We start from the raw sequence: 460,975 nt of genomic DNA, 5'->3' as shown, positions 1-460,975 counted from the left end.
AACTATGGTATGATAGCTGCATCTACAAAAGCCTGGCATGCTGCACTGGTAGTATGGGTCTACACCCATACTACCTTTTTGTGCTCTCTGCACTAGCAGTGTAGCCCCCTGGACCACATCCGGTGTAGGAAAGGTAAGTGCTGGGGCTCAGGCATCTCCTGAGATAAAGTGCCTCTACACAAATGCTTCCTGTATGGGCCCTGAATTTTTTTACAATATTTTATAATATATTATCAAATGTCAGCTGTATGCAATAAATAAGCACATGCTTTGACTTTATAAATGTAAATCTGTGGAAGGCTATTGCTACTTTTTCTCTTTTATAACTGCTGGGCTAATTTGTCCCAAAAAATTTACGAATTTACCGGAAAATAGGTGAAATGGCCTCTTTTATAACTGCTGGGCTAATTTGTCCCAAAAAATTTGCGAATTTACCGGAAAATACGTGAAATGGCCAAAAATTTGTGAAACGCATTGAAGTGAATGTGCGGCGAAATAATTTTGTCGATGACAATCTCTGTTTTCAACCAGAATTAAAAAAAGGCCACAAAGCAAGATATTTTCTGTGATTCTTTAGTAACATTGTCTAATTTACAGGAATGAGACCTGTTATCCAGAATGCTCTGGACCTGTGGTTTTTCAGATAAAAAATATTTTCCTAATTTTGATTTTCATACCTTAGGGTGGTTATTTATTGAGGATTGCGTTGTGTTTTCCACAAAAACTCAAATTTTTTTAAAAAAAAACTCGAATATTTTTAGATTTATATTACCCAACCCTGGAAATAGCTTGAATCCAAAACCACACCATCTAAAACCTGTCGAAGTCATGTAGGAGTCAATGGCAGAGGTCCCTTGAAACATTTGAAGATGTTAATAACCTTCAGTTTTTTTTCAGAAGGTTTTGCCTGAAAAATCAATTTGAGCCATTCGAGTTTTTTGCACTGAAACCTCTTTTTTCTTAATTTGAGTTTCCGGCTTGTTAACCTTGAACTCGCTGATTCTACTCTTATCCATTCAAGTCTTTTCTTAAATTAGAAAGAATTCAAGTTCTGAGTTCATTCGAGGTATAAAAACCTCTAAAATTCAACCTTTGATATATAACACCCTACTAGTCTACTAGAAAATCATAAAAACATTAAATAAACCCAATAGGCTGGTTTTCCTTCCAATAATGATAAATGACATCTTAGTTTGGAACAAGTACAAGGTACTGTTTTAATATTACAGAGAAAAGGGGAATAAATATTTGGATTATTTGGATAAAATTAAGTCAATGGGAAACAGCCTTTCTGTAATTCAGAGTATTCTGGATAACTGATTTCCGGTTAACAGATCCCATACCTATAGCTACATCAAATGTAAAAAAAATAAGTATTTTACAGTATAAGTATAAATATCAACTATGAACATGTTTAATTCTCCCTTAGGAGAAGCAAAAAGCTGAACTAATTTTCACTAATACAAGGTTTCAGATTTTGATTATTAGTCCTTGGGCAGTAATTCACAACTTTTTACATATTTAAGGATCATGGTTAAATAACTTACATTTATGAAAGGCAAAGTGAATGTGATTCTGGGAGCATTAAGTAACAATGTGGAGCACAGATGTGGCTTCTTATATTTTGCAACCATATTAATTGCAAAAAAAAGATCGTTGTTTTCATTAAGCGATAGGAAATCCTCATGTGTTCCAAACTGCTCATTATATGCCACAGAGTTCCATCTTTAAAACAAGAGCAATTTATGGAATTGCAGGCATCTTAGACATATTCATTATACGCAAGGCAGTTCACTAACAGGGAGATATTGATATTGCAATACACAGTCATTAACATCTATAATCTGATTATTTTTAATGATGCTAAAGGATTTGGAAATTAGATATTATCTAGGCCTGTCTTTGTTAGGCTAAATGTATACTTTAGAATGTCCTGAATAAGTGGTCTTTATTTAAATCTTATTTAAACTCTAAAGATAGCTCTTGTGTCATGCAGTGGTGAATCTATCATCTACTGCAGGAGTCCTCAACCTTTTTTACCCATGAGCTACATTCAATAATTAAAAACGTGGGGGAGCAACACAGGCATGCAAAAAGTTCCTAGGGTACCAAATAAGGGATGTGATTGGCTATTCGGTGGCCCCTATGTGGACATGCAGCCTAAAGGAGGCTTTGTTTGGCAGTACACCTGGTTTTTATGCAACCAAAAATTGACTCCAAGCTTGGAATTTAAAAATAGCACCTGCTTTAAGGCCACTGGGAGCAACATCCAAGAGGTTGGAGAACAACATGTTGCTCGTGAGCTACTGGATGTGGATCACTGATCTACTGTATCTAGCTAGTTTTCATTCAGAATCTCTGACCAGAAGATTATACAATATTTAAGAGTGTTCAGAAATAATACATCTCTGAGTACAGCTTTACTGAAACAATTGCCAAGATTCAAGCCTTGTGGCTATGACCACAAACATTCATGCAAGGAATTGATTCGTGATTTTAGTACTTCCTAACCCAATCTTTTATTCCTCTGACTTGAATAAATAAAATATAATTTTTTTAAATGATATTAAGAATAAATATAAGCATATTATTCACTAACATATGCCAGACACATGGCCACTTCCCATGAGGCAGTTTACCTGGGGCACCAAATATTTACCCCTGTCACTAAGAGCTGAATCATCTTCTGTATAAAACCACACATTTATTTCTTATGTGTATGCAGGCATCGCCTCATTGCCTTTTCCTGACCCACTTACAGAAATGTATCATAATTTTGATGACCTACTTCACATAGGGCTAAGTAAGCCTGACTTAATTCTCGATTATGTAGTCTTGTATTTGTTATTTGTATTATAATTTCTTTGTATCTTCCTTGTAACTTCCTAGGTAAAATATTTGACTTCCTGTTGATTGTTCCTGATTGTGATCCTGAGCCTTTTTGGAATAGTGGAGCTAACCTGAGGATGTCTCTCTGAACACAATTAACACCCTTAAATAAATGCCACCAAGGCCCAGTGCCTCATCTATTTTATCCTCTCATGTCAGGAATCTGGACAACAGTGCAGACCACCCAGCTTGCTTGCTTGGTTATTGAGTGTTTACCTTCTCTGAACTGACATTCCTTTGGTTTTCCTGTTCATGTTCTGACCTTGCTCCTGGCTTCCAAATCGAATTATTTCCTACCCATCTTGTGCTGTGTATCAGATCACCTGGTCTGTTCCCTATTAAGTTTCTCTCTTCTTTCACTGTTTCAGTAAGTGGTACCTCAAAAGATCTAAGGGGCATTTACTATGACTCACTTGTGTCTAGGGTCTAGCTGCAGCACTCGCCAGTGATTTTGGAATCTACTAGATCTTTGTAAACGCTCCCTCTAAATAAAGCTCTACCCCTGTTTTTATCTATTGTCTCGTCTTCTTGTCTTGCATTGTTAGTAAAGGTATTGGAACTGTTATTCAGAAACCTGTTATCCAGAAAGCTCCAATTACAGGAAGGTCATCTCCCATAGACTTCATTTAAATCAAATAATTTTAAATTTTGAAACAAAATTTTAAACTTTTTCTCTGTTATAATAAAATAGTATCTTGATACTGACTAAGATATGATTAATCCTTATTGGAGGCAAAACAACAGAGTTGTGTTTATTTAATGTTTCAATTATTTTTTAGTAGACTTTTAGGGGCAGATTTATCATGGGTCGAATTTCGAAGTAATGGGAGTTTTTTTTGAACTCCTAGAACTTCAAAATTCGAATAAAAAAAGACCAACCGAAATTTATTGATATTAAAAATTTATTTGAAATGTATTTATTTAATATTAGTTTTTTTCTGCGGTTGAATAGGCTGTATTCGATTGTTCGAATTGAAGTAAGATCGTATTCGATTGAATTCGATTGAATTCGATTCAAAGTATTTTCAAAAAAACCCTTTGATTTTTCAAAGTCCACCAATTGACTCCAAATAGGTTCGAGGAGGTCCCCCATAGGCTAAAACAGCAATTCGACAGGTCTTAGATGTCGAATGGTCGACGTTGATGTTTTAAAGAGACAGTACATGATAAATTTCGATATTCTAATTTTCTATTTTTTTTCAATTCAAATCGAATTTGGATTAATCCCTAGTCAAAGTACACATGAATAGCTCAAAATTCTAATTTTTTTACTTTAAATTTCTAATTCGACCCTTGATAAATCTGCCCCTAAGTATGGAGATCCAAATTACAGAAATATCACTTATCTAGAAAACCCCAGGTTTGGAGCATTCTGGATAACAGGCCCCCTACATGTAATGTATAGGGAAACATTTTTGGCTTTGTCTTGCTTGTTAAAGTGAGTGTAGAACTGGCCAGAACAGGGATGATTTTGAAGTAATTGGTCAGCTAAAATATATTGTTATACATATAGGCAGACAATCCCTGTTTTTGTTCAAAGGTCATTTTTAGTAGCTTTTTGCACAAAATGTCTTAGGGGCACATTTACTAAGGGTCGAATATCGAGGGTTAATTAACCCTCGATATCCGACCCTCGAAGTAAAATCCTTCGACTTCGAATATCGAAGTCGAAAAATTTACCGCAAATACTTCGATCGAACGATTAGAAAGGATTTTAATCCATCGATAGAAGGATTTACCTTCAATCATAAAAAGCTTAGAAAATTTATGGGGAAGGTCCCAATAGGCTAACATTGTAGCTCGGTAGGTTTAAAGTGGTGAAGTAGGTAGTCAAAGTTTTTTTAAAGAGACAGTACTTCGACTATCGAATGGTCGAATAGTCAAACGATTTTTAGTTTGAATCGTTCAAATCGAAGTCGTAGGTCATAGTAGCCTATTCGATGGTCGAAGTACCCAAAAAAACCTTCGAAATTCGTCGTTTTTTTCATTTGAATCCTTCACTCGAGCTTAGTAAATGTGCCCCTTCATGTTATTAATATATTAATACTGGGTGAATGCAGAGGATCTCTTGTTTTGGTCTGTGTACAATTTGTGGTCACACTCTCATTGTACCCCCAATCAATTTGTTTTAAGTCAATAAGTGGTGAGAACAACTTTCCATTTTTTTGTTACATACTCTCCCTGATGTCTGCCTTGTTTTCTCATTACTTCTTCAGGATATCCATTTAGCCATGTAAGTATATTGTAAGTATATTGCAACCCTTTCAACAATATTTTTTTGTTACAGCTGCACACCATCACAGCACAGACAATTGCAGTTAAAATCATGACTCTGAGGGCTATAGAAAGCCATTTCAGAATTTGCTTCTGCAAAATATTTAAATAATTCTAGATTTCCGCAGGTATCAATGCGACATTAGCAAGCAAATGTGGTATATATCATTTGGCAAAATACCATTAAGAAAATGCAAGCCACCTAATATAAAGTACTGATTAGAACAATTTACTTGAGTAATATGTATGGTTCATTGCACAAGCATACATCCAAATGGTTGTAGAAATGTACTATAAACATTCATTCTTGCTCTGTTACATGCTGCTGAGATAGCAGTTTCTAAATTAAATTTGCTAAAAAGAAGTTTGCATATTTAGTCTCAATGCAACACTGCTTATTATCTGGAATAAATATTTTTACTTGGTATGAAAGCATACAGAATATGTGGCTAGAGCACATTGGGGGAGACTGCAGGTATTTATTCTCCATTTAACATTATAAGTGGCACTGCTGTAATGTTCTCCGTCGGTGAACTGAATTTGCCTTTATATTGTTCACCTTTATTGGATCCGCCATGTTCTTTAAATGTGTCCCAGTCAACGGTATAATACATGCTTTCACATGTTTGCAATGCGCCATTTTTTAAAGTTGCAGCTAATCATAAATTCTGATCTGTCAAGCAAACAATTGATGCAAATGCAGATGTTGCAAAGATTTAATCCATGTGTATTGTTTTTAAAATGGCTTCATGTGGATCCATTGAGTCTGACGAAGGGGTACGTAGCCGAAGCATTACGTTGAATAAAAAAACAGGGCTTGGCTCTGTGCCGGCAATTTCTTTCTTTACCTTATGCTGTTGGGGGTGCAGATCCCCTCCTTTGCTGAGCATCGGACGAAAATTGACGGATGGTGCTGGGTGGTTACCTGAATTGTTCATGCAGATCCATACATATTCAAAAGTTCTATCCTGTAAAATACATCACAACTGACATTTAATAGAAAGGGGCATATGGCTCTTCCTCTTTAGTTTTCACCTAGTACTAGAGATTGATGTGCTGGGAGCCTGAATCATAAGGCCCCAATATCAAGTCTGGACCTTAGGGAACCAGCAACCTTGCAGAAGTAAGGGAACAGGGATTCCTGTAAAACTAGTGTATATTCATTCAAAATGCCTAACAGACTTCCATTGGAGGGGACCCATTTCACAATAGTGTCTGTACCCGTGAAAATAACTTTTCACAATGTTCCTTATAAATCCATTATATGGTTAAGAATCATTGCTCAAGTGATTTTGTGTTGAGAGTTATAGTTTAGCTTCCATTCCCATTCCTCCAACACCATCTAGAGGGTTCAGCTGAGAGGGAAGGTTGCAGTGTAGCCATGTTCTACTAGGTGGTATATAAATAGGACTTTTGTAAAAGAAAAACAGAGCAAACTTCGAGCAGTCAGTTTGCCTCTGTTTTACACTTTGATCTTTTTTTTTTTTTTTAATTTATTTTTATTTTCAACAGTTAATTACATACATTCCAGTACAGCAGCATGAAAAAATAGAATCTTAAAAGGAGCATCCCATTATACAATTGAACCCCAATCGGTTAAAATTCCCTTAAAGTGATATTGTTAATAAGTGTCTCTGTATACAGCCAGTATTGTTACAATTCACCATACCTATACATGATACCTGTGCATTATCAATTTAAAATACCTGTGTTGTTTTAAATTACTGTTGTGAATTTAACATATATTATTAATAAACTTATATCCTTCCATTTATTGGTTCTTCTTCCCCTTTAAAACCAGTGGCAATGCTAATAGTACTAAATAAGAAGGAAAAATAATTAGTTAATGCCAGTGAACAATAGTGCCAGTGCCAGTGCTAAAGTACCCACCAATTACTTGTAGTACTGCGGCGCATTACCCTTTTTGCTTAACCCATATTGGCGCCTTGTTGTTTAGTGCTCGTGAATTTACTCATGATTAACAAGTGAGAGTGTTCTTTAGGGATGTTGGTTCCCTATAAAAAAAAAAAAAAACCCCCCCAACCCTATTTGTTCCTTCCAGAGCTCAGCTGTACCCAGTTAAAACTCACCCTCACTACATACAAAGATAAAAAGACAAACCCAGCGACCACACAGAAACATTTACAAAAGAAAAAAAAAAAAAAAAAAAAGGAACCCCACAAAAATCCCCCAAAAAAGGGGGGAGGGAGGGAATTCACTTATCTCACTTTCATGTTTAGTATTCTATCGCATATCTTCTTGTCACAATTATAAACAAATAAGATTCTCCCACCAATACAGGCCCAATCCGCATATTATTAGGAGTAGAACAATAGTAGAACAATAGTACCTTCTTTCGCCCTCACATAAAAAGCAATTGTTACCACCATAAATACACTATATTATGCCACCCCCTACCTTCTACCCATGTTATATGCTATCTCTTATATAGGTGCCTCCTCAACTGACATATTGTTTCCACTTCCTAAAAATTCCCCATCGGATTAATATCCAGCCACGATTCCCATATTCTCTCAAACTTCCCCATACACCCTCTAGCCAGATAAGTAAGTTTAATAGACGGAAGTATTTTATTAATTAAATTAACCCATTGAATGACAGTGGGACTATTTTTACCCATCCAGTTCATTATCACCAACTTTTTAGCATAGAACAGTATAACCCTCATAAGTGTTCTAGTTTTGCTTAAGGGTACAAGATCATCCACCAGTCCCAATAAACAAATTTCCGGGGAGTGCACCTGGGGAAACGCTAAATTATCAGCCAAATACTGTGACACATCCTTCCAAAACTGCTGCACTGGAGGACAATGCCACACCAGGTGCAGAAAAGATGCATCCAACTCCTGGCACCTTGGGCATCTGGCTTCCAATTCTCTACCCATTAACTGAAGCTTTTTAGGGGTTATATATAATTGATGGATAAATTTGTATTGGACCAGCCTGTCACGCAAGGAAATTAAATCACAATAAAGTGAGTCAATAGCCTCCTCCCACTGTTCCCCACTAAGAGCAGGAAGTACCTTTTCCCAACGCCTCTGGGCCCTACTAAATGGTGGAGGAATAGTACCTATGAGTATCTGATAAAACCTAGAAATCAATTTATCCCTCTTTGGATCTCGAAGTATTACCTCTACTGGAGGAATATTGAACTTCACCTCCAGAGTATCAAACTGAGCTTTAAAGGCATGGCGTAGTTGGAGATATCTAAAAAACTGTAATTTTGGTTCTTTAAGTTTTATCTGCAATTGTTGAAAATTAGGGAATATTTGATTTATCAAAATATCTCCCAAACATTTAAGACCCTTTGAATGCCAATAAACGACATCCTGAAGGGTCCCAAAGTGAGGCAGATTAGAATTCCTCCATAGTGGCAAAAAAGGAGAGATCAAAGGAGGCTTATGGCCAGTATATGCGCAAACAATCCGCCATGCTTTAAATGGAACAGATATTGTGGATGGATAATTATCATAATCACTTAACCGTCGATATGGTATATTTTTAAGTGCCTCCAAAGAGCCAACTGTGGAGGCCAGCAATAACAAACCAGGATCCTCCTCATCACTATGGAACCAACTATGAATATGGTAGAGTTGACTGGCCAAAAAGTAAAAACGTAAATGAGGTAAAGCCAAACCTCCGTTTTCGAGCGTAGCTGTTAGTGAGGTCCACACAATACGTGGAGACTTATTAGCCCATATAAAAGGGAGTAAGATAGAGTTGATTTTACGAAAGTACCGCTCAGGGATCCATATAGGGGAATTATGCAATTTATATAATAACTTAGGCAAGTAAATCATTTTATACAGGTTGATTCTACCCCAAAGAGAAATAGGTAAACGGGACCAGACTCTAACTGCATTCCTAAATTGCTCTATGATTGGATTAATATTGTTTAAAATATACAAACTAGGGTCAACAGAAATGGTAATGCCCAAATATTTAAAACTATTAACCCATCTGAGGCCCTGGGGATTAATAGATTGAGTAGATATCTGATCCATAGGAAAAATAACAGACTTGGATTTATTTATAGTTAGCCCAGAATAGATGCCGAACCTCTCAATAATACTAATGGCCTCTTGCAAGGAAGGTCCCGAGTCTTCCAAGAATAGAAGCAAGTCGTCTGCATATAGGGCAACTTTATCCTCTAATGGACCATATTTAAATCCCACAACCTTTGGAGCTTGGCGAAGACAGGCAGCCAAAGGTTCAATTGCTATTGCAAATAAGAGTGGGGACAGTGGGCATCCTTGCCTAGTTCCCCTAGCCAGGGGAAAAAAGGAGGACACCATGCCATTGATTTTAATACATGCTGTAGGCTTAAGATACAGCATTTGAACCCATCTTAAAAAGCCCGGGCCGAATCCAAATTTCTTCATAACTGCCCACAAGTACTGCCATTCCACTGAATCAAATGCCTTATTAGCATCTAAAGACACATTAATCCTAGACCCAGCGTTTGTATGTTTAGTCTGAAGATGTGTAAACACCCTCCTCAAGTTAATAGCAGTAGATTTAGTAGGCATAAAGCCAGATTGATCCCTATGTATAATAGAAGGGACTATTTTAGCTAGTCTAGTGGCCAAAATTTTAGCAAGCACCTTAGCATCCATATTTATAAGTGATATTGGCCTATATGAGTCACACAACCCAGGGTCTTTACCCTCCTTTGCTATCAACACAATAACTGCCTCATAGAATGAAGGCGGGAGAGTCCCTCTTTCATAGGCATATATAAAGGTTTCGTGGAGATGTCTAACCAAGGGTTTCCCCTGTAATGTGTACCAAGCAGCCGGGAAACCATCAGGGCCCGGAGTCTTATTAGAAGGGAGAACCGATATAGCTTCCGCCACCTCATTTTCCAAGATAGGAGCATCCAAGTACTCCCTCTCTACCTGTGTAAGGCTAGGAAGGGTAATTGAATCCAGATAACAAGTTAGTTGGTCTTGTGAGTAATCAGCTTTTGTCCGATATAAGATCTCATAAAAATTTATAAAGACATTAAGTATATCCTCTGGGGCACTAACCATACTCCCTCCAGGATCCTGTATTTGTGCTATTAAAGTTTGTGAATCTCTGACTGAAGCCAGCCTTGCCAGTAGTTTACCCGCTTTATCACCTTGTTCAAATATTCCTTGATTAGCATATAATAAACGTTTACTAGTCAAATTAGTTTGTGCCAACTCTAAATCTCTTTGTGTCTGAACCAACACCTGATGAGTAGTCTCTGTAGGGGACTGACTATAAAACACATCTGCCTCTGTGAAGGCCATTTCCGCCTCAACAACCTCTGCTTTAGCCATTTTCTTAGCATTCGCTATACCACTAACCAATACCCCCACGTGCCACCACCTTGGATGCTTCCCACAGGATATCTGGGGAGGCCGTGCCCTGATTAATTCCCCAATAAGATATATATTCCTCTTGGGAGCGATCCCTAATCTGGGTATTTGAGAGCCATACTGGACACAGTCTCCAGTTGGCTCTAGGGCCCCGGTCCCCCACACGAAGCAAGATAACGAGAGGTGAGTGATCCGAAAATGCTCTAGGAAGATATTCAGCCGAAATAACTTGTTGTGCAAAATCAGCAGAGGCCAGGGCTAAGTCTATACGGGATAAAGAAGTGTGACTAGTAGAATGACAGGAATACTGCCTCTCACTCGGGTGCTTCCAACGCCAAAGTTCCATAAAACCAATATTATCTATCCATTGCTTCAGCCCCCGGCTATAACTGCTAGTTTGGCCCAACCTATCCAGCTGGGGATCAAGTGTAGCGTTAAAGTCTCCCAACAGACAAGTTGGAGCATTCGGAAAGGAGGCAATTACTGAATACACCCGTTCTAGTAAGGGTAAGGAAAATGGTGGCGGGCAATAAATATTAGCCAGCGTAAGGAGTTGATTAGCCAGCTTACAATGGAGTACTATATATCTACCATAAAAATCAACTCTGACCCCCATACATTCAAAAGCAACACCTTTCTTAATGAGTATAGAAACTCCTCTAGCATGGGTAGAAAAGGGAGCATGGTAGGCATGAGCCACCCACTGCTTCCTAAGCGAGAGAAGTTTCTGCCCCACCAAGTGTGTCTCTTGTAAAAAAAGAACCACCGGTTTATGCCTTTTGATGTAATCAAAGAGTCGGGCTCGTTTGTATTTACAGTTAAGTCCCCTGACGTTCCAGGAGACAATACTCAAGGAGGACTGCATACTGGTAAAAGTTGGACTGCATTATCAGGGTATAAATTGTTAAAAATTACCTTAATTGAGATAAGCGTATGTGAGGCACAGCATAACAAATACATACGAGATTCCTTCCCACATATACCCCTTACCCACCCTGCCCATCCCCAAACCCTGGGTGGACCTAAACCCATAACACAAAAAGCAATTTTCCCTACGGGGAGGAGCTCTATTTGCTCCTAGCAATGACCTATCGAGTTAACCAAGCCTTCTGTTAATAAAAATCAACCTTCCTATGTAACCCATGCTCATAATTATTGAATTCCGAACCAGTCACTTATTCTATCCGCTCCCTCAGGATCTAATTAAGTGGAGATCTCCGGGGCCTACTCTCCAGCCACGCATTAGTCTCTTCTGGTGTTAAAAAGAAGTGCACTCTGTCACCATCCTGGACTCTCAGTCTGGCTGGGAACATCATTGCATATATCAGATTAACCTGTCGTAGACGTTTTTTAACATCTGTAAATTTAAGCCTCTGCTTGCGTATTTCCATAGATAAATCCGGGTATATAGAGACTTTAGCGTTCTCATGGATAATTTCCTGTTTTTTACGGGCTTCCAGGAGAATTCTATCACGATCTCTATAGTTCAGTAGCCTGGCTATAAATGTCCGAGGTGTACCACCAGGAGGAGGAGGTCGGGCTGGGACACTGTGGGCACGCTCCACTGTGAATGTTGGTGAAAAAATATTACTGCCAAATTTATCCTTGAGCCAAGTTTCCAAAAATATTTCAGGTGCACTACCCTCCACCCTTTCAGGCAAGCCCACAAGTCTTAAATTGTTCCTGCGGAACCTGTTTTCAAGGTCATCTGCTTTCGCTTCCAAGATCCGAACTTTCTGTGCCATCTCCGAAAGATTATTTGGAATAGGAGTGATAATATCCTCCAATGTGCCAATCCGCTTCTCTGCCTCTGTTGTACGTTCCCTTATCTTTTGCACATCGTTCTTTAACAAGGCAAAGTCTGATTTAAGATCATCCATCTTTGCTATAGTCACAACATGGTTGCTGTTCATAAGTGACATAAGCTCAGCAAGTGTTGGTTGGGCATGTTCTGTTATCTGCATGTCTGGGTTACTAACAGGAGAAATAGTAGAAATACACTGGCACACACGGCAATTCAAACAGGGAAATCCCTTGTGTCTTTATTTGCAGAAAAGCAACGTTTCGGGGTAGTACCCCTTTGTCAAGCATAAAAATTGTGAACAGTGAGCAAACATTTAACAACCCACAGGCAACGTGATTGGTTAATTACCACTGTGTGTGAAAAAGAGCTTATACAAAAGTCCAAGCCTATCGCCACCTACTGGTGACCAATATAATAATAATTAAAAAATTACCATATTTAAAAAATTGGAAAATACATTCGTATACAAATTGTTATAAATATTTAAATAGTGCAAAATAGGTGAACTCATTAAAAAGTTATTTTAAAAAATCTTTTTAGATAAAAAGTGTTATCCCAAGCGAGCAATTTAAGTCAAACCCACAATCTATGGTGATAAAAAACATTTTACAAAATATTTATCATATCAACGGGTTAAAAAGTTAAACCCAATCAGAGGTGAAAAATGTCCAACAGCCAAGAGCCAAATATTGTAAGAAAGGAAACATTGTTACACAGCATTATTAACAATCTAGCCATTTACAAAAAACATTGTATTGTATCAAAATAAATGCTTAATCCAATGCAGTAAATGTATCAACTAAAGCTAGATGTCTTATCTTACCCTACAGGAAAAGAAAGTGGAAAGGAAGTCTATCCCTGTACGGAAATCGAGAAGGCTGGAAGGCTTGATTATCTAGAAAAAGCGGGACAGGGAATTAATACAAAGAGTCACAAATAACATGTCATATTAAAATCTTCGTTCAAACCCTTAGGATGCCTAGATTGAAGCAGCCATATCCAATAGCATTCACGCTGCAAGAGCCGCTTTTTGATATCAAGCCCTTGTTTCTGTGTTACCTTTTCTAATATTTGCCAACGCAGCTGTGAAACTCTATGTCCATGAATAAAAAAATGTTTTGCCAACAGTGTCTCCCTTTTATATTTCTCAACCGCCTTACTCCTAGGGTTTAGATCCGTGTTAGTGTCGGGACCAGAGGGTTTGTAGTTGCGTATAATAGACTTATGCTCGTTGAGCCTTACTTTTATAGCTCTACCTGTCTGGCCCACGTACACTAGTCCACAAGGGCACTTAATGGAATATATTACCTCTTTAGTATCACACGTAAAGAACCCTTTAATTATGTGTTTTGTACCATGTTGTGGATGTAACACATTAGACCCTGGAATTATTCCATTGCAATGCCCACAGTTTCTGCAGGGGAAAGTGCCCGTATTTTGTTTAGATAATTTCCCCGATAGTTGTTCCATGTTAGTGCCTTTAGGTTTTAACAACTCTTGTATAGATCTACCCCTTCTATAAGCAAAGACTGGGGGTTGTTTAAACAAGTGTCCCAATTTGGGGTCTGACTGTAAAATGCCCCAATGTTTTAAAATCGTTTTTCGAATGGCCTTATTGTTGGTATCAAAAGTTGTTACAAAAGGGATACGCTGGGTACTGGTAGTATTTTTTGTTTTTTCTTAAGGGTATCCTCCCTTGAGAGTACCCCAATCTCCTCACGAATGTTATTTAATTCAGTTTCATTATATCCCTTCTCCACAAATTTTTGAACCATTTTTTCAGATTCCTGAACATAAAGGGCATCAGAAGAGGTAATGCGTTTAACACGGAGCAATTGACTCTTTGGGAGGCCCTTTAGTAGACCCTGTGGGTGAAAACTTGTAGCTTTTAACAGATTGTTGCGGTCGGTAGGTTTGTTATACACAGATGTCATAAACGAAGACCCTGCAACCTGTATAAAAACATCAAGGAAATGTAATGTGTTAGTGTCAGTTTCAAGGGTAAATTTAATGGTGGGGTGGACACTATTTAGGTTCACCAAAAATGCTTGTAGCATGTCCATTGACCCTGTCCAAACGAAAAAAGTGTCGTCCACATAACGCATATAGCTCTGAATATAAGGACAAAAGGCAGGGTTATTGAGAATGTACTCTTGCTCAAAGTGATCCATAAATATATTAGCATACGCAGGGGCCATGTTGGCCCCCATTGCGCAACCCTGTAACTGTAGAAAAAATTCACCAGAAAACGAAAAATAATTTTTGGTTAAAACCATCTCAAGTAAGTTACAAAGAAAATTAACCTTGAAGTCCGCAAGGTTACCAACACTTAAGTACCTGCGTATACACTCAATGCCTTCAGTGTGTGGAATGGATGTAAATAAATCCTTGACGTCTAAAGAACATAAATAAAATTCACCTGTTGGTATAGTGACCGTTTTTAATCTGTTCAAAAAATCCATTGTATCCAGGAGGCATGGTTTCAAAGTTGGCAAAACAACCTGGAGATACATGTCAATGTAAATGGCCAATGGTTGCCATATGGAACCCACGTTAGATACTATGGGTCTACCAGGCGGGTTATCCAAATTTTTGTGAATCTTTGGGAGTAAGTACATATAAGGTATTTTAGGAAACTGTTGGTACAAAAGCTGGTAGGTTTCATCAGATATAACACCCTCCATCACAGAAGCATTCAAATATACGTTCAATTCATTCTTAAAACCATGTGTGGGATCATTACTTAATTTTTTATAGTGGAGGGTGTTAGATAACTGACGAAATGCTTCCCTTTCATAGTCAATTTTGTTAAGAACCACCGTCGCCCCACCTTTATCAGCTTTAGTGATAACCAATGTTTCATTCTGCTGTAGCGATTTAAGAGCTTTCTTTTCAGCTAGGGAAATATTATAAGGACCCTTCTTTATGTTGCGACCCACTTTGTGCATAATATTATTAGTCTCAAATGCAACCATAGTTTCAAAAGTATCTATAGCAGGATAATTACCTGGGGGAACAAATGTGCTTTTGCTACCAAGTTTACTCTTTAATTGCCGTGAAAAATCATCTGTATCAGGCATGCTAACTTTATCACTAAAGAATGCTTTGAGTTTTAACGATCGTATGAATTTAAACAAGTCAATAGAAAATGTAAATGGAGGAGCAGTTTGTATAGGGACAAAACCCAGGCCCTTGTTGAGAACCAGCAGTTCATCAGGCGATAGTTCAGAAGTCGACAGGTTAAAGACAGTATTTACCTGTGGTGGTAACGCTGGCCCCTCTGCTTGTACGGAGGCTTGTACCTTGCTTCTCCTTTTCCCCCTTCGAATCTTACGCTGCCTATTCTGTGGCCCCACGATAAAAAGGAGCCGGAGAAGATCCAGCAGAGCTCTGTGTAGAGAGCGGAGACTCCTGTTCCGATGCGGCTGAGTGTGCAGGTGATCGTTCTGAGCGTGCTGCAGAGGCGGTGCGCTGCTGTCGATGTAAGCGTCTGGCGTCCATCCAAGTGTAAACTTCCCCGCGTTCGTAGTCGTATGTATCCCTTCGGTATTTCCTCAATTTGACCTGGAGGATTTCCTGTTTCAAACTTTCTATCCTTTGTTCCAGTTCCTGTAAGGCAGTGTTGGAAGCGACCTCTGGTATCGCTGCATATTCCTCCTCCAACAAATGGATTTGCTGTTTCAAGTCCTTTGAGGCAATATGAAGCTGCTGAATGGTAAGGGCAATTAGATCTAAACTGCACCTGTTGAGTATTCCCCGCCATTTCTGTTTGAAGTCCTCGTCGTCCCTGAATAATGCTGGTTTCAGGGTAACCCTCAGCCCTCGAGGAATTCTTTGGGCTCTGGCATATTCTGCTAGGGAGGATGAGTGCAATGCCCATGCTGTGTCTCGGCGCTTAAGCTGTTCCAACTTACGGAGAATTTCACTCTCTGAAGAAGTGGTAGGTGCTGGCAAACTATGTGCCGCCTGTAGAATCCTTTTCCGTTCGGTTTCAGTGAAACCAAAAGTTTCAGCTTTCTTGTTGGTAGTAGAGGCAATATCTGCAAATGACATCTTCACGGAGGCACTTTAAAACGGGGTGCTGAGAACGACTCACCGAAGAAATATGGTCAAGAAAGAAATGTCGGCTCGCACACCCAGGCCTACAGTCAGGATAGCCAGGTGCTCAATGCTGGAGGGATCGGCACCCTCCCCAAGGTCAAATAGTAGAAATACACTGGCACACACGGCAATTCAAACAGGGAAATCCTTGTGTCTTTATTTGCAGAAAAGCAACGTTTCGGGGTAGTACCCCTTTGTCAAGCATAAAAATTGTGAACAGTGAGCAAACATTTAACAACCCACAGGCAACGTGATTGGTTAATTACCACTGTGTGTGAAAAAGAGCTTATACAAAAGTCCAAGCCTATCGCCACCTACTGGTGACCAATATAATAATAATTAAAAAATTACCATATATAAAAAATTGGAAAATACATTCGTATACAAATTGTTATAAATATTTAAATAGTGCAAAATAGGTGAACTCATTAAAAAGTTATTTTAAAAAATCTTTTTAGATAAAAAGTGTTATCCCAAGCGAGCAATTTAAGTCAAACCCACAATCTATGGTGATAAAAAACATTTTACAAAATATTTATCATATCAACGGGTTAAAAAGTTAAACCCAATCAGAGGTGAAAAATGTCCAACAGCCAAGAGCCAAATATTGTAAGAAAGGAAACATTGTTACACAGCATTATTAACAATCTAGCCATTTACAAAAAACATTGTATTGTATCAAAATAAATGCTTAATCCAATGCAGTAAATGTATCAACTAAAGCTAGATGTCTTATCTTACCCTACAGGAAAGGAAAGTGGAAAGGAAGTCTATCCCTGTACGGAAATCGAGAAGGCTGGAAGGCTTGATTATCTAGAAAAAGCGGGACAGGGAATTAATACAAAGAGTCACAAATAACATGTCATATTAAAATCTTCGTTCAAACCCTTAGGATGCCTAGATTGAAGCAGCCATATCCAATAGCATTCACGCTGCAAGAGCCGCTTTTTGATATCAAGCCCTTGTTTCTGTGTTACCTTTTCTAATATTTGCCAACGCAGCTGTGAAACTCTATGTCCATGAATAAAAAATGTTTTGCCAACAGTGTCTCCCTTTTATATTTCTCAACCGCCTTACTCCTAGGGTTTAGATCCGTGTTAGTGTCGGGACCAGAGGGTTTGTAGTTGCGTATAATAGACTTATGCTCGTTGAGCCTTACTTTTATAGCTCTACCTGTCTGGCCCACGTACACTAGTCCACAAGGGCACTTAATGGAATATATTACCTCTTTAGTATCACACGTAAAGAACCCTTTAATTATGTGTTTTGTACCATGTTGTGGATGTAACACATTAGACCCTGGAATTATTCCATTGCAATGCCCACAGTTTCTGCAGGGGAAAGTGCCCGTATTTTGTTTAGATAATTTCCCCGATAGTTGTTCCATGTTAGTGCCTTTAGGTTTTAACAACTCTTGTATAGAGTTGTTAAAACCTTTAGGTTTTAACAACTCTTCTGGTGAATTTTTTCTACAGTTACAGGGTTGCGCAATGGGGGCCAACATGGCCCCTGCGTATGCTAATATATTTATGGATCACTTTGAGCAAGAGTACATTCTCAATAACCCTGCCTTTTGTCCTTATATTCAGAGCTATATGCGTTATGTGGACGACACTTTTTTCGTTTGGACAGGGTCAATGGACATGCTACAAGCATTTTTGGTGAACCTAAATAGTGTCCACCCCACCATTAAATTTACCCTTGAAACTGACACTAACACATTACATTTCCTTGATGTTTTTATACAGGTTGCAGGGTCTTCGTTTATGACATCTGTGTATAACAAACCTACCGACCGCAACAATCTGTTAAAAGCTACAAGTTTTCACCCACAGGGTCTACTAAAGGGCCTCCCAAAGAGTCAATTGCTCCGTGTTAAACGCATTACCTCTTCTGATGCCCTTTATGTTCAGGAATCTGAAAAAATGGTTCAAAAATTTGTGGAGAAGGGATATAATGAAACTGAATTAAATAACATTCGTGAGGAGATTGGGGTACTCTCAAGGGAGGATACCCTTAAGAAAAAAACAAAAAATACTACCAGTACCCAGCGTATCCCTTTTGTAACAACTTTTGATACCAACAATAAGGCCATTCGAAAAACGATTTTAAAACATTGGGGCATTTTACAGTCAGACCCCAAATTGGGACACTTGTTTAAACAACCCCCAGTCTTTGCTTATAGAAGGGGTAGATCTATACAAGAGTTGTTAAAACCTAAAGGCACTAACATGGAACAACTATCGGGGAAATTATCTAAACAAAATACGGGCACTTTCCCCTGCAGAAACTGTGGGCATTGCAATGGAATAATTCCAGGGTCTAATGTGTTACATCCACAACATGGTACAAAACACATAATTAAAGGGTTCTTTACGTGTGATACTAAAGAGGTAATATATTCCATTAAGTGCCCTTGTGGACTAGTGTACGTGGGCCAGACAGGTAGAGCTATAAAAGTAAGGCTCAACGAGCATAAGTCTATTATACGCAACTACAAACCCTCTGGTCCCGACACTAACACGGATCTAAACCCTAGGAGTAAGGCGGTTGAGAAATATAAAAGGGAGACACTGTTGGCAAAACATTTTTTATTCATGGACATAGAGTTTCACAGCTGCGTTGGCAAATATTAGAAAAGGTAACACAGAAACAAGGGCTTGATATCAAAAAGCGGCTCTTGCAGCGTGAATGCTATTGGATATGGCTGCTTCAATCTAGGCATCCTAAGGGTTTGAACGAAGATTTTAATATGACATGTTATTTGTGACTCTTTGTATTAATTCCCTGTCCCGCTTTTTCTAGATAATCAAGCCTTTCAGCCTTCTCGATTTCCGTACAGGGATAGACTTCCTTTCCACTTTCCTTTCCTGTAGGGTAAGATAAGACATCTAGCTTTAGTTGATACATTTACTGCATTGGATTAAGCATTTATTTTGATACAATACAATGTTTTTTGTAAATGGCTAGATTGTTAATAATGCTGTGTAACAATGTTTCCTTTCTTACAATATTTGGCTCTTGGCTGTTGGACATTTTTCACCTCTGATTGGGTTTAACTTTTTAACCCGTTGATATGATAAATATTTTGTAAAATGTTTTTTATCACCATAGATTGTGGGTTTGACTTAAATTGCTCGCTTGGGATAACACTTTTTATCTAAAAAGATTTTTTAAAATAACTTTTTAATGAGTTCACCTATTTTGCACTATTTAAATATTTATAACAATTTGTATACGAATGTATTTTCCAATTTTTTAAATATGATAATTTTTTAATTATTATTATATTGGTCACCAGTAGGTGGCGATAGGCTTGGACTTTTGTATAAGCTCTTTTTCACACACAGTGGTAATTAACCAATCACGTTGCCTGTGGGTTGTTAAATGTTTGCTCACTGTTCACAATTTTTATTGCTTGACAAAGGGGTACTACCCCGAAACGTTGCTTTTCTGCAAATAAAGACACAAGGGATTTCCCTGTTTGAATTGCCGTGTGTGCCAGTGTATTTCTACTATTTGACCTTGGGGAGGGTGCCGATCCCTCCAGCATTGAGCACCTGGCTATCCTCACTGTAGGCCTGGGTGTGCGAGCCGACATTTCTTTCTTGACCATATTTCTTCGGTGAGTCGTTCTCAGCACCCCGTTTTAAAGTGCCTCCGTGAAGATGTCATTTGCAGATATTGCCTCTACTACCAACAAGAAAGCTGAAACTTTTGGTTTCACTGAAACCGAACGGAAAAGGATTCTACAGGCGGCACATAGTTTGCCAGCACCTACCACTTCTTCAGAGAGTGAAATTCTCCGTAAGTTGGAACAGCTTAAGCGCCGAGACACAGCATGGGCATTGCACTCATCCTCCTAGCAGAATATGCCAGAGCCCAAAGAATTCCTCGAGGGCTGAGGGTTACCCTGAAACCAGCATTATTCAGGGACGACGAGGACTTCAAACAGAAATGGCGGGGAATACTCAACAGGTGCAGTTTAGATCTAATTGCCCTTACCATTCAGCAGCTTCATATTGCCTCAAAGGACTTGAAACAGCAAATCCATTTGTTGGAGGAGGAATATGCAGCGATACCAGAGGTCGCTTCCAACACTGCCTTACAGGAACTGGAACAAAGGATAGAAAGTTTGAAACAGGAAATCCTCCAGGTCAAATTGAGGAAATACCGAAGGGATACATACGACTACGAACGCGGGGAAGTTTACACTTGGATGGACGCCAGACGCTTACATCGACAGCAGCGCACCGCCTCTGCAGCACGCTCAGAACGATCACCTGCACACTCAGCCGCATCGGAACAGGAGTCTCCGCTCTCTACACAGAGCTCTGCTGGATCTTCTCCGGCTCCTTTTTTATCGTGGGGCCACAGAAAAGGCAGCGTAAGATTCGAAGGGGGAAAAGGAGAAGCAAGGTACAAGCCTCCGTACAAGCAGAGGGGCCAGCGTTACCACCACAGGTAAATACTGTCTTTAACCTGTCGACTTCTGAACTATCGCCTGATGAACTGCTGGTTCTCAACAAGGGCCTGGGTTTTGTCCCTATACAAACTGCTCCTCCATTTACATTTTCTATTGACTTGTTTAAATTCATACGATCGTTAAAACTCAAAGCATTCTTTAGTGATAAAGTTAGCATGCCTGATACAGATGATTTTTCACGGCAATTAAAGAGTAAACTTGGTAGCAAAAGCACATTTGTTCCCCAGGTAATTATCCTGCTATAGATACTTTTGAAACTATGGTTGCATTTGAGACTAATAATATTATGCACAAAGTGGGTCGCAACATAAAGAAGGGTCCTTATAATATTTCCCTAGCTGAAAAGAAAGCTCTTAAATCGCTACAGCAGAATGAAACATTGGTTATCACTAAAGCTGATAAAGGTGGGGCGACGGTGGTTCTTAACAAAATTGACTATGAATAGGGATGTAGCGAACGTCGGAAAAAAAGTTCGCGAACATATTCGCGAACTTGCGCAAAAACGCGAGCGGTTCGCGAACGGTTCGCGAACCCCATAGACTTCAATGGGAAGGCGAACTTTAACATCTAGAAAAGACATTTCTGGCCAGAAAAATGATTTTAAAGTTGTTTAAAGGGTGCAACGACCTGGACAGTGGCATGCCAGAGGGGGATCAAGGGCAAAAATGTATCTGAAAATCTGCCTGTGTGTGCTTGGAAGAGATAGTGTAGGGGGAGAGCTGTTAGTGATTTCAGGGACAGATGATAGTAAGTTTGCTGGCTAGTAATCTGCTTGATACTGCTCTGTATTGGAGGGACAGAAGTCTGCAGGGATTTGAGGGACATTTTAGCTTAGGTAGCTTTGCTGGCTAGTAATCTACTGTTCTCTTTAAACAACTGCCATACGTTGACCTTGTAGGCATTGTTTGCCCAGTTTTTTTGGACGCAGCCACTGAAGCACAGTTGCCAGAAAAAATATGCCATATAAATGCTGAAAATAGTCATTTTTCGCCATACGTTGACCTTGTAGACATTGTTTGCCCAGTTTTTTTGGACGCAGCCACTGAAGCACAGTTGCCAGAAAAATTATGCCATATAAATGCTGAAAATATAAATTTTTTTGGTTGCAGCCACTGAAGCACAGAGGCCAGAAAAATTATGCCATATAAATGCAGAAAATATGCATTTTTTTGGTCGCAGCCACTGAAGCACAGTTGACAGAAAAATTATGCCATATAAATGCTGAAAATATAAACTTTTTTGGTTGCAGCCACTGAAGCACAGAGGCCAGAAAAATTATGCCATATAAATGCAGAAAACATGCATTTTTTTGGTCGCAGCCACTGAAGCACAGTTGACAGAAAAATTATGCCATATAAATGCTGAAAATATAAATTTTTTTGGTTGCAGCCACTGAAGCACAGAGGCCAGAAAAATTATGCCATATAAATGCAGAAAATATGCATTTTTTTGGTCGCAGCCACTGAAGCACAGTTGACAGAAAAAATATGCCATATAAATGCTGAAAATAGTCATTTTTTGCCATATACGTTGAGTCAACGTATGGCAAAAAATGACTATTTTCAGCATTTATATGGCATATTTTTTTCTGGCCTCTGTGCTTCAGTGGCTGCGGCCAAAAAAACTGGGCAAACAATGCCTACAAGGTCAACGTCGTAGACCTTGTAGGCATTGTTTGCCCAGTTTTTTTGGCCGCAGCCACTGAAGCACAGAGGCCAGAAAAAATATGCCATATAAATGCTGAAAATATAAATTTTTTTGGTCGCAGCCACTGAAGCACAGTTGCCAGAAAAATTATGCCATATAAATGCTGAAAACATAAATTTTTTTGGTTGCAGCCACTGAAGCACAGAGGCCAGAAAAATTATGCCATATAAATGCAGAAAATATGCATTTTTTTGGTTGCAGCCACTGAAGCACAGAGGCCAGAAAAATTATGCCATATAAATGCAGAAAATATGCATTTTTTTGGATGCAGCCACTGAAGCACAGTTGCCAGAAAAAATATGCCATATAAATGCTGAAAATAGTCATTTTTTGCCATACGTTGACCTTGTAGACATTGTTTGCCCAGTTTTTTTGGTTGCAGCCACTGAAGCACAGAGGCCAGAAAAAATTAAACCAGTAGGGTTTGCACCCTAGTTTGTAACGGTGGCGGAGGGAGGAGGAGGACGCTAAAGGACAGCTGTGTGTGGAGTCATGAGGCTTGAAGAGAAGGACAGCTGCATAGAAGTCAGAACAAGTCTTCCGGCGTGCAGTAACCTCCGAGATCCACCCCTCATTCATTTTAATAAAGGTCAGGTAATCGACACTTTTGTGACCTAGGCGAGTTCTCTTCTCAGTTACAATCCCTCTGCTGCACTGAAGGTCCTTTCTGAGAGCACACTTGAGGCTGGGCAAGACAAGAGGTTCATGGCAAATTGTGACAGCTCTGGCCACAGATCAAGCCTGCGCACCCAGTAGTCCAGGGGTTCATCGCTCCTCAGAGTGTCGATATCTGCAGTTAATGCCAGGTAGTCCGCTACCTGCCGGTCGAGGCGTTCTTTGAGGGTGGATCCAGAAGGGTTGTGGCGCTGCCTTGGACAGAAAAACATTTGCATGTCTGACGTTACAGACTGGCCAAAGGGCTTTGTCCTTGCAGGTGTGCTCGTGGCAGGATTACTGGCACCTCTGCCCTGGAATGTTGATGAGTTCCTGAAGTGACATCACCCTTAAAAGCATTGTACAACATGTTTTGCAGGCTGGTTTGTAAATGCCGCATCTTTTCGGACTTGTGGTATGTTGGTAACATTTCTGACACTTTATGCTTGTACCGAGGGTCTAGTAGCGTTGCGACCCAGTACAGGTCTTCTCCTTAAGCCTCTTGATACGGGGGTCCTTCAACAGGCATGACAGCATGAAAGACCCCATTCTCACAAGGTTGGATGCAGAGCTATCCATCTCCGCTTCCTCATTATCAAGGACTGCATCATCCACGGTCTCCTCCCCCAGCCACGTACAAGACCAGGGGTCCCAAAAGGTCACCACTAGCCCCCTGGGAAGCCTGCTCCTGTTGGTCCTCCTCCTCCTCCTCCACAAAGCCACCTTCCTCCTCTGACTCCACTTCTGGCACCTCTCCCTGCGTTGCAGCAGGTGCCTGGGTTCGTTCTGGTGATTCCGACCAGAAATCGTGCGCTTCCAGCTCCTCGTCAGCTGGTCTACAGCCTCATCTGTCACTCGTCGCACGGCACGCTCCAGGAAGAAAGCGAAGGGTATTAGGTCGCTGATGGTGCCTTCGGTGCGACTGACCATATTTGTCACCTCTCAAAAGGTCGCATGAGCCTGCAGGCATCGCGCATAAGCACCCAGTAACGGGGGAAAAAAATCCCCAGCTGTGCAGATCCAGTCCTACCACCCAGTTCAAAAAGGTACTCGTTGACGGCCCTTTGTTGTTGCAGCAGACGTTCCAACATAAGGAGCGTTGAATTCCAGCGAGTCTGGCTGTCAGAAATCAAACGCCTGACTGGCATGTTGTAGCGCTGCTGAATGTCAGCAAGGCGTGCCATGGCTGTGTAGGAACGTCTGAAATGGGCCGACACCTTTCTGGACTGGGTGAGAACGTCCTGGAATCTGGGTACTTGGAGACAAAACGTTGGACTATTAAATTTAACACATGTGCCATGCAGGGCACATGTGTTAAATTGCCTAGTCTCAACGCTGCCAACAGATTGCTTCCATTGTCACACACACTTTTCCGATCTGCAGTTGGTGTGGGGTCAGCCACCGATCGGCCTGTGACTGCAGAGATGACAGGAGTACAGATCCGGTATGGTTTTTGCTTTCCAGGCACGTCATCCCCAAGACAGCGTGACAACGGCGTACCTGGCACGTCGAATAGCCTAGGGGGAGCTGGGGGTGCACAGGTGTGGAGGAGGAGAAGGAGGACCCAGCAGCAGAGTAAGAAGAAGAAGAAGACGAGGTAGAGAGCGATGGAGGAGTAGAGGTGGTGGCAGAACCGCGTACAATCCGTGGCGGTGACACCAACTCCACTGTTGTTGTTGAGCTACCCATTCCCTGCTTCCCAGCCATTACCAAGTTCACCCAGTGGGCAGTGTAGGTGACATACCTGCCCTGACCATGCTTGGAGGACCATGCGTCAGTAGTCATATGGACCTTTGGCCCAACACTAAGTGACAGAGATGCGGTAACTTGGCTCTGCACATGTTGGTACAGGTGTGGTATTCCCTTTTTAGAAAAAAAATTGCGGCTGGGTACCTTCCACTGCGGTGTCCCAATTGCTACAAATTTGCGGAAGGCCTCAGAGTCACCAGCTGGTATGGTAAAAGCTGGCGGGCTAAGAGTGCAGACAAGCCAGCTGTCAGACGCCGGGCAAGGGGGTGACAGTCAGACATTGGCTTCTTACGCTCAAACATGGCCTTCACAGAAACTTGGCTGGTGGCAGATGACTGGGAATGGGAACAGGTGGTCAAGGTGGAAGGCGGAGTGGAGGGTGGTTCAGACGGGTCAAGGAGAGCAGAGGTAGAGCAGTAAGATGCTGGACCAGAAGGAGTGTGGCTTTTAGTTTGCCTGTTGCCTTTGAGGTGTTGCTCCCAAAGTGCTTTGTGCTTGCCGCTCATGTGCCTTCGCATAGAAGTTGTACCTATGTGGCTGTTGGGCTTACCAAGGCTCAGTTTCTGACTGCACTCATTGCAAATTACAATGCTTTTGTCAGAGGCACACACATTAAAAAATCCCACACTGCTGACTTTTTGGAAGTGTGCGATCTGGCGGTAACAGTAGAAGTTGGCGGAGTTGGCGGTATTGGCGGCAATGGCGGGTGCGTTGGCCGGCTGAACACAGGTGCCGATACATGTTGTTGCCCTACTGATCCCTGCGGGCTGTCCTCCCTGCTTCTTCTAAGTCTTATTCTCCTACTGCCTCTCTGACTCTCCGTCTCTCATCTGAACTACCCTCCTCTTGCTCTCTTCTACTAGGCACCCACAAAACATCAATTCCTCATCATCATTCTCCTCAGATGCATCAATTTTCTCTGACACATACAGAAGGAAGCAGCAGCGGGGACCTCCTCCTCATCACTCATTATGTCCATCTCTATCGTGTTCTCTGCCAGAATTAAATCTGGTGTAAGGTCCTCATCTCCTTCATCTTCTTCTGGCAATAATGGTTGCGCATTACTCAGTTCAAGAAACTCATTGGAAAATAACTCCTCTGACCCCAGTGAAGAAGGGGCACGGTGGTGGAGGAAGTGTTACGTGGGGTGGCCATAGCAGTGGAGGATGAGGAGGATGTTGTGGAAAAGTTAGAACGGTAGAGGATGGGGTGTGCTGTGTAAGCAGTCAACTACTTTCAGCATTTTGGGAGTTCAGGGTCATTGGCTTTTTAAAACTGGGCAATTTGCTAGGGCCACAGGATTGCATAGCAGCACGGCCCTAGCACGGCCTCTGCGTGGCGGCTGCCTTTGCCTGGCATTATTTTTAAAAAAACAACAACACAACAAAAACTCAGTTGGTTTTTCTGGAAACGATAATACACACAGCTAGATGGCGGGTTGAAGAAAACACTGTGCAAATAATGCCTACAAAGTCAACGTATACACTACTACAGCGTGGATACGGATTACGTAAAATATATGAATGCTGCTTGAAAAAAGTGACTCCGGTGTTTTTTCTGGAGACGGTAATATTATGGATATTTAGACAGAATGGGAACAAGGTCACACAGCTCGATGGCGGGTTGAAGAAACAGTGTGCAAATAATGCCTACAAGGCCAACGTATACACTACTACAGCGGTGGATACGGATTACGTAAAATATATGAATGCTGCTTGAAAAAAGTGACTCCGGTGTTTTTTCTGGAGACGGTAATATTATGGATATTTAGACAGAATGGGAACAAGGTCACACAGCTCGATGGCGGGTTGAAGAAAACAGTGTGCAAATAATGCCTACAAGGTCAACGTATACACTACTACAGCGGTGGATACGGATTACGTAAAATATATGAATGCTGCTTGAAAAAAAGTAACTCAAGTGGTTTTTCTAGAGACGATAATATTATCAATATTTAGACAAAATGTGAACAAGCTCACACAGCTCGATGGCGGGTTGAAGAAAACACTGTGCAAATAATGCCTACAAGGCCAACGTATACACTACTACAGCGGTGGATACGGATTACGTAAATATATGAATGCTGCTTGAAAAAAGTGACTCCGGTGTTTTTTTCTGGAGACGGTAATATTATGGATATTTAGACAGAATGGGAACAAGGTCACACAGCTCGATGGCGGGTTGAAGAAACAGTGTGCAAATAATGCCTACAAGGTAACGTATACACTACTACAGCGGTGGATACGGATTACGTAAAATATATGAATGCTGCTTGAAAAAAGTAACTCAAGTGGTTTTTCTAGAGACGATAATATTATCAATATTTAGACAAAATGTGAACAAGCTCACACAGCTCGATGGCGGGTTGAAGAAAACAGTGTGCAATAATGCCTACAAGGCCAACGTATACACTACTACAGCGGTGGATACGGATTACGTAAAATATATGAATGCTGCTTGAAAAAGTGACTCCGGTGTTTTTTCTGGAGACGGTAATATTATGGATATTTAGACAGAATGGGAACAAGGTCACACAGCTTGATGGCGGGTTGAAGAAAACAGTGTGCAAATAATGCCTACAAGGCCAACGTATACACTACTACGCGGTGGATACGGATTACGTAAAATATATGAATGCTGCTTGAAAAAAGTGACTCCGGTGTTTTTTCTGGAGACGGTAATATTATGGATATTTAGACAGAATGGGAACAAGGTCACACAGCTCGGATGGCGGGTTGAAGGAAAACAGTGTGCAAATAATGCCTACAAGGTCAACGTATACACTACTACAAGCGGTGGATACGGATTACGTAAAATATATTATGGCTGCTTGAAAAAAGTGACTCCGGTGTTTTTTCTGGAGACGGTAAATATTATGGATATTTAGACAGAATGGGAACAAGGTCACACAGCTCGATGCGGGTTGAAGAAAACAGTGTGCAAATAATGCCTACAGGGCAAATAATGCCTAAAAGGTCAACTTATACACTACTACAGCGGTAGTAAAATAAAAAAAAGTAAATAAAAAAAATGAATATTAAAAAAAAAAATTAAAGTTGGTGCTGCTGAACTACTAGGAGCAGCAGATTAGCACACCAGTCCACTCCCCAACACTGCTAGACTAATAGCACTGGGCTCTTATAGTAGTAGTAGTAGTAGTAGTAGTAAAAACAACAAAAAAATAAATAAAAGCAGTCTTACAAGGACTACTGTTATTGCAGCAGTCAGCAGATGAGATCAGAAGCAGGACAGCTGCCACTGCAGCTACATACAGAGCACTGCAGTAGAAGGTAGATTACTAGCCAGCAAAGCTACCTAAGCTTAAATGTCCCTCAAACCCTGCAGACTTCTGTCCCTCCAATAACAGAGCAGTATCAAAACGATTACTAGCCAGCAAACTTTCAACTGTCCCTGAAATCACTAACAGGCAGCAGCTCTCTCCCTACACTATCTCTTCAGCACACACAGGCAGAGTGAAAAAACGCTGCAGGGCTTCGGTTTTTATAGGGAAGGGGAGTGGTCCAGGGGAGAGCTTCCTGATTGGCTGCCATGTACCTGCTGGTCTGGGTGAGAGGGCAAAAAAAGCGCCAACAATGGCGAACCCAAAATGGCGAAGGGTCGCGCGACGTTCGCGAACTTCCGGCGAGCGCGAACACCCGATGTTCGCGCGAACAAGTTCGCCGGCGAACAGTTCGCGACATCTCTAACTATGAAAGGGAAGCATTTCGTCAGTTATCTAACACCCTCCACTATAAAAAATTAAGTAATGATCCCACACATGGTTTTAAGAATGAATTGAACGTATATTTGAATGCTTCTGTGATGGAGGGTGTTATATCTGATGAAACCTACAGCTTTTGTACCAACAGTTTCCTAAAATACCTTATATGTACTTACTCCCAAAGATTCACAAAAATTTGGATAACCCGCCTGGTAGACCCATAGTATCTAACGTGGGTTCCATATGGCAACCATTGGCCATTTACATTGACATGTATCTCCAGGTTGTTTTGCCAACTTTGAAACCATGCCTCCTGGATACAATGGATTTTTTGAACAGATTAAAAACGGTCACTATACCAACAGGTGAATTTTATTTATGTTCTTTAGACGTCAAGGATTTATTTACATCCATTCCACACACTGAAGGCATTGAGTGTATACGCAGGTACTTAAGTGTTGGTAACCTTGCGGACTTCAAGGTTAATTTTCTTTGTAACTTACTTGAGATGGTTTTAACCAAAAATTATTTTTCGTTTTCTGGTGAATTTTTTCTACAGTTACAGGGTTGCGCAATGGGGGCCAACATGGCCCTGCGTATGCTAATATATTTATGGATCACTTGAGCAAGAGTACATTCTCAATAACCCTGCCTTTTGTCCTTATATTCAGAGCTATATGCGTTATGTGGACGACACTTTTTTCGTTTGGACAGGGTCAATGGACATGCTACAAGCATTTTTGGTGAACCTAAATAGTGTCCACCCCACCATTAAATTTACCCTTGAAACTGACACTAACACATTACATTTCCTTGATGTTTTTATACAGGTTGCAGGGTCTTCGTTTATGACATCTGTGTATAACAAACCTACCGACCGCAACAATCTGTTAAAAGCTACAAGTTTTCACCCACAGGGTCTACTAAAGGGCCTCCCAAAGAGTCAATTGCTCCGTGTTAAACGCATTACCTCTTCTGATGCCTTTATGTTCAGGAATCTGAAAAAATGGTTCAAAAATTTGTGGAGAAGGGATATAATGAAACTGAATTAAATAACATTCGTGAGGAGATTGGGGTACTCTCAAGGGAGGATACCCTTAAGAAAAAACAAAAAATACTACCAGTACCCAGCGTATCCCTTTTGTAACAACTTTTGATACCAACAATAAGGCCATTCGAAAAACGATTTTAAAAACATTGGGGCATTTTACAGTCAGACCCCAAATTGGGACACTTGTTTAAACAACCCCAGTCTTTTGCTTATAGAAGGGGTAGATCTATACAAGAGTTGTTAAAACCTAAAGGCACTAACATGGAACAACTATCGGGGAAATTATCTAAACAAAATACGGGCACTTTCCCCTGCAGAAACTGTGGGCATTGCAATGGAATAATTCCAGGGTCTAATGTGTTACATCCACAACATGGTACAAACACATAATTAAAGGGTTCTTTACGTGTGATACTAAAGAGGTAATATATTCCATTAAGTGCCCTTGTGGACTAGTGTACGTGGGCCAGACAGGTAGAGCTATAAAAGTAAGGCTCAACGAGCATAAGTCTATTATACGCAACTACAAACCCTCTGGTCCCGACACTAACACGGATCTAAACCCTAGGAGTAAGGCGGTTGAGAAATATAAAAGGGAGACACTGTTGGCAAAACATTTTTTATTCATGGACATAGAGTTTCACAGCTGCGTTGGCAAATATTAGAAAAGGTAACACAGAAACAAGGGCTTGATATCAAAAAGCGGCTCTTGCAGCGTGAATGCTATTGGATATGGCTGCTTCAATCTAGGCATCCTAAGGGTTTGAACGAAGATTTTAATATGACATGTTATTTGTGACTCTTTGTATTAATTCCCTGTCCCGCTTTTTCTAGATAATCAAGCCTTCCAGCCTTCTCGATTTCCGTACAGGGATAGACTTCCTTTCCACTTTCCTTTCCTGTAGGGTAAGATAAGACATCTAGCTTTAGTTGATACATTTACTGCATTGGATTAAGCATTTATTTTGATACAATACAATGTTTTTTGTAAATGGCTAGATTGTTAATAATGCTGTGTAACAATGTTTCCTTTCTTACAATATTTGGCTCTTGGCTGTTGGACATTTTTCACCTCTGATTGGGTTTAACTTTTTAACCCGTTGATATGATAAATATTTTGTAAAATGTTTTTTATCACCATAGATTGTGGGTTTGACTTAAATTGCTCGCTTGGGATAACACTTTTTATCTAAAAAGATTTTTTAAAATAACTTTTTAATGAGTTCACCTATTTTGCACTATTTAAATATTTATAACAATTTGTATACGAATGTATTTTCCAATTTTTTAAATATGGTAATTTTTTAATTATTATTATATTGGTCACCAGTAGGTGGCGATAGGCTTGGACTTTTGTATAAGCTCTTTTTCACACACAGTGGTAATTAACCAATCACGTTGCCTGTGGGTTGTTAAATGTTTGCTCACTGTTCACAATTTTTATGCTTGACAAAGGGGTACTACCCCGAAACGTTGCTTTTCTGCAAATAAAGACACAAGGGATTTCCCTGTTTGAATTGCCGTGTGTGCCAGTGTATTTCTACTATTTGACCTTGGGGAGGGTGCCGATCCCTCCAGCATTGAGCACCTGGCTATCCTGACTGTAGGCCTGGGTGTGCGAGCCGACATTTCTTTCTTTACTAACAGGAGAAGACATCCCAGAACTACAAGAGGGAGCCTCAGGGGATATAGGATACTGGCTTCCCTGGATGTTATCACTATGGGAAGGGTCCCTGGCATACTTGCCTAGTTTCAATGCAGCCGAAGCACGGAAGCTCTTCCCCTTCTCCACTTGATCCGTGCTGCACCTGACACCCTGCTGCACGCTGCTAGGGGATCCTGTGTGAGACCCGGCGCCATCTTGGGCGTCCCCAGCCCTGACCACCGCACCAGTGCGCGAACCCGCTCCACGGTTTCTCCCCATGCAGGCAGCCGAGCCGAGTCCTGGCTCAAAGAAGTGTAATTGCGCCGCTTCGCCTCCGCTGTTTGCCTAGCGGTTCTTCCAGGGTCACGGCAGGATTCTTGAGCACGGGCACGGAGCTAGTACCTTACGCTTCCGTCCCGATCAACTTCCGGTCACGCCCCCCGCCTCTGTTTTACACTTAATTGTAGCTTTTGTAAAGTATACCCTACACAAAAGCAAACATTTATGATCTTTGCGATCAGCTTGAGAGTAGAGAAGCCATCTGACTGGATATTAATGCCTCATTGTCTAGAAAAGGTGCTGCGCCTTGCATGCGATTTACAAAAACAGACGCTAACTTGTATCTACATTGTCATGTTCTGTATGTGCTATATTCTTGTGCAAGGTTACACTATGGGAAATGTGCATTGTCTGGCAACATGCTTTTCCTGAAGTATGCTAAAACCTGGCAAAATTAATTATTAGATTTGTGTTTTTCCATTAGTGACTGAGCCTTGCATCTCTCACCCAAACTGCCTGGTTTTGGTAACATTTATAATGCAAAAACAGCCTCACAGGAACTAACTGCACAGGGCGACGTTGTTTTTTGCATCTGGAAAGTCACTTTGAAAATTATTGATTGGACCACTAAAATGTAATAGGCAATATTTTGTGCCTTTCCACGTAACTCCCGGCATCCAGCAAACATGTTCAATAAAAGAGCAGGCTTTGTATACAGTACAAGTGATATTCATTTCTCTAGTGAAAGCTGGAGTGTAGCAGCTTATTATACAGGGAATATTTTATATGTCTGTTTATAAAGTATTTTTCAGAGATTGTTCATCATTTCTATAGGTTGTTGCCCCAATGGAAATTACAATCTAAGGTCACATAACAAAGGGTCAATTTAAACAGGAGACAATTAACCTGCCTGTACTTGGAGTTTGGGAAGAAAGAGTAAACAGAAAAAGAAAACCCACAGGGAAAATATACTAATTCCTTCCAGGTCAGTAATGCCCAGGATGAACTGAACTAAGGACCCAGTGCTGCAAAGCAATGTGCCGCCCATACTAATTATTGAAAGCAAAATTTGTACGTGAATTCTTAAAGTGTTTAGTTTGTTTAGCAAAGCTCAGCAATGACTTTATCCATTTTTGTTACTGTGCAAGTGAGGGTTGAAAGGTAGGTAGGCTAGTGAGAAAGGGCAGCCTGATGTTTGGACGAGTGAGTACAGTGGGGCAGAGCACCTGAGGCAGGTAGGGATGTTAAGCATTTCGGGGTAGGTTAGAGGAGAAATTACAGGAGAATTCTCTGTACCTTATTTGAGATCACAGCAGAGAATTGGGGGTGGAGGTTCACAGTGACAGGAGACCCCTGTATGGCTAATGGCACTCTGCCGATGCATCCCCTGTATGCCAGGGATCCTGGAGGTGTCAGGAGAGGAACACTGTGAGTTTGTTGGGAAAGCTGATACAGAGAGAGAGAATCTCCAGAAGTACTGTGCATTTTATAGCTAAGTCGGCAACTAGTGACCTGAACTGTAACCTGCCTATCTGCAAAAAGCTGTCAATAAAGTGTGCATTTGTTCATCCCAACGTTGTGAGTATAGGCAGTTCATACCCATCTGACTGTAACAGGTGACCATTAAACAAGGTTGCACATGCAGAGGGTTATGTCAGTAGACTTGTGGCCAGTGAATCATGCACAGTTGTTATTATAATGTAGAACACTGGGACGTATGCATCTTTGTGCACAATTGTATCCAATTTGTCAAGTCACATCTGAAACTGCTGCTTGTTTTGATGCGTTAGATACAACTCAGCATTGTGGGTTTGCAAATTGCATCTGAAATTTCCCCTTTCATACTGCATTTGTGTTTGCAAATGAGGACTCAATGGTGGTGGAAGCTCCAAAGTTCCTAAGCATAAATAGGTGCACTTGCACTTGATTGTGATTTGTCAAATGAGGTAGGACAGATGCAGTGCTCCTGCACCTTTGAACACAAAACCTTTAATACCTTCGTGTGTGCAAAATAAATTGTGGCTGTTTTATAAACAAGCTCTTGTATGTTTGATATATACATTGTACAGCGCTGCAAATGATGTTACTACATTATAAATACATGTTAATAATAATAATGTTTATACATGCCCATGTTTATACATGAACCCTAAAAATGATTCGTTATATCAAGTGCATTTTGGTGTCCATAGCTCCTTATATTCATGTTATGCCTTGTAGACACATACAAAGGGCCAATAACACCTTATGCAGACTTTAATCTAGGGTTATAAAGCATTTGTGATGACAGGGCCCCTTTTAAACAAATAATACCGCACAAATAATGACGTGTGTTTCACAGTAGCAGCTTCGTGAGTCTGGGTTGCAGACTATCTAAACTGTTGCGACTAGTTGCTGGCAGTTACAGTAAAGTGTTGTCATTGAGGATGCTCAGTGGGGATGAAGTTAAAAAGAAAAAACTGGAAAATAAATAGAAAAAAAGTCATAATTTGTGTTGTAAATTGCAATTACATTCACACTAGCTGCAGTCAGCTACACTGTAAGTTACAATTCTCAACAATAGCTATAAATATGACGGTATACCAGCCCAGTATTCATAAATGCCTACTTTGGCTATCCCTTCAGATGCACATTCCATGCTGAAATTATATTCCCCAACTGATCCTATTTCCTATTTTCCCCTATTTCTAATGATAGAAATCCTCTTTATCTGCCTTTTATATGTGGACCTGGTTTTATGCTCCACTTATGTCAAGAAATATTTGTTGGTTCCATATTATATACCATTGTAAAAAAAATAAAAATAAACAGAACAATCTGTTTCCTGCATGATTCTGCATTTAGAACCTGATAGCTTTCTGTTCATAAACATATTAACAGCTGCCTATTCTTTTGTATGGTAGCCACCACCTGTTCATGCTGATTGTGTTGTTAAACCTCAACACAGGTTCCCAATTTGTAGCCTCTACCTGCTGCTTAGTAAAGAAGTTAGCTAACGGAAAAACAGACAAAGACACACACGTATGCACAATGGATCGCTATAATAAACATATGCAAACAAAGTAATCAGCTCTCCAAGATGGAAATAATTATTTGATAGACATGCCATATGGGAATAAAAACAGAACAGACAATTGGAAGAGTATTTATTTCTGTTAAGGCCGGTAATACCAGAGATTTGCCATTCAGACAGGAGACTTTATAATGCGCATTGAAATGCCCAGTTATTGTTGATATTAAATTCAATTGTCCAAATAATCAACCCTGTAATCTGCATTCATTTCTCTGTTTCTCATTGCTTTAGAGCATCCTTATGAAAGAACAAAAGGTGTGTGAGTGTGTGTGTACTCCTTTAAAGCTGGGTGCCTTAGAACCAAAAATTATAATTCAAACAATAAAGGTCACTCCATGCTATATATATATATATATACAAAGGTTTTGGCTACTGATTGAGCCCTTTTTTCATGGTTAACCCAAACATATTATATGTTATTAGTGCTAATTGAATTTTTTTATGCATTCTGCATTTCACTATCTGACCCTCACCTTCACTGAAAAGTCAAAGAGACAAAAATGTCGCTGAGACAAAAAAGTTACCATAAGAAAAAAACGTCCTTTGACTTTAATGCATTTGGACAAAAAAGTTGCCATAAGAAAAAACACATGCGTTTGGAGCAAGAACAATTGTTGCATGCGTAAAAAATTGTTGTGCATAAAAAAAAAAGTTGACTCTCATTGACTTAAATGCATTTTGCGAATTTTTCGCCATTTCACCAAATTTTTAGTCGAGGCGAAACGGGACAGATTCGCTCATCACTATATGTTATGTGTTATCTTTCAAGCAGCAGCTTTAAACCCAGCTTTTCAATTCCCATTGCCTATGATAACCCTGTAAAATAACATTTTATGAATTACAGTTCAAAGATTTAGAACTGCAAGATGCTGGAGCAAAAACCTTATCTAGTATTCTAAAAGGTAGACTTTGCATAGTGGGAGATAAATAGGCACAGGCACAGAGAGCCCCAAGAGACCCCACATATACAAATTCAATTGGATAGAAAGTAGACTGACAGAAAATAGATGAAAGAGGTAACTGGAAGGCATCTATATTGATAGTAAAAACTTAGGACAGACATAAGGTGGGGAAAGAGAAAACAGGATTCACAACAATTGAATGACATTCAAGTAGGTACAAAAGGCAAAGGACATTCTACATTATACCAGTTCCACATCAACATATTGCCCATACCTTATTACAAAGTTAGAAGCATTTGCTTGAGGGTTAGGGTCAGATTACACTTGTAGGTATTTATTAAAAAAAAAAAAGAACGCTTACATTCCTAAAAAGGACTTTTGAAGAGTTATCTCTTTAGAAAAAAATAACCCTGGCCAACACACATCAGAAGTTAATGGCCTGAAAGGCTGTCAGTCAATGAAAGTATACTGCCTTTTTGTAATTGCAGGGATCTCAAAGAGTAGTGTGAGTAGTTCTTGTCCATGGTTTATATAAGAGGATGGAAAGCAATGCTCTTCCTCTTGGGACTCCACTTGGTGCCAGGGTGGATGTTCTTAAAAGCCTGGAACTAGGGTTACCACCTCACCCCTTGAAAATCGAACACATTCAAATCCAACGTTTCGAGCACAAACAGTGCTCTTCCTCAAGGTTTGTTCCTTAGGAAGAGCACTGTTTGTGCTCGAAACGTTGAATTTTTTGTAACATAACTTTTTTTCTTTGTATTAAGTCCCATTGTGGTACTCTGTTTCTTTCTTTATTTTATTTGACCAGCACCCAGGAGTTAACTACATTTTTGCAGGGTCATGCTCCTCTCTGCACCTATATATAAACATCCACACATCTGTAATAATAAGTACCTTGCACTTGATCCCAACTAAGAAATAATTCATCCTTATTGGTAATAAAACAATCCTATTGAGTTTTTTAAATGTTTTAATTACTTTCAGTATATTTAAAGGTATTGAGATCCAAATTAAAGAAAAGATCACCCCAGGTCCTGAGAATTCTGGATAACAGGTCCCATACCTGTACTAATGTTGCAGATTAGTGATAACCATATTTACTTAAAGAAAAGTACTAATAATAACCTCAAGCTAGTTTGTTTTCTGCTATTTTACCAATAATGTAAATATATATATATATATATATATATATATATATATATATATATATATATATATATATATATATATATATATATATATATAGGACCTGTCATCCAGAATGCTTGAGGCCTGGGGTTTTCTGGATTAGAGATAATTTGGATCTCTATACCTGAAGTCTACTAAAAAAATCATTTAAACATTAAAGGGGCAGATTTATCAAGGGTTGAATTGAAAATATGAATTACATTTTTTTTTAATTTCCAGCTATTTTTTGTGCATTTCGACTAGGGAATAGTGCAAATTGGAATATCAAAACTTATCATGTACTGTCTCTTTAAAACTTTGACTTCGATCATTCACCATCTAAAACCTGCAGAATTGCTGTTTTAGCCTATGGGGGACCTCCTATAACCTATTTGGAGTCAATTGGTGGAGTTTGAAAAATTTAAGTTTTTTTAGAAAAAACTTTGAATCAAATCCAATCGAATACGATGTTACTTTGATTCGTACTGTTCGAATCCGAATGGAAAAGGCCTATTCACCCGGAAAATAAAAAAATTTTAATAAATTTCGGTTGGTCTTTTTTTTTTTATTCAAATTTCGAAGTTTGTTATATTCGAAATTCGGCCCTTGATAAATCTGCCCCTAAATAAACACAATAGGCTGGTTTGGCTTTCAATATGGATTAATTATATCTTAGTTTGGATCAAGAACAAGGTACTGTTTTATAATTACAGAGAAAAAAGGAATCATTTTTTAAAATTGTAATTACTTGATTAAAATAGTCTATGGAAGATGGCTGTCCCGTAATTTGGAGCTTTCTGGATAACAGGTTTCCTGATAATGGATCCTATATATGTATTACAAATAAATAGTGTAAATATTAATCTATCACAGTCCCATGACCAAGGAATACTATTTTCATTTGAAAATTGCCTTAGACCCACTTTTATCACCCTACCATTTCATTGCACCAGTTACCCACTGCTCACTTTTATCACCCTACCATCACTAAAACAGGTTGTCTATGGTCTGTAATTCTTATAATGGTGATATTGTCAACAGAACAAGTTTTATATCTTAACCCCATCTTTCCCAGGGTGTACAGTCATGCTATCCCTTGCCTTCATTAGCAATTATCTGAGCAAGGCCCAACATCTAATTTCTTGGTTATATACTGTATGTATAAATAAATAAATAAATTATATATATATGTATATATAATATGTATATATGGACGTAATGAGGCCGTGCCTCTTGACGCGATTGGAACCTAGGTGGGGGTGTGGTGGCTTCCTCCAATCGGCAGACGGAGGGGAGGAGCCACAGAGGAGCTCTGGCGGCGTGCGGCAGATTGGGGCATCGCAGTGTGTCTGGTGCTGGGGTGCGCTCACTGAGCGAACAGGTGCGGTTGTCCCTTTCTTTCCATGGCAGCGGAGGTAACTGCACGGAGGGATAGAACGGTATTGATGGGCGCAGTGGAGCTGTGAATGCGAGCGGGGGGTAAGTCTTTTCTAGTGCGAGGCCTGTTACTAGGCAATCGCGGTTTTTAACTTTAATGTATTTTTCTCTTATCACGATCAGAGGGATCACCCACTATTATCACTTGTATATATTGGCCCTTTTGATACAGGCTTGATGGGGTTCACTAATTACATTTGACACTCTGTCAATCACATGACTTTGTCTATCACATGACTTTTTGGTAATGGTGGGCGCTTGGTGATGATGTCACAGGCTAATTTTGGCGCCAACTCTTCACTTTAAATTTGACCACACATCTGTTTGGTTTGTTTCTTCCTGAGGACGGCTAGAGTTGTAGCCGAAACGTCGGATCAATAAATCACAGCCTTTGTGGCTTTTTCTTTGAAGTCCTGTGAGTGCGGTTTTTTGTTACAATATATATATATATATATATATATATATTATTGAATTAGCAATATTCAAACAAATTTCAACCTGGGCTATAGGACAGGGGTGTCCAAACTGCGGCCCGAGGGCCACATGTGGCCCAAGATGCATATGAATTTGGCCCAGCTTGAAACGCTTGGTTCCCAAGGAAATAGGAGGAGGGGGGACTCTGCCCATTGGCCAATTATCCAACTGTCATTGTAGTTCTTTTCTGTGTATTTCCTTTACTTTTACAAATCAAACGTGTGTATTTCATGTGTGTCCCTAGACAATTTTTCTTTTTCCAATGTGGCCCGACGAACCAAAAGTATAGACACCCCTGCTATAGGAAAATCCTACATACAGATAGTCTTGCATTCTACCAGTTTTACTCACTGATGAACATTTGAGCCATATCATTTTGACAGCTGTTCAGATTCAGATATATTTAGATGTGTGTGTAGTATGTACTCTGAGGATAACTTTATTTGTATTGGATTACATGGTACATTTGGCATATCCTTTTATTAGATATTTTTTTATTCTGGCTGGTTTACATAATTTTCTCACTTGAGTGTTGGTCATATCTTTGAACAGATGGGGGGATTGCTACCTTAACTTATTTTATGCTATTCACTGCATTCCACACAGCCCAGCTATAAACTATGATTTTTAGGGTTCTGGTTTTTTTTTCAAGTTATTTGCCCTATTAGTAGTGATCATCACCAATCTCAGTAAATAAACTTGAACTATAAACAATGAGCTGTTACACAGACTGTTAGGGGCTGATTTATCAAAGTTCGAGTGTTAGAGTTTTTTTTACCTTGAATGAACTCGAATGACCTCGAAGCTCGAATGGTATCTTACTTAAGAAAAAACTCGAATCACAAAAATCAGATTCTGCGAGTTCAAGTCCTGTAATATGAAAACTCGAATTGATCGAGTTTTCAGCAAAAAAATGTTGAATCTCTCTATTTTGGGCAAAATCCTCCTAAAAAATCAAACATCAAGCAGGATGTTAACTTCTTGAAATGCTTCCAGGGACTTCTGCCTTTGACTTCTAATGAACCGTCACAGGTTTTAGGTGTTTTTTTTTTCGTATTCAAGCTATTTCCAGGTTCTCAATATTTTTTAAAAAATCGATCAATTCAAGTTTTTTTTTTAACCCGAAAATGTGATTGAAATGTGTATTGTTTTGGTAAAAAAAATACAACTCGAATACTCATATTTTCTTGGAAAAAACAACTCAAACCTTAATAAATCTGCCCCTTAATGTCATTATTAATATCATGGTAAAATAATGGCAGATAATGCATTCAACCTAAACCCCAAAATTCCCAGTGGCGTATACCTTTCCAAATTTGCCTTTAACCTTTTAAATGCCACAGAATGTATTATCTAATGTTTTATTGTCATTGTGGATAGTGTTTTTGCTAATTGCACTGCGCAATATCTTTTGTACGTTATTTAATTGATTATATTGCAATTTTGGTGCATTTTTTAAGCCATTTCACTGCATGTTTAGACATTTTATTGCATTTTCAGCTTTGTGTAACTGTATGTGTTTTTACCCCACAAAAAATGCAGTCAATTGGTTGATTTTTCATTAGCTGAAGTGACCCACAGGACTATTTGTATGCACTAACTTCATTTTGGGGCCACTCAATGCCAGATACTTTGGTAATCCTAAGCATAATGGGCACCAAACTGTTTTGAGGACCTCTGGAAATCATATTTAGAGTGCTTTTTCTTGGTACGTAATGATACATGGGCGATATGATGCTAGAAAGTTGAAGCTTTGAGACAATTTTCAGATATTCCATCAAACCCGACAATTTTTGGAAAGTCTTGCGAATCAGTAGTTCGGAGCAGAAAGGCTTGGGTACCCATTTTAATTTTAGTAAAATGTGTACTTTCCAAAAATATATGGTTTTGGGGGGTAAACAAATATTTGTGTTTTTTCAGTAGCTGAGGTAAAGTCCTGGACAATTTGGATGCAATAACTTCATATTGGGGTCTCTAAATGCCAGATATGTTGGTAAAGCTATGCACAATGGGCCCCAAACTGTTCAGTGGACCCCTGGCAATCATATTCAGGGTGCTTTTTTTTGGTACCTAATACAGTGCGGGATATGCGGAGCAGCAAAATAAAACTTTTGAAGGGATTTTTCAGAATTTTGATACATTTTTATAAAAACTGCTATATTCAGACAAGCTTTGATGTTTGTTAGTTAGGAGTAGAGAGACATAGATAGTTACCCACATTGGAATCAGCAGACTGTGTACTTTTCAAAAATATATGGTTTTCTGGGGTAAATCTTCTGTTTCAGGATTTTTTGGCCTTGGAATCTAAAGTATGCCGTTTTCTGCCTTCTGCTTTCAAAATTCGGTAATATACTGACGGGAGTTTTTGCTGTACAGAAGTCCTACATCTCCATAAAACTATACATATTTGGTATTGGCACGTTCAAGAGACATGAGGCTTTCCAAATCAGTTGGAGTTTCATGCATAAAATGAAATATTTTTCTGGTATGAATTCATACATTATGAAAAATAGGAATTTTTAATTTTTTTGGTATTTAGCTATAAATATTTTTGCAGAGGTGGAAATACATGAAAACTCAGGCAGATTTACAAAGCTGAGGTTCTCCCGAAAAAAAAAATATATATATGGTTTTCCTAGGTAAACTAAAGGTTTCCCCTCAGAAAATGCCCCTAAAGCGAGAGAGCACAAAATGTTTCAAAACCGTCTGGCATTTCGAGTAACTGAAATGTTGAATTCTGCTGGCACTTAAAGGGTAAATGTGATTTTATCAGGTTTCTGGTCACAGGGTATACAGAGTATACAGGTTTAGTAACAACATCATGCAGAATCAATGATTAAAAATACAGTATGTGAACGTATTATATTATATCAGATTAGATTAGATTGTAAATCTTGTTTGTTCACTTATTCAAGTAAATTAAATTACCACAGGAGCACATCAGAAAATAAATAGTTGGTGCACAGTAGATTATACTTTGTTCTTCTGACCTTTGCACAGGCCATCAAGCTGTTACTTGCTTACCTTAAATATGTTTCACTTACATGCTCCCATTCTCAAACCACAAATCAGAATTTGACTGAACCAGTTGTTACAATTTACACGATAAATGCATATGGCAATGGGTAACTGATGCAATTTAACACCTATGTTCTTGAATGTACCCCTGGGGTTCCTTCCATACACACAATAGAAGATACACTATAGATGGAAGATTCGTCATTTTATGTACCTCTGGCCCTTGCAATTAGTAATACATAATTAATATCTTGAAACCTGAAACCCAGTCTCATGTACACATTATAATTATTTAATTTATCAAAGGACAAACACAAGTAAGAAGTAAAACCAGTGTGTTATCAGTAGTCTATGCCACATTATATTCAGAAGAATTAAATATAAACATTGAAGGCTCTCTTGATGTTGTGTGAACTACAACGGCCAGTATCTTGCTGACAGATGATAATTGGAGAAAAGCCTACAATTGTTCATCAATAAAGCAAATTATTCCAGGTACTTATGAACCTATTGCTTGCCGGCAAGCAGTTATTATCTGAAGCATGTAACCCAATTTGTTACTATAAAATATTTCAGTGATGGTCACTGATGTAACCACCATAGGCATAATATGCTAATGTTATTGACTTGCTTTTGCAATTTTGCAGCCTTTTGATGGAGCAATTTCAGTTTGAGCATCTCAAATAATTCTTGGCTAAATTACATAGGAGACTTTAATTAGAATGATATTTTTTCAGTGCCTTGTAGAAGATAAAGCAGGTCAAGTCAGCTTGCTTATTTTGCTTGATTCTAAAAGAGATAACCAAGGGTTTCTTTTCTTTTTATATGTAGACATTTTTTAGGCTTTTGTATATTTGTGTGCTCTGTTAATATGTTGGCTAAACACAGATGGCCTGGTTTACTAATAGAGGTCACAAATTGCACCAGTGCAGTTCCTATAGCACAGCAGTGTCTACAGAAACCATCAGACCTTTGTCTTTATTTTTTAACATTTAGCAGTCTGATAAAACTAATTACTGATTGGCTTATAGTGATAACTACAATGACGCAGTTTAGAATTTACTGTATGTTAGGAAATCAGCCCCAAAATGTCTTTGTAATATAATGGGAATCTCATTAGCCTGGTAAAACAATGTAAGAGATTCAAATTGCAACTTCTTATGGCCTTCTTTTTCTTTTGTTTTCTTTTCGTACTCAAAACTCATATTTAGCAGGAGTATTTCTCAATTGTGTTGTCATAACCCTTCTGAGCCAAATGTTCTAAATAAATACTTAAGCAATAGGTCATTCATATTCCAATAAGTGACCAAGTCTTATCACGCTGGTGTATACTGCACAAATATTGCCCTATTACATCTTTTACTTTGAACCATAATTTCGTGATGTTCTGTGTGCTACCTCACTGATTAGAATAGACTGGTTCCCAAATGATCCATTGGGTCAGCAGTATAATATACATTTTTTTTTTTTGCTCAAGAATAATATACATTTTTTGATATGCTCCTTGGCCAAAAGATTTGCCAACATATCTCATCATAATCTCCACAATTCCCACCTGATTCTGATCAGTGGATTGAGCCATGTAGAGCCATACAGGAGCATAATGCAGGCACTGTCCTTTATATACCTATATACTATAAAAGTTTTTTTCCTATTGAATTTTATTTAAGAATTGTACATTTCTATTTTTATGTACTGCACTCTCATATTACACATTATTCATTGACTGGGTTTAAGCAAACATGATAAATGTGACCTACTATCATTGCTTGACTATTTACTAGCATGTATAAATTGTACAGTTTCCCAGGGTTTGAGACTGTTATTTTGGTAGATAAATTAAAAACAAACAACTGTAATAACAATATAACAATACAAAAAATAACAGTATTTGTTTACAGTGCTGGTTGCGAATATTGTGTTACAATACCTCTAGTGAATATCTTGTAATTGATTCTGAAGAGAACATTCAGTATTTCAACATCTTTTATAAGTAATGATATATCCCACTTCTGTATCCGGACATTTTTTATTCACTTTTACTCTAATGCATACAGTATATACAGCAGTATAGTCCAGAAGTAATTATACTGAAGCATACATGTTGTTCAGGAAGACCTGAAGCGAGAACTGATGACAAAGAAAATTATTTCAGAATAAATATATACAACAACTAGGAAACATTAACATTATTATGGACCTTGGAACACTGGTGGGGTAAGTTTCACCAAGGTTTTAGGTACACTAAAAATATTCATTTGAAAAGCAGGGGTCTAGGCATTAATATCTCCCAGGCTGTTCAAAATTGAGCTATTTTGTTTTGAATGAGAGTTATACTGTAATACTGTTTTTATTACACACTATTTTATGTTCTTCCTCTGTCCAAGATTAAAGCATTAAAGCATGATTGACTAGTTTCTGTGTCTTTTTTGGGTCTTCAATGGGTTTGCCTAAAAGAATGGTCTGCATATCTAGTTGGACTTTCTCATGTGTAAGGCGTTCTTATCTGGGGCAGCCCCAAAATAGATGTGGTAAAGTTTCAGGTGTGTCACATCCCCTACATGATGTTTGGGGCACACCAGAGAAAAGTTTGTGTAATCTAGATGGAGCAAGATACCAACAAATTGATATCTTATACAGATTTTCTTTTTGTTTAGGGTCTCCTATTTTTGACACAATCTAGTGACCTTAGTCCAGTGTGAATCTGTTGCTTTTTTTCCCCGTATGATCCCTAAAGATATTTTACACCTATGCAATTGATTTTATAATAAGCTGCATGCATTGTGTTGTTAACCCTTTGCATTTTACCACACACAACATAAGTTGCTGAATAGTCACAGTTAATCAGAATGTAAAATATCCTTTAAAATTAACTTTTCTCCCTTCATTGCTGTCAAAATCTTTATAGTCTTAGAAATGCATGTCTTTTGCAAGCAGCACAAAGGGGTTCAAGCAGTCCCAAAGCATTACATCTATAACATCTCTTCAGTAAGTCTTAGGGGCACATTTACTAAGCTCGAGTGAATGATTAAAATAAAAAATACTTTGAATTTCAAAGGTTTTTTTTGGCTACTTCGACCATCGAATTGGCTACTTCAATTCGAACGATTTAACCATCGAATTGGCTACTTCGACCGATTCAAACGATTCGACCATTCGATAGTCGAAGTACTGTCTCTTTTAAAAAAACTTCGACCACCTACTTCGCCAACTAAAACCTACCGAGGTACAATGTTAGCCTATGGGCAAGGTCCCCATAGGCTTTCCTAGCAATTTGGGATCGTAGGAAATTAGTTCGATCGATTAATTAAAATCCTTCGAATTGTTCGATTGAAGGATTTTTCCTACGATCGTTCGAATGAATGAATTGCGGTAAATCCTTCGACTTCGATATTCGAAGTCGAAGGATTTTACTTCAATGGCCAAATATCGAGGGTTAATTAACCCTCGATATTCGACAAATAGTAAATGTGCCCCTAAATTCAGGTATCAGGATGGTGGTGCTGGTTATATGCTGAAAGGTGTACAAAGGTTGCTAAGAGTTTACAAGATATAACAGTTTAAAGCTTATTTCATGTAATGATGTCATATCTGATACAAGTCTCAACTTCTTTGTAATGGATCATTCTAGAACATTCATTCCTGGTGGCTGTGAGGGAGTCCGTTAATCCATGAAGTACTGGGATGCAGAAAGCAATTAGTGACCCTAGCTAATTTCTTCATGTAAAATGTTGTAAAGCTAATAAAGTAATTGAATTACAGTGATTTGTATTCATGTTTCTCCATGAAAATGTTGCTTTTTATAGTTAGGGATTCATTTTACTAGAGTGCAAGAAATTGCAAATGCTCAGCTTTCTAAAAAAAAAGTCAGTTCCTTATAGCTTAGCTGGGCACATTATGGATGATCTGTGTATGATGCATTTACTATTAACATTAGGTGCAAATAACTGTGAAATTTTGCATGTGCAAATATACCATGCATGATATGCTAACGTTTACTGTATGTTTGTAGTCACAATGTTGGTTTACTGTGTTATCAGGTGCTTGTCACTAAAGCCTAAAGGGGCCCTGTACTTTACAGCTGCCCTTCACAAGGTATTAGCTACATGATATCCTCTATGCATTGTGTATGCTCTTTTTGTACCATAGATTGATATAAAAGAAGAAAAAGTAGAAAGACTCTCCATAAAATGTGTGAAGTTGTGTATAGGGCATTCATGACATACCTAAGGTTTTGTTTTTTAAATAAAGTATTTGTCTACTTTTATTTATCAACTTAAGTAAATTTTGTGATCGCCTACCCATCTATGGTAGTGAGATTTCTCCCTTCTGAATTCTGGGGCTTGAGCACCAATACACCCCATATTCAATTTTACAGTTCTTTAATCATTTATCGTGTCGATTCTATTTTTGGTAGACATGCATGCCTTGCCTGCTTGATGTGCTTTGTGGTTTCAGAGAATTCTGGGAAAATGCTGCATAGGAAAAAGAAGTTGCAGTTTATTTGGAATTATCACATGGCCCACATTAGCAAACGAGCTTCTGTAACGTTATTTTTAAATGAAAGTCTCCATGTAATTTTAAAAAAATGGACAATTCATGTGTTAAGATCATAACCACAAATGTTTGAGTTACTAAGCCTGGTCCTGTCTGCTGTATCAAGCTGAATTTGGAACAACTATTCTGTGTGGACTAAGAGGAACTGAAAATTAAACCTGGACCAAGTTTAAACAACATAAATCTCTGGTTTCACATTTGTTTTGTGAATTCTACTGATAACAATTCTGCTTGTGCTGTTTGCATGATTGAGTAGTCTTTGTTTTCTAATTCTTCACCTGTTTTCATATATATTAAGGTCTTGCCATGTATTTTGTCCAGTTAATGTAATATCTGTCTTGAGAAGAGTTTTGTTCTCTACCTTTGGAATATAGAAACATAGTTTGTTATTCTCATTGATGTTTTTCATTAGATGCATGTATTACCAATAATGTTTTTACTACATATATAGTATATAAATAAATATTTTACTGCAAATACATCAGAATGTCTTGTGTGTGTTTCAGTAACTCAGTGATAGTAGCCAAAAAAATCTACAATTTAGGACACATATTGATGCTGTGGGAAGACTTGCAGCTATTGGCTGTACTGTACTACCAAGTATCACAAGGCAGACATTGCTTAAAGGACATAACTGGGCACCAGTTCTGATTGTTCCTTGAAAAATTTGTATTAATTGGGGGACACCATCTGTATCCCATCTGCCAGTAGTGAAGCACAAAGCAGGTGCACTTCCACAAGTTTTCTTTGCACATCATTATTATCAAATCTAGCCTAAGTCTCTATATTAATCCAAAGATTTTTTTTTTGTTAAATTTGAGTAATACTCTCTAAGGTCTTTTTAATCACTGATCCTGAAAGAAATTTCAGTTTGTACTCTGGCAGTTGGGACAAACATTGCAAATGACTTCAGAGTTAATGCCCTGACATCAATCAAATAACGATTCAGTATTATGACTGGGGATCTCGGATTCAAAAAAAAGATAAACAGTTTTAGTTTCCAAGAACGAATGCAAAGGCACCCAGAATATCAGCACGCACAAGTCAACAAAATGAAAGTCCTGTGTCCATGACAACGATCTCTGTTAAAAAAAAAAAAGCAGCCATTACTAACAATGTTTAGTACCTGGAGGCTGATACATGAAAATGTATTTCCAAAAATGCCAACACACTATCTCTGTACAAATTGTCATTAGAATAAGTCCAGACAGCTGTAGCTCAATAGGTTTAAATGCTAAAGTTGTCAAATTATTGCAATGTATCACCCACAATACCCACAATTCTGTCTCTATATTATTGTGTAGTAATAATAATAATACACCACAATGCTTTGAGAGGCACTGCACTGTATTATTTGTTCTATATCTTTGGGTGGTTATTTACTAAAATTCTAATTTATCCCAGTGTTAAACCCAGCTTGTCCAAACCCAATTTTCCAGGATCAAATTGTAAAAGAGACATCTGCCATTGCCTTTTACATGACCTCAACAGGATTTCTGGATTCTGAGTTTTTGCTGTTTCAGTGTATAATAAATCTCTATTGAATTTGAGTTCTTTTCCCTCTAAAAATTTGAATTTTTGCCCAAAAAACCTGAACAAGAAAAACAAAACAAAACAAGGTTTAATAAATAACCCCCTTAATGTTCATGATTATTTAATCGATTGTTTTCAGTCGTGCTCTGGATAGCAAATAGACTTTTCCAAGTTACACTTTCCTTCTCTCATAACCTGCAGTTCTGAAATAAGAACTTGAAGCCTATTCACTACCTTGAATACCAGCAATTTAAAGGCAGTTTTGGCATGCAACACGCTTTTTTTCCATTATTTCTGCTCAGAAGATTATTTCTCCATCACCTCCATTTCTGTTTAAACATAGCATGGGTCTGTTCCCTGGTCTGTTTCTATTTATACCTACTAGTGATGGGCGAATAAATTCACCTAGTGCTAATTCGCTATGAATTTTCAAATTTTTCCACCGGCGAATAAATTTGCGAAACTCCCTCAGAATATTTTGGATGCCCGTTTGGATGCCATTGACTTAACGAGTGCGTTGAAATTGCCGCGACTTTTAGGACGTGCAAAGTTTGTGAAACAGCAAAAAATTTGTGATACAGAAATTCGGGAGAAATACGCCCATCACTAATATCTACTCCATGTAAATCATGATTTCTTTATAAAGCCTTTGTTAATACTCAAATATTTATCTCAGTGCCAGTCTACTACAGCTTTCAAACCCTCTCAAAGTACCCAATGATTAATAATATTTTGATGATCAGACCCCATTTGGAGCTTTAGCACCCTTTACAAATGGTCTAGAATTTACTATCTTGTAAGCAGCCTTGATTATGACTAATTTGAAATTTCTATGAAGGTGGAGTTACTTATAAAACTCTGCTTCCTTTCAGTTCCTCATCTCCTAAATTATTGATTCTTGCCAACAAAATCTTCTGATGTTTCCATATTAGCATATTTTATTTGTATTATTCCAATGACCCACTATGACTGCTCCTGTGATAATTTGATACGGTCAAGTGTAATTGCCTTTCACACCTATACTATCTACATCTTGGAAAAGGAACATTTTCTCAGTATTTATTAGAGCGCTTTTGGCCTTTTTAGGTGCAGCTTTATTCACAACTCCTCTGTGTTTGCAGTAATAGAGAGATTCTAATAGGTATCATAAAAATCTTCAATATGAAATAAGAAATGTGTTAATAAAGGCACTGCTCTAGGTGGCCTGTTTTATATTCTAGAAAATGAGACTGCTTTATTGGGTTTTCAAACATTTTACAGTACTTCTGCAAAGGGTTCTTTCAGAATCTATTCATAGCACAGGTGTGTGAGTTCTTATTGAGCAATATACTTATATACAAATTATGTTTGGCCGAGAAAGAGTTTAAGTATATTTCTCCACTGGATAAACTCTATCAATTAAAAGCAATTAGGGCCAACAGTTAGTTGTGAGAAATATTATTTTATATTATATTATTTTATATTTTATATTATATTGTTTTTCTGTTATAAATAAATCTTGTTTTAAATCAAATATACACACTGGAAGAACATTTCTTTAGTAGTTTTAGTAGTATTTTTTTTCACTGTCATATTAAAGAAAGATCCTCCTAATCCAGTTTTGTTTTTAATCTTGCTTGAATCTATTCCAGGTATAAGCGACTGCACGACATTTATTTTTTTTTCTTTATTAGAAATATTTGGTGAAGAGCACAGTTGTAAGACTTCCGTGCTAAGGGAAACATCCCAAATATCAGCAATAATGGCATTAATTTAAGATTATGAAGATAAAAAAACTGAAAGTGCTGTTGCCATAAGACCCCACTTACATACTAACTCCTTTCCATAGTCTCTACACAATGGGGAAAACACACTGAACCTACTGTCCAGACTCTTTATATAAACCTATTTCAAACTCCTTTAAATAAGTTATTATCAAATTTATTAAATTCTGGACCCTGTAGTAGTACACAAAACGTTCACAGCAGCTGGGAGTAAAACAAACTTTACTAGGGAGTAAAGCATGGCTGAACTGCCGACAAGTTGGGAGAAAAGAACAGACAACTCACACAGCTTCAAGTGGGCCTCATAGCTACACTCTCTATGACAGTGGCAGACACATCAGCTGCAGCAATTAAAGATATATACATTGATCTCAGAGAGCTGGGGGTGCAAAGATAAGCTTGAGTTTATTTACAGATGATTTAGCTCAGAGATCTAGAAGATGAAAATACTATACTTGAGTATATGAAATCTATCAGCTTTAGAATAAGAAGCCCATTTATCAAAGGTCAAATTTTAATGGCTTTAGAGGTTTTTGAAACCGTGATTAAACCCACTTTCTCTAAAAACACGAAAAGTCATAAAAGTTATTAAAAGATCTGAATATAAAAAGTAAGATGAAAAAACGCTAGGAGAGGTAAAAAGATGCAAAAGCCTCAAACACCCTCTAAAAATTTAGAGGGTTATGAAAATAACCAGCGTAAAAAAATCTAAAACCTCTAAGAGTCTGAATTCATTAAAAATAGTCTAATAAGATCAGTGCAGCTCCCATTGACTTTGACAGCTTTTACCTGGCAAATTTTTGTATTAGAATTTTCATGGTTTTTACAAGGAGCATATTTATTATGCTGTATAAAACGCCATAGGGTTATGGTGCCCCTATAGCTTTAAATACCCATACTGCCTCATTCTCCTAGTTGCTGGGCAGAGGCCTATGCATCTAATTATAATTTACATATCATTGGCCAGTTATTGGCCAAGAAGGTTCATGACCATTTCCTGTCACACTTTAATATAGTGTCCGACCCATCTGGATGTTTCCATTTAGCCTGATTAGTGATGAGCGAATTTGTCTTGTTTCACCAAAAAATTTGCGAATTTCCAAAAAATTTCACAAAACGAGAAAAATTAGCGAAATGCATGGAAGTCACAAAGCTATTTGAACATTTACAGTAGTAATTATCAAATAAATAATTATTCCATTATGCACAGAGCACTCATGTACCCAGTTACAATACTGGGTACATGAGTGGGTACAATACTGAGATTTGGACAATTATATAGTCATAAAACCTGCAAGATCAAGCAAGTATCAAAAAATGCAGCAAAATTCTCATCATTTTATCTCAAGTTTCCAAATCAAAGTGCACATCCATGGATCTTTTTTCCTACATCTACCTGATACTAAAGGAGGGAAAATATCCTACAAATTGCTCTGACCTTGGATTGTTTTCCGGACTGTTGGCCAACCACTGCACCAATTCTACCCTAATGAATCAAGGTGGTTCAGGAAGGCTTCATACAGGGGATAACAAATATAGTCAAACTATGCCTGATGACGTTGTATATGTGAATGAAACACATTGCATACATATTTTATATCATCCTGTAAATATTATGTGTAAATATTAATACAAGATATAATTATTAAATATAACTCAGTAGCCAAGAGTGAGCTTACTCCTGGCTTGAAAAGCTTGAAACTCAATCCTTTGAAATTGGGAATCCGTTTTATTACATTACATTAATGGCAGAAGTACAAATTAGCTTGAATTTCACAATAGTACTGACCCCAGTGGCTTTGGCGGGCTCAGGCTTGGAGTGGCAACAAACTGCTATTCTTGTAAAACATTTTTCAATATATTTGCTTTACTCTTTTGTGGCTTCAGAGTGTTGCGCATTTGGATCAAGCTTAATAAATAGAATTTGTGATGTGTGACACATGACTTTAAACAAATTGAAACACACACAGTGGTAAGATTTTTGTGCGGTGGATGAACTGGACTTTCTATGTTCTGTATAAACAAAGTTGTACAATTCAAGTGCAGAAGCACCGAAAGCAGATTCTCAAAAATGGATTCACAGAACAGGCGTACAAAAACAATTCCCAAATGCTAATCAGTATCTATAAGACTGACTGTGTTATCACTTTTAATTAGAAAACAGGCACATTTGAAAATGCGGTTATTATTGTTCAGGAAAGAAAATCGTTTCCAATATTTGGCAGAAAACACAATGACTTGTTGCTGTGAATGATGATTCCATTTTAAAGCTTTGTCTCTGGCAGCAGATAAGACAAAATTGAAAAGCAACTCTAACAATGTAGTTTAATAACATTTTATCTTTTAAAAGTATTTCTGTACAGCGCCTTTTGTATTGAACACACAATATTATTTTCCAAATAAAGTCAGAAAGGTCTGAGACTTACATCAACTGAAGAGATGAGCAACCTACATTCTATTTGTTTTACTACAACATTCAGCTTGGGAATTGAAACATTTTTCTACCTCAAAATGTATAAATGTATTTGTGAACATTGTTTTACAATTATTAAATTTGAAACCAATCAATGAATCCTCATTTTCAGTTTTGAGCACATATCGCTCAAAATGCATTGGCAAATGCCAGAGACATGTTCACGGATATATTCACAAACCCTTTCAGAAGTTAGTAGCGTTTGCAAAACTTAAAGAATGATTTAGAACCCCTCTTTTCAAATGGTACCCAACTGTCCAAATTACTGAAGTCAAACCTTTAACCAGGGACATGTAAAAAAAAAACAACCACAAAGCAATGAATATAATGCATTCCTGAAGCTCTTGCTTGTAAAGTATCTTCTTGTTAAAGGATGATCACAGTTATTTTAGTGTAGGATAATGCACTTTACACTTTTGAAAAATATAACATGCTACATAATCCCTGCATTGTTTGTATGCATCCATGTGTAAAGCAACAAAGCAATTTAGCACAATAGTTTGTGTATTTTACAAAAGTCCAGTTTGAAAGCAATAAACTGGTAACACTTTTTGAGGCTGGCAGGGATATACTGTATATATTTTTATGGAAGCATATACAACTACTTGGATGGAGACTTAGGTGGCGCACATAGGTAAAGTAAGCTATACAAGTTGCATATAAATTAACACTAGCACACTGTATTGTACAGTACTTTAAACCAGTGTTCTTTATGCTTTTTTTTTGGACTGAACCTAGATTAAATCCACAAGCCAAATTCATGAACCAACACTTTGTTTATAATGAATAATGCATCATGTTTACGAAATAATATTCATAATAAATAATGCAATAATGTTAAAATCATTTAACAAATATGCAGTCATAAATATTATCACAAATCACACTTTTTTAACCCATAATGCAGCATAAATTGCATCCAAATAAACATTTTTAGTAAATTATTGATTAAAAAGTAACTTGCAGCATGACAATGTATGGGGTGGTAATGGTGATAGCACAAAATTGACTAGGTGCAAGTCCGTTTGGTGTTTAGGTGCAACATGCTAAGGGAATTCGAAACTAAACACTGTCTTAATCCCATGTTAATTCCAGGGCTCTCTTATTTCTATGGACCATCTATGTCACACAGCATGTTTTTCTTCAGACCTTTATTTGTAAATGAGACCTGGGGGTAGCATTTACTAAAACTCAAATTTATCCAATTTTTTTTTTACTAAAGCAAAGATTACCTAACTCCCATCCACGAATTTAACTCATTTATCAAAAACTGACCCGGAAAAAGTCATGCGACAATTTGAATTGTCTGATTTTTTTTATTTGAAGATCGAATCGTACCATTTTTCCGAGCTGTCGCCCGAAACGTAAAAAAAAATCAGCGCAGAAACATCTTCAAATTGTAAACGAGACATCTGCCATTGACTTCTACATAACCTCAACAGGTTTTAGTTGGAATATTTTCAGATTTGGATTTTTAGCAGGGGTGTAATAAATCTCTAAAAATAGAGAGAAAATAGAGAATCAAGTTTTTTTTGTAGAGGTCATGTAGACATCAATGGCAGAGGTCCCTTGAACCACATGTTTGTAGCCTTCATGATTTTCTGGCTTTTTTGTGGGTTTCGCTCAAAAACTTGATAAATTTGAGTATTTTTCACCCCAAATTCACTGATTCAAGTTCTTTTCCATTCAAGTTTTTTCATTAATCAGAAAACATTTGAGTTTATTCGAGTTGTAAAAAAACCTCACAAACTCGACCTTTGATAAATAACCCCTTAAGTGTTAGAGTTAGCTCCACTTTGGAAAAAGGCTGAAAACTCGGAGTACTCCTTTGTATGAGGTGAATTCTCTCTGTTACCCTGTGGGCAGTTATACTGACCATTGGTGCTGTGAGTATATGCCTATCCACTGATGTTCTATGTTCCTGCTTATCTCTAATTTAACTCCTTTGTGGATTAAGTTCTTTAATAAATAAGTTTTATGGTTAAGTTGCAAGACCCACAATTATTGTGCATTCATACAGCTACAGTTGCACAACACCCTGCCTCCACACCACTGTGAAAGCTCATCCCATGAAAATAAAAGGTCTCATCCGGAGCAAATATTGGGGTAAAGCTACAAGTTAAAGCAATGGTGCCACTCATTTTAAAATAGACTTACACTCATATTTTCATTCTGGCTTTTATATTAAAAAAAGGGTTATGAGGAATAGAATAAAATATCACCACTAATTGTTGGTTTTTATTTTACATTTATTGCATCCTTACCTTTAAGTAAAAGTTAAATGCATTTTTTTTAAATTCCTTCTAAAAAATGTATTAAAACCACAATTTCATAGTGGTGATACTAGCTAGCTGTTAAAAACAGATTTTATGTATTCAGGAACACTGAATAATTGAAAACTCATCGCTTTTGCATAAAATTATTCAGTTGCGGGTTTTATTGTTTGTTTTGCAAAAATATGTTTTTTCCAATTACTTGGAGGGTAAAAAAAAACAGAATTCCTGTACTTTTAAACTGTCATATCTGCAAAAATCCACCAAACAAGTGGCCAATTAATAAACCTGTTAGAGATGGAAGGTTAGAAGGTCAGTATATCAGAGTCACCACAGAAACTGAAACTGAATAGGAATTGACCCAAAAAAGCAAAAGTTCAAAGGAGCCCATGACCAGTTCTGCAGGGAAATGGAAAAGGTGTCTGATGGGTGTTATACAGCACCAAAACCCTGAAGCCCCACATTTTGCTACCCTTTTGCCACTAACAGCACTATTTCACAGTTTGGCAAGAATTGTGGTCTTTGCAGTTATCTGTATTATCTGTGTTTTTTCACTGTATTTTGCAAATTACTAAAAATTCATAGCTGTGAGTAAACACATTTAAAAATCTCAGCTGTCAATCAAATATTGCTTCCCCCTCCCCACATTTCCCCTCTCTCTTTACCATTTGATTATGTAACCAGTGCATGGGGATGGACATCAGGTCCCCCATTCTGGTGCACAAACAAAATTTTGAGATGCATTCCTTAATAATTGTGTCGACAAAATGGCTTATGAATTTCCATACCGAAGTAAACATGATTAAAATAATTTATATTGTGTAATAAAGTTTTATTTTTCTTGACTAACATGATAAAATAGTATTTGGAATATTTTTCTGGGTGATAGGTCTTCTTTAAAGGAGAATAAAAAAGCAAAACAGCCCATACTGGCCACAAACAAGTATCTGATTCCTTAAAGGAGAAGGACATGTTAACTCACTAGGGGGTTGCCAGATTTTAGGCACCCCCAGTGATTGTAATTACTTACCTGATACCCAGCCCTGGCCCTTGGTTCTTCTCAGAGAGCTTCTTCTCTCTTCAAAGCCCTGGGCTGATGCATGCACATTGGAGTTCAGCTTTTTACTCAGCTGCACATGTGCACATGTGCACTTGCGCGAAGGAGGAACAAGCAGGAAGAGGATTACTCCATGGTGCTTGCTAGTGCCCCATAAATTAACCTTTCCTTCTTTTTGGCCAGTTGTGATGTGCGGTTTAACCTGAAACCTGCAGGTTGACCACCAGTTGGGTGGGTTCGGGTTGTGCACTCCTATACCACTCCCAAAGATTCCCTGTCTTGGAACCATAGGCACATACAGGTTTGGGCATGGTGCGGGTTAGGGTCAGGTGTGGGTTGAGGGTTTTTCCTAGCCCACACATCACTAGTAGCCAGTATAGGCTGTTTTGCTTCATTTCAAAGGGAGTTTACAAAAATAGAACACAGACTGCATGAGAAACGCTGTAGGACTACAGAGCATCTACCTCTACATCTGAGTGGTGCACAAGTTAGGCAGGAGGCACAGGCTGCAATGGGGCCTTGTCCTTACCCCCTCCTTTAAGGCAGGCCTTACGTGTTATACCTGCCTACACTGAATAAGCTCATTCATTTTTTCCAGTACAGGGTTCAAATAATCTGTTGTGGTGATTTTTAAGTAGCAGTGGAAAATTCATATGAGAATATAAACACATTTTCAGTGAAACCAGTCTGTTTCACACACAGTACTGTATAATACCTCTATTCAACTATTACCATGAAATCAATTCTGTTCAATTAGTACAGTTTACCGTTACATAACCAGTGGAAAAAACATACATTAAACTTTGATGTCAAATTTGATGTCAAATCTAATTTCATTGAATTTGGCATTTCAATTGTCTGACAAAGTGTTAACTAAAAATATGATTAGAAAATGAAAATATTTAATAAATTGTCACATTATCTCTGTAACTGAGAATAATTGTCTCATAAACAGTCCAAGAAGGAGACTGTGTAGCAGCGAATTCTGAAAATTCTCACTTCTCTATTTGTTTAAATAGGGAAAAGGGGAAAGAACACTTAGCTAAGCAATTAGCTGTATTTTAATTGACTGGATACCGTAGATCCCATTTCTAATGAGTATAGGCAGTTAGAACTGTTTTCTGCAATAGTTATACAAGTCAAGAAATAGGTTGTCACTAGATTATGGAGGGATAAATCTTATTAATATTCCAGAAGAAGAATCTATTTTTCAAAAGCAAAATGAATCCCCTCTTAACTTTCCAAGGCAATTTCCATTTTATAAACTCAGTAACTCAAGTAAAACATTTTTCTTCTTCTTCATCTTCTTCTTATTAATATTATTCATCTTGCATAATAAAGAGACAAAGCAGAAATTGTTTTCTGGCAGGTATAGACTGTGACATCTTAATCATAACTATCAAAATAGATTGGAAAAAATTGGATGGGAAGAGATAAGTGGAAAATATTATAGATTTAATATTGAGAATGCTTAATGAGGGTGTCCACCCCCCCCCAATTTTTTTTAAACAATGAATGAAAAGTATTTTTGGCTGACTGAGAGCTGACTACCAATATAATGTTTCTGTGGTATGAGTAGTAGGGAAAAGAGAAGAGTGAATGGCAAGAGACAGACAGAAACTTTTAATTGCATTTGTATAAATACAATTTTAAAATAACAGTAATTTTTCTTATTAATGTTATTATTATTTTTCATTATACAAAACAGCTTTTTTTCCTGGACATACCCCTTTAAACTTGAACTTCAGAGATACAAGGTGAAAATGTTATAAAGCAGGCCCCCTGACTAGGTTGCCACCTTTTCCGGTATAAAAATCCTGACAAAAGGGCAGGCTGGTGATGTCAGTGGGGTTGTTCTGTGACATTAGAGGGCACGCCAGTGACATCAGGTGATGTATGGCGATGTATGGTGATGTTAGGGGAGTGGCTATGAAATCACGCCAGCACTGCTCGCAAATTTTAGCAAGGTTTTTAAAACTTGAAAAACCTACAAGGATGTTTTGAACTGGACATTTCCTTAAAAACATTGGCTGTCCTGTTCAAAACCAGGTGGCAACTCTACCCCTGACAAATACAATGCCTAAACATAACAAAAACATTTATCTAATTTGTTATTATGTAAAGCTCTTGGCTCTTCAATCTTTTGAGCTTATCCCATCTGAGCCATCTCTAAAGAATTATAGGTAGGCTGACCTCATTGCTGCCATACACATGCAGGGCCCCATATGAAAACATTTCCTGGGCCCCCTGGGCTGCACCCACCACAAGCCTCACCTACAGGTCTGCCCTCCCCACCCCACAGGTCCACCCCCCACCACACACTAAAAAAAAAACATTGGTGGCTATGGTTTTAACATGTTAATCAAAAAATAAAAAAATATTGGTGGTCAGGGCCCCCCATTGAAAAAAACATTTGTGGTCAGGGTCCCCCATTAAAAAATATTGGTGGCTAGGCCCCCCCTCACGTTATAAGAAAATTGGTGGCCAGGGTCCCGTTTAAATGTCCATGTAAAAAAACTTGCCCCCCCCCCAGAAGTTTAAAAAAAATTAGGTGCCCAGGGCCCCACCACACAACAGGGACCACAAAGGATTACCTTTAGGGGGGCCCTGCCATGTTGTACTTACTTCATTAGTGTGGGCCACCTGCTGTGAGTGAGCTGCCAAGTACATTAGGGAGGAGGGGAGCACAGGTTGCTGCATCTTCTTCCAGTGACAGCATTTTCTTCCCTTATTGGTCACAGTGATTAAATGAGCTGGAGGAGAAGTTCAAATCTCAGATATCCAATCCCTGAGCATCTCAACCGGGACTTAAACTCAGTGACCAATAAGGGGAAGTAATGGACAGAAGATACCTCCCCTTGTGCTCCCGCCCTGCCTTCCTGAAGTCAGCAGCTCTCAGAAAGTAGGGGGCCCGGCTAATCAAGAAAGTGCAGCGTGGCTGAGCTCCCCTTACCCTCGGGCCCCCTACAACTCTCCCCCCTGTCCCCCCCTGATGGCTGCCCTGCACATGAATATTCAATGGTTGTTACACTTTTCCCCAAGTATTACCGGGTCAGAGGATCCTTCTGCTGTCTCCCAAAAATGCAATATCGCCCAATAGTGATACAAAGGATTTTCTTTTGAAAACATTCACGTTTTATTTCCTCCACTTAAAACAGCAGCTGATCACTATATATCACAATAAAAAATTAATCCAAATTTTTTCAACAGTAATGTTTTGTGGTAATATTTGTGGTTATGCCAGTAGCAAAAATGTCTGCCAATCCACTCTAGAATTTCATTGTGCATCGTTATTATGTACACCCTTGCTATCCACATGAGCCACCAGCCCTTCCCCTGCCGCAGTGTTTGCAAGAATGTAATTGTGATTCATTTTTTATTGTGATACACTGATCAACTGCTGTTTTAAGTGGAGGAAATAAAATGAGAACGTTTTCAAAAGAAAACCCTTTGTATCAATATTGGTCAATATTGAACGGGATACAGCAGAAGCATCCTTTGACCTGGTAATAGCTGGAGAAAAGTGTAACAAACATTGAATATTCATGTGTATGGCAGCAGCGAGGTAAATTAAAAATTGGGTTTCTTGGTTTTTCCGCACCTTCTAACCACCCATCACCACTGTTTAGAAGTCCTTTAATATTAGACGTGCAGACAGCTCTTAAAAATAAACATGAATTTGTACCAAAAAGAAAGGAGCTGCAAAGAAGAGCTAACGAGGTCACACAGGCTTATTACTAATATAATTAGATTGTGTGTGTAACTTGTAACAGCAGCGAGGTAAGCCTAGCTATAATTCTCTCCTATGCTCCATGGATAACCTAGAGACAAAAGGAGACCAATTGAAGACCAATGACATCTGCAGTTCACAGTGGCATCAAGACTTACAAATATAAATGCAACCACAAGTGAAAAATACTAGAATGGATGCAAAATGTAGTGCCCTAACAGGCTCCTAGCAACTTGCTAGGAAGGCCAGTTAGTAGAAGGTTGCAATAGTTCATGTGGGATTGGATGAGGGCATAGATAAGTGTATAAAGCTTTCTTGGCTTGAAACCCAACACAGAAGCGTTCTGTTTTGAAGAAATTTAATCATGCATCATGGTATGTTTCCCCAATATGACATAATAAATCACTCATGACCAAAAAAACATACTTGCAGTACCATCCTGAGTTCAATTACTTAATTACATCTGAGTTCAATTACTTGGGCTTATGTTAAAAAGGCACAAAAACACTATCTGAGCTTCCAATAATTAAGTTTTTTAAACAGATATACCTGAATCCACTGATTTAAAGGAAACTGTAATTTTCTGTGCTTTCAGAGAGCCTGTGCACCACCCACTATAGAAAGCTAAGAGACTTAACTCCCAGAATTCATTATTTCACAATGGAACAAGGTGAAGCAGAGGTTTCATTGCATTTCATGCCTTGGGTAGTAGGGAACTGATCCCAGCATGTGTAGAGGCAAACTATTATGATTTTCTGGAATTAGTTATGTCTTTGTAAAAAAATATATTTAATATGTAAGTCCACCTGAATAAGTTCATATCAAAAAGGGGTGTATAATTCCCTTAGCTGCATTCCTTTTTATGTTCACAACTGAGTGAAATGTACCAGCAAGCATAAAAAATGGAAAATAAGATCTATTTTGAAACTTTGAGGAGCATCTCTTTGTAACGGATCAGTGCATTTGAAGATATCTATGTGTTCCCTGTTAGTTTTAATGTAAAACTAAACAGCTTTAAAATTCCTCAGCAGAAAAAAAGAAATATTCAGTTCAGCTATATTACAATGTTGATAGGAAACAATTGCTACACAGGGAGTTGTGAATAATGCATTGAAATATCTTCTATGAAAAGATAAAGATAACAATCTTGTTCATTTACTTATTCATGAGCCAACTAGCTTACTTAGGTCACATAATCAATAGCAACCCAAACTAGCAAATAGGAAAGCAGCATTCACTGTTAATCCATTGCACCTTGTTTGCATCTGTCTCACTCTCTCTATCATCTACCTATCATCTATCTATTGATCATATATCTCTCTCTCTATCATCTATATCTATCTATCTGTCTGTCTCTATTTCTCTCTCTCTCTCTCTCTCTCTCTACCGGTATACTGTATCTCTGATATGATACTGTTCCATATGTATTCCTGGGTTTTTAAGCTTTGTGCTACTCCCCATCACAGTGTACCGTGAATTGGAAACACAGTGTAACCCTGGGACTGTAAGTGGGCAGCTAGGCCTGAGTTTGGAAAATGTTATTTACGACATTCTGATGTACCTTTTTTAGACCATAGTAAAATATATAATACAGGAAGTTTACTCTCTGTAACGTGCTGCAGAATATGTCAGCGATATATACAATGAATGCTAATAATAATGGCTAATAATAATTCTTGTATTTTAACATTATTTAAAAGGACTATTGGGAGTACAGAACATTGTGTTTTTGTTTCTGAACAGTATAGCAAAAGAATGATGAGATTTCAAATGTTACAACACTTTGGTATTCTCTTTCATGTCTCCATGCTTTATCTTAAATGAATCTGCCACAAATGGCGCACATGTCATCACTACATTCTGTGAATGTGGACACTGAATATTTGATTGATGAGCTTATTATATCATGGAGTCTAGCAAATACTTTCATTGTTTTGTGTGCGCTGGGGTTCAGTTATATATCTATATACGTGTTTTAATTTTATGTTTCCAAGCTCTCTTGGTCAAATGGGAAAATATGTTAGCTTTCGGTTTTGTTGCCTTATTTTATTTTTTATGCTTATTTACCAACTCCAATGTTCAATTATTTAGGTTATCTTATTTAGTTTGAACACTTGGATTCATGTATAAATGATACAGAAGAAAGAATCACAAGTCTATAACAAATCCTCTTGGACTACAACTAAGTATTAGTAGTAAAGTACACACATTCTCTATTGATGTTTTAAAGGCAAGTTAACTTTTAGTATGTTATAGAATGACCACCAGTTCTATGCTACTGTTGGCCTTCATTATTTATTTTTATAGCTTTTTAATTATTTTATAGTTTGTTTATTATATAATCAATGTGGCCAGTTTTAAGCTACTGTTCAGTTGACTTTCATTATGTATTTTTTGTAGCTTTTTCATTATTTCATAGGTTTTCTATAATTTAATCAATGCATGTTTGCAATTTCAGAAATCAGGTTGCTAGGGTCCAAATAAGCTTAGCAACCTGATTGCTGAAATTGCAAACTGGATAGTCGCTGAGTAAGAAGCTAAATAGCTCAAAAAACCACAAATTAAAACCAATTAGAATATCACTCTTTACTTCATACTAAAAGTTAGCTTGAATATGAACAACCTCTTAAATATAAAATCACATTTACAGTATATACATTTTATGTGGAACCATATAGAACCAAAAACAATGGGGAGCCACTAAACTGAATTCTGTAGGCAGTAGGGGATACGGTCTTCTCACTATTCTGCATAGGCTCCAAATGTGATAATTTTCCTATATATGGCTACAGCATAATTATTGAACATAATATATTTGTTACAGGCCTCAGCTTTTTCCTAGCTTTTTTTTTAGCTCAGGTCTCTGCCACTGGCTGATCACAACTCTAATTGTAGCCACTGTATGTTTCTTAGTTTATACCCATTTAAAGGAGAACTAAAGCTTAACTAAAAAAGTAAGCTAGAAATGTTGTACATTATGTTTTGGGCTTTATACCAGCCCAAGGCAACCACAGCCCTTTAGCAGGAAAGATCTGCACCTCCAAAGATGCCACTGTAACTGTAATGCCACATGCGCTGTTCTGCTGTCAGTTACTGAGCTTAGGGACTGAGTCAAAATGTATTGTAAACATAGAATTTAAATGTCACAATATAAGGCAGATTAATAATTAATACAGATAATTACTACATGGCAGCACACAAACCTGAACAAATAGCATGATCATTTAATAATCAGCCTTGTAGCATCAACTTATATTGTAGACCAATCTAATTTGCGATGACCCCTATGCTTAGCTTCTCAAGAGCTGCTCAGAGCCCACTGAGCATGTGAGTGTCGCAGACACTTACCAAGTTTGTGACCCCCTGTGACAAGTTTGAAGTAGTGCATCATTGCTGCTATTGAGACACTGAATCTTTAGGCTGGTGTAACAAGTTCAGTAAATAAAATATGGCATTATAGCCATATTCATCTATAGGGTTTAGTTTTCCTTTAAGAGGTGGATTCCCCAAGCCTGAGGGGTCCTTTGAGGGGGGGCGATTTTCCCCATAGCATGAGTTTCTATGCTATATATACTCCAGTGATGCAACACTGGGGGACCAGGGACCCTCAGCAAAATAGTTTTGCAGCCCTCCACCCATGGTGGGAATGACTCACATCCTTAGCCACACCCCCATGATCACTCACTTGCATCATTGGCTGTGGGGGAGCTAAAAACATTAAGCAAAACCCACGACTGTCTGCCCCCCCCACACACACACAGTGGGGGGGTGATTTATGCTAATTATGCTACCACTGGTATACACAACTTTACAACCAGCGTTGTCAACACTCCACATCCCAGTGTTCGTTCATGATAAACATACTTTACACGCTTCTAAAAATGATAAAGATAAGTTCTGAATTGTCTCTAAAACAAACAGCTTTGCTTGAACATTTGTTATTATAAGCAAAACTTGCAATCTTGGTTTGATAACATATAAAATCCCATTTTATACAATGTTAAACATTCTGTGAAGCCATTTAAATCCAGATTTAGAGTTTGAAGGCTAATTTATTCATTCTGCTGTTTACAAGACATTACACATTTGCATGATGTTTTGAGAAAAAATATTCCTATTAGTCATATCACAGAATACATGCAGGAACATTAATTTCTGGTACCAACTTTCCACATAGCTTCTGGGCTTTTAAGAGAAGACAGATAAACAGGAACAAGAATGTGGTAAAACTCGAAGAATTGTTTGAAGAAAAATGTATAAAGTATTTTTTGTAATGTAAATATTCTTGTGATCACTCACAGTTTCAAAATGTTTAGGCTTGACATGCTAAGCAAAAACATCACATTTCTGGGGTAGGTGTTAGATTAAAGACATATTCTGGAATATTTACAGATATTTTTTCTCATGTTTGAAGGCTCCAGTGTAGGAGCTCATGTAGTTTGGAATTCAAACCATATGAATGCCCATAACTATATAATATATATCTACACAAATGTAAAGAATCATGGTAAACACTCCCAGGAATAATTTATGGAAAAACTATAAGCATACATTTAATACAAAATTGTGCTTAACATGACATACTTTGAGGGCCTAGATACTAACATTTGAATTTCTATTTTTTTTTCACAAATAGAATTTTATTCTTTCTTATTTTTTTAAACTCAAAAATATGAGTTTCATTAAGGTTCGAGTTGTGTTTTCCATGAAAAATCTATTTTTTGGGTTAAAAAAAAAACTTGAATTTTTCAAGATATATTATACCCTGACCCTGAAATAGCTTGAATCCGAAAATACACCATCTAAAACCTGTCAAGGTCATATAGAAGTCATATAGAAGTCAATGGCAGAGGTCCCTTCAACCATTTGAAGATGTTAATAGCCTTCGTGATGTTCCAGTTTTTTTCGGTGGGTTTTGCTACAATACTCCATTTGAGTTTTTTCTTAAATGTAAAACCTTTTGCATTAGTTCATTCAAGTTGTAAAAAATTCTAAAATACGACCTTTGATAAATTAACCCCTAAGTGTAAAAACACTTCTCCAAGTAAAAGCAGTTGAAGTCCCAATAGGAGCTGCACTGACCCTACTGGATCTTTGTTTTTAACAATTCCTTTTAGAGGTTTTTGAATTATTTTTGTAATTTTCCAAAAAACTATAATTTTTAGACATTTTAGAGACATTCTGGTTTTTTTTGGGGGGATTGTTCTGCCTTTTTTCCTTTTGTCCTTTTTATATTAGATCTTTTAAAACGTTCATGGCATTAATGGTTTTGGAGAAATAGAGTTTACACATGGTTTCAAACAGCTCTAATACTACTAAAATTTGACCTTTAATAAATGGGTCTCCCCAGTGGGGAGGCTGCTAGAAAAAACAAGGGGTTGTTTCTGTAAGTGCAAAAAATGGCTATTTCAGAATGGAATTGCCCCCAGTGACATCATATAACAATATAACTTCTACTGGTTTCTTGTTAGTGGATTCACCTGCACAGCAGAATTGTTCTAGAACCCCTGTGTAATTGTTTTATTTTTACCTGTTAACTAGCTCTGCTAATACCTAAACTTTGATGTTCTAACAATGAATTTTGACCAGTATATCCACTAGCTCCTCTGGTCATTCTTGTGATGAATCTTGCAGTTTCTTATATCTATAATAATTTATCGAATTTGTGTTAAAATCCATTAGTTAGCAAAGTATTGTAGGCCTCTGTAGGCTGTTGTGGGTGAAATACGTGTAAAGATTAGTCATGGGTGAATAAATTCACCAGACATGGATTCATGGCGGAAAAAAATCTTGCGCCGTCAAAATTGTATTTGGACAAAATAGTCGCGTGTATAAAAATGTTCTCTCATGTCAAAATTGACACATGTCAAAATTATTTTGATGCCTTTTGACTTTAATGTGTTTAATGTGTTTATCATTTTTTCGCCATTTTCCCAATTTTTCAGTTATGCAAAATGGTACGGATTCGCCCATCACATTTAAAGGTTTGTAACTCAATGGGGGGAATTCAAAAAAGTGGAGAGATCCCATATTTGGAGTAAAAATGGTGGTAAACTGGAGTAAAATACTTTCTCCATATTCATAAACAGAAATCCACCTAAATTCCGACTCAGCCACTTTTCATATTTTAGTCAAAGAAAGTCAGTTTACAGACACTTTTATGAATTTGTCTTTCAAATGACATAAAAATGGTGCAAAAAAACATTTTAAACGGCATTTTCTCCCAACATCTTTAAAATGGAGTAAAGCTCAGTATAACTCTCCCCTATGGAGGGAATTCACAAAACTGGAGATAGCCCAGTTTTGGAGTAAAAGTGGTGGTAAACTGATGTAAAATACTTTCTCCATATTCACCATATTCACAAACATAAATTCCGACTCAACCACTTTTCATAACTTAGTAAAAGAAAGACAGTTTACAGACAGTTATATGAATTTGTCTTTTAAACGACATAAAAATGGCGCAAAAACAACATTTTAAAGAACATTTTCTCCAGACATTTTAAAGATGGAGTAAAGCTGAGTGTAACTCTTCCCCATGTGTCAGATTAATTCTAAGTTAAATTGCTCTGCTTCAGCCAATCTTCATTTCACACCTTTTTGTAGGTGCCGCATTGTGGAGTTATTATATTAATAGGGATTAGCATTTTATAGTCAGGGCACACGTTTCTGTCTAACCCTATAGGTGTAAAAGCCTTCATTAACAAAACAACTAGTTTTACTAGTATTAGCTTAATGAATGAGGCAATATTAGCAATTTGAGTAAATATATTATCTAAAGGAAAAGTAAAGCCTCCCAGGCAATTTTTTAGTTTTAGCAGCAATTAGACAAAACAAGTAAAATGCTGATTAAACAAAAAAAAGTGTATTTTATACAATTTTATATGTAAAAAGTTTTTAACTCAAACTTGCATTATTTTACTAGTTTGATCTTAATGAATGAGGCAGTATTAGCAATTTGAGTTAATATATTATCTAAATTTTTTTTAGTTTTAGCAGCCCTTAGACACTTGACCTAAGATAATAACACATATTTCTGATACAAATCCCCCCCCCAGATTTAGAAAGCCCAGGTTATCCTAAAAAAATGATGTAGAATTTTCCCTAGATAAAATAAACCCCCTCCCCCACAAAATTCCAATTTGATGGCTGATTGACAGATGTAGTAAGAGCAAAAGACAAATTCAGAAAAAATGTCTTTAAAATGTTGTGCGAAAGACATTATATAGATACAGATAAGTGTCTGTTTAAAAGATAAATTCACTAAAGTGGAGATAGAGGTTTGTGAATTAGGTGGGAAATCTGACATTTTCATATCCACTTTTATTTTGTCTCAATATCATAACTTTTGTGAATTCCCCCCAATAAGATTTTCTTTGGTCAATATTAAAATCAGCAACTTGACTACTTCAGTAACGTATCTACTTCATCTTGGGTTGTAGGGCAATATAAAAAACAACAGATTAGAGCAAAGCATGTCAAGGTGTTTGGAGGACTGCATTTGTCCTTAAGGAGATACATTAGGAATCATTTACCATAACTAGTGCAGTTGTGGTCCCTCAATTGTGTTAAAACCCCATTCATTAAATTTACTGCATCAAAAGCTCACTCTTCACATTTCCATATAGTTGTGCTCAGTGCCACGTGGTCATTCCAGCCTCCTGTTCCAAATTAACACAGTTGTGCCTATTGATGCAGGGGAACTACCACCACTTCTGAACCAGGTGGTAATTCCAGAGTTCCCATAGTGGCCTGCGTCAGTCACTGCAGGTCAGTTGCTATGAAAGGATAATGTGCACATGTCACTCCCAATCTGAATGCTGGAAATGATACCAACTGGATTTATTTTTAAAATCAATTGTGTCTGATTTGCTTTGAAGTATTAGCATAATTGGAACTAATCTTTAATTGGCTACAATTGTGTAAAAACATGGCAATTGTGCTCAAATGGAACTTACTCACTGCATTTGTGGTTGTTGGAAACCCCATTTGTATTTCTCTTATCTCTTGCCCTCTTTCTCCCTTTCACTTTTTCCTACACCCTCTTCTATTCTTACCCTTTTTTACCTATTTATCATTCATCACTTTTGCTTCCTCTCCTTCTCAGTTATTCCTTATTTTTCATTTCATCTCCTCTAAGCTTTTGTTTGGTTTGGTGCATCATAAAAACAAAAGAGCGGCACACGTGTGTAGACAGTGTTTAAAATTAAATGCTGCAGTTCTACAACTGGGGAGTAATGTATATTTAATGATTTGTTGTTTATTCCTTTGTTTAGATAGGCACCATGCTGCAGTAATGTGGCATTTTTAAAATGTAGACAGGATATACAAAATGACTCCAACAGACTGGTGCAGTACCAAACTAAATAGCTGTGTAGTTTGTCTCTTGTATACTAAACAATATGTTTTCAAGATTGTACATAACATCACATGGAATATGATTGCTGATATTACAGAAATGGGCCCCGAGGCACATTTTTTATATATCGAATTTGTGAGTTTTTTTAAACTCTATTAAATTAGAATTTACTCGAAATTCGATAAGGGGGTTATTTGATAAAAAAAATGAATATCTATGTCTATGAATATCTATATCTATGTTGCCCCAATTTTAGAGACTTGAAAACTCAAATTGAATTCAAATCAAATTCGACTAAACTCGATTCGAGTTTTTTTTCCTGAAAAAAAATCGAATCTCAGAAAGGCTAGCAACATGTCCAAATGGGTCCCTGGACCTCTCCCATTCACTTACTGCCCCCTAATGTACTACTGTATATACTCGAGTATAAGCTGTCCCAAGTATAACCCGAGGTACCTAATTTTACCTCCAAAAACTGGGAAAGCTTATTGACTTGAGTATAAGCCTAGGATGAGAAATGCAGCAGCTTCTGGTAAGTTTCAATCAAAAAATGGAGGGTTTCTGCTCCCATTTGAGGTGCCGGCGTCTCGTTTTTGGATGCCGGCGACCATTCTTGGACTCCGACAAATATTCTTGGAGACTATTCTTGGACGCCGGCGACTATTCTTAGACGCCGGCGACCGTTTTTGCGCTTGACCCGAGTAAAAGCTGAGGTAGAGTTTTTCAGCATATTTTGGGGGCTGAAAAACTCGGCTTATACTCGAGTATATACAGTATATTTTATATTAACATCTTGATGCTATGGAGAGCCATCATATTTCTGTTGAGTTGTCAAAATCGCATGCAGTTAAGGATATAACAAATTTAGACTGACATCATGTCTCTTAAAAAAAACATTGCACCATAGCAAGCCTCTTTTGTGATCAATAATTAATTAGCTTTTTGGGTAGCATCAGCTCTTCCTAAACTATTGAAGCTTTCCAGTCTGGAAGCTAATAAGGTCTAATAGCCAGCACTCACTGTTTGGAGACAGAGCCGGAACATACCATGAGCAGAAAGCTGACATTTTGTCTTTATGCCACTTCATGCTGTACCTTACATAATGTTGCCTAATGACCTGAGACACTGCAATTACACATTGCTGGATTACCACCAAGTATACATATGCCAGATATCTAAGTCAGGAATAATTTTTCCATCTTATACTGTATTTATTCAGACTAATGTGCTGTAGCTGGACCACGTGTATTTTTCAAATGACAGAATCTTTGTCAAATGGGTATAAAGCAATATATTAACTAACTTGTTTTGCATGAAGCTGCTGTGTTCTAAATGATTGCACTTGACAACGTCAGAGAAAGTACAGCAATTCTACTGGTTAAAGGAACAGTAACACCAAAAAATAAAGCTGTATTAAAGTAATGACAATTTAATGCACAGATTGCGCTACACTAGTAAAACTAGTGAGTTTGACACAGAAACTATAGTTTATATAAACAAGCTGCTGTGTAGCCATGGGGGCAGCCAACACTGAAAAGGGAGAAAAGGCACAGGATACCCAGCAGATACTGATAAGCTCTGTAGTATACACTGGGGTTCTTCAAAACTTATCTGTTATTTACTGTGTATCCTGTGCTTGAATGGCTGCCCCCATGGCAGCATGTTTATATAAACTATATCATGCACCTGATGAAGGCTGTTGTAGCCAAAACATGTTGTGCAGGATTGTCTGCAAAAATGAAAACCTTTTAAAACATAAAGGTGTGCTCTCCGGCTATTTTTCGATTTACTTGGAATCCTTGCATTCTGCCACGGGGACTGCGGCTCGTTGAGAAGCACTTAACAAACGGATGACTACTATAATTTATATATATATATTTAATCTTATATAAACTATAGTTGTGTTTCTGAAGTAAACACACTAGTTTTACCAGTTCAGGGAAACAGTACATTATACCGTCATTCCTTTTTCTGTTCCTTTTATTAAAGTTCAAGTATTTGTTTAAACATATAAACCTGTGTTGATCGGTTTCCATGTGATACATATTATGGCTTTTGTGAAGGTTTATTTTAAGCATGAATACAGTATGCAATTATAAATAGATTATTTATAGCATGTGAGGTGCCTCCCACTTTGTTAAGCATACAATGAAGAAGTCTGTAGGTTCCAGTGGAAGCTAACGTTAATAGAAACGTTTGGTATTGTAGGAAAAGAACGTTTATATCACCAATGAGATGATATAAACTTTACCAAATACATGAATTGTTTAGGAAGGTGCTGTGGACCTCTGGATATGGCTTACATAGAGAGCAGTGGAGTATAGAAAGAATAGCCAGCTTGGAAAAGGCCATGTAAAAAAAACAATTCACCAATATTTATGCCAGAATATATTTTCTACTCGAACTTGTCCCATCGATTGGTTGCAACAAATTTGAGCTGTTGTAAAACAATGGCATTCATTTCAGGTAGTGTAAAATAAATTGCACATAAATAAAAACACTATTTGGGACTTGATAATAAATTGCGGTGGCTGTCTTCAGCAATGGTGGTAGATGGTGTAAAATGATATGTAAGCATTAATATCTAGCTAAAACAGATCAGTTGCAGACAAAGCATTCTATACGGATGAAGACCATTTACAAAATTTCCCGCATTACTAACATTTAGTTAGACCTCTGCATATGCAGGCTTTACATTTTACAGTATTCTAGATATGACTTTGTTATTTGAAGAAATATACGGAATAGTAAATGCAAGCCCCAATTGTATTTAATGAATGAAAAAAGTTACTGCCTTTATTGACGCAAATCATAATTATGGTATATGTAGACGTCTTTGGTATATGTATTTCTATTTCTGCAAGAAAAATTAATCCTTTTGAAGGTATTTGCTAGTGACATTTATAAATGTCTAAGGGGCCCATTCACTAAGTTCGAGTGAAGGAATAGAGAAAAAATTGTTTGAATTTCGGCTACTTGGACCATGACCTTCAACTTCGAATCGAACGATTTGAACTAAAAATCATTCGACTATTCGACAGTCGAAGTACTGTCTCTTTAAAAATTTCTTCGACCCCCTAGTTCGCCACCTAAAACCTACCGAGGCCAATGTTAGCCTATGGGGAAGGTCCCCATAGGCTTGCTAAAAATTTTATGATTGAAGGATAATCCTTCGATCGATGGATTAAAATCCTTCGAATCGTTTGTTTTGAAGGATTTAATCGTTCGCTCGAAGGAATTATCCTTGGATCGTTTGATCGAACTATCTGCGCTAAATCCTTCGACTTCGATATTCGAAGTCGAAGGATTTTAATTCCTAGTCGAATATCGAGGGTTAATTAAGTCTTTTCGCCGCTTCAGGACTTCAACTTCAGCTGTTTGTGTTTTTGGGACTTTTCACCACTTCGGGTTCGGCTATTTTTGTGGCTTCGGAATCTTTTCGCCGCTTAGGGACTTTGTAACTTTCAGCACTTACGCATTTCGGCTGTCTGGACTTCAGAAGGAGGTGTTGCAACTTCGCCACTGTCAAGGGGGGCCCGGCTCTTTCGATTATTCCTTCGATCGAACGATTATTCCTTTGATCGTGCGAACGAACGAATTGCGCAAAATCCTTCGACTTCGATATTTGAAGTCGAAGGATTTTAATTCGGCAGTCGAATATCGAGGTTAATTAACCCTCGATATTCGACCCTTGATACATCTGCCCCTTAGTAAACCTTCATGGGTACTACTTACTAGATAAAAAAAATTTTTTTCCATGAAATGCACTCACATATAGATTGAAATTGCTCAAACACCCAGAGCAGGTATCTTGCTTCGATAAATATTTCATTTGCTTATTATAGATCATTGCCCTGCTTTTGTCTCAAAACTCCATGTATTGTTCTAGGGCATCACAGTCTATGGGATGCAGTCAAGACCTTTTACTGAAAAAGGCAGCTCAGTAATGTGTGAAATCCCTTTTGAGTGAATAAAAAGAACCCTGGTAATGTCATGCATGGGCTGTTTTAGGAATGATTTATTACTTTATTTCTTATTGATGTTCTTTTTTCTCTGGCTCATACATTTCTTTTATTATAAGCCTCCTCAGCATTAGTGTCATGTTGATTTGAAAGGAAACCACACAAAAAAAATAATATATATATATATATATATATATATATATATATATATATATACACACACACACACACACATATATATATACACACACACACACATATATACACACACACATATATATATATATATATACATATATACATATATATATATATATATACATATATATATATATATATATATATATATATATATATATATATATATATATACATATATTGTATAAGCACTCAAAATAGAGCAGTTTATGTAACAATATAATTTTTCATATGTTAACAATATGTTTGGGTACTGTATGGGGCAAATTTACTTAAGGTCGAATATCGAGGGTTAATTAACCCTCGATATTCGACTGTCGAAGGATTCGACTTTGAATATCGAAGTCGAAGGATTTAGCGCTATTCGTTCGATCGAATGATTAAATCCTTAGAATCGTTCGATTTGAAGGATTTTAATCCATCGATCAAACGATTTTTGTTCGACCAAAAAAAGCTAGCAAAGCCTATGGGGACCTTCCCCATAGGCTAACATTGACTTCGGTAGCTTTTAGGTGGCGAACTAGGGGGTCAAAGTTTTTTCTTAGAGACAGTACTTCGACTATCGAATGGTCGAATAGTCGAACGATTTTTAGTTCTAAACGTTCGATTCGAAGTCGAAGTCGAAGTAGCCCATTTGATGGTCGAAGTAGCCAAAAAAAACATTCGAAATTCGAAGTTTTTTTCCTCTATTCCTTCACTCGAGCTAAGTAAATGGGCCCCATGTTAATGCACAACCAGATACACACACACACATTTATATATGGATATTCAGGCAGACCTAAGCACTCTAGACTATAAATCTGAATACGCGTTATTTAAATGAGGTTTTCATTCCACTTTCCTAGTATTTTCATAGGAAAGATTGATAATCTGGGGTCAAATTCTGGCACAAATTCTAGCATAACTCTGGTTTAAGCACGATAATAAATATATATGGTATAATTTTTGTGCCACTTTTTATGCTTTTTTGCTTAATTAAATACACCTCAAGTAATTACAATTAGCGATGAGCAAAATATTCAGCAAATATGAAAAAATGCACTGACAAACTGTCCATAGACCACAATGTATTAAAATAAGGATCCAAAAAAACCTATATGCAAACCATGGTATAAATCAGATTCAAATTCTGTTTTTAGAACCTGCACCTGAATTACTGAGCTGCCAGAATGAAACACCAGAGACAGGAACAGAAAACTTTGAACTTAGATTTTGGAAAAACAGTAAAAAAAAAAAAAAAATGTAAAGCAATGAAAAGTCTATAATATGAAAACACCTGAACTGAAAAAGTGTTTGGAAAGTGAACAACTCCTTTAAGAGAGAAGTAATTCCATTTGTTACAGGGAGCTGAAAGTCAACAAGAACATTCACTTAGGGGCAGCTTCATCAAAGGTCAAGCTGCAAAATATTCGAGTTTTTCAAGGGTAGTTTTCAGTCAAAAACTCAAATGTTCGGGTAAAAAAAACTTGAATATTTCGGGGGTTAAAATTTTGTTTGAGTTTTTGTAAAAAAAATTAAATTTCTTTATATGTATTATACCCCGAAGGTGGAAATAGCTCAAATACAAAAATAATCCAGCTAAAACCTGCCAAGGTCATATTCAAGTCAATGGCAGAAGTCCCTGGAACATTTGAAGATGTGAATAGCCTTCAGGATGTTTGGTTTTTTTTGGGTAGGTTTTGCTTGAAAACTCAGTTAATATGAGCTTTTTTTCCCCATATTTTGGGTTTTTAACCCCGACTGCACTGATTCAAGTTTTTTCTTAATACAGAAAACATTCCAGTTGTGAGTTAATTCGAGGTACGGTATAAAAAAAAAACCTCAAAAACCTCTAAAACCTTTAATACTGTAAATTACAAATAATTCAGTTTACAGGTAATATACTGTGCTATTAATACTATTCTGGCAATACAGCCTCAGTAATACATCTTCAGTAATCATCATAGCAATGAAAGGAATATAAAACAGTTTGGTTTTTTATAAAATAGTAAACATATCTGCTGCATAATGGATCTGTAAACAACAATAACTACTGTGCAACCTGTGCACTGATTCTGCAGGTCTGGCTGCTGTTGCTCACTGTAGACTTTATGTGCTGGAGACAGTATAAAAGTAGTTTACACTGGCATGTAAAAAGATAATAATACAATAATCATTTTATGAACCATTAGGCTAAGGATTTCTACCCGAAAAACAACAGAAACATTCTCTTAATACTGCACATGGGAATTGGTGCATCAGGTAAATGTTCCTACCTAAACTGTGCACACAGTCTGCAGTAGCAGGAAGTGTTCCTGGAAAATACAGTCTCACAGGAAACAAATTGTAAGCACTGAAGTTATTCTATTGCACAAATGGTATCAGGGGGTGCTTAATAACTTTGTACCTCTTATGTTTGCCTTTTTGTTTTCCAATCTATGGACTGAGAAACATGGCACAAAAAAACAGAATTTGAATTTTGACTAGAGTTGCTGCCTGCCCAGTTTTGCCTGGGCAGTCCAAACTCCCTGCCCAGGACTCTCTAAGATTGACATGGCAATCTACATAGCCCCACCCCACAACATCACAATCCCACCTCTCCTCTGCCCCCTGTGATGTCAATGACTGACCCTCCCCAGCTCCTGTGATGTCATGATCCATTCCTTGCACAGAGTAAGGAGCCTGGAAAGGTGGCAACCCTAATTTTGACCTCCAAGATGAGCTTTTTGCATAGGCATCTATATGAGATACCCTTGTCAAGACACAGTAGCTGCCAAGAATGAACAAAATTATGGGAATTAGAACCAATTTTAAACAATTAGTTAAATTTTCCTTTCCTTTTTCTCTGTAATAATCAAAAGTAAAGTACCTTGTTCTTAATTGTAACTAAGCTGCCTGAACAATCATATTGGGTTTATTCAATGTTTAAATGATGTTTCAAAGACAAGGTATGGCGATCCAAATTACAGAAAGATCCCTTATCCCAGGTCCCAAGCAGTCCGGATTAAAAAATCCAATACCTGTATACAGTCTCAGACTGGGATGCCACCAGAAAACCTTAGAACATGAGTCCACCTGAAAACCTTAGACTGTGGGCCCACTTTCCAGACTATTATTCCTCCACTTCTCACTCAAACTCTTTTTTCTCCTAGTGTTTCATAACTACTTACTATACTCTATTCTTCCATTATTAAGCCCCTTAAAGGGGAACAAAAGTCCAAAATAGAATAAGGCTAGAAATGCTGTATTTTTATACTAAAAATGAACATGAATTTTCTGCACCCGAAGCCTAATCAAACAAATGATTTATGCTTTCAAAGTTGGCCGCAGGGGGCTGTCATCTTGTAACTATGTTGACATCTTTGCAAGCCCAAGACTACGCACATGCTCAGTGTGGTCTGGGCTTCTGTTGGAAAGGTTAAGTTTAGGGATCGTCATAAATTATCAATACAGCACAAGTCAAATAATATCTGCCATAAAAGCAGATACAGCAAGACTGATTAATAAACAGAATATGCAGACTGCACTGGGTCTGTGGATACAAATCTCGACGTAGTCGCCGGCTGCTCTACAGGGAAACAAACAAAGCTGTTCGAGCTCTGGGAAGTAAGGTGGGGGGGTTCCCCCCCTGCTGTTTGAAAGTATGATGTTTCCCTGCAGAGCAGTTAGGGACCATCTGTTTCCTATGTGCAGCAGTCAGAGCAAGTAAAATGAAGGGGGAATTTCACTGTATACAATCAGGTTTCTTATAAAAACGGTAGACATTTTTTAATTGAAGTATATTGGAGATAGATTTCTTTTTCATTAAAGAAAGAAAAAATTGGATTTTATATTTTAGCCTTTACATCCCCTTTAAAGAAATAGGGAACGACCATGAAATAGGCCAAATTATTCCAAGCAAGGCGGCTCACTTTCACCTGAGCCCACCTGGAGTTTCCTGGTATCCCTGTGGGCCAGGCCAATACTACCTGTATCTGTAAGTGAACATATATGAAATGTTCTAGGTATATAGAAAGCCATGTCCTCTTGTTTGTGCTATTTAAGTAAAACTATATGTAACAGAAATCATACATATAAATATAGTTCCTTTTAAATCACTGCCAATTGTGACACTTGACACAAGCTGAAAACTTGCAGGTAATTCACATTAATCAACCACAGCAATAAAAGGAACACGAACCCAGTAGAGCTATATATGAATAATTTATTATGATTATCAGCATTCATATGCAGAATTTTATTGTAAAGCTGTCACTCATTGGCTCTTAATGATTCTTAAGGGCCCTTGCTTTCAGGTCTCTGCAGGTGTACTGCCGCAGCTTAGACAGGCTACAGATGGAGAAAACTTTGCATCAGCAAAATGGTAAATGTAATATGCGGGCAAGGTGTCTCCACTAATGTAATTATGAATGTGAATTCTTCTAGTATCTTGTTAATGACTCGGATTAAGTTTACTCCAACTGGTCTCTATTCCATTGTGCTTCAAAAGTAATAAATTTGCCTCATATAAATTCTCTGTCTGATGGGAATTTGGACAATACTTTGGACACTTGTAGTTGTTCATGTGTGCCACGAGCTCAGCACCAATTATTTTATAATAGGAAAAAAATGTGTGTGTATATATATATATATATATATATATATATATATTGTGAGCAGGATCAGGCGAACAGACGGTTCTTGTACAGGGTAAAGTACATTTATTGTTCACATATAATGACTTTGGGCGCAAAGCAGCATAAAACAAAATAAAACAAAATCCTGGCCACACTTGGGCTCTAACTAATACACAGGGTAGTTTCCCTCTCTACTAACCGGTCCCCTTCTGGGATTCCCGGTCAAACAAGAAAACAGTACAACTCCCCAGAGTCACAGTACCTTTGCAAAGTCCTTCCCCTTTGGGGAAACATAAACAGCCGCTTCCAATAGCCATATAATATATATTTGTACAAAGTGGAGTGGAGTGTGATCCCAAAAAATGGACAGATTATATATCGAACAAAAAAGTCCAGACAACTTGCTTAATGTAACAAAGCTTGAAAAATAAGCGGGAGCTTCGAAACGTTGCGTATTCTTGCTTGGTAAAAACCTTTTTGTTACATTAAGCAAGTTGTCTGGACTTTTTTGTTCGATATATATATATGTATCGAATGGTCGAATGATTTTTGGTTCGAATAGTTCGATTCGAAGTCGTAGTCGTAGTCGAAGGTCGTAGTAGCCCAAAAAACACTTCGAAATTCAACGTTTTTTTACTTCGAATCCTTCACTCGAAGTTAGTGAATCGGCCCCTTACTGAACACACACATATGCTCCATGTAGTATGCAGACTGCTCACACCCTGTTCCCATGCCATATTATCATGCACATTGACCACACACACTCCATATATGCAATATATTCTTATTGGGGAATGTAATAAAAGTTAGTAACAAAACATTTGCAATGCAAAAATGCATGTCTTTGCATGAACAAATTTTCTTTTGATCAAATTTAATACTGCTTTTTGCAAACCCAGAAACAGTTTAGTGACCACTTCACTCTCTGCTCTATTGTCTTTCACAGATACAACTGACTATTGCCCTAACTTCTTTTGCTAAGAAATTAACTAGCTAAATATTTTACTTGTAGTACAAGGACAGGCTTAGATGTTATGCAAATGTAACTGGTTAACCTACGTAAAAAAGTGTCACTGTAACTACCTGCAAGTTGCCCTAGTAGGTAAGCAATTGCTGTGCAGAGCTGGGCATTTAAGGTAATCACATGATTTATGTCTTTACTTGACAGGTTGAAAATAAGCCCACAACAGTGGTTACTGGACATTTTATAGCATGGATTTACATTGATACAAATGGACTATGGTGTTTTACATGGTCTTCTACACAGATCACCTTTGGTGTGTCTCCCTAATGTAATATATTATGTGCACTTTTGTAAAAAATTGTTTACACTGAAATTGGACTGTAGGGGGGGGTTATCTACTAAATTTCAAATGCAAAAATCCCAAAATTAATGATTTTTTAGTATAAAATCAGATTTTTAAAAAAATCACAAATTTTTCAGAATTTATTATACCCCTAGGATGGAACAAGTCTAAATCAGAAAATCCGGCATCTAAGATCTGTTGAGGTTGCATATAAGTCAATGGAAGAAGTCCTAATCATTTTTTTGATGTGTGCTGTGTTTCGTGCAATACCTCTAAGATTTTGGAGCTTTCGGGGAAAAAAGCATACAACAAGTTTTCGGGTGGAAAATCGGAAAAAAAACGTGAAATTCAGATTTTTTCCCACCAACCACATTTTAAGCAAAATGTGATAATAAATAAGGAAAAACCTGTACGGATGTAATCTAAGTTTTTGGCAGAACACGTTGAGATAAATTCTGACTTTGATGAATAGCCCCCTAGGTGTAATTAACCCCGGGGGCAGGTATTCTTTTCCCCACTCACTGAATTTCTTTAAAGAGTGTGTGTGCAATTGTTGTAATAGTACACTTGATAAAGGGCAATGCTACTCGAAACATATGGGGGCACATTTACTTAGCTTGAGTGAAGGAATAGAATAAAAAATACTTCGAAATTTGAAGTATTTTTTTGGCTTCTTCGACCTACGACTACGACTTCGAACGATCCAAACTAAAAATCGTTCGACTATTCCACCATTCATTAGTCAAAGTACTGTCTCTTTAAAAAAAACTTCGACCACCAACTTCGCCACCTAAAACCTACCGAGCACCAATGCCTAAGGTCCCCATAGGCTTTCCTACCAATTCGGGATCAAAGGAAAATCATTAGTTTATTCGTTTCGAATGATTTCATCTTTAATCTAATTTTTCCTTTGATCGTTCAATCGTACTAAATGCGGTAAATCCTTCGACTTCGATATTCGAAGTCGAAGAATTTTACTTTGACGGTCGAATATCGAGGGTTAATTAACCCTCGATATTCGACCAATAGTAAATGTGCCCCGTAGTGTCTAATAAACGGACATTTTGCAGTATAGCCACTGCGCTTCCTGGTCTGGTTCCATCCATTCTCTATGTTAATGATCACTTCCTTTGTTTCACTATGCACTAAAAACATCACACTTATTTATAAACACTGGGCAAATTTGCTCCTGGGCAGTAGTTTACTGCCCAGGAGCAAATTTGCCCATAAATGAGTAATTTGTAAATAAATGAGCCCCTAATGCTATGCACAGTGGCTCCTATAGTCCCGTTTAAACTTAAATGACAGTCTCATGATTGCATGGCAGTTTCTTTATAGAAGTTATATCAGTTATATTTTGTTATTTAAGGCATTGATAATTATAATGCTGTTTCTGAACAATGAAAATGACAAGTTTTTAAAATGATGGTATTCTTGGTTTCCCTTGGATACTGTAAATTTGCACAGCTGTCTTAAAGGAAAACTATACCCCCAAAATGAAAACTTAAGCAACAGATAGTTTATATCAAATTGAATGACATATTAAAGAATCTTACCAAACTGGAATATATATTTACATAAATATTGCCCTTTTACATCTCTTGCCTTGAACCACCATTTCGTGACTCTATCTGTGCTGCCCCAGAGATCACCTGACCAGAAATTCTACAACACTAACTGTAACAGGAAGAAGTGAGGAAGCAAAAGGCAGAACTCTGTCTGTTAATTGGCTCATGTGACCTTACATGTGGTTTGTATGTGTGCACAGTGAATCTTACGATCTCAGGGGGCGGCCCTTATTTTTTAAAATGGCAATTTTCTATTTATGATTACCCAATGGCACATACTACTAAAAAAGTATATTATTATGCTAATGGTTCATTTACATGAAGCAGGGTTTTACACATGAGCTGTTTTACTCAGTATCTTTTAATAGAGACCTACATTGTTTGGGGGGTATAGTTTTCCTTTAATCCGCATAGCAATTCTGCACTATTGTAAATGACATTTTTCTTCAGGTATATAAATTAATGTAGCCCAGAAAATGTGCTTGGGTAGGCATTCTTGCACAGGGATGCACAAGGATTAATAATACCTAGGACTGATGTCAGGAAAAGGGGTCAGTCCCTAAAGGAGCAGCAGTTGGGAACATCATTACCGGTATACAAATAATTTCAGTTTTCTCACGTCCTGTCAAAATAGGGTCTGACATACATCAGATAGTGACACTAACATCCATTAATAGCTACATTTGTGCTCTAAAATTGCCAAGTCATTGTAACACATCAAGGTAAATTCCATATAGTGGTTCTAATTATTTACCGCAAGCAGGAAGGCCGCCATCTCTGCACATGGTTGCAATTTTTAGAAACAGTGTCTCCTGACAAGGCGATTGTCCCCACAGGGAAGATTTTGAATAATACTTGTCATGAAACAGGCCTGTAATAGTTTATAAAATAGGCCATGGTATCATGAAAAAACATTTCTGCCAATACCTAAACCAGACACATAACAGGCCTCTCTTTAGCCAGCCATTTGTAACGGGGTCACAACCTATGATGCCCTTCTCCAAGCCCTGGCTGATAAGAGCCATTCCATGTGGAGGGGGGGAAACCCAAGGAGGGGAGAACTTAATGTTCCCAGCAAGGCTTCCTCACAGGTGAAATGAAGGTCACACATAACACATCCTCAAACATATTCATCCTCACAGAAGCCATTACTTTTTGTAACGACAGCATAAAAAACTGGTGATGGGTTCAAGGTAATTTCAGCTTTCAGGTGAGTCCAAACATGACTAGGTTTGGTACTCTGTATATCAAATGTGAATATCTGGGCAGGGGCAGGTCACACAGTATTGATGTTTAGTATCTATGGAATCCCTGAGAGAATTAATAACCAATGAATACAATATCACCTCTCTCCTATGTTGCTATAAGGAGTTATGGTCATTATATTCTTGGTCCAGTTCCTACTCACAGGTCATAAAAACTCAATCTGTGTCCTGCTAGGCCACGCCCCCTTACATTCCTGAGGGAGGGAGGAGTGCGCAGTTACCTGATGCCCCTGAAATCACTGATAAATAGTCAGCTCTTCTGACTAAGAATTGGATTTACTTAGGAGGACCAATTGTTATTGGAAGTTATCGCATGTGTTTCCTCTTGCCTCCAGGACCAGGAATTCTATATCTTTGAAGCTAAGTATAGGTTTACATGTTTTCCCTTTTATCTTATAAACTGTTTGTATTATTGAATGTATGTCTCTATTTGTAACTTTTGTTTTGTTAATTGCACTGTTATGCCATTTATAATATTAAATATAAATAACTTAATAAGTTTGTCTTTGGTGCTCTAAACAAACCTAGCCTGAAAGAGTGTAACTGTGAGCCTTAACCCTTTCCATGCTGAATGGAAACGCTAGTCTGTCTGTATGCTGATTAACCATTGGTGTTCTGGAGTACTTGTTGAATCAGTAGGAACTAACCCTGACTTTAGTGAGAATGTTTAATACATTGGTGTAGTGTGAGTTATTACCTGTGGGAATAGTCAAAGTAGGTTTCTATCGCCTTTTAATGATAGATGGTGGCAGCAAATGAGTTTTGTGGGTGTTGGTTGGTGTTTGGGGTGCTGTTATGCTAGTCTAACTTGTGTGCAAGGTGGATGAGAGACTGAGTTAATGACCCCTGATAGCCACACCTGGGATTCAAAGTAAAAAAAACGTCGAATTTCGAAGTGTTTTTTGGGCTACTTCGACCATCGAATGGGCTACTACGACCTTCGACTACGAATCAAAGGATTTGAATTTAAAATTGTTCGACTATTCGATAGTCGAAGTACTGTCTCTTTAACAAAAAAATTCGACCCCCTAGTTTGCCATCTAAAAGCTACCGAACTCAATGTTAGCCTATGGGGAAGGTCCCCATAGGCTTTCCTAAGTTTTTTTGATCGAAGGATATTCCTTCGATCGTTTGATTTAAATCCTAATCCTTAATCCTTCGATCGTTCGATCGCATTATTTGCGCTAAAATCCTTCGACTTCGATATTCAAAGTCGAAGGATTTTAATTCCCAGTCGAATATCGAGGGTTAGTTAACCCTCGATATTCGACCCTTTGTGAATCGGCCCCCTTAAGTAACGTGCAGCTATAAGTACTGTATCTGTGATAAATTACCAATTTGTCATAGATATGGTACTTACAGCTGCATGTGACTTTAGGTGTGGAACATGAACTTTAAACTGAAATATTATATAACCCCCACCTCAATACACATATACTCTGCAAGTGATTCCTTCTATAAACACCCATACACTAATCTGAATCTGAAAATCCAGCATCTCAGACCTGTCGAGGTTGCATATAAGTCAATGGGAGAAGTCCCAAAGCATTGGATTTCATGCAATCAAGTTTTCAGGTGCAAATTCTGAAAAACACTTGAAAATCGGAAAAAATCTTGAAAATCTGATTTTTTTCCCCTGCAAAGCAAATTTTTGGGGAAAATGTAATAATAAATAAGCGTTAAAAACCCCGAGCGGTTTGATCAGAGTTTGTAGCAGAAAATATTGAAATAAATTCGGACATTGATAAATAACCCCCCCTAAGTAAAAATGGTTGGTTGCACTATTGAACGTTATTAAGTTTCACTGTGTACTGTACAAACGTATATGGATGAAATGACCATAAACTCACTCTTGACTTGACTTGACTCTTGAAAGGACTGCAAAGCCATTATAAAATAAAATCTAATTATTACATCTTAACCTGATCACCCACTGAGACATTGACTCTAAGAACTGAAATTGATTGTACAGTGCTGAAAATGAAATCTTTCTGTTTGAAAATGAAGATCTGTATATTCTAAGCTGACAGGCCAGTGGAGACAGACAAAATGACTTGTTGAATATTGATTGTGTAAATACTGTTGGGTTTAGGAGATATTGTTTTAAATGACCTCTCAGTAAACATACTTGCTCTTAATCTACAGTGAAGCCCCTGTGTGTAAAGAAATTCTAACCTGCTCATAATATGAAACAGAGTATGTGACCCCCAGGGAAATGGTTTATGTTTTAATGGCTTGGCAACCAATTACACTTGATACATGGAAATGTGAATCTGACTCTGAAGCTTACTGATAAGAAAAATGAGCTGTCAGTCACACAGATTTGCAGCTTCTTTAAAGATTGATTCCTCTGTCATTAAACATTGACTGCTGGTAGAGTCAGTGTAATTGTGCAAGACATGTTGTATATACAGTACATCTATGGGGATATGTAATATGTATTGCTGGGGCAAAAAAACTATGCAAAGATGAGTGACCATGTCTGCATCCCTTTTGACTGATTACAGACCTCAACAACTTCATCGCCAAGTGTGCGACCAAATGGCTTTTGCGAACAGCGTATGTAATAACGTTTTGCAAAGCATTTTTTGTGACAAAATATTTAACCAAACTCCAGAGAGGTTGTTAATGCTAAACCTTTGCTTAGCAATAATGCACCATGTAGTATTCGCCAGCGAATGATTCACATTGTGAGCAGTGCTAAACATTTGCAAAGATGCCATTTTAAATAACGCATGAGATTTTAATTACATTCCCCCTTTAGAATCTTGTGGCTGTGCTACAATCGAGTTGCTAAACGCATTCTCAGCCTGTATTGGTATTAAAACAAGCCTTTTACGTTTAACTAAGTAAGGGTTGGACAGTGTTAGCAGTGTTATTGTAACCCATCAGATCTTTGCTTTCATTTTACAATTTTGTAGTTGACCGTTCAGTGCAAATTGGTTGCAATAGGCAACTGCAGCGGTGCAATTTAATAATTATGTTCGTTTATGAATCCTGCAGCCTTAAAGATGCTTTGAAACACTAAGGGGGTTAGGTTTGCTGTTTAAAAGCAAACATCTTATTGGTTGCTATGAGTTTGTCAGGGCCCAGCCACTCTAATAAGGTTGTAATCAGGACCAAGAAGGAAACTGATGTGCAGACTGGCATGAAAAGCCCAATACATTGTACACAAAGGGTTAAGTTGCTCAAGGCTGAAGTCCAAGCAAACGAATCAGCATAGTGAGAATCAAGCAAAAGGGTCAGAAACCAGTCAGTAGAATAATTATAGCGCATCCAAGAACTCATAAATATAAGATATATTTGGGCATTGAACCTGGGTCTTTGGTGCCCATTTATTTTGAATTTTCAAGTCTTAGGGGCCGATTCACTAACTTCGAGTGAAGGATTCGAAGTAAAAAAACTTCGAATTTTGAAGTTTTTTTGGGCTACTTCAACCTTCGACTACGACTTCGAGGATTCGTAGTAAAAATCGTTCGACTATTCGACTATTCGATAGTCGAAGTACTGTCTCTTTAAAAAAAACTTCGACCCCCTAGTTCGCCATCTAAAAGCTACCGAAGTCAACGTTAGCCTATGGGGAAGGTCCCCATAGGCTTGCCTAACTTTTTTTGATCGAAGGATATTCCTTCGATCGTTGGATTAAAATCCTTCGAATCGATTTAATTGTTCGATCGAAGGAATTATCCTTCGATCGTTCGATCGAACTATCTGCGCTAAATCCTTCGACTTTGATATTCGAAGTCTAAGGATTTTAATTCCTAGTCGAATATCGAGGGTTAATTAACCCTCGATATTCGACCCTTGGTGAATCGGCCCCTTAGTGTGATGTGATGTAGCTTCTACAATCCAGGGGATGATAGAAACATCTTAAACTAACAAACATACAGTAACTGCTTACATTTTTTTTTAGCTTTAAACTTACAATGAACAACAAGAAGAAATGAAGGGGGTTGAAACTCACCGCAAATTTGCGTCTGCCGAATTTATTCGCCCATCACTATTTTTGACACATTTGAAAACTATTTCTTAAGCTGGACAGGTTTTTTAAAATTATTTGTATATTCAACAGGATTCAGTTTTAAGTTGATTCATATTTCTATTTCTATATTTTAAACATAATAAACATCATCACAAAGTAGAACAACAAAATAATCATCCTTTATTTATACCAAAGTGAATAGAATATGCTCTAGTACCTATTTAGTGCTTCATTAGTAATAGTTCCAAAATATTTCCATTGTCCCCGTCCCTAGCTCCAACTCTTACTTTGTGCCTGTGTTTCACCATATCCTTTAAAATGTTTCACATATTCTTTTTAAAGGGGTTGTTCCCCTGTATATTATCTTCTAGAGAGTAACTTGTAGAGAATGATATTCTGAGACAATTTGCAATTGGTGTTCATTTTTTTATTGTGGTTGTTTTTTTATTCACCAGCTTTACATTTTGCAATTTTAGAAATCTGGTAGCTTGGGTCCAAATTACACTAGCAACCATGCATCAATTTGAATAAGAGACTAGAATATAGATAGGAGAGGGCCTAAATAGTAGGATGAGTGATATACTGCAAGGTAGCAATAACAATAAATATGTAGCCTTACAGAAAATTTGTTTTTAATGGGTCAGCAAACCCTATTTGAAAGCTGAAAAGATTTAGAAGGAGGCAAATAATTTAAATACTATATGCATGAAAGCCAATTGAAAAATTGCTTAGAGATGGCCTTTCTATAGCATAACTTAAAGGTCTTAGAACAATAGGTGGTCATTGTGTATTTCGTAATATGTGCCACCATGTAAGAAATTTCTGAATTCTCATTGATTCGTGGAAATTCTGAAAATCTTTACAAAACATCTCTCAAAATATCAGAGAAGCATTATTTGTTCACTTAATTACACAATGTTCATTAAACAAACCGTCCTAATAGCAGGGGAACAGAAAGGGAGGATACAGTAGTACTTTTAAAGAAATATTGCCTTCCATTAAAAAAAGCATAAGGTAGAATACCTTATGATTTGATTTTGCTCTTCTAATGTCATATTAGAGACTTGAATGTATTTATATTGATTTAAGAGTCGATTTCAACACTTACCAGTTTTTATTTCTCTGTCAATGCTCTCATATTGCTGTATATTTTTTTTCTTTTGCTTACAAAATAAATGAAACCAGTAAGAGTTTTGAGCTGGAGTGGGCTGAAGAGGACGGAGGGAGGAGGCATGTGATATATATCTTGAATTGATTGCCATCACGTGTGTATAAGAGTAATGTTACTGCTTGTGATGCAGATACTGCAGGTAATGGAAATCCATTCGTATAATATGAGTTGTTTGTGATTTATTTTAGCAATCTTATTAAAAGCACAGTATTAACGGGCTCAGAATGGAACATATATATATATATATATATATGCACTGACCTAAAGTAAAAGAGGGCAATGCAATTTTTTCATTGTCTGCTAGAGAATAAGCAAGTGTAAGATCTCATTTCCTTGCTGGAATTAGGTTACAACCTTGAAATGATAAAGATATGTTCTTAAGCAAAGGTATGGGGATGGAAGGGTGTATTCTTGTTTTCTTGCATTTTATTCAGTGTGCATAAATGTCATATAATGTACTCATTATTCTACAGTGTCAACAGACACATTATCTCTTTGTCCATAAAATTGTGATTTCTGTATACATTTTATGAAGCATTTAAATGAGCTTTCAAAGACATTAAGATAAAGATCAAAACATGATTATCTAGATTTTTAATAATGCAGTTTAAATGAGTATTTACTGTATGTCTACATTTACCTTTTTTTATTAAAGTGACAGTAACACCCAAAAAGAAATGTTTTATTTGTGTATGTATATATATATATATACACACACACACACACACACACACACACACACACACACACACATATTATATATATATATATATATATATAAATAAATAAATGTGCTTCTACACATAAAATATTTTTACTTTTTGATGCTACTCACAATTATTCTATGAGGCCCATGGCCCACCAGATGGGTCACTGTTAAACTAAAAATGACCAAGGGAAATTTTTCACACTAACCTTTATTAGTAAAACCTTTATTTTGGTGGTACCCTACTTGCCCAGCCTCATTATAAGAGGCTTGTCAGTCGACTGGTACAGGTATAGAATCCGTTATTCAGAAGGCTGAGGGTTTTCTGGATAATGGATCTTTCCATAATTTGGATCTTCATACCTTACGTCTACTAGAAAATCATATAAACATTAAGAGGCACATTTATCAAGGGTGGAATTTAGAATTCAAGCTTTTTAAGACTTCCATAAATGCGAAATTCAACCAATCGTAATTTATAAATTTATAAATTAAACCAAAATTTTTTCAACTTGACGAATTGAAAGGACCTGAAAACTCAAATCAAATTTGATTAGAATTAGAAAAACTCGATTCGAATTTAAAAAAACTAGATTCGGGTTTTTTGGTCCGAAAAAAACTCAAATGTCAGGAGGGCTGCAAACATCACCAAACTGATCCCTGGACCTCTCCTATTAACTTATACAGTAATTCAGCAGGTTTTAGGTGGTGAATAGTCAAATTTGAGTTCTTAAAAGGCCAAAGTATGATAAATCTCAAAATTCTAATTTGAATTAAAACTTGAATCGAGTTTGGATAATTCACAATTAGAATTTGAGAGTTTTGAAGATTTCTTTTTCGAAATTTCGATTTGAATTTTCACTTTGACCCTTAATAAATCTGCGCCTATATAAACTCAAAAGGCTGATTCTGCTTACAATAAGGATTAAAGGACCAGTAACATCAATTATTTTTATTAAAAAATTAGTTAGTGTAGAATGAAAAAAAACCACAAAGACATATTAAACTTTTAAATCGCTAAGTCTTTATTAAGAAATAACTTACCGAAACTCCGCTTGCGCTCCTCTTCCGAAAAGGCGATCCATTGTGCGTTGCTCGATTTCTCCTCCCTGCTTTCCTTATAGGAGATAGTGCCGCATGATGAATCGTCACCACGTCGCCTTTTCTGAAGAGGAACGCAAGCGGAGTTTCAGTAAGTTATTTCTTAATAAAGACTTTAAAAGTTTAATATATCTTTGTGATTATTTTTTGTTCTACACTAACAAATTTTTTAATAAAAACAATTTATGTTACTGATCTTAGTTTGAAACAAGGTACTGTTTTATTATTATTATTTTCGATTATTTAGATAAAATGAAGTCTATGAGAGATGACCATTCCATATTTTAGAGCTTTCTGGATAATGGATTTCCAGATAGATCCCATATCTGTAATTAGTTTTATCAGCTTCTCTGATGTTTTTTGAGACTAAAAATGATAGGAAGCCCCAAAGTGAAACTGGCTTCATATTCTTGTTTAGTGCCAAAAATGACAGAACACACATAATTCCTAATTAAATCAATAGGCAAAAAAGTATGTTTACTTCAAGCTCTATTCAGTTCATGTTGAAAATAGGTGTATACTGTCCTTTTAAAGAGCAAATTATGTTATTATGCTTCTCTACTCTTCTCTTGCTGGCTCTTTCCGTATCCACAGATGATATCTAGAAAATACCAGAAACAAGAGAATTTATAATCTATATTATAGCAACTAGCTATGCAATATTAGTATTCTGTTTACCAACCCTTGCACAGCCTACCAGCCACAGTAAACTGATTAATTCAGATAAATAATGTATAAAAGCTTTTCTCGTTTTTCCAAATATATTTCATCAGTAACTATTTGCAAATACAGAAAATTTCCTGACATGCTTTAAAATGTCTTGCCGTGCAGTACAAGCCATCATTGTTTCTGTTGATAGAATTACTTTAGGGAATCATCAGCAAGAGATTTACTCCTTTACATTACATCAACAACCATTTCGATCTCTCATCAGAAAATGTTTTCTCTGAATTACAGAGGTAACCACCCAGAAAAACTGTTTTAGCATGGCCAAAGATTTCTATTACTTTCTTCATTGCCTATGTCATATTTTTCTACCTGTCAATAATGATAAATTCTTTCCTCTTTCAAGATACTTCCTAGCTTTGTTTGAAGACTTTTTACATTGATATGGTAAGTGGTTTATCTGTAGAAAATGTGCTGCTGTCTTAAACCCAATATTTTGGGAGTTATTTACTAAAACTTAAATTAATGTCATATTTTTATTAAACCAAGCTCGACCAAACTCCCATCCATGATTTCATCTTATTTATCAATAAAATAACTCTGGTCACTAAAAAACTTGTTAAAATAGAGTGAAAACCTGAATCTAACAATTTTTTTGGATTTGCTGCCCGAATTGATCTTTTTGGGTTATCACCCAAAAACCCAACATTTTTCTGATTATCTGAAAAAACCCAGTGCAGATCATGGCATCTGTTATCCAGAATGCGTGGGATCTGGGATTTTCCTAGATAAGGGATCTTTCTGTAATTTGGATCCCCATAGCTAACGTCTGCTAACAAATCATTTAAACATTAATTAAACCGAATAGTTTTGTCTCCAATAAGGATTAATTATATTTTAGTTAGGATTATGTACAAGGTACTATTTTATTATTACAGAGAAAAAGGAATTAATTAAAAAAAAAAGCGAAATAATTATGAATTATTAAATATTATGGGAGATGGCATTCCTTTCCCAAGAGAAAAATTAGGATAACTGGTTTTAAATGGATCCCATACCTGTACTAGACACTAGTTTAGACAGAGTTTATTCTGTGATTGTGAATCCAGTGGAAAACTGTTTTGTGCATAACACTAGACAGGTAATGGTACCATAATGATATGGTAAGATTGGATAATTTAATGAGGTTGCCAAATGAGCAGATCTTTACTCCATTTTACATTATTTTACTCTGGTTATTGACAAATCTGTGCTACATGCAGGGCCATTTCTGGCTCCTTCAATGCCTCCCTTGCACTAAAAGAGCTGAATTTCTGGTTAAAAAATGGAAATTCATCAGCTTTTTGCCGCCCCGTTAACCTGAGGGATTCTGCCGTCTGAGGCGAGTTTTTCAACCTGCTTTAGAGTACATGTAGCCATATACATATTTGTTTCATAATTGCCCATTTTGTCAGGTTTTATACATATATATATAGTATACATTTTACACATTATGGGGGTTATTTATCCGAACCTCAAATAATTCGTAGTTTTCGGAGCAAAAAAAAAAATTTAAAAAAAAAGAATTTTTCAAGATTTATTAAAATCCGAAAAAAGTCTAAAAACTCAGAAAACCCCGGCATATAAAAGCGCTCGAGTTCCAGTATAAGTCAATGGGGAAGGTCCCAGTGTCTGCGCTGGTGTCCATACTGATATCCAATGATTTCAGGGTTTCAGCACAAAAACTCAGAAAACTCCGAAAATTTTTAGTTTTTGCAGGAAAACTCCAAACAATTCGGAGTTTTCGGGGAAAGCTCAGAAGTTTTCGGGCTTTTTTCTTTATAAATAAAGTCCATTTGGGAATTTGGAGTTGCTCAGTGTTGGATATTAGAAATACTGAGATAAATCCAGACCTTCATAAGAAAAAAAACAAAAAAAAAATTATGTATTTATCTATGGTGGCTGCACAAAATGAGGACTTGTGACTCACATGGGTTTGGTTATTTGAGATGTAACATTGGGATTTGATTTGATTGCAAATTAAAGTGGCAGTTTCTATGGACTGCATCATCAGGAAAGAGCATTGTTCCATAATTCAGCACTGGAAATTACCATCTATAACAGTGTTCTTATTATAAGTATGCAACAATTAGCAAAACAGAATTTTAGAATTTGGTGCTAAAATTCATATTTAGCTCAGTCATGCTGACTATCGGCCATATTAAACCTATTTACTTGGAAAGTGAAAGTTGAAGCTCGGGCTTTCTCTTAGTAGGAAATAAAAGCACAGAACTAAAGGATCAGATGAAAAAAATGACAATGAGCATCAGGTAACATAAATCAAATGGCATCTTTGGATCCAGGCAAAAAAAAGTAAATCACATAAATGGTGCAAGGACAGTGATACTTTCCATCATTCAGGAGCTTTATTTCATGCACAGTGGATGAGAATAGATCACAGCTGACACAGATCATCATTTTTGTAAAATGAGGTTATGAAAACTCCAGAAGCTTTATCATCTCCTTTGTAAAATTCTATGTGCTGGGCAATATATCATGGGGCACTTCCAGTTAGAGTGTATAAATCTCATTGCAATCATTGTAAAATGGCTAAAGGTCCCTGGCCTACACCATTTTCCTCCAAGGTCAAAACAACTGTTTGGTCTAAGAATGGCGGTTTAGGTACTTCTTCACACAAAGCAACATTTTCTTTGAAATTCAAATTTTGTGAGCTTCGTTAAAGAATCAAAGATCAGGTAGATCATCTTAAGGGACATATAAAGAAGTTATATAGCAGAGGAAGCATTTAAATTATTATAAATATGTTCAAATTTCATTTCCTGCTTATTTACCATGACAATAATCAGTATGAGACAATACAACCCACGTGTAGAAAGTCATGCTTTGCCAATTTCATTCCATTTTTCACATGCATCAGAGCAATCGAAATGTGAAAAGTGTAAAGTCTAAGGATTAACATTGCTCATCATACTTATATATATCATATAAATATATTTTTGTGTCATCATCTGCAAATGTCTTTATGGGCTGCTCTTCTCACACTCACAATGATAAAGTTTCACCTACAAAAAGATCATTAGCCATAAGCAAATAGGGACAACATTGAACACTGTTTTCAATGTTTGAAAGATCTTTTATGGAGCTAATTCTAGTTTACCCAAACATGAGCTTCGATACAAGTTGTTTTTACCCAGAATGTCTAGCTGCGGCAGTACTAAATCTTGTAAATTGTAGGACCTGGAAGTTTATTATAATTTTTTTTGTTTACTTTTACACTTTTTTTTTTTTTTATATATATACTGACAAGTTGGAAACACTTATCATATAAAGTAGATTCAACTAAACCTATTAAAAGAATATTAATTATCCTGAGAAACAATAAGGTTGTTTATAGCCTCGGCCACGCAACACTGCACACTCATTATTCGAGGTCCTTTTCCTTCAACAAGACACACTCGCTAAGATTTACAATTTCAGATGTGATTGAGCAAGGGTTTGAAATTGCTCATTCACATGTGTTGAAAATCAATTTTTGGTATCATGAAGCACAACAATGAACAAAACCTCTTATCAACTTGTGTGATTTAGATGAAATGAGGAGACAGACTTTAATTCTTTCCAGCCAGGCAGACTGCGAATATTAACAAATGCAGACAGTGAGTGCAGATTTCAAATAATAAGCTTGTATGAACTCTCTATACAATTGCCCTTTGCTACCAAAGTGCATACTAATGAGCAGTGGGTCTTATTCTTACATCAGAGGGCACCATTTCTGCTCTGGTACTTGGTGACCAGGGTTACAGAATATTTCTATCAAGAAGATGCTCACTGCAAAATTCCTAATTTAAATAAGAGTGGAGTTTTGGCGAGTGTCAGAAAGCAAATTGAATTGGTACTTGACGGACGGCAAATGCATTTAAGATCATATACAAATCAGAATTGAATTCATTGTGCTAAAATACCTTAATATTAAAACATAACATACCATGCAGCCATTCCCACAATGGGGAATGTTTGAATGTTTGGTAATGTTGTAATGTACGATTGCTAGGAGATACAGTACCTGCCTGATAGTGCCAGCAAAATAAATAAAAGCAGGAAGCTGCTACCAGCAGCCATATGTGTCATATGGTGTTTACTTTTATGGCTTTTAAAGGGGAACTATCGCGAAAATGAAAATGTAGTATTAGCTCCAGCAAACTGAAATAAGAAACTTTCTAAATACAATCAATTAAACATTCTGTACTGTTTCTGACATAATCAAGTTTATCTTCACTATTCATCTCTCAGCATCTGTTTCTCTTCATTCTGTCTTCATGTAGGAGTTGGGTGTCAGATGAATGATCCAATATATCTTATAGGGGGGCTCCTTTTGCCTAGAAGATGTATTAGAGCCCACTCTATTAAAATCAACAGAAATCCTGTCTCTCTACATGCAGAATTTGTGCAAAAGGCAGTTATTTTGATTGATTTTGTTTGTACTGGAATCAGTTATTTGAGTGAGCTCTTGATGGCAGAATAAAGAGAAGCAGATGCAGAGAGAGGAATAGTGAATATAAACTTGATTATTTCAGAAACAATGCAGAATTTGTTGATTGATTGTATTTGCAAAGTTTCTAACCAATATTAAATGTTCATTTTCGCGACAGTTCCCCTTTAAGGTAGATGCAGCAGTTAAAATGTGGCATCTGTCATGAGTTTTAAAGGCACCACCCCAGCAAACATTATATAAGCATACAGTGCCGCAATAGTATATTGTGCAGTAACATCTAGGAAGTGCAGAACAGAAAGTGAAAGTAATTGCCAGCCCGCCTCTATGCCTAAGGCATAGAGGAGGGGCAGGCAATATATGACTGACAGCTGAGATTTGCACTTATAACAGGTATGGATGTTTTAATGAAAAAAATAATATGGGTTTCATGTCAGTTTAAAAAGGGCTTCTATTATAAAGAGAGAGAGATTCTATAGCATTTCTAGTTCTTAGAAATGGTTGGCAAACAGCCACATTACAACAGTAGTGCTCAAAATTAAGGGAGGTTCCCTTTTGTGATAATAAATGCCATACAGTACCTGGGATCAATAGAGAAATCATTGTATGACTTCAATAAAGTAATTTTCAGTTAAATCCGTTAAATTGTATATTTTATCATGTAATATTAATGTTTGCATTTGGTATTTGCTTTTATGTAGTAGTCTGTCAAGGAGATCTTTTAAGTCTTAGAGGCTGATTTATTAATATTCAACTAATTAAATTCCTGAACTCACAAGTGTTGCTTGCTTGTGATCATTTCAAAAAAATAAAAAGTTTGGCAGGTTTTAGGTGTCTAGTTTGTTATCCTTTTGAACTGTATAAACAGCTACAAAGAGTGCTTCCAAAATAACATGTGTGTACTGTAACATAAAGAAAATAAAATAGTGGACAGGTATGGCATCTGTTATCCAGAATATTGTGTACCTGGTGTTTGCCACCAATATGAGGCAGATTAATCAAAATGTGAGATTAGAGCTCACAATCGAAAGACTCTCCTTTCTACTTATTCTTATGGGATTTCTAGAAGCATATTTCTCAAATGGTGAACTCTGTTTTACTGTGTTGAGCTATAAACTCGTGATTAGATAACTCTACCCCATGGATTCATTTAGCTTAGTTACTAGTGATGACCGAATTTATTCGCCAGTAGTGATGGGCGAATTTATTTGCCAGGCGCGAATTCGCAGCAAATTTGTGCGATTCGCCGCCAGCGAATAAATTTGCGAAACGCCCGTGAAAATTCGCTGCCGAAAATTTGCCAGCGTCAAAAATGAGACGCCGGCGTCGTTTTGCGAATTTTACGCAAATTCGCCCATCACTATTCGCCAGGCGCGAATTTGCAGCAAATTTGCGCTATTTGCCGCCAGCAAATAAATTCGTAGAACAGACGCGAAAATTCACCTGCGTCAAAAAAAATGGACACCCGCGTCCAAAAAATGGACGCCGGCATCAAAAACAAGACGCCTGCGCCGTTTCATGAATTTTTCGCAGTTTTGTGCATTTCGCAAATTCGCCCATCACTATTAGTTACCATCAAGTACTGTTTTATAATTACAGAGAAAAAGGAAATCATTTTTAAGAAGTAGAATCATTTGCTTAAAATGGGAGAAGGCCTTCACATCATTTGGAGCTTTCTGAATATTGGGATTCTGAATAAGAGATCCTGTATTTAGTTGGTATCTAATTGTACTTTATATTTAAAAATAAAAAAATTGATTTCTCTATACTAAGATTTAAGGTGGTATTTTGAATGTATAATGAGATATATGCTTAGGCCAAAGGCAGACATAGTGGTGACAGGTGAACCATGGCTTAGAAACGTTTGCTTTTGTGTTACTGAGCAGTGGTCCTCCTGTCACCACCATGTTTGCCTTAGGCAGCGTGTTTCCTTTATATGGTATCTCTATGGGAAGCAGTGAGAAGGGTTTGGTGAATTTTGCACGTCAATATTTTCCATCTGAGCACAGTAGAAGTCAAAACACCCCAAACACTTTAAATTGATCAAAGACAGCATTGTCTTTGTATTTTTATCTGTTAGTCATTGTTAAACTGAAACATTGCAAAATTATATGTATTTATTATATTGTGTTGCTAGTGTCGTTCACAATGGCACATCATTTTTCACACAAGTTCTGCCCAGTGGAGCTTACAGTTTTATTTTTGTGTCCCAGGCATAGCAGCATGATGTGACTGGCCTAAGTTTGCAATGAGCTGACAAGGGCACTGAACCCTGCCTGAACACTATGCTTTAACATTCTGTCCTTTTTTCATTTACACATCCTGGCATATCACATATCATACCAAGAGGTCAATACATTAATAGGAAAACCTTAGCCTCCTTAGCCAACAAGTGCTGGGTTTTCAGATTTAAGATTAAGGGAAAAATTATATAAATAGAATTAACAACCATCACAGAGCATATACTGTAATTATGTGTAATTAGGATTCTTTCATAATTTCAGTTATTTGGTTATGTTATGCTTATGAATGAGTCAATTTCCTGGCAAACAACATAAGGCTCTTCTCAATTTATAGCAAGGTTTCAAGAAATCCTCTTAATATCAGATCCATTGACCCACATGATAAAGCAGGATAAATTACCCTTTTTTCCGATTATCAATCATTTTCCTTTTTTTTGTAACATAGATTATATATCAACAGCATTCAAAAATGTATTCCAGCTTGATATCCAACGTGTACAATCATGTAAATGAGCTTGTTATCATCATAGTTCCACATTATTTGAAAAAGAGATTAGATTAGTATGAAGGGCTAGAGATCATGCAAAGATCCACAGAATGAAATTATACTAATAAGAAAGAGAAGAGAGTTGCCAGTTGTGAAAAGTGGAAAAGTTAAATTAGTATAAGATAAAAACCACACAATTGTCCATGGGAGTGCTTCAGTTGGTTGGTTCTTGATATTGGCAGGAACAGGCTGTAAAAGTACCATAAAAAGTAATATTTGGGGGACTTGAGTTGGAGAATTCTATACAGACCAGATTTCCAGAAACTTGGGTGCTTTTTGTTGCTTCAATATCATAATATAATAATAAAGATGTACGGGGGAATGTAATAAAAGTCGTTAACGGAAAAACTATTCACAATGCGAAAAGTTATGCCTTTGCGCGAATAAATTTTGCTTTGCGAGAATTTAATATAGCTTTTGCGAACCTGGAAACTGTTTAGCGACCAACAGTGAATGACCATTTGCAAATTTTATAGGTTGCGCCAATGCGCAGTAAATGTAAAAAAGCATCTTACTGAAAAAGTTATGTTTGCTCCAAAAGATTACGACACCTTCATGCACTTCTTAAGAGTGCGCAATACAATTGGCAATACAATAACAGTTTAAGGAACAATATTACATTGCGAGATATGGATTTTTATTCTTATTGGTTTGAATTGTTTTGCTCTTTGTGACTTTTATAACATTCCCCTGGTAGAGTTTTCTGTTATCAGCTTATATATTTTTGAAATTAGTCCTTTTAGGGGTAGACCAATTCATAATCATATAATTTTCAAGAGCAATTCCAGTGGCTTTAAAGGAGAAGGAAAGCTACGGAGGCATTTTATTGCCAATAGATTAGCTGCAATTGTGCAAGCTAGAATGCTATATTTATTCTGAAGAATGTTTTACCATACCTGAGTAAAAAGCTCTAGAAACTCTCTGTTTGTTTAGTATAGGAGCTGCAGTATTAACATGGTGTGACATCACTTCCTGCCTGAGTCTCTCCCTGCTCTGTGCTCAGATTACAGTAGAGAAGGGAGGGGGGTGGGGAAGAAGAGCAAACTGAGCATGCTCTTGCCCAGGGCAATGAGGTTTAAGATGAAGGCAGGAAGTCTGATACAGAAGCCCATGTGTACACAATAGAAGGAAAGAAATGCAGTGTTTCTTTTGACAGGGGACTCAGAGCAGCACTACTTTGGGGGTTTACTGGTATATTTAGATGGACCTTTCTGATAAGACTAACTTAGATTTAACCTTTCCTTCTCCTTTAAATATGCTATATCATGACCTACTATAGATAAATGTATAAAGTGTATAGAAACATATACTTCACTGAACATAGAACACATTTACATTTAGTTCTATGTATCAAGAATAAAATGTTTTTTCTCTGAAAAATTTAAATATTATTCACAAAAACAAAAGAAATACATTATAGGGGGGTTATAATATCTCTGCCTTTGACACAATTCTAAAAGGCCCATATCTTCACTGTGCTTAAAAAAAGAAAGAGACAAAAGTATTCACTGCAATCAATAATATGAAGATATATTGTCCCAAAATAGCAGAACATATTTTTCTGGAGAATTTAATCAACGTGATTTAATCTTTCCAGTGTTTTAGTATGAATTTCCATAATGTCATAGTGGCATCTCCTCTGCCCAAAAGCAAAATTATATATATTTTTTTTTAACCTGAACAGCAAAACTGTCTCCTAGGTTTATAATACTTTCCCGGCATATTAAATTATGAAATGATCTTGGCACATGCAGTGTAACTTTTTATGTGACGTTTTCAGCAAAAGAGTCATTTACATTACCACAAAAAAAAATGGCAATGTCAGTAATTTCCCGATGTCCTGCTAGGTTTCCAAGGCAACAGTAGACAGAAAGAGTAAAATGTATATTAAACCATTGAGCTCAAACAGTATTTACAAAGGCACACAAAAATATTACGGTACGTTAGAACTGTAGAGATAGAAATAAAACTCAAATTTGCTTAAATATTATCCTTTAAATACTTCCCATGAATTATAGATAAAATAGTATAGTGTGCAGACATTTACAAATAGGATGAAGTAAACAACATTTTTATAGTGTAAAAAGTGAGATGGCCACGGTCATCTAGTAAGCCATCAGTAAACTGTAACAAACTATAATTTAATATGCTGATAATGATAAAGTAGACAGGGAAAAGAGATTATAGAGTGAATATTTCGGAAGTGTTTCTGGCTGCCGTCTGACAGGTTCTTTAAAGAGTAAGTGATGACAATTATTTTTCTGGGTAGTCTTTTTCGGGGTAGTATTTTCATGGTACTCTACTAAAATGTCATGCATGCTTCATACCATAGCAAGTTCCTGATTAGTATAGGGCTACCTAGTGCTACTGCTGATTCTTTCAGTGTACATTAACACCCATGTAAAGAAGGAAACATTTTGGTGGACTTTTTTGGAGATTTTCAGACAATTACTAGTGGAAAAAATCAAAAAAACCTCTAAAAATCTGAATGGCTAAAAAAAGGTCCAATGGTAGCTCCCACTTACTTCTATAGGACCTTAACTTCTTTTACTTGGCAATGTTTTAGACCCAGGGGGTAGAATAGTAAGCAGCAGAATTGTTTATGGGTCTACAAGACAAGCATGAAGTGTAAAGTCATCAAATACAGCAATCAGTGTCATTAAGGCTTAAATGAGAACTAAACCTTAAAAAATGAATATGGCTTAAAAGACAAGGAACATCAAAAAAAAATCTTTAAAAAATGTGTTAGTATACATAGAAAAAAACCACCAAGTCAAATTAAACTTTTAAATCGCAAAGCCTTTACTGAAACTCCGCTTCTGCTCCCGCTCCTCTTCAGAAAAGGCGAGACAGCAACGATCCATCATGCGGCACTCGATTTCTCCTTCCTGGCTATCCACTATAAAGAAGGTAGGAAGGAGAAATTGAATGCCGCACGGTGGAACGCTCGATCGCTTTCTGAAGAGGAGTGCAAGTGGAGTTTCAGTAAGTTATTTCTTATTAAGACTTTGCGATTTTAAAATTTAATTTGTCTTGGTGTTTTTTTTTCCGATGTATACTAACAAATTTTTTTTACATTTTTTTTTTTGTTACTGGTCCTTTAAAATGCTATATTTTTTATATACTGAACTTATTGCACCAGCCTAAAATTTCAGCTTGTCAATAGCAGCAATGATACAGAACTTCAAACTTGTCACAGGGGGGTCACCATCTTGGAAAATGTCTTAAACATTCACATGTTCAGTGTAGTGATGGGCGAATTTGGCGCAAATTCGCTGGCAAAAATGCGCCGGCATCCAAAAAAACGGATGCCGGCGTCTATTTTTTTTGACGCCCGTGAATTTTCGCTGCAGTTTCGTGAATTTATTCGCCGGCGCCTGGCGAATAAATTTGCCCATCACTAGCTCAGTGGGCTCTGAGCAGCTGTTGAGAATCTAAATTTAGGGGTTGCTGCAAATTATGAAGCAGAAAATGAGATTGGCCTGTAATATATGTATGCTGATGCTACAGGGCTACATTCTGATTCTAGTTGCACTGGTTTCTGTGCTGCCATGTAGTAATTATCTGTATAAATTACTAATCAGTCTTATATTGTGACATTTATATTCTATGTGTACTGTATATTGTGAGTCGGTCCCTTAACTCAGTAAGTGACAGCAACACAGAGCATGTGCAGTGAATCAGCAGAAAAGGTGATGGGGAGCTACAGGGGCATCGTCAGAGACACAGATCTTTACTGCTAAAGGGCCTTGGTTGCCTTTGGCTGGTACAGAAGCCCAAAACATAATGTACACCATTTCTAGGCTATTTCTTTGGTTAAGCTTTAGTTCTCCTTTAAGTGCTGTTTTTCAGATATACAGTATTTGAATTTAAAACCATAATGGACACGAGAATCTGGCTGACTGAAACAAATCAATTAAACTTATCTATAGGGAGGGTGAAGATATCCCAAACAATACTTGAAAATACACCAAATAAAATGGGATTGTACAAATACATAGGGCAGTATACATTTAAATAATAGATTCAGAAGAGATAGAAACATGATCATTTATCTATTTTCTCTAGTTGTAGACTAAAAACCCTCTAACTCTGACTGGGTCATTTTCCATTTTTCATTTTCTCTTCTGAAAATGCAGTCTACCAAGATAAGAAACATACAGTAATAACTTCCACTCTTTTCAATATTCCTCACATTTTTATATAACATGGTTGATTAACTGCATACCTTTTCTTTTCTACTGTATATTTCTATTTACTTAACATGAAGCGCTTCTAAAATGACTGCGAATGTAGCGACTATACAGGGGATTTTCTTTCTATTGTCCTTTTCTGGCAGCAGAGGTACAGTGCCACTATAGGGGTCAGTTATTCATTTTATTTCATCAGACCAGGGCACCCATTCATGGATCGTTTCTGCTCCTGACTAAACACAGGTTAGTAGGGAGTGCAGAGACCTGTAACATTTCTGCAATAGTAAAGGCACTTTGCAAAGTGCAAAAAACAGGTGCATTCACACCTTGCACGCCACCCCAGATGCCGTAAATGGCTCCTTATTGATTCATGTTTTGAAAAGGCTTGATGGGATTTTTGACAGAATGCAAAAGCCATGGTTAAATCCAGGGTCAGACTGGAGCCTTGGGGGCCCTCACCTCCAATTCCTGGGCCTGGTGCCAGCATGTGCGAACACGTTCCGATGTGGCATGAGCGAGTGCCACAGGATAAGATTTCTATGGGGCAGCTGGGGAGCAGGTCTCGGCCGGCAGGGGCCCATGAGGGTTGGGGCCCAACAGGTTTTATCCTGGTGTCCTGCAGGCCCAGTCCGAACCTCGTTAAATCCTACTGTTTTTAAAGGTCAACATTTTTTTGATTATGTCTAGCTTTTCCCCACACAGCACATTTTCATTATTTTCTGCTGTTTTTCTCTGCAGTATTATGTTTGCAACAAAAAGAGACAGAACTGAGCAATGGGACTGGGATCAGTTATTGAAACAAAGAACAAGGATTGAGTCTTGCTACTTAAGTTTTAACTACAGAAACATGTGGATGAAACACATCAGTACACTGATTTCAACCACTTCATAACACTCAGATATATACAGATATGTAATATAATTTGAAGGTAAGCTATTCGAGATAACCCTGGAAGTCAGCAAGTATTTTTCTAAAAAGATAAGAGGCTTTGGTTCATTTATAAGACATTGTGACATGCATTCAGCACAGCTACATAATATCTAATAATAATAAGGCTTCATCCTCCTTTCTGTTCTTATTACTTCTCCCAGCTGGGTATAATATCTATGCAGAATGCTCATCTCTACAGGCAGACATAAAGCTATTGGCAATGCTAACACTCCAATATGGACTTTTACTCATTAACCTCGTAAGTATGTAAGGCAGTTGCCAGGGGAGCGGGGAAATTCCCCCCGAAATCCACCTCTTGCAACTTTTCAAACTACATTTTTTATCTGAATTATATTATTTGGTCATAAGAGACCAGAAATTTGATAATGAATGCAGGCAAATGGTTTGAACTAGTAATTAAAGAGCTTTCCATTAAATACCAACACAGTGAGATTATTAAAGACAGTGTTTAATTCACTTTTAATCAAGGTCTTCTAAGTCAAAGTTAATTTATTACATGTATGTGATATTTCAAAATAGTACAAAATTACCCATAGGGGTTATTTACTAAACTCTGAATGCAATAATCACGAAAAATGTGTATGTTTTTTTTTTAATAAAAACTGACTTTTAAAAAAAATCATGATTTTTTTGGAATTAATTAAACCCCGAGGATGGAAAAGTCAGAATCTGCAAATCCGGCAACTCAGACCTGTAAAGGTTACATATAAATCAATGGGAGAAGTCCCAATTATATTTTTGATGGGCGCTGGGTTTCCAGGGTGGAAATTACGAAAAGATCGTGAAAATCGAATGAAAAAAAAATCGGATTTTTTTCCCCGCACAGCAAATTTTTGGGAAAATGTAATAAATAAGTGTAAAAAACCTGAGCGGATTTGATCGGAGTTTGTAGCAGAAAATATTGAGATAAATTCAGACTTTGATAAATAACCCCCATAGTGTCAAACAGGCACCTGCGGGTGCCTAAGCACCATTATCCTGTATATACAGACAGGGAGGCAATTTAAAAAATGCATGAATGCACAATATTGGATTCAAACTCAAATTTAGTGATGGGCGAATTTGCGCCATTTCGCTTCGCCGAAAAATTAGCGAAAAATGATCGAATTTCGCGCGAAATTCACGAAACAATGAAAAATTCGCGCCGGCGCCCGTTTTTGACGTTTTTTCGAGAAAATTTTTTTTGACGCCGGCAAATTTTTTTGCCGCCGTTTCACGAATTTATTCGCTGGCGGCGAATCACGCAAATTCACTGCGAATTCGCACCTGGCGAATAAATTCGCCCATCACTACTCAAATTCTTTTATGATTCACTATAAAACCTCAACATTTTAAATTAAATGGTAAAGTATTATTATAATCATGCTATCAGACATAAACTAGCATTTCATTTTTATTTGCATTGCATCTAAAACACAGTCTTCGTATAAAAGTGAATTTTAATTGTTGCTTGTAAAATCAGTAAAATCAAATAAAAACCAAGAAGTGGCCTATCCTTTTTTAACTCTATTCTTATTTAACAACTTAATTAATGGAGAGTATAACAATTATTATCCTTTTATGTATATAACACTGACACATTTACCCAGTACCCAGAAAGGTTGTTCATCATCCATTAGTCTCTGTCCTAGTGAGCTTACAGTCTAAGTTTGTGCAGACACACACAGCAGATTCAGTCATAAATAGCCAATTAACCAACCTGCATGTTTTGAGATGAAATCAGAATACTCATAGGAGCCCCACACAGCCATGGAAATAAGAGTAAAATCCTCCCAGCTCGCAATAGAAGGCAGAAGTGCTAATGACTCGGGTAAATGTCTAGTTTTGTTTTTGAGATTGTTTTACACTTTCACAATGGAACACTTTGCCCCAAATACTAGATACTGTTAACATGTTTAAAAGTTATTGTCTTAAAGTTTCCCATTGGAAAGTGCCAAAACATTTATTTTAATTTGCTTTTAGCTAATTGCCCAAGCCACTTTCTCCTTTCCATTGTAGCTCTGCTTATGCCTACACCTCATGAAATATGACACTTGTACTGAATACAAGTGCCATACCCTAATAAATATCAGTGGCAGCTTTTCAGGATGGCACAAAGAGATATTTTGGGATAAAGCCCAGATGGTCCACTAATCTCAATTACTTAGAAAAAGGTTTTCATTGCTGTGACAGCTTAATAGCTATTATACTCTGTCCAAAACTCAGCACTCAGTGGTCATCTATCACATCCTATAAATCTACTGTACTCCTTTGTATAGCAGCACTTATTTTGACCAAACTACTTAGGTCATAAAGGTGTGATGCCTGTTAAAATTTACTGTAACCCATTGGCAATGGCTTATTTATCTGCACAATGATGTCGCTGAAATTAAAAGATGTAACCACTCTATTTAGTAACGTAGTTGCTTTTTCAGGTGACAGTTTTTTCTGAAATTCTCTCTGAATACTGATGTCAAAGAAGGAGGCACAGATGTAGTTTAGACGCAGTTTATGGATACTCACCCCCCATCAAAGAAACAATAGGTGATCCACTCAGTTGATCCATAGCAACCAATAATAGTTATTAATGTAATGATACAATTCATAATGGGTTCATAAAATTATACTTTTCTTTCATCAACCATTTTGGAAAGCACTTTCAAGATAGTAGATTTGATCAATATAGATATTGTAAAAAAAATTTGGAGGGGGGGGGTTTGTTGTATGGAAACTTTGGAAAAACAGTGTTATATATTGATTGTGATCAAATTGTCCCATTCAGTTGTATCAAAACTGTTTCAAAACTTGAGGATCAAATGGCACGGGCATCTGCAAGATTCCCCACTCCCCATGAAGCAGACTTTCAAAAAGTGCAATGAGAACATAATAAAAAAAAAATCCATGCTGGCATCTCCTCACTCAGTCATTCCAGATACTTATTGAATTTAGTCGTAAAAAATTGAACTTTTAATGCTGTACATTAAAAACAGCCATTTGGCTCAATAGATGGGACAACAAACAGAAACGTCAAAAACGAATAACCCTGCTCCGAGATATTGTCATGTGCTGAACCGTGCTTTTGCTCTATTTCTGGGCTCTAGTAATTTCTACATTTCTACATAGTTTTGCTGTATTTCTGGCCTTCAGTAAGTGCTACATTTTACATTTATATGATGGAATAAATGAGATTAAAAAAAAAATTCAGAGGAAGATACAAACAGGTACTTTAAAGTCACCATTAACCACCAATAGCAAGAATTAATTTGATTTTCTGACTCCAAAAGGTCACATCTCCAGGTTTTAAAGACACAGAACCTGAGGAAATTATACTCTTTAGAATGCCTTTAAAAAGAATATTGAAAAAAAAAATCAATACATGTTAAGTAATTAAACTACATATTTATTAATTGTAAAGAAAAGAAAAAAAAGAGTTAAAAAAAGCAATTTCACTCTTTTCTTTTTGTATTTGATTCCCCCAAACTTTTTGACAGGTCTAATTAGAAGTTCCGCTCACTGCAGCAGACAAACTGAAGTCACTCTAGCGTTGCCATGCCTCCCAGGAAATTTCTTCTGCTGTGTTGTTACAGTCTCTAGACAGTTATGTTCCCTCCACTCCTCCTCTGACCTGGAAAAAGAGTTTTTAGAGTGCATAATTTACTTATTTAATTAGGGATGGCCACAATATAAAATAAGTTAGTGGCACTAATGAAGGAAGGCAACGTAGGTACTGCAGATTTGCCTTTCAAATATACTAGGTCAGACATCACAATGCCTTTTATAAACTAAATTTGCAAAAGCCATTAAGGCTAATATTAGGGCTATAGCTGATTTTAAAATGACATACATTAAAAAAATAATTCTGGATGGCATATCAAAATTCCCACCATGAGGTACAGGTGAAGTTCTTTGATTGTACCCATTCATTTCTAATTGATTTCTGGAAATCATTTTAATTTCATGTCTGATACAATGGCTGATACAGGAGATAGCTTTAAGAAGGAGTTGGATGGCTTTTTAGCAAATGAGAGAATACAGGGTTATGAAAAATCCAGTTGATCCTGGGTCTGATTGCAATCTTAGAGCCAGGAAGGAATCCCCCCCCTCTGAGTTAAATTGGAGAGGCTGTTTTGCCTTCCTCTGGATCAACTAGCAGTTAGGCAGGTTATATATAAACTTAAAGGGATACTGTCATGGGAAAAACATTTTTTTTCACAATGAATCATTTAATAGTGCTGATCCAGCAGAATTCTGCACTGAAATCCATTTCTCAAAGAGCAAACAGATTTTTTTATATTCAATTTTGAAATCTTACATGGGGCTAGACATTTTGTCAATTTCCCAGCTGCCCCAAGTCATGTGACTTGTGCTCTGATAAACTTCAATCACTTTTTACTGCTGTACTGTAAGTTGGAGTGATATCACCACCTCCCTTTTCCCCCCAGCAGCCAAACAAAAGAACAATGGGAAGGTAACCAGATAACAGCTCCCTAACACAAGATAACAGCTGCCTGGTAGATCTAAGAACATCAGTCAATAGTAAAAACCCATGTCCCACTGAGACACATTCAGTTACATTGAGAAAGAAAAACAGCAGCCTGCCAGAAAGCATTTCTCTCCTAAAGTGCAGGCACAAGTCACATGACCAGGGGCAGCTGGGAAATTGACAAAATGTCTAGCCCCATGTCAGATTTCAAAAAACAATCTGTTTGCTCTTTTGAGAAATGGATTTCAGTGCAGAATTCTGCTGGAGCAGCACCCTTAACTGATTCATTTTGAAAAAAAAATTTTTTCCCATGACAGTATCCCTTTAAGGTTGAACTTCATGGACGTGTGTCTTTTTTCAGCCTAACTTACTATGCTACTATGTCAGTTGCATAACTAAAACCCACCGGGAAAAATTCAGTTGGATAGGGCACTCACAAGCTGCAATTTTCATAGCAACCTAAAGACAGCTGTGATATACTGTAGGCAAACAACAAGTACCAATATCCATAAAGCTCTGAATTATGGGAAGTCCATTTTAACCAAACAAGTCTATTTTTTTAGAACTAGAATTGTTTGGTAACTAAGCTGCAAACACCATTATAGATTGTACATGTTTACAATTGGTTTTATTCATTTAAAACATTTTTTTAGTAGTCTGAAGGTCCTGTAAACATTCCTTTATGAAAAATCCCAGGCCCCAGCTATTCATGATAATTGATCCCATACCTGTATAAAGATTATTGGTGATACAGTACATTCTGGTGCCCTTTTTTTAAACACTAGTCTCACACATTTGCACAAGTTATTCCTCATTTTCAATTATCGTGTACCAATAATACCTGGTTATCCCTATGCTTTGGGGAGTGCTGTGGATTTTTTAGAAGTTTATTTATGAAATGGTAAACTCTTTATCCTATTGATAAATACATTTCTAAAAATGGAATTAATAGTAAGGGTAGGTTTTTCTGTGGTAAACTCTAAACTCACATTATCCCCCCCCTTAGTCATTGTGCCATCAGAAGTGGCCAGTGGTGATGGGACGAAAAAATCCAGCTGTAATGAATTTGCGACAAATTTCCCCATTTCGCCGCCGGCGAATAAATTTGCGATTCTCCTGTGAAAATTAGCAGGTGTCAAATAATTTTGGATGCCAGTTCCGTCAAAATCGCTGCACGTGAACACTATTCGGACGCCCATTGACTTTAATGCCAGCGTCAACATTGACGTGAGCAACTTTTTAAACGTGCGTCCAAATTTGGACGCGGGCGTAAGTTTTGCAATGTTTTCGTAAATTTTCACCGTTTCACAAATTTCGCCCATCACTAGTGGCCAGCTCCACAAATCATCACTATGGGACAGCATAGATGATCACTGAGGAGCAAATGTATTTTTCCCACAAATCCAGGTTTGGAAAAAGGTGATCTTAAATATAGTTTTTAACATTTAAATTATTGAGATTTATGTAAAAAATTGGGAAAACTTAAATGAAAACATTTGGCACCTAAAACCTGAGACATTGGGGGAATATCTGAAGCATTTAAGCAATTAAGCAAATAAAATATTTTGAGGTATTTCAAACAGTAGAGATTTTACAACCTCATTGAAAATGAATGTAACTATGTGACTTCTTTGTCAGAGATCACGAGAAATAAAACGTAGACAAGAATTACCTTGAAATTATTATTATCTTCAAAATTCATAAGCTGCCACTAAGTACTTTGCTTTTTCTAGAACGTTTGCACTGTAACCTCTATTTGTGCAGCCTTGTAGCCAGGGTCTCTGGGCACAGGTCTCTATGAACTCCAGAAAAGTAGAGTGAAAAATGGTGTAAAAGTTGTATTTTACCGGGCCTACCATGGTATTAAAATTGTAATGGTTGGTTTACTTCAGTTCTGCCTGTATATTGCATCATTGCCACACACTCTCCCAAAAGTAATAAAATGCATTATGTTTGCCCAGGAGCAGTAACCCATAGCAACCAATAAGATATTTGCTTTCTAACAGTTGACCAGTACATTTTACCTGCTCATTGGTTGATTTTGGTTATTGCTCCTGGTAGTGTCTTTTATTACATAACCCCCCAATAGTTTTTTGCAAGCATGTTCTGCCTCTGCCTTATTTCCCCCGATACATATAAACCGACATTCACATATATTGCAGTTGGACCAATATATTCCATTACTCACCATTTCATAATTTTTCAGCTTTTTTGTATCTACTTAAATTTTTTTCTGTCCATCATTGCTTGTTAAGGCAATTCATGCCTCTCCATACCATGGCATTTTAAACAAAACCAAACTCATGCATTTCAAATGTATCACTCATGCATCACTTCTTTCCTGACAAAAGCTTGACTATAAACATATCCTGAGTCTCAGTTTTCAAAATCTGATGAGACAAATGGGAAGTAATGGTTTCCCTAATATGAGTCTGTCCATGCTGGCCGAAAACTTTATTGGGGTTAGCTAAATAGGCAGCCTTAGTGCAAAAATCATTATACCACAAGAGACATTTCCATGTATTGCTAGATTTAAACACTGCAAAATCAACAATTTTAAGCCAGGATAACAGGTTTAAAATTTTATTCACAGAACACAACCCATTAGTTTCATTTTTTCATTTTCTGCTCATTACAAGGAATGGTGTTTGCATCCTTCTTAAGACATTTTAAATAGCTTTTAAAGCAAGCAATATCAGTGCCAATCATACAGCTGATTTGATCTTATGCTGTAATTGCTGTGACATATTTGCTCTTTTTTTATACCCAAGGGAGCTGGATTGCCCTACAGTTGGAAAGCCAATATATAGATGATGTGGGGTAAGACATAAATATTAATGCAATGATTCCTTTTTCTACTCTTCCATAAAATATCTTTAAATGAATTGGTCAATATAAAAATAAAAACTGTGTAAATAGATAGCCTTTGCAAAATAAAAAAATGTTTTCAATATAGTTAGTTAGCCAAAAATGTATCTATAAAGGCTGGAGTGACTGGATGTGTAACACAATAGCCAGAACACTACTTCCTGCTTTTCAGCTCTCTTGGTTTCCACTGATTGGTTACCAGGCAGTAACCAATCAGTGACTTGGGGGGGGAACATGGGTCATAACTGTTTGCTTTTGAATCTGAGCTGAATGCTGAGGATTAATTGAAAACTTACTGAACAGATATGTCCCATGTGGCCCCCCTTCAAGTCACTGACTAACTCAGAGTTAGAGCGCTGAAAAGCAGGAAGTAGTGTTCTGTTCTGTTACACATCCAGTCACTCCAGCCTTTATACATGACATTTTTCGCTAACTTACTATATTAGAAACAGGTTTTATTTTGCACAGTCTAACTATTTACCCAATTTTTCTTTTTACATTGAACTGTTCCTTTAAAGGAGCACAATCAAAAAAGATATCAGGGTAATAATGGACTTCCAGAATACACCATTGATGATAACCAATGTCTATAAAAATCCTTTTCTATCTCTTATTATTTTTCCTTCATTGTCTTATTCCTCCAAGAAGAAGAAAATAATATCTTTTTTTTAGTTTTGTGTATAAACATTGCAGCAAGTTAAGGTTGGTGTTATTATTTGCACTTTATTTTATTACAAAGGTCTCTTGTTTTGAAAGTGAACACCACAGGAAGGCATAAGGAAGTCTCATACTGAGCATTAATATAGAAAATGTTTGTATTGCAGAAAATGCTGTTTTCAAACAACCAAAAAAGGGAGCTTCAAACAACCAAATTATCTCTTAACTCTTTGTAACAGACATATGAAATACCATGAAAACAGCAAGATTGAGTTCTACTGAGCCCAGTAATACATTAAATAGAATGATCAAATCACTTATTTGCTTTGACTTTTTGCACAGGGGTCTCTTGTAATCATAGGTAAACATGGGAGTCTCTTGTAATCTTTCTGCACATCAAAATAAGAAAATAAATAGATGAGCTTCAAAATTCAAAGTTTTATTGTCATATTTACAGAGTACAGCATACACAGTACAATTATTAACATGTATTTATAGACCGCCAACATATTTTGCGCAGCACTGACAATGAAATTCTTACTTGAATGTCAATATAAAATAAAGCTACAATAAAGTTCTGTTATTCTAGCTATATAAATAGGACCATAACCATAAAGTGCTAGTGTAAAATGTAGTGTTTAACAGTCTTTGTGTGGATTGACCTGAGTCTCCAGCAAGAGGGCAAGAAAGAGAAAAGTGGCAGTGCAGGATGACTAGAGACCTTCATGATGTACTCTGTCTTTCAGAGACATTGTGTGGTATAAATGTCCTGAATTGCTGGAAGTGGTGTGCTGATGAGAGGGAGAAGAGCTGTTTTCACCACTCTTTGTAGGGCTCTCTTTTCTTGTGCGGAGCAGATGCCATACCAGGATGTAATACAGCATGTGAGGATGGACTCCATAATGCACCTGTAGAAACTGGTCAGGAGGGCTATGAACATCTGGGATTTTCTAAGAGGTGCAATGTAATGCAAAATATTTTACAGATAAGAAAGAATTCAGCCTCTATTTGACTACTATGTCTCCTCAACCTCTTGCACACACATAAAATGTCTATACTAATGTCTAATTAGTAACTCATTATGTGCAGAAAAACTACAGTTCCAGTGTTGCTTGACCTGAAATGGAGCAACAAGAAAAGCGAAGCACCGGGAGAATTCAGTAAAATGTAAAAAAATGAAATTTTATTCAATAGACATGTAAAAACCAGTTACAGCAGCAACCCGTGGCTGCCCGCTTAACGCGTTTCGTGGCGTCCTGCCACTTCATCAGAAGCTGTCGGCAGCCAACCACCAACTCCTTAAAAACCCCCTGTAGACACACCCACCAAAAATGTCATTAACCCCATGTAAACCAAAAGTGCACAGAAAATCTAGAGCAACAAACCATATAAACAATGAATAACAAAACCAAATTAGTTACATAAATTGCAACAATAAGGTTAAACAAACTTAATATTGATACAGAATGTAACCCTGTGCTTGATAAATCCATACATAATCCAAAAAACATTACAGGCAGAAAAAGTGTATATAATCGTAAATTAATTAAAAATAAAACTAAAATTAAATATACATATATATAAATATGAACCCCAAAACTACAAAAATTACTAATATAACGACATAAAGTGAAGGAGTCTAAAAGGACATTAGTTAGACCCAATATTAGTAAAAACATGATAATTCCCATTCCCTATTCATCCCACCATTTACTTCGATGGTTCTCAACTGATGAATCCAGAACGCCTCCCTAACTAGCAGCCTCCTATCAAGATCCCCACCCCTCACATCAGGAAGGGGCTCATCTATAGTTTGAAAATGAATATCCATTAGTCCCCCATGTTTCTCTATAATGTGCTTAGCTACGGCAGATTTATTATCTTTTCTTCCCACCGCAGAAACATGTTCCAAAATACGTGTTCCTACCTTTCTCAATGTTTTACCCACATACTGGGACCCACATACACATGTAACCAGATATACGACTCCCTTCGATGTACAGTTGAAATATTTATTAATCTTAAAGACTTTCCCAGTATTTGTGGCCAAGAATTCTTTTGAAACCTGAAGAAGTCTACAGGATTTGCACCTGGTTCTACCACACCTGTAATTCCCTTTGTACTTTAGCCAATTGTGAGAATTACCACGATCTTTAGAACTGTAAAGACTACGTGAAATCCACGACGCCACATTCCTATTCTTCCTAAATACAAAGGACGGTTGTGTATCCAACACCTTTACAAGTGTCGAGTCCTGGAGTAGCACCCCCCAATACTTTCTTATGCTGTGTTGTAATGACCATGTTTCTTTGCTAAATGTAGTACAAAATCTAATCCCTGTTCCCTTGCGTCCCTGAGTATTCAACTGTTTATTCCGTTTAGAACCACCGTCAGAAAGCAAACTCTCTCTGTCCAATGCCACGGCCCTCTCATAGGCTGACCTTACCACCTCCATCTCATACCCCCTTTCAATGAAACGATCCCACAGTGCCATAGCCTGGGTATGAAAATCGTCCCAAGTAGAACAAATCCTTCTTAATCGTGTAAACTGTCCTATGGGAATCCCACGTACACACGCGGCCGGGTGTGCACTCTCTGCATGTAGCAGAGTATTGCGGGTGATAGGTTTTCTGTATAAATCCGTACAAATCTTCCCCTCCCCAACCATTAGCAGTACATCCAAAAAAGGAATACATGTATCATGTGTTTCCATAGTAAATGCCAACCCCATCACCTTGTTGTTACAATATTGAACAAATGCTTGCAACGAAGCTTCATCCCCATCCCAAACCCCAATACAGTCATCGATATAGCGGTAAAAGCGAACTATATTAGCTCTAAATGGATTTGTATGGTCGAAAATGTGGAGCCGCTCGAACCATCCCATATAGAGATTGGCATACGTGGGGGCGAAGGAAGCACCCATGGCGGCTCCACATTTCTGAACATAATACTGGCCATCAAACATGAAGAAGTTGGATCCAAGCAAAAATTCTATCGATTGCAGTATAAAAACCGACTGTTCCCCATTAAATCTATGTTCCAAATTCAGCCAAAACCTAACAGCCTCAATGCCATTGGCATGGTTAATCGAAGAATATAGGGCCACCACATTGACCTGAAATGGAACTGTTTGAGCGTTTTACAAGTGGACAGTAGGGATGGGTGAATTTTTTCGCCTCGTTTCGCCGAAAAAATGACGCCCATAGACTTGTATGGAGCCGTGCGTCAAAAAAAGACGCGCGACAAAATAATTTCGCCGCGCGACAAATTTTTTTTGACGCCCATAGACTTTAATGGGCGTCTGCGACATTTCGCCGGCAGCGAATTTTTGGCGAAGCGAAACGGGTCAAATTCGCCCATCCCTGGTGGACAGTGGCATCTCTATGGTTCAGATTAAGTTGTAAATTGCCTTCTTGTAATTTATAACTGCTAAATCTGACATCAGATGGAGCTTTTTAAGATTATAAATTACAGAACAACTATGCCAAAGCAATTATGAAGATGTCATTGAACTTCAAGTCCCAATCAGAAAACTGCACATTCTATAGAAAAACTATGGATATGGTCACAAGGACATAGAAATGACATGACAGCTCACAGTAATAATAATAATGCAAATATGAATGGTTCTTGTGTATTATAATATACTAAATCTACATCCTTCTGAAATGTTTTCTGTTCTCTATGAACAAAATACACTGATACTGTGCTGTGTTTATTTGGAAAGGGAATGGTCACAGTTTATACTATTTGACCTGAACCTATAACTAGTTACATGCCTGGGAAATATATTCTTTTTCCCTGTGGCAGCTTCAAATTTAAAACATCTCTGAAACCCACTGAAATTAAAAGATTTTGATTGACTTTTAATTTTGATCTTCAGCTTTTTAATTATTTTCTAATATTCACAATGCATTAATAATAAGGATTTAATGGATATGAAAACCTTGTCATAGCACTGAGCAGAACATTTATAATAACTGACAGTGTGGGACTATTATACCATCTGTACCAGACATCTGTGCCTTTTGGTAAGTTCTAAATAAAACACACAGAGTAACCGATGGTGTCATTATGGGACAACCTTTCAATTATGCACCTAAGGCTGTGTGTTTATGGACACAATTTAACCAGGTGCTTAAGATGGGCACAGTCTGCAATAAAACAAGGGTGCCAAGTATAAATATTTTGACTGACCTCAGAAGTGAAGGTTTTCTATTGTATCAGGGGTAATTTATATACTGTTGAAACTGCAGACATTGTCATTGTTCTATACAATGCAATCAAGTACAGGCATACTCTAAGAAAACTGTGATACTTTTTTGGTTCCTTTCTGAGCAATCAGCTCTAATGAAATTTTTATTTTTCGCAAACATTAGATCTAACATTATCCATAAGGGTTGGTATATACCTTCAGAAAAGTCAATCTCTTGTATTGTATTTTAGTTGAGTTTAGTGATGGGCGAATTTGCGCCGTTCCGCTTCGTTGGAAAATTCGCAAATTTCGCGTCTATTTTTTTACGCCGGCGCCCGTTTTTTTTTTATGCCGGCGAATTTTCACGGGCGTTTTGCGAATTTTCAGGGGAGTTTCGCAAATTTATTCGCTGGCGGCGAATCACGCAAATTCACCACAAATTCGTGCCTGCCGAATAAATTCGGCCATCACTAGTTGAGTTTTCAGGGCTCTGCACTACAACCTCTATGATTAGCACTACTCCATCCTCCATCTACTGTCAGCTTTAAGGCATGCATGACAGTTTGGAACCTCCATATCCTAATGTTCACCATAACCCAAGAAGTGTAACCTTAGGGTTAGTATTAGGGTTGGAGTGCAGGACCAAGGAGGGTTTTCAGAGGATGGACAATCAGGAAGGATGGAGGAGCTCTGACAATGGAGGTAGGAGTGCAAAGCCCTGACAACTAATACAGATTTCAGGGAGGGGGCAGAATAGATGACAACGTGTGCATACGTTTCACATTAAGAATTAATAATACATTCTGACCTGACACAGTGAAAGAAATACATGAGGCAATGTTATTGCCAGTGGATTTACTAAGTAATGGATATATTATAAAGCTTAAGACCTACGCATCTGAAAATGCAATCTTGAAGCAGGGTAACATTAATTTCATCATAAGGAGCAAGCTGCCACATATTTTAGTGGCTTTATCTCCCCCTAATTCTCCAGTTTCTGATGCTGCAATTACCTAGAGTGGACTAATTGGATTATTTCAATTTCAGTTTTCACTATATATTGTCTAAACATGACTCAAATCAAACTGTGCTCCAGTGGAGATTACAATATAAGGTCCCCATAACACACAGTTCGGTTAGCTATATCAGCAGCCAAATAACCTCTCTGTATGTTTTTGGAGTGTGGGAGGAAATTGGAGAAACCAGATGAAACCCACCCAGACACAGTTACAAACTCCTAGCCCAAGCTAACAATGAACTCAAGAACTCAAGCAAGGTATGCTACTCACTAAGCCACTGTGCTGCCTAGTTATTGGATCTAGTACGTTGAAACTCCTTATTCGACAGTGCCATAATGCAATAATGTCCTATTGAAACAAACTATGTCCTATAGCAACCCATAGCCAGTCTACTTTAGTTACAGTGATGAAAGTAAATATCTGGTTATTAGGGGTTGATTGTTTATCAATAAATATATGGAATCCAAACGTATGTTTGTATATAAACTCACAGACCGATGAACATATTCTTTTAATTTTGGAGCACTTGAAAAATCTCTATAAATATAAATAAAAAGAATTAAAAATAAAAACAATAAATTACCAAACATTGTTAAAGTTTTAAAGGAGAGCATTGCTACAGAGCATTCCTGGACACAGATGATTGCACAGACTCCTTTCAGGAATGGGTTTTTGCTTGTGCATGCCATTTCAGACAGAACAACCAATAATACACAATGATAGATTCCCATCTGTACAGCCCTTCAGGGTTTCATTTCCATCTCCAACAGAGTTTGATATATATCCTGAATTCCTCATAATACTCTGTTTTCTCGTGTTTCCTATAAAAACGTTTGTCAGGAGATTTTTTTTCTTTAAAAAAAACTACTATGCAGTACTGAATCCATCACCATAATGGAAAAATATTTATCATCCTTTCTCCATCTATAGTTTGGTCAAAGTTTAAAACATGTACAGTATAATCTTCCTCTGACACAGTCAATAGGGGGGGGGGGGCATTTTAATTAAAAAGAACAGTCATGATGTACACCAAGAATTGCTTGGATGTGATATCTTCTTCTCAGACACTTTGCATTACTTTTTTGTGAGCACAACTTTCATTTGTTTGGCACACTGAATGTAATTGTCCCAGATGCATCTCAGTGGGCAGCTGCAATGAGGCTGGATGCGTGTTCCTTTTTGTTCCGTTGTGTTTGCCACTGTAATTTTTTTGCTATTACTATAAATTATATTGCAGGGTGATTTTCTGGTTGCATTAACAGTGGATGTAGAAGGGAACTAGTAGTAGCCTCTAGCCTATTACAGCTAGTACTAAACGCAATGTGTTTTAACGTTGTGTTCAGGTAGCATTAAACTATAGCTAAAGGAACACCATAAATGGATAATGGAGATCCAAATGTCAATTTTTGTGGGCTAGATTCCAACTTATTAATAACAATTAATTATGGATGGAATAGCTTGTAAAAAAAAGAAAAGGTGCTGTGTAATATTTGGGGGCTCTCACCCTTTTTGTCAAGAGTAATACTTGATGTACAGGTGAGAAATATAACAGGATTAAAATATCTGTAGGTGTAATGGCTTGCAGACAAGTATTCACATTAGTTCCAGAACAATAAACAAAAGCACAAAATAAACCCTTCGCAATCTGCCACTAATGAAACACAGCAGTTTCCTAGCTACAAGTTTGTGTGTGTGTGGGGGTGTTGAATCCCAACACAATTTAGCTTGATTGACACAGCTTCAGCCTCAGTTCTTCTCCATTTAACAGGTTACAACATATGCATCGTATTGATGAGTGGCTGATAGACAGCTAGATTTGAACCAGTGACCTACAGATTCTATGCGCTATATTATACTGCTGCCCTGAGAGCACACAGCTAAGGTTCTATTTCGCTGTTTTTTTCAATTCCCAGCTCAGTACTCACTCACTCACTTCCCATTACAGGTCAAGTTTGCTAGTTCCTGCTATTCTGATTCCTGCTACTGCCGTTCCCTGGTTCCTGCTTCCCAAGTCCTGTCCCTTGTGTTGACTCCTTGGTTTTTACCCCAGCTTGCTTTTGACCCTGAGTTTGTTTCATAATTCTACAGTTGTCAGTCTAACCCGGCCTGTCTGACTACATCTTCTTCTGTCCTTACCAACTCCTTCCATGCAGTAAATGACTCACTCGCTTGCCTCTGTGGAAGTCTCTGGATCCTCTTGTGGTAAGACCTGGCGGTACCCAAGTAGCCGGGCCCGAGGCCAAAGGTGACTGTTATAGGCCATAGAGCATGCCTAGATCAGAATCCAGATACTCCCCTGGGGGTTTGGATTTGCCAGTAATGACAGCCAGAACCTGCATTAACACGGTATAGTTTTCCCAGACATATATAAGAAATCTTGGAGAAATATATGCCCCCTTCCATCACTTTTCCTGATGCTATATTATAACTACAATAAATAATGGAAAAGATAGTTATTATGAAAAGATAAGAAATATGGCATCATTTTAGATAGTAAATAACTATTTAAAGGCCTTCTGATTAACTGTCAAAGTTGTAACATGCAATAAAAAGCACATTTTTATAGCAATACTCAACTACTTTTTGAGTAAAGAAGTTCCAAGCATTCTAATTTAGAATGATCTCACTTACCTTGATAATCTCTGACAGTTTTTATATGAGTTTTGTTTGCAAAGAAACAGGCTGGAAAAAAAGTCCTACCATTTTTAGAATGATTCCTATGTGACTGAATTATGCCAGGGATTATATAAACAGCACTTAGACACCTTATTACCTTGGACTCTAGTATAAAGTTTTGAGATGGAGGTCATTTAAATGCAGTAGAAGAGGAAACAGGCAAACAAATAATATATATATATATATATATATATATATATATATATATATATATATATATATATATATATATACATATATATATATATATATATATATATATATATATATATTATACATACAAATACATATACATGGACATGTCTCCACTAACAAGAAGCTGCACTAGCAAGTGACTCCCATTTAACATTTACAAGAGCAAGACTAATGGCTCGGATGACTTTTTGGAGCAATTTGGAGGAGCATTCCTATTGAAGTATTTTGTTTACCTAGCAATTTCACTTTACTGTCAATAGATTCTAGAGGAACTTAAGCACATCAAAACATTGGTTCCTTTAATCACTCATTTAGCTTACCTGAATTCATTCATATTTGCTACACTTGTTGCAGCTACAGTAAAAAAACATTTTTGTTCACAGTTGCATTTCTCATGTAAAGGATTAGCATAGATACAATCCCTGACCTATTATATTATGCTAACATTAGATAACAAATCAATGGGTACATCCAACCAAAAGGACAAACACAATACCCCATTCTTCACATATTCTTCAAACCATCTGCCTTTCTCATAACATTTTTACCCAGCCTTTCATTAAACAGTTTACTTACTGTATAATTTTATACCAATGGAGCTGAAATTGCTTTAACAGCCATTGCTGCCATTTAAATATAACATTTTAGCATTGATTCAGTGTTGAGCATGAATATGATCTCCACCCAAAACTCTTTTGTGTATAATGAAAGAGAATGTAATTCTAAGCATCTTTTCCGAATATATTATAAAAAAATTGCCATTTTCCCCCTGTCTTCACATCCTCATCTATCATTTCTTCATTTGGGATCTTGTAGGAACATACTTAGTCAATGCTGAATCAGAATGTAGATTCAACTGCAAGATCCATGTTGGAGAACTAACGGAAGAGGATCTGAAGGCAGGGGAAGATGGCACCCTTGAACTCCGCTGTGCAACTCTGCAGCTTTATGGCAGGTCAGGGGAAATTTTTATCAAAAAAAAAATGTTGCGGGGAGGGAGCATGGATGGGGCAGTGGAGGGGGCTGATGGTGGACTAAGGTTTAGTTCTCCTTTAAGCAGTCTGCTACATTTCAGGACCCAGTACCAGGACAGTGAAGACTATAACTAGCAGGATAGATTAGTTTAGTAGCAATTACATTTATGAATAACTTAAATAAAAATTAGAACTGAAATGTATTTTGGAAAGTAGCTTGGGGGGCATGGCCAACCACCAAGAAGAATGGCTGCTTAACTTTTAGCTCTGTTAATGGAAAAACACAGTAAACTGAAAGAGCTTCTAAGAGAAGACCCTCTGACCCATAAAATCACTGAGTCTCTGTGCCACCCAAAACAAGTTGGTAGTGGCTCTGAAAATGTACAGTGACCTGTGGGGAGCCAGTTCAGGGCCTAGATGTACAACGGAAACTGCTGAGGATAACTTCAGAGCAAAGTGCTAATAGCTATCTAAAAACTTTACCTGAGCAAGGTCTACTTGACCAAAGCAAGGTCTCCTTGATCTAGCAAGGCAAAAAGCAAATGGAAAGATGCTTAGAATAAAATGTACAATCATTAGCAAAAACATAATGGAGATTGATGGAGATCCCCTCTAATAATAGTTTTGCATTATGCTTTATAGACTTAGCTACTCAATGGTGGCTGCATCTGCTTAGCACCCAAATAATGCAGAGGAACAAAAAAAATGAGCTGTTATGTCAGCATCCACCCTTATAGCATAGTTGTTTACAAAATGTGGTACTGCTCTGATATCCTAGTATAACCAATGTTAGATAATTTAGACTCTAAAGGCCCCATTTACGAACAATCAAATTTTGATTATTTTTCCAGAAATCTCTAAAAATTTGTGGTTTTCCAATTTTTTTAAAAAAATCTCTAAAATTTTTTAAGTGGAAAAACCACTAAAATCTCTAATACAAAACTTAGCCGGGTTTAAGTTGTCGAGGTCCTATAGAAGTCGTGGAGGCCTATTATCAAAGGTCTGATATTATTGGTTTTCGAGGTTTATGAAACCATGACTAGACTAAGAATGTCATGACATTTATCAAAAGATCTGAATAAAAACAATGGGAAATAATGAGCTAGTTTTTTGGACAATTCCTAGTACAAAAAATCCAAAATCTTCTAAAAGTCCGAATTCATTTTAAACAGGTCAATAGGATCAGAGTAGCTCCCATGAACTTCTAGATTTTTTTTTTTAAATATGAAAACCACAAATTTTTAGATGTTCGTGAAAAGAATTGAAATTTAATTGTTAGTAAGTGGGCCACAGTGGGAGCTGTGGCGATCCTATTGGACCGTTTTGAATTAATTCTGGATTTTATTTTTTTTCTAGGAATTGTCTGAAAAACTGTTATTCAAAGTTTTCAAAGTATTCATTTTAGTGGTTTCAAAAACCTCTAAAACCACTAAAATCTGACCTTTGATAAATAGGATTTCCCATGTATATATTTGTTTTTAATAAATTCTTTCCTTTTGAACATTCTTTTGGAGGTTAAAAAGGTACAGAAAAGAAATAGGGATGGGGTGTTAAAAAGAAGTCAATTTTACAGGGTGCATACAACTCACCTACTATGTTTAAACAAAGAGGCGGTATATTAAAGCCTATTACTTCACTGTAGTAAACATTGTTTGGCTTTTATACATAATTATATTTTCCTAGTGAACAAATCATGTAATAAATTACAGATCATATGAGCATTGTTTATGTTTTTGTAGGTTTAGAAAAAGAAGAATGTCCTCCTAAACTTTTCTTTTCCAGAAAGTTGATCCATGGTTGCCAAGTGGGATATAACTGGTTTTGTTTTCAACTGGTGTGATTTCTTCTTGTTTTGAATCTCTAACTTAATTGTTAAAGTGTCTTGTATGAAATGTTTGACTTTGTTGTCAAAAAATGTATCAACAAATTCAATATTTACATTTAAATCCTCACTTAGAACAAGCAGATTATCTAGATATCCTAAAATAAGGTTACCCAAACTAGTAGAAATTAAAAAAGCATTACATCTTAAGGCAATACAAGCATCCCTAGCATGGAACGGCAATTGTTTTTTTCCCTATTTAAGATGATAAAAGGAAGGAGAGTAAGAAGACATTTTGTCAGTAAGAGTAGCTACTGATTACTTTGAATATGATGCCCAGTGGATGTTCTGTCAGTGGACTACACATATAAGAATTAGTGGTGTGTAGCTGCAATGTTACAGGTGCCGTGGGGCTGCTTAATGCAACATATGGCCATGCTCTTGGCAAATCAGTATATATTTAATCAGTCTTTTTAACTTTACTTTCTCATATATCAAAGTCAGTTTTAACATAAATGAAATATTCCATCTAATAACTTCGGTAAAAACACTGGTTCTGACAGACACTTACAAAGAACTTAATTATTTAAAAAATTACAGGTGCAAACCCTAATACTATTCTCATTGGGCTAATGTAAAAAAAACATATTAGTGAGTAATATACACTTAGTAGACAAGGCAGCAATTGCCAGAGCATTAACGCTCTACTGGCAGCTCAGCAATCCATAGTGTGTCTGCTGATAATGAAAGATAATGAAAGAATGCAATTTATTCTCTAAACTTGGGGTCAGCGACAGCTTTTATAAAACAGTTGGGTTGAAGAGGTTTGCAAAATCACAATGGCCTGGCCAAAACCGTAGAGGGCAAAGAAATATAATAATTCTCATTCAATAGTCAAAGCTCATTAAATGATTCAGAGTCTGCCACTTACCATTTAATCAAAATTACAAGCGAACAAGTACCAACGTGAATACATTTATTTTATAGTGCTTAAGACCAGCAGGAAGCTTCATTTTTTAAAGTAATTTTAATCTAAAATGTATATACATTTACTATCCATATAAAATGTTTCTATGTGAAGGTAGAGAAAGACAGAAAAACTTTTTTAAAAACACTTTAAAAAAAACACTTTTTACCTAATCATAGCAAAGAAAAAGAAATGCCTACTTCATTTCACAATTTGGATCAACATGCCTTAAAGCTACTTAAAAAAACATTTTCAGATGATCTCGATTTCCGCTGGAGCTGGATGAGACTTGGGGTCAATACCTATTTGTGGTTCTTGATATTCTTGGCAATGGCTGAATGACTGATAATGGGGGGCTCTGCCCAAAGATTGAATCTCCAAGGGTGAAGAAAAAAAAAAAGTGAGTTGAAAAGTCAACCAAACAAAGATGGAGAAGTTCTGAGCAAATCTGATCTGTTTTTTTGGGGTAGCGTTTATTTAGCATGTGGGGGGGGGTGGCACAAATGAGAAAGATTAATTCAGTTTTTAGGTAACCAGAGCTACAATGAATATCTTAATATACTTTACATTTACCAAATACCTTAAAAACATATACAGATTTGATCTAATAAAGGTAGGGGATCTGTTATCCAAAAGGCTCCGAATTATGGGAAGGCCGTCTTCCATAGACTCCATTGTAATTAAATAATTCACATTTTTAAAAATGATTTCCTTTTCCTCTGTACTCATAAAACAGTACCTTGGCATTGATCCAAACAAAGATATAATAAATCCTTATTGGAGGCAAAACAATCCTCTTGGGTTGAATTAATATTTAAATTTTATTTTAGTAGGCTTAAGTCAGGGAGATCCAAATAATGGAAATACCCTTATCCAGATAACCGAAGGTCCTGGATAACAGGTCCCATACTTGTACTGAATTCCAGAGGAGAGCAACAGTACAGAAGGTGCACCAGCTGCGGCTTCAAAATCCCAGGTGAGGATTTTTTTCTGACCTCAAGACAAGATATGTTAATAAAACAATAAATAGAATTTTGTGAAAATGCGACTACTTTATGGATATATATATATATATATATATATATATATATATATATATATATATATATATATATATATATATATATACACAGTATATCTTTTGCCAATTTTACTCACTACTGATATCAAAAAACTTGCATAACTTAAAAATCAATCTCACTTGTCAGTTTGACTCACATCTGATATTTATAAAAATAACTTGCAGTTCTTCTAACTTGAATTAAATTGCCCTCATGTCATAACATTTCTTTCTGTTAGAGCTCTATCTGTTCTTGTGTTTTAGTCTTAACTTCTACAAGTGGACTGGATTTTTCTTTAGGCAATGTGAGAACATGATTAGAAGGTAGGCTGTAGTCCTACAAATTGAAAAAATTGCTTCTCAATAAACAACTACAATGTCTCTGAGTTGCATAGGTGATAAAAATGGAGCAAAAGTTTGCAGATGTTTTTTTCAGCTATTTTGCTTAGTGACCTGTGAATCTCATTGTGCTATTAGAAATGTCGGGGTTGTAATGTCAAAAATAAATAGATGGATGCTGAAAAATAAATAATGAATATCAAAGATTACAACCTCAGAAATGGTTACATTGAGGTTCTGTATTAATATAGAATAAAGAACATGTAAGGAGAGGCAGTGGTACAAAGTAATATGGTCTCATTTGTCATCTTTGAGTCTATTTCCTGTAGCTGAATGTTTTCAGTTTTCAAACAGCCAAAGTCTTATGAATTCGCAACTTCAGATTCTCTTAATCAGATGCACTCAACGCAAGTCAAATGCATTATGCATAATGCAAGGGCTTAAGATATGCACAGTTTCCAGCTGAGCCAAACATATGCTCTGTATGAAGGATACAATTGGAATGTATGTATTTGTGCGAGTATAAAAGAATGGGAAGTTATAAAGCTCTGAGGTACATATGGGAAAGAATGGTGATAGGAAGTACTGGAAGGAACACTCTACACTAAAGAATAGATGTCTGGCTGCTAGTAACAACAAATGTAAAACTAGAAGCACTAAACAGTGCTAAATTAAAGTTAAAAAAAGTGTGTGTCTGATAGTAACTGAAATTAATCAAGCCCTATTCCAAATAACCCACAGCCAAATGAATCTAACACCACTGAAATGAAAATTACACAGTGTCTAAGGATTGTCTTAGCTGGGGAGCTTCTCAAACAGCTCCCCAGTTTACTCTCTTAGGGTTCATTTTGACTGCACTTCTTTGTGGTCAGTTTTCCTGATAGGGTTACCACCTTTCGCGAAGGGTCATTTGAGGAGTCCCCTTGTTAAAGGAATAGTTCAGTGTGAAAATAAAAACTGGGTAAATAGATAGGCTGTGCAAAATAAAAAATGTTTCTAATATAGTTAGTTAGCCAAAAATGTAATGTATAAAGGCTGGAGTGAACAGATGTCTAATAAAACAGCCAGAATCCAACTTCCTGCTTTTCAGCTCTATAACTCTGAGTTAGTCAGCGACTTGAAGGGGGGCCACATGGTACATTTCTGTTCAGTGAGTTTGTAATTGATCCTCAGCATTCAGCTCAGATTCAAAAGCAACAGATATGACCCATGTGCCCCCCCCCCTCAAGTCTCTGATTGGTCACTGCCTGGTAGCCAGGGTAACCAGTCAGTGTAAACCAAGAGAGCTGAAAAGCAGGAAGTAGTGATGGGCGAATTTGCACCGTTTTGCTTCATGGAAAAATTCGCGAATTTCACGGCGAGAAATTCGCGAAACTGCGTTTTTGACGCCGGCGCCCGTTTTTTTGACGCCGGCGCCCGTTTTTGACGCCAGTGTTCGTTTTTTTGAAAAAAAAATTTTTGACGCCGGCGAATTTTTGACGCGAATTATAACGGGCGTTTCGCGAATTTGCGCCTGGCGAATAAATTCGCCCATCACTAGCAGGAAGTAGTTTCTGACTGACTTGTTATACATCAAATCACTCCAGCCTTTATACATTGCATTTTTGGCTAACTAACTATATTAGAAACATTTTTTATTTTGCACAGCCTATCTATTTACCCAGTTTTTATTTTTACACTGAACAATTCCTTTAAGGAAATATGTTTAAAAAAGGATTAAAATAGAGTCTATGGGAGATTAGCTTTTTGTAATTTGGAGCTTTTCTGGATAACAAATTCAAGTACTAACTGGACTTTTCCAATTCATAATGATTTTTTACTCTCAGCATTGATTTAAAAGTGAGTATGAGTGTGTTTATATATATATATATATATATATATATATATATATATATATATATATATATATATATATATATATATATATATATATATCAGCCAAAAATGTGCACTCCATTAAATAAGGTTACATGACTGGGTGCAGGAGTCTGTAGACTGTATATATAAGTTTATTGAATACATTTTTAGGGCTCAGCAGAGACCTTTATCAAACGTTGGTTCAATAAACTTATATTTCTTTGTTCATCACCAAAGACCTGTGAGTGCGGTGTAATATGATGTTCTATATATATATATTCTTATAGGCGTCTTTGGTTAGAGGGACAGCCAACCTAATGAAGATTATCACACATAAAATTTTTTTAAAGGGGGGCATAAAATTCCTAAAGTTACTTAAACAGAGAAAGTAACAGTTTAACAGCTGCTTTACCTCAACACAGAACGTTATAGGGTTACATACATATTTATGAACACAATATCATAATATAAATTTAGAGTCATTTTGCAGAATAAACAAAAGCCGTATTCCACTGCTGTAAATCATGGTCGCAGAAGAAAATGTCATGTCTGGTTAGCTTTGCACAAACTACAAGTGCCACCGTTTGATTCAGAGATAAAGCAATTTCAGAGCAAAAGAGAACTCAGCGGGATTCTGTGTTGCCCTGCATCCACCATAACAACCGAGTGTCATCTGTAATATTCATTTTATATTAATATAGAAATCTGCGCTTGCACCAGAAGCATTTGAAGATTTTTTTTCAAGCTTAGAAGACAATATAGCTGGACAATTAAAATGAAGATGCAGTGTAATATGTGGGAGCAGAAAAAGCAGCTGAGCTTTTGTACATCTGCCTTTATGTAATACTTTGGGGACTGAAAGAGCAGGCCTTGCAATGTGACATAATTGTACATGTTCGGTTTCTATCACAGGCCATTTACTGAATTCTGAAATGAGGAACATATTGCAACAACAAAGCTCTGATCAGCAGCTCACTCTTCACTGCGTTACGAAGGACGTGATATAAAGTGTTGCCTAGCAACCTAATTCCATCAACTCACCAAGACCATCTCCGCATTAATTGTTAATTATATGTCAGCTAGTTTGTTTCTTCCCTAACCACACTAATGTATTGTTTGCATTCACAGCCAAAGCCTAACTGTTGTTTTAATCAGATGCTTCTAATATGAATATGACTTGTGCGGAGAAGTGGGAAGAAACTTCTGTGATACATGGGGGAGCAAAGAGCACTTAATAATACAATTATAAAAGCCACTTTAATTTCCTCAAATGCATAACTAAAATGTCTGTTGCTTTTATACAGAATAGAAGAGATTTTTGAACATTCTACAGTAAATAAATTGCCGATAGAATTAAGGACACGTATTGCTATAAGAGAAAATCAGGTCAAGTATGGATCAAGTGCTACAACACAGTATTCCTTTCTCATGGCCGTCCTTCCACATGCAAGTAAGGTGAATCAATCTTCCAATGAGAATTTGGCATAGTAGTAAATCAGGGGTCCACGCTAAGGGGGTTATTTATCAAGGTCCAAATTTATCTCAATATCGGCTGATGTAAACTCTATGCTTATTTTTTATTACATTTTCCCAAAAATTACCTTTGTGGGAAAAGCTCAGATTTTCACAATTTTTTTGTGAATTTTCCCCAAAATCTCAGAATTTTCACTTGAAAGCTCCGAAAACATTGTGAAATTGCCGGAAACCCCCGACACAACCAAAAATCAATGGGACTGTTCCCATTGACTTTTATGCAAGGTTTGAGATGCCGTGTTTTTATATTCGGGCTCGGGGTTTAATAAATTCAGAAAAATTTGTGATTTGTTTAAAAGAAAAAAATCACAAATTTTTCGGATTGGGGAATTTCGGGTATTCGATGCTTAGTAAACAACCCCCTAAATATGTGGTGAGTAATACAACATGCAATTATTTGCTGCACACATTAGGCATTACTTCCACAATATTGCACAAAGGACTTTATTTATAAAGTGTGAATCACAGAAATGAACATATGTTTTTGGGCAAGGAAGAAGTAAGGAGAGCACCCACACTACAGGACAGATTAGTGCACTGTATGTAGGTTCAACCAAAGAACTGGCAGAGTATCTATAAAGATAAATAATTAAGAAATTATCCTTGTGGGGAATATGAAGCATGTATATGTATGAGTAAATGTAAAAAGGATTTGGACAGGAGGACAACTGTTACACTAGGTGAGTGACCTATGTACAGGTATAGGATCCATTACCTGGAAACCCAATATACAGAAAGCTCTGGATTACGGAAAGGCCATCTCCCATAGACTCCATTATTATGAAATTATTCACATTTTTAAAAATGATTTCCTTTTTCTCTATAATAATAAAACAGTACCCTGTACTTGACCCAACTAAGATATAATTAATCCTTATTGTAAAAAAAACAGCCTATTTGGTTTATTTAATGTCTAAATGATTTCTGGTAGCCTTGGGGGGTTATTAACTTATCCACAAATGCAAAAATCACAAAAAAATTGGATTTTTTTGTTTTTATAAAATCAGACTTTTAAAAATCCTGAATTTTTTCATAATTTATTAAACCCCGAGGATGAAAAAGTCAGAATCTGAAAATCCGGCATCTCAGACCTGTCAAGGTTGCATATAAGTCAGTGGGAGAAGTCGCAATGATTTTTTGATGTACGCTGGGTTTCGGGCAATACCCCGATGTTTTCGGAGTTTTCGAATGAAAATTCCAAAAAAAAAAAACATGAAAATCTTGAAAATCGGATGAAAAATTAAAAAAAACGTGAAAACCGGATTTTTCCCGAAAAGTTTTTTGGGAATTTTTTTTTCGGGAAAATGTGATAATAAATAAGCGTAAAAAACCAGAGCGGATTTGATCGGAGTTTGTAGCAGAAAATATTGAGATAAATTCAGACTGATAAATAACCCCCTTAAAGTATGGATATCCAAATAAGGAAAGATCCATTATCTGGAAAACACCAGATCCTAAGCTTTATGGATAACAGGTCCCACACAACAGTGTGCCTGTGGCACAAAGTATGTGAGAAAGTTTTTAAGAAAGTAGGTGCATTCCGGTACTCATATCAAGAATGAAAAAAACGTAAGTAAACATTTTGATAAGTGCAGTGACGAGAGTGTGTCCAGCTTGCTGTGTTATGAACGTGTATCAAGCACTAACAAAATGTAGAGGTCTTTAAAAACACAATGACTTAGCCGCAAAAAATGCAATTCTAAGAATACTTAAAACATGGATTCTATTGCATGATGCTGATGCAGTTAAGTGCTATGACAAAGTGTCTGGAAGTCATGAATGTGTTTCTTAGAACAAGACAGAACTATGGATATTTATGTATGCTCTGGCATACAGAAATGTATTAGAAGAGCAAATTGTTAATTGTATCTTGGTCAGTAGTGATGGGCGAATTTGCGCCGTTTCGTTTCGCCGAAAAATTCGCGAATTTCGCGAAACGGCGAAAAATTCGCGAAACGGCGCCGGCGTCTCGTTTTTGACGCCGGCGCCCGTTTTTGACGCTGGCGTCCGTTTTTCCGACGCCGGCGCCCGTTTTTGGCGCCGGCGACTTTTTCCAAAAAAAAAATTTTTTGACGCCGGCGAATTTTTACCGCGAATTTTCGCGGGCGTTTCGCGAATTTATTCGCTCGGCGCGAATCGCGCAAATTCGCCGCGAATTCGCGCATGGCGAATAAATTCGCCCATCACTATTGGTCAGGTGTGTCTGCCATTTACACACTTTTTTCTGTAATAATAAAACAGATCTCACCTAAGCTGTACGAATCCATATTTGTGGCAAAACAATCCTATTTGGTTGATTTAATGTTTAAATGATTTTTAGCAGTCTTAAGGTCTGGGGAAACCCAACAACCGAAGCATTCTAGATAATTGATCATATACCTTACTAACTTTATATTTCGACCCTGATCTGCATCATTACTTTTAGACATTCTAATGTTAGTGTCTAAAATTCCATTGTAAAGGCAGCAAGATAAAATAGCAAAGGAAAACAAAAAGATCTGTATGAGAAATGGAATAATACAGTATTTGTATAAACTAGCTACTGAATAATATGTTAGAGGTGTCAGTATTCCAAGCATTTCTGGTGCTGCTACTAAGGAAAAACACAACAGAAGATCGAATATGAAGAGCAGTAGGGCGAAAGGAACAGGTTAATCTTTAGATGAGTTTAGGAATCAGAAATTCTGTATAATAAAAGTGTAACAGAAAAGTGAATGGCTGGAGACAGTTAATCTGCTCTGCATTGGGGAAAAGCAACATTCCATGGGTTAATAAAAGCCATTACTGATGTCTGGACAAATGCTAGATAAAAATATTATTTCTGATATTTCAATTTGTACATGTCAGAGCTGAAGTGCTGCTCATCCCTCTGCTTACAGCAAGTCTAGTTTAAAATGGAGGTGCATCTTATCCACTTATTTAAATTGACGGAATACGGTGGCAGTTTTGAAGGTCACCAATAATTTGTAGAAAGAGATGTCTATTTATTGCAGTTATTGAAGGCAAGGAATGAGTCTGCAGAGCATAGCAGCAAATATTCCCTTTTTCCTCGCTGAACTGCCTGCAGTGAAAATTATTTCAATTGTGTTGATCTCTTTTTAAAGGACGTATTTAGTTGGCACAGAACTTCACTGCTGTAGCAAAATTTAACATTGACTTGCGCTACCCAAATAAGCATGAAATTGAATCCTACCAAACACAGAGGAAGAGGGCAAAAGTTCTGTCAATCACATCTGTACCAAGACTATACACAGGTCATATACTTTATCAGTTCAATATAATATGACTGACAATTATGTTTAATACAAGTCTGGGAGCATTAGACATCAGACCAAGATACAACTGAGGGTGACCTAACTGCACGCAAAATAAATATTACCTTGACTTAGTAGGGTCTGTGCAGAGTAACAAATTAAACATTGCTATCTGCATTTACAAATGATACAAGGAGGAATTGGCAGCAGCTAATTTTAACAAACTACAGCCAGGTTGTTCAAAGGATATACTCTAAAACCACAAGCTGTATAGAAAGTATGCACAGTATAAGTTTAGAGCACAGTGACATCTACAGGCCATTTTTATAAACACCACATATTCCCCCTATTGTAGGAAAGCATTTGGACAACTATAATAAACAGCAACAATTAAACAGTATGCATTTTTAAACAATAATATACATTCTTCACATAAAGTCCTTGGTCTATGCAGGTAGTTTTCTGATTCTCTCAGTATGCCTTATAGGTTCACTTTCTTCAGGCCTATTGCAGTTGACATCAGGAGTAGGAAAATGTCCTTCATCAAATGGAGCTTCTCCAAAGTCATATCTAACAGGAGCAAGACGACTTGCATTCCATATGTGTCCATCAGACAGTTCATATGTGTATGGTCCTCACTGGCGTCTCACTTCAAGTGGTGTAGTTAATTGTGCAGTTAATTTAGATTGTCCTTGTTTCAGTAATCCTGGTTTCATAATTCTGACTAAAGATCCAGGCTGAATGTGCACTTCTCTTGCACCACATTTTCTGTCAGTATAAGCCTTACATTTGTTGACGTTTGACAATGTCAGCAGTAGACGATTTTGTAGGCACAGTATTTTGTGGAAGTTTGATGGCTGCAACATGTAACTTAGTGCGCATCTGTCTGCCATGTAATAATTCAGCTGGAGATGATTGGGTTGTTGCATGGCACGTTTTTCTGAAGTTATGTAGGAACTCTGTTGTAAATACTTTCCAAGATTTCCGAGTAAGATTTGCTGTCTGTAGTGTTTCTTTCAGACTTATATTTGCTTGTGGGTAATACACTGAAGATTTCCTATGCACAATATTTCTCTCTCTCAGAAAGAATTCTAACTCAGATGAGACAAACTGTGGTCCGTTGTCTGATATTAACTCCTTTGGATTACCTTCTCTGCTGAAGACTGTAGACAGAAATGTTATTACTGTAGCTGATGTTTTTACTGTATGTATGTGTTTACTGTAATAGTCTATAAAGGTTATAGCAAATCTACAGTCTATAGGAGCATCTTTAAGAGGATCCACAATAGCAAGTTTTTCCCATGCTGAATCAGGAAATGGTACTGGCTGAAGTGGTGACATTTTAGACACAGACTGTGTGGCAGGCACTGGTGCTGTAGTAATGAAACCATCAACTAACTAGGTTTAATGCAGCAAAGAGATCCCTTCCAAGTATAGCAGTACCCTTACTCACAATGTAAAAGTCACATTTTGCAGTATCTGATTCAAATTGTACAGTCACTGGCAAGCAACCAAGCGCAGGGATTGGATACTTTAAGTAACTGACCAGTCTCAGGCCAGGTGCAACAAGCGGATCTTTTGCAAAGTATTTCAAGAAAATATCCTTTGGTAGTATAGGAACAGGTGAACCTGCATCAAGCATCAGGTTAATGGAGTGTCCCTTGTCAGCAGAAGCAGTATAGACAGAGCATATAAACTTGTCTGGAATGAATGTACCAGCTTTATCCACATTTAACACTGTAACATTTGTAGTAGTGACTTCATGAACATCTTTAGAAAAACTACGGCAGATCTCCTACTTTTTTGCATTTGCGGCACTGTACAGCTTTTGCAGACACGTAACATAATTTGCAGTGTGTTGTGTTGAACCACAGCGAAAGCTGCACGGTTTTGCAGTGTAGGTTAATCCCTTTCCTTAGCACTGTATTTTGCCTGTGACTGTGCATTATTAGGCAACAGTGTTGAATTCACAATCTGTACATTCCCAGCAGTTCCCTGACTGAGAGTTTTAGCCTCTGCCACTGCTGTTTCAATTTGGCTAGCAACCAGGCCCGGATTTGTGGCGAGGCCACATAGGCCTGGGCCTAGGGTGGCACATTTTTGGGGGCGGCATGCTGCCTAGCCGCTCTGTGGGGAGCCTGTGCTCCCCAGTGCTCCGGAGCGCACGGCCTAGGGGCGCCCGTCCAGCAAATCCGGCGCTGCTATCAACTGTAATGCCTTTGCAAGGGTTAAATCCTGCTCTAGGAGCAGTCTCTCTCTAATTCGAGGTGAGTTTGTTTTTTCCACTATTTGGTCTCTTAGCATTTCATCTGTTAGATTCCCAAACTCACAGGTAACAACCAGCTCTCTCAAAGCTGCTACAAATTGTTCTGTGGATTCACCATTATGTTGACCACGTTGGCGGAATTTATATCTTTCAGCAACCACATTGTCTCTTGGCACAAAAAAGTTCTTTATAGCAGTAAGAGCAGTTTCATAAGTCTTCTCAGGTAATGGTAATGTATAGAATATACTCTGTCCCTCTGCTCCCAGGCAGTGAATAAGTAAAGCATGCTTTCTAGCAGCAGAAATCTCCCCTTGGTCAGCAGCAATAATGTAATTTTCAAACATACGGATCCAAGCAGTAAATGGTATGGTAGGCTCACCAGGGTTTGGGAGAAAAGATGCAGGCTGCTGCAGAGGTAGAAGAGACATCTTGTAGTCAATATTTATGTTTTGGTAGCCTAGGATGAGTAGAATATAACAGTGCTTTATTAGCAGGCTCATGCAGCCATTACACAACAGTAAGCAACTCTAACACCACAAGCTGTATAGAACGTATGCACTATATAAGTCTTGAGCACAGTGACATCTACAGGCCATTTCTATAAACACCACAGTTAGAGCTGTGGTATTTCTGGTCAGGTGATCTCTGAGGCAGCACACAGACCATTACAAAATGGTGGCTCAAGGTAAGAGATGTAAAAGGGCAATATTTTACTTAAATATATATTCCAGTTTGGTAAGATGCCACTTAATATAATGTAAACTATCTGTTGCTTAAGTATTAATTTTTTCGGGTATAGTTTTCCTTTAAGGAATCCAGGGCCGGAACTAGGGGTATTCAGAAGAAGCACCTGCCTAGGGCACAATGATGTGGGGTGCAGGTACCTCTTCTGTGTACCCCTATTTCAGGCTCGCTTGTCCTTACTGCTGCTTGTCACCACATGCGCCCCTTCCCCTGCAATGTCCCCATGCATGCGCACATGCATTGGGGACAGGTGGCCTTCCAGGTCTGGCCCTCCTACACACATCCCTGCAACAATTAGAGAGATACTGAGCAATTGTGCTAAAAGTCTGCACTCTCTTAACTAGGGATGCACCGAATCCACTATTTTGGATTCGTCCGAACCCCTGAATCCTTTGCAAAAGATTCAGTCGAATAACGAACTGAATCTGAATCCTAATTTGCATATGCAAATGTCTGCACTCACTTAACTAGGGAAGCACCGAATCAACTATTTTGGATTCGGCCGAACCCCCCCAATCCTTCACGAAAGATTTGGCCAAATACTGAAGCGAATCTGAATCCTAATTTGGATATGCATATGCAAATTAGGGGTGGGAAGGTGAAAACATTTTTTACTTCCTTGTTTTGTGACAAAAAAAGTCACGCGATTTCTCTCCCGACCCCTAATTTGCATATGCAAATTAGAATTCGGTTCGACCAGGCAGAAGGAAAAGAAACATGTGAAGCTATGGATGCCTATAGCATCCATCTTTAGCCATTTGAAAGCCAAACAAATGAGCTGACAATGCAGATTTGATCAATATCAATACATTTTGCCATTTGTGCTGTCTTTTACTTGGTCCTAACTGATTTTTAGTAGACTTAAAGGGCTTCTGTTATGCTTATTATGATGTAGTTTTTATTTCTAAATTACACTGTTTACACTGCAAATAATTCACTCTACCATATAAAATTTAATTCCTGAACCAGCAAGTGTATTTTTTTTAATTTATAATATTGGTGTGTAGGCGCCATCTGAGGTCATTTTGCCTGGTCATGTACTTTCAGAAAGAGCCAGCACTGCAGAAACTGCTTTCTGACAGGCTGTTGTTTCTCCTACTCAATATAATTAAATGTGTTGCACTGGAACCTGGATTTTACTATTGAGTGCTGTTCTTAGATCTACCAGGGAGCTGTTATCTTGTGTTAGGGAGCTGTTATCTGGTTACCTTCCCATTGTTCTGTTGTTTAGCTGCTGGGGGGAAAGGAAGGGGGTGATATCACTCCAACTTGCAGTACAGCAGTAAAGAGTGACTGAAGTTTATCAGTGCACAAGTCACATGACTGGGGCAGCTGGGAAACTGACAATATGTCTAGACCCATGTCAGATTTCAAAATTAAATATAAAAAAATCTGTTTGCTCTTTTGAGAAATTGATTTCAGTGCACAATTCTGCTGGAGCAGCACTATTAGCTGAAAACACTTTTTTCCCCCATAACAGTTTTCCCTTTAAGGTATGAAAATACAAATAACTGAAAGATTCCTTATCCGGAAAACCCTAGGCCCTGAGCATTCTGGATAATCTTACTCAAATTGTCGCCGTATCCTGCCTTTTTTATATGTGGCGTTTTGCAGGAGTAAACCTATAGAACGGAATATATCTTTCATGTTATCCACAAACTTAATTTAAGTGTGAATGGACAAAATAAATGTTTTTGGCAGCATGAATTATATTTCATTCTAAACGGTCATTTTGTTTCATACATAAACACCCCACTCACACATTGTGTATGATCTCCAATATATTATTTAATGAAAATACATGTGAAACCTGCCCCGTATGTATCTGGGCTTGTGCCTTTGAATCATTTTAATGTCACTGGTGATATAGTATATGTAGTATAAAATAAACCCAACACAATTAATGATTTCGATATACTATAAGTGTGTGACTTCCAGCACCCATTATACATCTCAATGTGAGACTGAACACAAAGATCAGTATTTCAAAAGTTATGAAAGTGCAAATCGCAACATAGTATGAAACAGAATGAGTGAAGCCTATTATAATTTGGAAAAATAGTATTTTTAAAGCTATGGCACTCAAAAAACCCTGAGATTTCTGACTAGCTTGCAATTCAGTTAATTAAAGCACATCAGGAGCCAAAAATACAATGGAATACTGCATATAATAATCCCAATACAATTAGCTGAGTGGTTTATAATTGGAAAATAATGTTTTGTTATGGAACTTTTTGAACAATGGAGAACAAAAGAAAAACAATTGTAGGAACAGATTAGCGAAATAGAAGAAAGGACAGAGTGGGAGAGAAGGGATAATGGAGAGTTTATTTTAAGTGTGTTTCAGTTTCTAGTTTATGCTACATAGCTCATATTTCATATATCAAGGAGAGCATCTGAAATAAAAATAACCTGCTCCATTCATCAGTTTGTACAGCCTTAGATGGCAGCACATGAACACCTGCAAGTTCAGCAAACCTGTCAGAGCAAGGGGAAATTCAGAGACATTTCCACAGTTTATTTTTTAAAAGTTACAGCCACTGCCAAAACAGCACGAATATGTGTCTGGCCCAGTACTTTAACAAAAAGAACCATGTGACCCTGTGCATGACAACCGCCAAACATGATGGATTTTGTATGATGTGGGGAATGAAGACAACCCTAATAAACAATTTAATAATCTGAGGCTGAACTGGTAGGTGATCAGTCCAAGTTGAGTTACACTATGAATGCATTTGTTTAACTATCTCTCTATTCATAGTGCATTATGGGTAAAGAAATTTAATTTGCTCAAACACTCTTTTTTTTTTAGTTAGTTCCCCATGAAAGGAGAATTCAACCCCCCACCCTACATAGACAGACCTCCCTCCCTCCTCCCCCCAGCCTAGCTGCCCCCCCCCCGGGCAAATGCCCCTAACATTTTACTTACCCCTCAGCACAGATTCAGGAATCGCAGTTCACCACAGCCATCTTCCATATTTTCAGTCTGGTTTCTATCTGTATTCAGATAACATTCTACCTAACACAATACACTGTACATAGGAGCAGAATTGAAATGCAGTTTGGGTCCCCAGGATATCTTTCAGGAAATCCATCAACTTTCTAATAGGTAATCAGAATGGGAAATTAACTTTGCGAATATGAAATTAATAGGCACTAATTAGGAATCATTCCAGGAATCATTTTCAGTAGTATAGTATAGAAAGTGCAGTATGGTTTCTATGTGGGAAAGATCAGTAATGTTCCTATTTCTTGCAGTCTGTTTGATCTCTGCATTTTTCAGAAGCAATCCATCAGGATTATTCCACTGGTTTTCTGACTTCCCATAATTTAGAGGTGCAATTTTATATATTCACTAATGCCTTTGAAGTATTTGGTAAAATGGGAAAAGGGTCATTTATATGATCATTTCAAATCGTTTAAAACCAAACTAGAGTTGTCTTATCCCTTAAACTACACACTAATGGTTAAAACTGCACTCCATTTTCTCAACTGGGGCCTTGCCAGTGGAAAGATTACACTGTAATCCTGTAAATCTCCAGTATATATCCTTTTAAATATAGAAAAATGTTTTGGCTAGGAGGGTGCATGAATCAAATTACCTTTGTGAAAAGCGTCAACGTGCACTCACTGGCTCATCCATTTTAGCGATTTGTTTTCAAACATGAGCCCTATAAAGTCTAGGGGATTTTGCATACCCTTATAAATTTCTATCCACATTAAAGACAGTTTGGATTGTTTGTAGCAATAACAGTCCATACATATTCAAAAATATTTATTAAATAAAAAAGCTTAGAGGACCTTTTATGAAAATTCATATATGTGAGGTTTTTCAAAACACTGACTTTTTTAAAAAAAAAAAACATGAATGTTAGTCATTAAATAATTAAAAGGTTCTAAAATAAAAAGTGTGAACAAATAAAAACATAGAACAAATCGGAATAACATGAAAACCTCAAAATCCTCGTAAAGATTTCCGTCCGCTTTCAAATGAAAAAGACTGCTAAAACCTCTAAAAGCTCTAAAGCAAAGAAAGACAGCTCCCACTATTTTAGGATTTAGCCAAATCTCTAGGCCGAATCTCCAATCAAATGTAAACCCTAATTTGCAAATGTAAATTAGGGAGATTAAGTGGAAAGAGAACCGTGAGCGTAGCTAAAAAAAAATTGTGTGATGAAAAAAAAATGTGATTTTTTTGTATTCGGATTCGATTCGGCCAGGCACTTGTATTCAGCCGAATGCAAATCCTGCTGAAAACTGGATTCGATGCATCTTTAACTTCTACATGACCTTGCTAAAAGTTTTGTATTTATGTTTTTGTGGTTTTTACATTTAATAAATTGATTGTTTATGTTATAATTATTTAAATTATTAATTAATGTATAAGATTAAGTGGAGATGGCACGATCACCACTGCTGTATTGCAGATATGGTCATCTAGGACTTCTCCCACTAGTGTTGAAGTGGTGAGGGGTTGGCACAATATATACAGGCACCACTGGGCACTATTGCGTTTGAAGGCAACAAATGGTCAAAGAACACAAGAGGATGCCTGTACTAAAGTCTTGCTTCCAACTTGTAAGATTACAATGAATGTATACGTTTGTTTCCATAGGATTAATAACAGTTTTGAGTAAAGTGATAATCAAGCAGCTTCAATAGAATGATATTTGTAGATCTGATCATAAATATTTCTGTGTAACTTACCTGTAATTTCCCCTTTCTTCAGATGGAGCACGACTTGTATAGACACGTGCCTGTGATGTTCCCTATGTCCAATCATGTCACTCTTTTTACATAGATCATACTCAGACTTTTTTTTCTATTGAAATGAATGTGTTGCTGTAGTGTATGTTTGCTCCAAAAGTAAACAATTACTAGAAAATACTATTATTTATTTCACTATTAAATATATATTATCCTCTATATTTATTGGCATAATAGAATATTTTTTTCCATAAGACTTGCCCAAAACCTCCTAAAATGTCTCAAGTTGTCACTATTGTTCTTTGAAGAAGGCAGTTTGACTGCTGGACTTAGAATAATACTTGTGACTTTGATTGGAATGGGGGTTTCTATTTGCCATATACAGTATCTGGACCAAATCAGTTACCTAAACATCTCAATTTTAATTAATGAATCTGTTTAAATTTCTATATCTTGGGTGGTGCTTCTTGGCTGATCGAAGCATTCTAGGCATCTAACATATGCTGACCATGTAATAAAAATAGTTTAGTGTTACATAGATTTTATAGTCCATATCAGACCAGTTAATTCTCCCTACTGACTGGGTGTGATGAGTTTCAAGATGTGGTTCAATATTTGTGACTTTGATTGCATTATGGGAGTTTTCCATTTTTTCATGCATCCAGAAAAAAACAAAAAAACGATATATTTGTTTGTATTTAAAGTGGAAATTCCATTACTGTAGATATAGGGCATAGTTAAATCAACTGAAATATTCCAACTTTACATTACACCATAGTAATAATCATTTAAGTTCATATAAAAATGTGTAAAAATGGAAACATTTGACTTCATTATTATCACGTAAATCTGCTTGCAACGGTGTTTACCACATCCCAGCAGTTTATATTTTCTCCTGCCATCTTTCTCCTGTGTCCAGGGGGAAACATTTCCTTTATTGCCACAACCTAGATTGAAAGCAGCATTTATCAGACCATCCTCCAAGGCTGCTCTCTGACTATGTATCCATCTTTCACTTTGCAGGGTCATTTAAGCCACAAACTACACTTGCTGTCTGCTCTCTGTCTTCAAGTTTACTATTCTAGTTTCTAGGCTATTTCTATAGACTTGAATCCCATCAGGTCTTTTTAATAGCACTAGCCTAAGGGATTCATTTAGTATTCATTGCCTGACTCTACAAAATCAGCATCACTCTCTCTGTTGTATATCCTTAATTGTTCTAAAATTTTGCAGCTGCCAAGAGGATTAGCAAAATGTCTGTGAGACTATGTGATCTTATGCAGTCTTTCAAGTAGGTTGTACAAGTAGGTTCAATAAATGTTCGCTATTATTTGAACTTTAAGCATAACAGGTGATTATTTTAAAAAAACGTCCAAGATTAGAACTGAATCCAGATGAGAAGGCGGCTGAATATATTAGTTTGAGTTTTAATGGTAGGGTGCATAAAGTTGTGAGTCAAAAATATACAGGTTAATCCAGAGCTCTTTAAAATTAAATGGGGTAATCTGTATACAGGGTCAGACTGGGCCAGCAGGGCACCGGGAGAAAACCCAGGACTGCTGCCTTCCTCCATCCCTGATGGCCAAGGTTTGTGGGCCCCCAAGCCCCTGCTTCAGGCACCTTTGTTGACCAAGCTCTGCGGACTGGTCTAAGTAACCAACCCCCCAAGCTGAGAACAACAGGCCCAGGAGGAGAGATGAGGTAGACCTTAGAACGCTCGGGGGGAGGGGGAAGTTCATGAAGGGGGTGAGGGTTGTTGGGCCCTTAAGGTGATGGCTTTGGTGGGCCCCGGGCACCAAGTCCAACACTGTCTCTTTACTTAAAAAAGGAAGGGTGGAACCCTAACAAATTAACTGGGGTCCAATCTAATAGTGTAGTCAACAAAATAAAAAAAACAGCTGTTTATTGGCACTTAATAAAAAAAAACACTAATTAAATGACAGACAAAGATTCAGTCTTATTACTTTAAGAGAAATTACACAAAGTTTGTCAGGAACTATCAGGAATCAAACCCTGGACTGTGTGATGATCCTCCTGAGCCACTGGGGACTGTCACCAGCCCAATTTGTATAATCTGTACGTTGTTATATTACTTTTAATAACCTAATACAGAAGATTTGCACCTTGCATTGGATTGCACAAGTCTCATGAGCACAATTTTAACCTGTTTCTGAATTTCTTTCATCACCTTTTAAATCCTTGATATAGAATTAAATATTCCCGTTAGGCTGAAGCACCATGTAAACAGTATTTCTAGTGTATTAGGTCTTTACACTGCATCTAAACTAGATATGATGTAAATTATAGGACAAGCCAGAGGGATGTTAATGAGTAGAATCACTATGGGTTTTTGTGCATTTACTATTTATTGGCTCTATTGCTCTTTAAACATCACACAGAACATGTAAATTTGGAAAATACCGACTTCTGTACTAAATACTTTTACGTATCCCTAAAAAGATTGATCTTTCAGATGTCTCAAATGGTCAGAGATATCTGCATGTATATTCCTAGGTGCCTGTTCTGCTACGGCTGTCTTACTGGAAACTAATGGGAATAAAATGTGGTGCTCATTGCCTACATTGATGCTAGCAGTGTGTCTAACCTGCGCAGGGATAACAAATAGCATAGCTCTGAAGCTACTAATTTATCTTTAGAGAATAATCTTACACAAGTTTTATTCTGTCATCTATTTTCTACAGGCTGTTTGGGTGTCTCTCTGATTCATGTTCTCCATATCTGGCTAAAACCTTGATTAAAAACATATTCATGAATTTATCCAGAAGAAGGATGATTCTAGTTTTTCATTTAATTAATGGTAAATGAATTTAACATCTTGAGATACTGCTTTAAACTACACTATCTGTTTCTAAAGATGAGCTATAACAGGATTTCACTTAGCCCAAAAATATGGCAATATTCTACAGAAAAAAAAAATGTGCCAGGGTTATGCAAAACTATTAAGGTGTCCGGACACGGTCCAATCCTCTGTGGTATCTGACTAATTGGCCAATAGATTGCATGGACAGATACTGTATTTGTATTTGAGAGGCCAAATATTTGTATGGCCTATTGGCCTCCTTCAGGAAGCAAGGACTATTCGTTACTTCTTTGGGCCCAGTTGTTAGTAAATACTTTCCCCCTCTGCACTAGTTGCAATTAGGCTGTAGGCTAGTGGATAACAGAAGAATTTATCCCCTAGGTCAGTGCTGTCCAACTGTCGGCCTGAGGGTAAGCTTTAAAAGTTATCAGCACTGAGATTAACTGGCCTCTGCATTGTCTTTATCTCAAATTCAGACTGTAAACTCCTGCATTGTTCACACCTCTAACCCTCTGCATTGTTCACCCCTGTAAAAACCTCTATTATTCACACCCATAAAACCCTGTACTGTTCACAGCTCAGACCCAGACTGAAAGTTCAGTTGTTTACACCTCATATAAACTGCTGGAGAGGCACAAGCATTGTGTCACTGTATGTAGCACAGTATGAACTGTTCATCTTAGAGTGATCATTATAGGTTTCCTAGTATCCTGCTCTATTCTGCCTTCCCTGTATGTGCCATACTCTGCCTGTCCTATACTTCCTGTGTGTGCTATACTCTGCCTGTCCTATACTTCATGTGTGTGCCATACTCTGCCTGTCCTATACTTCCTGTGTGTGCCATACTCTGCCTGTCCTATACTTCATGTGTGCCATACTCTGCCTGTCCTATACTTCCTGTGTGTGCCATACTCTGCCAGCCCTACGCTACCTGTGTGACGTGAGCCTGGTAGGATTTGTTCTGGGGGTTTGTTAGCATTTGGAAATTGTTATTAGGGGGCCTCTAAGGTGTTCAATAATGTGCTGGTGGGAACTGTGCTATCCACAGGTGAGGATGAGGCATATGGATTTAAGGGTATGTTTTAATATGACTTACATTTTTCACATACGAGTGATGAGTGATATCCCTTCAGTGATTACCAACCATTTGGTTTTTTGGTGTGCTACCACTATTAATCTGGAAACACTCTTAAAAGTTCTTGTGGTAACATGGGTGTGGTTTAGAGTGAGTATACTGTAGTTAAAAAAAGGGAATGATCAACAACGGCCCTCCACCACATAGACCAGAAAAATTCCGTCCCTCTGTACTACAATAGTTGGACAGTACTGCCGTAGGTTATATACACAGAATCATATGAGACAAGACAGGCAAGACAGAATGCCAAGACTTTATGTGCCTGCTCTCATCTAAACTACAGAAACAAAGGTTAGCACTTGGCATTTGCCTAATTAAAACCTAAAAACTGTCTTATTTCAGCTTGTGCTATTTCCATTAATTTCATGAACAGTGAAGAAAGGACTAAATTACTCTCCACAAAACTGTTATAATATGTTATATTAGTCATATCATTATATATTAGGCCTATCCTGCCAGTAAAACTTTTAACTCTCACAAACACAGAAAAATAAACATTTTGGAACACAGTATGTAAGTGTATGCAAATACTTAGAAAGTGGTTCAATAGTTAATAAAGCCATTTTCCATGATACTCAGGCTCATTAACAAATGCAATGATTACAAATTTCTCCATGACTACCATGACCACAAGAAGAGACCTTGTTGAACTGCTTTGGTGTGATTCATGGGAACAAAAGTGAAAAAGAATTCAGTACTTTTTTGTACTTCAATGGTGGCTAATATAATGTTAACAATAAAACCTACAATATCATCCGGTCCAAAACAAAAGCAGACTGAGACTTCAGGCAGGCTTGACTGTGGACCCATCAAAGAAGCAAAGTACAAAGTGCAACACCAGAAACGTAACTAGAGGGGGATGGGCCCTGGTGCGTGACGCACAGCCGGGCCCCCCGCCCCCCTCCATATGAGATTTTCGGCCCGGATTTTAGTGGCGCGCGGGCTGCCAGGGGACCCTGAGGAGGTGCAGGCCCTGGCCTGCTCGCACCCCCTGCTCCCCCGGTAGTTCTGCCACTGTGCAACACTGACTGCTCTGTCATCAACCTCTCCAAGTGGAACTCAGAGTACTCTCAAAGGGATTGACCTTCTGCCCAACAAAAAACCTTGATAAAACAGAGCTCTACAAGCAACATGGAGGCGTTTTTTGGAGATTAAGGCTCAAAGAGTTCTTTCATGGAAGACCAAATGTAACACCAGAGGATAACACAGACAATCTTTTAAACAAAACAAAAAAGAATAGCAACTGGATCCCACAAGCAACCAGGTCAAAACCAGAAACTGGACCAATACATTGATTGTTTCAAAAAAAGGGTTACATCCAATATACTGGCCAGACAAAGAAAGTTAATCTACAATATCAGTATCCAGGAGAAAAATACTATACAGAAAACCAACAAGGACATAATAATTAAACCAGTGGATAAAGGGGGTGCTGTGGTAATAATGGACACCACAGATTACATAAAAGAAGCCAATAGACAACTATCTAACACCACATATTATAAAAGACTGGAAGAGGACCCAACTCATAAATACAGATAAATAAATATAAGATAAATAAAGAAATTAAAACAAGTTATTAGTGGTCTCTCCCCCCGCAGATACACTTAATGGACTTTAGACAGTGAACCCCAGAATTGCTACCTTTTACATGCTACCTTTTACCCAAAATACATAAGGAAGGAAACCCAGGGCGACCCATCATCTCTGGTATTGGAACATTTACTGAGGGCATATATCTGGCTGAGTAGAAAACATCCTGAAGCCAATTGTAAGAAAAACACCCAGCTTTAAACAAGATACCACTGACCTTTTAAACAAACTGGCCAATATAGGTCCACTTCCAGAGGGCACCATCCTAGCTACCATGGATGTGGAGTCTCTGTATACCAACATCCCACATGAAGACGGTATTGCAGCCTGCCAGAACTTCCTAGAAAAAAATCATATGCCCACAGTACCAACTCTACAACAGATCAGATGTATACTGACACACAACTACTTCTATTTAGGGAATGCCATATACCTCCAACTGATGGGAAGTGCTATGGGAAGCAAAATGGCACCTCAGTATGCCAATCTGTTTATGGCCCAGTTAGAGGAAAATTTCCTGGCTTCCTGCAACACCAGGCCCTTAACCTATTTATGGTTTATAGATGACATACTTATCATATGGACGGCATCAGAAAAAGATATATTGGCATTCCACCAAAGATTTAACCAATTCCACCCACCATCAACCTTACCCTTAACCACTCTTACTCACACATCAACTTCTTGGATACAACCATCTACATCAAAAATGGAACCATACAAACATCCCTATACCAAAAACCAACAGGCCGTCCTGCATATCTTATGTGGGACAGTTTTCATCCTCATCACATAAAAAAATCAATTTTGTTTAGCCAGGCTCTGAGATACAACCGGATTTGCTCAAACCTTGATGACAGAAACACTTATCTCCATTCCTTACGGAAAACTTTTGTTAATCATCTGCAGGTTATTGATGATCAAATCCACAGAGCAACTCAAATAACCAGAGACACACTCTTGGATTACAAAGAAAAGACAGAAAACAACAGGGTACCTATTGTAGTTACCTACAATCCATTACTGAACATTATTAGAAAAATAGCCAGAGACCTGCAATCCGTGCTCCATACAGATACCTGACTAAAACAAATATTCCCTGATCTACCTCTCTTGTCTTATAGACAACCACCTAATCTGAGGAAAATGATTGTCAGAAGTGCTCTTCCTAAAACAACTAAAGCAGGTGCATTTCCCTGCAACAACAGATGTGAAACCTGAAAATACATCCTGTGCAAAGATTAAGTTGCTATTCCGAATACACAAAAAGTCTACACCATTCTGGACTACTATTCGTGTGCTTCATCCAATGTGGTATACATGATTACATGTACTAGGTGCTCTACAGGAGGCATATACATTGGTGAAACAGGACAAAAATTGAGCACAAGGATGAACCATCACAGACATAAAATCAACACCAAATCATGTGACACACCAGTGGGGCAACACTTCTACAGTCAAAATCACAGTCTTCAGGACATGCAGGTCTTAATTCTAAAAGGGTACTTTAAAACTGAACGGGAAAGGAAGATTTATGAATTCAAATGTATGGAGTTATTTAATACATTAAGACAGGGCCTTAATTTAGGGTCAGGTTTCATGTCACACTAGGTGACCTGACTGAATCCAGACACCTGGACTATTTACAACCCATCCTAATTCATTGTATTATCTCTACATTTGATCTCTATCTATCTGTAACTTCCTTATTTATTGCCCATGAATACCTTGAATACCTTTCACTGATCTAACGGATTATATGCCGTGCCTTTCTAGCTTTCCTTTGTATTTTGCCTGACAAAGGGGCCTTGGTGCTCCTAAAGCTTGCAATGTATTTTTATTGTTAGCATTAGCCTGCTGAGACTAATGATACTTAGCTTGGAGCCCCTCACCATGTATAAGAGAAATCTAGGAACAATAAAAACCCCATTTACTACTTTCCCAGCCTGTGCATCTGGCATGAGGTGCAATTCCCAGTGCAAGCCAGCCATCTTTACTGCCTGCCATATGTCCAGCAGTTATAGACAGCGAATACAATAATAATAATAATTGTAATAATATTACAAGTAGGCACTAAGTGGGCTGCAAATGGAATAGGATTCCCCTCTAAAATGTGTTTTTAGTATCATAATGGAATGTACAATACACCTGTGCTTTGTTTCTTATGCATAAAGTCTTTGCATATCAGTTACGGCACAGAAATTAAATTATTTCATCACTTTGTCACTCTTCCATCTTTCTGAACATGTTTAATATCAGTATGAAATAGAAAAATCTCCAAAAAACTTTAATATTATCTTACCTTGAGTGAATATACAAAGTACCACTCCACATAATACACTGATAAAAAAGAAAAACAGTTCCCAAAGGGAACAGGAGCAATCTATCCACAATAATATGCGCGCTTGGGCAACAATCTATTACCTGCAATGTAGGTTTCAGATATTTGATTGCCCATCTTCTGGGACATATATATTTTTACAATTTATATCTCACAGCCTCTACAAATCAAGATTCCAGAACAGCTACTTGGAGTTTTTCCGCAGCATCTGCACAAATTTCCCTATGAATTATGCACTAAATGAATTTATTTGGGAAACAGTTTAGAAAATCATTGCAGATACTAGGTCAAGTGAATATAAGCACACTTTAGATAGTAGTTTACTTCTTAATTGATTATATGAAATGAATAAAATGCAAAGAAAAACAGATATTGATCTCTAGTAGATCTGCAGCAAATACTTCAACCCCCATTCTCCATGCAATACTTTTTTTGTTTTTTGGTTGTACACTGTACTAAGTGACCATCAGATGCACTACTGAAAACTGCATATATGGAGAACAAATTTATAAAATAAAACCCTGAATGAAGATTGAGGGTAAATCTTGAATACCTACCAGTCCTCCTAGAAACATCTACAACATTTCTAAGGGTCAGTGTCACATTTCATATTTCATATACGTACACTGATTGCTAATAATTAATGTGAATTGATTAACAAAAATGTCCTGTTTAGTCATTTTTTATGTATAGTTGAGTCACAGCAAGCGACCCACTACTGCCTGTCAGTGTTGCAGGGGAATACTCCAAACCCCCAAACTTAGCCCTATAAGTACTGATCATCCATAGGTGAACCATATTGTGTACATTATTAGTACAAACCTATATTAGAGGAAATGCCTCCCGGCAAATTTCTACATATACTACAGAGGTTCAGTAGGCCTATGGAAAGGCTACCCAAGAAGTAAATACATACGTACACTAAAGAAATACATCCAGCATGAAAGGGACATCTGTTAGCTACAATAAAAATGGAAACCATGAAGAAGGAAGGGAGATCCCTTTACAAAACTGTACACAGGGCAGCCATCAGGGGGGACAGGGGGGAGAGTTGTAGGGGGCCCGAGGGTAAGGGGGCCCAGCCATGCCGCACTTACTTGATTAGTCGGGCCCCCCATCTTTCTGAGAGCTGCTGACTTCGGTAAGGCATGGACGTTTAAGGGGCCCTGGCCACCAATTTTCTTAAAATGTGTGTGGGGGGGCTGGCCACCAATTTTGGCCACCAATTTTTTTTTTCTCATGTGGGGTCCTAGCCACCAATATTTTTTAATGGGGGGCCCTGGCCACAAATGTTTTTTTATGGGGGGCTCTGACAACCAATATCTTTTTCTTTTTTTTTAACATGTGGGAACTCTAGCCACCAATATTTTTTTTGTTTTTTTACTGTGTGGTGGGGAGGGCGGACCTGTAGGTGGGTCTTGCGGTGGGCGCAGCCCAGGGGGCCCAGGAAATTTTGTTGTATGGGGCCCTGCGATTTCTGATGGCGGTCCTGACTGTACAACTTGAATAGAGTAGGACTAGGGATGTCGCGGACTGTTCGGCGGCGAACTTGTTCGCGCGAACATCGGCTGTTCGCGTCCGCCAATAGGCCAATAGGCGTTCGCGTCAAAATCGTTCGACCATTCGACCATTCGATCGCTAAAATCGAACGATTTTCGTTCGATTCGAACGAAAATCGTTCGATCGAACGATTAAAATCCTTCGATCGTTCGAATCGAACGATTTTCGGATGTTCGAAGTTCGCGAACTGTTCGCGAACTGTTCGCATTTTTTGCCGGTGTTCGCGAACGGCGTTCGCGAACACATTATCGGCGGTTCGCTACATCCCTAAGTAGGACATGCATGCTATGTATTATCCAGAACTGTCACTGATCTAAAACTTGGCAATTCTATTTCCAATAGCCTTCAATTTAAATAAGCTATTTTGCATTGATTCACATTTTATCAATACAATAAAAAAAATACCTTGTACTTAATTTTTAACTAAACTGGTATAAATCTATTCTGATGGCAAAGCTGTTGAGCTTGTAACATTTTAATGTTCTTAAGAGGCCGTAAGACATAGCTTTCCATTTTACAAAAAGATCACTTATCCAAAAAACACCGGGACCCAAGCCTTCTGAATAATAGATCAGAGCCACATTTCTGTTAAGGGCCCAGAAGCAGAAAATTAGACTTCAAGCGATCTGTGCACAGAAGGCTTAGATTAGGATAAAAACATCTGGATGAAAGAAATTCTTACAAACATAGTCTGCCAGTACAAGGAATACTCATTTAAAGACCTGTGTGTAATTATTAAATACATAGCTCAAGGATTTGCATATAACTCCTGTTAGGTACTTTGTATCCCAAATAAAAAAAAGCCAGTCCAGATTGTGCAGGATTAGTGTCTCTCCCCAAGCAGAAGGACCTTAGAAACGGTGTGTTCCTCAAAGATAAAGTGCCTGTTTCTTTCTTTTTCCTTTCTTAACATTGAGGTTAAACATAAATAATCTGACTTTCATTTCTCTGTATTTGTTTCCCAAGAAAATATATCAAGTTTCTTGTTTTAAAATATGTATTCTTCCTCATTTCCTAATTGTATTACTCACAACATAAATGAGCAGGCAGCAAGTTTTTAAATATAATTTGATTTGTTATTAGTTTCATTTCTCAGTCAATAAATTGATAATAGCAATAAATTACCCGCATAACTTCATATGGGGAGAAGATATAATTTATTTTCTCTTACTTTTCTTCTAGTTTCTATGAAGGTGTTACTGTTTAAAATAGAGGTTCTAGTTCTACCCAAGCAGTAACAATATTATTTCATAGGCTTGTGCTCAGAAAGATAGTAGCTGCAGGTCTAGTATTTACCAGAGCAACGACCTGTGGCATATAAATATTTTACAGCAGTGCAGGTTTTACTTGGGCACAGGACTCTTTAAACAGTAGAATATGTAGCCCCTATCATTGGCACATTCTCCCACTTCTTCTAAAGGGCATGAAAGTGAAAATTCAAAGTAGATTTACCAAAAAAGCTAATTCCCTTCAACATCGCCAATTTACTAAAAGGAGAATAGGACACATTTAGAGCATTAACTTCATAGTGGTGAACATTCTCTTTGCATTGGCATGAATTCACATCTCTTCTCCAAGTAAAATTTCTCTAGTGAATATTTTTCAATTTACTAAAAGCACAAGAACAAATTTTCATCAAGAGAAATTTCTTCAGGTTCAGGCTGGTGAACTTTCATTATAAAGATAAAGCAGCCACTTTTGCATCTGCAGACTCATTTTCCACATATATTTTTTCTTTATGGCCAAAATTATCCAAAGAATGTTACCAATTACTACTGTACAGAGAAAATATACTGGAGAATTTGCACAGAAAATTTTCTACCAGGTGAACTAAAGTGAACTTTGGTGAAGCCAGAAACAACATCTAGGTCCATAATACTAGTGTAGTCCACTTATACCACAAAAGAGTATACACTTTAAGGGGATTATTTATTAAAGTTCGAATGCCAAAAACCTGAAAAATTTGTGTTTTTTTACTATATATTTTAGTGGAAAAAAAACCTAGATTTTTTCTGCATTTATTATACCCCAATGATGAAAAAAGTCAGAATCCAAAAATCAGGAATCTCAGATCTGCTGAGGTTGCGCCGGTTTCATGTAATAATCTGAAAATTTCATGGTTTAAGGAAGAAATCAGAAACAAATCCGAGTTTGTATGATTCAATATGATTTATTTTTTCCATGATTTTTTTGGGTTTCTTCCTGCACAGGACATTTTTTAGAAAATGTATTGATAAACAAGGGGAAAAAACCTGTGCGGATTTGGTCGGAGTAGTTTTCAGAAAATAATTAGTTAAATTCGGACTTTGATAAATGGGCCTCTAAGTCATGTGATGGCTGGGGCAATATTAATTGCATGTTCTAGATAAGCATACTCTTCTCATTTGAGGGAAGTCATCATACTGCAGCATGGTAAGTGTAGGAATGGGGGATGATAGGCAGCAGGCTAATTTAGGAGACAAGGCTCGGTTCACCTTCAAGTTAACTTTTAGGGCAAAGACACATGTGGTTTTTGAATTATTTGCCTTCATCTTCCCAGTTTTCAAATGGGGGTCACTGACCCCAGCATCCAAAAAACGATTGCTCTCTGAGGTTACAGTAGAACAGGGCAATTGCAGTTAGATGGCTGAGTGTAGGTCAGCAACAGATAAAAGACTACAGTTCAGTACCCTATGACATTTTAACAACCATTTGCTATTGAACTGTTCCTTCTTTTTAAGAAATTCACCACTGTATTTAGTTTATACGTTAAAACTTTGTAAATGAATATAAATAGTAAAAACTATTGGAAGGAACATGAATATACAGGACCCACTAGTGCCATTGTCACACTTACATAAAAAACCCAATAATTCAGTAATGTGAGAAAGCTTTATTTGTACAAACCAAAACATGTTACAGATCAGTGTCCTCATTTTCCAGCTATATATTCATCTTTACAGCATCGTGTGAAATTCAGGCTACACTTCCAAGCAGTTTACAATATATTCTTCATCTTCCTCTGGCTTGAGATCTCTCATTTCAGGGAGCCTGTATGAAAATAAAACAAAACCTTTCTTAACATAGAAAGCCATTACATTCCAGTTCTCAAACCGAGGCAGTTACCACAGCTAATCTTGGAAGGAGTAACAATTATAAGCGTTGCTTCATGAATTTGCTGCGGCTGGAGATAAGACCATCAGAAGCTTTCATTACGGTTACAATTTAGTCATGGTGATTTGGGATCAAAGTTTGTTATTCATTAAATGCCAGCAAATTAATGGTTTGAAAATATGACATTATTCGTGTCTACCTTAAAGGAAAACATAACCTTCTTTTTAATTTTCCTTTACATTTGTCTAATGGAAATATTAAGAGATGGATTTCTATTTCTGTTAGAAGCTGACAATGGTTTTCATTAATAAAGATGTTACTTGCCCTGGTTTTAGATTCAGATTGTTCTCCAACAGCAAGCAATAGCATATATATTCCTTCAATAAATGGCCGTATATTATGGTGTGAAAAAAGTAAGTGCAACTTAACTGGGGGCAATCTAAAGTTAATAACTGTTTGCACAAAAGGTTTGACTGAAGGAATGCCCCTATTAGTTCTTTAAGATTGGTGATCTTCTGTGTAATGTGGGGACTGTATTCAAATGTGAATTATTTGGATCTTTTATATGCTCATATTTAATAGCTTTAAAGATACATCACATCTGTTTTATGATAAAGTGGAGCAACAATGCTGCTTCCCAAGACATGTATATTTAAACCTACTCTTTGGGTCAAAGTTAAATCCATACTTTCACTATTACATCAAAAACAAACTATTTGGTCTGCCTACAGTACACTGATATTCAATACATATAATACACAACAGCCATGAATATCCTGTAAATTATATCCTTATAATACACAAAAGCCATGAATATCTTGTTAATTATATCCATATAAACGGTGAGTTCTGATGTCATCAGTTATAAACGGTGAGTAGTGATGTCATTTCTGTCACATGACTCACTGAAACTTGTGTATTATAATAAATAAAGTACCCCCTGTTGCAAAATATGAGGATATTAGAAGTTACCTCGGAGTTCCATGACCTCGTGTTTTTATATGGTCATGAAACTCCTCTGTCACTTATAATATCTTTATATTTTACAAGAGGGGGTAATTTATTCACTATATAAACAATGCTTAGTGATGTCATTGGTTATAATCAGAGCTTAGTGATGTCATTTCTGTCAAATGACTCACTGAAATTTGTGTATTATAATAAATAAAGTACCCCCTGTTGCAAAATATGAGGATATTAGAAATGACCTCTTAGTTCCATGACCTGTATAAAAACACTCGGCCTTCGGCCTCGTGCTTTTATATGGCCATGGAACTCCTCGGTATTCATTCACTATATAATACATAAGCACCATGAATATCTGGTAAATGATATACTACTAAATGGTGCTTAGTGATGTAATTTCTGTCACATGACTCACTGAAACTTGTGTATTATAATAAAAAAAATACCCCCTGTTGCAAAATATGAGGATATTAGAAGTCCTCGCAATTTCATGACCTGTATAAAAGCACTTGTCCGTCTCTATATATATTTAGCTAGTGCTACTGTTAAACTGAATAGCTTAAATTTAATTAAAGTGCTTTTGGACACTCATATAAAGCCTTCATTCAATCTATGTGAAACTTCTCCCCCCAAGGAAACTACTATACACAAAGGGTGATATTGTAGAAACATGATAGCTATTTCATGTTCCTACAATATCACTCTTACAGTATAGCAATGTTGCCTTGAAATACTCACATTTTCATTCCTATTGTTGTAGCCATCATTTTCCTTATGCATTGCCTTAAAATAAGTGACATGATTTGCTGTCATTCCACTTTTACCATTTTTTTCTTCTTTAGTCTTTCATGATCTATTTTGTCATTGCCCTCTTGTGCTTTTTAAATGTCTCTCATTTGTCTGTGTATTACTTTGTGTATTTTCTCCAGAAGTGAAGGCAGTAATGAAGTCTTTTTTTCACCCATGACCAATAAAATTCCGATATATTAGGCCACTTTCATCTAGTACAAACTGAATCTCTGTGCAGAGAAGATTTTCTTTTTTTGCTGATTTAGTGCATTTTTTTCCTTGCTTGAAAACCATTTGAAATTATGAAGTCTGGCTTCTTTTCCTTTTTTCTTTGGCAGTAGATTACCATACAGCCTTTAGGTTTCGTATGGATTTATGTATAATGATGGGTGAATTTATTCGCCAGGTGCGAATTTCCGCAATTCGCCACGGGCGAATAAATTCACAAAACCGCCGCAAAAATTTGCAGACGTCAAAAAAAAAATGGACGCCAGCGTCCGTTTCCTTATCAACATGCAGCTTGTGCCATGGTCACTGAAAGTGAATTATGCACTTACTGATGAGAGGCACAGATCAAACATCCCACCCACCCTCCCCTTTATTGCATATTTTATGAAATGCCAGGAGTTTCTTTTTATGCTCTCATATTATCTATTAATAAGCAAATGTGGATGTATTCCTGCATATACTGTGGTTTTGGTACTGTTATACAGTATAAACATGAGAAAGTTTTCATGTTATAATTCATGTTAAATGAATGTCAAACGCTTGATCCAGGGAATGTTTTCCATTGGGGTCAGGAAGGAATTTATTCCTTCTTGAGGCATAATTGGCAGTGGCTTAAGGCTGTTTTTTTTTTCCTTCCTCTGGATCAAAACAGTGGATATATGATACTGTTTTTAAGTTTTTATTTGTCACAGCAGTAGTAGGACCTTGCCAGAGTACTGCACAGGCAAATTTAGAAGAGGGAGAAAGGAGGTTCTCTCATGTGACTGCACAGTGGGTTGATTGATACAGACGCTATTACTGCTTGTGCTAGGTAACAGCCTATCATCCTATCCTATCCTATCATCGACACACTGCAGATTTCGGGCCGACAGCAGGGCTGCTGAACTTCTTTTATGGTGGGAGATGCAGCTCCTGCTCTCCTCCTCTCTGTAGGTAGAGGCAGCCTAATACTAAGTGGTGGATATAATGACATAGTGCTGAGCTCAAGTGAGGAGCAGCAGTAGCGATCCCTTATGGAATTCTGGTTTTGAATATTGCCTTGGGGTGAGGCTGGCAAGGTCCTATTTATTTGATAAAATGTTAATAAATGCTGTGGTCATTTTACACCATTTCTGGCTCCTAGTGTTTCATTACGGTATGTAACAATAGGGTTCAATGGAAAGGCTGAAGATGAAGGGTCAATTAAGGAGTCTCCTTGTCAATATAATGTTTTGTGTGTGGCAAGGGTGCAAAATAATATTTTCAGTATTGTTCTACCACAAGCCAGTGGTCAAATATCAGACAACTGTATTGCCAAAACAATTTGCAGACCTGTGAATCAATGATTTTTATTACAGGTTATATTGACAAAATAAGGAGTCATAGTGCACAATTTTATTGTGGAGAAAAGTGAAGATCTTCGTAATTATCTGCAACCTTTAGCCCTGTCTTCTATTTGTTAAATTACTTTTTCCAGCTTCATACCTACAAGAACGGCATGCCTGTGCTGACTGAGAAAGAGTTGTTGGCTAATGAAGCATATAGCATGGTTTTTGTCAGCCTGTTCATGATAATGAAAAGATTTAATGAAATGGATAAAGAAATGCAAATATCATTCAGGAATGATTCTGACTGGTTTCATAATGCAAACAAATATTTATTTTCAACTTTGCAGGCTCACTATATATGCATTTTGCATCCTCTGCTTACGATCTTACACTATAAAGACCTGGCTAAATTAACCTCAATAACCACAGCCTTATAGTGTGCAGAATATGAGAACTGTATCTAATTCAGTGTAGGTACTTATACACTGTGAATTGAAGCAACTGTCACCCTTTTATTTATGTCTACAAATCCCCTGTCTACAGATACTGTAACCTCTTACTGACAAGGGCCTACACTATCCTGTGCCACTTAACACAAAGTTAAATGTAATTCTGTGTATGTTGTGTTTGTTTCATTGTTCTCTTTGTCTGTTGTATTGTTTGATATGTATACCACAACTGCATATACAACATGTACTATACCACTACATATATACTACCAGTGCTACATAAATAACATTACATATAAAGGAAATGTTTTTCTTTCAATTCATTTATGGTAGACCACTAATGGGCAGAAAATAATCTATATATTTAAATAGGAGTCTAGTTGTCCTTGACACTGTTTAAATTCTAAAATATAGTACTTGAGCTACTTTCATAAATGAGCTAAACAAGCTTATGCCAATACACGTTGGAAAAATCAACTGATCGAATTCACTTAGCAGCTGATTGGATCACAAATTGTCAGTGATTAGCAGTAATGATTTGATTCTTGATTTTTAACAGCGGTAACATAGTTTGTACTAAAAGTCAAAATGACATAACATAATAATGTTGCTAATATTTGTCCAAAGGAATTACATTTCAATGTTATAGTGCCCTATTGAAAATGTGTGGTTTCTTCTCTGTATTAATATGTAAATGCTTATTCTGTAATACTTTCAAACCGAGCATAAAATGACCAATTCTTTGTTGAGAAACTTACACAAGAGGTCCACTGCACTCAACCCATTATCAATATATTAAGGACATTGAAACATTTTGTGCCTTAAGCTACTAAAAAAATAATATAATGCAATATAATCAAGCCGGCCAACTACTTCAAAGTCATCCCTGGTATGGCCAGTCCTATGCTCAACTTTCATCTGATTCATTAAGAATTCAATTGCTTCATTATACATTTTACACAGGGACTAAGTTTTACCCACCACTTACTTGCTGCTTTCAAAGTAAAACTCCCAAACTTATATTATAGGCCACCAGTGGGATCACCTGACTATAGCTGGAAATGATGGGAGATACAACATAGAGCTGGTCACTGCTCCTGTATAAATTATTACAAACAAGGGAAAGTTGTGCTCACCACTAATGTTTAAAAACATTAAGCAGGGGTGCATTAAAACATTTTGTGCTTTATGGCTTTCATATATTGCAACTGTATATTGCAATATATGGACAAGCAATCCCTGTTTTGTTTAAAGGGTAGGGCATTTTTAGTAGCTTAAAGGGGACCTGTCACCCTAAAAAATAATTCCAAATTCTTTATCATCATGTTAGCTGAAATAAACTTTACTTACACTATATGTATAATTCCTTCAGTCTTGGAACTACACTATCACAGCAAGCAGGCAGGAGCCATTTTGTGGACACAATAAGATTAATTTTGTATCACCCTAAAAATCTTGTGTAAGCCCCAGAATGGGGAATGTAATGCCAATGCACAATGCCCTACATAATTATGGAGCCTGAGGAGGGAAGGGACAATGTGAAAAGTGCAGTGATATGTAGGAAGTGCTGAATGGAAAGTGAAAGTAATTGACTGCCCCACCTCTTTGCCTCAGGCATAGAGGCGGGGCAGATAATATTTGATTGATAGCTCAAATATTTAAATACCTTAAAATGAGTGGTGAGCACAACTTTCTATTGCATGTTCATAAACTTAACATTTTTAGAATGTGACTTGTGTTTACCTTGTTCTTCTTCATTTTTTCTCAGATACTTCATCATTATGCTAGTTACATCATCTTCACTGCCTTCTGCTTCCGGCCTTTTACTTTCCTGGGCCATTTCTGAAGTCACTGCTTTCCCAGAATGGCCTTCTCCTTCTAGTCTTTGAAACTGTGGCCGCATTTTGATGCTGTCTGCACTTTTGCAAGAGATTACTGAACCAGAAGATGATGATGAATCTGAGAGATTGCCGAGATCTTCCCTAATGTTTGAACTTTTCTTTAATGCACTTTTTAAGCCACCAGAGGAAAGTTTGTGCTCATTTAAAGGCAGGTCTCCAAAATGAACACTCAGTGGCCTCTGGCCTTCTTTTCTATCCCTGGAATATTTTGATATATTTTGAACTGACTCAGCCTTTCGAAGAGCTGGGAGGATGTCATCACCATCATCTGGCAATTTCCTCTCATAACGAAGACTTGGTAGCTTGGTGTGATAGCTTGAACTATCATCATTATCCTCATCTGTTAAACTGGAAAACCGTTTATTTTGAAAAACAAGAGGTTGCTTCCCAAAATCATTTTCTGCAGCTTCCTCAACTGGGGTTTCAATACATTTTCTCCAAGGTTTAAGCCTTGAAGGAACACTGTCTTCTTCTAAAACTGATGATTGTTTGATGCCTACTGTACTATGAGGATTTTGAAGAGACTCACAGGATCCAAACTTTGCCATTTTTTTTAATGCTGGTGACATAGTGGGGTCATTGCCTTCTGATGGCAAGCAGCGAAGACTTGCTGAACGCATTAACCCTTTACTCATAGAAGGCCTCTCATCTGAAATCTTCCCTAATGTTAAGGAGAAATCATCATCATCATCATTTTTCAGGTTTGTGCAGCGTCTGAGTGATGAAGCACCAGTTGTCCTATAAATAGGTAATGAAGAGGTATCTTCTAAAACTAGGGATGTTTGATCCTTTTCAGCAGATCTCTTCTTTCTAAGCTCATCTAGGAAGTCAGAAAGAGCAGAAGATGATCTTGAATATGTATCTTCAGTTGGTGAAGTGAATTTTCGATTTAGTGTTGGGGTTAGGTTCCCAGCCTTAAGATCAGATTGTTTTACTATGTTCTCAGATTCAACAGCCGTAACATTGCTTCCATAAAGTTTTCCTCTACTACTTAATGATGAACTAGGTCTACTTATATCTTCATCTTTCATTTCCTTCAGCCTGCAAAACATAATTGAGATTGATTGATTAATTGATGCTTCTTATGAGAATAGTATGATATATACATGATTAGAAGCAGCAGCAGACACAAATTAATAAAAAAAAAATGCTATAAATAGTGTTGTATGACCCTGAATGTGGTAATGGGTAACTTTTTATATATATATCCCTGCTTAAAAAAGGGATAAATTAGTAGATTGATAATTGTGGCTCACATATCTGTTCTTACTAAACCATAAACCCAATAAATAACTTGATAATGTACTTATATACAAATAATGTACATGCTCAGAAAGAACAGGCATATACCATGATAAGGTTAATTTGGAAATCATATAAAGTGTAAACAAATTAGCACTCTTGAAAATATTCTGCAAATTATTGTAATATGTAGGGGTCACCATTATACAATAATAAAGAAAAACATCTTCAGATAACTGTGATTTATTCATATAGCATCAATATGTGCTGAATGGTGCAGGTAGAGGCAATAGTTAATGCTTTGAAGGAATATAAAATATCAGCAGTGAAATAAATAATCTGTGATTTGCTGTTCAGAGATAGCAATCTAAGGGGATTATGTGGTACATGCAACAAAGAACAGAATGAGTAGGTTGCAATTTAGCTCATTTTAACAACTGGGACCAAGAAGATTATCTTTTCATCCCTTTTGGGTAAAATAGGATTTTAAGAATAATATGGTAATTTTTTCAAATTACCTTTTTTAGGTACTATGTAAATGGTTGCATTTTGTAGAGAAATATAGAAAAAGGAAGACACTTATTCAGAAAACATAGAAATATACTGTATATAGTTACATATATATATATATATATATATATATATATATATATATATATATATATATAATATATATATATATATATATATATATATATATATATATATATATATATATATATATATACAGGTATAGGATCCCTTATCCGTAAACCTGATATCCAGAAAGCTCTGAATTACGGAATGGCTGTCTCCCATAGACTCCATTTTATCCAAACAACCCAAATTTTTCAAAATGATTTCCTTTTTCTCCGTAATAATAATAAAACAGTAGCTTGTACTTGATCCCAACTAAGATATAATTAAACCTTATTAGAAGCAAAACCAGCCTATTGCGTTTATTTAATGTTTACACGAATTTCTAGTAGACTTAAGGCATGAAGACCCAAATTATGGAAAGATCCTTTATCTGGAAAATCCCAGGTCCTGAGCACTCTGGATAACAGGTCCCATACCGTGTATATATATATATATATATATATATATATATATATATATATTATATATATATATATATATATATATATAAAATGTAATATGCCATTTTTATGGAACACAGAATATTAGAACAAATAATATTTGATTCTGTAAAGTATTTGCCAATTATATTATTACCATCTTCACAGGCAGAAAAGAGAGCTTGGGGCAGGGCTTTATGTGCTCTAATGTTGTTGTAAAGAGTTATCATGTCCTCTCACAAGCATCTTTTTCTCCAAAGAAAACAACCCCAACCTTGACAGTCTCTTCTTGTATTTTATTGTTCCATTTGCCAATTTACCAATTTAACTGCACATATCTGCAATGTTTACAGCTCAATAATACCCTTCTTGAGGATTAGGACCATAATTGCACAACATACTCAAAGGGAGGCCTCTTGATGGATCTATAAAAAGGCAAAACTTTTTTTTTCTTCCCTTGAGTTAATGTCCTTTTTATGACAGCACTTCATTTGCTTTATGAACACTGTGTGACACTGCCTAGAGTTACAATCTGTTATCCAAAAAAATCCGAAAATCCTTTTTAATTATGGAAGCCCCAAACATACTACCATTTAGCTCATAACTATAGTGATGTGCGAATTAGTCCCGTTTCGCTTTGCTGAAAATTTGCAAATTTCCCACAAAATTCACAAAAGCGAAAAATTCACAAAGAGTGAATCTTGACGTCTGGCTTCAATTTGCGGGTTTTTAAATTTACTCTGGCAAAAATTCCGATGCTGGTGCCAATTTGATGTGCATTAAAGTTAATGGGCATTCGTTTAATTGTCACTGGCGTCAAAATTCTCTGAAATTTTACTAATTTATTTGCCGGCGCCAAAATGTGGAAATTTGCTGCGAATTTGTGCCTGCCAAATAAATTCACCCATTACTATTCATAAACATGAATACTTGTTTGACAATTTGCGACCCAGTTCTCCAATTTAGTGACAGTATCCTGCATGAAAGATTTGCACAATTGAGTATCAACTTTAAGCAAAGGACCAAGGAGAGAACCCTTAAAACACCAATTAGAAAATGTTCCATTTCTCACCACTCTTTGTTTTCTTAGACACTTCTCTATCCAAATACAAATATTATGTTCCAGGCCAAGATTCCTTACTTTATTCAGTAATATTCTGTATGGTACTGTATCAAAAGAAGATCACATTCACTGCGACCACAATGTCTAGGTTTCTGCTCATCTCCTCACAGAAGGCAATTATATTTTTCTGGCAAGATCTATTGTGAATAAAATAGCACTGGCACAAACTCATAGTATTGGGATCTGCAATGTATACAAGCATCATATGTCTTATTACCCCTCAATAAGCTTCCCTACCACTGACATCCAATAACAGACCTATTGTTTATAGGCTTTGGGAATAATAGCACCGCATTAGCAACAATCTCTCAGCACCATGCCAGACATCAAAGTATCAAAGTGGTTTGACAATCACAGAGCTTAAATCATTTAGTACCATTGAAAGGGATCTTTGTTTCCTTTAACATGTTCTAGTCTCTTTTGAATTTTGCCCTGAGTCAACCAGCCAATGGTTAAATTATTATAATCAGGCTATTAAAAATGAAGCGTTGATTTGCTTGTTTCTCAGTTGTGTAAACAGACAAAAATACATCAAAATATCCCTGTTTTCCTCAATCAATTGACTGCCCTCTTATATGAAGGGTCCAACCACTTCTTGCTTACTTTTTTTGCTATTTAAATATTCAAAAAATTATTTAGGATTTATTTTATTCCTTGAGGTAATGCTCTTTTTAGTATCTATTTTTGCATGCTTTATTGGCCTCATTATACTATAAATGTTTTGGCTGTCCAAGCTCATGTGAATACCTTACATGCATATTTCATTCTTAACAAATTCACTGCTAACGATTCTATTAAACCAAAATGGTTTTCCTTGCTTAGTGGGAAACATTTTAAAGATCATTTTCCTTCTCTGTTCATGTCCACAGAATAAATCTCTACCCATAGGGTAGAGACATTATAAAACCATTTTTCTTACACTTAGATTTAAGATCCCTGTACTAGCGATTTAAGGTTTTCATCTAACATGCACTTTGTCATCAGTACTAATATGTACTAAGGTAGCTGAGTCATGCCAAGCTCCACCCAATAATGTGTCTATATGATCAATCATAAGCTGAACCCTCGCACCAGGGAGACAACAAACTGCAATATAAATTCTGTCACTCATGTTAGGTAGTAGAAGGATAAATTAGTCTAAATCCTACAAGGGCCGTGGCTTTTTCTGTTTATAAGCATGAGGCTAAACTAGCTATACTACAAAAATACACTATATCTGAAGGTTAATAACCTTTAATTACTGTGGGGAGGTGCCGTTCAGTTAATTTGCTTCCTGCTGTACTTTGTTCTTTCAAGCAAGATTGGTCAGTATTGATGTTAGATTAGTTCTGAAACATGTTCTAATACGATGGTGTCTACAGTTTTAGAACTGGTGGTTTGATAGAATCACGATATGCAAAAATATAGTCAACATAATACTGTTGTTTAGTGTTTAATATGCTAAACTTGTTTTTTGTACTGTCATAAAAACTGGAACGTAATAACATTCCTTGCTTTTCTGTATTATCTATAGCACTGATCTCCAATCAGTGGCTCATGAGCAAAATTTGATGTTGCTCCCAGTGGCTTCAAAGCAGCTGCTTATTTTTTAATATTTGGCTTGAAAGCAAATTTCTGTTGAATAAAAACCAGGTGTACTGCCAAACAGAGCCTCCTGTAGGTTACCAATAGCCAATCAAAGCCCTTATTTGGCACCCCAGGAACATTTCCCATGATTATGTTGCTTTCCAACTTCTTTTACTTTTGAATGTTGCTCACGGTTAAAAAAAGTATAATTTTAGTGTACATCATCTTACAAGTTTAGCAGACTCCAATAATTATTGTATTAATGTTTAAGCTGTTCTCCAAGATGGTGATATTGCTCCAAGGCCACACTACACAGCTGCCATTGAATGACTGTACTATATAGTGAATAAAGTACCCCCTCTTGTAAAATATAAAGATATTGTAAGTTACCGAGGAGTTTCATGACCATATATATATATATATATATATATATATATATATATATATATATATATATATATATATATATATATATATATATATATATATATATATATATACACACGGTATATATATATATATATATATATATATATATATATATTTTTATATATACATATATATATATATATATATATATATATATATATATATATATATATATATATATATATATATATATACATATATATATATACAGGTCATGGAACGAGGTAACTTCTGATATCCTCATATTTTGCAACTGGGGGTACTTTATTTATTATAATACACAAGTTTCAGTGAGTCATGTGACAGAAATGACATCAGAACTCACCGTTTATAACTGATGACATCAGAACTCACCATTTATAAGGATATAATTTACAAGATATTCATGGCTTTTATGTATTATATGTCATATAAAGTTACATATGTACAAGATTGTAACTATTTGCATAACAGCTATTATGATCTCACAGTTTACTGGAACATTTCTGGAGACATACTCTCATGACATTTCCATTCAGTGATAACCAAAAATAGTAAACAGAAAAACACAAGACAAAGAGCTACTAAGAACTTAAAGTAAATCCAATTAATATTCCCATTATCAAAATTAAAATTTTACTTTGTACAGGTTATTTATGAATATAGTATAATATACAAAGTGCAAAATTCAGGCACTTCAGTATGATTTTACCCAAAATGCAGCCTGTATATCAGAATTACAGCTTTTTATCTTACTGCCTTTGTATGTAAATGTTGTCAGTATGGAGTCAGTAATGACATTATCATCAGATAATGGAGTCAGTTGCTGCTATGGGTGCAAGAGACAAATGGAACCCTGGAATTACTTCAAAGTCTCAGCTGCCAGTAATTTAAAAATTCCCTTATTTTGAACAACGCTTTGAGAATAGGATCCACACAAGTACAATATTGCATATACTTCAAAGCTTTGCCCTTGTGATTGACTTGGAAAATGAGCCCTTGTAACTGTAGATTAATCAAATTCAATCTAACAAATTCAATCAAATTCAATCTAACAAAATAAAAATAGAAGCCCAAACTTCAGACAAAGCTAAAAGGGCATAATTTAAGTCATTGCATGGTCCAGATAGATTTGCATCAGAGTAAATGCAATATTAATGGTTTAGTATTAAGTTGCTCTGTTATTTCCATGTTTTTTTACAGTTGTAGTTTATAAATGGTTCTTATGCCTAGTGTGTTTGTGTAAAACAAGAAATAAGTGTATAAAAGAAATATCATATATCTATTTTTTATAAATACATCACTTATTCGATGCATGACATCTAGGATTCTCGGAGGAAGTTGATATTCTGAGAAGAAATATTCTCTTTAATAAAAATCTTACCTAATTTATCCAATTTTGTAGGAACTGAAAGAGTTGCTTATAGAAATTATTGAAATCTGAACACAACAAAACTGAGTCACATGTGGACAACGATTTGTTGACTTTTATGGGCATTGTTGATTTATTAAGGATTGAGTTGTGTTTTCCAAGAAAACTCAAGTTTTCAAGGACATTTTTCGAGTTAAAAACCTCAAGATCTTCAAGTTTTTTTTTAAAAAAAAAAAACAAGATCTCGACCCTGGAAATAGCTGGAATCTGAAAAATCTAAAACCTGTTGAAGTCATGCAGGAGTCAATAGCAGAGGTCCCTTGAACAATTAGAAGATGTTAATAGCCTTCATGATGTTCAGGGTTTTTTCAGAGGGTCTTGCCCGAAAATTCAATCAATTTGAGTGATTCAAGCAGGGATGCACCGAATCCAAGATTTGGTTTGGGATTCGGCCTTTTTCAGCAGGTTTCTGATTCGGCCGAATCCTTCTGCCCGGCTAAACCGAATTCGTGGGGAGGGGAAATCGTGTGACTTTTGCCACAAAACAAGGAAGTAAAAAAGGTTTTCCCCTTCCCACCCCTAATTTGCATATCCAAATTAGGATTTGGATTCGGTTCGGTATTCAGACAAATCTTTTGTGAAGGATTCAGAGGTCGAATCCAAAATAGTGGATTCGGTGCATCCCTAGATTCAAGGTTTTTGTTGCAGAAAACTTGATCAATTCAAGTTTTCAGGTTGTGAACTCTGAACTCGCTGATTTGAATTTTTTCTTAAATAACAAAACATTCCAGTTGTGAGTTCATTCATCTAGAGACCAGATAAGGGATCTGTCTGTAATTTGGATCTCCATACCATAATTCTAATAAAAATAATTTAAACATTAAATAAAACCCAATAGAACAGTTTTTCTGGATACATGCAGCTCACTTAGGATCAGGTACAAAGTACTACTTTATTATTACATAATAAAAGGAAATAATTTGCTTAAAACTAGGGATGCACCGAATCCACCGTTTTGGATTCGGCCGAACCCCCGAATCCTTCGTGAAAGATTTGGCCGAATACCGAACCGAATCTGAATCCTAATTTGCATATGCAAATTAGGGGTGGGAAGGGGAAAACATTTTCTACTTATTTGTTTTGTGACAAGCAGTCATGCAATTTCCCATCCTGCCCCAATTTGTATATGCAAATTAGGATCCAGTTCAGCCTGGCAGAAGGATTCCAAATCCAAATCCTGCTGAAAAAGGCAGAATCCTGGCGGAATCACAACCCGAATCCTGGATTTGGTGCATCCCTAAAACAGACTCTGTTGTAAATGGCCTTCCCATAATTCACTGCTTTCTGTTAACAGGTTTCTGAATAAGGGCTTTCTTACATGTATTGTAAATTGTCATTGTTTTTATCTTTTGGCTGAATCCCTAAAGGAATCCTGGATTCAGCGCAACTATACTCATCTTACCCACATCTTACCCACATATGCATTTTATATACATCTATCAGGAATCACAAATAGATCACATAGCACAATGTGTCAGTGTAAGGGTAATGGAAGACAGGAAATGTATTGCCTGGAGTTAATCTTCTTCTGCACAGAGGACAAAATGTTCAAAGTTACATTCCTACTGGGATTTATGTAAACCGGTGGGTGACAAACATACAATAGCTCTAATACTACACCTTTGCCTTAATAATACCCACAAATGGACTTGATATATATTCAAACACCCAATATGTAACAAAGCACCTGTTTATAATGAAAGTCATATATTATGCTCTTGTTGTAAATCCATGTAGTCTAGAGAGATCTTCCCTTGCATTTGCAGTACACTTCCCTTCTGTAACTCTTATTGATCATGTTCAAACTTGGTTAGGCTAAAGCGGACCAAATACTTAATGGGAACAATTTAAAAAACAGATGTATAGTGTAGTTCACAGAAGTCTTTTTATCTGTCCACCCCAAGGAAATGTGTTATGAGAACAGTTTCAGCAGATTCATCTTGTAATTCCTATCATAGTCTTTGCTGAACAAACTTGGTAAAGCCACCAGGGATATGGGTTTAAAATGGATGCAGACGCTTCAAGTGCACAGTACATTCCTTTCAAATCCATTACCTTAAATACATGTACGATTTAACCTCTATAGAATGTAAGCTTCATTATGATAAGTGGCAAGGGGATATAGTGAAAGGCATGTACCTGCTTTCACCTATAACAGCTATTTTTCTTTTCTATAGCTAATGCAATGCCTTACTTCTAATCTCTGGCTTTATCTTTTTTCACTCTAGCAGATGTGAAAAAAGTGCCATGGGAAAAAAAAAATGATGGTTAAAAAACAGTCATTTATTTCTAGCTATTTTCTGTAAGGGCTGCATGTAAAATGAAAAACGATTTACAATCTGCAAACAGAATGAAGTAGGTTTATGAAAATCAGCCAAGAACTGCTGACTGAGAAACCAAATGTCCATATTTTGAAAAGAAAAATAAAACAATTTATTAAAAAAAAAAAAATGAAACTCATGGCAATTGAAGAGCAATTATCTGATATTTATTTAGCGTTGTATGAAAACTACCATGCTTAAATGGCTACAGCAATGGGCATGGGAGTATCTACTTTTTGATGTTGTTTTGAAAAAACTGTACTTATGATAACCACTTTAGATTGAACTGGATATCAACCAGTAAGTCTTTGCTAACCAGACACCAAGATTCTACTGATCTCTAGTACCTCTAACCACTCCCCCAGCCAGTGATGCTAAGACCAAAGGCCATTAAAATAGCACCACTCCATTCCATTACTTCCTACCCAGTGTCAAGGAATAGGTCAAACTGATGGTGTCCAGTCTTACTTAAAGGGCACCTATCACAGCCAAAATCAAACACATATTAACAATCTGACCAGTACAAGCTAAACACGTTTAATCAAACTACATATATAGTTTTTCGAAAAAACTGCAGGTTTTAGAAAAATCCCTTACATTGTCAAATGGGTTCTTTCACTGAGGGAGGCCATACTGTAACTATAACCGAGACTCTAATATGCAAATTTCAGGAGCATGCTCAGATTGTAACACTACTTTGAGTATTCTACCCAGAATGCCTTGTTTAAGTAAACTCCTCCACTAGAAGTATCAGGATATTTCCTTATCCTGCTGGTAAAGTCATTATGCAAATGAAGGGCACACACTAACTTTCAGCAGGTGGCAGCACTACTGAACAGCAGCTAACACAGAGGTTAGGCCGATTTGAAAATAGCTTAGAAGGGTTGATAAGCAAGCAAGGAATTTCAACTGAGCATGTGCGAGATTTCAGAGCTACAGTTGGCTGGGAAGATATAGGTAGGAGGAGCCAGTGAAATCCAGGATGCCTGCCTCAGATAGAACTGCAGGGAAGATAGGGGAGATCTTGCAGGAGGTATAGTGAGCTGATCATTTACATTATACAAACAATTCTAACTGTTTTAAAAATCAGATTTCATAAACTTTCACATAGTGTATTTACTTAGTAAATGATTTTGGTCATGACATAATTATTTAAGATGTGTAGTGAAGTGTCTATTTATATTCTAAAGCTCAGAATACTAATTGTATATAACTTCTTATTATATTTAAAGTTCCTTGGAAAACGCAAATAGCAGTGAGTGATATAGGATTGTATTCAGTTTCAAGTATTGATTTACTAAACATTTTGGTAGTTTTCCACCAAAAAGAGAGTGTAATCATTAGTTTTTCTGCCACACATTAGTGGGCATAATACGGAGTACTCTGAAAACTGAGAATGCATCAAAATGTCTATGAAGACTTTTATTCATCCAGGTCATGATTTACAGTACATGTATAGGACCTGCTATGGATATCCTGTTATTCAGAATGCTTGAGACCTGGGGGTTTCTGGATTAAAGGTCTTCCTGTAATTTGGATCGCCATATCTTAAGTCTACTAAAAAAATGTAAACATGAATTAAATCCAATAGGTGTTTCCTGCCTCCAATAAGGGGCACTTATATCTAAGTTAACTAAGAGTTGTTTAATTATTACAGAGATTTTTTTTTTTAAAATGTGAATTATTTGATTAAAATGGAGACTATGGGAGATAAGTTAACTAAGAATTGTGTAATTATTACAGAGATTTTTTTTAAAAATTGTGAATTGTTTGATTAAAATGGAGACTATGGGAGATGGCCTCATAATTTGGAGCTTTCCGGATAACGGCTTTCCAGATAATGAATCCCATAGCTGCATCTAGTAGAATTAAGCCTAAAGCAACTGGACTTAAAGAAGACTCAGAAAAGTTGTTGTAGACGGAACACATCAAGACAAAAAAAAGGGATATATTAGTATTTCATTTCAATATTTTTCATCCATTTTTGTGTCTGATTTTGGCATTCTAAATCGTCTGAATTAGTTTTCAGATGATTAAGTCAAAGATCACTATAAAGATTAAATGAAGTCCCAAAAGTCTGGTATTGGCAGTCTCACTATTAAATATGGAAATAATAATATGTTTTTTGACATGTTTGTAATAAAGCAAATATTATACAAATACAACTACAACAATATACCAAATGGATAAATCAAGGTACAGTCAGGTACAGTTATGCTCAGGACCTGGAGCTTTCCGGATAAGAGGTCCTTCTGTAGATCTCCATACCTTATGTTTACTTCAAAATTATTTAATCATTAATTATACTCAATTACAAAGTACTGTCTTCTTCTAGATACTATTAGAAATATATTGTATTTTTCTTTACAAATATTGAATTATTTGATCAAAATAGAGTCTATGGGAGATGGTCTTCCCAAAATTCAGAGATTTCTGGATAATGGGTTTCTAGTAACTGTATGTTTAAGTAATCACTACTTTGTGTAGTCACATTAAGGTATATAAAGGTAATTATATTATGTTTTCTTTTTTTGAAATTAAAAGCAGCAAGAAAGGCTTTATACTAGTCTTTTTAATACTCCGTGTGCTGTAAAACCATCTTTATACACCCCAGTAGCAGCAAATTCAGACTTGCAAAGGATGCGTTCTGGAAGCTAAAACTGAACATGGAGGCTGCTTATAGTTGAGCAAACCAAAGCGTAAATAGCATGTGATTGCAGTTACTTTTCAGCTCAACAGTAGACATTTGTCAGCAGAGGAATTGCATTTCAGGCTTCACAAATTACTCTAAGCGTCCATGAAGCCTCTCTTGATTTCTGCTCCCTGGATAGAAATTTATGGTGATTTTCCAGTGATAAAAAAAAGAAAGCATTTGTTAAGCACACTTTCAAAATTAACTTTATATAAGGCAGTGCAGGCATCAGTCATTTCCTTTAGCAGAGGCTGCCTTTTAGTTAGTTTTTAGTATGTTGTACAATGGCCAGTTCTCTCCACTTTGCAATTGGTCTTCTTTTTTTTAATCATTTTTGTATGACTTGCTTTCCTCTTCTGACTGTTTCCACCTTTCAAATGGGGGTCACTGACTCATCTTTCTATTTAGTTCTATTTAGTTCCTCTCGTATTCATAGACCAGTCCCCTATTCAAACCACTGCCATGTTGCTAGGCTAATTTGGGCCCTAACAACCAGATAGCTGTTAACATTCCAAACTGGGGAGCTGCTGAAGAGAAAGCTAAAACATTAAAAACCACATATAATTCAAAGGAAAACATGGAGGCCCATTTATCAAAGTCCAAATTTATCTCAATATTATATGAAAAAAACTCAGACCAAATCCGTACGGTCTTTTTTCTCTGTATCTATCAATACACTTTTCCGAAAATTTTGTTTGGGTGAAAAAATCAGAATTTTATTAATTTTTTGGAATTTCCAACGAAAACTCAAGATTTTTTCGGATTTTTGCCACAAAACCCCGATAACTTTAGATTATTGCGCAGATTAAAAAATTTAAGGGATTTCTCCCATTGGTTTATATGCAACCTCGGCAGGTCTGAGATGCCGGATTTTTGGATTCACCCTTTTTTTCCATCCTCGGGGTATAATAAATTGCGAAAAATGTGTGTTTTTTTTAAATTCTGCTTTTATACTAAAAAACACAATTTTTTCACAAAAAAAATTGGAGTTTAGTAAATAACCCCCTAATTGTCTCAAAATAGTACTTTCTACATCATCCTAAACATTATTTTAAAGGTAAACAAGCCCTTTAATATTTAAAAGAAAGAAAGAAAATATATCATATAATATGGATCTATTAAGGATTGCATTAATATTGCTCTTTAATAATTACATGGCTCATCTGGAGTGTTATGTTGGAATGATATAATAACCGGCAATATGGGGAATGGCCATTAACTATTTATCCTTGGAATCTTTTGCAAACAGGCAGATGCGGAGAGACCTGCATTTTAAAAGGCAAAGCTGAAGAAGACTTTTAATCTAGTGGCCGTTTGTTTTCTTATTGAAGTGTCTTTCTTTATTTACCTCTGGTAAGGCAAACATCTACAAGTTGTATCTGTTCACAAAAAAGGCATTTGTCAGGTCATTGTATTGCCTGTAAACGTGAACTATTCATATCACCTTTTATTGTCCTTGGACTAAACATGACAAAACTACAAGAGAAGCAGTTACAGTTTTCCATCAAAATTCCTTTCTAACATATTTCTCCGACTTTTGCTCAGAACACTGCTGCCCTGTGTGATCTTCTGTATGAAACACAAGCAAGGCTGCTGAGCTTGTTGCTGCAGTGAAATATGCATAGTTTAAACAGCAAATTAAAATAATAATAATGCTAATAAAAACTGGCAATATAGACTTGATGGTTGGATAAAATCTGTTATTTTCTTTTTATCTCAAAGGAGACTATAAATGTTAGCATTCCATGCAGAGTACTCACTGCCTGTGCAACCCTTTGTTGCTAATGTTCCTTTTAACATTTCTCTTTGATTATTAAAGCAGTTTAAGTAAAGAGAAAAAAAACTTCCATAACTATTGGAATAAATCGTCACATTTTTTTGAAGCTGAGAAAAGTTTAATATTTTGGAAATTGCCTGTGCCATTACCTTACTCATATAGAGAGCGGGTATGAATTCCTATTATGTCTGATCAGAATAGATAGTCAGAGGCTCAGGGATGCAATCATTGGTTTAAAAGGAATTTAAATGGGTGATCCACCTTTAAGTTAACTTTTAATATGTTCTAGAACGGCCATTTCTAAGAAACTTTTCAATTGGCTTTCATTTTTTCATTATTATATGTATATAATGATTTGTTTTCTCCTTCTGACTCCATTTTTCAAATAGGATCACTGACTCCATCTAAAAAACAGATGCTCTGAAAGGCAACACATTTATTGTTATTGACACTTTTTATTACTCATCTTTCTATTCGGTCCCTCTCCTGTTCATAGTCCAGCCTCCCATTCAAATCAATGCATGCATGCTAGGATAGTTTGGACCCTAGCAACCAGATTGCTAAAATTACAAACTGGAGAGCTGCTGAATTAAAAGTTTAATAACTCAAAAACCACAAATAATAAAAAGTGAAAACACCAATTGCAAATTGTCTCAGAATATCACTCTCTATATCACCTTAAAACTTAATTTAAAGGTGAACAACCCATTTAAGAAAGCCTTTGGTAGCTGAAGACAACAGCTTATTCTTCATCAATGAAGTGATGGTCCACCGTTGAAGACCAGAAATGCTGAATATATAATTATTTTTTTTACCTTAAACTGTGAAGGCTCTGAGTATCAGATGCTGACTGTCTTGACATGCGACCATCAACACTTCCTCCAGTAGGTGATGCCCAGCTAGCTGATGAATTCACCCAGGATCGGACACTTTCTGTCTGCCCCATGCTCATTACAGAGCCAATGGTAGACTGGTTATCCCTAGAAGTAAAAAAAAAATGTCAGCTTTTAGAAACAAAGCATTCTTAAAGAAAAACAAGGTCAGATCTACAATATCTCTTTTTCATTTTCCTACTAATGTTTACAAGATGGGGAGGCATATTTATCAAAATTCAATTATGCGTAGTTTAAGAGTTTTCTTTCAACAATGCCTTTAAACATTTTAAAAAAAGTTAAAATTAGTGATGGGCGAATCTGTCCCGTTTTGCTTCGCCAAGAAATTCGTGATTATTTTGATGTGCAACAATTTTGACACGAGTGACAATTTTTATACACGCTACTCTTTAGTCCAAATGCATTAAAGTCAAATGGCATCTAAATAATTTTGACGCGCGACAATTTTTACACGCGCAACTCTTTTGTCCAAATGCAATAAGTCAACAGGGTCCCCCAGCTGATGTTCCTCTCAGAAGTCTGTCAAGGGAAGCTCAGCTATCCCTGTATGCGATAAGTCTGCTGAGGAAAGCTCAGTAAGACATTTTGTGTGTGATAAGTCTGCCAAGGGAAGCTTGTAGCAAGACAACCAGTTACAAAGTGTTTTAAAATATCAATGCCTACATCATACTAAAGGTCCCCATAGACGCGAAGATTTCACTTGCCAAACGGCCGATTTTAGCGAAGTCCGACCAATCCTTTGAAATTATTGTGCGTTTAGTGGGATTGGAGTGATCGAACATCTTACGATTTTTTGGCCGACATCTGTCAGGAAATTGATCGGTCAGGTTAAAAAATTTGTATTTCATGTTGTTATGATAACAGAGGACTAGAATTCTATGGGATTCCCCTACAAATTAAAAATGAGCCTATAGGGGTGATTGAGGTAGTGCCTCTTCTGTTGTACCTGGCTTGTGCAACTCAGGGGAGATGGCATTCTAGACGTATTGCCTACGTGGGCTTAGGGAGTAAGAAACCACCTCTATACCCCCAAGTCATACATACCACTATTTCTTTTACCCATTTGGCTATATTGCAAAATTAACAAAACTAAAATTTAAAACAAAACCTTATGTATGTCTATATTTTAAATAAGGTGCATGTTCTTCCCGCACACAAATGTAGTCACTTTACACATGTCTGTGTAAGATGTAATTTTATCTCGTGATTGAATCCTTTAGAATGGCAGCCCTGCAATATTCTATACTGATACCTGTTATGAATTTTGTATTTGGAAAAGAGTATCTTATCTGGAACATAAGCATTCTGTCATGTAGAATGTAATCAAAGTGACAATCACTCTAAGCGAATTCCGTCATTATGATTCAGTATGAATGGACTTCAGAATGTTATTCATTGTGTTCATGTTCATGGTTCATCTTTTCCATTTGTCTGATTTATGGCTGTTTACCAAGACACAATGTTGTAGAACCATTCTAGTTGACCTTATAGCCAGCCTACATACAACAGGCCTGGAAATTATTTGTATAGTAGGTTAGACATTTACTTAAAACATAACAATATAAAAGTCACCTTTATAAGCCTATCAGAAAAACAGATTCCCTAGGCAAGGAAAAAAATAGACCAAGATACAACATAGAATTATATTTTTTCATTGTGTTAAAGGGGTGGTCACCTTTAAGTAATTTGGACCCTAGCAACCTGATTGCTGAAACTGCAAACTGGAGAGCTGCTGAATAATAAGCTAAAAACTCAAAAGCACAATTAATAAAAAATGAAAACCAATTGCAAATTGTCTTAGAATATCACTCTCTACATCACGCTAAGGGGCAGATTCACTAAAGGGCGAATTGTCGCCAGTGACCGCTTCACACACATCGCACCAGTTCGCCAGGTGGAAATTCGCTACCACTACGCTAATTCACTAATATGTGAAGTTGCGCCCTGGACGCCGAACACTGCAACTTTTCGTTAGCATTACTTCAGCAGTGCAAACATTTCATAGCGAAGATTCGCTAGCGTTGGTTTGTGCCTAGCAAAAATTCGCTTGAAGTTACCACTTTTTATTACAAATGTCCAGGGAACCTTAATAAAGACAAGAGAGTAAATATAATGCCCTACACATGAGCCCACTGTAAAATGAATGTTCCATATGTTATGAAATGTCTGGAGAAAACCGGTTACCCAAAAAAAGTCTGTTACTTCAAAAAATGAAAAGTCACCAAGAGTTTTTGGAACTTCAATGCTTTTTTGGGAAACACAGGATATAATGTAAGTGGCAGAAGATTAAGGAAGATCTATCTTTTTTTTAGCACTTCGCCTGGTCTGAGGTGGCGAAGTCAACTCTGGCAAAAGAGGGAACATTCAGTAAAATTCGCACTTTACTGAATTTGCAGAGTAACGACCTTTAGCCAGAGCGAAAAGTCGCCTAGCGATAGAGTGCAAACGAACACTAGGGACAGTCTCTTTCGCTAGCGAACTCACGATTGCGATTGTTAGTGGTTTGGCGATGTCCCTGCGGGTGAATTGTCACTAGCATTAGCAACTTTGTCCTTTAGTGAATCTGCCCCTAACAAGTTAACTCAACGTTTAATCTCCTAATGAAATAGACTGTGGAAAGTACTACAGGTAAGGGACCTGTTATCCAGAATGCTCAGGACCTGGGGGTTTCCAGATAGTTACATAGTTACATAGTTAAATAGGGTTGAAAAAAGACAAAGTCCAACAAGTCCAACCCCTCCAAATGAAAACCCAGCATCCATACACACCCCTCTATACTCACATAAATGATATATACTGACAATAAAATAATAGGTTTGCTTTATAACGAGGTCTGGATAATAAAAAATACCTTCAATACCATCACCTATAACTATAGAGTAAAGGTGGCCATACACTGGCCGATAAAAGCTGCCGACAGACCGAGTCGGCAGCTTATTGGCCCATGTATGGGGGCCCCCAACGGGCTTCCCCGATCGAGATGTGGCCGAAAGTCGGCCAGATCTCGATCGGATGGGACTAAAAATCCCATTGGATCGCGGCCGCATCTGTTCGTTGATGCAATCCTGCAATCCGTCCGCGCGTTCGCTAGGATCCGATCGTTGGGCCCTAGGGCCCACGATCGGATCAGCCTGATATTGCCCACCTCAAGGTGGGCATATCCGAGGGAGATCCGCTCGTTTGGCGACATCGCCAAACGAGAGGATCTCTCCATGTATGGCCATCTTTAGTATCACAATAGCCTTTGATATTATGTCTGTCCAAGAAATCATCCAAGCCATTCTTAAAGGCATTAACTGAATCAGCCATCACAACATCACCCGGCAGTGCATTCCACAACCTCGCTGTCCTCACTGTGAAGAACCCCCTACGTTGCTTCAAATGAAAGTTCTTTTCTTCTTGTCTGAAGGGGTGGCCTCTGGTACGCTGATCCACTTTATGGGTAAAAAGGTCCCCTGCTATTTGTCTATAATGTCCTAATGTACTTGTAAAGTGTAATCATGTCCCGTCGCAAGCGCCTTTTTTCCCAGAGAAAACAACCCAAACATTGACTTTGTCTACCCTCATAATTTAAGTCTTCCATCCCTCTAACCAATTTAGTTGCACATCTCTGCACTCTCTCCAGCTCATTTATATCTCTCTTAAAGACTGGAGTCCAAAACTGCACTGCATACTCCAGATGAGGCCTTACCAGGGACCTATAAAGAGGCATAATTATTTTTTCATCCCTTGAGTTAATGAAAGGGGACCAAGTCCAAGGTACTGTTTTATTATTATAAAGAAAAAGGAAATCCTTTTTAAAAAATTGATGTAATTGGATAATATAGTCTATGGGAGATGGCCTTTCCATAAATCCCATACCTGTATAAGATCAGGGGCATATTTATATTAAATATGGAAATCCAGTGACAGAGCTGGAGGAGTAGGGGGGCCCGAAGAATTGCACGGATGTGACATCATGCACACGACGCGTTGATGTCACACGCACGATGTAAGGGGCGTGTTTAGGTCCGATGCCTAGGGTGGCATCGGACCTAAATACAGCCCTGTATAAGATAAACATTTGGGTTTTCACGCAAGGCTTGGTGACAATACATGCAAATGATTGCCCAAACTTTTCCATAATTTTAATGCTATCTGGCCATGTCATGATTACTGAAAGAAGCATAAGACTTTCACTTGTTATTTTCTGCATTGCTGGCCCTGACTATAGATTTCAATCAAAAAATTGTTGCAGTAGTCATCTCCTCTCCAGCCAATGTCTTGCATGTTTGGTGATTAACAGACCAATAAAAAAGCAGAGTGACAGTAAGTATTATTATTATTTTTTGAAAGTTAAGTTAAAAACGGGAATTTTTTTTTTTTCTTATGTGTTACACAGGTGGGCCATGAAGGGGGGAATTTGTGCAACTCACAATTATGCGCACAGTTTTAGCATTCAGGGGGACAATCCACAAAGGGACATGTGTGTTCACCACAAGTTGTGAAAGAGCATGAGATAGCTTTGTGACTTGCATTAATGTGTGCTCAGTTGTGTGTCCTTGTGAACTTGCAATTAATAGGTACAATAGGGTAACATTAATCTCTCAGTAAAGCTCTTTTGAATCCTTCACATACAGCCATTTTCCAGCTTATAAAGAGAGCAGAGCAAAGTGTCACTGGCACAGAGCAAAACTAATGCACTCTGATGTGTTTCATAACCAAGGTCTTTATGTGTCAGTAACGCACTGCTCTCTTGAGCTGCTGTCAGATAACATGACTTGTAGGCTAATTAAATATGATGAGTTCCAATGTTGAGGAAAGTTTCATGCATGATTATAATGGTTTAAGGTTGAGCTTTATTCTTTGGCATTTTTTTCCAATAGTAGAATATCCATGACAACACTTATCTGCAAATCCCAACACTAACTACCACTACCATTGAGCATAAAATCTGTTGTCACTAACCTTCAAATCCTATTCATATTTATGCTCATTACATTTATATTCTCTCTAGTATTCTATTTAGTATTCTAACCGCTGCTTAAAGGAACACTGGCACTAAAAAAACTTCTCTTCTAAATATTAATGTACATTAAAAGTTACCTACTTTTCTCACTTTTCTCTGATAGAGCTGCATTTGTAAGTAATTGTTAGTTGAAGTTAAGAACCTGACTGTTTTGCCAACTCAACTGTCCCTTCTCAATCTGTTGGTTATGGTTTCTAATGCTAAAGGACTACTCCTGCACACATTAGGCAGCCCCCTCATAGAGGAACATGGGGGATCAGATAGGCAATGTAAAAGCATAGGGCAAATACTTTTATGGCAAAATTAGAAATAACATGCAAACAACATGCAAAAACAATGTTATTATAGATGTAAAAAAAAGGTTTTATTTCTGATGTTTCAGTATTTCTACTCACAATCTTATTATTATTGCTTGTCTCATTTACCTCTTTGCATTAAGGAACGATTCTCTAGCGCTGACGTCATTTCCTAGAATACTCGTTAAATATGTAAATATTAAACATGCTTTTAGATATGACCATTGACACTGTTCTTAGCTCTTTACAGTTCTTTATTCACTCTTCAGGCAGATTGAGAGCAAGTGCAAGGTATATTACAAGGCTATTCCTTGGGTCCCATCACTCTGTGGACCATTTACGGTACACAAAATTTAGTAATTTGTCAGTAATAAATAATAATTATTTAGAGCAACTACATTCTCATAAGAATGCTCAATGATTTTCTAAAAGGCACAGATGCCACTTAGATTAGCCCTCTATTCATGAATGATATCCAAAAGGTATATGTGGAATAAAGATACCCAAACATCTACTAAAAACTACTTAGGAAGTTCAAAGGATACAATAATAAAGCAAATACAAAGCTTAAGACTCACTGAATTAACTTTCAAAACTAAGCCGCAATAAGAAGTAAAGGAGTGAGGGTGTATGTAATAAAAGGTACTGTTTGCCTAGGAGCAGTAACCTGTGCATTTTGTTACATATGGGGGAATGAGCATGACCAAGTTCAGAAATCTGTCTGACAAGTGTTATAGTGGTTATGAGTCCCAGAATACACCTGGCTGAGCTCTGTATAGGGATATTATATAATGTGCCAGTTCTATTCTGTTCGACTCTAAAGAGAATGTGCACAGGAAAGCCAATGGAAACAGAGTTCAAACAGACAGTCATATTGATAAAGTTCTGCAGCATGGTTACTGCCTGACATTGCTCTCAGTAAATAGAACTCAGAGCAGATTGTGCAATAAATGAAATTTGGCATGCAAACAGAGGGCTTTTATTGAGGCAGTGAGCAATTTATTGAACATCTTTAATCTGTCTTCTGGAGGCCATTGTCTGCAGTGTGAAAAGTGCCCTAGAAAGAATTGTTTTAATCGGCTAACAAATTGTAAGTATTTTACATTCCTTAGTAATTCATAGGTCTCATCGTCCATTCATTCCAACTAAGATATAATTAATCCTTGCAGTGACACTGACACTAAAAAACTACATTTTAATATATGAATGTACATTAAAATGTACCTATAAGTAATGATTGTTTGATCATTTTTTGCTGGGAGGTTTGTTTATGTAAGTTATTGTTAGTTGAAGTTTCTAAACCTGACTGTTTTGCCAACCTGACTGTCCCATCTCAGCCTGTCAGTTGTCTCCTGCTGCACAAATAGGGCAGCCCCCTCATACAGGAACATGGATAATGTAAAAGGTAATGTAAATGCATTGTGCAAATACTTTATGGCAAAGTTATAAGCAGTTTTCAAAGGCAATATTATGATAGATGTCAAAAGAGTTTAATTTCTGGTACCAGGATCTCTTTAATGGAAACAAAGCCAGCCTATTGGGTTTATTTAATGTTTACAGATTTTCTTGTAGACTTAAGGTATGAAGATCCAAATTATGGAAAGATCCATTATCTGGAAAACCCAAGGATTCTGGATAATGGGTCCCATACCTATACTGAATATAAAAAAAGAACAAGATGGGTAGAGTAAAGGTGAAAATGAGATAAAATGAAGACAAAAATGAAAGTGGAGAATAAATACACAAAGCAAACAAATGGCGAAAAGAAAAGTTGGAAAAAACACTTCTAAATGGACAGTTTATTAAGTGTAAATGTTAATTAAGACTGCATTTTCCTGCATAGTAAAACTTTACCTTTCAGTGTCACTGTCATCACTGGATTCAACCTCTTCTAGGGCAGCCTGAAGATCTGCAATACGTCTGATTGATGTCTCAAGATCAGCTTGCAATGTCTGCCTCATGGCCGAGAGTTCATAAACCTGTGTCTCCTGCAAATAGCAACAGTGCATATCAAAACTTGAATAGCAGAGAGGCAGAGTCATGTAAATACTGTATATTTCCTCCCTGTATACAAATGATTTTGATTTTTTTCATTCGATTTGCAGAATAAGGCCAGATTTGTGGGAAGTTAAAGTGTCTTTTATGATATTTGTGGTATTAAAATCAATCTACAATTAGTATAGATATTAGTATATATAGTTTATGTGAGTGTATGGAGGGGTCGATGTGAGTGAGTGTGTGTATGTATGTATGAATACTGGGTTTCATATGGAGGGGGTGAACTTTGGTCTTTTTTCAACTCAACTTAACTACAGGTATGTAACAATGTACCCCCAGTGTAACATGTTAGAGCTCTTCCAGATTACAGATACTTTAGCTCTGCACCTTGGTCTTGCATCAGGTTAGGTTGTAATATTAGGCTAGGGCCACACCATACAGATCTTGGTCTATGGAAAAACCACAGGCCAAGAATCCTTTTCCCCATTGCTCCTCTTTTGCTGTGCTGCCTAAACCCACAATCATAAACTCCACTTGGGTGCAGGCAGACTCAATGGATTTTGGCGTTAAATGCAAAATCACGCATTTCGGTGTGAAATCTAAAATCTCGCATTTTGGTAAAGAAATTTGCCACTTGTGCCTGCACCTGAGCGGGGGTAATGTTTCTGGCCAATATCCGTATGGTATGGCCCTAGCCTTAGTGCTTTCTTGAAGGAGAACTCCACAAAAACATAACAAGTAAACATAATTTCAAGCAACTTTGCAATATAAATAAAATAGAAAATATGCAGACTTTTCATAATTTTGAATGGTATCTGACAGTTCCTTAAGCCTAGCCCTATGCTCTTCTGCTCATCTATCTGACTACTTTGCTGAGCTGGCTGACTACTGTTACATTGTATCAGCAGCCAACTGTCCTTAGACTGCATCCTCCAAACCCCACAATTCCCTGCACATTTGTAATTTCAATAAGGAAAGGTGCATCCCAGTGCAATGCATTGTGGGTTATGTAGTTCCTGCATGATGTCTGTAAGCTGTAGATGTTACAATTTGTAACATCAGTGTTTAGTCCCTTCTTCCCTGCCAGGATTTCAAATGATGCAGAAAGAGAAGAACTGTTAAACAGCTGGATTTCAGTATAGAAAATGGCATTTATTTATTGAAGAAACAGGTAACTGGGATGGATATATTAGGGGTTTCTGTGTTATGTGGGCCTCTTTATCAGATTTTGGTTTGGAAGCCGGAGTTCCCCTTTAAATTGCTTAGTACATTGTTTACAAAGAGGAAGGCCACTTTACATCACTTTACCAACCACCAGTTGAATGTTTAGCAAAGTAGTTCTGTGCTAGTGCTCTTTGCAAATAAGATCCCTACTTCATTCCTGTATTAGTTTAGAGGTTATACAGAATAAGCAAACAAGCAATACTTTAGCAGAAAGTTAGAGAGCTAAGTGTTTAGCAAATGTGTTACATGTGTTTATAAAATGTGTGGTGCACTATAAATGCATCCATACACCTACAACTTTTCTAGACAAATGGGCTCCATTGTCTATTTGGGTCTTTTCTTTTTGCTTTTTCTTAAGTAGACTCAGAGTAGCATTTAACCTTGTTTTCTCTAATGTCTAATTCTGCCTCCTTCATCAATAATGCAGAAAATGTACACAAAGCTCTGGATTTATGCATTCATTCCTCTGTATTACAATGCCCCACGTTGGGAAAATATTCTATACTACACTACACTATATCCACAAATAGGTGAGTGGGCAGTTATTTAGAAAGAAAAATAAATAAAATTACACAGTGCAAGAAATTGTTCAACTGTGTGAGATGCCAGAAAGTTATTTTTACCTTTTCCAACAGGGGACTAATATAACACATACACTTACGTAGAAAAATACTCGAGCAACTGGTAATTCTCTGTTGCAGTGCTATGAGAATGGGGCACCCCTGTGTTATAAGTGAAAATGCAATTTCTAGGAAAGTTAGCGGGAAGAGCTGGAAGCCATTCTGATTTCATGTTTTTGTCGTCGCCCTGAAAAGTTTGTTTCCAGCTGAAGTGAAAAGACTGGTGACAATTTCTAAAGCTCAATGCAAATGTCTGATGAATATTACATATAACTGAAGCAACATACCAACTGAACGTATAAATAATTTCTTATGTCCTACAGAGTAGCAAACACAACTGTTTGCTACATCCCTAGTGTGATGAACTGGAAATTGTGAAATGCACACATACAATAAAGTGCACCTTGCACATTTAACATGATTAAAGCTGCCAGCTGTAAAATTGCCATCTCAAAGGTGACAGGGTGAGAAATGATTTGTGGTGCATGTAGTGACAGCCCAGGGAACCACAACCAACAGATTGTCACAGTAAATAACAGAAGCCCTAATACTGTTAAGTAAACTGCCTTGAAGGGAATGGCAAACTTGAATAAGCAAGCAGTAGGCAAAAATTCAGATGCTTTTTATATATATTTTCTATATATTATTATTCCTGTTTAATATGTGGGCACCACTGCAATATTTCCCTTGATGGTCTAACAGAGAAACACAACTGCCAGGTAATAGAGGAATGAGGAGAAGAATAAACTCCTTCATCCATATTTATCTGCAATCAATAGAGTCCAGTCCATTGTCCTTTTAGTAATCATGGTGAACATCACATGATCTGTTATATCTGTCATTATTTTGCAGCAACTCCTATTTCAGCTTCACCTACCAGGGTCCCTTGGTTACTAATGGAGGAGTAACTGCCAGAAAAGCTTCACACGAGTGATGTGTCAGTCTCGCTTTAATCAGGGGGGATTAATAATAATTAAGCAGATATTGACTGGTATAATGGAATTGCCAGGATATTAAAGTGAAACAGGTCCATGAGGCTAGTAGAATCAGAGAAATGTGTTTTTTTGGAGCAGGTAATCTCAATAACAGAATTATTTAGCAATATAGTGTATGTGGATATAGAAAAAAAACAGGAGGTATATTTGATTTGTATTACAAGCTAAAATGTATGGCATCTCAAGTTCTGTCCTGGGTTCTCTGGTGCCCAGATGAACTTCTTGAAGCTCAGACATGCACTCCACACAGCAACAGCAATAGTTTCATGCCAAATAACACACTTTTCAGTTCCCCACATCAAAGCTAGCTACCTGACTGATCTCTTGATTCTGACCTCTGCCTGTTTTATGGATTTCTGCTGTCTGTTGCCCTGACCTCTGCCTAGAACTCAAACTAGAGGCTGTCTGTTGCCTGCCCTGACCTCTGCCTAGAACTCAAGCTTCTGTTATTTTTTGATCCCATTCAATAAGAAAGGATTCCGAAGTTGACATTATTTATATCACAGAAGATTATAGTTGATCCTCCAAAGAGAACCCATTGTTCCCTTCTTTTCATAGTTCACACCATACATATTTTGGCAAAGTGTATTTATTCTATAAAGAGGCTTATTTATAAAATCCCATGCTACAAGTGCTAGAGTGCGCAGCATGGGGCAGGGTGCAACGTTAACTAAACATGGTGGTTTGCAACTTTCCTGAGCAATGCAAACAATTCTGTGTTACATTACAGGTATGGTATTTGTTATCTGGAAAGCCCCAAATTATGGGAAGATTGTCTCCCATAGACTCTACTGTATCCAAACAAAAAGGATTTTAAAAATGAATTCCATTTTTTATCTGTAATAATAAAACAGTAATTTTAATTGATCCAAACTAAGATATAATTATTTCTGGACGCACAACCAGCCTATTATGTTGATTTAATGTTTCAATTATTTACTATTAGACTTAAGGTATGAAGATGCAAATTACAGAAAGATTCGTTATCTGGAAAACCCCAAGTATTCTGGATAACATGTACATACAGTACAGCTTTTAAATGGTGTTAGATGTATCACAATTGTTATTATAAAATTGAAATTGTACAATTATGCAAAGAAGAAGGTACTCATTTAAAATCAGAAAAAATATCCGACATACTAATTGGTAATGAAATTAATATTTTCCAAAATGTCTTTAGATCAGATCTTTTCCAAGAAAGTAGAGCGTTAGCCAAGAGAAGCATATCTACGAACAAAAAAGGGTTATTTATCAAAGTGTCTTGGCTGAAATACACTTACAGAGGTTTTTTCTATGTAATATAATGCTGCTTTTCCCGGTTCTGCCTCTTAAAGCTTTTCATCATTACAAACTAAAGTGACAGTGGAACATTGTTGTCAGCAACATGTTGTGCTGGTGTTAGCGGCGAGCTCCTCTGGAAGCTACAATGCTGTGATTATATATAGAAAGATATTCTTTTTAACAACAATGTAAATGGTAGAATACAGACGTGGCACACGGTACTGAATAGGATAAATGCATATATCAGGCTATAAATAACTGTATTGCACTGCTTATGAAATTGTAACAAGGGATATTCAACTGAAAAAGGGAAATGATCTCTATATCCCATTCTACAATTGCTTTTTAAACATCCACACACTGGTTTATTTCCCCTGCAGCTTCTGGATTTAGATACATGGAAAGTCAGGTTTTATTATGGTAAGGTGTTGGCTCATGAGAACCTTTGATCAGACAGGCTGAATTTAGATGAACAGCTAGATCAGACCTGTGCACAGACAGTCACATATCTGTGACCAAAAATGACTGGTCTTTCCAAATAGAGTCATATTTTATGGGTGATTGTACAAGTACACAACGTTCTACTGTTTCCAGCAACTTCAATTAGGACTGAGTAGTTACCAGTCATTTCACCTTGAATAATTTATTACACATGCTAAAAAATAAAAGAACAAACCATTAATCCTTACATGCAAGTTCATCAGGCATTAACGATTCAGATGGGTGTTAGTGCTCAGTGTTGCTCCTCACTGAAAATGAATATGCTTGAACCACTCAAAGTATTCCAACACAAGAGGTCCTCTGCACTCAACCTATTATTAATATATTTAAGACATTGAGACATTTTTTTTTTGCATACAGCTACTAAAAAATGCAACCCTTTTGTTTGTTGCTCCCAGTGGCCTCAAAGCAGGAACTTATTTTTGAATTCCAGGCTTGGAGACAAGTTTTGGTTGTATAAAAACCAGGTGTCAAACAAAGCCTCAGTGTAGGTTTACAATCCTCATAGGGGCTACCAAATGGCAAATCACAGCACTTATATGGCAACCCAAGAACATTTTTCATGATTGTGTTGCTCTCCAACTCCTTTTACTTCTGAATGTTGCTCATAGGTTCAAAAGGATGGGGATCCCTGCTTTAAACAAAACAGGGATTATTTGTCCATATATTGCAATATATTTAAGCTGGCTAACTACGTCAAAGTCATCCCATATCTGGCCAGTCCTACCCTCAAATTGCATCTGATTCATTAAGAATTTTATTGCTTCATTATGCATTGTGCTCAGGAACTAAATTTTACCTGCAACGTACTTGATGCTTTATTTAAAGGATAAGGCATTTTTTATAACTGTATGCACAAAATGCTCAATGTCTTAAATATATATTTGTGGTTACAGCCTCATTGCACCCCTGCCTTATGGCTTCAAAAATTAGTGGTGAGCACAACTTTCCCTTGTTTGTTATAGTTTATACAGGAGCAGTGGCCAGCTGCATGTTGTAGCCCCCAACCTTCCCAGCTATAGTCAGGTGGCTAATAAAAGGGCAACCATATTTGGGAGTTTTAACCTTGAAAGCAGCAAGTAAGTTGCAGGTAAATCTTAGTCCCTGTGTAATATGTATAATGAAGCAATAGAATTCTTAATCAATCAGATGAAAATTGAGTGTAGGATTGACCAGATATGGGATGACTGACGTAGTTGACCAGCTTAAATATATTGCAATATATGGACAAACAATCCCTGTTTTGTTTAAAGGGTAAGGCATTTTTAGTAGCTGTATGCACAAAATGTCTCAATGTCCTAAATATATTGATAACGGTATTGTGTACTGGTATATCAGAATATCAAACTGCAGCATTTATATATAGATGATGATGTTCCATATGTACAAATGGGAAAATTCCTTGCCAAAATCTTACCTTCACATAAAATGCAATATGCTTGTATTCATAAAATATATGTGAGATTACGAACTATAAACGGTATCTTTTGCCTTTTATGTGTTTATAGATTTCACGGTTCCCTTTGCTTGAAATTTACTGTGCAGTTACTTCTACCATAACATTACCTAAGGAGATCTTCTTCCAAGCTAAAAGCTTTAGTGACCTATAAAATGATGTGTGCATTTTTATGAGGCATGCTTTGGAAAAGGTTGGTGAAAATGTTGAGCTTTATGTTTTTACCCAACAAACGATAATATATTTGGTGCCATGATCAGAATATATAAATACTATTAAGTAGAATGCTTGGGATTTGTTTTTTTTTTTTAAATAAGCGGCCTTTCTTAAATGTGCTACAAAAATAATTTAACACAAGAAATTATTGCTTTGCCATGAAAAGTACAGGGTGTAAGTGATGTAACTATAGATGAAGCAGGCCCCATTGCCAACCCCTCTCCACAGCTCTGCACTTAAAACTTTAGAGTTGGAGCAGGTCAAATGAGGGGGCTGTATCGCTAGTACAATGAGCCGAATTTCCATTTTTAAAAAACTAAGATTTGGCTCTAAGATTTTGGCTTTTTGCCGTCCCTGTAACTGGCCTTATGACAGGAGCATGCCTGTGTGCACCCACTACAGTCTATTTGCAGTGGGTGGGTGGGTGTGTGTGCAGTGGCTCAAGCCTCTTTGTGCACCGGGCCCGGTGCTATCTCATAATGCCCCTGCCGGGTGTTATCTAAATATTGAGAAAGAGGTCAATAACTTAAAAATAAGAACCTACTAGTTTTAATAGGGTAACATGAAAAGTGTCATTACTGTAATTCAGAGCTTTCTGAATAGCTGTTATTTATTTTTTTCATGCTCCACTTTAATTTTTATTTCTATGTCAGTGCACTTTTAGATAATGCTAAGGTACATTAATGGTAAAGCTTTTCCTATATCACTGCTTGTTGTCTAAAATACTCATCAAGAGTTTTCCCTGGGGGAAGGCAAGGAAATTCTATTACAACAATGCAAAATGCTTGGGACCTGGGGGTTTCTGTAATGTGCAAAATATTTATCAAAATCATTCAAACACAAAAAAAGGCAATAGGGCTGTCTTGCTATCAATGTGTTTTTTTACCATCTTAGTTTGTGTCATGTATAAGGTACAGTGTTATAATTACAGAGAAAGAGCAAACCAGTTAAAATGACTATGTTACTGGATAAAAGCCCTTATCCCTGTGTTTATTTTAGCTTAAACAGTAATAGGTTACTCCCAAAATGCTGGTGATAAGAATATTAAGCAAATGAAATACAATGGGTTTAAATAAGTGATGACACTGTAAATCTTATTCACACCATTATAAAATAAAAAATCATGAGCATTATAGGTTAGATGGTGTATCATTAGTTAATGACAATACATAAAAATGAATGTAAATAAGACTTGTGGGGTCTGTGTTTGCAGTGAGCTTGCAGTCATGTCTTCTTCTCTCTGTACTTTTCCAGTTAATGCTGGAAGTGGGTCAGGCCAGCTCTGCATTCACCCGCTATTACACCCTGAAGGTTTATAAGATATCATATAATTATGTACAAAGCTGGCACAGCAGCCCTCCCCATTACTAGTTTAATTTGTTTTCATTAAGACAAATGCCCTGAACCTCTAGCAAACTTTTTATTCTGCAATATTACCTCATTCGGGAAGATTTAATAGATCATTTTTCAAATTACTAATAACATTTGATAATTTCTCATTTTAGACTCTGTAATAGTCCTTGGACTCACGAAAAACATTTGCTTAAAACTGATCTACAAAATTGACAAATCTCAGATAATAATATTCAGAAGAGAGAGCAACACTGATCATCTCACCCAAACAAAAAAGAGCTCAGGTAGGAGTGGACCCTGTCAAAAAAATCTTGTTACCCAAGGTCACCAAGGAGCTGACACAGGGATAAAACCCAGGCTAGGATGCTGGTACTCAATAATTTAAAGGGCTACAAATCAACAGTTTAAAAATGAATGATTTTATTAAAAGTAGATTGTTTAATTGATACAGACAAGTTAATTGGCTCCTGATGAAATGTACCCTTGCGTGCTGTGTGAATTTGATAAAGACCCTAGTTTGTAAGCTCCACTGGGGAAGAAACTGACTGGAATGATTAACTGTGTTGGTGTTGCATAACATGCCGGTGCTATATAATGTATATCTCAAAGTTAATAATAAAAACAAAAAATTGTCGAGCACCATTCAAATCAGCCTAGAAAGGAAATGGGATTATAAAAATAAGAAAAAATTCACTGGCAGTGTCCGTAAAATAATACATTCTGTAACTTCATGTTGAGGAACCATAAAGCTAGCTGGCTACCAGTAGGATCTAAACATATCAATAAAAGAAGAAAATGGAACACAGCAAGCCAGTAATGGGTTCTTTCACAACATGGTCAGCCCTTATTATAAATCAAGTGCCAGACACAGAAAGATGTTAGCCTGTGCTAAAGGGTTTAAATAAAAATAATATACTTTCTTATGACCTTTTCTAATAGGAGACATTGTTTTCATATACATTTTCATGTATTTGATCTTAATTCAAGGTAATAGCTTAAATATTAATCTGATGAACTAATCTATCAGTACAAATTTCAAGTCCCATCAGGGCACCATGACTGGAATAAGTAGTAATACTTGGGAACTGTTATGCACAATGCTTGGGACCTGTACTACTAAAAAATCATTTAAACATTAAACAGGCTTCATGTAAGGATTCATTACATTTTAGCTGGGATCAAGTACAAGGTACTGTTTTATTATTACAGAAAAAAAAAGTTTTTGACCTTTTAAATACTTTGGAGTGCAGAGCCATTGTCTTCTTCCCGTCTATATTATGATGGTTCACCATGTTTTAACATCTTACTCCATTTAAAATGATTATTATTGCACCGTCTATTGAACCGAAAGTTGTAATATTGTGTAGTGGTGTACCATGTGAGCCATATTACATTAAAACAAAGTTTGCTCTATCAGTATTTTGAACTGATTGAAATTTAATCCATGATTTCTTGTATCCCTATGCTGACTTTCCCATAGGCTGGACTGAGATGCACCCATCATGATTGCCTTAAAGGGATTCTGTCATGATTTTTATGGTGTAGTTTTTATTTCTAAATTACACTGTGTACACTGCAAATAATTCACTCTGCCATGTAAATTTTATTTCTAACTCCACAAGTGTATTGTTTTAGTTTAGTCATTTTGCCTGGTCATGTGGTTTCAGAAACTGCTTTCTGACATAACTGAAGGAGTTGCAGCGGGACATGGATTTTTCACTGAGGATGGGCTGTTCTTATATCTATTAGGGAGCTGTTACCTGGTTACCATCCCATTGTTCTGCTGATGGGGAGGAGGGGATGATATCACTCCAACTTGCAGTGCAACAGTAAAGAGTGACTGAATTTTATCAGAGCACAAGTCATATGACTGGGGGCACCTCGGAAACTGCCAATATGTCACATTTCACTATTATTGAATAAAACAAGTTTTCCCATGACGGTATGCCTTTAACTAAAGCTAGAAGAATTGCATTATTTCCAAAAGCAGTATATTACCTGCAGCATGCATATCGCAAACTAATATGTATGTGTTATGTTAAGCACTGCAGCATTAAAGGCTACAGAATCACTGCATGAGCAGCAGACTCTAAGCTGTCTGACCCTTTTGTGCCAAAATGCCAAATCCATAGTGGATCACAATGCAATGTGTTGTTATCTCTGCACCTAACTGATTTATCACAGAGCTGCATGAGCAGGAATCACACAAGGGGCTATAAACATAATTACAGAAAGGACTGGAAATGCATTATAAAATAAAAATGAGGCTTTATCAAATTTTATGTGTCATATTTGTTAGAGATATTGTAGAACTTTATTTTTTTTATATACAATCAGCTGGCAAATATTTGCATTAACAAATTGAGTTTCATATTTCATGCCTTAGAACTCAGCACTCGTAAAACTCCCTGAGGTTGGAGACAACTAAAAAAGCGAATATTTTATCTCATAATAAAATTCATCCAAGCTTATTGGACGCTGTCTTTCAGTCGGACAAAATACGACTTGTTGACATCTTGTAAAGCAATTGATGGCGTGTTTGTGTACCAGCGGCTAATGATAAGTGCTTAAGCACTCCAGGGTCTTTGGAGATCAAACAATTGTTCAGTCAAAAAAATGTTAACTCTTTACTGCCATCCTCTACAGTTCCTAGCTTTATTTAATATTGTTTAATAAAACAAATTTCAAATATGAGTTTTGAAACCTGAAACGGAAATCAAAGGAAGAGTAGCCAGAGAAAAACCTGGCCAACAAACTGTAGCTATAGTATATATAATGTATATAAGTGAGGTTTTCCCCTTCGATCATGGCAGAGATGGCGCTACCTCCATTACTGCAAGCAATATGGCAACTCATGTGTATGCAAATATGCAGAGAAGACATATTAGTTACAACTTTAACAAATATGTATGGTAAAATAAACTGATAGTGAAACCCAGGTAAAAATAGGGATATATAATATTAAAATATATATAAATATGTACCTACAGAATTGATGTAATGCAAGTTGTAGCCACTCTTTTTCCATACACAGGTGTGGGATCCATTACCCAGAAACCCATTATCCAGAATTTATCTGAGTTTCGCCACCCACTAATGTTTTTAACGAAACTGCGTTGAAAATTCGCAGGTGAAAAATCTGCCTCATAAAAAAATTGTCTTGCGTCAAAATTAGCACGCGCATAAAAATTGATAGGTGTCAAAATTATTCTGACGTCCTTTGACTTTAACGCATTTGGACAAAATAGTCACGTGTATAAAAATTGACTAGCATCAAAATTATTTTGATGCCCACTGACTTCAATACGTTTTGTGAATTTTTTCGCCGTTTCGTGAATTATTCGGTGCAGTGAAATGGGACAGATATGCCTATCACTAGTACCTTGTACTTGATCCCAGCTAAAGATATAATTAAGGCTTAAGGTGGCCATAGACACACAGATCCTATCGTACAAATCGAGGATTTGTATGATTTTCGGATCGTGTGTGGCGTGTGCCGACATCTTTCGTCTGGTGGAGATCGGTCGTTTGGTCGATCGGTCAGATTACCAATCAATCAGATTACCCCAGATATAGCCATGCTCGTAATGGCATATCAGGGAAAGATCCGCTCGCTTGGCGATGTTGCCAAATGAGCGGATCTTTGCGTCTATGGCCACGTTTACTGGAGGTAGAGCAAACCTAAAGAGTTTATTTAATGTTTAAATGATTTTGTAGTAGACTAAGGGGGTTATTTATCAAACTCCGAATTTATCTCAGTATTTCTAAAATAAATATCCAAGCAACTACGAATTTCCGAATGGACCTTATTTACCATTCAAAAAAAATAGGTTCGGGCTAAAACCCGAAAACTTCGGACCTTTGCCCAAAATGTCTGAAGTTTTCTGACTTTTTGACCCAAAATCCCTGAAATCAAAAGATATCAGTACTGACAGAAGCGCAGACACTGGGGCTCATATATAAACAGTGGGCAAATTTGCTCCTGGGCAGTAACCCATGGCAACCAATCAGATGATTGCTTTCAGTGCTCAACCTGCAGCTGGCTGAAAAAAGCTAATCACTGATTGGTTGCTAAGGGTTACTGCCCGGGTGCAAATTTGCCCACTGTTTATAAATGAGCCCCACTAAGACCTTTCCCATTGACTAATACAGGACCCGAGAGCTTTGAGATTCGGATTCAGATTTTTTGGAGTTTTCATACCATCTGACTTTTTTTTTAAGGTCCGAAAAATCAGAATTTTTCAGATTTTGGGTATTCAGAGCTTATTAAATAACCCCGTTAAAGTATGGAGATCCACATTACAAAAAATATACCTTATCTAGTAAACCCCAAGTCCTGAGCATTCTGAATAATAGGTTCCATACTTGTATTTATTAAAGAAATTGTGAGCATTACAGCTTTATATTAATTTGTTGTGCATGGGTAAGCATGACAGAATATTAATGATAAAGTGGTTGTTCAATTTAATTACATCTTAGCACTTGGTCCCCTGGACTGCTGTTCTTTTTTCTTATATTCTGTGCCGGGACACCAAAAATGTATTAACACACCCAACAAAGCAAAAAACAAAACGTACCCATCTGCATTAAAAAATATTCTTGAACCCTAAAAAGTATTGCTTCAGCACCAGCCTGAAAAAAACTCTCTAAAAATTAAACCTGTAATCATTTTATCTCTTTAAACACAGTTTTTCACTTAATGTGCTATTTGCTGTTTATTACACTGGCACTAAATCAATAGAACATGTGCATTTAACCAGCTATGTGTATTAATTGAATGGGGCCTACATTATTTAAAGCCTTTTTCATTATTTGCTAAGGTATATTGATTTCTCCAGATCCTGGTAAGGATCCAAATCAGTTTAGTTTATAGTGCTAATTTGAATATGACACGTTTAATAAGACTGATAAATCTTAGGTGTGATTTATACCTTTCTAAAGGAGTTCCTTGCAATGTCATTCAAGGAGAATGAAAGGAAAACTGCCTTTAAAAATATTATACCATGCATTTATGGAAACATTATCTTTGTCCAATAGGTTCAATTTCACAGTAGCTACGTATCACAGTTGTTCCGACCATCTCTTTGAAGTCCATTATATTATCAAGCACCCTTAGATGGTCACGATGATACACATAATTTTTTTTCTTCCTACAATAGCCATATTTTATTATTTAATATTCATAGTATCAAAGCAGCATGTAATACTGATCTCACTCATGGACTTGGCCCACTTTTTTATTTTTTCTGCTCTCTAAGGGGGTTTAACTTACATTATGGGAACCTCTATACTATATTATTGCAATAGATATTATAGAAGGTGTGTTATTTAGTAGGTAATGTTCATGGAAGAACATAATACATTTATGTATTTGTGTTACCTAATACTACTTTCACTGATATATAAGGCATAATATTTAGAAACCTCCAAATGATGCTTGGGGAGCATGTACCCATTTTTACAATATTATTTTGCTTAGAGCAGATCCCCTGCCATCCAATCATTAGTTCAAAATTGTCTTAAAAAAATGCAAAAAAAAAATGTATAATCCCAGGACACTATCTAATCTAACTATACCCAAATGGCATCTATGTGATGTAGATCTCCCAGTGTCAGTACAGTGCCCTCAAAGCTACCTGTGTAGTATGCACTTCTGAGACTCTTTTGGATTTCTTTCACTGAACAGGAATGATGCCATGGGTTTTCTGTTTCTGAACAATAATGCCCTGCCAAACTGAGCGATCTTTGACCTTTAATATCTTCCTGCAAGCGTAATAAGTGTCTACCAGAGTATCATTCCATAATCTTTGTGTTCACTGAGTATAACTTATTTATACATCTTTATAAATATATAATGTAAATCGTTAACACTGGTATCTACAATAGCCTGAATGAGAGAAGCTTTTAATTGTTTTACCCTTGTTCCTTCCATAAGCCTCCTTTGTCTGTGGTTGCAATTACATTACATTATAAAGTTATATTCATACACTGTCAATTCCTGCCACATCTCTCCCTACCACTCTTATCTGTGTTGCTAGGAGCATTCTATCTGTTGACTTTTGTGTTTCCCCTCAGTGCCAAGAAATCTCCAGTCCTTTTGAAGTTTTCCAGAATTCTCCATTCATTTAGTGCAGAGCACGTAGCTCTCGGCTGTAACTCCACCAAAAGATGTTGCTTCGATATTAGTATAGTGTTATTATCATTATTAGCACAGGTTCTTTATCTAACGTTGCACTAATTACTGTACATCATAAAGCAGGTGAAAATAAATTCAGCTCATAATTTGCTCAAACTCATGTTAAAATATATCATATATTTATGCCAGCCTTGATTAGCATAATTGCAGTGCTAACATTATGCACAACATGTGCCATAGGCCTAATGCTAATAAGTGTTTTAATTGTTTTTGTTTATTCTGTTCATGAGATAGGAATAAATAAATTACAACTGCATGAATATGTCCACATTTTGTGTATCAAGGCGTATTCTTTCAAATCTCAAAAGAATCTGCCACTTTTGAGCTTTGCTCAGTTGTGAAAGTCAAAAAAATAGATAGATCAAATCAAAAGAGTGTTCTCTTTCATATAAAAGTTGGATTTTCTCTTAAACATTCCCTTCAATTTTTTTTTGTTCCATTTGCACAACAGAACCAATGCCTTAAAAATATGGAAAACTGGATGAAGCGCCAATAGCAATTTGAAAATGAATGCAAGAATTCAAGGGAAATCTAAAGACTGTGAAGGTTTAGCATAAGTTTAATTATACTGTAATTATAGACTTTACTTCAATTAAAGCAAACATGTGTGTGCAGGGATCCATTCTGAGAATACTGTTCTCTTTCCACTGATAAATGTAGCCTCCACACCACTTAAACAATATTTTAATACCAAACCAACAGCAGTATTAACTAGCATGTTTTAGCATATTGTTGCATCTGGTTTATTACTGCACTGTATAGGTTGGTATGAGTTACAGGTTCTGGATCAAATTTCCTTCTGTAATTCATCATGATGAACGGGCGACACACATGGGCCACAAAGGCCTGGTCCTAGGGTGGAAAGATTTAAGGGGTGGCATGCTGCCCAATCAAAATCTAAGGAGCACTGGGGTCTGGGGACACGTACTCCTGTAAGCATAATCCACAGCCTTTTGTCGTATGCGCTTGCAAGGGAGCCAGGACCCAGCCGGTCAGATATTGTCCACACACGGTTTCCATACATTGTACTGATCATCTATCCTGCCAGTAAGTGATACTTAGCACTTATTACATCTACTGTATGTCATATAATGCCCAATCAAACATGTGCAATGATGAAAGAGTTATGCAGATTGTATATTCCATCTGGGGGAGGTTTGCAGTTTTATAGGATAATTTTGCCTCTTCCATCTAAAATAGGAAAGATTAAAAATCAAGACTGCAGCCCTCCAGACTCTGCCTTTCTCCTGCTTTGTGGTGCTCCCAGGGATTAGAAAAAAACTGAGTTAGATTCTATGGGAGCAACGCCACCTACTATCTATTACTAATTTTGTGGCTAAATATATGAACTCAACGGTTTTAATTCATTTATATTAACTTATTGGCACGGGTCACTTTATTAATTTATGAATTGCACTGGATAAAATGGATTTGGATTGATATTAATAATTTGGAAGCACTGGCACTTTAGAAATCCAATTAGGATTCAATTAATTATTATTAAGAATTGATTATTGTACACTGAAGCAATGGCGTTTCGATTGTTGTGGAGCACTGAATGAATTTTGGAAATAAGAAATTCATAATAGATTGGACCACGTTGGGAGTGGAATAATTGATTTATTTTTAAATGAATTAATTAATTTATAATTGAATCACACAGAAAGCACTTGCACTTTATAAATAACCACATTCATTTATTATAGCTATTGATTGATTGTTTGGCACAGATGTGGTGGTGTAACAATTCATTTTAATAATTGTCTAAAAGCTAAGAAATCATAGAATTATTGAGAGAAGTGACAAGTAGAGGTGACAAGCAGGTTTTTGGAAGATTTCATAGAATTACCACTGAGAGTTTGTAAGCGGGTGTGGCTAAACTAAAAGCAAGGTTATTTTCCTCTCTTCCTTTCTTTTGTTTTAATTGTATATTCCATCTAGTCAGATTGACTGCTTTCTGGTGTGGTCAAGGAATTGTCTACTAAAAAAATGCCTTCAATGACCCAATAAACATTTTACTGAATGTGTAAATTCAGCTGAAATGTTAGTTAAGAAATGACCTGTATATATTATTTGTAAGAGGTTAAATGATTTAGGGCACAAAGGGGTCACAGTAGACCACAATATCTACATTAGAGGCTGGGCATGGAACTACAGTGTATATGGGAGCATTTTGACTCAAATGGGGAGAAGCTTTCTTGAGTAGGATTCCATAAAATCAAATATATTTCTAAATACATCAGTCATTTTACTGATACATTTATAAATAAGTTACATAGAATACTATGGCCACTTCTGTTGTGTTCAGTATTTTATTTTGAATGCAGTCCCAGACTCCTTTTTAAGAAACACAATACAGGTACAGATTTCATTGTCCGGAAACCGGTAATCCATAAAGCTGCAAATTATGGGAAAGATATCTCTCATAGACTCCATTTGAATTCAATCATTCTATTTCTTAAAAACGATTTCCTTTTTCTCTGTAATAATAAAACAGTACCTTGTACTTGATCCAAACTAAGATATAATTAAACCTTATTGGAAGCAAAACAGCCTATTCAGTTTATTTAATTTTTTTTTAAGTAGACAAAGTATGGTGGCCCAAATGATAGAAATACCCCTTATCCTGAAAACCCCAGGTCCCCAGCATTCTGGATAACATGTCCCATACCTGCATATATTAATGTATAAGTTAAAAAGGCCTGCCACCATGCCAGCTATTCTTGCTGCACTCATTGAGAAGATTATCTAAGTTTATATAGCTGATATATCTGCAATATGATCAGGACCGGACTGGCAATCTGTGGGTTCTGGCAAATGCCAGAGGGGCTGCTGTATGGTTCCATAGAAAGTTACCATAGAGTGGGCTGGTTGGGGGCTGTTTGGGCCTCTGCGTACTTGGCATGGCAGGGCCTATTTTGACTCCCAGTCCAGGCCTGAATATGATTGTACTTAATGACTGGCAAAGCAATTAAAATATATATATATATCACCCTAAAGATAACATCAGCAGACTCTAAGACAACAAATCTGCAATAGAAAACTTTTTCAGACCAAAAAATGAGCAATAACAAATATACAGCTTATGATATCACACCTTTATCTTTGATTTGATGTCTCCCTATGTGCCAACTCTCCAAAAAAACACAATGTAAAACATCAAAGGGCAGTTTATGGGTTGGAACGTAGCATTGCTTTGCCTAAGCCAAATGAAAAGTGCTGCTGCATGTCGACCATATAATGAGCTCAGTTACATGATTTAGAGGCAAGCAGAAGAGAAGACAGCCAATCTAATTGCTCAAGGGGTCAAATAAAATATTTGGATTATATCAAGAGGCTGTAGAATGAGAACTGCAGTAGAAAGCAGTGGACTGTGAAACATAACTTGTTTGTATGCTTCAGGGTCAGGGCTAGAGTAGATTGGTTGCCTTCCCTATATGCACGTAAAGGATGAAACATACAGCAGGCCAATATTACCAGTTGCTCAGAATAAGGCAGCCTTTAAATACTAAGTATGCCAATAAAGAATATCTGAGATTGCTATTCCTGGCTGAATATTTCAAAGCTGAGGGAACAAGTGTCTAAAACAGGACAAGAAGCATAATTTAGGATAATAGAAAATTGATAAACATTACAAGTACTGTCATCTTCAGTTCCTGGTGAAGACACAGGCAGAAGAACAAGTCTCGGTCTTGGCTGTGTACAAAGAGACCAAAGCTACAAACCACAGCTTGCAAGCCCTAGACTTTGCAGTAAAGCTATATAATAACATTTTCATTATTAAACCTCTCTGGGTCCCTCGGCGCATTATAATAATGGACACATTTTTATTCCATTGCAGTGCAGCACTCCCCTGTGCTGTTCATAAGTGCTCTTCTTTTCCCTTATAAATATGCGCATGCACACACTGTGAGCATCTGTAGAAATCTAGACAATCATGGCCACTCAAATGTGCTATAGAAATCAGAACTATGTATATACAAATAGAGATGAACGAGAACAGATGGAATATTTGAAGTGTATAAATAACAACATACATACATACACTACTATACATTTGGTACACAGTCAAGGTAAAAAACAATTCCTATCATTTATATTATTTTGACCATGTTTTTCCCTCATTAATTAAAAAGTGATAAATACAATCTAGGGGAAAACTGTAATCAATCTATCATGAAAACTTCAATACTTAATTGCTAGCATATCGAAAGCACTAACATGGAAAAGAACACCCTAGGGTTCATTTATGTCTGCAGATTCACTGGGCACATTTTCCCTGTAAAGTTGCACCTAAAACCACTTGTATCAAAGGTACTTGTGCCAAAATGTGCTCTTTGCACTTCAGTATATTTGCACGCAGCGCCACACACACTCTGCTTTACTACACCTAAATTTACATACGCATGATTTTCCTAGACTACAATTTTGCCTTCAGTACCCTAAATCCACACAAACTCACCAGCAAATTTACAACTCTAACTCTGCCCAGCACCTCAGCAACTGGATTTTGACTTTCTTACTAACAGACCACAATTTGTTAAATTTGGGAACTGCACATCTACTACTACCATCTACCACTACACTTACCAGCACAGGCACACATCAAGGATGTTGTCTTAGTCCAGAGCTTTTCTCCCTATACACCTGTGACTGTTCATCATCTAAAAACAACTGCAAATTTTACAATTTTGCAGATGACACAACAATGCTCGACAAATCAAATCTATTACTAGTGACCCGAGTCATCCGGGACACAAATTTTCATCTGGCAGAAGTCCAACTACTCACTTAGATACAGAAATCCTGAAAGCATAAAAAACAGGAGTAAAAGATTATTTAACAGTTTATTTCAAAGAGCAGTCAGACTAACTGCAAATGAGTCCAGCGGATAGTAGAGGAGCAACCACCAGGAACAATCTATTCTCTAACATATATCTGTACTTACCATACTTGCTGCTGTACATCACAACTACATATTACATTGAACTCGCTGCACTTTATTATAACTGTACTCTGTAATTCTATTTTTACTGTACTCTGTTATTGATTTGTCTTACTGCCCTATGTTGCAAAAGAAATTCCTATGTACTTCGAGTATAAATGACAATAAATAACTATTTGCTGCCTTCTGTTTCAAATTGATCATGGTTGGACCTACAGTATTGATGTAGGGTAACTCTAGAGCTACCACCACCTCCAGACCAGGTGGTAGCTTCAGGGTTCTCTCAACGCCCTGTGTCAATAGATGCAGTACGCTTGCTTCTAAAGACTCTGGTAAATGTCACCTGCATGCCAAACACTGGAACTGAGGTGACTGGACAACGGTACGCCAGTGCAACTGTGCCAAACTCATCGGCTGCTTGCGCTGCAATGACACCTGCATTCTGAGGAAAAAGGCTGCATCGTGGGAGAAACATGGTAATGTAAGCAAGCCCTCTTGTTTCTAAGAAAGGTGCACCTTTCATTTATTTTGCCCTTAAAACAAGGGGTACTCACAGAACATTCTTGCTCAGCTTGTTTATACATTTATACATTCAGTTTGGGTTATTAAATACTTTATTTGACTCATATAAATGTTCATTTGAGAAGAATGAATGTTCTTTGCAATCGATACATGAAACTACTCTATGCCCTCGTACTTTAAAGGGTAACTCTTTTTAACTTTGTATCACCTCAGAGGTATGCTAGCCCTACTACATTCTTCTCTGAAGTGATCTCGAGTTCCATGCTCCAACAATTCATTACATTATTGGACATCTGCATAGTGTGTTGGGGTATGGGGTATACTAGAGTACAGTAGAACTATAGTAATTTGCAGGTAAAACAGTGCTACGCAATATGTTGGCGCTATATAAATACATGTTAATAATAATATCAGGAAAAGGTAAAGTATAAAAAAATATATAGCGTATCACAGTAAATGATGTGCCCTTACCAGCTCAACCCGTCGACGACATGCTTCCATCTCTCTCTGTAGCAACTCATTCATCTCGACTTTCATTTCTTCCATACGGATCTGATAATATTTGGCATTCTCCTTTTCCCGAGCCTCAGAATCCGCAGCATTGTCCAGCTCTTCACCCATTTTTATCATGTTGTCCCTCAAGCGCAAAATCAATACCTGGGTGTGTAAGTATGTAAGTAAGATACAGTCAGATAATTTGCATATTGCAACCAATAGCCTAGAACAGCTCACAGAAGGAATCAGTGCAACTGTACAGACATATTGCTTGCTACTCAAGAAAGTTAACTCTGGTGAAAGTAAATTTTATCTACAGCTATATCTTTTTAAAAACTAAAGTTTCACCTTTGTGCATGACGTCACTTTCATAAGTGGGGGCTCAATACAGTCCTGATTGCCTTGCTGACATTCCACATTTTGATTAATCAAACCGTAGGACAGTTTTCCACTTAGCCTCAGTCCATTTTTAATGAGCTTGGGCTCAGAGAAGGTGGATGTTTCACCATCATGTCTACATACAGTTTTCTTCTTTGCATGGTAGAGATTGCACTTACATTTTGTGGAAGCAATGACAAAATGTGTTCACGGACAATAGTTTTAGGAATTATCAGTGGTGTAACTACTATAGGCCAGGGTGCAGCAGTTACTGTCCCCCCTAGAGCTCGCACTCCACATGTTCTCACACAAAAAATCCCTGGTCGGTCTGCCTGAGTGCGTCCCCCCCCGGGCTCACTTCCGGTAGTTATGCCACTGGGAAGTATTCCTGAGCCCATGCAGTGATTTCCTCTACACTGATGCCTAAGGGCCCAAAGATCACAGCTATCCAATACTGACTCTGAATCTTTTAAAGATATTATGTATGTTTCATGATTATGTATGTATGTTTCAACATTCGATTTGTTGTCTTTGTACTAGTTGCAATTCAATGTAGGGTTTAAATTTTTTGCAAATCATCGTATTCTCTTTTATTTACATTTTAAACAGTGTTCCAACTTTTCTGGAAATGGGCTTGTTAAATGAGAATTCACATTTTTAGATTGTGGGTGCTTAGGAATACGATCACATGAGGCACAACAAACTTATTTAAACAACAAAATGGTCGCTGAGCACTCTTAAAGGGGGAAATAAAATTTCCCAAAATACAATATATAGATGTATGTATACCAAAGACACTGCCCCCTTGAACTGCATCAGAATGGTGTAAATTCTGGGAAACAGTTGAATCTGGGAAAGAAAAAATGCAGCTTTTTTGAATGGGACCACATCAAAATGTTTAAATTCCCGGAAAATGTAAAATGTGGGGACATAAAATAGGAGCTCTTCTTTAATTCAATTATCCTTATATATCCTTGCAATTTACTCCAACATACAGTATTGCATCAGTATGTAAAAGGCAGGGTTTTATTTTATAGAGCACATCCAGATATACAGTTGTCTCAGACCATTTAAGCTCAGGCATGCATTTTTATGAGATCTTTTTCTGTCACATTAAATTAAATTTTTCTTGCTAATCTGCTCCTTTTTTCTACATGTTCGTTTTATCTCCCCATATCATGCCTCTTACTATCATACTATTCATCAATCTTAATTTTTGACTCTTGCCTTCAAAGTATCAGTTAGAAGTGTAATATCTCAGAAAAAAAAAACTCTGCTTGACCCCACAGTTCCCTGTACGTCATGTTTTATTAATAGCGTTTAAGAAATATGATCCCAAATACTTTTAATATCTAGGAGAAATTGTTTCTTGGCTGTGTTTCTCCCCATCTCCCTTTATTTTCTGTTGTCACACAGGATCCACCAAAATAGCATTTACCAGAACAATCCATTAACTTAGAATGAAATCCCAGAGGTCACTTATCTTTAAACTCCTGACAAGTTTTCACACTTTGAAACTGTTGATATGGTTATCCTCCTTATGCTTTCATCCTTGGAGATTTAATTAAAAATGTACTTTATTTCCATGCTCCTTGTTATATGTGTGGAATTGAATATATGTGGTTATGTGTATGCATAAGCAATTATCTATCATTATGACAAATACTATCCATTATGCACTGATCTTTGTCCAATAGCTTTAACAAGTATGGTGCTTAAGTTAAGTGACTGCCAAGGCCAAAAATGACACACACAAATGCATTGTATGCTTTGTTGTTCTGTACATTTCAACCAGATTATTGACTGGAACACATTGTGAAAAGGTTGTGTCCTTTTGGTGCTGTGGATTTTTTATTTCATATATAGCAGCTCATAATGGGGGAGAGATGCAAAAAAATACCTTTGCCCTTTATTAGCGTTTACCAGTTTTTTTGCACTTTTAGCCTTTATGAGTCTTTTAAACAGAATTTTTAACAGATCATGTTTAAGGGAATTATTATAACAATTCTAATATAAACCATATTTAAATTTCTTTTCATAATTGGAACCTTTTAAGCCATGAGTCATGAAAGCAAAATAATGTGCTCCTTTCTTTCACTGCGACATAAGCGCTACCTGTAAACACAGTGTTTATGCAACTTGCAGAATTCAAGTAAAAAGATGCCAGTTACAACTCCTTTTAGAAAAAAAGCTACATTGGTACAGCAATACATTTGTGAAAATGACTTTTAAATAAAGTTAACTTTATACATCCTGTTGTTTTCCTTTTGAAAATGTACTGTCCTTACTGTCCCCACTTACCATTTATTTTCTCTAACTAACCCTGTCAAGGACCTGTGTGCTCATACCTGTGCTCAGATCTGCTTTTCTTTGAATGCCTGATTAGAAGGAGAACATGTCTTTGTGCAGTTGCATATCAGACAACCAAGTTGTAATTAGTTCTAGGTCTGACTCACATTAACATTAGAGAGAGAGAGAGAATGGGATTTCTGAAGACTGAGATTAAAATTAGAAGCTTTATCTTCTTTAATAGATCAAGCAACACATTCCGGTATAGACTGATGGAGGAAAAGAGCCATTCTTTTTCTTAACAAAGCACTGATAAGGTTATATCAAGAATATCTAGTGCAACTTTGGTCTTCTGTACTCAAAGGAGACATTACTAATGATGGGCGAATGACTTCACCAGGCATGGCATGCATAAAAAGTGACCCATGTCAAAATTATTCAGATGCCCATTGACTTTAATGCATTTGGAAAAATAGTGGTGCGTCTAAAAATTGTAGCTCATGTCAAAATAACTTTTTAAATTGACGCACATTGACTTCAATGCGTTTCGCAAAATTCGAGGAAGTGAAGAAATTACTAAAACAGACAAGCTGATAATGGGTATGAATGGTCTCAGTTGTGAAAAATAGACTGGCTAACTGGGGTTGCTGAAATTGGAGAAGAGGAAATATGATCACTATAGGGGTATTGACTAAAACTCAGATTTATCTAATTTTTTTATTAAAACAAAGTCAACTTAACTCCCATCCACAAATGTACCCAATTTATCCAGAAAACAGCTTGAAAAAGTCAGTGCGGGCGAAATTCGAATCGTATGAATAGTTTCCCGAATGGTCTTTTCAAGTTGTTGGCGAAAATCCTGACGCATCACCATGTCAATATACCACTTCAGGGGCATCTGCCATTGACTTCTACATGACCTTGACAGGTTTTAGATGGAGTATTTTCAGATTCGGATTTTTAGCAGCTTCAAGGTATGATAAATCTCTAAATATTCACATTTTTCCCTCTAAAAATTTGAGTTTTCCCCTTGATAAAATCGACCAGAAAAAAATGAGGCTTCTTAAATAGGCCCCTTTGTGTAATTACTGTATATAAGGGGATCATTAAATGCCTTATACATTGGTAGATCCTCGCCCTGCAACGGCATTGTATTATGAGCCCATGTGTTACTAATACATGTGCCTGCATGTGATAATAGATATACAAAAAAAATTATTCTAATCTGGCATTGGGTTTTCTTGGCAATGTCTATTGTGTATGGGCACATCGGGTTTCATTTTTTATTCCCAAGGGCACAAGTGCAAGCGTGCAGCAACATTAAAAATTACCCCTAGTGTATTCCCATGACCCCAGTCCTATAATTAAGCAAGATTAGAAAAGTATATAGCATTTTTAAGTTATCGGTTTAGTTAATAAGTGCTCAAAAAATACCACTTCTATAGATTGCAAAGGCCATATACAGCAAGTGTTGCTGTCTCCCCCCCAGACTGATCTGTGAATGAATCACATCACTCAATTTAGAGAGCATATTACCTATAACTTCTCACTGGCGGGAGTCTTGGATGTTGGAAGCTGTGGGAAGCACTCTCAAATTGAATCTTCTCCAGTAAATAAGAACTACTCTGAGGACATTTCCTTCAGCATCTCCACTTTAACAACTGATATATCAGTGAGGCAACAACCAGTGAATGTAGCCTTAAATGGTAATATCTAATTCAGTAAATGGCATCTCACTGAAACTGCACATCTTGGTAACATCTTTAACACAAGTATGCCCTTCTAGATACTTCTATAACCTTTTTTAATGAAACATCGGACTAAAAGAGGAGTTATTGTTAAAATAAAATATAAGCGTTATCATACTAAATAATACATTTTATAAGAATAACACATTTAAAATTCTGTACCAGTTAATCTTCACTATTCCCCACTCAGCATCTGTCTCTCTTCATTCTCTCTTCATGCAGGAGTGAGATTTTGGTTTTAAGTTAGGTCTAATACAACACAATCTAATAAAATAGCTGACTCCGGCATATATTTTGCATAGGAAAGGGAGCCCCCCTAAAAGAAATATTTGATCTGTCAATCAAAATCTGACTCTTGCATGAAGAAAGAATGAGAGAGAGGGGGGATAATAAAGAAAAACTTTTGGAAAAAGTACAGATTTTTTAATTTATTATACACTGAGGGGCCGATTCATTAACTTCGAGTGAAGGATTCGAAGGATTCAAAGTTTTTTTGGGCTACTTCGACCATCGAATGGGCTACTTCGACCTTCGACTACGACTATCGAAGGATTCGAAGTAAAAATCGTTCGACTATTCGACCATTCGATAGTCGAAGTACTGTCTCTTTAAAAAAAAATTCGACCCCCTAGTTCGGCAGCTAAAAGCTACCGAAGTCAATGTTAGCCTATGGGGAAGGTCCCCATAGGCTTTCCTAAGTTTTTTTGATCGAAGGATATTCCTTCGATCGTTGGATTTAAATCCTTCGAATCGTTCGATTAGAAGGATTTAATCGTGCGATCGAAGGAATAATCCTTCGATCGTACGATCGCAGAATTTGCGCTAAATCCTTCGACTTCGATATTCGAAGTTGAAGGATTTCAATTCCTAGTCGAATATCGAGGGTTAATTAACCCTCGATATTCGACCCTTGATGAATCGGCCCCTGAAAGTTTCTTATTTCAGTATGAAGAAGGCTATGTTAAAATTTAGATTTTCATGATAGCTCCTCTTTCAAAAAAAATCATTATCATTTTATAAGTACTTGGGTACCTATATGATGTAGTTATAAATGATGGTAACAAATCATAGTAGTATACCTTTAAAATGTTTCCAAATTGGTTTTCTTGAAATAATTATGCTGTCTGTTCAACAACTTACTTTGTGATCCATTTGCATCAAGTGTCATTCTCATACTTAAACCCATTATTCCACTTACCTCAAAACGTTTAATCTGAGCTCTTTGGAACTCCATCTTGCTCTCCAAATCACAAATTACTGCCTCTTGTCGGCTCACAATTGACCGCTCCACCATAGATTGTTCCAAATAGTCAATGCGACTCTGTGCCACCTGAAGCTGTTAAGGCCAAAAAAAAAATTAATGAGTATGGATAACTATTCCATAGTCAGTCCTACCAAATGTTTTTGTTGCTTGGTATTTGATGCAAGTACATGACTACCGTATTAGAGACAAGTCTGTAGAATGAATTAAGAGTTTAGAAAATTAGACCAAAAAAATAAAGTAAATAAATAATAATAAAAAAAAAATTAAAAAGTTATAATTTTTATTAGGACAATTAAAAAAACAGGCCAATGTTTCGGTCTCCTTCTTAGACCTTTATCAAGACCCATATATATATATATATATATATATATATATATATATATATATATATATATATATATATATATATATATATATATATATATATGTATATATATATATATACATATATATATACAATTAAGGAGTGTGACTGTTTCTGAACATATTTTAAATAAAATATGCCCCTGTAATATATCACAACTGTTTTTTCTGGGCTTTTCTTGGATAATTAAAAATATCCCCCCAAGTTTTTGGAAACTGTATGAAGGTGATTGGCTTGAAGTGGAACAGCACTATTTAGATTATCTCTCTCTTGACAATGATGTGACAGATTTGTTGCTAAACTGGTTATCATTTTGTACAACAACTGGCAATAATGAGCCATGATTTAAAATTAGTATTAACAAATTATCAAATAAAAATTGAGTTGTTTTTGTGTTATGTATCTGAGATATCTTCTGTATTGCCTACATCAGAATCACATGGAATATCTGAATATGTGTATCTTATTTAATTCTTATTTTTATTTTTCAGTCCCAGGGCCAGTGGAACTTACAATATATTTACATATTCTAGGGCCAATGTCATCAGGAATCAATTAACCTGCCTTCTACAAAGTACCCAGAGGAAACCTACAGTATGCAGATACTGGGAAGACATACAGACACTTTACAGCGAGTGATACGGTTGGATTTTAACCAAGAACCCCAGTAATGCAAGGCTGTAATACTAACCACTGATTAATGTAATAAAATTATTTTGTTCTCACAGTTTCAAGAAAATATGACCCCACTTTGAGGTTATATAACAATGAATGGAAGGTTGTGGAAAGATGTTTTGTTGCCCGCCAGCAGAGCTACAGTTATATTCCTACCTTTTATATAATAATAATAATATAAAACAGTAAAATAATAGGTAACCCCACCTTGTACCTTCACAAAACGTGCACAGCCCATCCTACAGTTAGCAGTACTGCTTAACAAAGTGACATATATCTGCCCCATGTATATGGTGCTGCCTGTGTTTAGCAGAGCTATATTCATAAGTGGGGGGGGGGGTTAAGGGAGACTCTTAGGTATCCCCTCTCCCCTGCCTGTCCCCTAACTTGCATATAATTCAGATTCTGGATATTCTAGCACACACCTGTTTTCCAGAAAGTTCTGAAATATGGAAAGACCATCTCCCATAGGGGCAAATTTACTAAAGGGCGAAGTGACTAACGTTAGCAAAGCATTCGCCAGCATGACGTCATTTCATTACTTCTCCAATTTACTAACGGGCGCTGGCGTAACTTCGCTAGTGAAGGAAATAGACTCTAGCACTACTTACTTACTTACTCCAGGCGAAGTTTCACTCTAGCGAAAGAGCATTACTTCGCAAATTCACTAAGATGCACATTATACTGTTCCACCAGACTTGCCTTCGCCAGCTCAGACCAAGCGAAGTGCAATGGAATGTATAGGGCTTCTTCAATTTTTAGTTGAAAAGTCCCAAAAAACGCTGGCATGTTTTAGTTGTTTCAGGGTGATAGGCTGCAAAAGTCCGTAAAAAATGTTTTGGGTACCCGGGCTCCCCCATACATTCCCTACCATATGGCACATAAACTATACACTGGGCACATGTGTAGGGCAATATAACAACTCTATTTCATTTTATTAAGGTTTCCCTGGGCTTCTGTAGTATAATGTATTTGCTGCAACTTATACGTCTATTCAACTTTAACTTCCCACCGTATGCAAATTAGTCAATGCTAGCACAGCTTTGCTTTGCTTGGCGCAGTAACGCTATTGCAACTTCGCCAGAGTATGGCGCCCTGGATGCAACTTTGGATTTCAGTTAATTAGTGTTGTCCTGGCGAATCTACGCCTGGCGAAGTGTTGCTATGTGAGCGAAGCCGTCACTGGCGAATTTTTGGAAGTTAGTGAATTTGCCCCATAGAGTCCATTTTAAACAAGCACAGTAGAATCCCCATTTTACATTTTTCAGGGAACCAGAAAAGAATGGTGTAAAATGAGGGTGTGTAATTCAAATGTTTCCAAATAATTTCCCTATTTATCAGTAATAATAAAAGAGTACCTTGTACTTGAAGTTAACTAAGCTGTATGAATCCAAATTGGCAGCAAAATTATCCGATTGGGTTTATTTAAAGTTCAAATGATTTTTGGCAGTTATGGTGATACAAATTACATAAAAACCCCTTATCTGAAAACCCCCAGTTTCCAAGCATCCCAGCATCCCAGATAAGGAGGCTGGAAGGCCTCCTTAAAGCAAAAAAGGGTATCTTTGACAAAACAACCACTTCGATCAAGATGTCAAACTTTAAGCATGCTTAACTGAATATACTATTATTTATAGCCTCCAGCGAACAAACATGACTAAACCATAATTTTTGACATTTTAATTGAAGCATGTATGAATTGGCACTGGGGTCCATAAACATTCATTTCATGGTTTGACATTGAGTTGCTTTCATATCACCCTGTATATAGACATCTGCTGTTAAATGTGCCTGCGTAAGTCAACATTTTTTTTAACAAATATTCATATTATTAATGTCAAAATATTACTGGATTTTCATTTGCAGGCTCCCATTGCACAAGCTGATTTTCCCCATAGCTGAACAAATAAAAATAGTCAGTTGTTGCTACTAAATGAAGCAAATACTAAGTAACTTAATAACATGTACTATCTTGAGACCTCCACGTGCCTTACGCGGATTTCACGTGCAAAAAAGATATTATCTTGAACAATATCTAATGACTAACAGGCAGGAGACAAAGAAAAAAGGCAGTGCTATAATGACATAAATGTCACTGCGATAAAGCCTGAAACATGCCATCTGTATGCTGTTCATCTATAAAACGTAAGTGCCAGGACTGATGAATAACACATTTGCAAGTACATCACCATAATGATGTATCACATAAACATCAGGTGTCAGCTGTAATCAAATTTTCATTTTTTTTCACCACGGGAACACTGTCAGGGTTAAGCACCTGACTTTCGCACATTTTCATAAATGTATGAGTTTGTATAAGAATTATTGAAATGCTGAAAAATAGATATGGTTTCTGCTACTCTACATGATGAAGTGCTGCAGACAGTTTAGAGTATAATTGTAGCAGAACTTATTTCCTTCATTCTGCTATTCTCCATCTTCAGGCAAATAAAAAAAAAATACGACACAGAGACAATATAGTGCTTATGGCCTTAAAAATACTAAATATATCTGTCCAACATCTCAAGCAAAAAATCAACATAAAACCAGGGTTAGGCAGTGGCACCACATTGTAATTATAGTCACTTTCCTCAGACCCGGAGGCAGAGCTCCTCTTGGCTGAAAAACACACAGTCCAGAGTCTATTGAAGTGAGCCTTTGCAACATCATCTTCTCACCTGTCCTTGGGATCTTGGCCACAGCCCTAAATTGCATGCATGCACAGCAGACTGAAATCAGAAAAGGCTCTATTTTTGCTTTACTGTACATGTGCTCAGCCCGGAACCACAGCAAAGATCGCACAGGGAAGGAAACAAATCGCAATAGAAAGGTTTTTCAGCTAAGAGGAGCACCAGTCCACAGTCAGAGTTAAGTGATTATAATCACTGGAGGGTGTCTAACAATTTGGACTTTCTTTGTCCTTTAATTTATATAATTACATAGAGGTTAAGACTGAACAAAAGACATGAAGTATGAGACCTACTGTTTTTAGGAAGCACCACTTAAGATATTTTTTATATTTATGATAAAACTTTTTACTAAGCAAAGTTCCCAATAGTAATACCAGGCCAAAGAGTCAGGTCAGGGTGTCCACCAAATCAATATACATATATCTTCAACTAAAATAGGAACTTAACCCCTGACTGGGGTCCCATGAGTGATCAAAAAATATTGTTAAAAAGGCAATATTTATTCACAACCATGCCTCTGTTTATAATTAAAACCAATTAAAAACATAAAGTAGTACACATGGGGGGAGGGATCCCTCTTAGATGCCTAATCACACAATCCAATATACAATCAGATGTGGGAAAATGCATGTGCAATTGTATAAACTATATACTTCATGCAAAACATTCATATGCAATAATAAATGGATTTATGCATAAACGTAGCATAGTATTATTATTAAGCATATATTAGCATAACAACATACATCACAAAGGTCTGATAGCATAATCACACAAAATTGTTATATGTGACTACTGAACCTGTTATGTTTTGGGTAGCCGAGGATGAGTAGAGTATAACAGTGCTTTACTAGCAGAGTCATGCAGGCATTACACAACAGTAACTTTCACTTTTAAGCTGAAGGAAGTATGCACAGTATAAGTCTTGAGCACAGTGACATCTACGGGCCATTTGTATAAACACCACTGATCCAATGGTGAAGTGTAATTATGTAGCTCGAGTCTGGTGGGCTGCCAGCACAAGTTAATATTGTAGAGGTCTAATGACACCTATATTATCTCGATTTTCCATAAATATATTTTGATATAGTGGCTTTATTGGTGCTCTGATGGTAAGCAGTGGGTTGTTATAGTTCTGCACTTCGTTTCCAGAAATGTGTTTCAGTGTAGTAACTTTATTAGTGCTCAGGCGTTAATGAAAGGTTGTTATAGTTCCAGAAATATATTCCAGTGTAGTGACTTGTATTAGTGCTCCACTGTACTCCGACAGCTGTTTCGCTACCAACCGTAGCTTTGTCAAGACCACCTCTTGACAAAGCTATGGTTGGTATCGAAACAGCTGTCGACTACACTCCAGCTGTTACTACACTGCAACACATTTTTGGAAACTAAGTGCTGAACTATAACAACCCACCGCTTACAATCAGAGCACCAATAAAGCCATTATACCTGAATATATTTTTGGAAAATCGAGATAGGTCTCATTAGCCCTCTACATTATTAACCTTTGCTTAATATATACAACTGCAGCCTTATTTGCTTTACTTCGTCTAAATGCAGCTCTGATGCAGGCATATGATAACCCAACATAATAACAGGTCACAAATCCACCATTCTTCAGTAATGATCTGAAATAACTGAGTCCTTTACAAGCTAACAACATCAGTCTATTTCTAGTTTTTGAACAGCAAGGTTGGAACCCATTGTTCTACAGGAGGGGTTGTCCATCCAGCAGGCCTCCAGTTGTTGATAAACTTCCACCATTCAAGATTGAATGGGGGATCCTGGGATTGTCGTTCTCTTACAGATGAAGGGCCATAGGCTGGAAATCCCAGTTCTAGAACACAAGCAAAGGTTTTTTTTTTTCTACCTCTGCAATTTTATGAAGACATGAGATTTAAACCTGTAATGCTAAAGCCAGGAATGCATTTGATTTTATGTTTATGCATCACCACGGATGCTATTTTGTACTGGCAAATGGGAAATGATAAAATTGTGATTGTTCATTTTTTTCCCTTTAAAAAAGAATGCGTTAGAAGTAGAGTGAGGCCGAAAGGCCGAGAGTGCATTATTTGCTATTCAACATCTATCACCTTATTCTGGTGGCCGTTGATGAAAATGACAGGTTACGCTGATTACTACAAAAAATCCTCTACAGTGAAGCAGCAATCAGGTGAATGGCAGGAAGGGCAAAAACACTTGTATTAAATGCCACTTTCTTTCATCAGCAGGGAAGCTTTGTTCTTACTATGGTGCACAAAAGAGTCCGGTATACAGCAAATAGCTGCACTGCAAATGGATGGAGAACTCTAGAAATCCCTGCTGAGCTGAAGCACTTCAGGGCTACTTTTAAAGCATAAAAGTCTCTTTTGGAAAGCCCTTATTCACTATACACACAGAAGGAATGTATAAGAGTCCACTGGGCCAATTGTCTGAAATGTAGGGTTATGAGCCAGAGGCAACCTGCTGGAATACAAATAAAAGCATAGAGACTCTGGATTACAGGACAGTCCTGACTTCCGAACAAAGTGATTGTTCTTGTTCAGTCTTGCAGGAGGCAAATGCAACAATATTACCAGTAGAATGTTGCATAGTGATCCACTGAGACATAAACATATCATTGATATTGCACTGTGTACTTTGAGTAGTAGATGCTATCAAGTACAGATTCATGCATTCGTAACAAAATCTTTTATTACACTTGACAACAGCCTTTTTGCTGGCATATAAATACCATTCTATAACAGGCAGTGAATCGATCGGATAATGTCACATTCTACAATCAGGGGTCAGTAGGTGATCAACAAATGAGTAGTTTTAAGTGAGTACTGACAACTTGATTTTGCCTGATTTTTTCATGAATATGAAGTCATTACTGAGTGCATAATCCTTGCCATTATTTGCCAGCAATACATTTACTGACTGAGAGAGCGAAAACAGATTTACATTCAAACACAGAGCGAGCTAGTAACACACAAGTTACCTAGAAAAAAAACATGCTGTATTCTGCCGGCTAAGTTTTATTGCTAAAAGCCACATACTTTGTAAAGATGCTGCAAATATTTGCTGTCATTCTGTCCATCATCTGGAGATTTACTGCATGGGATCAAGCCCTTTAGCCCATATTTGTGTTACTAGCCAGGCTAACTACAAATCACATGCATTTTCCAAATAACCTGTCATACAGTGTCATCCTAGAGAATGTCAGTCTTGAGTACTGGTTGATTTCTGACGTGTTAGAGTGTCACTTATTACTAGCAAATGGCATCTTTTCTAAATTGCTATCCTTGTGTCTGTTAGTATCACCCCTTGGCTAGTTTAATATGTTGGAGTTCATATTTTGCATTAATTTTGCCATCTGAAATATGTTGCTTTACCCATTCCTTTAAAGGAAAACTGCCACCCTTAATAAAATGCTCAGTGTGTATGTATTTTTCGCTCTGTTATTAATTGGTACTGTAGGTACTTCTCATGATCTGTTATCTTTCCACAGTCCAGTCAATAACTGATGTTATTTGTGTGCTCCTCAATCTGTTATTTGATTACCTCAATAACAATTACTATCCCTTATATTCAACAGTGTGGGAATATAATATGAAAAAAATTTAGGGGTTAAAGGGCTAAGAAATACAAACAATAAAGACCTATAAAAGTGTTACTTTCCAGGCTTTTTTTAGGAACATGCCATTATTACTTTAGAAGGTTTTTTGACATTAATCTAGCCTTTTAAACACCTCACTGTCCTCTATGTATTTTTTTTTCCCCTCTATGTATTACTTGTGTCAGCCTCAGCAATCCTGCTATAACAGCGTGATTCCCTTATATTATAATATTTACAATAAGTTATTAAAGTAGGCATTTTAAATTATTTCTTTTTCTCTCTACAGTAAACAAAACAACTGTAGGTTACTACTGCCCTTTTGCTTTCCTCAAAGTTCAAGGAACACCTTTTATTTGAGTCACCTTTTCCTGAATGATCTGCTTCTCCTTTTTAGTATCTTCCAACTTGGTCTGCAGGTCCCGAATGTGTGTGATATCATTTGCAGACTGAAAAACGAAAGACAAAACATTTAAATTGGATTAGAAATTGATGATTAAATCGCTTCCTCATGAAGATATCATTGTGACGTGTAATTCAATAATGTTATATAATATTTTATATAAAAAAAAAACTATAGTTTAGGAGAAGCTGGACTTCTCTGAACTTGCACCTGAAGGTAAACTGCAGATTTATCCTAAGTAATCCTCAAGTGTTTGCAGGTTACATGTTCTGGTGGGAGCAAAAGAGGAAATAGGGGCATGTGTAACTAGTGATATATAACTGAATACATTGCTAAATTGGAATTTTCAGCCATTCTACAAAAGAACTTCCAATGCCTTTTTTATATGACATCATATCAATAGTATCCAATATACTATAAGTGATTTCATCAAATAATTGTTTTATTACATGATCTGAATTAGTCCTTGTTGGACCTTGTACATCAGACATTTGGTTAAGATGTAGTTTAGCTTAGGTCAATTACAAAAATATTGCTGTAACCTTAGTTTCAACAATATATAAATACACTCACACCCAAATCCTCTGTTTGACCTTCATGCTAAGCTTGCACTAATATCTAGAAGAACAAATTGTCCCCAAATCTCAACCTAACTGACGTTCAGGCTGTGCCACCTAAGCCAGGTCAGTCCCCAGTTTAGGAACTCTAGATCACACATGTGCCAGCATATTTACCCTGAACATGTTATTATTGTATTGAAACAATTGTAATTTTTTAAATAAATGTGCTAACCAAATATAGTATGCATTTTATGTAACAGATCACTATGTAGATACCAAAGAAACTTTGTTTTTAAAGATGAACCAAACCCTTAATTATAAAAACCCCTACCCTACATAGACCCCCCCCCGCTTGCCCCCAGCCTAGGTGTTAACCCCCATAAATACCCCTACCGGTTTACTTACCCCTTGGTGCAGATTCTGTGCAGCAGAGTTCACAGGTGCCACCTTCTTCTCTTCGGTAATCTTCGGGTTGACGCATGCGCAGTTGTCGCAAACCGGATTATTGCTCCAACTGCGCATGCACCAATATGCCGCTCTCTTCCCGAAGATTAACGGAGAGAAGAAGATGGCGCCCGGGAATTCTGCTGCACAGAATCTGCACCGAGGGGTAAGTAAACAGGTAGGACCATTTACCAGGTGTAATACCTAGGCTGGGGGGGAACAGGGAGGGGGTCTATGTAGGGTGGTAGGGGTTTTTATAATTAAGGGTTTGGTTCTCCTTTAAACAATTCTTAAAAAGAAAACAAAAAGTGTATGTATGAAACGATATGCTACATACATATACTCTTAAAATTGTCACAGAAAAGAAATTAAAATAAATCTTATTGGGTTAAATAAAATCTAACTAAAGAAATGTTATCCCATACACCTATTTATACTGTGCCTTTGTCATTTTCTGCCTATGTATAAATTCCAAGATTTATACACACTCAGCTATTCTTATCTTTTGTTTATAGGAAACAAATATTTTCCATAGCTGTACAAAAAAGAGACAATGACAACACACATATTAAATACAATAACAAAATGTGATACAGAGGGTACCTGCCCAGTAGAGCATTTAGTCTAAATACATTTAAGTAAATAAGATAGGTGTATTTGTTCAAAAGTGGCAAATGGGTCTGCAATACTGCAATGGTATCAGTGTACATAGTGAATAAAGTAACCCCCCTTGCAAAATATAAGGATATTATAAATTAACGAAGATTCCATTACCATATAAAATCACACGCCCGAATGTTTTTATACAGGTCATGGAACTCCAAGGTGACTTCTAATATCCTCATATTTTGCAACAGGGGGTACTTTTTTTTATTATAATATAATATAAGTTTCAGTGAGTCATGTGACAGAAATTACATCACTAAGTTCCGATTATAACCAGAGGCATCAATAAGCACCATTTATAAGGATATTATTTGTAGGATATTCATGGCTCTTGTGTAAATATATAGAGATAAATGCAATTGTGAGAGTGGGATAAGAATTAAATAGGCAAGAGAGAATGTTACATTTAGCGCAGTTAAGTAATTCAGAGATGTAAAACAAAAACATGGATATTGTCATTGATGAAATGATGTTAAAGACTTGGATGCTACATAAAATTTGAGCAAGATTGGTAGAGAAATTCAGAATGCACTTATAAGTAAGGAAGTAGTGGCAAAAGAGGAGCAGGACCAGTTGAGTTAACTAGTAGATCCCTTAAGGGTTTATTTATTAAAGGTCTGGAAAAATGTTTTCAAGGGTATTTTTCAGTCAAAACTTAAATTTTTTAGGTTAAAAAAACTCTTTTTTTTCAAAATTCTAATTTTATGAGATTTATTATACCCCGAAACTGGAAATAGCTTGAATCTGAAAATACTCCAGCTAAAACCTGTTGAGGTCATGTAGAAAATAATGGCGGATGTCTGTTGAACCATTTGAAGATGTTTGTAGCCTCGTGATGTTTGGGTTGCTTTTTGGTGGGTTTCACTCGAAAACTCGATTAATTAGAGCAATTCAAGTATTTGGGGTTTTCACCCTGAATTCACTGATTCAAGTTTTTTTATTATGAGAAATGAGAAAACATTTTTAGCTTTTTGTAGCAGCTCTCTAGTTTGGAATTTTAGCAGCTATCTAACTGCTAGAGTTCAAATTCATTCCAGCACTCAGAAACTGATTTAATGAGAGACTGGAAGATAAGTGAGAGCCTGAAAATAACAATATATTATAGCCTCACAGAGCAATAGTTTCTGACTACGGGGGTCAGCAAGTAAGGTTGTAAGTAAGTCACTGCAGTGGAGTTTAGGTCTTGCTGCATACAGATGGGCTTCGGGAAGGTAAAAGAAACAGAGATATTACTGTGTGCCATTAAGTAATTTTAAAGGCACAATCAGCATGTGTCATAAACAATGTGACAATACTCTATGGCTTACGGAAGTGGAATTTTAGGAGTAATTTGTAATAAATAAGGACCCAAAACAAGTAAAACATTGACCAAAAATAAAATGCTATATTCACTTTGCAAAACTTCAATATGAAATGCACATCAGCCTGATTTGGCGCAGCATGTGGGTGACTAAACTGGGCCCAGATCTGCCATTTCATGACCTTGCCAACCAAGCAGCTCTGGCAGTGTATGGCCGCCTTAAGACTTGGTCAGTCATTTCTTGATTTGATGGAGAGCTTGTAACTACTATAAAATGTACTTCCTCACCTGAGCAATGAGAGCCTTGTGTTTCTTCATTAGCTCATTCAAATCCTCTTGATCCTCATCAATTCTTTTCAAAAGTTCAGTTTTTTCACGCTGCAGCTGGAATAACTGCTCATCTGCCTGACAATAAAACAGTAAGAGATTATAAATATATAATACACAAAAGCCATGAATATCTTGTAAATTATATCCTTATAAACGGTGAGTAGTGATGTCATCAGTTATAAACGGTGAGTAGTGATGTAATTTCTGTCACATGACTCACTAAAATTTGTGTATTATAATAAATAAAGTACCCCCAATTGTAAAATATGAGGATATTATAAGTTACCTCGGAGTTCCATGACCTGTATAAAAACACTCGGCCTTCGGCCTCGTGTTTTTATATGGTCATGAAACTCCTCGGTAACTTATAATATCCTTATATTTTACAAGAGGGGGTACTTTATTCACTATATATTTCAGGAAAGGTTCAGTGACTATCCCCCAATTATTTTTATTCATCTAATTTAAAGGGGTACTTATACTTCTAAATTAAACGAATGATGATTGTGGTGAACAGTCTTTTTAGCCTGCCTGGTTATTTAGTGTACAAAAAGGGAAAAAAGTAAAAACAATTGTTTGTACTTTAGTTCTAATTATTGGAAGTGGAGTATTATACTCTTCCCAGGTAAACCCAAGCTAAACTCTTCTAGCAAGGAAGGTTGCAAGGGTAATAACAAAACAATGATACATTAGTGCTTTGTAATAAGAAAATATGGATTTTTTTATACATAAAATAACAGCATTTTCAAGTTCCATTTATTTTTATAAATTGTAAGCAAATGGACTAAAGATCAGCAGCAACATAACATGCTACATTCTTTCATCTGGCAATGATACCACTTCCTGGCTGATTGTCAACCAGTTAGCCAAGACTCACTTTCTAGGACATGTACGATATGAAAGCAACAACAAATCTGGAGTTGACCATTTGCATTCAGTCATTAAATTAACTAATTATGGAAGATCTGTCTTAAACCCTGGTATATTAAGTACTTGACATTATTGACTGTAATGATTATGCATTAATTATGTAGCAAGTTGGCGTAATAGCCTTAACATGTCAAATGGAATTTAGTAATATGCAAAAATAATATTGATCTTTTCATTTAAGATAATATACAACCATTTCCTACAGGTTGCATTATCATGAACTTATTTTATAATAGCATTAATAAAATGTGCTGTTCTGTATAATTTTATGGGCAGATTTATTAAGGGTAAATTCTAATTAGAATTTTCAAAAAAAAAAATTGGTGTCAAAATTCATGCATTCGAATTTGAATCCCCCAATTTGAATGTAAATTTAAATATGAAATGTATCACACCTCGACCATGGAAACAGTTTTAATTTGAATATTCGCCACCTAAAACCTGCCAAGTTCATTTAAAGTCAATGGCAGAGGACTGTTGAACCATTTGAATATGTTAATTGCCTTCCTGACATTCTAACTTTTTTCTAAGGGAAAACTCGATTTGATTTTAATTTTCGGGGTGGGACTAAAAAATGTTCTCATTTTTTCTTAAATAACCTCCCATTCGAGTTGTGAGTATATTCGAATTTATTAGAGTAAAAAAAATTCACATAGATTCGAAATTCGACCTTTGATAAACCTGTGTCAAGGATGGCTTTTTACTTTGACTGTAAAAAGAGAAGCAGAAAAGTGTACAGAATATTTTAACAATGACCTGCTGTACATATATTTGTAGACCATTCTTATACAAAGACATAAATGAGTTTTAAGAACGTAACGCTTGAAACTTAAGTGGTATTGTATAAAGTGTTTATGTGTCAAACTGTGGGTGGAATGGCTATTTGAAAGTGCCAATATACTTTCCTCTTCTAAGGAAGATTTTCAAAAGTTTTTAGTACTTTAAGTTATGTTTAAAGCTGTGGTTTTCAGACTTTTTTGGTTTAAATACCCCTTGGAGGTCCAACCTAAAGCTGGCCCCCCTTAACAAGGTTAGTGGTACAGTATATGAAAACAGTAATGTCTTAGCACGTTAGCTATAGCTTGAAGAATATCTTGAACAGGAAATGCCTAAATGACCCTGAGCTGGGCTTGTAGGTGTATCTAGGAGATCATGCTCTAGGCTGTGCATAGCATTCTTAGCTTACCACCCATGGCTCACTGAGTTTATTATAATGGTCTTGAAAGTTTTACAAGGGAAGATGGCATCATGGTTTTGCAGACAAGGACACATGAAAATAAATTCCATAACATTGGCAATACTTCAAGTTTTTTAATCAGTGTACTACAGAGAGACACATTTACAGAGATTATACATCAATCCCTGCCCCAGTGGAGATATCACATTTACAGACAGTAGGGTCAGTTTTATTAACTGTCTGTATGTTTTGGAGTGTGGGAGGAAACTGATGTACCTGTATGAGGCCTACACAGACAGGGGTAGCCAATAAAAATTCTGTGCAGATACTGCCCAAGCTGGGATCAAACTAAGGTCTCAGGTGCTGCAAGGCAGCAATGCTACCAAATGAGACACTCATATAAAATAAAACACTGAGTTTCTCTAAACCTATTCAGCTTAATAGTTTTAAAATTGTATAGTTTTATACACTTCAGGGATTGAAGATAAAATTTTGCTGTACGGTGCTTTGCCCTCAAGGAGCACTATACAAATAAAAATATACATACATACATTCATTCATCATCATTTATTTATGTAGCACCGGCAAACAGGGAATAAATGGTGGATAACAAACAAGGGTTTACAGAGTACAATAGGATTAGAGGGCCCTACAAATTAGAGTTTACAAACTAAAGGTTAAGGTAAAATTGAGACATTAGGATTTTAGAAACAATTTTGTGATTTACAGTATGACACAGCAATGATTGATTAATTAAGGGTACTTCGAATAAGCTTCTTTAAACACGTGGGTCTTTAAGGAGCGTTTGAAAGTCTGGAAAGTAAGAGAAAGTCTGACAGCTCAAGGCAGAGAGTTCCAGGGATAAGCAGAAGCCCGAGAGAAGTCTTGTAGATGAGAATGGGCACAAGTGATGAGAGGAGAAGCAAGGCGAAGGTCAGTAGAAGATTGAAGGTTGTGTGAAGGAGTGTATTTGGAGATCAGAGATGAAATAAAGGGAGGGGCTTCACTCTTAAGGGCCTTAAATGTAAGTGTGAGTAGTTTGAATTTGATTCTAGAGGAGATTGGGAGCCAGTGAAGGGACATGCATATGGGAGCAGCTGATGTTTAGTGGTGAAATAGATGAATGAGTCTAGCAGCATCATTTAGACCAGATTGGAGTTGTGAAAGCTGACTTTTTGGAATACCTGCGAGGAGTAGGTTGTAGTAATCAAGGTGGGAGATGATAAGAAACTGAAGAAGTGTTTTGGTTGATTCTGAACTGAAATATGGTCGTATTCGGGCAATGTTGCACAGTTGAATACGACAAGATTTTGCAAGTGTTTCGGTGTATGGTGAAAAAGACAGATGGGAGTCTAGAATAACTCCTAGGCAGCGTGCCTGTGTGGTGAAATGAAAGGTAGTGTTGTTTACAGGGAGTGATATCTAAAGGACAGGGGAAGATCTTGGAGGAAATATAATGATTTCTGTTTTTGAAAGGTTCATTTTCAGGTGGCGCTGTGACATCCAGGAGGAGACAGCAGAGAGACAGTCTGTAACTTGGCAAAGAACAGAAGGAGAGAGGTCAGGAGTAGAAAAGTAGAGCTGGGTGTAATCAGCATAGAGGTGATACTGAAGTCCAAACAACTGAATACATTTTCCTAGCGAAGTGGTGTAGAGCGAGAACAGCAGGGGGCCTGGAACAGAGCCTTAGGCTAGGGCCACACGGCGCGATTTTGCCGCGATTCTGCGCTGGGCGAGTTGCGAGTTACGAGTCGCTGCGGTTTTTAAGCCGAAATAGCTTTGTTAACTTTGGCGCTGGCGTCAATGCAAATCGCGGCGAAATCGCTGCGCTAATTCACACGCGGTGATTCTTTTTCTACTGTCGCCCGGAAACGCCCAGCGAGGCAACTTCGGGCGACAATAGAAAACGAATCGCCGCGTGTGAATTAGCGCAGCGATTTCGCCGCGATTTGCATTGACGCCAGCGCCAAAGTTAACAAAGCTATTTCGGCTTAAAAACCGCAGCGACTCGCAACTCGCAACTCGCCCAGCGCAGAATCGCGGCAAAATCGCGCCGTGTGGCCCTAGCCTTAAGGAAATCTGACAGAGAGAGGTAAAGTAGTAGAAGTAGAGTTAGAGAAGGCAACTTTAAAGGAACGGTCAGACATATAAGATGTAAACCATGAAAGAGCAGTGTCACGAATGCCAGCTGAGTAAAGTATGTCTAGGAGGAGTGGGTGGTCAACTGTGTCAAAAGCTGCAGAGAGATCTAAATGGATTAGTATGGAATAGCCAGTAGATACCAGTACATACATCATTTGTCAACCTTGCTGCATAAACTACCCCACACTTTTTGAAAATAGCTATTGCTGAAAACCTATAGAGATGCACTATATTTCAGCAGCATCAGTAATAAGGGTGGAAGGGTCATAACCCTATTAAGTGGTACTAGACTGATGAAGATGGGGCAATGATAGAGGATTAACATTTTTTAAAGTGTATAGTATATACTGTGAATAGAATCATTTCATTTTTATAGCAATGTTGCAAATTCATTTTGTTAAGAAAATCCACATCATGTTTTCGGCTAAGCAGGGACATAGCACATTAAAACCAAACCATTAAAGCCAAATTTGAATTAAAAAAATGTAACCTATATTTTTTTTAAATATTGCAGTACTTAGAGCCTATAAATTGTATTTCAGTTTGATTCTGTTTAACACAAATAAACATAAAGGCAATTATTCTCCTCAGTTGTCTTAATTTTTCCTAGTCCACATTTCAGTAAACTTTGTTTTAAACCTAATTTTCCATTGCATTAAACAAGCTTGTCCATATTGACCTCCAAATATTTTTAAAAGCATTATCATTCATAATGCCTGCAAGAGCACACTAGCCATTGTAGCTCAATAACCATATCAAGGCTGAAAGCCAGCTATACTTGGCAAAGAGGACCTTGCAAGTCATCAAACAATAGATTACACAGTAGAGTCAAGTGGGAAATAGTTGGGTTACCATGTTTTTGTTTCTCGAAAGATTCTCGAGCTCCATATGCAGACTATCCAGCTCAAAGGATAGAGATTTTTGACACTTCAGTGCCTCTGCGCATTTTGCCTCACTTTCTTCAAGCTGCAACAAGAAAAAGAAACCCATTAAAACAGAAAGAAAATTGTAATGACAGCATAATATAAAACTGATTAAACTGGAATGATAACTGTAAATAAGTGTAAGATTTATCATCAAAACACTAGTAAATGTGTAATCATATATTCTTTTATTTAATGCATTGGAGGGCAAGATGCAACATTTCCCTGTACTATTCCAGAAAGAGCTGCTTTAACATATTCAACTGTATTATTGTGGTGATAAAATGTTCTGTTTTTCCATCGTGTTCTCCAATAAACATTCTTAATACAAATCAATCCATCCCGAAATATACTGCAGCAAAACATCTTAAGAATTAGAGCTCAGGAAACTGCTTTTACTTCAACATTCATTTAAACCTAAATAAAAAATACATAAGGTAGATGTTTCTGCTGGTGAAAACATCTTAACGGAAAAATATGGGAAATCAAAGAGAACATGTTGTTTCATTAAAAATGCAACTGGAAAAAATTCCATTTAGATGGATGTAATACTGCATTTCCTTTTCATCATAGTTATGCCATCTCCATGGCCATGAAACTCAGCCACATGGGATTTCATAAATAGTCACAATAAACATTGGGAAAAAAAAAAAAAAATATATATATATATATATATATATATATATATATATATATAAAAAATACACTTGTAAGAAGGGAAGTTTAGTTAAAAATCAAGGCCTTGAACAAAACCCACGGAATGTAAATATAGCTGTGACTCTATGTTGAGCTGCTTTTAAACATATTCACCACTGTATATTACTAACACAGCATATTATTAAAATGTTTTATTGATAATTTAAAAAAGCACACTGATATGTGTTAATTAACCATATATAGGGTGCCGCCGCAATAAACGTAGATCAGCAGAACAGAATTGTCTTAATAATACCCCACTAAACTGTCTCAAAAAGAGTTGTCTTTCAATACAAAAGGCTTTACCATCCTGGGGTATGTTCAAAGATTTAGTTCTACCTTATACAAGGAAAGCTACAACGGGTTGTTCTTTGTAGAGATGAGCTAACAATTTTGTTTATCTAGAGTTAGAGATTAAATATTAAATGTACTGTATTATGCTTTTATACTTCAGACTACCCATGTTATAAGTGTTTGATTCTATTTATTGGTTTTGTTTTATTCCATCTGTCATGGCATACCTTCAAAAAAATAACTTGTATAAAAAATTTTTGTTGTGCACCCCATGGAAGATAACACAAAGCAGCAAGGCTTGACCTTAACTTGTATTCTAACTTGTTCCAGAACGTATTGTAAACAAGGACTTTGTTCTAATAATTTTCAGATATTACTGAGATGCTCGTTTTGTAACATGTTTGTGTACATTGTGTGAACTTGTCCCTGTACACTGCACAGTTTATATAATCAAATCAGCTTTTGCTGATGACAGAGCTTGAAGTTTGCAGATTAAATGCTTGATGCAGCATTTAGCAAGCTGCTGAGTAACTCGTATTTAGATGGTCTTACTTCTGGGGCAGCCCGCAGAGTCTTTTATGCCTGATCAGCAATCAAAAGAAAACAAACTAGCACAAAATCCTAACCAGCAAAGTGACCTGCATTGGGTCTCTTAAATGCACGAGAAGAACAATATTCCCTTTTATCAAGGTTTGAACTAGGGATGCACCGAATGCAGGATTCGGTTCGGGATTCGGCCAGGATTCGGCCTTTTTCAGCAGGATTCGGATTCGGCCGAATCCTTCTGCCCGGCCGAAACAAATCTGAATCCTAATTTGCATATGCAAATTAGGGGCAGTGAGGGAAATTGCATGACTTTTTGTCAGAAAACAAGGAAGTAAAAAATGTTTTCCCCTTCCCACCCCTAATTTGCATATGCAAATTAGGGTTCGGATTCAGTTCGGTATTCGGCCGAATCTTTCGTGAAGGATTCGGGGGTTCGGCCGAATCCAAAAAAGTGGATTCGTGCATCCCTAGTTTGAACTAGGGACAAAATAAATGAATAAGGATTATGCAAAATGATAAAGGGTCACATACAAATGCACTAAAATGCATGCAAATTGTTGTCTACAAAGATTATGTGAGCCTTGCACCTACTTGCACATCATAGTAGAAAATACAAGGCATATGGGTGCATTGCAATCATAGAATTAACACCTACCTTTAACTTGCTAGTTTTTCATATCTACAAGTTATTTCTGGCATGTACAAACAGGGTTTTACCATGTTTTCTGGAAAAAGGGCCTTTCTTTTTTTTTTTTACCTTATTTTTACCAGCCTGAATGAACCAGGTTTATATTGTACATTCAGCTGAACATGGTACATTGAACATGGTACATTGAAATACTGTTTTTTTCCCTATAGTTAAAGGCAGTAACACCAAGACCTGAAATTGTATCTGCACTGCTAAAACAGGTGTGTTTGCTTCAGAAAGACTGCTATAATTTATATAAACAAACTGCTGGGGAGTAGCCATTCAAGCTGGAAAAAAGGAGAGAAGGTACAGGTTACATAGAAGATGACAGATAAAACACCATTGTATTGGACAGGGCTTATTTGTTATCTGCTATGTAACCTGTGCCCCTTCTCCCTTCTCCCTTTTCCAACTTGAATGGCTGCCCCATGGCTGCACAGTAGCTTATTTATAGTATTCTTTCTGATGCGAACACACAGCTTTTACCAGGGAATTTTAACAGTATATTATATGTAAATTACATTAAAACACTTTCATTTTTTGGTGTTACTGTTCCTTTAAGGGATTTCTTTGGAAACATATTGCAATGTGTTGCGATAATACACCCCACAATGCACCCTGATCTCCTCCACCTTCTTTTAACCCACCCCTTTCAGATGCAGCTCTTTGTGACTCTGTAATAGAACAGTTACACCTGCTGATTATGCTATAGATCAACATTATAAACCTCTCCATCTGTACAGGCAAAAGTGCTTTAACGAAAAAGTCCCGGGTTTTCCATTTCTTCATGTTGGGCATTGGGATCTGAGGTTTGCAGATATCTTTTATCCATATAGATAATAAAGGGCTGGCACATACCAGACCACACTCTGCAAATATATGTAGTAAAAAAGTATTTATTTATGCAAAAAACATCACAGCAAGCCTTGGGGGCACTTAGTCATCAGCTTATGACTAATTGCCCCTAAGGCTAGAAATGCGTTAGGCTTCCTGTGATGTACCAGCCCTTTATTATCTATTTGCATATTCTGCCTCCCTGAGCTGAAGGTCTGGGGCTTGAGTACCTGGACCCCCCTTCTTTTTGGGTAAGTTAACCCTATCCTTGCACTTGACGCTGAACGTCTTCTCTATATGCCCATTTATCTTTTATCCATTCCTTAAACAAAACCCCCATTTGGTCAGTGGTGTTTAATGGAATTTTAAAGCATAATAAAGATTTAGGTAGCTAATAAAAGTAAAGGTATCTTAAAACTATATCAGAAATTATTTAGAATATTAAAAAAGGGATTCAAGTGAGCAATTATGTATAGCTAAGAGAGATGCTTAGAGGGCATTTGACTGTGATTATGGTCTTTAAACAAATTTGTGTGCGTAGATAGAAATAAATTACAGAATCAAATCTTCATATTGCACATGTTCACAGGCCTTAGGAATTAATGCAATGAACAGATGGAGAGTTTGAGCAAACGCTGATTTACTTCTTTTTTTTTTTTTAATTGCAGAAATGTAGCAAATAGTGTGCATTAAAAGTTTCATTAGATATCTAAAAAATAAGCACATAGTTAAAGAACATGCTCACCCCATGCTTCAACTATTATTTTTTATTAAAACTGTACTTGGGGATATAAGTTTATATGATACTTTTATTATATGTAAACAATTACGGCACTGCTGTTGAGTCTCTAGGAGGAGAAGCTGAAACTCCTTTGGTGCAGGGATTTTTGATTTGCAGGTGTCTAGTATGCAAGAACTGGACTAGAAATAAACAGTGTATTATGTATTATGTATTGTATATATTAATAACAGTTGTTTATTATCATGTATTTGTATATAACTATAACCTTTGAAGATACTTATGACGAATCAAAAACGTTCTGCAGGTTGGGTTAATGGCAGGAATTTCAATGAAGCAGCCATATTGAGGTACAGGTATAGCATCTATTATCTGGAAACTTGGGGCCTGGGGTTTTCCAGATAAGGGATCTTTCCATAATTTGGATCTCCATACCTTAAGTCTGTTAAAATTATTTAAACTTTAAATAAACCCAATAGGATTGTTTTGCCACCAATATGGATTAAGGTAGTTTAGTTACCACCAAGTACAAAGTACCATTTCATTATTACAGAGAAAAAGGAAATCATTCTTAAAAATTTGAATTATTTGCTTAAACCAGATTCTATGGGAGACAGCCTTTCCATAATCCAGTGCTTTCTGAAAAAAAGGGTTTCTGGATAAGGAATCCCATACCTGTATTTTCAATGTTTTTAGTCCCCATCACAGATACAAAGCCATTTTTGGATTGCTGCTAAGCTTTTGACTCCTTTTTTTGTCATTATAAAACCAGCGTATTCGTGTTTTATGATGAGCACACTGTTTAGTAATGCTCATGGATCACCAGTATGTGATTATTTTTTTATGTAGAGATTCATAAATTAACCATAAACTGCATTGTACAAATGATGAATACAGAATAAGTATGTATGTATTTGTAAGTATTTTTGTACGCACAGAAGATGTTCATATCATATCTACCAAGGTTATCCATCAAAAGGAATATCATTTTAGGATGACAACTAGATCCGTGCAATTAAATTAACCTGTGTATTACTGTGTAATGGTCCCCTAATCAAACCATAATGCCATTTGTAAGTGCATGGTGCACCACATGTAGATATATTTATTATATATTAAATGGGTACATTTCACGATTTTTTTGTGAATTTTCCCCCGAAAATTTTTTTCACGGAGTTTTCACCTTAAAGCTCCGAAAACATTGTGAAATTGCCCGAAACCCCAGACACAACCAAAAATCAATGGGACTGTTCCCATTGACTTTTATGCAACCTCGACAGGTTTGAGATGCCGTGTTTTTATATTCTGGCTTTTTAGCCCTCGGGGTTTAATAAATTCTGAAAAATTTGTGATTTTTTTTTTAAAAGTCAGATTTTATAAAAAAAAATACGAATTTTTTGGATTTCGGGGAATTTCAGTTATTCGGAGTCTAGTAAATAACCCCCATAATGTTCAATTATACTGTATCAATAATAGCATTTATTTTTATTTCATTTCTCTGTAACCAATCCTAATGGTAGTAGCTGTGAACTTTACCATCACCACTTTCATTTTTTACTGTTTATAAAGTATAAATATTCTTTTCACTTTATCTTTTCTTATAATGATGCAATATCAGAACATTCAAGCCTCTGGAAAAAAGGGATTTACAAGTAAAACAGATATTAAAATGGTCCGTCAGAATGATTTATAGTTTTTATATCAAATGTACCAATCCATAGAACCAAGAATCAAAACTTAAAATCTTTGAGAGATTTACTATTTCAAACAAAAACCAGTCTGAACTGCAAAGTAATGCTCCATGATTCTGATATCAGATTTTTTTGGGGTAATTTTCCTCAAACCCTATAGGAAGTACTGAATATTATTAATGATTTTATAATATTATTTTATAATAAGAAAAACAGCTCTGCATCTTACATACTGTGTCCAGAACATTCCTTCAGTGCACACAACATTTTAATAGAACTGAAGGTTGCAATCAATTGATAAATACAGCAAGTTGTTATTGGTTACTAGAACTAAAGCAAACGTTAGCATTGCTATATTCCCCAGTGTGGCTTGCTGAAGATTACAAGAAGACATTCCTAAATTAGAGAGTAGGAAGAGTTGGTCAGTCCCCAACAGTCAATTAAAAAAACAAGAATAGGCCTTTTTAAAGTTTTATGAAACTTAACTACAAGTATGGAATCCTTTATCCGGAAACCTGTTATCCAGAAAGCTCTGAATTATGGGCAGGCCATCTCCCTTAGACTCCATTTTATCCAAATAATCAATTTTTTTTAAAAAATATCTTCTTGTACTCTGTAATAATATACCTTATACTTGATTTAAGATATTATTAATCCTTACTAGAGGTAAAAAACAGCCTATTGGGTTTATCATATGTTTAAAGGACTTTTCAAATATAAAATGGGGAATCTTATTTTAATATTTTAGTCATTATCAACACTATCCTGATTGCTAGGAACATTTTCCCATCAGTCAGGAACAATTAACAAACTGCCATATTTATTAAACATCATACGTTTATCAGAATGTATCATGTATATGGTTGCTTTGAGCAGCCAACCGCCATTCTGTGCAGTGGCATGGTAGTGCTCATTGCTGCTTAGCAGCAACACTTAGCGCTAACACCCATTGGAATCCCTAATACCAAATGCAACTCACATGCAGTGAGAAAGGGTTTGGACAATTATTTTCTTTTCCAGCAGGAAAAGATATGGATAATTCTAAAATTATCTCTTTTCGTGTTAATTATCATTACAGTTCAATAAAAAAAGGATCATTGATATAGTAAATCATCCCTTTTAATTGGAAATAGGATCATATTTTTATTAACTTTGCTTTGTTTTTGTTTGTTTATGGCTCGGTATGAACAAGCCACTCAATTTATAACAATCATTACATACCATTTTTAAATTGGGCATATTGTATAAGCATTTGTCAATTGTGACAAATTGCTCAATTAGAATGTGCTGAAGTAAAAAGAGAATTTGAATGGGCATCATCAGTCTTCAGAGCTGTACAATCTTTCAGAATTATTCTGCGGTGCTTTATTATGTGACCAAGAGAGAAATACAGCATAATTTAATTTATCCTAGCCTAAAGTGTGTCTTTGACTTTAAAAAAATAAAAAAAATTGTTTTATATAAATCTATGGAGACAAACATATTCACGCTGCTTTAAAACTGCTCTATCACAGTACCACCCACAGCCTTGGTGGGCTGCCTCTGCCAGTCAACCCAGGTAGCTCACTGATAGGCTGAGCTGTTTGTCATTTAATTGTGGTGATTTACTAAAATGATAGCCAATCAATAAATTGCAGAATGGGAATGGGAGCAAATTCAATAGGTTCTCCAGCAGCTCCCGCCCCAGTTTTATCATAGAGTCATGAAATAATTCAATCCACGACCAAAGCTTAGACGTTCAGGGCAATCCCAAAGATTGTACCTTCAACTGGGGCTTGAACTGAAAACCACTTCTACAGATAAACACTAAAAGGCAGTGTGTGTGACTGTATTTGAAATAATTTCAGATAAAAAAGGAAAACTAGGAATAAAATAATCATTGTCTCATTGGTTGACTGCTTCTGCCAATCATCACAGGTAGCTCGCTGATAGGCTGAGTTATCTGTCACTTAACTTTGGTGATTTACTAAAATGAGTCAGTAAGCTGTAAACTGTGGGTAGGAGCAATTTCCAAAAACTTTCCAGCAGGTCCCATCACAGTTTTTTTTTATCATAGAGTATGCGTAGCTTTGGAATGGAAGTCGGCACAGGAACTAGAGGGAGTGGTTGTTAAGGAGTAAAGACTGAGGTTTCTTTCCATCCAGTTTGAATTTTGCAGAAGAGTCGCACAACACCAATTCTGTTGCAGGTTGGGGTTTTCACCCTCCCTTCATCAGGATAAAAAACACAAGTGCTACCAAGGCATTTAAAGCAACTATCTGAGCAACTGAGAGATCAGCACCACCAGGCAGGAGGATCATAGGAGAGCAATTGACAATTATTGGACTTGTATTTCTTTCCATCCAGGCCAGCAGCAGGACAGGACAGAGCATGATGCACCAATTGGAGGAATCAGCTCAGCAGTATTTGCAATGAAAAAGGGGGGAAGGCAGAAGGCATATAGCACTAAAACCAATTGCCTGCCCAGTCTGCCTGCCACTGCCCCAGTCTGCACTGCACAAGGCTTGGCCTAGGCCCCTGGCTGGAGCCAAGCCCAGAGGTCACCACTAGACCCAGCTTAATCTGTTATGCACAGTATTTCCACTGGGAGTTTTCAGCCAACTTGCCTGTTTAAATATATCTAACTTTTCCTATGTAGCTTATAATAATGCTTTCTGTATGTATAGCTGTATAATGTATATGAAGTGTACAGTGTGATTGCAGATCATCTTAGTTACTGTTTCTTACTTATACAGAAATATGCACTAACTATCTGCTAATTGTGATTAGTATTTGAGGTTATCAGTTTGATTTTTTTCCATATAAATACGTTTTTAGACAAATGGAAGCATACATTTTCATTTAACTATTGTCTTATATTATCTTGCTGGCATATTTGGGGGTCAGTGGATTGCTGATCCATTCTGCATTGGTTTTACTAGTATGCCTAGCATTATATAGTGTTTATTATTTATCTCTAAAGTGATATTTGAGTGCTCATTGTCTATTTTGAAAATGATGTTACTGCCGTATGTGGGATTACTGTATGTCTACCCATTCTATTGTGATCTAACTGGCATGCCTTCATATAATGCTCATTATAGGATAAGTATACTTTAATTAAGTAAATTTAATGTTGATGAGTGCTATTCTAAGAACATTTACATTCAGACTTTAAGTGGGTTATTTATCAAAGGTCGAATTTTAGAGCTATGTGAGCTTTTTCAAATATCGAATGAACTCACAACTCAAATGATTTCTAATTATAATAATAATAATCACTGAGAGAAAAGTTCAAGACAAGCTGCATACTTTTTTTTTACATTAAGCAGAACTGCCCACATAATAACTTGTTTCTACTGATATTTTTCTTTTTGGTTTTCCAATACCGGAACAACTGCTTTTTGAAAACCACTTAACTGTAGCTATTGTGTAAAATGTATAAAATGATCTGTTTGCTTCAGGTAACTTTGTTTTCTTGCTCGTAATACAATGTTGTGTAAAAAAATGCTAGCCTAAAATAACCAACTTTAAAACAAGGTTTTAAAGGAAAAATATCAAGAGAGGGAAGCAAATAGAAGAAGAAGTTTATTTTCTCAAGGAAAATAGTGAAAAAATGTTGTTTACTTGCTTTTTGGGTGCATTCTTTTACATCCTCTTTTTTTTTATACTAGTGTTATTTTATCCACTCTTTAATGGTTCTTATTATGGGTGGTAACATTGTAATAGAGTCCCCAGGCATGTTTCAGGGGCTGATGCTGATGCCCCCCCCTCCGTGCTACTAACTTCTAGCTGCAGTAGTGAAGTGAGTGCTATTGTGCTTGCTGCACTAGCACAGCTGAATTTCCCTTTTAAAAAAACAAAAATTCAGCTCTTAAAGTTACCAGAGGCGGCTTTTTGCCGCCCCTGATAACTGACCGCTCTGTGCCGCCTGAGGCAAGGTTCTCATGGCTTGAGTGGCCCTGAGTTTCACTTGGTGTTGATACCTGTTGGTGATGGCGAAAATTGGGGTAAAACAGCTTACCCAACCCATAGGGGCAGATTTACTAAAGGGTGAAGTGAGTAAAGCTGGCGACAATTCACCAGCGTTACCGCTTTCAGGCACTTCGCCAATTTACTAATGGGCACAGGCGTAACTTCGCTAGCGAAAGAGACAGACACTAGTGGTCATTCACACTGTATCACCAGGAGAATTTTCGCTCTGGCGAATGGACATTACTCCGCAAATTCACTAAGATGCAGATTTTACTGAATGTTACTCTTTCGCCAGACTTCCCTTCGCTAGTTCAGACAAGACAAAGTTCCCAGGTTCCCCCGTACCTATTCTAACATATGGAACATAAACTATACAGTGGGCTCATGTGTAGGGCATAATAACAACTCTATTTTCTTTATTAAGGTTCCCTGGACTTGTGTAATGTAATGTATTTGCTGCAACACATACTTCCATTCAACTTTAAATTTCCCTCCGTATGCAAATTAGCCTGAGCAAAGACCTCTAACAAAGTTGCGCTAGGCATAATTTAATGCTAGCGCATCTTCGCTTTGATTTGAAGTAAAGCTAGTGAAAATTCGCCAGTGTTCAGCGTCCTGGACGCAACTTCGAATTTTCGCCTGGTGAAGTGTAGCGATGGGTGCGAAGCCGTCGCTGGTGAATTTTTGTAGGTTAGTAAAATTACACTTCACGCTTCTGTTACCGTTACAGAGCGCTGTTCAAAGCAATCACGGAGTCTGGCAAATTAGTATCAATATGTTGGCTTTATTGAGCGCATTAAAATTGCTAAGGAGGGGGATTCACATCTAACGCGTTTCGTGTCAGAAGACCTGACACTTCATCAGAGTAATTAGTGCATACCTGTGTAAGTGCTTAAATAGTGACAAGTATGCATATCATTAATAAATTAAAGGTGAAGAACATTCTTGTGAAACAGCAAACAAGTTATACATATAGAATTGAGATATAATATGTGTATCAAAGTGACATTCGTTGTTTCAAAATGTGATACATATTTTCTTAATATTATATGTGTATTTAAGAGGTTATTTATTTAAAACATGTGCATTGTATTAATAATATTAATGTACTGCAAATTATCAAATTACTGTAAATAAATAAAGTACTGTGTGATATTAATAAATGTATATAAAAAAATAAATTAAATTAAATAACCATTTTGTGATTAATTCATTAACAAATATTAGTGTAATAATTTGATTTTAAAATTTTTTAAATGTCTTAGAAGTTGAATAGTGCACTTATGTTGATAAAGACTTTTTTGTTCATTTATATATATCTGTTACATTTCTAATAACAATTAAGGGGCAGATTTACTAAGGGTCGAATATCGAGGGTTAATTAACCCTCGATATTCGACTAGGAACTAAAATCGTTCGACTTCGAATATCGAAGTCGAACGATTTAGCGCTAATCCTACGATCGAACGATCGAAGGATTATTCCTTCGATCGAACGATTAAATCCTTCGAATCGAACGATTCAAAGGATTTTAATACAACGATCGAAGGAATATCCTTCAATCAAAAAAACGCTGGCAAGCCTATGGGGACCTTCCCCATAGGCTAACATTGACTTCGGTAGCTTTTAGCTGCCGAAGTAGGGGGTCGAAGTTTTTCTTAAAGAAACAGTACTTCGATTATCGAATGGTCGAATAGTCGAACGATTTTTAGTTCGAATCGATTCGAAGTCGAAGTAGTAGTCGAAGGTCGAAGTAGCCCATTCGATGGTCGAAGTAGCCAAAAAAACACTTCGAAATTCGAAGTTTTTTTAATTCGAATCCTTCACTCGAGCTTTGTAAATGTGCCCCTAAAAGTACATATCCATATAGATACAAAGAGATCTGGTCAATGTTTTAATATATTCATTATAGACATTCCGGACCATTTCTTTTATTTTATTTTATTTTATTGTTACTTTTTCGTTCATGTCCAACCTATTATTGGAACAGTTTGATAAATAAGGAATTTCTCTAAAGAAGGAAGTCTTTATCAACATAAGTGCACTATTCAACTTCTAAGACATTTAAAAAATTTAAAATCAAATTATTACACTAATATTTGTTAATGAATTAATCACAAAATGGTTATTTAATTTAATTTATTTTTTTATATACATTTATTAATATCACACAGTACTTTATTTATTTACAGTAATTTGATAATTTGGAGTACATTAATATTATTAATACAATGCACATGTTTTAAATAAATAACCTCTTAAATACACATATAATATTAAGAAAATATGTATCACATTTAGAAATAACGAATGTCACTTTGATACAAATATTATATCTTTATTCTATATGTATAACTTGTTTGCTGTTTCACAAGAATGTTCTTCACCTTTAATTTATTAATGATATGCATACTTGTCACTATTTAAGCACTTACACAGGTATGCACTAATTACTCTGATGAAGTGTCAGGTCTTCTGACACGAAACGCGTTAGATGTGAATCCCCCTCCTTAGCAATTTTAATGCGCTCAATAAAGCCAACATATTGATACTAATTTGCCAGACTCCGTGATTGCTTTGAACAGCGCTCTGTAACGGTAACAGAAGCGTGAAGTGGAAGCCGGCTAGAAGGAGCCGATCTATCGCGAGAGCTGCGGCTTAGCAGGAGCTGGCGTGCAAGGGAAGCGCTCCGCCATCAGCCACATCGCATTCTTTCGTTAGTAAAATTACACCTTAGAGATTTAGGGTAGATGGCTATGTTTCTAGCTAGATCACAGAATATAATTCATGGATAAAACAGACTTCATGATCATGATGCACCAATGGTACAATTTTCAGTTCAGTGCAAACAAGTATAAAGCTACAGTATATGTGTGGCAGATACTTTAAAGATGCTGTCACCCTAAGAAATAATTTCAAATCTTGTTTTATGATGTTAGTCAAGAAAAATGAACTTCACTTACACTATATAAACGATTTAAATCTTGATTCTTTTAATCCTTGAATTCACAATCACAGCAAGCAGGGAGGATCCATTTTCTGGACACTATTATTTAGGCAAGCTTTGCATCATGCCAAAATCATATTTATGTGCCACAATGGGGCACTTGGTGCCCACGCACTGGCTACACAACTAGATGGTGAGGAGGAAGAGGGTATGTGGCAAGTGCAGTGACATCTACGAAGTAGCAAGCATTATATGATTGACAGCTGAGGCTTTTAAAGAAGTTTGTAACTGGTATAGGGGTTTCATGTTTAATTTGAAAAGAACATTATTATTATTATACAGCTTTTTGAGTCCACTTTAACACTGTCTGTTCCACCTGTAGTATGTAGAGTATAAAACGTTATTTCTTTCTATTTTCTTTGTCTTCTGCAGTGTATTCTGTGTGCAGTGAATGTCCTACACTAAGCAAAGGTGAAGGTTACTTTCCCAGTCCAGAATTTGCTTTTTTCATGTATGCTATTTGGAAGATTTCAAGATTTACTATGTGAAGTGTACCAGATGCTGTAAGTTCCAAACTAATATTGATGAACGACTATGCTGATACATTTGTTCCAATGGCAAGTAGCACTGAGAATAATAAACTACGGAATGTGTAGCTGTATCAGTGAGCACTAGGAAAGGGCTTTTAACAACTCTATTTGATGTTTATTACCAGGTTGTTTGTTTTGCAACCCTCTCTGGAGTCCTTTGTGGAGCTAAAGAAAAGACACAAAAGATGTATTTTCTCAGCAAAAATGCTGAATTGCATCTTTATCAAAGGGGGAATTATTGATATGATGCTTGGTGTAGCAGGAAAAAGGCAATTTGAAACCATCCCTGAGTGTGTTTTATCTCTAATGCCAAGCATACCTTGAGTGTGACAGCTGGATTTAATAATATACTTTATGCTATTACCTTATAATAAACAGATTCTGCTACCATCAAGTTATCTCAGAATGACACAGTATTTGCTTTAACACACAGTTCCAAATGAACGAGGCAGAAGCAGTTATCTGCCATTTACACGTGTGATTTCTTCAGCAGTAACAGATTCTTAGTCCTAGACATAAATTAATGTCTGCTTTTTTAATATCATTACTGAAGATGTTGGTGTTTACACCATGGCCCCTGTCTCCACAGTGTACATCTATAATATAGTATAATTGATCTTTGTATGTACAAATAATTGCTTTTCAGGTTCACTCAGCTGTATCATGTCATGTTGACTGTTATTAATTCCTGTGATTCCATATTTTAATTAAGGTATAAGTAGGCTGAATCTATACACTAAAATTTAACATTTCCATCATTCAGGATTTCTTTGCTAAAAGCCTTGCTTAATACTTTCTGATCCTTCCACTGATCCTCCTTTCCAATGTGTACATCTCGAGTACATTTGAGGACTGATTTATGGCTGCAGGTGTTGCACAAATACAGTCACAGTTGTTGTTTTTACAATATTCATTAAAGCTAATTGCGTCCAAAGCTGCTCCATGGGATGATAAAATAGCTGAGACTCCAGCAAGAAGTATAACAAAATGTAGCAGAACCTTAAACATTAACCTAGTAAATGAAACCCAGGTCAAAACATAAAGAGAAAGCTGTTCTTTTAGGATAAGTAAACTGAATGTAAAAACTAAATATAAAATTGCACGGAGGTTTTCTAACTTTTGTTCTTTTTTTTCCATTTCAGGTATTTACGTTTTTATCAACTGTCAATATAATGAATTTTGTAATAACAGTGCCATCTGATTGGTCATTTCATGTAACTGTACAGTCAACGACAGTCAAAGAGATATTCCTTTGTAACTGTACAGTCAACAACAGTCAAAGAGATATTCCTTTGGAAAAGAGAACTGCTTTGATGTTGCTCTGCTCAGGAAAGAGATGGGAAAGTGCTGTGAGACTCCTGATGTCTATCCTGAGTTATTCCTTTCTTAGAGATATTGCTAGGGCAATGGCACAGAGAGACAGAGCAACTAGGCAATCCTGTGTGTGCCATTGCCCTTGGAATAATAACAAAACTGACCTATTTTAACAAGAGTTTTTATATTGGAAATAATTGTGCATATTATAATATAATTTTGCAAAGCTACAGCTTTAAGGGAAATACGCAGTGCATCCCTGGAAAGCACCAAACATATTTTAGGGATTTTGTATTCAGTTTTGCAAGCAGTTCCAGGGACATGTTTGTGTAGTGCAGTTCTATTATTTCTCCTGTAAAAACAAATTGCACAGTGTTCTTTGCTCCCATTAGATACACCATAAGACATTTTACTCCCTTTCTGTTACAGAATAGAACCAAATTCTATTTTCTTTTCAATCACTACTGCCAACTGTTAGTCTGTCTCCCACAAATTGACTTGGCCTATTGATTTGAAGTTACTCAAATTTGCCCTGCCTTTGAGAGAAACCTTCTGAGCAACAACCAGTAATACTGTACAATATTCGGGGAAAAATGTCTAACTTATTTTAAACTTTAAAATCTAAGCTCTGCTGATTTGACATTTCAGAACAGATACTTGAATTTGTTCAACCAAAAAAACGATGTAAAAAAAATGTAGATGGGTTTAATAAGTTAATATTAGTGTGGAAAAATACAGCAGCTAGTTGACATTGCCTATGGGTCTGTGGTGTTAAGAATAAGGTGGATAATTTAATATGCATGCAATTTTCCTTCTTCTACCCCATGAAGTAAATTTGCAAAAAGTAAATATTAGTTTAAGTCCATGAAATAATAAGCATGGAAGCTGATGCACAAAGAAAAGTTCAGTGGCTTTTTTCATTTCCTGCTTCAGGCTGTCATGTGGACACAGCAGATTTTTTAGGAATCTGTATAGGTCTTTCCAGTACCATTGAAGAATGTTAGTGCCTTGCAGTGAAAGGTTCACTTTAGGTATCCAACAATAATTAGTTGGACATTGCTTTATGAGCAGTGCTATTACAGTTTATTCATTCTGATGATGATTTTGCAACTTATGCTAATACTTATTTAACTAATAATAGTTATTTTATGGTTTTGGAGAAAAGCTTTATTCTTTTTGCCTTTTGAAATAAGTTATGTTTGTTAAGAAAATAATGTTCACATTTCCACACAGCAGGTTTCTTTAGATGCCTGTTAAGGTTAATATGTCCCCTTCTCTAGAATTAGGAATTGTAGTGTTTAGGGGATATGCTGGGACTCATGGAGGAAACCACATGAAGATGAGCTATGCACTGAGAATATGGTGTACGATCGACTATTGGAAGCCATACATTGTTCTACTACATATAATCAGTGTCGGACTGGCCCACCGGGATACCTGGAACAATTCCGGTTGGCCAAGGTGTTCGTGGGCCCTTATGCTGCTAGACATGTGGCTTATTTAATGGCTATTCCATATTTCTATGAGAACAAAGTGGATAAATAGATGGAATAATATAATTTAGTATGTACAGAAAAGAGACTAGGAGAATAGAGTTTGAGTGAGGAGAGGAATAATAATAGTACGTAAGAGTGGGCCCCTGGTCTAAAATTAATTGGTGGGCCCCTAGTCAAATGTTTTTGGGTGGGCCCCTGGTGTCCCAGTCCGACACTGCATATATATATATATATAGTCGTGTTCCAAGGAATGACACACTCCAGGACTTATAATGAGATCAAGCAAAGTGAAGTTTATTTGTCAACGTTTCGGTCCAGTCTGGACCTTTCTCAAGTCTCATGTCTGGACCGAAACGTTGACAAATAAACTTCACTTTGCTTGATCTCATTATAAGTCCTGGAGTGTGTCATTCCTTGGAACACGACTATCTGCACTATATAAACTCTGCTGGATTGGAGTGCACCACAGCCTGAACTGTGTGTGTGTGTATATATATATATATATATATATATATATATATATATATATATATATATATATATATATATATATATATATATATATATATATATATATATATATATATGTATGTATATAATCATCAGCGCAGATTATCCAGGCCTGTAGAAATGTTTGTAGATCCCATGCTCAGTGGTATCTTCCAGATTAGCGAGTGTTGTTCTATGGTCTCTGCTAGTTCTTTCAGACTCAGCAAGTCATTGCAGCAAATGGCTAGTTTCAACAAACACAACCTCTGACACATCGCCTATTAATCAATGTTTAATTTTTCACTAATTAACTTTTATATGTACAGTAAGTCCTTATACTTCATGGTAAATAAGTAAGCATAAATAATTTTTAATAGAAACATGATCCATTTGGAATTTTAAATGTTTTAGAATTAAGGCTTGGTGTTCCAAATTCCTACTGATAGATTCCATGCCTCTAAACTGCACAGTGTGATCATGAAAAATAAGGGTGATCTATGTTGTAAAGTTCCAGGTCTAGCAAACATATCATACAATTGGACGTTTACTTTCAAGCTGAAGACCAGTGATTGCTTCTTTATATCATTAACGCCATCACCTACACAACTTTGTAGACTGAGACTTGGGCTGTGTTCTGTACAAATAAGCACACAGTATTCATTGTTCATATTCCTATTCTAGGAAACAGAAATTGGCTGAAAAACCTCCAGCAGCTGTTCTAGGAATTCTTGGGAATTGCTTTATGCTAAAGTGTATTTTTGGTTTACACAGCAGTGTGTTTTTTATAGGGTTAATGGAATACAACTGTTTGAAGGATTTTATTATTGGACAATATTAATCCTGTAATAGTCACCATGGTAAGCTCCTTAGCTGTAACACATGGCATGTATATAGATACAGGCACAGATCAGTTTGTAAGTGGGTTGGGAAGCTTTGAACACTGGCAAGCTGTGCAGTAGCAGATTGAACATATTTATTACAGTTAACACAACAGGACATGGCAAAAAGCCCACTGGTAACTTCTTTTTTAAAGCCTTTCAAATGTACTCATGGCAGATCAGATTGTTCTAAAGGGAACAAGTAGCAAATCTCTTTTTAAATATGAAATGACAATAGGGAACCTTTTCTATGTCCCTTTGTCTGCCTCTCAAGGTCTAATATTTGATTCAAGAAAATAATAGCCATGCAGGAGTAGGTCTCTATGGTATTACTTATTACCCACTAGCTAATATAATTGACTAAAAGTTTATTTATTTTACAAATTGGGAGCAGTTTATGAATGTTCAGTATTTTTTTCTGAACATTAATTTTCATTGCAGCATGGAATCCTCACTTGCAATTTGCATTAGGGATAAAAGATTGGAAATAGCTTTAACACTCAGCTGTGCCCATGGAACAGAGTTTTCAAAAGTGACTGAGACCTTCCTCTTTGATAAACATGTTAATCACTTTCCTTAAAGGGATGCTGTCATGATTATTAGGGTGTAGTTTTTATTTCTAAATTGCACTGCAAATAATTCACTCTACCTTATAAAATGTTATTCCTGAACCAACAAATGTATTTTTTAGTTGTAATATTGGTGTGTAGGCACCTTTTCTGGAAAAAAATACCGGCCTTCCAATATATTTAGCTTTTTTTTTCCCTTATAAATAACATTGGGATCAGTGATCATTTTTAAGGCCAGGCTGGTAAAATACCAGCCAGGTGGCAACCCTAGAAGGCAGCCATCCCAGGTAATTTTGCCTGATTTTGTTCTTTCAGAAAGAGCCAGCACTTTATGATGGAACTGCTTTCAGGCATGCTATTGTTTCTCCAACTGAATGGAACTGAAGGAGTGAGACTTGGATTTTTACCATTGAGTGATATTCTCATATCTACCGGGGAGCTGTTATTCTGCTACCTTCCCATTGTTCTGCTGCTGGGGGGGGGAGTGGGGGTAATCTCATTTCAAATTGCTGTGCAGCAGTAAAGCATGAATGAAGTTTATCAGAGAATAAGCGAAATGACTGGGGGCACCTGGGAAACTAACAACATGTCTAGCCCCATTTCATATTTCAAAATTAACAAAAAATGTTTTTATACAAAAAAATCTGTTTGCCCTTTTGATGGATTTCAGTGCAGACGTCTGCTGAAGCAGCAATTTTAACGAATACATTTTGGAAAAAAAAAATAAAAAAACATGTTTTCCAGTGACCGAATGCCTTTAATGTCATAAAGGATCAATAACTGGGTGGAATATGGATACTGATTGATGATGATGAGTTATTCGTTAGGACAGTAAAAGGAACTTTCTAGCCCTAGTTTCCTGACTCGCAAGATACCATTAAGTTCTGACCCCTTCCTTCGCCCTCAATAGAGACACAGCTAGCTGGCCTACCTCTGTTTCTCACCACCTACAGTTAGCTCCAATGATTATGGTCTACCACTAGCTTACCTAACAATATAGGGCTGATATCCAGCATACCTTCAGTACCTCTCAGAAGTAGCTGACTTCACGCCCCTTGTCATCATTAACAATTGTTCTTATCACCTAAAAAAGCATAAGATAAACTACTCAATTCCTTTAATACAGGCTTAACCAACACCCTTCTTCCCTGCTTCCAGAACATTCTAAAGGGGACTTCCCTGTCATATACTACTGCCAATGACTGGACTGTAATAACAGTCAAGTATTATTAATCCCTTACATGCTACTCCCAGAACATTGTGTATTGGTGATGGTTCAGCAGCAATAGCAAAATTGTGATAGTATACAATTAAAGAGAAGAGGTTATTTGAAAATAACTCTGTAGGAAATACATTTGTTCACCTGAATGTGGACTTTCTCTAACTCTCCACGATCCACAGATGGTCCAGACTCTCCCATACTTGCCAAAAGAAGCTGCAAGTCGGCAAGGAGAGCATGTGTCCTCTTCAGATCCCTCCGAAGGCGCTTCTCCACATCAAAATCCCGATGTCCAATCTGCAACAGAACAATATTTATTCAGAGTGCTACAAATGCATTTTTAACTGTATATTTATAGTATAGTTTATAAGGGTTGAATTTACAAATCATGAGTCATAAGAGATTCTGCTAATACATTGCCAATGCCAAATGACTGATAATCAGTTAAAATAAAATGTTCAACTACATACAAATCATCAGAGCTGGCTGAACTAACTTATTGGTGCTCAGAACAAGGCTCATGGGGCATGTACGAGTGTAAGTAACGTTGTTATTAGCACTTTGCCCTCTTATGGATTTGCACTTGGGTTTGTATTTTTAAATGGGCTTTTCCATTTTTTGAATGGGCCTTAGCAGCATTCATTTTAGCACAGTGGTCAAGACATACAAGCTTATCAGGCAAGATGAAACCATACCACAGTATGTGCTATTTCATTAAAGAATTAGACTTAAATGATAAATAATTACTTAAAGGGGTAGTTCACCTTTAAAGGGATACTGTCATGGGAAAAAAAAAAATTTTTCAAAATGAATCAGTTAATAGTGCTGCTCCAGGAGAATTCTGCACAGAAATCCATTTCTCAAAAGAGCAAACATATTTTTATATATTCAATTTTGAAATCTGACCTGAGGCTAGACATATTGTCAATTTCCCAGCTGCCCCAAGTGTGCTCTGATAAACTTCAATCACACTTTACTGCTGTACTGCAAGTTGGAGTGATATCACCCCCTCCCTTTTTCCCCCTTGCAGCCAAACAAAAGAACAATGGGAAGGTAACCAGATAGCAGCTCCCTAACACAAGATAACAGCTGCCTTGTAGATCTTTGAATATAGTAAAAACCCATGTCCCACTGAGACACATTCAGTTACATTGAGAAGGAAAAACAGCAGCCTGCCAGAAAGCATTTCTCTCCTAAAGTGCAGGCACAAGTCACATGACTTGGGGCAGCTGGGAAATTGACAAAATGTCTAGCCCCATGTCAGATTTCAAAATTCAATATAAAAAAATCTGTTTACTCTTTTGAGAAATGGATTTCAGTGCAAAATTCTACTGGAGCAGCACTAACTGATTCATTTTTAAAACAAAAAAATTTCCCATGACGTATCCCTTTAAGTTAACTTTTAGTATGTTGTAGAATGGCCAATTCTAAGCAACTTTTCATTTGTCCTTCATTTTTTTATTTCTTATAGTTTTTAATTATTTGCCTTCTTCGTCTGACTCTTTCCAGCTTTTAAATGGGGGTCATTGACCCATAAAAAAATGCTCTGTAAAGCTACAAATGTATTGTCATTACTACTTGTATTACTCATTCTTATTTCTATTTTATCCCTCTTCTATTCATATTCAAGTATCTTATTCATATCAGTACATGGTTGCTATGGTAATTTGGACCCTAGCAACCAGATTGCTGAAATTGCAAAAATTAAACCCATTGTTAACTCAACAGTAAACAACCCCTTTAATAACAGAACACTGCAGAAGAAACAAAGTTCACATAAATAAAATGGATAAATACATTTTAAGGGGGAATTTTGGGATGCTGGAAAGCTTATAAACTTGTTCTTCTGCAACATCAATATATCACATGAAACAAAACATTAGTATTAGTAGAATTATGGTACTGTGCTATGTTTTGGTCTGGGACTGTGTTTATTTATGCATGTATATCATATAATCTGTATTTATATGTGTAGTGAAACAAGTCTGAAAACAGAAGAGACCAGGGGGATTTTAGAAAACCCTTGCACTATATGCATTTATATATTTATACTTAATTAGTTGCACTTTAGAGTCTCCATGGTGGATGGCAGACTGCTGATGTCCCCATATGGAGTTTGTCAAGTTGGGGATTTTTAAATATTTTCATATAATTCCTTTTAATGGCTGCCATTTCATCCAATTAAATATGTTTTCAAAAGTGTGATCTCCACACTAATTTGCAAACTCCCCAAACACACAAGCCAATATTTGTCAGATTTTGATTTATAATACTCTAATGAGGTTTCTTGCACAGCAGAAACGAGTGGATATTCCCCATAAAGGCCCTTTATAAATCAAAATGTACAATGACATTATAGTCACTGGTACAAACCACGGCTACATTTACCACTTGTTTTCCTGTTAAGGTTTACAATAACAATTACATTATGTTCAGTGCCAGGGGATAAGAGCTGAACCAAGCTACAGTAGCATCTACTGTGTCCTATCTACTCACTCATTGCTCATTACAGTCTTAGTGTGAAATTGAGTTTCTTTTTTATGTATCCCTTGTTGCTGGAAAACAGCATGATAAATCACACCTGCAATCTATTTCACTTTGCACAGATATAAAAGCTGTGGCTTAAAAATTAGGCATCCAGTGCCTGTGCTACTTTACAGAGGCTTTATAGCAGCTGTGAACTTATGCTAGAAGCTTTTTCTGTACACCCTTTGTTCCATTAACACCATATTAAATTAATAAAATGTAACTGGCATGCATTATAATTAGCAGGGCATTATAAGATCATTTAATAAATAGACATATATTCAGAGCTACACATATAATATCCCTTGTTATGTCGCAGCCATTAATCTTTTGATTTGAAGTACTGATTTACTAAATAGGAATAGTTTCAACCTTTTAGATGTACTTGAAATGAAGGAGACTTTAGATAATTATACAGCACATGGACTCATGCAGGTATAAATCTCCATCTGTAAAGTCTTGGAGCCCTTACACACAGGCGGTTTTACCTGCGCTCTCCTGCTTTGCGCTTTCTTCTGTTCAGCCGCAGGGGAGCGCAGGAGTAGACGCAGTCAATTATTATGAAGGGGGATGTACTCACACAGACAGTGTTGCCCTGCACTGGTAAAACAGTTGTGTTTGCTTCAGAAACACTACTATTGTTTATATAAATAAGCTGCTGTATAGCTATGGGGCAGCCATTCAAAGGAGAAAAGGTTCAGGTTACACAGCAGATAAGCTGTATAGAACATAATAGTGTTATCTGTTATCCACTATTTAACCTGTGCCATATAGCATTTTTCAATTTCCACCATTGCTACTCAGCAGCTTGTTTATATGAACTATAGTAGTGTTTCTGAAGCAAACAGTTCAGTTTTACCAGTGCATGGCAACACTGTCTGTGTGAGTACATTCCCCTTCATAATTTAGCTAATTCCTAAGGCCTTTCCTAGGATCTCATATTCCCTATGTCCACAATGGAAAGGGAAAAAGAAACAAATCATACAGCAACCATATTTTGTATTTACTGTAATTCTCAACAGAAAAAGTAACCTTGGCATTAAGTGTACCTAGGGATACTATTCCCCCCCCCCAAGTTGTTTTGTAAGGGGCATCGCTTTTTTATTTTGTATTTCAAGTGCATTTCACGACAGCACCTGTCTTTTCTACTTTAAACTGACTAAAAATAGTGTCATATGCTATTATGTTTTGCATAGAGACTCTTTCATTGATGTTTGTCATTATTTCAGCTGTTGCAATGTGATTTTAATTGGTCCACTGCATAATCAGACTTCATTATCTTATTAGACATAATTGCAGAAAATGTATGATCTGAAATATGTTATAGTTGCTTCATACATGAAAAGCCGGGTCAGCCATTTAATATGTGCTGTCATAACCATAAAATAAACAGACAAGTAGGTGAACCTTTTACAGAAGGGATATTTAATCAGCATCTCCTACATATAACTGTAGTTCAACAAAAGCTGATCCACTGGGTTAGCGTTAATTACATGATTTCAAAGAAAATGCTTAGGGGCCAATTTATTAAAGTTTGGCTTATTTTTTCATTTCCCCAAATCACACTTTATAGCGCTTAAAATTGTGTATTAGACTAATTACCTGAAACAAAGAATAATGTGTTAGTTATTAAGTGTAAAAATGACAAAAACCTCCAGAACAAAACTTTTGCCATCTAAAAGCTGGCAAGGTCAAGTAGTAGTCAATGGGAGCTGTCCTTTTCCAATTGTAAAATCTTTATTTGCTTCTAAGCTTTTACATGTTTTTAGTTTTTTTTAAGTTTGTAAATGAACATTCGAACAAAAACAAGGATTTCAAGGTTATCATATTCTTGTTTGTATTTGATGAGTGTTTTTATGGTTAGCAAGTAAGTTATTTTTAAAATGCGAGTTTATTTGTGGTAGAAAAAACAACAAAAATGCTAATTTTGATAAATTGGGCCCTTAGTATTAATACAAATATAGCTAAAATAAAACAAACAGTGTCACATTAACTCACACCATGCAAAATCTTGTGCATATTTATATGGCTGTGTAATAACTTTATGCATTTGGGGAGCAGTATGTAAAAGTCTGGTGTAAAAAAAGGTATCAAAATGAAGTTTCGAAATGTCTTTGCCACCTGAATTTGCCCATTGACTTAAAGTGGTTACACCAGATTTAAGGTCATATAAAATAACACAATATAAACTCTGTAATAATATAAAAATGCCCATTTTTATAAATTTCAGTGATATTGATACAGGGCATTAATTCAGGTGCAAGAAGAACAGCAGAGCTTTAAAGAAGCTCTTTATATTTTACATTCGTTGAAGCATCAGTTGAAGGGATTTGAGTGGACAAATCTGACAAACTGTGCAGGATATACTGAAATATAGCATTGGTTAATCATGGCCTAATTTGGGTTTTAGTCCATGCAAGCCATATTCAGTAAACATGAATCAGAAAATGATCAGAACACAGCAAAGAGTTCTTTATGGTCTTCAAACGACAAAATTATTGGTCCCTTCAAAAAGCCATGGCTTATTGGCTTTATATTCTGCTTTCTGGTTTAAAGAAATATATTCCTTAATCACAAAGAAGCCTTGTTAAAGCAGATCTATGCGCAGTAATGATGCTGCAGTATTTGACCTCGCTCAATTAACGAGAAGCATAAGAAAGTCAATGAGCTTATTAACTGGTTATTTATGAGTTGAGTTTCAGAAATGCAGCATGATTTCAACAATGTCTCCTTTTCACCACCATAAAACTAGTTTTAGTGAACTTCTAGGAATAGTGGAGGTGAGGAAACTTATGGCACATCTATTTTGCTGTAATGGATTCCTGCAGATTACACTGTAACAGAAACCGAGTTAATAGCTTATTTAGTTGAACACTTCCCAGACCATTATGAGATCGATCTGACAAAAACAATCATTTGATTTCTTCCCAGGGACCATTACTGCTTTCTTTAAACCACATATTAAGGTAAAGCTACTATTATTTCTATGTATTCATTAGACACAGAGAGAGAGAGAGAGAGAGAGAGAGAGAGAGAGAGAGAGAGAGAGAGAGAGAGAGAGAGAGACAGAGGCAAATGGAAAAGCTATGATACACCAAGTGTGCTGGACTCTGATTAGACTGGAAAAGAAGAATGAAAATGCATTCATTGAGTGATCCATTTCTCCAAGCCACAAGCTATAACTCTGCTGGTATTTGGCAAGATTCTTTACCTGCTCACAAAGGGTTCCGATAAGTCCTTCCAAATCTTGTTTTTCATGCAATACCATCTGTTTTTCTTCATACTCCTGTTCCAATTGCATTTCAAATTGACGAAGCTAGACACAACCAAGTGGAGGAAGAAGAAAGAAAAAAAACATCAACTTATTAAACAAATTAAACACCCAAGTCCTAGGTTCTATACTCCTGTCCTGGCTAATACTGCATGAGTACATTAGTCAATTTACTCATTTGTACTTTCATACTGTATTTACTACTATTACACTTAAGCTGATTTATAAACAATGGGCACGTTTGCACTAGGGCAGTAAATCATGACAACCAATAAAATGTTTGCTTTCATTGTACAACCTGCAGCTGCTTGAAAAAAGCAACCTTTTGGTTGAATGATCGTATTCCATAAAAAGTAAGCCAATAATATCCAACATGGAAGTTAAGAAAGCACTTCTGAATGGTCAGCTTGAGTTTTACATTAGGCATACTTATTGATCAGATCAATGAATGTGGCACTGGTCAACCTTCTTGCTATATTGATATATTGATTTTGTCTTAGCAGACATTTTCTAAATGTATGGTTCCAAGTGCCATTTTTATCATAATGCAGGTATGGGACCTGTTATCCAGAATGCCTGGGACCTTGGGTTTTGTAGATATGGCTCTTTCCATAATTTGGATCTTCATACCTTAAATCTGCTAAAAAGAATTTAAACATTAAATGAAACCAACTGGAGTGTTTTGCCCACCGATAAGGATTAATTATATCTTAGTTGGGATCAAGGTTCTGTTTTGTTATTACAGAGAAAAAGGAAATATATCATAAATTTTCGAATCATGTAACTAAAACAGAGTCTATGGAAGATGACTTTCCCATAATTTGGAGCTTCCAGGATAATTCACCGCAGCAGATTCTCACACCAAAGACAAAGTGACATATCAAGAAATGAAACGTTTGCTACTTGTCTAGTAAGAAGAAAAAGAAAAATTGTAGAAAACACCTTGTCATAAAATAAGAACTTCTATTTATTTTTTACATTAAAAAACACAGGTGGTTGATGTGGAATGGATGCCTAATGCGTTTCGGGAAACACCCCTTAATCATAGGCTAAATGAGATGACGTAAAGTGTTCATTTAGATTAGTGAGAGCTGGACAATAGGATAAAAAACAATGTATGCAGTTCAACATTATATGAAATACACCATTATATTAAAAAACATACACAAAATGAGTAACAGAGGGAGAAAAAGAAGGGAAAATGTTATAAAATTTTGAATCATGTAACTAAAGTAGAGTCTATGGAAGATGACCTTCCCATAATTCGAAGATTGCAGGATAATTGGACACAGCAAATTCTCACACTAAAGACAAAAAGATTTGCTACTTGCCTAGTAACCTATAGCAACCAATTAGCATTTACTGGTCAACTTTTGGAAAACACACGTTTGACTGATGGTATGTTTGACATAGGGTGCTAGGACCCTGCAGTCTCTGCGCACCCAAGACGAAAATCCAGGCCTGAACATTACATAATAAAGTAAAAGGGAAGATATAAAATGAAGGCTGCTCATAGTACACAGAGGGAAGAAAGAAAATGAAGACTTTATAGCAGGTTTTACTTTAAAAACCCACTTTATTATTACTGCAGGTCCTTCAAAATCCATCTTTCTTTTCTTGAACTGTTTTCATTCTCCAGATGAAATAGTTAAATCCCACTTTGGGATTTTTATTTTTTCCTATTCTTCAACCATTTTCCATTACTGTTAACAGCTCCCAATAGTATTGTTTTTGTTGTGCCCATAGGTGTATGCTTTATAACCTACAACAGAGTTCAGGAGCCTGGGAAAATGGTTCATTAAAATATTTTGGATTATCTATCATTAAAAAAACGTGTCCACTGGCACTCAACAGAAAGTAATGTTGGTCTTTGCATATTGCGTGGATTGGGAGTAAATTTGCATTCTTTGTAGTTGGTCTGCCGTCTATTTCTGCCACACTAAGGGGCAGATTTATCAAGGGTCGAATTTCGAAGATAAAAATACTTTGAAATTCGACCATCTAATTGAAATACTTTGACTTTGATTATCGAAGTAGAAGTTTTTTTCATCGAATTTGGGTATCCTGCAGTCTAAGTAAAATCATTCGATGGAATGATTAAATCCTTCGAATCAAACGACTCAAAGGATTTCACTTTGATTTTACTTAGACTTCCAAAAACGTAGAACAATGCTCTAGAAGGTCCCCATAGGCTAACATAGCACTTCGGCAGGTTTAATTTGGCGAAGTATTGAAGTCAATGTTTTTTTTAAGAGACAGTACTTCGATTATCAAATGGTCGAATATTGGAACGGTTTTACTTCAAATCGAATTCGAAGTCGTAGTCATAGTATCCTATTCGATGGGCGAAGTATCCAAAAAATTACTTCAAATTTGGAATTTTTTTACTTACAAAATTCCCTCGAATTCACTTCGACCCTTGATAAATCTGCCCCTAAGTTTCTCCTTTTGAACATACAATTCATAAAATAATCTTTATGGTAAAGACTGCTTGTATTTAACCTTACAGGCCATCCAGTCATTGATATCACTCCACTAATTACTGCATTTTCTATTGTGGATTCAACCAGACTTCAGACCTATGGACCTTTGTCAGCATACAGTAGGTAGTTGTACAAGTCAAATAAGTGGATGTACTTTGTTACTATTTTTATTAGTTAACTGCACTAAATACGCAAATACCAAAATTCGAATACTATAGCAATTTCATTACAAGCATAGAGCTAATGCTTCTACACGTTTACTTGTGATTAATTAATGACAACTTTCAAATAACCTGCTTTGGCCTCATCTATTTGTCCAACCAAGAAGCAGATGACTTCCGATGATTTGTGTGTAGGTTTCATTCCATTCTAGCTATTTTTAAGCTCTTATTGTATGTTACTGCTGCACTGACTATTTAAACAACAAACTCTTACATTTGTTTTGGTGATATGTGAATTTTATTGCCAAGCATTGCCATATTCAGCCAATGCCAAACTACCGATGTTGAATCCATTAAGTGGCAATAAAACCAATAATACTGTAATCTATGCTATGTTCAGATTCTCCTAAAACATCAACTACATAGAGAATTCAGCCTTTTCTCCTCTTACAGATAATTCCTTCAAGAAAGATTTGATGCAAGCCGCAAGGAACCCTTTTCAAATTAACACCAAAGAAAAGGTTTAAAGAATTTATAGTTCTGCATTGACTAACCCGCCTTTGGCATGATTGTCTGATATCTTCTAGCTCCTCTTCTTTATCCTCCAATTCCTTCAAATGTATCTGCTTTGTTCTCTCAATTTCCATTTCAAATCTGAGGCGTGTCTGTTGTGAGAGGGAAATAATTTTAACTTTCTTAAAAACGAATGCAGTGGTAACCTAAGTTATTCATTTCTGACAGACAAACAGCAGCTTAACATGAAACATAGATAAAAAGCATGCCCCTTTAAGTGACAAAATGTTACTTCACAGAAAACACTGCCTGTAACTTACAAAACTTTCCTCTTTGTATTACATATTCAGCTATCAGTTCTGCATATAGAAGACTCCCTAATTTCATTATAAAGTTGTCTCTCTTCTTCCCTTGAGGAAATTCTGAAGAGCTATTCCTCTGCACACCATCTTCTACTTTATATGCACGTCGTAATTAAAATTATAACACCCACCAAAGAATTTTAAATGGCAACAAGGGTACACTCCATTGCCAGGCAACATGATGTTTCAAAGACAGCTTGAAAATACCTAAGCATGTTATTTGTTTTACTCAGTAGTGCATTTTTGTCATTAAATTTACTCAACTTTATATGAAGGACATATGGAGTTTGAATTACCTTTGATATCTACATTTTGTTACCTGCTCAAGTAGTTGCATAGCATTAGCTTGTTCAGTCAACTGCTGATTCTGTTCAGCAGCACTAGCCTCCAGTTCCCACACCTTTTTCTTTAGCGATACCACAGAATTGCTATCAAGTCCGGTAGAAGATGAGAGTTCTTTTACTTGATTTCCCAACACCTCCAGTTGCCTAGTCAACTTGGTTGTCTCCAATTCTTTTTTCTATAGGTAAAATAAGAGTTTATTAATGGAGAGGGAAATCCTGGCAGCTTAATTTGTTTGCCTACTATTTCTCCGCCAAACAAACAGCAAGTATATTGATCATATCACAGTGGATCATAATGGAAACCCATTATCCAGAAAGCTCAGAATTACTGGAAGGCCATCTCCCATAGACACAATTTTAACCAAATAGTTATTTTTTTTTTTTACAAATAATCTGTAGATCTAGAGATCATTAGCAGTGCTGTCCCACTTCTGTGGTACAGAGGGCTGGAATTTTTCTGGTCTACATGGAGGAGGGCCTATAATGGAAGTTAGTGTTGATCACTGCCCTTTTTAAACAACACCCACTTTAAACCACACCCATGTTACCACAATAACTTGTAAGACCATATCCACGTTAATGGTGGTAGCACACAAAAAACAAATGGTTGGTGCTCACTGCAGGGTTATCAAGTCATATTAAAACATACCCTTAAATCCATATGCCTCCTCTACTGTAGATAACACAGCACCCGCCAGCACATGATTGAACACCTTAAAGGCCCCTAACAACTATTTCCAAATGCTAACAAACCCCCAGAACAAACCCTACCAGGCTCATGTTCCACAGGTAGCGTAGGGTAGGCAGAGTATGGCACACACGGAGCATTGGTCAGACAGAGTATGGCACACACAGTCAGAGTATGGTACACCCAGAACAAACCCTGAGAACAAACTCTACCAGGCTCATGTCCCACAGGTAGCTTATGGTAGGCAGAGTATGGCACACACAAGGAGTATTGGTCAGACAGAGCATGTCACACACAAGAAGCATAGGTCAGGCAGAGTATGGCATACACAAGAAGCATAGGGCAGGCAGAGTATGGCACACACAGGTAGAATAAGGTAGGCAGAGTATGGCACACACAAGGAGCATTGGTCAGTCAGAGTATTGCACAAAAAGGAGCATAGGGCAGGCAGAGTATGGTACACACATGGAGCATAGGGTAGGCAGAGTATGGCGCACACACAAGGAGCATAGGGCAGGCAGAGTATGGCACACACAGGGAGCATAGGGCAGACAGAGTATGGCACACACAAGGAGCATAGGGCAGGCAGAGTGTGGCTCATGCAGGCAGCATAGGGCAGGCAGAGTATGGCACAAACAGGGAGCATAGGGAAGGCAGACATAACAGGAAACAGGGAAACCTATCAGGAACACTCTGAGATGAACCATTCATACTGCACTACATAAAGTGACACAATGCTGGTGCCTCTTAAACAGTTTTTAGAGGCATAAACAGGTGAACAATGTGAGAATTTTCATTCTGGGTCTGAAGTGTGAACAGTACAGAGCATTTGGGATGTGAACAATAGACGTGCTACAGGTGGGAACAATGTAGGGTGGATTACAGGTGTGAATTTGAGGTGTAAACAATGCAGGGGGCAGTTAATCTCTGTACTGATATATTTTAAAGTGCACACAATGTAAGCAGTAACGGCAGGCAGACTTTCATGTGGAGGGCCACAGAAGGTGGGGGGGGTCAGGGTCTGGATGTGGCCTGAGGGTCGCCACTAGGACAGCACTGCACTATAACACTGGGTATTATTCTAGTAAATGAAGTCACTTTTAAAGGCATCTGTCATCACAACATTACCCAGTAGTGATGAGCGAAGTTTCTCCACAAAAGTTTTGCTGCAAAAATGACACCCGTAGACTCCAATGGGTGAAAAACATTTTGGTGTCAAAAAAAAATAATTAGTCGCGCAAAGGCAAAACGGTTCAGGTTCATCCAAAACTATTACCCAGTAGGGCATGCCACCGCCTCATTGCCCTCACTGTGAAGAACCATTTGCACTTGACTTGTTTCAAATGGAAGTTCACTTCCTCAAGTCTAAAGGAATGGCCTTGTTTGTGTTATTCTATTCTTAAACTGCCATGATCCTAGGAATCTTACCTCTAAATTCTGACGTAGTTTGCCTACTTCCCATCGGCATGATGTATTCTCTTGTGTCACCTTCTCACGTAAACTTTTCTCAAATGAAGCTTCCCCAATTGCTTGTGCTAACTGCATATCAAACCTGCATGACATACAATCAGTTTGCTTTATTTTCTTAAAAAGTTGCTAAATATTATCACTTCTCAAAAGAAATATTTTGTAAAAATTAAATAACATATAATTACAAAATTGAACATATGGCGGCAGAAAATATTAGTGCTAGACTTATGAACAATTCCTTGTCAAAAACAATATTTACAGTATATACAATATTTAATATTTATAAATGGCTACAAGAAGGGTAAGTTTGCTGAAGGGAAGACATATTATGCCACCAAAAAACCTTTCTAATTTTGTTTCTGTACATTACCACAATGAATTTTAATTGAAACAACTCAGATGCGGTTGATATTTTCAGCTAAAGGAACTAAAGCCTTTTTTAACACAATCACTTCATTTCAGGGGTTCAAAAGCAATTGGACTGAAAATAATATGTTCATTTCTAATAGTTGTTTGAAAACATTTTGATGGCAATGACAGCCTGAAAGTTCAACTGCATCTGAGTTGTTTCATGTACAGAAACCAAATTTGATAATGTACAGAACCAAAATTTGAAAATAAGTTGTCTCTGTCCAAAGATTTATGGACCTAACTGTATATGTGTTTGTGTGTGTGTGTATATATATATATATATATATGAAAAAAGCTGTTGCACAAACAGGATCTTGCAAAGAAGTTTCCACGCTTTATTTACCAATCGGTGTTTCGACCCTCACAGGGGTCTTTATCTTGATAAACCTGTGAGGGTCGAAACGCGGATTAGTTAAATAAAGCGTGGAAACTTCTTTGCAAGACCCTGTTTGTGCAACAGCTTTTTTCATTTATATTTATATATTCTGTTAGCACCAGGACATTTATCCCATTAAGTGAGTGCATAAGGCCACCAATGGTTCCATATATATACAGTATATGCTTCATAACTTTATAAATACCTGGATATAATTTAAACTATATAGAAGTAAATCAAAGGCTCTTTTATGTTATATTATCTGTTTGAAGATATTCCAAAAGAATTATCTTTCCTTTTATAGTGCTTGAACCCTGTTAATAAGCATACTTTTAGACTCTCCTTGGCAGATACCACCATTGTGAGGTTTTAGAAGGTTACATAGTGGTCAGACGGGTTTAGAAGAAAGAAGCTCTAGAGGTGTTGCTGTTATATGGATTAGGGATCACTACAAGTTTGCTCCTGTCCTGAGGGAGAATGTTATACAAAGCTCTGAGCTCTGACTGAGAGACCTTTCTTGCAATGCAGAATCTCTGTATACCAAACAAACTGTGTGAAGGTTGCAATATACCATGTTAAAGTGGAATGCAGATCCTGTCAGAAAATTCCTTGTGAAAGAAATACAGTACCCCAGGAGCTACAGTAATTAAGTGATTAGCAATTTCCCATTGGTAGAGGACTAATAAAGTTATCAATTATATTATGTGTGAAGATAGAAATAAGCTATTAGGCTAAAACTTTACGGTGCGGCTCGAGACGACACGTCGCCATGCGTCAAAACGCATGCGACGTGTCGGATGTACTGTAGATACAGGAAGTGAAGGAGAAATCGCAGGTAAGAACTACATTTATCCAACTGTCGGATGAAAACGCAGCGTGCAGAATTTTCATCCGACAGTCGGATAAATGCAGTTCTTACCTGCGATTTCTCCTTCACTTCCTGTATCTACAGAACATGGCGACATGTCGGCTCGAGTTGAACCGTGGAGTTCTACCCTTAAAAAGACTGAAAATGTGGTCAATTATTTATGTGACGGTAGTGTGCAAAGATAATAAAAACAGCTGCAATTGCCAATTTTTTTGTCATTTGTACACTGCCTTTCTCTGATCCTGGATTGACAAATATCTCTGGACTCTGTTTTGAAATGCAGAGACCTGTGAATGCCCCAATATATACACCACTGCTGGTGTTCAGCACAGCTGTATTCACGATGAGTGCAAGGGGAGAGGAAGCATGACTGCAGGTATAGCAAACCTATAACTTGTTAATGTTACTGCCACTGTATATCAGGTAGTTGAAAAGAAGCATTCTAAAAACTAGTGTCTAGGTATTATATTCCTTTAAACACAGACCTACTTTTGAAGTCTGTCAACTTCAAAATGTCAACATTACAAATTAGCATAACTACCATGGAAAGGACTGCTGTGTTTGTCTTGTATCAGCAAGTTGCATGTACCCATTTGTTGCTTGGTATTTTGCTTTTACTCTAGTTTCTAATGCCACTGCCTATAGCAGATATGATTATTTAACCTTTGAAAACAATAAAGGCCATTATTAATGTTACAAGTGCTCAACAGTATTTTAAGACTCACATCAGTGATATTTGTGCAGTGCAGAAGCTTCCAACTATGCCTGTCGAGAAATATTATTGGTCAGATCTATTTATATTTTTCTGTGCAAACTACCAAACATAATTGTACTGCTCTTGAAAATGTGTTTTGAAAGGTCAATCAAGAAATACAAAAAAAAATTCAAGAACTGAGATCAGCTGGGGGAAATCTGCAATTTATCGTATTCATCCTATTGCAACAATAGCCACTTCAGCTACACTTATTGGGGTGAACAACCCTAGGTAAAACTTAGAGAACTTATACTTGATGACTTTTAGGGGCAGATTTACTAAGGTTTGAGTGAATTTTCGAAGTACAAAAAGTTCGAATTTCAAAGTAATTTTTTGGATAATTCGACCATCGAATAGGATACTACAACTTTGAATTTACTTCGATTCAAAGTAAAAATCGTTCGAATAGTCAACCATTCGATAATCTAAGTACTGTCTCTTTAAAAAAACTTCGACTTCAATACTTCGCCAAATTAAACCTGCCAAATTGCTATGTTAGCATATGGGGACCTTCTACAAACTATACATCGAATAAAAATCCTTTGATCGTATGCTAAAATCGGTCGAATCGTTCGAACGATTTTTATTCGATCGTAGGATTGCCGAAATTCGGTGAAAAAATTTAAAATTCAATATTCAAAGTTTTTCAATTCGATGGTCGAATTTCGACGTTTTTTGTACTTGAAATTCGACCCTTGAGGAATCTGCCCCTTAATTGCAGCTGCTGAGTTTTAAGCTTTTGACTGAATAATGTCATTGCTTTATAGCTATCCTTACTTGCAAAAGATACACATACTGTATTACTATATGAACAGTTTAAATTCATGCCATTGAAACTGATTCCCATAACTGATATTATTAGTTCCATGATTCAAAACAGTTCATGGAATAGATTACATATTTTGAATTAATCCAAGTAAACAAACTTTACCCTTACCCTTTCTTTCTTAGGTATTGAAACTAGTGTTAATGTTTGAGCACACTGATTTTCAGTAGTTCAGCAGAATTAGTCAAGCTGCCAAACCCCCAAAAAGGATTTATTACAAATGGGCATCAGAAATATTTTTCTTTATTATTAATCGATTTCTCTATTTTATAATTAAACATTGATGTTCTTTCTGCTATTTTTTTATCATTTACATGATGTGGGTTCAAGAGGGACAGTCATTATTATGGTAATTTATAGTATTAGGCATTCTCCTTGGGAAATAATATATGGTGCACCTTCCAGACTTAGAAAGGATCAGGTAGAGCCCAAAACATTGATCTTTAGACCACAACAGTTTTCTTAAAAAGGGTGATTTTAATTGAACAGATTGCTGTTTTTCAATATAATGTTCTTTAGTCATTATTTTGTCTACTGGGACACAGGTCCTTAAAGGGATACTGTCATGGGAAAAAAATGTTTCAAAACGCATCAGTTAATAGTGCTGCTACAGCAGAATTCTACACTGAAATACATTTCTCAAAAGATCAAACAGATTTTTTTTATATTTCATTTTGAAATCTGACATGGGGCTAGACATATTGTCAGTTTCCCAGCTGCCTCCAGTCATGTGACTTGTGCTCTCATAAACTTCAGTCACTCTTTACTGCTGTACTGCAAGGTGGAGTGATATCACCCCCTCCCCCCCAGCAGCCTAACAACAGAACAATGGGAAGGTAACCTGATAGCAGATCCCTGACATAAGATAACAGCTCGCTGTGGAGTGCTGATCGGAGCATACCAGGAGACAGACTCGTATAATATCAATCCGGCTTTATTTCAACACTTAAAATTACATAGATCAGTAGAGTATGTGATTCTCTAACGCGTTTCATGCCTACATCCTTGGCACTTCACTCTGATTCATGCTGAAGCCGGTTGGAAGTGACGACATATCGCGAGAGCAGCGGACGAGTGGGAGACGGAATAAACAGGGTGAGCTCCGCCATTACCACATTGTTACTAATTGTGTAAACAAGATAACAGCTGCCTGGTAGGTCTAAGAACAGCACTCAATAGTAAAATCCAGATCCCATTGTGACACATTCAGTTACATTGAGTAGGAGAAACAACAGCCTGCCAGAAAGCAGTTCCATCTTAAAGTGCTGGATCTTTCAGAAAGCACATGACCAGGCAAAATGACCTGAGAGGGCGCCTACACACCAATATTATAAATTAAAAAAAATACACTTGCTGGTTCAGGAATTACATTTTACATTGTAGAGTGAATTATTTGGAAGTCTGGTACACTCAGTGAAGGTTAGGGATGTCGCGGACTGTTCGCCCGCGAACTAATTCGCGCGAACATCGGCCGTTCGCGTCCGCCGAATGTTCGCGAATGTCGCGCGACGTTCGCCAATTTGGGTTCGCCTTAGCTGGCGCTTATTTTTGACCTCTCACCCCAGACCAGCAGATACATGGCAGCCAATCAGGAAGCTCTCCCTCCTGGACCACCCCCACACCCCCTGGACCACTCCCCTTCCATATATAAACTGAAGCCCTGCAGCGTTTTTTCATTCTGCCTGTGTGTGCTTGGAAGAGCTAGTGTAGGGAGAGAGCTGTTTAGTGATTTGAGGGACAGTTGATAGTAACTTTGCTGGCTAGTAATCTACTTGATACTGCACTGTATTGTAGGGACAGAACTCTGCAGGGATTTGAGGGACAGTGAGTTTAGGTTAGTTAGCTTTGCTGACTAGTAATCTACCTTCTACTGCAGTGCTCTGTATGTAGCTGCTGTGGGCAGCTGTCCTGCTGCTGATCTCTCATCTGCTGACTGCTGCCTGTAACCCAATAGTCCTTGTAAGGACTGCTTTTATTTTCTTTTTTGTTTTTTTTACTTTGCTACTGTAAGAGCCCAGTGCTATTAGTCAAGCTGTGTTGGGGAGTGGGACTGGTGTGCTGCTCCTCCTAGTAGTTCACCAGCACCAGCACCAGCACCAACCAGAGTCAAAATTGTTACAAAGTATCTTATTTGCACCTGTTAGCTGTTCTGAGCTCTCTGCCAAAAGCTAATTAAGTTAGAAACTGTTTTTTTTTCTGGCTGTTCAGTGCAGAGAAAAGAGGGACTGGTGTGCTGCTCCTCCTAGTAGTTCACCACCACCAGCACCAACCAGAGTCAAAATTGTTACAAAGTATCTTATTTGCACCTGTTAGCTGTTCTGAGCTCTCTGCCAAAAGCTAATTAAGTTAGAAACTGTTTTTTTTTTCTGGCTGTTCAGTGCAGAGAAAAGAGGGACTGGTGTGCTGCTCCTCCTAGTAGTTCACCACTACCAGCACCAACCAGAGTCAAAATTGTTACAAAGTATCTTATTTGCACCTGTTAGCTGTTCTGAGCTCTCTGCCAAAAGCTAATTAAGTTAGAAACTGGTTTTTTTCTGGCTGTTCAGTGCAGAGAAAAGAGGGACTGGTGTGCTGCTCCTCCTGGTAGTTCACCACCACCAGCACCAACCAGAGTCAAAATTGTTACAAAGTATCTTATTTGCACCTGTTAGCTGTTCTGAGCTCTCTGCCAAAAGCTAATTAAGTTAGAAACTGGTTTTTTTCTGGCTGTTCAGTGCAGAGAAAAGAGGGACTGGTGTGCTGCTCCTCCTAGTAGTTCACCACCACCAGCACCAACCAGAGTCAAAATTGTTACAAAGTATCTTATTTGCACCTGTTAGCTGTTCTGAGCTCTCTGCCAAAAGCTAATTAAGTTAGAAACTGGTTTTTTTCTGGCTGTTCAGTGCAGAGAAAAGAGGGACTGGTGTGCTGCTCCTCCTAGTAGTTCACCACCACCAGCACCAACCAGAGTCAAAATTGTTACAAAGTATCTTATTTGCACCTGTTAGCTGTTCTGAGCTCTCTGCCAAAAGCTAATTAAGTTAGAAACTGTTTTTTTTTTCTGGCTGTTCAGTGCAGAGAAAAGAGGGACTGGTGTGCTGCTCCTCCTAGTAGTTCACCACTACCAGCACCAACCAGAGTCAAAATTGTTACAAAGTATCTTATTTGCACCTGTTAGCTGTTCTGAGCTCTCTGCCAAAAGCTAATTAAGTTAGAAACTGTTTTTTTTCTGGCTGTTCAGTGCAGAGAAAAGAGGGACTGGTGTGCTGCTCCTCCTGGTAGTTCACCACCACCAGCACCAACCAGAGTCAAAATTGTTACAAAGTATCTTATTTGCACCTGTTAGCTGTTCTGAGCTCTCTGCCAAAAGCTAATTAAGTTAGAAACTGTTTTTTTTCTGGCTGTTCAGTGCAGAGAAAAGAGAGACTGGTGTGCTGCTCCTCCTAGTAGTTCACCACCACCAGCACCAACCAGAGTCAAAATTGTTACAAAGTATCTTATTTGCACCGGTTAGCTGTTCTGATGTCTCTGCCAAAAGCTAATTAAGTTAGAAACTGTTTTTTTTTCTGGCTGTTCAGTGCAGAGAAAAGAGGGACTGGTGTGCTGCTCCTCCTAGTAGTTCACCACCACCAGCACCAACCAGAGTCAAAATTGTTACAAAGTATCTTATTTGCACCTGTTAGCTGTTCTGAGCTCTCTGCCAAAAGCTAATTAAGTTAGAAACTGTTTTTTTTCTGGCTGTTCAGTTCAGAGAAAAGAGGGACTGGTGTGCTGCTCCTCCTAGTAGTTCACCACCACCAGCACCAACCAGAGTCAAAATTGTTACAAAGTATCTTATTTGCACCTGTTAGCTGTTCTGAGCTCTCTGCCAAAAGCTAATTAAGTTAGAAACTGTTTTTTTTTTCTGGCTGTTCAGTGCAGAGAAAAGAGGGACTGGTGTGCTGCTCCTCCTAGTAGTTCACCACCACCAGCACCAACCAGAGTCAAAATTGTTACAAAGTATCTTATTTGCACCTGTTAGCTGTTCTGAGCTCTCTGCCAAAAGCTAATTAAGTTAGAAACTGTTTTTTTTCTGGCTGTTCAGTTCAGAGAAAAGAGGGACTGGTGTGCTGCTCCTCCTAGTAGTTCACCACTACCAGCACCAACCAGAGTCAAAATTGTTACAAAGTATCTTATTTGCACCTGTTAGCTGTTTTGAGCTCTCTGCCAAAAGCCAATTAAGTTAGAAACTGGTTTTTTTCTGGCTGTTCAGTGCAGAGAAAAGAGGGACTTTCCAGTACAAAAGAGGGACAGGGGGTTGAGTGGTCAAAAGAGGGACAGTTGGGAGGTATGCAAGTGCCACCTAGCTGTGTGAGCTTTTTCACATTCTGTCTAAATAACAATAATAATTCCGTGTCCGTAAACATCACCTGAGTGATGTTTTTACAGCAGCAATAATATATTCCGTATCCACTACTGTATACGTTGCCCTTGCAGGCATTGTTTGCCCAGTCTTTAACCAAGTGCCACCTAGCTGTGTGAGCTTTTTCACATTCCGTGTCCAGAAACATCACCTGAGTGACGTAGTGTGATTTCTGCCCTTTACAGCACAAAACGCAGCGCTGTGTCAACAATGTATTTTTCAGATTTTTGCCCTTGATCCCCCTCTGGCATGCCACTGTCCAGGACCCTTTAAACAACTTTAAAATCATTTTTCTGGCCAGAAATGTCTTTTCTAGCTTTTAAAATTCGCCTTCCCATTGAAGTCTATGGGGTTCGCGACGTTCGCGAACCGTTCACATTTTTGGACGCAAGTTCGCCAATATGTTCGCGAACATTTTTTCCGCCGTTCGCTACATCCCTAGTGAAGGTATAAAAATCTGGCAGATTTGTATATAGACTTTAAAGATCCTAATGGTCAACCCTGGAAATCACTTAAATTTAAAAAATTTCAATGATTCCCAGAATAATCCACTATATTAAAACTATTCACTTGCTTCTAATGCCCATAGACTGTCTAACTTTATATTGCTATTTACATCCATTGTTATTCATGGTTAATTCATGTAAATAAAGTTTCCTAGGACATGTATAGGAAGTATGTACTCCCCCAAAAATGCAATATAAGATGGTGTATTATAAATATTTATTATTATAAATATTATTAAAATGTAATACAGATTTTTTGGGAAAAAATACAGAATTCATTAAGGAAACACCACATTAGAAATATTTATACTCTTTTATAACTTTTTATGATTTCCACTTTCCATTTCTGTTTTCCAGATGTATGAGAAAAAGTTTAAGTATAAAAAGAGTAATGGGGGTTTTATTTTTAGCATTCTAGACATTCGTTAGCATGCATTTGTTTTGATAATTGCATACAAAAATGTTCAAAATCTAAAACACTTTAGATCCCTAAAAGAAATTTCAATACATTTATTATATCTAAAGATGTTCTTGGGGTGTTCTGTCAGCGATTCCCCACTTTCACCATCATCCTAATAATCATCAGCCTTTTATGAACATTATGTTTCCTTAACTAAAGACATTTCTAATAAATAGTTTTTGTTATTATTTATAAATTGTATTTATAAATTCATTAATTAACCCTTTAAGTGCCACAGAACGTAGAATCTACGTTCTGTGGAAAAGTATCTTGAAATGCCACAGAACGTAGATTCTACGTTCTGCAGCATATGCGTGCGGGGGAGCTCAGGAGCGGCTTTAAATGCTGCTCGCTCCTTCCCCGCTCGCTCAGAACCCCCTAGGCAACGAGCGGAGCGGGTGGGAAAGGGGCTCCTGGGGCGCGATCGTCCAGGGGCCCCATAAACGCAACAGACGCACGTGGCTGCGCGCTGCTGCTGCTGCCTGCACTTCCGGGTCCCTCCAGCGACGCCCACGCATCGGATCAACGGATCTGGCGACTCCCTCCTGCTTCTCCACTCCTCCTGCCATCATGGACACAGATCTGCAGCTACACACCCCAGGTTAGTGTAACACACACACAAAATACACTTACACACACTTTATACACTAATACATGCTTAGATTTACACTTACACACACTCACATACATTTTTTGGGGGATCAGGGGGGTCACACACACTTGGGGGGGTACATACACTTGTACACACAAACACATGCACATAACATGCAATTTACCAATTGTACACATGCGCACACACATACACTGTTGTGTAGCTTTTTTTTTTTTTTCATATTGCATCGTTGTGTTTTTGGCTCAAAAAAATGTTTTATTGCCTTTGCGAATAGCGTATTCGCTAACCGTACTGTGCAATACCTTTTGTATGTTATTTCGGTGATTATTTGGAAATTTTAGGGATTTTGGTGCATTGTTAGCCATTTTATTGCATTTTCAGCGCTGCATAACTGTTGCTTGCTTTATTCTGTCCGTAAAACCTATTTTGCCAAGCTATAATATTCAAACTGTAATTCTGATGTCTGATTACACTAGTCTGAAAAAAAAAGCATAGATTTTTGTGGTTTTATTGGATTTTAGTAATTTATTTGAATTTCACACTTTCTGTATTATTTTGTTATGTCTTGTAAATTTTATCTACTATATATCCAATTGGGCGTCTCTGTGCGCCACATAGTTTGGTAAATCTGTGAATATTGGGCATGAAAGTGTTCAGTAGACACCTGTCGTTCATATTTAGGATGGTTTATGCGGATACTTTACGAAATGTGGGGCATATAATGGGGTAAAATTCAAGCTTCGTGACGATTTTCAGAAATTTGATAAAAACCGTTACATTCAGCAGTACTTTGCAGTTTGGCAGTTTGCAGTAGAAACACATATTTACCCATATTGGATTCGTCAGAATGTGTACTTTCTGAAAATATATGGTTTTCTGGGGTCTCTGTACTGTTAGGGGGGTCTAATGTCGCATAATACACACACCAGGTGCTTATATTGCAGCAGCCAGCACGTCAGCTGTGAAAATGTATATACACTATTGTCATTTGGGGGTCTCTGTGGGCCACATAGTTTGGTATATCTATACATATTGGGCATCAAAGTGTTCAGTAGACCCCTGGCATTCATATTTCGGATGTTTTATGCTGATACACTACGAAATGTGGGGCATATAATGGGGTAAAATTCAAGCTTCGTGACGATTTTCAGAAATTTGATAAAAACCGTTACGTTCAGCAGTACTTTGCAGTTTGGCAGTTTGCAGTAGAAACACATATTTACCCATATTGGATTCGTCAGAATGTGTACTTTCTGAAAATATATGGTTTTCTGGGGTCTCTGTACTGTTAGGGGGGTCTAATGTCGCATAATACACACACCAGGTGCTTATATTGCAGCAGCCAGCGCGTCAGCCATGAAAATGTATATACACTATTGTCATTTGGGGGTCTCTGTGCGCCACATAGTTTGGTATATCTATGCTTATTGGGCATCAAAGTGTTCAGTAGACCCCTGGCCTTCATATTTAGGATGTTTTATGCTCATACGTTACAAACTGTGGGGCATATAATGGGGTAAAATTCAAGCTTTGTGACGATTTTCAGAAATTTGATAAAAACCGTTATGTTCAGAATTGCTTTGCAGTTTGGCAGTTTGCAGTAGAAACACTTATTTACCCATATTGGATTCGTCAGAATGTGTACTTTCTGAAAATATATGGTTTTCTGGGGTCTCTGTACTGTTAGGGGGGTCTAATGTTGCATAATACACACCAGGTGCTTATATTGCAGCAGCCAGCGCGTCAGTCGTGAAAATGTATATACACTATTGTCATTTGGGGGTCTCTGTGCGCCACATAGTTTGGTATATCTATGCATATTGGGCATCAAAGTGTTCAGTAGACCCCTGGCATTCATTTTTAGGATGTTTTATGCTGATAAGTTACGAAATGTGTGGCATATAATGGGGTAGAATTCAAGCTTTGTGACGATTTTCCGAAATTTGATAAAAACCGTTATGTTCAGCATTGCTTTGCAGTTTGGCAGTTTGCAGTAGAAACACTTATTTACCCATATTGGATTCGTCAGAATGTGTAATTTCTGAAAATATATGGTTTTCTGGGGTCTCTGTACTGTTAGGGGGGTCTAATGTCGCATAATACACACACCAGGTGTTTATATTGCAGCAGCCAGCGCGTCAGCTGTGAAATTGTATATACACTATTGTCATTTGGGGGTCTCTGTGCGCCACATAGTTTGGTATATCTATGCATATTGGGCATCAAAGTGTTCAGTAGACCCCTGGCGTTCATATTTAGGATGTTTTATGCTGATAAGTTACGAAATGTGGGGCATATAATGGGGTAAAATTCAAGCTTTGTGACGATTTTCAGAAATTTGATAAAAACCGTTACTTTCAGCATTGCTTTGCAGTTTGGCAGTTTGCAGTAGGAACACATATTTACCCATATTGGATTCGTCAGAATGTGTACTTTCTGAAAATATATGGTTTTCTGTGGTCTCTGTACTGTTAGGGGGGTCTAATGTCGCATATTACACACACCGGGTGCTTATATTGCAGCAGCCAGCGCGTCAGCCGTGAAAATGTCTATACATATTGTCATTTGGGGGTCTCTGTGCGCCACATAGTTTGGTATATCTATGCATATTGGGCATCAAAGTGTTTAGTAGACCCCTGGCATTCATATTTAGGATGTTTTATACTGATAAGTTACGAAATGTGTGGCATATAATGGGGTAGAATTCAAGCTTTGTGACGATTTTCCGAAATTTGATAAAAACCGTTATGTTCAGCATTGCTTTGCAGTTTGGCAGTTTGCAGTAGAAACACTTATTTACCCATATTGGATTCGCCAGAATGTGTAATTTCTGAAAATATATGGTTTTCTGGGGTCTCTGTACTGTTAGGGGGGTCTAATGTCGCATAATACACACACCAGGTGCTTATATTGCAGCAGCCAGCGCGTCAGCTGTGAAATTGTATATACACTATTGTCATTTGGGGGTCTCTGTGCGCCCCATAGTTTGGTATATCTATGCATATTGGGCATCAAAGTGTTCAGTAGACCCCTGGCGTTCATATTTAGGATGTTTTATGCTGATAAGTTACGAAATGTGGGGCATATAATGGGGTAAAATTCAAGCTTTGTGACGATTTTCAGAAATTTGATAAAAACCGTTACGTTCAGCATTGCTTTGCAGTTTGGCAGTTTGCAGTAGGAACACATATTTACCCATATTGTATTCGTCAGAATGTGTACTTTCTGAAAATATATGGTTTTCTGTGGTCTCTGTACTGTTAGGGGGGTCTAATGTCGCATATTACACACACCGGGTGCTTATATTGCAGCAGCCAGCGCGTCAGCCGTGAAAATGTCTATACATATTGTCATTTGGGGGTCTCTGTGCGCCACATAGTTTGGTATATCTATGCATATTGGGCATCAAAGTGTTTAGTAGACCCCTGGCATTCATATTTAGGATGTTTTATACTGATAAGTTACGAAATGTGGGGCATATAATGGGGTAAAATTCAAGCTTTGTGACGATTTTCAGAAATTTGTTAAAAACCGTTATGTTCAGCATTGCTTTGCAGTTTGGCAGTTTGCAGTAGAAACACTTATTTACCCATATTGGATTCGTCAGAATGTGTACTTTCTGAAAATATATGGTTTTCTGGGGTCTCTGTACTGTTAGGTGGTCTAATGTCGCATAATACACACACCGGGTGGTTATATTGCAGCAGCCAGAGCGTCAGCCGTGAAAATGTCTATACATATTGTCATTTGGGGGTCTCTGTGCGCCACATAATTTGGTATATCTATGCACATTGGGCATCAAACTGTTTAGTAGACCCATATGTTTATATTTACGATGCTTTATGCTGGTAATGATACATGGACAATACGATGCTGGAAAGTTGAAGCTTTGAGGCAATTTCCAGATATTTCACCAAAACCGCCAAATTTGGCAAAGCCTTGCGACTCAGTAGTTTGGATCAGAAAGGCATGGGTACCCATTTTAGATTCTGTAGAATGTGTCCTTTCCAAAAATATATGGGGTTGGGGGGTAAACATATATTTCTGTGTTTTTACCCCACAAAAATGCAGTCAATGTGTTGATTTTTCATTAGCTGAAGTTACCCACAGGACAATTTGTATGTGCTAACTTCATTTTGGGGCCTCTAAATGCCATATACTTTGGTAAACTTATGAACAATGGCCACCAAAATGTTCAGAGGAACCCTGGCAATCATATTTAGGGTGCTTTCTCTTAGTACGTAATGACACATGAGTGATATGGTGCTGGGAAGTTGAAGCTTTGAGGCAATTTTCAGATATTTCACCAAAACCGACAACTTTGGGAAAGCCTTGCGACTCAGTAGTTTGGAGCAATAAGGCATGGGTACCCATTTTAGATTCTGTTGAATGTGTACTTTCCAAAAATGTATGAGTTTGGGGGTAAACATATATTTCTGTGTTTTTACCCCACAAAAATGCAGTCAATGTGTTGATTTTTCATTAGCTGAAGTTACCCACGGGACTGTTTGTATGCGCTAACTTCATTTTGGGGCCTCTAAATGCCAGATACTTTGGTAAACCTATGAACAATGGCCACCAAACTGTTCGGAGGAACCCTGGCAATCATATTTAGGGTGCTTTTTCTTGGTGCATAACGATACATGGGTGATATGGTGCTGAGAAGTTGAAGCTTTGAGGCAATTTTCAGATATTTCACCAAAACCGACAATTGTGGGAAAGCCTTGCGACTCAGTAGTTTGGAGCAGAAAGGCATGGGTACCCATTTTAGATTCTGTAGAATGTGTACTTTCCAAAAATATATGGGTTTTGGGGGGTAAACATATATTTCTGTGTTTTTACCCCACAAAAAATGCAGTCAATGTGTTGATTTTTCATTAGCTGATATATTATTCAAATTGCAGGTGAGTGATTGCTCACCAAAGTTAATCACATCTCAAAGGAGATAATTAACTGATTAAAATACAACTGTCACTTAAATTAAAGTGCACTTAAATATGGAGTGTGAGAATTGTCTGAACAGAAACCAGGTCTGGGGATACTGAGCAAAGTACCCCATCTATTGCCCACTGGTCAGCAAATTCTTTCAACCGACCAGTAAACACTGCTTGGGTGTACTCTGCTCGGATGCGGGAACGCACCAGCACTCGGAACAAGACCTCTGCTGGCAGAGGATTCCCACCTTCCAAACATTGCTTTCTAGATTTATGGATGACTAATTTAGCTAAAGCCAGGAGCAAGTTGGAGAGAAGGTCTTTCTCTTTATTGTCCCGGGATACTGGGCGTCCAAAAATATAAACATGAGGGGAAAAGTGTAACCAGAACTGCAGGTAAAGCTTCCTCAAAAGAGCCAATAGAGGTTGCAGTCTGGCACACGTAAAATAAGCATGAAACACAGACTCTCCTTTGCCACAGAATGGACAAGCAGCTGGGGAGTCTGTAAAACGAGCTAGATACTCTCCTGTGCTCAATGCACCATGCAGCACTTTCCAACTCAAGTCTCCAGTTGGTCTAGGCACCAAACTGGAATAAAAAGCTCGCCACTGAGGTCTTTCACCCTCATTAAGCACACGTCTCCAGATGGTATCATATCGGGAGATGAGGGCAAGGAAGTGTACAGTGTGAAGCATTAGAGAGTACAACAGCTTTCTTGTTATATCATGAAAGCGTGTCAATGGAAAATTCTCCAACTGGCTCAAGTTGGGGGAAGGAGGTGCTTGGGGGGATTGACGGGTTTTAGGTGCTATTATTATGTCTGGAGGTGAGGAGTTCCAAGGTGGACGTGGCTCTCCAGCATGTAAAACCCCATCAATGAAGGTGTGAGAATCAGGAGAGATTGTGTCCTTGATTTCCTTGAGAAGATGGTGTGGAACCCTAGTGGTGAGGAATCCCATGCGTTGCATAACTGCTTGAGAGTCCACCCAATCTGATTTCTCAAAATCCAGGAGATCTCCAACTCTGGTTAACTGAGCCTGGCAAAGGCGACGTCGGATGCTGATGGATTCTAACATCCTAGTCTTAAAAGATGGATTGTAAAGTAGGGGCTCATTTAGAATGTCTTCCCCTTCAGTGGCTCCTTGCCTTAACACGGATACCATGCTCCAGGTTTTTAGCGTGTCTTGGTAGTAAGCCGGCAGGGTTGAAAGGTTTCTTAGGAAACCCTCAGGTTCAATTATAAACAATTGCCGGTCATATCCCATATTTCGTACCTGGCGATAAAACTCGATGCTAGAGTACACCACTGTGGAGAAGGATCTGCATACAAGTATCTCTGTATTTGCTGGAGACGGAAGGTGTGCACTTGAGAACGTATACACACGACTCCCTGCCCTCCCTCTTTCAACGGGAGGCTTGAGACACCTGCAGAAACCCAATGCTTTCCTATCCAGAGAAAGTCCAGTAACCTTCTCTGGATCTTAGCAATGAATTCTTGGGTTGGGCTAAGACATATCAGCCGGAACCAGATCTGAGAGGCCACCAGCTGATTAATCACCAAAGCTCTCCCCCTCATAGAAAGTACTTTAGCAAAACCCTTCCACTTTCCAAGGCGCGTTAGAACACACTCCTCAAGTTCAATGAAATTCTGTGAGACAGGATACTCCTCAGCTGATAGGTAGACGCCTAAATATTTAATGATTTTACTCTCCCACGAGATGTCACGAAAAGCAGGAGGCAGGAAATCTACCTTTAGAGAACCCTCCAGAAGGCCTGAGCTCTTGGACCAGTTGATCCGGGCAGATGAGGCAGCAGCGTAGACTTCTTGACACTCTTGTGCCCGCTCAAGATCAACTAGGTCCTGGGCCACAAGAATTACATCATCAGCGTAGGCTGAGAGAACCACCCTCATGTCAGGTTCTTTGAGCACCAGTCCCGTGAGCCTTTTCCTTAAGAGACACAGGAAGGGCTCAATGGCCAGCGAGTACAGTTGTCCCGACAAGGGGCATCCTTGCCGAACTCCTCGTTCAAAGGCCAGAGGTGCAGTCAGAGACCAGTTGATTTTAACTAAACACTCTGCAGAGGCATACATTGTTTTCAGGTAGCCCACAAACTGTGGGCCAAAGCTATAGGCTTGCAGAGTGCCTATAAGATATTGGTGATCCACCCTGTCAAATGCCTTCTCTTGATCCAGAGAGAGAAAAGCAAGAGATAGACCAGTCCTTCTCGCAAAATGTAGTAAGTCTCGGATTAAAAAGACATTATCAAAAATTGTCCGACCGGGGACTGTATAGGACTGGTCAGGATGAATCACCTCTGCCAGCACAGATTTGAGCCTAAGTGAGATAGCTTTGGCCACGATCTTATAGTCTGTGCTAAGCAGTGAGACTGGTCTCCAGTTCTTAATAAGACGGAGATCCCCCTTCTTAGGAAGTAGTGATAAAACTGCTCGACGACACGAAAGTGGCAACTCACCTTTCTTGAAGGCCTCAGTTAGGACCCTATGGAAATCAGGGCCCAGAGTATCCCAAAAGAACTGGAAGAACTCTATGGTCAGTCCGTCAAGCCCAGGAGATTTATTGTGGGGCATTAAACGGAGTGCTTGAGAGAGTTCATCTAGAGTGATTGGTGTTTCCAACCTCTCTTTTCTCCTCTCACTGACCACTGGAAGCCCATCCCATAGTTCCTCACAGGCATCTGGAGAGATGGGATCTGGAGAAAAAAGGTTTTGATAGAAGGACCGGGCTCTGTCCCGGATAGCCTCCGGATCCTCAAGGGGGGTTCCATCCTCCGCAAAAAGGCATGTGATTTGTTTTCGGTTCCCCTTCTTCTTCTCCAGAGCATAGAAGAATCGGGAACCACGATCCATATCACAAAGTAACTGCATCCGGCTTCGCACAAAGGCACCACGAGCCTGTCGTTGTTCCATGTTACGCAGCGCTTCTTTCCTTTCTAGATATTCACACTGAAGGGCTTGGTCTTCAGAGCCTGATAGCCTTTGCTCAAGATCAAGCACCTCCCCATTCAGTGCCTCAATCTCTGCATTGCGCTGCCCGCTCACACTTTTGGTATACTCTTGACACAAGAGCTTTAGGTGAACCTTGCCTACATCCCACCACTGGTTCAATGTGGCAAATTCATCCTGAAAGGCCCTCCAGCCTCTCCATGTATCCCGGACTGACTTTGCAAAACCCTCATCTTCTAATAAACTGTTGTTAAAGTGCCAGTAAGCAGCTTTTGGCAGAGATGGTGCGATTGACATTCTCAGGGATACACAATTGTGGTCTGAGAATGGTGCCAATCTAATGGTGCTCTACTGGGCTCGTGACATGAGATGGCTCGATATATATATCCTATCAATCCGGGATTGAGAAACATGACCATCTCTCACCCTGACATAGGTAAAGGCAACCGTCTCTGGGTTCTGTTCTCTCCAGACATCAACCAAGGAGAAATGAGCAATTAGTTCTCGCAAACGGACTCAGACGAGTCTCTTTTCTTGGGTACATTGCGATCTCGAGCATCAAGGGTGTAATTAAAATCACCCCCTATAATCAAGGCTTCATCAGAGTCAATTGTCTCCATGTAGGCTGACAAACTTTCAAAGAACCGTACCCTCTCTGGTCCGGTAGTAGGAGCATACACATTCATTAGATTATATGTTCTACCTGACTCCCGGACCCGAAGATGCAATAGACGGCCAGGGATGACAGAGGTAGCACTCAGGACCTCTGGCTGCAAGGAATCTGAGAAAAGGGTCACCACCCCGCATGATGTCCAAGTGAGGTGATTAAAAAAGACCCTTCCCTTCCACTCCAGATTCCAGCTTGCTTCAAGCTCTGGAGTGGTGTGGGTCTCTTGGAGGAAACTCACAGAGTACCCTCCTTGACGAAGAAAGGAGAGTACCTGAAACATTCGGAAAGGATTCCGACAGCCATTAGTATTAAGTGTGCTTATACTCAAGGCCATTACTGAGTCTTAGGAAGTGCTTTAACCTTCATCAAGGTCTGATGAGACAAACATTTTTTGTGAAACTTCATTATACGGAGATATTCCGCTGTTCCATAGTTCTTGGCCTCTTTTATGACCTTAATGTATTGTCTCACAGAATTGATAACTAAAGGCAAATCATGCCACTTCTCCAGAGCCATGTGCATCTTCTTCTCTAATTTAACACCAAGGGTGCTCTCAAGAAACTTTTTGAGTTCCTCAGCAGGGATGATTGGGGTAGAAGGATTTGCCACTCCTATGTCAACCTCCTCTTCGATGTTCCCCTCATCCATGAGCTCTTCCTGGCTAAGGGATTGATAATCTCCCCTCTCCACTAGAGCTTTGAGAATCTCTCCACAAGTTGTTACAGGAAAAGTATCAGAATCACTTTTCTGGAGACTCTGCAATGGCTCAGGTGTTCCCTCAACTTCACTTGAAACACATTTGGAAGTGTTTGACACAGGAGCAACAGAACTAATTAGCTCCCCAGCAACAGGTAGAGCTTTGGAGGCTCGATGGTTAGCCTCTGCCCTCTCTACTACCTCCTGTGCTTTCTGGATGGCAATAACATTTGGGTCAGTTGAAGACAAGGGAGGAGAGATTTTAGCATGAACAGTAGAGGTTGTCTGGCTACCCTCCTCCATATTTACAACTCCACCCTCACCATCCTTCCCAGCAGTTTTATCTGCAGGGTCCTGTATGGGGGTTAGCCCAATATTCTCCCCCTCCTGGAGTGAAATACCCTGAGGCACTAAAAACTGAGGCTGGTTGCAGTTGCCAAATCTCAGCACTTCAGGAACACTGACTGCCCACTCTGCAGGAGTCTCATTAGGTGTCTCTTTACACTCCAAGGGAAGATCTTCCAAATGATTTTGAGGCAGATACTGCACCCCTGATTCTGTGGGGAAACCAACACTGCCATGTTCAAGGCCATGCAGACCATTAACCTCATTATTCCCCACCTGGTCTGGAGGCAAGAGTGCATGGTCTGACATCGGTTGATCGTGACCAACAGTTGGGCCAGACAATGTCACCACATGAGGAGCAGAAGTTTTGCTGCCCTTTTTACCCTTGGATGGGGGTGCCCCATCATTAACCACTGATGCCCATTCCTCAGGTACCAGCCAGTTTGATTTAAATTTCCTCTTTTTCTTGGCATCTGAAGAGGAAAGGCCACTATCTGCCCCAACCCCAACAGATGTTGCAATCATGGGTACCCCCACACCTTCAGGGGTGCCCATAACAGGGGTACACTTTTTTGTGATAGGAACAACTGTGACCCTGGGGGAAGCTTTGACATGTTTTCCCCCCTTCTCTTTTGCCGCAATTGTAAGACATGCTGCAGCCTTAGATGTCTTCAGTGAAGAAGGAGGAGGTTTGGATGTTGTAGAGGTGGGTTGTGTAACAGCCACCTTGAGGTTCTATAGTGAAGGAGATATCCCCTTTGAGGACCCTGCTGAAATAGTCCCAGCAGGATAAGATGTTTTATTTGAGGCACTGGGAGCAGGAACAGGGGCTGTGGTCTTAATTTGCCCTTTGGGGCAACTCTGGCGAGTGTGCCCCAGGTTCTTGCAAAGGAAGCACCTCACTTCCTCTGTGCTGTAAAAATTTTTATACAGCACCCCTTCAAATGGAACCCCGAAAGACCCCTCAATAGTGTCTTGCCCCCGAGGTAAAAGTAGTTGCACCTGCCTTTTAAAGGAAAGGACGTGCCTCAGTCTGCTCTCCTTACATCCCAGGGGAATTCTAGACATATTTGATTTTAACTCCCCAAGGGCTTGCAGGTGGGGGTACAATAAGTGGTCTTGCAGGAAGGGGGGCACATTAGATAAAACCACCCTTGTGCCCAATCCTTCTAGGGGTTCTACAGGGACATAACTCCCTCCCACTGTGATACCCCTCTGTACCAGAGTATGCACTGCAGTTAGAGTACGGGCAAAGATTATGGCTTTCCCATACATTTTACTTGCTGCCACTACTGCAGAGTGGCCCACCACTTCAGCTGCAGCCTTTATATAAGCCTCTATGCCATGAGTGCTTGACATTAGGCATCTGACCCCATGCTTCCTTGTAAGCTTCTCTACCCAGCAGTGACTTGGCCAGGGTTGCTGCCAGTAGCTACCGCGTGTGCAAATGTTTTAGCAGGGGTCACATTGGCTGCAGCAGCAGAAGTAGAGGCAATGGGGCTTTTTGACATGGGCTCTGACTGGTGTTTCCTTGCAGAGCTACAGCTGGGTTTTTCAGGTCCTTTTGCTTTAGAACCAAGAGATGTTTTTTTATAACTTTCCTTTTTATTCCCTCCCATTATTTTACACAACACCACACAAAAGAAAGCTTTATACTATTGATTAACAAAAAAAAGTAAGTTTTAAGTTGAGAAGCTGTGGCAGGGAGAGGGTTAATGTGAGCAGGTGCCTGGGAGCTGCACTGCTGCTGCTGGAAAAGATTTTATATTTATACTTATATTAAATCCTTCTCCCTTTAGCTTTCTCTCCTCACAGAACTGAGTGCAAAATATCCACTCAATCTGTACAAAAATTAAACAATTTGTGCTGAAACAAGAGAAAAATGCAAATGAAACTGACACCCAGGTGCGGGGGAGGGGTAGGGGATCTAACAGTGAGTTTGTAGCCCAGAGCAAGTGAAAGGAACTGGGCTAGGAATCACTCACCTTCAGGGTCAAAAGAAAAATCGATTTTTAGTAAAGAAAATCAACTCAAAACTTCCCAAATTTCACCCACCAAGTGGACAACACATTCACACACCAAGTGATAACAAAAAATCCTGTCTCAAACAGGAATTTCAATGCTTAATTCAGCACTAAACAGAGAGCTTTCTCCTGTGTGTTGATTTTTCATTAGCTGAAGTTACCCACGGGACTGTTTGTATGCGCTAACTTCATTTTGGGGCCTCTAAATGCCAGATACTTTGGTAAACTTATGAACAATGGCCACCAAAATGTTCAGAGGAACCCTGGCAATCATATTTAGTGTGCTTTTTCTTAGTACGTAATGATACATGGGCGATATGGTGCTGGGAAGTTGAAGGTTTGAGGCAATTTTCAGATATTTCACCAAAACCGACAACTTTGGGAAAGCCTTGCGACTCAGTAGTTTGGAGCAGAAAGGCATGGGTACCCATTTTAGATTCAGTAGAATGTGTACTTTCCAAAAATATATGGGTTTGGGGGGTAAACATATATTTCTGTGTTTTTACCCCACAAAAATGCAGTCAATGTGTTGATTTTTCATTAGATGAAGTTACCCACAGGACTATTTGTATGCGCTAACTTCATTTTGAGGCCTCTAAATGCCAGATACTTTGGTAAACCTATGAACAATGGCCACCAAACTGTTTGGAGGAACCCTGGCAATCATATTTAGGGTGCTTTTTCTTGGTGCGTAACGATACATGGGTGATATGGTGCTGGGAAGTTGAAGCTTTGAGGCAATTTTCAGATATTTCACTAAAACCGACAATTGTGGGAAAGCCTTGCGACTCAGTAGTTTGGAGCAGAAAGGCATGGGTACCCATTTTAGATTCGGTAGAATGTGTACTTTCCAAAAATATATGGGTTTTGGGGGTAAACATATATTTCTGTGTTTTTACCCCACAAAAATGCAGTCAATGTGTTGATCTTTCATTAGCTGAAGTTACCCACGGGACTGCTTGTATGCGCTAACTTCATTTTGGGGCCTCTAAATGCCAGATACTTTGGTAAACTTATGAACAATGACCACCAAAATGTTCAGAGGAACCCTGGCAATCATATTTAGGGTGCTTTTTCTTAGTACGTAATGATACATGGGCGATATGGTGCTGGGAAGTTGAAGGTTTGAGGCAATTTTCAGATATTTCACCAAAACCGACAATTTTGGGAAAGCCTTGCGACTCAGTAGTTTGGAGCAGAAAGGCATGGGTACCCATTTTAGATTCAGTAGAATGTGTACTTTCCAAAAATATATGGGTTTGGGGGGTAAACATATATTTCTGTGTTTTTACCCCACAAAAAATGCAGTCAATGTGTTGATTTCTCAGTAGCTGAAGTAAAGTCCTGAACAATTTGGATGTGCTAACTTCATATTGGTGTCTCTAAATGCCAGATACTTTGGTAAACCTATGCATAATGGGTAGGGATGTAGCGAACGTCGGAAAAAAAGTTCGCGAACATATTCGCGAACTTGCGCAAAAACGCGAGCGGTTCGCGAACGGTTCGCGAACCCCATAGACTTCAATGGGAAGGCGAACTTTAACATCTAGAAAAGACATTTCTGGCCAGAAAAATGATTTTAAAGTTGTTTAAAGGGTGCAACGACCTGGACAGTGGCATGCCAGAGGGGGATCAAGGGCAAAAATGTATCTGAAAAATCTGCCTGTGTGTGCTTGGAAGAGATAGTGTAGGGGAGAGCTGTTAGTGATTTCAGGGACAGATGATAGTAAGTTTGCTGGCTAGTAATCTGCTTGATACTGCTCTGTATTGGAGGGACAGAAGTCTGCAGGGATTTGAGGGACATTTTAGCTTAGGTAGCTTTGCTGGCTAGTAATCTGCTGTTCTCTTTAAACAACTGCCATACGTTGACCTTGTAGGCATTGTTTGCCCAGTTTTTTTGGACGCAGCCACTGAAGCACAGTTGCCAGAAAAAATATGCCATATAAATGCTGAAAATAGTCATTTTTCGCCATACGTTGACCTTGTAGACATTGTTTGCCCAGTTTTTTTGGATGCAGCCACTGAAGCACAGTTGCCAGAAAAATTATGCCATATAAATGCTGAAAATATAAATTTTTTTGGTTGCAGCCACTGAAGCACAGAGGCCAGAAAAATTATGCCATATAAATGCAGAAAATATGCATTTTTTTGGTCGCAGCCACTGAAGCACAGTTGACAGAAAAATTATGCCATATAAATGCTGAAATATAAACTTTTTTGGTTGCAGCCACTGAAGCACAGAGGCCAGAAAAATTATGCCATATAAATGCAGAAAACATGCATTTTTTTGGTCGCAGCCACTGAAGCACAGTTGACAGAAAAATTATGCCATATAAATGCTGAAAATATAAATTTTTTTGGTTGCAGCCACTGAAGCACAGAGGCCAGAAAAATTATGCCATATAAATGCAGAAAATATGCATTTTTTTGGTCGCAGCCACTGAAGCACAGTTGCCAGAAAAAATATGCCATATAAATGCTGAAAATAGTCATTTTTTGCCATATACGTTGAGTCAACGTATGGCAAAAAATGACTATTTTCAGCATTTATATGGCATATTTTTTCTGGCCTCTGTGCTTCAGTGGCTGCGGCCAAAAAAACTGGGCAAACAATGCCTACAAGGTCAACGTCGTTGACCTTGTAGGCATTGTTTGCCCAGTTTTTTTTGGCCGCAGCCACTGAAGCACAGAGGCCAGAAAAAATATGCCATATAAATGCTGAAAATAGTCATTTTTTTGGTCGCAGCCACTGAAGCACAGTTGCCAGAAAAATTATGCCATATAAATGCTGAAAATATAAATTTTTTTGGTTGCAGCCACTGAAGCACAGAGGCCAGAAAAATTATGCCATATAAATGCAGAAAATATGCATTTTTTTGGTTGCAGCCACTGAAGCACAGAGGCCAGAAAAATTATGCCATATAAATGCAGAAAATATGCATTTTTTTTGGATGCAGCCACTGAAGCACAGTTGCCAGAAAAAATATGCCATATAAATGCTGAAAATAGTCATTTTTTGCCATACGTTGACCTTGTAGACATTGTTTGCCCAGTTTTTTTGGTTGCAGCCACTGAAGCACAGAGGCCAGAAAAAATTAAACCAGTAGGGTTTGCACCCTAGTTTGTAACGGTGGCGGAGGGAGGAGGAGGACGCTAAAGGACAGCTGTGTGTGGAGTCATGAGGCTTGAAGAGAAGGACAGCTGCATAGAAGTCAGAACAAGTCTTCCGGCGTGCAGTAACCCTCCGAGATCCACCCTCATTCATTTTAATAAAGGTCAGGTAATCGACACTTTTGTGACCTAGGCGAGTTCTCTTCTCAGTTACAATCCCTCCTGCTGCACTGAAGGTCCTTTCTGAGAGCACACTTGAGGCTGGGCAAGACAAGAGGTTCATGGCAAATTGTGACAGCTCTGGCCACAGATCAAGCCTGCGCACCCAGTAGTCCAGGGGTTCATCGCTCCTCAGAGTGTCGATATCTGCAGTTAATGCCAGGTAGTCCGCTACCTGCCGGTCGAGGCGTTCTTTGAGGGTGGATCCAGAAGGGTTGTGGCGCTGCCTTGGACAGAAAAACATTTGCATGTCTGACGTTACAGACTGGCCAAAGGGCTTTGTCCTTGCAGGTGTGCTCGTGGCAGGATTACTGGCACCTCTGCCCCTGGAATGTTGATGAGTTCCTGAAGTGACATCACCCTTAAAAGCATTGTACAACATGTTTTGCAGGCTGGTTTGTAAATGCCGCATCTTTTCGGACTTGTGGTATGTTGGTAACATTTCTGACACTTTATGCTTGTACCGAGGGTCTAGTAGCGTTGCGACCAGTACAGGTCCTTCTCCTTAAGCCTCTTGATACGGGGGTCCTTCAACAGGCATGACAGCATGAAAGACCCCATTCTCACAAGGTTGGATGCAGAGCTATCCATCTCCGCTTCCTCATTATCAAAGGACTGCATCATCCACGGTCTCCTCCCCCCAGCCACGTACAAGACCAGGGGTCCCCAAAAGGTCACCACTAGCCCCTGGGAAGCCTGCTCCTGTTGGTCCTCCTCCTCCACAAAGCCACCTTCCTCCTCTGACTCCACTTCTGGCACCTCTCCTGCGTTGCAGCAGGTGCCTGGGTTCGTTCTGGTGAATTCCGACCAGAAATCGTGCGCTTCCAGCTCCTCGTCACGCTGGTCTACAGCCTCATCTGTCACTCGTCGCACGGCACGCTCCAGGAAGAAAGCGAAGGGTATTAGGTCGCTGATGGTGCCTTCGGTGCGACTGACCATATTTGTCACCTCTTCAAAAGGTCGCATGAGCCTGCAGGCATCGCGCATAAGCACCCAGTAACGGGGGAAAAAAATCCCCAGCTGTGCAGATCCAGTCCTACCACCCAGTTCAAAAAGGTACTCGTTGACGGCCCTTTGTTGTTGCAGCAGACGTTCCAACATAAGGAGCGTTGAATTCCAGCGAGTCTGGCTGTCAGAAATCAAACGCCTGACTGGCATGTTGTAGCGCTGCTGAATGTCAGCAAGGCGTGCCATGGCTGTGTAGGAACGTCTGAAATGGGCCGACACCTTTCTGGACTGGGTGAGAACGTCCTGGAATCCTGGGTACTTGGAGACAAAACGTTGGACTATTAAATTTAACACATGTGCCATGCAGGGCACATGTGTTAAATTGCCTAGTCTCAACGCTGCCAACAGATTGCTTCCATTGTCACACACCACTTTTCCGATCTGCAGTTGGTGTGGGGTCAGCCACCGATCGGCCTGTGACTGCAGAGATGACAGGAGTACAGATCCGGTATGGTTTTTGCTTTCCAGGCACGTCATCCCCAAGACAGCGTGACAACGGCGTACCTGGCACGTCGAATAGCCTAGGGGGAGCTGGGGGTGCACAGGTGTGGAGGAGGAGAAGGAGGACCCAGCAGCAGAGTAAGAAGAAGAAGAAGACGAGGTAGAGAGCGATGGAGGAGTAGAGGTGGTGGCAGAACCGCGTGCAATCCGTGGCGGTGACACCAACTCCACTGTTGTTGTTGAGCTACCCATTCCCTGCTTCCCAGCCATTACCAAGTTCACCCAGTGGGCAGTGTAGGTGACATACCTGCCCTGACCATGCTTGGAGGACCATGCGTCAGTAGTCATATGGACCTTTGGCCCAACACTAAGTGACAGAGATGCGGTAACTTGGCTCTGCACATGTTGGTACAGGTGTGGTATTCCCTTTTTAGAAAAAAAATTGCGGCTGGGTACCTTCCACTGCGGTGTCCCAATTGCTACAAATTTGCGGAAGGCCTCAGAGTCCACCAGCTGGTATGGTAAAAGCTGGCGGGCTAAGAGTGCAGACAAGCCAGCTGTCAGACGCCGGGCAAGGGGGTGACAGTCAGACATTGGCTTCTTACGCTCAAACATGGCCTTCACAGAAACTTGGCTGGTGGCAGATGACTGGGAATGGGAACAGGTGGTCAAGGTGGAAGGCGGAGTGGAGGGTGGTTCAGACGGGTCAAGGAGAGCAGAGGTAGAGCAGTAAGATGCTGGACCAGAAGGAGTGTGGCTTTTAGTTTGCCTGTTGCCTTTGAGGTGTTGCTCCCAAAGTGCTTTGTGCTTGCCGCTCATGTGCCTTCGCATAGAAGTTGTACCTATGTGGCTGTTGGGCTTACCAAGGCTCAGTTTCTGACTGCACTCATTGCAAATTACAATGCTTTTGTCAGAGGCACACACATTAAAAAAATCCCACACTGCTGACTTTTTGGAAGTGTGCGATCTGGCGGTAACAGTAGAAGTTGGCGGAGTTGGCGGTATTGGCGGCAATGGCGGGTGCGTTGGCCGGCTGAACACAGGTGCCGATACATGTTGTTGCCCTGCTGATCCCTGCGGGCTGTCCTCCCTGCTTCTTCTAAGTCTTATTCTCCTACTGCCTCTCTGACTCTCCGTCTCTCCATCTGAACTACCCTCCTCTTGCTCTCTTCTACTAGGCACCCACAAAACATCAATCTCCTCATCATCATTCTCCTCAGATGCATCAATTTCTTCTGACACATCACAGAAGGAAGCAGCAGCGGGGACCTCCTCCTCATCACTCATTATGTCCATCTCTATCGTGTTCTCTGCCAGAATTAAATCTGGTGTAAGGTCCTCATCTCCTTCATCTTCTTCTGGCAATAATGGTTGCGCATTACTCAGTTCAAGAAACTCATTGGAAAATAACTCCTCTGACCCCAGTGAAGAAGGGGCACCGGTGGTGGAGGAAGTGTTACGTGGGGTGGCCATAGCAGTGGAGGATGAGGAGGATGTTGTGGTAAAGTTAGAAACGGTAGAGGATGGGGTGTGCTGTGTAAGCCAGTCAACTACCTCTTCAGCATTTTGGGAGTTCAGGGTCATTGGCTTTTTAAAACTGGGCAATTTGCTAGGGCCACAGGATTGCATAGCAGCACGGCCCCTAGCACGGCCTCTGCGTGGCGGCCTGCCTTTGCCTGGCATTATTTTTAAAAAAACAACAACAACAACAAAACTCAGTTGGTTTTCTGGAAACGATAATACACACAGCTAGATGGCGGGTTGAAGAAAACACTGTGCAAATAATGCCTACAAAGTCAACGTATACACTACTACAGCGGTGGATACGGATTACGTAAAAATATGAATGCTGCTTGAAAAAAGTAACTCAAGTGGTTTTTCTAGAGACGATAATATTATCAATATTTAGACAAAATGTGACAAGGTCACACAGCTCGATGGCGGGTTGAAGAAAACAGTGTGCAAATAATGCCTACAAGGTCAACGTATACACTACTACAGCGGTGGATACGGATTACGTAAAATATATGAATGCTGCTTGAAAAAAAGTAACTCAAGTGGTTTTTCTAGAGACGATAATATTATCAATATTTAGACAAAATGTGAACAAGCTCACACAGCTCGATGGCGGGTTGAAGAAAACAGTGTGCAAATAATGCCTACAAGGTCAACGTATACACTACTACAGCGGTGGATACGGATTACGTAAAATATATGAATGCTGCTTGAAAAAAGTGACTCCGGTGTTTTTTCTGGAGACGGTAATATTATGGATATTTAGACAGAATGGGAACAAGGTCACACAGCTCGATGGCGGGTTGAAGAAAACAGTGTGCAAATAATGCCTACAAGGCCAACGTATACACTACTACAGCGGTGGATACGGATTACGTAAAATATATGAATGCTGCTTGAAAAAAGTGACTCCGGTGTTTTTTCTGGAGACGGTAATATTATGGATATTTAGACAGAATGGGAACAAGGTCACACAGCTCGATGGCGGGTTGAAGAAAACAGTGTGCAAATAATGCCTACAAGGTCAACGTATACACTACTACAGCGGTGGATACGGATTACGTAAAATATATGAATGCTGCTTGAAAAAAAGTAACTCAAGTGGTTTTTCTAGAGACGATAATATTATCAATATTTAGACAAAATGTGAACAAGCTCACACAGCTCGATGGCGGGTTGAAGAAAACATCTGCAAATAATGCCTACAAGGCCAACGTATACACTACTACAGCGGTGGATACGGATTACGTAAAATATATGAATGCTGCTTGAAAAAGTGACTCCGGTGTTTTCTGGAGACGGTAATATTATGGATATTTAGACAGAATGGGAACAAGTCACACAGCTCGATGGCGGGTTGAAGAAAACAGTGTGCAAATAATGCCTACAGGTCAACGTATACACTACTACAGCGGTGGATACGGATTACGTAAAATATATGAATGCTGCTTGAAAAAAAGTAACTCAAGTGGTTTTTCTAGAGACGATAATATTATCAATATTTAGACAAAATGTGAACAAGCTCACACAGCTCGATGGCGGGTTGAAGAAAACACTGTGCAAATAATGCCTACAAGGCCAACGTATACACTACTACAGCGGTGGATACGGATTACGTAAAATATATGAATGCTGCTTGAAAAAAGTGACTCCGGTGTTTTTTCTGGAGACGGTAATATTATGGATATTTAGACAGAATGGAACAAGGTCACACAGCTCGATGGCGGGTTGAAGAAAACAGTGTGCAAATAATGCCTACAAGGTCAACGTATACACTACTACAGCGGTGGATACGGATTACGTAAAATATATGAATGCTGCTTGAAAAAAGTACTCCGGTGTTTTTTCTGGAGACGGTAATATTATGGATATTTAGACAGAATGGGAACAAGGTCACACAGCTCGATGGCGGGTTGAAGAAAACAGTGTGCAAATAATGCCTACAAGGCCAACGTATACACTACTACAGCGGTGGATACGGATTACGTAAAATATATGAATGCTGCTTGAAAAAAGTGACTCCGGTGTTTTTTCTGGAGACGGTAATATTATGGATATTTAGACAGAATGTGAACAAGGTCACACAGCTAGATGGCGGGTTGAAGAAAACAGTGTGCAAATAATGCCTACAAGGTCAACGTATACACTACTACAGCGGTGGATACGGATTACGTAAAATATATTATGCTGCTTGAAAAAAGTCACTCCGGTGTTTTTTCTGGAGACGGTAATATTATGGATATTTAGACAGAATGTGAACAAGGTCACACAGCTAGATGGCGGGTTGAAGAAAAACATGTGCAAATAATGCCTACAAGGTCAACGTATACACTACTACAGCGGTGGATACGGATTACGTAAAATATATGAATGGCTGCTTGAAAAAAGTCACTCCGGTGTTTTTTCTGGAGACGGTAATATTATGGATATTTAGACAGAATGTGAACAAGGTCACACAGCTAGATGGCGGGTTGAAGAAAACACTGTGCAAATAATGCCTACAAGGTCAACGTATACACTACTACAGCGGTGGATACGGATTACGTAAAATATATTATGGCTGCTTGAAAAAAGTCACTCCGGTGTTTTTTCTGGAGACGGTAATATTATGGATATTTAGACAGAATGTGAACAAGGTCACACAGCTAGATGGCGGGTTGAAAGGAAAAACGCTGTGCAAATAATGCCTACAAGGTCAACGTATACACTACTACAGCGGTGGAATACGAAGTAAAATAATAACGTAAAAAATAATATATAAAAAAATTAAAGTTGGTGCTGCTGCTTGAAGCAGCAATTAGCTACACCATCCACTCCCACACGTAGACTAATAGATGCTCTTAAGTATAGTAGAGTATAGTATAGTAAAACAACAAAAAATAATAAAAGCAGTCCTACAAGGATACTTTATTGAGCAGAAGATGGTGAACAAAGTGCCACGCAGCACATACAGAGCATGCGGTTGAAGAAACTGTGCAAATAATGCCAAACAAGGTCAACGTCAAACCCTACTTACAGCGGTGGATACGAGATTACGTAAAATTATGCCGAAACTTTCGAACTGTCTTGAAAAATCAACAAGGCAGCAGCTCTCTTACACTTCTTCCAGCACACATCAGGCAGAGTGAAAAAACGCTCGGGTTCGGTTTTTATAGGGAAGGTGGGTGGTCAGGGAGAGCTTCCTGATGGCTGCATGTACTGCTGGTCTGGTGGAGGGAAAAAAAAGGCGCACAATGGCGAACAAAATGGCAACTCGCCGATTCCACTACAAGCGGTGGATACGGATTACGTAAAATATATTATGGCTGCTTGAAAAAGTCACTCCGGTGTTTTTTCTGGAGACGGTAATATTATGGATATTTAGACAGAATGTGAACAAGGTCACCAGCTAGATGGCGGGTTGAAAAAACATGTGCAAATAATGCTACAGGGCAATAATGCCTAAGGTCAACTTATACACTACTACAGCGGTAGTAAAATAAAAAAAGTAAAATAAAAAAAAATGAATATTAAAAAAAAAAAATTAAAGTTGGTGCTGCTGAACTACTAGGAGCAGCAGATTAGCACACCAGTCCCACTCCCCAACACTGCTAGACTAATAGCACTGGGCTCTTATAGTAGTAGTAGTAGTAGTAGTAGTAGTAAAACAACAAAAAAATAAATAAAAGCAGTCCTTACAAGGACTACTGTTATTGCAGCAGTCAGCAGATGAGATCAGAAGCAGGACAGCTGCCCACTGCAGCTACATACAGAGCACTGCAGTAGAAGGTAGATTACTAGCCAGCAAAGCTACCTAAGCTTAAATGTCCCTCAAACCCCTGCAGACTTCTGTCCCTCCAATAACAGAGCAGTATCAAAACGATTACTAGCCAGCAAACTTTCAACTGTCCCTGAAATCACTAACAGGCAGCAGCTCTCTCCCTACACTATCTCTTCAGCACACACAGGCAGAGTGAAAAAACGCTGCAGGGCTTCGGTTTTTATAGGGAAGGGGAGTGGTCCAGGGGAGAGCTTCCTGATTGGCTGCCATGTACCTGCTGGTCTGGGGTGAGAGGGCAAAAAAAAGCGCCAACAATGGCGAACCCAAAATGGCGAACGTCGCGCGACGTTCGCGAACTTCCGGCGAGCGCGAACACCCGATGTTCGCGCGAACAAGTTCGCCGGCGAACAGTTCGCGACATCTCTAATAATGGGTATCAAACTGTTCAGTGGACCCCTGGCAATCATATTTCAGGTGCTTTTTCTTGGTACCTAATATAGTTTGGGATATGCAGAGCAGCAAATTAAAACCTTTGAAATGATTTTTCAGAATTTTGAATTTTTTGTTGAAAAACCGCTATGTTCAGACAAGCTTTTATGTTTGGTAGTTGGGAGTAGAGAGACATAGTTACCCATTTTGTAATCGGCAGAATGTGTACTTTTCAAAAATGTATGGTTTTCTGGGGTAAACCTACGGTTTCAGGATTTTTTGCCTTGGAATCTAAAGCATGCCGTTTTCTGCCTTAGTGCTTTCAAAATTCGGTAATATACTGCCGGGAGTTTTTGCTGTACAGAAATCCTAAATCTCCCTAAAACTATACATATCTGGTATTGGCACGTTCGAGAGACATAAGGCTTTCCAAATCAGTTGGATTTTCATCCGTAAAATGAAATCGTTTTCTGGTATAAATTGATATACGATGAAAAATGGTAATTTTTCATTTTTTTTTGGTATTTAGCACTATAAATTTTTTTGCACAGGTGGAAATACATGAAAACTCAGGCAGATTTAGAAAGCTCAGTTTCTAAAGAAAAAAACAATGTATAGTTTTCCTAGGTAAACTATAGGTTTCCCCTCAGAAAATGCCCCTAAAGTGAGAGAGCACAAAATGTTTCAAAAACGGCTGGCATTTCGCGTAACCAAAATGTGAAATTCTGCTGGCACTTAAAGGGTTAAAGACATGCATGGTTACTCAATCCACTGCTGCTTTGCAGCTCTGAGGTCCTAGGTTCAACTAGCCAGGACTAGGTGTATGTCTATTCTCTTTGTGATTATATGGGTTACCTGCAAGTACTCCTGTTTCTTCCGATACTCCAAAAACAAACAGGCAGGTGTGTGGAGAGTGATAGAGACCTTTATTTTTAAGCTTATGACAAAAGTTGTCCAAATGATGGTCCTTGTTATAAAGGGAGAAAACATTATAAAAGGTATAAAACATTATAGCTTTACTGCAGAACGTTAGTTTAGAACCAATTTTCAAAAGACACAAGACTATTACTGAAAATGAAGGCACTTTATTTTAACCCTATCATGAATGATCCATATTAAATTTCCTTTACTTGTGTAGGTATAGTGGATATAAAGAATTTTAACATTGTGCAACAATATTGAGCTAGCGTTGATTTAGGTTTGAAGCAAGAATATAGTTTCCCCAAAAAGAGGCAAATTGAAATGACTTCAGTAAAGCTTATCATTTTCTTTTGGATCAGCAGAAAGGGAATGAATTGTAAATTAACAGTTGACACCTACTTTATTCACTGTCTGAAAACTAGTAAAATGTTTTCAGTTGATTTAAATCAATAACATAGAATTGTGCCAAGAGTGGACATTAGCACACATAAACAATTGAAGAGTGAACAATTGCTCAGACATAATTCAGTATTTTAGTGATGCTAACTGACTTAATCAATTATTAAAAAGTACAAATATCCTGCAAAAACTAGACAGAATATTGGACCCTGGACAAGATATCTGTTTCAGCTATGGCTATATGTGCTCCAAACAAACAAACTACAAGACTTTTCTTGCATTAAAGGAGAAGGAAAGCTATAGAGGCATTTTATTGCCAATAGATTAGCTGCAATAGTGCAAGCTAGAATGCTATATTTATTCTGTAGAATGTTTTACCATACCTGAGTAAAAAGCTCTAGAAACTCTCTGTTTGTTTAGGATAGGAGCTGCAGTATTAATGTGGTGTGACATCACTTCCTGCCCGAGTCTCTCCCTGCTCTGGGCTCAGATTACAGTAGAAAAGGGAGGGGAGTGGGGAAGAGGAGCAAACTGAGCATGCTCTTGCCCAGGGCAATGAGGTTTAAGCTGAAGGCAGGAAGTGTGATACAGAAGCCCATGTGTACACAATAGAAGGAAAGAAATGCTGTGTTTCTTTTGACAGGGGACTCGGAGCAGCACTACTTTGGGGGTTTACTGGTATATTTAGATGGACCTTTCTGATAAGGCTTACTTAGTTTTAACCTTTCCTTCTCCTTTAATGTTTATGATGTGGAAATCCCAATTGAAGATGGTAAGTAACTGGTAACTGGCAATTGGATCTTAGAATACTGTAATGTATATTATATCGAAAATGGCAAATAACTGGTAACTGGCACTTAGAATGCTGTACTATAAGCTATTATAACATTATTATCTTAGTATAGTACATTTTTACAATTAATATATTAGATAAAAGGAGAAAAGCATGTGCTGGGTAAAATGTAATTTTAATAAAGTGTACGGCCTATAAGGATTAAGAATTGGGGGACAGTATTATAATATGATCTTGATATACAACTATCTTTTTTCTAAAGGCTGTCTGTCATATGCCTACACATGAACCCTAAAGGTAAGTACTTCTAAATCATGTTGTGAGTAACCTAGGACATACAGTTTTAACGGGCCAAGATTCAAGGCAAAATGCCTTGTAACACTAAGTGGGGTCCTATGGAATACCCTGGGTTACAGTTAAAAGTACCCAGTCTCCTAATTTTAAAAAAGACTGTAAAATATGCATTTGTATTTATAATAGTTTGTCAGTAAGTAGCAATATGTGTATCTGACAGTTTCCTGAATAGCTACTATAAAGTAGTTACCGTAATGAGTTCTGTTTCGTAATATTCTTACAATGAAGCTGTAAAAATTGTTCCTAAGGCTATTGCTCCTAAGCATACACACCCAAAATCTATAGAATGGTCCAGAATGGTGCTCCTCAACCCCCTGTCATCTTTTGATGTACTCTCATAAATTTTTCCATTCAGTATCTCTTAATAATTGTTCCTTACCCCACTGGTGAATACAGTTTATGATGTCCAAATCCCTCTACATCACCAATAAAAAAGGTTACTTATATATTGAAATGTATTGATAAAAACTGATGTTCACATTTGGAGCAATCTGGAATAATTGTTAATCTTTGGGGCTTCCAATGATGAACACCATTAAAACATCAGCAACCACAAAAGATATTCATTTGCTGTAGGTTAGCAATTAAGACTAAAGCATAAAGGCCAGAGTATCCAACAAAAGACCCAGGAGCATCTCAAAAGCAATTAATAATTCATCCCAAATCTGTCCCTAAGTGGCCTTTAGGATGGGAGCCCCCACCCCACACTGGTAGACAAGTCTAATGTCTGCAACCGTAAGACTTTAACGGAAAGGAGGTCCTGACTGGTCCATAATTGCATGAGTAATGAGAACGTAAGAGAGACAAAGGAAAGGTTATTTGATGCAGAACAAGTACAACTTAAGTACTTTTAAAATATATAACGCAACAAATTTTTTTCATTAATTAAAATTGCACAGAAATATTAATACTGTGTTCTGACATTATGTGACATTTAGCCTTCTACACAGAAAGTAACAAAACTGATTGGAATCAACAAACCTCTCTGGCAAGGAAACAGAAAACAAATGATTAAAATGTTATTAAATAGACAGAAACCTCTGCAAGAAGTGTAAATTATAAAGCCAAACCAATAATACTAAGTAAAAAGTTGGTGATAGAACAAAGATTAAAAGTTGACATTTAAATTAAATCACTTAGAAAAGTGAGCGTTCAATAATTAAAAGGAAAATAATAAAAACATCAGAAGGATAAATTATTCAGCCTATGGCAGAAATTGAAAAGAACATTGCTTTACATTTTAGCAACACTGAGCTGAAAAATTAAAGGGCAAGCAAATACTAGATATTTGAAATTAAAGAAATCACTTCAACTGTTTTCTCTATATATATATATATATATATATACTGTATAATCAAAAAGAAAACTGCACCAAACAGGTCTTTATATGAAAAAAACAAAAGGTTTTATTTGATCAACGTTTCAGCTCAACATCTGGAGCCGTCTGTTCCTGAAGACGGCTCCAGCTGTTGATCCGAAACGTTGATCAAATAAAATCTTTTGTTTTTTTCATATAAAGACCTGTTTGGTGCAGTTTTCTTTTTGATTATTACTATTGTTGTCTTTAACCAGCACACAGGTATTGTTTTATGTTTGTCCGTGTGCACCATGTCTAAACTTTTATATATATATATATATATATATATATATATATATATATATATATATATATATATATATATATATATATATATATATATATATATATATATATATGTTGAGTTTCCAGCCTTGCAAAACCATTATTCATAGAGGTGTGAAAACCAGTAATTCCTCATAGTATATTGTATAAATAAACAACTAATAATGATGATAATAATAACTAATATTAGGAAATATTCTTATACCTAGCTCTTGACGATTTTCTTAATGCTACACTGTATTAACATGCAATTGATGTCTATTGTGATGTTTTGAGCATTGTAAAACTTTTAAACCTGTCAATAAAAAATAAGTTACAAAAAAAAAAAAAATATTCTTATAGTTTGCAGTCGAGGTAAACCATAGCAACCAATATGATGCTTGCTTTTAAAGAATATGTTGAGTGTAGAAATGATAGACTGTGCAAAATAAAAAATGTTTTCAATATTGTTAGTTAGCCAGTAGTGATGGCCGAATTTCTCCCATTTCGTTTCGCTGAAAAATTTGCGAATTTCCAGTGAAATTCAGCTGTGACCTACAGTAGTCAGACGTTTGAAAGCCCATTTGCCAGAACATTTGTTGGGATAGTAGGACATGTAAACCTTCATTCAATTGCTCAGGGTTCTCCTCTAAGCACTTTTGCAATATACAGTACACAGCTTTGTTCCTGAGGCTGCTTCTGCCTGGGGATGCTGCTGCCCGAGGCAGAAAACCCGATATTGCCCACACTCTACCACTCTGCAATGGTGCAGGTCAAAGAAGGGCTGCATTGCTAATTAAGAGAGTGCTATTGCTGCTCACTGCAGCCTGAGTCAAGTTTCTCATCTTGATGCATGTATATGTTATTTTTTTTTCTTCATTTCAAAGCCATTGAGCTGTTTATAAACTGGTACCTGGTATCTGGCACCTTAATTTCAAAGCCATTAAACTTTTTATAAAACTTGTAGCTATAGTAGCGAATATGACGAATAAATGACTATTTTTTCTCTGATTTTGATTTGAAAGGTAGACTTTGATGTTCATTGTATTAAAAGACAATTAAAAATATACATGCTTGTAAATGTATGCCTATACATCCATTCCTTACTTTCTTTGTCTTTTCTCCAGGTCATGGCTGCGGATCTGCTGGTTTTCCATTAGTACACGTGTGTCTTCAAGGTCAGAAGTCAAGTGTTTGCACTTTCTTGTTGCTTGTTGTGCTGTGCGCCGAGCATTTTCATATGCACCTTGCAACTCACTGAGCTGTGAGACCAAAATAATAAGAGGTTAATTATACTCTCACACCAGAGTTTATGTTGTCTAGCATAACAATTTTTATAGACAAATAATGAATTTTAATGGGCAGATAATCCCAAGTAACTGTGTTGTTCTTGTTATTTTTTTAAAGCTTTAATGCCATCTGTGATGGAAACCAGCACAAGAAAACAAACCCTTTATACATTGTAAATCCATCACCTGCCAAACCAATGATTATGGAAATATCTATGCTTTATGCCTTTGAAAAAATGCTGCAAGGCTCCAACAGGATATTACCATTACAATTCGCACATCTTACAGTGCTCAGCAATTTTTTCTAAGCACATTTGTACATAAAGTCGCTTGATCAACATTAAACCACAGGGTATTCTAACAGCTGAACGGAGAAAGGATTCTACAAAATCATTAGTAAGACACAGAAGGCAATAAAAGAGTTGCAGCAATCTAACACAAAGTGCACAGGTATAATTTGGGATTTAAATCTTTCTAGCTCATACGTGAAAAGTATTTATATGTAAAATAAGGTAATGCAGAACTTAAAAAAATAAAATGTATACATTATATAAAATAAAAGAAAACCTAAAATTTTTCTGGTTCGGCTTTTTGTGGTAAAAATGTATTATACCCCAATTCTGCAAAAAGCCCAAATCTAAAAATTCACCATCTCAAACCTGTCAAGGTCCTGTATATAAGTAAATGGGAAAGGTACCTATCTCAATTTGAAGGTATTGTGGTAACTTTTTGGGGGGCTTTCGGGCTAAAACGCGAGAAAAAATCGAGCGATTCTAGAAAAATTTGAATGATTTGGGTTGTCACATGATTTTATCGTGTTTTTACGGAATCCAATTAATTCAAGTTATTTTATTGTTAAGCAAGGTGAAATCATAATGGGGGTTTGTTTGTGATTTTTATGGTGCAATTTATTACTAAATTACACTAGGTGCATTGCAAATAATTCATTCGACCATTCAAAATTTTATTCTTGAATCAATGAATGCATTTTTTAGTTCTAATATTGGTGTGTAGGCAGCCATCTCAGGTCATTGTGCCTGATCCTGTGCTTTAAGAATGAGACATCACTTCTCATTAGAACTGCTTTCAGGTAAGTTATTGTTTCTGCTACTTAATGTAACTAAAGGATTTGCAGTTGGCTTGGGTGTTTTACATATCTCATACCTATCATTAGGAGCATTTTTAACAATACAGGTTTTTTCTTGTTACATTCCCATTGTTCTGTTGTTAGGCTGCTGGGAGGCAGTGTAGCATAAAAGAGTGACTGAAGTTTATCAGAGCACAAGTCACATAACTGGGGAACCTGGGAAACTGACAACTTGTCTACCCCATGTCAGTTTTCGAAATTAAATTAAAAAAATTCTGTCTGCTCTTTTGAAAAACAAACTGATTAATTAACTGTATAAAAAACATGTTTTTCCATGACAGAATCACTTCATTTATTTAGCGGCTACATCCTTCTTTAAAAGCTTCCTGTATGTGGAAATCAAGACTTCCACTGAGTATATTCTTTACTCTGGAAGATACTTTCAGAACATAAGCACCACAGTAACACGTTTATATTTAAGAGCATACTTTGGCCTTGAGATACACATTCTACCAAACTGTAGAGGATGTTTCACAAATATTGTTGTTTATTCAAAAAATGTATGTTTATCAGTGCCTTCCGTCAACCAAATATTTTCTCCTGCTGCAAATAAATCATAAATGCTTTGAGCCTTATGAAAGTGTTAGATATTATAGAAAAAAGGTACACAGTGAGATGTACATTTATTATATACATCCTTCTATTGTACAGTAATACAGAATGCATTTGTTATCAGGAGGTAATTGTTAATATAAGAGAGTGCACTGAAATAATTTAATAACTCAAAAAGCTATAAGAAATAAAATAACAAGACCTATTTGTGAAGCAGATTTATTATCCACCCCTTACTATAGCATTTTTTACAGCTATTACATCAAATGGAATATTCCTAAAGGGCTAAAATTTAAACTTGTATAAAATCATGTCAAGGAATAGACATGTCTACCATCAGATAGATCAACTTAGGAAGGAGAGGGTGAACATTTTATTTGACCCCTCACTGCCCACACATATTAAAGGAAATAAAAAAAACAATAACCATTTGGAAATATATTGGACAGAAAAAAATAATTCAAAAGCGTCACCGTGGAAACTCAGGGAGAGAAACATTAAAGAAATATTATTCTCATTTATACTGGAGGAAAAAGCAAAGTATGTACATTATTGCAAGGTTATGGGTTTCACAGTTAGCTGGGCTCACAATATTATAAAATATGAGCCATTAGAAATAAATAAGCAAAAACATGTTAATTAAGCCTGCAATGGACAATGACCATCTAAAACCAAAAGGGATGGTTTCCTTTACCCATTCTTTTAAAACAGGTTACATTTTAATTACCGATTTAATTAACAAAGATTATTCATTTTCATACTTGGGAAACTTACTGCACTTAAAGCTGTTTCTTAATGGATAACAGGTCTGAAACTTTGCAATTCTCTTGTTACATATTTAACACAGTAATCTAAGCTTTGGTAATGGATTCTTGTCCTTATTAAGTACTTTTTTTTTCTAAAGGACAAGGTATTCTAAAATTGCACTTAACGTTTAGAAGGTCTGTTGTTACTTCAAAGATAGCTCATTAAAATAATAGCGTTGGTCTAGCTGAAATCTTTTTATGCAAAAATTATGTTAAGTTAAGCAGTTTTAGAGACTGTCAACCCACTAATTTTACCAAATAATGTCCTTAAAAAGAAATCATATGCAAATTTTTTTACCATTTATAAGATGAATTAGGCGAATACTTGAGAAATGGTGACTGCTTCAGAAAAGCTCATTTCACAAGCTAAAAGCATTGTTATAGTATATGATCTAAAATATACATAAACTTCATATATATATATATATATATATATATATATATAATACACAAAAGCCATGAATATCCTGTAAATTATATCCTTATAAACGGTGAGTAGTGATGTCATCAGTTATAAACGGAGAGTAGTGATGTCATTTCTGTCACATGACTCACTAAAATTTGTGTATTATAATAAATAAAGTACCCCCAGTTGTAAAATATGAGGATATTAGAAGTTACCTCGGAGTTCCATGACCTGTATAAAAACATGGTCATGAAACTCCTCGGTAACTTATAATATCCTTATATTTTACAAGAGGGGGTACTTTATTCACTATATATATGTATTTTTGCACCACAACTGAACCTTTTGGGGGAGTACAGCACCATGCAACCTAGCAAGTCAGCCAAGTTGGCAAATACTGCATACTTTGTATTGTTGATGAGTATCATTAAAGGAAACATATTCCCCCAGAATGAATACTCCAACAGTTACCAACATATATCATTTGTGCCAATAAAAGAATCTTACCCAACAGGGATATATATATATATATATATATATATATATATATATATATATATATATATATATATATATATATATAGATATATAGATATATAGATATATATATATATATATATACTGTATATATACACACTCTAAAGAAGTGTGGGAACCAAAGACAAAACTTTGTCCAGTAATTGGCTCATGTAACCTAACATGTATGTGAGCACTTGGTTTGTTTGTGTGCACCATGAATCAAATGATCCCAGGGGCGGCCATTAGAATTAAAATGGCAATTTTTCTATTTAACTGATGGGAAAACATGTTTTTTTTTTTAAAACAGCATCAGTTAATAGTGCTGCTCCAGCAGAATTCTGACATGGGGCTAGACATATTGTCAGTTGCCCAGCTGCCCACAGTCATGTGACTTGTGCTCTGATTTACTTCATTCACTCGTTGCTGCTGTACTGCAAGTTGGAGTGAAATCACCCCCCCCAGCAGCCTAACAACAGAACAATGGGAAGGAAACCAGATAGCAGCTCCTTAACACAAGATAACAGCTCCCTGGTAGATCTAAGAAGAGCACTCAATAGTAAAACTCCAGGTCCCACTGAGACACCTTAAGTTACATTGAGTAGGAAAAACAGCAGCCTGCCAGAAAGCATTTCTCTCCTAAAGTGCAGGCACAAGTCACATGACTGGGGGCAGCTAGGAAATTGACAAAATGTCTAGCCCCATGTCAGATTACAAAACTGAATATAAAAAAATCTGTTTGCTCTTTTGAGAAATGGATTTCAGTGCAGAATTCTGCTGGAGTAGCACTATTAACTGATGCGTTTGCAAAAAAAACATGTTTTCCCATGACAGGATCCCTTTACAGCCTGCAAGAAAGCAGTTCCATCCTAAAGTGCTGAAGCTAAAGCAAGAATTCAGTAACAATACTTGAACACTGGTGATGTAGTGGATGTTATCTGTATATTTTAGACATAAGTGTGTTTACACATATGTATATTTGTACTCCTATTAGTAACATGTCAGTATACTTTTCAGAACTTTACAAAAGATAGGTAAATAAATCAAACATACAGATTACAAAATTATAAAAAAAAAATTATAAAAATTGCCTAATACAAAAGGTAAAGAGTGCCATGTAATCTAAAATTCTGTATTACGTAAATAATTAATGTTTTAATTGATAATTAGGCTTAAATTACAAAGATTCGGTTTAAGGCATATTTAAGATCTATTTATAGATATTACGACAATTAAGAATATTCTGGAATATTTGTTAATCTGACCCTTCCAGCATTTAAGAGGGCAGTCTACATCACCTACTCAATTGTACAGAGTATGGAATATTTAAACAAAGAAGATTGGCTGTCTAGCCTGGGTTGATTTAATTAGAAAGAAGGTGCATAGGATCAAATATAATCATTCATATATAACATTTAAGGAAAATATGTTACAATGAAGTTTTGTCCTTAGCCATAGAAAACCTTTCAAATTAAAAATATATAGACACAACTCAGGGCTTCAGACAGTTTCAAGCATTATAATGTTGGTATTGGTAGAGGACTGAGGGAGGGGTGAGTTAGAGCCATCACCTATTTTTAGTCTGTCAGCACCAGCTTCCTCACTTTCAATGTGTTTATATGTGTTTTGCTATGCTGTCAGTCAACAATCATGATGTTTATAAGAAAGCGTGGACCTGCTTACACAGGTCAGATCCTTGTACAATTCACAGGTCCCAATGGATGCAACTAAAACATACTGTACCTTGGTATAATTTATAGTTTTTTAGATTAGCTTTAAAATATTTCAAACAATTTCTGATAATAAATAAATAAAACACATTTTCATTGTACCACTGCGTTTTAAAAACTTTGCCCACATATGAAGACACTATACAAACTATATTTGTATGTATTTATTTATTATATTTCATCACGTGCATTTCTGTTGTTGTATACTATACCGGTGAAGTCCTTGAATCTATATATGGCACTAAATATATTAACCAAACAGATCCCATAGAAAACTATCACAGCTCAATGAGCCTCTGTAGAAGTGAGGAATATATTAATGACCTGCTGAAACATTTGCTGCCCACTTTGAAACTCAGCAGCCGCCACTGTGTCATTTGAGAATCATTTCTCTTCCAGATGAAATTTAAATGAGAAATATGATGTATGCAAAAACACCTACTGAGATTTCTGCATAAAGGCACAGTTAATAGCATCATATTTTATTGGTTCAATCTGGCGCCTGTGTATTAAAAAGGGCATATGTCTGTGCCAACTCTGACAGCACTGTCTTGAGAAAGGAACTCAATCGGCTCAGTGTGTGGTGGAGATTCTAGATAAATCAGGAATAATGGAGGCTACAAAAAAGTTGGCAATTTATACTTGTATACAGTGCCTCTGGGTGACATTTAACATTTACATTTTCACTGTTATATTAAATGCCATTTCATATCCTCTATCTGAGTCATCAGCAAAGTAAATCTAATATGTGCAGGTTTAAGTGACTTTTATTTTGTATACCTGCAATATTTTATCATCAACAAATGTTCTTTAGATTGATATAGAAAACTTTGGTTGTCAAAAAATAGTTCACAGTGATGTGTCATGTATTACTGATAATAAACAACATATACCTTTCAAAATGGCACAGATGACTAGAGCCTGTAGGTCTGTATTTATATTAATGGTTTGTTTGATCTATGCCAACATTATTGTTCAAGGCTACTTTCACCAGTAATGTGCTCAAGGCTTCTTTCACCAGTAATGGCAATAATAAGAATATAAAACTAGGCTAGACATCAGTCTGCTACTGCTAGTTATCTACCAGTGCAGAGCACACATGATTTAGTGGAACCTTTAATCTGTATCCCTTGAGATGCTATAAGAACTGAAATTGGTGCTTTGGTACTATAAGATTTGTATAACAGAGAAGTTGGAAGCTGTCACTTGTAGGTCACTACAAAGAAGTTGGCTTCATTGTTTCTATAAAGGACATATTTGCCCCAGAGATTACAGTAACGTTTAAAGTATATCTAGTGGGAAACTAAAAACCCACCCCTTTTCTATTCATTCCTATGGGATTTTTAGAATCATAAGGGGTCAAACTGTTGGTCTGGCCCTCCTATGAAAGCTAGAGACTTGGAAGTGGTCCCAGATATTAGGCAAGTAAGGAAGACATTAGGGATATTGCTTCTTATCTTTTATGGATACTCCTGAAAATATAGCTTGACTATGGCTGAATAGTAGCAATATATTGATATATATATCAGTAATATCATTACTGGTAAAGGGGCACCAGACCAAATATTGAACGTCAAATGAACTAATAAAGTGGGATAACCACTGCTCTGCATTAACAAAAACATATTATCTCATAATATTACCTTCTGTTCCAGGTCTTTCCTGTATGATTTCTCAGACTCTAATCTTTCCTCAAATTGCGTGAGCCTTTTCTTCAAGAAATCTATTTCAGTTTGAGCACAGTCAAATCGTATTTGCCACTCATCTGCTGCATAAGAGAAGAAAATAAAAAAAATGCCTTACAGTTTGTCGTACTCCGGGTCACTATACAAGAAAGATTTTTAGGCATGAAGGGCAGGGCTAGAACTGGAAGATATAGTTATGGTTGTAGAGCTATATACCTTTATGAAACACAAGCTGCATGTGACTGTGTAAGAGCTGAGCAATTTTCGTTTTAGGTTCTCTTTGCAGTCAAATGTTTTTTTACCATAAAAGTGATAATGAAAAATAAGGGGTGAAAAAAAGCAATGCATTTAATGGGCTGTGAAACAGTCTCAATTAGGGGAATGGACAGTATAAGTTTTGCGAGGCTTGAGTAGACATACGCAATAAAACAAATTAAAATGGACTTTGCTGGAAATTTTACAACCTAACAGAGAGAGACTATACAACTTTAATTAGCATTTATTTTATAAAATGTTCAAATTGTGCTTTGTCTTTTTTGGATGCAACATGAAATCTGCATATGTTTAAGTATTCATATGCAAACACTAATTTTCTAATTTTTGGCATTAATGCTACAACTGGATAAGGCCAGGGTTATAGCAGTCATCTTCTGTGCTGCTACATAAGCACCACTCCCAAGCAGTTTCTTCAACCAACAATACATCAGAATCACAGGGCACTTGAGAATGACTTCTGGTATTAAAACATCATCTTTATTATAACATTAAAACCACAAGCTCTGCATGAACATCAAAAACCAACAAGGTACCATAATTCCTTCATTATTAAATCACTTTAAAATTAAATCACTTGAAAAACCAGGATTATGATTGATAAGGATAGATGAGACATTTTGAAAAAATCTGCCAAACGTTATCCATATTTAAACTACACCTACAGTTTTCTCCCACAATAACATTTGTTTCCACAACTATTATATGTGTGTTTTACAGCCTTTTTACAATTGTGTTTATTTTGTAAAATACATAATTACAGAATGTCGTTGTAAGTCAAAGAATGCAAGTATTAAACAAGCTTGTAAACGTGTAAACTTATATAAGAAGATGATTTACAGTTATGGAAATCAATATCAGTTGTAAAAAGTATGATAGAACCTGAATAATCCATTGCAGATTAAATACCCCCAGAACCCACCATGAGGATTGGAACCTACTAATGCAAAAGTAGTTATACTGCATTCCTAAAATAGTCTTAGTTATCAGTACTTCAGCCTTTCTATGGTTAATTATAAGAACTATTTTATTGTATTCACTTCAAAATAAATGGTAATATGACTATGAAGATTTTCATTCATCCTGGTATATCTAGTATAAGTAATTCTAAAACAACTGGACTTTCTGAGCAATCATTGAAGACATTTCACTACTCATCCCACATAGTCATCCCATATGTAGCTGGAGTGTCAGAGAAACTCAGGAGGATTTTCAACAAACACTACATCCATGTATTTTTCAAACCTAGCAACACATTGAGGCAACAGCTGGTAGACCCAAAGGATCCAACAAAGTGGAGAAACCATCCCAAATCAGAAACGGGGGCCTTTGACACCATATTTGACACCACATCTGTACCCCAGCGGTTTTAGAACACTTCACACATCCATTCATACAACTCACACAAGAAACACCTGTTTCTAGGAGTTGCATGATACCTTGGTAAACCTATCACAGTAACCTTACAGAATCACATCTCTGTGAGTTTCAGATGTCACCTCTCTGAAGAGTAACAATGAGCGATTGTGATTGGATTAGTGGAAAAGTTTATATGTTGAGGATTTCCGATACCAGTCAGTTGAACTTAAGAAGCTGCTCGGATAAGTAGTGAAACGTCTTCAATGATTACTCAGCAAGTCCAGTTGTTTTAGAATTACTTATACTAGATATTTTATTGTTTTCACCATCCTTTTCTTTAACATAATAAATGCTTATAGGTACATGTATATGATGTCTCAGTTGTCATATCACTTACTTTGCCAGAAACTATCTACATTTATTTTAACAGGACAGCTTTGTGGTTATAAATAAATTGTGTTTGAAAGCTGACGACTGTCAAAATAAACCTCAGTGAAGATAAGCAATATGAAAGTTGCAACTCCATATGTGTTATTACAGAATATACAGATAAGCAATGAGCCATACAAACTAAAGGCATACAGTATAAGCTAACAGTATGTGAGCTTTTTTAAACCTCATTTGAACTTAAATAAAGTTGAATGAACAACTCGAATGGATTATAATTTAAGAAAAACTAGAATGGAAAATACTCAAATAAGCAAGGTCGGGGTTAACAACCCGAAAACTCCAATTGATCGAGTTTTCAGCAAAAAAAAAAAAAACTCAAATTGCTCATATTGATCAAGTTTTTGAGTGAAACCCACTGAAAAATTCTTAAACATAATCTTCAAATGGTTCAAGGGACCTGACTCCTACAACACCTCGACAGATTGTAGATGGTGTATTTTAGGATTCTAGATATTTCCAGTGTCCGGGTATATAAGTTTTAAATATCTATTTTTAAATCTATTTTTGACGCAAAAATAACCTTGAAAACTTGAATTCTAAATGGAAAACACAACTCGACCATTTATAAATCTGCCCATAAACATCATATTTTTTTTTTTCTATGTGTCCAATTTTCTTTTTAAAGCATATTCCTTATGCTTTCCTGCCATAGGTTCCTGGTCACCACACTTAGCATCAGTTCATACGGCCTTACTGCAATGTGCCAACAATCCAGCCAGCAGCAGCACCTATAAACTTATAGGTATTGTTTCAGGTCATTAGAGTAAGGGCAGGCCAGAAAGACTAAACCCATATGTTTGATCACAGTCCACATAGAGAGATACTGTCAATCTATGCCAATGTAAAGTGGCCCATTAATCTGTGACCCACTGTTTTTCTGTAAATAGAGTTACTACAGCATAGGAAAAGTCACAAAGCTTTGTAATATTTACTCACCTCTTCCTGAGCTTCCTGCGTTAAGTTCCCTAAGTTGTATTTGTTGCTGAGCTTCTTCTAGTTGCTTTGACACAGAATCCAGGTTTTTCTGCATTTGTTCATACTTTGACTTTAAAAATAAAAATACTCCAATAAACACACAGAGAATATAGGCTTTACTGACAATAAAGTGTGGGAAAATAATCGATATGAATGTTTTATTCAAATTCACGTTTTATGGATTGCATTTAAATGTATTCCTTCACAATCAAAGTCAAATATTTGAAAATAAATGCCATACTAATGATCTGTAATGAATGTTTTTCTTTTTTTAGATAATCTATTATAGTGCTGAGGGGGTCTATCAACCTGCAATAGTTACTAATTGGAAAACCGGGAGCTCTAGATGTAACTGGGAATCTTTCTCATAAATCAGACCACAATGCATTGGTCATTACATGATAAAAGGGGTACCCGGATGCTCACCTGAGTGGTTAGGCTTGGGCTATGGCTGCTAGACCAATGGAAGACAGTTACATAAAATAACATTTCATACAGCCTTCTTTTATTGGTTGCCATGTTAGTGTATTAGTTCTGTTCTCAACTTTGGCAGTTGTGGCTTCAATTACAACAGAGGTTTGCCACTTTGTTCTTTCCCAAAACACAATGTTGTGAACTTGTGTTTATTATACCAAGATTTTTTTGTTTTGTTATTTATTGTTGTAATATTTAAGACTTGTGTTGTCTTTATTGTTTCATCTTTAGATCAATTATAGGCCAGGGTAATGGACCTGTTATCCAGAATGCTTAGGACCTGGGGTTTTCCAGATAAGGGATCTCCATACCTTAAGTCAACTAAAAAATCATTTAAACATCAAACACAATAATATTGTTTTGGTCCTTTAGGAATTAATTGTATTTTAGTTCAGATAAAGTGCAAGGTACTGTTTTATTATTACAGAGAAAAAGTAAAGAAGTTTTAAAAACTGAATTATTTGATTAGCATCGACTCTATGGGAATTGGCCTATCCATTATTATTTTTTATTTTTTTTTTGCATTCTGGATAATAGGTTTCTGGTTAACAGATCCATTACCTGTATTCAATTTGATGGGTAATGTGAGTTTGCCTGGGATTGGTTGTACTTTGTGTCTGTGGTCACATGACTGCAGTAAGTGTAATTTTTGTCATTTAATTTTTCTTTTTTTAAGATGTTCTTAAATGTTAAAGCTGTGTTGTGATTTTTAGGCCACATCAAAGCTTTGTGCCATTCAATCTAAAGAGGAGAAAAAATGTTCTAGAGAATCACTATGCACATAGTTGTTAGTAGTCAAACTAACTTAGTGGCATGTAATAATATTTCTGTTTCTGCAACAAACTAAAATTCAAAACTTCCAAACTGCATATTGAAAGTACTTAATGCATCAAGGAATACCTGCATCTCCTTAATCTCTCGCGATGCCCTGAGTCTTTCTGCTCGCTCTACTTCCAAAACCTGGCAGGTCACTTCCCCTTTGAATCGTTCATCAGAAAGCTCCGTTGTTAAATCTGTAATCTGCAATAATTATAGGTAACATGGACACTTCAATTCAGTTACAAGGACAATATAGAAAAAAAAATCCCTGAGGATTTTTTTTTTAAAAAAATGCAAGTTTAAAATGTTTTTGAAATATTATTAATGTCATGAGTCAAATAATGGTTCTGAATAAACAACAAGGAGGAAAAGAGCAATTTAGCCAATAGATTTTCATTGGCTCCCAAGGTCAAGGTTTGCCTGACAAATGAGCATAGCATCGAATTTATTGATAACTCATACATCTTGTCAAATACAAGTTAATGCATTCAGATAAAAAACTGGCAACTTTGGCTTTCAAACAACATTAACAGTCATTTCAAACAAACTCTCATCGATGATATGACAAGTTACCTGAGATAACCCATTCCATCCAAAACTTCCAACCATTATTTCAACACAAAGAATGATGATAAAAGCATCAAAGGGATCTTTGCTAGTCTGAAGCTAAGGACAGGATGACTGTTTGAAATACTTCTTTCTGATTTCACTAATGATTTGTGTTTGCAGCATAGATCATATATTCTGCTTTATGCTCCTGAACATATTAAAAATGTGACATTAAAAAGAGGTCACTGCTGGATATTTGCTTGTTCATTTGCTATTGGGAAGCAAATTCCATTGGGATTCATACGAGAGTTTGATATACAGTCAAAACACAAGCAAAAAATTAGTGTTGAACAAAGAATCCAAATTAAATTTACATAAAATGTTTCATGTTCATTTTAAGGAGACAAATGTGATTGGTACAGTAGGACAAAGGTTTTATTAGCTCTAGTAGAAAGGAGAGGTTAGGTCAGATTGTACTGGTTTATAAACAATAAAGTCAGGAATGATACCAACACTCGATGGCTAGTGTAGCAGGGTTAACCCCTGCGTGTTTATTGCGTCAGTGATGTAACATTTCTGGGGCGTGCCCCTTCGTCAGACATGTCATTCCTGATTATATAATGAGAGAGGTGCCGACCTCTCTAACCAGCACCGGGCATTTGCACAAGAGAGGAGGGGGAAAGAGGAACACAGTGGTTTATAACCAATAAAGTACAGTTTTAAGAAAGGATGGAATGCAAAGCAGAAAATACAAGTTTACTGATATTATTATACTACATGAATACAGGAATTGATAAAGTGACCTGTAAGAGATAGAGTGCTCACTGAGAGACCCCCAACATGGATTAGCAGTGCAATGCAAATATGAACATGTTGCAGATGATTAATTATGTTTCTTTTAATATATGTTGAAGATGATATATTTGATCTTTGCAGTGCAGAATTGCAATATATCCTGTCATAGTCATAGAGGAATAAGCTTTTATATGTTCAAACATGAAGGTTACATATGGTTGGATCCTCTATTGGTCCCTGCCAATCAGATGGATGGTGAATGCTGAGAGATGATTCTAAATTGAGTTGCAGTTTATGGGGCATCTGTGTGCATAATCATGTACCCACAGATGAATAGCATCAGTAATCTAGACATGATTAGAAGAATTCCCTGTCCTTCAGCCACTGAGCACAAAAAAAGGTGAGTGGAAAAATGATCATACAGTTCAAGTTCTGCTCACCTCCTTATACAAGGCAATTCAATTAGTCTGGCAGAAGGCAATCATATCAATGTGAAAGGTATTATGTTTTGGGTAGCCGAGGATGAGTAGAGTATAACAGTGCTTTATTATACAACAGTAACTTTCACTTTTAAGCTGTATGAAGTATGCACAGTATAAGTCTGAGCACAGTGACATCTACAGGCCATTTGTATAAACACCACAAAAGGTTAACATTCCTTATGGGTCATTTACTATAGACTGGAGGAAAAAATGCAAAGCACTTAGGGGCAAAAGAGTTCTCCCCTTAGTACTCATTCAGTTAGTCTAAAGTTCGGTATCCCAAACCCAGAACAAACTCTAAGGTTCACGACTCACGCTTCTGCCTATACCAGCGGCCTTTCATGTCAGAGGGAAACCGTTGCTACTAAGATGCCACCAGGTCTAAAAAGTAATGGAACCAAGGTGAGATTTTTGGACAGGCAAGGGAACAGGAACATGTTACAGAAGTAATGGGGAAAGATCCAATCCTATTCGTAGAACACGCAGGGGTCAAAACCAATCAGGCAGCGCAGTACAGAGTCAGGAGCCGGAAGAATAGTCAGTAACAGGCAGCAATTTAGCGGTCAGGGACAAGCACTGGTCAAGAACAGGGAACCAGACAATGCACACACTCATGCATTATGTAACAATAGACCTACGTTGGGCAATGAAAAAAGTGCAAGTGAAATGACGTCAGAAGCATGCCAAAATGCGAGCGCGACTAAGACGAAGAGCATGGGGGTTCAGTGACGGGTGGTTCAGCTTTAAGTTAAATTTTAGTATGTGATAGAATGGCTGATTCTAAGCAACTTTTCAATTGGTCTTCATTATTATTTGTAGTTTTTTAATTATTTGCCTTCTTCTTCTGACTCTTTCCAGCTTTCAAATGGGAGTCACTGACCCCATATTAAAAATACTCTGCAAGTCTACTCATTTATTGTTATTGCTACTTTTTATTACTCATCTTGCTATTCAGGTCTTCTCCTATTCATATTCCAGTCTCTTATTCAACTCAATGCATGGTTGCAAGGGTAACTTGGATTGCGGAAATTGAAGAGCTGGAGAGGGGATGGGAGCTGGAATTGGAAAGCTGCTGAATAAAAAGTTAAATAACTCAAAAACTTTAAAAAAAAAAGACCTGCACAGCAAGCCAATATATTTTCCCATAAACAATCTCTGTGCATGCTGCCTAAAATGGTCAATCATTGCACATATTTGTTTGTGACCAGATAACATCACCTTGAAACAATAAAAAGAGCCATTACAAGTCATTTCCAACTTTTCAGCAAACAGGAGCAAAATGCAGTCAGATTGATATGCAACCATTTGCAGAGGGAAGTGAGCTGGAAAAAGAGAATGGCAGGAAACAAGGCAATGTAACTAGCAGAACAGATGATCGACTGCAAAAGTTATCAGAAAGCTGTTGGCACATATATTAACAAAGGCTTTACACAGCAACACAGGCCAAGAAAAGCACCGAATACATGAGCCATGAAGCTACTAGGGAAATGCTTTTGGCAAATGATAAAATGTACAATATTTGAGCTCAGTATAGGGACCAGATTCCATATGAGTATGAATCTGACAGTAAACTGTTACACTGTGCCTCATTTCACTGCTCTTCCTACACTAGAATATCCCCCAGAATTCTACATTTCTTATACAAGCACTATTCCAAGGCATCTTCTAAGTACATAATTCCCATTTTACTTATTGATGTTCTCTGATAAATGAAATTTCTTGCATCTCAAATATCTCCCAACAATCTAGTAAGAATTCTACTCTATTTGCGTGATAAAAAGGGTTACATACCCATAAAAGTTTCCCCAATAAACCTTTAATTAGAGACTATAAAGGTAGTGTAATAAGTCTTAAATATGCCACATTTAGTAAACCTTAGCATATATGAGATTTTCTATATCAGTATGACATATCCTATGCACATAAAACAAACATACTGATAAACAAGCCATGTGCAGGATTATCCATGCAATGTGACCATTTATAAGACAATAAAATGTATACACGATTTATTAAAAAACAAAAGTATTTTACCTTTTAACCAATAGTTGCTTAAGAATTGTTGCGGCTGTATTTGTCTTTTGTTCAATGCAAAGTGGAAAAAGGTGCATACAAAATAGTTTTTAAACAGCAGTTGGCACATTCTTTGTTTATAACATGAAAGACCCTGTTTAACAATTCATTCATTAATAACCCAATTATGCTGCAGTGTCCCAGGGCTAACTAAAAAATTATCATAGCTTCTAAGAGCTAAAAACGGAGTCTATCTCTAATGGACGGTAGGGAGTTGTACAAATGGGAGAAGCAGTTCTTTAGTTAAATGCGGAGATTAACAATGTCTTCATGGCCCCTATGAATACCCACAAATTATGCTAATTAGCAGAAAAATGCACTGCAAATTTGTTTTATGGTACTTCCTTTAAGTAATGGGCTCTTAGTTTCTGTTTATACTTTCATGAACTTTCAGAAGACTTAAAAAAGAAATATCAAGGGCTATGGTATGCAAAGACATTTGAGAGATTGAAAACAACCCACTGTGCTCTTTTCCCATTGTTTCTCCCTCCATGGGTTATTGCTTTTCATTTTCAAGCAAGAACCACAGATACTAACATAAACAGCAGGGCTTCCCCTGAAATGAAGGGTAACGGTCTACTGTAGGTAATGACTTCTGAACACCTCCGCCAGTAGTCATGATTAAAATGATACTTGCATCATAGCCATTACAACTCATATAGATCCATTTTGTTCCATTTGTTTTTAAATGTAAGGCACTTGTTTTCCCCAGTACTGGCAGGGCCAGATTTCAACCTGAAGTGCCCCTAGGCCATTCATAACCACCCCATCACTAGCAGACTACCACTTGCTAGCACCATCCCTCCTCCTCGTACCTCTACTCCCTCACCTACATCCTGATGCTGCTATTTACCATTTGCCAGAACTGGGGAATGAACGGGCTGGAGATTCAAGCAACTGTCAAATTCCCCTGCCCAGTTCCCAGTTTCAATGTGGCCAGCTGGCTGCATGCCAACCCCCAGATCTTTGCCACCCTATGACTGGGCCTTTGTGACCAGGCCACAAATCTGGGACTGAGTACTGGGTGTTAGCGTGTGAAAGGCATTACTTTTACTATTGCTTTGAATAAGAAGCCTAGACACTCATTCTCATGGAGTTAGGAAAGATTATCTTCTTCTGCTCAGCACACAGCTTCTGTGTTTAATGCACAGAAATAAAGAGAATCAGGAAATCATTGTGTTTACTACTGTTAACCCCAGTCATACTTAATGAGTAATGTTATAACATTTAGAAGTTCCTTTATTGTCTAATATATGGAGCTAACACATTTATGCAGCACCGAGTTTATCATTCATATCAGTACCTTTCCAAGTGGAGCTTACAACATAAGGTCCCTATTACATTCACACAGACATTAGGGTCATTTTATACAGACATCAATAATTCTGATGAATCCACGCAGACAGAGGGAAAACATACAATTCCTTGCAGAATTGTGCCCAGTCCAAAATGGGATTCAGGACCCCATTGCTGTACAGATAGGCAGAACAGCTTGCTGCTTGGTTCATAAGGGTAACTGGACCTTGTACAAGGTTTCCAGCTTTTTATTATACTTTCACAATGAGTGGTAAAAGACCTGCAGACGTTACAGTTCCATGCTGAAAGAGCCGACTAATATCAAATAGGTCTGTCTATCAATATACATATTCAATATGTACCAATAGTGTTGCTGCTGTGGTTTAGTACACTGGGACTAGAGATTCAACTCTTAAGTAAGCATCAATGATTTTAAAAAGAGCTATACAACTAAAACTCAAAAAAATAATTAGGCTAAAAATATTATATCTTAGGCTTCTGTACCATCCCAAGGCAAGCACAGTGCTTTAGCAATGGAAATCTCTGCCTCCCAATGTTATTGTTTATATACAGTAAAATGATGATCACTAATTCATTCATATTCACATTACATGACAGCAAAGAATTTGTCATTAGAAATTATGACTACCCTTTGCTTCCTAACAAATTATAGAACACGTTGAGCATGTGCAGTGCCACTGGCTGCTAAATCTATCGGATAGTTTAGTACGCTCAGTATATAGCATTTCTAAATGTATTCTTTGATAGGCTTTCCCGTTTAGGCCTGAGAGTAAAATGTGGCCCTACAAAAGATTATTATGGTCACTATCCAACCAAAGGGCAGCATACCGTTTTTTGTTTTCATCTTTATTCTATGGTCTACTCTAACCCATGAACAAGTATTCAACTTGAAGAGAGCTTTTAGGAAAAGAATGAATTTCATGTCTGTGCTGCTGTGTAACCAATACAAAAAAATTATAAATAAAATAAAATAAGTGCATTGAAAAGGTACAAAATAAAACAGCAATGCCTTTTTGTTTATACAACATATATCTTTCTGTGTCTGTAATGTACAAATCAAGTTCAAATGACTGAGAACTGTCTCTGAAAAAAAAGTCAATGAGCACAAGCATATATCTCCCCAAACATCACTGCCTGCAATTTGAGGTATTATTCCCTGGAGTTCTGCTAGAACTGCTGTGATTGTCATTGACTTTTACCAATGACTTTTCTATCCATCTTGTTTCAGCAGCTTTTCCTTGGAAAAATAGCTATGACAAAATGTGACAAAACATGTAATTTAGCATAGGCCTACAAGATGCATTGCCATATATTTATTGAATATCTTATTTTAAACATTATTGTGGTCGAAATAGTCACTATGTGCGCAACAAGTTCTGGTTCATGAATAAGAGGGTAGTTAAATATGGTAACAAATATTCAAATGGTATAATATGGGGAACAGGTGATTATTCTTATTCTTCATAATGGTTTGCACAATACTCTTTCATAATTTTGCGTTCCATATCTAAAGTACATTTTTTGGTAAACACTATTAATGATTTACACAATTTATAGTTGAGCTCACACGCTTCAAAGTTATTTGCATGGTTACCAAGCACAAGTTCCAAGTTCCAGTTTAAAGTAAAATTAAGTCCTACAATAAAATCCTACCATATAATATGCTAAAAGGGAAGTGAACTTTAAGGGGGTTATTTACTAAACCTCAAATTTTTCTGATCGAGCTTTCTGGGGCAAAAACTCAAAAGCAAACTAGATTAATTATACTCCACTGCTGCAAAAAAACAGAATCCAAAAATCTGCCATCTCAACAGGTCATGTATAAGTCAAAGGGAGATGTTCCTATCCCAATTTGAAGATATCATGGTCTGCGCTGGGTTTAGTCTGATAGATTTTTTAGTTTTCTGGATAAAAGTCAGAAAACAACCATTCGATTCAGGTTTTCACTTGATTTTATCAAGTCTTTTACCGATCCAATTCATTTGAGTTATTTTATTAATAAATAAAGCAAAATCATGAATGGGAATAAATCGGATTTTATTAAATAACCCGTAAAAGTAACTTTTTCTATTGTTTTATAATACACAGCTACTCTTAATTTTTTGTGTTGTTTTTATGCAACTTACGTTTAAAATGCAATATGACTGCCAAGGTCACTGAAAACAAGGCATTTTGATTTAATGACAGATTTGTGTAGAACAGAGAGGGGCCTGAATAGACCCATGAATAATAATACAATAAGAATGTAGCTTTAGTCTAGCGCTTGGGTTGCTAGGTCACTTAAAATATCAGCTTTTTCCTTTTATATCAGTAGTTGGATGGATTTCTACATGTGTGGCATATGATAAATGTGTAATTTTGTGAGCAAGAAAGTATTACTAAAATGACTGAACTGCTGGGAATAATTTTCAATACACCAGTTCAATCTTTTAGAAATTTGTCATTGTGTGAAGACATAATAGACTGTCCAACCATTGATCAAGAATAACAACATATGACCAATAGTAGTTACTAGTATTACAAAAAGTCAATACATTTAACGATCAAAAGGGCTCAGGAAAAATGTCTGTCTATACCGGCAGCTAACAAGCTACTTACAAGGGCAAGTGATGCAGTCCATGTACATTTATGCATTTTATCTTTGCTTCTTAAGCTTCACAGCTGTCTGTCAAATGAATTCTGTTGATGTTTCTTATTCTGAATCATTCCTTTAGTGTATAACATTATCAAACTCTTTTCAAGTCTGAAAGATCTTCCATGCCTGTGTCTCATTAATCCACAAGTAAGTGAATATATGATTGGAGAGCCTGCCCTTTTGCAAATAACTTTGAAGCGTGTGAGCCCAACTATAAATTGTGTAAATCATTAATAGTGTTTACCAAAAAATGTACTTTAGATAGGGAACGCAAAATTATGAAAGATTTCAGTTTTAATTAAAGACAGAGTTTGTTTTTTTTACAATTCGCTCATGCTAATAAGGTATTTAAGAAATATTAGAATTGATATTTTATATTCCTTGAAAAATTGTTAGTAGGTTTTCTCATTCACTGGGGGAAAGGCATTTTCTATTCACATCTTTGAACTGAAGCTAAGAAAGTCGGAGCTGGAATAAATTATCATAAAATTAAAGTCTGCCCAAATTTTACAGATATTGAAAGCTGCATATCCTTTTTCTGTAATGGGATGAAGTTAATTCATATACTCATGTTCCATGGCCTTTACAACTGTCATTCACACAGAATGTAATTATGAATTGGTTTTCTTTTCTACACGATAGACTCAAAAAAATCAATTTAGCTAGCTGGATGCATATTGCTTTGCTCTTCATAAATCACCTTGTCTCTGAAGCCTAAGGCTTCAGCCACTTGCTAGGATGGAAAGACCTTCAGTATCTACCAGCACCTTCAGGCAACAATTATTCTTAAACTGTGATAACGTTATTTACACACACTAATTGTACTTCAAGTGCTCTTGACTGAAATACTGCAGTTTGGTCTGCAGTATGTATTCACTCACAATTAATTATCAGGTGTCTTTCCATAACCAAAGAAAGGGTAAAAAGTAGGGATGCACCCAATACAGGCTTTGATTTGAGATTCAGACAGGATTCACCCTTTTTTTTTTTTTTTTTTTTTTTTTAGCAGGATTCAGATTTGGCCAAATCTATTTGGATTCAGATTGAGAATTTGGCCAAATTCATTTGAATTCGGTTTGGGATTTGGCCAAATCAATTTGGATTCAGTTTGGGATTTGGCCAAATCCTTCATGAAATATTTGAGATTTGTCCAATTGCCAAAAAAGTAGATTTGGTACATCCCTAGTAAAAAGCAACTTCCATCTCTCGCTAATCATAACATTGGAGTCAAAGAAAAAAAGCACATGTACTGTATATAGCTTATAGGCACATATCACTTATATCTCCTTAAAATACATACAGTCATAAGCACAATTATCACCATACAGTGAAACATTCATCATGGATAAAGGTTGCAATCATTAGTAGTAATACATTTAGTTCTCTTGCATTGTACATTAATTACAATATAATGTTAAATTTAGTTTAGTGGTTACATTGGTTTATCTTCTACTGTATAATTAAAGCTATATATAAATGCAGCTTCAAAGTTAAAGTTACCACAGGTGTTTAAATACAATGCCATGGGACATGGATTAGCCATGAATCCTTTCAGGTTTTGACCCAATAAATTCTCACTATTGTTCTCAATGGGAAAATGTAAGCATATTGATTTATATTGGTTCTTGCTTTGCTTTCCACAGGGATAATTGCATTATAAATACACATTATTTGATATTTGCTTGTGAAATATGTGGTTCTCTACACTGAGACATTAAATATATTTATGCTTCAATAATGACTACCTGTGACAAAGGTGAGGTTATTTAATTTCCATACATTAAAGTTATTCTCCTATCACTCTGCTGGAGTATCCCATAGGCCTTACTACCCAATCGAACATTAGTTATGAAAGACATATCTAAAGGTGGCATGTTTACATAATTTCGGGATTGTTTTATGCAAGGTATAATAATCACATATATAATATTACCATAAAATAACTAAATGATTATATATTATTTTTTCTACACATACCACATTCTGTATACCCTAAGGTAAAGCATCCATATGGCAAAACATCTGCACTACCTATTTCCTTTACTAACATTATTTCCTTTAATAATATTACCTGGTATAAGATTAAGACAGAAAAGGTTGCGAACCACTAAAATACATAGATATGCCGAGCTTTTTGTGTTTCACTGCATTTATTTTATTTCTTTTTGTTATGGTTTGTGTTTGTTTGATTTGGTTTTTGTCATTTGCTATTTTCCTTGTTACAGTGAAAGCTGACTCGGTAATTGTAGGATTAATTTTCACCAGAAACTTTATCCATAAACCAATTAAATTCAAAACAAAATGACTGTTTCATTTTCAAAATGCCACATTTTCTACACTGAATATGCAGGCCCGACTCACTTGTATCACTACAAATTTCATATTCAGTCAATGGAGCCAAATAACCGTTTTGTGGTTCAGAGATCATTATAGTTTAAACTTTCAAGTGTACCATAGGACACCCTTTCTTGGTCTGGCTATATGGGAACTGAATATGCACTAACAAGATCATATAATCAATATCATTTCTCTGAAGTAGCTGCTTTGTATTTGTTGTGAAGACGCATCTATTGATCAACAACCCATGCTAATTATGCCCAGCAGCAATAGTTAGTGATTGGCGAATTTGTTCAGCAGGCCCAAATTCGCGGCGAATTTTAGATGCCAGCGATAATTAATGGACACCCATTGACTTTAAGGGGCAGATTTATCAAGGGTCAAAGTGAATTAGAGGGAATTTTCGAAGTAAAAAAATTCGAAATTCTAAGTAATTTTTTGGATACTTCAACCATCGAATAAGATACTACAACTTCGAATTTGAATTCTATTCGAAATAAAATAGTTTGAATATTCGACCATTCGATAATCTAAGTACAGTCTCTTTAAAAAAACTTCGACTTCAATACTTCACCAAATTAAACCTGCCGAAGTGCTATGTTAGCCTATGGGGACCTTCTAGAGCAGTTTTCTAAGTTTTTTGAAGTCGAAGAAAAATCGTTCTATCGATGGATGAAATCCTTCAAATCGTTCGATCGAACGATTTTACTTTGACCACAAAATGGTCAAATTCGGTGAAAAAAACTTCGACTTCGATATTTGAAGACGAAGTAAAGCCATTCGATGGTTGAATTTCGAAATTCGACCCTTGATAAATCTGCCCCTAATTGTCACCGGCGTCAAAATCTGTGATTCGCGAATTTTTTGCCCATTTCGCAAAATAATTTAAAATACACTATCTACACCGGGATTTGGCTTTTTTCAGCAGGATTTGGCCGAATCCAAGTGACTTGACAAACAGAATCCAAATCCTTAAAATCATGTGATTTTTCATCACACAAACAAGGATGTTTAAAAATGTTTTGTTCTCTTTAAACCTTCCTAGCCCAAATTTGCATATGCAAATGGTTCAGTATCCTGTCGAATCTTTCATTAAAGATTCAGAATTTGGCCAAAATAGTGGATTCAGCGCATCCCTACTTTCAAAACTATTAAAAACATCACCACAGCACATTATGAACATAAATATTAAGTAAGCTACGCATACATATTGTATTGTAAGAGCTAACAAAAATAAAACAAAAGTAAAATAAATGATTTGATACTTTTCTAGTTTTATATATAGAAAAGAAAAGAACAAAGAACCAAGACTATATATTTAAGGCCTCACGAGAACTAAGTATCTTGCTTGTTACTTTTCATCATAATGTTGAGCACATCCTCCCCGAGGAAACTAGAATTCAGGTATTGTGATTGTTAGCCTTGCTTCACACACAAAAGGATATACACACAGTATTAATATGTTTTTTTGTTATGTTTAAAAAATATATATATACAAATATATTTTAAAGAATTCATGGATAGACTCCCTACCTGTCATTACAACTGAAGAATGTAAAAATATTTAGCTTAATATATATCAATACATGTAAGCTATAAATCCAATGCATAATGCTGAGAATCTCTACACAAATATGGCTTCAATGTGTTGTTACTTTTGTTGAACTGTAGACAATAAGCTGCCAGAAATGAATTGGAAGCATACAGTACAATATTCTTACACTATTAACTTAAATTATTTAAAGTATGCACTGAAAAGGGATGTGGGTTGCCCCCTGATGAGTGCAAATGTACAACAAGCAATGTATTGTCAGTGAACAGGTGCTGTACACTTAAATACACAGATTAGTGTGTTTTTATGAAATTTCCCCACAGAGATAATTACATTTTCCTTTTCATTCTAAATGCTTTCACAAGGGGAAAAAAAAAGTTTCCTTTCTACCAAGTCTCATTAAATGTAATGTTTCTTACAAGCCTGGATCTTCTTGATTTTTTGCACATGTTGATGATCAAAATACTACAGGTATGGGATCTGTTATCCTGAATGCTCAAGACCTGGGATTTTCCAGATAACAAATCTTTCTGTAATTTGGATATTCACATCTAAAAAATCATTTAAACATTCATTAAACCCAATAGTATTGTTTTGTCTCCAATAATGATTAATTATATCTTAGTTTGGATCACATACAATGTTTTATTATAACAGAGAAAAAAGAAATCATTTTGAATTATTTGGATAAAATGAAGTCCATTGGAGATGGCCTTCCCCTATTTCAGAACTTTCAGATACCCTACCTGTACATTGTAATATAAAGCCACATGATAGATAGGATATAATATTGTCCCATGCTTATTTATTGACATGACATTCAAGAACTAGCCAAATAGATCAATTTTGGGTGTTTTATGGCAAAAATTTCCTTCAGCAAATTAAGTTTTAGTAATATGCTCTAAATAGCACAAGGCATCAAGATGTCAATGTAGAGAATCTTGCAATGCAAAGTTTCAGCATGGATCAAAGCCTTTCTTTATCAGATTCCTTTAGCAGGAAATTACGTCAACTGTGACTAATATGCTTCAACAAGTAAGCGTAATTACATGCGTTTCAATATACGGACGCTTTAGCCACATCTCAGCAACAGTGCTGGGTCGGTGGGAAAAATGGCAAGATGGCTTGCTCCCAAAATTGTACTTTATACACTGCACTTTCACAAGTAATTGAGCCCCATTGAATTACATTGCACTAGTGATGGACAAATCTGACCGTTTCGCTTTACCAAAAATTCGTAAAATGGCAAAAAATGGCAAAAACATTTTTTTTACTTTAGTTCAAGATGCTTGTAACAATAATGCGAACATTGCAATAAAGAGTTAAATATACAAACTATACTGGTTGTTGCTGTGACGCAATGTCCAACCAACAAGTTACCTTAAACTATGCAAGCTGGAAAAGCACCCATTTGATAGACACTCTGCCAGGTTAAGCCCCATATTTTATTTTCTCCCTGCAGTTTCCTGGCATAATACACACCAGTATTGCATCTTCCCTTGTCCTTTTCCCCATCCCATTATTTCTAGTGGTATGCTTTAAACAAATGGGGTTCCAATGTCTCCTGAAAGGCTGGATAAGTCACTATGAGGCCTTTTTTTAAGTTGCAGTGTGTATATTTTAACAAAAACACATTTAAATGCCGAAGCCCATCACTGGGCTCTAGCCCCCATAACACAGAATGGAGTTTGACTGCTTTGATCAGTTGAACTAATTCTGATGTACTGTTGCGATCAAAGCAACAAATGCTTTAATAAATGTGTCAAGTCATAAACACATACACAGATGTCAGCAAAATCAGCAACATGTATTACTGTGAATTCCTATAGATTCCCCAGACTGATATTTAGTAAATCTGCCCCAGGCAGGGTCGGACTGAGCCAATAGGACACCGGGACCTGCACCCTGCACACGTTCTCCTATACCAGACACCTGCAGCGTTTGCACGCCATAAAATATTACATGCATGTGCGCTGCGAGCAGGGCGGCGACATTGTGTGGACTTTGATGCTGGGGGGGCTGGGGGATGGTGTGGGGGGGGCTTAGGCTGCAGGTCCATTAGGCTGGGTTCTTTCAATCATTTTACTGCTCTAACAGCTATTAAGAGAGTGAAGTATAAATAAAGAAAACCCTACAAGATGTTAAAAATATTAGCAAACGGTTAAATGTGAAAACATTTACAGCCTTTTCTGATAAACAATTCACCATTCCTCTCCTCGTGATTACTTAAAGTTCATTCTGAGTATTTTGCACTTCATTGTAGTTTCAATGAAAACATTATCTCAGCAAGGGGGAGGAAAAATGGGGAATTAATGAGGGCATAGTAAATTATACAAGTTAAAAAGGCAGTTTAATATTTACCTGCAAAGAAATAGCAAAAAAACCTGCATTGGCAGTTCACAAATGGAAGATAATGTTCACTATTAACATTGATTAAATAAAAACACACACATCAATCCCCAATTACTCTCAGGTAAAGTGGTTCTACCGTGCATATCCAGCTTGAAAAATGAACTAAAAGCTTGCTTGCTATAATTATTTTAGTTAGCCAATTAAGGTATTGCCTTTATATTATCTTATTGTTATTTGGTTGCCCAATTACTCTCAGAAATGACCCTAAAACAGCATTTCTAATAGACAGACTTCACCAAGTTTATTTGGGAAATTCTTTTAATTGTGAAATGTTATTTTGTCTCCCCAAGATTACAAAGGCTAATTTTTACTCTGGAGTACCCAGGATTGGAAACAGAAATTATTGGGGGATATTATAATAAAAGCTATAAAGTTTGCTCTGGGTCTAGTAACCCAAAGCTACCAATGAAATGTTTGATTTTAACCATACATGTTAACTGGTTATTAGTCTTGTTTCAAACGGTGTGACTTTTATTACAGTGCCTACATGTAGTATATACTGTATCTCACATTAATGATCCATAGTTCTAAGCCCAGAAATACTAAATTAAGCCACCTAAGGCATCCTTTCCCCATAAACTGGAAACATATGTTTTAAGGGAACCTACCTTGCTTTCTAGTAGGTCTACATTTTGACGCAACTCATTCCGAGACTTTTCAGACTTTACGAGTTTCAGTGATAAAGCTGTGATTTCATCCTAAGGAAATAAGCCACAAATTAGAGTTAGAGTAAATATTGCACTATTGTCACACCACATGGCAATCTGTGTGTATCTATATACACTAATCAAAATGTGTCACCTGACCTTTATAAATTTGTACATACCTGTTTTGCCTTGAATTTTTCCTCATCGACATTAACAGAAAGAGAGGGTCGAATATGACAGATGATTTGCCACCACGGCCAATGCCTTATTGAATAGAACGTCCTAACGTTCTTCTGGATACATTTGAGAGCAATTAACTGAATCTGGAAAAAGAGTGTGGGAACATAATACATTAACTGTGGGACTGTGTATTCAGGCTTTATATTGTAACAATTTACCACATGGTTAATGTCTTGCATGGAAACCTAGGATACTTGTCCACTAATTGAAATTTAAAGGGGGCATTCATCTGAATATTTACTTTAAAAGCAGCCATTTATGTAGGACTGGGTGCAATTACAGGAAGGGTATAAAATCATGACTTTACAGATTTGCACCTAACCTTTCCATGTTCTATCATACTAAACATTAATTTTTAAGATGAACTGTAGGCCAGCAGTTCCCATTACTGTTAGCATATTGGATCTGATTCCCAACATTGCACTAAATCAGAGGAATTTTATGTACCTTGCTATGTTTGGGTTTATTCCCGATGCTCCTCAGACATAACAAAATCCAACTACCAATGTGGTATACGTCTAGTTGTATGTTTGTGTTATAGTAAATAAAAAGGTAGTGGTGTATGATATGCAGCTACAGAACAGTTAGAAAAGTGGGTGGTAGTAAATGTTTTACAATCAGCATGAATTAGAACAACAAACATTTTCTTGCCTTTAGACTTTTGTACTTCTGCCGACATAGAAATCCCCGACATGCAGCTTGTAGCAGACTCATTTTTTGTGAAATCATCTTCTCCCGTTGCTTCTCTAGTTTGGACATCACTCCCGATTTCATAAAGACCTGCAGAGAAAACCATTTTAAGTAGTCATATACCACTAGAATAGTTACTTTAGTATCTTTCAGGGCATATGTATGGTAATTCAATATGCGGGTTTTCTTGAGGTTCCTTACGCTTATTCTAATTTGACTCTTTTGACTCTTGTATGGCTTTTACAAAGAAGATGCTAATTGAAGAGAATATCAACTATAGGAACTTTTATACTTGGTTTATCCAACCAAACAAGATATCCATTATTTAATCCTGACTATATCATTTTTTTTTTTTTAAATGATGTGATCACACAAAGATAAATGGTAAGATGGTGAAATGAAGAAGAAAATCTGCCTGTTTTACCATTCGCTTCACCGAAAAATTGGTGAAACTCGAAAAACAAATTGTGAAAAGCATTGAAGTCAATGGGCGTCAAAATTATTTTGACGTGCAACAATTTTTACAAGTGCAAATTTGCAGGTGGCGAAATGCAGAAATTCAAATAAATTCTCCCATCACTACTTATTAGCAATAAAAAAATTGCATTTATTGATCCAGAGGGGATTTTTTTGGCATCATGTGGTGGTAAAGAGACAAACAACTTGTCTTCTGCCAAATCAGTTTAGAAAGACATAAGACTGGCTTTAAAGAGTTTGTAACCACGCTAGCCGTGTTCTATTTTAGAAACTGTGATTTATGCATTATTGTATTCACTAATGCTTGAATTCATAAGATTCAAGTGAAAACTGAATCTTATCCTCTATTGTGATCCCATGTGTTTCTAGTTTTTGCCCACTTTACTCAAGCAATTTTTGGTATTCCCTGACCTAAAAGAGTTTGCCTGGACAGAGGTTTACTAAACCATTGTGCTCTATGGGAAAATGTTTTTTCATTCTACATTCTATTGAATTATAGAATCATAAAGTTCCCAAAAATGTCTTTAACCCTTTTTTCAAAAAGATCTTATAAAAGCAATCTTGGGATGAGTTGTCTATGGAACTAAATGTCCCTGTGGCTCATTGCTCTCATTTTTGCTCATTGTTTTGCCTTGAATGAAAGAGTTTGCCTGGCCAGAGGTTGAATAAACCATTATGCTCTATGGGAAAAATGTTTTGTCATTCAGCATTCTATTGAATTATAGAATCATAAAGTTGGCAAAAATGTTTTAACTTTTTTTTTTCAAAAAGATCTTATAAAAGCAATCTTGGGATGAGTTGTGTATGGAACTAAATGTCCCTGGGGCTCATTTCTAAACTTTGCGCAGAATGATTCGCACAGGGAAAATATGTGCTCTGCGCATGGTTATATTATATTTATAAAGCTGGATAAGTGTGGTGTACTTAATGTGCAAACAGAATTGTGAATTTTTTTCACACTGTGAATGTCCATAAGAGCTTTTAAAATATGGGGGAAAAATGCAAATTGCGACTACTCTGCACTGGAGTTACACCACAACTTTGGTGGCGGAGAAAATATTCGCAAAACAGTTTCACATATTATGAATTTACATTACTGTCAACCCTTTTTGCGCACAACAACCTTGCACAGTGTGCACACTGACGCACACACTCGGCTCATTTGCAAGCCATTTGCGAAAATGTTTTCACAATTCAAATTCGCAAAAAACGGAAAGAGGGGCACAAGTGTAATATTTTAGCGTTCATGAAAAAACTTGGGCAAAACAACCATTTGCAAATAAATTTGACCCCCTCTGTATTTTTCAAGCTGGAAAGAGATACATTTTATGTGGTGAATTAACAGAGAAACCGAATACTTTTTATTTATTATTAATTATATTAATATTATTTTACAGCTGTTGGCAAATAGGCCCCTAAATGTTATCATTATGTTTGGGAGAAGCAATATACAAGTATGGAGTCCATTATCCATAAACTTGTTATCCAGAAAGCTATAGAAATACCCCATAGACTCCATTTTATCCAAATAATCTAACAATTTAAAAATGATTTCCTTTCTCTCTGTAATAATAGAACTGTGCCTTGTACTTGATCCCAACTAGTATATAATTAATCCTTATTGGAGGCAAAACCAGCCTATTGGGTTTATTTAATGTTTAAATGATTTTTTAGTAGACTTAAGGTATGAAGATACAAATTACAAAAAGATCCTTTATCCAGAAAACCCCAGGTCCCAAGCATTATGGATAACATGTTCCATACTTGCAAACCTTTAAAATTGAAATCTAAAGCCACAGAGAACAAACAGTATGAGATGCTCAAAAGTAGGTTTCAGGCAGAACAATTAAAAGTTCAACATCATAGAAAGGCTAATTTACCAACATAGTTGTTTAACTGCAACAGTGTAGCTACCCATAGCAACCAATCAGCAATAAAATGTGATTGGTCTGCTACAAATTAGCAAATTAAAGCAATTATCATCATCGCTTGCTATGGATAACTGCGCTGGTCCTTTGTAAGAGAAGGTCATTTGCTTTTCAATTTCCTTTCCAGTAGCAAAGGTGTTAAAGGCAAAATACATGCACACTCCACTTAAGTTTAGTGATAAATATTTCTCTTTTTCTATCAGCAAGAATCAGATTACATGCCTGGCTGCGCCCCATCACAACGCTCTTCTTTTCCAAGTCAAGCAGCTGAAAAAGTTCTTCCACGGCCTGAAGAAAAGCAAGAAGAAGAAAAAATAGTTTTAGCAATAAATTGCTTATTCCGTGATACAGGGATAAAGTGTACTATATTCTACTGTCGGCAGGCTATGATTACATTTCACATCAGTAATAAAAAAGCTATAGAGAGGGGAATTAAGTTGTGTCTTGTCAAACAAAACCCATAGCTTATGTAATAATACTGAAATGATTGTCAGTTACATATATAGTTTAAAGTAGCGCCATAAACCAGAGGGAAGATATGAGAGCAGGGTGAACAACTTTTAAAGTGCAGGGAATGTAAATAATCTTGAGAAACATCAAACCCAAATATGACTGAAAGGCATTTTGAAGCAAACACTGCTGCTGTCAATAGACAGAAATATATAAAATATATATTTTGGAATTATACTAAGTAACTAAAGGCGAAATGTAAGAAATTTTTTTTAAAAAAAATGCACAAATAAGAACAAAAATTCATATATTGCTGTGCATCGTTAAGTCATTTTGGCATATTATATTTAGTATATATTTTATCAAACAATTTGTACACTGAGCATTCCCAACACAGCACATTTTTATAAGACCCACTTTGTGTATTTTTGGCACTAAAACAATGACTTTCTCAGTAAGAAGTTTTATGATATAAAAGGGATCATACACAAAATGTTGTAATCTGCAGTTTTAGTGCCAAATAATAAGATCCAAAACATCTTTTTACTAACAATGCAGTATTTTCCAAAACTTCCCGAGCAATGTACCGGTTTGGACAAGAATCAGCATTTGTTGTCTTAAATCACCCACAATTTGCAGCATACATATTCCCCCCCTTGTATTTGTATTCAAATGGTGTAATTTCCAGAGTGCAGCTTCCAATTCACCTGGCACATCTATTGGAACTTAGAACTTTCCACCAGGTCCAGGATAATGGTAATTCCACACTTTTGCGTGCAATGGAAACATTTTTGCATTGCACAAATTATTTCCAATAATGACTTTCATTACTTTTCCTGCCAATAGTATAAACCCTTCAGATTAATGCAGGTTTACAATCAGAAGTCAATGGGTCCCATACTACTTAGTTTCAAATGTTCTGCCACCCCAGGGGGACTTTGTACTTACCCCACTGCTATTCCAGGGCCCCTGGGCAGTGATCACTGACAATAAAGTTAAAAAAGGCCTATGCTTAAAAGACGCTTGACATTCATCAAGAATACTAACTAGTCATGTAAACTTGTTGCTGAAAATGTCACCCAATAACTGCAAACAAAATGCATTCAATTTTTTTGAATCTAGAATGGCTACTACTTCTATTCTCATTTAAGCTTTTAATTTTAGCTTAGGAGATCGGTAGCTAGCCAGCTGGTACCCATTACTTATAGCAACTCTTTGCCAAGGAAAAACAGAGGAACTACAGTATGTGACCAATAACTTTAGAGTAGTCATCTGTTTTAGCAGTACAGATATTTAAGCAAGCTATTACTGCAAATCCTGTTCTCAGCATTTATATTTATTTACTCTTGCCTTTATTTACCTCAAGGCAATGAGATATTTCATATAGAATCCCTAAAGAACTCGGCTCTTCTTCTACTGGAAAAAAAATCTATCTAGATCTTATTTTAGATAATCCTATGACAGTAATAAGCCAGTGAGACAGGAAAGTCAATTCAATGATAAATGTAGCGCAGGCAGGAAAAATGGTCATTGTGGGACGTTCGGCATTGTGGCACAATAGTCTGTTTTTCCATTTAAAATTTCCATTTCAAACACATACTATGTATGAAGAATGATTATACCGAAACTAAGTTGGCTGTTGTTACTGGAAAATCATAAATTCATCCTTGAAAGTCCTCTTATGTTTTGTTTTGCAATATTGTTGGACTTTATCTGGCTAGAAGTGAATCATCTTCACGCCAAGGTATCTTGTATCTTGTCACATTCCCTTTTACATTTTGGCGCCTTGTACAGCTTACTTCCTGAGCACATGAGATAGCACTACTGACCTTTACAATATAAAAAAGAGCCCTTATTAAACCCTATGGTTCTAAATGAATGTGCACATGTGTATTGACAGCGTTGCCCAGAGTAGCATGTGGAGATACATTATTCATATCCGAGCTGGCTTTAATAACTGCTGAATATTTAGTAGCTCTCTGAAATTTTATTTAATAACACTGTAGGGTTTTTTTTTTTATACCTGAAATCTGCTGTTCAAATAAATGGCTCTAATCTTTTTCTTGCTCTTACGTGCAAATAATATAAGCCAACTGCTAAAGCCAGGAAGCATTACATTTTAACAATATGTAAAAATCTATTCAAATGACCCAGTCTGGCAAACTCTTCTCTTTTCATAACCTCATGTATTTCCCGATCTGATACATTCGAAGGATTGTCCTGTTAATAAAAGGAGTGATTTGTAGAACTACCCTGTTAATAGAAGAAGGGCTATGTCAGCCATTCAGATCCCTATACTGGTTCTTTACATAATACACTGCATTCCTATTGACTGTGAAAGCAGCTAATAAAGAGCACAGGCTTTACATCAATATTTGCATTTCACTTGTATTTATCATTTGGGTTATCTTTCTATCTATGTATATCACGTTAATGTCCAGTTACATATTATTCCATGTGTACTCTGCAAGCCTAACTGGGCTACCTTGACTGGGATTTTGTTTAGCCATTCTTTCACCAAAGGCAGCAGAGTCCAACTATTTTGCCTTGCATTTAAGCTTTCTTGCCTAAGAACCCTTTAACACCATCAGTCTCTCTAGAGTTTCAGTAATGGCCAGTATTTTCATACTGGGCAGTAACCATGGCAACAAATTCTTGCATTCATTGATCTACCAGCAGCTGGCTAAAAAGCCAATCACTGACTGGTTGTTATGGGTTACTGCCCACAGACAAAAATTGACCAGTGTTGATAAATTACCCCCATTTTTCTACCTGATTAGAACCAAGTGCCTGAACCATTTGAACTTAGAGTTAAAGGACAGCTTATTAAATACAGAACTGGGCAATCTAGTGGGATTTCTGGTAGGTCAATATATTTCCCAAGGTATGAACATGTCCCTAATAGTTAATAAAGTGTCTGGGTTAACATATTTATCAAAGCATTTCCAGCTTTGATCAATGTGTCAAGTCCAGGCATGGATTTCTGGGCAGGCCACAAAGACAGATGCATTTGAACCCACCTGTCCAGTCCCCAATGCCAGCAACTGCAAAGTAAGTGAAGGAGGTGAGCAGTGGGGCTGTGAGAGGGGACATTTTTTTGTCAAGCAGGTTAGGAACCGGCAATGTAAGAGCGGCTCAAGGGCGGGGGCGGGGGCTAGCAGCCTAGGAGAGTACCATTTACAAATCTGACCCTGATCAAGTCTTCAGCTATTAAAAGCAATTACATTTTATTTTGTTCTATGTGTCACTGAATTGTGAAGCGCCAGGAACTTAAACTTAATGCAATGCAAGTCAAAGGGTGTTGAATATTTTTGATATAAATTATTATCTGCATTCCTACAAATCACTAACAATTAAGAAATCATAATTCCTAATAATTGTCGTAAATGCATGTATCTTTAAAGTCGGTGAATTTTATGATATGCCTGCAGGAGTTCCCTTTTATGGGTAAATTACAGCTGGACTGTTAGCATGGTGGAAGTGTGAAGTTATACAAATCTTTGGTGGCTAAAGTACTGTATACATCCCAACATCAACCTGAACTGCACTTACTGGGCTAAACGTTAGTAATCTAAGGTACACCTAACCTGGGACCATTAAATCCTTGATTATTTTTTTCTCACAGCTAATAGAGCAATAACAGTGAACATTTGGTTGCCATGTGTTACCATCCATGTGTAAAATTGCCCAGTATTAATAAATGAGCCCCGGTGATGACCTGTGTTTAAGGGCATTCAGTACTGATACAATTGCTATATTCGAAAGGAATGTGTTAGTCTCCAGTTTATAGAGAAAGTGGAAGGTAATATTAAAAAAGGGGTATTTTTCCATTACATTGCAGAAAATTAACAATGAAAGAGATAAAAACAAAACCTAAAATAATATAATAAACTATCATGATAGATTTTCTATCCCATACAGAAGAAAATTTTAAGAAAATGTATTCCACTAATCCATTTTTCAATCCATTGTGAGCAGGTTTGATTGTGCTAGCCTTCTTGGTAGCAATATGCAGTTAAAAATAATAGAAGTAGTAATATGGATTAAAGTAACAATACAAGGTGTTGTAAATAATAATACATGAATTTAATTTCTGGTGTCTTTCAGTAGGCATTGATAATTTGTCATAACAATCATAGCCCATAAAATGAGCATCACCTCCGAACTCGCAATTTATTCTTCTCACAGCTACACAAGCCTGCATGTTAAATGTCTCATTTCAGAGGATAACAGTAGTTCCTTCTATTCCGCACCTAAATTATTCATGTGACTCAATGAATAGTCTTTTCATCTGCTCTGTTACTCACTAGGATGTTTGCTTATAAATGTCACACTTTCAATGAAAAGTAGGAAAAGAAGATGAACCTAAATAGAGAAATTTCATGGAAATGAAATGCACAAAAATAATTGGCAAATAAAGTGAATCCCCTAAAAAATACACATATTAAATTGTAAATGATCCTTGAAGTTTTCTTATTCTTTATATCTGTTGGGCCAGATATTTTAGTTTTTTATTGTATTGTTTTGAAATAGCTCTTCTATGATTATCAGGATTAAAGTTGAAAATATTATTGCTTTGCTTTAAACCAAACCAAATTTATTATGATACTCATTAGCTCCATATTATTTTTTTTTTTGGCATCTGCCATAGTCAAGAAATCTGTTGCTTTCAGTTGGCTGAATGGTTTTATGTCCTATATCTCCTATAAGATAGAAGGAGGCCTTACAGTAGCAATAAGACATTATGCTCATTAATAAGACTAGATATACATGCGTTCAGTAAATGGACAAGGAAAAAATAATTAGCAAATGAACAGTTTTATGCAAATGAATGATGTGTGAACATCTTTCTGTATGTATTGTAAATAAGTAAATGGAATTTAGAGAATAAATGCAGTTCTGCCTCTTTTGCTGCGCTATTAGTCCATACCTTTCTTTCATCCACTGGTTCATATGTGGAATTGTATTTTTTCATAACCTCTGCTGCCAAAGCTTGAAAGCGAAGTCGAAACTCAGTAAAGCCTATTCGGTCCGGGTAACCTGTGGCCAAAACAGGTTAGAAAATTAATTTATTGTTTTTTCTTGTTTAACAAAATGAAAAAGCACTAGGTACTAGTTACAAGTAAATATAATAGGTACTAGTTACAAGAAGAATTAATAGGTACTAGGTACAAGTACTTGGATCACTGACCTCCTGTCCTATCTAGACTTTCAGTCTATCCATGTAAGTCTGCCAGCATCATATCCATTAGCCACCACTGGATACACGTGTACTACAGTATTGCACACTCTCATACTGGAAGCACATCACCAGATTCCATGTATGTATTTGGCTTGGGTATAATTCCCAATAGCATTTACATGATTGGTTTATGCCTGGTTGCATCTGGGTTTCATAGAGAAACATATTTCTGCATCTTTTTGAGCAGCCCACCAGCTCTGAACACAAATTAGAATTCCTTAGCTGCAAAGAAGTGTTGTTATATACTCTGCACAACACTGTGCATATTAGGATAAGCATTAAAGGAAAACTATACCCCCAAACAATATAGGTCTCTATACATTTATATTGCATAAAACAGCTCATATTAAACAACCTGTTTCATGTAAATAAACTACTTTTATAATAAAATACTTTTTAGCAGCATGTGCCATTGGGTAATCCAAAATAAAAAACTGTTATTTTAAAAAACAAGGGCCGTCCCCTGGGATCCTAGGGTTCACTGTGCATTCAAACAAACCATACAAGTTAGGTAACATGAGCCAATTAACAGATACGGTTCTGTGTTTTACTCCGAGGCAGCTAGAGCTGCAGTATTTATGGTCAGGTGATCTCTGAGGCAGCACAGAGAATATCATAAAATAGTGGTTCAAGGGGAAAGATGTAAAAGGGCAATATTTACTTAAATATATATATTCCATTTTGGTAAGATTCTTTATTATGCCACTTACTATGGTGTAAACTATCTGTTGCTCAAGTATTCATTTGGGGGTAAAGTTCTCCTTTAAGCCCAAACCTCACATAAATGGGCCATAAGTCTTGATCTACCCATCCTCTGTCTCAGGGCCACCAGGAAGGCAAGCCCCACAATTTGCAAACCAATATTTGCAGCAATTTACCATTTTTATTAATGTAATGTTGCATACACAAAATGTAATTTTTTCAACACCAATTTCAAAAGTCATATATATTATTTTAATGTAACAACAACAATTATGTTGATTTTGATGATAGGGAATCAGTAGACTGCCTTTCAACAAAAATTGGGCAAATAAAGTTATTCTATGCAAAAAGTTTAGTGGTTGAGCCATTGCATTCAGAATCTGAATGCACAGTTAATTTTGGAATTGAAAACTTCTGGAAGGACTTTTTTTTCCCCTCTTGATCAATATGTGCTGAAAAGGACGCTATGGCTTTTTCCATCTCACTTACTATTAAATACAATAACTGTATGGTGACATCTTAATATCCGGACTAAGGGCATCTAAACTACATTAGTTTAGATTGAAAAGTACATTAAACATTTATGCTCATTACTATCTGTTAAATCAGTAGGGCTTGCTTTTATTATAAAATAGTATAAAATAGTACAGGTATGGGACCTGTTATCCAGAATGCTTGGGACCTGGGGGTTTTCAGATAATGGATCTTTCTGTAATTTGGATCTTCATACCTTAAATCTACTAGAAAATCATATTTCTAGTTGGGTTTGCTTCCAATAAGGATTCATTATACATTTGTTTTGATTATTACAGAAAAAATTATAAATAGATTATTTGCTTGTAATGGAGTCAATGGGGAACATTCATTAAGCAGCGAAAATGCGCTAGCGATGCCTTCGCCACACTCCGCTGCACTTCGCCAGGCATAGTTTCGCCAGCGCTACGCAAATTCACTAAAATGTGAAGTTGCGCTCAGGGAGGTGACAGTAGCGAAGTTGCACTAGCGTTAATTCGTCAAGCAAAGCGAAGTTACGCGAGCGATGCCTAATTTGCATACGGTGCCAAGTTAAAGTACAATGGATGTATATGTAGCACCAAATATATTACACTACACAAGCCTGGGAAAGCTTCATAAAATAAAATAGAGTTGTTATTTTGCTCTATACATTTGCCCACTGTATAGTTTAGGTGCCATATGTTAGGAAATGTAGGGAGGAAGGAGGGTACCCTCAAAAAATGTAAGATCTTTTTCAGCCTATCACCCTTAAAAAAGGAAAAGATGCCAGCGTTTTTTGGGACTTAGAAAAAATTTCAACTTTTTTTGAAGCAAGCCCTATCTACTCTATTGCACTTTGCCTGGTCTCAGTTGGCGAAGGCAAGTCTGGCGCAAGAGTTAACGTTCATGAAAATCCGCAAGTCAGTGAATTAGCGTAGTTACGTCCCTCGCAACTTCCATATCGCAACTTCGCCTGGCGTAAGGGTACGAAGTAGCGCTAGAGTAAGTCCACTTCGCTAGCGAATTTACGCCAGCGCCCGTTAGTAAATCAGCGAAGTAACGAAATGACGTCACACTGGCGAATTTGCGCTAGCGTTAGCCACTTCGCGCTGTAGTGAATTTGCCCCTATGGGAGAAGGATCCATAATTCTGAGCTTTCTGGATAACGGATCCCATACCTGTAATATACAATAGTTTTGGCTTTAAAAATTGTGGATGAACAGAGGGTGTTGTAAATAACATGGCAAGCTCATAAACTAAATTTAGCTTTCGTTGGGTTAGTTGAAAACAATATAGACGTCAGTTCTGGCTCAATAGCTTGGGAGTTTCAGTCAAAAATGTACTGCTATATATTTATAGAATGCAGTTGTAGTTTAATTCATGCAAATACACAGACGCAGTCCTCGCTTGGACGCTCAGCCGGAACAGTATTCAAAGACGCGTATACTTCATAAAGTTGTGGCTTTTATTGTGGCACACAATGTGACAATGGTGGCATAACAGTGCAGCTTAGTAGTTTAATTCATGATAAATGTTTTCCAAGATTCTGTACAAGTCAATTTCTCTGTCCCAGAGTTGCAGTAATTACTTACTAATTAAGGAACTAGTTAGTAAATTAAAGCAAAAGTAGCTTTGGGACAAAAGTGTTTTTAAAACATCCCTGGTGCTGTTTTTCTGCACAACATAACATGATAAATAGGCCTCTAAATGTAATAATCGTTACTGCAATTAAAGGACACCTTTGGAATTAAAATAAAGTTTGTTTGGTTTTGCCAATTACAAGTATAGGTACCAATGATGCTAAGCTTTTGGATTTCCCAGGCAGAACAATAATAAGTTAGCTCCTTAATCTTATGTAAAGTGCACAAATTAGAAGTGCAAAGGTCGTTGTACCTTTGGATCTAATGCCCTATTAAGAGCAAGACCACAGGTAGGCAGGTTACATTTAAAAAAGATATACCGTATATACCCGAGTATAAGCCGAGTTTTTCAGCATCCAAAATGTGCTGAAAAAGTCTACCTCGGCATATACTCGGGGCAGCGGGCAGTAGCTGAGATTGCAGTCACTTTTAATCATTCCTATACCAACAGTTCACTTGGGGAGAGACTGCAATATCCCACAATGCCCTCTGTTGGTTATATGAAAGAATAACAGTGCGCCCTCTGTTGGTTATATCAAAGAATAACAGTGACTGCAATATCACACAGCGCCATCTGTTGGTTATATGAAAGAATAACAGTGCGCCCTCTGTTGGTTATATCAAAGAATAACAGTGACTGCAATATCACACAGCGCCATCTGTTGGTTATATCAAAGAATAACAGTGCGCCCTCTGTTGGTTATATGAAAGAATAACAGTGACTGCAATATCACACAGCGCCATCTGTTGGTTATATCAAAGAATAACAGTGACTGCAATATCACACAGCACCCTCTGTTGGTTATATCAAAGAATAACAGTGCGCCCTCTGTTGCTTATATCAAAGAATAACAGTGACTGCAATATCACACAGCGCCATCTGTTGGTTATATGAAAGATTAACAGTGACTGCAATATCACACTGTTGGTTATATCAAAGAATAACAGTGATGGCAATATCACACAGCACCCTCTGTTGGTTATACGAAAGATTAACAGTGATGGCAATATCACACAGCACCCTCTGCACATGGTAGTGGGACAGTGGGACAATGCACACAGTAATCCGTCACCATCAACTTTGCAAAGAAGTCCGGTTAATCGCTGGGGGGGTCTCTTTGGCGGAATGTGCGCTGCTGGGAGACAGGGCTGTAGTTGTGTCTAGGCTTCTACTAGAGTCAATAAGTTTCCCAGTTTTCGTAGGTAAAATTAGGTACCTCGGCTTATACTCGGAACGGCTTATACTCGAGTATATACGGTATATATATATTTGCCAAATAGAGAACAGAATATAAGTACTATAATTTGCATACAAGGCAAAACACCAATAAATTAAAATGTGTTGACAATATCATTATCTATATTTTACAAAGTTACATGATATTTAGCATTTGGGTTCCATTAAGCTAAATGGTAAATACCAAAGATTCAGCATTAATCCAAATCATTCAAAACCACCACAATTTGGTCAAATCCTGAACTTAGTGGATTCCTACATTATATAACCTTAAAAATGGAGAATTGTCAGGTGTGTTTTTGGCCAGAGAAGACACTGGGATCATTTTGATATGAAGCAAAAATAATACAAATATCCAAGGAAGTTCTATTAAAAAGCATTACATCAACCTGATGCTTGTGTGCACATGTAATAGATATCATATTGAAAAGCAGCTTTTGTCTAGCCACCAAACACACATGGCTCTTACCTATCCTGCAGAGACGCATCGCATCTAATAGCTGAGCACCGGCAAGCTGGATTCTTAAAGAAGGGACATCAATAGCAGCATTAATTGGATCTCCTGCTGTTCCTTTGCACAACGGGGAGATCTTGCATTCATTGCCATCCATTCCCAGTCTTGGGACCATACAGTGTACAAAATTTATTTGGGACCGTTTAAGCAAATTTATTAAAGCATCCTAAAGCAAAAAGGAAAACAAAGACCAATTGTATTAGATAAAAATATGCAATGCAATCATGTGATTACCTAGAATCATGCACCCATTCTTCCCCTCATTTTAAAGAAAGCAAATGTTAAGACCCCATTATCAAGTGAATTCAACTATCTCATCTTAGATTGAAGATAGAATTCAGTTGAATCCGGAGGAATATCATTAATTCACCAAATTATTGCTTTGCCCTGCCGAATGCATTTTTAAATTGTCCCTTGTTAAAGGGAAGCTCTGGTCAGCTGAATCTGACACATAAGAGGTTTTTCTAATGGCTTAGGATTTAGTTAGATGTTATAGCACTACCACTTTAAAATGCCTCATTTTGGTAGCAGTGGTGGCTCAAGTCTGCGAAAGAATATTATTTGTTTCAGAAAAATATTAAATACACAAAGGGGCATATTTATCAAGGATCGAATTTCGAAATAAAAAAACTTCGAAATTCAACCATCGAATTCAAGTACAGCAATTCGGCAGGTTTTAGATGGCTAATGGTCGAAGTCGAATTTTTGAAGAGACAATACATGATAAATTTTGATATCCGAAATTTCTAATTGTTTTCAAATTCAAATCGAATTTGGACTATTCCGTAGTCGAAGTACACAAATAAATAGCTCGAAATTCGATTATTTTTTTCATTCGAAAATTCACCTCGACCTTTGATATATCTGCCCCATAGTGTCTGCTAGTGTCCATTTACTTGCTTCTTTAGGACTCACCCTAAGGGCTAGTCCACACGAGGAGATTTGGGGAGATTGGTGCAAAAGACGAGGCGATTAGTCACCAGGCGACTAATTTCCCCGTATCTCCTCTTGTGGCCTTACCCTAAAGAGTGGAAAGAATCTTGTAAAACTGCTGCCTTGCCATAGAAAGGATGGACAACTTGAATATTGAGTCCACAACTTTCATGTATAATTATGTTGTATTTTGCCAAAAGGATGTTTTGACAATACACTTGAGCAATACTCACCATCTGAAGTTTGATTTGGCCACAAACAGATCTTCTTCTTATGGCTGCAAAACTGCTGGCAAATGTTTTCCTCACACAGCTTATTCTCTGTAAAGCTTGCTGGGACTTTCCTTCCATACCAGACACTGAGCGGCAGATGAGTGGAAACTTTGCTCGAGGTGCAAATAAGTCCTTTACAAAGTCACTGCACATACAAAAACATTTTTCATGACAGGAAAACATGTTGCCAGCTTATTCATTGATCATACAGCACAGTCCTTAATTTAAACTTAAATAGGTCTCCTGGTTATCTGGTGGAGGAGGGTCCTCAATATAAATAAGCGCCTCCCTTCCCTTCCCCAGCTACAGATAATTATACAGAGGCATTTCAGTCGACTGTTGGTTTGCTTGACTTTGCTCATTAGGACCAGGACGTAGAATGTCACTTCAGTTTAATTTTTAAAGTTTGCACAGTTTAGATCAAAATATAAAAAACGTAAATATTTAAATTTTAAAAGAAAAGGCAAAAAGTATATCCAGCACAAGCCCTATTAATTGCACCAATGTTGAAAAAGAAGTATACTGTCCCTTTAAATACAGTTAAGATTTTGTAGAAACCTGATAAAAGTTCAAGTCCTGTATCCCATATGAGATAGGAATAGGGGAAACCAGTGTGAAGAGTGCAAAGTAGAAGCTTACCGCTATATATGGTTGGCCCGGTTGCACATGCCCCAGACAGAGGGAGTAAACACCAGAAAACTAAACAGCAGGCTGGCACAAACCAAACCAAGTTGAAGAGCAGGAACCGGTTGTAAAAATATTAAAATATCAAATTTTATTTTCCATAATTAATAAACAAAGGCCTGGCGCGTTTCGTGTCTCCAAGGACACTTAGTCATAGGCTGAACACTGAGTACAAAAAACAGAGTATTTAAAGATCAGAGAGCATATACTTAGTATTAATAATAAGGAATCCCAAACACATATTGCCAGACACTTTGAGTAAAGCAATAATAGGACTTTATCTTTTTTGCAGGTTATAGGTAAAGATAAAGTAGTGCCCAATATAAGGGGTGGGAATATTTGTTCAGAAATAATGAGAATAGAAACTAAATGGATATTTTTTTTAGGTACAAGATCATTCTCAATTCACTTGGTTTCAATTTTGATTTTTATGTTTAATGGTCACTTTTTCTTTCATTTTCAATTGTTTTTATTATTCATTTTATAATCCATAATTAAGTTAACATTGTATCTTAGCCTTGGGGAAAAATACCATGCTCCATTGGACTTTAATGGCTCTTCTATAATTGGTATATTGGTAGCTCCACCCATACATCGCCCATGGGCTTGTTCTCCTTTAAATATTTATTGTACTCAGTGTTCAGCTTATGACAAAGTGTCATTGGAGACATGGAATGCATCAGGTCTTTGTTTTTTTAATTATGGAAAATAAAATTTGATATTTTACTATTTTTACAACTGGCTCCTGCTCTTCAATGGTTCAGTTTGTGCCAGCCTGCGTTGATGTTTCCTGTATCCCCTAACACTATCAAGACATTTGCTTTCTACAGGCTGTAATTGCATTGGAACAGTTAAATATTATTTAATGGCCGACTTCTGTAAGGTTAGTAAGTCAAGAAAAGCTTTGCCTGTCCGTATATATGTTATGGCTTAGTCAGTATTAACAACCACCTACTGATCAAACTGGGTGTGCTGAACAAACACTGTTGTGTTGAGAATCCCTGATGTGTATATTGCCTTGTGAAATGGTTATGTTAAAAGAAATTGACTTCATGATAATTGTTATGTGTGCAAAGGGATCTGCGCTAACGTGACTGAGATATTGTGCCAGGCTCATAAAAAAAAGGAAAGAAAAAAAAAAAAATTGTAAAGCCTCTGATAATCTCCTGCTTTTTTCTCCAACTGCAGGAATTAAAGACATTACTAAAACAGATGAATCTAATTGGCTTGCCTTATTTCATTGCAGGTTATATTGATTGAAGGTGTAAAGAGCATAATGTTCTGATTACATTTCAATTGAAATTGCATGTACCAGCTTTCTTGATAAAGCTATAAAATTCAGTTGGCTCAAAGTGAGTTTTAATGAAGCTAATCATTTGAGGCCTGGCAGAATGAAGCCTTAAAGTATATTTCTCCCTCGGCCTGAAACATAAAGCTACATTTTGCTTTATCTTAAAATTTACACACTATATTGTTTCCAAAAAATGTTGTGTGGTATAAATGTTTATTATAGGTATGAATTATGTATAGAGCACAATGTACAAGATCTTCAGGGGCTCATGGAAATGGTAGTTTAGTTCTATGACCTACATCAGGCCAATTCATTACAAAAATGTAGTTTAGCATTTTTATTGCTCAGTTATGTAATTTACCTCTACCACTGTCATGCCATATTTAGAGCATAGTATCAGATGGGCTGATGTGCAGCATTACCGTATTCTATACAGTCTCTTTATTGGAACCGTGCCCCACTCCCTACAGAACACGTGTTTATATACTTCGAAAGTAACAATTATATGGTGCCATTTTTTATCGCCAAGTCTCTATTAAAGACTGGTTGATATGAATATCAAAGTGTAACACACATTACAATTATTGAATCAACAAAATGAATCCCTAAAGCATTGAAATCAGCACAAGACAATAACCGACTACTATATGATTAATGGCATGTTGAGTGATTGTAAGCATTTATTCACCAGGTAATGGTTAGCTCAACAAAAACCATCATTATAAACCCTAGTTCATTATTAGGAAAGTGCAGGTGCATTCACCTGTCAGATTAATAGTGCTCAGAAATCCCCTGCCCAGATAACTATAAATCAATTTTGAAAAAAAAAACACTCCTAAGCAACAGATGTCCATAAGTGTGTTATAAGTGTTGTATTATATCATTCAGAGTAAAAAAATAACTGTGAGCAATTTTTGGAGAATTTTTAGGGTTATGCAATAAAAGGCACTAGGTTTCCTAGGAGCAGTAACCCATAGCAACCAATGAGGTTGCATTGACTAATAAACAGTCTCCTTTTACTGTATGAAGGAAAAGACCCAGGAGTAACAGGTATCCAGTGCCAGTGACTAATAACAATACACTAGAATGTAGCAGCTTGGGGACAAGCTGAAAGCATAAGTTAGCATGAGTTGTGGTAGAAAAGAATTATAGAAGTACAGTATCAATGGCTAGTGTTATAATGAAAGGCAGGGCAGGCTGTTTGATTTAGATTGGTTCTATAAAGAATGAATAGCAGAGTAGAAGTTTAAGGTTGAAACTAAGAGGTGGGGAAATGAGAAAAAAGTACGACATCCTGAAAGCAAAATGAAGCTATTTGGTGGAGTATCTATTAAGAATACAGTAGAAACCCCATTTGAAGTTTTTCAGGGGACCAGAACAAAACAAACTTAAGACCATTTACAGTATTAGGTGACCCTAATATTTTACAACAAAGATAAAGCATAATCCAGAACTTATGACATCAAACTGGAAAGCTGAAATTTAGACACCATTAAAACAGAACCAGCTTATGTGACAAACCGATTTATTTTGTGATTCTCTTTTTTGCCGTGGTACTTACAGTCTGGACTGCTGGAGCACTTGAATAGCATTTTCTGCAGACTGATTCAGTTTTGCCTTGTTGATCCAGTTAGTAACATCGTATCGGACAGGGTCCTTACCCAACTGGTGAAGGATCTCAAACTGAAGACTTTGTTCACATTTACGGAATGGTCCACTCTCTGAAATAAAATACAAGTCAGAACAGTGTAGTAATCATAGAGAAAAAAGCGTCTGAGTCACAAATCAGACGCATAACTTCTTCTGCCTTACTAACACTGGTCAAAAGTATCACTATCTGGTTTGCCCAGAACCTTTCATAAATTGTATTTAATTATTTTCACTCTCAGAATTGAATCTATTGAGAATGGCATCAGAGGAAAGCAATATACATGAACATATTATACCTTATTTACTTGTAAGTTTGCAATGTTTTTCACCTTTTGTTTCTAAAATGGACAGAAATAAAACTAGTTTCCTACTTAATTGAAGATCATATTGGATGGGAGGGTAATATTTAATACTTTTTAGGGCTGGTGTTAATGAGAAGGTCTATCACAGCCCTTGTATTTGTTATTATCCAAACACATTGTTGCCACAGTTTGTAATACACAGTATGAAGCAAATGGGACAATATTGATTTATTTTTAGAATAGTGATCAGAGACTTTTTCTCAGAAATATTATAAAATCCCCATTCATTTAGACCTGCACACACAAACAAACAAGGCAAATGTATTTAAATTTTGAAATTCGAGAAAAATTAAGCAAAAAATAAAACAATCTCAGGTTTCAAATTTGAGGCTTGCAAACTTGAAGTTTTCGAGATCGGAAAAAAAATCAAACAGACGAATAAAAAATAACTGACAAGTAAAAGATGGCAAGTATTTGTAGAAGTCAGCAAGTGGTGTATTTTCAACACAAGTTGTTCAACTTTTTTTTAAAATGCAGTTTGTAACAAAGAAAATACAATGTGTTTTTCTCACAACTTAATGAGATTGCGTTTTTCTGGTTTGAGTTGTTTTGTAAAAACAAACAAAAACATAGCGATCAATTTCCCGAATAAGCAGAACATCATAAAAACCTCTATTGGGGAAAGTAATAAAAGTCACAAACCAATTTAAATATGTGTTTTGCAATCTAATATTCTTAATTACGCAGTTATTAAATTGTGAATTTTAATAGTGCAAAGTGCTTTTTTTAAATACCTGCTGGTAAGTAGCTTTTTTTAGATTTGCTGAAATATAACAACTCCTGCCGTATGGTTTATTACATACACTGAACTGTGGCATAAATTACAAAATGCTAAATAGTTTTTCTCCCGGCAGATGACTTTGTGGAGTTCACAAAAAAAGGAAAGTTTGTTAGCATTGCACATTTTGTTCCAGTATTTACATTCTGCTAAATATCAATTAAAGAGGAAGTTTGTCTTAAATGTTAACGATTAGAGACTGGCAGACAGTAAGTTAAAAAGCTTTCATCAGCCCGACTTTAGCCTTCATGGTTTTTTTTTATCTTTTACATATTTCTGTTACTCTCTTAAGATCTTGTTATTTTAGTTGCTAGATTGATACAGATTGTCGATTTTTTTTCTTTTGTATTATTTTTGGTGTTATTACCTACCCCCCTCCATTTACATATTACCTATCACCTGACCAATTGCAACTGTATATCAAACCCAAAAGGTCTTAAAGATAATTTGTTAATTTTAGGTTCACTGAATAGACACAGAGCTTATATGAGGGCAAATAACAATGTCATACAAATCAGTCTTAAAATAGATTTACATTTTACTTCACATAGATATATAGAAGAAAGTCTGTCAGTTGTATTTGGATTGCATCTGCCTTGGATCCTACTCAAAGCAAATCAATCAGACCAATTTAAATACGCAATAAAAATGAGTACCAAAGGGTGACATTTATGATCACCATTAACTGGAGATTCATTTCCCAGCAATATACTCTAACTAAGGCTTATTGCAGTTAGTTCACTGCTAGAAATACCTATGTAATATTGCTTTAACACTCCCCATATACAGATAGTTACATAAGACAAATAGCAACATATGAAATCAATCTGTAGGGTTTAAGATTGGACAGAATAAATAGGGTATTCTGTTACTGGTCTGTAATTGGCAGTGCTAGTCTAAGGGGAAACACTTGGCAAATAATCTCTACCAGCATAGACCAGTATAGGAATTCAATGTAGGAAGCAGATGGAAAACCCCCCAATGCATATTATGGTATTACTCCTGTGCTTAATTGGATGCAGCCTTTAGTTAACTGTCACCAAATATACCACTATCACTTTAGTACTATGAACACTGCATGCTAACTGTAAATATGCCACAGTCTTTTAGTCCCCATTAACATTTGTTATCAATAATGTAATACTGCTACTGTGAAGCCTCATACCACTTACCATACTTATCTTCTCCTTTCATCTCAAAATAAGAACATAGGCGATTGAGAACATTATTGTCAGTAGAACCTGGGATCAGAACTTCTTCATCAAGAATCCAGAGTAGACCCTTCTTCTCTTCCATCTGATTGCTGCTTTGCACATTGATCTGGCAAGGTGAAAAGGACATTAATGTAAAGTTCTGTTTCCGTGTTAAAACCAGAATATTGTTCTGTATAAAATAACAGGAGAATGCTATGTACAAAAAGAAATGTAACTAATGAAAGCCACTAATGTTTATCAGTTATATCCTCCCATTTCCAGGTGATCATTTTCCTACTGATGTTTTTGATTACAGCAAGATGTTTATTTTACTATGGAGTTAGGGTTGGCACCTGTCCGGTTTTGACCCGGACAGCCCAGTAATTTGAAGGGCTGCCCGGGTCAAAACTGCCTGCACGGTTTCTCCGTATTCTCTAAGATTGACACGGCGATTGGCCAATTGCCAATCGCTGCATCATAGCCCCAACCCTGATGTCATGGCCCGCCCCCTCCATGTCACAGCCCCACCTCCTATGTGTCACAGCCCCGGCCCTCTATGTCAAAATCCCGCCCCTGTCCGGTTTCCACCAGGCTAAAAGGTGACAACCTTATATGGAGTGCTGTTTGTCCCAAATACATTCTGTATACAAAATTATCCCTAGCACAGAGAATGAATGTCTCTCATGGCATATAACTATTTGTGACCATATACACAGATAAAAAAGGAGACATTGGAGCCTAACAATCATATACAAAGCTTATTACTAAGTTTGTCAAATTTATTGAAGGGATATTAGGCCTATTATAATGATAGGCTGCAAGATAATGAAGGGCAGATTCATGAAAGGTCGAGGTGAATTTTCGAATGAAAAAAATTTGAATTTCGAGGTTTTTTTTGTGTACTTCGACCAGGAAATAGTCCAAATTCGATTCGAATTTGAAAAAAATTTGAAAATATGAATATCGTAATTTATCATGTACTGTCTCTTTAAAAATTTTGAGTTCGACCATTCACCATATAAAACCTGCCGAATTGCTGTTTTAGCCTATGGGGGACTTCCTAGAACCTATTTGGAGTCAATCGAAGGTTTTTTTTGGGAAAAACTTCGAATCAAATTCGATCGAATGCGCTATTCTATTCAATCGAAAACTGACCTATTCGACCAAAAAAAAAACTATGACTTAATTTCGGTTGGTCTTTTTGAATCCAAATTTCTAATTTTTTCAATTCAAAATTTGACCCTTGATAAATATGCCCCTAAGTGGGATAAACTGCCTGGCTGGTGGAGTAAATGATTGTGCTGTGTTAGTTCAGGCAAAGCAGCCAGGCAAGCACAGTAACTCTGGTACATTTATTACAACATGGCAGGCAGGTGTGACCTGCTTCATGCTTCCTCTCAGCTTAGACAGGAATATGAATCATAAGACAATGGCAAAAGGGCAGGAATGTCCCTAACCAAAATGTCCACACAATTGGTTTACTACCTAAAACGATCGTATTAAGAGTATGTTTGCATGCTTTTCTTTCTTTAGAATCATTATCAGTACAGCATTATATTTATCAGCCATTTGTAAGAATTTCCAATTAAGCAGCCCTTTTAGGAAATGTTTGTCCATGTTTATTACAATGCAGCACAGGGGGCATTAGAGGGAGCCCTCTCTAGCAGGCCAGATAGTATGCGTTAGGGATGATGCAGGAATGTGGAGCAGAGCTGGCTACTTTTCATCTTGTTTGTTACATAAGCTTTGTTCTTATTGGTGCAGTAATGTGACAGTATTGCTTCACAAAATGGACATTTTATCTGTTTTGTGAACCCGAGTTTTCATTTTGTTGAAAGAATGAATCCAGTACAATAAAATCTTGCTTTCTGTCACAAACATCTATTTTGTCATTAAATTGTAGCTTGGCATGCACTAGTTAGTTACACCATTATATATTCTATTTTATTCTGTGTCAGTTACATGAATATTATGCATTTGTGAGACAGATTGCTTGTTAAAATGTACAGTTTGTAATATAATGACATCCTTTTGTGCACTAACCAGATTTTGCTCTCATTCTTTAATAGAAATCTAAATAGAGTCTTTGGTAAATGTTTTTATGTGTGTGTATGGTCACAAATACTTAAATACCATGAGAGACATTCATTCTGTGTACTAGGCATACATAGAATGAATGTCTCTCATGGTATTTAAGTATTTGTATTTTGTATACAGAATATATTTGGGACAAACGGCACCCTATATACAACCACAATATTTGTCCGGCTATTGATTACATACTAATTAAATTGATGCAAAAAAAACACATCCCTTTGGATGGAATATCAATAAATGTACTCAATGACTTCTCTGACTTGACTCTTAGCATGCATTTTTTTACTTCTACTAAGCTAGTACCAGTGGTAAGGGCAGGTATGTTGTTTGAGCTACAGTATGGGTCAAGCAGCTATTTATCTGACTGACACTAAAAGGAGAGATAAAAACATGCCTATTCAGTAGTCTTTGCACTTTTGCTATTGTAATAAGAGGAGTTTTATCAATGATGGCTCATGGTACTACTTTTAAAGAATATAAGATTTTGATAGAAGTATAAGACAAAGAACTGTTATCAATGGTGGCTCATAGTAATACTTTGATAGAAATATAAGATAAAGGACTGTTCAAATGTTGAACCCAATATGGTATACAAGACAGTTTTATAACCTATAATTTTGTATAAGGAAGCTTAATGCAAGAGCAACTTTTGAACTTAGTCAATGACCTAATGTGTTTATGACTTCTCTTACTTCTTTATATGTTTCTGAGTTCTGAATAGAAGCTTCCTTCATTATAGCCGGGAGGGCAGAATATGTACTCAAATACTAATAAACTATAAGATAAGATCTCTGCTTCAGATTTCCTTGTTGGAAGCCTGGCCATCTACTGAGCATGAGAAGTAAGATCTATTGTTGAGCAAATAGTTTAATGTATGAGCTCATTGTTTTTTAGCATAAAAACTGGGGGTCTGCATTTGGCTAGCTGAGATCTCTCCTGTGGTGTAGCCTGCGTACTGCCCAGGACTTTGTGGACCGTTTGAGGCTTCACTCTGCTGACTGTATTGGGATCTCCCAGCCTTGGTTGCAGAGAGGGGTGCTTTATATATCTTTTTCTTCTTTTCTCTGTAATAGAACCTTTACTTATATGTAGGTGTTGTGTGTTTATTGTTTCAGAGAGACTCATAGAACCTCTATCAAAACAGCTATATAAAACAGCATTCACGCCATAACTTGGCTTTCAAACATGAAGCTATTTTAATTGGGATATTTTGCCTGCTATTTTCAGTAGCTCTTAAGCAAATGTCTTTGCAACTAGACCAAAAAACCTCTAGTCACCAAGGGAGACCTTCAAGAATTTTGCATATTTATATGCCCTCGATGATTTGTCAAGCACATTCATAAATAAGGTCACACTTTATAATGATTTTGTTCTCTGTTTCCTGGCACCACTTACAGTATATCTATTTTCTCCAAGTTGCCTTTTATATAGTTTCGAAGACATACTGCTGCCTTTATGGCTCCAGACACATTTGCTTAATGTTATTCTGCATAATGTTTCAGTCTCATGAGATGCATCACTCAAATAAAATAGCTATTCATAAACTTTATGGAGCTTCAATTTTTTTTTTTTTTTTGTAAATAATAAATGGTGTTTATGAATTATTGTCCACTTGTTTTCAGGAGACCAGGCATAACATTCATCAGAGAAGAGGAGAAATTTTTTTTCCAAACAGCCTCTGACGTCTGTGATGATTAATTTCTAGCACTTAAGTTTGATCATAACAATGACATAAGTGGGAGCAATGGATCAGCAAGATTAAGGCTTTGTATGCGGCACTTTGCACCCTGCCCTGCACTTTTGTGAAATTCCTCTGGTCTCTGTGCTCCAAAATGTAGTGTATAAACATGTATACCTACTATAAGTATAGTAACGTCTTCATCTGGTAGCATTGTTATAATGAGGGGCAATTGGGAGGAGGAATGTAGACATTTTACCTCCTGTAAGTTATCCTTCCCCTAACTTGTACATTGTTCAAATGTGTTATTAATTTATCATTTATAACAATTCATATATAATAAATTATTCTAAACAATCGATTACAAATCAATATATTTTGTAGATAAATAAATTCATGTGAAACTCAATTAAAATCGTTTGTATTTGTATTGAGTTTTTTTTTCCCCAAACCAGTCATTTCTTGTTTATTTATTATATATGAATTGTTATAAATTATGACTTGATGCTATATATACATGAAATTGGTGGTTGGTGATTAATTGAGAAGACTTACTTTTTTAATAAAAAGTAATGAATTGATATATATCTAGTGCAATTTGAGACTGGTTGCTTAAAATTACATTGTTCAAATGTACAAGTTAGGGAAAGCCAGTAGGTGCAGGCTGCAATGGAGTCATGTACTTAATGCCAGCCCTATGACAGTAAAATTAAAAGTAAAGTTAAATTAACTTTTAATATGTTGTAGGATGCCCTATTCCTAGCAATTTTGCAATTAGTCATCATTATATATTTTTTTATAGTTTTTGATTTATTTTCCTTCTTCTGCTACATCTTTCCAACTTTCAAATGGGGGTCACTGGCCATGGCAGTCAAAAAACTACTCTGTGAGCTTATCATTTTATTATCATTGTTACTTTTCATTCCTTCCCTTTTTTCCCCTTATTTATTAAGTCCCTCTCCTATTCATATTCTAGTCTCTCATTCAACTCAGTGCCTGATTGCAAAGGTAAACAAGACTCTAGCAACCAGATAGCTGCTGAAATTCCAAACTGGAGAGCTGCTGAAAAAAAAGCTAAATAACTTAAAAACCTTTAAAACTAAAAAATGAAAACCAATTGCAAATTATTTTAGAATATCAATGTCTATACCATACTAAACATGTACAGAACACATAATAGCACACTCGAGAAGGTCCATTCAGCTCACTTAATATAAGGATCCATTTTAAGAAGCAGTTAAACGTCTGCAACCATACACTGTACATCTAAATCACTGAAGGAAAAAAAAACATCTCCCAGAACACGAATGACTAAAAAATTGCTTCCTTCTAGGCACAATTGAAAGGGCAGCACACAATACTAAGCTGTAGTTCTGACATGCAGATTCAGGCTAAATGAAGAGATAGTGTAATGACACTGCTTGTACAGTGACAAGTGGATTTTCTTATCACTGCAAATGCAAAGGCAGAGCTTGAAAAACTGTTCAAATCATCTCAATTATATTACAAGATGTTAAAAAAGGCAAACGCTTGAGAGACAAGATGAGGGAAAAAAGAATTGTCAATTGGAGTTTTGGCTTAATTAAGAGAATTGTTTTGTTCACCTATAGCCTATAATATCTTATGTATGTAAAAGCCCCCAATGGGCTAAAAACACACATAGCCACCACATGGCATCATAAAGTCTGCAACTTGAGGTCAAACCAATCTCAATAAAAAGATATACTGTACATCTGTATAGAGAACTTGGCACTGCATTCTAAGTGCCACATGGGCTTTACTAATACCATAATGGGACTTGTTATATCATTATATTCGGGACTTGGGGGGTTTTCAGATAATGTGTCTTTCCATAATTTGGATCTCCATACCATAAGTTTACTAAAAAAATAATTAACATTAATGACAACCAATAGAATTGTTTTGTATCCAAAAAAGGATCAATTGTATCTCAGTTTGGATCACATACAAGATACAGTTTTCTTATTACAGAGAAAAAGAAAATAATTTTTAAAAATTTGAATGGACTAAAATGGACTCTATGGGGTATATTTATCAAAAAGTGAAGTTAGAGGCCACCGCAGTCCTCTAGAGTGAGATTCCGACACTCTCCATTCATTCTATTTTCTATTTCTATTTTTAAATGAGTATTTATCAATGGGTGAAAGTGAAAGTTCATCCTTTGATTAAAACGCTTTTCAAAATCCCATAGAAATGAATGGAGAGTGGCAGAATTTCACTCTAGAGGACAGTGGTGATCTCTAATTTCACTTTTTGATAAATATACACCTATGGCAGATGGTTTTCCTGCAAATCATTGCTTTCTAGATAATGGGTTTCTGGATAATGGAATCCATACCTGTACTAATAAGATATATATGTTTTCCTCTGTGTGAAGATGTGTAGGTATCAACAGATTCTGATTGTTTTAACTTTAGTTATCTAAATTAATATTTAGCCAAATACATTCTTGAGATGTTAATGATTCTTTCAGCTGCATGCAAATTTGGCAGATGATTCTTTTTTTTTTTATTTTTTTTTATTTGTTAATGTTACATTTTCTCAAATGCTAGATTTTTACTTGTGAATTAAACAGAGCCCTAAGTAAGCTCAAAATCTGAAAACCATGGCATGCCCAGAATATGCTATTCTTTCCAAGAGCTCTCAGAAAGTGAGCGAAATGTGGTTCTTATTTCACAGTTTATACATCTCAATTAACTGTCAAATGTGTCATTTAACCCACATCTGTTCTGGTCAGAATTTCCTCAGGCCAATTGAATATACATTTTTCATCCAAAGTACATCCTGCTAATCCCTATTCCCACCACCAAAGGGAAGTGTTGCCTTGCACGCAGTGCATGGAATCAATCAGAAGTGAGTTTGGAGGATAATGCTTGTAGGCAGGAGAGTGGTAATTACACATTCTAGGAAGAGCATGGCTCGCAAATACAGCTGTCCAACTGCACAGAATTAGATACATCTCCTAGGACTTTCTAAAACGAATAAATCAGCAGCAAACCTTGTAACACACAAGGACGGTCATCCATTTTATAGAACAGATTTCACTAGTTATCAGCATGGAAAAATCACTTGCAAGTTAATTTGTCAAAAACGTCTTAATTTTCCCTCTCACTTGGCTAATTAAAAAAGAAAAATAATGAATGACTCATTTTTAGTTCTGATTAAAAATGATTTAACAAAAACTTTTAAAAAATATAAGATTATAGTACAGGTATGAAATCGGTTATCTGGAAACCAGTTATCTAGAAAGCTGTAAATTACAGAAAGGCTGTCTCCCATAGACTACATTTTATCCAAACAATCCAAATTTTTAAAAATGATTTCCTTTTTCTCTGTAATAATAAAACAGTATATTGTACTGGATCCAAATTAAGATAAAATGAATCCTTATTGGAAGCAAAACCAGCCTATTGAGTTTATTTAATGTTTACATGATTTTCTAGTAAGAAGACTAGTAGACTTGGTATAAAGATTCAAATTATGGAAAGAGCCCTTATCTGGAAAACCCCAGATCCCAAGCATTATGGATAACAGGTCCCTTATCTGTATACACTTCAATAAGGTGCAACATTTGGCCACATATGCTGTAAGTACAAAGATTTGCACAAATTAAAATTGATGGCAAATTGACTAAGTTTGCAAATTGACGAGAGTTAGCCAATCAGAACGAGGCATATACTTACATACCCTTTAATTGCATGTGAATTAATGAGCATAGGAAGTAATGTGCCTATAATCTGATCAAGACCAATTATTGGATCCATTTAAGCACAAAGGGCAAATTGGTGAACTGTGCAAGTTTACACATATACAAGTAGGCGCAAGTGCATTATGTATAACATTTTGGGGCAGATTTATTAAGTTGTGTTTTCCATGAAAATTCTAGTTTTTTTTTTTTTGGTCAAATCTCACATTTTTGGGTATAAAAGATTTATTATACCCCGACCCTAGAAATAACTCTAGTCCAAAAACACACCATCTAAAACCTGTTGTGCTCATGTAGGAGTCATAGGCAGATGTCCCTTGAACCATTTGAAGCCTGCATGATGTAGGAAAGTTTTTCAGAAAGTTTTGCCAGAAAACTGAAATTATTCGAGTTTTTTTTTTTTTTGCTGAAAACTCAATCAATCGAGTTTTTTGGGTTTCACAGCTTGAACTTGCAAAATCAAGTTTTTTCCATTTGAGTTTTTTCTTAAATAAGATACCATTTGAGTTGTGAGTTCATTTAAGTTCATTCAAGGTATAAAAAACTCTCACATTTGACCTTTGATAAATAACCCCCTTTAAGTAGCCAATTTTAGCACCTAGTACTGCATAATAATCATAAATGGGTCTTTATTAGTATACTTAGAGTTATATTTATAAAACTATGCAAAGTGATATATCCTTGTAAAAATGGTGTGATGAATGACATATTTATAAAGGTCTGTTGCAATCATGGTATTTATAGCCACGAGTGAAATTTTGTACTGCACCTTGTAACTTTGTAATAATTTTTCCCCATTTTAAGAGCTGCATAACCCATTAAAGTCAGTGGATACAACTTTGGGCACCACAGAGATGCCACCATACAAAGTGTTGTAAAAGGATAGAATGACAGTTAGAATGACAGTTTGGTGTATGTTAATACCCCTTGTTTGCAGTTCTTTATTGATATGCCCATAAGGGAATTTGAAGAAGTAATTAATAGGGATGGGCAATTTATTTGCCGGGCATGTATTTTTTAATGAAACTGCTGCAAAAATTCACATTTGAAAAATTTGCTGCAACAAAAAAGTTGCGAGCGTAAAAATTTTTTTGCTGCCCATGGACTTTAATGCATTTCGCAAAGAAAATTAACAAAAAAACAGTATAAGAAGAGAGCATATCTTAGGATGAAACCATAAACTGATACCTAAAGCTTTCAATGAACAGAATAACACATGCATTCGAGACTGAGGTCTACCAGGTCTCTAGCCTGACCATTATCTGCCTCTACAGAAAGAAGCAACTATTTGCTCTTATCAGGAGCAAGTGAGTTACACTTGCAACTGATATTAACAAAAAAGTAGTCAAAGCAGCCTGTAGGTAAAAATCCCATTTATAGCACAAGTATTATATTTTTCTCTTTAATCATACACACACCACCTCTCGACTTATCTAGACAGGTCATGCTTCTCTTTAATTTTAGGAGATATCTCAAAAAAAGTCTACAGACAAAACTTAATCAACCAACAGCAAAGAACAATGAATATGATCACTCTGTCAGAATCCCTCAGCTTTGAACTTTTAGCTCTGGAGAAACATAACGGAATAACCATAGACAGGAAAACAGTAAATTAATATAAGGTTGTATTTCAAAAACAGAAAGTCACGTAATTGTAGACTGAAGCATATGATGAACTAGGTGTTTTCACTCCTTTCTAGGCAAACCCAGAGGGAACATTTTTTAACCATATAGTGTTAAATTTACAATATTGACTCCTATGTGCCCCAGGCAGAACAATTCCAATGCACCATAATGTGAAGCAACTGGCCGTGACTGCAGCCATCAAAACCCCTGATGCATCATTACCCTTAAACTTATGCTATTAATGGTACATAGTAATTTTTATTGTACTCACTAGTAAACTTTAAACTGAGCTTAGCAGGAGGCTACATCCATAGTTCCCTACTCAAAACCTTCCTACCAAAGAATATGGGTTCACTAAACTGTGTAATATTCCTCATATACTGTAGCTATCCAGGCAAAGTACTAAGAATTGCAGGTGAGCATCAACCCACTGAGATGGCTGAAGTTATAGTTAACTCAGGAGGCTCAGCAACCTTGTATACCTTTGGAAGTTGGTAGAAGGTGGGTACAACTACTGTTTTCAAGAATTATGTAGACTCTTATAACTGTGTCTATTATTCCTTTTTTCTACTGCTCCATCCACTAAAGAATTGTGTCCTTTAGAGCTTCTTTGTAGGACAGGTCAAAATATCATATGCCAACCTATCATTATAGTGACTGACAGCCATGAACATAGACTGTACAACCATTGGAGCTACAGTATCTATGCTATCTGGGAAAGCCACTTTTTTGATATATTACTTTTATCTAATGAAACCTAAGAGGGAATATGTTGTTAGAGAAATAATTATTTTACAATATTACTTTTCATTTGCCTTGTAAAAGTTCTAAAAATATGAACTTTATTATCTATATCCATTTTATAGTCGAAGTGACATAAATGTACTTACAGTATATCACATTCTGTTAATTAATATCTGTACTTAATTTGGATCACTCCAGCTATACCCATTACTATCTATGTGACTTGATGTGATGATGCAGAATGGTGTACCCTTCATGAAAAAAAGAACTGGCAGTGAAATATGAGGACATAAGTATTGAATTAGTCATGCTTCCTCTGCACAAGTCTCTGTCAGTTCAAATTTCAAGTATACAAAAATGTTCACAAAAAGCATATGATTAGGTTTTTACTTGAGTTCTAGTTGAAATTAAGGTCAAATTCAGCTAAGTGTAAAAAGTTTCCTGTGCTTAGTAACATTTTTTATTTGCTGCTAGGTGATAAAGCCATGAAGAATGATATTCCTGTTGCCAATTAACACCCTTTCATCAGGGATGCTGTTACACTAATCCATTAAAGGGATACTGTCATGGGAAAAAAAATTTTTTCAAAATCAATCAGTTAATAGTGCTGCTCCAGCAGAATTCTCCACTGAAATCCATTTCTCAAAAGAGTAAACAGATTTTTTTTATATTCAATTTTGAAATCCATGTCATGTGACTTGTGCTCTGATAAACTTCAATCACTCTTTACTGCTGTACTGCAAATTAGAGTGATATCACCCCCTCCCTTTTTCCCCCAGCAGCCAAACAAAAGAACAATGGGAAGGTAACCAGATAGCAGCTCCCTAACACAAGATAACAGCTGCCTGGTAGATCTAAGAACAACACTCAATAGTAAAATCCCATGTCTCACTGAGACACATTCAATTACATTGAGAAGGAAAAACAGCCGCCTGCCAGAAAGCCTTTCTCTCCTGAAGTGCAGGCACAAGTCACGTGACATGAGGCAGCTGGGAAATTGACAAAATGTCTAGCCCCATGTCAGATTTCAAAATTGAATATAAAAAAATCTGTTTGCTCTTTTGAGAAATGGATTTCAGTGCGGAATTCTGCTGGAGCAGCACTATTAACGGGTTCATTTTTTAAAAAAAAAAAATTCCCATGACAGTATCCCTTTAATTATTGGTCATCCAGTGATGTAGCATAGTGAATATCTTATCAGAGCCAGAAAATGTGGAGAGGACAGAGAGCCTCTCACAGACGGAAAGCTACAATTTGTAATTCCTGCTTCTTATTACCGTAAAGGGGTGGTTCATTTATAAGTTAACCACAGATAATATAAAATGAAAACCAATTGCAAATTGCAAAATCAGAATATCAATTTCTACATCATATTAAAAGTTGACTCAAAGGTGAACAACCTCTTTAAGAGAGTTGGGGGGAGAATTTGCTGATGCCTTTCATTGCTGTTCAATACACCATCCAAAACGGTTAATGAAAAGTTAGGCTTGTGAGATTATAGTATAACATTTTAAGCAACCCCAATTATAACCTTAGAAGGGGCAAAAGAGACTTTGATAACGTTTTTCTTTTTGTTCGAGGGATATTCTTTGATATTCTTTTTTTTAATGTCTTACCTGTTTCTGAATGTGCTGGATTGATCCAAGCTTAACTTTCCTTGGAGCCAGCTCATCCAGATATTGGAATTCCCTGGATTCACAAGCTCTGCTGTAAACTGTGTATACATTAATAATCTACATATTTGCTGTATTGTGTAGTTATTTGTACATAGAGTCGAGAAACAAAACAACTGAGCTCTGAGCTTGCACCAAAAGTTTATAAAAATGGGCCTGTAATTGTGTGAATGAGTTCAGTGCCCCCCTACAAATTAAAGGAGATGCTCTTCAGGAGGAGATTTCAGTACAAATGTTTCTAGGTATATTCTTGTTCATTTGTCCTCAGGTAACCTAATTATTTTGATCCATCCTTCTGAATACCAAGTTTGTAAAACATTTCCTAAATTTTAATGGTAAGTGTATTTGCTTTCCAATACAATCTTTTTGTAACTCCCTATAGCTCCACCCAAAAACAGCTTTTGACATAACGAAAGAAAACACAATTCTAAGAAACTCCAATAAATGTAATTGCAGTTGAAAGTGGTATTTGTTTATCTCCTCCTTGTTTCAGTCAACTGCTTAAGTCAGAGACAGTACTGCAAACAATATAAATACTGACACAACAATTATATTTATAAATAATTTTAAAACCACTGAAAATGATTAATTCATGTATATTGGAAAGTTGCTTAAAATTAGATTTTCTCTAACTTTGCATAACTAGTTTTTAGGTGGATATCCTCTTTAATGTCATTATTGTAAATGGTATTACTGTAAAGCATATTACCTTCACTCTAAATTGTCTGGCAACTCATCCATTTATATTGATTAACATGTAATTTAAAAACATAAAAGGAATCATTTACAGATCCCCTGAGAAGGTCACAGGAGGCTTAGGGAAGCCCTATCCTACCACTTACCATAGGACAGGCTGCCAATTGCCGCTCCCTAACGTATGCTTCTGAATGGTGTATGTGTATGGGTAGGGGCAGGAGGAAGGGGGGAGACATACATGCCTCCCTACCCTTCTTATAGAGATGCCTAACACAGACAGAACTCTACTCAAAATGCTAGCATCAGGTGTCTGTTTCAGAGCACAGATGCCTACAGGCATTCTGTAAATGCAGAACACTATGTGCAAAATGCAAAAAATTGCAGATGAGAATTTTGCATACTACCTTATGTAGTGTAATGACCCCTAAAATCAATCATACATGCACTTTGCAACTTGCACTTTCTTTTAATATATATGTCTAATTTATACTACATTCAATGCCAGCTTGAACAAACATTTCCTAATAGAAAAAACATTTCTTTAATTATTTTGTTGCAACTTCTCTCTTACAATTTCCATTACATATTTCAAGTGTGATCTTTTTTAGAATTTACACAGAGGCACAAATTATTACTTCTGCCTGGGAGTAGCAATGTATTATATAAGATTTTAAAAAAACAAAATAAAAAATGACTGATTTTGCAGCCCTGACAATTTGCATTCCATTGTAAAGTCTATTGTGCACACTTATTCTGTTCTCCAAAATGCATAACCTTGTGATTATCCGTATTGATCCTCAACTGCTGCTTCTAAGCTCAGAGCACTATTTTGTCCATATTTTTCTGCAGAGAATAAACATTATGTTCCGAATTTACATAAACTTAAAAGACAGCCACCAAGGACTCTTTATCAATGTAGAAAAGACATTTTAGTGTTTAGCTTGGAAATCTGAGGTTTATCCAAATGATCCGCATCTGATAGCGTGACCTTTTCGGGGTATAATGACTATACTCCAGAAAAACCAAGACTGAGGTTTGAAGAGCATTGTGATATTTCTACCTATGCTGAGATTTGTAGCTGTATTCATTCAAAGGTCTGGAACTGGATTTCAAAGCAAAACTGATCCGACTGTAGTTTTGATATGTCTAGTCCTAGTTAAAAACTAAAAGCAAAATATCAACCGTGTTGATGGGTACTAAGAACCTATGTTACTTCAATTCAATTTATTATATGGACATAGTATTTTGGGATATTTTTTGTCAAATTCAAACTACCCTTTTACTATTTTATTCTATTATGGCTTTTCCAATAGCTACCGTTGTATGGCCCAAATCATTAATTTTCTCTTCCCAGAGCCATCTGATTATAGCCTTATATATAGAGTTATACTCTCTAATAACAGAATGACTTTGGACATGAACAGGTGGCTAGTATTTCAATACTTATATAAAATGCATTTCTTTTCTTTGCATGAATTTAGTAGTCACATCCTCATTGCAACCCCACCCTGAGGTTTAGTTGGCAACACAATTTTTCCTTTTTTGTTATAGTTTATACAGTAGCAGTGGCCACCTCCTAATTGTAGCTCGCACCCTATCGTCAGGTGATCCCAGTGGTGGGCAATAGAAGGCCAACCATTTGAGAGTTTTAATCTTGGAACGCAAGTAAGTTGCAAAAATTAGTCCCAGTGAAAAATGTATAATGAAAGTAGTAGAATTCTTAAATGAATCAGGAAATGTAGGACTGGTCAGATCAGGAATGACTTTGACATAGTTAGCTTAAATATATTGCAATCTATGAACAAAAAATTGCCTCCCCATTTGCAGATGTTTTTCATTACCAGCTACCTTCTGTATTCTTGTACATCTAATGACATTTGCTTTTAAAGAGCCCTATGCCCAAACTAAAATCAACCTTTTGACCATTCGATTCAGTTCACTCTTAAAGTGATACTGACACTATAAAACTACTCTTCAAAATATTATATATACATTAAGTTACAGGCTATAGGTCATGTTTATAGTTTTTCACTGATAGGTCTGCTTTTTTGAATAATTGTTACTGTTTTGCCATTCTGACTGTCCCCTCTCAATCTGTCAGTTAAAGTTTCTAATGCTAACAAAATACTTCTGCACAAATATGGCAGCCCCCTTATAGAGGAAAATTGGGCATCAGATGGTAAATGTTAATGTATCGGGCAAATACTTATTGAAAAATCATAAATATCATGCAAAGACAGTTTTATGATAGACATAAAACAAGGTTTCATATCTGGCATCATTATCTCTTTAATAAAAAATATTATATCTATTTTATATCTATATGTTGATATGCAGTTGTGCAGGACCCATTCCAACATATTAGTAATAATATACCCTCATTATAAATATTAAGTATATGGCAAGTTACATAAATACCAAGATTTAGCACACACATTGATGCTGTTTATGCAAAGTTCATTTTTTTTGCTGCTGTTTGTTGTTCCTCAAGAGAGGGGAAAAGTAGTTCTTGATTCCTGAAATGTATACTGGTGTATATTATATTTGTACGTTCTTATTGTGCTTTTGTCTTTCCGACACATTCATGGTTTTTTTTTTATGTTTTTGTATCTTAAACATTACTATAAGACTGTTAAGGGATAGTAGTATGTGCATTACTTCTTAAAGTAAACCCTAAAAATTAATGTGGCTAAAAATGCCATATTTTATATACTAAACTTACTGTATTGCACCAGCCTAAAGTTTTAGCTTCTCAATAGCAGCAATGATCCAGGACTTCAAACTTGTCACAGGGGGTCACCATCTTGGAAAGTGTCTGTGACACTCACATGCTCAGTGGGCTCTGAGCAGCTGTTGAGAAGCTAAGCTCAGGGGTTGTTGCAAATTATCAAGCAGAAAATGAGGTTGGCCTGTAATATAAGATGATGCTACAGGGCTGATTATTAAATTCTAATGCTAGTTGCACTGGTTTCTGTGCTGCCATGTAGTAATTATCTGTATTAATTACTAATCAGCCTTATACTAACTATATATATATATATATATATATATATATATATATATATATATATATATATATATATATATATATCCTTGAGAAAGGTCCTAATTAGGAACAAAATGTTGGACTTTGCTACAATGTGTTAAAGATTTTAAGGGTGTGCTGGTTGAAAGATTTATTATACATAGGTTGTAACCCCAACATACATTTTGAGTGCATACGAGTGTGGATACTCTACGAATTATTGCATATATATATATATATATATATATATATATATATATATATATATATATATATATATATATATATATATATATATATATACATATATACACACACATGCAAATATTGTATGAAATGTGTCCGCACCAAAATATAAATTGACATTGTAACAGACTTAGAAACTATCATTCTGCTTACCTGTGATGATGTCTGATCAATTACAGATACTGCAGCAAAGGGAATATCCTGGGGGGGTTCAAAAGCTACTTCAATGTTTTCCTGAAACAAAAAACAGTAACTTTTTTTTTAACCTTTTTACGGTTTATTTATTTTATTTTTTTGTTTTTTAATTTGTCATTTTAAAGGAAAACAGAATTTGCCATAAGAGACAATACGTTGGTAAGTAACGGTTTGGCCATTACCTCTTGAAATCTTTCCAATGGATGCAGGAAGGTTCTGCTATAGAACAGGCACTGCAGGCGTTCCTGCACATAGTTATGGCAAAGCTCTTCAAAAGTCGCAGCCCTCTCTAACTTCTGATGCCGCGGATTCTGAAATCCTGTGATGTCAACCACCATAATGGAAGCCAATGTCAGCAAAGTTGAAGATAGACACCTTAGAAGAAATACAGTCCATTGGGAGTTTTTATTATTTTACTGTTTTGTTCCTAGATCAGAATTTAAAATACTCTTAGGTCTGATAGCAGTATTTGTATAGAGATTTCAACAGAAGCAACTGTATACACCCTTTTATTCAATAGATAACATTCCCTTACATCATATCAGTCAATTTCTATTTGCTACCTATGGACTCTATTTGTTGCCTATGGAATTGTGTTATTCCTTTTAAAGAATCATTTCTCAATAATATTACAGGACTATTTAATTGAAATTTAGGCTATAGCCCACCAATTGCTAATTATGTGAAATATATATATACGTACTGTATGTGGGTGGGGTAAATCATACAACACTAGTTTAACATGAGTACAACTGTAAGTATTGGAGAGTTAATGGGTGTAAACTGGACCACATAGACCCCCATAAGTAGAGCATATATAATCTATGTACGGTAATAGCTGTGGTCTGTGTCTTGTGCAAGCTCTGGAGCAGCTCATACAGGCACATGGGGGAACTTTACCTAATGCATCCTTCTGCATGCTCCAGAGCTCCTGTCAAGCAGAAATGAAGTGCAATGTAGGAGCATGTGAAAGGATGCCCATGTCTCACACATGTGCCAGCACTACATACATAAACGTGTGAAGCAGTACCATTTGTGCCTGTGGCTGGTGGCCCATGACAAACAAAGTATGGAAAAGGGTGCACATCTTAGCTTTTGGAAATACCTCCTTTAAGGTATATAAACTGTTTGCCCTGGTAAACTGGGCAATATGGTCTTAAAAATGAATAAGGTTTAGCTCGATGAGCCTGCAGTGATTCAGAAGGAGGGTTTGCTATACTTATTTATCCTATAATGCAATTTGTACTCTAAGGGGGTTTTTTATCAAAGTCTGAATTTATCTCAATATCTTCTGCTACAAACTCTGATCAAATCCACTCAGGTTTTTTACGCTTATTTATTATTAAATTTTCCAGAAAATTTTGCTTTGCAGGAAAAAAACGATTTTCACCGATTTTTTCTTCTGGTTATCACAATTTTTTTGCCCGAAAACTCCAAAAAAACTTTGGGGTATTGCATGATAACCCAGCACACATCAAAAAATCATTGGGACTTCTCCCATTGACTTATATGCAACCTTGACAGGTCTGAGATGCCGGATTTTCTGATTTGGACTTTTCCATCCTCTGGGTTTAATAAATTCCGAAAAATTTGTGATTTTTTAAAAGTCAGATTTTATTTTAAAAAATCGTGATTTTCGCATTCAGAGTTTAGTAAATAACCCCCCTTAATAAGACATTTGTGGTCAAGGGCCGATCTCTATGCCTGAGGCAGTATTAAATCCCCTCTCCCCTACCTTTAACTGTTTATAAAAAATGCATTAAAATATACTGCAATATATACCTGTTAATAAGGGCAACAATGGAAGCAAAGAGTTCTTCATAGAGTCCAGCAGCCATTCCTTCTACACACTCCACCCCAGTCATTTTAGGTCCTGTAGCACAAACGGACATTGAATGTTAGATTATTTCCAGTTGATATTAAATATGATTTTTTACCATTTGCACAGCCTTTTCCAATCTCCTTCTTGGTTCCTTTCTTTAAACTCCATTTCTACAATTTGCCCATTTATACAATTATACATAAGATATAGTACACAGGTAAGAATGACACCTTATTTCAACTAAGAACACACTGTTCAGGTTTAAACAAAGGCAATGCCCCCTACACAAACAGCAGCCAATGTCAACAAAAAACAACTTTTTAATGTACATATCCTTCAGTTGGATGCAGTCAGATAAAATTTACTATGCAAGGTCTTATCTACATGATTTTCCTGTACTCTAGAAACATGTGGGGAACATTGACATGATTATAACAGAATTCTTGCAAATGATATTACATAAAGCTAGCCACACATACTGATAAGATTGAATGAAAAATGTCTGCCCTGATGATCCCAACCAATATTTATGTATAATGGATATTTAACAGTTCATTGATTGGACAAGTTGGAAAATGTAATCTGCTGATGCGCTATCCTCATCTGTAGATGAGAGGAATTGCAGTTGATCATTGCAGCTGACAGATAGGTGACAATGGCATGTATGGCTCCTCATATGCTATCTGGCTAATCAGACAGATTACTGTACTGTAATCAGACAGCCTATTGCTGTTTTTAATCCATAAAAACATTGCTGTCAATTAAGGAACAGTCTCTAGGATTAAGTAATAAAGCCAAACATTCTTCCTTACTAGCAGCTATATGATTATTGATTTGCTTTTTACAATACTTCTGCACTCTACAAGACTTGTTTGTTATTCAATACAGACTCTATAGTTATAGAGATTAAACTGAGCTGGCTCACCTTTCAGTAGAGGTCTTTTAAACCTCTGTACAAATATACCTAATATACCTTTGCAAACCTAATTAATTTCACGTCAATTGTCAGATCAATTCATGTTTATCTATAGTACAGATATCTCAACAATTTTATGTTAACCTTACTTTAACTTCAACAACTGGCATCCATGTATTTAAAGGGGAGTTGAACCCCCCAAAAAACATGTTTTTTTTTTTTCATTCCATACACTGTTATTTAGTATTGACATTTGCCATTTTGCAAGAGAAAACTTGATAAATGATTGTTCATGTTCAGGGTTCAGCATCTAGAAAATCCTACAACACTAGTAGATTAAGAAAAATGTTAAACATGTCAGTTCTATGACATTTCCTTTTTCAAAATTAATATTTGTATTACTTTTGGCTCGGTATAAATGATGAATATTCAGTAGAATGAATTACTTGGCAGGCTGGAGACATGATGAATATGGACAGTATTATTAGTACGCAAAGATGTTTTTTTTTTCTATGCTCACAAATGATTTTGAAACACATAAAAGTTAGCTTGCCACTTTTTATTTTTGTGTATCCCCCAATGAGCTTGCATCTTTTAGGGACCTTGGCATTTGCAGTCTAATGACCAGCCCACTTATTATTCTGACATCTGCCAGGGAGAGAACCCAGAAGACCGTGAAGACTGAACTAAGTTATCCAGTTTCCTAGCAACCAGCCCAGGTGTACAGAATTCCTCTATTGGGATTTGGATGTTGAGACTTGGAAATTGGCAAAAGATAAAGACCATTTGGTCCAAAAGCATATGCCCTATTTGTAGCGCTAAAGAATTCTCATTCTTTATTCTAATACTTTATTTTTGGGTTTTCTTCTGTTCATGCTAGAGAAATTACGTTTGCCTACATATAAAGACGCCTGCATGAACACCATAATGCATCCAAAAGTACTTGAGTTGTAGAGTATTTTTAACCCTGGGTTTTTTTTAATCTACAGTATAGATAGCTTTGTTGCTCCTTAAGAAATGCCATGCTTATATATCCCAGAACAACTATTTTGTGCAAAGCCTTTCTTATATTTTGAGGACCTCTAAAATATAAAAGTGCATCATTAATCATATAAACTACCAAAGAGCGGGAAAGCTTTGCTTTCTTCTGATGCCTGGAAACAATATAAATAATGGGCTTCATTTTACAGTGAGCATATCTTCTCCTTTTTTATTAACAAGGTAATTTTCAGGATTTAGGTAATGTCACTTCCCAAGACCTCTGAAATTACACCTTGGATTTTTTTTTTCCCGCGGATATTGCAGGACAGTCTGTTCTGTTACATAAGAATATCAATATTACTGTTATATAAAAAAATTTCTCAACTTAAAAGAATATATTATAAAGCAGCATCCACTTTAAAAGGGATATGAAGAGGCCAAATAGATATAAAGCAAAGAAAATAGCTTTTTTATTAGGGCAATGTATTTAAGCTTGAGAAACATTTTTTTTATGTAATAATATGTATTTGAACAATATTCTTATCATAGTAAAACATTATTTTGGACCAGGGTCGGTCCGGGCTGACGGGACACCAGGAAAAACCCCAGTGAGCCCCCCGGCTCTTGTGGGCCCCACCGGCCCAGATCCGCACCCTGTGCTTCTTCCTGCTGCGACCGGGCATTCGCAGGAAAAACAGTGCACACAAGCGTACACGGGCGGAAGGTGGTGCCCTTTGGCAGCAGCCCCAGTGGGCCCCAGGCCCCCCAGTCTGACCCTGCTTTGGACTATAAGATTATTTTTTGAAGGGGAACTAAATCACTAGAGAATGTACTGTATGCCCCACTGTGAGATACTTACTGTAAATAGTAAAGGGGCCTATTTATCATACTGTGTATTAAGTGAAGTTATGTTGCCCAGAGCAATAAATCAGCAATTAGATTTCAAACATAAAGGTCTGTTGTTAATGTTTCACTCAACTTTTTACACAGCATAATAAATAGACCCCTTAGTACCCAACAACACCACCTCTGGGTTCACCCCATCAAGCCTTCGGGATTAGGTACATGGAACATCCATCCATGATTTCATGCAACCAGGAGATTAACTATGTTGTTAGCCTTGGTTAAGCAAGATACTATAACTAATGAATCCAAAAACCAAAAAAACTCTAGGACATGCTTTGCCCCATTTACTTAGGGGCAGATTTATTGATTTTTCAGATATATGTGTTGCCCCCATTTCTTGTGATCAAGTTTTTTTTTCCAGAGAGCACTAGAGATGAGCAAACATTCTCACTGCAAAATGATGACGGCTTAAGTTGTTAGTCGAAACGTCGAAATAAAATACTTATTTGTTTGACACTAAAAAAAGTTCTGTGGGTGCGGTTCTTTTTGGTTTGTATATATATATATATATATATATATATATATATATATATATATATATATATATATATATATATATATATATATATATATATACACACACACACTCATTGATTGGCTTGTTTTGTTTTTATTCTTACCTGACTTTGTTTCATCTTCTTGATTTCCGCCCCTTGATCCAGAAGTCACTTGCTGAATGATCTGTTTGAGGTGATGTTTGAAGACAGATGTGGCGAGCTCTTCACAATCACACCCCAATACATTTGCCGCATTGTTTGCCCACTCAAATCTCATGAACTGTTTCCTGCCCACTAAAACAAAAACAGAACATTTTGATTTATACAGAATATTTTTTTTATTTAGCCCTGCCAACATCCAGTTGATAAATTTGTATATATCTTTGAATTAATCTGGAAAACGTTAGCAAAAAGTGGTAGGCCAAAAGTGGGAATGTAGTAAAAGCCACAGTGTTTTCACCAGGTGTAGAAACCCATAGTAACCAAGTAGTTGCTTTAACACAGGTTGCCTATAAATGCAACTTTACTATGTGTTACTAGACCTTTATATTACATCAACCCCATCAGCAGAAAAATAATTTGCCTTTGCTTCAACACCTAACACATGCATGTCCATTGTACATATATTTAAGACTCTGACTTAATTTGATTGGATAGTAATGCATGCACCATTTTACTAATTGAAGACACTCCTAATTTAATTTCATTGGACCTGTTATCCAGAATGCTTGGGACCTGGGGTTTTCTGGATAATCGATCTTTATGTAATTTGGATCTTCATACATTTAGGGGGTATTTACTAAAACTCCCATCCACAAATGTACAATCAGCTCAAAAAATCGGTGCGGGAAAACACTCAATAAAATCGTATAAAAATTTTGATCAAATATAAAAGTAAACTTCATATGATCAAAAATATCACAATATGCAGATTATGTTTATTAAGGGTCATATACCAAAGCAGCACTCTGCTGCAAAATGTACATGCAAACTTTAATATTTTTATCCCACAAACCAAAAAAATTCCCAAAAGTTCACCAATACAGACGCAAATTAGCATCCACTTGAATGTTTTTCTAAACCCGATTGTCGATTTGTGTTTTTCAAAGAATTCAAATTCGATTTGAGATTTATCATACACTGGCCCTTTAAGAACTCAAAGTCGACTATTCGCCACCTAAAACAGGCTGAATTGCTGTTTAAGTTGTTTGCAGCCTTCCTGACATTCAATGTTTTTTTGGAGAAAAAACTCAAATCGAGTTTCTAAAATTCGATTCAAATTAGATTTGAATTTGATTCGAGTTTTCGGGTCGATCCTATTCACACGAGTGTAAATAATTCAAAATAATTCAATTTTTATAATAAATTTCAATTGGTCAAAGTTGAGTTCATGGGAGTTTATAAAAACTCACATGAATTCGAAAGTCGACCCTTGATAAATGTGCCTCTGCATGTTGCATGTATGGGATGAAGATGAAAGGTTACAACATTTTGGACAATTATCGAGAATAGTCAGGACCAAGCCAAAGGCAAGTAGTCAGGAATCAGACCAAGAGAACACAGGAACTTGAGTAAGTCCTAAAAGCAGGCACCATATTGGTGAAGGACTGGTAAAATAAAATTCTAATGTCACAGCATCAATGTATGTGGTGTTATAATGTGATTGGATTCAGAGCTATAATGCTGCAGGGCATGATGTCACAGTGACATCATTTCACATCTACAACTGAACCTGGCACCTTGCAGAGTAAAACTTGGCACCACAAAAACAGTGCCTTGTTCCACCGCTACTGACTTGTTGATACATCTATTAGTTATGTTTTTATAAATGTAGAACATTATATAAATATATTTTCAATCTATTAAACGAATGAGTTAGAAAATACAAGTATAGGTTCTATTATTCAGAATGCTTGGGACCCAGGGTTTTCCAGATAAGGGATCTTCACATAATTTGGATCACCATCTGCTAAAAATGATTCAAACCTTGAACTCAACAGGATTGATTTACCACCAATAACAAATTGTGCAACTTACTTGGGATCAAGTACAAGATACTGTTTTATTATTACAGAGAGAAAAAAGAAAGTATCTGCTTAAAATGAGCTTTGGCCTTTCTGTAATTCAGAGATTACTGGATAACAGGTTTATGGATAAGGGGTCCCATACCCGTACTTTCAGTGTTGTCTAGATTGTCCATATTGGCATATTCAAATCTGTCTATATGCTTCTTTAGAGAGAATTTATCAGTGAATTGTGTGCAGTTTTATATTTTGGAGCTGAATATCTGTCTGCTGATTGTAGTTGTATTGCCAAAAAAATAATGGATCGATAAACATTGAGTTCACGCTCTATATGTCTAATGTGTTTGTCTACCCATTTTGCTTGTTAGACAGTAAACATGAAGTGATTAAACAAAGAAACAGGCAGGAATAAATTTCTGTTCAAAGCATTTGCTGCATAACATAGCCAACAAACTCTTTTCAGCAGCGCAAATTCAGTGTCCCTGAGACATTTTAAATCTTCATTAAAAATACAATAGCAAACAGCTTTTTGACAAATTAATGAATTGAAAAATGAGAGTATAAAAGCATATGTTTGAGCATAAACATCAGAAGATGCCAAAGCAGCTTGTGCTTTCATGTTGTCTAAAGTTCACGGAGCAGAACAAAGATGACACATATTCTGTCTATATTTTTTTATAAATCCATGACGCTAACCAACAAGTTGTCGCTCCTGTGTATTCTGCTTAGTAAAAGGAAAGCTTTCCAACTTCAGCATCACATTAGTCATACAGCAATTTTACATTTAGGGGGTTAATTATTAAAGGTCAAATTTTAGAGGTTTTTTTAGACCTCAAATGAACTCACAACTCGAATGGTTTCTAATTTAAGAAAAAAATCAAATCAGTGAGTTCAAGGTTAATAACCCGAAAACTTGAGTTTATGGTGAAAAAAACTTTGAATTGTTCAAATTGATTGAGTTTTCCGATGAAACCCTCCGAAAAAAACTCAAACATCATGAAGGCTATTAACATCTTCAGATGGTTCAAGGGATCTCTGCCATTGACTGCTACATGACCTCGACAGGTTTTAGATGGTGTATTTCCAGACTCAAGCTATTTCCAGGGTCGGGTTATAATAAACCTCTAAAAATGTAGAGTTTTGTTTTAACCAGAAAAATCTATTTTTGTTTCAAAAAATAACCTTTTTATGGAAAACCCAACTCAAACCTAAATAAATCTGCCCCTTAATCTAGATATACAGGGCAGTCATTTTCCTAATTTTTCTCTATGAAAGTATGTGACCCTGCTTGCAGTTCTGCTGTTTATTGCATCTTTATTACAGCTCATAGACCTCCTGTAATGCCATTGATCCATCAAAAGAAGCAAGCGAGGGAAATAAATTAGAGGAGAAGAACTCTCTGGCACTAGGTTGAAACTATCAATAATAGTACAGATTATAAGTAGCAAAAGCTGCAGGAACAATAAACAAAGATTGCTCATAGACAGTGCCATCAAATATATCACTATAGGAATATCTGAGTTCTGCACATCAACCCCAGGATTTTCAAATTAACCTTTCCCTCCCACCTTTCCCACTGCAGCTCAGCACATCTCGACATGCAAAAGGGCTTCACTTACAACACATGTTAATTCAGTCTCACAATGTTACTAAGATGCTTACAATTTGTAAGCTGACACATTAGCGATGCAGTGATTTCCCCATTAAGGTGGCAAGCTAAGTGTGATACATTTATACAGCTGTGACTGTAAACTGATAAACTCAGTAGAGTGTTAGTGCCTTTTAGTGAGATGCAAACTGAAGATGCAGGTGGGACAAAAAAGAAAATGTGTGCTGTATACCCTTTCCATTTAGTCATATATAGAGACTGAAGTCTGCTTTCATCTTGGAGTTAACAAAACCACAGAGCATTGCAAGGTATAAATATATATTAGTTCATGCAGTTCTGAAACATAGGGCCAGCATCAATGCAATAAAAAAAACATCTACTGTAGTTTATTATGTGAAAACGTCCTTAAAGGAGATATGTTTTTCTCACTGTATTGAATGTATCCCATATTTTGATGAATTATGCTTTTTTAAATATTTAATATTTTACCAGTCAACAACGTAGAATCTAAAGTTAACAGAGTGTTAAATAAAAGATACATCCTATGTTTCTGCATTACTGTTTATTCTGTAGGGGCTATTCAACTGAACTGGTAAAGGAAATGGAGCAATTCAATTCAAAGTTGGGTTTGTTTTCAAAGAAGGCACTTGCAAAGAACACTCTTAACAAGTATTTTAGGTACCCTAGTGGGAACAACAGGCGCTACACGGAGGGTGTGGGGCCTGGGGTTAGGAAGGCATTCAGCCTCCTTTTACTTGGATTTTACACCTTGAGATGATTGGTAATTTGTTACAGAATCTCCTGCTTTATGCATTGGTCATGAAGCCTCTTAATGGCATTTTCATGACTGTTGAGTCACTGTAATAAAGCTTCAGGGAACTGCTTTCAATTGCCACTGTCCTTGGTCCTGAGACAGTGGAATATGCAAACTAGAATCAGGCTGCCTTTCTACATAGGACAAAGTTCTTATGGAATAATGTATTAAAGGAAGTAATATTTGCACCAGATTAAGCCATTCATAGCTGCCAATCTTCAGATAGAATTTATTGGCCACATGTTTGAAAAAATTTTTAGAGAAAGGCTATAGGATGAGCCGAAACGTCAGTTATTTATTTTCAATAAATTTCACCGATTTTCTTGCATCTTAAGACCTGTGAGTGCTCGCCTTTTTCCAGGAGATATATATATATATATATATATATATATATATATATATATATATATATATATATATATATATATATATATATAAAATATAACCTGGTTCCTGTTGATATATACGTATATATATATATATATATATATATATATATATATATATATATATATATATATTTCCAGAATGAACCAGCAACACAGGTTTTTTTCAATAGAAAAGTGTATTTAGTATGTTAGTAAAGCATGTTCCAGCCGGAACTGGAACATGCTTTACTAACATACTAAATACACTTTTCTATTGAAAAAAACCTGTGTTGCTGGTTCATTCTGGAAATATATGAAAAACTTTAACCGTGCAACTGGGTGTAGTCGAGAAGCGGAGTGCCACCCATCTTATCAATATATATATATATATATATATTCTGGAAAAAGGCGAGCACTCACAGGTCTTAAGATGCAAGCAAATCGGTGAAATGTATTTATTATATATATATATATATATATATATATATATATATATATATATATATATATATATATATATATCTCACATAGTTTTAAAGACTTTTGTTTTCACAGTACATCTAAAGTTAAAATAAATAAGAGATGGTTCCACACAAGCTTTCAACACTTGTTTGCAATGTTTTTTTAAAAAAATAGAGGGTTAGAGTTCAAGTAAAGTTATAATACCATATACAAGGAATGTCACATTCACAGTGCAGTAAAATTAATCTTAACAAACCCTCGTAGCTTTTCTTTATATTCCAAGTATCTGAATTCTTTACTGTTAAACACAATGGCCCCCCTTCCAAGCTGCATAGAGTATGAACAAATCAGTCATTGTTGCCATGACAGCATAATGCCTTCCTACAATTGTTTATCTTAGGGGTCAAAGAAGAGAAGTTTGGTTCTGATAATCATGTGCTGCAAAGCAATTGTATGATTTAGACAAGAGGTCTTTACAGACGAGCTTGCTAACTATTCACCTGTGTATTCAATGGTGGATAACTACAAGTAATTTTTGGTGAGTTTAATATAATTCAGACAAGTAAAATGGAAATATGAGCACTGACCAAAGAGGTTAGAACATACTGTATGTTCCCTCCTTACCTTTATATATTTCTTCAACACAAAATATGCCTCTAATAAAAGCAGCACAAACAGCCCGGATATACATGCATAAAAGTACAGATATGGCATCAGAATCCAGAATAACAGATCTTCATACCTTTAGTCTACTAGAAAATCATGTAAACATTAAATAAACCCAATAGGCTGGTTTTGCTTCCAATAAGGATTAATTATATCTTAGTTTGGATCAAGAAGAAGCTACTGTTTTATTACAGAGAAATAGATAATCATTTTTAAAAACTTGAATTATTTAGATAAAATGGAGTTTATGGGAGAGTTTATGTAGTTTAGAGGTTTTTGGGTACCTGTAGTCTAAATCTGCTTTACATATTAAATCCCTAATGTCATTATACAATGATTTTACAGAAATTTAAATTCTCTGTGCCATAATACAGATTGAGCTGCTATTGATAAGGGACAATCTGTTATTTCTGAAGTTAGTAGATAGCACAAAGCTAAACCATGGTACAGTCAAAGCACATGGCAAACACAATTGAGCTGAAGGCTTATTTCCTTCAGTAAAAATATGGATCTTCTTCTGCGTGAATTCCTGACACATGCCAACATTTCTGGCAAGATCGCTTCATAACACAATAAATATCAAGCTGTGGCATTTCTATAATGCATCAAATCCTCTAACAGAGATTATATATCTTGCACTATACTCGTTTTTTTCCAATGGTTTAGGACCCAACTAACAACAGGTGAATTGTTTTAATGCCATTTTACATTAACTAAGGGCATTTCAACACATAAGATAGACCAATAACCTTAGTGAAGCTGTCTGTGAGAGGAGCCAGTACCATGCTGTGACAGGGATTCAGCATCAGAAAAGAGGATGAAGAAAGCTTTTGCAGCATGTATTACAAACCGTACACCCCATACCTTCATGTATTATTAATGAAAACTCATTATAGAATAAAATACAAAATTCGGAGTACAAAAACACTTCTGACACTGACGGTTCATTTAGTAAAAATGTAATATTGTATGGATCAACTGTCAACAGCCTTAGGCACATTAAAGACTTTGGTGTGATTTCAATACTAAGCATCTGTAATATAATTCAGATAAGAGAGTCCTGGTTTGTACAGTAACAAACACATCCTTCACTTCTCATTAACAGCCTGTGAATGACGGGCATGCGGTCACTAGAACCTGATTCAGTTAGCTGCAGGAAAGTTGGAGCCTACAAACCTCACACTCTTCAATTGGATCCGACTTCAATAGTGAAAGTGTCACTTTCTATATCCAAACACTTGGATCCAATTTACACAACAATCATGTGCCCGAGACCATAAATAGTAACAGCACATCATTCAATACTTTACCCATGTTAGCTCGCTCTTGTGTTCAACCCTAATGGGTTTTGCCATATAAAAATATAACCTAAATGTAGGGGACAAGAGGAATCCTTCCCCTGTTTTTCTGCCTGTGACATCAACCATCCCAGTTACAGGCTGAAGAATGATCCAATTGGCTGGGGACCTCAGTGCATCCTGGGGAGAGAGGGTGTGCCTAACTTTGGAGCCAAATGCAAGGGGTCTCCCAGAAAGCTGAACAGAGCCAGCACGAGTAGCTGTCAAGTACAGAGAAGCTGTTAAATCTGTGGAATCTGTGGAGGTACAGATTGAGTCCAGCCTGTTCCCTGCCAAGCTGCTAGAGACTCAGAAGGAGAAAGGTGCCACTGGTGAATTTATCCTATATCCTGCCTATAATGTCCAGTGTGATTACCTCTCAGAGCACCCCGGTGAGTGAGCCACCCAAGGAAGGATACTGGCAAGGATACAAGCGTGGGGCCCCAAAGTGAAGACAAGTCTGGTGTATTTACCTGCTACGTTGAAGCTGCTGCTAACTTCCAAAAGGAAAGGTACTTTTTGGAATTGGTAGCGCTACCTGGGCAATAAGAGCTCTGGGGAAGGGACATTTCATTTGAACTGCGTGGTTATTAACCCCTTCCGGAGAATTGTGATTTTGATATTTAACAAGGACTGTGTTGAAGCAACATAGTGATTTATGTAGTGTCCCGCGTATCCCCAGTGCAGGAGTACATGTTGTATTAGTTGCCCAAGTGTTTACTACAGTTTATATGAAGTTTATATTTGTTCATATGCAAACTGTGTGTTTTATTATCCTTAGTGGAACCCCCCTTCGGTGTGTTCCTCAGTGTTCCCTAGGTGGAGGCACTGCGCTGTAATTCCCAGCTCCAGGTACTTTTCATACGCAAAAGGCACTCAGGGCCCCTGGATTGCCAAGGGTAAGTTTCTATTCAAAGAGACAGTAACCAAATTAGGGTTATATAAACATATTTTTTCAGGTATGAGATCCGTTATCCAGAAACCCATTATCCAGAAAGTTTAAAATTACAGGAAGGCCATCAACCATAGACTCTATTTTATCCAGATTTTTATAAACAATTTCCTTTTTTCTGTAATAATAAAAAAGTACATGATCCAAACTAATATATAATTAATCCTTATTGGAGGCAAAACCAGCCTATTGGATTTATTTAATGTTTAAGAGATTTTCTTGTAAATTTAAGGTATGAATTTCAACAACGAAAAGAAGAAATGTCCAGCGCTAAATCCCGGGGGTTCCATTGTTAATCCCACATCCATTAGGCTGACCCTCGGCTTCTGCACGGTCACTGCTCACTGCTTAGTGTGTACTTCCTGTGTAGACACAAAACGCGTCGGACCTCAGACACTGCTTTTACTTGTTAATCACATGTGTTAATAAAGACTGTGATTTTACCTATAATCAGGGAACGGAGCGATTCTTCCAAAAAGATCCCGGAGTGCGCTGCCACAAAGATTGGTGTGTATTTAAGGTATGAAGTTTCAAATTATGGAAAGATCCCTTATCCAGAAAACATCAGGTCCCGAGCATTCTGGATAACAGATCCCATACCTGTATTTCAAAAATTTATAGTATCTTAATTTTTAGCCAAAATCTTTTTTCCATTTTTTGAGGAGGGGTGGATATTTAACCCACCTATTTTCCAGTGATCTAGATCTAATTTATTTATTATTGTAATGCCTACAGTACTTTAAAGGAGACATTTTGTGTAAAACAAATAAGAACTTGCCAGTGGGTTATACTCATTTAGATATAGAAGAATTGTACTTAAAAAAGTAGTGTTTCAGGCTGATTAATTGAATATTTCTGCAAAGACCCTAATAATCCCTCCCTTCTCTTCCACTTCCTGCTCCCTGAATTTCCAGGCTGTGCAGGAGAGCCAGCGGCTCTCAGCTCACTGCACTGTAGGATTGGAACCAATCAGCAGCTAGCAGGACCTGATAGGGAACTGAAGCCTTGTGTGACTGCAGGGCTGTGATTGGCTGTCCCCCTCCTACTGTGCTTCTGGCAGGGACCATTAGGAAAGCCCACCTCTCATTTGAAACAGAGACAGGGACCAGTGAACATCTATAGGGAGCTCTAACAAAGGGGCCATTTTTAAAGATAATATTAATTTTTAGCACCATGTAAAAGCATCACCATATATTACACATAATTGCCTACAAAATTGGGGTTAATATCAGGGTAACCACTGAAGAATCTTTTGTGTATGGAGTGTCACCACTGAAATGGCAGAAACTGATAAAACAAGGCTAGAAATAAGTAGACAAGCAAGCACATTTTCTACAGTGGGTACATTTTCAAGAAAAATATAAATCAATATATACTACATGAAGCTGGTTATAACTGTCAGAATATATCCCACTAATTAATTTGATTTTTCTTTGGACTATTCTATGTTTCACTATGGTGCAGAATAAGTGGGCATTGTATAAAAGAAGGAAAATAAGCCTAGATGAAACCACATCAGCTTGAACACTTGCATTGCCTCAATTCAAATTCGACTAATCACCACCTAAAACCTGTCGAGTTCATGTATAAGTCAATGGGAGAGGTCCAGTGACCCATATATTTTATTATGTCATCAGGCATGGACCAGTGGCAAAATTCTGTGTTACACTATTAAATCATTTTTTCACGTGCCAATTAACTTGGCAAAAAATGTCATAAAAATGCCCATTGAATTCAACATATTTTGTGTCCAAAAATGTAATGAAAAACACGCTTTGACCAATGCATTTTTTTGTGAAAAAAATGAAGATTGACTTTTGCTGTTATGTGAATTTTTCTGCTATTTCGCAATTTGCTCATCACTAATCAGGGAATAATGCATAAAGATCCTGCACTCTTGTTTTATAAACGTATGAGGCAGATTTATCTATGACCTGATTTCCTACAGGATTTCAGTTGAATCAATCTTTTTATAAATTATGATCACACTGATCAAATTATCATAATGATCAAATTCCATTGGTTTGAAAAAAAATCCATGTTTGACACTGTCCATCAGATCAACTGGACTTTATGTGGGATCTCATTTTAGAGATCCTCCTGGTTCAATTCCCCACAGTGACTCCTTGTGACCCTGGATAAATCATTTAATCTCCTTGTTTCCTGCCATACCAGGAGTGTCAATCATGTAAAGTCCCATGGGAGAAAAGCGCTACATACAGTAAATGATTCCTCTTTTCCTTTCCTGGCTTAACCATAAATAAAGTACTAGACCTGCCTGTTTAACTCAGTATTAAATATACCAAAAATGACTAAAATATGCACAAGATAAGGTAAAGACTCTTTAGAATACATGTTCAACTTGTTTTGTTTTTATAGTATTTAAATCGTTTGAGTGCCATAAATGTTGGTACATGTATGAGACATGTTATCCAGAATGCTCAGGAACTGGGGTTTTCCGGATAATGAATGTTTCCATAATTTGGTTCTTCATGCCTTGAGTCTACTAGAAAACTATGTAAACATTAAAAAAAAAAAAACAAATAGGCTGGTTTTCCTTAAATAAAGACTAATCGCATTTTGGTTTTGATAAAAGTACAAGGTATTATTTTATTATTGCTGAGAAAAAGGAAATCATTTTTTAAAATTTGGATTATTTGAATATAATGGAGTCTATGGGAGATGGCCTTTCTGTAATTCGGAGCTTTCTCGATGATGGGCTTCTGGATAATGGATCCGATACCTGTATATTATTTCTAATAACACTGGGCACATAAAGGTCAAAAGATCAAGCAGTAAATACTGAAAGTGCATGATCAATAAAATCAATTTCAGTATGCAAATTCCATGTCAACTATGACAGCGATTTTCAGGCATGGAGACTGACAGGCAGAATTTATACAACGCAGACAGATGTTTAACAACAATCAATGTGCCTCTAATGAAATGCACTAAACTAAAAAAAAAAACCTTCGATCGATGCAACCATTTTAAGAAAAGGCTTTTAATAGGATTAACTTTCATTCTTATTTAAGGAGGCTTAGATAAAGCTGCCATTATAAGATGCAAGTTTACCCTTCCCTAAAAGACTTTAGTATTACATATCATTTTAATGTGTGCCATTAAAAAAAAAAATCAAATGTAATCAAACTCATGTACAGTATATATTCATGATATTCATATTCATGTGGGATGGTTTCCTTTAATTTTCTAAAAGTTTGTCATTTATGTTGGCAAATGTTATCACTGATGACTAGTGTAGTTTACTTATGAAATAGCCAGTTTAATATAGAGATGCCAAAAAAAAGACTATACATGCTATCCAGAAATATATGATTCTCAATTATATTTTGCCAGTTCTTGATGTGAGTTTACATTTCAATGTAGAGTAAGTTGTACTTTCATTAACTGGATTTTGGAGTCAAATGTATAAGTGACGCTAACATAATACGATAGAGCTAATGGCTTGTTTTGGGAAAAAACGCCATACACAGCACTTTCTAAAGTTATTTTATACATTTTTTTTCTATTTGTTTTTCTTAAGAACAGAAATCCTACTTTGTGATACTTCACTGACACTGAAAGTAGAAAAGAACTGACGCCATCTATTCTGTTTTTCTAGATGAGAATTTATTCAAAGCAGGATGGCGGGTTGCCTGGAAACTAACAATCCTGATCACAGGAAATCGGCTTGTATATAAAGGGTTAAATGTAGCCTGTAGAAGTAGCCTTCTCAGTCAGAAGACATGTACTAATGCACATTTAAGGGCAGATTTATCAAAGATCGAATTTCGAATTTATGTGAATTTTCTTACTGTAATAAATTTCAAATATACTCACAACTCGAATGAGAGGTTATTTAAAGAGGTGGTTCACCTTCAAGTTAACTTTTAGTATGTTATAGAATGGCTACTTCTAATCAACTTTTCTATTGGTCTTCATTATTTATTTTGTATAGTTTTTAAATGATTTGCCTTTTCCTCCTGACTCAGATTTCAAATGGGGATCACCCTCATCTAAAAACATATGTTCTGTAAGGCTACACTTTTATTGTTATTGCTACTTTTCATTACTCATCTTTCTATTCAGGCCTCTCTTACTCATATTTCAGTCTCTCATTCATATGAATTCATGGTTGTTAGGGTAAATTGGACCCTAGCAACCAGATTACTGAACTAGCAGACTGGTGAACTGAAAAATAAAAAGCTAAATATCTCAAAAACCAGACATAATAAAAAAGTCTAAACCAGCTGTAAATTGTCTCAGGATATCATGCTCTACATCATACTAAAAGTTAACTCAAAGTTGAACAACCCCTTTAGAAAAAAATTGAACGTCTAATATTCAATCAAATAGTCCTGACCCAATGGACCTTTGCCATTGACTTGTAAATGAACCCTGCAGGTTTTTGGTTGCGCATATTTGAATTCGTTTTCAAACGGATTCCATGGTCGAGATGTGATAAATCGCACAGAAAAATGCAAACTGAAAAAGAAAACAAAACAAAAAAAGTGACCATGACTATACTCTAAATATTGTGGTTGTATAGGAAAAGTCAAATGTGTTTTGTGGAAAAAAAATTCTCTTGCCTAATCCTGTTTTAGTTCTTTAAACTTGAAACTATACAATTGCCCTTAAACCTCATCTTTCCATTTTTGTGGCTTTTGAATTATTTTAACTTGATTTTCTGTCTCTCTCAATCTGAAATGTAAAGTGCTTTTTAACTGCTGGGATCAGAATGCAGCAGCCAGAAAACCTTCTGATTACAACGTTACATTATTATTATTATTGATAATACTATTATACATATCATTTAATTATCTATTCTGCCATCCTGGATTCATTCTCTACTCCTATAAACCAAAGTCTGATTGCTAGTGCTTGTATACCAAAAAAAAAAAATTAAATTGCCTTAGAATCCCGCTTTCTGTAAACTGAAGATAGGAAAAGAAGAAGAAAGTGGACAAGGCCACATGGGAACATAGAACATCAATAAATGAGTTACTTGAGGTCAACTTTAGCATTGCACAGAGGTCATTACTATACAGTCACTGGAAGATTTAATGTAAACGATACATTTTTCTATTCATTTATTTGTTCTTTGTGTAGGAATTCCCTCCTCAATGTCCACTAAGTGGGAGTATCTGGGGACAGTGCATTAACTACTTCAAACCCTCCATTACACCCACATCAATATGATCCAATGCATCGCTATTCATGATAATTGTTTTTTTTAAAAACTCAACATTTTTCAAGATTTATTATACCCCGACCCTGGAAATAGCTGTAATCCGAAAATACAGCATCTAAAACCAGTTAAGGTAATGTAAGAGTCAATGGCAGAGGTCCCTTGATAGCCTTCATGATGTTTGAGTTTTTTGGAGGGTTTCCCTCGAAAATTTGATCAATTTGAGTGATTCCAGTTTTTCATTCACCGAAAACTCGATTAATTTAAGTTTTTTGGGTTGTTAACCCCGAACTCACTGATTTGAGTTTTTTTACATTCAAGTTTTTTGTTAGATTAGAAACCATTCAAGTTGTGAATTGAATTAAGTTCATTCGAGGTTTAAGAAAGCTCACACAGCTCTAAAATTGGACCTTTGATGAATAACCCCCTTAATGACTGCAACCATTATTGCATAGCCCAAATAATACAATGTCAATAAGCTTGACACCACAGCCTTGGAATCCCTTTAACCTATTGTAACTGTATATGTTACACTGTTAAGCTGGCCACAGATGCAAAGATCCGATCATACGAATCAATGTACGATCGGACTTCCCCATCTCCCGACCTGCCACTAACCATTCAGATCAAAGTCTTACCATTCCGACCAAATAAAGTAGGCAAAGAACAGATCAGCCGATGTTCTGCCCCTGACAGCAATCGTACGATAGACAAAGCTAGTGACAGTCTCCCACTGAAAATCGTACGATCGGCAATACATGCAGAGATATTACCCGCAGCCAACAGAAATTTTCTAACCTGTCCGATTGACCAAACGACCGATCTCCGCCGGATGAAAAATGTCGGGACTCTCCACACACGGTCCGAAAATCGTACGAATCCTCGATTCGTACGATGAGATCTTTGCGTCTATGGCCAGCTTAAGTTTGCAGTCGACTTTCCACAAACATGGAGCTGTTGTTTTATTTGAAACTGTTACCTGCATGCATGGAACCTGTACATTTTGTATCTCAATGTCATTCAGTGGGCATTGCAGATACTTTCTTCATCAGCCATACAGTTCCTGTGTCACTATAATTAATAATGTAGCCATCCTCATTATTTCATGTAACACACTGGACCTGGCCCTGAATACACTTGTGGTCTGCTAGCTTTTGGTAAAGATGAACACTAAAATGTCATTCCTTTATCATTTATTTAAAGGTCACAACATCTCCGAGGCGCAGAAGACGTGAGTGAATGCAGGTTCAAGGAGTTATTTCTCCTGAGAACGGAGCAAGTTGGACTCGCCTGATGCTCATTGGCATCTCTTTGTAGCATAGATTAGGAAAGGCAGGTTTCACTGACAGAAAAGGGCCCCATGGATTTCACACCTTTATTTGAATTCACTCATTGTTTATTTAAACGCAAACTGTTTTTCAAATGTATATTGTTCATGTATTAAAGATTTTAAACAGGTGACTTGAAAATAATAACTTCTTCATAATAAACAACGGGAGTCCATCTTTAAATATATAATTTTTATTGAAAAGAATTGAGCCCAATGCTAAAGCCAAGGTTATAGAATTTTAAGTTTTAACTTGTATGTATACAGGTATGGGATCTGTTATCTGGAAACCTGTTATCCAGAAAGCTCCAAACTACAGGATGGCTGTCTCCCATAGACTCCATTGTATCCAAATTTTTTAAAATGATTTCCTTTTTCTCTGTAGTAATAAAACAGTACTTTGTACTTTATCCAAACTAACATATGATTCATCCTTATTAGAGGCAAAACAATCCTATTGGGTTTATTTAATGTTTACATGATTCTCTAGTCGAGATCCAAATAACCGAAAGATCCCTTATCTGGAAATCCACAGATCCTAAGCATTCTGGTTTACAGGTCCCATGCCTGTACATAACATCAATATAGAAATAAAGAAAATATAGTGCACACAGTATATTAGTTGCCAATACCTACAATTTATTATTCAATTTGCCCCTGCTGAATATTGCACCAAATTATTACATTGTCACATTAAGTTGGGACCATTGTGGTTATGGATACCACAGAGATCCTAGCTATCACAATTAAGCAATAATTATATAATCAGATTATGACTAGTGATGGGTGAATCTGGCCCATTTCGCTTCTCTAAAAATTCGCAAAACAGCGAAAAATTTTCGAAACGCATTGAAGTCAATAGGCGTCAAAATGTTTTTTGACCTTTCTCTTTACCTAATTTCAATCTCCACACACCTTTTTGAATAAATCTCATTCTTGCACACTTTGCCTCTTTTTCTACATGTTCAGAATTATTTTCCTTGTTTTCAACCTTTCCTCATATACCTTTATTATTCCCTCTCTTCACTTTCACCACTTTTTTACATCAGTTTTCATTATCTCTGTCCATTACATACTGTTTTTACTTAAAGACGACAATACAATTCACTCATATAATGTTGTCCATTTTTATTGAAATTGACTTATCTTAGACTGTTAAAAATGAAAATATATTTACCTCCAATACCCACATGTCATATCGTGCAACCTTCAAATTCTGCAGCTAACATGTTTTTTCAGTGACAGATATTTCAATCCACCTTTCTGCCTGACAAGCTAGGCAGAAAATGCCCAAGGAATATGCTTAGATGCTGATCATTGGAGTTGTACCAAATAGTTCATGCACATTTTTTCAGCAGAAGAGTTTTCTGACAGGTAATTATCAATGCAGAGCTGTGTGGATCCAGCCTGCTGTTTTGCTACTAATCATAGTTTATGTATCAGAAACATTCACAATTAGACAAGCATACTGTATGGAAAGACTGAAGCCAGGAAATGAAGAGTAATGGTTACGTTACTCACTTGCTCTTGAAATCAGAATCATGACAATCAAAGTAAAACAAAGTCTATATATTATCCAAGGCATGGTCTTCAGGAAACAATTAAACAATATTTTATTTAGGAGTAAGTCTTACTCTTCACTTTGCTGTTCTATTTAAGCAAAATGTTCCCCTACTTGGTCATTAAACAAAATTGTCTATGCATAAGTGGTCTACTTGGTTTGGTTCTGGTGTAAAGCAGCCATAAAAAAACATTTTGCCAATATTTATGTACCTATTTGAATTCTCCCAGTGCTAGTCTCCGCCAAGATGCCAACTAATGTAAACAGCCTTTTATGGGTTCTTTTGGGGCAGATAAATTACATTGGCGGCTGGGAGTTCCCTCCATTCAAAAATATCATGATGCAGCTCACCCACGCCTTATCCTAGCATGGTCTTCATTCAATAATAACTCAATTTGCTCAAAGATATGTGAGATATATATGTCCGCCCATTCCATTTGGGAGCTTTCCTATGGATTACCCCTGATCCATCCTAAATTCAACCAGAATGATTCTACTGGTGCAGAAGAGACTGTGTAATACAAATAAATTAAGTTCAGACAATTCATTATTAACCTCCACAACTAAAAATCCTTCCTTTCCACCAAGAATGCAGAAATGATTTTGTTAAACCTGGCAAGCTAAGGGTATTTTTAGGGTATATGAACTTATCACCCATGACGCATTACAACTTCTCTAGTGCGGACATAAATAAATCCAGAAATTGTAAAATGTGAAGAATTTTTGCAAATAAGTCACTTCGTTAGCCCTTTTGTCATAGCACGAGAGGGTCCCTCTTTATCTTTACTTGAGAAATTAGCTAAGAATGGTTGCCACAAAAAATTCACAGGTTTACAAAATCGTACTCTTCACGCCAGACATGAACCCTCCAAAACATACAGTATTTATACTGGGAGCAAGATTTGGGTATTACTTTAGAACTGTAGGATTGGGAGTCAATATGGCTGAATGCAAAAAAAAAAAAAGTTTACTTGAATAAACCAAAAAAAGAGTATTTACAAGATATTGATGATATGGTATCAAACCCCTGTTCCCAGCTCATGCTGGAGGGGCTGTCAAGACTTACACTGACTATAGCACCTTCTTTGTACATGTCCCCACACCTCACATTTCTGGAAGGAGATACAGAGAATTATTGAGCAGGTTACTCACAAAGAGGTAACATTGTTACTGGGAAAGTCTGTGAAGGGCTTTTCAAACCCCTCAAAGAAACAGATAAGCAATGCATTCACCGCTGCTCACATAGCTATAGCAGTGAAATGAAAAAGACCTCTACCCCCGACAACAACAGAAGTTCATAGGAGTTTAAGAAGCAATATGAGATTCAGGCTAGGCCCTCTGACACCTAAATCCTTAGGAACTGATCCCACTATCTCAAGTGGAATGCCCTGATAGTACATCTAGGTGATGAACCGGGAAAATGATGTAATGCAGAACCTGTATACTGAGAGTATTATAGCCCTTATTGCAAGTGGATATTATATAACAATATTGAATTATTGTTAAAGCAGAAACATAACTCAGTTTGTCTGTTTGTTTTATAATCTTCACTTCATATCATTTCTTTTTTCCCTTTTTTTCTATCTCCTTTAATTATATTTTGATTGTATTATGAAAACTTTTAAGTTCAATAAACTTTAAGTTACAAAAGAATAATATTTTATGCTTCTTTTTAAATGATAATCAGTAATCAGTAAACAACATGCATAAAAGCATGATGGCACAATAGTTAGCATTGCTTCCTTCCATTACTCCATTGTATCTGCATGGAAATTGTATTTTTCCCTATGTTTGTGTGGGTGCTGCTGTGAACAATTAAATCAAATTATTCTTTGCGCTCGTTCTATTGCCACGCATGGGAAAAGCCACAGGTGACTCAGTAAGTGCAGTGCAAAATACCATTAAACCATGGCTAAGAACATTTTGGCTTATTTTAATTACTGTAGGCCTCAAGGGCATGCAGTACACAAAGTATATGCATTAACCCTTATTTACCTAAAATGAGAGGTAATAATCTAGTTTAGAGACTATTTTACATTTCTTTGAATAGCATATACCGGATCTGTTTAAAATGAGTTTCTACTAAAAATACCTCATTCGGTTAAATGTAGGTTTCATGCATGACGTGGGAGCTACATGTAATATGAATACTTCTGCCATAAGGAAAATACTCTCATTTATACTCTGCCAAACATAAAAAATGAGGACCAACTGAGATTTGTCTCAGCATGTCAATGTCTATGACATATTAAAAGCTTATTTTAAAGGTGAGCAACCAGTTTCAGTAATTCCATGAAGTCATATGGTTAGTACCACCACTTGTTCTTCCCTTGTAGTAATCAAGGATCTCAGAAGTCCTCTTTCAAGACCCAGAAAAAATGAGAAGTTTTGTTGTTACATTTATAGTGCAGCTAGTATATCTGAGAGCATTCACATATTAATGCCTTAAATGGAATGACAAATGGAAAAATTAAGGTTTTAAAGGAGAAGGAAAGTTGTTTACCACTTGGGGGTGCCAAATGTTAGGCACCTCCAAGTGAATGTATTGACTTACCTGAAACCTTGGGCCGGTGCTCCTATCAATAGAAAACTGCACCGGCCCAGGGTTTTCCAGCAAGCACCATGGATCGCTTCCCTTTCCGGCTTCTTCTTTCTTCAAATTTCCCGGGGCAGACACATGAGCAGTAGAATGAAAAACCCGGCTTGCTTTTTAGTTAAACTCTAATGCACATGCGCAGCGCGAGAAGAAGGAAGAAGCCGGAAGAGCTCCATGGTGCTCACTGGAATAACCCCGGGTCAGTGCAGTTTTCTGCTGATAGGAGCACCGGCCTGGGGTTTCAGGTAAGTAAATACATTCACTTGGGGTGCCTAACCTCTGGCACCCCCAAGTGGTAAATTACGTTCCTTCTCCTTTTAGATGTAGCAAATGAATCATTCTGTCAAAGCCAATTTATTTATTATAGGTATAGCTCTATTAACGGGAGTCATAAATTCATGTGCAATAATTTAATGAAATCATTTCTAGGCATTGCCCCTGTCTTCATGAACTGAAGGAAAACGACATCACATCATGTTTTTTTATAAAAAATAAAAAGAAGTAATTGCCATATCTCCTATAATTCTTAAGTGAGAGTTAAATCCCTATTTCTCATTTTTGTTTTTTAAGACAATACTATGTAGCTTTTGTTTTCAGAAGACTTTCATTGCATAAAAGATAGTGATTGGCGAATTTATTCGCCAGGCGCGAATTCGCGGCGAATTTGCGCGAATTCGCGGCGAATTTGCGCGATTCGCGTCCAGCGAATAAATTCGCGAAACACCCGCGAAAATTCGCCGAAAAAATTCGTCAAAAACGGGCGCCGGCGTCGAAAAAACGGGCGCCGGCGTCAAAAACGAGACGCCGGCGCCGTTTCGCAAATTTTTCGCCGTTTCGCGAATTTCGCGCGAAATTCGGCGCAAATTCGCCCATCACTAATAAAAGAGTCTATTACCACTAGATAGATTTCAATAAACATTCAACTTCTAGATTTAAAACATATAACACATCTACCCAGTGTTTAATTGCAATAATATTAATGGAGCAGTATATTTTTATCTTGATTGGGTTCAGAACCTTCTGACATTCTGATGCATGTGACCTTTGACTCATCATTATTTGCTAGCAAATGTATGAGGGTTTGCCAGAGCAGTAGTCACAGCCAGTCTGTCAGCCTACTAGATATCCACCGAAAAGCATTTGCTTCACACTTCAGTATGGCCACTTGCTTATAAAGGAAAATCTGCCCCCATGAAATTATATGTTTACTTTTCATACTTTGCTTTGTATAGTATAATGCATGATACTATATGAGGTCATTCTAAAAGAATCAGACTTTTTTGCATTATTAATATGAAGCATATTTTTTAAATAGCCTATCAATAGGAACTTGGTGCTGTCATGGTTAAATTATAAGTAAACAGTTTTGTATAAATATAAAAGTTGATGTCAATTTGGGGCACATCTATAGTGATGGGCGAATTTATTCGCCAGGCGCGAATTCGCGGCGAATTTGCGGGATTCACCGCCAGCGAATAAATCCGCAAAACGCCCACGAAAATTCACGGCAAAAATTCACCAGTGTCAAAAAATGTTTTTCTGAAAAAACGGACGCCGGCGTCAAAAGCGGGCGCCGGCGTCAAAAACGGACGCCAGCGTCAAAAACGAGACGCCGGCGCCGTTTCACGAATTTTTCGCTGTTTTGCGAATTCGGCACAAATTCGTCCATCACTACACATCTATCAAAATGTGAGAATAGAGCTCATCACAGAAAAACTCTATGCGTTCCTATGGGGTTTGTAGAATGTATTTTTTAAAAAGCTGAATGCTTACTTTCGCCCATTGAAAAATATGTTTTTAAAAATTCCGTAGGAATGAATAAAAAGTGGGTCTTATCTCACATTTTGATAAATTTGCCCCTTCATGTAGCACTGAAGTATATGTTGGCACTTTATACAATAATTTCAGCCTCAAAGCTGAAAAAGGCACAGGATACGCAGCAGATAACAGAAAAGCTCTGTAGAATACCATGGGATTCTGTTGTGTATCCTTTGCTTGAATGGCTGCCACCACGGCTACAATGCAGCTTATTTATATAAACTATAGTAGTGTTTCTATAGCAAACACATCAGTTTATCAGTGGAGGGCAACAGTACATTAAATTGTCATTCCATTAAAATACTTTTTTTATTCTTTGGTGTTACTGTTCCTTTAAATTCTCAATTAATATGGTGACCTTCAATTCACTAATAACTGTGGTGCTGAATTAAGTCCTCACTGAACTGTTTATTTTTGTTTATGCCTATGGCAAAAATGAGAGGGTAAGTAACTGGTGAGATGTTATCATGTAAAAAGGAAAAAAAAAAGATACTGTATGTTGAATGAAGTGTACAGTGTGATAACTTTATGTCAAAGCAGGGCCTGCACACAGCCCTCAAGTAAAATGTTTGCTTCAAAAAAATGACAACAAAAAAACAAGAGACAATGAAAACTGGTATGAACGAGATTTCAGTGAATAACACATCACATGATAGATTTAAAAAAAAAATTGTAATAAAAGAAAACTATATTCATCTAAGACGTATATATCACATTACTGTTTTTTTGTATTCAGAGGATAGTTACATTTTTAATCCCAAGCCAAGTGAATTTGAAAGTGTTTTTATTTTGCTTGCCTGTAGTATCACTGGAAATAGGATGAACTTGATGGACTTATGTCTCTTCTTTTCATGTGTATGTGAACCTAAATCAGTGCCTTAATTTGAAAGTGACAATAGGGAGCATGATAATGATTGGGCTAGTGCTGACACTTTCTTCACCCCGAAATGAGACATTTGAGTCCCTCTTTATACTCTAAAGCAGGAGCAGGTGTCAATGGCAGAGTGCCAGAGAAGAGATGGGCGACACAGGGAAAAAACTTCAAAAGATAGCCAGAAAAAGAAAGCAGTCAGAAATGTCTATCAAATCCTAAAAGGTTCGGTGCTTTCAAAGGGCCTCCTCTGAGATTTGTTTCTTACCTTGCTTTGATTCATTTTTTATCTGCGTTTTCTTTCATTTCATTTCTCTCTTAGGCACAAGACAGGGGAATCGATAACGGAGCGGGGATTCTGAGCTCCATGTTAATACACATTCTTTAAAGTCCCTGCTGCTGCAAGGGACTGAAATACATCATTTCCAGTAATTGGTCTAAGTGTAGGTAGGAGAGTAATGGTATTGTGGATGACTTCTAGAGAACATAAACCTAATAAGAAAATAGGACCTTTTGAATCTCATTTTTAGACTGTCTTTCCTACATGTATAGTTAGAGGCATTTTTGTATAGATTTATGGTCAAAGTAGTTAAAACTAAAAATAGGACAGTGTTATGGATCAAAAGTAAATCAAGTAAAACCTGTGTTTAAAACAAAAGTACTTGGAATAAAGATTTATACTTATGCTCTGGCAACCAAAACTCCTCTTGTTCATATGTACAAAGTGCAAAATTTAAAATAAACAAAGAGGTGGTCATTCTGTTTAACAAAACACAAAGTATTAAAAGTCCTTTAAAGAGAAGGAAAGTTAAAATGTTCAATGAGCTCACCTGATACCCTGGGCTAGTGCCCCAGTTAGCAGAAAATGTTTTCATTCTGTACCTGCTTATAGTATCAGTTAAGTGATTATAATCACTGGGAGGGGGTGCCTAACACTATTATATTCTGGGTTTTTTTTTTAAACAATAGACAACTTTATGGCCTGTAAGCATGACGATGCATCTTTCTATTCTACATCCAAAATTAATATATATACTTTTTATATAAATGTTTTGATTTTAGATAGCACGCATGCTGTTAATATAATCCCACTGGTGAAAAATACCACTGATTAATACAGTTATTCGATTTTAACAAGGCACAGAATATTTATTACCAAGATCTTTACCAAGGACACAGAATATTGAGTGGATTAATCTGGTCAAATTTGCAGTATTACAAATAAATATATTTTTTATGTAACGGCAGGTTTCTGTAATCTTAACAGTTAAAGTTGTTGCAACTGCATCCAGGCCCGGATTCTAAGTAGGGCCCAGTGGGCACAAATAAGCCAAACATGCTCCAAAAAGAATATAAATCTGTAGTATAAAGCCAACACACAAAATAGTTGAAATACAGGGGCAGGAATTACATTTGAGTAGTCAATGCTGACTTAATGGGACTGCACTAGGCAAATCCATTATGGAAAAGGACCTTGGACTCCTTGTAGATAATAAACTTGGCTGTAGCAAGTAATGCCAGTCAGCAGCATCAAGGGGAAATAAGGTCTTGAGCTGTATTAAAAGGGGCATAGAGTCACGGGAGGAGGGGATTATTCTTCCACTGTATAGAGCACTTGTAAGGCCCCATCTAGAATATGCCGTACAGTTTTGGTCTCCATCATTCAAACAGGACATTATTGTATTAGAGAGGGTACAGAGAAGGGCAACTAAGCTGGTAAAAGGTATTGAAAATCTTAGCTATGAGGAAAGACTGGCCAAATTGGGGATGTTCACGCTGGAGAAGAGGCGTTTAAGGGAAGATATGATAACTATGTATAAATATATAAGGGGATCATATAATAATCTGTCTAATGCTTTATTTACCAGTAGGTCTTTCCAGCTGACACGCGGTCACCCATTCAAATTAAATAAATATTCGGAAGGGGTTTTTTACAGTGAGAGCTGTGAAGATGTGGAATTCTCTCCCTGAATCAGTTGTACAGGCTGATACATTAGATAGCTTTAAGAAGGGGTTGGATGGCTTTTTAGCAAGTGAGGGAATACAGGGTTATGGGAGATAGCTCATAGTACAAGTTGATCGAGAGACTAGTCCGATTGCCATTTGGGAGTCAGGAAAGAATTTTTTCCCCCTCTGAGGCAAATTGGAGAGGCTTCAGATGGGATTTTTTTTGCCTTCCTCTGGATCAACTAGCAGTTAGGCAGATTAAAAAAAAAACTAAAAGATTGAACTTGATTGATGTGTGTCTTTTTTCAACCTTATTTACTATGTATAAGATGTTGAGACAAAATGTTCCTCTGCTGACTAAGACAGAATATGTACCCTGTTCTCTTGGTTGCGCTGGTCATTTATTAGAATACATTTTCAGTTTATGGGCTGAACAATGCTTTCTGAGGCTTCTGGCACCTGTCATTATACAGTTGGTCAGTTAATCAAAATGTTTAACCTGCCTCATAGTTAAACATACATTTTCTTTAAGCATGTAAATGGAAGCTAAGAATTGCAAGTTCTTAGGACCACACCCCATTGGTAAGAGTTGCAAGTCCTTAGGACCACACTGCATTGGTAAAATGGGTTGTGGTTTGATGATGCCAGTAAGATGGATTACTGTATGGTCATTATTTTATACCATGGGCATTACTATATATTTTAACACTTGGGTCAGTATCATGAATTTAGCCTCCCTATAGGATGCCATACAGCATTTGTTATTGGAAGGCTCTGTGAATCCCACATTAGCTAAAGAAAAAAGTCCTTAACATTTTATTCTGTAACTCACACAGATGTAGCTATAAAGCAATACTGGGACTAAAGATAATCATGGTAGAAATTTGACAAGGTCATTGTTTCTCAAACTGCAACCCTTGTGGATCTGCATTTTGTTTCCTCTGTAGATTGATATAGTTATAATGCCAGGTGAAAACACAGACCATTGCTGACTGCAAAACATGTATTATTATTTGAAAGGGCATGTTTATATCCTTGCACTGTAATTGTATTGTAATTGGCACACTGTTCTCAAAGTAAAATGGTTTCCTTGGTGTGTTGACAAAAAATACTTTAAATACATCACCTTGCCATCTATTCCAGGGATTTAAAGTTCATTCAGTTGATTTTGGAAGATGCAAATTAACATTTTGGTTGTAAAAAGAGTTTTTTATTGCATTTAGTTGTATTCAGTTACAAAAGATGTGGCTGCATTTAAAATGTGAGAAATTAACTAACTATATTCGAAATATCTTCTTTGCACAGACTATCTATTTACCCAGTTTTTATTTTTACACTGAACGGTTCCTTTAAGGATTTTTTGTTAAGTAGGGGGACTTTTTTTAGCTACTGTGGGATTCACAGAGCCTTCCAATAACAGATGCCTCATGGCAACCTGAGAGGCAAAATTCATGATACTGACTGTAATTCAAACTTTGTAAAATCATTTCCCTTTTCTCTAATAATAAAAAAGTACCTTGTACTTGATCCCAACTAAAAGATAATTAATCCTTATTAGAGGCAAATCCTATTGGGCATAACAGGTCCCATATCTGTACTATCCTCTAATGTACTTGTTTGGAGTAACTATATTCCCTAGCAATCACATTTTCTCCAGAGAAAACAACCCAAATGTTGGCAGTCTTTCCTCATAGTTTTGTTCTTTCAAGTCTAGTTGTACATCTCTGCACTCTATAGTACACGGTTTTACACTGATTAGTGCTTACGCCTTCCTTCCCGTGGTGGTTCCCCGGATGCTCCGTCTCTGGCACCCTGTAAGTATCCAATGTTTCATGTAGTATGGGAATCACTCACGACAGCAGAATAACTGCAAATATGCTATTTATTATGTCACCACACGAACATAATAACATAATAAATGGTGACATAATAAATAGCATATTTGCAGTTATTCTGCTGTCGTGAGTGATTCCCATACTACATGAAACATCTCTGCACTCTACTCAGCAAATTAATATATTCTTAAGGACCAAAAACTGCACTACATTCTCAAGGCGAAGGAGTTTTTCATCCCTTGAGTTTATTTGCTTTAGTTGCAACTGGCTGACACCATTTAGAGTAACACAGTTTGTTATCCACAAAAATGCTTCTTAATTAGGGAAAGTGTAATCTGAAAGTATACTTACTGAATTAACTTGTAGGTAATATCAATAAGAAAATAATAATTCTATAACCATGTCCCATCTCCCTCTATCATCTTAGTGCTGAAGAAGAGGATAATATCTGAAAAAATAAATTCAGGGGCCTCCTTACCCACCTTATAGCTCTTTGTTTCATGTATTTGATAGGAACAGAGGTCCTCATACTCCTTATTAATCAGGGGGACCATACAAATCAGTCTTCCTTTGTACAGAATGTGTAATGGAGCAGTGATTTTTACTGCAGAACTTGAATAAACCTTAAACTTTCAATGTTGTGGTAGAAAGCACGTCTACATACTTTCTAGTTGTGTTGTCCTTCATAGTCAGGTTCTGTTCATACATCCATATAGAATATAATGGAAAAATGTTGGACACTATTTGTGCCTGAACCTGTGACATCTATTACTGGCTTAGTTGGCCTTAAATGAAAAACAAATTTTAGAGTGGATGTGGATGCAATAGGGAAATAGGATTGTAAATTCCACTAAGAAAATGGCCGTAAATGTAATATGGAGCTATATAATTAATGCATCTAACTTTGTAATTACTGCACTGAGATCCTAAGCTTTGTATGAGCGCTATGGCTTTTAGAAAGAGCTGAAGTGGAGGTCACCTTTGTTATACAGAGCACCAATGTTAATATGGTAAGAAGTCAATATCATTTTCTGGTTCATTTTTCTTTTGATGTTTTATTGATTTTGTGGTGTCACACTTGGATTATTTTTTCTGATTACAACTTTGCTCAGCATTTCAATCATGTCTCTTTTGCTCTTCTTTAAACCTCTGCCCTCAATCTAGCAAGCCAAAGTATACTATACAACTTTAGAAACAGTTTGAATCTAAATCTGTGTAAGGGGTTAGGCAAAAACAAACATTTGCAAAGTATCTTAGGCAAAAAAATGAGTCCCTTCACACTCTCATACTGCTGTCTATTAAATCACTCTCAACCAACTCAGTCTGAACAAGCTAAAATCAGCATGTTTGTATTATAAGACATGCAAAAACCACAATGCATTCAATAGACATTTAAAGGGGTTGTTCACCTTCAACATTTCAATTCCGTTATTTTCACATAGCTCACTGGAAATAGAGATGTTTTTCAATTACTTTCTATTTGCAACTGTTTTCTAATATTTACGTTTCATTTTTCAGCTTTTTGTGTCTTTCTAAAGCAGCTCTGGGAGGGGGCACAATAACACTATAAACTGTTAAAAAAAAATACAAAAGTTGATTCATTTTTATTATATTTTATATTTATATTTATAAATATTTATATTTGTACTGTTTTGCAACATTTTTCAGCAGCATCACTGGAGTATTAGCAACTATTGTATCAATTCTAACAGCTGCCTGTAATGAAACCCAGAGACTCTGCTCAGCAGAGACAAAGATAAGAAATGTATCAACTAAATGTATACATTTAGAACAGTTTAAAGGGTCGGTGACCCCCTCTCAGAGCTGCTTCTGAAGGTAAAAAAATGACACTTTACACTTCAATATTAGAAAAACGGTCACACATAGAAAATAGAAAGTCATTGCAAAAAGGCGTTGTTTCTGGTGATCTATCTGAAAAGCACGAGTTGTTTGAAGGTGAATTAAACTTAACTTCAATTATGGAAAAATGGTTAAAAAATTAAGCATGCAAAGCAATTGAAAAATCTTTATTTCTGGTGAACAAACTGAAAACAACTGAACTGAAAGTGTTTGGAAGGTGAACAACCCCTTTAAGTGAATGTAATTTCGCTTGTACGAGGCTCCCTGAAAAGCCAATACACATGGGTACTGGATGTATCAATAATTTGATTTATAAAAAAAAATAAGAAGTAGTAACAGAGTCATCATATACAAAGCTAAAGTGTATATAAAATAATTGTATAGGCGGGTGCTATGACAGCTAAAGAATATTATGTAATGTATAATGTCTAGCGCTCACCCGCCACTTCACTTTCCTGCAATGGTGGTGCTGGTCCTCTGTCGACCCCGGCAAGGTCCCTCAATAACAGCAGTTAATACACGGGTCTGCACACACTCTATATATCTGCAGGATGGAGGGAGGTTGAACCCCCTGAAACGTTGATCTCTGTGGTGATTGATATTAATAAAAAGAGGAGCACCGTCCCCGACTGCAGATATACTGTATGTGTGTGAATTTACTGCAGCTAAAGAATATTAAGGGCTAAAGAATATTAAGGGCTGTCCTCAGCCTCTCTCTGTGCTGCACATGTGACATGCTCCCAAAAAGCATCATGTTTAATCCATGAAAGAAATTACACAGAGCACTAGAATGTATACTATATAAATAAAATGTACCTTTTATTGTCCATATAAAACATATTTGCCTTGTATAAATCAGGACCTTACACTATGACAGCTTAAAGAAAGTCCCATAAAGTACAGTTGCCAAGACATTAGTGCACTTAGAAGAACATGAATATGGAGCATGCACGTCATGATAAAACTGTTTGATATCACTAAATGCCATTTTCTAGGCTGAATACTGTATATCTAGGACAGGCTATTTGTTTTTGAACTAGTATACATTTAGTTTGCAAATGTAGATCCCAATTTATCATCTTGAGAGGCAAATGTACATTTATTTCGTAGTGCACTTTTCGCTTTTGGAAAGTATGTGTGGTTGGAGGAGTGTACTGTAAAAGAAATTATATTCCAAACCAATTTCAAGGCAAATAAATATTTCAGATACAATACTATCACTGTAAGATCTGCAAAAAAATCAATGGCAGATAAATTTGAGCAGTATTCTGTTAAATCATTTTATGGTCACCCTTAAGAAAAATACTTGGACTTGGAGACAATAGACCTTTGCCGTTGAAGCTAGAAAATCTGTACTGGGATCAATGCTATAATACTGGAAGTTTCTTTATTATTCAAAGAAGGAATATGTTGGTCCTGAAACTATAAAACTTCTGCATCATCCCAAGAAAAAAAATTTCCATCCTACAGTACATGTTTAGTTTAGCCTATCATTCCGAATTGGAATTGGGGACAGGTTATTATATGAATAGAGTTTATATAAACTTTATTAAAGGGAAACTATACCCTGAAAATTGCAGGCCTGTATAAAAATATATACATCTTTAAACAGAATATTCATAAAAAACAATGTTCAAAAAAAAAAAAAAATATATATATATATATATATATATATATATATAGATATATATAGATATATATAGATATATATAGATATATATAGATATATATATATATATATATATATATATATATAGTCAACTACAAGATTTTGTGGTCACACCCTCATTGCACCCCCGCCTAATGGTTTTAAAAAATAGTGGTGAGCACAACTTTCCCTTGCTTGTTTTATATATATATATATATATATATATATATATATATATATATATATATATATATATATATATATATATGTATATATATATAATATATATATAATGCTGTCTAGTTGAAGTCACGGGCTCTTTTATAGACCCATGCTAAGGGGCAACATGTGGCACCCTTCTTAATTAAGGATAGTTAATAAGATCATAGCCGGGCCTTCTGTTCTGCGGTACACATATTGGCCTACCAATCAGATTGCCCATGCAGGGGGGTCTAGCCAAAAACCCTATATAAATGCATTGCCTCTAAATGACAACTCATATGGGTAAATGCAATGAACAGTGCAAAGTTTGCTACTAATCTTATCACATTTACCAGCCAATCAGCAGAAAGCAGTTCCTGTTTAAAAGCATTTATCTTATTGGTTGCAATGGGTTACTGCACCTGGAAAGACTTTGGGGGAAATTTTCTAAAGGGCGAATTTTCGTCTGGGAAGGCTCCGCCACACTTTGCGCAACTTCATCAGACGCTAATTCACAGTGCATGCGCTTATTCGTCAAAATGCAAAGTTATGTCTCGACAGACGAACGCTGGCGAAGCCTCACCAGCAAATATTTGTCAGTGCGAGAATTTCATAGCCAACTTTAGCTAGCATTGATTTCTAGCGAAACTTCGTTAGCACACTTACGCTTCAGTCAATTAGAATAGGGCGGGTACATATAGCACCTATATATGTCTTTATGAGTGATGTTGGTCAAATTCCTTGAAATGGCTCCTTTTTAAAAATGTCCAAGGAAGCAAAATAAAGACAAAAGTAACGATCATTTGCCTGGCGAAAGGTTGTGAAACTTTATCGCTGAGCTCATTCACTGGCAAATTGTCCTCTATGCCTGTTAGTAAAGTGGCGATGTCCCTGCGAATTTTAGTTTTGGTAAATTTTGGCTTGTGTTGGCCACTTTGCCCTTTAGTAAATTTGCCCCTTAGCGCCTTTTATTACATATGGGGGTTAAATGCTCACATTTCTACTATGGTATGATACATTAAAGCAAGAAAAGGGTGAGTCTGAAACCTTTTATAATTACAGTTTCCCTCAATTTCTCTTCAAATGCAAAGCACATTTTGCAGAGCAAAAATGAATAGGCACATCAGCAAAAACAATCTTGTCGCAGTGGGTAGCCTTAATCTGAAATTAACAAGAATCCACAGAATTGGCAAGCCATTGCCAATTAAAACATATTAATTCATCTTATTCTGCAGGCACGTTAGGCAAAGTCTCTGTGACAAGAGCATCTTATTATTTTATTCACGTCAGAGCAGGCTGTCTTTGCCATCAAACTGTAAATGTTTTAATTCCAGTATATAATGAAACCACATGTACGTAGATTATAACATTTTGCCACTATATATCACATAATGTATTCAACGATTGTCCATATAATAAGGGGAATATTTATTATGCTGTGCAAAACGAAATTCGCCAGAAAAACTGTGTAAAAAAACTGTACAAAAGGTTTTTTTACAGCATGGGAACGCCAGATTTCCCGTTATTATACATTGTTTCCAATGGCAGTCACTCTAATAAAAACAGTCATTTTACGCTGTTTTTACACGCCAAAACCTGGCGATGTGTGGTGTATTATCAAGCTGTTTTTCACACAGTAAAATAAATATGCCCCACAGTGTATCCCAGACAACCAAGAATACTTTTTTTTTCCTGAATAAAAAAATTATGGTAGACAGAGTTTCTGAACTGGAAGGCAGTATATCTAATGAAGAGTAAAAGAGAATTTGTAATTAACAACTACTGCATATACAAAATGGCAAATGTAAATTCTGCACACTATCATTCTGTTTTCATTTTTTCAGTTACCAGTAAAGCTCAAACAATTCCCCTCGTTGGATCTTAAGCTCCCCATAGACGCGACGATTCTTCTTGCCGAACGACCGATTTTAGGGAAGTCCGACCAATCCTTCGAAATTATCGTGCGGTTAGTGGGATTCGAACGATCGTACATCTTACAATTTTTCGCCCGACATCTGTCAGGAAATTGATCGGCCAGGTCAAAAAATCTTTGTTGGTCCCAGTGCAATCTATCTATGTTTGCAGGGCCAAGCAGGCAGCTCCCCTTTGTTTTCCTGGCAAATTGGTCTTTTTAGTTGATGGTAAATTCGTACGATCGTACGACCGTTCCGAGAAAATTGTGGTCTCACGATGAGGATCTGATCTTTTAAAAATCTCAACATCTATAGGCAGCTTTAGCTGCTGATAGTGCCAATGTCATGAAAAGATTTGTCTTTGTGTTTTGTACAAACCACAGAGATAATTTGAACATAGAGGGAAATATTGGAAACTTGGAAATAAAAACACAGATGCAACAGGTTAATGGTAACTATAAATGTTTACATTTTTCCTGGGGTAAAATGGCAAATTGTTATTGCTAGGAAAATACACGTCTTGAAAGAATATTTAAATAGGTATCATATTATGAATATACCACACTGGACTATGGTCCTCTCAGGGACTACAGACATGGTCAAAGCATCTTTCCCAGCCACTATGCAAGACATTAGCCATTTCAAGTAGTGATGGGTATAATTGCTCCCAAAAACTTTGCGAATTTCCTGCAAAATTGGCAATATTCGCGAAAAAACACGTGAAAATCTGACATTTTCACAAAAAAAACATGAAAATCGGACATTTCACAAAATTTTTTTGAAAATTGTACATTTTGACGAAAAATCGCAAAAATCAGAAATTGGCGCCCACGTCCAAGATCACGCTGGCGTTAAAGTCAATGGGCATCCGAATAGTGTCGGCGCGCAGCTATTTTGACGCGAGCGACTTTTCAGACGTGCGTCCAAAAATTTTTTACACCGAAACGCGGAAATTCACAGCAAATTCGTGCCAGGCGATTTTATTCACCCATCATTAATTTCAAGTAAAGCTACTGTTCCATGAGAATGCCAATGCGAGAAAGCAGGATTTTTCTATGTACATCAAATACATTCTAGGACTCCTGTCTCTTTTAATATTGAAGTGATATTTTTCAGCCAAACCTCAAACAAAACAAATTATTCTGTCAACAAAACTGACAATATTAAAATAAGTGTTGTCCATGGGCAGTGCTTGACAAATAATGCAAATTATTGTCATGGTACAAAACTGCAAATAATAGTTATAATACAAAAGCAAAGCACTGCAGAGAAAGCATGTGGCACTAAAAAATAACGATCATAGTTATAGAGACAAAATATGAAACCTAATTTACAACTACAAGTGCACACAGGCTAAAATGGATGCAAGGCAGTGCATGCATTGATGTTATACATGAAAGGTACAGGTATTGGATCCGTTATCCTGAAACCCTTAATCCAGAAAGCTCCAAATTACAGAAAGGCTGTCCCTCATAGACTCCATTTTATCCAAATAATCCAAATTTTTAAAAATGACAAGTACAGTTCCTTGTACTTGATCCAAACTAACATATAATTAGTCCTTACTGGAAGCTAAACCAGCCTATTGGTTCATTTAAAGTTTACATGATTTTCTAGTAGACTTAAGGTATGAAGATCCAAATTACAGAAAGATCAGTTTTTGTCAGGACGATCTGGGACTCCAACCCTGGCCTGCATGTTATGCAACTTATATTTTCTTGCTCAGCCACTGGAGGCTGTTGGAGCTCACACTTCTTATTGTCTGTATAGACTACTGCTATTTCCTTTGTCTCCACCCCTTATCTCATTAAGACCAGGTGTCAGTAATCTTATCAAGGCCCTATATAAGGCATTACTTTCCTGCCAGCTATTGCTGGATTATTGACCCACAGCTGTGTTCTAGCCCCCTTTTTTCCAGTGTTCCTGATTTGCCCTGTTCCTGCTTGTTCCACAGTCCTGTTAACACCTTGTCCCTGCTCCCATCCTTGATCTGATCTCCTGGTTTTGACCCTTCGCCTGTTCCACGGACTTGTGTTGCCTGCCGCCCGCCAAAGACCTCTTGCCTGTTCCTTGGACTTGTATCGCTTGACACCTGTTTAAGACCCCTTGCCTGTGTACACAGATTTGCATCAGCCTGCAGCCTGCCCCCGACCTCTGGTTTGTTATACTAAATTATCTTTTAGATTATACTCTTTTTCAATTGTCTTCTGTCTCACCAGCACTAGCTGTTCAAGTTACCCATTAAACATTGTTCTGAGCACATTTCCCTTATTCTTGTTCTTCTAACACCATGGTGTCACCATGTTGCCATGCATTTCGGCTCCCACCTGCCAGCCACTCACCTGTGGCCCAGCATAACAGTTATCTGGAAAACCCCAGGTCCCAAGCATTCTGGATAACAAGTTCCATACCTGTATTTGCATCCAAATACATTCCTTAAAGTTATTTATTCTGAGGAACCCTAGAGCTACCACCACCTTGGGCGTGGCAATTCCCATAGCTATTTCCATCAAAAAGCATTACAGATTTGTGTCCAAGGAACTGGAAGCCAATGCTGTTTTGAACTTGCACCAGAAGTGACAGTGCTCACTCTGAAGATGCTAGCTACAACTGAATGAAATTCAAAGAAAATACACATGTTTTGCCACAATTGTGGCAGACACAACTCTGCATTGTAGGTAAGAAATTGATTTGTGTGTCTGAATTTCTTACAGTATATCATTAATTTTTATAAACTGATGTTTATAAAGGGCCAGAAGCAGTAATGACATTGTTTGCAGGGACAAATGACAGAATGTAGTGTGTTGGTTCTTTCCCTGCAAGACCTTGTCAACTCTGTGAATGTGTTTGCATAAAGGCATTCAACTGGCAAGTAAAAAGGATCGCAGAGTTTTCTCCCTTACCTCTGCATGCACCTGCCGCTCCGAGGTGATATATGGCAGCAAGAACATGCCAAATGGCCTTCTGCTCAATTGCTGTGAATCCCAGAACCTCCATGGCAGATTGAAGCTGAACAAATGCTGCAGATGCCTTCTGCTTCTCTTCAGGCTAAGGGAAAAGAGTGGATAGGCATTAGCTCAAGTAGCAAAACAGCACATTAGAACCCAATGGATGTTTCATTATGGGCTTTATGAAGCATCAAGCACAAACAAATCAAAGCACAAGTACTTTTATGGTAGGACAAAGAACTAATATACCTGACAAAAAACACAACTTTAAGACAAAAGTCTACATTAATGGCATGTTAAGAACTTAAAATACCTGGCTTAGATGTACAAAACATTTTGTTTACAATATATGTCTCTACATTAGCATGTATACTTTGAATAATAGCATATATATTTTAATTTAACAGAGACTACTGCAGTAATAATTCTCACGCAATCTGTTTTATTTAAAAGGTATTTGCCAATGTGAAACATACTGAATGAGTAACAATTCATCTAGAAAATATTACATTGACAGTACCTGCATTGGATTTGCAAAACAAAAATACTATTATATTAAATAATTTCGGCATGCTCTAATGTGTGTTAATGACAACTGTGCACAAGTATTCTCCCAGCTACACATAGGGGGTATGTAATAAAAGGTATTAGGTTTGCCCAGGAGTGGTAACCCATAGCAACCAATCAGCAAGTAGCATTTACTGATCACCTGTTTAAAAGAAAGCATCTTATTGGTTGCTATGGGTTACTGCTCCTGGGCAAACTTAGTATGTTACTCTTTTTAAAAGTGTAGAATTTCCAGAGATTCGCCCAAACATCACATTGAGCAAAGGTGCAGTACAAATTACAGTTGTGACGATAAGTGTCTAAAAGGGTATTTCACTTTAAATTTACACAATTACAGGAAAACATTGATTTGTTAGTCATTCAGCCATAGAATAAATAAGAAAAATACATATATCACCCAAAATTTCACTCTAAATGACCTTTAAGGTGGACCTTCAGGAGTATTTAAGACAACAACTAGGCATACACTAAGAAGCATTCAGACTTCAGACACACCCACTGGTTTAGGGTAATAATTTAGATAAGATTACATGTGTAATAGGTAGAGTTATATGAAACGTAAGGGAAATAAGTGTAGTTATACGGAGTGTGTGGTGAGTATTTGGTGAGGTGGATAAGCCTGGCAATTGACCAAAGTTGTAAAAATGTATGGAGAGGGAATCTAATGAACAGTGAGTTGCAATAGAATACATAGATAAGAGAATGCAATTTGGGGGAAATTGTTTGGATATATTATAGAAATCTTCCAAAAAGTAAAAGCAATATGATTTAGCCACTGACTGACATTTGTAAATAAGTTGGAGGAACAAAAAAGAACCCCAAAGAAGAACCCAGATGGGTGTATTAAAGAGGGACTTAGAAATGGTTCAATGATCTAGAAGGACTTGTAAATGTAATTACATTTACAAACCACTTTAAATCATTGAAATCTTCAATTCATGTATTTTGGATATAAGATGCTCAGAATTACATTTTTCCTCTTTAAAGCTGGCAACACCAGGGTCAAGGATGGGAATCTGACTGATCTTCCCATAGCAAATTAATACAAGTTGGGTAACACTGATGGTCAAACATCTCTCAAAACCTAGAACTTAACTCAAGGTCCTTAGTATTCCAGATAGATTATTTTGAGATCAGTGTCTAGATTTTGCAAAAAAAAAATTCCCCTATTTGAATAAATGATGGTTATATATTCATTTTAGCGTTATTGGTTTAAATGTAGACTATATTTACTAAAAAGTTATTATCTCATTTTATTTCACTCTGCATTCTTAATAGATACCAAACAAGATAGCAAAGTTTAGGGGCAAAATACATTCATAAACCAGTCAGCAGCAGAAGTCCATTATCTGTACTGGCTTAAAACCATATCCTTCTACACTGCGACAACAGTAAGATATCATGTCACTGTAAATTGGGTTATTATTTATTATACTAAAGAGCGTTATCACATTTTTACAGAGTCTTCAGGATGACACATGACCTTCTGCAGTTTAATAAGCAACTGCTACATTATAATAGTTAAAATGTGATAAAAGGTTATCCTGTAAACTAAAAGCAACAAGTAAAATGTAGAAGTCTCTAGAGAAGATTAATATTTAATATATTCAATTCAACAGAGGTAACAAGCTGAGAAGATCAGGCACCCACTTGTGCATGCAGAAACTGCTTAGTAATCTGGCATAGGTATAATAACACATAAAATGAAACAAAAAAAATAGCCCGTAACCATAAAATCATTGTTAAAGCTTAAAATGCTTCATTCTACAAAGAGATATGGGTTTTATGAACTGGAAAAGGGTATTTAATCTATACTTAAGAAGCCTTGAAACAAGATAACAATAGAACCCTATGATAAATTGTTGATTTTCCTGACAGTTTTTTCAATTGGAGGTTAGTGTAATAAGACGCATAGAAATTAGGTTGTTGTTGTTCAGTAACAGACCAAGGATGTGCTCTGTGTTTAATATGTCTGATTTTCACCTAAATAATACAACTGTAACAAGTTACTGTTATGACTATTAAAAAACTACAATAAATGATTAGGTGAACGTGAAATTTAATCTGGTATTTCTTATATGTTGAGATGTTATGTCTCTGGAACACAACACATCTTAAAGTTAACTGTAAGTATGTTATAGAATGGTCTTCATTATTTATTTATTATCATTTTTGCATTATTTGCCTTCTTCTTCTTCTGACTCGTTCAAGCTTTCAAATGGGAGTCACTGATCCCATATAGAAAAAACAAATGCTCTGTAAGGCTACAAATGTATTGTTATTGCTAGTTTTTATTACTCATCTTTCTATTCAGGCCTCTCCTATTCATATTTCAGTCTCTTATTCAACTCAATGCATGGTTGCTAGGATAACTTGGATTGCTGAAATTGCAAACTAGAGAGCTGCTGAATAAAAAGTCTTGGAATATCACTCTCTCTAAAAATTAACTCAAAGGTGAACAACTCCTTTACTATAAAATGGATAGGATAGCAAGGTATGCATGTAGATCAGTGCTGTCCAACTTCTGTTTGACCGAGGGCAGAACTTTTTCTGGCCCACATGGTGGAGGGCCAATTATGTTGTCCACTCCTTGTTTTTAAACCATACCCACTTTAAACCACACCCGTGTTACTACAACACCATGTTTACATAAATGGTTGGTGTTCACTGCAGGGATATCACTTATAACTCATATGTGAAAAAAGTTAAGACATATTAAGACATACCCTTAAATCCATATACCTCATCCCCTGTGGATAACACAGCACCCCCAGCACATAATTCAACACCTTAGGGGCCCCTAACAATAATTTTCAAATGCTAACAAACCCCCAGAACAAATACCCGGCTTATGTTTTATAGGCACAAACACAGGAAGCATATGACAGGCAGAGTATGGCACACACATGGAGGATAGGGCATGCAGAGTATGGCACACATGGAGCATATGACATGCAGAGTATGGCACACACAGGGAGCATATGGCAGGCAGAGTATGGCACACACAGGGAGCATAAAACAGGCAGAGTATGGCACACACAGGGAGCATAGGGCAGGCAGAGTACGACACACACAGGGAGCATAGGGCAGGCAGAGTATGGCACACACAGGGAGAATATGGCAGGCAGAGTATGGCACACACAAGGAGCATAAGACAAGCAGAGTACTGCACACACAGGGAGCATAGGGCAGGCAGAGTATGACACACAGGGAGCATAGGGCAGGCAGAGTATGGCACACACAGGGAGAACAGGGAAGGCAGAGTATGGCACATACAGGGAGCATAGGGCAGGCAGAACAGAGCAGGAGAAAGGGAAACCTATCAGGACCATTCTAAGATGTACTACATACAGTGACACAATGCTGGTGCCCCTTCAGCAGTTTGTATGAGTGTGAACAGGTGAACAATGTGGGCAGTTTCAGTCTGGGTCTCAGGTGTGAACAGTACAGTGTTTAAGGGGTGTGTACAATAGAGGTGTCACAAGTGTGAAAAATGCAGGGGGGATTACATGTGTGAACAATGCAGGGGATTATAGTCTGAATTTAAAGTTTAAACAATGCAGGGGCCAATTAATTTCTGTATTGATACCTTTTAAATCTGACACATGGTAATCAGATACAGCAGGCAGACTTTCATGTGGGGACCACACAAGGGGGGGCACTGGCCACCAGTTGGACAGCCCTGATGAAGATGACCAAAACCCTAAACAAACTAAAATTTCAGAAGTTAGTGGTGTGATCTTTTCATCTGTGGGAGACAGCAGATTCAAATATTGACCATGATCTCATATAACTGCTTGGATTTTTACAGTAAATGTGTATCTTCTGTTTAGCAGGAGGCATCACATTTTGAAACAACTACAAAAGCATCAGATTCAGGTGTTACATGGCAGTGTGATTTCCTTTACTGCTTGTGTGGCTGCACCTGTGAAATACATGGTTTATCTGCTCATGACTAAATTCATTTATGCCTGGGGTGTCAATTGGATTAAAGAAAATTGTGCTTTGGACTACAATTTCAATACCCAGCTTAGTCAAATTTTCTTTTTTTTTTTGGAATAGAAAAAGATAATAGCCTACACTGGAAAAAAGCAGGTGCGACAGGCGAATACATATTACATTTTTCACAAGACAAAGCAGTTTTTAATGACAGTCTTACTGGAGTGTTATAGCTCCAGTAGGAAAGGTTAAAAAAAGAGCAGCATGTTAGTTCCAGGATTGGTGCCAAATGAAAACTGCAAAGTTGTTGGCGAAAATGCTATAAACAGAGGGGGGTTTAGAATGTAGCCATAATGTAGAATAGGAGTGAGAAGATACCTAATAGATACCCAAGTATCTAAGAAACTACATTTTTATCCAGAAAGAGAGATATTTGAATGCAAAGCAGGGAAAAAAAGAAAAAAAAGTTTTATTTACTATATAATTGCAGTTTCAACTTTTTTTCAATTTAATAGTGGTATGTGGTCAGCATTTTATTGGTATTGCTGGAAGGATATTTTACAAATCTTAAATATCACTGTATGCTTTTTCATTTAGAATGTCAAATGTGCAAAGTACTTTTCAGATCCCCTCACTGAAAGATGAAATTTACAATGGCCGTAGGGCAATAAGTCTGTGGTCTGTTCTCTAGGGTATGAGCAGGTCTTGCTAATAAGATTGTTCCTTTTTTATACACAGATGAGGAAATGTCAGTTATTTAAAGTAACCAATACACTCAAAAGAAGTGTCCTATATATTAGAAGAGCTGTGAAGTAGCAGCATTTTTCCATAAAGTGTTTGCAATGGTAAATGCATAACATAGTTTTAAGTAAGGGTGGAATATCTTTTTAAAAAGTAAAACTATTAGCAGGAATTGGTCTGTCATATGTTATATTTTTTCCCTTCCAAAAGAAAATTTGAGACAGCCATATAGGTTTTTGCCTAACTTCTTATGGATCAGTTAGATGTTTTGTAAGATTAATTTGAGCAAAGTCTTAAATCTTGCTGCTACATGCATGATTCTAAAATACCAGGGGGTGCAGCATGCAAATAGATGAGCCAATAGTAAATTATTTTCATAGCAGTTTCTTCTGTGCACTGCAATCAAACAAGAGAGGACATTTTTGCTGCAGTTTCGTGGAAAATCCAAAATGCAGAATTTCACCGCAAATCAATGTGTGGTGAAAAATTCGCTCATCACTATTAGAAGTTAAAGTAACAACTATAAAGAATACATACCAATACTAACACCAACACAAACAGTTTGCCCTGCTGATGGCAAGGCTTATCGATGGCACCAGTAATTTTTGAGAGTTTCTAACAACAATTCCAGTATCCTAAATCATAATAATAATGTTGAATAAAGGGGGCATAGTTCCAGTTTTCAAAAGTTTTTGTTAAGTGATCAGATCTAAATTACACAAAAATGGGATGTGGCCTTGAAGCTTTTAATTGGCATCGATGGTAGTGAAGCTGCCAGACCCTCTAAGGCAGTGGTCCCCAACCAGTAGCTCGTGAGCAACATGTTGCTCTCCAACCCCTTAGATGTTGCTCCTCAAAGCCTCAAAGCAAGTGCTTATTTTTCAATTCCTGGCTTGGAGGCAAGTTTTAATTGCATAAAAAACAGGTTTATGGCCAAACAGAGCCACTTTTAGGCTGCCAATCCACATAGGGAAACTGAATAGCCAATCACATCTTTTATTTGGCACACCCCAGGATGTTTTATAATGCTTGTGTTGCTCCTCAACTCCTTTTACATGTGAATGTGGCTCACGGGTTAAAAAAGGTTGGGGACCCCTGCTCTAAGGGATATAGACTAGCAATGAAATAATTAGGTCTCCTGGCAGTAGCATACATTTCTATACATACAATTCTTGATTTGGAAAATGTTATATGTTAATCTACTCATGTTGATTTACTGGTTCAGATATATCTTGCAATGAATTCCAAAAATAAAATGTGCAGGCTTTTTAAAAGTTGTCACACTTCATAAGACTGAGCTGTAAAGCTGAACTAATGTTTGCTAGAAAGCCTAGCTACCCATATGCAATGAACTATCATTATAGCAAGCTATGAACCATAGCTCCTGCCATACAAAGTGATGTTATACACAATTGTCACATTATTAGTGTTTAGTTTAGGCAAGATCAGTGTCCTGAGAAAGGCCTCTGTAAGTGCTGAAACAGTTTTTGCCTTTTTTATACTACTTTTCAATGTTGCTCAGAATATGGCAATGCCACTGATGGTTGCAAGAAATTAGATTTATGATTAATTAAATAGCTAGACACACAAAACTATATATATTTGTAGCAGGCATGTAATATTGCTTCGGCTTTCTGACTACTATACTAAAGAAAGAGTGTCTGTTCACCTGTGTTCATTAAATTGTTCATTATTTGCTGCTCACATTAGTGGTTTGCAGTAGATTAATCTGCAGCGATAGAGTTAGAGATGCATATGGATGGCAGATGTGCAGTGGGTGTTAGAATTAGAAGCTCTGTGCACATTTTAACACAGACAATTTCATTATAATTAGACATTTGTCCATGAAGTTTATAAAAGTCTAAAAAAAAACCTGTCATAACAGGGGCTGTAACCTGTCCAAGGACACCAACACAACAGTCATCATTTAAGCCAATTATTTCTTTCCACTTTCCTTCCACTGGCAATGTAAGATGAATATTAAGTGGTTAGTACTAGTAGAGATGAGATTGATCCTGATTTGGGCACTACAGTCAGACTGCCATAAACTGGCTATACCCAACGGCAAACAAGCGGATCTTTCCCCGATATGCCCACCAACAGCAGGGCTAAATTCGATTAATCTGAATGCTCGGCCCTACAACAAGGAGCTATGGGCTCCGACGGGTTAATCGCCGGAAAAATTAAACCTTCCAGATAGATATCGTGGCGAGATATCGATCATGAAGACCCATCGGAAGCCCCCATACAAAGGCAGATAAACTGCCGAATTGGTCTAAAGGACCGATATCTGCAGTTTTAATCTGCCTGTGTATGGCCACCTTTACTCTCCTTGAACCTGTTTCCAATTCACATGAATGGTTAACATTTATACATAAAATACTATTATTGCTTCCCTCCCTTTTTGTTCACTGTAAACAGGACAGGGAACTTCAAGCAGGCCTGGTACAGCTTTAATACATGTTTAGGATCATTTTTCTTCAGGCATAAGAAAAACTTTAAACCAGAGGTGAATACTTGTGTGATTGCTCAATAGCTGATCCTATGTAAGCCATCCTCTCCAACATCCTATTTCTGAATATTACAATTGCCTAATAAGTTTAAATGTATATGCAATAAATGTATTGGCTTAATAAACTATATTTTGCTTGCTTTTATTTAAACACTAGATATAGAGCAGTATTCTATTATGCAGCATTTTACAGTGGCAGAGTCGGATGTCTATGGAGTCATTTACCATTGCCTGCAGGGTACAAAGTGATATGTATGGAACCCCTTAGGAAGTCTATACTGGTGGCAAAATAAACTACTGGATTTATTTAACCATTAAAGGCATGGTGATAAAATTTCAGGGAAAGATCCTTTATCTGAAAAACTTTCCCAAGCATTCTGTATAATAGATTCTGTATCTGTACAAGCCACTTTTATTCCACTTAAGGTAGCCATAGACATTACAATTACGATCTTTCCTGGATAGATCGTTCATTTCAATACACATGTGTAGAACTGAATCGTCAGATGTAGAGGAAGGAACAACAGAATTGTATCTGTATCTGACGATTTAGGTGCCTTCAAAGGAACCCAATAATAATTCTATGGCCAGCCTGATGAGCAGAACGATATCCAAGTCTTCTGCCGATATAGGTCGGCTCATTTCCCACCATACACACACTGAATATTGTATGAAAATTTGTTTCGTACAATATAGTCGGTATGTCTATGGCCACCTTTAGGTCAATGGCACACAAAACTTAAGCTGAGCATTAAGTGCAGAGGCATAGCTGTCACCACAGATAATAGCAGATGGGGCTAAAAATTGACCAGGTGATATACACAGGCTGAAAATTAGCCTCCTCTCCTGCCTGCACAGATAAAACAGCAAATAACTGATAAGCTCTGTAGAATACCATTATTTTCTATTGACTATATCAGCTATCTGCTATGTAACCTGGGCCTTTTCTTCATTGAATAGCTGTCCCCATTACTACACCTGGGTCTTTTCTTCATTGAATAGCTGTCCCCATGGCTATACAGTAGTGTTTCTGAAGCAACAGTACATTACATTTTAATTACTTTATAACACTCATTTGTTTGTGTTACTGTTCCTTTAAGAAAAGCAATTGCCTTTATTTAGAAACCATTATTAGCAGCTAACAAGGAGATGTATTAACAGGTGTGCCAAGAGATTGGTCTTATAGAGGAGGGAGATATCACACTCACTGTACAATACAATGCAATGGAGAGCACAGAGGCGATCAAAACACTTTGTAAAAGATGGACCTAAAAGACTTAAAGGGGTGGTTTACCTTTAAGTTAACATTTAGTATGTTATAGAATGACCAATTCTCAGCAACTTATCAATTTGTCTTCATTATTTATTTTTAACAGTTTTGTAATAATGTGCCTTTTTCATCTGAATCTTTCCAGCTTTCAAATGGGGGTCACTGACCCCATCTAAAAACAAATGCTCTGTAAGGCTACACATTTATTGTTATTGCTACTTTTTATTACTCAACTTTCTATTCGGGCCCTCGCCTATTCATATTCCAGTCTCTTACTCAAATCAATGCAGGGTTGCTAGGGTAATTTGGATCCTAGAAACAAGATTGCAGAAATTCCAATTTGGAAAGCTTCTAAATAAAAATCTAAATAACTCAAAACCACAAATAATAAAAAATGAAAAACAATTGCAAATTGTCTCAGAATATGACTCTCCACATCATACTAAAATTTAATTTAAAGGTGAACAACCCCTTTAAGTCATGGTTTTAATCAAAAGGAACAGCCATGCAAAACATAAATCTCCATATTTAATAAAAGGCACAAAGTTTGCCCAGTTTTGCCCAATAGCCATGTGTAGCTACATAACAAATCCTTGTTGTGTTTCTGGTAAGTGTTGTATTAATCTCTATTTTTCTGTTATTAAGAGACCTTAGCAGTAATAATAACTCTATTATAATCAAAGGTCACATTAAGGTTTGTCCTACTTGCAAAGCTGTAGAGCTGTTGTTACTTGAGGAGCTGCTGAAGTTATTTAGTGGCATTGTCATGTAGGATAATACCACAATGAAATAATTCTGAGCTACTGCAGGAGTTGTGAATGCTCTAGGCATTAGGACTGTCAGTCTACATTTACACTAATAGCCTTCTACAATGATGTACAAGGTATGGTTGCCCAAGCCAAATCATCAACCTCTATTATTCTCTTTATTTGAGGAACTAAATAGGTTAAACAGCATCATATTGTTCTCGAGAGATAAGAGAATGAATTTTGTAATGGGATCATTTAGAATAGTGAGGGTATGCATTTAATGCAGAGCTATACAGATACGTTATCATTTGGCAGCCAGCTAAATAAAAGCTGTAGCACTCAAATGTTATTGAGGGTAAAGAGGAGGAAAAGGGAGTCACATTAGATAAGCATACCTGCTCCCAATATATATTTGTGCTGTGACTAGTTAGTATAGAATCATGCTGACGTACATGAGTGGGTACTGCCAAAACACATCTATAGTCACTAGGGCTCATTTGTAATTTATCCTTAAAGACTATTTGTTTCACTTATCCCATTTGCCCTATTAATACATAGCAAGCTTTCAGAAAATGTTAGTTCCTTTTTCAAGCTGATTAGAATGAAACTGTGGTGTTCTCTGGTATATATACAACATTCAGCTCATTGGTCAAATGACCAGCAAAAACGAATATCAATCTATGTGTGAGGTGTCAAAGTCATTTACGAGGGGATCTGCTAGAGACAAGCAGATAAGGTACAAGATAATGTGGCTCAAATAGACTCAATACAATACATTAAATGCAAAACAGGGGGACTGTATACAGGACCGACTGGGCAAAGTCTGAGAAAGAGAAATACACACCACCGATTGACTGTAACTAATAAAGAAATGGACACACCAATAGGAAATCATTTCAATGGCCCTCATCACTCCATAAAGGATTTAAGAATTTTGGTTCTTAAGGGCAATTTTAAAACAGATAATGATAGAAAAGTGTGGGGTACACATTAATGGAAACTTTCAATTCTCTGTAGAAGGGACTAAACCTGGGCCTTGGCATTATAGCTAATTATGTGGACTAAGAAAGGACTGCACCAGGTCAGAAATACCAACATGTCTGGATATGGACTAAGAGATCATATGGAATTCCTTTGATTCTACACTCCAATAATTCAGTCCTAATTTATACTCAGCCTCTTTGACCCACATTATCTTGTACCTTATCTGCAGATCCCCTCGTAAATGACTTTGACACCTTACACATAGATTGATATTCCTTTTTGTTGGTCATTTGACCTATAAGATGAATGTTATATATATATATATATATATATATATATATATATATATAAAATGATTGAAGGACTCGCACACCATTCTTCAGTGAATAAAACTGTGTTATTGTATTCTTTTATGCATAAAAGAATAAAATAACACAGTTTTATTCACTGAAGAATGGTGTGCGAGTCCTTCAATCATTTTGTATACCAATATTGACCTACGCACCCGAAGCAACTACAAATCTGGTAAGAGTTCATACACACAAAAACTTTATATATATATATTATATATATTTCACTCAGCACGACATTCCGTAGCAACCCTCAGATTCCTTGTGCTGGAGTCTATTGCTCCCCCACGTCGGGGGGGCAATAGACTCCTGCAACTCCAGAAACGAGAAAAATTTTGGATACATACTTTACAAACATTATACCCTAAAGGGTTAAATAGAGAGTACGACTTGCATGCATTCATATAGTGAGGTAACTAGATAACCTATGCAGATAGGGTAGAGGTTGGGATAAAGACACATCCTTAATATATGTGGTAACATCATGTTATATATTTCTGTTGCATATTTTGCTGTTGATGTTTATACTATGATACATTTGATTAACCTATTGGTTGTTTTTATGTGTATACCTAGACGTTAATGGTCTATTTTTCTCATTTTGTTAAAATGGTCATATACCACATTTAAATTTAAATTTATACCACCCCCCTGGGGGCGTGTTTACAGCTGTAACCTTTTTAAGGATGTGAGATCATTGTAAACTAGATTGCTTGATAAAGAAGCGGGAGCTTCGAAACGTTGCATATTCTTGCATATTCTTGCTTGATAAAGAATTTTCGTTTTCTTCACAAGATAAGTCGTCTGGACTTTTTTGTTTATTATACATTGTGTCCTTAATTGGACTAAGTCACGGACTGGTGCACACTCCACTCCATTTTGTTTCGATATATATATATATATATATATATATATATATATATATATCTATACCAGAGAACACCACAGTTTTATTGTAATCAGCTTGAAAAGGAACTAAAATGTTCTGAAAGCTTGCTATGATTATATTAGTTAGCCGATAAAGGTATCACCTTTATACCACTTTTGTTATTTTTTTATTTCAAAAGGGTTGCCCTCTAACATTTTACTGGCTAACAAAATACAGCAACTTTACCTAACTTATATGTTACTTAACATATTTTTAACCGTCTTGGTATCTTCTTCCCTAAGCACACTATGTGACTGAACACATTATGTGATGGGCAATAACTAGCTCTGGAACTTTTCTACGGAACGCAATACTAAAATTATATTTTTGTATCCTTATTTCCTATGATCCTCCCTAATAGCCCCTTGACAGCTGAAGGTACACCCACAAGTTTTCTGGGATGAGCAATTATGCCTGAATAGTAAATGGCGAGCAATATGTGTTTAGCTGTATAATGCTGTGTAAGTAATGGAAGTAGAAAACACAGAAATGCACCCCAGAGGGAAAAAAACCTTCTTTCATCCAAAATCCAATAAAATTCAAAGGGCCATTGCTTTGAAGTTAATGGAAAATTTTGAGCATGTGTCACAAGGGGATTACTGTAAGGACGCTTCTTTTTTTTTGAAGAACCCTAAGGCCTATTTTGTGAATGTGATATATCTGCATCTGCCTATCAGTTGATAGGTGGCTCAGACGTTCTGATGCACCTGTATTAAATGTGAGGCTATGCTTCAGGGATTCTTAACAATACAGTCCAGCTACTGCCGGAGAATAATTCCTCCCTGCTGTTCTGCTTTTATCTCTATAGCTCGGAAGATCTGTTCTGCTACCTTTCATAGATTGGAAGTGAGAGAGGCAGTGATGAAAAGCAGAGAAACTTTAGTTACAGAGCAAAGCAAATCACCCTTACCTTCACACAGGGGGCCATTCCAAAAGAGTGGTTGTCTGCCATCTGGTGCAAATACAGCGCCGACCTGGTTGAAGTTATAAGAGAATGAAATGATCTCACACTGTAGACATAGTCACAAACACATCAAACTAGTGGCTAATGCTCAGTTAAATCCCACTTTCTATTTCAGGTTCAGTTTTTGCCAATCAATGGGAACATATGTTGAAGAAATACAAGAAAAATATTCACATAAGAACAGTGCCAACACAAGCTGGGACCGGTGAATTGTCACAAAGGAGATAAGTATGTAAGACATATCTCACAAAGCTCACAATTCCCCCCTCATATGTTTTATGTCTGCTACACACTGAAGAGCACGATGGGATGACATTATTATAAAAACAACATGCATTCACATATACATTTTTTTTCCGTAAAAAGAAATATATATGCCTATTCTTTTCTAAACCTTTAGATTTGATTTGCTTTCTTTAAAAAGATATGTTTACTTTTTAAAAAAAAAAAAAATGGGGCAATGAATAATGTTTTTAAAATAAATACAGGAGTGGGACCCGTTATCCGGAGACCCATTATGCAGAAAGTCTCACACAGGCTCAATTTTATCCAAATAATTTTCTTAATGATTTCCTTTTTCTTTGTAATAATAAAACAGTAGCTTGAACTTGAATCAAACAAAGATATAATTAATCCTGATTGGAAGCAAAATCAGCCCATTGGGTTCATTTAATGTTTACATGATTTTCTAATAGACTTAAGGTATAAAGATCCAAATTACGGAAAGATCCATTATCTGGAAAACCCCAGGTCCAGATCATTCTGGATAACAGGTCCTATACCTGTATTTAGAATATATATCCATTATATATCCTAACGTGGGCAAACTTAGGTGTGATCTGAACCCCAACACATTATTTTGTATAAATTTGGTGAATTATAGCAGAACCAACGAACAGAACCACAACTCACTCTCTCCATTATAATGACTGCATAGTGAAAAAATTGTTATTCCAATTCATTCAGCAGTGAGCATGTCCCCAGAGGGTCTCTGCAGATTTCCTATTATTCCATTCTCTCATATGCCACATAACTTCTTTTATCTATAGAGCATGTCTTCTCAATATAATTACTATGGAGCTGGACTATTGCTTGGCTTGTCTGAGACCTACTCTATTGACATCAGCATCATATCCCTTTGAGGCCAGGTCTGTCCAACATTTTACTTATTTATGATCTGGATATAATATTAAAATAAGTTGCGATAAAAAATCTATGGATGCCTTAAAGGGGTGATTTACCTTTAAGGTAACCTTTAGTATGTAATAGAATGGCTAATTATAAGCCAATTTTCAATAGGTTTTCGTAATGTTTTTTATAGTCATTTGCCTTTTTCTTCTGACGCTTTACAACTTTCAAATGGGCATTGCTGACCCCTTCTAAAAAACAAATGCTCCGTAAGGCTACAAATTAATTGTTATTGCTACTTTTTATTACTCATCTTTCTATTCAGGCCCACTCCTATTCATATTCCAGTCTCTTATTTAAATCAGTGCATGGTTGCTAGGGGAATTTGGACATTAGCAACCAGATTGCTTAAAATGCAAATTGAAGAGCTGCTGAACAAAAACTCACCACAAAATAATAAAAAATGAAAACCAGTTACAAATTGTCTCAGAATATCATTCTCTACATCATACTGAAAGTTAATTTAAAAGTGTGCAACCCCTTTAAGAAGAACAAAAGCCATAAAATGGGCCTGGTATTACACAGCCCTGTTTTGGACCAATATGGATGATATTCCTGCAGTAAATTTAGTTGAAATGAAGGTGTAAATTGAAGTTGCAGAAGTCCCAGGAATGGGAGGATTGAGATGAACATCATAATTTGTCCTAATTTGTACCAAATCTAACTTTCAGTAGAAGAAAAACTCTGTTTATAGAAAGGCTATGTAGTCATGATTTTAGGCTCAGCCAGCATCGATGCCAACAACAACAACCCATCTCTTCTTATAAAGCAGTTCATTAAAATGAATATAAAGCAGGCACCCCCAGCTGCATGTATAACCTACAGAGTGACGAATGACCATTCAATGTCACTGCAAAGGACAAAGACGCTCTGTTTACACATTTACTATGCATCGGCCCTGTCTTGATTACCATTAGACTTTGCTTTGACACAGGACATTAATCAGGCTATTCCCAGGCTGTAAAACTCCCATTGCACAAACCATGCATCAACCCTTTTGAGCCAATGTCAATAGAACATGTAGCTGATAACCGATGACTAAAAGCATTTTCTCTGTAACTGCAGGGCAATGGTACTGCCAAGGAAAATGCTGTAGTTGGCAAAAAGACAGGTTGCGTTTGGAATTTATCAGGTGTGACTCAGACGAATAGAAATAAATGCATGATTAGTGATGCGCTAATTAATTCCAACCACGGGATCCTATAAAAAGACCCATGGGGCAGCCATTTCTGCACTGAATGAGAAGAGTCTTGCTGGCAAAAGCATAATAGAAGCACAACAGGAACAAATGTGCCAACATAATTCAGTTACACTATGGGTTCCGGAAACATTCGTCATGTAACAAACAGCTGCAGTGTTTCTAAACTAACTGTTTAAAGGCCACATAATACTGGAAGCTAATTATATAGTAAAGAAATATTAGCAGCATGGCTAGTTTTAACCCTAATGTCACTAATCATAGAATCTATAGTGCTAGCTTTAAACGACCAGCATTTCCAGTCAACTCTTTGATCTAAATGGTTAAGGAAGGGCAGAGACGGCATGTGCCTTCAGAATCAATATATTACATTGTTTTTAACTAAAAATATATTTCTAGCATTTAAATTGGGAGGGGGGCAACACAGCTACAGTAGGACCACAAATTGTAGCATTTTGTTGTCGTTAGAAATCTCTCAGGGGCAGTACATATTGTATCTTACTGGCAGCAGGTTCAGCAGCCCAGTTTAGCAGCCCAGATTTCAGTAGATTTGTCCTACTTTGCCTTGGCCCTAAATCAACCCCTATAGATGAGCCCATACCAAAACATGGCACAGAAAAACAATCTCTATGTCCCTGATGCCTCATTCCTACAGAGCATTTGCATTTTGTAGTATTGTCTCGCCCCCTGCTGGAGAAAATGATGTATATCAATAATTTATAGAGACAGAACAGCTCCAATTATTAAATAAGCATAATACATGACACGATACTACCTACAGGATTTTAATTATGGTTCCATGCCTCAATGAATTAAATAACTCTTTCATTAATATTTTTTGGCATATGCATATATTGCATTAAATGGGAGCATTCCTATTATTATACTTTATATAGTGTCAAGATATTGTATAATGTGCATTCTTTCCCATCATTGCCAACAACAGACTCATCTGTATCTTTGTGTCTGTTGTCGTCCGCTACAGTACCAGTATCTATTTAAATTGTGGGTTGTAAGTATGTGAGAGCTTCTATTTATTAACTGGATTGATCACTCTCTACAAGTGGCATAACTATAGAGAAAGTCCAGGGGACTGGGGACCACACTACGGGTCTGCTTCGTCTATAGCTACTGCCTGAAAATTCACACACCCGCTGCAAACTATTTGCATGAGCAGGTAGGGGTAGGTAGGTTGTCGTGCGGAACAAAGCTTTTCTGAAGATTTTCTGGCTTTGCCTTTATGTCACTGCTCTCCTGTGTTAAATTTTTCGCGGGACTGTCCCGATTTTGACAGCTTAACCCGCAGTCCCAGATTGTTACTGAAATGTCTTGACTTTCTCTTTGATCTCCTGCACCGAACAGCCAGAAAAAGATATGACATTCCTAAAATGAATTCTTTTGGCAGAGAGCCCAGAATGGCAGGTGCACTAAGATACATTTGTATCTCGTTCTGGTGGGTTCGGGAAATACTACCCCTTAGCCTACAACAACTATCTATTAAGCCTTGATGTTCCTCTGCTTTGCTCTATAGGGTTGATCAGAAATCAGACATTGGTTCATATTTTCTAAAAAAAAAATAAAGGAAAATCAGACCCAAGATTTGAAGCAAGACATTAAAAGTTTATAAGTAATAAGTACATTTTACATGAATAAACTGCTCTGTACCACCAGAGCCCAACACAGTGAGGTTCATTTATCAACACTTGGCGAATTTGGACAGTAACCCATGGTAATCAGTTGGTAATTAACTTTTATTCAGCCAGAGTAATGAAAGCAAAAATGTGATTATTTTCCTTGGATTGCTGCCTAGGCGCAGATTTGCCCAGTGTAGATAAGTGACCCCACCTGTGTGGGGCTCTGTTGGTGCACAGAAGTACTGATACATCATGTAGAAAAGATCAGCCAATGTCTGGTTGCTGACAAGACCATATGCAGCAAATAAAAGGAACCACCATGCCTAATAGAGAGAATAGGGGAAAGTATTTCCTGAACTCAGCACTACAATGTACTGATTGGGGACAGAGCACTGAGTCTGTTAATCGGATAAGCCTCCTGCATAACGAATTACTTCAACTTCCTGTCACAGACGGTCAGCAAAATTGAAATTGGAAGCAGTAAAGTACTCAGGAGAACACTCTGAGGGAATTGCCTTCTCTTTAAATGTAAACAGGGAGGCTGAGAAAATCTGGCATATGGAGAGGATGACAAATGGGATATGAAGTGAGGAGTAGGGGATCTGACTGAGGGGGTATGAAATATGTAAAGGTAAAATGTAAGGAATATAAAAAGAAAAGAAAAATTTAGCATATAGGGAATAATACCAAATTACCTAAAGAGGATGTTTGGCTTTCATATTAACTGTTGCTATATTATTAATATAGTAAAAGTTAATATGAAAGCCAAACATAGAGATAAAACTGTTGTAAGTAAATTTAAATTCTATAGAGAAAACAAAAAAAGTAATGTGAAAAAAACAAAGGTGATTGTGTCGCTATAACTGGAATATAAACACAGATATTCCAGGTGCAGCAGCAGGCTCAGTAGCTCGGTTTACCTGAGATCCGTTTCTGCTCCAGCCAACATTTGGGCAAACACATTGAAATTACTCTCTTCCTGTGGTTGCTGTGCGACACGGATTCTTTCCAAGAACATAGTCTAGGAGGAACGTATAAAACAAGTTGTTAATGTGCACCACTGGCACAATGCATATACTTCTATCGCAAAAGACAACTTTAATAAAAAGATACATAACTACTTCTTGGCAAAGACATGTCTAGGCTTTTTTCCTATCTTGTATCATTGCAAAAGCACCACTAATTCTTCAGCTGATGTCAAAACTGACCCAATCTGTGTACAGAGACTTTGTGTTTGTTGTTCATCACTAGGATTGCCACCTTTTTAGGGAAAAAATACCAGCCATCTTATATTTTTTATTATTCTTCCCTATTAGTAATATTGGCATCAATCATCATTCGTATTGGCTAGGTGGCTGATTCTACTGCTGGAACCATAGGGGGCTGAGTGTGTTCGGATTTATAATTATTGTGATTGACAAGTTTCTCTGGCTTTGCCATTGTTGGTTCACAACTATCTATCAGGTCAAACAGGTAATTCAAAATGACAGATAATTCACCTATTTAAAACGACCTCTTCCTTTCCCTTGAGCTGAATCATTGAGCTCTCATGATGATTTAGGCTTTATTACAGAGTTCGGAGTCCTGTCTGTGAGTGTTACTGCTCTGTCCTTATCTATATGTAGCCTATTACACAGACTTGTTGCTGTTTGCTGCCTACCCTGACCCCTTGGCTACTGCCTGCTGTAACCACTTGTATACCTTATGGGCGTGTATATCCTACAACTGCCCTGACTTCTGCCTGAGACAGCCCCCCCCAATACTGCCCACCACTCCGCACTTTAGCCCCAAGTCAGGGGGGGGTGGCTAGTGTAGAGAGTGCCTTTTTGCCACCCCTGGTAACTGGCCGCTCACTGCCACCTAAAGCAAGGCGTCATGGCAGGAGCAGTTCATGGTTCAAGCCAAAATCTACACCACTTGAGCAGTGACAGGCTCTACCATCAGAGAAACTGCCACACTGGCAAAACCCGTGATTATTCCTAATCATGCCCATCATGCCAATCATAAGCCACACCCCTTATGACATGCCCAGTGCAAGCCTGGCCTGCCTAAATAGGGACCATTGGGAGGCATTGCAAAGCATTAAGCTGAAAACTCTCTGTAGCATTGCACTTTCTATAGCACGATCTGAGGGTGAAATTAAGGAAAAAACCTTTCTAAACAAGTATGATATTTTTCTATTGATGTCACATCTACTAGATTAGCAATTTATACATTTTCTCTATTATTTAATCCCATGGCTCTGAGTGTTGATCTTTAATACGGTTTCAGTGAAGGGATGCCATGATTGAATTAGTACCTGTAGGTGTCCTGCAGTTATACGGCCAGCAGCATTAAAGTCCAGGGACATCACCATGGAGAAGCGGGTAGAATTGCTGCTCTCCCTCGTTGTCACGCAGCCAAAAGACTTCAGAACTGTAAACATTGCTTGAATTTTCTCCACTGGAATACACAGCAGGACGTTATTTTAATTGCTGATTGGAATAGGGAATGCATCGTCTGTAGATACTGTGCCAGCACTACCAAATGTTAACTAATATCTCACAGCCTTTACTGCTATATGTACACTATGCTTATCTAGTACACTCCACCATGCCTGAGATACCAGCACATTTTTATATGCTCTGTTAAAGATCTATAGACTGGTATGATGAGACTAAATTTCATAGTATATTGAAGATGAATTGAAATATCTGTGTGTTTGGCTAAATATGGACCTGCATTCAGAATCCCAAACAGAAGAGAATGTCAGGGATTTGACAACCAGTAACATGAATGCTTTTATTGCACAGTGAAGATTTACACTATACATGCCTCCAATCAGTCTTTGCTAAACTAGTGCAGTCAGGATAATGAAACGGATATCCAGTTGGTTGCTATGGGTTACAGGGCTAGGGCAAAATCTATTGGTTGTGCATTATCCTAAAACAATATTCCCAAAAGCTAAGCAGAAGGCTGAAAAATGATGATAATTTGATTCAAAAGGGATCTAATTTTAGCACGCAAATTTGTGTTAAGCTTTATTTTGGTTTTCAAAAAAAAAACATTGCAGGGACAGCATACCCCTTTTCAACATGAGCTCAATGAATAGGGCTTGTGCTAAACATACTTTTTGCCTATTGTTTTAATTAAGAAATGTCTATGGTTTTTGTTATTTCTCGCACTAAACAAGAAAAGGAAACATTTCAGCACTTCCTGATCCCACTCAGTAAAAACTGATAGACGACTGAGAATAAAAGTCTAATGACAAGCCCTGTAACAATGAGCTACTCAAAGGCTGCAGATTAAAAGAATAAGCAAAATGCATTTTCAATACAAGTCCTATTTACTCTACTCAATTTTAGCAGAGGTGTTTTTAGGGGTATACTGTTCCCTTAATGAATGGATTTTACTTTGGATGCAAATAAATAAACATCACATGCATCCCTGTTTTACTGATATTCACTTTATTTATAAGCAAAGATGTTTTAAAAGCTACTTATGCAATGTGTCCACCAGAAATTTGGGAACTGTAGATAAAACATAAGGGATAGTAGGTCTATTGTCTTTCCTAAGCCTATTAGAAGTCACTATGGAGTTCTGTTAGCAGTAAGCAAGTACAAGGCAGCAGGCTGAGCTCTTTCATAAAGGGTGTCTTCTTATACCTTAATGAATTACAATACCAACTACACAGTGCTATAAATAAGCATTCAAGCCAATCTCTTGATTGGGTTATCACGCAGCTGTTTAATGCCTCCTGTTATACCAATGTGACTTGAAGGTACTTCCATTGCATTGCTTAGTGGCACCAAGGTTACAGACTTTAAGCACTGGCAGGCTCACAAAAATCCTACAATTTCTATGAAGTGATGTGCAAGCTGTTCGCATGATGGGAGCAGTAATAACTAATATATGCTCATATAAACAACAATGAATGGAGGGCACACTTGTTTTTTGAGAGAGGTGCAACATAGCTCCAGTCCACTCCCAAAGAAGTGGACACAGATATACTATGGTAGATATATATACTCAAAAAGTAATCCCTTAGGGTGCAACTACAAATTCCTCTTTTGTTGTGATGGTGGTGCGTACCCTAAAGTGCTAATTTGGCCAGTTTTTACTAAAAGTTATTGGGCACTATGTTACAGGTGGATGGAGGAAAGTTTAACACAGAGTTATATGACATGCCTCCATACATAATATACTACCAGCCTAAAAGGCATTTACAGAGTAATAAATCTGTGTTGTACAATATGAGAGTATATAAAAATACTAATAGTGACCACAGTACCATGACCATAAAAGGCACATACGAAGCGCTTATATGCAGGTTCAAGAGCTATAAATTCTCATATCATATTTTACTACATTAATTTTAAAATAATCACAAAAGGACCAGCTGATAACATAGCTTTAATCTGTTTATAAAGTTATCATACACATGAAGATCATCATAACTATTGATGCACCATATCCAGGATTTGGTTGGGAATCAGTCAAGATTCATCTTTTCAAAAGGAATCGGCTGAATCCAAGTGCCTGGTGAACCAAATTCTTAAAATCATGTGACTTTTCGAAACACAAACAAGGAGTTAACATTTTTTTAACCACGCGTTGCACTGTACGCTTTGGCCCTTCCTAAACCTAATTTGCATATGTAAATTAGAGCTTGGATTTGTTCAGAATTTGGCAGAATCTTTTATGAAGGATTTGGCTGAATCCCAAAATAGTGGATTTAATGCGTCCCTAATCATAACCTGGAAAATATATCTTTATATACTTATACAACGTGTCTTACTAGTTCTAATCAGTGCTTAGTGATGTGCCTTGTATCACATGACTAGTGATGAGCGAATAAATTTGCCAGGCATGACTTCGCTACAAATTTCCACATTTCGCAGCCAAACTCGCGAACTGTGGCAAAAATTTGCTGGGGAAAAAAATCAGCTGCATCAAAAAATCTGCTGCGTCCAAAAAATTTTGGCGCACATCAGAATAGTCTCGCCTATAAAAATTGATGCACATCAAAATTATTCGGATGCCCATTGACTTTAATGCATTTGGACAAAACAGGTGCGCTTATAAAATTTGCCGTGGGTGTCAAAATTGACGCGCGCCAAAATAATTTTAACACTTGCAACTTGTGCTAGAACACTATAAATACTGTAACAACTCTGAATTACATGACCAAAACAAAAGCTTGCTGTCCTAGCCTCATGCCTGTAATATCTATATAGTTTACAACAGGTACACATTATTCCTTATATATTTTAAAGACTTTTATGTCTCTTGTGTTTTATAAATGTATTATAAGTCACCTTGGAGTTATTGACCTGTATAAAAGCTCTCGGCCTGCTGTCTCATGCCTTGTAATATCGGTATCTTTTACAAGAGGAGCCATTATTCCTGTGTATTTTATAGCTTATTTAGCTCTTTTGTGTTTTATAAGGGAATTATAAGTCACCTTGGAGTTACTGACCTGTATAAAAGCACTTCAATTATTGCTCAATGCCTTGAAATGTTGAAGGAATGTGAATCACAGTAAGTCTTAGCCCCAATATAAAAGCATTATTTTTATATATATGTAAGGGTTTGCTTTCAAAAATATTTATTTAATAACACAGAATTTAACAAAATGTTACCTGTTACTTTGTTGTTCACAGTCCCGGCAGCTGCTGCGAGATACTCCAGCGCATTCTGACAACAGGTTGTTTTGCCAGATCCACTTCTCCCCAGTGGCAAAATAGTCTGGTCCTGACGCTGGGTTAACATGTTCCAGTAAGCTTTCTGTGCCACAGAGCAGATGTGAGGAGGCATGCTGTCTTTTTTCCCTTGAAATACCTAAGGACAAGGCCACTTGGGTTAGAGAAATACACTAATAATAAACTGTGCAGTTAGATGACAGACACATGGGGAAATCTCTTGCAACATGACATTGACAGCTTGATGTTACTGAAGAGCTTCATTATACCATTCTTTGTTGCTGTAATGTTCCCAATGTTTAATATTTGAATATAAAGGCAATACAGCTATAGGACATGTTATCTAGAATGCTCGGGACCTAAGGTTTTCCAGATAAGGGGGGATCTCCATACCTTAAGTCTGCTTGAAAGAAATTATTTAAACACTAAATAAACCCACTAATTATTTCTTAGTTATGGGAGTTGTTATAGAGAATGCTTGGGACCTGGGGTTTTATGGATAAGGAATTTTTGCATAATTTGGATCACCAAACTTTTAAGACTAATAAAAAATCATTTAAACTTTAAATACATTCAACAGGATTGTTTGCCTTTAATAAGGATTAATTATATCTTAGTTTGGATCAAGTACAACCTACTGTTCTATTATTACAGAGAAAAAGGAAATCATTTTTGAACAATGTAATTATTTTGTTTAGCTGGCCTTTATGTAATTTGGAGCTTTCTGGATAAAGGGTTTCGGGATAAGACATTGGCGCTCCGCCAATGAGGCGAGTTGAGTAACTCGCCTCCAAAAAACAGGACGTCAGCGTCCATTTTTTTTACGCCTGCCGCCTGCAAAATTTTGCAGCGATTTCGCAAATGTATTCGCCGGCGGTGAATCGCGGGAATTCGCCGCAAATTCGTGCCTGGAGAATAAATTCGCCCATCACCAGCTAGCATGTATTTACTCCAAAAGTGGATCCTATCCTCATTGAGGCAATGCAGATAGTAATTATTATATCTAATCTCTGCAAAGTATAAGGGCAGAGACACACGCTCAGATTCAGATGGGGGGTTAGTCACTCAATGACAAATCTCGTCTTCTTCAGGGCGACTAATCTCCCCAAACTGCCTGCAGCCGGCTAGAATGTAAATTGGCAGCAGTATGCCAATTGGTAGGTTTGGTTTTGCGAAGTTGCCTCATGGAAAACTAAGCAGTCCAAGTGCCATCCCGCCGGCGATTTAGATTCTAGCTGGCAGGAGGCAGTTTGGAGAGATAAGTCGCCCAGAAGAAGAGGCGATTTATCGCTGGCCAACGAAATCTTCCCGAATCTGAGCGTGTCTCTGCCCTTAATGTACTGCAGAGCTCTTTCGTGTAAGATAACATGTATTGTTGCTGTGTGGTACCTTTAATCCCTGCAGGAGGGCAAGTGTAAGTTTAATAACGCACACAGTGGGGTGGAACTGTTACAATCTGCTCTGCCCATAATGATTCATAATGCAGAAAGTAACAAGTTCTCAGCCTGATCACTCCCCATTTCATTAGCATTACAAAGAACAGCAGCCAGCCATCAGTGTTGGGACTTATATTAGAGCAGCTGTGGGAGGTGACCTTTTTAAAGTTATTTTTATCACTGCTACACTCTGCACAAAAGAGACTTTTTTCATTTCCACATTCCAAAATGTTAACCCTTTTTTATTGTCTGGAACGGTATGATGACGGTTTTGTAAATTTATTTTACCAACTGCAAAATACTAATTTGTTTTTACTAGCAAAGCCAAGAGAAAATGGGCTAACGTGGCAAATGAAAGCTATAAAGGAATATTGGAACTAGTCTGCCTGAGTTTTATGGTCACACACACATATGCATTTTTTTTTTTTGTTGTTTGGTGCCATCTGGTGTATGAAAGTGAATAATACACTTGCTGTTAAAGCCGCTCAGAACATTTAGGGAATAGGGATATTATAATGATTTTACTGATTCCTTCACGATCCAAAGTCCAGGTCATTGTTTCTCAGCTCAGAATCTATACATATATATATATATATATATATATATATATATATATATATATATATATATATATATATATATATATATATAATGACTATAAATCTGAAAGAAAATAAAAACTGTATGAAATAAGCCTACCAACCCATAATTTAGCTCATACGGCTGTTAAGTATGGTGCTCTGCAGAGTCTGGATTAGCTTTGCATAGGGGGAACAAATACATTGGGGCTCATTTATCAACACTGGGCACATTTGCCCATGGGCAGTTACCTATAGCAACCAATCAGTGATTAGCTTTTTGAAGCCAGCTGCAAGTAGAACAATGAATGCAGCAATATGATTGGTTGCCATGGGTTACTGCCCATGGGCAAATTTGCCCAGTGTTGATAAATGACCCCCAGTGTGTTGGCTCTAAGGGATGCATGCTCATATTTATATGAATAAAGATACAATACATATGTTTGTAAATAAGGCTCTCTGCACAGTATTTTGCAAATATGTTTTACTAAACATTTATCAAAAATAAAGTGCCTACGAATATTTTCAGTTAGATTAAAGCCAATAAATTCTGAGAATTCATGATTCAAACTGGAGAACCTAACATTAGCAAGAGACTCCTAATATAAATGCTTCTTATTCTGATTCATTCATCAGAAATATTTGGTTCTTTTAAAAAAAAGAGTGAGAAAATCACACATGCGGTTCTCTTAAAACAAATATTAGTCCTGCTTTAGGTACAACTGTTATGTAAGAATCCATTGCAGCAGAGGTGTTAGCTATCTTTTCACTACCAAGACCTTGCTTTATAAAAGTGTAGAAAGAACCAGGACGTGACAACACTTACCTTTGTAGAAAAGTTTGCAACAGGAGAACTTGGCTTCAGCACTATAAGGTTTGGTCCAGCATTGGTGTGAATAAGTTGCGACTGGTAGCGATGCCGCAATGTGTTGATGACACTGGACTCATTCAGACTGACGAGAGTTGTCAGATCTTCTGCATAATCAAACTTTGATGGGTTGGTCTGGTGGAGGAATATTTAAAACAAAATAAACACATATCTATCATTGATATTTTTGTCGTTTTACATCCTCGGCTCATTTCTTAAAAAAATTAATTATTGTCTTCAATAAGTTAAGATAGAGAGGATATCTAATGAGCCTTGACAGCAGTACCTCATTTCTAACCACAGTCATAACTATTGTTATATTCAAAGTCCTGATTCCCCCCTCTCCCAGCACCCCATCAAAATCTCTCTGCTCTGTTTGGGATGCTGGGGATTGTATTTCAGCCACAGCTGAATAACCAAAATACTCATGATTAGTGCTCTAAGACAAGAATTTCTAACATACAAGAACGCTAGTTTATTTAAGTTGAACAGAAGAACACCAATGCCCATCTAGTGTAAACCTTCCACATGATTTCCTATCTCTCTCTCTCTCTCTCTCTCTCTCTCTCTCTCTCTCTCTCTCTCTCTCTCTCCCTATCTATCTAAACACAGAGACATACATATAAATCCACTTACACCCACAAAACTAACTGTAGCCTGGGATATTAATGTAGCCCTGGACATTATTCCATAAATCAATGAAAACAGCAGCACTCCGGTAATATTGAAAAAGTGAAAAACTTTACTCAAAGTGCTTTAGGCAAGCGTTGACAAAGGGCCAGAGTAGCCTGAAACTGGAGAAAAAAAATCAGGCTGCTAGGGTCCAAACTATCCTAGCAACCATGCATTGATTTGAATAAGAGACTGGAATTGGAATAGGAGAGGGTCTGAATAGAAAGAGGAGTCATAAAATTCTCGCCCGAAAACTCGATAAAAAACTCGACTGAAAAAAAACTTTGACTTAATTTCGGTTGGTCTTTTTGAATTTGAATTTCGAAGTTTTTCAAATTCGAAATTCGACCCTTGATAAATATGCCCCTAAATGTTAACATAAAGGTGAAACACCACTTCAAGAAGCTTGTTACGTTTTTCCATCTTTTGGGGTCATTTATAAAGTTTGCACAGCGCATATTTATTCGCAAATGGTTGTATTGTCCATGATTTCTCCTGAACGCTGAAATATTGCACTGCGGTGCCCATCTTTCTGATTTTTGCAAATACGAATTGCACACAAATATTCGCAAATGGCTCGTAAATGAGAAAGGCGTTTACGTGAGTGTGGCCACTGTGCGAGGTTGTTGTGCGTAAAAATAGCAGGAATGGTAAATTAAATTTGCAAATTGCAAAACTGTTTTGCGAATACAAAATACAGTAAGTATTGATGTAACTCAAGTGCAGAAACATTTGCAATTTGCAATTAAAACATATTTAAAAAGCTCTTATGGACATTTGCAGAGCGAATAAAAATTTGGAATTCTGTTTGCACATTAAATACACCATTCTTATCCAGCTTCATAAATATAACAATGCACAGGGCAAATATGTTCACTGTGGGAACCATTCTGCGCTTCACCAATTTTATAAACAAGCCCCCTTTTTGTTTTTGACGGCGACGTCCACCAGTCCGCCGACACCAGTTTTTTGACCCCGATGCCCGTTTTCGATGACGACGACCTTTTTTTACGCCAGCGTCCGTTTTTTATTTACACCGGCGCCAATTTTTTTTGACACCGCCGAACTTTCGCCAGCAAATTTTCACAGCCGTTTCGCGAATTTATTCGCCGGCGGCGAATCACACAAATAGAACATACCCCCAGAGCTGAGACTGCACTGAAGGCATTTAGCCCTGCACCCTTCTATTACATATTAATTGAAAGTTTGTAAGTTTGAAAGTTTGTAGTTTTACCACAATGACATAATGAAAACCCTGATGATTACTGATGCTTTTCAAGCCAATCTCGTTTAAAAACATGATGTTGAGCCAGTGCCTGGTCAACAGATTTAGAATAATATAACACTTTTCCCATTACAGGTATGGGACTTGTTATCCAGAAATCCCTTTTCCAGAACGCTTTGAAATAAGGGAAGGCTATCTCCCATAGGGGTAAATTCATCAAAGAGTGAAGTTACGCCACTAGAGTGAAATTCCGCACCTCTCAATTCATTTCTATGGGATTTTGAAAGGCGTATTTATCAATGGTGAAAGTGAAAGTTCACCCTTTGATGAATACGCCTTTAAAAATCCCATCGAAATGAATGGGGAGTGGCGGCATTTCACTCTAGTGGCGGAACTTCATTATTAACTTCACTCTTTGATAAATATACCCCATTGACTCAATTTAAAAAAAATTGGATTATTAGGATAAAATGATTTCCCTTTTCTCCATAATAAAAAAAAAGATCGATATAATTAATCGATATAATTAATCCTTATTGGAAGAAAAACCAACCTAATGAGTTAATTTCCTATTTACATGATTTTCTAGTAGACTTTAGGTATAAAGATCTAAATTATGGAAAGACCCCTTATCTGGAAAAAAAAAACCAGGTCCCAAGCATTCTGGATAATAGATCCCATACCTGTTCTTGTTATAGAGCATAGAACAGAATTCTTCAGGCCGAAATGAGTTCATGGGAGATCATGTCAGAAATGTTTAATGAGATTTATGGTTTCTGTTATTTATTACTTACTCTATGAATATTTTCTTCATCGACTTCTAAAACTCTGTTTTCCTCTTCGATACGAATTCTTACTTTTCCCTCAGGTAACTCTGGTGTCCCAACATCAGGCTTTAGTTCTGTGGCTGTGAGAAATATGGTCAAAATTAAATGTGGGTTAAACATACACTGAGGGGCCAATTCATTAACTTCGAGTGAAGGATTCGAAGTAAAAAAAACGTTGAATTTGAAGTGTTTTTTTGGTTACTTCGACCATCGAATGGGCTATTTCGACCTTCGACTACGACTTCGACTTCGAATCGAAGGATTCGAACTAAAAATCGTTCGACCATTCGATAGTCGAAGTACTGTCTCTTTAAGAAAAAACTTCGACCCCCTAGGTCGCCACCTAAAAGCTACTGAACCCAATGTTAGCCTATGGGGAAGGTCGAAGGATAATCCTTCGATCGTTGGATTGAAATCCTTTGAATCGTTCGATTCGAAGGATTTAATCGTTCGGTCGAACGATTATTCCTTCGATCGTACGATCGCAGTATTTGCGCAAAATCCTTCGACTTCGATATTCGAAGACGAAGGATTTTCATTCCCAGTCGAATATTGAGGGTTAATTAACCCTCGATATTCGACCCTTGATGAATTTGCCCCTACGTGTTCAGATGGATTTGTGTAAACTGACCCATAGCCTAAACCAAAAAAGGCCTCTTTATCCCAGTTTTAGTATCGGCTAATGGAACAGAACATGGCCAGAACGGACCAAACATCAATCCTAGAGATGAATGAGCAGCTACATGGCTTGCATCTATTCATATAAACACACACAGAAAACTAATCCAAGCACAGCCTTACTGCAATTTATAGAGCAGCCACAGCCCTGGAGCCTACATTATATCATATACTAAATCCACTTGCTGATTAGATTTGTGCTGTCAGCCTTAAGTCAGATTTCTCCTCTGTAAATGGCATTTCCCATGCAATTCAAACATTTTCTCTTTCTTCTGTCAAGTAAGGGACTTTTAATAACACGACAGAGAAATGTCCCTCTTGCCATGTCATCAAAAATCCTTTTTCAGGAATACTCTTACTTAAAACAGAATTTTTCATTGTCAGATGATCAAAGTAAATGCAGGAAACAGAGTGCAACATATATAGGTAATAAGTATATAAGCTGAAGTGGTAGCCTAAAGAAGGTTAAAGACTTTGTAAATTTGTGCTTTTTTGTAGAATTTCTACATTTTTAAAGTCAGAATTTGACTTTGAAAATCAAACTATTGAGTTTTTGAGGTGTTATTTACTAAAATCTGAATTTATCTGATATTTAAAAAAAAAAACATGACAGAACTCCCATGCACGATTTTAGCTTATTTATTACTAAAAAGAAACTCGATCTAATCGGATCACAGAAAAACTCAATAATCGAGCAAACACCCAAATTGCTCAAATTTTTCAAGCTTTTTCCAGAATTGCTCAAATTTTTGGGTTATTTCCAGGAATTGCTTGAATTTTTTGGGCTTTTTCTTTGCCCAAAAATGTAAAATTTTCTGGCTGAACCCAGCCTAAACCACTTAAACTTGAGAAATTGAGAAAGGTGCCTCTCCCATTGACTTATAGAGGACCTTGACAAGTTTGAGATAGCCAATTTTCAGGCTTTTTGCAGCTTCGGGGTATGATAAATCTAGAAAAAAGTCGAGTTTTTTTTTCCTCTAAAAATTCAAGTTTGCTAGTGGGAAAAAACTAGAATTTTTTGAGATTTTAACAATCGGATTTTAATAAATTCCCCCCTTGAAGTCAAATTATTTTGCTGCCCTCAGTGCTCTTCTGTAGGAACAAGGGGGTTGGTTATCTGACAGATAAACTGGATTTATTTATTTATTTTTTTAATTTTAAAAATAGAAGGGTGATGATTCATGTATGCAACATGACAAATACTTAAGTGAATTTGCTCATAATGTTTTTTCTGCCAGTGAAAGAGCTCCTCAGTTAAGGGTAAGAGCAACATGATCTTACTACTCACATTGTTTGCTGGGGGACTACTGATTTTAAAGGGCAAGTCTATCCAACATTAAGAGCTTGGATGGATAATGGAGAAAGGAGCAAGGTAAGAGGAGAAGGGGCATTATTTATGAATCTGAAACACTCAAATCTGCATTTAAAAATTATTACGGCACTTGGCACTCAGAAATCAGTCGTCATTGCCACAGAACATAACTCAGCAATGTTGCCTCAGCATTGTTATCGCACATACCCAGTGTAAAGCCATCATTGTGAATAAACCAGACTTGCTCTGTTTCATACCACACATCTCCTGGCACCTAGGGAGAAAAACATAATGAGATTTGCAACTAGCAGATGTTGAATCAAGAGGAACGATTGTAAAATAAAGCACTGTGCTGCAATCATGTATTATTAAAATACTAGAATGGTGCATTTTATGGCTGGATTGCCAAGTGGAAATATATTTTCTCTTCATTTTTTCTGAACGCAACATAAGGATCAATAACAAAATAATGAATGTAAAATTAATAAGAATTGGGCAAGAATACTAAATGAAAAGAACATCTGTTCCGAAGCTTTATTTAAGTGTAAATTATTTATAGCAGTCAAGATTTAAATTAATTGCCCTTTGCTTAGGAATTCTGGCACATTTCTTGCAAAACAATGCAGCTTTTGGAAAATGCGCCCTTGGGATCCTATATAAAAGCCTTCAGTGCCTATGCATGTCATTATACATTGCAAAGAAATCCAGCTGCTATAGATGCAATGTATCCATGTAGGCCAAGGTAACTTTAATGCAGCCAAATACCGAAAAGATTTTAAAAATGTTTAGTACATTCTTATGCACTGTATGTTCCATTATCCAGTAAATAGGATACAGAAAATCAGCTGGAACAGCAATGTCCAACCTGTTACTATTTTACATAACATAAGTGATACTTTTATTTTTAGGATTATCTTTTGCAAAAACCAGGCAGTCAAATATAGCAGTACATGAAAAAAAAACTAAATTGTGCAAAAAATTAGGGTTTTTTTCTCCAAAACTAAATCACAAAAGTTAATAATTTAGCCCCTAAATGCCACCATAATATCCAGAAGAATCAATGATAATTCTGAGGGGCAACCCAGAGACAAATAACATTGGCTAAGGCAAGAAGTCTTTATAATGAGTGCAGAGGACCTCTTGCCTGTATGGATTCTGTGGTCACAGCTTCATTGCACCCCCACTTAAAGGTTTAAAATGTAGCGGTGAGTGCAACTTTTCTTTTTTTTCCATAAATAATGGTTAATTCACCCAAACTGGCCCAACATGAAGCTGATACAAGATAACTGTCTGATCAGTTTTCCAGTTTAATTAAACAGGGAAACAAAGCTGCCTGGTATCTCCCATCAGTCTCACATAATTCAACAGTATGTGTAACTAATAGAAGGGGAGTAGATAAAATCCCTGCTTTACGTCAGCTGCTGACCAGTTGAGTGCTCTTACATTGCATCCCTCTCCTTCAGATGGGCCATATCTAAAATTATCTGGAGGAAGGGCAATATATTTAAACTACAACACAAATGCTGTATATGATGAAATAAAGAGTCCCAGCTGTACTTAACCATGAAGTGGTGTTTATAAAACACAATGTGGTACTTCTTTTGTACAATAAGGGATACGGTAATTGATTCAGAAACACATCAGACATTTATAGGTAGTCTCACCCCAAGTATTAGTCCCAGTTTACTTGATATTGAGTGCTCCAACGGACTACACAGTACCCTGGGCCCTACCTCACTGCAGTCTGGAATACTAACCCCACTATATCTCAGTGGAGCACAAGACTGCTCTTACCCACTAAACCAGATTATTTTAAACCCTTGAGATGGACTATGTCAGGAGAGAGGCTATCACTAATTGGTCCCAGTTAAGGGGTCCCTGCAGTGCCTTCTGCTCCCAGGCTCTCCAACACATTCACCACTGGTACAAGAACCATGTGCTCCCTCACATTAAATAGACTATGGGCAAGAAATAGTCACACTATTCCTGGGCCATAGGGAAAACTCCCATAGGACAAAGGGAAAAGAACCAGGACTTCCTAAGTCCTAAAGCAAGTGAAATACATAGATACCCAACATCTATATGTCAGTGGATTAAGTACAGTATATCTGTAGGCTAAGTAATGAAATTGTAATAATGTACAGGATCACAGGATTAGTATAATTGTGTATTCAATAATTTGCTGTTTTGTCTTGTAGCCTGGTGTCTAACCTGAAGGTTAGGTACTGATTTGCTGTTGCAAAGAAATTTACATTTCAAACAGTGTGGAATGGCTGCAGTTAAGAGGAATGCATGCAGCTAAAATCTTTGTTTGTTGCAATCTCAGATCCATCCGTGTGAATGCATATTAAGACTAATCAGACTTACATGCATCTCTCAAAGACCCAGTACTGGAGATTTCCTCCAACCACCTGCCTCTCTACCACCTCCATGCATCTACAGTAGCTTACCTTTGTGGGTTAAAGGGATTGTATCACAGGAAAACATGTGTTTTCAAAAAACATAAGTTAATAGTGCTGCTGCTGCAGAATGATTTCTAAAATATTTATAAATCTGAACCACTTAAATTTGCTTTTAAAAATTACTAGAGGTACAGGATCAGTTATCTGGAAAGTTGTTATCCAGGAAGCTCCAAATTACCGGATGCATGTATCCCATAAACTCCATTTTATCAAAAGAATCCAAATTTATTTAACTGAAAGCAGTTCCATTGTGAGGTGATGGCTCTTTCAAAACATCGGGCACAATGACATGAGATGGCTGCCTGCACACCAATATTACAACTAAAAAATACACTTGTTGGTTCAGGAATACAATTGTATGTGGTAGAGTGAATTATTTCTAATGTAAACCATATAATTTAGAAATAAGAAATACACCATAAAAATCATGACACAATCCCTTTAAGTAATGGCACAAATCCAAGTCATAGAATAACCTCATGCAATGCTATAGTTACCTTTTCTGATTCTTTAATTTCTTCTTCCTCTTGATTGCTAGCCTCAACTTCATTATCACAGTTGAGTTTCAGCTCCACTTTATTATCATGTGAAAATGTCTCCTCTTTTATGTCATTACTATTTTTATCAAGCTTTTCTTCTTTAGTGTCTTGAATATCATCTTGTGGAATCTCCTCTGGCAAAGTTTCTTCTGGTGCTTGCACATCTTCTCTCTTTTCTACAAGATCTGATGATCTACATGTTGAAGAGTCATCCATTTCCTTTATTGTTTCTGCCGCCCCTGTGCTGGGCTTGGGTTCTGGTGAAATTGTTTTCTTTTCAACATTCTTAACATCATTCCGTTTGAGGTTTATTTTGCCTGTTTTTTCTGTTGCTTGCCCTGGATATTTATCCCCGTTGAGTCCATTCATAATGAGATTATTTGAAGATGCCATTTCTTCTTCTTCTTCTACTGCAAGAATGTTGTCATCATTGAACACAAACTGCTGGACCAATGATTCGCTTAGTTTACCAGGTGACTAGAAACACGGAAAAAAAGTATTACTTGAGTAGCACAAAAGTGGGAATTTATTGCATTTGTGTGAATTTTATTGACTGTTCCTGTTTATGGATAAATTATTACTTGGGATAAATACATAAGATGTACAGGAAGTTAGTTATTAATCAGCAAATCTGTACACACATGGTCAGTGGCATCTACCATAACACTGAACTGAGCGTAGCTATATAGACAGGGTGAGTACTATCTTTACTGCCTATATTTGGGTCAACTTCTACTTGCCATTTAAAAGACTTTTTAGGATTTCAATGTTTATGCTAAATTGTGCTTCATACAAAAAGATACATGCCTAAATATTTACTGTTACAGCTATATGACTCTAACCCCATTTTAAGCTATTTGCAACTGACCCAGGCTCCTTTAATTCTTACCAGTGCTATTTCATGTAAGACTAAGGGGTATATTTATCAAAGTGTGAAGTTAGAGATCAACACAGCAAGAGTGAAATACTGCCTCTCTCCATTCATGTCTATGGGATTTTCAAAGGTGAATTTATCAAAGGGTGAAAGTAATAAATATGCCTTAAAAAATCCCATAAAAATGAATTCAGAGAAGCAGTATTTCAAACTAGCAGACTGTGGCTTTAATAAATATACCCCTAAGAGAGAAGATAAGGAAGGTTGTCTCCATTTGGTCTGAGATATGCTGGCAGCCAGAAGGAGCAGTATACCCCATTTTCAAAATTTGTGCAAATTAATAGGACTTTTGCTAACAATACTTTTGCCTGCTTATGATAATTATGAAATATGCCTGCTTTTTGTTGTTTGTTGTACTGAAAGAAAAATCACATTTTACTTGTTTAAAGAGGCCCAATCAAAATGAATCAGCTGTGAATGAAGAAGGCCTCTCTATAAACCATTTACTCCCTTGCCCAGTTGCAAACTGGGGGCCTCATACAGAGGGCTTATCAGCAGACTACTGATTTGTTTTGATTGTTTGTATGATAAGAAATAGCATATCCCTTTTAATTGTGATTTTGTCCAAGAAATATCAAAAATAGATTCCTTTTTTTTATTTAAACAAATACAGGAAAAATCATGTTCAGCAAATGCCCTATTTATTGAACTTAGGAACAATAAGGCTGAGGGCACACAAGGTCCAGGCTCAGATTCTGTTTGCTTATGTTTTCTCTGCAGGGGAGAAAAAAAAATGTGATCTCATTCGCTCAGCTGTTACACCATACATATAACAGCATAAGATAACAGTGTATAAAAAAATCAGAGTAAAAGAAAATGCATAACATACTGTAAGTTCTTCTAATAGATGCTAAGCTCTTCGGGACAGGGACCCCATCTCAACTGTATACTGAAACACCTAAGTATAGATTCTATTAATTTTCTTTACTTTTATAATCACTGTACCTGTGTTTGTTTTGTAAAGCACCATGTATATTTGTGGGGCTAATTAATTAAATAAATATATACAATCATTATAAATGCAGGTATGGGATCCGTTATCTGAAAATCTGTTATTATGGAATGCCCGTCTCCCATAGACTCCATTTTAATCAAAAAATTTACATTTTTTAAAATGATTCCCTTTCCTCTGTAATAATAAAGCAGCAACTTGATTCCAACTAAGATATAGTTCATCCTTATTGTTGGCAAAACAATACTATTAGGTTTATTTATTGTTTAGCTGATTTTTTTAGTAGACTTAAAGCATGGGGATCCAACTTACAGAAAGATCCCCTATTTGGAAAACCCCTGGTCCTAAGCATTCTGGATATAACCGTATATATAACTAAAAATGTCCATACAAAGGTTAAGATAAAAGATTATTATTGCAATATAAATAGTTTATTTCAAACTATTGTTTTTTTTTCCTTTACATCATAACTTTTTTATATTTTTTTATTACAATTGTGAATGGTTTTCTGCTTGGTCACTAACTGAAGTGTTTGTTATTTGATCTCATGAACATGTGTCCATGTTTATAGAAGACCAGATGGATAAGTGCTGACATGTCTTTCCTACGAGCAGCTGCTGTGTCTGAACTAATAGCCCTGCCCAGTGTTGCCATCATTCAATACTTAGGCAGGCAAGTAGAATACCCAAGTTCAACCTTGACTGCAGCCTCTTAGTTAACTAAATCTCCCAATAGGTTTAGGAAAATGTATTTCTGGTGGAGTTAGGATAGTAGCCGCTAGCAAGGAAATTAATTATGATCAGTCATCCATAGTAGGACTAATTTAGAGAGAAGGTTGCCGTCTGGATTAGAATTTGTGCGCTCACCCAGTTGTGTGAAATTTCACCTGGTTTGGAATATTTAAAAAATTATAAACAAAACAATTGTTTTCTCCAACTAGAGTGAAGGCTGTATCAGCCCGTACCTCTGGTGGAGGAATTTGCGGCGAATTTCCGCATTTCCACGCTGTCAAAAAAATGTGGATAAAAATTGATGCACGTCAAATTTGCTCGGATGCCCATTGACTTTAATGCATTTGGACAAAATGTATAAAAATTGTTGTGGGCGTTAAACTTGACACGCATCAAAATAATTTTGGCGCCCATTGACTTCAATGCATTTTACAAATTTCTGCGGTAAATTCACAAATTTTTCGGCAAAATGCGTCAAATTCGCGCATCACCAGTTATAGGTTCAGGTTATAGGTCTTACATCTAGATGAATCTCATGCAGAAATAAATGGTTCTGCCTTACAACAGGTAAAATTTCACTCCTTTTAAAGTAAATGTTGTGTAAAGATTGACACGAAAATACAGGGTCGGACTGGGGGGTCCGGGGCCCACCGGGACTGGTGTCCAGGGCCCCCCTCTGGCCCCGCTACCTACTTGTTCGGCGAATCCCTGCTCGGCGCATCGCGCATGCGCAAACGGCGCGCATGCGCAAACGGAAACGGCGCTCGGCGCGCATGCGCAAACGGCGCTACTATGTGCCGATTTTTTTTTTATTATTTTTAAAAAACAGTTTGGGAGAGGGGGACTGGCCCGGCGGGGCCCACTAGGGTCGGGGCCCACCGGGTATTTTCCCGGTATCCCGCCGGGCCAGTCCGACACTGCGAAAATACCTTGCTATTTTGACAGAGACAAATACATAATGGTTTATGTTTTTAGAAATCCTCAATACAATCTGTCTAATATTAGTAAGAATCCGTGCATTGTAAGAAAAACAACTGAAAATGATTTTGCCTAGCCTGAAGAAAAGATGTCCTTGCAATGCCATAACTCAGATTTGTTCAATATATGAAAACATCAGGAAACTATGATTTATTTAGTCATATTCAATGGATTAATACTGAAGACCTTTAACTATATCGTAAATACTGTATATACTGTTACAAATATAAGGATACACATAGTTATTTACTGATGACATGATCTTCAGACCATATGACCATATACACTACAAACTCCTATGAAACTCTTTGTGGTCAGTTTGATTATAAAAGCATGTGGATTGGCCCACCCCTCTACAGTTTTTAGGTCGATAGTGAGAGTCTTGACCACCTCCTGCAATTCAACCAATGAACAATGTGTATGACAACATTCCTCCCTACTTTTAAACCTAAGGAAACCTGAAGTCAAAAATAAAACAGAGATGTGCACCTATAGTGTGAAAAACTTAAAGAATTTTCTTACCTTGTCTCTCTTATGAGCATAATAATATTGACGAAACATGATAAGTGTAGTAATGTAAGAGCTCTATATATCTACATTTATAAGACTTTCATTGATTTTTGCTGACTTCCTCAAGGAAAACATATATATCCTTAAAGGGGTTCTTCACCTATAAATTAAGTTTTATTTTTTGTGGTTTTTTTTTCATTTATTTAAGTTTTCGTTCAGCAGCTCTCCTGTTTTAAACAGATATCTGGTTGCTAGTGTCTTGCTCACCTTAGAAACCAGCCAGTGGTTTGAATAAGAAAATTAAGTATGAATAGGAGAGTGATAACAACCCACAGGTATTCTTGAGACCTTATTTCAAATTACGATTAAGTATGAAATTAATTTAGGATTTCAAAAAAAAAAATCCAGGACTGGATTGTTATCACACTCATGAGGTTGGTTGCTGTATTTTTACGCTTTCCTTTTGAAGCTAAAGGAAATGTGGGAGGAATTGTGGGGCTAAAGTTTACATTAAAATAGATTTGTATTATGTAAACTATGGCAGTGTGTCCTTTCTTTTCATTTTTAGTTTTACTCGTATTAGTAGCTGCACCCAGTGTGAGTATGAGTTTGAGTGGGTGCATTAAAGAGTTGCGTTTCAACACCCCATCCAGCAAATTCTTTAATTTTATCTCTGTTTTTCATAATAAAGTGTTCTGGATAATTTTATTTCATCCTATCTACTCCATATCCATAAGCTTTTTCAATACAAATTATCTCGCTCTCTCTCTCTCTTTTTTTGTTCAATATATATATATATATATATATATATATATATATATATATATATATATATATATATATATATATATATATATATATATATATATATATAGACAGTGGCATATCAGTTAAATACTTTATGTGGCACATTAGGGGCTGTCTTGCTCCCTAGGCATTTGATAAATAGCTTTCATTTTGATTTTAGAGACTGGCTTTATACAAGTATCTAGGCTATGAACTGATGGAAAAAATGCAGCAAAGGTATATATTAGAAGAGCTGTTAAAATGCCGTTAGTAACTTTATTACAAATTGAGGTGCTTGCTTTGCTATTAAAGAGCACTGGTGACTGTAACTTTCCCCTACATTTCTATGAAGCAGCACCACTTTCATTTAGCTCAAGCCCCAAGCCATTTGTCACTGAATGTCAAACTCCATAATGTACTAATGGCATCGGTCTTTTCAGGACACCACTCAAGCTGACAGCCACAAAGCTGTGCATGAAAAGATTTCGGATTAAAGGCAAGGCAGCATTAAAAAGCTTCTTTATCAAATATTGAATACACTGCATCTACCTATGTTTTTCCAATGTGGAGAAAAAGCTTTGATTGATTTTAGTAGCTTTTAACTCACATTCTTCAGGGAGTAGACATTGTGCCAGCATAGCATTCTATTTCCAACAGTAAGAAGAGTTGAAATGTCATATCCTTTAGCACAGCACTGAGACAAGTGCAAATTAACTCTGCTATCTCAGTCTTTTATAATTTGTTAGCATTTTTGATTTGGTGTTCCTGTGTAGGTGCAAGGGGTCTCCAAAACAAGGCAAGTAATTTGGTGGGCTGACTAAAGGTTTTATTTTTGGCATTTGTAGAAATACTAAATGTTGTTGGAGCAAGGGTTTTTTTAATTGTGCCTGAATCAGAAGTGGGAATTAAACAACAATATTGAAAAGACTGTACCAAATATACAGTATATACCATATATCCCAAATATACTAAACCAAATAATGGTGATGCCATTTTGTATTAATTTAACTGTAACAATTTTTTCTGAACATTTAAATCAAAATGTGCAATATGCCATCCAAATTCAATTTAAAATAATATTTTAAAAAATGTGTTTACCCGTATGCTCTCTTGTGATTGCTCTTGTTTAACCTGTAGATTAAAAGACAGACACAGTAATTGAATCGCATGATCAAGACTCTGTTAACTCAATAAAGTGGGATAGTAAATACACAGCAACACTACGGGGCATATTTATCAAGGGTCGAATTGAAAAAAATTCAGAATTCGAATTCAAAAAGACCAACCAAAATTAAGTCGAATAGGTCCGTATTCGCCGAATTCGAATCATAGTTTTTCCCAAAAAAACTTGGATTTTTCAAAGACCACCAATTCAAATAGGTTCTAGGAGGTCCCCCATAGGCTAAAACAGCAATTCAGCAGGTTTTAGATGGTGAATGGTCGAAGTCGAATTTTTCAAGAGTCAGTACATGATAAATTTTGATATTCAAATTTTTCTAATGTTTTTCAAATTCGAATTGAATTTGGACTATTCCCTAGTCGAAGCACACAAAAAATAGCTCGAAATTCCAATTTTTTCATTAGAAAATTCACCTCGAACTTTGATAGATCTGCCCCTAAGTGAGATTAAACAAAGTAGACACAACAGATGTAGCTTCCCCACATAATTAACAAAGCTTTATAAATAGATTGCAGAAAGGATTTTTCTGGAGTGCACAAATATGTTTGAAAAAGATAAAAACATGTACTCCATTAAAGAAGTTGATTGGTACTGTATACCAGAAATTATAAAAAGTTCCTTATTAATTCTTCATTCAGTCCCTGATTCTGTTGCCATGCTGTGTGGCTGGTGACTCAATCCTTTATCAGTGGATGTATGTTGCCTTCTATGCAGCATTGATAACAATGTTTGTTGTGAACTCTGCACAGAATGAAGCATACTCACGGGAGGCTTTTCCTTCTGTTCTTTCTCTTTTTGTTTTGCTTCTTTTTCTGTTTCCCTGACCAACTGTTTGATGAAGCCCCCAGGAATTACAGAGACCAAGGGTGGAGGGGAGGAAACTTTCGGCCTCTTATCTTCTTCTTTGATCTGTTTTGATCAAAATAAATAAATAAATAAATAAAATCCTGTTGTTGATTGTGATTAGGTGAGGTGTTCTGCTGCATGCAATAGATGTCTCAAATCATTTGGCAAACATTGGGATTACTGTTAGGGCTCTCACACTCTTCCCGAGTTTGTGCTTTCTTCCGTTCAGCCGCAGGGAAGTGCAGGAGTAGACGCACTCAATTATTGTCAAGAGGGCTGTACTCACACAGATGCATGTAAGTGCCAAACGCAGGTGGGACACAGCATGTTGCATTTCACCTGCATTCGGCGAATGCATGTGTCTGTGTGAGTACAGCCCCCTTGACAATAATTGAGTGTGTCTACTCCTGCGCTCCCCTGCGGCTGAACGGAAGAAAGCACAGGTAAAACCGTCCCTGTGTAAGAGCCCTTATAGGTAAGTGACTATTGCTTTAATTCCTGATATCTAATTTAACAGCATGGGAGTCTAATGTAATGCAATGTACTGCATTGTATGGAAATGCATCTTGGGAATGCAGGCATCTTAACCATCTGCTATCATATCAGAAGCAGCAAGCACATGCAATACTGTCCTTCAGTGTACAAAATAAGTAGAAATTGCCAGTTTTATTTCCCACCAATAAAGCCTGACCATTTCCTGCTACAATGTAGAACTTGCCTGCCTGGAAAAAATGGGTACTTATTCAACTACAGCTTGATTCTACTAATCATGTTGTAGGACCAGATACATTAAATCAAATTAGGTCTTAAATATGACTTCCCCTTGCCAGATGCTCTTTCCTGACATTTGAAGCAAAATCCTGCAGTCGATCTCTGGAAAGCAGGGGCCGATTAATGTACAGGCTACCCTAGGCTATAGTCTTGGGGCCCAGTGTGATCAGGGGCCCATCTAGCTTTTTATTTTTATTTGCACTGCTGTGTCTTGTTGGACACACCTGCTGTGAAAAGAAGGCAGGTAAGGCATGTGCATGCGTCCAGATGCATGCAGATCCAGTGACGTCACTGGTGCATCAAACTCAACCTGGCGTAGAGAGCTTGGATGCACATGTACCTGGATCTGCATGCATCTGGACCCAGCAGTAGCCTAGAAGGGGGTCTGTGTGGATGTAGTCTAGTGCCCCATACATTATTAACATACAGAAAATTTGGCTGAGAACATGTACAATACAGTTCCTACAATGTTCAAGAGTTGATCCAGTAGCAGAAAAATGATAGTCAGTATATAGCATGCCTAGTCCAGTGGCACACTCAAATTCATCTCTGCCTGGCTTTGCCTTTAAAGCCAGTTGAGGTCCCCTGAGTAATGTTGAGTATTGCTGAAAAGCCTAAACTGTAAACAACGTTGGGTAATTATTTGTGTGTGGTGTTAATAAAACAGTTTATAAATCTCTGGTATTCAGCATATAAATATATGCAGGATATGGCTGGCGTGCTTGCTGGTAGAGGCTTGCATGAGTGTTGGGAGTCCAGTGCAACTGCTCCCTCATCTAGTAAAGGGGTGCAACAAGTAGCATAGGCAACAAGAATACAATGTTCAAGAGCATTGCAATGGTCACAATATTTCTCCCATTAGTCATTTCAGTTACTTAAACTAATAGGCTTTTATGTCAGATTATCTCTGTTAAAGGAAAAGAGGCTTGTGACACTAACATAAAATAGAATGTAATAGGGAAATTCATCTGATTCCTACATATTATTAGGACAAATGTACATTCAAGCAGGCAAAGACAGTATTAATGTGTGTTATTAATGATAATGCATTTCAAACTTAAAGCTACTGCAAATTACTCTTTGGAATTTCCAAAATTATTATTATTGCATTCAAGATGTTTTGTATTATAGAGGCATGTATATAAGGATGATTTTGGTGTGAAAAGTTGTGTAAAATAAATGGCATGTTTATGGAGCTGCGTTGTTGTGCTTAAGTTTGAATTAACACAAGCATCATAAACACGGAGAGCACCGATTACAATTATGTATTCGTGTTTTGAAAAAAAGTGTGTCATTTATTTTATGCTATTTTATGCTATTTTTTCTATAACACCAGATACTTTAAATGAAATCCACATTTTTTTGTAATTTGTTATGAATAAAATATCATATTTCTTTTAGAATGAGCATGCACTAGTTTGACGTATGGTGATCATGCACCACATGTATGGTGATCATGCACAGGACTTTCCTTTTGTTCCCAAAGTGCTAGTCGTGATGAGATAGCCATGCTTATACTCTATGAAAAGGTGCCTTGTTGATTCAGAGGTGATACACGCAGGAGTGGTACATTAGGCTGGAGTCAACACTAGACACACAGGGGGAGGGAATGTGGAAGAGAACAAGAGAAGAAAAAAAGGTTTCATTAGTAAAAGTGACAATAGATATATTTAAGGTTATCATTCATCTAAATGTTAAAAACAATGGTTTCCTGTTGAGACAAGAACATAGAATTAGAAAGAAATATTACTTGCACTCTTCTTTTAATTGACATTATTGATCAACTACATTAATCCCCATTAATTGAAACTTGCAATATTAGCAAGTGCCACATATTTTGGCAGATTATTCTGTTTTACAGCAATCCAACCCCACCCCCCACTATTGCAGATGCATCAGTCAGCAGACGTTAGGTCAACTGGGCACACTCTTCCTGAAGAATAACCATAGATCTAACAGATTTAATAGATCTAAACACCATGTGTGCAATTAGCCTTGGGATCTCTGTATGCAGTATATGAGCAGTTGGTATAATTTCAGTTGATGGCATTTTATTAAGTCCTTTCCTAGGATCAGTATGGTTGGGGGGTTTCTTGCAAAAAAATGAGCTTATTAGTGTTTTTCCATACTCACTATGTTAATATGATACTTTGGCTATTCCATGCCAGTCTTCTAGGCTGTAAGTAGCAAGAGTAAGTTCATTAAAAAAATACTAAAATGAGCAAATACACAGTTTCTGTGGAAAACCATGACAGAGTTCTTTGACAAAGGCACATCACCTTTTTTTTATACATTCTCATTTTAGGCAGCCCCATTACAGGCTACAATAGATCTCTACAACCAGCAAGTATCGTGTTATTATTCTATCATTCTGTCACGGTCAGCTTTTAGTTTTATCATCAGGAACCCTGAAACTGCTTTCTTGTTGGATCTTTGTTGCATATGACCAAGAATGATGGTTTGAGAGAAGGAATCAGCAGGAGGGTTATACGACAGTTTCATAACAAATCTTCTAGGCCCTGGGCATGTTCTTTGGATGCACACCAAGAACTTCACACAACTTTCTGAGAACCAACTTTAACAAAACAAAAAAGTAGTCAACAACTGATAAAATATGGTAGGAGGTCACTAACAAATTTGAATCAAGTCACAGTGCCTAAAAGCCCTTTACAGGATATAATGGCTAATGAAAACAGGTAGCCTTATTGGCCTTGAACTGTAACATACTGAACTACCAACAATACCTAATACTTATCTTGTATTAACCATTAGAGCTCAAAAGAAAAATAAAAATAAAACTGTTAAGTTTTCGAATTTTTGAAAATGTACTAGGTACATAAAATATTACAAAACAGTGTAATAATTAGTTTTTGAAACCAGATTTAAGTTAAGTGTATGACGTATACACTGTATATATATATATATATATATATCTCTCACTGGGACCAGTAGGACAGAAATGCTGGTGCCCCCACCATGTGGACATGCACTCACTTTTAAGAACTCACCAATGTATTTCACCCCCACACACACACACACACACACAAACAACGGCAACCTCTGTTTGCTTGTCTCTGCAAACCTTCAGTTGTGTGGGGGCTTTGCCTTGGAGTTGCATAGAAATTGGGACATTTTATACCCACCCTACATTTAGTGGTGCTCATACATAGTTACATAGTTAAATTGGGTTGAAAAGTCCATCAAGTTCAATCCCTCCAAATGAAAATCCAGCATCCATACACACACCCCACCCTACTTTCACACAAACTATATATACTCATATCTATACTAACTATAGAGTTTAGTATCACAATAGCCTTTGTCTATCCAAGAAATCATCCAAGCCATTCTTAAAGGCATTAACCGAATCAGCCATCACAACATCACCCGGCAGTGCATTCCACAACCTCACTGTCCTGACTGTGAAGAACCCCCTACGTTGCTTCAAATGAAAGTTCTTTTCTTCTACTCTGAAGGGGTGGCCTCTGGTGCAGTGATCCACCATATTATTTACATTGTCAAGGAGCCCCATAGTTTAATGTAACTTAAACCACTATGTTGATATTTAAATTTTCTGGTGACAATATACGTAGGTTTGCGAATATTTATTCTATAAAATAGCCTTGTTTTATGGCATTTGTTATGGCATTTTTAATGACACATTTAGGGCCAGATATTCCATAAATTTATTGAGTGATTGTGAAAATACCATCAACAACATAATAAACACATTTTACCCAATGAAACATGTATGCATCATATAAATGCACAGTTCAATCCATCCAGTTACCAACCTTACCTCCTGCCAATAGAATCATATGAACAAAAACCATAAACAAGTTTTACCAATCAATCTGTTGGCATCATATAAATGCACAGTGTAATCTAGCTAATCACAATGAAACTGAACCCCCTGCCAATAGAACCATACATTTACAGAAATCATAAATATACCTGCCATTTCACACAAGACAACCCACTGATTGATTGTATATGTCCTGCCCCTGAGAATTTTCTGGTGAAAATGTATTTAACCATCACTGCAAAGGTTGTGATAAACTATTACAAATACGATGGCGACATTTTTGTCTTTGGGACACTTTGTTGAATAGTAAATTTAGCGCTAAGTCTTTACATTGCGTTAATTTCAGTGAATGCAAGTGGCGATCTAATAATTCTATAACAAAATATTTGTGAGTTTATATTTCTCACTTTTTAGTAAACTAGCAATAGCATAGCATTTATTCGAGTTTTTGTGCACAAAAATTTACCACGTTTTAGTAAATCGGATGCCTAGTCCGTCAGATTAGGTGCTTCAATTAGCGCTTTGAAAATTGCTGGTAAAATATAAATAACGTGTTTATACATTTAGGGTTGGACTGGGTGGCCCGCGGTCCACCGGTGTTGCTGTCTCAGGGCCCCACCCCTGCACCCCGCATGTGATTTTTTTTTTTTGTCGTGCTCGCGCGGGTCTTCTTTGCTGCGTGCATGTGGTTTTTATTTTATTTTTTAGATGGAAGATGAATCAGGGAGTGGGTCTGGCGGGGCTCACAAGAGCCGGGGCCCACTGGGTTTTTTTCTAGTGTCCCGTCGGCCCAGTCTGATCCTGCATACAATTATAGATTACTGTGAACTTTATTCCTGCTTTATTCTCATTTAATCTCCAATGTTTCAGGTGCCCATTAAAAGGGATTATTTAGGAGAGACTGACAATCTTAAATTTCTAAGACTCGCCCCTAAGTTTCTTAAGTTTACTGTACTTACCTATCTGCCAAAGGACACTGTGATGACACATGAAGTTAACTTTGAAGTCTTGGCAAGATACAGAGTATTCCAGCTAGATATTAAATCCTGCCCTCCTTCAATATGGGTTGCCAAATGTGTGTCCTGAGCTAAAGGCTCAGAATTCCACATAATGCATTTTCTAAATATAGGGCACAAAACTCACCAGTGGTTACCTCAGAATGAGCTCTTGCTCTTAAACCAGTAAAATCTCCAGCCATGTCAGGAATACAAACATGATGCAGTGTCTGCTCATCATTGTACACCTGCTACCCTACTAAGGTAGCCATAAAAAGAATAGTCTCTAACACCATAAATATCTGCAGATGGCACTATGCTGAACAAAGGAGACAAACATGCATCAGATGGTAATTTGGGAGCATACTAGTGACATTTGCACTATTTTTTTTACATTTTGAAGAAATTGTTCGAAGAGTGTTCCCAAAAGAGGCATTGTCAGCAATGGCAATACATCAGCAGTGGAGTAACTCTTAAGGGCTGGGCCCCATGAAAGAAAAAACTTCTGCACATGGAATTCTCCTTCAGCCCCTTGCTCCCATCCAACTGCCAGCTTACTGCATGTCTGCCCATTTGAGCCCAGTGGTGCTCACTCCTATAACCCTGGGCTGGTGCAGATTTCTCCTGATAGGAGCACCAGCCCTGGGTTTTTGGTAAGTCGCTACAATCACTTGGGGGTGCCTACCGTTTGGCACCCCCAAGTGTCTCCAGCCTTTCCTTTTCCTTTAAAGCCTCCATTTTGTGTTAGGAGCCGTGTACCATGCCTAATTACTGCTGTCCCTGTATGGCACACACTCTTCACTGATGGATATACATGGCTAGCCTGACGCACCATAAATATGTGTAATGTGTGTGTATTAGAGACTTCAACCCATTCGCCATTGCTGACAAACTGCCTTGGCTTAGACTTGTGAAATGTACCAGTTTTTCTTTAACCCACTTGGATGCTCATCTGTTTATGGTACAACACTGCGTGCACAAAGAGCAAAATATATATATATGTGTGTGTGTGTGTGTGTGTGTGTGTGTGTAAATAAATAAATATAGAAATCTGTCCAAATTTACAGGGAAATGTCCTGTTTTTAATGTAGGAAAATTCCAGACACTTAATTGATTTGATAACCTTATTGTTTTACTTCATTTTAGTATGATTATTTTTGGTGTAGGAATTGGGCTATTTTTGGGCTACTTTTAAAATGTTTTTCGGGGATCAGGAGTGTGTGTTCCACTGAAGATGTCCTAAAATGCATTTCTCACCCTAGGCTTAAACTCAAGTCAATACATTTTCCCAGTTTTTGTAGGTAAAATTAGGTACCTCGGCTTATACTCGGGTCGGCTTATACTCGAGTATATATAACAAATGTGACTCACCACACCACAGTGGAAATTTAAAGAGGGGATATACACAAAAGGGACTGATCGGTGACTAGATTGTATATTCTGCTTATTTACAAGGCCCTCACTTTTTACCCTCACCCCTACATGAGCAATTGGGAGAGGGACCTGAATAGTGCAACTTCTTCTTGGGAGAAAATATCGAAGAATGCAGCACAGACATCTATGGGGCCTATTTATTATGCTGTGTAAAATTAAATAAACAACTGATAAATCTATAGTAGAAGAAACTTTGTAGAAGGTATAGAGTGGTCTCCTTTATCCACTCCAGTCTCTGCCTCTTATATAATAGACACTACATTAAACAATCAACTGAAAGTACAAATTCTAGGAGATATTGAAACCTATGACAAAACCATTCCTTTGTACACTATAGATTGGTGGTTCCCAACCATTAGAACTCCTTGGATGTTGCTCCCAGTGGCCTCAAAACAGGGGATTATATTTGAATTCCCGGTTTGGAGGCAAATTTTGGTTGCATAAAAACCAGGTGTACTGCCAAACAGACCCTCCCCTAGGCTGCCAGTCCACATAGGGGCTACCAAATACCCAATCACAGCCCTTATTTGGTACCTCCCAGGAAGATTTTCATGCTTGTGCTGCTCTCCAGCTCTTTTTACATTTAAATGTGGCTCACTGGTAAAAACAATGTTGTGGACCCCTGCTATAGATGAACAGAACTAAGTGGGTAACTGTTTTCTTACTTATTGATCACAGGACTTGGTTAATCTCATTCTTTATAAAAAATCTAAAATCAGATTGAGAAAAATAAACTTTTTTTAAAAGCACAGTGCTATTAAAAATAGTACTTATTAACTATTCAGCAGAAAAAACAGGCTCATACAGTAACATTAATTGGCTGCTAGCTTGTTGCTTCATATGAAACGTGCACTGTCCATCCCTCCTTCTCATGATTGCCCCCTATTCTTAACTACATATAATACTGTACAAACGTAGCTGCCCAGTGATAGCAGCCCGAGTACAGCTATAATAATATTTGAGGCCTATGGCACATGGGACATTTTGTTCACCACAACTGATTAAAACTATTTTCAGCAGATAGAAGCACTTTGCTTTGAAGTGTTGAATGAGTGACTTGTTAGGATTCCCAATGTTTTGATTGGAACCCTCTTTGCTATAGCATTAATTGCTTTATTCTTTGTAACACCCTGTTGTCTTTTGCTGGTGTATGTTGAGTCTGAGAAGATATTAATGACATATCTTTGTTGCCTAGGTAAGATATTGATTTATAATCATCAACAATGATTTTGGCATTTGGAACATTAGAGTTCCTTTTTTAGAGAGATTCAGGGAGGGGCTTTAATGTTCTTAAAACCTGTAATCATAAAACATCTAAGCCAATAAAGGTTTCACCTTTGAATCGTGTTACTTTGTATGACAAATGTATGAGTGCTTTGCTCTGTAACATATTGACCGACTAGCACTGCACCAAACAGCTGTTTTGGAAATGGTCGTGAATTACAGCCTTTGTCAGTTTGTTTTCCTGCTCAGGGAGGGGCCTTCCTGCTGTGCGCTGGTGTGAATACCACTGGTGTCCATCAGGAAATAATTCCTTGCCTCGGGAATAGCTATTAAAATTGTTTAAACATAGGTATTTTTATATAATCAGTATTTGTCATTATTTATTTGCATCTTTGGGGTGGTCTAAATACCCATATGAAAATTCTAATTGTGCAAATGTTTTATCTGTGCATCGTAAGCAGTTACCCATTGGGGGAGACCATAAATATAATGATGGTCATGCAGTAAGTAACCCAAAGGATAATGCTGCTGTCCTTATCTGCCATTAGAGATTTAGGCAGGAGAGTGGAGGAAATAACATTTAGTTGAGCTGTGTAAGGAAAACTAATGAACTTAGATATACATGTAAGAAACCAGATCCACGAATAAGACAGAAATAAAACAGCACATAACTTGTGCTAAAGTTAAAGGAGATGATAAAAATAGAGCAATAATGTGATGACAGAATTGCTTCACTATGGTTCTGCTAAATTTGCATCAAATTAGAAAATGTAATTCCCTGGCAGCCATTCACTGGAGTGCAAGCCAGTAGTACAACACTACAGCAGACCCTGTAACTGCAGGGGAGGGGGAGGGGAAGGAAGATACCTGCCTGCACAAGTGGCATGGAGAGTGGTACAAGTTTTTTTTTTGTTTTTTTTTGGAGGGGTTCCCCATTACATCACTGGCACCACTAGCATCCACCATGAAAAAGCTGGTGTGATCTCTCAGCAAATAAATACCAATAATATCAGTTTCCATTATGGCCACACACACACTAATATTCTCTAATCCTAGGAAGCAGATAATAGCAGTTAAAGGCATAATGACCATAGATAGAGAAACATGTATGTGTTGCTCGGGACAATTTTCCTTTAAAGAGAACGATTCTGGGGTCATTGGGAGCATGAGTGAGGGAGCAGATTTACAAGAGCAAAAAAACACTGACAATTTCATAAAATAATGTTGACATTCTAGTAAGCAACACATCACCATCCTTTTGCCTTTCCCAGCTGGTCTTGGCAGTACACATGTGCAATAAAGTTAATTCAGAACGCGGAGTAAAAAAAAAGCTGAATTGTTACAATGCTGATAATGTGCGCAGCCGAGGGCTACAGCATAGGTCCCAGGACAGAAAATAATATGTGGCTCTCTAGAGTACTATCTAGGGCTGGCAAGTTCTTGCAAAGAGGAGCACTGGTCTGGGGTGTAAGGTAAGAGATTATAACCACAAATGGATGCCCGCAGCCCTCCACAGGTGTTAACTCTTTCTTTATCTTTTAATTCATAGCAACTACCGGTGAAAGGACATGAGTTGCTTTGGGTTACTAGACCTGGAGAAACTATGTTTCTGTAACATGTAGATGTGTATATTACAGCAGGTCTCTGTGCCTTTAACACAAAAGCAGATTCTTCTTAAATAAATTGAAATAACATTGATTAGGACTTTTTCCTCCTTTTTTGCAGCAAAACTTCATGACACTTTATTTTTATTTATGTGCACAATGTACAAACATGTCTTGTCATTTCTCTCTGGGTTATGTCCTCTCCTTCTTTCGCTGTGTTCTCTCTTTTCCTACACCTGCTCCTCATTAATTACACATGGCCGTCTGGTCGAACAGCCTTTGTGTAAAAGAGAAAGGTTAGTTGTCTGGGGTACATAATATGGTGAGAGCTGGTAACTACCATGTGGGCCAGCATTTCCATTTTTTATGGAGGGGCTACAGCATCAGTTGTGTTTCACCTGCATTCGGCCAATAAGGAGGAATAGACTGTTTCATCCTGGAACGCACAAAAGTGCAGGAGAAAGCAGGACCCTCACAATGAGTGCTAGCTTGTGCATTCCCCTGCTGTGGATCTTTCACGCGTTAATCTTTCTATTAGTTTGTACTCACTGTGCCACAAGAAAGCACAGAACACAGTTGGAACTCCTATGGTCATGAACTTCTTGGCGACTTACTGTAAATTTTACAATAAGGGGTACATTATTCAGTATATAAAGTCGAACTCAGAAAGGTGGAGTAACACTGTTACTCAAACATTCTGATCTAAAAAAATATATCTTGGATTGAAATTGGAGTTCAGATATATGTGAACTCTGTGTTAGTTGATTTTCCAGGGTTAAACATTTAATGCTGCTACAATATCCAACCAAGTCCACTTTTGTGTGCCACCCCCCGAAGTCATATAAATGCATTACAATTCAATAAAAGTCATATATCATATAAATAAAACTGTGATTGCTAAAACAGGCCAAAACAACTTCTTTTGTTGGGTGGGCTGGCAAAGAAGGAGTTAATGTGATGTGCTTGTCTAGTTGCTGAGCATTCTAATTCTCCACTCACTAAAAATAACTCTTGAAGAGCCCTCTTGATACAGCAGCCACCTGAAGCGTCCAGATAGAGGCTTTCTGGCCATAATGATTCCTATACTATAGCAAAGTGTTAGTGCCTAGTCAGGTTTAGAGGTACCAGAGATCAGTGAAGCACCCAATCTGTAACTATCCAGAAATTCTCATTTTTGCAGAACCTGAACACACTACACTGCCTGCATTCAGATGATCGTATTAACAAGAAAAACATCTTTGACAGAATTGACTATGATCTATTTAAAATTCCTTACTTAGGGGCAGATTTATCAAGGGTCGAATTTCGAAGTGGAAAATACTTCGAAATTCGACCATCGAATTGAATACTACAAAATTTGAAGTTGAATTCGTAGGATTTTTTGCATCGTACGATCGTACTCAGATCATACTTCGAATCGTACGTTTTTATCATAAGATCGTATGAATTTCCTTCGAATACAAAAAACGTAGAAATATGCTCTGGAAGGTCCCCATAGGTCCACATAGCACTTCGGCAGGTTTAAGTTGGCAAAGTATTGAAGTCGAAGTTTTTTTAAAGAGACAGTACTTCGATTATCGAATGGTCAAATAGTCATACGATTTTACTTCACATCGAAGGTCGAAGTATCCAAAAATTCCTTCGAATTTCGAATTTTTTGACTTGGAAAATTCCTTCGATTTCACTTTGACCCTTGATAAATCTGCTCCTTAGTGTAGAAACCAACCCTGACTTCACGGTCTATTAGCATTTATGTATAGGACTGAAAGCCTGTTTATGGATTTTGGGGTGCGGCCTGCTTCCATAGAGCAAAGCATGCTGCAGCCCAATTTTAAGTGCTCATTGGTGGGTTGGCTATAAAAATGTGTCTTACCATATGGAAACAGGGCATTTTGGAAAACAAATATCATCCCCTGGGAATTACATTTTGAAAAACATCCCTGTTTCATGTCAAAATCTGCACTGGCAAGGCAAGTGCTCTGATGTACAGCTTTCACTTGTTTGCTAGTGAGATCTGACTATATTGAATGACACAGAGGCCCAGAATAATCACACACGTCTTATGTCCCAGCCCAATCAACTTCTAATGTCAGATCTTAAAAGCAAGGCAACAGAAAGCATTTTCCTAGTCTGCTTTTCATGAGAAGTTCTGTGTCAGATGTGTCATTAATATAAACTCTCATTATAACAATGAAATGGAGCTCAGTGGGATGATTTTACAGTAGCTGTGTGATTTAGCTAGACAATTAGAAGCGTCCGGCTTGAGGCCCTCCAGCTGCTGAACTTCATTGTTGTACTCCTTCCCCCAACATCTTACTGACAGCTGAGGGCTCAGGCAATGTTGGGAGCTGTTTTAGGTAAACAACAACTGGAGGATCAGAGCTATACATAGTTTAACATTTCAGCTTTGCTGCTTTATTTATGCTTTCACCTATACTCGCAAGCAGACGTTAATGAAACTCCACAAGACATTAACAATGCACACTGAGCAATACTAATGTAGGAATATGGCAGGTGTAATGAAGGCCATGTCTCAGTGTGCAAACAGGAAGTGTGACAGGCCTATTTCCTGTCAGTAATGAACCACAACAACCTGCAGCCTCAGTCCAATTCCTCCACGATAATTCCACACAAATGAATTGCAAAAAACGACAGATCTGCACCTCTGTAAGAAACTGGGTGTCACTCTGTTCTCACCGATTAACTTGAATAAACAAAAAACAAGTCTACCCAATTACATTCATATTACATTACAAGGAAGCAGCCATTTTCTGGGTGACATTAATCAAAGTGTTGCCACAAACAAACATATACAATGTAGGGGCCCCAGAACAGCACAGAACCATCACCTCAGCCATTGAGTTTCTCTGTATGGTTCCCCCAGGGCCCAACCTAACAGTGTCAAGCAAAGCATCAATCCCTCACTTACTGCCACAGTCTTGCTTTGTGACCCTTTAAGCACCAAGTAGTAGTACAGCTATGGGATCTGTTATCCAGTATGCTCTGGGCTGGGGCTTTCCAGTTAAGGGATCTTTCTGTAATTTGGATCTCCATACCTTAAGCCTACTAAAAATATAATTCCTGGAAAAACTTTTGGGTTTCTTTAATTATATCTAAATATTATATATTTTAATTGGGATAACGTATGAGGTACTGTTTTATAATTACAGAGAAAAAGTAAATATGAATGATTTGATTAACATGATGTCTATGGAAGATCCGCTTCCCATAATTCAGAGCTTTCTGAATAACAGGTTTCCGGATAATTGTACATTTCTTTTGAATTTACTCTGTCAGGCTTCCTCAACACAGTTTAATAGCCATAACATAATGCACACAATAATGCCCCTTTGTGGAAAAAATGATATGGACAATAAGGAGCTTTTCAGTGAAGGCATATTATTTCCATCCATTGCCTCCCACTACCTAATACAGTATATGCTGAAGGCCCGAACTGGAAAAGGAAATCCCTGTTACGTTTAAAATGCTTCATTATCACCAATATATAACACCTATGAGAGAGCATTAATTGTCTCAACGAATAAGAATGATCAGGACCAAACACTTTACCTTTTATTCTAAATCCGTGTCTTCTTTGAGCACAGAGTTATAATCCTTAGGGAAGAGCAGCTAGAGGGTCCCACAGAGCAGAGCAGGCAACAGGAAAGTGACTAAGTTAGGACTCCCAGTGAATCTTTGCTATCACCCTCCCCCTTCCAAATATCTCTAGTGTGATAGGGACAGCTGAGTGGACACAAGTCATTGCTATAAATATCCATGCCAGCTTATGGCAGCTTGAAGAGGGGGGGAAGTTATTTTGACAGGTCTTGGAGTAAGACCATGCAGTGGTAGAAGAAAAACAGATTTATTTAGTTTAATTGTGTTTTATATGAAACCAAATTAGCTTCACTTACCATTTTATATGGCTTTCATCCAGTCACCTGCAGATTTTGGAAAGGACACCCAGAAAACCTTTTTTTTGACCAGTTTGGATTTAGCTATTTATTCTTTATTATCAATGTATTATTGATGCGTTCTAGCGCAGAAAATAATGATCCGAAATCCTTTCTTCTCGCATGCAGTATGCATTAGGAAGTCATGATCAGGATGGGCATTAGGGCATGAAAATAATAAGGTACATGAATCCCGATGAAATGACACAGGTATCAGCTTTGATAAATACGTCAATTAGAATTTTTTAGGAAACAAAAACTTAAGGAGTCCGCGGTTCAACCTTCAACAAATCAGCCACACAGTGTTTGGCCTCTGGCTATGTTGTGTAGAAGTTCAAGGCAGGTATTGTACCACTGATAATTAGGTGCAATTTTTTACTCTACTGCAGTGTCAGTAACAGACTGTATTGCATCAAATACAATAAAATGGTGTTATATCTTAAATAAAATGTATTTCCTGGGCAGGCTTTATTGCATGAGCATTTTTCATTGTCTGTGAGACATTTAATTAAACACTATGTTTAGGCCCATCATCCAGAATTCTTTTTTGGCTGTGTCGTAAATTGAAATCATGTTACTGTGGATAAAATGAAATGTCTTGACTTACAGGCAGACCAACTCCCATAAAACAGTACGTTGTATTGATGGTAACTTCGTTGTATGAATCCATATTGGTGGCAATGTTAATGTTTAAATGAACAGACTTACTTACAGACAAAACACCAGGATCCAAGCCTTCCGGATAATAGATCCTATTATTAAGTAAAGGCTTTGCTTCCTATGTAAGTTGTCATGTAGTCACTGCAATTTAGATAGCAATGTTTTTTTGTTTATTGTTTTTTATTTTACCCTCACCCCTTACCCCCATGAGCTGATCCACTTCACTTTTAGCGGCTGTATAAGCAAAGCATTGTATACAGCCACCCAGAGTGGAATCCAGAGCCTTAAAATGTAAATTGTCAGCTTTATAGTAGGTTGATCCTTAAAGGGATTCTGTCATGATTTTTATGGTGTAGATTTTATTTGTAAATTACACTGCAAATAATTCACTCTAACATGTAACATTTCATTCCTAACCCAACAAGCAGGAGTGTTTCAGGGGCTGCTGCCACCTTAAAAAAATGGAAATTTGGCTCTTAAAGTTACCAATGGCGGCTTTTTGCCCCCCTGGTAACTGCCCGATCCGTGCCGCATGAGGCAAGATTCTCACCTTGCCTCATGGCCGAGCGGCCCAGCCAACAAGTGTATTTTTTTAAATTGTAATATTGGTGTGTAGGCACCAATCTCAGGTAATTTTGCCTGGTCATGTGCTTTCGGGCAGACTATTGTTTTGCCTACTGAATGTAACTGAAGGAGTCACAGTGGGACTTGGATTTTTACTATTGAGTGCTGTTCTTATATCTACCAGGGAGCTATTATCTGATTACCTTCCTATTGTTCTTTTGTTGCTGGGGGGAGGAGGGGGTTGATATCACTCCAACTTGCAGTGCAGAAGTAAAGACTGACTGAAGTTTATCAGAGCTCAAGTAACATGACAGGGGCACATGGGAAACTGACAATATGTCTAGCCCCAAGTCAGATTTAAAAATGAAATATAAAAATATCAGTTTACTTTCCTTCACTGCAGAAGTCTGCTGGAGCAGCACTAATTACTGATGCGTTTGGGAAAAAACATGTTTTCCTATGACAGTATCTCTTTAAAGGGTAGAACACAGTAGCAATTTAAAAACCTTCAATCAATTATCTCTATTTATAGAATGATGTTAACAACTTATTTTAATTGGGTTTTGGGTTTAAAGTGTTAAATCCTAAAATGCAACGGGAGTAGTACCCTGATTAGAGCATCTGGCTTCTTTGACTTGTGCCCTTTTACTGTATCTGCCCCAGAGAACAGTTCATCCAAGGCAGTGATCAGTCTCTTCCTAATTCCACTTGTTTAGTAGATTATTTCCAGGCAGTTTGGGGTAGCAGTGAACAAGGAATCTCCTTTATCAAGAGAATTGAGTCCTGGTGTTGTCTGTATGTATATATTTGCAACCAGGGTCGGACTGGCGCATCTGGGGCCCACCGTGTTCCAAAAATTGCGGGCGCCCACCAGGCCCGGACTGGCAATCTGTGGGATCTGGCAAATGCCAGAGGGGCTGCTACAAGGTGCCATAGAAAGCCAGTATTTAGTGGGCTGGTGGGGGCTGAAATGCCAGGGCCTATTTTAATTCTCAGTCCGGACCTGGCGCCCATGCGTTTATTCAATGTTAAAATTATTTTTTAGTAGACATGGGGCAGATTTATCAAAATGTGAGTTTAGAACTTACAAAACGTACCCACTTTCTATTCATTTCTATGAGATTTGCAGAACTGTATTCATGAATGGGTGAAAGTTAGAACTCAACATTTGATAAATACGATTTTAAAAATCCCATAATTAATGAATGAATAGAAAATGGGCAAGATTTTATTTAATAAGCTCTAAACACAGATTTTGATAAATCTGCCCCTTAAAGTAAGATGATTCTTAACGCTTATCCAGAAAACACCAGGTCCCACACCTGTAGTTGCTTGCCTCTCTTGATCTTTCAAACGAGAATCACTGACCCTGTCAACAAAAAAACTATTGCTCAGAGAGGCTACAGTTTTATTGTTACTTTCTATTACTTATCTTTCTATCCACTGTCTGGTTGCTAGAGTGGGGTTTAGTACGATGTAGAGTTTTAGTACGATGTAGGTTTGCAGAGAGTGTTTCCCTGCCCTTCTTTAATTTGGAATTTTAACAAGTAAAAAATTATCCCAGAAACCAGCTGATTGTTTGAACTGCAGTTTAAAAAATGGACAGGAGAGGACCTGAATAGAAAGCAATAAAACAATTTTACCCAAAATGTAGCCTCAGGATTAATCTGGATTTCAGTGAACCTGAAAACCATTTAGAGATTTAGGTCAGATAATGGCAGAATAGGAAGCCTAAATAGTTAAAAATAAAAATAAAAAAGGGAAATTTCAACTTTGCTTTCTACAGCACAGCAATTTAATTTTAACATGAAGTGCATTTCATTAGTGATGGGCGAATTTATTCGCCAGGCGCGAATTCGCAGCTAATATTCGCGGCAAAAACTCGCCGGTGTCAAAAAACGGCTGCCGCCGCAGTTTCGCTAATTTTTCGCCGTTTCGTGCGAAATTTGCGAATTTTTCGGCGAAACGAAACAGCGCAAATTCGCCCATCACTACATTTCATATCAGAATGCATGAAACCAGTTAACCTATCTACCAAAGGAAGATATCCACTCCCTGAATCCCTGTACTTGTGCATGAAGTCAGTATTCACCATGCCCTCTAGTGTTCTAATCACAGTGTTACATTTCTCTTTTCATATAAAAGAAAGATTCATCAGACAAGTAAATTAGTCCAGGTATGGGATCCTTTATTCAGAAACCCATTATCCAATAATTTTAAAAATAATAGGGTTTATTTAATGTTTACATGATTTCCAAGTAGACTTACGGTATGAAGATCCAAATTATGGAAAGATATGTTATTCGGAAAACCCCAAGTGTTCTGGATAACAGGTCCCATACCTGTATAGTATAAGCAAATTCTTAGGGACAGATCGGAATTTACTGAACAGACACAAAGAAGTTGGTGTTTAGAAGTAAAACTGTCCATTTATATACGCAGTATTTTGGCAACAGGATAAGATAGGCCTAAATAGTAGGCGGTTGATGATATTAATGGAATGTAATGGAGACTGGGCTAATTACACAATCGTTTAAAGACTATATGAAAGTGGTGAGATGTGAGTTGGGTCTACATACATCTATTTTGCCACTGTTCATTAGCAACCTAAATGCATGCGTCCTTATTAATTAGCAGAAGATGCTGGGAATAGCAGTTTAATTATTAAAAGGGCTCTGTCTCGAAATCCATAGTGCATGATATTCAATCTGGAAGCAAAAATAGTGCCCAGCAATATCAAGGAGGGAGGGGAGACTAAGGATCTGGTTAGATTGTATTTCAAATGCAAAAACAAACGCTTATAAAGTGATCATGTGCAATTAAGGATTTGTATAAAAGCTTTCCACAATGTAAATACTTCCCAATGGAGAACACACTGCTATTTACTGACTGTGACTCAAACATTATTCCTTGCTTTACTGGATGGCAGCACCTGAATTATTCCTAGCAGCACAATAAGCAGATTTCACAGTTAGAAAATGATTCATTTAAAAAAAAAAAATAAAAAAAAAACACTGAACGTATAATTGTTTTTTGAGCATTGCACTCCCTATTAATTTCAGAGATGAATTATTCTTTATTAATACAAATAATAATTGAGCTGGTATTGTGCTCCGCTCTTTATACAGTATAGTCCAATACATTACATATGTATTTTTGTTTTCTTTTTCATTGTTTACTTGGCAGATAATTGAGAACATGGGTTAGCATATTATTAGCATACATATCTAAAGTATTCAAACATATAGCGAATGTTGTACACCCTGCTGTAATTTATAATGAGATTTCAATTGACCCAGTTCCATGACCATAGATATTGCAGAAAGCTGTTGGCCAAGTGCATTTATACTGGGCAGATGCCATTTCTAACGTCCTTGTAAGAATATAAATTAATTCATTCATAAATCTTGATGTTACATGTATGGAACATGTTATGCAGAACGTTTGGGACCTGGGATTTTCCAGATAAGGGATATTTCCATAAAATGGATCTTCATGCCTTAAGTTTACTAGAAAATAATGAAAGCATTAAATAAACCCAATTGGCTGGTTTTGCTTTGAATAATGATTAATTATATCTTAGTTTGGATCAAGTACAAGATACTATTTTTATAGTATAGTATATAGTATAGTATTTTTATTATTACAGAGAAAAAGGAAATAATTTTATAAAATTTGAATTAATTGGTTAAAATGGAGTCTATGGGAGATGTCCTCCCCGCAATTCGAAGATTTCTAGAAAATGGGTTTGTGGATACTGGATCCCATACCTCTTACTGCTAAAAAAAAAACTAAAAAAAACTCATATACAGGTATGGGACTGGTTATCCAGAATGCTTAGGACCTGGGGTTTTCCAGATAACAGATCCTTCTGTAACTTCATACCTTAAAGGGGTTGTTCACCTTCCAAACACTTTTTTCAACTCAGTTGTTTTCAGATTGTTCCCCAGAAATAAAGACTTTTTTCAATTGCTTTCCATTATTTATATTTTACTGTTTTTCCAAAATCTAAATTTAAAGTTGAATGTTCCTGTCTCTAGTGTTTCAGTCTGGCAGCTCAGTAATTCAGGCGCAGATTCTGAAATGTTACGATTTTGCAACATTTAGTTGATACATTTTTCAGCAGCATCTCTGGAGTATTAGCAACTATTGTATCAATTCTAACAGCTGCCTGTTATGAAACCCAAAGATTCTGCTAAGTAGGGACAAAAAAAGATGTGTAAACTAAAGGTATCTGTTTAGAACAGTTTACAGGGTCGGTGACCCCCCTCCCAGGGCTGCTTCAGAAGGTGAAAAAAAGACGCTTGACACTTCAATATTAGAAAAACGGTCACACATAAAAATAGAAAGTTATTGGAAAAAGTAATTATTTCTGGTGATCTATCTGAAATCACTATTTGTATGAACGTGAAGTCTACTAGAAAATCATGTAAACATAAAGTAAACCCAAAAGGCTGGTTTTACTTCCAATAAGGATTAATTATATCTTAGTTTGGATCAAGTACAAGGTACTTTTTCCATTGTTACAGAGAAAAAGTAAATAAATGTAAAAAATTTTGATTTTTTTTTTAGATAAAATGGAGTCTATGGGAGACGGCCTTTATGTAAATTGGAGCTTAATGGATAACAGGTTTCCGGATAACTGATCCCATACATGTACAACTATACACAGACCAATTTCTTTTTTCCTTCTTCAGTTCTTATAACCCTATAATGGGCCATTTCTTCACAAGCAAGGATATATAAAAATAAGTACTGAGTGATAGGTCTTCTGTATCATTCAACGTAAATACTGAATAAATCATAAGAGTGCATGTGATTTCCACCATTGATCCTTTGTATGTTCAGTGTATAACAAGTCTCTAGTGCCCAGAAATCAAACAACCTAGCTGCTCTAATCTAAAAAAGGTTATGGAGAAGCAAAGGTATAGTCCTTCTTTGATACTTCCTCTAGCATGAAATGAATAAAAGATTGCTCCTATTGTTGTGGACACTTGTCAGCTACAGAAAGCTGCCATAATAAGTGGAAATGAAGAGAGAACCATGGCAATGCTGAAAATTATTTAGTTGTGAGAAAACTACACCATTCCTCAACACAGTGAGTATAGGAATGGTTTACATATTCTCCCATAAGTGGTCAACTTGTTTGAGATGGAGTAGATAACACAAGTACAGCATATGGATGCTTTTATATTGTCTTCTTGCAATATGCTATTCAGTGAATTGAGTTTTAAGTTTGGCCTAAAAGATTTTAGAGCCTGTTTCGATTGTTTAATTGTCCTCCCTGTGGGTGTGCATTGGGGGGGGGGACGCCACTGGCAAATGCTGGGCTCTTTATATTGTCAAAAGCAGCCTCCTTAAATAAGCAACTAACTTAAATAAGCATTTTGCATAATGACAACAGTCTCTAGAATTCCCACGTACATAAAACCACAGCTCAGTGCTTCTCAGTAACTTGTAATTTACTTTAAGATTCATTTAATGATTTGGCCCCACTGAAACATCACAACGATGAAGAAATACCATATACATTTGTATTAAACTGCTAAGCCTTCTCAGATACAAGACATTTTTTTTATGATCAGTAACAAAGAAATGATCATGTCTGTGAAATAAGCACTCATTGTAATAGATTTTCTGCAGTAAAAAAAGATCATTTGTATAAAGTTGTCTGATGCTCCCAGCCAAGGCCAATATATTAAACTGTTGCAAGAGTCCACTGACAAGAGTACCAACACATAGGGGGTTATTTAATAAAACTCCAATGAATCCAATTTTTTAAATTAAAACAAAGTTGACCTAACCACGAATTTAACTCATTTATCAATAATTTTTCTCGAAAAAGTCAGAGCAAAAAACGTTGAGACAAATTTGTTTGTCAATTTGAATTGTACGATTGACACTCAGTAATTTATTGGATTGTTGAATGAACTTGATCAGATTATCCAGGGCAAATCAAAATGTCAAGAAACACATTCAAGGTACATCTGCCATTGAATTCTACATGACCAACAGGTTTGGAGATGGAGTTATTTTCGGATTTGAGCTTTTAGCAGCTTTGGAGTATAATAAATATAATTTTAAAATTCGAGTTCTCCCCTTTAAAAACTCGACCATAAAAATTCATGGTTTTATAAATGGGCCCCAAAATGTGTGGCGTTCTCATGAGCATTAAACAACAAACACATAGTCAACTCTAAAGAACATTCTGGGTTCAATTGGCATTTATTTATGAAAAAAACAGAATAAAGCAGATAGTTCTATGTATAATGAAAACGCCAGCACACCTTAAATAACCAACTATACAGATAAAGAAAACAATTATATGGAATGTCAGCAACATCAAAGAAATGCATGGATTTAATAAATAATATAAAATGAACTCTTGTTAAAATATAAATCTTGTTCTATGCCTAGCAGAACTACCTTCATTTACCAAAATACAGCCGAGTCCATAATGATTTGTTTGAAACAAAAGAAATGAATATGCACAATGTATTTTTTCTTTTTTTTTTTATCTTATATGGCGGAATAGTTTCTACATGACGGTGGATGTAATATGTACATTGTTATGCAATAGAGAGATACCACAACACATGAATGATTTCAATGAGCACAAGTTAAATAAATTGGGGCTCTGTTGGGGGCACAGAAGCTTCCAGCTAATCGGAATCCAGGAAGCAATGATACAATGCATGGCCTCTCCATCCTTTAGCATGCAACAGAACAAGTCTACATTGTTTTATAGAAGAATGTGTGTGTACATGTACATATATATATAAATATATATATATATATATATATATATATATTTATTTATATGTACACACACATAAATATGCACACTGGGATACTCAACTCTTCCAACATACTAAGTTAAAAGATAAATACAGTAGGCAATAACCATGTCTTGCTTCTCTAACTACCCCACCCAACTTAAAGGGTAATAGGGCCTGCCAAAACACTGTACCCTAGGAAGGAAGAAAATAAATAAATAGCTGCTGTAGGTAAAATAAGGCTGCAAGCCCATGCAGTGCTGCAAGGATTGAGGAAGGGTAGTTCTGTACGGATTGGCAACATAAGCAGCACCATGACAATATAAACAGTCTGCGGTTCTGGCATGGACACATTCTTTAGAATATTCTGCCTAGATATGTTTCCTACATACACAACTATAAAATGGACCGCAATGCATTAGTATAGTATGCCTTCTACAAATAGGATACAGGTCTGCAGAAGGCTTTTCTTTTCTAAATCATATGTTCCTAATTGGTATCATTCACAAAAAAACGACTACTGATACTGGTATAGGCAGGTGCCAATATTTATACTTAACGGTTTTAAGTGCAAAGCACTATGAATGTATTAAGACCTTCCTGTTTGTAAACAGCCCAACAGCATCTGTAAATCCTCACACTTGAATGGGACAGATCTGTAGTCAAGCTTTTCCCACTGCCATATTAATTAGGTCAGGGCTGTAGAGCAGAAAGCACACAGGGAGGAGCAGGTCTTCAGCTATTCGTTACTGTCCTTGCATGACCGAGCATCATGAATTATCAGGACACAACATTAAAAAAAAAATGGGAGAAGATTGTACATTATTTATGGAATTAAAAACATATTGTACTATTTTCACATTTATAGACTGCAACCCTTCCCTACATTCACCAGTTACACTATACAACCGAAAGCAGGTTTTTTACAGTACATACAAAATCCTACTGCAAGTATTCCTTGGTAAAAAGAAAACACGTACAAAAGTCTGTCTACTGTAGGTAGGATTTCTCTCCAGATGCTTTTTTTTTGCAGATTTTGGAACTGTGTTTTACATTTCACTCATCTCAGTGTTCTGGGCGCAGGTGAATGTCTCACCAATGAATAGTTAAGATATGTTTTGTTAAGGGCTCTGCAAGTAGATATTATACTTGAAAAAACAAATGTCAAACAACTTTAAGAGGCCCATTTATCAAAGTCCGAATTTATCTCATTATTTTCTGACAACTACTCGGACCAAATCCGCACTGGTTTTTTTTTTCCCCCTTATTTATCAATACATTTTCCTGAAGATTTCCTGTGCGTGGAAAAAACCTGAAAAATTCCCAAAAAAACGAATCGTAAGAATTTCTCAGATTTTCCACCCAAAAACAACGAAATCTTCAGATTATTGCATGAAGTCCAGCGCAGATATCTTCAGGGCTTCTCCCATTGACTTATATGCAACCTCAGCACTTCTGAGATGCCGGATTTTCGGATTCTGACTTTTTCCATCCTGGGGGTATAATAAATTCCTAAAAATTTGAGGGGGTTTTCTTTCCACTAAAAATTCAGATTGTGTAGTATAAAAAACACAATTTTTTGGGTTTTTGCCATTCAGACTTTTATAAATAACCCCTTTAATGTAAGTCGACATACCACTTGTTACTGCAGAGTTGTTGATCTACAGTAATTCTATCAGAAAATTCCATGCTGTGGCTTTTGTATTCCATTTGCAAAGAAATTCACATTGCAAATTTAAAATAAAAATAATTAGCAGCATATTTCTTGCCCCACTGACCATGGGAAATGGAGTACATCCTAGTAAAGCAGAATGGTAAGACAAATTAAATGCTGTGTTTCTTGTTGTAATTCATGTAGACTTTCATTACATTGTTTTAAAGATTTTCTACAGCTACCGAATACTTCAAAAACAAAATCCTTAAACAAATCTTAAAAGGCGCAACGGTACTGGCAAAATGCTATGAAGGCATCATTTATTATTGTGTGTGAAAAGTGCCTGCACTTAACACTAATGGGACGTTGTGTTGCACTGTAAATGGGTTTTGACTCCCAACATTTTAAATATATTAATGCTCTTAATTTGACAGGTGTCATTTTACAAAGATAATTATTTTGTTGTATGTGGTCTCTAAACGTTGTTTTTTTTTAGAAATGTGGACTCTTTATTACAAGGTATTATTCTCATAAAGAGCAAAAAAAAGTAAAAAAGGTCTTTTAGAAAAAATAAATATCCCAAATTTTTTTTTAGAACTGAACAAAAAACAAATCTGTTGTAGGAATGAGAATCCATTTTTTGGGTCTGGGGCCTGAGCCTTATTTTCTGCCCTGTCTGCCAGATCCCCGGCTGACTATCCATTCTGCAAGTGCTAGCTCAGGTTAGAACGAGCAAGATCCAGAAAGTAAGGGTAGGACTACACGGACGTTTTCGGGCGATCCGACGTGCTGCGACAAAACGCCAGCGTCAAATCACATGCAACGGAAATAAGGTAAGAGATAGAAATGTCGGATGAAGTTGCAGCGTTGATCCGACGCGACTGTCGGATGCAGACGCAGCGTGAAAACGTCCATGTAGTCCTACCCTTAGGAAAATTTGCCAAAGAGATCCATCAGTTATTAGAACTCAAAAGGAAATATAGGACTGAAAATGACCATACCGACAGGTGAGTCACGACTCCAAGAATATTTGGTGGGATCCCCAACAGGTTGTGTAACTTCGTCCTACGGCACTGTCATGGGTAAAAGCTAAATATTAACTAAGCTTTTAGCTGTGTTTGGCTGCATAAAACACATTTGTTTCAGTAGTATATACATAAGGAACCATAGGTTGTATTTGAAAATCATGTTATTACATGCACGAGAATGTCTAAATCTAAAAATCTGTGTGAAAGAATGACAGGTAATATTTAGCACACAAGAAGAGGTGAGATTGGATTTATCAAGCAAAGGTCACTACAAGAGGCAGCAGATAACAATTACAAGTAGCTGTTATGAGGCATCTCCTAGATTACGAATAGATTATAAAGTGTCTATCATCACGGTGTCTCAAGGCTGAAAACGAAGTTGCAAAAAATATGTTAAAAAAAATATAATCTATATATACACATAAACTCAAGTGAAACCTTTACAATCTACGAATGTGATGCGCATCAAAAACATTTTTGCACGGTCATCCACAGAAAGGAGGTAACAACTGTGGTTCTGCTTGGAGAGTATACATCCTAATTAAGATCCAAACAAACACCTATTGTTCATTCATGTGAATGGGAAAAGCACTATAGGGTATGGCAGTGGCCAGTGGGTAACATGCAAATCAGCAGTCCAGGGTGATCCTCATCGATCCATCTACAGATAGTGCTTTCTCGTTCACATAAAGGGGAAGTGGTTGTCAGCTATCCTTGGTATTTTAAATGTTGTGGTTCTGGTCTACAGAATTATGGAAATATAAAATGCTTGTGTGGCTTTAGCCTAGGTGACCCTAATAATGGTAAGTGAACAAATGGTTACAAAATAATCATTAAAGTCCAAGTTATGGTGCTCCAGCAATCAGTAGGCTCAACTATCTGAGGCTACTAGGAGTTTTAGAAAACAAGTGTTGGCATGCAGCAGGTTACAAATCCTTGATATATAGACTTTGTGTTTTTGAAATATCGCAAATGTAATTAGCTAGTGCTGTGTGGGCACACATATCTGTTTTTTTCTTCTCTCTCATCCATGGGAGATATCTTTGGACATTCCCGATTGTAGGATAGATTTAGTACATCTATCCTACCATCTGGAATGTCCAAAGATATCTAGCCACCTAGCTAAATGCACAGTTAGGACACCCCTTAACAAATTACATATTTGGTTCATTTTGTAAGTAAAAACTATTGCAGGAATCAGTGGGTTAAAAACAACATATTTGCAAACGATAATGCACATTAAATTTTCTTTCAAAAATGTTAAATGACTTACTAGGGTGTCCATATTTTTGCATATGTCCCAATTGCTCTTTTCTTTGTTCCTACGTTGAAAAGCTTTAACTGTGAATTGCAAATATGTTGTTTTTAACACACTGCTTGCTGCTGTAGCTGTAAACCACATCTAACCTCCAAAATTAACTGAATATTAAATGTGGCAAAAATAAATAAATACAAACTAGTTAACTTTCAAACTCAGCCTGCCTGCTATTTTACAGTTACATAAGAGTCCACAAAAGATGGAAAGATGAACTCAATGTTTTGATCAATTACAGGTCGGTTGTTTTCCTGACAAAGACCCCTTAAGCGAGTCAAAATATGTAGAAATAAATCTTCTTTTCACACCCTTGTCTATACATCTATTGTACAAAATAATATATCCATTTTTTTTCCTTTCTTTTGAGCAGGCCAAGACATGTAGGCAGGGGGCATCACAGCCGATATGCCAGCTATGTTTGCAACCAATGGCAGCTCTATACTATAACACTGCCAGCCATGTTCTAGTGATGGATATTAGTCAGCAGCAGGAGCAAAGGAAACTGGGAGCTCTATCTCTCTATCTTTAAAAGAAGTCTTGGCTGACACTTACTATTCAGACTGCAGCATTGCTTTAGACACAAGGGGAGACCCATAGATAACTTTTAAAGGCTTTTTCTCAAACAAATGAATATATTTTGCACCTTTACCAGCAACATCTATAGAAATGATGATATTAGTTATTCCTGGACATTCAGTATACCATAAAGTCATATATATATATATATATATATATATATATATATATATATATATATATATATATATATATATATATATATATATATATATATATATCTCAAATTAATTCCTTTTCATATATTTGAATTTATTAAAACAAACCAGCACAATTTAGTATTCTTTCATGACACAGATCTGTGGCAACGAGCAACATATATTTTAATTTGGAGTACAATACCGTATTAATATTAACAACTCCACATTTGATTTTTTTTTTCCTACTCTGAATTACATGGAACTTGAGTGTTTATGAAAAGCTGCTAAGCAACATAAGATAACCATTGCTATTTTAGGGACTGATAATTGCATTTTATTGCTGTGTTGTTTGTGTACTGAGTGCTGAGTAACAGTCATTAATATCCTACCCCAAGGCCTAGAGAATACTCCTGCTAGTAACCATCCATAAGCACCGTTAAGTGAAAACAAAAAATGGAAATGAAATGAGCTGTAACATCTGGATAATACTACAAAGTGAATCTGAGAGTAAAGTGCACTGGACACGCCTATATATCTGCTGTAGACTTAAAGGAGAAGGAAAGCTACGGAGGCATTTTATTGCCAATAGATTAGCTACAATAGAGCAAGCTAGAATGCTATATTTATTCTGTAGAATGTTTTACCATACCTGAGTAAAAACTCTAAAAACTCTCTGTTTGTTTAGTATAGGAGCTGCAGTATTAATGTGGTGTGACATCACTTCCTGCCTGAATCTCTCCCTGCTCTGGCATCAGATTACAGTAGAGAAGGGAGGGGGCAGGGGAAGAGGAGCAAACTGAGCATGCTCTTGCCCAGGGCAATGAGGTTTAAGCTGAAGGCAGGAAGTCTGATACAGAAGCCCATGAGTACACAATAGAAGGAAAGAAATGCTGTTTCTTTTGACAGGGGACTCAGAGCAGCACTACATTGGGGGTTTACTGGTATATTTAGATGGACCTTTCTGATAAGGCTTACTTAGTTTTAACCTTTCCTTCTCCTTTAAAGCAGTTATTTTGAAATGTCCTAGCAGATTGTAAAGCTATGGCGCATTAATATACATGTGTCAAATATGGTGAATGGCCTCAAAAAATATTTTATCTGGTAACCATTTGTTTTACAGTTTTATCATAAATGCTGAATACTTGTTGAAGTTCCTCCTTTTTAAAGGGTTTAACTGCATGGTGACATGTAAAAGGAATTACAGGGGGAACAGGTTCACTTTACAAAGTGACATCTAAAGTTTGCTTGTATGTTCATGCCAGACACTGTCTATGAATTTAATACAAATATGGATATGAATTTAATACAAATATGGATATGAATTCACAGTAGTTCAGTGATACTCAGCCTACAACCTCTGTGTCCCATGTAATGTTTCCTTTAAACAACCACACATCTTAAAATGTGAACATTTTACTGAATTTAAAACAGTACAGCTAAAAGTGGCTTAAAATTAAAGTGAAAGGCTGAGTACCACTCCAGTAGCCAAACTAAGGAGAAAACATTGTTTAGAAGACATTTAACAGGTCTCATGCTATTCCAAACACAGCTGTGGTTGTCATGTAGCATTCACTCTCTCCTCTGAGTAGCTAATTCTTAAATAATATTTACAGGTACACTCAAAAGATTCGGTTAAATATAGGAATATATTCTCAAGTCCATTGGCACTTTGCACTTCATTGTAAAAAAAAAAAAAAATAATAACAACAACTGGGGAACGTCTGAATGTGAAGAGCAGCCAGAGCAAAAAGATGAGACATTGTTATTAACTCAAGATGCAAATTCCAGTGGGTAGGTCTTCCAGCCTTGAAGAATTGTACATAGGTGGAAGCTACACAAAGCAGACTAATTGTCTTATTATGCCATGGTAAATCCATCTGGATTCGCATTTCTGCTGTACATGTCCATAGTCCTGTGAACTTTTTGACTCTGAGCAGAGGAGTACAGAGTGTGAGTTCCCAACAGTGAACAGAGAGCATGAGAACTTGTGAAATCTAAAAAGAAACTTACACAACTGAAAGACAGACGCAGGGTTACAGCACTGTGCGTACCAGCATTATATATCTTTCTCACCCGTTCTTCACTTGAATACAATGCAGATTTAAAAAACAAAAAATTAAAAATAAGTGCAATTGACCTGGAAAAAATCTTTTCTTCTTTTAAGTTACTGTAAATGTCTGAATGAGCTTTTTATCTTAAATAATTGTGATAACTTTGCTGACTGGAACATAGACCACTAAACGAAGCTACCATGCAGTCTGGTTCACCAATAATTATTCTACAATTGTATTTCTATCCTCATAAATAGCAAGACAGTGGTAGCTACTATATTTCTGAGTACATATAACGGGGTGAATATTCTTGCTTTGTAGTTTCCATGGATTATCTACTGTACATATTGTAACCACAGATAAAATCAGTACTTTGAAGTGCATAAAAGTATCATCACACTGCCAGTTAAACAAAAAAAAGTCAACAGTGCAAGTTGGGAGGACAAAGAAAAGGTGGGGAAATATGGCAACACTCGGAAAAGCGATCATCTGAAGAACATTCTTACAGCACGGCCTTTATAAAGCATCCAGGGAAATGTGGAATTTTAGATGTGGCAGTCAAGGAAAATCAGCTAATGCAAAAACATTTCAGATTCTTGGTTGGCATATACCAGCGCATGCATATGCCAAAAAAAAAAAAAAAAGATTGACTCTTGCTAGCCATACAGAGCATCTTCCGAAGAAACTGATGCAAGAGGATGATGGGCAATCACTAAATTTGGCAACTTTCAAGTCTCCGGATAGTGAAAAGTCATCTCTTCACTGCCTCAACCTTCACAATATCTTCTAAGCATCAGGTGGTAAGCCCCATCTTCAGTTAACAATATGTAATACAGGCTTACAAAGCTTCTCCTATGTACACCTCTCTGATAAGAGCCATACAAGTAACTAATAATGATGCTGAGGACCTTAGACGTGGTGTATACTGTATTTATCCTACGAAAGCTTAGTCCTGGCTTGCTACCTAAAGGCCATTACTATTTCTGTGACTGAGAGGTGGTTTGGTAATCTCTACAACTGCTGATCGGGGATTGTTCAAAAACTTTGGGGCCCGACGTAAAAGCTTCTGTGCTTCTGTGAATGCTTCGGTTAGCTCCTTCTTCCACTGTACAAATTCTGGATCGCTCTGAGGAAGACAGATAATTGGTTGCTTACATTTACCAGCAATATGATTGTTTTGCCATTACAACTTAGTATCTCAAAGCTGTACTTCTTTCAACATGTCCTCAAATAATGTTATATACTATAACTTTTAAAAATATTTCATATTGAAATAATTTATTAACAAACGCTTTGTCTGGTTTATTTTTTAATATATCTATGCGGCATATAAACCAGAGTTCAATACAAAGAATTGAGATAAATATGTTCAGTCTACTTTAATTAGGAAAAAAGATACTTCCCTGATCTTTATGTTAATCTATTGTATGATTCAATAAACCTCAGTTCAATAAATAGGTTTACTCCACTAAATTTAGAATACAAAAAGATGGATTACATAAAAACTTTACTACCCCTTTGAAGCTAAACTTACCTCACACTGCAACACAAACTGCTTTGCTCCCTTGATCCTCAGCAAGATGCACTTTTTGTCCTTAATTTGGGTGTCCTCCACAGATACTATCTGTTCCATAGTCAATAGATTTTGCTGCATAAGTAGAGGAAACACAAAAATTAATTTGCAATCTAGCACAAGAAATTATCTGATCCTGTAAAAGTGGGATGATTATTAGCTACATTAGCAGCTGTATGTTCTTTACAGTCACCAAAGAATATGAAAATGAATGATCTTAACAGGCATAGCAGCATATCCGCTTTCTGGTAATCTGTTAACCATATGCTTGCTCACTAAAGGCTGCTATCCAGGTCATTACTAAGTATCAGCTATACAACATAAAGTGAAAAGGAAAAAAAGTATAATTTATTACATTGGCAAAACGGTGAAAAACAATCTTGTTCCAAGCCTACCCAATAGTGAGGTCTCCTACGGCTACGGTGCACCTACAAATTTTGTTGTTGCATTGGATATGCTATGTGTAAGCAACCATGTAGTAATTCAAGTTCCTCCAAGGGTTCAAAAGTGATGAACCATGTGATACAGATGCCTGTTTATATTGAGCGCCGCTTCATGCTAAGTAAAATTGGACTACGGGCTGTTAATTACCCCTTCACACACAAGTAATGATGAGCGAATCTGTCCCATTTTACTTTGGCAAAAATAAACTAAATGCCAATCAGATTTTTTTTTGGTTGAACCAATCGCAAAAAGTTGTGGATTAGGGTAGAATTTTCACATTTTTGATTAAACGTTGCTTAAAGGAGAAGGAATGTCTCAAAACAACATTATCTAAAAACTTCATAATATCATAAGATCAGGAGACACATGTATGGTAAAACTTTTAATGCCATTTCTATTTAGAATCTTTCCTCCTCCTTTAAGAGAGAATTTGTATTGCAGAATTTTTAGTGTTCCATATATAGATATGGGACCTGTTATCCAAAATACTTGGGACCTGAGGTTTTCTGGCAAGACATTAAGCCTCCTAAAAATAATGTAAACATTAAATAATCATAATAGGCTTTTTTGGACAATAAGGATTAATTAGATCTTGGTTGGGATCAAGTACAAGACACTGTTTTATTATTACACAGAAAAAGGAAATTGTTTTTAAAAAAATCAAATGATTTGATTAAAATGGAGTCTATGGGAGATGGCAGGTAATTATGAGCTTTTTGGATAGCGTATCTCACGTCCAGAAATATTTGTTAGTTAAAATAAATAGGTTAATAACAGGTGTGTTAAGTGTGAGTGAGTGTGTGTGTGTGTGTGTGTGTGTGTGTATGTATATATACACATACACATACAATCCCCATGACCTTTAAACCCATGTTTAAAGGTCAAATCACTGTGAGCAATGCAATTTATTTTCAATGATTCAGAAGTCAGCAAAGAGGGGTGACATTTTCAGGAGATTTGACACCTGCGTTACTGCAGATTTAACAGCAGACAACAAGCTCAGGCCTGGACTGGCAATCTGTGGGTTCTGGCAAATGCTGTGGTAAGGTCCCATAGACAGTCACTATTTAGTGGGCTGGTGGAGGACCATTTAGGCCTCTGTGTACTTTGACTCCCAGTCCAGACGCAATTACAAGCTTACCATGTGCCTTTACCCCTCAAAATGGCTCCCAAACTTCCCCCTTGAATTACAATTATCACCCGACAAAACGTTTACCCAAGCTAGCACACAAGAAAAACAAAAAAACACAACCAGGACAAAGAAAACATTCAGTGATAACTCAAGGCAGTTCAGAAAGTAGGATTTATGATGTAAATTACGATTTGTAATAAGATACGCTTGGATCTTGGGTCATAGAACGTGTACTCAAAAGCATCTGTCTTGCAACACAAAATTATGTTGGGAGCGAATCATAGGTGGGTCGGGACTTTATTTTAAAAGTAAAGTGCACACCAGTAACTCAATCCCTTTTAGTGGGCCCTAACACTTGTAGTGCAAACATATTTATTTTCCTTTTCATTTAGATCTCTGATTTATATTCCACAGCTGCTGTGGCATCATTGGGGGGTATATAGATATTCCTTGTAATAATCCCAAATCTTCTGGGAAAACTGGAGTGAACAGCGGCCCTAAGTCTAAAGGAAGTTTGTGCCCAAAATTAAAGACAGAAATTGAATATAAAACAAGACAACGTAGCTATAAGACAATCTAGATAGTTTACTCACTTGGTTATTCTAATATCTAAAGGGAATAGTCTAATCCACTTCCACAAATTGACTATAGCATTTCAAGATGAGATGTTATAGTCTACTCAGTAATACCTTACCAGGTGATGCTTTTTTTTATAAATACTCCAGAGCTCCTAAATGAAAAACAATGCCATCATATACTGTCCAGTATGGAGTGTGTTACAACTAAGCACTGACAAAAACGGAGACCAACAGTATTGTATAACTTGCTCATGCATAATTCTGCTAGGGATGCACCGAATCCACTATTTTGGATTCGGCTGAACCCCCGAATCCTTCGTGAAAGATTCAGCCGAATACAGAACTGAATCCGAATCCTAATTTGCATATGCAAATTAGGGGTGCGACGGGGTAAACATCTTTTACTTCCTTATTTTGTGACAAAAAGTCACTCAATTTCCCTCCTGCCCCTAATTTACATATGCAAATTAGGATTTGGGTCGGCCAGGCAGAAGGATTTGGCCGTATCCGAATCCTGGTAAAAAAGGCAGAATCCTGGCTGAATCCCGAACAGAATCTTGGATTCGGTGCATCCATACATTCTGCATTTACCCTGATGTTCCCCTTCACATGACCACTAATCCTATATCAGAGCCTGAATGGTAGCTATGTTTGGCTAGGTACCTCTCAAATTCAAATTACTGAGTCTCCCTATCCAACTACTTTTAATTAGAAAATACATTGCAGGTTGCTAACTTAGCCAAGATATCTTATTTTGCATCCCATTCTAAAGCAATACTGGCCATATCAACAGGAAAAAAAACACCAGAAATGATATAAACAAGCAGCAGGCAGTTTTCTGCTAACAGGAGCACTGGCCTTGGGTATCAGGTAAGTAAATACAATCAATAGATATGCCTAACTTTCGGCACCCACAGTGATATCACCTTACGTTTTCAACTGCAAATGAATTACAAATTGGCAAACTACTCATTCAGAAGTGCTTACCCGAGATTCCCCTTCTCCTCTCCATTCAAGCCTGTTTGGAAAGAGATAAAAGTAACGTCGCTGCCACTGAGTCAGAAAGGGATTTCCCAGTTTTAGCATGTAGCCATGCATAATACAGTCTTTTCCTAGTGCATAATCTGAAAGAAAATATTGTGGATGTTAGGCATTACAAGTCTAAGGCTTGCATTTATTACACATCTAAAAAAGATCTCATCGATTAGTGTTTAATAATTATAGGCCTTGCATTATGTTGGAATAAATAGGTAACATATAATTAACATATAATTAAGTAAGAAATCTGACAATTTGTCAGTCGCTAAATATGGCAGACGACTCACACAGTAAATATATTAAACAATATCAGATGACCAGAAACGAGGGGGGCTAGTGCTCTGTTGGGATTTTACCTCTTGAAGTTACTAGGAGCAGCTTTTTGCCCCTGCAGATGACTTTCCTTGTATAAGAAATATTCGTGTTATAGGAAAAAACATTCATAGGGCTGGGACACACTGGGCGATTTGGGGAGATTTAGTCGCCTGGCGACTAATCGCCGCGACTTTCCACGACCAATCTTCCCCGAATGCCTCCCCTCGCTCTGCGCCTGGCTAAAATGAAAAATCGCCTGTGCTAATCACACGCGGCGATTCGTTTTCCGAAGTCGCCCGAAGTTTCCTCGTGAGGCAACTTCGGGCGACTTCGGAAAACGAATCGCCGTGTGTGATTAG

General features: G+C 36.9%; 2 protein-coding genes across 4 annotated transcripts in view; both read right to left on the bottom strand.

Moving 5' to 3' along the window:
• Nucleotides 1-148,397: 148,397 nt before the first annotated feature.
• On the bottom strand, nucleotides 148,398-440,519 carry LOC108715734 (unconventional myosin-XVIIIb). 2 transcript variants are annotated; one of them, XM_018261163.2, is made up of 44 exons: nucleotides 440,390-440,506; nucleotides 429,229-429,345; nucleotides 426,906-427,049; nucleotides 426,059-426,091; nucleotides 420,028-420,546; nucleotides 417,276-417,342; nucleotides 415,046-415,158; nucleotides 412,313-412,489; nucleotides 409,413-409,611; nucleotides 406,091-406,233; nucleotides 404,712-404,812; nucleotides 399,718-399,781; nucleotides 386,723-386,867; nucleotides 352,946-353,116; nucleotides 349,483-349,573; nucleotides 347,883-348,075; nucleotides 347,659-347,739; nucleotides 331,973-332,120; nucleotides 329,572-329,731; nucleotides 325,997-326,180; nucleotides 324,786-324,996; nucleotides 319,931-320,040; nucleotides 314,773-314,838; nucleotides 312,107-312,235; nucleotides 311,395-311,538; nucleotides 311,177-311,266; nucleotides 296,498-296,617; nucleotides 295,085-295,193; nucleotides 292,025-292,149; nucleotides 285,043-285,197; nucleotides 248,493-248,616; nucleotides 246,352-246,552; nucleotides 245,712-245,822; nucleotides 242,454-242,558; nucleotides 236,861-237,013; nucleotides 217,702-217,815; nucleotides 212,559-212,675; nucleotides 209,263-209,346; nucleotides 201,505-201,642; nucleotides 195,868-196,053; nucleotides 175,944-176,077; nucleotides 168,708-168,872; nucleotides 154,116-155,314; nucleotides 148,398-148,570 (listed from the first exon to the last, which is right to left on the bottom strand). In XM_018261163.2, exons 2-44 carry the CDS (start codon nucleotides 429,265-429,267, stop codon nucleotides 148,557-148,559), a joined length of 6,876 nt encoding a protein of 2,291 aa, XP_018116652.1. In that variant the 5' UTR covers nucleotides 429,268-429,345; nucleotides 440,390-440,506; the 3' UTR covers nucleotides 148,398-148,556. The 2 variants fall into 2 exon arrangements, with proteins under 2 accessions (XP_018116652.1, XP_041422055.1); XM_041566121.1 differs by lacking the exon at nucleotides 429,229-429,345 and having other exon boundaries at nucleotides 440,390-440,519.
• A 14,253-nt stretch (nucleotides 440,520-454,772) lies between these two features.
• Nucleotides 454,773-460,975, bottom strand: part of LOC108715724 (beta-adrenergic receptor kinase 2) — a 112,508-nt gene continuing 106,305 nt past the window's right edge. For both annotated transcript variants that reach the window (XM_018261141.2, XM_018261151.2), the window contains exons 19-21: nucleotides 460,251-460,387; nucleotides 457,071-457,184; nucleotides 454,773-456,662 (exon numbers count right to left, since the gene is read on the bottom strand). In XM_018261141.2, the coding sequence (XP_018116630.1) occupies nucleotides 456,501-456,662; nucleotides 457,071-457,184; nucleotides 460,251-460,387 (413 nt within the window). In that variant the 3' untranslated portion in view covers nucleotides 454,773-456,500. The remainder of the gene's footprint in view (nucleotides 456,663-457,070; nucleotides 457,185-460,250; nucleotides 460,388-460,975) is intronic.

The sequence above is a fragment of the Xenopus laevis genome, chromosome 1L (assembly GCF_017654675.1).
Source record: "Xenopus laevis strain J_2021 chromosome 1L, Xenopus_laevis_v10.1, whole genome shotgun sequence".
NCBI classification, from domain to species: domain Eukaryota; kingdom Metazoa; phylum Chordata; class Amphibia; order Anura; family Pipidae; genus Xenopus; species Xenopus laevis.
The sequence above is the reverse complement of the archived record's forward strand: the minus strand, read 5'-3'. Positions and strand labels throughout refer to the sequence as shown.

Excerpts from the sequence above, each read along its gene's own strand:
- LOC108715734 (XM_018261163.2), bottom strand. The coding sequence starts at position 429,267 with ATGGCTATCTCATCACGACTAGCACTTTGGGAACAAAAG. Across the intron at positions 415,159-417,275 it reads CAATGATGGCTTTACACTGG|CCACAGAACTAAAGCCTGAT; the intron begins GTATGTGCGATA and ends TATTTCTCACAG. Across the intron at positions 332,121-347,658 it reads TTGATCAGACATCATCACAG|ATCAATGTGCAAAGCAGCAA; the intron begins GTAAGCAGAATG and ends TCACCTTGCCAG.